The sequence below is a fragment of the Dendrobates tinctorius genome, unplaced genomic scaffold, assembly GCF_039654945.1.
Source record: "Dendrobates tinctorius isolate UK_male_01 unplaced genomic scaffold, ASM3965494v1 ptg000173l, whole genome shotgun sequence".
Lineage (NCBI taxonomy): Eukaryota > Metazoa > Chordata > Amphibia > Anura > Dendrobatidae > Dendrobates > Dendrobates tinctorius.
Genome location: NW_027361840.1, coordinates 6,295,363 through 6,787,121, shown reverse-complemented (window position 1 = coordinate 6,787,121; position 491,759 = coordinate 6,295,363). Strand labels below are relative to the sequence as shown.

General features: G+C 46.9%; 3 protein-coding genes and 1 long non-coding RNA gene across 9 annotated transcripts; 2 read left to right on the top strand and 2 right to left on the bottom strand.

Moving 5' to 3' along the window:
• Positions 1-54,628: 54,628 nt before the first annotated feature.
• TMIE (transmembrane inner ear) lies at positions 54,629-154,312 on the bottom strand. The gene is made up of 4 exons (XM_073551147.1): positions 154,105-154,312; positions 110,263-110,380; positions 99,734-99,883; positions 54,629-55,496 (listed from the first exon to the last, which is right to left on the bottom strand). Exons 1-4 carry the CDS (start codon positions 154,183-154,185, stop codon positions 55,114-55,116), a joined length of 732 nt encoding a protein of 243 aa, XP_073407248.1. The 5' UTR covers positions 154,186-154,312; the 3' UTR covers positions 54,629-55,113.
• LOC141054005 (uncharacterized) lies at positions 106,422-110,186 on the top strand. The gene is made up of 3 exons (XR_012221326.1): positions 106,422-106,454; positions 107,953-108,053; positions 110,085-110,186. It is a non-coding gene; the product is annotated as an uncharacterized lncRNA (long non-coding RNA).
• ALS2CL (ALS2 C-terminal like) lies at positions 138,202-317,289 on the top strand. Of its 6 annotated transcripts, none has more exons than XM_073551141.1 (27): positions 138,203-138,516; positions 209,250-209,398; positions 215,804-215,912; positions 217,003-217,192; positions 218,729-218,794; positions 222,604-222,766; positions 224,713-224,832; positions 256,916-257,035; positions 260,578-260,654; positions 260,794-260,860; positions 261,483-261,679; positions 267,619-267,684; positions 271,857-271,955; positions 273,170-273,331; positions 273,702-273,813; positions 278,357-278,434; positions 278,793-278,923; positions 279,217-279,390; positions 288,017-288,104; positions 293,621-293,778; positions 298,960-299,022; positions 301,430-301,606; positions 304,415-304,457; positions 312,163-312,224; positions 312,675-312,824; positions 315,809-315,905; positions 316,139-317,289. In XM_073551141.1, exons 2-27 carry the CDS (start codon positions 209,300-209,302, stop codon positions 316,184-316,186), a joined length of 2,916 nt encoding a protein of 971 aa, XP_073407242.1. In that variant the 5' UTR covers positions 138,203-138,516; positions 209,250-209,299; the 3' UTR covers positions 316,187-317,289. The 6 variants fall into 6 exon arrangements, with proteins under 6 accessions (XP_073407247.1, XP_073407242.1, XP_073407245.1 ...); XM_073551144.1 differs by lacking the exon at positions 138,203-138,516 and adding an exon at positions 169,427-169,549; XM_073551142.1 differs by lacking the exon at positions 138,203-138,516 and adding an exon at positions 173,529-173,663.
• A 17,300-nt stretch (positions 317,290-334,589) lies between these two features.
• LOC141054001 (uncharacterized) lies at positions 334,590-490,285 on the bottom strand. Its single transcript, XM_073551140.1, has 5 exons — positions 490,177-490,285; positions 450,888-453,188; positions 389,932-390,528; positions 336,076-337,155; positions 334,590-335,568 (listed from the first exon to the last, which is right to left on the bottom strand). Exons 1-5 carry the CDS (start codon positions 490,283-490,285, stop codon positions 334,754-334,756), a joined length of 4,902 nt encoding a protein of 1,633 aa, XP_073407241.1. The 3' UTR covers positions 334,590-334,753.
• Between the last annotated feature and the right edge of the window lie 1,474 nt (positions 490,286-491,759).

Sequence of the window (491,759 nt, the reverse complement as noted above, 5' to 3'; positions counted from 1 at the left end):
GCACCAGTGTGTCATGTATATGGCGGTATGCCTGTAACAGTCTGATAAGCCTCTACCCTTGTCCTTTATGGCAATTTTCCCCTATCTTGTCATTTTCACCACATTCCGCCATGTAAATCTCTAACAATCGGTGGCCATAGATATGCACTTCTTGTTTCTGTCATCCAATTTGCCTGCTAATAGTTTCCTTCTGGTGGTCAGCTGAGCGTCATTCTACTGGTGTCACTTCTGGTACAGGCGGATAGAGATGCAGAACTGAAGCAGAACTTCAGAAAACATTTGCCAGCAGCTTCCTTATATTCAGCTGGTATGGCGCGCGATATAGCGTGTGATATGGTGTGTGATATGGCGTGTGAGGTGGTGTGTGATATGGCGTGTGAGGTGGTGTGTGATATGGCGTGTGAGGTGGTGTGTGATATGGCGTGTGATATGGTGTGTGATATGGCGTGTGAGGTGGTGTGTGATATGGCGTGTGATATGGTGTGCTACATGGCGTGAGTTATAGCGTGTGATGGGTGTAGAATCATAGAATGGTAGAGTTGGAAGGGATCTCTAGGGTCCTTGTGTCCAACCCCTGCTCAAAGCAGGATTCACTAAATTATCCCAGTACTCTGCATTTCTCCCTGTTAAAAACCATTCTGTTAGTTGCTGCCCACTTCTCCAGTTTATTTATATCTTTTGGAATCCTCTCTCTCTCTTCTCTAGTATTAGCTATCCCTCCTAGCTTTGTGTCATCAGCAAATTTAATCAGTTTACCCTCAATTCCTTCATCTAAATCATTGATAAAGATGTTGAACAATACAGGGCCCAGGACAGAGCCCTGTGGTACCCCACTTGAGACATTCTTCCAACTGGATGTGCAGCCATTTACGACCACTCTTTGGGTCCGATCACTAAGCCAGTTATGAATCCACCTAACAGTTGTCTTGTCCATTCCATACTTAGTCATTTTTTCAATAAGGATTGTATGAGAGACTTTGTCAAATGCTTTGCTGAAGTCAAGATATACTATATCTACAGCATTTCCCTGATCCACCCAGTCAGTGATTCCGTCATAGAAGGAAATTAAGTTAGTCTGACATGACTTATTAGTTACAAACCCATGCTGACTCTGGTTAATCACTTCATTCTTATCCAGGTACTGACATACATGTTGTTTAATAATTTGTTCAAAGATCTTTCCTGGTATAGAAGTCAGACTCACCGGCCTATAGTTGCCTGGGTCCACCTTCTTCCCCTTTTTGAAGATAGGAACAACATTTGCTCTTCTCCAGTCTTCTGGCACTTCTCCTGTTCTCCAATAATTTTCAAAGATTATGGAGAGGGGTTCAAAAATTTCTTCTGCTATCTCCTTCAGTACTCTGGGGTGTAATTCATCTGGACCTGGAGACTTGAATTCATTTAGGTTAGTTAATTGCTTCCTCTACACCATATTGGGTGTGATATGGCATGTGCTATGGCGTGTGATATGCATTAAAACAACTGTAACTTTTTAAACATATGTTGTAGAGTGGCAAGCAGACACATAAGGTGGGTATGGGGGGAGGATATGGGGGGAGGCTATGGTGGGCATGGATCTGTACGATCGGATGAATGGACGATTGCCTTTCTGACAGTTGTCAGGTTGTATGAGTGGTGTCATCTTTGGCCTCTAACAGAGATCTAGTCCTTACCATAAATGTCACCTACATGTCAGAATGTGACAATAATCACGGCATAAAAGTGAATTAAAAAGCAAAATAAACAATAGATAAGATATTAACCCTTTAAAGAAAGACAAGGCCTGATGTCTGGCTATTTTTTTCCCGTTTTCAGCAGCCATAATGTAATTCTTTGTCGCTCCTTTCCTCTCCCTGGCGGTGTGAGGCTTTTCTACATGGAGGATAGTTTGTATGCTTTTGTTGCACTGTTTTTCAGGAGATATAAATTACCATGTAACTTACACAATTTAGTTTTTGTGACGTAGATCTTTTCTTTTCCTTGTTTAGTTTTTTTTGCTGCTTTATTTTTTATGTTTTTTATGTTTCACAAGAATGAAGCAGCAGCATGGATTGTGTAGGTTATTACAAGTGTGAGAACACCTAACATGTCTGATTTTATGGTTTGCTTTATGTATGGAACAAAAGGTATTTTACATGGTAAAAATAATCTGATTTTTTTCCATGGTTTGGGATTTATATATTTTTACATGTAGATGATTCATATATAATTTTCTTTCTTTATTGCTAATTTTTTCCTTGTAAGCGAGAGCTTCATAGGGTCCCCAGTTACAGGGGACGGCGCTCCCTGCGCTGCTTGTCGTCACTGGCAGAGCGTTCTTGTGCTGCCGCTCCGCTATGTTGCAGAGACCTGATGATCGTGTGATCGGTGATCGCCGGGTCCTACATAAGCAGTCACAGTGAGCATGCTCCTGTTCACACATTGCGCTTAGTGACTGCTCGCTATGCAGCCAGCAATAGACAGAAGTTGTGATGAAGGCCGATGTCTTCTCCCGGAGTCTCCTGAGTCGTTATCACATTACTGGAGGTTTTTGGACCTGATCATCGTTTTACGTCTTCCCTGAGGCAGAGATATTATTGATTGACTCCAGCATCCAGTGTAATTTTTTTTTCTGTAGTTTTGGCTCCTCGCGCTCTTCCCGCCACTTTCTGGATGTTCACGTCGCGCTGCGGGATCTGCAGGATTAATGATATTCCTGATTATTTTTCTTTTCTTCACCTCTTGGGGTAGAAATAAACTCGGTGCCGTTCTTGGAGTGTAATGAAAGCTCGCCCTGTTCCTTTCCAAACATCTGTGGTTATGAGGCGTTTTAGGTTTACAACCTGGAGGGAGATTCTGCTAATTGGATTTTAGCCCCGGTGTCGGTTTCAGCATCGGGTGCCGCGCGTTGTCCTCTATCTGTGATCATGTGGATCCATCATTTGTGCTGTGAGCGCCCCGGGGTCAGGACACAAATTACCGTAACAGATGAGTAGAAGTGAATGGAAACCTCTGTACTAAGAGCTGAGACAAGGAGGAAGGGAAAAGATGAGTCAATCAAGTTACCAATTATCCGGTAGACAAATCCCATAGTGAACGAGCGACAACGCCAAGGCACCGAGCGGCTCACCATCAATATTCACCTGCTGCTCCCTACTAATGTATCGTGCTTTATTTGTGGTCATTTACCACCAATAAAATATGAAACCAAGTCTAAAAGCTGTGATAGAGCTACAAATCAAGTGTATTACAAGAGAGAAACTGCAGAAATCTGTGATGTAAGGATAGGAACTGGGAGCTTAGCTTGTAATACCTGGTGTGCCCACATGGTGTGCTGTTCAGAAGTAACATGTCCAGAAACCACCCAGAACACCGATGTGAAAGCTCCACCTAGTGGTAGATTTATGCTCTGCACCTGTATGTCACATCCATTGATGCTGGGATCCAAAGGGTGACGTTTCTCCTTGCGGAGAGCGACATCCAATAACGAGAGAGTTGCGGATTTTCTTCTTCCTGGTGGACAGCCATGGTTATGGACTATGTGCAGGAGACCAGGCACTGATCTAGTGCAGTCAGATAGATGGCAGTCATGGTTGCTGGCACTGAAGACGATGGACGTGTTCTCCGAGGATGGAGACCATCTTTTCTGCTGTAGCTCCATCCCTCTTCCCACTTGACCTCATATGTGTCCTGCGTTACTAAATCCCAGGGTAAAGGACTTTTCAGAACTTCTCACTTTGCACAATTCATTGAAAATCACTTTTAAAAGAATAGAAATTTGCATTTTTCCATCCACAGTAAAACTGAATGGGGGGACATTAAGAATCAGTCAGGACCCACAAAAGGAGCTGAGGAAGGAGAGGAAATCCTGAGGTTGGGATGAGGATCCGGAGCGGCCTTGATGGTAACCACGTGAGGGAACACTCTACTGTACAGACGTCTCTTCTTCTAGTTATTCTTTATTGCTTCCTCACTTTTACATTAAAAATGTCTCAGAACCTAGATATGAAGTGAGTGGCGTAAATCACCCAGCAGCCATGTTCTGGTATTGTAAGTCACATAAAGGTGGGAAGAGATACAATGTGGCCGACAACGGCAAAGTTCCGCAGATTTGGATTTACACTTTAAACCTAAAATGAGGTGCCATCCAGGAGAAGCGCGAGCTCCTGCTCCAGGTGACCGAGACGAGACTTTCATATTTTATTTTTGTGAAGTTGTCCAAAGTCAACCACGACATGAAATGATAACATTCTCCGACTCCGATTACATGGAGGAGTGAGAGCGGCTTGTGCTCCGTACAAATAAAACATCAGATTGGAGGATTTATGGGCCGTCGGTGGCCCCGGGAGGGGGTCGGGGCTGCTTTAATAGAAGATTTAGAATGGGCCAACGCCATTGACTCCTTGGAACCCAAACTAATTCCATTCACAGTTCTGGGTATAAACCACATCCCGGGAAAGGGGGGTCAGGAGAACAGTAAACATGGTTTGATCCAACATGTGGACAAGATGTCATTCTACGATACAGTCAGTGTCCGGCAGAATCCTCACACTAACAGCTGTGTAAATGTGTTCAATTCTGGAACCCCAAGTCTCAAAGCAAAATCTGTCCTTGGCATGGGGGGGATGTTTGGGTCCCTAAGGGCCACAAGTGCAGGTCTGACACCAATGCACCCCTTTTCTTCACGCTGCTTGTAAATTATGTTAAATGCTCCATCCAAAACTTTTCACAATTTGGCTTCTTTCCTGTTTGCTCTCAGGAGCTCACCCTTCTGTGAAAAATCCCCAAAAAATGCACTGGAGAATCAGCCAATGATTGGGGAGGTGTCTGTCAGTGGAGGGAGGGTCAACTGGAGACCAGGGGTTAGCGCCATAGACAATGCACGGTGCAGACAGTATCTATACCCTCTGGCTATATCTAAAGCTGTCACTTACACAGTGGAATTGTTTCATCTCGTCAGTGTCCTCCCCCATCTTGGGGTCCTCCAATAATAGGGGCCCAGGTATAATTGGACAACCCCTGTGCTGTAGTTCCCTCATTGCACCTGATTGCTGGAAATCTGGATATTAACCTCAACCCTCTCGATAGTTTAACCATATTACAATATTCAATAATTTCTACAGTTTGGAAATATTGGAAACACCAGAAAGAGATACATTGGGAACATCAAGAACAAAGGGAGCATCGGGAACATTTGAAACATTGTGACATCGGGAACAACGGGAAGCATCTGGTACATAGGGAACATCGTGTACATCAGGAACAATAGAAAACATCGGGTACATCGGGAACATTGGAAATATTGGAAACACCAGAAAGAGATTCATTGGGAACATCAGGAATAAAGGGCGCATCAAGAACATTGGAAACATTAGGACATTAGGAAATCGGGTACATCAGGAACAATATAAAACATTGGGTACATCAGGAGCATCAGGAACGTCAGGAGCATTGGCAAAATGTAAGATATGAGACATCAGGTAAATCAGGAGACATTAGAAACATCGGAAACATTGGAAAATCAAATACATCAGGAACATCTGAAACATCAGAAAAAAATGGGAATATCAGGAAATCATACATCAGGACATCAACTACATCTAGAATATCATATACATTGGAAATATTGGGAGCATCAGAAACATCAGGACCATGAAAAATATCAGGAACATCAGAAAAAATCAGGAACCTCAGACTCAATGAGAACATTGGGAGCATCAGATACATTGGGAACATCCGGAACATTATATACATTGGGAGCATCAGATACATTGGGAACATCCGGAACATTATATACATTGGGAGCATCAGATACATTGGGAGCATCAGGAACATCATATACATTAACATAGTAACATAGTTTTGAAGGCTGAAGGAAGACCTTATGTCCATCTAGTTCAGCCTATTTTTAGTGCAGCTGTTCTGCATTGTTGATCCTGGGGAAGGCAAAAAACCCACAGAGTAGAAGCCAATTTTCTCCATAGGGAAAAAAATTCCTTCCCCTAAGCTGGGTCAACCATCTACCTATAATATTCTGTGATTCGTAACCTTCTATACTGTTACTCACAAGAAAAGCCTCCATTCCTTTCTTACATTCATTCAGTGAGTTGGCCATCACCACTTCCTCAGGAAGAGAATTCCAGAGCCTCACTGCTCTTACCGTGAAGAACCCTCTTCTATGCTGGTGCAGAAATTGTCTTTCCTCCAAACGAAGAGAATGCCCCCTTGTTCTTGTCACAGTCCTTGGTACAAACAGTTCATTGGAGAGATCTCTGTGTTGCCCTCTGATATACTTGTACATATATATTAAGTCTCCCCTAAGTCTTCTCTTTTCTAGAGTAAATAGACCTAATTTTGATAACCTTTCTGGGTATTGTAGTGAACCAACTCCATTTATCATTTTAGTAGCCCGCCTTTGAACCCTTCCATGTTCAGTAATGTCTTTCTTGAGCACCGGCGTCCAAAATTGCACACAATCCTCCAAGTGTGGTCTGACGAGTGATTTGTACAGAGGGAGAATTATGTTTTCATCTCGTGTCCCCAGACCTCTTCTAATGCATCCCATGACCCTATTTGCTTTGGTGGCAGCTGCCTGACACTGGGCACTCCAATTTAGCTTCTTATTGACTAAGATGCCTAAGTCTTTTTCCATGTCTGATTTCCCCAGCAGTTTCCCATTTAGTAAGTAATTGTAGCATCTGTTTCTCCTTCCCATGTGCAAAACCTTACACTTATCTGTGTTAAACCTCATTTGCCATTTTTCAGCCCAATTCTCCAATTTACTCCAATCTGTCTGTAGTTGCAAACTGTCCTCCTTTGTGTTAACTACCTTACATAGTTTTGCATCATCTGCAAATACTGATATTTTACTGTGTAAGCCATCCACTAGATCATTAATAAATATATTAAATAGTAGGGGGCCCAATACAGACCCCTGTGGTCCCCACTAGTAACCCTGGCCCAATCTGAGGATGCCCCATTAATAACCACTCTTTGTTTTCTATCACTAAGCCAGCTCCCTACCCATCTACACACATTTTCCCCTAGCCCGAGCTTTCTCCTCTTACTTACCAATCTTTTATGTGGGACAGTGTCAAATGCTTCAGAGAAGTCGAGATAAATGACATCCAATGATTCTCCTGGGTCCATTTGAGAGCTTACATCCTCATAGAAGCTGATCAGGTTAGTCTGACAGGAGCGATCCTTCATAAATCCATGTTGATATGGAGTTAAACATTTATTAACATTGAGATATTCCATAATGGTATCCCTTAGAAACCCTTCAAAAATGTTACCCACAACAGATGTTAAGCTTACCGGCCTTTAGTTTCCAGGTTCCCTTTTACACCCCTTTTTGAATATTGGTACCACATTTGCTTGCCGCCAATCAAAAGGAACAGACCCTGTTTCTATAGAGTCTTTAAATATAAGGAATAGAGGCCTGTCTATCACATTACTTAACTCCCTTAATACCCAAGGGTGAATGCCATCAGGGCCTGGTGATTTGTCCATTTTCATCTTACTAAGGCGGTTCTGCACTTCTTCCTGGGTTAGGCAGGTAATACTTAATGGGGAGTTTACATTATCACTCTGCATTTCCCCTGGTGAATCCTTTTCCTGTGTGAACACTGTTGAGAAAAAAGTATTTAAACATTTGCTTTTCCCACATCGCTCTCTATGATTTCACCCTCATTGTTCTTTAAAGGGCCGGCACCATCAATTTTAATCTTTTTACTGTTTATATAATTATAGAATAGTTTGGGGTTTGTTTTACTTTCCTTAGCAATGAGTCTCTCAGTTTCCACTTTTGCTAAATGTTTTTGTTTTTTACACATTTTATTTTTTCCTCTATAACTTTTTAATGCTTCTTCATTGCCTTCTTGTTTTAGCTTCCTAAATGCCTTGTTCTTGTTCTTTGTTGCCCTTTTTACATCCTTATTTAGCCACATTGGTGTTCTCCTGTTCCTAGCCCTTTTATTTCTGTACGGTATGGCTAGCTCGCAGTGGGTGTGGAAAACTGATTTAAATATTTCCCATTTATTTTCTGTGCTCTTATTTTTGAGGACATTGTCCCAATCAATTCGGTGAAGGTCCTCTCTAAGCTGATCAAACTTTGCTTTCCTGAAATTCAGCGTTTTTGTAACCCCCTTCCAGGGCGCCTTACTGAAGGACAAGTGGACTTGTGTTATATTGTGGTCACTGTTCCCTCGGTGCCATCGACTCGGACTTCTGCTATTCTATCTGGCCTGTGGCTTAACATTAAGTCCAGAAGGGCCGTCCCTCTAGTTGGGCCCTGCACAAGTGGTGACAGATAATTATCCTTGGTCACTGACAGACATTGGTTTCCTCTCTGAGATACGCAGGTTTCAGTTTCCCAGTCTATGTCGGGGTAGTTGAAGTCCCCCATAATAATCACCTCATTGGGATTTGCTGCTTTGTCTCTTTGTTTCAATAATACATTCTCAGTGGTTTCTGTTATATTTGGTGGCTTATAACAAAGCCCTATGAGGATTTTATTACTTCTCCCTTCTTGTATCTCCACCCATAGAGACTCCACCTCTTCATTTCCCTCTTGTATATCTTCTTAGTGTGGGCTTTAAAGTGGACTTTATATATAGACAGACTCCACCCCCTTTCCTTTTTTTACGATCCCTCCTAAACAAATCATATCCTTGCACGTTAGCCGCCCAGTCACAGCTGTCATCTAACCATGTCTCAGTTATTCCTACTAGGTCGTATTTTTCCTCAATACCAACTCCAGATCTTCACTCTTATTGGTCAGGCTTCTTGCATTGGTCAGCATGCAGGGAAGAAGTTTTGCTTCCTTTTTCTTAGCTTCCTTCTGAGTACCCTGTCTTGGGTCCTCTTTACCACATCTAGTATCCTTGATTAGTTTGTTATCTGCTGCATGTTCTTGTCGGCTGTTTTTCCTCCCATCCCCTCTTCTTCTAGTGTAAAGCCCTCCTGATGAGTGTGGCAAGTCTTCTGGCGAATGGGTGTTTCCCAGGTTTTGTGAGGTGTATCCCATCTCTTGTGAGAAGTCCATCGTAGAGGTAATTCACGCCATGGTCCAAGAATCCAAATCCTTGCTGCCTGCACCACCGTCGTAGCCAGTTGTTCACCTCTAGTATCCTATTCCATCTTCTGATGCCATGACCATCGACTGGGAGGATTGATGAGAAAACAACCTGTACGTTCCGTTCCTTTATTTTCTTCCCCAGAATTTCAAAGTCTTCGCAGATAGTTGGTAGGTCATTTCTTGCCGTCTCGTTTGTGCCTACATGTATCAGTGGGATAGGGTAGTCGCCCTTGGATTTGAGGATAGTTGGCATCCTGTTGGCCACATCCTTGATTTTTGCTCCTGGGAGGCAGCATACTTCCCGTGAGGTTATGTCCGGCCTGCAGATAGTTGCCTCCGTGCCTCTTAGTAGTGAGTCGCCCACAACTACCACTCTTCTTTTCTTTCCCGACACACTGCTTGTTGCTCATGAGTGTTTTTGAGTGTCATTTGTTTCCGCTTTTGTTGACGGAGTAACTTCTTTTGTTGATAGTGTGTCTTCTCTTTTAGATACGGTCTCATCCTGAGCTGTGCCATTTTCGTTCTCCAGCATGAGGGCTTCATATTGGTTGCTAAGCTGTGTGGGTGGTGATGACCACTTGATCCGTTTGCTTCTTTTCGTCACATGGCTCCACTTTTCAGCCTCTGTATGTGCTCTGAAGCTTTTTTCACTTTCCAAATCCTGAATGGTTGCTTCTGCTTCATCCAAGAAGTCCTCATGTTCTTTAATTACCTTCAATGTTGCTTTTCTTTCTTCCAGTCCCTGCACCTTTTCCACTAAGAGGGCAACAAGTTTGCACTTCTGACAGGTAAATTTGAGTTTTTGGGCCGGAAGAGCCGTAAACATGTAGCATGTGTTCCAGGTGACCATGTGGATTTTCTTCTCTTCCATATTGCTGATGCAGGCTACGACAGGTGGAAACTCGCGCAGTTTTGTGATGTCCTCAAACCGCGAGACCCGGCAAGTCCCAGCGATCAATCAGCTTAAGGCGACGCTTCTCCTCTTCCCAGAATGCACCAGAAATATGCAGATGAGCTTCCTGCTTCTCCAATCCCTGGTTTTGCGATGTCCTCAAACCGCGAGACCCGGCAAGTCCCAGCGATCAATCAGCTTAAGGCGACTCTTCTCTTCCCAGAATGCACCGGAAATATGCAGATGAGCTTCCTGCTTCTCCAATCCCTGGTTTTGCGATGTCCTCAAACCGCGAGACCCGGCAAGTCCCAGCGATCGATCAGTTTAAGGCGACTCTTCTCCTCTTCCCAGAATGCACCAGAAATATGCAGATGAGCTTCCTGCTTCTCCAATCCCTGGTTTTGCGATGTCCTCAAACAGCGAGGCCCGGCAAGTCCCAGCGATCGATCAGCTTAAGGCGACTCTTCTCCTCTTCCCAGAATGCACCGGAAATATGCAGATGAGATTCCTGCTTCTCCAATCCCTGGTTTTGCGATGTCCTCAAACAGCGAGAACCGGCAAGTCCCAGCGATCGATCAGCATAAGGCGACTCTTCTCTTCTTCCCAGAATGCACCGGAAATATGCAGATGAGCTTCCTGCTTCTCCAATCCCTGGTTTTGCGATGTCCTCAAACAGCGAGAACCGGCAAGTCCCAGCGATCGATCAGCATAAGGCGACTCTTCTCTTCTTCCCAGAATGCACTGGAAATATGCAGATGAGCTTCCTGCTTCTCCAATCCCTCTTGGGAGCATCAGACACATCGGGGACATTGGAAGCATTTGAACATCATACACATCGGGACAATCGGGATCATCGCCTCTTTTCTTATCTGTAGAACTATCCTGTAAATTATTTTGGATTTTCTCCCCATTTGGTTTTGGACGTAAACCACTTTAATGAGATTTACAAAGGTTAAAAACAAACAAGAATAGGAAAAGAATTGGAGCAGCAGCTGGAGTGGCCTTTTTGCTTATTTTTTGTATCATTTTGGTTCTTTGGTTCTTCCATTTTCTTCCATTTATATTTCTATAACCACAAGTTCTTACTCTAGAGATTAAACGTTTAGATATTTTTTGCCTAATAAACTTCTATTCTGTTTATTTTTAATTTGATTTTTTTTTAATTTATTTTTACTTTAAAGAACAAGCACATTTATTTATCTTCATTTCTATTTTTAAAATTTTAAAACACAACTTTTTTTTACGTTTTTAACTTCACAAATTAATCTTTATTGGATTGTTTTCATTAAGATACATTTTATATATATATGAAGCGTAGACGGTTCTGGTGAAATCGATTTCCACTTATTTTCGCTGCTCGTAAACGTCTCTGGTGAAGGTGGCGGGCGGTTATTGACTGGCGACGCACGGTAGGTCGGGTCATTACAGGAACATGATGATATGTTCCCGGAGATCAATAGAACAATAAGACGGAGAAATCACCGGAAGCCTCCAATCCTCCGAAGCAATTTCATTCGAGATAATGGGAATTGCTCGCAGCTGTTACATGTTAGCGGTCGCAGGACGTCGTCTGCGTCTTGTCAGGATGGCCATCGTCTCCAGACGTCTTCAGTATCGATGTTGACAAATTCCATCTCGTTAACGTCCGTCTGTCCATGAAATGCTCATTAGGAGACGTCTCGTGGGAAGGAATTGTTATACCGCAGGCTGGATGGATGGAACGAGGAATATTATCATTATTTTATCATTTAAGATCTGTACAGAGCATCCTCCCCTGGGTGGGCACTGATTGCCATAACGCCCCCAATGGGGCACAACATGGACATAACCCAGTAGATCTATAATACAGGCACCACCATCCCACAATCGCACTGCACCACATTGTACGGCTTTCCCTTTTTGCAGACGTCACATTTCAGTACTGCATGGCGGCATTTTTATCTGGGCACCCTTTGGCAGCATTACGTAAGCTCCATGTGACGTTATGTAGGAACAGTATGGGGTTCTTTGGGCTCTGTATGGCGGCATTAGATTGGCATTACACGGTGGCATTCGCCATGCTTGGTACTATTATAAGACACTGTTTATTTGCACTGTCTGGTGGTATTATTTCAGCACTGTTTGATGTGGACACTATATGTCTGTATTAATGATGTACTGTATGGGGGCAATATCTGAATACTGTATGGTAGAGATGAGCAAATCTGACAAATTTAATCTGAAAATTCCACTTACATCAAATTAAATGCCTACACCAATGTGCCCTGATTGGTCGTATGTGGCGCTCCGAGGTCTGCCGACTGCAAAGAAATGAAATAGGCCTGAAAAAGGTAAAAAAAAGAATGAAAAGAAGCACCCCATCCGTCTCGCCCCTCTCCGCTCCCTGCAGCCGCAGCTCCCCGCCGCTCCTCCACCGGCTTCTTACGGCACTGTATGGGGTTGGATCTGTGAATGGGGCTCGGTGCCTCCGCAGACTTCACATCACCTCGTAGATCACCCTCTGATTCAGACGCGGTGCAGGATTTCTCCGTCTACATCCTCTACGGGACCGTCCTTTCCTCCATCACATTTTTATGACGCCGCCTTCAGGGTCATGGACGAACATTTTGGATGAGAACAAAGTACAAACATGTAATGTGAGATTGATTTAGTTTGCGCCTTGGGAACCCGTTGAGCTTTTCAAAGACAGAAAAACTTCACAATCCACAAAAAAAAGAAGCAGCGGAGAATTTCAGGTGTGATACAATGTATCCAGTGTGTGACTGATGGTCCTGAAGAAACGCCGGCGCGCCTCGCCGCCCACACTTCATCTGGTGTAATCACTTTATATTTCTGCAGTTTTTTCAGACTTTTATCCAGAAAGTCGCTGAGATGGAAGAGCGAATCGATGGACATGTCTTCCTGCGAGTCTGGTGAGCCTAGACTGAATGTGGACCGGAGAGTGTCAGCAAGGAGGAACAGGACCATACTAGGATGGGACAAATCTTTTGAAAGTCATAATTATCTGCTTTTCCAAATTCTGAATAGAAAAAAAATGCCTCCAATTTCCTTATAAGTAACACTCTGAGGCCTCCTGAGACTGTACTGAGCCTGTCAACATTTTTTGTGGGTAAACGGATGGTAACCGCTGCAATGCTGTCACACACTGTCTGTACAGTGGGGAAAAAAGTCTTTAGTCGCCGACTCGCCACCAATTGTGCAAGTTCTCCCACTTACAAAGATGAGAGCGGCCTGAAATTGACATCATAGGTCGACCACAACTATGAAAGTCACAATGAGAAAACAAATCCAGAAAATCACCTTGTCTGATCGATTTAGGCTGGTTTCACACGAGCGTTTTTTTGCGCTGTGTGCGCATACATGTGCATGCGCAATGTGCCCCTATGTTTAACATGGGTGCACATTGTCTAGCGTTTGTATGCGTCTTTGTGCGCATGCGTTTTTTTTGCAGTGTGCGCCTATGCGCGCCGGACGCACCCTGTTGCATTTTTTGTGCGCCCAACCTGTGTAAAAAAAAGCCAAATGCGCACAAATGCGCACGGAATGCGCAAAAAAACCCACATTACAGTCTATGGGAATGCTGACGTCAAACTGGTTAAAACGCATGCGCATAAAATAAGCAAACGCATGCAAAACGCTTGATGCATTTTTTGTATGCGTTTGGACTGCGCACGCAGCGCAGCGCAAGAAAACGCTAGTGTAAAAGTAGCCTTATTTAGCAAAGTATGGCGGAATGGGTTACAGTTGATTGTATGAACGGACCAGATTTGCACCATTCTCGCCACATGCATCACTAAGTTTTGGGAGCCACTTACCCTGTTACTAGTTCATCAATTTTATTTCCTCTGGTCACTTTTGCTAGGTACTAACCAGTGCATACTGGGAGCATACACTAGACCAAAGGTTTACTGGAAACTAAGAAACAATACCTGCCATATATAGGGAACACCCCGCAAGACCTGCCGTACACTGGGAACACCCCACAAGACCTGCCGTATATCTGGAACACCCCACAAGACCTGCGGGAACACTTCGCAAGACCCGCCGTATATCGGGAACACCCCACAAGACCTGCCGTATATCGGGAACACCCCACAAGACCTACCGTATATCTGGAACACCCCACAAGACCTGCCGTATATCTGGAACACCCCACAAGACCTGCGGGAACACTTCGCAAGACCCGCCGTATATCGGGAACACCCCACAAGACCCGCCGTATATCGGGAACACCCCACAAGACCTGCCGTATATCGGGAACACCCCACAAGACCTACCGTATATCTGGAACACCCCACAAGACCTGCTGTATACCGGGAACACTTCTCAAGACCCGCCGTATATCGGGAGCACCCCACAAGACCCGCCGTATACCGGGAACACCCCACAAGACCTGCCGTATACAGGGAACACCCCACAAGACCTGCCGTATACCGGGAACACCCCACAAGACCTACCGTATATCTGGAACACCCCACAAGACCTGCTGTATACCGGGAACACTTCTCAAGACCCGCCGTATATCGGGAGCACCCCACAAGACCCGCCGTATATCGGGAGCACCCCACAAGACCTGCCGTATACAGGGAACACCCCACAAGACCTGTCGTATATACTGGGAACACCCCATAAGACCCGCCGTATATACCGGGAACACCCTATAAGACCCGCCGTATATACCGGGAACACCCCACAAGACCCGCCGTATACCGGGAACACCCCACAAGACCCGCCGTATACTGGGAACACCCCACAAGACCTGCCGTATACCAGGAACAGCCCGCAAGAACTGCTTTACACCGGGGAAACCCCACCAAACCTGCTGTATACCTGGAACACCCCACAAGACCTGCCGTTTACCGATGTAACAAGGTGGCACGGGGAATTAGTCGTGGGCGAGTTCACTAAGCAACAGCCAGTGAGCACCCCGGAAACTTGTACAAGAAAAGATAAGTTTTCGCGCCACTGACCGCCATCTTCTGATCAGTGTTCGGCGCCATTTTGGACCGCAACTCAGTCACCAGTCCACAAGTCCCGGGAATCTTTTCCACTATTTCTGTAGCTGCAGAGCTTCTGGATTCAATCCTGCCAACTATGCCAAGTGTAACAAGGTGGCATGGGGTGGTAGGTGTGGGCGAGTTCGCTAAGCAACAGTCACTGAGCACCCTGGCAACTTGTACATGAAAAGATAAATAAAGTCCTGGTACTGCTATACAGTTGGTTATCTCTATCACTCCAACTTCTGGCTTCCCGGTTCCAGGAAACACAGTTCTTTTCCAACAGCTTAACTTTACTAGACAGCAGTGTATTCATCACATAGACAGCACAAGTCAAACATAGAGACATCTTTTTATCTGCATTCTTCACACAGGCAGCACAAGTTAAACACAGAAACATCTTCTCATCTTTCCCTGTCATCCGGACAGACATTATCTTCTGCATCAGCTTCCCTTTTCCAGTAAGCTCAGCTATATCCCTGGACAATTCGTGTCCCACCTGTTTCATTGGACAATACCTGTCCTTCTTCTGGACAATCTTTGTCCCACTTGTTCTCCAGGCCCACCAGCTTTCTGCTGTTTCCCTGGTCCAGCTGCGAGTTATAGGGTAACAGGCTTTCTGACTCAGCTGCCTCCTAATCCCAGCCGCTAGCTTCGGATCCTTCCTTGGAATGGTTCAGTATAAGCTGGTGACCACCTGCACGATTCTCAGCCTGGGGCTCCTTACTAAAACAGCTTTATCCCCACGTACTGTAATACTCTGCTCACACGTCCTGCGTTTGGGAAAGGTGCCCCGGCGTCTGTCTCTAATCAGGAAGTGCCTTTCCTATGCCAACTTGCTCTGTGCTGCTCCGCTGTGTGACTCCTCCCATCTGCTTAACCCCTATGCTGCCTGTATCTAACTAACACTTATCTATCCTATTCTCTATCTCTAATGTGCCCCCTCTATTCTAACCCTGCTAATACTGTAGTCTAACTTCTATCCCTAATCCTAAACATATACACAGTACATAGCAGATACATGACATCACAATACATAAACATTACATTACACATTAATACCAATGAGGTGCCGCAGGTAATCGTGTGAACACTGTCCAGGGGACAGGAGGCATGTGAGGTTCCCCCACCTCCTTACACTGGAAGCACCCCACAAGACCTGCTGTATACCGAGAACACCCCGCAAGACCTGCGGAATATACCGGGAACACCCCACAAGACCTGCCGTATATACCGGGAACACCCCACAAGACCCGCCGTATACAGGGAACACCCCACATGACCTACTGTATACTGGGAACACCCCACAAGACCTGCCGTATACCGGGAACACCCCACAAGACCTACTGTATATTAGGAACACCCCACAAGACCTACTGTATATTGGGAACACCCCACAAGACCTATTGTATACTGGGAACACCCAACAAGACCTGCCGTATACAGGGAACACCCCACAAAACCTGCCGTATACAGGGTACACCCCACACAACCTGTCGTATACGGAACCATCTCACAAGACCTACTGTATACAGGGAACACCCCACAAGACCTGCTGTATACAGGGAACAACCCACAAGACCTGCCGTATACTGGGAGCACCCCACAAGACCAACTGTATACTGGGAACACGCCACATGACCTGCCGTATACAGGGAACACCCCACAAGACCTACTGTATATTGGGAACACCCCACAAGACCTGCCGTATACAGGGAACACCCCACAAGACCTTCTGTATATTGGGAACACCCCACAAGACCTGCCGTATACAGGGAACACCCCACAAGACCTGCTGTATATTGGGAACACCCCACAAGACCTGCCGTATACTGGGAGCACCCCACAAGACCAACTGTATACTGGGAACACGCCACATGACCTGCCGTATACAGGGAACACCCCACAAGACCTACTGTATATTGGGAACACCCCACAAGACCTGCCGTATACAGGGAACACCCCACAAGACCTTCTGTATATTGGGAACACCCCACAAGACCTGCCATATACAGGGAACAACCCACAAGACCTACTGTATACTCGGAACACCCCACAAGACCTGTCATTTACTGGGAACACCCCACAAGACCTACTGTATATTGGGAACACCCCACAAGACCTGCCGTATACAGGGAACACCCCACAAGGCCTGCCGTATACAGGGAACACCCCACAAGACCTGCCGTATACAGGGAACAACCCACAAGACCTACTGTATATTGGGAACACCCCACAAGACCTGCCGTATACAGGGAACACCCCACAAGGCCTGCCGTATACAGGGAACACCCCACAAGACCTGCCGTATACCGGGAACACCCCACAAGACCTGCTGTATACTGGGAACACCCCACAAGACCCGCCGTATACCGGGAACACCCCACAAGACCCGACGTATACAGGGAACACCCCACAAGACCTGCCGTATATACCAGGAGCACCTCACAAGACCCGCCGTATACAGGGAACACCCCACAAGACCTGCCGTATACAGGGAACACCCCACAAGACCTGCCGTATACCGGGAACACCCCACAAGACCCGCCGTATACAGGGAACACCCCACAAGACCTGCCGTATACCGGGAACACCCCACAAGACCCGCCGTATACAGGGAACACCCCACAAAGACCTGCTGTATACCGGGAACACCCCACAAGACCCGCCGAATACTGGGAACATCCCACAAGACCCGCCGTATACCGGGAACACCCCACAAGACCCGCCGTATACAGGGAACACCCCACAAGACCTGCCGTATACCGGGAACATCTCAAAGGACCTGCCATTTTGGGGATAAGCTAGACTTAGTCTAGATATGCCAATTTGGCACTTACCCTAAGTTCCCTTTTACCGTTTTTCCCGCCTGAGCATAACCGTGTATCAGTGTTAATGTCACTGCTTGACAGTGGTATTAATGTTATGGCTGATTGATGTAAGCTCTGAAGAATTAATGAGTCCTATATATATATATATATATTTGGTTGACGCTAGAGCCTCCGTCCGCTCCTCCTGGTATCATCAGAAATGGAGGCTCCAGTAATAGCAGTGTTCTATAGGTGATGTACATGTACGGGGGATAACAACTTCCTTCAACAAACTCTTCGTATTTTACATTTTTCGGCAGCAATGAATGCGGCTCGGCTCAGTGGGTTTTCCACTTGTGATTCATGTTCCATCAATAAAGATGAAACCTGGAGTTGGATGTCTTAAGTGATTACTGCTGAAAGGTCATCGCTGCGTCTATCCTGAGCAGACAGATCCGAGCCGCAGTGTAGACAGGACACACTTATTACAGGTTGACATTTAGGCTTCTCCATGTGAAAATGTAATCATCGTGTCTCAGTATGGAAACGCCGGCCCTCGTCCCCCAAGATTTACTAATGAACACACGGCAATGAACATCGAGAAGGCGATTCATCGCGTTATTCCTCACAGCTAGAGTTGAGCGACTTTTGGTTTTTTAGGGTCGCGTTTCGTTTCGTGAAACCCGACTTTTCCAAAAGTCAGGTCGAGCAAGATCGTCCGATTATAGGGAAAAGTCGGGGTCGTCCCGAAACACGAAACCCAATGTAAGTCAATGGGGAATAAAAGTCGGCAGTGAGAGGACAGGAAACACACCTACAGTGCCCATTTGAATGCCAAAAGCATCAATTCTTCTTACTTAAGCTTGTCAACCTTAATTAACTTCATAATACAAGTTACGCACTGAAAAATGGGGGTTATTTGGCTAAAGTTGTGGGGAGGGAGGGCTGGCTGCAGGTTTTCATGTGCCCTGGGCGAAAGAGCGCCCCTTTAACACATACCACAACTCATCATGCTCCGATACGGCAGAGAAATAGCGGTATAGTACAATGAAAAATACCTCACTTTTTACATCTCATGACGAGGCCCATCTATTTCTCCATACAGAATCATTGGTCCCATATAATGTTTGAAACAGTATATGATGAGCTCCACATAATGCTACAGTATATGTTGGTCCCCATGGATGAAGCTCCACTGTCTTATGGGCCCAAATAATGCTCCAAACATAATGGGCCCCATTTCTAATGCTCTAGTGTATAATGGGCCCTGTAAATGCTGCTCCAGTGTCTGATGTCCACCTTTGGAATGTTCCAGTGTATGGTGGGCCCCATCTATCATTCTCCAGGGTATAGTGCTCCCCAAAAATTGCTGTCCCAACATTGAAAACAATCAAATAAGTCTCCTCGCTAGGGAATCCCTGTACTTGTCTGGACTCCTCGTCGTCCCCATCTTCCATCTCACTGCACAGTATTTCAACTTTGCAAGTGCTGTGATCCTAAGCAAGCAGGGGGGGCCCACTCGTTGGCGACGGCACTGGCACAGGGCCCCTGATAGTACGGTGGTGTGTCTGATGGCGGGTGGGCCGAACCTGCACTTTCATCTGCAGCTTCCTCTTTGTCACCGTGTAAGATGGAACTGTATATGGGAAGGGTAACCTGAGTTTCATCAGGGTCAGATCCAGGTCGTGTAGCGTGCGAGGGGAATGTAGTGGTCTGGGTCAATGTACCAGCAGATTCATCGAGCAGTGGCTGGGCATCAGTGCACTTGTGTTGCCCCCAGGAGTACGGTCGCCACAGTGGCATTACCTTCTTCCTAGGGAGTGTGATGTCATGCTTGGGAGCAACGAAGGATCTCTCTAGCAGGTTAACTGATTGGGCGGTGTTATTCCCACGAGTCATGACCCTCCAAACAGCGTTCATGAAGGCAAAGTGTTTGTTTTACGTGGGCAGTATGATTGCAAAGCTGAACCTTAAAGGAATGTCCAGAAGGGCACCACCAGGAGTGGAGCCTACGGTTAAATTCGACTCCACCTGGGAAACCTTAATCATGCCAGCTACAGAACAGATGCACACATTGCAAGCTTAATTCCGTTAACGAACGAGACTCCGTCATGCCCCGCGGTCCGAGTCCGGCTTACTAGAGGGACACGTGAGGCTCTGGCACATGAGATTGGCCAATAACTGGTGTGTCATGCCCTTACATGTCCGTGGCTGCATGTGCGCTACACTGAAAAGGCCAGCGTTTGTCGCTTACAGGTGCAGATAACCCGCTGAACAACGTTAGTGATGGGGATCACTGATTACAATTATTACCCGCGAACAATGATTTCCCAGTAAGTGCAGGTCAACCGCAGTTCCGGAATTAGGCCTAACCGTCATTCCTGAAAAAATGAAAAACTTACGTGTGCAAACCACAGGTGCTGTAGCTTGCTTAACAGCTCGCCAGCCTTTCTCACTCCCAGTATGGATTACACGTGATTGCACAAAGGTGAGAAAGGGTACCGTATCCCCGGATAACATGTATGGATAGCGTACACATTCAAAATATATGTCTCAGGAGGCAGGCTCTGACGGTGTTAGGCCCAGTATGGATTGCACGTGATTGCACAAAGGTTAGAAAGGGTACCGTTTCCCCGGATAACATGTATGGATAGCGTACACATTCAAAATATATGTCTCAGGAGGCAGGCTCAGACGGTGTCAGGCACAGTATGGATTGCACGTGATTGCACAAAGGTTAGAAAGGGTACCGTATCCCCAGATAACATGTATGGATAGCGTACACATTCAAAATATATGTCTCAGGAGGCAGGCTCAGACGGTGTTAGGCCCAGTATGGATTGCACGTGATTGCACAAAGGTTAGAAAGGGTACCGTATCCCCAGATAACATGTATGGATAGCGTACACATTCAAAATATATGTCTCAGGAGGCAGGCTCAGACGGTGTTAGGCCCAGTATGGATTGCACGTGATTGCACAAAGGTTAGAAAGGGTACCGTTTCCCCGGATAACATGTATGGATAGCGTACACATTCAAAATATATGTCTATACATCAGGAGGCAGGCTCAGACGGTGTTAGGCCCAGTATGGATTGCACGTGATTGCACAAAGGTTAGAAAGGGTACCGTATCCCCGGATAACATGTATGGATAGCGTACACATTCAAAATATATGTCTCAGGAGGCAGGCTCAGACGGTGTTAGGCCCAGTATGGATTGCACGTGATTGCACAAAGGTTAGAAAGGGTACCGTATCCCCAGATAACATGTATGGATAGCGTACACATTCAAAATATATGTCTATACATCAGGAGGCAGGCTCAGACGGTGTCAGGCACAGTATGGATTTGACGGCCCAGATTACACAGCGGAGGAGCAGGGAGAGGTAAAGATTGCAAATGCTGGGGCCCTGACCAAGCAAGGGGGGCCCACTCGTGGGAGTCGGTACTGGCACTGGGCCCCTCATAGTACAGCGGTGTGTCTGACGGCGGGTGTGCACCACCACCGTCAGAGACACTTGATTGCACTATGAGGGACCCTGTGCCAGTGCCCGCGCCCAAGAGTCGGCCTACCCACCTGTCCAGGGCAAGGGCACTCGCACGGTGTCGTGCGCTAGGTGGTGACCCCGGCCATGGGGGGGTAGGCAGCACAGTTAGGGAGTTTTAGAAAGTGGCATATGTTGATGTTGGACATTCAGCTGATGCAAAAGGCGAAATAGGTGAAGTCCCAGGAAGAGGTGGACCAAAGCAAGCCATTTTTCTGTCACCCTATGTGTCATCAGGGGAAGGTGGGACAAAATCCTTGGAAACCCATGCGTGGTTCATTTTAATGAAGGTTAGATCATCCACATTTTAGGTTGACAGACGGGTCCTTTTTTCTGTCAGGATTGATCCAGCTGCACTGAAGACTCTTTCCGATAGCACACTTGCAGCTGGGCAAGCGAGCTCCTGTAAGGCATATTGGGCCAATTCAGGCCAGGTGTCCAGTTTAGCGGCCCAATAGTCAAAGGGGAATGACCTGTGTGGGAGAACATCGATATGGGAGGAAAAGTAGTTTGTAACCATGGTTGACAACTGCTGTCTCCTGTCACTTTCCATCAATGCAGTATTACCAGTTGTGTGAGCGGTATTTGAAAAATCAGTCCACAACATTGTCATGAAACCCCTGTCTCCAACGCCACTTCTGCTGTGTGCACCACGAACACCTCTGCCAAGCTGCCCCCGGCCCGTACAGCTCGTGTGAGAACCATCACCACTGCTGTGTGCTGGGAATGCCTCAAGCAACCGATTTACCAGAGTTGCTTGTTTATTAGCCAATATTAGGTCAAGGTTCTCCTGTGGCATGATGTTTTGTAATTTGCCTTTATAGCGTGGATCCAGGATGCTGGCCAACCAGTAGTCGTCATCGTTCATCATTTTGGCAATGCGGGGGTCCCTTTTTAGGATCTGCAAGGCATAATCTGACATGTGGGCCAATGTTCCCGGTGTCAATGATACACTGCGAGTGCTGGGTGGAGGAGCACTTTCTGGCAAATCCACATCCCTCCAGTCACGCACAAACCCTGTACCAGACCTTGCCACGCCAACATTTTCACTTGCCCCACGAGATGCATCCTCCTCCCCTAAGTAATCATCCCCATCATCATCCTCCTCCTCCTCTTCTTCCTCCACCTCGTCCAGGAGAGGTCCCTGAGCAGACAATGGCTGAATGTCATCAAGGATTCCCTCCTCCTCTTCCTCCTCATCAACATTGGCTGCAGACGCCTGCTCCTTAAGGTGCGTCAAAGTTTGCATGAGCAGACGCATAAGTGGGATGCTCATGCTTAGGATGGCGTCGTCTGCGCTTAGCAGCCGTGTGCATTCCTCAAAACACTGAAGGACTTTACAGAGGTCTTTCAGCTTCGACCACTGCACACCTGTCAACTCCATGTCTGCTCTCAAAGTGCCTGGCTGTGTATCCTCCCACAAATGCATTATGGCCTGCCTCTGCTCGCACAGCCGCTCCACCATGTGCAGGGTGGCATTCCACCTTGTTGCAATGTCGATAATGAGGCGGTGGTTGGGAAGGTGGAGCAATCGCTGCAGCTTCTGCATACGAACGGAGTGTACAGGCGACCGGCGGATGTGCGCGCACAGTCTTCGCACCTTCTGGAGCAGGGCTGTTAACTCCAGATAATTTTTGAGGAAGCACTGCACCACCAGGTTCAAGGTGTGAGCCAAGCAAGGTATGTGGCTGAGTTTTGAAAGGGCTATGGCTGCCACAAAATTACGGCCGTTATCACTAACTACCTTGCCTGCCTCAAGATGTACACTGCCCAGCCATGACTCAGTTTGTCGCTTCAAGTACTCGGCCAGCACCTCGGCGGTGTGTCTGTCGCCCAAACACATCATCTGCAACACAGCCTGCTGACGCTTTCCACTAGCTGCTCGATAGGGGGACACCTCGTGTGCAACAGTGGCAGCTGCAGATGGAGTGCTCGTACGACTGCGCTCTGTGGACGAGCTTTCGCTTCTGGAGGAGGAGGAGGAGGGTCGAACGCCTACAGCCAACTGTTTCCTATACCGTGGGCTAGGCAGCACTGTCCCACCACCGCTGTCCCCTGTGGACCCTGCATCCACCACATTAACCCAGTGCGCAGTGATGGACACGTAACGGCCCTGGCCATGCCGACTGGACCATGCATCAGTTGTGAGGTGCACCTTTCCGCTCACTGACTGCTTGATTGCATGGACAATGCGGTCTTTCACATGATGGTGGAGGGCTGGGATGGCTTTGCGAGAGAAGAAGTGGCGACTGGGTAGGTCATAGCGTGGTACTGCATAGGCCATGAGTTCGCGGAAAGCTGTGCTTTCCACCAACCGAAAGGGCATCATCTCAAACGAGATTAGTTTGGCAATGTGGGCGTTCAAGCCCAGTGTACGCGGATGAGAGACTGAGTACTTTCTTGACCTACTCATAGTGTCTGGGAGGGTGAGCTGGACTTGAGAGCTGCATATGGTGGAAGTAGCGGTGGACAGGGCGGACTGAGAGAGGGTTGATGATGGTGATGGAGTTGGTGTTCTTTCTGATGGCCTAGAATCAGTCTTTCGTTGATATAACAGTGGGATTCCCTGACTGCTGTGGCCTTGCAACGACACCTCAACATTTGCTGCTGTGCTGACCGGTGGGCTTACAGTGGGGGAAACAATGTAGCGTTGCTGACTACCTTCGTTGTGATCAGTTGCACATGTGGCACTTGAGGTTTGGTGTTGTGTCCACGCTTGCAAGTGCATGCTGGTTAAATGTCTAAGCATGCAACTGGTATTCAAATTTTTCAGATTTTTCCCTCGGCTAAAGGTCTTTGCGCACTTCTTACAGATAACCTTGGCCTGATCATGAGGATTTTGTTCAAAAAAGTGCCACACTGCACTCTTCCTACTTTGGCAGACATTTTGCGGCCTAGCACGCTGTGATCTTTTGACCCTCTGGACAAGCTGTCCAGCAACTCTTTTGATGTTTGGAACCTGTCTTTGGAGTGCTCCGGGCCTGCCAGATAACAGCTGTTGCGATGTCGATGTCTGCTGTGGATGCTCCTCATCTGAGCTATTGGAAGCAGCACCCTCTTCCCCCAATGGATGCCAATCTGGGTCAACAACTGGGTCATCCATCACCTCCTCTTCTATGTCATGTGCACCTTCCTCTGTGTCACCGTGTATGGTGGTTTAGTGTGCGGAAAGGGGCACCTGAGTCTCATCAGGGTCAGAATCTGGCTCTGTACACTGCGAGGACAATGTAGTGCTCTGAGTGAATGTACCAGCAGAATCATCCATCAGCGGCTGTGCATCAGTGCACTCCATGTCAGATTCATCTTGGCCTGGGTAATTCACCATTTCACTTGATAATCCAGGCATGGTATGTGAAAACAGCTCCATGGAGTAATCAGTAGTATGGCCTGCGTCATCCTTCAATCTTGGTTGTGGTGAAGGACACAAGGAAAGGTGTGGTTCATGAACATGAGCCTCCAATGACGGCTCAGTGCTTTTACTTTTTACAACTGAAGAAGAGGAGGCGATAGAGCTGGAGGCTGAGTCAGCAATGTAAGACAAAACTTTTTCCTGATGCTCTGGCTTTAAAAGCGGTTTGCCAACTCCTAGAAAACTAAGCGTTCGAGGCCTTATGTAGCCAGACGATGACGCAGGCTCAACACCTCCTGCATTCGGTCCTATTTTGCTCTTGCCACTACCATCATATCCACCACCAACACCATCATTACCAGCTGCCAACCCCCGCCCAATTCCACGGCCTCTTCCACCAGCCTTCCTCATTTTTGGTAGAAATGTAGACAAAATCCAACAAACTATATAGTAATGTAAAACAAGGTACAAGGTGTCTATAGGACAGGGGAGATTTTGAATTTCTGCAGACACTTGTGGACACTGGACACTTTTGGATTGTGTGAGGCCCACTGATATCTGAGCGCTATGTCACAGGCTCGATGGCACAGCTGTGACCAAAGTGACTAGAGGATAAGGGAGATTTTGAATCTCTGCACACACTTTTGGACACTGGACACTTTTGGATTGTGTGAGGCCCAATGAATATCTGAGCGCTATGTGACAGGCTCGATGGCACAGCTGCTGTGACCAAAGTGACTAGAGGATAAGGGAGATTTTGAATCTCTGCACACACTTTTGGACACTGGACACTTTTGGATTGTGTGAGGCCCACTGATATCTGAGCGCTATGTCACAGGCTCGATGGCACAGCTGTGACCAAAGTGACTAGAGGATAAGGGAGATTTTGAATCTCTGCACACACTTTTAGACACTGGACACTTTTGGATTGTGTGAGGCCCAATGAATATCTGAGCGCTATGTGACAGGCTCGATGGCACAGCTGTGACCAAAGTGACTAGAGGATAAGGGAGATTTTGAATCTCTGCACACACTTTTAGACACTGGACACTTTTGGATTGTGTGAGGCCCAATGAATGTCTGAGCGCTATGTGACAGGCTCGATGGCACAGCTGTGACCAAAGTGACTAGAGGATAAGGGAGATTTTGAATCTCTGCACACACTTTTGGACACTGGACACTTTTGGATTGTGTGAGGCCCAATGAATATCTGAGCGCTATGTGCCAGGCTCGATGGCACAGCTGTGACCAAAGTGACTAGAGGATAAGGGAGATTTTGAATCTCTGCACACACTTTTGGACACTGGACACTTTTGGATTGTGTGAGGCCCAATGAATATCTGAGCGCTATGTGACAGGCTCGATGGCACAGCTGTGACCAAAGTGACTAGAGGATAAGGGAGATTTTGAATCTCTGCACACACTTTTAGACACTGGACACTTTTGGATTGTGTGAGGCCCAATGAATATCTGAGCTCTATGTGACAGGCTCGATGGCACAGCTGTGACCAAAGTGACTAGAGGATAAGGGAGATTTTGAATCTCTGCACACACTTTTAGACACTGGACACTTTTGGATTGTGTGAGGCCCAATGAATATCTGAGCGCTATGTGACAGGCTCGATGGCACAGCTGTGACCAAAGTGACTAGAGGATAAGGGAGATTTTGAATCTCTGCACACACTTTTGGACACTGGACACTTTTGGATTGTGTGAGGCCCAATGAATATCTGAGCGCTATGTGACAGGCTCGATGGCACAGCTGTGACCAAAGTGACTAGAGGATAAGGGAGATTTTGAATCTCTGCACACACTTTTGGACACTGGACACTTTTGGATTGTGTGAGGCCCACTGATATCTGAGCGCTATGTGACAGGCTCGATGGCACAGCTGTGACCAAAGTGACTAGAGGATAAGGGAGATTTTGAATCTCTGCACACACTTTTGGACACTGGACACTTTTGGATTGTGTGAGGCCCAATGAATATCTGAGCGCTATGTGACAGGCTCGATGGCACAGCTGTGACAAAAGTGACTAGAGGATAAGGGAGATTGGATTGCTTTTAAAAAAGCAGTTTGCGGAGCAGTGGGTAAACAGCAATGCCAGCCTGTCAGGAAGCCTTAAAAGGCAGCCCAACAACCAACACCACTGATACACCACAATATAGCCTCCCCTTGCACTGCACACACAGTGACTGGTGTGTTGTGCAGGCCAAATTGCTAGCAGCAGAAGCAGTTTTTTTTTCTTCTCAGCAGGACAAAAAAAAAAAATTGGGATTGCTTTTAAAAAAGCAGTTTGCGGAGCAGTGGGTAAACAGCAATGCAGGAATGTCAGGAAGCCTTAGAAGGCAGCCCAACAACCAACACCACTGATACACCACTATATAGCCTCCCCTTGCACTGCACACACAGTGACTGGTGTGTTGTGCAGGCCAAATCGCTAGCAGCAGAAGCAGTTTTTTTGTCTTCTTCCCTGCCTAACGCTCTCCCTACAGAATCAGCAGCATCCTCTCCCTATACTGAGAACGGCAGAAGTAAGATGGCGGTCGGCGTGCACGCCCTTTTATACCCCCTGTGACGCCCACAAAAGCAAGCCAATCACTTGCATGCCCTTCTGAAAGATGGTGGTGAACCCTGCCTATGTCATCACGTTGCCCACAGTGTCCGTGGATCCTGATTGGCTGAAAAAGAGCGCAAAACAAACTTTTGAAACGCGACTTTGGCGCGTAAGTCGCTGACCTTGTGGCCGACCTCATCCTAGGGTCGGGTTTCGTTTCATGAAACCCGACTTTGCCAAAAGTCGGCGACTTTTGAAATTTTTCGACCCGTTTCGCTCAACTCTACTCACAGCTCATATACATCATGTAAGAAACCAAGACAGCCGCTCCGGCCGCACAATGTATACGAGACCTTACACAGACAGGGGAGGACTAGCAAAAAAGGAGCAAAGGAACATGGAAGGGGAAAAGAAAAAAAGAGGGAAGATGAAGTACAAGACTAAAGAAAGGGAAGAGAGAAGAAAGAGAAGGAACAGGAGAAGGGGAGGAGAAAAGTGAAAAAAGTAAAATGAAATATGGGAGGTGCAGATAAAAGGAAATAAAGGAAGAATAAGCAGAAAAATGCAAAGAATATAAAGAGGCAAGGAAAAGAAAGGGTAAAAAACACAGGAGAAGAAAGGGAGGTGGACCAAGAGGAGGACAGTGAGAAGAACATGAAGTAACCAGGCAGAATCTGGAAATCTGAAGAGGATGAAAAATCAGTAAAGAGAACAGAAACTAGTAACAACGAACAATGAGAATGAAAAAAAGAATCAGTGTAAGGAAAAAATCAAAAAGGAGCATAAAAAAGAATAAATAAATACATGAAAAAGAAGAAAGAGCAAGGAAAATAAAGTATGAAAATACAGATGAAGAAAAAGACGTAGAAGACAAAGAAACTGTAGAAGGAAGTGAACGGAAGAGGAGGGGAAAAAAGGAAAAGAAACAGAAGATGAAGGAAAAAGTAATAAGAAAAAATGAAAGATAAAAAGGAAGAAGAGAAGTGATGGAGACAAAAAAAGAGGAATGAGAAGGCGGAAACGGAGAGAAGAAAAATGAAGATTAAAGAGAGAAAGAAAAGATGGAATAAGTACAAGAAGTAAAGCTGGAAAAGGAGAAAAGAGGATTGAAAAGCGGAAGAGGGAGAAGATTTGTTGCTCTAAACAAATCCAGTGTAAAGAAAAGAGAAGAAGAGAAAACATTTATATAGAAGGAATTCAGGAAAATAAACATATGGTGATGGCGAAACAGAATGGACGTCCCCTGGAGGAACGATGCAGGGAAATCCGACACAGGGTGGGCATTTACAACAGAAGGGGGTATTTACAACACATGGGGGCATTTACAACACATGGTGGGTATTTACAACACATGGGGGCATTTACAACACATGGTGGGTATTTACAACACATGGGGGCATTTACCACACAAGGGGGACATTTTTCGACACACGGGGACATTACTAAGCCAATAATTGCGGCTCTGTCACACATGGCGCTAATGTACGATGTGACTATAGGGTGATCATTGACCTCCAGCCACACATTACAGATCAGAGGAGCAGTCGTCTTCATTGCACCAACAAAACCCTGCAATCATAAGAAGATGAAATATAAAGCATGAGAAACTCTGTAGACAATGGCTACAATGGGCTGATGAACGTTATGTCGCATGGGGGCTCTGCTGGCTCCTTTCCCTACCGACCCCTCTGATGCCTCATATTCTGCCGACCTGCGGGTGGCTTCCCGTTTATGCCTCACCATCTTCCGCCTGCTCTGTTGACCTTTATGAAGTCTCACTGTTATCGCAGTCCATTGGCCCTTGGTCACACAGGCGCTGTTTTCATCCTTGATTTCTGCCTGATCTTTGTGCAGCTCTCGCTCTGTATCTGCTTCATGATAATGAGTTCAATAAACTTCATCATATATTTCTACAAACAGAGTTGACAAAAAATGGAGCGCCCGCCAGGGCCGGGGGATACTCGGTACCGGGCTGGTTCTTAAGGGGATGTGTCACGGCAGCAGTGACCCAGTCCGTGGATTTAAGGGTAAATATAGTTTATAAGAGATAGTTTTTGACGCCACCTGTGGTACTTGGCAATATAGGTGTTAGCCGAAGCTGCTTAAAGAGACTGCTGGGGATGATGGGGATGCAGCAGAGTTGATACAGGTCTCCACAGGTAGAGCTAAGTCCCAGGGCAGTTATGATGTTAAAGATAGTGGTGATGGTGGTTGTAGTGCAGAGAGGATGATGCAGTAAATAACTCTGAGAACACAGTGGAGTGCAGTCTCCCACTTTTTACTCATAGTTTGATGTTACAATCCCCAGCTGGGGTGCTGTGTCCTCCGGGTTGGTGGTCCAGCCAGCTCTCAGGTAGTTTGGGGTACACTGGGTCAGAACCCCCTTCAGATGTTCCTTTCCTGGCCGTCTCACTGCGCTGGCTCCCTCCTCTCCTGCGCCTGCCACAAAGTGTCCCAAGCAGCCTCGGATCTTGTCGAGCGACGTGCTCTAGGTCCCCTGGATCCTATACGGCTGCCTTTTCAGCGAATGTGTGCAGATTTGACTGTAGCATGTACAGATACTGCAGCCTCTGGTTAGCTAACTGAGTCCTCATTTTCTCCACTAGACAGGGTCCGGTCCCCTAACTGCGATCTGGTCCCACCACCCGACTGCAGTCGGCGTGGATATGGGCCCCACGGGTTGATTCCTCACTACCCATGCCCCTAGGACCCCTTCTTCCTCTCTTCCACTGAAGCTTATCGTTCTGTTCTTCTGTCCTTCCTTTCTCTCTTTCCGCTGTCTGCTGGTCCAAGGCTGAGCTCCTCACTGCTCAAGTCCCCAGCACCAACTAAACACTTTCCCTCCAACTGTCACTTCCTTCAGCTCCCTCTCCTGCTTTCTACACCCACACCCCCTGCTCAGGAAGGATATAATGGAAACAGAGCGAGTACAAAGGAGGGCAACAAAATTAATAAAGGGGATGGTGGAACTACAATACCCAGAGAGATTAGCAAAATTAGGGTTATTTAGTCTAGAAAAAAGATGACTGGGGAGTGATCTAATAACCATGTATAAGTATATAAGGGGACAATACAAATATCTCTCCGAGGATCTGTTTATACCAAGGAAGGTGACGGTCACAAGGGGGCATTCTCTGCGTCTGGAGGAGAGAAGGTTTCTCCACCAACATAGAAGAGGATTCTTTACTGTTAGGGCAGTGAGAGTCTGGAATTCCCTGCCTGAGGAGGTGGTGATGGTGAACTCAGTCGAAGGGTTCAAGAGAGGCCTGGATGTCTTCCTGAAGCATAACAATATTGTATCTTACAGTTATTGTTAGGTTCTTTAGAAGGACGTAGATCTGGGGATTTATTCTGACAGAATTTTATAGACTGAACTGGATGGACAAATGTCTTTTTTCGGCCTTACTAACTATGTTACTATGTCACTATGACATCATACTGTGTGTGAGGGATCTATGAGGACATCATACTGTGTGTGAGGGACCTATGGGGTCATCACACTGAGTGTGGGGTGTGTGGGGGATCAAAGGGGACATCATACTGTGTGTGGTGGATCTATGGGGTCATCATACTGTGTATGGGGGATGAATGGGGGCATCATATGGTGTGTTGGGGTTCTATAGGGCCATCATAATGCCTGTGGGGATCTATGGGACATCATACTGTGTATGAGAGGTCTATGGGTCCATCACACAGTGTGTAGTGGATCAAAGGGTCCATAATACAGTGTTTGGAGGATCTATGTGGACATCATACTGTGTACAGGGGGATCTATGGGGACATCATACTGTGTGCAGGGGGATCTATGGAGACATCATACTTTGTGTGGTGGATCTATGGGGACATCATACAGTGTGTGGTGGATCTATGGGCACATCATACTTTTTAAGGGGGTCTATGGGGACATCATACAGTGTGTGGAAGATCTATGGGGACTTCATAGTGTTTGGGGAATCTACGGTGCTGTGGTGTGGGGAATTATACTGTGCTGGGAGCACTGTGGGGACATCATATTGTATGTGTGGGGGGGCTGTGGGATGAAGTCATGGGGTGATGTTACACTCCGTGTCTATGCATGTGGCAGAATTTTTGGGAGTATCACGCTCCATAAGGGCCATGATAGAGGGATTGCTGGTGAGAACACTCGGGGATCTTTTGGCAGCATAATCACTGTGTACGTATTGCAATACAAGTCCCTCTCCCTGATTATAATAGTTGGGACTGGGAGACAGGACCTCGCCAGCTTCACAAAATATTTTTTTGGGGAAGAGAGGGGAACTCAGAATGGGGCTGTCCTCACTGCGAGTGCCGCACTAGTCTTCATCGGCCAGCCCTATAGATAATGTATGGAGCGGCTGTCGACCTTGTGCAGTGTGTTCCATTCTACCGGAGATTAAAGTGGGCATTCTGCCCATGGGGGCACTTTCCAGCAATAGGGCGCTCACCCATCTTTAGGTAAATTGCCTCTCCGGCCGAGAGGTGACAATGTATCACTGCACAGCCCTATCAAGTACTGCTCTGAGCTCCTTGTTTCAGTGGAGTAAATCTGAACGGTGTCTCCCTTCTTGGCCGCTCCTAATACTTCTCTATACGTGATGTGCAGTGTTAGACGACCGCCTTCCGCCAACGTTTCTGGGTCGATGGTCATTTTATCGCCTGTTTAGGAGCTGATCTGGCTTTAGGTGATTGATCAGTATTAGACGGTTCTGTGCAGAGACGCGGTCATTGTTCTCGGCAGCGCATACTGATGATTGCACAGGATGATGTGCTGCCGAGTACGATCATTTTTTTTGCTGCAGAAAGGAACATTTCACCCGACAAACATTTCGCTTGTTCGTCTGGGGACCGGCAGCCTGTTTTCTCTGCACAATCCATTCAAGGCCCAGATATTCCTAACAGTCCTATAGATAATGAACAGAGCCGAGTCCGAGCATAGGTACCTCCGTCCACTCAGGACAGGGCTGCCCTATTCTCAGGGTCCAGAGCCCATTTTCTGCATCCCTGATGGACCCAGCAGATACTCCCCAGTGTTTTGCTTTTTTTGAGGGGGTGGGAGGGGTGGAATACCTCTTTCCATACCCAAGACCATCACCACCAGGAATGTTTCCGCCTCTCTAGAAACATTACTAGGGAACACTTTAATACCTGAGAAGTGCAAGAATAAAATCTATTAACCCATAAACCACCTAGACCATAATTGAGAAGGACTTGACTGCCGGCAGCGAGGTGGTCGCCTCATGTCACTGATGGAGCCTCGCTCTCCTCATCCAGGAGTAAAACGGAAGGAAAATAAGAATCCACGGTATGAGTGTAGATGTAATGGACGTGTGCGCCGGGTTCTGCACCGCCGCCTGCCACTTCTCAGGATTGATGAGACTTCTGTGGATTCACATTGTTCTGGAGGCAATATCTAATTATCCTCATGTTCTCGCTGATGCTTCTGGGGGGATCTGCCCTGATCACTTTCATTTTAATTTTCTCATTATCTGCACAAACCTCCGAGCACGAAATAAGTGATTTACCCTCAGGTGATAATAAAGGTGATCAGGCGACTCAAACCATTACTTCACGGAAAGCCAGAAATGCCGGAAACCTCGAGCGTTGGATCCAGCAGACGCAGACTGGAGACACATTGTTTCCTTAGTTCAGAGAATCGGCTCATTCGCCAAATGCATCAACGCCCAATTACCCAGATTACATTTCCATTTTCTCTAATTAAAAACTGAAACCTGAATAATTCATTTAATAATATAATTTCTCGGCTCTATATTTCCCTGGATATGTTATGGGGAACGTCTGGCGATAGTCATGTTTTGATCCATCTTGAAGAATGCACTTACCTAATGGAGTCCGTACTGCCCCCTCCTGCACGGGATACTTTATAGGTGGGGACATCCTCATATGGATCCATATAAAGGGGGACCACATGACACTGGCATTGTCAATGTTCTACCTGTGGGGATAACACGTCACAAACTTATACCCAATTACTATACCTCCCCTCATTTACCAACCCTTAAAATAAAACGGTGACACCAAAATTCTTTGGATAATTATGACCACAGCCGCCTTTATTAAAACAAACATACAATAAAAACATAAAATAATAAATAAGAATAACACGCGGGGAGGGTTCTTGAAGCTCTCAAAATCTGGTGATTACCAAACATAAAAAGTGAACATAAAACATACCATCAATTACTCCGAGCCGTTACCTCACTGGCTCGGGAGCACCATAACCACAAGGGTTCCATTGTCCACTTGAACCTCCTGAGTATCTGACAATCCCTTGCTGTAACTCCCCTCAACATTTCATCAAATCCAGAACCATATTACAGTATATACTTGTGTATAAGCCGACCCGAGTATAAGCCAACCCCCCTAATTTTGCCACAAAAAAACTGGGAAAACTTATTGACTCGCATAAAAGCCTAGGGAGGAAAAGACCGCAGCTACTGGTAAATCTCAAAAATAACAACAGATACCAATAAAAGTAAAATTAATTGATACATCAGTAGGTTAAATGTTTTTGAATATTCATATTGAAGCAGGAGCCCCATATAATGCTCCATACAGTTCATGATGGGCCCCATAAGATGCGCCACACAAAATACACCCCAAATAATGCTGCACAAAGGTTAATAATGGCCCCATAAGATGCTCCATAGAATAATATGCCCCATATGCTGCTCCATAAAGGTCATGGCCCCATAAGATGTTCCATAGATTATGTCCCATATGCTGTCCCATAAGATGCTCCATAGATTATGCCCCCATAAAATGCCCCATAGATTGCGCCCTTATAAGATGCTCCATAGATTATGCCCCATAAGATGCCCAATAGATTATGCACCCATAAAATGCCCCATAGATTATGCACCCATAAAATGCCCCATAGATTATGCCCCCATAAGATGCTCCATAGATTATGCCCCATAAGATGCCCCATAGATTATGCCCACATAAAGTGCCCCATAGATTATTCCCCCATAAAATGCCCCATAGATTATGCCCCCATAAAATGCCCCATAGATTATGCCCCCATAAGATGCTCCATAGATTATGCCCCATAAGATGCTCCATACATTATGCCCCCATAAGATGCCCCATAGATTATGCCCCCATAAAATGCCCCAAAAATTATGCCCCATAAGATGCTCCATAGATTATGCCCCCATAAAATGCTCCATGGATTATGCCCCCATAAGATGCTCCATAGATTATGCTCCATAAGATGCCCCATAGATTATGCCCCCATGAAATGCCCCATAGATTATGCCCCCATAAGATGCTCCATAGATTATACCCCATAAAATGCCCCATAGATTATGCCCCCATAAAATGCCCCATAGATTATGCCCCCATAAAATGCCCCATAGATTATGCCCCCATAAGATGCTCCATAGATTATACCCCATAAGATGCCCCATAGATTATGCCCCCATAAAATGCCTCATAGATTATGCCCCCATAAGATGCTCCATAGATTATGCCCTCATAAAATGCTCCATAGATTATGGCCCATATGCTGCTACAAATAATAAAAAAATGACATACTCACCTCTCCGTCACTGGGGCCCCAGCACCTCAGATATTCACCTATCCCCGGTCCATCGCTGCTCGCCGCTGTCTGCCGCAGGACGTCAGTGACTGTTAAGGCAGCAGAGGGCGCGGTGCGCACTAACCACGTCATCGCGCCCTCTGCTGCCTGAACGTTTGAAAAGAGACAATAGAGGGCACTCCAGAATATACTAAGGGATCTGTGACAACACACAATGGCATAAATAATGAAAAAAGAGAAAGCAGTGTGTATGGTAGTCACGATCACCCATACCAATAAACAATGATAAAATAATTACCAGTATGAGTTTTATTAGAAAAGCACACACTAATTAGTCAGACTAAAAGTAAAAACAATTAAAATAGCCTAAAAGAGGCCCACATGAAACCACAAGAGGTCTATATAAGGACCCACATATTCCCAATTGCACCAAGCTGGCAAACATAAATGACGTGCAAATATATGTATGACAGAACCTGATTTAAATATTCAACATGACAACATGAAAAATATAGAGATATTATCAGCATGGAATAGACAATTTTACCAAATTTCAATATGAACAGATGACATAATCAACCTAGATAACAGATACAATAACCAACACACACTTGTGTATAGCATTGAAATTAGCCACCTAAGAAAATCCTGGGCAAGCTGCACATGTGTGTGAAGGAATGAATTGGTAATTGATATGCTAATCCATGATCCTAAAAATCTTTTAGGCACCAAATTGCCCTACCCAAAACACATGTGCAAAGAATGATTTTTTATATCAAAAGATTTGTTGCTGCATACACAGAAAAATAAATAATAAAGGAAGAAAGAGGGAGAGATAAAACAAACCCCTTGTTAGCACATGATGAAAAAGGCAAAATAAGCCACAGTGATTCTGTCACAGTAAGAGGATGAATACCTCATAATAAAAGCCGATCAGAGATGAAACCTATAGCCAGCATGCTGATGCAATGTGGGAGCTACCCCACGCGTATCGCCACTAGGGAGCGTGGCTTCCTCAGGGAAGAAGTGGCTGAACGTCACTGACAGAGGATGCGGCAGACAGCGGCGAGCAGCGTTGGACCGAGGACAGGTGAATACTGCATATATTTACCCCCTCCTGGCGCGGTCTCTGCAGCCCCCCCTGCTTCTCCCACAGTCTCCCTTCCTTCCTTCAGCGGTCACGTGGTACCGCTCATTAAAGTCATAAATATGTGCATATTCATGAATTTAATGAGTGGTACCACGTGACCGCTGAAGGAAGGAAGGGAGACCGTGGAGAAGCAGGGGGCTGCAGAGACATGCTAGTGGGGGTAAGTATGATCTGACACCGCCGTTCCCCCTCCCTCGCCGACCCCATGGCATATATGACTTGCGTATAAGCCGAGTGGGGGACTTTAAGCCCCAAAAAATGGGCTGAAAATCTCGGTTTCTACACGAGTATATACAGTAATTACAAATTGAGGAGTCCATATCCCAATGGATCCCACAGACCAATTTATAACCAACTTCAAGGACCCCCCAACCGCCACAATGAGGGCCTTTGACCCTTTCAATACCATCATGTAAACCAAGTGCCCAGAAATCAATACCCACCGCATTCAAATAGACCCCATCTGCCAATCAGAAATCATCCTCCCCTTTTAGCAACTCAAAATGCTGAACCGAAACAACCCCGTTCCTACAAACAAAACTAGACACTGCCCTGTTCACCTTTATTCTGGCCCTATTAATTTTCTCCACCGACCTCGCATTCCGCCATCATTTAAGCAGGACTGATCTCTGACTACACCGTGATGATCCCTTAAAACGACATCCAAAGCCTTAGCAAATCGTGCTTTATGTCCGTCACTAACTCCCTAAAAGGCTGAACCCCCAATATGTAAAACCAGAAAATTGGGAGCCCTGCCAACCCAGCACTGTTGTGTACCTCCTGTAACACCCTGTTCCAACCCATCCCCCTAAAACTGAGCCACCTCATAACCGCCGTCCTCCTGGGGAAGCTGAGCTTCCTACCCTCCTTCCTGACGTCAGCTCGCAACACTTCCCAATGGATGTACGAATGGCCCAGAATCCAAATCAACAGCAGGTTGGAACCTGGAACGAAACACAAAGCTTTAAGCACCAATCTACTTAATAAAGTAAAATTTTTCCATAAAATCCTTTAGCCCGGAAATTCTGCACCTAAACCCTACGATCTAATGTAACTGCGATAATTCCTAGAACCCCTCCTCCTGATCCGCTGCACTGCTTCCGCACCAAGCCCACAAGATGAGAGACACCAGAGCCAACAATGCAGATGAGCTGATGGCTGCTATCACAGCAACCTGGGCTTCCATAACCCCTCAGCAGTGCCACAGGCTGATCGCCTCCATGCCACGCCGCATTGATGCAGTAATTGATGCAGAAGGAGCCCGACCAAGTATTGAGTGCATTTACTGATCATACATTTCAGGAGGACAACATTTCATTTTTCAAGCTGGTGTAATAAAGTATTCTAATTTCCTGAGATAATGACTTTTGGGTTTTCATTGGCTGTAAGCCGTAATCATCAACATAACCAGAAATAAACCAGTGGAATAGATCACTCTGTGTGTAATGTCTCTATAGAATAGAGGAGAGTCACTTTTTGTGTTGAAGAACAAATGAATTCACGTTTTGATGATATTCTAATTGTGTGAGATGCACCTGTATATAAGGTACCTTCTCTACCAGTCTCACTGGTGTCTCCCCCTTGGGTATTGCTGCTCCCTGCTTTTGGCTTATTTTTCTTATAACATCTGGAGGCCCCATGTGAGAAGGCATTACAATGCGAGCAGAGATGCTTGAATTACAGCTGGCTCCAAACTTACACTGGCTTTCGTTGAACTGTCAGCATAAGCCCGGCTTTTGCACACCCGATTGACCTGATAATCCCACAGTCCCTCCAGTTACGGACTGACTATTGTATTGGCCGGCGCCCCCAGCCGCCTGTGAAAGAAATGACCGAACCTAGTGGGAGCCATGACACGTAACCAAAGGCCTATGTCCTTTTGATCCCACTGAATTGCAGGCCTAACCGCTTTCCTCTGCCGGAATTACTCATCATAGCAGAGCCACGCTTGTCCCACATGAATCCTATGGGCCTCACCAATGGAGTCCATATAACAAAATAGGGGAGAGCAGTTCTCCGGCGCCTTCTCTCTTAAAACACTTGCCAAAATAGCGAAAGCTTGAATCCAAGGGACAAATGTTTGAGTGATCAGGTGCCACCGGTGCTTCTCCTCATCCTCTTTCTATCACCCTTCTTGCTTTTATCCAGATTAAATTTCCCTAGCGGAAGCAGGGAAAAAATCTCAACATATTCATCCTTCCAGATATTTCCCTTTCTTTTTAAGATGAGCCCCCATTGGACCCTCAAAACAAACATAAACCTCCCCATGTGCCCCATCACCCAAATGAATCCTACACTCCTCTTTTTCCATCTGCACCGATACAGAAAAAGGATCTGAAAATCTACTTGAGACACCTGTGACGCCCTATTCGCCAAACCATACCCACAAAACCACGGACCAACCCACGCTGCTAAATTCCCAGGCGCTGCCCCACCCCCTTCCAAACGGGTGAGCAAATCCCTTACATTTTCCAGGATGTCCCTAACCCCCTCACTAGCCAAATCTGAACACCGACCCCGTGATTTACGCTCTCTAACTCCCACCCAATCTGGGAGATATCAGAATCTGAGGAAACGGACAAGACATGGAGCAATACTCACCGGGCTGCGAGGGAGCTATGACCCCTCCAGCCAGAATGTCATGATTCCAGTGCAGGTTTTTGGTGGCCTTCATTAAGGTCCGATGTCAAGGAATTTGTTTCTGCTTGAGGCATGTGTGCCCGTTCCAAAAGCTCGCATAACCGACCGGCTGGGGAACTCATACCTCTACCGCTTCCTGATAGGCCATGGACTCATCTTTCCATGGATTTAGAAAACCTGTCCACCAGCACCCAGATCACGGTATTGCCCCTGGAAGGTGGAAGACCAGTAATAAAATCCATGGAAAGATGAGTCCATGGCCTATCAGGAACCGGTAGAGGTATGAGTTCCCCAGCCGGTCGGTTATGCGAGCTTTTGGAACGGGCACACATGCCACAAGCAGAAACAAATTCCTTGACATCGGACCTTAATGAAGGCCACCAAAAACCCCTGGTTACTGCCTCTCTAGTGGCCGTGATACCTGGATGAGCACTCAGCCTAGAATCATGAGACTCCTGCAGAAGTCTAGACCGCAATGAATCTGGAACAAACAGTTTATCGCTTGGCCTGGTTGCCGGAGCTAGGGCCTGAGCCCTTAGGATTTCTTGTTCCAACTCAGTTGAGACCCCCGCCACTACCACCCCTGGGGGAAGAATGGAGGACGGTGGCTCAGGGGGAGACAGTGGATCAAAACTTCTGGACAGGGCATCCGCTTTAACATTTTTGGATCCCGGTCGAAAAGTAATTGAGAACTGAAATCGTGAAAAAAAAAGTGATCAACAGGCCTGTCTAGGAGTAAGCCTCTTAGCAGAACCAATTGTTCGCCAAATTGGAAAAATGTTCATTTTTTGTACAGGAGCTGTCTTTTTTGGGGTTGATTGTGTCCTGTGAGGGGTTTCGTATGGATCCTAAGAAGGTGCTGGCGATCGCTAACTGGGTTCAGCCTCGAGATCTCAAGGGGCTCCAGCACTTCTTAGGATTTGCGAACTATTACCGGAGATTCATTAAAGGTTTCTCACAAGTGGTTAAACCACTCACGGATCTTACCCAGAAGGGAGCTGATGTAAAAAATTGGACTGTACTCGCTAAGGAATCCTTCTCAGCTATTAAGAAATGTTTTATGTCTGCCCCGGTGTTGGTGCAAACTGACCCGTCCAAACCATTCATTGTGGAGGTGGATGCTTCTGAAGTGGGGGTGGGGGCGGTGCTGTCCCAGGGTCCGGCCACCCTTACCAATCTCAAACGCTGTGCCTTCTTCTCCAAGAAGTTCTCTTCAGCTGAGAAAAACTATGATGTAGGCAATAGAGAACTTCTTGCGGTCAAGCTGGCATTTGAGGAATGGAGGCACTTTTTGGAAGGGGCGGCTCACCCTATCACGGTTGTCACAGATCACTAAAATTTGGCATACCTTGAATCTGCTAAGAGGCTTACTCCTAGACAGGCCCGTTGGTCACTTTTTTTTCCACGATTTCAGTTCTCAATTACTTTTCGACCGGGATCCAAAAATGTTAAAGCGGATGCCCTGTCCAGAAGTTTTGATCCACTGTCTCCCCCTGAGCCGCCGTCCTCCATTCTTCCCCCAGGGGTGGTAGTGGCAGGGGTCTCAACTGAGTTGGAACAAGAAATCCTAAGGGCTCAGGCCCTAGCTCCGGCAACCAGGCCAAGCAATAAACTGTTTGTTCCAGATTCATTGTGGTCTTGACTTCTGCAGGAGTTTCATGATTCTAGGCTGAGTGCTCATCCAGGTATCACGGCCACTAGAGAGGCAGTAACCATGGGTTTTTGGTGGCCTTCATTAAGGTCCGATGTCAAGGAATTTGTTTCTGCTTGTGGCATGTGTGCCCGTTCCAAAAGCTCGCATAACCGACCGGCTGGGGAACTCATACCTCTACCGGTTCCTGATAGGCCATGGACTCATCTTTCCATGGATTTTATTACCGGTCTTCCACCTTCCAGGGGCAATACCGTGATCTGGGTGGTGGTGGACAGGTTTTCTAAACAGGCCCATTTCATTCCCTTGGCAGCATTACCTTCAGCAGAAACATTGTCAAGGTTGTTTGTGCAGCATGTGGTCCGATTGCATGGGGTACCCCTGAATGTTGTGTCTGACAGAGGTGTGCAGTTTGTGGCCAAATTTTGGAGGGCGTTCTGTATGAAATTGGGCATCTCACTCTCCTTCTCGTCGGCATATCACCCGGAGAGCAATGGTCAGACCGAACGCACCAATCAATCCCTGGAACAAATTCTCAGGTGTCTGACCTCCGCCAGACAGGAGGATTGGTGTGATGCGTCACCGTTGGCTGAATTCGCTTTTAACAACCGGGTGAGTCAGTCCACCAACATGTCCCCATTCCTGATTAACTACGGCTTTAATCCGCATTTTGGGGAGTTTTCTCGGGTGGATTCCGGTTGTCCAGGAGCAGAGGGGTCCGTTCAGCGGTTAAAAAACCTCTGGGCTGAAGTCCGGCGTAATATCTCTCGGGCCCAGGGGAGATACAAATATTTTGCGGACAAAAAGAGAGCCTCGGGAGACATGTTTCAGGTGGGAGAGAAGGTTTGGCTCTCCACGCGTAACATCAACTTAAAGGTACCATCAGTTAAGTTGGGACCAAAGTTCATTGGTCGGTACAAGATTATGGAGATAGTCAACTCTGTGGCATATAGGTTGCGTCTACCCGCCTCCTTAAAAATATCTAATGTGTTCCATAAGTCTCTGTTGAAACCAGCAGGATCTGTCAAAGAGAACTCTGAGACTGTTGTTCCTCCAGTGCTGGTGGAGGGTCAATTGGAGTATGAGGTCGGACATATTGTGGACTCTCGGCGGGTGCGCCGCTCTTTGCAGTACCTGGTCCACTGGAAGGGATATGGACCAGAAGAGCGCTCATGGGTCCCTGCTCGTTCGGTACATGCAGATCGCCTGGTTCAGGCGTTCCATGCCAAGTACCCGGGGAAGCCTGGGGGTCCAGAGGCCCCCTGTTGAGAGGGGGGTACTGTCATGATTCCAGTGCAGGTTTTTGAGCTGCACACCGGGGGTTAATGTCTGGAGCTCTGTGCAGGTTTTGACCTGCACACTTGGGGTTAATGATTGTGACCTCTTTCTGGTTCTGGGAGAGCTTCATAAACCTCTGGGTAGCTTCAATCCCTGCCAGTTATACTTTTGCCTTTGGCCTAGTGTGCTGACCCCCGTGTGCCTGTATATTGCTATAGCTTGTTTATATGGTTCTGACCCGATTCTGTTTCCCATTGTGAGTTTGCCTGTTGATTTTGTACTGCGTTATTATCTGTGTATGACTCATTGCCTGTGACCTGACTACTCTCTGCTCGCCCCTCTTGTACCTTGCAGCTATCTGTGTATGACTCATTGCCTGTGACCTGACTACTCTCTGCTCGCCCCTCTGGTACCTTGCAGCTATCTCTGTGTGTGACTCATTGGCTACGTCCTGACTATTCTCACTGTCTATGCCCCTGGATAACTTTGTCTCGCAGTTACTCTGCTAGGAATTGTCTTGCAGCTCCTAGCTCTGTGGAGTTTAGGCCACGCCTTTAGCAGTCACGTGCTTCAGGTCCTGCGGCTCTGAAGTACACATCTATTCGGTTGCTGCCCGCTCCACAGGTATCTTTGAGCACGCTTTCGCTTTACTCAGGGCTCGCGCACTGGCTCAGTGAGCAAGTTCAGTGCGGTGTCTCTGACACAGAAATCCAAAATCCCGATGTCTGTCCACTGCGCCGATCCATCTCACTGGACCCTGAGGTCCGAAGCCAGGTGACCCCATAGACAGGGGCGTATCCAGGGGGGGGCAACCGGGGCATTTGCCCCGGGCGCAGCCGACAGTGGGCGCCATCGGGCTGCCTGATGCGGCGGTCCAACCAGGAGAGTCCCCATTGGCGGCATTCTACCACCCCCACACTCAGACTCTCCCTTTCTCTGAGCCGGCTGTCAAACTGACAGCTGGCGCAGAGAAAGTGCTGCGCGTCTACACATACACACTGTCTGACAGACTCTGTCTCTGACTCACTTGTTGTGAAGGTGTAAGCACCGCTGCGCCCATGCGCCGCCACTGCCAGCGGCCAGCAGCGTGATCAGGTCACATGATCAAGCTGCGACGTCAAACGCCGGCTCTTCAGAGGTGAGCTGAGGCTGCGTTGCGGTTGGTGCGGTAAGTGCTCCAAACGGGTAATGGAGCTGAAGACACCACCGACGACTGTGCAAGGGAAGATAGGGGGATGGCTGCCTGCAGAGTCCCATGGAATGAATAGGGAGGGAGCAGGGGGAGTAAATTTCCCGGCCACAGTGTGTGAGGAGGACTCGGAGCAAGGCCAGGCCCAGGGTGCAGACATATTAATGTGATTTGGTGGAGAAAGATTGAGGAACATATGGGGGGTGGAGGGGGAAACCTGAGGACATTATGGGGGAAACCTGAGGACATTATGGGGGAAACCTGAGGATATTATGGGGAAACCTGAGGACATTATGGGGGGAAACCTGAGGACATTATGGGGGAAACCTGAGGATATTATGGGGGAACCTGAGGACATTATGGGGGGAAACCTGAGGATATTATGGGGGAACCTGAGGACATTATGGGGGAAACCTGAGGATGTTATGGGGGGGAACCTGAGGACATTATGGGGGGAAACCTGAGGATATTATGGGGGAAACCTGAGGACATTATGGGGGAAACATTAGTACATTATGGGGGAAACCTGAGGACATTATAGGGATAAGTGGGGATAAGGGAACATAATGTGTGTGGGGATTTTGAGTGAGGATGGGGGAACAAAATGTGTGGGGGGATTTGGAATAGGGATATTTAATGTGTGGGAGGATTTGGAGTGGGGATGGGGGATACTTATGTGTGTGGGGAGATTTGAGGACACAAATGAAGAGTGTATGTATGAGGGCATGTATGAGGAAACAGTATGGGGGATGGGTGCAGGCACAGTATGGTGAGTGGGGGATGGGTGCAGACAGTATGGGGAGCCAAATGGGTAAATGTATGTGGACATAGTATGAGTACAGATGGAAAAAATCTATGTGGACACAGTATGGGGAGTGAGAGTGATGGGATGTGTGCAGACACAGTATGGGGAGTCAGGGGTATGTGTGAGCAGAGAGTATAAAGAGTGAGGAGGTAAATATATGAGGAGACAGTATGGTGAACAGGTGGGATGTTAGCGGAGACAGTATGAGGAGGGAAGGGAATAGTGTGAGGAGACAGTATATTGCAGATATTTTTATTTAGGAGCATTATAATGACACTTCTATCTTTAAAGGGATCGTGTGGAGATTTGCTGCAGAAGACAGGAGAAGATGGAAGTCTGCAGAGACGGCTGGTGATGAGAAAACTCATCATGGGCATCTGGACAAGAAGAAAAGAAGGAGAACGACTCCAGAGACAACATCATCTATAAGGTACCTGGATGTAAATATTATTTGTGATACTGACTAATTCTTATATTTTTATTTATGTCAGGAGCATTACAGGGGTTGTCCAGGTTTGTGCTGAGTCTGCAGTCATTCTATGTGACTGCAGACTTCTGAATTCTCACAGTGCTCACTGCACACTGTTAGGATTCTCTCATGCCGGTAATTTACATACATGCGGTCACATGCTGACTAGACGTGTGTGGCCTCACTCAGTGAAAATGAACGGAGCGAGGCCGGGCATGTCTAGTCGTAATGTGGCCAGAAGTATATAAATCACATGCTTGTGCTGACATGACCGTGTACTCTTGCCATCTTGCCACCGGTACGGGAGAATCCCAAGTGTGCAGTGCATTCGTTGTGAGAATTCAGAAGCTGCAATGTCAGGATTCAGCTCTGCAGGTTCCAGTGTCATCACATGGACACTTCACTCATATGCGATTTTCATACTTATGGTCTTGTGACAACGAGCTTCTCTTCCTGCTTCTTTCAGTTTTCCATTGAACATTGAGAGCATTAGGGAGAGCAGCTCGTGGGTACATGGCTAAGTGTGCAAGTCGCATATATACTGGGGGGGGGCGCCGAACCGACTTCTTGCCCCGGGTGCCAGAAAGCCTAGATACACCTCTGCCCATAGATGCAGATACCCTGGGAAGCCGCACCACGCTGGGAAGGGGCGATCCAGTCAGTCATCCAGAACCAGCAAGCTGTGTCGGTGCTGGGGACCCAGCAGCACACAGCCCACTGTCCGATATTCTGTTCAACAGAGGGGGAGTGGCCACCTCAGATAATCCATTAGGGGCAGGTGGTCACCCCACCGGGGAAGAAAAAGAGCCCATAACCCTGCAATCAAGGACACACCGCACGCTGACGAATCCTCCGGTCCCATCCTGTTGTCAGTCAGTGCTGAAGGGGTGGGCCATCCGGCAGGAGCATTGCCACGGCGACCCCCCGTGATGTCACTCATCCCACAAGGCCCAGCACTCGCGGGCCCGACCCCAACACAAGCTGAGACGGAGGACTGCTAACCGCCACTGAACCCCGCCTGGCAGATGGATTTCTCCCAGACCGGGGCCTGCTGACGCACTTCCTGACCAGAGCCCAGCCTGGAGGGCGCTGGGTCCGGCAAGCTGAGTCCGGTGATAGCTGCACCAGAAGCCTCACCCGATGGGGATGCCACTCGCGTGGGGATCCTCCGCCACTGTCCCTGCTTCACCACCAATGATTCTAGCCACTTGCCTCTCAAGCCAGTCAGGAGGCTGAGACAGCGCTGCAGCCCTGAGGCTCTCCAGGACCTGCTCCACAGCCGACATGGTAAGCTGTGGTGGTGGGAGACCAAATTTGACCACTGTGAGCGGGAACTGAGGAGACCCCACCCATAACCTGGCCATATAAATGACCCCAAAAACAGTACCACCCCCACTAACAGATGTCCCTGTAATACCGTGCAGGTGCTGGATATGTCACCACAGAACAGAGACAAACCAAAAGTTAAAGGGTTTATTCACAAGGGTCTAAACCTCCTCACAGGGAGGAAACAGTGGGGGTTAACCTGGCAAGAGAATGATGAAATAACGGTTTATGAAAACTAGGCAAAGTTATCAAACAGTCAAGGAAGATAACGGTAATTAACTGGCATTCGGTAAACTTATCAGTCTGAAGAAATGTGGCTTGAAGGGTCATCTCCAACGTAGGCGCCGACATCAGCGGCACTTGTAGTCTCTGTAAACGCTATAGTCTCTGTTAGATGATGACCGGGATCTCCAGGGTTAAGGTGGAAGGCAGGGGGACACTGGGACAGACTGGGTCTCCCCTGCTCTGAGTCCCTGCTTCCAAACTAACAGTCTCTCCGCCAGAACAATGCTCAGCCTTTTGTTAAGCTTCTCTGCTGAAACGTTACTCAGTCTTTTATCAAGTGTCTCTGCCAGAATCAGGGACTCTGACCTGTTACCGCGGCCACTGTGACTATGCGCGCGGGTCTCCGTCTCTGCACAGTCAGGAGGACATCTTACTCTAATCACTGGGGACTCTGCATTCACGTGCTCACAGACAGCTGTATGTCCCGTCCTCCTGTCTTATCTCTCTGGCCGGGAGTTCTCCTTTCCTGCGTGCAGCCGCGACCTGCTCTGTCCCCTGCACACGCTGCCCTCACTATGGCTTGTATCTCAGCCTCAGTGCTCTGACAGGGACTTCTCTCTCTCTGGGAGTGGGTCGCCCTCCCAGGGCCGTGGGGTACTCGGTGCCGGGCCGGTGTCAGCGGGATGTGTCACAGCAGCGGTGACCCGGTCCGTGGCCCTGGGCGCCCAATTAATTGGGGGAGTTTGAATGGTGGATTATAGTTAATGGAATAGTTTGTGACGCCACCTGTGGTGTTCGGCAAGTGAGATGTTAAGCCGACGCTGCGTGCAGATCCTCTGGGGCTGGTGGTGTGTTGCAGCCAAGATGGTGAAGCTGTAGCCACAGGGCAGTGTAGATGTAGGGGTAGAGGAGAGGCACAAGCAGTGTCGAAGCTGGTACCCAGATGTAGCAGTGCTGGGTGTGTTGACGCAAGAATCAATGGAGGACACCAGTGCTTGTAGTTCCAAAGCTTTACTCACAGTCTGTAGTACACACAGGTGCCTGCCACCGTACTGTGTCCTCCTGGTCGGAGGCTCAATCAACCTCCAGGTCAGATGGAATGCTCCCTTCCAACGCTCCGCCAACATGTACCTTTCTGAACGTCTCCTCTTATAGCGCCTTTAAGTGTGAAGTACTCCGAGTACTGAGTTACACTGGAGTGCCTCCTGACTGATGTTCCCAAGAACTCTACTTGTACGGCAGACAGCTGTAGCCTGCTTCGGGGACTCCTTGCTCCTGAGTCCCGGCTCACAATCCAAGTTGCTGTTGTGCCCCCAAGTCTTAGATGGAAGTAGTGCATTTACAGCCCACTACTCCACCGGTGTCTGCTGCAGAACCATTAGTGTCCTTACAACCTCGGGGACCAGACCCCGGCCTTGCGCTTAGAACTCCTAGGAAGGGTTCTCTTCTAACCCACTTCCTCTGTTCTCTTTTACTCCTTCGTTCCGTACTAGTCTCTCTCTCTTATGGAAGATCAGGTTTCAGTTCAATGTCTTTCTCCTTCTTTCCTTTCCCGTGCCAGCAGACCCAGGTCACTGAGATCTTCTGCAGCACCTCCTTCCTCCATCCCTCTCAGGGATCTTCACTCCTCACTCCCGTAAGGCTGACTGACTGACTGAAATGCTAAACAGTCCGGCTCTTTTATGTATTCTCAACTCCACCCGCCTCCCAGCACGTTTCGTGTTCCAAGCAGGGAGCCACCAAAGGTGCTCTGCTACACTCTATGCAAGAGCCGCAGTGTGGCTCTGCTGAACTACTGTGTTGTGTGGGGTGCGAGTGTTGGAGCATGGTCAGGAGCGACCAACTTACCTGGATGGTGGGGCACCACACCTCAGGAGGAGGTGCAGTACCTCTGTGGCGACTGAGCCTCAGGGGCGCCACAGGAGCGCTGTGCTGCAGCCTGCTTTCCCTCTGGCACGCTACCCTCAGTCCCTGGCGCGCTCTGCTTTCTCTGCACACCTTCCGGTCCACTCCCCCTTACTGTTCCTCTCTGCCTCTTGCAGTGACATGGTCCAGTACATCCAGGCCTTTCGGCTCTTCTTACTCTTCATCCCCTTACACCCCCACCCACTCCAACCCATTGTCATGCTGGCCTCCGCCCACGCCGGGGGGGGTCGCTCTGCTCCGGCCTGTACTTAGCAGCGATTTCTCCCCTGCCTTTAACTGGCGACTTTCCCTTAATGCAGATTTACCTAGTTATACCTGGGTCTGACCTTCAGCAGATTGTTACCGCTTTACATCTTTCAGCCTCTGCCGATAGTTCTATTTTACTGCCTAGTCCATGCTCTGTGATCTGCTCCTGCGGCAAGGACCCACTGTACAAACACTCTCACTCCTCTAATGGGATCGGTCCCATTCCTGCAGTGCATCAGTCATAGCACTAGATCAGAACGTGTACTGTGCAGGGTATCCTGATCCGGCGATGGATGCCGCATCGGTGTTCAAGCTGCACATGGTGTCAGAAACGACCAGATGCAACTAGAAAATGGACACCTGCCTGAATGCGAGAGAAACAAATCTTCTGATCAGAGAGCATTCTGCTCATTCCACCACATGCAGGCAACACCGAATTATACGGATTTGTTCTCCATTTTCTTTAATTAAAAGCTGAAACCCTTATAATCGGTGTAAAAAATTATTTCTCCAACTCATATCAAAGCCAGCAGAAATGAGGCTGAACGTAATGACGGGAACTACAAGCAGGACACTGTAAATGGTGGAGGTCTCGACCACGTACATGTAAATATACAGTGGGGGAAATAAGTATTTGATCCCTTGCTGATTTAGTAAGTTTGCCCACTGACATGAACAGTCTATAATTTTAAGGGTCGGTTAATTTTAACATTGAGAGATAAGAATATCAAAAATAAAATCCAGAAAATCACATTGTATAAATAATAAACATTTATTTGCGTTTTGCAGTGAGAAATAAGTATTTGATCCCTCTGGCAAACAAGACTTAATACTTGGTGGCAAAACCCTTGTTGGCAAGCCCAGCAGTCAGACGTTTCTTGTAGCACAACACTGGGAAAAGTTTGCAAACAAGGGTGATCCTCCACCGGTATGCTGCTCGTTTGTAATAGCATGGCGATAATTTTCCTTTCCCAGAAAGAAATTTTCCTCCACGTGATATTGCAAATAAAGAAGTTTCAGGGCGCTTCCTTCAGCGGATCCTTAACCCAATTTGGAGCAACAAGGTTATAAAGCCAAATAACTGAGTAACTCTGAGGTTAAATCAGATGATATTTTATTGGCTAAGTAAAATGCAAAATTTTACAAAAGACAATAAAAACATTAAAACATTTTTTGTTATAAAAAACACAACGTGTTTCGGCCGTGTAGGCCTTCATCAGGTGTATAAAAAGTGATTTTGTTGTAAGCTATTTATACCCCATTTTCCTTGCTAATGGTTGTGGTTATAATAACTGAGGAACCGATCACTAATTATCCAACTCTTTAGCAAGTACGTATATTGTAACTTCATCCCCAAGAAAAGAATGTTGGTCTGTAGGAGGTTGGTAGGGGATCAAATACTTATTTCTCACTGCAAAATGCAAATGCATTTATATAATTTATACAATGTGATTTTCTGGATTTTATTTTTAATATTCTATCTCTCAATGTTAAAATTAACCGACCCTTAAAATTATAGACTGTTCATGTCTTTGTCAGTGGGCAAACTTACAAAATCAGCAAGGGTCAAATACGAATTTCCTTCCGTTAATGGACATGTGCAGAATTGCATTGTGACTGGTAAAAGTTGCACTGTTGATTTAGAATCACTCAGCTACTATAGGGGTTAAAATGGTTATAGCAGACAGGGAGTGGTTAGCTTAGCCCCAGGGGATACAGGAAAAGTCATTATTGTGTCTGGGAGATCCAAAGGTGTGTTAGAGAGTCTCCTGTCAGGTAGAAATCAGTTAAGCTGTATAGACCAGTTCTTCCAGGGAAGCGATTGCTATAATCGTAGAAGCAGTCAGGACAGCCAAGAGCATCTTTATTACTTCAAGATAGAAGTGAGAGAGCTACAGCACCAGACTCATCCTCCACCTCACTGCATGAGCAAGGTACAGTTCTGCTTAGGTTAAAACACTGCGTGTGAAGAGACTTTCATATATGTTGATGAAGCATTGCATGAAGAGACGAGATTCTGTGTGATGAAAAGAAGCTAGAATAAAACCCCTGTGAGTAACTTCTGCATAAGAACTGTGTCATAGCTGTGTGCCTGTAAACCAGTACCTCTGCTCTACTGGTCGACCTGAGTAAGATTTCCCCAGTATTCCAAAAAGAACTCATGTTTCCTTTGTATCGCCTTCATGTACTGAATAGTGGACATGTAACAGCAAGATAAATTACATACTGTATACATGTGAACAGATGCTGACAGCTGTAACCGCAGTATATACAGGAAGACACTGTGTGCTCTAAATATCTTCAACCCCCTTTGGAAAGTGCCAGGCCAGTGTAAGGAGACCTATAGGCCATGCAATGCTCCACTGGGAATTTAAATATGCAAATAGCCTCTGCAGAAGGAAGGAGACTTGATCTCTTGCACCACCTACTGGCTGTAGCATTCCTAAAAGTCAATATAAACCCTCTGATGCAGGGGTCTCCAACCGCCGGTCCGCGGCCCAGCACCGGGCCGCTGCAGTGCCCTTGCCGGTCCGCGGACACAAGGGGAGCCAGGGGCGGTCAGTGGCGTAGCGGGGGCTGGGGCGGCGCGCAGCAGTTCTTAGACTGCCCTCATGTGTAGCGGCGGCCAGGGAGCGATCCAAGCAGCTCTGCTGCCTCCAAGAGGGAATAGCAGGAGCGGAGCTGCAAGGACCCGTCCAGCTTCCTGCCCGCCGCCCGCGCTTCCTGTCTCTGACTGACACAGAGAGGAGCGCGGCCGCTGCTGTGTCAGAGCGAGGAAGTGCGGGCGGCGGGCAGGTGAGAGGAGAGAGGTGGTGTCTGTGTGTATATATAATGTGTGTGTGTGTGTGTGTGTATGTATGTCTGTGTGTTTGTCTGTGTTTGTGTAGGTGGAGCCTGGCCCTGGAGGAGATGGGGACATGAGGAGAAGACCGTGATGGGGAGAGAAGGCCATGAGGGGGTAATGGGTGAAGGCAATGATGGAGAGACAGCAGTGATGGGGTGAAGGCAATGATGGGGAGAAGGGAGTGATGGGGTGAAGGCAATGATGGGGAGAAGGGAGTGATGGGGTGAAGGCAATGATGGAGAGACAGCAGTGATGGGGTGAAGGCAATGATGGGGAGAAGGGAGTGATGGGGTGAAGGCAATGATGGAGAGACAGCAATGATGGGGTGAAGGCAATGATGGAGAGACAGCAGTGATGGGGTGAAGGCAATGATGGGGAGAAGGGAGTGATGGGGTGAAGGCAATGATGGAGAGACAGCAGTGATGGGGTGAAGGCAATGATGGGGAGAAGGGAGTGATGGGGTGAAGGCAATGATGGAGAGACAGCAGTGATGGGGTGAAGGCAATGATGGGGAGAAGGGAGTGATGGGGTGAAGGCAATGATGGAGAGACAGCAGTGATGGGGTGAAGGCAATGATGGGGAGAAGGGAGTGATGGGGTGAAGGCAATGATGGAGAGACAGCAGTGATGGGGTGAAGGCAATGATGGGGAGACAGCAGTGATGGGGTGAAGGCAATGATGGAGAGACAGCAGTGATGGGGTGAAGGCAATGATGGAGAGAAGGGAGTGATGGGGTGAAGGCAATGATGGAGAGAAGGGAGTGATGGCAATGATGGAGAGACAGCAGTGATGGGGTGAAGGCAATGATGGAGAGACAGCAGTGATGGGGTGAAAGCAATGATGGGGAGAAGGGAGTGATGGGGTGAAGGCAATGATGGAGAGACGGCAGTGATGGGGTGAAGGCAATGATGGGGAGAAGGGAGTGAAGGGGTGAAGGCAGTGATGGAGAGACGGCAGTGATGGGGTGAAGGCAATGATGGAGAGAAGGGAGTGATGGGGTGATGGCAATGATGGAGAGACAGCAGTGATGGGGTGAAGGCAATGATGGAGAGACAGCAGTGATGGGGTGAAGGCAATGATGGAGAGAAGGGAGTGATGGGGTGAAGGCAATGATGGAGAGAAGGGAGTGATGGCAATGATGGAGAGACAGCAGTGATGGGGTGAAGGCAATGATGGAGAGACGGCAGTGATGGGGTGAAGGCAATGATGGGGAGAAGGGAGTGATGGGGTGAAGGCAATGATGGAGAGACGGCAGTGATGGGGTGAAGGCAATGATGGAGAGACAGCAGTGATGGGGTGAAAGCAATGATGGAGAGACAGCAGTGATGGGGTGAAAGCAATGATGGGGAGAAGGGAGTGATGGGGTGAAGGCAATGATGGAGAGACAGCAGTGATGGGGTGAAGGCAATGATGGGGAGAAGGGAGTGAAGGGGTGAAGGCAGTGATGGAGAGACGGCAGTGATGGGGTGAAGGCAATGATGGAGAGACAGCAGTGATGGGGTGAAGGCAATGATGGAGAGACAGCAGTGATGGGGTGAAGGCAATGATGGAGAGACAGCAGTGATGGGGTGAAGCCAATGATGGAGAGACAGCAGTGATGGGGTGAAGGCAATGATGGGGAGAAGGGAGTGATGGGGTGAAGGCAATGATGGAGAGACAGCAGTGATGGGGTGAAGGCAATGATGGGGAGAAGGGAGTGATGGGGTGAAGGCAATGATGGAGAGACAGCAGTGATGGGGTGAAGGCAATGATGGGGAGAAGGGAGTGATGGGGTGAAGGCAATGATGGAGAGACAGCAGTGATGGGGTGAAGGCAATGATGGGGAGACAGCAGTGATGGGGTGAAGGCAATGATGGAGAGACAGCAGTAATGGGGTGAAGGCAATGATGGAGAGAAGGGAGTGATGGGGTGAAGGCAATGATGGAGAGACAGCAGTGATGGGGTGAAGGCAATGATGGGGAGAAGGGAGTGATGGGGTGAAGGCAATGATGGAGAGAAGGGAGTGATGGGGTGATGGCAATGATGGAGAGACAGCAGTGATGGGGTGAAGGCAATGATGGAGAGACAGCAGTGATGGGGTGAAAGCAATGATGGGGAGAAGGGAGTGATGGGGTGAAGGCAATGATGGGGAGAAGGGAGTGATGGGGTGAAGGCAATGATGGAGAGACGGCAGTGATGGGGTGAATGCAATGATGGAGAGACGGCAGTGATGGGGTGAAGGCAATGATGGAGAGACAGCAGTGATGGGGTGAAGGCAATGATGGAGAGACAGCAGTGATGGGGTGAAGGCAATGATGGAGAGACAGCAGTGATGGGGTGAAAGCAATGATGGGGAGAAGGGAGTGATGGGGTGAAGGCAATGATGGGGAGAAGGGAGTGATGGGGTGAAGGCAATGATGGAGAGACGGCAGTGATGGGGTGAAGGCAATGATGGAGAGACGGCAGTGATGGGGTGAAGGCAATGATGGAGAGACGGCAGTGATGGGGTGAAGGCAATGATGGAGAGACAGCAGTGATGGGGTGAAGGCAATGATGAGGAGAAGGGAGTGATGGGGTGAAGGCAGTGATGGAGAGACAGCAGTGATGGGGTGAAGGCAATGATGGGGAGAAGGGAGTGATGGGGTGAAGGCAGTGATGGAGAGACAGCAGTGATGGGGTGAAGGCAATGATAGAGAGACAGCAGTGATGGGGCGAAGGCAATGATTGAGAGACAGCAGTGATGGGGTGAAGGCAATGATGGGGAGAAGGGAGTGATGGGGTGAAGGCAGTGATGGAGAGACAGCAGTGATGGGGTGAAGGCAATGATGGAGAGACAGCAGTGATGGGGCGAAGGCAATGATTGAGAGACAGCAGTGATGGGGTGAAGGCAATGATGGGGAGAAGGGAGTGATGGGGTGAAGGCAATGATGGGGAGAAGGGAGTGATGGGGTGAAGGCAATGATAGAGAGACGGCAGTGATGGGGTGAAGGCAATGATGGAGAGACAGCAGTGATGGGGTGAAGGCAATGATGGGGAGAAGGGAGTGATGGGGTGAAGGCAGTGATGGAGAGACAGCAGTGATGGGGTGAAGGCAATGATGGAGAGACAGCAGTGATGGGGCGAAGGGAATGATGGGGAGAAGGGAGTGATGGGGTGAAGGCAATGATGGGGAGAAGGGAGTGATGGGGTGAAGGAAATGATGGAGAGACAGCAGTGATGGGGTGAAGGCAATGATGGGGAGAAGGGAGTGATGGGGTGAAGGCAATGAAGGGGAGAAGGGAGTGATGGGGTGAAGGCAATGATGGAGAGATGGCAGTGATGGGGTGAAGGCAATGAAGGGGAGAAGGGAGTGATGGGGTGAAGGCAATGATGGAGAGATGGCAGTGATGGGGTGAAGGCAATGAAGGGGAGAAGGGAGTGATGGGGTGAAGGCAATGATGGGGAGAAGGGGGTGATGGAGCACTCATTCAAAACCTATGGTGAGTTGAGTCACATTATAAATGTTATTTAATTATAAGTATGCACTGCTACACTACAACCGTGTCCATAGCCCCGCCCCCTTATGACCAACGCCCCGTCCCTGCCACACCTCCATCCCCGCCCTGCCGGGCCATGGAAGAATGGTCTTGCTTGAAACCGGTCCCTGGTGCAAAAAAGGTTGGGGACCACTGCTCTAATGAACCTTGCCCCATGAAGACAGACGTGAGAGGCCGTTCTAAATTTAATATTGGTGGGTTTGGTGAAAACAAATGCCAGAGTAGGAATAGAACAGTGTGGTACCAGAAAAATAGAAAACTGCAGCCAATGGGCACATGCTGGCGCATCAGAACGCCGGATGGAGCAGCACACTGTCAGTACTTTACAATCCGCAGTATGAAGCAGAACAAAAATATCATCCATCTTGTCCACATACCACCAGCTCCCCCTAGAGGTGGTCACAGGTGGCTAAAGTTTTATTATTAACCAATTCATGAAGAAAAAGCTCATTCTGCTGATAATGAAAAAATTCAGCGCAGAATATCAGACCTAAAATCCGACCAGTGGACCAGAGCTTTACTTAAGAATGGTAAGCTTTGCTATGGGGCCGTAACATGTCCGAATTCTTCACTTAATGGACATTCAGTTCTAATTTCCTTTCTCTAGAACTTTATTTACAATTTCAATAAGAGATTCCCATTTTCTACAATTCTTATTGGATAGAAAACCCACAAAACTTTTCTCCATGACTTATTATTGCACATTTCTGTTTGTTCATCCCGATATACAGGGTGGGCCATTTATACGGATACACCTGGGTGGTCCGACTTCAAAATGGCCGCCATGGTCACCACCCATCTTGAAAAGTTTCCCCCTCCCATATACTAATGTGTCACAAACAGGAAGTTGATATCACCGACCATTCCCATTTAATTTAGGTGTATCCATATAAATGTCCCACCCTGTAGAAAAGGCCTAGACTTCTTCTTGTTGCCTTTTCTACTTTGACATAAAAAAGTTTCACTCTTTTGGCCAAGTAACGTATACATACATATATACATTCATATATAAACAGAGAATATCAATGACTCCAGGTATCTGGTTGGCAGGGTCATCCAGTGTCCATTGTCATAGCCATTATTTTTTTGCCGGAGGTTTCTTAGAGGTTTCTCCTCCTTTGCCACCAGCTTTAGCGTCTCCTCCTCCTTTGCCACCAGCTTTAGCGTCTCCTCCTCCTTTGCCACCAGCTTTAGCGTCTCCTCCTCCTTTGCCACCAGCTTTTGCTCCACCTGCAGGGTCTTTGCCGCCTTTCTTCTCTGCCCCTCCCTTTTCCCCATCCTTTTTCTTTCCGCCATCTTTCTCCTCCTTTCCTTCTCCTTTACTCTTGCCATCTTTTCCATCTTCTTTGCCTTTCTCCCCTTCTTTTTTCTTGCCTCCTTTCATATCCTTTTTGGCATCTTCTGCATCGACTTTTCCTGAAACAGTAGGCACGTCCTTCTTCTTCGGTTCAGTCTTGGGAGCTGTAAAGATAGAAAAAAAGAATGATTTCATACAGGTGGGTAAAATAAAATAAAAAACATCCAAAAAAATACAAACCCACTAAATCTATAAAAACTCAGTGATACATCCATCACTTACCCATTTTTTATCATTATGGGTAAACAATACTCAGCATCTTGGTGAAAAAAGTAATGAAACAAGATGTTCTCCCCTAGCTCAACTGGGCTAATACCCGCCAATACCCGTAAGTAACCGCCAGAAGCCATGAGGGTGGCCCTTGGGTTGGTATGGCACAATTTGGACCCCTACACAATTAGAGCAAATGATGATCTTCCACCTGCTGAAGAACTGACCAGGAATCAGTCACCTCTCGGGATAACAGAGGGAGCATTGGTTCCACAGGCATCAGCCATTACCCTGGCAACTAATGTAACAGTAATCAGCCTAATTAACTGTAAATTGGTGAAAAAAGAGGCACAACACGCAGGACCATTGCCTGAGATGATCCCGCAGGAGTGCCTCAGATAATGTGGGAGAGCTGCCGGCAGGGAATCTCCAACCCAAAGTCAGAATGTCACAATGTTGTGACAGACACATAATGTACATTTGTGTGGACTCATTAAATATTCTATTGTATGGTTTGGAAAATGAAGTGCAAAAAAAAGAATAGTAAAAATAAAATGGTTACAAGTAGAGCAATAACTTCCCTGAGGTGTCAGATAGTACTGCTATACAGTGCCCAGATAGTCCCACCATAGAGTGGCTGAATAAAACCAATATACAGCTCTGGCAAAAATTAAGAGACCGCTGCACAATGTTCAGTTTCTCTGATTGTTCTCTTTATATTTTGGAGTAAAATGTAAATTGCTCTTTTATTCTATAAACTTCTGACAACATGTCTCCGAATTTCCAAGCTAGAAATTTTGTATTTATTTTCAGAAAATGAGAAATGGTCAAAATAACAAAAAAATGCAGACCTCAAATAATGCTAAGAAAACAAGTCCATAATCCTTTAGAAACAACAATACTAATGTTTTACCTCAGGAAGAGTTCAGAAATCAATATTCTGTGGAATCCCCATGATTGTTAACCCCAGCTTTCCCGCGTCTTGGCTGCTTTCCTCCAGTCTCTCACACGGCTTTTGGGTGACCTTATGCCGCTCCTGGGACACACATGTCAGCAGTTCTTCTTTGTCTGATGGCTTGTGACTCTCCATCTTACTCCTGATTACATTCCAGAGGTTTTCAGTGGGGTTCAGGTCTGGAGATTGGGCGGCCATGACAGGGATTTGATGTGGTGGTCCTTCATCCACACATTGACTGACTTAGCTGTGTGGCATGGTGCATTGTCCTCAGAGTTGGGGAACATTGCCTGAGCAGAAGGAATCGGCTGTTTTTCCAGGATAACCTTGTCTGCAGCTTGATTCATACGTCCTTCACAAAGATTAACCTGCCCAATTCCAGCCTTGCTGAAGCATCCCCAGATCATCAGTGATCCTCCACCAAATTTCACAGTGGGTGCAAGACACTGCGGCTTGTACGCCTCTCCAGGTCTCCGTCTAACCATTAGACGACCAGGTGTTGGGCAAAGCTGAAAATTAGACTCATCAGAGAAGATTACCTTACTCCAGTCCTCTGTGGTCCAATCCTTATGGTGTTTGGTAAACTTCAGCCTGGCTCTCCTTTGCTTCTCATTGATGAAAGGCTTTTTTCTAGCTTTACATGACTTGAGCCCTGCCTCTAGAAGCCTGTTACGAACTGTTCTTGCCATGCACTTCACCCCAGCTGCCATTTGCCATTTCTTTTGTAGGTCACTTGATATCATTCTGCGGTTGTTGAGTGACATTCGAATAAGATGACGGTCATCCCGGTCAGTGGAGAGTCGTTTTCGCCCTCTGCCGGTCTATAGCTTTGTTGTCCCCAATGTCTGCTGCTTGACCTTGTTGTAATGGACTGCCGACTTAGAAATTTTAAGGATGAAGGCAAAATGACGTTCGCTGTATCCCTCTGCTAGTAAAACCAGAAATGAGCCCTTCTTTTCCTCACTCAAGACTTTTCACCTCCTTTGGCATGGTTAAAAGTTATTTTTTTCATTCCTATTACTTTTTTACAAAATTCACAAGACGAATGCAAACAATTTGCAATTAAGTCTGCATGAATCACAAAAAAAATGCCCGCATCAAGCACAGAAGGCTGACATGACCATAAGCACAACAGCGTTGGCTTAATTGCAATTTCCTGCAGTTATGACACCACATGGTATAGAGCAGCCAATCATGAGCAATTATCAGAGTCTGTATAAAAGTCCAGGCAGGGAATGCAGCAACCACTATAGGGTGGATTTTATTATAGTTAGGATACCTCAAGTCTCAGGTATGGAAATAGCATGAGTAAACCATAAAACACTTTACAAATATTCCAGAGAGTAATATATTGCAGAACTGCAGCAGTGAAGAAAAAGAGAGTAGTAGTTGGGAATAATAGAGATTCAGCTGATGGAGGGATAGCAGCATTGCCCCACTCCATGTGAGTAATCAGTGATAGTGTGGAGCTGTATCTGTTCTGTTGCCTGTGAATTACAATTCTACATTTTCACTTCTTAATCATAGAATGGTAGAGTTGGAAGGGACCTCCTGGGCCATCTGGTCCAACCCCCTGCGCAAAAGCAGGATTCGCTAAATCATCCCAGACAGATGTCTGTCCAGCCTCTGTTTGAAGACTTCTATTGAAGGAGAACTCACCACTCCTCGTGGCAGCCCGTTCCACTCATTGATCACTCTGTCAAAAAGTTTTTTCTAATATCTAATCTGTGTCTCCTCCCATTCAGTTTCATCCCATTGCTTCTAGTCTTTCCTTGTGCAAATGAGAATAAAGTTGATCCTTCTACAATGTGACAGCCCTTGAGATATTTGTAGACAGCTATTAAGTCTCCTCTGAGTCTTCTCTTCTGCAAACTAAACAATCCCAAATCCTGCAACCTTTCCTCATAAGACAGGGTTTGCAGACCGGTCACCATTCTGGTCGCTCTTTTCTGAGCTTGCTCCAGTTTGTTGATGTCTTTTTTAAAATGTGGCGCCCAAAACTGGACACAATATTCCAGATGAGGTCTGACCAAAGAGGAGTAGAGGGAAATAATGACTTCACGTGATCTAGACTGTATGCTTCTGTTAATACATCCTAGAATTGCATTTGCCTTTTTTGCTGCTGCATCACACTGTTGACTCATATTCAGTCTGTGATTTATTAGTATACCCAAGTCTTTTTCACATGTGCTGTTGCTTAGCCCTATTACTCCCATTCTGTATTTTCTTTTTTCATTTTTATTGCTGCCCACTGCTCCAGTTTATTTATATCTTTTTGAATCCTCTCTCTCTCGTCTCTAGTATTAGCTATCCCTCCTAGCTTTGTGTCCTCAGCAAATTTAATCAGTTTACCCTCAATTCCTTCATCTAAATCGTTGATAAAGATGTTGAACAATACAGGGCCCAGGACAGAGCCCTGTGGTACCCCACTTGAGACATTCTTCCAGAAAGCAGCAGCAAGTCACAGAAAAGTGAAATCAGTGTCAGTCAGAGATGGTGCTTGTCACAAGCAACTGTAATGAGTTTTTGCATTCCTTGTACAATCCTTCTTGTGAAAGTGGGAATCTTAAAATATAAATTATAATTTGCTGAAATCCAGAGATCAAACTGTGCCAGTCAAGCTCAGTGTACGTGTCAATTTTTTTTTCTGCACATCCATTTTACTTGTCAAATTTTACATCCATACAGACTACAGCATTATAGCGCCATGTTGCAGGTGATGGCTCATTGGTCTTGTATCTACCCAGAATTTTTCCCTGCATCATTTTTGGGAAAATGTTGAATTTTGTTGAAAAAAAAAATAGAAAATGAAAAAAAAAAATGTAGATATGAAACTGTGCATGTCTATTTTCACACAACTATTTCACTAGTCGGATCTGACAACTGTTCTCCTCACAATTATACTGCTGCCACACTTTGCATGTTCCCTCTGACAGCGACACCGTCAGTTTCAGTCAGTGTTCTGCACAGAACAGTCTGCTTGATCACAAATAATTAACAAGCTTGATTTTGGACTTTTATTTTATAAAACATGCAAATGTTAGTGTGCTGTGTTATTAAACGAGCTGTTGGTTATTGCAGGTTACCATTTGTTTCTATGGTGAGGTCACCCTGTCTGGGTCTCCATTATTGAGGTTCCAGGGGATTGAATACTGTCCTAGGAGACCTCAGACTGATACATAAGTATTTTCACATTAATCAGAGTACCTGCGATTCACAACAAACTTCAAACGACTCAGTCACCTCTAGAAGCTTGTAAAACACTTAATTCTGCTGAATATCAAGCAGTAAACAAGAACAGGAAATATTAAAAGTAATAATGATGAGCACAATTAAGATCACCACCTTGGTTCAGACTCCACAATAGTAACGGTTTATAACGTGGACCAATGGGAAAAAGAATTGTCCACTCCTGACATAGAGAATAACATCATACAGTGACAGAATAAAACCACCATACTGTACTCAAAGATCACCATACAAGACATATATTTCTTAAATTATACCAATATACAATTACTGAACCAGACCATTATACATAACAGTAAGTGAATATCATGCTAGATAAAATGACCATACGGTACTTCATTACTTAGATAATACAACTATACAGTGACTGAATAAATCCACTGAATATGTATAGTTAATACCACCATACAGTACTCGCTACTTAGATAACACCGCTATTTATTACTTAGATAATACCATTATATTTAGATAAAACTGTTATATATTAGTTATATACTATTATATATTACTTAGATAATAACGTTATATATATTGCTTAGCGTAGACAATACTACTATATATTACTTGGATAATACCGCTATATCTTATCTAGATAATACCTCCATATATTAGTTAGATCATACCACTATATACATATATAGCTTAAATAATACCGCTATATATTACTCGTATAATACCGCCATATAGTTCTTAAATAAGACTGCTATATCATACTTAGATAATATCACTATACATTACTTAAATAATACCGCCATATAGTTCTTAGATAATACCGCTATTACTTAGATAATACTGCCATATAGTTCTTACATAACACCGCTATATTTTACTTAAATACTGCCACATATTACTTAGAAAATACCGCTATATATTACTCAGATAATACTGCCATACAGTTCTTAGATAATACAGCTATTTATAACACCATATAGTTCCTGTCTGTGGGTGCCCGCCAAAAGTGGGGTAAGGCTACTTTCACACTTGCGGGTTTTTGCGCTGCGCACCATGCACAGTGCAAACGCACATAAAAAACGCATCATGTGTGCTTTTTTTGCGCATACGTGCGAATTACCATGCGCACGTATGCACACCCATAGACTATAATGGGTGTTTGGCTATAAAAAAAAACGCATTGCGTGCACATGAATTTTTTGGGGGCAAGTCAGACGCACAAAAAATGCAGCAGGATGCATTTTGTGCTCCTGAGCGCACACTACAAAAAAACGCATGTGTATACAAACGCGTACAAATGCATGTGTATGCGCAGCTATGTAAAAGATAGGGGGAAAAAACACATGCTTTTCTTGCGCTAAAAAACAGCGCAAAAAAACACAAGTGTGAAACCAGCCTAACACTGGTGGGGGTAGTCGGCCCTGGAAGCCCCGAAGTTGCTGCTGCTCTAATGCCAGCGAGTCAGCGGAAGGGTGAGACGCTGTAATATGCACCATCTTGGGTAACTGCTGTGACTGTGGAGGCAAGGGTGGTTGTCGTGGCGAGAAGCTGTTGCGTCGCCACCCCCTGGCTCCCACAAAGGAAATACAAAGTCCCGTCTTTTGCATGTGATAGATATCAAATAGAACACTCACATTAGATTCCAGAATCTCTTCTGCTTCTGTCATCTCGGCTCCAGATTCACAGTGCTCACAGACAACTCCAGACTCCATATCCATACTTAACAGTTCAAGTTTACTTGACAATAGGCACTGATTACAGTTGTAGCACAATTCACACACAAGGGTCTTCCTGGAGTGTTCCCTGTTTTCTCTATCAACTTCCTTCCTGAAAACACGTAGAGATTGTCTGAAGGGACAAAGATCTATCTCGCCGGGCAATCTCTGCCCTGCTGGACAATCCCTGTCCCATCTGACAATCTCTGTCTCTTCCGGCAACATCTGTGCCCTTAGGTCCACCAACTTCCTTCTATTCCCCTTGTCCTGTATCAATAGGATAAGGTAAAAGGCTTGCTCGGCTTTGCCTAGTCCTGGCCGTAGGCTCTGGATCCTCCTTGGAATGATTACCGTTTAAGATGGTGACCCACTTTCATGCTGCTCAGCCTGGGGTCCCTTCTTGCCTCAGCAACTTCACCCCCATGGCTATCTGTCCTCTTTCAGTGCTGCATCTCTACTACTTACCAAACAGAAAGTCCTATCACTAGATCCCATTGCTCTACACTACACCCATCTGTAGCTCATCCCAGTCTGGAAAACCCTTATTCTAACTAAGTCGATGTTGGCACTCTCATTCCCTATCTCTAGTGTGCCCCACTAATCTTTGCCCACTATTGTCCTATGCTACCTCTTATTCTATCCCTAATCCTATGCACAATACATGTCAAGTACATACACATAACAGTAAATGAATACATTAACAGTCATAAACTCTATGCAACCGCATGCATTTAATGTGAATACTGTTCAAAGAGGGGGAGGCATTTGACGGCCTCGGTCACCTCCTTACAATTGTTCTATATGTCACGGTCTGTTGTTGATCCAATAAGTTATTGCCAGTTTTACCCTCACCCTGTGTTGTCTGAGTAGTATTATGCCCACGGGAAGGGAGTGCGGGCGTTTAGCGGGATGAGCCCTGGTCCATGCGGTCTGGTTGTGGAGCTCTAGTCCCCTGCAGCTCCCCCGGATTTGTCAGGCTGAGTAGTATCCCACCACTGCCACCAAGTGTGGAGACATGAGCGTCAATGGGTGCTCTCATCCGCAGGGTGCGGCTGACCGTGCAGGTAAATCATCCACAGGGAATTGTTATTCTACTCCTCTCTGTGAATCCCACACGTGAGCAGCATGTGCAATATACGAGTCGGATGTGGATAACATCTGATGGTGGGACCGTTCTATAAATGATGGGGTTATAATCATGAACAATTATAATCTACACTTCTGCTTCCCTAATCCATTATTAAGATCTCGCCTCTTATAAGAAGCAGAACATCATTGCACGACTCAGAAATAATGCAACACTAATGAAATGGGAGCAGAAACTCGGGGCCAGAAGGAGGGTTCACGGTGATTAGGCTCCGTCATGGAAGAAGATGAGCTCAGCATGTCAATATCCTCTGGACACAAAGCATCGGATCACCGGAGGAAATATGGGAGTTAATCACTCATAACGGCGCTGTCCACACAAAATGACGGATGTCAGATACAATGTGTCTCATCGGTCAATAATCAAATGACCAAAGCCACATATTGTGCTGGTAACAAAGTGTCCATGTGTAAGCACCGGCGTTAGGCAAGCCACGGCTCATGACAGGCCCCGATGGCAACACGCAGTGGAAGGTGAGATTCCATCATAATTCTGTCACCCCACAGCTGGATCAGCATGTCCACAGCAGTAAGAGAGAAATAAGTAGCTACATAGTTCTGCGATACAGTGCCGGCTATATAGAGACATTCAGTATCTTCATTACCAGTTAAAAGTTCTGACACCCCTGATCATCTAAAGGTTTCCTTGTTCTTATCGGAATGTGCACTAAGAGATGTCCAATAAGCGACCCAAGTGACCCAAACCAGAATGTTACATCTTAAATTCCTCCTGGTTGTCCCCTCTTACACTGATGGTGGCTTTACACCCTCTTGGCTTCTCTTAGCAGCTTCATCAGGTCATCGCCTGGAATGGCTCCAATGCACAAGCTGCCTCATCTAGAGCTCATTCATGGAATCACCGGCCGTCAGAAAGTGTATGCGCCGATCAGGTGTGTTTTGGAGGCAGAGTTGATTCCCAGCTCCATACTATGCTGAGACATATTCTACAACTGCCCTTAGCCAGAATAAGTACTAGTAGAGAGCCGTGTGCACTACTAAGGAAGGTGCCATAGTAGGATCCCACACCATGAAGTAATAAAATAAACTAGGCACTCAACTTAAAGATGAATTTTTTTGACTTTTAAAGTAGTCAAGGCAAAATATTTCGGCTGCATTTGGCCTTTATCAATTACAGACTATACAGGAGTGTCAGGGATTCGTGGGAATCCTGTAGATATTTAGTGAGGCAAGTGTCGGTATGGTCAGCCCCACGGACGCTGCGTCTTTCTACAGGCATGTGCCCACATCCAGGTCCCCTGGCTTGTTTACCATTGGGGATTTTCCTCTTTTAACACCCCATACTCTTGTTGACCCATTGGGACCCAAAGCCTCAAGCGCGATGTTCCAGTACCCCTACTGCCAGCATCAGACCCTATATCAACGATGGCCCACCGCCAAGGAAATCATCTTTGCTGAAGACAGGTGCCAGTGTTTAATTTGCCCAACACAAATGTTGATGAACATCTGCAAAGCTTTGAGACCCTGATGATGATGGACCAGGTGCCCAAAGCTGATTGGGCAAAATACCTGTGGATAGGGCGATTGGCCAGGCACAGGATGCTGTCCGGTTGCTTGGGTCTCAGAACAGCCTGGACTATTGAATTATTAGGGACAACCTGTTGGCCCTTTTTAACATCACCCTCAAGAGATATCACACCAAGTTCCGGACTTTGCCAAATTTAACATAGGAGGTCCCCTGGGGACACAGTTAACTTCGACAGCACTGCAACCGTTAGCTCAATGGTCAGGCTGCACACTCTACTGGTGTCCTCCAGGACATGATCATGCTTGAGCAACTAATAGAGAAAATGTTCCCAGAAATACAAGTGGGTAGCCGACCGGAAGCCTTATACTCCAGAGCAGGCAACCCAATTTTCTGTAAACTCGTCAGCCGATCGACCCCCCATGGAGATCCTATGCCCAACAATCCCAGGAGACCCCTCAACCAATGATTCGAGCAGCCACCAGCCATTCCAGCAGGACTATCCTGCTACCCAGCGAAAACCACCCCAGGACAAAGGTTTACAAATAGGACCATGATCTAACCAACTCACAGCGCTGTTATACGTGTGGGCACCTTGGACACATGACCAACATTCACCATCCAACCTGACGGAACTGGAGAGGATCTGCAAGGAAGAATGGCAGAGGATCCCCAAATCCGCGGTGAAAAACTTGTTGCATTATTCCCAAGACGACTCATGGCTGTACTAGCTCAAAAGGTGCTTCTCCTCAATACTGAGCAAAAGGGTCTGAATACTTATTGACCATGTGATACTTCAGTTTTTCATTTTTATTAAATTTGCAAAAATTTACATTTTTGTTTTTTTTCAGTCAAGATGGGGTGCAGAGTGTACATTAATGAGAAAAAAAATGAACTTTTTTGAATTTACGAAATGGCTGCAATGAAACAGAGTAAAAAATGAAGGAGTCTGAATACTTTCCGTACCTACTGTAGATTTGAGACACTTTACAGGAAGACAGCTAAAAGGACCACGGCCCCAGCTGGATGGACACAGACCTGCTCCATTGACAATCACTGAATGCATGGAGACATTTGGAGAAGCCAGGTTGGGAGAATTAGGTCACCAGACCAGGTACCACAATGGACTATCAACTTCCGAATCTGGTTGTTATCTCCTCTCTGTGGGTGCCGACCAAAAGCGAGGAGCCACTAATGGAGGAAGTCGGCCATGGAAGCCCCAAAGTCGCAGCTGCTCTTATTCTGACGAGACAGTGGAAGGGTGAGACTCTGTAATTTGCACCATCTTGTTTATTTACTGGGAAAGTACTATATAGTGTTCTGCCCATGGGAACGGAGAGAGTTCGTTCAGTTCCATGAGCCCTTGGCCATGCGGTCTTTGTAAAGTCAGCCGGGCCAGTCGATGAGAGCACCCACTGACCCTCATATGTCCACACATTGTCAGTGGCACGTCATACATTCTAGAACCCTAAAAAAGCTGATTAATCCGACGTATCCCTCCCTGGGTCACATTACTGTCAAAAACAACAAACAAGATGACTTTCACCATTGAAACTATTTTTAGTTTGACATTTGCTCATTTTTCTTCAAACTAATTAAATAAATCTTGGCGCAAAAGCAAAAATTTCAATGCACATGGGTCAGTGAGACAAAAATTAGAACAAATTCACCAGGACATCAGAGAAAAGGAAAACTACATCCACAATAGAGGCCAAATACATCCCATAAAGGTCCAAAAACATCCAACATAAATACCAAAATACCTCCAAAATAGATAATGATCCTTAAAAATGGTGAAGAAAATACAATGAAAAAGGATCCAGAAAAGATTAAAAAAATCCAAAAATAGATCTCAGAACTCACCCAACAATGCAGAAAGAGGATCTAAAAAGAATCTGCAAATTCCTGACACTAGAGGAAGGGTCAGTCTGTGCTGTAGAGCTGAGGTGTCTTCACTACATGACCCCCACCAGAATCCCCCTCTACGGCAAAAAGGGAGGAAGTCCCAGGAGTCCTAACTGTACTGACAAGAGAAGGAACTAGGATCTCATGAGGTTCCACCAAGCCTTTGCCAAGACTCCTCACTTTTATGGGACCTTTCCTTTAGATTATGCATGAGGACTTACTGATTGCTGGGACCCCTGTAAGGAGGTGAGACAAGACGGAGTCAGCGGTGTCCTTTAAGGCCGGAACTATCGGGGCTGTCACTGTTAGCGGGGGAGACTTCCTCTGAGAGGGAGACACCATCTGGTCAGACAGCAAGGGGCACGGGGTACTTTAGGGGGCCTGAGCGGCGGAACGGGTCAGACTTGGCAGGAAGGCGACAGGAGACGGTTGACTCCCTCTCCACAGCTCAGACTGACGTCTCCTCTGTTCCCAGACCTCCACGTGCTGACTTTGAGAAAACTCTTGACGCTATTGAATTACTGTCTGGATCTGTACCGCTGACTGTCCCTGTTTTACCCAAGATACCGGAACAACAACTTAAGGACTACTCCGAATGACTGCGGATTGTTGTGACTAGTGCACGTGCTTGCGACCTGTGCCCGGCGCCATTTCTGGGACATTCACGCAAAGGACTGTTTCCACATTCCAGCAAACCAAAAGACAAAGAGGACTGAATCCTTCAGCACTGTCGGGTGGCAGTTATTCGTTTGTTCGGAACAGAGCCAGAGACTTTGTGTACCATTTGAGATGCCGCCGGGATATATTCCAGCTTTCCCCGTTAGAGCTTCAACCGATAAGTGTTACATTTATCTTGTATAATCTTTTGCCATTGCCATTACCTCCCTGCGAGGAGTATTACTGTGATTGATTGTTTAGTAAATACTTGTTAACCCTTTCTCTGTCTCCGGTTACTCACTGCATCAAAAGAACTGATTACCCCTCTACACCTCACTGACCCCAGAACGGGGCTCTGAAATTCTTTATGGGACTGTGCGGTTGCTTTGTAATGTGCATTTCAGGGGTCCCGTTCTCAGGGCTGGGGGGGAGTCGCAGCAATCAGCACATGATCGCCTCCTGTGGACCTGATGGGAATGACCTTTTAATGGCTTCTAATAACTAAATAAGCCAAGGTTCATGAGTGTTTAACAAGCAGCCAGGACACCTGGAACTGTGGGTCTCTTCAGATGTGGAAGAAAACTATTAAACTATTGAGAGATTTGGATTGGGGGGGGGGTCATTATGGAATTGTGTGGAAGCTTAAAATACATCTATGGGTTCAGACATTCCTCTGGATGCAGTGGGATCAACCTGTCTGGTGCCAACTCAGTTCTGTCTACCCCAATATTCCTGCCTCAGTCCTAACAGCCCCAATAGTCCCGACTCAGTCCTGACTGCCTCAATAGTCCTGTCCATCCCAATAGTCCTGCCTCAGTCCTGTCTACCCCAATAGTCCTGCCTCAGTCCTGTCTATCCCAACAGTCCTGACTACCTCAATAGATCTGACTTAGGCCTGTCTGTCCCAATAGTCACGATTACCCCAATAGTCCTGCCTCAGTCCTGCCTACTCCAATAGTCCTGCCTCAGTCCTGTCTACCCCAATAGTCCTGCCTCAGTCCTGTCTACCCCAATAGTCCTGCCTCAGTCCTGTCTACCCCAATAGTCCTGCCTCAGTCCTGTCTACCCCAATAGTCCTGCCTCAGTCCTGTCTACCTCAATAGATCTGTCTCAGTCCTGTCTACTCCAATAGTTCTGCGTCAGTCCTGTCTACTCCAGTAGTCCTGACTACCTCAATAGTACTGACTCAGGCCTGTCTGTCCCAATAGTCACGATTACCCCAATATCCCTGTCTACCCCAATAGTTCCAACTACCCCAATATTCCTGCCTCAGTCCTGTCTACCGCAAAAGTCCTGACTTAGTCCTGTCTATCCCAGTAGTACTGACTATTTTTCTTGGAAATCCTTTCCCAAAGTTTCTTAGCCAAGAATTTAGATCAAAGACTATGATCAGTCACTGTGCTACATATGACCAGTAGGACCTAGTACCCCTACAGACGTGGCATGCCCCCTGGGGTACACCTTCTACTACAGAGGGCCTAAATCATCAAAGCTTAGAAACTTCCCAAAACCTTCATTTCTGGTAGTAAATGTCCAGCGTCCAATCATCCGAGTCAGCAGGAAGAAGGCAGAAAGATATGGCCATCACTGCCGCCTCAGAAACATGGTGCTCAAGGACCATTTCGGAGAAATGTGGGGTTTTATTTGTACAGTCCAATAACTGCGGCTCATACCAGGGACAGATGACATTGAGAGAAGGACCAAGTCTAGTAGGAAGGTGATCTGTCGGGCAGGGGTGATGTCTTGAGATGTTCTGTTCCTCCGAGTGAAATCTGTGGACTCTTGTCCCCGGACCCCAATTGAACAATACATCCAAGGATTAATAATCTTTTCCTTACTAATTATTTTGGATTTTTCCTGTATAATTAGCTTTCCGTAACCTTCAGGACTTCCCGTCCATCTCCTGATTAATGCCATTACTCCAGAACTTTCCGCGCTTCCATATTTCCGCGGCCGTGGCTGATTTGTGACTTCGGTCACAATAAATCTCCTATAACACTTGTGACTAAGCGCATTCAAATCCTCTTCCTTTTTTATGGCATAAATAGTCATCATATTTTGCTGCGTTGACTTTGGCCGATGGCGATCGCTTCACTTCTGTCCAATTCTACTATTTATTCCTAAGCTGACGCAGCCAAAAGAAATTAAATAAATGTTAAAAACAGGTTTATTTTTACCCGGAGCTTGTTACAGGGGATACCCGGCGCGGCAGCACACACTCACTATTATCTGACAACAGGAAAAGGTGAAAGATTCTTGGTTTTTCTCCAAAGACTCAATTTTATTATTTCAGAAGGTTCCAGATGGCGACAAAATGTATCGAATATGCGGGAAGTCGCAACATCTAGATACATTGTAACAGCTCAGGCTGGACATGGTTTAGTGCAGGGCACATGACTCCCGCCCTATTTTTGGGGGGTTTTACTAATTCTTTGGATTTTAATGTATTCATTCAATTAGCAAGATGGAAAATGGATAAAAACGAGAATAAGGATCATCTTCTGATAATTACATTGGCCTCTTCCATTAACCTTGGCGCGTTTCCTCCCGTCTACATCGCCTTATTATTCTCCTACCAGACGGGTCACAGTATCAGTGGCCAGAAGCCAGATCAGGACTCACAACGAGAACTATTATATCTATTACTCCCTGTTATCAGCCATGACTGGGGGAGGTGACTGTAGGACAGGTGCCCACAATCAGTCACACCCGGCTGAGAGCAGCACCTGTCTTGTGAGCTCCAGGACTTCAAGGAGGCCTAGAGTCTGCCTCTCTTCTCCCCAGGGAGAGGCAGGCTTCCTGGGAGCCAGGCATGGCTTCCCAGGCTTCTGTTCCCATCTGTGCTGGCAGGGGACAGAGAGCATTAGCAGCAACTGGCCCAGGAGGGAGTGAGGTCAGAACGGGTGAAGACCACACCCAACTACTCCAACCCCGAGATGGCTCATCGTCCGCCCAGAGAGACAGGGGCACCCCAGGCCCCAGGAAGAAAAGCCCAGCAGCATCTTGGGGGGAGATGAGCTCCAGCGAGTCCACGAGTTCCTTCTTTTCCCAAGTGGTCGCTATGTTGCGAGAGTACGAGGACGCTGGCAAAGCACTGACTGGGCTGAAGGAGGAACTGCGGGAGGCCCGGATTCTGAACACCCGTGCTTCCAACAAGGAAAGACCCATGACCTCCCAGAGGTTTAAAGCCCTCAGAGATGAGGTGGTCCGGTTAGTGCTCCTCCCGGAGGGGATTGAGAAAAGCGCAGATCCCTTCCTAGATAGATTTAAGAACCAGCGGCGGTTCTCAGAAATGAAGGGGTTAAATACCTCAGGAGAACTACCAGCCGGCGTCCTAAGCGAGGAGGAGGACAAAGTCGTGGCTGGAGTCCCACGTGCTGGAACAAGCCGGGAGAGAGTCACAGAGCCAACAACAAGGAAGCGGCCTTCCGGCACGGCAGAGGACTCCAACAACCCAGGCTGGAGTGTCCGCAGAGGAAGAGGAGTGTGGTCCCCTAAGGGAGATTCGAGAGCTGGAGTCTCCTGTGGACCTGACTAGGTTTTCCTTTGGGGAGGACGAACCAATGGAGACCAAAAAGAGGAGGAAGAGGAAGGAGACTGCACGGGAGGTGGTGAGTAACAAATATGTACCAATGTCACATGTTACGCCTACCACCTGTGTAAACCCCACCAAAACTAAAGGCACGGGCTCTGCAATGGGCCCGGGGCATGGACAAGGTGGGGAGAGGAGGACGTCCGGCAATGCTGCCGTATGTGCAGGGAACAGTGCAGGGAGAGAGGCTGTGGAGGTACTCACGGCGCCGGACATAGGGGACCCCCATAGCTTCCCTGCCTGCCTTCTGCGGATAAGCCGGTTATCACCGGGGCCAAGGAGGGCGAGAAGGATGTCCATGCCGTTGCAAAAGGGGGACAGTGTGGGCAGAATCTATCCCTGCTCACTGCAGCTGAGCCGGCCGATGCTGGTGCTATGGGGGGCAGGGCTGAGGAGCATGGTGCGGCGAAAGGGGGGCACACTGTTGTGACAGGGGCGCAGTGCGCCTCAACAGAGAAGAGACACGCGGCTGGGACAGAGCCTTGTGCAAAAAATATACAGAAAAAGCAGGGAAAATCATCTGCAAGGAACACTGGGTGCTCTGCTGTGACGGGGGGACAGCATGCCCCAGCACCTAAACGTGACACCAGCACCCCGAAGTCTGTTGCTACAGGGCAAGCAGCTCAGAAACATTATGCCCAGGATAATAAAGTGCCAACTGCTGCAGTAGGGGGGCAGAGCGCTCCAGAGACACAACAGTCACTAATCAAGGGAAAACGGGTGTGGTGCAGCACCCCTCCCCCGGTCTAGCAGGTGTGAGTGCAGAGACTCCAGACATGAGAGGAAAGAATGGATGTGACTGTAGAAGGTACAGAAAACAGTGGAACAAATGGTGGTGAGAATAGTGGTAATGGGGTGATGGGAAGTGGCGATAACGGTAAGGGGAATGAAAGGAGCTGTGCAGAAAATGAGAGTAGTAGTAGAGTGACCAATGCGAGTAGTGGTGGAGTGAATGGCTGGAGTTGTGGTGCGGCAAATGATGGGTCTAGTGGTGGAGTGAATGATGGGATTTGTGATGCAGGAAATTATGGGAGTAGTGGTGGAGTGAATGAGGAGAGCAGCACTGGTGTTGGTGGAGGGGAAGTAAGTAGTGGTCCCACTGCCCTCCCAGCGGTGGTGGGGGCTTCAGCCCCAAGCTATTCAGGAGCTGTCACTGCTGGGAGTAGTAGTGGCCCTGAGGACGGTGACTTGCAGCAGTGCTTCCTGGACGCCCTGAAGAAAGGGGAGACTTCCATCACTGTAGACGGGAGGAAGGTTGAGCTGTCTTTCTGGATAGAGACACGGTCTTTCTGCCTTCCGAGATAGAGGGCCAGAGACTGTTTGGTCTCTGCCGACACCGGGGCAGAGGAGTAACCGTAGGAACGTGGCCCGTCTCCAGTGGGTAAGCAAGGATGCCTGTCCTGATCGGTCAAAGGTTGCTGAGCTCCTGCTGGGGATGGGCTTCGTGGCATATGACATCTTTGCCTTGATCCATCCCTATGGGACCTCCTATTTCGATGTCAGCTTCGTGAGACCGGAGGGCCTTGAGCTTTTTTAGTCTCGCCATGAGCTGGCTCGGGGTCGCCCCAAATGGCAAGGTTTGGTACCAATATCCCGCCAGAACTCAGTCAGGAAGGTGACCATTTTGACCAGTAACGAGTCACTTTCCTGTATGGACATCTCCACCTGGATTGGTCGATATGGCGACATCATCGGCTTTCCTGAGAAGACCCGCGACGACCTTGGCATCTGGTCAGGGGCCTGGACCTTCATGGTGAAATTGAAGGTTTCAGGAAACACTGTTACCCATATATCTTCCTCTACATTTTCTACCAGGGGCAGCCTAAGGTCTGTCACAGGTGCGGTAGCCCCACACACTGTAGTGCTCAGTGTACCAACCAGAAATGCGCACTGTGTGGGGACCTCAGCCATCTCGCTGCTACCTGTGGCAGGATTAGGTGTAACTTGTGTGGTGACCTCGGTCATCCGTTCAGTCGCTGTCCGCGTTCCTTTGCCAATGCGGTCCTGAAAGCGGCGAGTGCAGGACAGGCAAAAGCCGGGACTAATCTTGCCGGTGAAGGGACCAGTAGGGGAGGAGGAGGCAGGGAACCGGTGAGGAGCAAGCTGCCGCCATCCAACATCAGGAGGCAGGAGCAGCGCCATGGGAACAGGGGGCAGGAAGTAATGACCCTAAACCCTGACCCGGGTACTTCACTTGCAGCTGAGGATCCTAAAGACAGCGAATTGAGCGAGGAAGTCAGACTTGAAAGGGAGGAGCAGGCGGGCGCCATGTCTTCCCAGGAACCTTCATCCGGTGACAGTCTGGATGAGGGAGAGGGGGAGCAGTCACAACAAAAAAAGGGTAACAGGAAAACAACCAAGGGTAAGAGTGGGTCCGGGTCTCAAGCCTCCGCCCTAGAGTGTGACCCCTCTGACTCTCTAGCCCTGATCTAGGTGCCATTGGAAGGTCCAGCTACACCCCTTTGGTGGATCTCTCCAACCGGTTCCGTGCCCTCCACGACTCCCCTCCAGGACCCTAACCTAAAGTTGTTTCTCGTATTCCATGTTATGGTTCTGGAATACGAGAAACGCCTTACCGTGGCTTCCAGGTACACATAAACTGGCCTTTTTATGCCCTAAGCTTTCTCAGTTTTTCATACTTCTAATGCAGGAATGCAATTCATTTTTCATATTTGATGTTTACATGCTATGGCGCTACAGTGTGCGTCCTTTTTTGTTTGAATGTGTACGAGTTGGTGACTCTAGGTTAAGCACCTGTTCACACTGTTTATATTTGGATGTGATGGTCAGTTTTTTTAAATTTGTATTCATTAACCTTCTGACTGAGCACTCCACCTCTTAGTCGCAGGTGTTTTTAATCACAGCAGGGCCACCACCCCTCCACAGAGATATAGACTTCAGCCTAAGGAGAGGATTTACATGGGTTCAAGTATAACCACTGAGATGTAGAGCGGACGGCACTGCTTTTACCTTTACATGCACAGGTGGTGTTCGGTCGGCAGTAGATCCATGCAGGACTCCCGGGTGCTTAACCTCGTAGCAATCAATCTTAAGCTCCAAACAGAAGAAAATGGTTGCACTCCACGGGATAAATTATGTTTGTTTTATTGACACAAAGTTACTTGTCAAGTCAGGGTTGCGGTGACCAAAGTGCAGAGTGGCTGACAACGGCCATTTCGCGCTATTGAAGCGCTTCTACGGGTTGTCAGCCACTCTGCACTTTTGTCACCGCAACCCCGACTTGACATTTACATAGGTTCCCTCATTTTTCATATTTCACGTTTGCATGCTATGGCGCTACAGTGCGCTTCTTAATGGGATGAGTGACAGCTTTTTTCAGGACTTCTATAGTGATGACTATCCTTAGGATCGGTCATCTACAGATCGGTGATTGTCCGTCACCCGTCCCCTTTAGTACATTCCTACATCCATGTCGCACGCCCGAGTGCGTCCGTTGCTTCTCAGACCGTACATGGAATCACAGGGTCTCTTTGCTCCATACAGACATCAGTGTCCGAGTCTCCGGCCCGTGAGACGCAGAATGTCTTCATATTCTCAGACTAGGCCATTAAAGTCTATGGGGATCGGTGAGACTTGGGTGAACCTGGGAAGACGCAGACCTTGTACTCCACAGTTTCTGCCTAGTTTGATCCGTTTCAAACGGATCCAAAGATTCTTATCAATGTATTAAAAAAGTCCTGACAAAGCAATTTATATCATCTTCAGTCAAAAAGGTGTGAGAACAAAACTGAAGCAAGTAGGAAAAACTGGGTCAGCTTTTGTACGAACGCAGCCTCACTGATCAACTACGGCTAGAAGTACATAGTGATCAGAGGCAGAACAGCGCCATCCACTGTGAAATGGCCGGTCTTAGTACTGCAGCTTAGAGAACTTTCTCTTCAATAGAAATTTTTAGCTGCAGTACCGAGAACGACCACTACTCAATGTATGGAGCTGAGCTGTTCATGCTCCGTTCACAAGCAGCTGATTGGTGGAGGTGCTGGGCATCAGTCCCCCCCAGATATTAGTGACCAATCACTAGGACAGGTCATCAATATCTACAGGTGCTTCTCACTAAATTAGAATATCATGAAAAATATACTCTGTGAACAGCCGGCTTCTGTAGCAATGACCTTTTGTGGCTTCCCCTCCTTGTGGAGTGTGTCAGTGACTGCCTTCTGGACATGTCAGGTCAGCAGTCTTCCCCATGATTGTGGAGCTACAGAAACAGACTAAGGGACCTTTATAAACTCTTAGGAGCCTTTACAGGGGTTTATTGTTAATTATTCTAATGTACTGAGATAATGACTTTTGGGTTCTCATTGGCTGTAAGCCATCATCATCATCAATATTACCAGAAATAAACCCGTGACATAGATCACTCTGTGTGTAATGACTCTATAGAATAGAGGAGAGTCACTTTTTGTATTGAAGAACTGAAATAAACTCACTTTTTGATGATATTCTCATTTAGTGAGACTAGCGTTGGACTGGAGCACCTCGGGTCCACCAGAGATAATTGGGGCCCACTATGTAGCTACATAGAAATAAATACAAGACCACCAACTGTGCAAAATAACACGCTAATATCACGGCATAAGATAGTACATGTCTTAATGATATAGCAGGGGTTGGCGCCCACATTTTGGTTCAAACTCAATGATAAATGTCACCTGGTGTTTATTAACCACTAGGCCAAGGTGTTATAGCACCAGTGTAGTGGATTTTATGACATCTCACCTATACTGTGAGAAAATCCACGGCAGGAATTGACCAATGAAGAGTTAACATGAACATTGTGTCAATCTATGCTGTGGATATTCACTACCGATTTCATCAAAGAATCAGGTCAGTGGTGCAGGCGCATCATTGTGTAGTAGTAAACGCAGCAATGTCTGCACAATGTCTGTGGATATTTCCGCTGTTACTTTGCTATTTGATTTCTGCAGCAAACACATTATGTGAATGCCCCCTCTTATACTGCTGGGGGTCCTAAATCACTTCTGTATATTGGAGTAATATCGAAAGAGTTTTCCCTCACATCCCCCAAAACACTTTTTAAAGAAATCTCTCTGCCACCTCTAAGACCATAACAATTTACGAAGGGCCTCATTTTGTTAGTACAAGGGAAAGAAAAGTTTTAGGGGTGATACAGGGGGAGAGGGTCTCAGTCAGGGGTGATACAGGGGGAGAGGGTCTCAGTCAGGGGTAATACAGGGGGAGAGGGGCTCAGTCGGGTGATACAGGGAGAGAGGGGCTCAGTCAGGGGTGATACAGGGAGAGAGGGGCTCAGTCAGGGATGATACAGAGAGAGAGGGGCTCAGACAGGGGTGATACAGGGGGAGAGGGGCTCAGACAGGGGTAATACAGGGGGAGAGGGGCTCAGTCGGGTGATACAGGGAGAGAGGGGCTCAGTCAGGGGTGATACAGGGGGAGAGGGGCTCAGTAAAGGGTGATACAGGGGGAGAGGGTCTCAGTCAGGGGTGATACAGGGGGAGAGGGTCTCAGTCAGGGGTGATACTGGGGGAGAGGGTCTCAGTCAGGGGTGATACAGGGGGAGAGGGTATCAGACAGGGGTGATACAAGGGGAGAGGGGCTCAGTAAGGGGTAATACAGGGGGAGAGGGCCTCAGTCGGGTGATACAGGGGGAGAGGGGCTCAGTCAGGGGTGATACAGGGGGAGAGGGGCTCAGTTGGGTGATACAGGGAGAGAGGGGCTCAGTCAGGGGTGATACAGGGGGAGGGTCTCAGTCAGGGGTGATACAGGGGGAGAGGGTCTCAGTCGGGTGATACAGGGGGAGAGGGGCTCAGTCAGGGGTGATGCAGGGAGAGGGGCTCAGTCAGGTGTGATACAGGGGGAGAGGGTCTCAGTCGGGTGTGATACAGGGGGAGAGGGTCTCAGTCGGGAGATACAGGGGGAGAGGGGCTCAGTCAGGGGTGATACAGGGGGAGAGGGGCTCAGTCAGGGGTGATACAGGGGGAGGGGCTCAGTCAGGGGTGATACAGAGGGAGAGGGTCTCAGTCGGGTGTGATACAGGGGGAGAGGGTCTCAGTCAGGGGTGATACAGGGGGAGAGGGGCTCAGTCAGGGGTGATACAGGGGGAGAGGATCTCAGTCGGGTGATACAGGGGGAGAGGGGCTCAGTCGGGTGATACAGGGGGAGAGGGGCTCAGTCAGGGTGATTCCAGGGCAAGGGGGTGCAGTCAGGGGTGATATAGAGGGGTGCAGTCAGGGTTGATATAGAGGGAGGGGTGCAGTCAGTCTGGAGTGAAAGGAGAGATGATGTAATGGGGCTCTCATTCATCTCTAAGTAACTTAGCCCCTCCTCTATCACCCCAGACTAAAGGCCCCCCATTTACACTTACTTTTAGGTTGGCAGGGGGCCTTCCTTCAATCATTGCAGATGTGGCAGGGTGTCCTCGATCTCCCTCTGCCGCTTACACTGTGGGGGAGGGTAAAGCGCGCTATAGATGACAGCAGCTTATTAGCTGAGCTGTGCTGTACGGCCGGGGAGAAGAGGACACAAACAAAGCTAACGCTGCGGCCAATCAGTGTTACCTTTATCAAGAGCTGCTCCAGTCTCTCTGCTTGTTCAACGCAGGGGGGAGCGGTGACATAAAAGTCATCAGGACACAAGAGCGCTCATTACTTACAAATACTGCTCCGCAGTCTGCAGCAGGTGATCGTGTCCGCTGTTATCAGTGACGCCGGCACTGCTCTGAGTAGCTCCGAGCGCCGGAGCCGCGAGTAGTGATGACGTCACACTAGGAGGACGTCCTGCTCGCGGCTCCTCCCACAGTTAGAGAGCAGTGCGGGCGTCACTGATAGCACGGCTGACACGCTCGCCTGCTGCAGACTGCGGCACACTGTCAGTAACACAGCAACCTTGCGTTCTGATGACTTTTTCTGCCACTGCTCCTCCCAGTAATGCCTCTTTCACACTTCCGTTTGTCACCATCAGTCAAAATTTTGCAAAAAAACGGATCCGCCATTTTGCTTGGCGGATCCGTTTTTTTTCCATTGAGTTGCATTAGCGGTGGATCTTGACGGATGGCCATCCGTTGGATCCGTTTTTTTGCGGATCCGCCAAATTTTTGCCGTCCGCTGAGATCCTCAAACGGAGCCTCTAACGTTTTTTTGCCCTGCGGATCTGCATTTCCCCTTTTTAACCCTGAATCTTTTCTGCCTGCTGGAAGAAAATTCTCTCTCTCTTTCCCCCAGGCGCAGTTCCTTTAAATTTTTACCTTCGGCGGATCCGTACAACCGCCGATCCTCTAAGCCCCGTTTCTGTCAGTCCGCTTGCGGATCCGTTTTCCGCTATTTTGGCGGATTGTAACTGACAGAAAAAACTGAAGTGTGAAACAGGCCTAAGACAATGGGAGAGCGGTCGGTATGCACAGTGCTGGTACACGTGACTTATGTTCACTGTGCAGACTGCGGCGAACACTGCCCGCAGCTAAAGTGAAATGAATATTCACCCCTCTCCACGCCCATGGGGGCGAGGGGAGGAGTGAATACTCTTATCTCTTTAGCAGCGTGGACAGGCTTTAGCCCCAGCAGCCGGCTTCTGCTTCCTATCACCCGCTGCTGCTCCGCTGCCACCGGGGGCCCCGTAGCAGCTGAGTGGTGTGCATTTAAGAACTGGGGTTGTACACAAGAGCTGTGCTTCCCTCCTGTAGACTTTACTTCAGGATGATGGCAGTGACCAGAGACGTCAGGAAATGGGAGGACCTGGACCAGATTATGTGCTATGAAGAGAAGTCCAACCTCATGTGACACGGCAATGGCCGCCCATGGTGGAAACCATCTATGGACGTGAGAATAACCAGGAGACAGGAGCCAATATTACACTCAGCATCCACAGACAGACACAAGTCCTATCGCATCCAGCAGGTCAGCGTTGCTGTCCCCATGAAGGAGAAGGCTCATATTTTATCTACAACGTCTCCAGATGAAAGATTCAAGGATAGAAAAACACTGAGAAAGTTCATGAGAGAAGTCTAAGGAGAAGAGAAGAAGTTGTCAGTGATTTCCCTGAAGGATCATCTCATCTTCTTCTTTCACGACAGGCAGGGCCCGGTGGGATCGAGACTGGATCTGGCCAGAAAGAGTCTGAAGCTTTTCAGAAGAACCTGGAGAAAGGAGAAGCCGAGAAGAAGCAGAGACACAACAGTAAGAAAAAGACAGAAATATGGAAACACAGAGACAGGTCTACGGGTCAGCGGATACACAGTCTACGGAGGACAGCAGGTACATGGTCTACCGGGGACAGCAGATACACAATCTACAGGGGCTACAATGGTCATCACATACAGGGTATACGGGCCGACAGATACAGGGTCTATAGGAGTCAGCAGATACACAATCTACAGGGGTCAGCAGATACAGGGTCTATAGGAGTCAGCAGATGCACAATCTACAGGGTTCAGCAGATACAGGGTCTATAGGAGTCAGCAGATGCACAATCTACAGGGGTTGGCAGATACAGAGTCTATGGGAGTTGGCAGATACACAATCTACAGGGGTCAGCAGATAGAGGGTCTAAGGGGTCTTCAGATATAGGGTCTACAGGATAAGCAGATGCAGGGTCTATGGGTGTCAGCAGATACAGGGTTGGTAGATACAGGGTCTACAGGGCTCAGCAGACAGAGGGCATATGGGTTCGTCAGATACACCATGTACAGGATTGGCAGATGCAGGGCCTACGGTTGTTGGCAGTTACACGGTGTACAGGGGTCAGCAGATACGTGACCACCGACAATCTCACAATCCATACTCCAATTTTGTCTATTTGCTGATTGGCTTTTAACCCTCCAGACCAACAACTACACAGACAGGACTCGTTATAAAGAACACTCGGATAAAAAAGGGTGAGGCAAAGCTGCAGTGAAATGAAGGTCCAGTCATTGGGCTTTTGGACACATGAACCTTGTAGTCACACAGGGTGTCTCCTGCTGGAGGCGGTGATCCAAGGTCCTGGGGCTTCTGACGCTTGAGACCACCACAAATCCTTATATAAATTGCACAACACTGGTATTACATGACGTCTATGTAATTAGACTGTATATCGGCTTTATTTGGTCAGAGAATTGGTATTAATTGCCCATGGTTTGTTTTTAGCACAGTGCGGTGGTATTGAGTGAACACAATAGTGGTGTTACCAAAAAAGAAATACGGCACTCACCGATTAAAATCTTCTTTATTCTATTTCTTTAAAACATCGGCATAGGGAGGATGGGAGCAGGAGTGGAGACGATACATCATCTCCACTCCTGCTCCCATCATCTCCACTCCTGCTCCCATCATCTGCACTCCTGCTCCCATCATCTGCACTCCTGCTCCCATCATCTGCACTCCTGCTCCCATCCTCCCTATGCCGATGTTTTAAAGAAATAGCATAAAGAAGATTTTAACCGGTGAGTGCCATCTGTATTTCTTTTTTGGTGAAGTTGTTGTGCCTATTGCTTTGGAGTGGCACCCCGGTCTATGGAGAACTTCTTATACTGCACGCACTTTTAGGCGGCAGTTCACACAGGCATGTGCACAATGAATGCATTTTCTTGCCGCGCGGATTAATTCCTGGTTGGAGACAATAGTGGTGTTATTTCAGCATTTTGGGTTACTAAATAGCAGTATCATTTGAGCACCATATGGCGATTTATTTGACTCTGTAGAGCCACCATAGACACACGTGGTCAAAATTGTTGGTAGCCCTCGTTAAATTACAGAAAAACACTCAAAAGGTGACAAATAACTTGAATCTGACAAAAGTAATAAATAAAAAATCTATTAATTTTTAAAAAAATAAAACTCATGAAATAGGCCTGGACAGAAATGATGGGACCCGTAACTTAATACTTTGTTAAACAACCTTTTGAGGCAATCACTGCAATCAAACGATTCCTGTAACTATCAATGAGACGTCTGCGCCTCTCAACAGGTATTGTGGCCCACTCCTCAAGAGCAAACTACTCCAGGTGCCTCGTGTGTGAAGGTTGCCTTTTCCAGATGACATGTTTCAGCTCATTCCAAAGATGCTCAATAGGATTTAGGTCAGGGCTCATAGAAGGCCACTACAGAACAGTCCAATGTTTTCCTCTTAGCCATTCTTGGGTGTTTTTAGCTGTGTGTTTTGGGTCATTATACTGTTGCAAGACCCATGACCTGTGACTGAGACCAAGCTTTCTGACACTGGGCAGCCAGCACATTCTCTATAGAATCCCTTGATAGTCTTGAGATTTCATTGTACCCTGCACAGATTCTAGATACCCTGTGTCAGATGCAGCAAAGCAGCCCCAGAACATAACAGAGCCTCCTCCATGTTTCACAGTGGGGACAGTGTTCTTTTCTTGATATGCTTCATTTCTCCATCTGTGAATATAGAGCTGATGTGCCTTGCCAAAAAGTTCCATTTTTGTCTCATCTGTCCATAGAACATTCTCCCAGAAGCTTTGTAGCTTGTCATCATGTAGTTTGGCATATTCCAGTCTGGCTTTTTTATGTTTTTTTTCAGCAATGGTGTCCTCCTTGGTCGTCTCCCATGAAGTCCACTTTGGCTCATACAATGACGGATGGTGCGATCTGACATTGATGTTCCTTGAGCTTGAAGTTCACCTTTAATCTGTTTAGAAGTTTTTCTGGGCTCTTTTGTTACCATTCGTATTATCCGTCTCTTTGATTTGTCATCACTTTTCCTCCTGAGGCTACGTCCAGGGAGGTCGGCTACAGTCCCATGGAGCTCACATTTCTGAATAATATGTGCAGCTGTAGTCACAGGAACATCGAGCTACTTGGAGATGGTCTTATAACTTTTACCTTTAACATGTTTGTCTATAATTTTCTCTCTAATCTCCTGAGACAACTCTTTCCTTCGCTTCCTCTGGTCCATGTTGAGTGTGATACACACCGTGTCACCACACAGCACAGTGAGGATCTGTAGCCTCTATACAGGCCACTCACTGACTCCAGGATTGTAGACACCTGTGATGCTAATTAGTGGACAAACCGCGATTTCCCTTTTGTCATATTATTTTCATGGGAACCATCATTTCTGTCCAGGCCTATTTCATGGGGTTTATTTTTTATAAATTCTCTGGAAGCATGGCTGAAAAGCAATATCTGACTTTCATTTGTTCATTTTCATAGATTTTTGATTTATTATTACTTTTGTCAGATTCAAGTTATTTCTGTCACCATTGTGGTTTTCTGTCATTAAACAAGGGGTGCCAACAATTTTGTCCACGTGTGTAAGTGTTCACATGACACTGCCATACTGTGCCCACATAAAGCCACCATACAATGATCACAGGAAGCCACCATATGGGGCTCACATAACACCGCCATAGTGGGGATACAATATTTGATACTCGGCCGATTTTGCAGTTTTCCCTGCTACACAGAATGGAGAGGTCTGTAATTTTTATTGTAGGTACACGTCACCTGTGAGAGACAGAATCTAAAAATAAAATCCAGAAAATCACATTGTAGGATTGTTACATAATTAATTTGCATTTTCTTGCATGAAATAAGTATTTGATCACCGACAACTAGCAAGAAGTCTGTCTCTCACAGACCTGATAGTCTTTCTGTAAGAAGCCTCCTACTCTGTACTCGTTACCTGGATTAATTGCACCTGTTTGACCTTGTTAGCTGTATAAAAGACACCTGTCCACACACTTAATCACATCCCAACCTCTCCACCATGGCCAAGACCAAAGAGCTGTCTAAGGACACCGGGGACAAAATTGTAGATCAGCACAAGGCTGGGATGGGCTACAGGGCAATAGGCAAGAAGCTTGGTGAGAAGGCAACAACTGATGGCACAATTATTAGAGAACGGAAGAAACACAAGGTGACTGTCAGTCTTCCTCACTTTGGGGCTCCATGCAGGATCTCACCTTGTGGGGTAAGGATAATTATGAGAAGGGTCAGGAATCAGCCCAGAACTACACGGGAGGATCTGGTCAATGACCTGAAGAGAGCTGGGACCACAGTGTCAAACATTACCGTTAGTAACACACTACACCATCATGGATTAAAATCCTGCTGGGCAGGCAAGGTCCCCCTGCTCACGCCAGGAGTTATCTGCACCGAAAAATTAAAAGATCGCAAAGACATAGTCAATTGTAAAGCAGATAAGGCGGGGGTAACATTGTTCTAATGACAAGAGACTATTATGAGAATGAATCCCTTAGACAGTCATCAGATATGAATACATATACCCCCTTATGATCCGACCTCCAAGATCAAAATTAAATTGCAATCCCCGCTGAGGAAACAAGTAGATTTGGGTGTTATTTCCCCGAGACAAGCTGAAAAATTATTTCCAGAGTACCCCAATAAGCCGCATTGGTACTTTATGCCAAAAATCCATAAATCTGCCACATCTCCCCCAGGAGTGGGATCTTTGACGGAGCCACTATCTAAGTACATTGACTGGATCTCCTGTGACCCCTCCTAAAAGATGTACCGTCATATTTAAAAGATACGGGAGAATTGAAGGGCAGCGAAGGCTATAGAATGGCAGGATTTCGCTTTGGCTTCAATCGATGTTGAAAGCCTCTGTACGGGAATACCACATGCGATTTGTATTGAAGCGGTTCGCAACATTCTTTCACAAAGTGATAAACGTTCTGATTCCATCAAAGCTGCGATTCTATGAAGTTCATCCTCACCCATAACGCGAAGAGACATGGTATATTCAGTGCACAGGGACAGCCATGCCAGCTGCTCGTGTGCTAGCACATTTGTACCTTGGTGTGTTTGAAGAGATTTTTGTTTTTTTCTCCAAAAAATCCTTTTTTAAAATATGACGTGTATAAGTATTTATATATGTGGATGACAGTTTTGCCGTTTGGTCAGGCTCAACAGAAGACTTTAGTAATTTTGTCATTAATGTTTTTTACATCTGTTTTTGGGGGCCATGAACGCCATTTCTTGGATGTCAGGGTTCACTCTCCTCACAGAACTATATGAAAAACCAACTGCGACAAAGTCTGTTTTGCATTTTGCTAGTGCGCACCCGACACATACAAAAACCGCATTACCATATAGTCAGTTTCTGCATTTGAGGAGGGTCAAAAATCCAAAAATAACCTCTCACAAACAAGACGATGACTGAAAAAGTTGGTTCTTATCCAGAGGTTATCCGCATAAGGCTATGTGCACACGCTGCGGATTCTGCTGCGGTTTTGACCCTGCGGAACTGCAGCAGTTCCACAGACAGTGTACAGTACCATGTAACCCTATCGGTTTTATAAACCACTGTGCTCACACTGCGGTTTGCAGCATGTCAATTGTTTCTGCGGATTCACACCTTTAACATAGTAGAGGTGTGAAACTGCAGGGCAAAACCGCAGGCCAAACCGCAGGTCACTGTTGTGAGTTCATTTTCCCCTTCACCATTGAGGTCTGATGAACTCCCTCTTCTGGTGAAGGAAGGTAGTGAGGCTGATTACCAAGCACCTGAGCAGGATGATGATGACTGGGTGACTGGAATTGCTGACTGGATATAAGGCAGCCGACGCCCTTCTGCCTTGCTGGTGACTTCTCAGAGGGATTCTAGGAGACCAGTCTGATTCCTGCTCCTCAAAAGCTAAGTTTTCTGCTCTGCTTTTAGCATTTGTGTTTTGGTTTTGTTTTGCCTTGTTTTTCTGATTTCTGCCTTTCCCTGCTGGGGTGAGCTGAATTCCTTTTTGCTCTGTCTTCAGAAAATACCTGAGTACTGATATAGTCTTTTTGAAGCCTAGCGTCTTCAGGGCTTTTTTCCCTATCAGTCTGTTGGCTCTTGTTTTGATAGGGTTTTGGCGGATTGCAGACAGCAGCTTTTCTATCCTGTCCTATTTAGTTAGCTTGGGCCCCATCATTTGCTCAGCCTATCTTTCTGTGTGAGTGTTTTTCCATCTTGCTTCACCGTCATTATATGTTGGGGGCTGCCTATTGCTTTGGGGTCTGCTCTGGGGCAGTTTAAATTTCCCTCTCTGTCTTTAGGCTATTTAGTTCTCCGGCTGTGATCGAGGGGTCTAGGGCACCGTAGGAACCCCCCACAGCTACTGCTAGTTGTTGTTGATAGGTTCAGGGGTCTGCAATCCGATAGCTGCCAACTTCTCTGGTTTTCTGGACTTAGCTAGTATTTCTGTTTTTTGCCTCCTACGGTGACTCATTCATAACAGGTCACTTTACCTGCGGTTTTACCTGTGGTTCCGCACGGAAAAACCCTCAGGTGAATCTGCAGCGTGTGCACATAGCCTTAGATTCTTGAAGAAGTTCTGAAAAAGGCTTAAGAATCAAGTCCCAAAGCACTTCGGACCCCTTGCACTAATAACAACTGTGCGAAACCCAAGGGATTCCTCTTTAGTTGTAAATAGGATCCGCTGGACAAAGTGATGACACGTTCCTCTATAATTAGAGACTGGCGTGTCCTAAGTGCAGATAAAGATCTAAGACGGGGTTCAGGAAAAAACGTTAATTACTTATAGGCGGTGTCAAAATTTGAAGGATAATCTGGTCCGTAACTGGTTACAGGTTCCCCAACACAACTGGTTAAAAGATTCCTCTGTAAAGGGAAATCACTGAGGAGGCTCTCGTCACTTCTGTCGTCTTCCCTTGAAAATGAATCCAATCTCCATAGGTGGAATCGCACATTCTGTCAATCAGTTTATTTCTTGGAGCGCTCAGCTTGTGGTGTATACCGCCGTCTTCTGCCCGGGCAAGAGGTTCTATAGAGGAAAAACTATTGCACCCTTTCTGAAAAGTTTAGGAGGAACATTTTAAATCAAGCTCCACAAGGAAAGGATCCGTGCGTCTGACTGAGCATATACGCGATGTGCAGAGGTCAGACCCGAAGGGGCTCGGTCTTGCTGGGTTAGGCCGGGATCACATATGCGAGAAACTCGGACGAGTCTCGCTTCTTAATACCCGGCACTCGTGAGCGGAGCGTGCGGCTCCAGCTATTTCTATGCAGCTGAACGCTCCGAGTGCCGGCGGCAGTGCCGGGTATTAATATGCGAGACTCGTCCGAGTTTCTCGCATGTGTGATCCCGGCCTTAGAAAGGGTGTCTCTACCAGACTAAGGTGGTGATTTAAAAAAGCTACTTTTACGTAGGGAGGCCAGATGGATAATACGCACAAAGTCCATGAGGCTTTAATGATAAATTCAACAAGTCAGTCCTTTTGTAAAAAAAAAAAAAAAAAAAAAAAATAATTTTTTTTGTAAAAAACTTTTTTGATTGTCGGTTTTAAATGTAAAAATACTTGCTTTTAATTGTTGTTACAGAGGTGGTGGAGAAGGCGTTGTCTCTATAATAGGGACCACCTATCCACTTCCTTCCATACCTGAACCCACTGAAGAGTCTGATCGATGCGAAACAGCCGTCGTCCTCCGCTGCACCTGCTCCGCTGCCCCATGTTCTATTGCATTGAATAAAGAAAGGATTGTTTTACTGCATCATGGAGTGTCACTTAGCTTTTCCTCTTTGGTCTGGACTTTGAAAATCAGTGTTGCCCAGCCACAGCCCCGAAACCTGAAAGATCTGGAGACGATCTGTATGGAGGAGGGGGCCAAAATCCCTGTTGCAGTGTGTGCAAACCTGGTCAAGAACTACAGGAAACGTCTGACCTCTGTAACCGCAAACAAAAGGTTTCTGTACCGAATATTAAGTTCTGTTTTTCTATTGTATCAAATACTTATTTCATGTAATAAAATGCAAATTAATTATGTAAAAATCCTACAATGTGATTTTCTGGTTTTTATTTTTAGATTCTCTCTCTCACAGGTGAAGTGTACCTACGATAAAAATTACAGACCTCTCCATTCTGTGTAGGAGGGAAAACGGCAACATCGGCCGAGTATCAAATACTTATTCTCCCCGCCATACAGTGCTCACATAATGCCGCTATACTGTGACGACATACCACCACCATACTGTATGGAGTCTTTATTGAGCAATGCAAGGTGCTATTATTTATTCAATGCATGGTGTTAATACTTACGCACACTAAGATTGTATGATTTGTGGAGGTGTGAAGACGTTACCTGTAAGGTGATTTTGGCGGAATCAGTGACGCCCCCCCATGAATACAAGGGCAAGTATCATAGGACCCCGTGTAACATTGTATCACAGGGCCTCACACACTGTGACTGTCACATCCAGAGACCCCAGATTTCATCCAGCAGGGATTTCTGGGCCCCAGGAAAGGAGGATGGAGGTGCGGGGTACAGAGGATGATGATGAATATTGACATACATGTGAGACTCTCCGGCCGAGAACAGGCTCAGATGTATTCATGTGGAGGAGGATGAAGATGAGCTACGAGAGAAAACAGGAAATATCAATGCAAACACAACACAAGTCGTCCGCCGCCGCTGGGAGACGCCACGGAGGAGAGGGCCACCCGCCCCCGATATGTGTGATCATCACCAGGGACCCTCACAAATGTAACAGGGACAATATGGATACATAGCGAGGTAGATAGTATGGAGGAAAGTTCCACCAGCGATGGGAGAGAAGGGATGAAGGCAAAGAGCCCCGAATGGGGGAATCCTGCCTGGCCCAAATGGCAACAGACTGGATACACAGCAATATCAGAGTCTATACATCACTGTCCGGGCCACCTTACCTGTGGTAGGAAATTATGGTCTTTTTATATTAAAGTCCTCACTTGTTTGTGTATTCACAGCTCCTGGGGGCACTACCCCACAAATTAACCGCTCTTACTATAAAGAATCAGCTCCTGGGAAACTACTCCACAAATTCAAAGCTCTTACAGTAACGAACCAGCTGCTGGGGAACTACTCCACAAATTCAAAGCTCTTACAGTAAAGAACCAGCTGCTGGGGAACTACTCCACAAATTCAAAGCTCTTACAGTAAAGAACCAGCTCCTGGGGAACTACTCCTCAAATTCAAAGCTCTTACAGTAACGAACCAGCTGCTGGGGAACTACTCCACAAATTCAAAGCTCTTACAGTAAAGAATCAGCTCCTGGGGAACTACTCCACAAATTCAAAGCCCATACAGTAAAGAACCAGCTCCTGGTGAACTACTACCAAAATTCACAGCTCTTACAGTAAGAAACCAGCTCCTGGGGAAATACTCCACTAATTCACAGCTCTTACAGTAAAGAGCCAGCTCCGAACAAGCTCCAGGGGAACTACTCCATGGATTTACTGCTCTTACAGTAAAGAAGGAGCTCCTGCAGAAGCTACTTCACATATTCGTAGCTCTTATTGTAAATAACCAGGTCCTGGGGGAGTTTCTTCAATCATTTGTAGCCATTACTGTCAACAAACAGCTCCTAGAGTAGTTACTCCACAGATTCACTGCTCTTACAGTAAAGAATCAGCTCAAGGGGCATGTGCTTTACTGATGCAAAGTCATCATTGCCAAAAATATACTCCTAAACTGACTACTCTTACAAAAAAGAACCAGCTCCTCTGTGGTGACTATCATACAGATTCCCTTTTACAGTAAAGAACCGGCCCCTCTGTGGTGATTATCATACAGATTCCCTTCTACAGTAAAGAACCAGCCCCTCTGTGGTGATTATCGTACAGATTATTCCCTTCTACAGTAAAGAACCGGCCCCTCTGTGATGATTATCATACAGATTCCCTTCTACAGTAAAGAACCAGCCCCTCTGTGGTGATTATCATACAGATTCCCTTCTACAGTAAAGAACCAGCCCCTCTGTGGTGATTATCGTACAGATTATTCCTTTCTACAGTAAAGAACCGGCCCCTCTGTGATGACTATCATACAGATTCCCTTCTACAGATAAGAACCGGACCCTCTGTGGTGATTATCATACAGATTCCCTTCTACAGATAAGAACCGGCCCCTCTGTGGTGACTATTATACAGATTATCCCCTTCTACAGTAAAGAACCGGCCCCTCTGTGGTGATTATCATACAGATTATTCCCTTCTACAGTAAAGAATCGGCCCCTCTGTGATGATTATCATACAGATTATTCCTTTCTACAGTAAAGAACCAGCTCCTCTGTGGTGACTATCATACAGATTATTCCCTTCTACAGTAAAGAACCGGCCCCTCTGTGATGACTATCATACAGATTATTCCTTTCTACAGTAAAGAACCGGCCCCTCTGTGGTGACTACCATACAGATTATTCCCTTCTACAGTAAAGAACCGGCCCCTCTGTGATGACTATCATACAGATTATTGCTTTCTACAGTAAAGAACCGGCCCCTCTGTGGTGATTATCATACAGATTCCCTTCTACAGATAAGAACCGGACCCTCTGTGGTGACTATTATACAGATTCCCTTCTACAGTAAAGAACCGGCCCCTCTGTGGTGATTATCATACAGATTCCCTTCTACAGTAAAGAACCGGCCCCTCTGTGGTGATTATCATACAGATTCCCTTCTACAGTAAAGAACCGGCCCCTCTGTGGTGATTATCATACAGATTCCCTTCTACAGATAAGAACCGGCCCCTCTGTGGTGATTATCATACAGATTCCCTTCTACAGTAAAGAACCGGCCCCTCTGTGGTGATTATCATACAGATTCCCTTCTACAGTAAAGAACCGGCCCCTCTGTGGTGATTATCATACAGATTCCCTTCTACAGATAAGAACCGGCCCCTCTGTGGTGACTATCATACAGATTCCCTTCTACAGTAAAGAACCGGCCTCTCTGTGGTGACTATTATACAGATTCCCTTCTACAGTAAAGAACCGGCCCCTCTGTGGTGACTATCATACAGATTCCCTTCTACAGTAAAGAACCGGCCCCTCTGTGGTGACTATTATACAGATTCCCTTCTACAGATAAGAACCGGCCCCTCTGTGGTGACTATCATACAGATTCCCTTCTACAGTAAAGAACCGGCCCCTCTGTGGTGATTATCATACAGATTCCCTTCTACAGTAAAGAACCGGCCCCTCAGTGGTGACTATTATACAGATTCCCTTCTACAGTAAAGAACCGGCCCCTCTGTGGTGACTATTATACAGATTCCCTTCTACAGTAAAGAACCGGCCCCTCTGTGGTGACTATCATACAGATTCCCTTCTACAGTAAAGAACCGGCCCCTCTGTGGTGATTATCATACAGATTCCCTTCTACAGTAAAGAACCGGCCCCTCTGTGGTGACTATCATACAGATTCCCTTCTACAGTAAAGAACCGGCCCCTCTGTGGTGACTATCATACAGATTCCCTTCTACAGTAAAGAACCGGCCCCTCTGTGGTGACTATCATACAGATTCCCTTCTACAGTAAAGAACCGGCCCCTCTGTGGTGACTATTATACAGATTCCCTTCTACAGTAAAGAACCGGCCCCTCTGTGGTGACTATTATACAGATTCCCTTCTACAGTAAAGAACCGGCCCCTCTGTGGTGATTATCATACAGATTCCCTTCTACAGTAAAGAACCAGCCCCTCTGTGGTGACTATCTTACAGATTCCCTTCTACAGTAAAGAACCGGCCCCTCTGTGGTGATTATCATACAGATTATTCCCTTCTACAGTAAAGAACCGGCCCCTCTGTGGTGACTATCATACAGATTCCCTTCTACAGTAAAGAACCGGCCCCTCTGTGGTGATTATCATACAGATTCCCTTCTACAGTAAAGAACCGGCCCCTCTGTGGTGACTATTATACAGATTCCCTTCTACAGTAAAGAACCGGCCCCTCTGTGGTGATTATCATACAGATTCCCTTCTACAGTAAAGAACCGGCCCCTCTGTGGTGACTATTATACAGATTCCCTTCTACAGTAAAGAACCGGCCCCTCTGTGGTGATTATCATACAGATTCCCTTCTACAGTAAAGAACCAGCCCCTCTGTGGTGACTATCATACAGATTCCCTTCTACAGTAAAGAACCGGCCCCTCTGTGGTGATTATCATACAGATTATTCCCTTCTACAGTAAAGAACCGGCCCCTCTGTGGTGATTATCATACAGATTATTCCCTTCTACAGTAAAGAACCGGCCCCTCTGTGATGACTATCATACAGATTATTCCTTTCTACAGTAAAGAACCGGCCCCTCTGTGGTGACTACCATACAGATTATTCCCTTCTACAGTAAAGAACCGGCCCCTCTGTGATGACTATCATACAGATTATTGCTTTCTACAGTAAAGAACCGGCCCCTCTGTGGTGATTATCATACAGATTCCCTTCTACAGATAAGAACCGGACCCTCTGTGGTGACTATTATACAGATTCCCTTCTACAGTAAAGAACCGGCCCCTCTGTGGTGATTATCATACAGATTCCCTTCTACAGTAAAGAACCGGCCCCTCTGTGGTGATTATCATACAGATTCCCTTCTACAGTAAAGAACCGGCCCCTCTGTGGTGATTATCATACAGATTCCCTTCTACAGATAAGAACCGGCCCCTCTGTGGTGATTATCATACAGATTCCCTTCTACAGTAAAGAACCGGCCCCTCTGTGGTGATTATCATACAGATTCCCTTCTACAGTAAAGAACCGGCCCCTCTGTGGTGATTATCATACAGATTCCCTTCTACAGATAAGAACCGGCCCCTCTGTGGTGACTATCATACAGATTCCCTTCTACAGTAAAGAACCGGCCTCTCTGTGGTGACTATTATACAGATTCCCTTCTACAGTAAAGAACCGGCCCCTCTGTGGTGACTATCATACAGATTCCCTTCTACAGTAAAGAACCGGCCCCTCTGTGGTGACTATTATACAGATTCCCTTCTACAGATAAGAACCGGCCCCTCTGTGGTGACTATCATACAGATTCCCTTCTACAGTAAAGAACCGGCCCCTCTGTGGTGATTATCATACAGATTCCCTTCTACAGTAAAGAACCGGCCCCTCAGTGGTGACTATTATACAGATTCCCTTCTACAGTAAAGAACCGGCCCCTCTGTGGTGACTATTATACAGATTCCCTTCTACAGTAAAGAACCGGCCCCTCTGTGGTGACTATTATACAGATTCCCTTCTACAGTAAAGAACCGGCCCCTCTGTGGTGACTATCATACAGATTCCCTTCTACAGTAAAGAACCGGCCCCTCTGTGGTGACTATCATACAGATTCCCTTCTACAGTAAAGAACCGGCCCCTCTGTGGTGACTATCATACAGATTCCCTTCTACAGTAAAGAACCGGCCCCTCTGTGGTGACTATCATACAGATTCCCTTCTACAGTAAAGAACCGGCCCCTCTGTGGTGACTATTATACAGATTCCCTTCTACAGTAAAGAACCGGCCCCTCTGTGGTGACTATTATACAGATTCCCTTCTACAGTAAAGAACCGGCCCCTCTGTGGTGATTATCATACAGATTCCCTTCTACAGTAAAGAACCAGCCCCTCTGTGGTGACTATCATACAGATTCCCTTCTACAGTAAAGAACCGGCCCCTCTGTGGTGATTATCATACAGATTATTCCCTTCTACAGTAAAGAACCGGCCCCTCTGTGGTGACTATCATACAGATTCCCTTCTACAGTAAAGAACCGGCCCCTCTGTGGTGATTATCATACAGATTCCCTTCTACAGTAAAGAACCGGCCCCTCTGTGGTGACTATTATACAGATTCCCTTCTACAGTAAAGAACCGGCCCCTCTGTGGTGATTATCATACAGATTCCCTTCTACAGTAAAGAACCGGCCCCTCTGTGGTGACTATTATACAGATTCCCTTCTACAGTAAAGAACCGGCCCCTCTGTGGTGACTATCATACAGATTCCCTTCTACAGTAAAGAACCGGCCCCTCTGTGGTGATTATCATACAGATTCCCTTCTACAGTAAAGAACCGGCCCCTCTGTGGTGATTATCATACAGATTCCCTTCTACAGTAAAGAACCGGCCCCTCTGTGGTGACTATCATACAGATTCCCTTCTACAGTAAAGAACCGGCCCCTCTGTGGTGATTATCATACAGATTCCCTTCTACAGTAAAGAACCGGCCCCTCTGTGGTGACTATCATACAGATTCCCTTCTACAGTAAAGAACCGGCCCCTCTGTGGTGACTATTATACAGATTCCCTTCTACAGTAAAGAACCAGACCCTCTGTGGTGATTATCATACAGATTCCCTTCTACAGTAAAGAACCAGCCCCTCTGTGGTGACTATCATACAGATTCCCTTCTACAGTAAAGAACCGGCCCCTCTGTGGTGATTATCATACAGATTATTCCCTTCTACAGTAAAGAACCGGCCCCTCTGTGGTGACTATCATACAGATTCCCTTCTACAGTAAAGAACCGGCCCCTCTGTGGTGATTATCATACAGATTCCCTTCTACAGTAAAGAACCGGCCCCTCTGTGGTGACTATTATACAGATTCCCTTCTACAGTAAAGAACCGGCCCCTCTGTGGTGACTATCATACAGATTCCCTTCTACAGTAAAGAACCGGCCCCTCTGTGGTGACTATTATACAGATTCCCTTCTACAGTAAAGAACCGGCCCCTCTGTGGTGACTATCATACAGATTCCCTTCTACAGTAAAGAACCGGCCCCTCTGTGGTGACTATTATACAGATTCCCTTCTACAGTAAAGAACCGGCCCCTCTGTGGTGACTATTATACAGATTCCCTTCTACAGTAAAGAACCGTCCCCTCTGTGGTGATTATCATACAGATTCCCTTCTACAGTAAAGAACCGGCCCCTCTGTGGTGATTATCATACAGATTCCCTTCTACAGTAAAGAACCGGCCCCTCTGTGGTGATTATCATACAGATTCCCTTCTACAGTAAAGAACCGGCCCCTCTGTGATGACTATCATACAGATTCCCTTCTACAGATAAGAACCGGACCCTCTGTGGTGATTATCATACAGATTCCCTTCTACAGTAAAGAACCGGCCCCTCTGTGGTGACTATCATACAGATTCCCTTCTACAGTAAAGAACCGGCCCCTCTGTGGTGACTATTATACAGATTCCCTTCTACAGTAAAGAACCGGCCCCTCAGTGGTGATTATCATACAGATTCCCTTCTACAGTAAAGAACCGGCCCCTCTGTGGTGACTATTATACAGATTCCCTTCTACAGTAAAGAACCGGCCCCTCTGTGGTGATTATCATACAGATTCCCTTCTACAGTAAAGAACCGGCCCCTCTGTGGTGACTATTATACAGATTCCCTTCTACAGTAAAGAACCGGCCCCTCTGTGGTGACTATTATACAGATTCCCTTCTACAGTAAAGAACCGGCCCCTCTGTGGTGATTATCATACAGATTCCCTTCTACAGTAAAGAACCGGCCCCTCTGTGGTGACTATTATACAGATTCCCTTCTACAGTAAAGAACCGGCCCCTCTGTGGTGACTATTATACAGATTCCCTTCTACAGTAAAGAACCGGCCCCTCTGTGGTGACTATCATACAGATTCCCTTCTACAGTAAAGAACCGGCCCCTCTGTGGTGACTATTATACAGATTCCCTTCTACAGTAAAGTACCGGCCCCTCTGTGGTGACTATCATACAGATTCCCTTCTACAGTAAAGAACCGGCCCCTCTGTGGTGATTATCATACAGATTCCCTTCTACAGTAAAGAACCGGCCCCTCTGTGGTGATTATCATACAGATTCCCTTCTACAGTAAAGAACCGGCCCCTCTGTGGTGACTATCATACAGATTCCCTTCTACAGTAAAGAACCGGCCCCTCTGTGGTGATTATCATACAGATTCCCTTCTACAGTAAAGAACCGGCCCCTCTGTGGTGACTATTATACAGATTCCCTTCTACAGTAAAGAACCGGCCCCTCTGTGGTGATTATCATACAGATTCCCTTCTACAGTAAAGAACCGGCCCCTCTGTGGTGACTATTATACAGATTCCCTTCTACAGTAAAGAACCGGCCCCTCTGTGGTGACTATTATGCAGATTCCCTTCTACAGTAAAGAACCGGCCCCTCTGTGGTGACTATTATACAGATTCCCTTCTATGGTAAAAAACCGGCCCCTCAGTGGTGATTATCATACAGATTCCCTTCTACAGTAAAGAACCGGCCCCTCTGTGGTGATTATCATACAGATTCCCTTCTACAGTAAAGAACCGGCCCCTCTGTGGTGACTATTATACAGATTCCCTTCTATGGTAAAAAACCGGCCCCTCAGTGGTGACTATCATACAGATTCCCTTCTACAGTAAAGAACCGGCCCCTCTGTGGTGACTATTATACAGATTCCCTTCTACAGTAAAGAACCGGCCCCTCTGTGGTGATTATCATACAGATTCCCTTCTACAGTAAAGAACCGGCCCCTCTGTGGTGACTATTATACAGATTCCCTTCTATGGTAAAAAACCGGCCCCTCAGTGGTGACTATCATACAGATTCCCTTCTACAGTAAAGAACCGGCCCCTCTGTGGTGACTATTATACAGATTCCCTTTTACAGTAAAGAATCAGCTCCTCTGGGGCCGAGAACACATATTCCGTGAAGAACCAGCTCCTGTGGTGACTACTAAGCAGAAATTAGCTGCTCTTACAGTAAAGAATCAGCTTATGAGGAGACTACGCCAAAGATTTACAACTAACAGAATAAAGAACAACGTCCATTGGAAACATCCCAGACTCACAGCTCTAACAGTAAAGAATCAGCTTGTGAGCAGACTACTCCACCGATTAATTGCTCTTTAACCAATAGTCAATTCCACAGGCGATTACAGGGCAGACTCACTGCTTGTACAGTAAAGAACCACACCCTGCGTTACAGCGAAGAACCTGCTGCAGATGTGACAACTGCATAGATTGTATAGAAGGAAATGTGGAGAATCGGCGCAGCCGGCGAATGAAGGCAATTCTGATAACGGTAAAAATTCTGCAGTTTTTATTTCTATGCATTTCACAGCACCATGCTTCTTCCTCAGGACAAAAACCATGTGGCCACCGGCTCAGCACTGTGGGAATAACCATGACATTACCGTGTATTTCGGCAATGCACCCCATTACCTGCGCCGAGCAGCCTCCTAAATCAATGGTCCACAATGTGCCAATTCCTGCACTGCTGGGAACCATGACGGATGTGGCCTTCTGGCTTTGTTAAAGGGGTAGTACAGGATTTAAATAACTCAGGCTCTGTCTCCATAACCAGCGCCACCTCTGTCCACAGGTAGTGTCTGGTAATGCAGCCCTACTGAAGTGAATGAGTCAGAGGTGTAATGCCAGGTCCAGCCTGTGGACAGGAGTGGCGCTGATTCTGTAACTCACACTTGTGTCTACAATCATAGAGATCGTCGTGTGATCCAGTGTGTCACTTTGTATGAGATCTGGTCGGATTCTTTCTGCTGCTTCCCATGGGAGGACCCCCATCATCAGTCGTACGTCGCAGCCTCGGATACTCCGCACGTCACCAGTGATCGCCCCGATTCACCATTGTTGTCTCCCCACTTTTCTGGAGTCATTTTCTCCATTTTGGTGCCTTTAGCATTTGTGCTTTATACTCTGTAAATTCTGCGCCACTTTTTAGTCTTTATTTTTTTTTATTTTTTCTCGTCCGGATGTTTGGGACAGATTCCTGAAATGCGACTTACCAAACGCCCCTCCCCCCCAATTCTTGCCCCAGTTCCCTCTACCCCACCAGAATTAAGGTTTCTGGGGGAGCTTCGTGGATTTTTGCAGCTTTTTGAGAATTTATGACTTTTGCTCCTAAACGTTTGCAAAGACTGGTTAAATGCAAAATGTAAGAGCAATATTAGTTTTATTTTGTGTGAGTTCAAGACCGGCCATATTGAATAATCAGTCTCACGAAAGGACAAAAGGACTACAAGACGCAGAAGGAAAGGGCCTTCCATAATGGCAGATGATGAGCCGGCCCCACACTCCTAGGAGCCCTGACGTTCTCTCATGTGGTCACTGTTTCACCTCGCTGCCGGTCCGTTATTCGGTGTCGGCCCGGACTAATGATCCCAAGTCAATAACAATCGATGGCGGACGGATGGGAAATGAAAGACGCCTGTCATTATATCGAACGGCAGAAATCGTATCTACACCTGTGAGCGCCGCTCTCATCTGCAGCCACGGGCCGCGCAGTACCTGGCGGAGCCGCAGAGCGGACAGCGCTGGCCACAATCAATATGGCAGCCGCGCCAGAATGTTGTGCTGCCCGGATAACTAGTCTGAGAATTTCACGGAGTCAGTGAGGAGCCCTGTGATGTACGGCCGGAGCAGGGAGTCCTACGGTTCACATCTGAGATATCTATCATTATATATTACAGGATCGCTGGCGGTCCGACCACTGCAGCCCCCGCAGTCCTGAGAATGGGGCTCCGCCATGCCCCTTCTGGATGCCTGTGTAACATGCGACAAATGCTGCAGAGCAGGGGTTAGCTATAATTAATGGACAGTAGGGATCTCCGCGCAGGGAGACAGCAGGGTAAAGGGTACAAAGCTAAACTGTAACAGTCTCTGGTTAACAGTTCACTTATCATGGCTCCGCAGCCTGTCACTCGCGGACGGTCCCGTGGGTCGCAGGATGCTGTCGGCGGCCGGAGTGGTGTCTGCTGGCGTCCTCGTCCAGCTTCTGGCAGCAGCGGGCGGTCTCCGGTTTTGCCCACTGAGCCCCTAGTCCATATATCTCCACAGGATTCCTCTCGGCGCGTGTCTCTGATCAGCCGCCGTCACCTGAAGGTGACGGCTCTGCCCGATGTGCGCCTCTCTGGATGTCAGAGCTGCGATGCTCCGTCAGTCGCACGCTCCCCTGCGCACCCGCCGGTTTCGGGGAGTCCCTCACTATGCCGCCCTTTCTCTTCACGCCGCGGCATGTCGCTCCCCTCTCAGCGTTTGCGGTCTGCACCTCATCAGCGTTCTGGCGGGAAGGCCGCTTCCGATGCCACGCAACCTACCGCACACTGACTAGCCACACCCCTTTCACCTTGGGTACCGGCTCGCTCCGGCTCCAATCTCGTTCCCCCCAGGAACAGGAGGCTTGGCCCCAGCAGTTCCGGACCCGACGCTTCAGCAGACCGGTCTTCCCTTCCACACATGTGCCTCTCAGCTACAGACGAGATCTGCACGGCGGTATCCACAGCACAAGCTCAAGATCTCCAGATCGGTGGAGGTCACAGTGGTCAGACCCCCAGCAACCATAGCAGTCACCACCGACAAGTGGGTCCTCCGGCCATACAGTCATGTATACGGACCACCACTCCACCACTAGGAGACAGCAAGCACTGTAGGCCCATAGACAGTGGTGCTCTCGAGATCTCAGGATTGGGGGGTCTGAAAACCTCGTGTGAGTAGAGAGGGGGTCGAGGATGCCCACTACTGCTGCATTCATTGCCTATGGGACTGCCCGAGATACCTGACTGCTATGTTCAGCAGTCCCATAGGCGCTGGGGCACATGCCCAAGATCTTATGATCGGAGGAGGTCACCGAGGTCGGAGCCCCAGTGATAGTGAGAATGGCCCCTGTGTGCCCCGTCTGAGCAGCGAGGTGGTGATGTGAGAGGACCACCATTCCAGCACTAGGAGACACCACGCAGCATACTCTGCCATCTTCACCCGTCCGTAGACAACGGTGCACATGTGGAGAATGATTCTTAGACCAGGAGAAGTTCTGCCTGCGGGATGGGGGCAGAGATGGACCCCATGTAGATCAATGGACCCTCTGCCACCATCTGAAACAAGACTGCACAGGTCGCTCAATCCACTTATCTGTTCTAAACAAACGGACGTGTGAACGGAGCCCGACGCCACCTGAATCCCAGAGAAGAACATCCGTGTGTAATAAACACACGGGATACAATGTTTCATGGGTCAGATTGGCTGCACGATACAGCCACGCGAGACGAAACACTGACTCCTCTGTTACTCCTCAGCCGCGGATTACAGAACGGCCGCGTCCAGGTCTCCTCCACGTTCGGCGCAATTTACACTGCAGATTTATAAAAACTGCAACAAATCAATTTCTGGTGCAGAACGAGCAAAGATTTGTTACCGAGTCCCAGGGGTGAGTGGTGGGGGGTCTGCGCTGCGGTCTGGGGGGTTGTGGTTACTATGCGGTCATCTCCAGAAGATGCGCCTTCCGCTGTTTCCGCCACATTCGTAGCAGCGGGTCCGTCACTTCTGCTTTCTATGGAGAGCCGGCATTCATCCCTATACCCGTGTCACGTGCTGTCAGTAGTGGGAGAGCGACTGCTGCGATGCAGCGGAGTACAAAGCCTTCTACGTGGATGATCTGCAGATCAGAAAACTCTACACACCAACCCCATGGACGGGTGTGAAGCCATTTGTGGAAGAAGGCGGCCATGTTGTTCTGGTCCTATTTAATCCCGGTGCGATGTTTGGGGGACACTAATCACCTCAATGAGGATCTACCTTTCTCATAAAAAGAGAGCACACATGATTATAATCACACCGTTCCTGCCTGCACCATGATGGCAGCTGCTACTTCCCATAAATGTACAGTGTGGTGATGGCGCAGGCTCAGGAGCAGAGCCCGCACCATGGACAGCAGGCAGCAGCTGCTGCAGCAAACACAGTCATCTACGCGGTTAGAGGGGTCCCCGCTGCCACTCCTGGGATGCACTTACGGGTGTCCATGACAGCCGGGGTCCAATGAAGTCCCCCAGGTCTGACATCTCTGTATTCTTAGCATTAAACACTACAGCACAGATGTCACGGTCCATTTTTGGAGCCGTGGCAGAATGTGGATTCTTATAGAAACCTTTCCTTTTTCCCCCGGTGGCCGCTGGGGTTTACTACAACTGTAGCTGTTTTTGGTGCTGGTTTTGCCCCCGGTGGCCGCTTGTGTTACTACACGTTTGAATTAACCAACAGGTGATGACTACTCCCCCCTCCTTCCTATAAAAGGTCGTCATGTGCAGTGAATCACTGTTGGTAATATTGTTCATTTGGTATCCAACCGTGGTGAAGACTGGACCTGCCTGGTGGAGAGGGGGTTCAGCTTGTCTGGAGCAGTGGAGTTGCTGCTGGATGCTGATCGGATCCTTACTCTGTGGCTTGGAGCATTTGCAGCAAAGCAAGGCTAAGTTTTGGGTTTTAGTTGCTTTAACCCCGTGGTGTCTGTTTTATTTTCCTTTGTGAGTTATTTGGTGCAGTTCACTTTATTCCCTGTCTCACCTCCTGGGGAAGGGGTTGGTGGTTTAGCTCAGGGCTAAACAGGAGATAGGGACAGGTCGGGGACTTGGGCCTCACTACCTTCAAGTGTACCCCCAAGTTAAGGAGAGTCAGGGCAGCCCCTTAGCCTGAGCGGCAGTTCAGGGGCCCAGGTTCCACGTCTCCTGCTTTGTGACAACAGAAATGGATTTTCCCCTTTTTCTTAAAGGGTTTTTCTAGTTTAAAAGAAAAAAAAAAATTGTAAATCATAAAGTTAGTAAGTCAGCGTGGAGCCGTCGTGTGGAAAAACGGCTCCGAGGACACTGTAGAGAAATGTCCACAGCACTGGTTCCCCACACCTCAGACACCCTTTCCCCTCCTCCACCCCGTTTTTGGCGCCCTGTTTACCTGTGTACATTGCTGGTTATTAATTCTTCATTAGAACCTACCTCCGGGGATTTCCGTCAGCTCATTTAATGGAGGAACAGACTCCAGCTTGTCGGCGTACTCCTTCCCAGCCTGACGCTGCGCATAACGAGCTTCAATCTCTTTCTTGGTCCTGGGAATCCGACACTTGAAGATGCAGCAGAGAGTTATGACTTCACAGGAGAAAAAAAAAAAAAAAAAGAGGGAGAAGAGAGGAAAAGAAGACGAGGGAGAAAAAGAAAAGAGGAAGACGACAAGGGAGAAAAAGAAAAGAGGAAGACGACAAGGGAGAAAAAGAAAAGGAGGAAGAAGACGAGGGAGAAGACGAAGGAGAAGAGAGGAAGAAGACGAAGGAGAAGAGAGGAAGAAGACGAAGGAGAAGAGAGGAAGAAGACGAAGGAGAAGAGAGGAAGAAGACGAAGGAGAAGAGAGGAAGAAGACGAAGGAGAAGAGAGGAAGAAGACGAAGGAGAAAAGAGGAAGAAGACGAAGGAGAAGAGAGGAAGAAGCAGAGGGAGAAAACAGGAAGAAGCAGAGGAAGAAAAAAAAAGAGGAAGACAACGAGGGAGAAAAGAGGAAGAAGCAGAGGGAGAAGAGGAAGAAGCAGAGGGAGAAGAGGATAAAGACGAGGGAGAAAAGAGGATGAAGACGAGGGAGAAAAGAGGAAGAAGACGAGGGAGAAAAGAGGAAGAAGACGAGGGAGAAAAGAGGAAGAAGAGGAGGGAGAAAAGAGGAAGAAGACGAGGGAGAAGAGGATGAAGACGAGGGAGAAAAGAGGATGAAGACGAGGGAGAAAAGAGGATGAAGACGAGGGAGAAAAGAGGATGAAGACGAGGGAGAAAAAAAAAGAGGAAGAAAAAAAAGGAAGAAGATGAAGGAGAAGAGAGGAAAAAGACGAGGGAGAAAAGAGGGTGAAGACGAGGGAGAAAAGAGGGATGAAGATGAGGGAGAAAAAAAGAGGAAGAAAAAAGGAAGAAGACGAAGGAGAAGAGAGGAAAGAGACGAGGGAGAAAAAAGAGGAAGAAGACGAGGGAGAAAAGAGGAAGAAGACGAAGGAGAAGAGGAAGAAGCAGAGGGAAAAAAGAGGAAGAAGAGGAAGAAAAAAGGAAGAAGAGGAAGAAGACGAGGGAGAAAAAAGGAAGAAGAGGAAGAAGGAGGAGAAAAGAAAAAAATGGAAAGAGGAGAACAGAAGAAGAGACAAAAGTGGACAGAGTAGAACAAAGGAAAGAGGAGGAAAGTGGAGAGAAAAGAGAAAAATTGGTGTATGGTTATTGTTACTTTGTGTCCAGCACATTGTTTCCTTTCCATAGACACTTCTAATGCCCAGATCTATATCTGCCCTCCTCACCAGTGGTCTGCAGACTGTAGGACATGTTGGGAGTTGTAGTTTCCCAACAGCTGGGAGTTATAGGCTGCAGATGACTGATATAAATGTGCACCCATTACAAGAATACAAAGCCCATAACCCAGCATGCCCTGACCCGGACTATGTGGTGCAAGGAGGAGTCACCGCTGGCACAGGGCTTAGACTTATATATAACAGGAGAATTGTGATTACAGCTCTGGATGTGACTGGGGTTGAATGTAATTTATCAACAAAATTGTTTTTGCAGCTCTGGATGTAACTGGAGTATAGTTTCGGGTGTGACAGGGTCACTGGCATGGTATATAAAGGGAGATGTGGGCAGCACGGTGGCTCAGTGGATAGCACTGCAGCGCTGGAGTCCTGGGTTTGAATCCCACCAAGGACAACATCTGCAATGAGTTTGTATGTTCTCCCCGTGTTTGTGTGGGTTTCCTCTGGGCACTCCGGTTTCCTCCCACATTCCAGAGACATACTGATAGGGAATTTAGATTGTGAGCCCCATCGGGGACAGTGATGATAATGTGTGCAAACTGTAAAGTGCTGCGAAATATGTTAGCGCTATATAAAAAAGAAAGCTGTGTCACTGCATGTATTTTCCTTCCGCAGCACTGAGGCTGCACTCTGTGGCGGTGGCTCTTATGTTCAATATCCCTAGGAACGCTGAAATAATGAGTTTTATAAATTTCCCGCCATACCTCTGTGGAGTCAGGGAGGTGTTTTCTCCCGCTGACTCAACCGCCTCACAGCCGTCTGTGATGTACAATGTCTGTGAGGTATGGGGTTTTGTCCACAAAATATGATGTTTTCTGTTGTAACTTTCCAGAAAGATCCAGCAGATATGACAATCCAGGCTGCTAGCTCTGCAGCTTCATCCCTCCTCCCTTCACACACACACAGAGCAGTGCCACCCCCCCTCCTCTACAGCCTGTATTCGCACTAGTAATAGGAGACCCCCCTGCTGTTACAACCATTTGTTTCCTTCTCTCCTCTTCAGAGCGGGAAAAACTTCTTTGTTTGAAACGAATAAAACTATGAGAGACTATACCATAAGAACCAAATACCCTAGAGATATGAAAATCACATTTTTGTAATCCGGGCGGTCACAGCGTCGCTGCCGTGGTTCTGGCGAAGCGTAATCCTTTCAGAACCTGAGATATGTGTTCCAGCTAAACGGTGTATCAGAACTACTGCATATTTGGTCTTGAATTATTGTACTCAACAAATCACAACCAATGATGCCCTATATGTGTCTGTGCGGGCTGCCCCCACGGAGTTATGATTAGTATAAGTTTTCTAGTGTAATTCTACATCCAAAAGAGAGAGGTGGGATTAACCCAGCATGCATCTCTCCGTGATGTCACATAGCAAGTCTATAAAGCATTTCCTGGACAAAACCAGAGCAGAACAGCTCAAGTCGTCGTGCTAGAAAGACCCAGATGAGCGGAGAAGTGCAGCTCCGCCTCCACCCACCTTAGCCGCATGGTCTGCCTAAGGAACAATATGGAACTGTGAGTGTACTCTCTTTGTTTTCTCCACTTTTATTTTATACCTGTACTGTACATATTTTATGTCTCAATTTTATAGCAACTTTTATCTGTAATCACTGTCCTCTTTCGGAAAATAAATGAAATAATTATTTAGATCTGTCTCTATGCTCTAAGACTCGAACTAAACGCCTTTGATAGATAATCGCTACTAATTCAAGGGGTTTGCCACGGACCCTCTTAATTTAACACTGTGAATTAAGTAACCGTGACTGGTGGCAGCGCGTTGTGTACGGCTATTGCGGCTTGCTGGCAGTTTAGAAGGGTCTTATATTGCTGAATAAGGGGCTGCAGCCACAGCATTGATAATTCCCTTACTGCAGAAGCCTAATTGCCGGTTCACAACAGGCAGCCCGTCCGGCGACTAATTATCCTAGGTGCAGTTCCCTGACTGACCTGAGGGTAAGGGGGGCGCCGGAGAGCTGCGAGTTACAAAGTGGAACTGAGAAAGTGGGATATACATAAATCCCCGCAGTACTTGGAAGATTGATAGCAGTGGTGGGGCATCCAAATTAAACTCCCCCTGCGGCAAATTGTAGAGCGAGATTAGCTTGCTGGATATTTTTGTCACATGGTGCCAGTGGTGGGATAACTAAGATAAGCCCCACTGCGCCTGTGATAGCCGTGTGCCGGCATTGTGTCTCGTCCCTCCGTCCGCTGATACACCCGTGTCAGTGGTGGGACTGTGACATAGTGGTGACACAGGGTCCGCTGTCCGTCACGTTTTGGTGGCAGCGGGACCCCCGTTAGTCGCCTCCGTAAGTGGACGAACGGCCGTGGGCTGTTCGTCACATACGTCCATCATCCCCCGCTGGCCTCCAGGCGCCGCCTCCTCTGTTTCTCGTGACGTCACTGGCGCCTGCGCTCTGCAATCAGTTCTCGGGCATGTGTCGTGCGCGCTGCCCGGGTACTTAAATCACGTGTTGATGTCATGCTCTCGCGCCTGCGTGGAGCGGAGGCCCCGGATCCCGCAGTGGGTTATGATGTATTCACACCGCGGGGCTGGAATCTGGTGGCTGCGCAGTGAGGATCTCTCTCTGCGCCTGTCCCCATCTCCCTCCATCAGCGACAAAGTGAGCTGAAGCCGAGCTCCCCACACCGAGGAGATCACAGGCAGCACAGGAACGATCAGAAGGGGCCAAGGAAACATGGCTTGTACATGTAGATTACAATGGACCTCCATTAGGGTATTCCGGTGGGGGGGGTGACAGGCTCCCTTTAAAGCTGCAGACATGGGCTGGTTTTAGGTGGACATCTGCAGAGTGGGTGGGAGGAGGTCCGCCATATCTCCACCTGCAGAGCCGCACAGCCGTGTGCTGACAGGACCTGTGTGATGTCATGTGATCAGTCACATGGTCTGGGTGTTTCTGGAAAGCCTCCAGACATGGATCCCGGTGGAGCTGAGGACACATGGTTGTCTGAGCCCACGAATCCCTCAGACAACGGGACTTTGCTTTACGTGATCTCTTTGATTTGCCATTATGACAGATGGCTTATGCTGCTCCACAATAAACCAGCGGGAGATTTACCACGAGAAGCGCTCCTGCGTCTACCCTGGGAAGCAGCCGAGCGAGTCAACCCCTCAGGGTGTAACAGCAGATCTGTGATTTCAGCTCTGGATGTAACTGGAGTATAGTACAGGGTGTAATAGCAGACCTGTGATTTCAGCTCTGGATGTAACTGGAGTATAGTACAGGGTGTAATAGCAGACCTGTGATTTCAGCTCTGGATGTAACTGGAGTATAGTACTGGGTGTAATAGCAGACCTGTGATTTCAGCTCTGGATGTAACTGGAGTATAGTACAGGGTGTAATAGCAGACGTGTGACTACAGCTCTGGATGTAACTGGAGTATAGTACAGGGTGTAATAGCAGACCTGTGATTTCAGCTCTGGATGTAACTGGAGTATAGTACAGGGTGTAATAGCAGACCTGTGATTTCAGCTCTGGATGTAACTGGAGTATAGTACAGGGTGTAATAGCAGACTTGTGATTACAGCTCTGGATGTAACTGGAGTATAGTACAGGATGTAATAGCAGACCTGTGATTTCAGCTCTGGATGTAACTGGAGTATAGTACAGGGTCTAATAGCAGACCTGTGATTGCAGCTCCGGATGTAACTGGAGTATAGGAGACAAAAAAACTGACTGGCACATCCAAACTAATGTGAATAGGTGCACACCGAGAGGAGCCACCCCCATATACAATATACAAAGAATGGTTGCGCTCTATCATGCTAAGGCATGTCAGTGTGGAATATATGTAATTAGAATTGCAATACAGCTTTAGAATTATAGAGAAAATATATGAGACTCTGCCCACCAGCCAACGTCAAGGCGGCCTCAAATCTGATGGGTACCTACACTGTGTGAATACCTCTGTAAGGCTGATGTCTGAATTCCTGGGTGAATGTGGACACCTCTGTCAGCAATGCCTGCATTTATGGGTAAGTAGGGACCTGCTGTAATTAAAATCACCACCTGGTGGAGGGCGGAGGGCTCGGTCAGTAAGCGAACATACAAGAGACAGAAATTGTATATGGGGGTGGCTCCTCTTGGTATGCACCTATTCACATTAGATTGGATGTGCCAGTCAGTTTCTTGTATGTTAGCTTACTGACCGAGCCCTCCGCCCTCCACCAGGTGGTGATTTTAATTACAGCAGATCCCTACTTACCCATAAATGCAGGCATTGCGGACAGAGGTGTCCACATTCACCCAGGAATTCAGACATCAGCCTTACAGAGGTATTCACACAGTGTAGGTACCCATCAGATTTGAGGCCGCCTTGACGTTGGCTGGTGGGCAGAGTCTCATATATTTTCTCTATAATTCTAAAGCTGTATTGCAATTCTAATTACATATATTCCACACTGACATGCCTTAGCATGATAGAGCGCAACCATTCTTTGTATATTGTAACTGGCGTATAGTACAGGGTGTAATAGCAGACCTGTGATTTCAGCTCTGGATGTAACTGGAGTATAGTACAGGGTGTAATAGCAGACCTGTGATTTCAGCTCTGGATGTAACTGGAGTATAGTACAGGGTGTAATAGCAGACTTGTGATTACAGCTCTGGATGTAACTGGAGTATAGTACAGGATGTAATAGCAGACCTGTGATTTCAGCTCTGGATGTAACTGGAGTATAGTACAGGGTCTAATAGCAGACCTGTGATTGCAGCTCCGGATGTAACTGGAGTATAGGAGACAAAAAAACTGACTGGCACATCCAAACTAATGTGAATAGGTGCACACCGAGAGGAGCCACCCCCATATACAATATACAAAGAATGGTTGCGCTCTATCATGCTAAGGCATGTCAGTGTGGAATATATGTAATTAGAATTGCAATACAGCTTTAGAATTATAGAGAAAATATATGAGACTCTGCCCACCAGCCAACGTCAAGGCGGCCTCAAATCTGATGGGTACCTACACTGTGTGAATACCTCTGTAAGGCTGATGTCTGAATTCCTGGGTGAATGTGGACACCTCTGTCAGCAATGCCTGCATTTATGGGTAAGTAGGGACCTGCTGTAATTAAAATCACCACCTGGTGGAGGGCGGAGGGCTCGGTCAGTAAGCGAACATACAAGAGACAGAAATTGTATATGGGGGTGGCTCCTCTTGGTATGCACCTATTCACATTAGATTGGATGTGCCAGTCAGTTTCTTGTATGTTAGCTTACTGACCGAGCCCTCCGCCCTCCACCAGGTGGTGATTTTAATTACAGCAGGTCCCTACTTACCCATAAATGCAGGCATTGCGGACAGAGGTGTCCACATTCACCCAGGAATTCAGACATCAGCCTTACAGAGGTATTCACACAGTGTAGGTACCCATCAGATTTGAGGCCGCCTTGACGTTGGCTGGTGGGCAGAGTCTCATATATTTTCTCTATAATTCTAAAGCTGTATTGCAATTCTAATTACATATATTCCACACTGACATGCCTTAGCATGATAGAGCGCAACCATTCTTTGTATATTGTAACTGGCGTATAGTACAGGGTGTAATAGCAGACCTGTGACTGCAGCTCTGGATGTAACTGGAGTATAGTACTGGGTGTAATAGCAGACTTGTGACTGCAGCTCTGGATGTAACTGGAGTATAGTACAGGGTGTAAGACTTGAGACTGCAGCTCTGGATGCAACTGGAGTATAGTACAGGGTGTAATAGCAGACCTGTGGTTGCAGCTCTGGATGTAACTGGAGTATAGTACAGGGTGTAATAGCAGACTTGTGACTGCAGCTCTGAATGTAACTGGAGTATAGTACAGGGTGTAATAGCAGACTTGTGACTACAGCTCTGGATGTAACTGGAGTATAGTACAGGGTGTAATAGCAGACTTGTGACTGCAGCTCTGGCTGTAACTGGAGTATAGTACAGGGTGTAATAGCAGACTTGTGATTTCAGCTCTGGCTGTAACTGGAGTATGGTACAGGGTGTAATAGCAAACTTGTGACTGCAGCTCTGGATGTAACTGGAGTATGGTACAGGGTGTAATAGCAAACTTGTGACTGTAGCTCTGGATGTAACTGGAGTATGGTACAGGGTGTAATAGACTTGACACTGCAGCTCTGGATGTAACTGGCCTACACTACAGGGTGTAATAGCAGACTTGTGATTGCAGCTCTGGATGTAACTGGAGTATAGTACTGGGTGTAATAGCAGACTTGTGACTGCAGCTCTGGATGTAACTGGAGTATAGTACAGGGTGTAAGACTTGAGACTGCAGCTCTGGCTGTAACTGGAGTATAGTACAGGGTGTAATAGCAAACTTGTGACTGCAGCTCTGGATGTAACTGGAGTATGGTACAGGGTGTAATAGACTTGACACTGCAGCTCTGGATGTAACTGGCCTACACTACAGGGTGTAATAGCAGACTTGTGATTGCAGCTCTGGATGTAACTGGAGTATAGTACATAAATTAAAAACAAAGTCTGGACCCGCCGTCACAGGAGAGAGGTCGGAATAAATGTTGACATGGAATGGATGAGGTCAGTTACAGTATAACACAGCGGGGTCCATGACGGAGAGATCGGTGCAGGCCACGGACTTGTCAGGACTGAGGATACTGGGTGAAGGTGCCGGCTCTGGGGGTCTCTCAGTGCAGGTCACCATTATTTTGAGCCCCCCCCCCCTTCATGATGACTCTCTGGAGTATGGCGACTCTGCAGGGATAACAGGACCCTCGCCCTTCTCAAACTCCTGGATTCTGTGCCTCAGCCCCAATACCTCATGGGGGGGAGGGGAGCATCTTTTATATTTGGACTCCGGTGCACCAACATCCCAGGACCCTGCATTGACAGTCTCCTCCTTTTCTAGGGGCCACTAAAATCCTGGAGTACACTACATTCCACTCCACCAGTTCCAGTAGACCGGGAGCAGAAGTGATACAGATGAATGCACCCTAACAGCGCCTCCAGGTGGTGGATTTTGGAAATTATAATGGGACGCGGGTTCTTTAAGAGTGTCTTACACAGTGCCTATTATTTCTGCACTATACAGTTGTGGCCAAAAGTATTGACACCCCTGCAATTCTGTCAGATAATACTCAGTTTCTTCCTGAAAATTATTGCAAATTACAAATTCTTTGGTATTATTATCTTCATTTAATTTGTCTTAAATGAAAAAACACAAAAAGAATTGTCCTAAAGCCAAATTGGATATAATTCACACCAAGCATAAAGAGGGTGGACAAAAGTATTGGCACTGTTCGAAAAATCATGTGATGCTTCTCTAATTTGTGTAATTAGCAGCACCTGTAACTTACCTGTGGCACCTAACAGGTGTTGGCAATAACTAAATCACACTTGCAGCCAGTTGACATGGATTAAAGTTGACTCCACCTCTGTCCTGTGTCCTTGTGTGTACCACATTGAGCATGGAGAAAAGAAAGAAGACCAAAGAACTGTCTGAGGACTTGAGAAACCAAATTGTGAGGAAGCATGAGCAATCTCAAGGCTACAAGTCCATCTCCAAAGACCTGAGCGTTCCTGTGTCTACCGTGCGCAGTGTCATCAAGAAGTGTAAAGCCCATGGCACTGTGGCTAACCTCCCTAGATGTGGACGGAAAAGAAAAATTGACAAGAGATTTCAACGCAAGATTGTGCGGATGTTGGATAAAGAACCTCGACTAACATCCAAACAAGTTCAAGCTGCCCTGCAGTCCGAGGGTACAACAGTGTCAATCCGTACTATCCGTCGGCGTCTGAATGAAAAGGGACTGTATGGTAAGAGACCCAGGAAGACCCCACTTCTTACCACGAGACATAAAAAAGCCAGGCTGGAGTTTGCCAAAACTTACCTGAAAAAGCCTAAAACATTTTGGAAGAATGTTCTCTGGTCAGATGAGACAAAAGTAGAGCTTTTTGGGCAAAGGCATCAACATAGAGTTTACAGGAGAAAAAAAGAGGCATTCAAAGAAAAAAACACGGTCCCTACAGTCAAACATGGCGGAGGTTCCCTGATGTTTTGGAGTTGCTTTGCTGCCTCTGGCACTGGACTGCTTGACCGTGTGCATGGCATTATGAAGTCTGAAGACTACCAACAAATTTTGCAGCATAATGTAGGGCCCAGTGTGAGAAAGCTGGGTCTCCCTCAGAGGTCATGGGTCTTCCAGCAGGACAATGACCCAAAACACACTTCAAAAAGCACTAGAAAATGGTTTGAGAGAAAGCACTGGAGACTTCTAAGGTGGCCAGCAATGAGTCCAGACCGGAATCCCATAGAACACCTGTGGAGAGATCTAAAAATGGCAGTTTGGAGAAGGCACCCTTCTAATATCAGGGACCTGGAGCAGTTTGCCAAAGAAGAATGGTCTAAAATTCCAGCAGAGCATTGTAAGAAACTCACTGATGGTTACCGGAAGCGGTTGGTCGCAGTTATTTTGGCTAAAGGTTGTGCAACCAAGTATTAGGCTGAGGGTGCCAATACTTTTGTCTGGCCCATTTTTGGAGTTTTGTGTGAAATGATCAATGTTTTGCTTTTTGCTTCATTCTCTTTTGTGTTTTCTCATTTAAGACAAATTAAATGAAGATAATAATACCAAAGAATTTGTGTTTGCAATCATTTTCAGGAAGAAACTGAGTATTATCTGACAGAATGGCAGGGGTGTCAATACTTTTGGCCACAACTGTATGGCAGTATTATATGGCTACTGATTACCAGGTCTATTTGCTCTTTGGTGGGACTCGTGTGTGTGTGTGTGTGTGTGACGCGCCTGTCGTAAGCGGACAGTCAGGATCCATGTAGTGACAATCGCTCCGATTTAGATGTGATCTGACGTCAGTCAAAGGAACAATAAAGAGGAGAGGATTATCGTGAATACAATGTAGCAGAGCCGGCCGTGTGGCTCCTGCTGCTCACCGGCGCCCCCCGCAGGCCACATCCTCTTATGACTCCAGTGTGTTTGATTTCTATGTGACTTTCTCGCCTAAAAATGTTTGTTCCTTCAGGACAGAGATTCCTCTATTGTCCTCTGTGCAGGATCCGAGCTCCGGTGCCCCCTGCACTCCACATGGGGGTCTACTCTACAAAGGGCCGAGGTCATCCCCCCCACAACAAGACCCTCAGAGGCTGCAGGGTAACATGTCAGCAATCACCCGATCAGAGAAGAGAGAGGATGAGACTTACTGACAGCCAAAACGAAGATGGCGAAGACCCCGATGACCTGCCAGAGCCGCAGCCCCCAGAACACCACCGTCTCTGACGTCACCGGGTCCGGCTTCTTCTTAGGAGGGTCTGTGGGTGCCTGAGAAACAGAAAAATACATCATACTACATAGTACTGCATAATACACCTGCAACAGTTATGGGGGCACTGTGGATATCGCTGTTATTATGGGGGCACTGTGGATATCGCTGTTATTATGGGGGCACTGTGGATATCACTGTTATTATGGGGACACTGTGGATATCACTGTTATTATGGGGACACTGTGGATATCACTGTTATTATGGGGGCACTGTGGATATCACTGTTATTATGGGGGCACTGTGGATATCACTGTTATTATGGGGACACTGTGGATATCACTGTTATTATGGGGGCACTGTGGATATCACTGTTATTATGGGGGCACTGTGGATATCGCTGTTATTATGGAGGCACTGTGGATATCACTGTTATTATGGGGGACACTGTGGATATCACTGTTATTATGGGGACACTGTGGATATCGCTGTTATTATGGGGACACTGTGGATATCGCTGTTATTATGGGGACACTGTGGATATCGCTGTTATTATGGGGGCACTGTGGATATCGCTGTTATTATGGGGGCACTGTGGATATCGCTGTTATTATGGGGGCACTGTGGCTGTCGCCTGTCCTCTCTTCCATCACACAGCAGTTATCAGCGACTTTTCTCCTCTGGGGGTGAAGACCCCATTGCGGACACAGATCGCACGGCTTCGCTCCCCGGTGGACGCAGCGTCTCTATTAATCATTATGAATTCTGCAGTATTATTAGGCTGTGTGCACACGCTGCGGATTGGGTGCGGATTCATCCGCACGGATCCTTCTCTTTAGTTTTCCCTCCCAGCAGATCTTCGGTCTCCTCCGGCCTCGTCCTGCAGATGAGATTCTGGAGTCAGTACAATCAGCCGGGATCTAGATCGTTCCCGAGTTATTGATCCCTGTAATGACTCCACAGGACGATCACAATCACAGGTCCCTCTGCTGCCTCCAAGTGGTCATTATGAGAATGGCTGCATGCTACATTATCCGGTTTCTTGCTGCCATCTTGTGGTTGGATGACTTATTACATGTTCATTTTGGAATAAATGAAAAGTATCACAATCCCATTTCCGTGTGTTTCCTGCAGTGGCCTTTACTGAGCTGTTGTCATTTGAAACTATATACAAAAAAAGGTTACAGTCTATCGCGCTAAAGCCTGTCAATGTGAAATACGGCTTTTGAATAATAAAAATTTTTTCTGACACTTAACATATAGAATTTGGCCAAATTCTATATCTGCCCATCAACCATCATCAAGGTGGCCTCAAAAACTGATGGCTCCCTCTGTGTGTGAATAGCTCTCCTAGGCTGATCCCTAAATCCTGGATGAATTTGATTCTAGACTCCCTATACAATGCCAGTGATCTTGGCCATCAGACACATGTGCAGTCGGATGGAAGACGCCGGTATGGGAGAGCGCCTCTCCAGACCACAGAGTGTTATGACATGTTCTGTGCACGATGAGCAGCGCCAGCTGTTGCAACTGCTCTACACCGTGCGCTGGACCCAGGAGACGCTGCCGTCCTCTACATACACGGACTTACAGCCTCTTATGTTAGGACTCAGTCCCGCTGTTACTTGTTGCTTTCCTCTCTTTACAGTGAACTTGGCAGCAGGCGCCAGCTCTCACACCCTGATCCGCATGTATCGGGCGCTGACGGTTTGAGACGGAGATTCAGAAGAAAACGTTGTTGTTTTGCCAATGATTGGCAGGTCTGTACCTGTACACTCGCAGGGAAAGACCGGTCACTCCGGGCGGCGGACGAGGAGAAGCCATCAGGGACATTTCCTTCTGATTAGTGTGCAGTGTCACCAGCGGCTTTTAGAGTATTTTTTGTGAAGTGCTACAGGGCGTCATTCAGACATACAGGAGCGAGATCACAGCCGCGCCGAGACATCGGGAGCACTCAGCAGCCGTCACGTTCCGATAGATCGGGAGCAGGCAGCAGCCGTCACGTTCCGATACATAATAATAATAATAATAAATTTTATTTTTATAGCGCCGACATATTCCGCAGCACTTTACATTTCAGAGGGGATTTGTACAGACAATAGACATTACAGCATAACAATAATCACATACAGTAGATTATAACAAATACCAAGAGGAGTGAGGGCCCTGCTCGCAAGCTTACAGTCTATGAGGAAAGAGGGAGACACGAAAGGTGGGTGGTAACAGTTGCCCTGATTGTATGGACCAGCCATAATGTTAAGTGTGTAACAGTACAGACACAGAGGGCTAATGGATGCATAAAGCATGTGGGAACATGATGCTGGGAACCTGGTTATGGTAGAACTTTTGGCTCTGCCACACAGGGATAGGTTAGGTTAATGTGTTGAGGCGGTAGGCCAGTCTGAATAAATGCGTTTTCAGGACACGCTTAAAATTGTGGGGATTGGGGACTAATCGTATTGACCTGGGAAGTGCATTCCAAAGAATTGGCGCGGCACGTGTAAAGTCTTGGAGACGGGAGTGGGAGGTTCTGACTATTGAGGATGCTAATCTCAGGTCATCAGCAGAACGGAGGGCGCGGGTAGGGTGGTATACTGAAACAAGGGAGGAGATGTAGGGTGGTGCTGAGCCATGGAGGGCTTTGTGAGTGAGGATAATAAGTTTATACTGAATTCTGGAGTGGATGGGTAGCCAGTGTAATGACTGGCACAAGGTAGAGGCATCGGTGTAACGATTGGTGAGGAATATGATCCTGGCTGCAGCATTCAAGACAGATTGGAGGGGGGAGAGTTTGGTAAGAGGGAGACCGATTAGAAGAGAGTTACAATAGTCGAGACGAGAATGAATAAGAGAAACAGTAAGAGTTTTTGCAGAGTCAAAGGTAAGAAAAGGTCGAATTCTAGAAATGTTTTTGAGGTGCAGATGACAAGAGCGAGCCAGTGATCGAATGTGGGGGGCAAAGGAAAGCTCGGAATCAAGTATGACCCCAAGACAGCGGGCCTGTTGCTGGGGAGTAATAGTGGAACCACACACAGAAATGGCAATGTCGGGTATAGGTACATTAGTAGAGGGAGGAAACACCAGGAGTTCAGTCTTTGACAGGTTCAGTTTCAGATATAGTGAGGACATGATACATAGATACATAGATACATGATACATAGGTCGGGAGCAGGCAGCAGCCGTCACGTTCCGATACACAGGTCGGGAGCACTCAGCAGCCGTCACGTTCCGATACACAGGTCGGGAGCACGCAGCAGCCGTCCCGTTCCGATACATAGGTCGGGAGCAGGCAGCAGCCGTCACGTTCCGATACATAGATCGGGAGCAGGCAGCAGCCGTCACGTTCCGATACATAGATCGGGAGCAGGCAGCAGCCGTCACGTTCCGATACATAGATCGGGAGCACGCAGCAGCCGTCACGTTCCGATACATAGATCGGGAGCACGCAGCAGCCGTCACGTTCCGATACATAGATCGGGAGCACGCAGCAGCCGTCACGTTCCGATACATAGATCGGGAGCACGCAGCAGCCGTCACGTTCCGATACATAGGTCGGAAGCACGCAGCAGCCGTCACGTTCCGATACATAGGTCGGGAGCACGCAGCAGCCGTCACGTTCCGATACATAGGTCGGGAGCACGCAGCAGCCGTCACGTTCCGATACATAGATCGGGAGCACGCAGCAGCCGTCACGTTCCGATACATAGATCGGGAGCACGCAGCAGCCGTCACGTTCCCTTTAATGATGGATTTCCTATTCTAGATCTTCAGATTCTCTTACTTTTGTCTCAACTTACAATATTACTTATATTCAGGACCATTATTGTAAGTTGAGGGATCCTGCAGACCAATCTTCTGTTATACATGCAGCTGCAGCTCCTTCCTCTCCCTCTTGCTCCTCCGCACTGTATAACTGTCCAGGATCGCCCTCATCCCGCTGACATGAGCCGCACCCTTTGCTCTCATCAGACCCGGATCCTGAACCTCCAGTGTTCTGATGCCTGTAAACTAAAGAGCGAATGTGAACACTACCAGAAGCTGAATGTAGATTCCTTTGCCGCAGAGACGTGAGCGGGCGCCATCCATAGAGACGCCCTATAATGCTGAGGAGAAGCAGGATCCAGAGCCTGCAGGAACACGGGTACGTGTGAAATAGCGGGAAGACGTGGCAGCTGTGTGGTGTGCCGCTGATAGTGGCATGCCACTGGCTGGGGGCCCCTAGAGGAGGGGGCCTTAGGCGGCTGCCTGGTCTGCCTGCCCCTAAGGCCGGCCCTGAATGTGTGCAAACATCATCATCAACTACAAAAAGCTTCTGACTGCTGGGCTTGCCAACAAGGGTTTTGCCACCAAGTATTAAGTTGTGTTTGCCAGGGGGGGGTCTAATACTTATTTCTCACTGCAAGATGCAAATATATTTATATAATTTATACAATGTGATTTTCTGGATTTTATTTTTAATATTCTCTCTCTTTTCACAGGACGGCGAGTGCTATTCTTCCTCTACACCTGCAGAAGGGGATTTTTTTTAAAAATATATAAGATTTACTGTGTAAACTAGGGGGCAGGTCAGTGACCTATCAGAAGCCATATTGGGGAATACCTAATCAGAGCACCACATGCAGACCCCCACAGGACGCCCCGGAGCACAAGCAGATCATTAACTGAAAATACAGATTACACAACAACCACAAGACGGATTTCATCACTAGGTATCGTTGTGATCAGTATAACGGCGTCGACCTGACACTGCCTGTAGTCACTGAGCACAATCCTGCTGACAGGTTCCATTTAACAGAAGAACTTGCTCCGCCGATCAGAGCGATAATCCAGCCTGGTGAAGGCGAGCACTTCAATAGGAGACGTTCAGTGAACGGGATTCCGGCATACACCGATGTGCATCTCTCTACAGGACCCAGGATCATACTTTGCCTTGACCTTTCATCAGCACCTGAGTTACCCCCACCCCCCAGTGTGGTGACCTCACATGGGCCGGGTTGTGGGATGTCCTCAGCCCTTTAGGATTTTATGAAATTCCCAACATTAGCAATAACTTCACTCCTGGCGACCTCAGAAGTTTCAGGTCGACGCCATTTTTTTCAATGGGAAATTACCCCGAGACCAAACAAGACATGGCTGGCGTCAGCGATCTGGCCACTATTCATTTGGGTCGTATAGGCAGGGGTTATAGTTCTGAAAAAATATACATATTCTTCCCTGATTAGTCCTGAAATTGAAGAAGATGTATGTCCCATCACTATTGGATCTCTACAAACCCCACCTCCTCTAATCAAACCAACACCACTTCATGTCCCATCTCACAAAAGGTCTTAGTTATATGTCCCCACCAGGGAGTTTTAGCTTCAAAAATAATTTTAATTAGTTTGATGATTTCCCAACTTTACCTAATTTCCTCTATGTAGACTGGGCAATTGTAATTCAAGGCAGTTAAATTGCAAGCTCTTGTCCTAACACAAATAAGAGGATGGAGGAGGGTGAGTGCCCCCATCACTAGTCGCTTCAGAAACCTTAAAGGGAATCTGCCGGCACCGCCATCAGGGGCCCCGGGGCGGTCTGGGTCCAAAGGGTGTCGCGGTCCGGTTCGGCGCCTTCCATCTTCTAACGATGACGCCCTATTCTTTGCAGCTGTCCTGCGCAGGCACCTGCGCATGGCAAGACTCTGCTCTGCCCTCAACAGGCAGGCAGGGCCTTCAGCTATGAGCCCGTTATGACATGTAATTGCCTCTCTGCTGTTGTAATTAATAAACTGTGACCGACCTGTTTCACCCCGTCTAGGCCTGTCTGTGTTTTCATTACAGGATTTGGGGGGGGGGGCACAGTTTGAGACACAGGGTCCCCACAGTCTAACTAAACTTAATTGTCTGTTTTACAGGCACTTTCAATGTCGGCAGATGGGGGGCATGTAGTCAGCTCAGGCCTAAGCGCTCACAGGAAGCAAATTACAGATACTGTAGAAAATGACGCAGATCTAAGTTTTCCTGCACCTGTGTCAAAAATTCGATTTTGCGCTCAACACTCACACCCCATACACAGCCCAAAGGGTTTAAGTAGTGGTCATGTGACTCCTATGCGATTTTCATACTTGCTGTCATGTGCCGATGAGCTGCTCTTCATAATTCTCTCAATGTTCAGTAAAATCCTACAGCCGCAGCTTCGAGAAGACAGACGGTCACCGACCATAACTATGAAAATCACATATGAGTGGTCATGTGATGAGCCCTGGACTGGCCAGCAGAGCCAAATTCTGACAGGGAGCAGATTACATGTTAGGATTGGGCATGTTACAGTGTCGAATCTTTCAACTAATGATTTTAACAAACAGCTGTTGTAATTCTAACTTGTCAGAAAGCACAATACTTCATTAACATAGCCATGTATCACGTTATCTGATAATATATGTAATTAGAACCAATAACAGTACCTGGATACACCACCAGAACTATACAGCACCATCAATAACCATCAATACAGCACCAGAACTATACAGCACCATCAATAACCATCAATACAGCACCAGAACTATACAGCACCATCAATAACCATCAATACAGCACCAGAACTATACAGCACCATCAATAACCATCAATACAGCACCAGAACTATACAGCACCATCAAAACAGCACCAGAACTATACAGCAACATCAATAACCATCAATACAACACCAGAACTATACAGCACCATCAATACAGCACCAGAACTATACAGCACCATCAAAACAGCACCAGAACTATACAGCACCATCAATAACCATCAATATAGCACCAGAACTATACAGCACCATCAATAACCATCAATACAGCACCAGAACTATACAGCACCATCAATACAGCACCAGAACTATACAGCACCATCAATAACCATCAATACAGCACCAGAACTATACAGCACCATCAATACAGCACCAGAACTATACAGCAACATCAATAACCATCAATACAGCACCAGAACTATACAGCACCATCAAAACAGCACCAGAACTATACAGCACCATCAATAACCATCAATACAGCACCAGAACTATACAGCATCATCAATAACCATCAATACAGCACCAGAACTATACAGGACCATCAATACAGCACCAGAACTATACAGCAACATCAATAACCATCAATACAGCACCAGAACTATACAGCACCATAAATAACCATCAATACAGCACCAGAACTATACAGCAACATCAATAACCATCAATACAGCACCAAAACTATACAGCAACATCAATAACCATCAATATAGCACCAGAACTATACAGCACCATCAATAACCATCAATACAGCACCAGAACTATACAGCACCATCAATACAGCACCAGAACTATACAGCAACATCAATAACCATCAATACAGCACCAAAACTATACAGCAACATCAATAACCATCAATACAGCACCAGAACTATACAGCACCATCAATAACCATCAATACAGCACCAGAACTATACAGCACCATCAATACAGCACCAGAACTATACAGCAACATCAATAACCATCAATACAGCACCAAAACTATACAGCAACATCAATAACCATCAATACAGCACCAGAACTATACAGCACCATCAATAACCATCAATACAGCACCAAAACTATACAGCAACATCAATAACCATCAATACAGCACCAGAACTATACAGCACCATCAAAACAGCACCAGAACTATACAGCAACATCAATAACCATCAATACAGCACCAAAACTATACAGCACCATCAATAACCATCAATACAGCACCAGAACTATACAGCACCATCAATAACCATCAATACAGCACCAGAACTATACAGCACCATCAATACAGCACCAGAACTATACAGCAACATCAATAACCATCAATACAGCACCAGAACTATACAGCACCATCAAAACAGCACCAGAACTATACAGCAACATCAATAACCATCAATACAGCACCAGAACTATACAGCAACATCAATAACCATCAAAACAGCACCAGAACTATACAGCACCATCAATAACCATTAATACAGCACCAGAACTATACAGCACCATCAATACAGCACCAGAACTATACAGCAACATCAATAACCATCAATACAGCACCAGAACTATACAGCACCATCAATAACCATCAATACAGAACCAGAATTATACAGTAACATCAATAACCATCAATACAGCATTAGAACTATACAGCACCATCAATACAGCACCAGAACTATACAGCAACATCAATAACCATCAAAACAGCACCAGAACTATACAGCACCATCAATAACCATCAATACAGAACCAGAATTATACAGCAACATCAATAACCATCAATACAGCACTAGAACTATACAGCACCATCAATAACCATCAATACAGCACCAGAACTATATAGCACCATCAATACAGCACCAGAACTATACAGCAACATCAATAACCATCAATACAGCACCAGAACTATACAGCACCATCAAAACAGCACCAGAACTATACAGCAACATCAATAACCATCAATACAGCACCAAAACTATACAGCATCATCAATAACCATCAATACAGCACCAGAACTATATAGCACCATCAATACAGCACCAGAACTATACAGCAACATCAATAACCATCAATACAGCACCAGAACTATACAGCAACATCAATAACCATCAATACAGCACGAGAACTATACAGCAACATCAATAACCATCAATACAGCACCAGAACTATACAGCAACATCAATAACCATCAATACAGCACCAGAACTATACAGCACCATCAAAACAGCACCAGAACTATACAGCACCATCAATAACCATCAATACAGCACCAGAATTATACAGCAACATCAATAACCATCAATACAGCACCAGAACTATACAGCACCATCAAAACAGCACCAGAACTATACAGCAACATCAATAACCATCAATACAGCACCAAAACTATACAGCAACATCAATAACCATCAATACAGCACCAGAACTATACAGCAACATCAATAACCATCAATACAGCACCAGAACTATACAGCACCATCAATACAGCACCAGAACTATACAGCAACATCAATAACCATCAATACAGCACCAGAACTATACAGCACCATCAAAACAGCACCAGAACTATACAGCAACATCAATAACCATCAATACAGCACCAGAACTATACAGCACCATCAATAACCATCAATACAGCACCAGAACTATACAGCACCATCAATACAGCACCAGAACTATACAGCAACATCAATAACCATCAAAACAGCACCAGAACTATACAGCACCATCAATAAAGCACCAGAACTATACAGCACCATCAATAACCATCAATACAGCACCAGAACTACACAGCACCATCAATACAGCACCAGAACTATACAGGACCATCAATAACCATCAATACAGCACCAGAACTATACAACACCATCAATAACCATCAATACAGCACCAGTACTATACAGCACCATCAATAACCATCAATACAGCACCAGTACTATACAGCACCAGTACTATACAGCACCATCAATAACCATCAATACAGCACCAGAACTATACAGCACCATCAATAACCATCAATACAACACCAAAACTATACAGCACCATCAATAACCATCAATACAGCACCAGAACTATACAGCACCATCAATAAAGCACCAAAACTATACAGCAACATCAATAACCATCAATACAGCACCAGAACTATACAGCACCATCAAAACAGCACCAGAACTATACGGCAAAATCAATAACCATCAATACAGCACCAGAAATATACAGCACCATCAATAACCATCAATACAGCACCAGAACTATACAGCACCATCAATAACCATCAATACAGCACCAGAACTATACAGCACCATCAAAACAGCACCAGAACTATACGGCAAAATCAATAACCATCAATACAGCACCAGAACTATACAGCACCATCAATAACCATCAATACAGCACCAGAACTATACAGCACCATCAATAACCATCAATACAGCACCAAAACTATACAGCACCATCAATAACCATCAATACAGCACCAGAACTATACAGCACCATCAATAACCATCAATACAGCACCAAAACTATACAGCACCATCAATAACCATCAATACAGCACCAGAACTATACAGCACCATCAATAACCATCAATACAGCACCAGAACTATACAGCACCATCAATAACCATCAATACAGCACCAGAACTATACAGCACCATCAATACAGCACCAGAACTATACAGCACCATCAATAACCATCAATACAGAAATATTACCATAAACATCATCAATCTAGAAATACAGCAGACATCAGAGCTACCATCGTTACATGAACACAGCACCAGGAACACCATCAGTACAAGAGGACATCGACAACTAATTATTGTTTCAGGTCAGTCCCACATACAATTATATTGCATGAACCTACAACTCCCAGTATGTCCTTAACAATGGAAACTATATTGTGGCAGTGTTTGTATCAGTCATCATCAGAGTGCAGCACAAAAAAGAACCACAGTACTGACGCAGGCAGGACCCCAAACACAATTTACATCCAGGTGCCTTATAGTGGACATCTTCTGTGACTGAGTCATTTCATTCTTTTCTTCATCTTGCATAGATGCCATGATGACTTTTCACAGCCACAGCTCATCTCCTCAGACTTCCATCTTCTCCTGTCTTCTGCAGCACATCTCCACTCCACATGCTGCCCGTAAAAACTGCAGTCTCATTATAATGCTTCTGAATATCTGTCCTTACCTGAGCCCCTGAATAAATAATTGCCCCTCACTATTTTCCCTCCCAGGGCAAATTTCCTGCCTGCCCTCCCTTCAGATACAGTGGGTAAGGAAAGTATTCAGACTCCTTTAAATTTTTCAGACAGAGTTCGCACCAGAGTGCAACGGGCAGGATTTGCACAAGCGTGCAGCGGGCAGGTATGTGACCTTACACAACATAGACCGCAAACAGGAAGGTTGCTCAGGCACCTCCCCAATGGGAAGGAAGCAATATTTATATAGTGTTGCACAGCTATTGGCTGGGGAGGAAATAGCAAGTGCACGCGCTGACCCTTTAAGAAGGTGGGAGTGCATGTGCCCTAAGGACATGGCTAGAGGACCGACTGGAAGCATGCAGAACATGGGGAAGGGGAGAACTGACCGCAGCATGGGTGAGTGAACTAATATGCCGGAGACCCTGCCTGGAATGATACAAGTTTTTCACCCCTGGATTTGGGGATCCTCGGCCATTCTTCCTTGCAGATCCTCTCCAGTTCCGTCAGGTTGGATGGTGAACAGCCATTTTCAGGTCTCTCCAGAGATGCTCCATTGGGTTTAGGTCAGGGCTCTGGCTGGGCCAGTCATGAATGGTCACAGAGTTGTTCTGAAGCCACTCCTTTGTTATTTTAGCTGTGTGCTTAGAGTCATTGTCTTGTTGGAAGGTGAACCTTCGGCCAAGTCTGAGGTCCAGAGCACTCTGGAAGAGGTTTTCATCCAGGATATCTCTGTACTTGGCCGCATTCATGTTTCCTTCAATGGCAACCAGCCGTCCTGTCCCTGCAGCTGAAAAACACCCCCATAACATGATGCTGCCACCACCATGTTTCAATGTTGGGATTGTATTGGGCAGATGATGAGCAGTGCCTGGTTTTCTCCACACATACCGCTTAGAATTATCACCAAAAAGTTCTATCTTCGTCTCATCAGACCAGGGAATCTTATTTCTCATAGTCTGGGAGTCCTTCATGTGTTTTTTTTTTTTTTTAAGCAAACTCTATGCAGGCCTTCATATGTCTGGCACTGAGGAGAGGCTTCTGTCGGGCCACTATGCCATAAAGGCCTGACTGGTGGAGGGCTGCAGTGATAGTTGACTTTTAGGAACTTTCTCCCATCTCCCTACTGCATCTGTGAAGCTCAGCCACAGTGATCTTGGGGTTCTTCTTTACCTCTCTCACTAAGGTTCTTCTCCCATGATTGCTCAGTTTGGCTGGATGGCCAGGTCTAGGAAGACTTCTGGTGGTCCCAAACGTCTTCCATGTAAGGATTATGGAGGCCATTGTGCTCTTAGGAACCTTGAGTACTGCAGAAATTCTTGTGTAACCTTGGCCAGATCTGTGCCTTGCCACAATTCTGTCTCTGAGCTCCTTGGCCAGTTCCTTTGACCTCATGATTCTCATTTGGTCTGACATGCACTGTGAGCTCTTATATACACTACCGTTCAAAAGATTAGGGTCACTTAGAAATGTCCTTATTTTTTAAAGAAAAGCAGTTTTTTCCAATGAAGCTAACATTAAATGATTCAGAAATACACTCTATACATTGTTAATGTGGTAAATGAATATTCTAGATGCAAACGTCTGGTTTGTAATGCAATATCTTCATAGGTGTATAGAGGCCCATTTCCAACAACCATCACTCCAGTGTTCTTATGGTACTTTATGTTTGCTAACTGTGTAAGAAGGCTAATGGATGGTTAGAATACCCTTGAAAACCCTTGTGCAAGTTTGTTAGCACAGCTGAAAACAGTTTGGCTGATTAGAGAAGCTATAAGGCTATGTGCACACGCTGCGGTTTTTGCTGCGGTTCCGGCCGCAGCAGAACTGCAGCAGTTCTGCAGACAGTGTACAGTAGCATGTTATCCTATGGGATTTACAATCTGCTGTGCACACGCTGCGGATTTTTAACTGCGGAAAAGCTGCGGTTTTGAATCTGCAGAAAGAAATGACATGTCAATTCTTTTCTGCGGATTCTGCTGCGGTTTACCATCTCCTCCATTGTAGAGATGATAAACCGCAGAAAAAAACCGCAGGCCAATCCGCAGGTCATTTTACCTGCAGTTCTGCAGATAAAAAAAATCTGCAGACCAATCTGCAGCGTGTGCACTGAGCCTTAACCTGACCTTCATTTGAGCTAGTTGAGAATCTGGAGCATTACATTTGTTGGTTCCATTAAACTCTCAAAATGGCCAGAAAAAAAGAACTTTCATGTGAAACTCAGTCTATTCTTGTTCTTAGAAATGAAGGCTATTCCATGCGAGAAATTGCCAAGAAACTGACGATTTCCTACAATGGAGTGTACTACTCCCTTCAGAGGAGAGCACAAACAGGCTCTAACCAGAGTAGAAAGAGTAGTGGGAGTCCCCGCTGCACAACTGAGCAACAAGACAAGAACATTAGAGTCTGTAGTCTGAGAAATTGACGCCTCACAGGTCCTCAACTGGCAGCTTCATTAAATAGTACACGCAAAACGCCAGTGTCAGCGTCTACAGTGAAGAGGCGACTCCAGGATGCTGGCCTTCAGGGCAGAGAGGCAAAGAAAAAGCCACATCTGAGACTGGCTAATAAAAGGAAAAGATTAATATTGGCAAAAGAACACAGACATTGGACAGAGGAAAATTGGAAAAAAGTGTTATGGACAGACGAATCCAAGTCTGAGGTGTTTGGATCACACAGAAGAACATTTGTGAGACATAGAACAACTGAAAAGATGCTGGAAGAGTGCCTGACGCCATCTGTCAAGCATGGTGGAGGTAATGTGATGGTCTGGGGTTGCTTTGGTGGTGGTAAAGTGGGAGATTTGTACAAGGTCAAAGGGATTTTGAATAAGGAAGGCTATCACTCCATTTTGCAGCGCCATGCCATACCCTGTGGACAGCGCATGATTGGAGCCAATTTCATCCTACAACAGGACAATGACCCAAAGCACACCTCCAAATTATGCAAGAACTATTTAGGGAAGAAGCCGGCAGCTGGTATTCTATCTGTAATGGAGTGCCCAGCGCAGTCACCAGATCTCAACCCCATTGAGCTGATGTGGAAGCAGCTTGACCGTATGGTGCGCAAAAAGTGCCCATCAAGCCAAACCGACAAGTGGGAGGGGCTTATGGAAGCATGGGGGGGGAAATGTCTCCAGATTACCTTAGCAAATTAACTGCTAGAATGCCAAAGGTCTGCAATGCTGGAATTGCTGCCAAGGAGCATTCTGTGCCGAAAGCAAAGTCTGAAGGAGAAAATTATTATTTCAGATAAAAATCTTTTTTTCGAACCTTGTCAATGTCTGGATGAGATTTCACATTCATTTGGCAACTCATGTGATTAATAAAAGTATGAGATTTCATGGAAAGCACAAAATTGTCTGGGTGACCCCAAACTTTGGAACGGTAGAGTAGACAGGTGTGCGCCTTTACCAATCAAGTCCTATCAGTGTAATTACACACAGCTGGACTCCAATGAAGGAGTAGAACCATCTCACGGAGGATCACAAGGAAATGGACAGCAGGTGACTTACATACGAGGGTCTGAGCCAAGGGGCTGAATACTTATGGCCATGTGAGATTTCAGTTTTCCTTTCTTAATAAACTTGCAGAAATTTCTGCATTTCTGTTTTTTTTTTTCTGTCAAGATGGGGAGCAGAGTGGACATTAATGAGAAAACAAAATGAACTTTTTTGAATTTACCAAATGGCTGCAATGAAACAAAGAGTGAAAAATGTAGAGGGGTCTGAACACTTTCTGTACCCACTGTACACCATTGATAGACCATAGCTATCGACCGTGTCTGCAGTCTGCGCACTTCTGCATCACAAACTGTACACTATTCAGCGACTGGTGGGGTCTCAATACCTGGAATCCAACAGATCTGCGTGTGATCCAGACAAAAAATACCTGCAGTCCTATGTAACACCACAGATAACACAGTGATATCTCTGAGTACAGATAGTGTAGTAGATGTCACCTTCAGTCCTATGTAACACCACAAATGATGTCGTGATGGGATAATGATCTTAGCTGTAGGTGACAGAACAGTCCCCACAATGCACTTTGCGACTTTTGAAAAAATAAACTGTGCTGTTCCATCTAAGGTTATGATTGTATGCTTATATAGATTGCGTTATGTTACCATTCTTTGTGTTCAGTTTCGCATTTGGTCTGCTGCCACCTGCTGTCCTTTTTCTGTATAGCAGACTGCAGCTAATTAATTCTAGTACATGCCTTCCACTTCCAGGTCAGGGTCACTTCTTCTCTTCCTGCCAGTGGCCATTACTAGTTTCTTTTCCTCCTGGGAGAGACACGCTTACCACGCTGTGGAAGACATCAGTTTTTCAACCACATACAAATCCGTTGCTCACCTTGCTGCATCTTCTGTACCACCTCGGTTGTTACACCTGCATTTCTGGAGAAGTACTGCATTACCAATCATACGCTGTATGTCCAGATTTCCAATAAACAAGTCTGGACTTCACAATATCTGGTGTGTATCATCTCTCCGGACGCATGAACAGCAAAACAGCAACAATGGTCCTGTCTGCTCTGCATCGAGGAAACGGAAGGTAGGAATCTCTCCCAGCCCCACTCAACTACACCTCCATTCGCCTCATGTGGGGACAGAACAGTCAAAATACTGCCTTGAAGCCTGGCAAAAATCACCCTTATATCCTAACCCGCCTGCCGCTCACATACTGCAGCCCTGCTCTGCAGCGTCACCCCAGACCGCATTGTGCATGGAGACTGTCTGTATATTATACAACATTGCTGCAGATTGTCGGACTGCAAAACCCCACAATTCTCTAAAAACACATTGCGAATCTCATCAGGACATCTTAACTAAGCTGCACTGCGATTTCCAGCCCCCAATTCAAAAGTTCAGTTTCTTAAAGAGACAGTGCACCTTAAATCAAAATGGCCGAAAAAGACCCTGCACAGTCTCCCACTGCTGAAACAGAGCAAATACTACCTGATACTGTCCATTATGAAGAGGGGGAAACAAAGCCAGCTTCAGAAACAGACCAAGACTCACGACCAAGATGCTCTGTCAAACCAACCATAAAGGTCGTCGAAAACTATCACAGTACAAAGGAAGAGTTCAATGACAACCTGGACAACCTATGGGAACGAGTCACCTCCCTCATGTCAAGCATCCAACGCCACAAAAATGATGCAGCGAGTCTACAGGACACTATAAAACGGCTAGACACGGACGATACAAGAGACTGTCCGCAAGGTACGCCGCCTTCCTAAGAGACTCTAATATTGATGAAGCCTCATCAGAATTAAGCAAAGTGGATTCCACAGAAAGAGAAAGGGACGCCGCTGTGCAAGACGCCAAAGATAAAGCAGAGCTCCGTATCGCTTATCTGCAAGAAGCTGGATCTCACAGGTCAGGCTCATCCAGACACTCTGCTCGGTCATACAAATCATCCTGCTCAAGAACTTCAGACCTCAGCGACAGAATCCTAGAGGCCCGTTTAAACGCAGAGCGATCCAAACTAAGACGCTCCTACACAGAAAAGAAAATGAAAGCAGAGGCAGAAGCCAAGAAAGCAGAAGCAGAAGCCAAGAAAGCAGAAGCAGAGGCCCAAGCAAAGATCCTTCAAACAGAAGCAGAGGCTCGGGCAAAGATTCTTCAAATAGAAAAGGAGGAAGAAATCGCGCTAGCTGAAGTGAAAATACTTGAGCAAGCATTGAATCAAACCCTCGACCCGATTTGCCTACCACCACTGGAAGAAGAGGACCCAGCTGTCCGTACCAGTGATTACGTGCAGAAACAGATATCTGCAGCACACACCTTCTTCAGCGACGTTCAACCCAACAGTGAGGAAACGTCCAAGTCAGCCCAACTTACGGTGCCAGTTTTACCCACAGCATCTGCAGAGACCCAAGACCAACGCCATAATGTGTCCCCTCAGGAGCAGCAATCATCATAAGACGACCACAAGACGCATTCCAGTCCATCTCCACAGTTCAAGCCGCAATCATCGAAATCTCCAGAGGTTAAACCACAGCTCAACCCTGCAGCAACATCATTCTACCCGGGAACAATTCACCCTTCCACGCCACACAGCTTATACGCCCGAGGGGCAACACAATCTAACACGGTAACAAGGAGTGAAGGATCGGATATGCCCGAGTTAGCCAGGTTTATGGTGAGCAAAAATCTAATCAGCACCAGCCTCTCAAAGTTTGACGACTGTGCAGAGAACTACAGAGCCTGGAAAGCAACCTTCAAGGCCACCATTGCTGACCTCAACCTATCTGCAGAACAGGAGCTCGACCTCATGGTAAAATGGTTGGGTCCTGACTCAACAAACCGTATCAAGAGTCTTCGGACTGTCTATGTGGGGCAAGCTGAAGCAGGTCTCGCTGCTGCCTGGCTGAGACTCGAAAGAACCTATGGCAGCGCTGAAGCCATAGAAAAGTCCCTATTCAAGAGACTGCAGAACGCTCCAAGGATCAACCTTAAGGAAGCCCACAAGCTTCTGGACTTAAGCGATCTGCTTATAGAGCTGCAACTTGCAAAAAGAGACCCTCGTCTGTCTGGATTATGCTACCTGGACACTGCCCATGGGGTGAACCCAATCGTCTCAAAGCTGCCGCATAGTCTGCAAGAGAAGTGGGCAGTGTGCGTTTCCAGGTACAAAAGATCACATGATGTCACCTTTCCTCCGTTCGAAGAGTTCTGCAAGTTTGTCGAGGAACAGGCCCAAGTGAGGAATGACCCTAGCCTAGACTTCCCGTAGTCTAACACTACGGCTCCAGCAACACCGTCATCAAGGTATGAAAGCGTCTCACATAGACGCAAGGACTTGAGAACTAGTGTAAGTGTCAGAAAGACTAACCTGCCACCACCCGCAGTAACTGCCGATAAGCAGTAGACTATTCCATCGAGAGATATGTCTTTCAATCGTGAGTGTCCCATTCACAAAAAAACCGCACTCACTGAATAAATGTAGAGTCTTCAGGTCCAAAACCATGCAGGAGTGCAAGAAAATCCTCAGTGAACTTGGGGTGTGTTTCAAGTGCTGCGCCTCATTAGAACACATGGCCAAGGACTGTAAATCTGCCATTAAGTGTGAAGAGTGTCATAGTGACAAACACCCATCAGCTTTGCATCCAACCTCAGCCACCAGCGATCCAGCAGTCGCAGTTACCTCTAGTCCGGCTACAAGCCATGGCGGGGAGCCACAGAATAATGCCAAGTCTACCACGGCTGTCTCCTGCTCATGCTCAGAGGTCTGTGGGGAGAACCAAAGTGATAAATGCTGTGCCAGGATATGCCTAATCAGAGTTTATCCCGAAGAGCAACCAGAGAAGGCAGTAAAAATGTATGTCATCATTGACGATCAGAGCAATCGATCCCTAGCTGGACCTAAGTTCTTTGAAGCCTTTGGAATCAAGGGACCAGCAGCGATCTGTACTCTGAACACTTGCTCAGGCCGCATAAAGACTAGTGGCAGGAGGGCACAAGGTTTCATTGCTTCTCCTGTCAACGGAGGCGTAGAAATACCCCTAATCGAATGCGATAAAATACCCGACCAAAGGGATGAGATCCCTACCCCAGAAGCTGCGTTCCACCAACCACACCTAAGGCACCTAGTCAGCATTATCCCACCTATGGACACAGATGCTGAAATCCTACTTCTGCTCAGCAGAGACAATTTAAGGATACATAAGGTCCACCAACAGTGTAATGGTCCTGACTACGCCCCCTATGCACAGAGACTCGACTTGGGGTGGGTAATCATAGAAAATGTGTGCTTGGACCGAACAAGAGTTGATTCCTTTAAAGACCTATGCACGCAGAGACGGACGAGCTACTTTCTGCAAACCATGCCCTCATCACTATCAAGTGAAAGAGAAGCCTCCAGATCCGTACAGCTGCCTGATGTCATTCTGTCTCCCTATACAGATGACTTGGGAAGATCGGTGTTTCAGACAACTAAGGATGACAACAAAGTAGCCCCGTCAATGGAAGACAAGGAATTTGTCAGGATAATGGACAATGAGTTCCTTAAGGACGAGACTAATCACTGGGTTTCTCCCCTACCCTTCCGAGCTACCAGGGTAAAACTCACGAACAATCGTGAACAAGCCTTGTACAGATTCAACTCTCTCCAGTGCACACTAAGCAACAAACCGGAGATGAAAGAACACATTATCACCTTTATGAGCAAGATATTCCGGAATAACCATGCGGAGCCAGCGCCTCCCTTAAAGGAAAACGAGGAGTGCTGGTACCTACCCTCATTCAGAGTATATTACCCACGGAAACCTAAGCAAATTAGAGTTGTCTTTGATTGAAATGCCAAACATCAAGGTGTATCTCTCAACGATGTCCTCCTCACGGGTCCTAACCTTACAAACAACCTAGTAGGAGTGTTGATGAGGTTCCGGAAAGAGCCCATCGCCGTCACCGCCGACATTGAACAAATGTTCCACTGTTTCATAGTCAGAGAGGACCACAGGAATTTCCTCAGGTTCCTGTGGTACAAGGACAATGACCCCAGCAAAGATATGGTGGAGTATCGCATGAGGGTGCACGTATTCGGAAACAGCCCTTCCCCCGCAGTGGCAACCTATGGCCTGCGGAGAACCGCTTAAGAAGTAGAGTCAGAATATGGAACAGATGCCAGAGACTTTGTAGAGAAAGACTTCTATATAGAGGATGGACTAAAATCTCTGCCCACAGAAGAAGCGGCGATCGACCTACTGAAGAGGACCCAAGGTATGCTGTACCAAGCTATGCTTAGATTGCACAAAATTGCTTCAAACAGCCTGGCTGTCATGAGAGCCTTTGATTCAAGTGACCACACACCAGGATTCAAGGACATATACCTGGGACCAGACTGTCCGCCTGTGCAGAGTAGCTTGAGGTGGAACCGGTCAGTCGATACCTTCAGTTTCCAAATCAACTGTGCAGACAAACCATTCACTAAACGTGGTGTCCTGTCAGGGGTGAATAGCTTATACGACCCACTGGGGTTCGTAGCACCAATTACCATACAAGGCAAATCCCTTCTGAGACAGCTTTCCGAAACCGTCAAGAACTGGGATGCCCCACTCCCTCCTGATAAGGAACCAAAATGGGAAACCTGGAAGCAGTCTTTGTGTGCCTTGGATGAAATCCATATACCGAGATGCTACGCCAGAACCTCACTCGCTGCTAGCACTAGGACGGAACTCCATGTGTTCTCAGACGCATCCACAGAAGCCATTGCAGCTGTCGCCTACTTGAAGGCGACGGGTCCCGACAATCAAGATCATGTTGGATTCGTCTTCGGCAAGGCCAAGTTGGCTCCCAAGCCTGATCACACTATTCCCAGGCTTGAACTCTGTGCAACCGTGCTTGCAGTAGAACTATCAGACTTTATACAGCACGAGCTGGACACCAACATAGATGATGTGCAATACTACAGTGACAGTACGGTTGTCTTAGGTTACATCTACAACCAAACAAGGTGCTTCTATGTGTACGTCAGTAACAGCATCGAGAGAATAAGAAGGTTTTCCAAGCCTGAACAATGGCACCATCTGAACTTAATCCAGCTGACCATGCCACTAGACCTATATCTATAAGGTCCTTTGCTAACTCTTCTTGGCTTTCAGGTCCTAAGTTTCTGTTGGAACAGAAGGGAAGTGAATGTGTCCAGGAAGTCTTCAGCATCCAGGATCCGGATGGCGATCCAGAGGTCCACTCCGAGGTCAGTGCTCTGGCTACGAACACTAAACCAACCTCCAGCTTCAGTTGCCAGCGCTTCAAACACTTCTCCAATTGGATGAGACTCGTCAGGACTATCACAAGGTTAGTCCACATTGCGAGATCGTATCACAACTCACTTGGAGACAAAGACTGTCACGGCTGGCACGTCTGCCGTAAACCACTCTCTGCTGAGGACATTTCTCACTGTGAGTCCCTTATAATACGTTACGTCCAGCAGAGCGTATTCAGTGCTGAATGGGAATGCCTACACCACAAACAGCAGATCCCTCTGAAAAGCCCCTTTGACCATTTGAATCCAGTAATGGACGGCTTCGGTTTGCTGAGAGTCGGTGGTCATTTAAATCAAGCCAAGATTGCGGCTTCAGAGCAACATCCTTGCATCATTCCCAGTAAACATCATATCACTGATCTACTGATCTGGCACTTTCATGAAAAAAAACGAGCACCAAGCCAGGCAGATTACAGAAGGCAAGTTACGGTCTGCAGGGCTTTGGATCATAGGTATGAAAAGACGTGTAGCAGGATCACTACATCGCTGTGTGCAATGTCGGAAAACCAGAGGAAAACAGGTACATCAACAAATGGCCGACCAGCCCTCTGACAGATTGAGTGCCGAGCCGCCTTTCACCTACGTTGGCCTAGATGTCTTTGGGCCATGGATGGTATCTGCACGCAGAACTCGAGGTGGTCATGTCAACAGCAAACGATGGGCCGTACTATTCACTTGCATGAGTGTCCGTGCCGTCCACATAGAGGTAATAGAATCTATGGACACATCCAGCCTGATCAACGCCCTCCGGCGGTTTCTAGCGATAAGAGGACCGGTGAAACAGTTGAGGTCTGACCGTGGAAGCAACTTCATTGGTGCATGTCGAGAGCTGGATATTGACATCAAGCCAATTCAGGATTAACTGGCAGAAAGACGTTACACCTGGATCTTCAATCCTCCGCATAGTTCTCACATGGGAGGTTCCTGGGAAAGGATAATCGGGATCTCACGCAACATCCTGTATTCTATGTTCATGGATGTAAACTCTTCAAGGCTTACGCATGAGACCTTGGTTACTCTTCTGGCTGAAGTTTCTGCTATAATCAACTCAAGACCACTTATCCCAGTGTCCATGGATCCCGAAAAACCGACCATTCTTACGCCAGCTACTCTTCTCACCCAAAAGATCGGGAACCCGCTAACAGTTAGTGGAGAGTTTACTCACGCAAACACCTACCAGAAACAGTGGAAACGCGTGCAGTACCTCGCTGATTACTTCTGGAACCGGTGGAGAAAGGAATATCTCGTGACTCTCCAAGGAAGAAGAAAATGGCGACAGAATAAACCGAACTTGAAAGAAGGAGATGTGGTACTAATGAAAGAACAACAAGCCCGAAGGATCGACTGGCCTATGGGAATCGTTACAAAGACTTTCCCTAGTCAAGACGGTAGGATCCGGAAGGTGGAGCTGAAGGTCCTTAGGAAAGGCGAGCCCAAGACATATCAGAGGCCAATCCATGAGCTCATATTGATACTACCAATTGACGACATTCCGATAGGATGAACCATGAACAGAACACTGCCCTACTACTTCGTCCATTGGATTACCGTTGGGTCGGAGACAGTTTGGCCTAGTGCGGCTTCTCCAATCCGAAGATGGGTTCTCATTGGATTGTCTCAGGAACTGACTGTCATCTACCTCGTTTTGAAGTTGTCATTATTGCATGCATATTTGTGTTTCCTTTCTAGGTTATTGAACTTTAGTTAAACAAAAAACATTAATATAGTGAAATCCCTTACGGAATTTCAGACGGGGAGTGTGCTGTTCCATCTAAAGTTATGACTAAATGCTTATATAGATTGTGTTATGTTACCATTCTTTGTGTTCAGTTTTGCATTTGGTCTGCTGCCACCTGCTGTCCTTTTTCTGTATAGCAGACTGCAGCTAATTAATTCTAGTTCATGCTTTCCACTTCCAGGTCAGTCAGTCCTTCTCTTCCTGCCGGCGGCCATTACTAGTTTCATTTTCTCCTGGGAGAGACACGCTTACCAGGCTGTGAAAGGCATCAGTTTTTTTACCACATACAAATCCGTTGCTCACCTTGCTGCACCACCTGGGTCATTACCCCTGCATTTCTGGAGAAGTACTGCATTACCAATCATACGCTGTATGTCCAGATTTCCAATAAACAAGTCTGGACTTCACAATATCTGGTGTGTATCATCTCTCCGGACGCATGAACAGCAAAACAGCAACAATGATCCTGTCTGCTCTGCATTGAGGAAACGGAAGGTAGGAATCTCTCCCAGCCCCACTCAACTACACCTCCATTCACCTCACGTGGGGACAGAACACAAACAGGAGTCTGATATGGTCATGTCAGACAATTTTCACATAGACTTACTGTATTAATACTAAAGCAAGATTATTAGTACCAAAACACAACCTGAGACACACCATGACACCAAATACAATGAAAAGGAATAAAGTGCCAACTAAATGCCATAAAATATTTAGTTTATTGAAAAATATTAAAACAATAATCAAAAAAATGAAGGTATGAAATAAAGCAGAGTGCCAAAAAACAGGGGAAACACTATACACAAGTACATGTAAATGGTAATGAGACTCATAACAGCCTGAAAACTCTCCACTGCGCTACATAAGAAGGGTCATCATATGGTCATCAGCCAAATAGTGTTAAACCCCCAGCCCCAACGCGCGTTTCACCCAAGGCTTTGTCAGGGGGCGTGTCTCACTCCCCCCCGCCCTCCTCTCTTTCTCCCCGCTCTTGAATTAAAAACAAGAAAAAAAAGAAGAAAAAAACATCTTGGGGTTAGCACACACACAATTTATGAATCACATGGAACAAACACCATCAGCAAAAGAAAAAAAAAAAAACACAACAACAAAACCCCCCACAAATGATGACTTGACCCCATGGGTGTCAGAACAGACCCGCACCCTGACGAGTCTCGTCGCTCCTACCCCCAACACACGAGAGGCCGAGGAGGCGTCATCTACAGAGGGTGCAAGAACATGAAACTTTCTCCTACTCAGAACGAAACATCCATCTATTCTATTAGGAAAAGACAGAAGCCGCGATAATCCCATAAATGTAGAAATATGAGCGGAATAATCGGATTGTCCTGCCTCCGAGCATCATGGGAAAAGCTTAATGAACGAGACAAGGACGGCAAGGAACGCAAGAATCACAGGGACGGGCAGACATCACCAAACCCAAGGAAATCCATCCCATAATAACAGCAACATCCACAGTGCCCCCATAATAACAGCAACATCCACAGTGCCCCCATAATAACAGCGCTATCCACAGTGTCCCCATAATAACAGCGATATCCACAGTGCCCCCATAATAACAGTGATATCCACAGTGTCCCCATAATAACAGCGATATCCACAGTGCCCCCATAATAACAGAGATATCCACAGTGCCCCCATAATAACAGCGATATCCACAGTGCCCCCATAATAACAGAGATATCCACAGTGCTCCCATAATAACAGTGATATCCACAGTGCCCCCATAATAACAGCGATATCCACAGTGCTCCCATAATAACAGCGATATCCACAGTGCTCCCATAATAACAGAGATATCCACAGTGCCCCCATAATAACAGAGATATCCACAGTGTCCCCATAATAACAGTGATATCCACAGTGCCCCCATAATAACAGCGATATCCACAGTGTCCCCATAATAACAGCGATATCCACAGTGCCCCCATAATAACAGTGATATCCACAGTGCCCCCCATAATAACAGCGACATCCACAGTGCCCCCATAATAACAGCGATATCCACAGTGCCCCCATAATAACAGTGATATCCACAGTGCCCCCATAATAACAGCGATATCCACAGTGTCCCCATAATAACAGCGATATCCACAGTGTCCCCATAATAACAGCAACAGCCACAGTGCTCCCCATAATAACAGTGATATCCACAGTGCCCCCATAATAACAGCGATATCCACAGTGCCCCCATAATAACAGCGATATCCACAGTGTCCCCATAACAGCGACATCCACAGTGCCCCCATAATAACAGTGATATCCACAGTGTCCCCATAATAACAGCGATATCCACAGTGCCCCCATAATAACAGTGATATCCACAGTGCCCCCCATAATAACAGTGATATCCACAGTGCCCCCATAATAACAGCGATATCCACAGTGCCCCCATAACAGCGACATCCACAGTGCCCCCATAATAACAGTGATATCCACAGTGTCCCCATAATAACAGCGATATCCACAGTGCCCCCATAATAACAGTGATATCCACAGTGCCCCCCATAATAACAGTGATATCCACAGTGCCCCCATAATAACAGTGATATCCACAGTGCCCCCATAATAACAGCGATATCCACAGTGCTCCCATAATAACAGCGATATCCACAGTGCCCCCATAATAACAGCGATATCCACAGTGCCCCCATAATAACAGCGATATCCACAGTGTCCCCATAATAACAGCGATATCCACAGTGCCCCCATAATAACAGTGATATCCACAGTGCCCCCATAATACCAGCGACATCCACAGTGCCCCCATAATAACTGCGATCTCCACAGTGTCCCCATAATAACAGCGATATCCACAGTGTCCCCATAATAACAGCGATATCCACAGTGCCCCCATAATAACAGCGATATCCACAGTGCCCCCATAATAACAGCGATATCCACAGTGCCCCCATAATAACAGCGATATCCACAGTGCCCCCATAATAACAGTGATATCCACAGTGTCCCCATAATAACAGTGATATCCACAGTGCCCCTATAATAACAGTGATATCCACAGTGCCCCCATAATAACAGCGATATCCACAGTGCCCCCATAATAACAGCGATATCCACAGTGCTCCCATAATAACAGCGATATCCACAGTGCCCCCATAATAACAGCGATATCCACAGTGCCCCCATAATAACAGTGATATCCACAGTGCTCCATAATAACAGCGATATCCACAGTGCCCCCATAATAACAGTGATATCCACAGTGCCCGTATAATAACAGCGATATCCACAGTGCCCCCATAATAACAGCGATATCCACAGTGCCCCCATAATAACAGCGATATCCACAGTGCCCCCATAATAACAGCGATATCCACAGTGCTCCCATAATAACAGCGATATCCACAGTGTCCCCATAATAACAGCGATATCCACAGTGCCCCCATAATAACAGCGATATCCACAGTGCCCCTATAATAACAGCGATATCCACAGTGTCCCCATAATAACAGCGACATCCACAGTGCCCCCATAATAACAGCGATATCCACAGTGCCCCTATAATAACAGTGATATCCACAGTGTCCCCATAATAACAGCGATATCCACAGTGTCCCCATAATAACAGCGATATCCACAGTGCCCCCATAATAACAGTGATATCCACAGTGCTCCCCATAATAACAGCGATATCCACAGTGCCCCTATAATAACAGTGATATCCACAGTGTCCCCATAATAACAGCGATATCCACAGTGCCCCCATAATAACAGTGATATCCACAGTGTCCCCATAATAACAGTGATATCCACAGTGCCCCCATAATAACAGTGATATCCACAGTGCCCCCATAATAACAGTGATATCCACAGTGCTCCCCATAATAACAGCGATATCCACAGTGCCCCGATAAAAACAGTGATATCCACAGTGTCCCCATAATAACAGCGATATCCACAGTGTCCCCATAATAACAGCGATATCCACAGTGTCCCCATAATAACAGTGATATCCACAGTGCCCCCATAATAACAGCGATATCCAGTGCCCCCATAATAACAGCGATATCCACAGTGCCCCCATAATAACAGCGATATCCACAGTGCCCCCATAATAACAGTGATATCCACAGTGTCCCCATAATAACAGCGATATCCACAGTGCCCCCATAATAACAGTGATATCCACAGTGTCCCCATAATAACAGCGATATCCACAGTGCCCCCATAATAACAGTGATATCCACAGTGCCCCCATAATAACAGCGATATCCACAGTGTCCCCATAATAACAGCGATATCCACAGTGCCCCCATAATAACAGTGATATCCACAGTGTCCCCATAATAACAGCGATATCCACAGTGCCCCCATAATAACAGCGATATCCACAGTGCCCCCATAATAACAGCGATATCCACAGTGTCCCCATAATAACAGCGATATCCACAGTGTCCCCATAATAACAGCGATATCCACAGTGCCCCCATAACAGTGATATCCACAGTGCCCCCATAATAACAGCGATATCCACAGTGTCCCCATAATAACAGCGATATCCACAGTGCCCCCATAATAACAGCGATATCCACAGTGTCCCCATAATAACAGTGATATCCACAGTGCCCCCATAATAACAGCGATATCCACAGTGTCCCCATAATAACAGTGATATCCACAGTGCCCCCATAATAACAGCGATATCCACAGTGCTGTGAGGGAAGAGCTGCTGGTTTGCATCCTGACAGTCTGTGAATCCGGAGCTGTAGTTGTGCATTAACCTATTATTTGGCCACTGCTGAGCAGCACTCACAGCAGAGACAGCGGCAGTGGCCCAGACATACATGAAGGCTCATTGCAAACAAGTCTCGGTTACTAATAGTATTAGTGTGCGCTTGGAACACTCAAAGAAGAGGGAAATCTAAATTGGGTGGTTATAGAAAAAAAAAAAAAGGAGGATAAAATTATAGGGTGCTCAATTCCACCAGGTCCAAAGTTCGTTTGCAGAAAAGCCCGTAATATTGGTAGTATGATTGCCCCCACTGTATTAAATAACCATCTTAATGCACCTACTCCATCTTTTATAGGCAATTTGAAAGGTTTTTTTCCCTGCAAAAAAATGCAGGGCTTGCCAACAAACTATGAGCCCTAAACAACAATGGGCTATGGGGAGCAATAATTCTAATAAATTGGAAATATCAGATTTTATTACTTGTAAAACGGAGAGAGCGTCATATATACCATCAAATGTCCATGCCAGAAGGTAAATGTAGGACGCACCAAAAGATCCCTGCAGATAAGGATTAAGGAACATATAAGAAATATAAAGAAAACATTTCTGGGTCATCCCCTCTCTAAACATTTTTCAGAATGTCATGGAGGCTCTGTGAATAACCTTATCTTCACAGGAATTGAACATGTTAAGCCACAAGTGCGTAAAGGCAGCCATATAAAGCTAATGTCGCGCGCCGAGAGCCGCTGGATATTTGCATTGGACAAACTAATACCGAAGGGGTTAAATAGTGAAATCGAACTTTTTGGCTTCTATTAAGTTAATTGGGTTAAACTTGCCTAAGCGGCGGGACTGCTTAAATAATCCTCCTGTGGTGGGGGGGGGACCATCCCTGAGGAAGAAGACAGTCAGTCTTTGAAACATGTTGGAAAGTCCATTGGTCCCCGCCGCAACCACCAGCAAGTGAAACTGACGTGGTCAGGTGCTGACTCACATCACGAAGGTCCTGTACACCTGGAGCAGCTCACAGACGCCGGGAGCACGAGAGGCCGCTCACGTCTGCTCCACAGCTGGAGGTACACTGACAGGAGGCTGCCACCGGCCGGGGCAGCCCCTGTAACTCGTCTATACCCCAGTGTACAAACACCCCCCCTCCTTTTCCAAGCGCTGGAGCAAAAAGCGCTATTTTAACCTGCACCGCTTACTGGAGTGAGGACTTCGCATCGCATTATCTTTACAGGTACCGCTCTCTGACTCGTGCATTTACTATTGCGGCTACTCTGCACAGCCGTTCACAGGCTGCAATTTGACTTTGACTTTTTTTTTTTTTTAGCTACTATCAGGGAGAATTACCCTGCAGTATATAACCTGCTCAGTGATTTCAGGTCTTTACCCTCACTCATGCCTTTTTAGTTTGTGATTGTTCAGGTTGGAACTAAGATTGCCACCAGCATCTATATATATTCTTTTTCCCTTAAGCACTTCTTCTGAGGTCTTACAATTGACTATTAATAATTGCTATTTTCTCGCTATTATCCAGCTACATAAAGAACACTTATAAGAGGTTTTTGGTTTTTTTTCTATAACCACCCAATTTAGATTTCCCTCTTCTTTGAGTGTTCCAAGCGCACACTAATACTATTAGTTATTTTACCTTATTTCTTTGACACCCTTGTGACAGGTGTCTTAGTGTTTGCTGCTGGAATTACACTCATACACAAGCGCCACTGAATCTCCATTTGTAAGTCTCGGTTACTGATGATCTAGATGGACGGAGTAGTGGATGGTTGGTGGACGGCCACCATGTCCCAATAAGGCTGGAATATTCAAGGAGGTGGTGGAATCATGTTTTGGACTAGAATCATGGGGGGGGGAGAGTGATGGTAGCCCCTTTAGGGTCCCTGAAGGTGTGAAAGTTTTTAGAGTTTCTTCAATTGTGTAAAAAGAAGAACAGCCGTAGCAAAATCAACTCATGCTGCAAAGAAAAACCTCCGCGTCATTGACTGCTATATGTATAAAAAGAGAAACTCATGGCGCGGCCACCACCCACCCCTGACTTCAGACCTAGTGAGAACCTTTATAGCATCCTGAGCAGAAGATCCATGAAGGTGGGGGGCCGATCACATCAGATCAGCAGCTCTGGGGGCGATTCTGACATCCAGCAAAGAAATTCAAGCGAAAGCTCTCGAAAAACTGACAAGATCAAGGGAGGCCGAATTGTGGCGGTGAAATCACAGAAGCTCTGATGTTACATGGACTCGGCCTTAGGAGGTTTCAGATGGAAAAGCTTCTGATGTCAGGAAATGTGGGGTCTTAAAGAGCTTGTCCACTACTTTTTAATTTACGACCTCTCGTTAGGATAGATCATCAATGTCTGATTGGCTGGGGTCCAATACCCAACACCCCCGCCATTCAGCTGTTACTGGTGCCTTCAGGGGCGGCCGCTGGCCAGAAGTACTCACATGTTGTGCTGGCTGTCTTCTGATAGTGGCCACCGCAGCACCACAAATCGGCCTCCTACTGCTTTGAATAACGGTCTGATGTGTAGTACGCTGCGGTGGCCACTATCAGAAGACAGCAAGCACCACATGTGAGTACTTCTGGCCAGCGGCCGCCCCTGAAGACACCAATAACAGGTGATCGGCGGGGTGTCGGGTGTCGGACCCTGGTCGATCAGACATTGATGACCTACACAAAGGATAGGTCATCAATCCAAAAGTAATGGACAACGTCTTTAATGCTGCAGATCCTACAAATGACCGACCTCAGTTCTTTACAACCTAGAGAATGTTTGGACTCTTCTTGGCAGAAGAATTTGCTGCTTTCTGAGGTTTTTTTTTTTTTGTTTTTTTTTTAAGATTTGTAAGAAATCCTTTTTCATTAGATTTGTCCAATAAAATGTGATTTATCCTCTGACGGACAGGTGGTGTGAACCTTCTACGACTCACGGGCATCCAGCAAAATCAGAGGAAAATAACATTTGTGTAATGATTTGGAGCGCGGTGTAAACTGCAGAAAATGGTAATAAAGGAGTCAGATATTACAGAAACGTGACACAAAGTCAGAACCCTCAGCTTCGCCCCAGTCGGGAACCTCTGAGTGACCCCCGTCGGGAACCTCTGAGTGACCCCCGTCGGGAACCTCTGAGTGACCCCCGTCGGGAACCTCTGAGTGACCCCCGTCGGGAACCTCTGAGTGACCCCCGTCGGGAACCTCTGAGTGACCCCCGTCGGGAACCTCTGCTTTGCCCTCGTGGTGACCCTCTGCTTTGCACCCCGTCATGAGTCTCTACTTCACCTCAGTCAGGACCTTTTGCTTTATCCCAGTCAGGACCCTCTGCTTCACCCCGAGTAAGCGACACGATATTGGGGTCACAGCGGTCCCATCCCCCAAATCAGGGAATTATTATTGTGGATAAATCCATTTATATCATATCGGAAAATCAGCAAGAAAAATCCTAATAAAATACACAGTTCCCATGGATCAGGATCATATAAAGGATCGTATAAATGGTGATATAGAGAATAGTATAGAGGGTGATATAGAGGATGGTATAGAGGATGGTATAGAGGGTGATATATAGGCTGGGGTACCTCTTTCAGTACCACCCCGTGTTTTCGGAGGTCCGCTCTGCGTTGGCTGGAGTCTGAATGAATGACGCTGGCTGGAATCCCTGGGTTACATGGGCGCATATAAAAGATCACTGCTTCTCCATGTATTTCCAGTCTGACATCACTTTACTCACAGGACACAGAATATATCACTCAGATACAGAGGGCCGGCCAATAGAAAAGTGGCAGGCCAGACATGCATTACAAAAGCCGCAGGTGGCCGGAGCCTGCCGATGTTTACTGTGGGAATTACAAAGGTGGGGGGAGGGCGGACAAAAGGAGAATATCGTGTCCCCTCTGCCCAGGGGCGCAGCCTGTGGGCTGATGCATTAGGGACATGCCTCTCACATAGAACCTATTATACATACATATAACTGCACAACATATTCTGCGTGCTGAGTGGTTCTGTAACACGGCTCCCCCTTTTCAGCGACGCGATCGGCATACACAGTCTGATCCTCAACAGATCGGTTTGGGGATGACCGAAGTTTATGGGGTTGGTACAAGATCCGTTTGTCGACTTAGTCCATCGGCGTTACCGTTTTGTTTGCCGGGTCTGTGGTGGATGGTGAAGTCCAGAGGTTGTAGGGCTAAACTCCACCGCAGCAATCTGGCGTTGTCTCCGGAGACCCGATTAAGCCAGACTAGGGGATTATGGTCCGTTAGGAGGGAAAACTGTCGTCCATACAAATATGGTTGCAACTTCTTGAGTGCCCATACTACCGCCAGGCACTCCTTCTCGATGGCCGCATAGCTTACTTCACGGGGCAGTAGTTTCCGACTCCGGTAAGCTACCGGGTGTTCTTGGCCATCCGGCCCGACTTGGCTCAGTACTGCCCCCAATCCAAACATAGAAGCGTCTGTGTGAACAAGGAAACGTTTAGTTGGATCGGGTGCGGCCAATACAGGGGTATTGGTGAGGGCGTCCTTTAGTTGGTGGAAGGCTTCCTCACACTCTGAGGTCCAGGTTACCTGGCGGGGTTGGTTCTTACGGGTCAGATCAGTGAGGGGCTTGGCTACGCTGCTGTAATTGGGAACAAATTTCCTGTAATACCCCGCTGTCCCTAGAAACGCCATGACCTGGGTTTTAGTGCGTGGGGTGGGCCATTTGGCTATGGCCTCAATCTTGGCTGGTTCTGGTCGCTGATTCCCACTTCCCACCCAATGCCCTAAATACTGAACCTCTGCTTTGCCCACGTGACACTTGTTTGGGTTCAGGGTGATTCCGGCCTGGTGGATCCTGTCCAATACTGTTTCTAGGTGATTTAGATGCTCTTCCCATGTCGCACTGTAGATGGCGATGTCGTCCAGGTAGGCACAAGCATAGTCCTGGAGACCATCCAGAAGCCGGTCAGCCAGCCTTTGGAAGGTCGCCGGGGCATGCTTCATCCCGAATGGCATAACTCGAAGCTGGAATAAGCCGAACGGGGTGACAAATGCCGACTTGGGAATAGCATCAGGACTAAGGGGAATCTGCCAGTAGCCTTTGCATAGGTCGATGGTCAAATACTTTGCCCCCGCCAGCCGATCTAACAACACATCCACACGTGGCATGGGATATGCATCCGTCACTGTTTTCTCATTGAGCTTACGACAGTCTACACAAAACCGTGTAGTCCCATCCTTCATGGGCACTAACACTACGGGGGATGCCCAGGGACTATCTGACTCTTCAATGACCCCTAAACGCAACATCTCTTGTATCTCTTGTCGCATCCCCTCTCGTACAGACTCAGGGACACGGAAGGGGTTTTGTCGCAGGGGGGTCTGATCCTGGGTCTAAACCTTGTGTTGTGCCAGGCAAGTGTACGCCGGTCTCTCTGAAAACATCCGCAGCCTTAACAACGCCTCCACCTGCTGTCTCTCCCGGGGGCCTAGGTCTTCACCCAAGTGTACCTGGTCCCATGTTTTAGACTGAGTCCTTTCCCCCAAGACATCCGGCAAGGGAAGTCCGGCTAAATCCTCTGCTTCAGGTGCACAGATGGCCACTACCTCTTCAGGGCGCTCCCAGTAGGGCTTCAGCATATTCACGTGGAACATGCGGATAACCCTGGGGGTCGTCACAATCGGCGACATTATAGGTTGTGTCGGCTATTTTCCCCACTACCTGGTAGGGCCCATGCCATGCAGCTTGAAACTTATTCAGCTTAGTGGGCTCTAACACCAGGACATTCTGTCCTATTTCCAAACTGCGCTCTCTGGCCCTCCGATCGTACCATACGCGCTGGCGCCGCTGGGTCGCCTGCATGTTCTCACGTACAGCCTGGGTCAGCTCCTGTAGGTGGTCTCGGAATTAGCACATAGGGTACAATAGGTACCCCTTCTATGAGGCCCTCCGCTTCCCAGTGTTCCAGCACTAAGTCTAGGGGTCCCCTTACCCGTCTCCCGTATACCAGCTCGAACCCCGCGGATTCTTGGGGCACCTCCCGATAGGCAAACAGGAGGTGTGGCAAGAATTTCCCAAGTCCCAATGAGCTGTTTTAATGTCCCGTTAAAGCGTTCACACAACCCATTGGTTTGCGGGTGGTACGGGGCGCTTCTAATGGACTTTACGCCGCACAGCTTCCACAGTTGGTTGGTCACCCCTGCTGTAAACTGGGTACCCTGGTCCGAGATAATCTCCCGGGGAAATCCAACCCGTGAGAAAACCTGGAGCAGGGCGGACTTTTTCCTGGACGGACTGGGTTTGGCTAACGGCCCTATCAGATCGACCGCTACTCGGCTAAATTGTTCCTCCACAACGGGGAGGGGGCGTAATTCGGCCTTGCAACGATCCCCCCTCTTGCCAATGCGCTGACAACTGTCACAGGTCTGGCAGTACTGACGAATATCATAGGTTACTCCCGGCCAAAAGAAATTTTGTGTCAGACGATGCCTGGTGCGACTGACGCCGAAGTGCCCGGCCAAGGGTATATCATGAGAGATTCGCAGTAACTCCTGCCTATACTTCTTGGGAACTACCAGCTGTTGTTTTATAGTGGGGCTCGTCCCTGTGTGGTGCTGCTCTGTGATCCAGTAGAGGAGTCCCTGCTTCCATACAAACTGTTCCCCTTCCAGTACTCCTCTCCCCTCCTGTGCCTTCCCACAATATCCCTCTAATGAAGGATCCTCAAGTAACTCCCTCTTAAATTCATCTGGGGTGGCCCAAGAAATGTGTCTGGCTATGGGAATACGTGCAGGGCTGGGATGTCTTACCTGGGCCTCCTCTGAGTGTGATTCCGCCTCCGCAGCTCGAGCTTGTCTCCGGGTGGTCACAGGATAGGTCTCAGCCAGAAGGGCCACCGAGAATGCAGACAACATGGGCCCCAAGTCATTTCCCAGCAAGACGTCTGCAGGCAAATCCTCCATCAAGCCGACCTCAACAAGGCCATCCCCACTCCCCAGCTCAGGTGAATCCTGGCAGTGGGTAGTCGATGTATAGCTCCCCCTGCTACACGGACTGCCACTGTCAGGTCCATCTTCTCTTGGTCCCGGACGAGATGAGGCTTCACAAGGGTCAAAGTTGCCCCGGAATCTCTTAATCCCTGCATACGTTTCCCATTAACCCACACGACCTGTCGATGCTGTTGTCGATTATCTGCCCGGGCTGCCTGCACGGGGTCTACTTCATGCAGCACTTCCTCCATCTCTTCCACCCCTTGGTTAGTCGTAGCCCCCAATGCTGGGTCAGCTTCACCTTGGTAGCAGTGTACAGCAGCCCGGCTGAAGGTAGCTGTTCCCGCCTTTGGCCACTGGGTATGCTGAGTCCGGTTGGGACATTGTCTTTGCAGGTGGCCCAGCTGACGACAGGTGTGGCATCGCGCCCCAGGGGGACTGTGGTAGGCCGGGTTTCTAGCTGGTCCCCCTACAATCTTCGGTGATTTGTGGCCCTCCAGGTCCATGGGCGGGCCCCTAGTGGCCACCTTTGATCCGGACAACTGTGGCCTCCTGGCATCATGATGTTCATCGGCCAGACGAGCGGCTTCCTCAAGAGTCGTCGGCCGCCTGTCCCGAAGCCATTCCTGTGTCTCGGGGTTTAGTCCATTAAAGAATCGTTCTAACAGGAAGAGCTGGAGGACGTCCTCCTTAGTGGTTGCTTGGCTCCCTTGTACCCACTGTAGCAGTGACCGCCGTAATTTACAGGCCCATTCAGCGTGGGTATCGGTTACGCGTTTTGTAAGTCCGCGGAACTTTTGGCGGTATGCCTCTGGTGTCAGCGCATACCGGGCCAAGATCACTTCTTTGATCCGCTTATAGTCCATACAGTCCTCATCAGGTACCGTGCGATAGGCGTCCGCTGCCCAGCCTGTCAGCTTGCTGGCCAGAATCTGAACCCGTTCCTCCGGCTTCACTTGATGAAGGGCAGACTGCCGCTCAAAGTCCTGCAGAAAGCCATCAATGTCTTCCTCTGCCTCCCCCAACTGTCGGAAGGCATTGTACTGGATCTTTTTGTGGCTTACTGGTGAAGGTACCTGGTCGAAGGCCAGAGCTCCCCCTGCTCGCTGGCTCTCCTCTCTCCGCTCTGCCATCTCCATCTTGGCCAGCTGCACTTTTGTCCGCTCTGCCATCTCCATCTTGGCTAGCTCTATCCTGGTCCGCTCGGCCATCTTTTCCTTCAGATCAGTACGCACATCAGCCATCACCTCTCGTATGATCTCTACTGTAGGGTTTAGGTCATAGAACGCCAGTCTGTTCTTTACCTCCCTCTGGAATTCGGTCTCCTCCACATTCACATTGGGGGGGCGCTGCACTGTCGTGTTCCATGATGGCTGCTATCAAATCCGCTTTTGTTTTGTTGCTGGCGATCAACCCTCGGGCTTCCACCAGATCTTTTAATGTAGTCCTCTATAACTTCTGGTAGCTATTTTCCATTCATTCCTTTCCTCCTGTAGAAGGGGTATCAAATCCCGCTGTCTGCCACCAGTGTGACGAGGTCTACCCAGGCTGGGGTACCTCTTTTAGTACCACCCCGTGTTTTCGGAGGTCCGCTCTGCTTTGGCTGGAGTCTGAATGAATGACGCTGGCTGGAATTCCTTGGTTACATGGGCGCATATAAAAGATCACTGCTTCTCCATGTATTTCCAGTCTGACAACACTTTACTCACAGGGCACAGAATATATCACACAGATACAGAGGGCCGGCCAATAGAAAAGCGGCAGGCCAGACATACATTACAAAAGCCGCAGGTGGCCGGAGCCTGCCGATGTTTACTGTTGGAATTACAAAGGTGGGGGGAGGGCGGACAAAAGGAGAATATAGTGTCCCCGCATCTCACATGGAACCTATTATACATACATATAACTGCACAACATATTCTGGGTGCTGAGTGGTTTTGTAACACGTAACAGATGGTATAGAGGATGATATAGAGGGTGTACCCCACCTGTAGCACACACACAGAGGAGGTTATGACAAACTTAGGAAGATGACCGTCCATTCAGGTACAAGGCCAGCTGACCAAAGGGTCACTATCTGGCTTCTCTGAACATCTCCATGGAGCAGGGCGACCAGGGGGGTCTCATTCCTGGCTTTCACAAACATATCCATGGTTCAGCGATGGTCAATGGAGCAGATCTGTATTATTCCAGCTGGGGCCAACGCCCCCTAAGCTGGCATCTTATAGAATGATAAATTTACGTCCCTCGTGATGGAGCCATGGTGTCTTGGCTGCTGTCCTGTAGAGTGTCTCTAGTTCTTTGGATCTCTAGATGTCTTGAGGTATCGCTGTCTGATGTTACAAAGGCATATAACCTCTTTTTATAGTTAATACCTGTCCTTCGCCAGCATTCACAGGTAAAGAGGAAGAATAGTGAGGAGACTAATTCGCATTGTTTGATTACGTAATCTATTTGCATGGTTTTTCTTCCTGTTTTGAAATCAACAAACTAGCTGGCCTGGACAATGTGTAATCAGCATATCAGCAAACAGCGTTGTTCAATGACCCTGCATGGAAGAAGAGTCAATATTTCCGACTCTTGTGCAACTGAAGAAAAAACACATACATTCAAAAGTCAACTTATAGATAAGTCTATTCCTCCTGGCTTGCTGAAAAAAGACATCTGGCTAGTTAAGATAAAATGCTGCATCGAGAGAGAGGGAGAGGGAGAGAGAGAGAGAGAGGGGGAGAGAGAGAGAGAGAGAGGGAGAGAGAGACAGCACTGCCAGCAGGGGGCTCTGGAAGATGAGGTGCATTTCCTGCTGCACTGCAACAAATACTCAGCAGTGAGGGACTCCCACTTCCAGAAACTTACCACCCATACCCCAGACTTCCCATCCATGGACGAGGAGAGGAAACTCTGCATCCTACTGGGGGAAGGAGAATCAATGGTGGAGGTCACCGCCCAATATGTCACCACATGTCATAAGATGAGAGGAACTAAAGACCTCCAAATGGACAATGACTCCCCAAATTTTGCCCCCAACACCCCATCCCCAATCCACTCCCCTGCCACACTTCTTTTCTTGCTTTGGCAACACTAACTGTATTTTGGTCCTGCCAATAAAGCGAGAGCGAGAGAGAGAGAGAAAAACAAGAGATGTCAAACTCAAATACACAAGGAGCCAAAATTAAAAACTTGGACAAGGTGGAGGGCCAAAGCTTAATATTTATAAAAAAAAAAAGTCTACAACTTTTTTGTTATCGTAAAACATAATGATGAAACGTTTCATGTGGAAACATACTTAGAGCTCTTGTCCCATGAACAATATATTATGTCATGTGAGAGCAGTAATTAGCATATGTCCTAATATAAATATGTAATAATAAAAGGAAAAAAAACTTGAATTATTACGTAATACAGATAATAAAGTATGAGATCAACAAAAGTGCCCCTCAATCACAGTATGATACCCCACAGTACCCTCCACACGCACGGTATGATGACCCTACTGTACCCCCACAGCAAAGTATGGTGATCTCAACACAGAATGATTGGTCCCACATAGTCCTCCATACAGAATAATGGGCCCCACATGGAACAATGGACCCCACATAGTCCACCATACTGTATAATGGGCTCCACATAGTCCTCAACATGGAATTATGGGCCCCCCATAGTCCAACATACCATATAATGGGTCACATATAGTCGTCCATACAAAATAATAGGCCTTATGTAGTCCTCCATACAGTATAATGGCTCCATATAGTCCTCCATACAGTAATGGGACCCACATCGTCCATCATACAGTATAATGGGCCCCACATAGTCCACCACATGGAATAATGGGCACCACATACACCAACATACCATATAATGGTTCCATATAGTCCATCATACAGTATAATGGGCCCCACATAGTCCTCCATACATTATAATGGGCCCCACAAAGTCCACCATACAGTATAATGGGCCCCACAAAGTCCACCATACAGTATAATGGGCATCACACTGTCTAACATACAGTGTAATGGCCTCACATGGTCTTACATACAGTACAATAGCCACATATAGTCCTCCATACAGTGTAATGGCCCTGAGGTCGCAGGCCAAATATATTTACTTCAACGGCCAGATTGGCCCGTGGGCCAGAGTTTAGCATGTGTGCTATGGAGGATCGTATAGAGAATACTACGGAGGGTGATATAGAGGATTACATATTATGCTTTGCTTATATAGCGCCATTAATTCCACAGTGCTGTGCAGACATCACCATCTCTGTTCCCATCGGGGCTCACAATCTAAATTCTTTATCAGTCTTTGGAGTGTTTGAGGAAAACAGAAAACCTGCAGGAAACTCACAAAACACAGGGAAGAAGATACAAACTACACAAAGTTGTTCTCCTTGACTAGATTTGAATCCAGGACCCAAGAGCTGTAAAATTGCATCACTAAGGCTGGATTCAGACTAGCGTTTTTGTGCGCAGCGCAGGGCCGCCACTAAGGCTGGATTCGGACTAGCGCATTTTACATGCAGCGCACGGCGCCGCTAAGCCCCGCCCCCTGCACGCCCCGTCCGGTCATTTCCTCCTATCGCACACGGCTACATGCAATCTGCGCACCCTATCTTTAGCACAGGGTGCGCAGACCATGCACTGGCCGTGCGCTAGTAGGATTTTTGTGTGCGCTGCGCACTTTTGAAGGTGCGCCGGATGCACCATGTTGCATTCTGGTGCGCTCGGCGCACCTTCAAAAGTGCGCAGCGCACACAAAAATCCTACTAGTGCACGGCCAGTGCATGGTCTGCGCACCGTGTTAAAGATAGGGTGCGCAGATCGCATGCAGCCGTGTGCGATAGGAGGAAATGACCGGACGGGGCGGGGCTTAGTGGCGCCACGCACTGCCTGTAAAATGCGCTAGTCTGAAACCAGCCTTAGCCCCGCCCCCGGCCACACCCCCTCCTGTCAGTTCCTCCTCTGATCGCATGAGGCTGCATGCGATCAGCGTATCCTATATTTAGCGATGGATACGCTGATCGTGTGCTGATCGTGCACTGGTCTGATTTTGCTGGCGCTGCGCCCTTTTGGCGCTGCGCTCAGAGCACAAAAATGCGCAGCGCCAGCAAAATCAGACCAGCGCACGATCAGCGTATCCAACGCTAAATATAGGATACGCTGATCGCATGCAGCCTCATGCGATCAGAGGAGGAACTGACCGGAGGGGGCGCGGCCAGGGGGCAGGGCTTAGCAGCGGCCCTGCGCTGCGCCCAAGAACGCTAGTCTGAAAGTAGCCTAAAGCGCTGAGCCACCTGTGAGACAGTGACAGCATTGTTGTAAATGGCCAGTATGTTTCGCAGCGGAGGAGGTCCTCTGTGCCGTAAGCCTGTGTTGATGCTCTGGGATCTGTAGTTCCACAAGCCTTGTTTTTGTTTATACAAGGGGGCTTACAGGGTTAGTCGGAGAGCTGGGCGGGACTGGCTGACCACACACACCTCCCATCTATGGTGGTGGTTACAGCTACATAATGTGATCATGGTTTGGGTCACATGATCTAGGTTGTAAGGTCCTGCATGAGATCAGGCCTCTGTGTTGGAAGGTCCTATGGGTGGGCAGACTTCCTGAAGAGCACAAGGGACCGTTCCTGTCAGACTAATCTGATAAGCTTTTATGAAGAGGTAAGTTCCGGACTGGACCAAGGGAATGCAGTGGACGTCGTGTACATGGACTTTTCAAAAGCTTTTGATACGGTGCCACACAAAAGGTTGATACATAAAATGAGAACAATGGGGATAGGGGAAAATATGTGTAGGTGGGTTAAGAGCTGGCTCAGGGATAGGAAACAAAGGGTGGTTATTAATGGAGCACACTCGGACTGGGTCACGGTTAGCAGTGGGGTACCACAGGGGTCAGTTTTGGGCCCGCTTCTTTTTAACATATTTATTAATGACCTTGTAGGGGGCATAGAGAGTAGAATTTCAATATTTGCAGATGACACTAAACTCTGCAGGGTAATCAATACAGAGGAGGACAATTTTATATTACAGGAGGATTTATGTAAACTAGAAGCTTGGGCTGATAAATGGCAAATGAGCTTTAATGGGGATAAATGTAAGGTCATGCACTTGGGTAGAACGAACAAGATGTATAATTATGTGCTTAATTGTAAAACACTGGGCAAAACAGTCACTGAAAAAGACCTGGGTGTATGGGTGAACGACAAACTCACATTTAGCGGCCAGAGTCAGGCAGCTGCTGCAAAGGCAAATAAAATAATGGGATGCATTAAAAGAGGCATAGATGCTCATGAGGAGAACATAATGTTACCTCTATATAAGTCACTAGTGCGACCACACTTAGAATACTGTGTACAGTTCTGGTCTCCGGTGTATAAGAAAGACATAGCTGAACTGGAGCGGGTGCAGAGAAGAGCGACCAAGGTTATTAGGGAACTGGGGGGTCTGCAATACCAAGACAGGTTATTACACTTGGGGTTATTTAGTTTGGAGAATCGAAGGCTTAGGGGTGATCTTATTACAATGTATAAATATATGTGCGGACAATACAAAGGCCTCTCTAATGATCTTTTTACTCTTAGACCTGTGACGGGGACAAGGGGGCATCCTCTACGTCTGGAGGAAAGAAGGTTTAAGCATACTCACAGACTCGGATTCTTTACTGTAAGAGCAGTGAGACTATGGAACTCTCTGCCATGTGATGTTGTAATGAGTGATTCACTACTAAAATTTAAGAATGGTCTGGATGCCTTTCCTGAAAAGTATAATATTACAGGGTATATACACTAGTCTCCTTAATATTGCGTTGATCCAGGGAGCTAGTCTGATTGCCGTATGTGGAGTCGGGAAGGAATTTTTTTCCCCAATGTGAAGCTTACTGTTGCCACATGGGGTTTTTTTGCCTTCCTCTGGATCAACATGTTAGGGCAAGTTAGGATAGGATATGAGGTGAACTAGATGGACTTAAAGTCTCCCTTCAACCTTAATAACTATGTTACTATGTTACATGGTGCGGCCGTGTACCTCGAAGGTCTCTGTGTTGGAGGGTCTTGTGAGTGGACCGGACTCCTGAATAGCACATGGAGAGACCGTGGACCAGGATGGTCGCTGTGTTGGAAGGTCCCACGAGGGGACTGGATTCCTGAAGAGCACAGGGCGAGACCATGTGTGTGCAGAGTCTGTGACGGCACTACATTGGGGAAGTCACCGACCTTCCGAGGATATGGAACTGTCGGGAGTGCCCTGGTCGCAAGGATGGTGATCCCAGTAAGGCAGCTTCCCTGGGAGAGAGGACTGACAAGGAGTCAGCGGGTGAAGCAGGAGCTCCTGTAAGGTAACTCCAGAAAGGGGGTTATAGTAAGGGCAGACAAGTATCTGCCATTGCAACAGGCTGTTGGTGCTTGTTATATCCCATGGTATTAATGAACTGTTCGGCATGCGGTCGCCCACGGTAACTGGACAATGTGAAGTCTACCGTATTTAGGGACCGTGATTCAAAGCCATATACTATGAAGTGCTATGGACTATGTGAGGTCTGTGCCTACAGAGCTTTATGAGTTGTATAATAAACCGCATAGACTGGAAATATATTCCCGTGTGCCTTAAATCCCGCAGCCGAGTGAGTGTCCCCCAATGCATTCAGTAAGTGCTGCCTTACACACCGTGCAGCGCTAACCACTGAGCCGCCGTGCAGCGCTAACCGCTCAGCCGCCGTGCAGCGCTAACCGCTCAGCCGCCGTACAGCGCTAACCGCTCAGCCACCGTACAGCGCTAACCGCTCAGCCGCCGTACAGCGCTAACCGCTCAGCCGCCGTACAGCGCTAACCGCTCAGCCGCCGTACAGCGCTAACCGCTCAGCCACCGTACAGCGCTAACCACTCAGCCACCGTACAGCGCTAACCACTCAGCCACCGTACAGCGCTAACCACTCAGCCACCGTACAGCGCTAACCGCTCAGCCACCGTGCTGCCTACATATAGAGGATGATACAGTGGGTGATATTGAATATCCAGCATTTTGTGCTATAAAGACGAGATAATAAAGATAAACACCCGGAGATTACAGAGAGCGGCGACCAGGGAGAAATGCAGTAATGAGACCCGGGTAACATACGGTGGGGGGGGGGATACACACACAGGGGGACACATATAGGGGATACACACACAGGGGGACACATATAGGGGATACACACACACAGGGGGACACATATAGGGGATACACACACACAGGGGGACACATATAGGGGATACACACACAGGGGGGACACATATAGGGGATACACATACAGGGGGGACACACATAGGGGGGACGCATATAGGGGACACACACACAGGGGGGACGCATATAGGGGACACACACACAGGGGGGACGCATATAGGGGACACACACACAGGGGGACGCATATAGGGGACACACACAGGGGGACGCATATAGGGGGACACACACAGGGGGACGCATATAGGGGGACACACACAGGGGGACGCATATAGGGGATACACACAGGGGGGACGCATATAGGGGACACACACAGGGGGGACGCATATAGGGGACACACACAGGGGGGACGCATATAGGGAATGCACGCAGGGGGACACATATAGGGGATACACACACAGGGGGATGCACGCAGGGGGACGCATATAGGAGATACACACAGGGGGACGCATATAGGAGATACACACAGGGGGACGCATATAGGGGATACACACAGGGGGACGCATATAGGGGATACACACGGGGACGCATATAGGGGATACACACAGGGGGGACGCATATAGGGGATACACACACAGGGGGGACGCATATAGGGGATACACACACAGGGGGACGCATATAGGGGATGCACGCAGGGGGACACATATAGGGGATACACACACAGGGGGATGCATATAGGGGATGCACGCAGGGGGACACATATAGGGGATACACACACAGGGGGACGCATATAGGGGATGCACGCAGGGGGACGCATATAGGGGATGCACACACAGGGGGACGCATATAGGGGATGCACACACAGGGGGACACATATAGGGGACACACACAGGGGGACGCATATAGGGGACACACACAGGGGGACGCATATAGGGGACACACACAGGGAGACACACAGGGGGACGCATATAGGGGATACACACACAGGGGGACACATATAGGGGATACACACACAGGGGGACACATATAGGGCATACACACTTGGGGACACATATAGGGGATACACACTGGGGGACACATATAGGGGATACACACTGGGGGACACATATAGGGGATACACACTGGGGGACACATATAGGGGATACACACTGGGGGACACATATAGGGGATACACACTGGGGGACACATATAGGGGATACACACTGGGGGACACATATAGGGGATACACACAGGGGGACACATATAGGGGATACACACAGGGGGACACATATAGGGGATACACACTGGGGGACACATATAGGGGATACACACAGGGGGACACATATAGGGGATACACACTGGGGGACACATATAGGGGATACACACTGGGGGACACATATAGGGGATACACACTGGGGGACACATATAGGGGATACACACACAGGGGGACACATATAGGGGATACACACAGGGGGACACATATAGGGGATGCACGCAGGGGGACACATATAGGGGATACACACTGGGGGACACATATAGGGGATACACACTGGGGGACACATATAGGGGATACACACTGGGGGACACATATAGGGGATACACTGGACCCCTCCTCACTGTTCTCTTCTCTGACAGAAAGTTTCTTAGATGCCCGCAGTAAGCTTGTGTGACTCCCGTGGACACGATGGCGGCGCTCTGCGGCTGCTCTCACCTCCACCATCTGACCCTGGCTGCACCTGACGGACAGGAGGAGCAGGACATGGGGCAGCAGCAGCTCCGGGCTCCGCGCCATCTTCCGTCCTCAGCTCAGCCCCTCGCTGGACGCGGCCGCCGGTGATGGAGGCTCAGACTGACTGCAGCCTCCGTTCTCCTCCCGATCACTAATTAATGAGCCCGGTGTCATTTACACTGGGAGGGGGAGGGAGAATGGCGGAGCAGATGACTGACAGCAGCCGGGGCGGAGAGAGGAGAGAGCAGCAAGAAAGGACACTGACCACAATGTATCACCACTCCCATCATCCCTGACCCCGGAGCTGACCATCCACCTACCACAATGTATCACCACTCCCATCATCCCTGACCCCGGAGCTGACCATCCACCTACCACAATGTATCACTACTCCCATCATCCCTGACCCCGGAGCTGACCATCCACCTACCACAATGTATCACCACTCCCATCATCCCTGACCCCGGAGCTGACCATCCACCTACCACAATGTATCACCACTCCCATCATCCCTGACCCCGGAGCTGACCATCCATCTACCACAATGTATCACCACTCCCATCATCCCTGACCCCGGAGCTGACCATCCACCTACCACAATGTATCACCACTCCCATCATCCCTGACCCCGGAGCTGACCATCCACCTACCACAATGTATCACCACTCCCATCATCCCTGACCCCGGAGCTGACCATCCATCTACCACAATGTATCACTACTCCCATCATCCCTGACCCCGGAGCTGACCATCCATCTACCACAATGTATCACCACTCCCATCATCCCTGACCCCGGAGCTGACCATCCACCTACCACAATGTATCACCACTCCCATCATCCCTGACCCCGGAGCTGACCATCCATCTACCACAATGTATCACCGCTCCCATCATCCCTGACCCCGGAGCTGACCATCCATCTACCACAATGTATCACCGCTCCCATCATCCCTGACCCCGGAGCTGACCATCCATCTACCACAATGTATCACCGCTCCCATCATCCCTGACCCCGGAGCCGACCATCCACCTACCACAATGTATCACTACTCCCATCATCCCTGACCCCGGAGCTGACCATCCATCTACCACAATGTATCACCGCTCCCATCATCCCTGACCCCGGAGCCGACCATCCACCTACCACAATGTATCACTACTCCCATCATCCCTGACCCCGGAGCTGACCATCCATCTACCACAATGTATCACCGCTCCCATCATCCCTGACCCCGGAGCCGACCATCCATCTACCACAATGTATCACTACTCCCATCATCCCTGACCCCGGAGCTGACCATCCATCTACCACAATGTATCACCGCTCCCATCATCCCTGACCCCGGAGCTGACCATCCATCTACCACAATGTATCACCGCTCCCATCATCCCTGACCCCGGAGCTGACCATCCATCTACCACAATGTATCACTCCTCCCATCATCCCTGACCCCGGAGCCGACCATCCACCTACCACAATGTATCACTACTCCCATCATCCCTGACCCCGGAGCTGACCATCCATCTACCACAATGTATCACCACTCCCATCATCCCTGACCCCGGAGCTGACCATCCATCTACCACAATGTATCACCACTCCCATCATCCCTGACCCCGGAGCTGTCCATCCATCTACCACAATGTATCACCACTCCCATCATCCCTGACCCCGGAGCTGACCATCCATCTACCACAATGTATCACCACTCCCATCATCCCTGACCCCGGAGCTGACCATCCACCTACCACAATGTATCACCACTCCCATCATCCCTGACCCCGGAGCTGACCATCCATCTACCACAATGTATCACTACTCCCATCATCCCTGACCACGGAGCTGACCATCCATCTACCACAATGTATCACCACTCCCATCATCCCTGACCCCGGAGCTGTCCATCCATCTACCACAATGTATCACCACTCCCATCATCCCTGACCCCGGAGCTGACCATCCATCTACCACAATGTATCACTACTCCCATCATCCCTGACCCCGGAGCCGACCATCCACCTACCACAATGTATCACTACTCCCATCATCCCTGACCCCGGAGCCGACCATCCATCTACCACAATGTATCACCACTCCCATCATCCCTGACCCCGGAGCTGACCATCCATCTACCACAATGTATCACCACTCCCATCATCCCTGACCCCGGAGCTGACCATCCATCTACCACAATGTATCACCGCTCCCATCATCCCTGACCCCGGAGCTGACCATCCATCTACCACAATGTATCACCGCTCCCATCATCCCTGACCCCGGAGCTGACCATCCATCTACCACAATGTATCACTACTCCCATCATCCCTGACCCCGGAGCCGACCATCCACCTACCACAATGTATCACTACTCCCATCATCCCTGACCCCGGAGCCGACCATCCATCTACCACAATGTATCACCACTCCCATCATCCCTGACCCCGGAGCTGTCCATCCATCTACCACAATGTATCACCACTCCCATCATCCCTGACCCCGGAGCTGTCCATCCATCTACCACAATGTATCACCACTCCCATCATCCCTGACCCCGGAGCTGACCATCCATCTACCACAATGTATCACCACTCCCATCATCCCTGACCCCGGAGCTGACCATCCATCTACCACAATGTATCACCACTCCCATCATCCCTGACCCCGGAGCTGACCATCCACCTACCACAATGTATCACCACTCCCATCATCCCTGACCCCGGAGCTGACCATCCATCTACCACAATGTATCACTACTCCCATCATCCCTGACCACGGAGCTGACCATCCATCTACCACAATGTATCACCACTCCCATCATCCCTGACCCCGGAGCTGTCCATCCATCTACCACAATGTATCACCACTCCCATCATCCCTGACCCCGGAGCTGTCCATCCATCTACCACAATGTATCACCGCTCCCATCATCCCTGACCCCGGAGCTGACCATCCATCTACCACAATGTATCACCACTCCCATCATCCCTGACCCCGGAGCTGACCATCCATCTACCACAATGTATCACTACTCACATCATCCCTGACCCCGGAGCTGACCATCCATCTACCACAATGTATCACCACTCCCATCATCCCTGACCCCGGAGCTGACCATCCATCTACCACAATGTATCACTACTCCCATCATCCCTGACCCCGGAGCTGACCATCCATCTACCACAATGTATCACTACTCCCATCATCCCTGACCCCGGAGCTGTCCATCCATCTACCACAATGTATCACCACTCCCATCATCCCTGACCCCGGAGCTGACCATCCATCTACCACAATGTATCACCACTCCCATCATCCCTGACCCCGGAGCTGACCATCCATCTACCACAATGTATCACTACTCCCATCATCCCTGACCCCGGAGCTGTCCATCCATCTACCACAATGTATCACCACTCCCATCATCCCTGACCCCGGAGCTGACCATCCATCTACCACAATGTATCACTACTCCCATCATCCCTGACCCCGGAGCTGACCATCCATCTACCACAATGTATCACTACCCCCATCATCCCTGACCCCGGAGCCGACCATCCATCTACCACAATGTATCACTACTCCCATCATCCCTGACCCCGGAGCTGAACATCCATCTACCACAATGTATCACCACTCCCATCATCCCTGACCCCGGAGCCGACCATCCATCTACCACAATGTATCACTACTCATATCATCCCTGACCCCGGAGCTGACCATCCATGTACAACAATGTATCACTACTCCCATCATCCCTGACCCCGGAGCTGACCATCCATCTACCACAATGTATCACCGCTCCCATCATCCCTGACCCCGGAGCTGACCATCCATCTACCACAATGTATCACTGCTCCCATCATCCCTGACCCCGGTGCTGACCATCCACCTACCACAATGTATCAACGCTCCCATCATCCCGGAGCCGACCATCCATCTACCACAATGTATCACCACTCCCATCATCCCTGACCCCGGTGCTGACCATCCACCTACCACAATGTATCACCGCTCCCATCATCCCTGACCCCGGAGCCGACCATCCACCTACCACAATGTATCACCGCTCCCATCATCCCTGACCCCGGAGCTGACCATCCATGTACAACAATGTATCACTACTCCCATCATCCCTGACCCCGGAGCTGACCATCCATCTACCACAATGTATCACCGCTCCCATCATCCCTGACCCCGGAGCTGACCATCCATCTACCACAATGTATCACCACTCCCATCATCCCTGACCCCGGAGCTGACAATCCATCTACCACAATGTATCACCACTCCCATCATCCCTGACCCCGGAGCTGACAATCCATCTACCACAATGTATCACCACTCCCATCATCCCTGACCCCGGAGCTGACCATCCATCTACCACAATGTATCACCACTCCCATCATCCCTGACCCCGGAGCTGACAATCCATCTACCACAATGTATCACCACTCCCATCATCCCTGACCCCGGAGCTGACAATCCATCTACCACAATGTATCACCACTCCCATCATCCCTGACCCCGGAGCTGGCCATCCATCTACCACAATGTATCACCACTCCAATCATCCCTGACCCCGGAGCTGACCATCCATCTACCACAATGTATCACCACTCCCATCATCCCTTACCCCGGAGCTGACAATCCATCTACCACAATGTATCACCACTCCCATCATCCCTGACCCCGGAGCTGACCATCCATCTACCACAATGTATCACCACTCCCATCATCCCTGACCCCGGAGCTGACAATCCATCTACCACAATGTATCACCACTCCCATCATCCCTGACCCCGGAGCTGACCATCCATCTACCACAATGTATCACCACTCCCATCATCCCTGACCCCGGAGCCGACCATCCATCTACCACAATGTATCACTACTCCCATCATCCCTGACCCCGGAGCTGACCATCCATCTACCACAATGTATCACCACTCCCATCATCCCTGACCCCGGAGCCGACCATCCATCTACCACAATGTATCACTACTCCCATCATCCCTGACCCCGGAGCTGACCATCCATGTACAACAATGTATCACTACTCCCATCATCCCTGACCCCGGAGCTGACCATCCATGTACAATAATGTATCACTACTCCCATCATCCCTGACCCCGGAGCTGACCATCCATCTACCACAATGTATCACTACTCACATCATCCCTGACCCCGGAGCTGACCATCCATCTACCACAATGTATCACAATGTAACCAGAGTGCCTCCTGGTTTACTAAGCTTGACCTCAGGGGGGCGAATAATCTTATTCGCATCAAGCACGGGGATGAATGGAAGACGGCGTTTAAAACTCCGGAGGGACATTTTGAGTACCTGGTGATGCCTTTTGGGCTCACTAATGCCCCTTCTGTCTTCCAGTCCTTTATGAATGATATTTTCCGTGACTTTGTAGATAAGTTTTTGATCATCTATCTGGATGATATTTTGATCTTTTCTAGTGATTGGGATTCTCATGTGGAACATGTCCGGACTGTGTTCCGGATTTTGAGGGAGAATTCCCTGTTTGTTAAGGGATCGAAATGCCTCTTTGGTGTACAGAGGATTTCATTTTTGGGATTTAACTTATCTCCATCGACTATTGAAATGGACCCGGCCAAGGTACAGGCCATTTATGATTGGGTTCAGCCCACTTCTTTGAAGGCCCTCCAGAAGTTTTTGGGTTTTGCTAATTTCTATCGTAAATTTATAGCTAATTTTTCTGGTATTGTCAAACCACAGACTGATCTGAACAAGAAGGGCGCTGATGTGCTGAATTGGTCTCCTGAGGCTGTCTCAGCATTTCAGGAGCTTAAGCGGAGATTTACTTCAGCTCCGGTTTTACGGCAACCTGATGCCTCACTTCCATTTCAGGTGGGGGTAGATGCCTCTGAGATTGGTGCAGGAGCTGTTTTGTCCCAATAAGACCCTGTGACTTCTAAGATGAATCCCTGTGCCTTCTTTTCTCGAAAGTTCTCCCCATCTGAACGCAACTATGATGTGGGGAATCGGGAATTGTTGGCCATGAAGTGGGCATTTGAGGAGTGGAGACATTGGTTGGAGAGAGCTAGACATCAAGTTGTGGTCCTCACCGATCACAAGAATTTGATTTATCTGGAGTCGGCCAAATGCTTGAATCCTTGACAGGCTAGATGGGCCTTGTTTTTCAAGTGTTTTAATTTTGTGGTCTCTTTTCTTCCGGGCACTAAGAATGTTAAGGCAGACACCCTTTCTAGGAGTTTCTTTGCCGATTCTCTTAGTGTGACCGAGCCTACTACCATCATAGGTGAGGGGGTAGTTCTTTCTTCCATTTCGCCCGATTTGAGACGCGCCCTAGCGGAATTTCAGGAGGATAAACCTGAGCATTGCCCTATGGGAAAATTGTATGTTCCTGACCAGTGGAGAAAGAGAGTGATGTCTGAAATTCATTGCTCCGCATTGGCTGGTCATCCAGGTATTTTTGGTACCAGAGATTTGGTGAGTCGGCCCTTTTGGTGGCCTGCCTTATCTCGTGACGTCAAGAAATTTGTACAGTCCTGTGGGACTTGCTCTCGGTCTAAACCCTGTTCTCGTTCTAGTGGGTTGCTGATGCCCTTGCCGGTGCCCAAGAGGCCATGGACCCATATCTCAATGGATTTTATTTCTGATCTTCCTGTCTCTCAGAGAATGACTGTCATCTGGGTGATTTGTGATAGATTTTCGAAGATGGTCCATCTTGTACCACTCCCAAAGTTGCCATCTTCCGCTGAGTTGGTGCCCTTGTTTCTACAACAGGTGGTTCGGTTACACAGGATTCCTGAGAACATTGTGTCCGACAGAGGAGTCCAGTTTGTTTCCAGATTCTGGAAAGCCTTTTGTTCCAATCTGGGAATTCAGTTATCCTTCTCCTCCACGTTTCATCCCCAGACCAATGGACAGACTGAGAGAACAAACCAGACCTTGGAGTCTTATTTGAGATGTTTTATATCTGCTGATCAGGATGACTGGGTTTCATTTTTGCCCTTGGCCGAATTCACACTGAACAATAGAGCTAGTTCTGCCACTTTGATGTCACCCTTTTTCTGTAATTTTGGGTTTCATCCTCGATTCTCTTCAGGGCAAGTGGAATCTTCGTCCTGCCCAGGTGTGGACACTGTGGTTAAGAGAATGCAGCAGATATGGGACCAAGTGGTGGATAAGTTGTCACTCTCTCAGGAAAAGGCCCAGCGATTTTCCAACCGGCATAGGACCATTGGTCCCCGGTTTAAAGTGGGTGATATGGTTTGGTTGTCGTCTAAGAATATTCCTATGAAGGTTGCATCTCCTAAATTTAAGCCAAGATTTATTAGTCCTTATAAGATTTTGGAAATTCTTAATCCTGTTTCGTTTCGATTGGCTCTTCCAGTTACGTTCAAGATCCATAACGTATTTCACAAATCTCTGTTGAAGAGATTTGTTGAGCCAGTGGTTCCTATGGCAGCACCTCCTGACCCTGTGATGGTTGAAGGCAATGTGGAATGAGGTAGAGAAAATATTGGATTCTCGTTTGGTTAGACGGAGACTCCAGTATTTGGTCAACTGTAAGGGTTATGGTCAGGAGGATAATTCTTGGGTCTCTGCCTCCGATATTCATGCTAATAGATTTGTTCGTGCTTTTCACCGGGCCCATCCTGATCGGCCTGGTGGCATGGATGAGGGTTCGGTGACCCCTCCTCAAGGGGGGTGTACTGTTGTGAGTTCATTCTCTGGTTCACCAGTTGTGAGTTCTCCTTCCAGACTCCCTCAGGTGGTAACAGGAGGTAGTGAGGCTGATTTGATCGGTGGAGATCTGCCACCTGAGAATGAGGATGACGATTGGATCTCAGGAGTCTCAGATTGGATTTAAGACAGCTGACGTCCTATTCAGTTGCTGGTGATTCCTTCTGGCTTGTCAGCTCTTGGTTTTCAGCTCTGTTCCAGTCAGCTAAAGCTAAGTTTTTCTGCTAATGTTCACACTTGATTTTGTTGGTCTATTCAGTTTTTAGTGGGGTCAGCCAGCCCCGGCTGGGGCTGTGCTGAATTTCCACTCTTATTTATCTGTATTTGCCAATTTGCTTTTTGTCCCTTATTAGATTGGCCTCTTTTTGCTCTGTCTCAAAATATTTCAGAGTGATGATATAGTGGGAGAAGTCTAGTGACTTCAGGGTTAATTTTGTTATCAGAAGTGTTGGACATTATTTTGTAGGTGTCATGATCTGAAGTGATCTGACAGTTTTAAAAGCACTGTGTGAACTTTTTTTTCCTTTTGGCAAGTTGCCAAGGTGACTTGACTGTCCCCGGTGGTGGTTAGTGGTATCGCACCTTAGGTTTCAGTTTAATGGGCACGTAATTAGGAATCAGATGTGGGGCTCTATAAAGGAGTCTCAGGGTGTGCAATCACTGCTGGTGATACTGATTCATTTATTCTGAGTTTGTGAGAGCCTGGTGGAAGGAGGGAGCTGAGGAGGAGTCCTGCGCAGCTTAGCCAGGGGGGACGTGTGTCAGCTATGGTGTCTGGACGAAGGGCTGGCATGGCGTGGTGGGGTCGCAGTGATGGTGTCAGCGGGAAGTGTCTGCATGGACTGGTGGAGTGGCTACTATGGAGAGTGGCACTCACCATGTGGTACTTGGCTGCTGAGCTGGACTCAAGCATGCTTGACTTCGTGGCAGAAGCTGAACTCATCCTTGGGACTCTGTTACTAAGCAGCAGCAACTGGTGGTGGACTCTGCTCCTAGGCAGCACTATGGTGCAGGATCCTGTTATGGTGATGGATCCGGGTGGAGGAGAAGACGCACGCAGGTGGAGGGCTCTGTTGCAGGAGCATAAGCACAGAGCATAAAGCTAAGTGGTGTCCCCCTGTATTGTCTCTTTCCCTCATGTGTGTTATTAGTGCAGTGGTGGGATTAGTTTCTGCACCGACCTATTCCCTAGTGAGGGTTTAGGGTCAGGGCGAGCTAGGGCGTTGAGGTACGCGTGCGGCGCCCGGTGCGGAACCGGCATAGGGAACGTTAGGAGTGCAGGGACACTGGCTCAGGGGAGCTCAGGAGGTCTCCAATTCCCTTTTCCCTATCGCAGGGCCCACCACTGTTAATGTTTCCCAGGTCCCCCTTATTATTTAAATTCGCCGTACTGGAGGCTGGGTTTCCAGAATGTTTATTAACGTGTAATACCTAAATTCGCCAGGTGGAGGCGGTGTATCCATCTGCACGTTTTATTATTTAAATTCGCCCCACTGGAGGCGGTGTATCCAGGGTCACATGTGTTATGGGTTCGCCTTGCGGTAACACCTGCGCCCAGACACACAGTGACCATGACAGTAGGGTTTTGGGCAGATTGCAGATTTTGTAGGGTTTTTGGCAGGTTCCTCTCCTTTCTAGTTAGTCTGAGTTAGTCTGGGCCCCATCGTTTGCTCAGCCTATTCTCCTACCTGTGTTTGTGTTTTCATCTTGTTTCACCGTCAATACATGTGTGGGGGCTGTCTATTCCTTTGGGGTCTGCTCTGGGGCAGTTAGTTTTCCCTTTTCTTGCTTTAGGCTTATTTAGTCCTCCGGCCGTGATGAGGCATATAGGTTCATCGTAGGCACGCTCCACGGCTGCTGCTAGTTGTGTAGTAGGATCAGGGATCTGCAATCTGCATAGTTACCAACCTCTCTGGTTTTTCTGGGCTTAGCATGTTTAGGTTTTTTCCTCCTCGGTGACCCATTCATAACATATCCCACATCATCCCGTCAGCCATAGCCACCGGACTACTACCCCTAATATCCCACATCATCCCGTCAGCCAGAGCTACCGGACTACTACCCCTAATATCCCACATCATCCCGTCAGCCAGAGCCACCGGACTACTACCCCTAATATCCCACATCATCCCGTCAGCCAGAGCTACCGGACTACTACCCCTAATATCCCACATCATCCCGTCAGCCAGAGCTACCGGACTACTACCCCTAATATTCCACATCATCCCGTCAGCCAGAGCCACCGGACTACTACCCCTAATATCCCACATCATCCCATCAGTCAGAGCCACCGGACTACTACCCCTAATATCCCACATCATCCCATCAGCCAGAGCCACCGGACTACTACCCCTAATATCCCACATCATCCCGTCAGCCAGAGCTACCGGACTACTACCCCTAATATCCCACATCATCCCGTCAGCCAGAGCCACCGGACTACTACCCCTAATATCCCACATCATCCCGTCAGCCAGAGCTACCGGACTACTACCCCTAATATCCCACATCATCCCGTCAGCCAGAGCCACCGGACTACTACCCCTAATATCCCACATCATCCCATCAGCCAGAGCCACCGGACTACTACCCCTAATATCCCACATCATCCCGTCAGCCAGAGCTACCGGACTACTACCACTAATATCCCACATCCCGTCAGCCAGAGCTACCGGACTACTACCCCTAATATCCCACATCATCCCGTCAGCCAGAGCCACCGGACTACTACCCCTAATATCCCACATCATCCCATCAGCCAGAGCCACCAGACTACTACCCCTAATATCCCACATCATCCCGTCAGCCAGAGCCACCGGACTACTACCCCTAATATCCCACATCATCCCATCAGCCAGAGCCACCGGACTACTACCCCTAATATCCCACATCATCCCGTCAGCCAGAGCTACCGGACTACTACCACTAATATCCCACATCCCGTCAGCCAGAGCTACCGGACTACTACCACTAATATCCCACATCCCGTCAGCCAGAGCTACCGGACTACTACCCCTAATATCCCACATCATCCCGTCAGCCAGAGCTACCGGACTACTACCCCTAATATCCCACATCATCCCGTCAGTCAGAGCCACCGGACTACTACCACTAATATCCCACATCATCCCATCAGCCAGAGCCACCGGACTACTACCACTAATATCCCACATCATCCCATCAGCCAGAGCCACCGGACTACTACCCCTAATATCCCACATCATCCCATCAGCCAGAGCCACCGGACTACTACCCCTAATATCCCACATCATCCCGTCAGCCAGAGCCACCGGACTACTACCCCTAATATCCCACATCATCCCGTCAGCCTGGGGTCAGAATCAGAGCGCTGAGTGGATTTGCTGTGACTTCAATACCAATGATCCCTTTAAGAGGGAAGATGTGCCTCTGGGATGGAGGATGTGTGATGGGGATATGGGCAGGGGGGGGGGATTAATTTCTGTCATGTGTTCTCTGCTCCTCTCAGGGGTTAAGGAAAGAGAGCACACATGGGGTGATAAAAGTGATATTTTGGGTGACAATACACAGTTAGTGCACTCAACTTTACAGGTTGTGAACAGTCACAGCCCTTTGCAGAATGCAAAAGAAACCAGTGGTAATTCTTTGGCCCTGAGGAAGTGGCAGATCTGCCATGAAAGGTGTCGGCACAATAAAGCTTTCAAGAATGTTTCTGTCCTTGCGTGGTCAGCGCGGATACATTGAAAAACCCGGTCTTTTTCTTCCTCCTTTGTGACCTTTCTGGGGGGGGCAGACAATGGCTGGGAGCTTATGTTCCCGGGGATGCTAGATTTCTCCCACCATGTCAGTGTCTGTGGAGGTGTTGTGGAGTGGGAAAACTGTTCCTCGTAGTAACCAATCACAGCTCAGCTTCTTTTAAACAGCGCTGGTGAAATGAAAGATACTTACTGATTGGTTGGAGACACACACACATTCAATTTTATAGATATAGATGATCTAAGAGGGATCTCACCAGCCCCCATAATTGGCACCTCCGTTAGTGAAGCATAGAGTGCACGCCAATATCTAAATGTCATGATATACGGGTGTCTGTGTGTGGCTGTACGTGTCCTGAATATCAGCAGATCTCAGGGAACGGTCACAGATATTGGGAGAGCGTCTTTCTGCATGACTAATCCTTCCATTACTCGTCCGTATCTCCCAGATACAGATTAGTAATTATGTTAATTCCTTGTATCGTCGTTAATTGGCCTCGTCCAGATCATCGCCATCATCCACATGAAAGCGTCTCCTTCGCCCTCCAGTAAATGAGTTTTCACTGAAGCCTCAAATATCAACTCTGACGACGTCCTCTCCAATTACTGATCTAATCTGGACGTACGAGTGATGGCGGAAATGTTCAGGAACGGTGAGAACGGCGGAGAGTTCCCAAGTGAATTACTAAAGACAGAACGAGGAGCAAACAATGGAGCTCGCGTCTAATGCCAAGCACGGCACGAGGTCACCGTCCTCCGGTGTTCTGCTGCTTTCCTGTTAGCTCTCCGGATGATGGCTGGACCGCGGCGGCTGCATTACCGCAGTGCATTGTGGGAGGTGGACCCTGCAGGCTATGTGCACACGTCCGAAATTCCTGCGGAAATTTCCGTGGCAATTCCACAACTCCCTGCCGCAGGAAATACGCAAGAAATCCACATGTGTGATTCCCACGTGTTTCCCGCAAAAAAAATAGCGTTTTCCAAGTGATCTGGAGCATCGCTTGGAGAATTGATTGACAGGTTGGTCACACGCGTCGTACATAGTGTTTGACGAGTGTGACCAACTTTTTACAACTGAGGCGGCCTGTGCGGCATCAATAGTAAAAAGATCTAATGTTAAAAATAATTAAAAAAATAAAAAATCGTGTTATTCTCACCTTCTGACATCCCGCGCAGCGTTCCTGATCCTCGCGATGCTCCCGACAACTCCTGTTCCCAGCATCTCGCGAGACCGCTACGTCATCAAAGGTCATTGTCGCAAGGCATCGCTGGGAACAGGAGTCGTCGGGAGCATCGATGAGGCCTGGGGACGCTGCGGGGGACGTCGGAAGGTGAGAATATATATATATATATTTTTATTTTAATTCTTTTTTAACATTGATATGGTGCCCAGAGCCCGGAGGAGAATCTCCTCTGCTCCGGACCCTGGGTACCATCTGCACATTTTCCGCTTACTTTGTGCATGGAGGGCACAGCCACATGCGGAAATTAAGCGTATCAATGCATATGTGTGCGGAATCCCCGCAATTCCGCACAAAGAATGAGCATGCTGCGTATTTTTCTGCGATGCGATTCCGCTGCGGAAAAATATGCAGCATTAGCACAGCATGTGCGGAATGCCATGGAATTCAATAGGTTGCTTATTTTATGTATTTTTGCAGCGTTTTCACGGCGAAAAAGCACAAAATCCGCGGGAATTCCGTACGTGTGCACACAGCCATACACTGTGTCTTTAGTGCTCCAGCTCAGAACAGACTGTGATCAAGCAGGGCTTGCCATGTCCTTTCTAATATGTCACAACTTACATTGTATATCATTCATTTTTTACACTTTTTTTTCTACAATTTAGAACATGTGGTTTGTGTAATATCGCTTTCTACCACAAGGAAGCGCAACATGAATATGTAACACAGGTGTCTGGCTGCAATGACCTGAGATCAGTCAGTGACTGATGTAATGCTATTTAGTGTTAGTAATTATGCAAATCAACTGTAGAAAGAATAACAATAAGTTTAGAAGAACCTAGAAAGTCTTTCGCTATTTAACCCCTTAGTGACCCGGCCAATTTTTACAATTCTCACCACTGTCCCTTTATGAGGTTATCGCTCTGGAGCTTCATCGGATCCCGCTGGTCCTGAGATTTTTTTTCCCTTAGTATTGTATTTCATGTCAGTGGTAAAGTTTCTTTGCTATGACTTATTTTATTATTTTTCCCGAAGGGGGTGATAAGGGGGGTTTGATTTACTATTTTTTTTTTTGGTCACTGTGATAGGTTTCTCTCAGTGATCAAGATGAACCAATAGAAAAAGTCTCCTATTGTTGCCGGGTTCCGGCAGATCTCGGTGAGCGCACAGCGCATGTGCCCACCATTTTCTTCCAGGAACAAGAAGTGGGGACGCGGGGATGGTGGAGGTACCGGGGGGCTCGGGGGACCCATTTCTCTCTCCTCTGGTATGCTAGATCATATCAGAAGAGAGAGAAATTAATGGGAAATTGGACTTTTGTTTATTTTTTTTTTTGCGATCACTGTTATTCGGTGAAAAGTTGTGATCGCAAGATTGGGGAGGGTAAAAAAGCGACCCAAATCATGTTCTCTAGGGTCTCAGCTACCCCCAGGAGCCCAGACCGCGGAGATTTTCCAACGCTGGGGGGCGCTATACCCATATTTCTCAGCGCCGTTAAAAAGGCATATATCGGCGGTCATTAAGGGTTAAAGTTAATGTCCTTCTCACAAAGGTGGTGTGGTCAGTCATGGGAGTCACCATGTGAGTTCTCACTAGAAACTGTAGCCCTAGGGGGCTCACCGTGGTATACCACTAGGCTGCAGTCATTGGCCGGGGCCGCCGCCTCCGCTCCAGGAGGAATGTGAGCGGTGCACCCTGCGAGACACCACAACTTCCTTGTTTATGGTCTTAGATAATAAATCCAGGACATGGGCTACATGTGTCACATTCCTTGGGTCACTCACTCATGACCAATAGACAACGCCAGAAGCGTCTTACCTGGGCCAAGGAGAAGAAGAACCGGACTGTTGTCAGTGGTCCCTGAGTCTGGAGGAAGAGTGGAGAGGCCACAATCCAAGCTGCTGGAGGTCTGGTGTGAAGTCTCCACCATCAGTGATGGTTTGAGGAGCCATGTCATCTGCTGGTGTAGGTCCACTGTGTTTTATCAAGACCAACGTCAGCGCAGCCGTCTACCAGGACATGTTAGAGCTCTTCATGCTTCCCTCTGCTGACAAGCTTTATGGAGATGGAAATGTCATTCTCCAGCAGGACTTGGCCCCTGTCCACACGGCCAAAAGTACCGACACCTGGTGTACACACAACAGTATCACTGGGATTGAATGGCAGCAAACTCGCCTGACCTTAACCCCATAGAGAATCTATGGAGTATTGTCAAGAGGAAGATGAGAGACACCAGACCCAACAATGCAGACGTGCTGAAGGCTGCTATCAAAGCAACCTGGGCTTCCATAACCCCTCAGCAGTGCCACAGGCTGATCGCCTCCATGCCACGCCGCATTGATGCAGTAATTGATGCAGAAGGATCCCGACCAAGTATTGAGGGCATTTACTGAACATATATTTCAGTAGGGCAACATTTCAGATTTTACAATCATTTTTCAAGCTGGTGTCAGGGCCGCAGCTATAATGAGGCAAGTTGAGCCAGGTGCTGAAGCAGCAGGCAGTAGGGGGCGGCATTATGCGCTCCTCTACCTGCAGCACCTACAATTTATCCTCTGCACGCTGGTGCTGCGGTCATGCAAGAGGCTGTAATTGATGAGATCACAGGAGGGAAGGAGTCAGGGCCCCCGATCATGTGACCCCTGACTACTCCCCTCCTATGACCTCATCACAGGTCCCGTGCGCATCAGCCCTTGTTTTATGCAGGACTCTGCTGTCTGTGCTGGCTGTCATCGTCCTGGATGAGGGAAGTTTATTTGTGAGGTCAGGGTGGTTTACAGGGTGTATGTAGCAGAGCCGCGAGTGTGTGAGATGTACGGAGCAGAGATGTGTACGCAGTGGAGCTGTGTGTGTACACGGCGTGGAGCCGTCTGTGTGTGTGTACAAGGTGTATGGAGCGGAGCCGCGAGTGTGTGAGGTGTACGGAGCGGAGCCGTGTGTGTAAGAGGTGTACGGAGAGGAGCCGCGTGTGTGGGAGGTGCACGGAGCAGAGCCGCGAGTGTGTGGGGTGTGCGGAGCTGTGTGTGTGTGCGAGGTGTAAGGAGCAGAGCCGTGTGTATGTACGGAGCGGAGCAGAGTGTGTGCGAGGTGTACGGAGTGGAGCCGCATGTGTACGAGGTGTACGGCGCAGAGTCGCGTGTGCCTATTATTCTGTATGAAGTAATATATGGGGCCTATTATTCTGTATGAAGTAATATATGGTGCCTATTATTCTGTATGAAGTAATATATGGTGCCTATTATTCTGTATGAAGTAATATATGGGGGCCATTATGCTGTATGAAGTAATATATGGGGGCCATTATGCTGTATGAAGTAATATATGGGGGCCATTATGCTGTATGAAGTAATATATGGGGCCTATTATTCTGTATGAAGTAATATATGGGGCCTATTATTCTGTATGAAGTAATATATGGGGCCTATTATTCTGTATGAAGTAATATATGGGGCCCATTATTCTGTATGAAGTAATATATGGTGCCTATTATTCTGTATGAAGTAATATATGGGGCCCATTATACTGTATGAAGTAATATATTGGGCCCATTATACTGTACAAGATGGTGGCCCGATTCTAATGCATCGGGTATTCTAGAATATATATGCAGTTTATTTTTGACGATTTAATAATAATGCAATAATGCACCCCCCAATCCTGATATGTATGGTTCTCTCACCCCCAATCTTGATATGCATGCTACCCCTCAAATCCCTATCCTGGTATGCATGGTCCCCTCACCACCCTATCCTTGTATGCATGGTCCCCTCACCCCCCTTTCTTGGTATGCATGGTCCTCTCACACCCCAATCCTGGTATGTATGCTCACCGTCACCCCCCTTTCCTGGTATGTATGGTCCCCTCACCCCCCAATCCTGGTATGCATGGTCCCCTCACCCCCCTTTCCTGATATGCATGGTCCCCTCACCCCCCAATCCTGTTATGCATAATCCTCTTACCCTCCTTTTGGGGTATGCATGGTCCCCTCACCCCCCAATCCTGGTATGCATAGTCCTCTTACCCTCCTTTTGGGGTATGCATGGTCCATTCACCCCCAAGTCCTGGCATGCATGGTCCTTTCACCCCCCCAATCCTGGTATGCATGGTCCCCTCACCCCCCTATCCTGGTATGCATGGTATCCTCACCCCCCTTTCCTGGTATGCATAGTCCCCTCACCCCCTATCCTGGTATGCATGGTCCCCTCACCCCCCTTTCCTGGTATACATGGTCCCCTCACCCCCCTTTCCTGGTATGCATGGTCCCCTCACCCCCCTTTCCTGATATGCATGGTCCCCTCACCCCCCAATCCTGGAATGCATGGTCCTCTTACCCCCCTTTGGGGTATGCATGGTCCCTCACCCACCAGTCCTGGTATGCATGGTCCCCTCACCCCCAATCCTGGTATGCATGGTCCCCTCACCCCCCTTTCCTGGTATGCATGGTCCCCTCACCCCCCTTTCTTGGTATGCATGGTCCCCTCACCCCCCTTTCTTGGTATGCATGGTCCCCTCAACCCCCAATCCTGGTATGCATGGTCCCCTCACCCCCCAATCCTGGTATGCATGGTCCCCTCACCCCCCAATCCTGGTATGCATGGTCCCCTCACCCCCTTATCCTGGTATGCATGGTCCCCTCACCCCCCTTTCCTGGTATGCATGGTCCCCTCAACCCCCTTTCCTGGTATGCATGGTCCCCTCACCCCCCTTTCCTGGTATGCATGGTCCCCTCACCCCCCTTTCCGTGTAGCCGCGACCAATCACTGCTGCGGCCCTGTACAAAAATAATATTAAAAAATAAAAAAAGTTATTCTCACCTTCCGACGGCCTCCTGTCTTCTTTCCACGCGCCCGGCCTCGCGTTCCCAGGAATGCTTTGTGGCTTAGACTGCTGATGACGTCCGTCTTCTTTCTCGCTCTCGCGAGAGTGACATCATCAGCGGTCTAAGCCGCAAAGCATTCCTGGGAACGCAAGGCCGGGCGCGTGGAAAGAAGACAGGAGGCCGTCGGAAGGTGAGAATAACTTTTTTAATTTTAATTCTCTTTTTTACAGATTAAGGGCTGCGCCTGCTGCTGATTGGTTGCGGCCTGGCGGGGGCCTGGCGGCCGCGACCAATCTGTGGCCCGCGATTTCGGTTACAGACAGACACGATAAGGCGTTTATATATATATATAGATGAAGTAATATATGGGGCCCATTATACTGTACGAAGTAATATATGGGGCCCATTATGCTGTATGGAGCATTATATGGGGCCCATTATACTGTATGAAGTAATATATTGGGCCCATTATACTGTATGAAGTAATATATTGGGCCCATTATGCTGTATGGAGCATTATATGGGGCCCATTATACGGTACAAAGTAATATATGGGGCCCATTATACTGTATGGAGCATTATATGGGGCCCATAATACTGTATGAAGTAATATATTGGGCCCATTATACTGTATGAAGTAATATATGGGGCCCATTATACTGTATGGAGCATTATATGGGGCCCATTATACTGTATGAAGTAATATATTGGGCCCATTATGCTGTATGGAGCATTATATGGGGCCCATTATACTGTACAAAGTAATATATGGGGCCCATTATACTGTATGGAGCATTATATGGGGCCCATGATACTGTATGAAGTAATATATGGGGCCCATTATGCTGTATGGAGCATTATATGGGGACCATTATTCTGTATGAAGTAATATATTCGGCCCATTATACTGTACAAAGTAATATATGGGGCCCATTATGCTGTATGGAGCATTATATGGGGCCCATTATGGAGCATTATGAGGGGATAGGGGATGACTTTCTGTTTGTTGTGGATCAGACCGCTGGGACCCCCATGATCCTGGGAAACGTAGCTTTGAAGAGCACCATGTAAATGGAGCTGTGGTCAGTCATACGCACTGTGGTGCCATTCACATGTGGCTCTTCAAATAATTCCTTAAAGAGAGTGATGAGGGGACGACAAAGTATAGCAAAAAGTCACTGATCGGGGTGCAGTGTTATAGATTGTGGGCTGGTGGGGTTTGTGTGGCAGGGCTGCGTTTTTGTCCCAGTCCGGCCCTGTGGGAGGCCTATCATTGCCATTAATGACCCCTGTTCTGGATACCCCTGTGTTGTTCTTGTATGTGCGTGTGATGGCGCTGACATCCTTGTGTTTGGACACCTCAGTGTTACAGGATAGGTATGAGAATGTACCTTGTGTGCGGGGGGGGGGCGTCATTTTGCTGTTCGCCTCAGGCAGCAGAGAGGCTTGGTTCACCCTGTCTGGAGTTATAAAGTATTCTAATGTACTGAGATAATGACTTTTGGGTTCTCATTGGCTGTAAGTCATAATCATCAACATTACCAGAAATAAACCCGTGAGATCACTCTGTGTGTAATGTCTCTGTAGTGGCGAGTCACTTCTCGCTGATCGTGTAATGTTGTGAGACGCTCCTGTGTGTGTTTTGTGCTGTGACGCGGGGCTGTGCTGGGTGACTGTGGCAGCCGGTGTGGCCAGTGGTGAATATTGGGGTTTGTGATTTGGAGTTTCTGAATCCGATGAGTTTTCGGTTTTGGCGGGCGCGGTGCCGTGTTTATATGCGTCTGTCCGGGACTCCCGCAGGTCTCAGTCATTAGAGGCCACGACTGATCCTAACCGCTCAGGATGATGGGGGTGACACTGACAGCTTTCATTATAAACGTCTTAGTGACAGGCTGCCAAGTCACCTGGCCCCCGCCTGGCCGGCTGCCGCTCCGGGAGGAATGTGAGCGGTGCACCCTGGGAGACACCACAACTTCCTTGTTTATGGTCTGAGATAATAAATTGTTTCAACTTGAAGCATTTAAGTAAAAGTCCTGCAGAACACCTGATGAAGCAAAGGTGAGTCCTGTGTGTACAGTACTGTATATAGGGTCCTGTGTGTACAGTACTGTATATAGGGTCCTGTGTGTACAGTACTGTATATAGGGTCCTGTGTGTACAGTACTGTATATAGGGTCCTGTGTGTACAGTACTGTATATAGGGTCCTGTGTGTACAGTACTGTATATAGGGGTCCTGTGAGTACAGTACTGTATATAGGGTCCTGTGTGTACAGTACTGTATATAGGGGTCCTGTGTGTACAGTACTGTATATAGGGTCCTGTGTGTACAGTACTGTATATAGGGTCCTGTGTGTACAGTACTGTATATAGGGTCCTGTGTGTACAGTACTGTATATAGGGGTCCTGTGGGTACAGCACTGTATATAGGGGTCCTGTGGGTACAGTACTGTATATAGGGGTCCTGTGGGTACAGTATTGTATATAGGGGCCCTGTGTGTACAGTACTGTATATAGGGGCCCTGTGTGTACAGCACTGTATATAGGGGTCCTGTGGGTGCAGCACTGTATATAGGGGTCATGTGGGTATAGCACTGTATATAGGGGTCCTGTGTGTACAGTACTGTATATAGGAGACCTGTGGGTACAGCACTGTATATAGGGGTCCTGTGGGTACAGCACTGTATATAGGGGTCCTGTGGGTACAGTACTGTATATAGGGGTCCTGTGGGTACAGTACTGTATATAGGGGTTCTGTGAGTACAGTACTGTATATAGGGGTCCTGTGGGTACAGTACTGTATATAGGGTCCTGTGTGTACAGTACTGTATATAGGGTCCTGTGGGTACAGCACTGTATATAGGGGTCCTGTGGGTACAGTACTGTATATAGGGGTCCTGTGGGTACAGTACTGTATATAGGGGCCCTGTGTGTACAGCACTGTATATAGGGGTCCTGTGGGTGCAGCACTGTATATAGGGGTCATGTGGGTATAGCACTGTATATAGGGGTCCTGTGTGTACAGTACTGTATATAGGAGACCTGTGGGTACAGCACTGTATATAGGGGTCCTGTGGGTACAGCACTGTATATAGGGGTCCTGTGGGTACAGTACTGTATATAGGGGTCCTGTGAGTACAGTACTGTATATAGGGGTTCTGTGAGTACAGTACTGTATATAGGGGTCCTGTGTGTACAGTACTGTATATAGGGGTCCTGTGTACAGTACAGTTTATAGGAGTCCTGTGTGTACAGTACTGCATATAGGGATCCTGTGTATATTACTCTATATAGGGGTCCTGTGTACAGTACTGTATATAGAGGTCCTGTGTACAGTACAGTTTATAGGGGTCCTGTGTGTACAGTACTGTATATAGGGGTCCTGTGTACAGTACCGTTTATAGGGGTCCTGTGTACAGTACCGTTTATAGGGGTCCTGTGTGTACAGTACTGTATATAGGGGTCCTGTGTACAGTACAGTTTATAGGAGTCCTGTGTGTACAGTACTGTATATAAGAGTCCTGTGTGTACAGTACTGCATATAGGGGTCCTGTGTATATTACTCTATATAGGGGTCCTGTGTACAGTACTGTATATAGGGGTCCTGTGTACAGTACAGTTTATAGGGGTCCTGTGTACAGTACTGTATATAGAGTATTTATGGGTTCTCTGCATACAGCACATAGAGTATATATTGTCCTGTGTATACGGTATAATATGTTAGTCCTGTGAATATAGTATAAGTGAGTCCTGTGTATACAGCACAGTACCCAGTATATATGAGTCCACTGTACTGTATATAGAGTATATAGGTCCTGTCTCCACAGAACAGTATACTGTGTATATGAATCGGATTATTCTTCAGTCCCACCACACTTGACTTGAGGGTGTTAGTAGTTAAGGATTAAGAATATCACTATATGAGATATCTGCCCATAACAGGGCAATCCAGTGCAGCGCGGCTTTACTTCACTATTTCAGTCATTTATTGATAGATCACATTTACATATTTAGCTATTTTATTTACTTTTCTGCATTTTTGTTATTTCCTTATTTTTAATGTGTAAAGTTGGTTGTATCCTGCAGCTGCACTGGGTGCGGACGTCTTGTAGATCCGCGCAGGCTTCCGCGAGGTTTAGGGAACGCTGTGCGGAATCTGTAAGGAGTCAGTGACCTACAAGGGGCAATACTGATACCAGTCCTAAAGGGAACCTGCGGGGGACATACAGAAGAGCATGATATCCAGGGGCGGACATTCTGGTACGGAGTACAGAACACATCCTATGGAGGGGCAGAGAGGTTATCAATCATTAGATCCATATGACCGGGGAATGAGACATTGAGGGCTGTGGCTTCATTTACTGCTCTACAGGATAGGCAGTCACCCCCAGATTATGGGCAATATATAGGGGCAAGAAGCCCATTGGGGGTATATATACTAGGCTGGGTATACACAGTTCCCCAAACACAGAGCAGAGCTATAAATGCCATCCGGAGCAAAGACTTCACAGCCTGACAGCACTTAGGCCACAGGGATGGTTGTGACTTTGTTGCTGCAGTTTTGTTACCTTGTTGCCCTTCATCTCTGTGATGCTGATAATGTAGAGAATCTGACTGTACAAACAGGAGGAATTTTTACTCCTCTAAAGGGTCATTTTTATTAAGTTTTTATGCAGATATGACAGAAATAACATGAGTTTATAGCAGACATCAGAATAACACTGATTACACAAGTAAGAAAAGTGTCATACTGGAAGGAGCCTCCTCATGGCTGGGAAGTTCTGTGGACACTTGGACAGCGGCCAAAAGGATTGTTGCTCTATGATCCTTCAAGGACGCCCTGTTACTACAATGATGGATATATGGACATTTCCCATCATTACAGGTCACATTGAGCCTCAGATTAGTAACAAAGATGCGTCTGTGATCAATGGAGTCTGCTGAGCAAGTGCAGCGACCGACACTGACGATAATGTCACTGAACTCATAGCAGAAAAACTGGAAATGAAAATGCAAATAGCTGAGAATATAGAAAATCAGGAAAACACCCCACCAGGAAAAGACTGGGAACAGAAAGCTGTCCAAATGACATAACCATCCAGAGCAACCTACATGAATCCCAACCCTAAGGGGTCACACTGTACCCCGACATCAAAATCAGATGGGTGTAATCATAAATGTGTCATTATCAATGAAAATATATAAATGATTATTATCCTGCACACTGCCACCAATGTACAAGAATATAACTACTATAATACTGCCCCTATGTACAAGAATATAACTACTATAATACTGCCCCTATGTACAAGAATATAACTACTATAATACTACCCCTATATACAAGAATATAACTACTATAATACTGCTCCTATGTACAAGAATATAACTACTATAATACTGCTCCCTATGTACAAGAATATAACTACTATAATACTGCCCCTATGTACAAGAATATAACTACTATAATACTGTCCCTATGTACAAGAATATAACTACTATAATACTGCTCCCTATGTACAAGAATATAACTACTATAATACTGCTCCTATGTACAAGAATATAACTACTATAATACTGTCCCTATGTACAAGAATGTAACTACTATAATACTGTCCCTATATACAAGAATATAACTACTATAATACTGCTCCTATGTACAAGAATATAACTACTATAATACTGCTCCTATATACAAGAATATAACTACTATAATACTGCCCCTATGTACAAGAATATAACTACTATAATACTGCTCCCTATGTGCAAGAATATAACTACTATAATACTGCCCCTATGTGCAAGAATATAACTACTATAATACTGCCCCTATGTACAAGAATATAACTACTATAATACTGCTCCTATGTACAAGAATATAACTACTATAATACTGCTCCTATGTACAAGAATATAACTACTATAATACTGTCCCTATGTACAAGAATGTAACTACTATAATACTGTCCCTATATACAAGAATATAACTACTATAATACTGCTCCTATGTACAAGAATATAACTACTATAATACTGCTCCTATATACAAGAATATAACTACTATAATACTGCCCCTATGTACAAGAATATAACTACTATAATACTGCCCCTATATACAAGAATATAACTACTATAATACTGCCCCTATGTACAAGAATATAACTACTATAATACTGCTCCCTATGTACAAGAATATAACTACTATAATACTGCCCCTATATACAAGAATATAACTACTATAATACTGCTCCCTATGTACAAGAATATAACTACTATAATACTGCTCCCTATGTACAAGAATATAACTACTATAATACTGCCCCTATGTACAAGAATATAACTACTATAATACTGCCCCTATATACAAGAATATAACTACTATAATACTGCCCCTATGTACAAGAATATAACTACTATAATACTGCCCCTATGTACAAGAATATAACTACTATAATACTGCCCCTATGTACAAGAATATAACTACTATAATACTGCTCCTATATACAAGAATATAACTACTATAATACTGCCCCTATGTACAAGAATATAACTACTATAATACTGCCCCTATATACAAGAATATAACTACTATAATACTGCCCCTATGTACAAGAATATAACTACTATAATACTGCCCCTATGTACAAGAATATAACTACTATAATACTGCCCCTATATACAAGAATATAACTACTATAATACTGCCCCTATGTACAAGAATATAACTACTATAATACTGCCCCCTGTGTACAAGAATACAACTACTATAATACTGCCTCCTAGCTGTGAGGTTGTGTGTTTGTAGCTCTCCTGATGTCTGGAGCAAGCCCAGGGGGAGGCCACCCTGGGCATGGAAACTCCCCAAGCAAGGCCCAGGCTTCCAGGCCTACACTGGGAAGTAACGCCCAAGCTGTTTCTAATGAGGATGCAAATCCCAAAGTTGTTTCTGAGGGAAAGAAAGCTCAGAATGGAAGTAACAGCAGCAACAAGAAAGATGAAGCTGTGAAAATGAGTAAAATAACGGAACAAGGAAAAGCCATGGCTGTGGGTAAGAAAGTTCCAGTTAAGCAGTCGGCCAGCCAAGGCAAGCAGAGTGAAGGACAACTAGGAGAAATCCAAAAGAAATCTACTGGTGAGAAGCTGAATGGAGGAAAGCAGCCTGCAGCTCAGGAGCTGCCATCACCGAACTCAGGTGTGCAGCTGACTCCCAGCAGACAGAGGAGAACCTCACTGGAGAGACAGACGCTCCAGGAGAACCTGCAGCAGAAGCATGTGGTGGCCAGCATGGCGAGCTCTGGGTGTACAACGTCGCAGTCAGGTGGCAGCAGTAAAAGTGCTGTGGAGCCTGGAGCCACGAAACCAGCGGTGGTGAAAGTTAAGGAGACGTCTGGTTTCAAGCATCCAGGGACATTGCTGAAAGCAGGATCCCAGGAGGAGATGCCATGTGCACCTGAGCTTCAGGTCGCAGAGCAGATCCCAGGACTGGTCAAGAGGATCGGTGAGTTACAGCAGCACAAAGACTTGCTGCAGAATGAAATAGACATGGACTATAAGATAAAGGCTGCTAATCCTGGGTATCACGCTGTAACGGGGTCTTCCAAGCTGGGGTACCTCTTTCAGTACCACCCCGTGTTTTCGGAGGTCCGCTCTGCGTTGGCTGGAGTCTGAATGAATGACGCTGGCTGGAATTCCTTGGTTACATGGGCGCATATAAAAGATCACTGCTTCTCCATGTATTTCCAGTCTGACAACACTTTACTCACAGGACACAGAATATATCACACAGATACAGAGGGCAGACCAATAGACAAGCGTCAGTCCAGACATACATTACAAAAGCCGCAGGTGGCCGGAGCCTGCCGATGTTTACTGTGGAAATGACAAAGGTGGGGGGAGGGCGGACACTGCTGATACATTAGGGACATGCATCTCACATAGAACCTATTATACATACATATAACTGCACAACATATTCTGGGTGCTGAGTGGTTCTGTAACACATGCCTTTTATGACCAGACTCTGAACTCAGACTGTGTCCTAGAGAAGTTGGAGCCCCTGGCGGAGACTTATAGGAACCAGGAACTGTTTATGTCACACAAGCAGGACTCTGCAGGTTCCAGGTCAGACATTGTCCCAGGTGGACCCCAGAAGCCGAGGCGGCCAGTGCTGCAGCCTGCAAGTTTTTGCTTCCAAAAGGGTCAAATACTGCAGCCGCAGCAGCCTGCGGCAGACCCCAAGCTGCAGCATGTTGTGTAGATTCCAGCAGAGGTACCACAAGTCTCAGGATGCCCAGCACAGCAGCCTGCAGCAGATCCCAAGCAGCAGCATGGACTGCACTTTCCAGCAGAGGGACTACAAGTCTCAGAATGCCAAGCACAACAGTTGGGCAGTGGACATGTGACAGTAGACACTGATGGTGGCCAGCAGGGCTCTGATGCTGGGGATAACCACGCTGCGTCTGAGGGGTCGGGGGCTTGGGGGAGCACAGTATCTTTGGTGGACGCTGCACAGTCTGATAATGACATTGATGTTGATGATAACAATGTGCATGATAATGTCTGTGATAATGACCGTAAATGTCATCTTCTGGAATGAGTCTGTTCCCCCCGCAGGACATTGTGGTGTGGCTCCGGAGGCATTGTGACCTGGTCTCTGACCTCACCAAAAGCAGAGACAGTGATGGGATCTGGACGGGAGGGTGGCGGGTTTTGGTGAAACTGCGCCAATGCAATAACATCACTGCCCACTTACCCAACTCCTTCTTTATTGGGAGGGAGAGGGGTGTGTGTTTCTATCCTGGGCAGCCTCGTAAGTGCTTTAAATGTGGCAAGGCAGGTCACCTGGCAAGTACCTGTACTGTGGTGAAGTGCAGCCTGTGTGGGGAGGTCGGCCATCTAGCTGCAGACTGCCAGAACATCAGGTGCAACCTCTGTGGGAAGATCGGTCACCCTCACAGGGACTGTCCAGACGCCTGGCACAATATCTGTAAGGACTTTCCTGACGAGGACTTGGTGGCAGGGGCAGAGATTCTGGAGGAGGCAGCTTTACTGTCAGGGGAAATACTGACCAGACCAGAGGTCCACCAGGGGTCTACTCAGCTAACACCAGAGCAGCAGGGTTCAGAGAGAGAACAGGGGAGTATGGAGGTTGTACCTCAGGGGCAGCGGTCACAGGAAGGCATTACTTCAGTGCTACCATCTGGGTCTGAAGAGTATAGCAATAATCAGAAAAGGAAGAAAAAGGACAAGGCCTCCCGTAAACCTGAGGAGTATGACACTGGCCAAGGAGCCGGGAAGAAATTCCAGAGTTCTGCAGGTGTAATGGTCGTATCTAACAGGTTTGATGTTCTGTCTGAGTCTGACAGCGATTTTGAAGAAAAAAAATTTGAAAAATCTGCACAGCAATCCGCAACGTGTGCACATACCCTTCTAATCCAGGCGTCTTCTTGCTTACCGGGGGGGTGGTGGCTGCAGTGAAGTGGGGTCCCAGGGTCGCTGCTGGAGGAGGCAGGAGTGAGGCGATGCTGCAGGCCACAGGATGGGATAAGGGGCTTACCGATGTGCAGTGCGCTTCTGCGGGTGTGTCCGGTGGTGCTGATGGGGTCTTCGGCGCTGCAGGGGGCTCTGCCGACATTTTGTGAAAGGCCAGAGCCCCCCCACAGTTCTGTGGTTTCCTGTGCGGTGGACTCAGGAAAAATGGCCGCTGGGGGTGGCGCATGCACAGTTGGAGACCTCGGCAGATGAGGTTTCAGCGCTGACCACCCTCTGACACAGACTGCAGGGGGAGCCCAGAATCAGGAACTTCTCTTTGGCATGAAGCATCTAATTAACTTAAAAATTCAACCACAGATTAAAAAAAGAAACACAAAACGGATTTCTCCATCCCAGGTATCATTTTATTCATTGTAACAGCGCCAACCTGACAATGCCTGGTTCGCTTTAAACTTATTTATACAGCTACAACTAATGCCACTCTAAGGCCGGTTTCACATTCGCGCTTTTGAGCGCAGCGACGGCCTGCGCACGGCCGCCCTCTAAGCCCCGCCCCCTGCCCCGCCTCCACCAGTATCTCCGCCTCCGGGCGCATGACGTTGCATGCGTCATGCGTCCCCTATCTTCATCACAGAGGGCGCAGGCCATGCGCCGTCTGCGCACAGTCTGCGTTTGGTGGCGCATGCGTCCTTTTGACGGTGCGCCGAGCACAACCAAAATGCAACAGGTTGCGTTTGGCGCTGCTCGGCGCACCGTCAAAAGGACGCATGCGCCGCCAAACACAGACTGTGCACAGATGGCGCACGGCCTGCGCCCTCTGTGATGAAGATAGGGGACGCATGACGCATGCAACGTCATGCGCCCGGAGGCGGAGATACTGGTGGAGGCGGGGCAGGGGGCGGGGCTTAGCGGCGGCCGTGTGCAGGCCGTCGCTGCGCTCAAAAGCGTGAATGTGAAACCGGCCTCAATTAGTCCTTCTTTCCAATTTTTAACTAAATGGTATTACACTCTGAAATGCTCTGTGCTGCATGGACAATGCGTCTCCACCGTGCACAGATGGGAGGGAACCTGGAGATGATATACAGGTATATACTATATACAGGGGGATGACACACGGGTACAGTACATTGCATTACTGATCCTGAGTTACATCCTGTATTATACTCCAGAGCTGCACTCACTATTCTGCTGGTGCAGTCACTGTGTACATACATTACATTACTGATCCTGAGTTACATCCTGTATTGTACCCCAGAACTGCACTCACTATTCTGCTGGTGCAGTCACTGTGTACATAAATTACATTACTGATCCTGAGTTACATCCTGTATTATACCCCAGAGCTGCACTCACTATTCTGCTGGTGCAGTCACTGTGTACATACATTACATTACTGATCCTGAGTTACATCCTGTATTATACCCCAGAGCTGCACTCACTATTCTGCTGGTGCAGTCACTGTGTACATACATTACATTACTGATCCTGAGTTACATCCTGTATTATACCCCAGAGCTGCACTCACTATTCTGCTGGTGCAGTCACTGTGTACATACATTACATTACTGATCCGGAGTTACATCCTGTATTATACTCCAGAGCTGCACTCACTATTCTGCTGGTGCAGTCACTGTGTACATACGTTACTGATCCTGAGTTACATCCTGTATTATACCCCAGAGCTGCACTCACTATTCTGCTGGTGCAGTCACTGTGTACATACATTGCTGATCCTGAGTTACATCCTGTATTATACCCCAGAGCTGCACTCACTATTCTGCTGGTGCAGTCACTGTGTACATACATTGCTGATCCTGAGTTACATCCTCTATTATACTCCAGAGCTGCACTCAGTCTTTTTGAGCTTCCTTCTGTGTGGTGTCTGGACATTATCAGCGGATACTTTCTTTCACACTGTCACAGATTTTGCAATGCAGCGTCCGGCCCCTGGAAACCATTTCACCATCCCAGTGACCGTCAGTTGTTGTCACAATCGCTTCCTTTTTCCCAGTTTATGAAGACAAAAATTCTCTTGTAAATTCTTCTAAGAAACGCAGAATTCTGAAGTCATCAGTAAATGTCACCCGGCTCTTCAGGACATCGTCACCGGGGAAAAGGGTAAATTCATAAATATTCTTCTAATGACACAGGTGTAGAGAAAATATTCTCTGCAATCATCGCAGGTGACTTTGTCCTTTTCGGAATCCTCTTTTTGTCCTGATGTCAGGAATGTCTATAGTGTTTCTGTAGCACGTAGAGTTTCCATGGAGCAGCATCATTATTATAAGGTCTAGGAAATATACTGGTGACATTAAGGCTGAGTTCACACGTGGCTTTTTTTGCGTTTCCGCAGCGGTTTTAACCGCGCGATTTTGCCGCGAAAACGCAAAACATAAGCATCCCATGCATTCCTATGGGATTCCGCAATGCTGTGCTAATACTGCGGTTTTTACCGCGGCGGAATCTCTTTGCGGTAAAAACCGCAGCATGCTCATTAATTTTGCTGAACCGCGGCGATCCCGCACCCATAGGAATGCATTGTTCTGCTTACTTTCCACATGCGGCTGTGCACACCATGCGAAAAGTAAGCAGAACAATTGCGGATGGTACCCACGGTCCGGAGGAGAGGAGACTGTCCTCCGGGCTTTGGGTACCATATCCCTGTAAAAAATAGAATTTAAAATAAAAAATATTGTTATTCTCACCTTCCGACGTCCCGTGCAGCCTTCCCGCCTCTGTCCACGCTCCCAGTCCCAGTAAGCCTTTGCGAGCGATGACGTCCGTTCTCGCAGGATCGCAAAGTCTCGCGGTCATTCGCGCGACGTCATCGCGAATGACCGCGAGACGTCGCAATCCCGCGAGAACGGACATCATTGCGGTAATTGTCGCAAATGATTACTGGGACCGGGAGCGTGGAGAGAGGCGGGAAGGCTGCACGGGACGTCGGAAGATGAGAATAACAATATTTTTTATTTTATTATTATTTTTCATATCCTATCTTTTACTATTGATGCCGAATAGGCAGCCTCAATAGTAAAAAGTTGGTCACACTCGTCAAACACTATGTTTGACGCGTGTGACCAACCTGTCAATCAGTTCTCCAAGCGATGCTCCAGATCACTTGGAAAACACTAGCAATTCTGCAATCTAATTACGCTTGCAAAATGCTAGTTTTTCCTCGGGAAAATCGCGGGAATTTAAAATGCGATTTTCCCACGGTATGGAATTCCGGAATTCTCGCGGTAATTTCCGCGAGAGTTCCGCTACGTGTGAACCCTGCCTAAGAAAACCATAATCTACATATCAGAAATATATGCTTCACCTTAGAAAAGAGTTTTTATTGAACCAAAGTAATTTCACATGCAAAATAGAAACCAAAATATGAGCAGAAATGAAAAGTGCTTGACATTAGACTGTCGTTGATAAGATTTTTCAGGGTTGTCCCTGTATAACATCCAACAGTAATCCGCCATCATTGAGTGATTCCAAAAACCCTACTAGCGGTGTTCCATTACTTTAATGTCCTGGTGACACCGCTCGCCTTGTTCATCGCTTACATCCCCAAGATTGTGAGGGAAGAAATGTAAGTGTGAATGCAGAAAGTGCATGTTCAGAGACCAGCGACATCCGGGACACGGGGATGCATGGATCAGTTCCTCAACACCGTAATCCTATTCTGGAGATGTTTTTTTCCTAAGAAGTTTCACAGATCCACTTGGAGCTTTTCCAAGATCTCAATCCCTTATCATTTCGAGTTCCTTCAAACACATCATCTCTCAGAATTTCTCTGATCTGAGGACCAACAAATCCCCCTTCCTTCAGTTTCGCTGGTGAAATGCTGGAGGGTTTCGGTGAAGTGTACTGGATCCCTTGTGAATTCATCTTTGCCACGGCTTTCACAAAGTTTTTAACCAATCCCAACTTCATATGCAGTGGGGGCAAGAAAGATTTTTGTTGGAGCAACTAAAGGATTGTGCTGAACATTGTCCCTACCTGGAGCACAGATGTTTCTCTGTCCCCAGTCACAATGAACACAACGCTCGACTGTATTTCTTCTGTCTCATAAACACAAGCAGCAATAATATTTAGTGAAACCTCCTTGCATTCCCATTAGCAGACCAATCACTTACAAATCTCCACAGATATTCCATTGATGATGCTTATATTGTGTATAGCATCCAAAGCCACTGACAGATTTTCAGAACTTTCCTCTAGATGACATGAGGGAGCAGTAGGGATTGATGGTTTCATGTTTCCGTTGTGAAGCAGCACTGCTTTCAAACTTCTCTGGGATGAGTCAATAAACAATCGCCAATCTGCAACAAAACACTCTTGATTCAGTTCTTCACATTGTTACAGGACACCATTGGTCCATGAACTGTGAAAAATTGTGTTATACTGTCCCTTCTGATTTGGTAATAACACACTTTGACAACATCATGAAGATTCTTCTGTTTCAACCAAGATGTAAGAAGTTCAGCTTTATCTTTTGACAATGAAAGGTCTCGGATAAGTAAAGGGTTCCGGCTGCTTGGCTGCTCCATCAGGTACACACTCATCTTGACTTGAGGTCTCCATGTCTTCTCCAGTAGCTCCAGCTCCATAGTCTTCATATTCTACTTCATTTTCATCCAATCGAGACAACGGTGGAGCAGGAACTGGCAAGGTGCCATCATGAGCAACTGGCCTAATCACAGATTCAAGCTCAGGGTGTTTAATCTTATGTTTGTTCTTTGTAGAAAAGCCCTTGAGGTTGACAAAACAAAAGTAGCAGTCATCACTATGATTTTTGGGTTCTCTCCAAATCATGGGAACAGCAAATAGCACAGCCACTGTCCTCATATTCAGCCAGTCACAAAGACCATTTCATTGGTTGTTAACAAAAGTTCATCTCAATATTTTGTTATATATCCTTTGCTGGCAATGACAGAGGTGAAACGCTTTCTGTAAGTCTTCACAAGGTTGGCACACACTGTTGGTTGTATGTTGGCCCATTCCTCCATGCAGATCTCCTCTAGAGCAGTGATGTTTTGGGCCTGTCGCTGGGCAACATGGAATTTCAAATCCCTCAAAAGGTTTTCTATGGGGTTGAGATCTGGAGACTGGCTAGGGCACTCCAGGACCTTCATATGCTTCTTACAAAGCCACTCCTTAGTTGCCCTGGCGGTGTGCTTGGGATCATTATCATGCTGAAAGACCCATCCACGCTTCATCTTCAATGCCCTTGCTGATGGAAGGAGGTTTGCACTCAACATCTCACGATACATGGCCCCATTCATTCTTTCATGTATACGGATCAGTCGTCCTGGTCTCTTTGCAGAGAAACAGCCCCAAAGCATGATCTTGCCACCCCTATGCTTCACAGTAGGTATGATATTTTTTGGAAGAAACTCAGCATTCTGTCTCCTCCAAACACAATGAGCTTTGTTTTGACCAAGTAGTTCTACTTTGGTTTCATGAGCTGATATGACATTCTCCCAATACTCTTCTGGATACTCCTCAGAAAAAATACTTTTTTTCCCCACTCTATGTAGATATCTCCCCAGAGATGACAGAGGCAGCTTGAATTTAGAGCTGATGTTACTGGAGGTAATCTGGTAGATGACTATACACAGGTAAACGGCTTAGCCTGTTCCTTACAGATGGACATTTGCAGACAGGCAGTTTCTCAGTGTGATATTGGCTGCTCCCAGGTTCTCTCTCAGTGGAGACCCTCACTCAGTGACACCTCAGTGGCGGAGCTGTTTTCTTCCCTCTGAGGCGACTTGCCCTCCCAGAAATGCAGTTTAAATCCTCTCACAATGGCGGCTGTCCGCTGCTTTCCCTTCTGTCTCCCTGTGGCCGGGCTCAGATCCCTGTAGAGGCCGGTCTCCTGTCAGTCTCACATGCCAGTCCTTGCGGCCATCACCATCCTTTTCTAACTGACTCAAATGTTACCGCCTCGTAACAGTTAGCTCCTCCCCATAACATGTGACTTTCCCAGAAGCCGTCATTGGTTTCCTGCACTGTCAGTACTCCTTCCCATAACACTCACTGAAACCTTTACTGATGTCATCCCTGCAGGAAAATTCACAATTAAGACAAGCAAAGAAATGGGAATAACATAGGAAAACCACAGACACTGAAAATGCAGAAATAACGTAATAACAACAATACTTCTGAGCAGATTTATAGAATCAGCGCATCACACTCCAGAAAACGGACATTTTACCTTTGCTGATGACAATTTTTTTGTGCTGACCAGTGTAGTTATTTATATACAGCTGGTATAACCTGGGCATCTCCTGTAAATAATGACATATGTACAGCCGGTATAACCTGGGTATCTCCTGTGTATATATACAGCCGGTATAACCTGGGCATCTCCTGTAAATAATGACATATGTACAGCCGGTATAACCTGGGTATCTCCTGTGTATATATACAGCCGGTATAACCTGGGCATCTCCTGTATATAATTATATATATACAGCCGGTATAACCTGGGCAGCTCCTGTATATAATTATATATGTACAGCCGGTATAACCTGGGCATCTCCTGTAAATAATGACATATGTACAGCCGGTATAACCTGGGTATCTCCTGTGTATATATACAGCCGGTATAACCTGGGCATCTCCTGTATATAATTATATATGTACAGCCGGTATAACCTGGGCATCTCCTGTATATAATTATATATGTACAGCCGGTATAACCTGGGCATCTCCTGTATATAATTATATATGTACAGCCGGTATAACCTGGGCATCTCCTGTAAATAATGACATATGTACAGCCGGTGTAACCCGGGCATCTCCTGTGTATAATTAGATATGTACAGCTGGTATAACCTGGGCATCTCCTGTATATAATTATATATGCACAGCTGGTATAACCTGGGCATCTCCTGTGTATAATTATATATGTACAGCTGGTATAACCTGGGCATCTCCTGTATATAATTATATATGTACAGCTGGTATAACCTGGGCATCTCCTGTGTATAATTATATATGTACAGCCGGTATAACCTGGGCATCTCCTGTATATAATTATATATGTACAGCTGGTATAACCTGGGCATCTCCTGTATATAATTATATATGTACAGCCGGTATAACCTGGGCATCTACTGTAAATAATGACATATGTACAGCCGGTGTAACCCGGGCATCTCATGTGTATAATTAGATATGTACAGCTGGTATAACCTGGGCATCTCCTGTATATAATTATATATGTACAGCTGGTATAACCTGGGCATCTCCTGTATATAATTATATATGTACAGCTGGTATAACCTGGGCATCTCCTGTGTATAATTATATATGTACAGTCGGTATAACCTGGGCATCTCCTGTGTATAATTATATATGTACAGCCGGTATAACCTGGAGATCTCCTGTATATAACCTGGGCATCTCCTGTGTATAATTATATATGTACAGCTTGTATTATGATATTCTGTAAATTGTAAAAATATTTTCAAAATATTTCCTTATTAATTTGGGAATTTTGGAAGACTGGTGTCCTGGAGGAAAAACATTTGAAATGAATCGTGGCCTTCCTTATACCCCTGAACATTGGAAGACTCATTATATCATCTCTGTATACAGAGAGCTCCCCCTAGTGGTGGCTGCAGACAGGATATTATGTATCTCTGTATACAGGGAGCTCCTCCTAGTGATGGCTGCAGACAGGATCTTATCATGCATCTCTGTATACAGGAAGCTCCCCCTAGTGGTAACTGCAGACAGGATCTTATCCTGTATCTCTGTATACAGGGAGCTCCCCCTAGTGGTGGCTGCAGACAGGATCTTATCATGTATCTCTGTATACAGGGAGCTCCCCCTAGTGGTGGCTGCAGACAGGATCTTATCATGTATCTCTGAATACAGGGAGCTCCCCCTAGTGGTGGCTGCAGACAGGATCTTATCATGTATCTCAGTATACAGCGAGCTCCCCCTAGTGGTGACTGCAGACAGGATCTTATCATGTATCTCTGTATGCAGGGAGCTCCCCTAGTGGTGGCTGCAGACAGAATCTTATCATGTAGTTCTGTATATAGGGAGCTCCCCCTAGTGGTGACTGCAGACAGGATCTTATCATATATCTCTGTAAACAGCGAGCTCCCCCTAGTGGTGGCTGCAGACAGGATCTTATCATGTATCTCTGTATACAGGGAGCTCCCCCTAGTGGTGGCTGCAGACAGGATCTTATCATGTGTCTCTGTATAGAGGGAGCTCCCCCTAGTGGTGGCTGCAGACAGGATCTTATCATGTATCTCGGTATGCAGGGAGCTCCCCCTAGTGGTGGTTGCAGACAGAATCTTATAATGTAGCTCTGTATATAGTGAGCTCCCCCTAGTGGCGACTGAAGACAGGATCTTATCATGTATCTCTGTATACAGGGAGCTCCCCCTAGTGGTGACTGCAGACAGGATCTTATCTTGTATCTCTGTATACAGGGAGGTCCCCCTAGTGGTGGCTGCAGGCATGATCTTATCATGCATCTCTGTATACAGTGAGCTCCCCCTAGTGGTGGCTGCAGACAGGATCTTATCATGTATCTCTGTATACAGAGAGCTCCCCCTAATGGTGGCTGCAGACAGGATCTTATCATGTATCTCTGTATACAGAGAGCTCCCTCTAGTGGTGGCTGCAGACAGGATCTTATCATGTATCTCTGTATACAGGGAGCTCCCCCTAGTGGTGGCTGCAGGCATGATCTTATCATGTATCTCTGTATACAGAGATCTCCCCCTAGTGGTGGCTGCAGACAGGCTCTTATCATGTATCTCTGTATACAGGCGCTCCCCCTAGTGGTGACTGCAGACAGAATCTGAGGCATCTATCTGTGTATAAAATCTTACTAGTGATTACTTAATGATTTAACTAAGTTTCCCAGATATTACTCAGCCCAAATTACTTGAGCTAAAAACAATTCTAACCGGGAGCTTTCCTTTCAAGTTTAATCTTTTCTTTGAAACATCGTGGTGTATTTAGTTTTCCTCGCAGGTCAATAAATGATTCATATCACAGAGACATACATTTGCAGTTGCAGGAAGTGGCCTGATGCCCCCAGGATCTGTTCTTGGTCTGGCTGAATGTCATTTTGTAGACTCGGAATGATCAATGTTTGCTCTGGGGGTCTCTGTCACTTCTTGCATATACTCCATTGTAATGAAAGGCTGGCCCAGGTATTGGGGATCTCTCCTTTGGATAGATGGTAAATATAATGTGGGGATCTGACACCCGGGATCACCTGTGATGGGCCGTCATTTACTCCAAGGCCTGAGTCACATTAGCTCAGGGCATCGGATGTGATATGTTAATGACAGTCTCTCCGGCTCTGCTGCGAGCGTGAGGCGAGAATCAGAGCACAGGTGCAGAGAAGACAGAGAAACTAATATCTCCGTGTCCTCCATTACTGGCGTCCGTGGGAATCGCACTGCACTCGGGTGACATCTGAGTGCAGTGTGATATTTCACACGCACCCATAGACCAATATGGGTGCCTGAGATCCGATTCTCGGATGCAATCGCCCAATGCTGCAATTGTTTTCGCCGATTCGGTATGAGAACATAATCGCACTTGTGAGCTGCCCCATAGGTTAACATTGGTCCTAGTGCAATCCAATTTTTTATTGATTTGCACTCGTCCAAATTCATCGCGAGAGTGAGCGAGCCCTAAGGGTTAATCCCCGTCCCTACAGTTTATTCTGCGTGTTGGGTGTTATTGTTTGGTAATCAATGTGCAGATGATGATTTCGGGGCGAGTTTATAATGGGTCAGGAGGACACAGGGGCTTTGTCTGGGACAGGCGTCCTTTGTGTCTCCGCCGCGTTTTGAGCCTCAGGGAATCTAATTTTGGGCGAGTTATGAGCGCTCGCTGCTATTTGTGTGAGCGGCTCAATATAGTCCTGGGGGAAGGGAGGAGCTGTGAGTATACAGCAACCGGTGCAGCCGCATATCTCGCGCCATTCCTTTATATAGTGACGCTTTTACCAAAAGTTTTGTCCTACAGTATCTCCAAGGATTTCTCAAGTCACAAAATAGAAGTAAAGAATAAGTGAGACAAATAGATCTGTAGGAGACACTGGCACCTCTAGGTCTGCAGTAGATATACACTCACTGGCCACTTTATTAGGTACACCATGCTAGTAAGGGGTTGGACCCCCTTTTGCCTTCAGAACTGCCTCAATTCTTCGTGGCAGAGATTCAACAAGGTGCTGGAAGCATTCCTCAGAGATTTTGGACCATATTGACATGATGGCATCACACAGTTGGCGCAGATTTGTCGGCTGCACATCCCTGATGCGAATCTCCCGTTCCACCACATCCCAAAGATGCTCTATTGGATTGAGATCTGGTGACTGAGGAGGCCATTTGAGTACAGTAAACTCATTGTCATGTTCAAGAAACCAATCTGAGATGATTCGAGCTTTATGACATGGCGCATTATCCTGCTGAAAGTAGCCATCAGATGTTGGGTACATTGTGGTCATAAAGGGATGGACATGGTCAGCAACAATACTCAGGTAGGCTGTGGCGTTGCAACGATGCTCAATTGGTACCAAGGGGCCCAAAGAGTGCCAAGAAAAAATTCCCCACACCATGACACCACCACCACCAGCCTGAACCGTTGATACAAGGCAGGATGGATCCATGCTTTCATGTTGTTTACGCCAAATTCTGACCCTACCATCCGAATGTCGCAGCAGAAATCGAGACTCATCAGACCAGGCAACGTTTTTCCAATCTTCTACTGTCCAATTTCGATGAGCTTGTGCAAATTGTAGCCTCAGTTTCCTGTTCTTAGCTGAGAGGAGTGGTACCCAGTGTGGTCTTCTGCTGCTGTAGCCCATCTGCCTCAAAGTTCGACGCACTGTGCGTTCAGAGATGCTCTTCTGCCTACCTTGGTTGTAACGGGTGACAATTTGAGTCACTGTTGCCTTTCTATCAGCTCGAACCAGTCTGCCCATTCTCCTCTGACCTCTGGCATCAACAAGGCATTTCCGGCCACAGAACTGCCGCCCCCTGGATTTTTTTTCTTTTTCGGACCATTCTCTGTAAACCCTAGAGATGGTTGTGCGTGAAAATCCCAGTAGATCAGCAGTTTCTGAAATACTCAGACCAGCCCTTCTGGCACCAACAATCATGCCACGTTCAAAGGCACTCAAATCACCTTTCTTCCCCATACTGATGCTCGGTTTGAACTGCAGGAGATTGTCTTGACCATGTCTACATGCCTAAATGCACTGAGTTGCCGCCATGTGATTGGCTGATTAGAAATTAAGTCTTAACACACAGTTGGACAGGTGTACCTAATAAAGTGGCCAGTGAGTGTATATATATATATAGCTTTCTGGATTGTGAATGGAATTCTACAGCCGCAGTGAAAGGAGCACAGGCGGCTGCTGCGGGTAGAATATGGGATGTCGCCCCCTTCTGTATAACAGTAAATAGTGTTTATTACACACTGACTTGAATCTTCTGGGGCCCCATACAGCATCCGCAGAAGGGCCCCTCACCACAGCAGGTGACTGATAATGCTGCTCTCTGCACCCCTAGAATAGTCCGGCGATCACTATAGTGTTATGATGAAGGAGTTAGACCTCTTTCACACATCCGGCGTTGCAAATCCGGTATGGTGTGGTGAAAAGAAGGAGAGCCGGATGCGGCTAACGCAGGGATCGGAAAGGTATGCGGCGCAACTTACGGCGCCGGATGCTGTAAAGAAGGCGCCGGTGAGGAGGGGGGGAGAGAGCGCTCCAGGCATGCGCACACGGTCAAATGGTGCATGCGGCAGCCGGATCAGGTGTAAGCGTGATCCGGCGGCCGGAATGTGCCATAGAGTAACATTGTCCCGCAGAGCCGGGAGGGCCGCATCCGGCCATGTCCGGCTTTTTGCGCCGGACAAAAAAACGCTGCAGCATGCGTCCTGTCCGGCCGCCAGACGTGAGAATTCTGCCGGATCCGGTAAAAACCGGAACAAACGGAAGCACATGCGGCGCAATCCGGCGCATGTGCTTCTCAATGACAAAAAATGCATCCGGCGTTAAACAAAAAAAGGATCCGTTTTTTTACACACATGCCGGATTGTGCCTGACGGCACAAACCGGATGTGTGAAAGTAGCCTTATATATCGGCCCCCTCAGAAAAGTTAGTTTAGGGGATAACTTGTTAATCTATAGGGGTCCGACTGTAGGAACCATCAGCGAGACAGAGAAAGGGGCCAAGAGAACAGCTGTGCGGACCCTGACACCAGTGCATTGCAGGGGACGGCTCCTCTGCTCCATTCATTGTCTATGGGACTACTGGAGAAAGACGAATACATCGCAGAGACAGTGGTCGGCCCCCACAATCAGCACGTTCTCCCATATCTTGTGGCCCTGGGACTGAAGAGCCACAAAGCATTGAGTATTCTGTGCATTGATGGAAGGGTAGGGAATGTGGGCATCTCTGGGGTCTTCCTCCACAAGATGTGGGCAGGTGAAGAAGCAAGGTGTCTCCACTCACAGACTGTGGTTGGGGGGCCGGTAGCGGTGATGATTATGGGGGGTCATACTATTTGGCATGCGCCTGCCCCTGTAATTGTAGGAATGGCTGACTGCTGTCTCTGGAGTTCACTCTGATCCTAAACACCAGAAGGGAGAGATGAGACAAGAACAGAATTCACACTGGCCATGGACGGCGGAAAGCCTCTGGCACACACAGGGTAAATGTCTGCCTGCTGGGTGTCAGTCTGGGAGGAGGGAGTGACGTGGGGTGTGCTGGGTGGGTGCAGCAGGGTGAATGCTTTCCCCATGTGTCACCGGCAGGAGCAGAGGACGGTTGGGACGGTGAGGAGGGGGGGGGGAGGAGGGGGGAGGAGGGGGGAGGACGGTTAGGACGGTGAGGAGGGGGGAGGACGGTTAGGACGGTGAGGAGGGGGGAGGACGGTTAGGATGGTGAGGAGGGGGGAGGACGGTTACATTCTGCTACATTGTATCAATATTTGCAGAACGGCGGAGTAAACAGAGCGGGGGGGGGCACTACTAGGGGGGCACTGGGGGGGCAGCGTCCAGCTGTAGTTTATCCCCCCCCCCCCCCCCGAGCCACAGTGCCCCCAACAGGCCAAGCAGACTACAACCCCCAACATTATGCTGCCTAATGATAAGCTCCTCCCCCACAGGGAACTTGGCTCCTCCTCCCTGACACTTGAGGGTCTGGGGATCAATTCCTGCAGTTCTAAACTAGAGAGCAAAGTAGTATGGCTGCGAGTTATACAGGCCCCTGCTCTCTGTTATCAGCCATTGCTGGGGGGGGAATATAATGTGTTACTCCCTTGTTTTGCCGAGCGCTCCTGTGTTCTCTATGAGAAAGCTGCTGATTAACGGTGTGTGCACACGTTGCGGATTTCGCTGTGAATCTGCAGTGGATTTGGTCCTGCGGATCCGCAGCAGTTTTCCATGCGGTGCACAGTACCATGTAGACCTATGGAAACCAAATCCGCCGTGCACATGCTGCGGAAAATTCCACACAGATTTGCTGCGGTTTATTTGTCAATTGTGTTTGCGGATCCGCAGCTGCGGTTTCCATTCTGGGACATACAAAATATCAGCACATGAGACAAAGTTTTGAACGAATCCGCATAGCCAACACGCACTTGAATCTGCATCAAAGATTCCACAGGAAAATAGCCTGCGATTTCCCTGTGGTTTCTGCCAAGAGATGCGGATTCTCTGCAGAAGAATCCGCAGGCTAATCCGCAACGTGTGCACACACCCTAGCGAGTCGGCCGGCGTCTTGGGACTGGTTGTCCAGAATTGGCCGTACTTGAGCGACATCTCTCCCGGGTCCTGACATCAGTCGGCCGTCGCCCCCATATACATTAGACCATCGCTGTCGGCGGATTCGCGCCACATGAGTCTGATTTGTATGGCGGGTGTAACTGACCTAACGTTCTTCTATAGGACTCGTCTCTTCATGTCTGCGGATCGCCCATAAAGCATCGGATTCATAGAGATACGTTGCCGTCATTAGCTGCTTAGCCGTGTATATTGTATTCACTGCTGATGGATAATAATGAAACCCTACAGATGAAAAATCAGCCTTTTATTCTGGATGAAAGACAGTTTTGTGTGACTGGAGTGTGAGATCTCTGTGCTGTCGCTCCCATACTGTGGAGGTCTGGGATGTTATAGGGTGCCATTGCCAGCACTTCTTTTGTTCATGTAGGATGTCCAGTTATCACTTGGAACTACAAGTCTCAGCATGCTTTTCAGTCCCCAGTACCAGATCTCAGCCCACAGGCAGATCAGTGGTTCATGTTTGGCCCTTTGGCCGCGTCTCGCCTGTAGCGCAGGGTCACTTCCCCGTCCTGTGTGGAGTGACAGGTGCATGTTCTGGAAGTCTCATCTGACAACTGCTGCTGCCACAAAACGAGATCTGAGAGGCTGTGGTCAGGATGCTAGGAATGGCAATCACGCTGCGTGCATCTGACTCTGGACCCGTCTGCTGTGTGCCCCCCGAGCGTGACAAGCTGGGGTCTCTGCCCCCCGTGATGGCTGAGGATGGTCCACTGGCTGACCCCACAGTCCGCACACGGCTGGCAGCATAGCCACTGTAGACATGATTGGTTTGTGCAGCCCTGAAATAATTGCTATCAATCAGTCAATGCTCATAAGAGATAAAGAGAGATGGATAAATATTTAAGATTGTTTGCATTTATATCATCGGAGTCGAGGGTGACACAATGCCTCACTCCATCAATGCCAAATTTCCTTTCCCCTCTAGTTGTTTAGTGATCGACATGCTGCAAAACTCAGCAGCTTGGACCTTGTAGGGGTTTCCGCCCATCAGCTGTTTGATGGGTCGCAGCACTGTTTGATGGGTCGCAGCGCTGTAGATGGTTCACAATTACCTGCAACTATTTCTTGTGAAATTATCTCTACACTATAGCGCCACCTAGTGTAGCTAGCCCCCTGTGAGCCAATGTGCTGTGACCTGTGAGCTGTGCAGCATGCCCAGGGATATTATCAGCCAGGTCACATACTCATCAGTAGACATCTGTACCTGGGGACTTGCCACTTAGCTGGTCTCCTTAAAATGAATCTGTCAGTAGGATAATCCCTTCTGAGCCGTCTGTGGGAACAACGGACATGAGAAGCTGAATAAAATGATACCTTGATCTCTATATTCCAATATCTTATTCCAGAGAAATCTAAATTTTACTTAATAGGTAAATGTGTTCCAAAGATCTATGGGTGGGGCATAGATCTCCCTGAAAATCCGCCTCCAAACCTTGTTGTAAATGACAGGGGTCGTTACCAGGAAGAGACATGTAATGACTGACATTCCGCTCTTCTGATCTACATGTCTCACACTGGTAGCGTCCCCTGTCATTTACAATAATCTCTGGATGCGGAGTCTCGGGGAGATCTGTGTCCGGCCCATAGATCTTAACTGCTCATTTACATATAAGAAAAATGTGGATTTTTCTGGAATAAGTTATTAGAATGCAGATATCAAGGTGTCATGTTATTAAGGTTCCCATGACCTGTGGCTCATGTAGACGGCTCAGGAAGGTTCATCCTACTGACAGATTCCCTTTAAGGAGATGTATTCTCATCTATTCAGACACATTCTGCTCTGCGAGTTCCCCCGGAGCCATGTGTCTGCAGAGAGGAGCCTGACGGGGTCTCTGTGCTTAACTCATATCAAAAGGGAGAAGTGAAAGGCGAAAATCTGAGATGAAGCCACAAAGATAAAGCTCAATCACAGGAATACAGACAAATAGGAGAAAAAAAAATGAAAAACAAGTGTAAACAATAACAACAAATTAGTAGACGCCTCTTGTTGTGATCAGATGTACAAGAGTCACAACAGTCAGTGACGCGAGGCAGAACAGCAGGGAGCCACGGACCCAACTCGTGTTTCTCTTGGAAAGCTTCATCTGGTGGTCACTATTCCAAGCCAAGCTGCCTGCTTCATTATAGGGTTGGAGTGTAGACTCAATCAGGTATACAAAAGTATCCAGCATATGCCTGCTCATAAACGGCCCCTCGAAGGCAGAAAATATAACCAAGTCACAAATGTAAAAAATGCATCAAACTTCATTAATGAGCAAAGTCCCCTGTGACATCTAATGCCCAATGCATGAAATATACCACAGATCTACTCACTAAGCTTAGAATAGACACAAACATGAGGAAGCAGTAAAGCCCGTCATCGGGGTCCACTCTCTGACGGTCCGTTTTTGCTCTTACTTATGGTTTTGCTCCTGCAAGTCTGAGTTATAGCTTGTTTCATCTGGATCCAGTCCTCACTATTGTGGGTTCTTCATGCAGTTTGTTAATTCTTCATTTGTAGGTCTCTATAGTATAGACTCCAAAACAGATACTAATATAGGTAACACAATAGATACATAGATGCTAGTATTGTCAGCAGTACACATATCAGTACAGTCGGCAGGTTACTGATATCCGTACAGTCGGCAGTATAGATAACTGTACAATCGGCAGTATAAATACCAGTACAGTCAGCAGTACAGATACCAGTATAGATAATAGTAATGTCAGCAGTATAGATACCAGTACAGTCAGCAGTACAGATACCAGTATAGATAATAGTAATGTCAGCAGTATAGATACCAGTACAGCCAGCAGTATAGACAGAAATACATCCTTATAGATACCAGTATAGATAACAGTAAAATCAGCAGTATAGATACCAGTACAGTCGGCAGTATAGATACCAGTACAGTCAGCAGTATAGACAGAAATACACCCTTATAGATACCAGTATAGATAACAGTAAAGTCAGTATAGATACCAGTACAGTCAGCAGTACAGATACCAGTATAGATAATAGTAATGTCAGCAGTATAGATACCAGTACAGTCAGCGGTACAGATACCAGTATAGATAATAGTAATGTCAGCAGTATAGATACCAGTACAGTCAGCAGTATAGACAGAAAAACACCCTTATAGATACCAGTATAGATAACAGTAAAATCAGCAGTATAGATACCAGTACAGTCGGCAGTATAGATACCAGTACAGTCAGCAGTATAGACAGAAATACACCCTTATAGATACCAGTATAGATAACAGTAAAGTCAGTATAGATACCAGTACAGTTGGCAGTATAGATACCTGTACAGTCAGCAGTACAGATACCAGTACAATCGGCAGTATAGACAGAAATACACTCTTATAGATACCAGTATAGATAACAGTAAACTCAGCAGTATAGATACCAGTACAGTCGGCAGTATAGATACCAGTACAGTCAGCAGTATAGACAGAAATACACCCTTATAGATACCAGTATAGATAACAGTAAAGTCATCAGTATAGATAACTGTACAATCGGCAGTATAAATACCAGTACAGTCAGCAGTACAGATACCAGTATAGATAACAGTACAGTTGGCAGTATAGATATCAGTACAGTCAGCAGTATAGACAGAAATACACCCTTATAGATACCAGTATAGATAACAGTAAAGTCATCAGTATAGATAACTGTACAATCGGCAGTATAAATACCAGTACAGTCAGCAGTACAGATACCAGTATAGATAACAGTACAGTTGGCAGTATAGATATCAGTACAGTCAGCAGTATAGACAGAAATACACCCTTATAGATACCAGTATAGATAACAGTACAGTCGTCAGTATAGATACCAGTACAGTCGACAGTATAGACAGAAATACACCCTTATAGATACCAGTATAGATAACAGTACAGTCAGCAGTACAGATACCAGTATAGATAATAGTAAAGTCAACAGTATAGATACCAGTACAGTCAGCAGTATAGACAGAAATACACCCTTATAGATACCAGTATAGATAACAGTACAGTCAGCAGTACAGATACCAGTATAGATAATAGTAAAGTCAGCAGTATAGATACCAGTACAGTCAGCAGTATAGACAGAAATACACCCTTATAGATACCAGTATAGATAACAGTAAAGTCATCAGTATAGATAACTGTACAATCGGCAGTATAAATACCAGTACAGTCAGCAGTACAGATACCAGTATAGATAACAGTACAGTTGGCAGTATAGATATCAGTACAGTCAGCAGTATAGACAGAAATACACCCTTATAGATACCAGTATAGATAACAGTACAGTCGTCAGTATAGATACCAGTACAGTCGACAGTATAGACAGAAATACACCCTTATAGATACCAGTATAGATAACAGTACAGTCAGCAGTACAGATACCAGTATAGATAATAGTAAAGTCAACAGTATAGATACCAGTACAGTCAGCAGTATAGACAGAAATACACCCTTATAGATACCAGTATAGATAACAGTACAGTCAGCAGTACAGATACCAGTATAGATAATAGTAAAGTCAGCAGTATAGATACCAGTACAGTCAGCAGTATAGACAGAAATACACCCTTATAGATACCAGTATAGATAACAGTACAGTCGTCAGTATAGATACCAGTACAGTCAGCAGTATAGACAGAAATACACCCTTATAGATACCAGTATAGATAACAGTACAGTCAGCAGTACAGATACCAGTATAGATAATAGTAAAGTCAGCAGTATAGATACCAGTACAGTCAGCAGTATAGACAGAAATACACCCTTATAGATACCAGTATAGATAACAGTACAGTCAGCAGTACAGATACCAGTATAGATAATAGTAAAGTCAGCAGTATAGATACCAGTACAGTCAGCAGTATAGACAGAAATACACCCTTATAGATACCAGTATAGATAACAGTAAAGTCATCAGTATAGATAACTGTACAATCGGCAGTATAAATACCAGTACAGTCAGCAGTACAGATACCAGTATAGATAACAGTACAGTTGGCAGTATAGATATCAGTACAGTCAGCAGTATAGACAGAAATACACCCTTATAGATACCAGTATAGATAACAGTACAGTCGTCAGTATAGATACCAGTACAGTCGACAGTATAGACAGAAATACACCCTTATAGATACCAGTAAAGATAACAGTACAGTCAGCAGTACAGATACCAGTATAGATAATAGTAAAGTCAACAGTATAGATACCAGTACAGTCAGCAGTATAGACAGAAATACACCCTTATAGATACCAGTATAGATAACAGTACAGTCAGCAGTACAGATACCAGTATAGATAATAGTAAAGTCAGCAGTATAGATACCAGTACAGTCAGCAGTATAGACAGAAATACACCCTTATAGATACCAGTATAGATAACAGTAAAGTCAGTATAGATATACTGGTGTACAGTCGGCAGTATAGATACCAGTACAGTCAGCAGTATAGACAGAAATACACCCTTATAGATACCAGTATAGATAACAGTAAAGTCAGTATAGATACCAGTACAGTTGGCAGTATAGATACCTGTACAGTCAGCAGTACAGATACCAGTACAATCGGCAGTATAGACAGAAATACACCCTTATAGATACCAGTATAGATAACAGTAAACTCAGCAGTATAGATACCAGTACAGTCGGCAGTATAGATACCAGTAGAGTCAGCAGTATAGACAGAAATACACCCTTATAGATACCAGTATAGATAACAGTAAAGTCATCAGTATAGATAACTGTACAATCGGCAGTATAAATACCAGTACAGTCAGCAGTACAGATACCAGTATAGATAACAGTACAGTTGGCAGTATAGATATCAGTACAGTCGGCAGTATAGACAGAAATACACCCTTATAGATACCAGTATAGATAACAGTAAAGTCAGCAATATAGATACCCGTACAGTCGGCAGTATAGATACCAGTACAGTTGGCAGTATAGATACCAGTACAGTCAGCAGTATAGACAGAAATACACCCTTATAGATACCAGTATAGGTAACAGTACAGTCAGCAGTACAGATACCAGTATAGATAATAGTAAAGTCAGCAGTATAGATACCAGTACAGTCAGCAGTATAGGCAGAAATACACCCTTATAGATACCAGTATAGATAACAGTAAAGTCGTCAGTATAGATAACTACAATCGGCAGTATAAATACCAGTACAGTCAGCAGTACAGATACCAGTATAGATAACAGTACAGTCAGCAGTATAGACAGAAATACACCCTTATAGATACCAGTATAGATAACAGTACAGTCAGCAGTACAGATACCAGTATAGATAACAGTAATGTCAGCAGTATAGATACCAGTACAGTCAGCAGTATAGACAGAAATACACCCTTATAGATACCAGTATAGATAACAGTACAGTCAGCAGTACAGATACCAGTATAGATAATAGTAAAGTCAGCAGTATAGATACCAGTACAGTCAGCAGTATAGACAGAAATACACCCTTATAGATACCAGTATAGATAACAGTAAAGTCGTCAGTATAGATAACTACAATCGGCAGTATAAATACCAGTACAGTCAGCAGTACAGATACCAGTATAGATAATAGTAAAGTCAGCAGTATAGATACCAGTACAGTCAGCAGTATAGACAGAAATACACCCTTATAGATACCAGTATAGATACCAGTACAGTCGTCAGTATAGATACCAGTACAGTCGGCAGTATAGATACCAGTACAGTCAGCAGTACAGATACCAGTATAGATAATAGTAAAGTCAGCAGTGTAGATACCAGTACAGTCGGGTCCCCTGAGGAAGGAGCTGCCCTGCTCCGAAACGCGCGTCGGGGTTAGCCTGCGTGTCTGTCTCCCATCCATTCAGGTAACGCTGTTATACTTTATACATGACACTACTTTGGTTCTCTATTCATTTATCTGCAGTGGGTCAGGTCGGTCCATATGGATGTTTATGCACACTGGTGCTGTATATATGCTTTATTGCCTCTAGGTGACTGACAGACCAACTGTAGTGATTGTGTGATTTTTATGTGATTATTGTTACCATATGCTATTGGCCGTTATTTGATGGCCATATGACTAATGTTAACTGCTTTTTGAAGAACCAATTATCTTATGGCTATTTTTGATTCTTTGAAATATGATTCCTGTATGGTGTAGACAACATGCATGGCTTTTTTCGCCATTTTTATGCCTTTTGACCCCCCTTTACATGTGAACCTGTGTTCATTTTATGATGTATACCAATAAAATATTATTATCTTTTAGGGTTTTTTTGGCTGTTGGTCATTCATTTTTTGTTGTAACTGTACAATCGGCAGTATAAATACCAGTACAGTCAGCAGTACAGATACCAGTATAGATAACAGTAAAGTCAGCAGTATAGATACCAGTACAGTCGGCAGTATAGACAGAAATACACCCTTATAGATACCAGTATAGATAACAGTACAGTCGGCAGTATAGATATCAGTACAGTCGGCAGTACAGATACCAGTACAGTCGGCAGTATAGACAGAAATACACCCTTATAGATACCAGTATAGACCCCATATATAGACCACATATAGATACCAGTGTATACAGCAGTAGGGATGAGCGGATTATCTCTTATAGGACTTTCTATAGGTACAGTAAGTTACTTAAACTGTATGTGGACCGGTTGGTTATTACATTCTTGTGACCCTCCTACCCCTTCTCCTTCCCTCTCTAGTTTTCGGCATCACATGTCATGGTTGAGTTTGGCGCTGGTTCCCGGAGAGGGTGCGGAGATAATTAAATTCCAGGTCTCAGACATGATCATGCAGATCAGCACCTGTGGGTGCGGTGATGGGACTGATGCCAGCCGTATGGTTCATAGCTAAATGTAAATGTTTATCATAAATTATGTGGATAAGATACAGGGTCACATTATACCTGAGCCATATTATGTTATAAGGGCTCATATTGTGGTCGGGTTATATAGCACCATGGTCACAATACACCAGCTTTATACAGGGGCTTCTCACAAAATGAGAATATCATCAAAAAGTTAATTTATTTCCGTTCTTCAATAGGAACAGTGACTCTCCTCTATTCTATAGAGTCATTACACACAGAGTGATCTATTCCACGGGTTTATTTCTGGTAATGTTGATGATTATGGCTTACAGCCAATGAGAACCCAAAATTTCACAGTAATTTCATGTTCTATTTGGGTCACATTGTGGTGGAGTTATGTTGCACCAGGGTCACATCATAGCAAGGTTAAAATAAACCAGGGTGATATTTACAGCAGGGTCATATCATAACTAAATTCACTGTAGTTTTTAATAGAACAGTCCAATCATGCCAAAAGTTGTTTCAAACCAGGGGTGTACATAGAAATCATGGGGCCCCTTTGCAGAACTTTTATTAGCCTCTCACCCCCGCTACAAAATAAAAAATCAGCGAGGTCACAGAGAAGCATATCTCACCACTTGGCAGCCTTTACAAAGTAATGTTTCTACTACTGAACCCAAGATTCCCCTTTCATTGACCCCATAAAGTATGATGTCAACTAAACTGGCACCACAGTGTGATGCCGCCACAGTGATTACCTCCACACACACAGGAGGATGACCCTACTGTACCCCCTCTTAACACGCCCAGCAAAGTATAATGACCCCCAAGTGTGACCCCCACACAGCTCTTTATACAGTATAATGGCTCCAACACAACCCTCTACACTGTATGGTGGACCTCACATAGCCCTGCAAATTGGATACTGCCCCCCATAGCCCTCGACACAGTGTAATGGCCGCACATAGTGATAAGATTAAGTTAGTTACTCGTTTCATACTGGTAATGCCCCCTTGTTTTTATAACACTCTCTGGAGGAAGAGTCTCTTGAAGATCTATGCCACGCCCCTAGTCTTGAACGGCTAATTTACATATAATAAAAACTTGTATTTCTCTGGGATAAGACATTGGATCACAGATATCAAGTTATCATGAATTCAGCTTCCTATGACCTACACGCCTATATAGACGTCTCAGGAGGGTCGATCCTACTGACAGATTCCCTTTAAGGACTCCCTAAAAAAATATAACCTATATTAAAAATTGGTGAAAAAAAAGACAGAACATCAAGAAATAGTGTAAACAGCAGTCGCATCGAATGTTGTCGATTATAACCAAAATATAGATACCAGAGGAGAAAGCTATAAACCGACCATAAATAATGTGAACACTGAGGCAGCAGCGTCAGGTCCGGTCCGGTAACCCGCCTGTACATTGATGCTGACACTGTTTGCCATGGTTTGTTTTTCTTGATTCAATGTCTATTGGGGATCACAGATAGAACTGCTGCACTTCATGTAGCTAAATCCCCAGAATGACCTACTATTAGAGATGGGCGAACCCGAAGTTCTGGATCCGTACCGAACATCGACTGTCCGGACACAGACTTCTCCATCAAGTCCTTGCTACTGTTCGGGTTCCGCATCCCGAACATTGGGTGTTTCCATTGGTGTGGTGGCTCTGATCGGTGGAAATATTATTACCACCAGTGAGAGCGCTGCGGTGAGCCGGTCATAGAGGAATTGACTGATATGAGTACTACTCCCATCAGCCTTTACCGGCTGTCACTGATCACAGCGAGAGCAGGCGCCGCTGATGGGAGTATTCATCAGCTGACACTTGCTCTAAAAATTAATAAACCAGCATAAGGTCTCTTCTATTTTTGATAACCAACATAGCAAAACTTACAGCTGCAGGCTGCAACCCTCAGCTGTCAGCTTTATCAAGGCTGGTTATAAAGAATAGAGGGGTCCCCATGCCATTTTTTTCACATTATTGTAAATAAATAATTAAAAAAACAAACATTTTTTTTTTTGCAACCAGCCAAGCTAAAGCAGACAGCTGTGGGCTGGTATTCTCAGGACGTTAAGGGGCCTCAGATATTGCCCCCCCCCCCCCCAGCCTAAAAATAGCAGCCTTCAGCCATCCCAGAGAAGGTGCATCTATTAGATGGCCAATTCTGGCTAAGAGAGGCCACTTCTCCCTGAAAATCGAGGTGACGTTCCGGCCAGAGGGATGGGAGTCTGTTATTGGGAGACTCTTCTCTTGGGAGAGGGCTACGATTGACCGCATCCCAGTGCACTTTTTTTCAGGTATAGCGCACAGTTCTTGGGCTCTTGAAAAAAAATATGTACATAGGGAATGCAGAATAAGTGTTGGTCTGAAAAGCAGACTTATGTAAGAAATGCAACAATTAATTCTCAGGAATGAATGTACAGTGCGTCTCCTGAAGACCTGCCGGGTCAGAGACAGCGGCCCAGGTGTCTCTTTATTAGAGAGATCACATTGATTGTTTTATTCTTATTAGTGTCACTACTGGTGTTATAGCAGGGTGATGTTATAAAAAGTGTCATATTATAGACTAGTGATATTATAGTGACCTTATTATAACCGTGTGTTAATCTGGTGGATCATCATCTCAGTATAATAAATGGTGATAGGAAAAAATCCCATGGTCCTTCCGCTGAGGCCACGCCCCCTCCTGGCAGTGATACATTGTATCTGTGTCAATATTTACTGTATCATTTACAACAAACACTTCTTGTGTAAAGATGAGATTAATCTTCTGTAATCCCCTGGATTGTGGATCACTCCACTACCTGGAGACTCCGCTCTCCCATCTCCTTCCCAATGTGTAAAGTATGTGACCCCTTCCCTCCTGAATAGTCACTTCACTGTCTACTAATTCTGTGGGTTTAATAGAAATCCTGTAAATGTGGAAACAGAGCGGCGGCTGCCAGTTTCCCATGGTCACAATTGTTGCTGAGATTTGCGCCTGTGGTTTATTTTGGGGTCTATGGAAATGAGACAACCAATCGGTATTGGCTGATTAAATTGGCATCTAAGGCTGCTGTCTCCCCCATGCTATATAGTGCTGCACTGCTCTATCAGCTGCAGCCTGAAATCGTTAGGAATCAATCTCATGTATCATCACGTCTTCAGGCTACTTTCTTGATCCCCATGCTTTACACTGCAGCATCCTTCCATTGGGACAATGCCAGGATCAGTGACTTTAGGTTGGTTAGGTGCATCGCTCCTGCTGCTTCTCAGTTGCAGACTGCTATTTCCTAATGACCCCATGCTTTACACTGCAGCTCATCCCCTGCAGTTTGGCTGCATGTAGCCTGCAGGGAGACACCAGGATCCCTCTGAATTTGATTACAGGCTTTCAGTTCATCCAATAAAAGGAGGAGCTGTCTCTGAAATGATGAGTGATCGGAGTCTTAATGGGGAAGTGGAGTAAAGTGGAAGGAAATATCAGAGAGCAACAATCCACTACGTCATCTCCACGGTTATAACCACCAACACAACACTGCTACATCATAGACATAATAATACACAGGGAAAGCTGGGTCCTGTACTGCTGCCATTCCAGCATCCACTGAGGTGGTCACCCAGCTTTCCTAGGGTCTCGAACGGTAACTCTGCCACATATGGGGCTAGGACGACTGTATGAGTGGCCAAATATTCCCACATGTGCCACTCAGGACTCCAGGAAAGCTGGGCACCACTGGCATGGGGGTATCAGGATTACATGAGGTCGCGGATGGTATCAATGCATTTTTACACAGAGTAACATTATACACAGGCTCGGGTACACTCGCGATCAGTTATGTTCTCGGTTACATGCTCGGGTACACTCTCGATCAGTTATGTGCTCGGTTACATGCTCGGATACACTCTCAATCAGTTATGTGCTCAGTTACAGGCTCGGGTACACTGTCGATCAGTTATGTGCTCAGTTACAGGCTCGGGTACACTCTCGATCAGTTATGTGCTCGGTTACATGCTCGGGTAGACTGTCGATCAGTTATGTGCTCGGTTACATGCTCGGGTACACTCTCCATCAGTTATGTGCCCAGTCACATGCTCGGGTACACTCTCGATCAGTTATGTGCTCGGTTACAGGCTCGGGTACACTCTCGATCAGTTATGTGCTCAGTTACATGCTCGGATACACTCTCAATCAGTTATGTGCTCGGTTACATGCTTGGGTACACTCTCCATCAGTTACAGTATGTGCTCTGTTACATGCTTGGGTACACTCTCGGTCAGTTATGTGATCGGTTACATGCTTGGGTACACTCTTGATCAGTTATGTGCTCGGTTACATGCTCGGATACACTCTCAATCAGTTATGTGCTCGGTTACATGCTCGGGTACACTCTCAATCAGTTATGTGCTCGGTTACATGCTCGGGTACACTCTCGGTCAGTTATGTGCTCGGTTACATGCTTGGGTACACTCTCGATCAGTTATGTGCTCGGTTGCATGCTCTGGTACACTCTCAATCAGTTATGTGCTCGGTTACATGCTCGGGTACACTCTCAATCAGTTATGTGCTCAGTTACATGCTCGGATACACTCTCAATCAGTTATGTGCTCAGTTACAGGCTCGGGTACACTGTCGATCAGTTATGTGCTCAGTTACAGGCTCAGGTACACTCTCGGTCAGTTATGTGATCGGTTACATGCTTGGGTACACTCTCCATCAGTTACAGTATGTGCTCTGTTACATGCTTGGGTACACTCTCGGTCAGTTATGTGATCGGTTACATGCTTGGGTACACTCTTGATCAGTTATGTGCTCGGTTACATGCTTGGGTACACTCTCCATCAGTTATGTGCTCTGTTACATGCTTGGGTACACTCTCGGTCAGTTATGTGCTCGGTTACATGCTTGGGTACACTCTCCATCAGTTATGTGCTCGGTTACATGCTTGGGTACACTCTCGATCAGTTATGTGCTCGGTTACATGCTCTGGTACACTCTCGGTCAGTTATGTGCTCGGTTACATGCTTGGGTACACTCTCGATCAGTTATGTGCTCGGTTACATGCTTGGGTACACTCTCGATCAGTTATGTGCTCAGTTACATGCTCGGGTACACTCTCGGTCAGTTATGTGCTCGGGTACACTCTTGGTCAGTTATGTGCTCAGTTACATGCTCGGGTACACTGTTGATCAGTTATGTGCTCGGTTACATGCTTGGGTACACTCTCGATCAGTTATGTGCTCGGTTACATGCTCGGGTACAGTCTCGGTCAGTTATATGGTCGGTTACAGGCTCGGGTACACTCTCGATCAGTTGTGTGCTCGGTTACAGGCTTGGGTACACTCTCCATCAGTTATGTGCTCGGGTACACTCCATCAGGTATGTGCTCGGTTATATGCTTGGGTACACTCTCCATCAGTTATGTGCTTGGTTACAGGCTCGGGTACACTCTCGATAAGTTATGTGCTCGGTTACTGGCTCGGGTACACTCTCGATCACTTATGTGCTCGTTACAGGCTCGGGTACACTCTCGATCAGTTATGTGCTTGGTTTCATGCTCGGGTACACGCTCCATTAGTTATGTGCTCGGTTACATGCTCGGGTACACTCTCCATCAGATATGTGCTCGGTTACATGCTCGGGTACACTCTCCATCAGATATGTGCTCAGTTACATGCTCGGGTGCACTCTTCATCAGATATGTGCTCAATTACATGCTCGGGTGCACTCTTCATCAGATATGTGCTCAGTTACATGCTCGGGTACACTCTCCATCAGATATGTGCTCAGTTACATGCTCGGGTACACTCTCAATCAGTTATGTGCTCGGTTACATGCTCGGGTACACTCTCGGTCAGTTATGTGCTCGGTTACATGCTCGGGTACACTCTCCATCAGATATGTGCTCGGTTACAGGCTCAGGTACACTCTGGGTCAGTTATGTGCTCGGTTACAGTCTTGGGTACACTCTCCATCAGTTACGGTATGTGCTCGGGTACACTCTCCATCAGATATGTGCTCAGTTACATGTTTGGGTACACTCTCCATCAGATATGTGCTCGGTTACAGGCTCAGGTACACTCTCGGTCAGTTATGTGCTCGGTTACATGCTCGGGTACACTCTCCATCAGATATGTGCTCGGTTACAGGCTCAGGTACACTCTGGGTCAGTTATGTGCTCGGTTACAGTCTTGGGTACACTCTCCATCAGTTACGGTATGTGCTCGGGTACACTCTCCATCAGATATGTGCTCAGTTACATGTTTGGGTACACTCTCCATCAGTTATTTGCTCGGTTACAGGCTCAGGTACACTCTCGGTCAGTTATGTGCTCGGTTACATGCTCGGGTACACTCTCGGTCAGTTATGTACTCGGTTACATGCTCGGGTACACTCTCCATCAGATATGTGCTCGGTGGATTCTTTTCTCGGGATTGTTCTTATTTTGTGGCTGCAGGTTACAGCTTATTTCCGAGGCCGCGGCTCCTGATCTCGTGTCTCTTCTTCGTTTCCCCTGTAGGTTGATGGATTTCTGACCCATGCTGATTCCACCATCACAAGCCACCAGCCATGTCCCAGCCCAACAGGACCTCACTACCGAGGCGGCTGGCCCGCCGTGACCCGAGTGGTAAGGACGTCAAGGGGCCGATGGATGAATCCGCCATTAAGGTAATCGCAGATCACAGGAAGGTGTCCAGGACGGAGGGAGCAGGACCTCCTCTAGGACACAGACACCAGAGATCGGGGCTCAATTCATGGCGACAGCTCCGCTCCACTTCACAACTCAATATGTACAGGGGATTTTATCTCTAGTCACATCCAGAGCTGCATTCACAAACGTGATATCACATGATTTATCCGCAAGAACAGGAAGCAAAAGTGACGGCAGCTCCGAGTGTTCCATTATAATTAACCGGCAGAGGAGGAAGAAGCCGTGCACGGTCGTAGGAAGCGAATGGTGGCAGGGGTTTATTCCAAATATTGGAAGGTGCCAACACATTTTGTTCTGTCCCATTTGGGGGTTTTATGTGAAATTATATCTAATTTGCCTTTTTCTCTGTTTTTTTGTGTTGTTCCAATACACAAAGGAAAAAACCCTGTGTATAACAAAACCTGGGGACTTGTAATAATGTTCTGGGAGAAATACACTGCTCCAAAAGAGAAAGGGAACACTTAACCAACAGAATCTAACTCCAAGTAAATCAGACTTCTGTGAAATCACACTGTCCACTTAGGAAGCCACACTGATTGACAATCAATTTCAGCTGCGGTTGTGCAAATGGAATAGACAACAGACGGAAATTATTGGTAATTATCAAGACACCCTCAATAAAGGAGTGGTGCTGCAGGTGGGGACCACAGACCACATTTCAGGACCAATGCTTTCTGGCTGATGTTTTGGTCACTTTTGAATGTTGGTTGTGCTTTCACACTCGTGGTAGCATGAGACGGACTCTACAACACACACAAGTGGCTCAGGTAGTGCAGCTCATCCAGGATGGCACATCAATGCGAGCTGTGGCAAGAAGGTTTGTTGTGTCTGTCAGCGTAGTGTTCAGAGGCTGGAGGTGCAACCAGGAGACAGGCCAGTATACCAGGAGACATGGAGAGGGCCGTAGGAGGGCAACAACCCAGCAGCAGGACCGCTACCTCCGCCCAACTCCGCCGTACTCACAGCCCAACACCGTGGAGGACGTTTGGCATTTGCCACAGAACACCAGGATTGGCAAATTCGCCACATGTGGAGCGCCCCACAGGGTCTTAGGTTACTCGGTACCATGCCGGTCAGGCTTTTAGAAGGGGATGTCACGGTGGCAGTGACCCGATCCGTGGCTCTGGGCGTCCAGTAATTAAATAGAGGAAAGTTGTGTAATGTTTAATTGTGACGCCACCCGTGGTGTTCGGCGATGAGTGGCCGACGCTGCGGTTTTGGTCCTCTGGGGCTGATGGTGGCGCAACAAAGATGGTTCAGCTCCCCACGGGTAGAGCGGGGGCCCCAGGGCAAATATATTTGATTAATTGTTCAGATGGCAGTGAACGTTGGGGTGCAGAGAATAAGTGAAGGACACTGAGAGGTGCAGTTTTCTTTACCTTTTACTTGCAAGTGGTTGCAATTCAGGGTACCACATACAGGTGATGGATTGAGTCCAGCTCGCCTGGACGCATTCAGGGGAACCACCCTGCCAGGTGGGGTTTGGGACCTTCATTCTGCGCTTTGTTTTCAGGTCCCTGCTGCTTGTAACTAAGCTGCACCCTCTCCTGCGTGATGGTTTCTAACCTGTATGGCTGACAGCGTGAGCCTATATCACGGGTACTGTCTTGTTCACTGTCAGCCCCGGGCTCTTGATCTGCTGCCGTGCCTTCAGGTGTTCAGTGTCGCCAAGGAACATGCAGTCCCCTGTACTCCGGATTAGTCTGTCAAGGCAGACCGCTCCTGCCCAGCCAAGGACTCTGGCGTCCTTTTTTTATATCAGCGCTTCACTCTGGGGTCTCATATATGCAATTTTAGTTCCCCCAGAGTCTCTTGTCTCCGCTCCTGTCCTCTTGTCATCAGCTCAAGCTGCTCCTGTTTCCATGACAACTCCCTTGTTTACTCTCGCAGCTGACTACTGACTCACTAACCCCATCTGCTGGCCAGAATTTATTAGGACGCTCCCCTTTCTGACCTGCAGCAGGAATTGTCATGTAATCTGTGTTACCTGGCATGGGGGCCCCCTCCTGCCTACAGGCATGACTTCACCCCTTAGAGGGAGGCAATTTCACTGTGACAACCAGACTCTGGGGTGTCACACATGTGACAGACGTGACATTCTGGAGACACCGTGGAGAGCGATCTGCTGCCTGCAACATCCTTCAGTATGACCGGTTTGGCAGTGGCTCAGTAATGGTGTGGGGTGATATTTCTTTGGAGGGCCGCACAGCCGTCCATGTGCTCGCCAGAGGTATCCTGACTGCCATTAGGTACCGAGATGAGATCCTCAGACCCCTTGTGAGACCATATGCTGGTGAGGTTGTCTCTGGGTTCCTCCTAATGCAGGACAATGCCAGACCTCATGTGGCTGGAGTGTGTCAGCAGTTCCTGCAAGATGGAGGCATTGAAGCTATGGACTGGCCCACCCGTTCCCCAGACTTGAATCCGATTGAGCACATCTGGGACATCGTGTCTCGCTCCATCCACCAACATCACGTTGCACCACAGACTGTCCAGAAGTTGGCGGATGCTTTTGTCCAGGTCTGGGAGGAGATTCCTCAGGAGACCATTCGCCGCCTCATCATGAGCATGCCCAGGCATTGTAGGGAGGTCATACAGGCACGTGGAGGCCACGCACACTACTGAGCATCTTTTCCTTGTCTTGAGGCATTTCCACTGAAGTTGGATCAGCCTGTAAAGTCGACTTTAAAGCCCACACTAAGAGAAGATATACAAGAGGGTAATGAAGAGGTGGAGTCTCTATGGGTGGAGATACAAGGAGGGAAAAGTAATAAAATCCTCATAGGGCTTTGTTATAAGCCACCAAATATAACAGAAACCACTGAGAATGTATTATTGAAACAAAGAGACAAAGCAGCAAATCCCAATGTGGTGATTATTATGGGGGACTTCAACTACCCTGACATAGACCGGGAACCTGAAACCTGCGCATCTCAGAAAGGAAACCAATGTCTGTCAGTGACCAAGGATAATTATCTGTCACCACTTGTGCAGGGCCCAACTAGAGGGACGGCCCTTCTGGACTTAATGTTAAGCCACAGGCCAGATAGAATAACAGAAGTCCGAGTCGATGGCACCGAGGGAACAGTGACCACAATATAACACAATGCCACTTGTCTTCAGTAAGGTGCCCTGGAAGGGGGTTACAAAAACGCTGAATTTCAGGAAAGCAAAGTGTGATCAGCTTAGAGAGGACCTTCACCGAATTGATTGGGACAATGTCCTCAAAAATAGGAGCACAGAAAATAAATGGGAAATTTTTAAATCAATTTTCCACACCCACTGCGAGCTAGCCATACCGTACAGAAATAAAAGGGCTAGGAACAGGAGAACACCAATGTGGCTAAATAAGGATGTAAAAAGGGCAACAAAGAACAAGAACAAGGCATTTAGGAAGCTAAAACAAGAAGGCAATGAAGAAGCATTAAAAAGTTATAGAGAAAAAAATAAAATGTGTAAAAATCAAATACATTTAGCAAAAGTGGAAACTGAGAGACTCATTGCTAAGGAAAGTAAAACAAACCCCAAACTATTCTTTAATTATATAAACAGTAAAATGATTGAAATTAATGGTGTCGACTCTTCAAAGAACAATGAGGGTGAAATCATAGAGAGCGATGTGGGAAAAGCAAATGTTTTAAATACTTTCTTCTCAACAGTGTTCACACAGGAAAAGGATTTGCCAGGGGAAATGCAGAGTGATAATGTAATCTCCTCATTAAGTATTACCTGCCTAACCCAGGAAGAAGTGCAGAACCGCCTTAGTAAGATGAAAATGGACAAATCACCAGGCCCTGATGGCATTCACCCTCGGGTATTAAGGGAGTTAAGTAATGTGATAGACAGGCCTCTATTCCTTATATTTAAAGACTCTATAGAAACAGGGTCTGTTCCTTTTGATTGGCGGCAAGCAAATGTGGTACCAATATTCAAAAAGGGGTGTAAAAGGGAACCTGGAAACGATAGGCCGGTAAGCTTAACATCTGTTGTGGGTAACATTTTTGAAGGGTTTCTAAGGGATACCATTATGTAATATCTCAATGTTAATAAATGTTTAACTCCATATCAACATGGATTTATGAAGGATCGCTCCTGTCAGACTAACCTGATCAGCTTCTATGAGGATGTGAGCTCTCAAATGGACCCAGGAGAATCATTGGATGTCATTTATCTCGACTTCTCTGAAGCATTTGACTCTGTCCCACATAAAAGATTGGTAAGTAAGATGAGAAAGCTTGGGCTAGGGGAAAATGTGTGTAGATGGGTAGGTAGCTGGCTTAGTGATAGAAAACAAAGAGTGGTTATTAATGGGGCATCCTCAGATTGGGCCAGGGTTACTAGTGGGGACCACAGGGGTCTGTATTGGGCCCCCTACTATTTAATATATTTATTAGTGATCTAGTGGATGGCTTACACAGTAAAATATCAGTATTTGCAGATGATACAAAACTATGTAAGGTAGTTACCACAAAGGAGGACAGTTTGCAACTACAGACAGATTGGAGTAAATTGGAGAATTGGGCTGAAAAATGGCAAATGAGGTTTAACACAGATAAGTGTAAGGTTATGCACATGGGAAGGAGAAACAGATGCTACAATTACTTACTAAATGGGAAACTGCTGGGGAAATCGGACATGGAGAAAGACTTAGGCCTCTTAGTCAATAAGAAGCTAAATTGGAGAGCCCAGTGTCAGGCAGCTGCCACCAGAGCAAATAGGGTCATGGGATGCATTAGAAGAGGTCTGGGGACACGAGATGAAAACATAATTCTCCCTCTGTACAAATCACTCGTCAGACCACACTTGGAGGATTGTGTGCAATTTTGGACGCCGGTGCTCAAGAAAGACATTACTGAACTTGAATGTGTTCAAAGGCGGGCTACTAAAATGATAAATGGAGTTGGTTCACTACAATACCCAGAAAGGTTATCAAAATTAGGTCTATTTACTCTAGAAAAGAGAAGACTTAGGGGAGACTTAATATATATGCACAAGTATATCAGAGGGCAACACAGAGATCTCTCCAATGAACTGTTTGTACCAATGACTGTGACAAGAACAAGGGGGCATTCTCTTCGTTTGGAGGAAAGACAATTTCTGCACCAGCATAGAAGAGGGTTCTTCACGGTAAGAGCAGTGAGGCTCTGGAATTCTCTTCCTGAGGAAGTGGTGATGGCCAACTCACTGAATGAATGTAAGAAAGGAATGGAGGCTTTTCTTGTAACAGTATAGAAGGTTACGAATAACAGAATATTATAGGTAGATGGTTGACCCAGCTTAGGGGAAGGAACTTTTTTCCCTATGGAGAAAATTGGCTTCTACTCTGTGGGTTTTTTGCCTTCCCCAGGATCAACAATGCAGAACAGCTGCACTAAAAATAGGCTGAACTAGATGGACATAAGGTCTTCCTTCAGCCTTCAAAACTATGTTACTATGTTACTGTGTAATTTCATTTTCCACTTTGATGTTGAGTATCATCCCAAATCCAGACCTCCATGTGGGATATTAATTTTGATTTACATTTATAATTTTTATGTTTTCTTGTTTTCAACACATGCCACTATATAATGAATAAAGATTTGCCGCTGCGATATTTCATTCAGTGATATCTACAATGTGGTATCTTAGTGTTCCCTTTATTTTTTTGAGAAGTGTACTTCATTTTTTGGAACAATTTCAGGGGGCCAACACGTTCACTCATGACTGTATATACTGTATATAGATATACACAGCTCTGGCAAAAATTAAGAGACCACCACATCCAATCCCTGTCATGGCCGCCCAATCTCCAGCCCTGAACCCCACTGAAAACCTCTGGAATGTAATCAGGAGGAAGATGGAGAGTCACAAGCCATCAGAAGAACTGCTGACGTGTGTACCAGGAGCGGCATAAGGTCACCCAAAATCAGAGTGAGAGACTGGAGGAAAGCAGCCAAGACGCGGGAAAGCTGGGGTTAACAATCATGGGGATCCTACAGAATATTGATCTCTGAACTCTTCCTGAGGTAAAACATTAGCATTGTTGTTTCTACACAAACAAGAACTTGTTTTCTTTGCAGTATCTGAGGTCTGGAGCGCTGGGGTTTTGTTCTTTTGACCATTTCTCATTTTCTGAAAATAAATACAACATTTCTTGCCTGGAGATTCGGAGACTTGTTGTCAGAAGTTTATAGAATAAAAGAGAAATTCACATTTTACTCAAAAATATAAAGAGAAAAATCAGAGAAACTGAACACTGTGCCGCGGTCTCTTCATTTTTGCCGGAGCTGTGTAATCATCGCTGTGTAATATTCCAAGCTGCTCTCGCTCCGGACGTTGTATCAGCGCAGGATTTGTGGTGTTTCTGCTTCCCCCACGCACAGACGCTGATCCTCACCGAGGCCGAGACGCTCCTGACATCAGAGGCCGACTTCTTGTCATCGCTGTCACAGATCAGCGCCATCGTCCTGAGCCGATTATTACAGATGACCGGTGAGTGACGGCCCGCCTGGACATTGTGTGAGGGTTGTCTGATATAATGATGAGACCACACCCCTTATACTCCAGCCCCGCCCCCGGTGATGACATCACTGATATAATGATGAGACCACACCCCTTATACTCCAGCCCCACCCCTGGTGATGATATCGCTGATATAATGATGAGACCACACCCCTTATACTCCAGCCCCACCCCTGGTGATGACATCACTGATATAATGAGACCACACCCCTTATACTCCAGCCCCGCCCCCGGTGATGACATCACTGATATAATGATGAGACCACACCCCTTATACTCCAGCCCCGCCCCCGGTGATGACATCACTGATATAATGATGAGACCACACCCCTTATACTCCAGCCCCGCCCCCGGTGATGACATCACTGATATAATGATGAGACCACACCCCTTATACTCCAGCCCCACCCCTGGTGATGACATCACTGATATAATGATGAGACCACACCCCTTATACTCCAGCCCCGCCCCCGGTGATGACATTGCTGATATAATGATGAGACCACACCCCTTATACTCCAGCCCCGCCCCCGGTGATGACATCACTGATATAATGATGAGACCACACCCCTTATACTCCAGCCCCACCCCTGGTGATGATATCGCTGATATAATGGTGAGACCACACCCCTTATACTCCAGCCCCGCCCCCGGTGATGACATCACTGATATAATGATGAGACCACACCCCTTATACTCCAGCCCCGCCCCCGGTGATGACATCACTGATATAATGATGAGACCACACCCCTTATACTCCAGCCCCACCCCTGGTGATGATTTCGCTGATATAATGATGAGACCACACCCCTTATACTCCAGCCCCACCCCCGGTGATGACATCACTGATATAATGATGAGACCACACCCCTTATACTCCAGCCCCGCCCCCGGTGATGACATCACTGATATAATGATGAGACCACACCCCTTATACTCCAGCCCCGCCCCCGGTGATGACATCACTGATATAATGATGAGACCACACCCCTTATACTCCAGCTCCGCCCCCGGTGATGACATCACTGATGCACTGTCACTATTCTGTCATGTTTTCCAGATGTTCCGGATATTTTAGGAAACGATTATCTGCAGCTGCTGCGGCGGCTCAGTGATAATTTCCACGCTGTCTGGGATGTGACCGCACGATGTTCCCAAACACTAAAAGAAGCTTCCGGACATCAAACTGTGGATATCCAGGACCTGTACCTGCTGAGCGAGGAGAGCGCGATCCTACAGAGCTACACTCAGTGAGTACCGAGACTCTGAGCACCGAGCTACCATCTATCTCACAGGGAAACCTGCCACATACTCACAAGTCATAGGATTAGATACACGGCTCAGCAGTCAGTATCACACAGGATAGGATTAGATACACAGCTCTGCAGTCAGTATCACACAGCAGAGGATTAGATACACGGCTCAGCAGACAGTATCACACAGGAGAGGATTAGATACACGGCTCAGCAGTCAGTATCACACAGGAGAGGATTAGATACACAGCTCAGCAGTCAGTATCACACAGGAGAGGATTAGATACACGGCTCAGCAGTCAGTATCACACAGGAGAGGATTAGATACACAGCTCTGCAGTCAGTATCACACAGCAGAGGATTAGATACACGGCTCAGCAGTGAGTATCACAGAGGAGAGGATTAGATACACGGCTCAGCAGACAGTATCACACAGGAGAGGATTAGATACACGGCTCAGCAGTCAGTATCACACAGGAGAGGATTAGATACACAGCTCAGCAGTCAGTATCACACAGGAGAGGATTAGATACACGGCTCAGCAGTCAGTATCACACAGGATAGGATTAGATACACAGCTCTGCAGTCAGTATCACACAGCAGAGGATTAGATACACGGCTCAGCAGTGAGTATCACACAGGAGAGGATTAGATACACGGCTCAGCAGACAGTATCACACAGGAGAGGATTAGATACACGGCTCAGCAGCCAGTATCACACAGGAGAGGATTAGATACACAGCTCAGCAGTCAGTATCACACAGGAGAGGATTAGATACACAGCTCAGCAGTCAGTATTACACAGGAAAGGATTAGATACACGGCTCAGCAGTCAGTATCACACAGGATAGGATTAGATACACAGCTCAGCAGACAGTATCACACAGGATAGGATTAGATACACGGCTCAGCAGTCAGTATCACACAGGAGAGGATTAGATACACAGCTCAGCAGTCAGTATTACACAGGAAAGGATTAGATACACGGCTCAGCAGTCAGTATCACACAATATAGGATTAGATACACGGCTCAGCAGTCAGTATCACACAGGAAAGGATTAGATACAGTGTCTGGATTCGCTCTTTCGCCCTCCTCCCTATATATAGCGCTGCTGACTCGGGCGCTCGCTGCAGATGGCTCGGCCATGACAGCGCGGGATCACATGATGACTGTCATCAGCTGCTGAATCCGGAGACCGCAGGTCATTCTGGGCAGAATACCATCATGAGTGAATAGTCCTTATACATAGGATAAAGTGACATGTTTGTATTATCTAACACCGTTGAGGGTTTGTTACAATGTCTATAGGTCTAGATCATCCTCTGGGAATATCCTGGACTCTAGACTGATACATTGTAACAAACCATCAGCAGTGCGATTTGTGCAGGCAGAGGTTCTGACAATGGTGCGGAATGGAATCGCTCTATAGAAGGATGCAGGGACCTCCAGTCTCGTCACCACCGCACCACAGAGTATTTCAGGCGGACAGGATTTCCAGCCCGCGGGTATAACCTCCTCTTTCTTTCCTGCAGATACGTTGCTGCTTTTACAGATTTTCTGGTGATGAAAGGATTTGAAAAATCGGCCAAACAAGCGAGGTAAGAAAAGGGTCAGAGACAGAGGACGCCCGCTGCTCAAAATGAAAGAATTTCCCAGTAAATATGGACCATGAGCCTGGGAACGATGGGGAACGATCTCTGCTGCTCCTCAGTGCCCATCGGCCTCTCGGCGGCTGCTCTCAGTGGTGTTCTTCTTGGGATGTCAGGTTATGTGACGTCTTGCAGGTCTGCAGTTGTGCCATACTCCTCCCATGTTTGGATGATGGATTGATCAGCGCTCCGGGAGATGTTCAGGGCTTGAGCTGTTTTTTATAACCTAACCCAGGTTTACTCGTCCTCAATGGGAGCTGGGCAGAGTGACGATGATGGAGCCTGGGTGCGCAGGTGGCATCCGGCACCCATTCTCTGCCCGATCTCCGCACCGTTCCCACACAGGACGTTTCCCACTTCTTTCTCTCTGGTTTTCCATGTAGGACTGGTGGAAGAGCTGCAAGGCTGCAGCCCCCTATGTAAAGCTGCGAGGCTGCGGCCCCCTATGTAAAGCTGCGAGGCTGCGGCCCCCTATGTAAAGCTGCGAGGCTGCGGCCCCCTATGTAAAGCTGCGGCCCCCTATGTAAAGCTGCGAGGCTGCGGCCCCCTATGTAAAGCTGCGAGGCTGCGGCCCCCTATGTAAAGCTGCGAGGCTGCGGCCCCCTATGTAAAGCTGTGAGGCTGCGGCCCCCTATGTAAAGCTGCGAGGCTGCGGCCCCCTATGTAAAGCTGCGAGGCTGCGGCCCCCTATGTAAAGCTGCGAGGCTGCGGCCCCCTATGTAAAGCAGCGAGGCTGCGGCCCCCTATGTAAAGCTGCGAGGCTGCGGTCCCCTATGTAAAGCTGCGAGGCTGCGGTCCCCTATGTAAAGCTGCGAGGCTGCGGCCCCCTATGTAAAGCTGCGAGGCTGCGGCCCCCTATGTAAAGCTGCGAGGCTGCGGCCCCCTATGTAAAGCTGCGAGGCTGCGGCCCCCTATGTAAAGCTGCGAGGCTGCGGCCCCCTATGTAAAGCTGCGAGGCTGCGGCCCCCTATGTAAAGCTGCGAGGCTGCGGCCCCCTATGTAAAGCTGCGAGGCTGCGGCCCCCTATGTAAAGATGCGAGGCTGCGGTCCCCTATGTAAAGCTGCGAGGCTGCGGCCCCCTATTTAAAGCTGCGAGGCTGCGGCCCCCTATGTAAAGCTGCGAGGCTGTGGCCCCCTATGTAAAGCTGCGAGTCTGCGGCCCCCTATGTAAAGATGCGAGGCTGCGGCCCCCTATGTAAAGATGCGAGGCTGCGGCCCCCTATGTAAAGCTGCGAGGCTGCGGCCCCCTATGTAAAGCTGCGAGGCTGCGGATCCCTATGTAAAGCTGCGAGGCTGCGGCCCCCTATGTAAAGCTGCGAGGCTGCGGCCCACTATGTAAAGCTGCGGCCCCCTATGTAAAGCTGCGGCCCCCTATATAAAGCTGGGTGGCTGCGGCCCCCTATGTAAAGTTGGGTGGCTGCGGCCCCCTATGTAAAGCTGGGTGGCTGCGGCCCCCTGTGTAAAGCTGCGAGGCTGAGGCCCCCTATGTAAAGCTGCGAGGCTGCGGCCCCCTATGTAAAGCTGCGAGGCTGCGGCCCCCTATGTAAAGCTGCGAGGCTGCGGCCCCCTATGTAAAGCTGCGAGGCTGCGGCCCCCTATGTAAAGCTGTGAGGCTGCGGCCCCCTATGTAAAGCTGCGAGGCTGCGGCCCCCTATGTAAAGCTTCGAGGCTGCGGCCCCCTATGTAAAGCTGCGAGGCTGCGGCCCCCTATGTAAAGCTGCGAGGCTGCGGCCCACTATGTAAAGCTGCGGCCCCCTATGTAAAGCTGCGGCCCCCTATATAAAGCTGGGTGGCTGCGGCCCCCTATGTAAAGTTGGGTGGCTGCGGCCCCCTATGTAAAGCTGGGTGGCTGCGGCCCCCTGTGTAAAGCTGCGGCCCCCTATATAAAGCTGGGTGGCTGCGGCCCCCTATGTAAAGTTGGGTGGCTGCGGCCCCCTATGTAAAGCTGGGTGGCTGCGGCCCCCTGTGTAAAGCTGCGAGGCTGCGGCCCCCTATGTAAAGCTGCGAGGCTGCGGCCCCCTATGTAAAGCTGCGAGGCTGCGGCCCCCTATGTAAAGCTGCGAGGCTGCGGCCCCCTATGTAAAGCTGCGAGGCTGCGGCCCCCTATGTAAAGCTGCGAGGCTGCGGCCCCCTATGTAAAGCTGCGAGGCTGCGGCCCCCTATGTAAAGCTGCGAGGCTGCGGCCCCCTATGTAAAGCAGCGAGGCTGCGGCCCCCTATGTAAAGCTGCGAGGCTGCGGCCCCCTATGTAAACCTGCGAGGCTGCGGCCCCCTATGTAAAGCTGCGAGGCTGCGGCCCCCTATGTAAAGCTGCGAGGCTGCGGCCCCCTATGTAAAGCTGCGAGGCTGCGGCCCCCTATGTAAAGCTGCGAGGCTGCGGCCCCCTATGTAAAGCTGCGAGGCTGCGGTCCCCTATGTAAAGCTGCGAGGCTGCGGCCCCCTATGTAAATCTGCGAGGCTGCGGCCCCCTATGTAAATCTGCGAGGCTGCGACCCCCTATGTAAAGCTGCGAGGCTGCGGCCCCCTATGTAAAGCTGCGAGGCTGCGGCCCCCTATGTAAAGCTGCAAGGCTGCGGCCCCCTATGTAAAGCTGCGAGGCTGCGGCCCCCTATGTAAAGCTGCGAGGCTGCAGCCCCCTATGTAAAGCTGCGAGGCTGCGGTCCCCTATGTAAAGCTGCGAGGCTGCGGCCCCCTGTGTAAATCTGCGAGGCTGCGGCCCCCTGTGTAAAGCTGCGAGGCTGCGGCCCCCTATGTAAAGCTGCGAGGCTGCGGCCCCCTATGTAAAGCTGGGAGGCTGCGGCCCCCTATGTAAAGCTGCGAGGCTGCGGCCCCCTATGTAAAGCTGCGAGGCTGCGGCCCCCTATGTAAAGCTGCGAGGCTGCGGCCCCCTATGTAAAGCTGCGAGGCTGCGGTCCCCTATGTAAAGCTGCGAGGCTGCGGCCCCCTATTTAAAGCTGCGAGGCTGCGGCCCCCTATGTAAAGCTGCGAAGCTGTGGCCCCCTATGTAAAGCTGCGAGGCTGCGGCCCCCTATGTAAAGATGCGAGGCTGCGGCCCCCTATGTAAAGCTGCGAGGCTGCGGCCCCCTATGTAAAGCTGCGAGGCTGCGGCCCCCTATGTAAAGCTGCGAGGCTGCGGACCCCTATGTAAAGCTGCGAGGCTGCGGCCCCCTATGTAAAGCTGCGAGGCTGCGGCCCACTATGTAAAGCTGCGGCCCCCTATATAAAGCTGGGTGGCTGCGGCCCCCTATGTAAAGCTGGGTGGCTGCGGCCCCCTATGTAAAGCTGGGTGGCTGCGGCCCCCTATGTAAAGCTGGGTGGCTGCGGCCCCCTGTGTAAAGCTGCGAGGCTGCGGCCCCCTGTGTAAAGCTGCGAGGCTGCGGCCCCCTATGCAAAGCTGCGAGGCTGCGGCCCCCTATGTAAAGCTGCGAGGCTGCGGCCCCCTATGTAAAGCTGCGAGGCTGCGGCCCCCTATGTAAAGCTGCGAGGCTGCGGCCCCCTATGTAAAGCTGCGAGGCTGCGGCCCACTATGTAAAGCTGCGAGGCTGCGGCCCCCTATGTAAAGCTGCGAGGCTGCGGCCCCCTATGTAAAGCTGCGAGGCTGCGGCCCCCTATGTAAAGCTGCGAGGCTGCGGCCCCCTATGTAAAGCTGCGAGGCTGCGGCCCCCTATGTAAAGCTGCGGCCCCCTATGTAAAGCTGCAGTTTCCTGGTGACCCCGTTTTTCACAATGTGACATAATAGAACTTTTCTGTTTCCTGCAGCAGCTACTGGAAGGGGAATAAGAAGCTCCTCCTGCAGCTGATCGGGGAGCAGTCGGAGACCCCCGTCCACCTGATGCTGCAGAGGGTCTGCATCCAGCCATTCACAAATCACCTGCAGCAATACTCACTACTGCTGTCCCGGCTAAACGGAGCATTCTTAAAGGTACAGCACCTTATGTAGCTGAGTTACATCAAATCCTCTCTTCCAATCACATCCAGAGCTGCTAAATCCTCAACTCCATTCACATCCAGAGCTGCCAAATCCTCTACTCTAATCACGTCCAGAGCTGCTAAATCCTCAACTCCATTCACATCCAGAGCTGCCAAATCCTTTACTCCAATCACGTCCAGAGCTGCTAAATCCTCAACTCCATTCACATCCAGAGCTGCCAAATCCTCTACTCCAATCACGTCCAGAGCTGCTAAATCCTCAACTCCATTCACATCCAGAGCTGCCAAATCCTCTACTCCAGTCACATCCAGAGCTGCCAAATCCTCTCTTCCAATCATATCCAGAGCTGCCACATCATCTACTCCAATCACATCCAGAGATGCTAACTCCTCTACTCCAATCACATCCAGAGCTGCCACATCCTCTACTCCAATCACATCCCGAGCTGCCACATCCTCTACTCCAATCACATCCCGAGCTGCCACATCCTCTACTCCAATCACATTCAGAGCTGCCAAATCCTTTACTCCAATCACATCCAGAGCTGCTAACTCCTCTACTCCAATCACATCCAGAGCTGCTAAATCCCCTACTCCAATCACATCCAGAGCTGCATTCACTAGGTATCAAATATGCTGTTAGCTCTCAGGCTGCTGGATGTCACGTCTTCCCCTCACAGATATGCTGTAACTCTGATATTGTATCTTATACTCTTGTCACACCCAAAGCTGCAATCACAACTTTGTTAATGCCGTGTTAGTGCTGAGCTACCAAGTTCCAGAATCTGCCTGAGCTACAGAATCCCTTGTACTCTAGTCACTCCCAAACCTTACTGCCTGTCTCACATCCGCCTTCTGCGCCTGCAGAATGTAGGATTGTGTTTGCAGCTCTGGATGTCACCAGAGGGCATGTAAGGCCTCTTTCACACTTCAGTTTTTTGTATCAGTTATAATCCGCCAAATGTTCTCAACTGATGTGAACGGATGGCACAGGATCCGTTTTCAGACGGATCCTGAAAATGAAGAAATTTAAAGGGAGGGAGAGGGAGAGGGAGAGGGAGAGGGAGAGGGAGAGGGAGAGGGAGAGGGAGAATTTTTTTTTGTCCGGCACCCAGAAAGAAATTCGGGTTAAATCAGTGTTTGCAGGATCCGCCAGAGAAAAAAACGTTACAAGCTCCGTTTTGAAATTTTTGAGGATGGTGACGGACAGCAACTTTTGGCGGATCCTCACAAAAAACGGATGCAACGGACGGCAATCCGTCACAATCCGCCATTAATGCAAGTCAATGGGGAAAAAAAAAGGATCCTCAAAAAAAAATTGAAGATCCGTTTTTTTTTCAAAACCTGGCGGATTGTGACTGATTGTAAAAAACGGAAGTGTGAAAGAGGCCTAAGATAATGCAGACACAATAACGGGCAGTGGGGCGCTTGTAGTCTGATCATCAACAGGAAATCAGCAGAGTTATGAATGCTGCTCTGGGTGTGAGTGTAGAAGTCACCAGAGAGACTGAGCCGGAAGGGAGCAACAGAGCTGGGATTCCTGCAGCCTGACACATCACTGGAAATGCCTTGTGCCTGCAGCTCTGGATGTGAGTAGAGTATAAGGCAGTTTGCCGGTCATGATCCTTTCTGTGGTTTCCCTCTGCAGTTTATATCAGTGCTGGGGAACGATCCTTTATCAGGCAAGAAATAAAAAAAGGGAAGCGAGAAAGCGGCAGAGAGCGGCCCCGCGCGGATGATGGCAGGGAGTGAGGACTAGAATGCTGATATAAGGTCACAGCCCGCACCCGGTCAGTCCCAAATCCTGAAACACAGAACCAGAGACCCATCAGTAGCAGGAAATGCGGGGGGAGGACAGCTCCCCCTGCAGGCCATTCCTAGTGCAGCATGTCACATCACCGTACACCGGCCTCTTATCATCTGGTTTCTCTCGTACAGAAGAAGACTCTCGTAGACTCCATCGCTGCATTTGGGAGATTACAGACATTTATCAGACAAGCGCTGGACGAAACCTCACAGACAAAAGTGTTATGGAGCTCTGTGTCCAGCAAACTGGTGGTAGGTGGCAGAGCGCCAACGTGTAAACTGTATGTGTGTACTGTGTGTGGTATGTGTGTATAGTGTGTATAATCTGTATGTGTGTATAGTGTGTGCGGTATGTGTGTATACTGTGTGTGGTATGTGTGTATAGTGTGTGCGATATGTGTGTATAGTGTGTACTGTGTGTATAATCCGTATGTGTCTATAGTGTGTGCGGTATGTGTGTATAGTGTGTGCGGTATGTGTGTACTGTGTGTATAATCTGTATGTGTGTACTGTGTGTGCGGTATGTGTGTACTGTGTGTATAATCTATATGTGTGTACTGTGTGTGCGGTATGTGTGTACTGTGTGTATAATCTGTATGTGTGTATAGTGTGTGTGGTATGTGTGTACTGTGTGTGCGGTATGTGTGTACTGTGTGTATAATCTGTATGTGTGTATAGTGTGTGTGGTATGTGTGTACTGTGTGTGTACTGTGTGTATAATCTGTATGTGTGTATAGTGTGTGCGGTATGTGTGTATACTGTGTGTGGTATGTGTGTATAGTGTGTGCGATATGTGTGTATAGTGTGTACTGTGTGTATAATCTGTATGTGTCTATAGTGTGTGCGGTATGTGTGTATAGTGTGTGCGGTATGTGTGTACTGTGTGTATAATCTGTATGTGTGTACTGTGAGTGCGGTATGTGTGTACTGTGTGTATAATCTATATGTGTGTACTGTGTGTGCGGTATGTGTGTACTGTGTGTATAATCTGTATGTGTGTATAGTGTGTGTGGTATGTGTGTACTGTGTGTGCGGTATGTGTGTACTGTGTGTATAATCTGTATGTGTGTATAGTGTGTGTGGTATGTGTGTACTGTGTGTGCGGTATGTGTGTACTGTGTGTATAATCTATATGTGTGTACTGTGTGTGCGGTATGTGTGTACTGTGTGTATAATCTGTATGTGTGTATAGTGTGTGTGGTATGTGTGTACTGTGTGTGCGGTATGTGTGTACTGTGTGTATAATCTGTATGTGTGTATAGTGTGTGTGGTATGTGTGTACTGTGTGTGCGGTATGTGTGTACTGTGTGTATAATCTATATGTGTGTACTGTGTGTGCGGTATGTGTGTACTGTGTGTATAATCTGTATGTGTGTACTGTGTGTGCGGTATGTGTGTACTGTGTGTATAATCTGTATGTGTATAGTGTGTGTGGTATGTGTGTACTGTGTGTGCGGTATGTGTGTACTGTGTGTATAATCTGTATGTGTGTATAGTGTGTGTGGTATGTGTGTACTGTGTGTGCGGTATGTGTGTACTGTGTGTGCGGTATGTGTGTACTGTGTGTATAAGCGGTATGTGTGTATAGTGTGTGCGGTATGTGTGTACTGTGTGTATAATCTGTATGTGTGTATAGTGTGTGCGGTATGTGTGTACTGTGTGTACTGTGTGTGCGGTATGTGTGTACTGTGTGTATAATCTGTATGTGTGTATAGTGTGTGCGGTATGTGTGTATAGTGTGTGCGGTATGTGTGTACTGTGTGTATAATCTGTATGTGTGTATAGTGTGTGCGGTATGTGTGTACGGTATGTGTGTACTGTGTGTATAATCTGTATGTGTGTATAGTGTATGTGGTATGTGTGTACTGTGTGTGCGGTATGTGTGTACTGTGTGTATAATCTGTATGTGTGTATAGTGTGTGCGGTATGTGTGTATAGTGTGTGCGGTATGTGTGTATAGTGTGTGTGGTATGTGTGTACTGTGTGTGCGGTATGTGTGTACTGTGTGTGCGGTATGTGTGTACTGTGTGTATAATCTGTATGTGTGTATAGTGTGTGCGGTATGTGTGTACTGTGTGTATAATCTGTATGTGTGTATAGTGTGTGCGGTATGTGTGTATAGTGTGTGCGGTATGTGTGTACTGTGTGTATAATCTGTATGTGTGTATAGTGTGTGCGGTATGTGTGTATAGTGTGTGCGGTATGTGTGTACAGTGTGTGCGGTGTGTACTGTGTGTATAATCTGTATGTGTGTATAGTGTGTGCGGTATGTGTGTATAGTGTGTGCGGTATGTGTGTACTGTGTGTATAATCTGTATGTGTGTATAGTGTGTGCGGTATGTGTGTATAGTGTGTGCGGTATGTGTGTACTGTGTGTGCGGTGTGTACTGTGTGTATAATCTGTATGTGTGTACAGTGTGTGCGGTATGTGTGTACTGTGTGTGCGGTATGTGTGTACTGTGTGTATAATCTGTATGTGTGTATAGTGTGTGCGGTATGTGTGTACTGTGTGTATAATCTGTATGTGTGTATAGTGTGTGCGGTATGTGTGTACTGTGTGTGCGGTATGTGTGTACTGTGTGTGCGGTATGTGTGTATAATCTGTATGTGTGTACTGTGTGTGCAGTATGTGTGTATAGTGTGTGTATAATCTGTATGTGTGTATAGTGTGTGCAGTATGTGTGTATAGTGTGTGTATAATCTGTATGTGTGTATAGTGTGTGCGGTATGTGTGTACTGTGTGTATAATCTGTATGTGTGCATAGTGTGTGCGGTATGTGTGTATAGTGTGTATAATCTGTATGTGTGTATAGTGTGTGCAGTATGTGTGTACTGTGTGTATAATCTGTATGTGTGCATAGTGTGTGCGGTATGTGTGTATAATCTGTATGTGTGCATAGTGTGTGCAGTATGTGTGTGTATATAATCTGTATGTGTGTATAGTGTGTGCGGTATGTGTGTAGTGTGTGCGGTGTGTGTACTGTGTGTGCGCTATGTGTGTATAGTGTGTGCGGTATGTGTGTATTGTGTGTGTGGTATGTGTGTACTGTGTGTGGTATGTGTGTATAGTGTGTGTGGTATGTGTGTACTGTGTGTGCGGTATGTGTGTACTGTGTGTATAATCTATATGTGTGTATAGTGTGTGCGGTATGTGTGTATAATCTGTATGTGTGTATAGTGTGTGCGGTATGTGTGTACTGTGTGTATAATCTATATGTGTGTATAGTGTGTGCGGTATGTGTGTACTGTGTGTATAATCTGTATGTGTGTATAGTGTGTGCGGTATGTGTGTATAATCTGTGTGTATAGTGTGTGCGGTATGTGTGTACTGTGTGTATAATCTATATGTGTGTATAGTGTGTGTGGTATGTGTGTACTGTGTGTGCGGTATGTGTGTACTGTGTGTATAATCTGTATGTGTGTATAGTGTGTGTGGTATGTGTGTACTGTGTGTGCGGTATGTGTGTACTGTGTGTGCGGTATGTGTGTACTGTGTGTATAATCTGTATGTGTGTATAGTGTGTGTGGTATGTGTGTACTGTGTGTGCGGTATGTGTGTACTGTGTGTGCGGTATGTGTGTACTGTGTGTATAATCTGTGTGTATAGTGTGTGCGGTATGTGTGTATAGTGTGTGCGGTATGTGTGTACTGTGTGTATAATCTGTATGTGTGTATAGTGTGTGCGGTATGTGTGTACGGTATGTGTGTACTGTGTGTATAATCTGTATGTGTGTATAGTGTATGTGGTATGTGTGTACTGTGTGTGCGGTATGTGTGTACTGTGTGTATAATCTGTATGTGTGTATAGTGTGTGCGGTATGTGTGTATAGTGTGTGCGGTATGTGTGTATAGTGTGTGCGGTATGTGTGTATAGTGTGTGTGGTATGTGTGTACTGTGTGTGCGGTATGTGTGTACTGTGTGTGCGGTATGTGTGTACTGTGTGTATAATCTGTATGTGTGTATAGTGTGTGCGGTATGTGTGTATAGTGTGTGCGGTATGTGTGTACTGTGTGTATAATCTGTATGTGTGTATAGTGTGTGCGGTATGTGTGTATAGTGTGTGCGGTATGTGTGTACAGTGTGTGCGGTATGTGTGTACTGTGTGTGCGGTGTGTACTGTGTGTATAATCTGTATGTGTGTACAGTGTGTGCGGTATGTGTGTACTGTGTGTGCGGTATGTGTGTACTGTGTGTATAATCTGTATGTGTGTATAGTGTGTGCGGTATGTGTGTACTGTGTGTATAATCTGTATGTGTGTATAGTGTGTGCGGTATGTGTGTACTGTGTGTATAATCTGTATGTGTGTATAGTGTGTGCGGTATGTGTGTACTGTGTGTGCGGTATGTGTGTACTGTGTGTGCGGTATGTGTGTATAGTGTGTATAATCTGTATGTGTGTACTGTGTGTGCAGTATGTGTGTATAGTGTGTGTATAATCTGTATGTGTGTATAGTGTGTGCAGTATGTGTGTATAGTGTGTGTATAATCTGTATGTGTGTATAGTGTGTGCGGTATGTGTGTACTGTGTGTATAATCTGTATGTGTGCATAGTGTGTGCGGTATGTGTGTATAGTGTGTATAATCTGTATGTGTGTATAGTGTGTGCAGTATGTGTGTACTGTGTGTATAATCTGTATGTGTGCATAGTGTGTGCGGTATGTGTGTATAATCTGTATGTGTGCATAGTGTGTGCAGTATGTGTGTATATAATCTGTATGTGTGTATAGTGTGTGCGGTATGTGTGTATAGTGTGTGCGGTATGTGTGTACTGTGTGTGCGCTATGTGTGTATAGTGTGTGCGGTATGTGTGTATTGTGTGTGTGGTATGTGTGTACTGTGTGTGGTATGTGTGTATAGTGTGTGTGGTATGTGTGTACTGTGTGTGCGGTATGTGTGTATAATCTATATGTGTGTATAGTGTGTGCGGTATGTGTGTATAATCTATATGTGTGTATAGTGTGTGCGGTATGTGTGTACTGTGTGTATAATCTATATGTGTGTATAGTGTGTGCGGTATGTGTGTACTGTGTGTATAATCTGTATGTGTGTATAGTGTGTGCGGTATGTGTGTATAATCTGTATGTGTGTATAGTGTGTGCGGTATGTGTGTACTGTGTGTATAATCTGTATGTGTGTATAGTGTGTGCGGTATGTGTGTACTGTGTGTATAATCTGTATGTGTGTATAGTGTGTGCGGTATGTGTGTACTGTGTGTATAATCTATATGTGTGTAGTGTGCGGTATGTGTGTATAATCTGTATGTGTGTATAGTGTGTGCGGTATGTGTGTACTGTGTGTGCGGTATGTGTGTACTGTGTGTATAATCTGTATGTGTGTATAGTGTGTGCGGTATGTGTGTACTGTGTGTATAATCTGTATGTGTGTATAGTGTGTGCGGTATGTGTGTACTGTGTGTGCGGTATGTGTGTACTGTGTGTATAATCTGTATGTGTGTATAGTGTGTGCGGTATGTGTGTACTGTGTGTGCGGTATGTGTGTGCGGTATGTGTGTATAGTGTGTGTATAATCTGTATGTGTGTATAGTGTGTGCAGTATGTGTGTATAGTGTGTGTATAATCTGTATGTGTGTATAGTGTGTGCGGTATGTGTGTACTGTGTGTATAATCTGTATGTGTGCATAGTGTGTGCGGTATGTGTGTATAGTGTGTATAATCTGTATGTGTGTATAGTGTGTGCGGTATGTGTGTACTGTGTGTATAATCTGTATGTGTGCATAGTGTGTGCGGTATGTGTGTATAGTGTGTATAATCTGTATGTGTGCATAGTGTGTGCGGTATGTGTGTATATTGTGTGCGGTATGTGTGTACTGTGTGTGCGCTATGTGTGTATAGTGTGTGCGGTATGTGTGTATTGTGTGTGTGGTATGTGTGTACTGTGTGTGGTATGTGTGTATAGTGTGTGTGGTATGTGTGTACTGTGTGTGCGGTATGTGTGTACTATGTGTATAATCTATATGTGTGTATAGTGTGTGCGGTATGTGTGTATAATCTGTATGTGTGTATAGTGTGTGCGGTATGTGTGTACTGTGTGTGTGCGGTATGTGTGTATAATCTGTATGTGTGTATAGTGTGTGCGGTATGTGTGTACTGTGTGTATAATCTGTATGTGTATAGTGTGTGCGGTATGTGTGTACTGTGTGTATAATCTGTATGTGTGTATAGTGTGTGCGGTATGTGTGTACTGTGTGTATAATCTATATGTGTGTATAGTGTGTGCGGTATGTGTGTACTGTGTGTATAATCTATATGTGTGTATAGTGTGCGCGGTATGTGTGTACTGTGTGTATAATCTGTATGTGTGTATAGACTGCAGAGACCTGTGTGCCATAAGCAGTGCCATCCCGCCTCCCACCAATCCCGTAATAACAAAACACCGACAAGCATGGATGGGTTGAACAGGTCGGTCACAGTTTATTAATAAGCAGAGTGAGGCAAGTACAATTCGCAACAGACTCACAGCTGTAGGCCCGCGACCGCTGGGCACGTCGGCTGATGAGAGGTTACGAACCTTGCCCCCCTCTACACTACCGCCACGGAGGATCATGTGTATGACCTACACAGGACTCCGACCCCCACACAACATCATTAAGGCCTGTTCAACCCCGTCCTGCAAGATTAATAAGAACATATCTAGCCCGATATCTGTTAGATGAACGCCGTCCGGTCTCAGGAGGGGTGAGATGTTTTCTTCCAGATTGTGGTGGTGAACCACGATGCCGAAGTTCTCTTTGACAAACTTTGCCATTTTCGAGTTTATCCTTCTCCTTGACTTGTCAATGGCTTTAGGGTCTTTAGCTCCGTGCCAGACTGTTCGTGATATTATATCAGACCACACCACCACCATATCTGGTATAAGACAAACAGCCCTCTTTATGTCGGTTTTCATTGTCGTGAAGAGCTCCGCTCCTGTTGTCTTGCACAAATCATTACCACCAGCATGTAACACCAATATCAGCGGCCCTTTAGCCGATTTAGAAATTTTAACCAACTCCGGGAAAATCTGCTCCCACTGGAGCCCTCGGATGCCTCTCCAGTTGACCTCTAGTTGTGGGAAGTAAAAATTCTTTCCACCGGGGCGTATCTCAGCTCTTTTGCACGCCCAATAAATAAAAGAATGTCCCAAAACCCAAACAGCGGGCTTATAATCTCCTGTAAGAAACAAGATGTGTTATAGCAGGTCTGGTCTTATGTATCTCGCAAAGCATGCGGATTTCCAACGACCCAATCTCTGTACTTCAGCTACACCGGCCCTAGCTGCTTCAGTGGCCGCTCCGATTCTAAAAGAATGCGTTCCGTTATCTTTGGAGTCTACACCGACAGCTTGTAGACATTTTTTAAAAATTGTGTGAAATTGATCTTTAGTAAGTGGGGACCAGTCGGTGTGTGAGAGGAAAAAACGACTTTCGTGTCTTATAACCGCGTAGTGTCTGACTATTTTAACAGGGCATATGGGGCCTTCTAGAGCCTTGACCAGGACCCACGACCCTCTACCGGTGGGATCGCATTTGGATTTCCGCACTCTAATGCGCAGAGCGTCGCTGCATATTACAAGATCCTCATTAATTAACCCGCCTATTAGTGCTGTTTTAGAATGCGGCACCAGTTCACTAATGCTCAGCGCCCCGAAGAATGCGATTGCAAACGCTGTAGATATTAGGGCAGATTCGTATTGAGACTTGCACACCGTTTCAGATTTTGTTATAATATCGTGCAACAGCCTTAAAGAAATGGGGCGACGACATTCCTGACTGGGTTGGAGCCTTCTCCAGCCTTTAACGGCTTGCTTTATAAAAAAATATTTAGTTACGTCGGCCCATCCCATTAGCTGAAAGAAAAAGGCTACTCCCGTTAAATTACGCTGCGCTAATGTACCCGACGCACCTCTACTCTTGAGCAGATTCAGGAGTTCTACCACCACGTCGCATCTCGTCCGAACACACGTATCAACTGGCCTCCCTTTTACTAGCGAGCACCACTCTTCCCATGCCTTACCATAGACCTGCCAGGTAGCCGGTGTCACTGAGGCTCGAATCAAGGGCATCAGTGATTGGCCACTGTGTCCCAGAGAGAGGGAGGACACAGTAGGCCCGTTGGTTCTGCGCTGGGAAGAAAGACTTTGAAGGCCTGCCAATCGGAAGACAACAGAGAGTTAACCATTTTATCATCCACAGTAGACGTCACTCTGGCTCGGCACCAGATGTTGTGTCTAAGGCATAATAGTGCAAGGTGGCGCAACAGCGCAAGAATCGGTGGTGATGAGGAAGACATACTGTTCAAGCATTTGGCGGTTCCCGGATTTTTGATTAGAAATCTGAGATTTACATTTTTTAGTTTATCACCCCATAGTTCGACTGATGTAACTATAGCAAACATCTCCCACAAGACAGGGTTGCAGCCCCAGTTGGCAGAGGTCCATATGTCCGGCCATCTGCTTTTGCACCATTGGTTGCGGTAGATTGCAACAAAACCATTTGTGAGATCTGCGCCCACCAGTAGACCTAGGGCGCTGTTTAGCGTTTCCTGAGACATGACACATGTATGTCCATTGTAGTTTTCCAAGAATGCATTCCACACGGACAAATCCGCTCTCATTGAGCGATTAATTCTGATTCTGTGGCCCGGCTGGGCGATGCCCTTTGTAGCTAATGATAACCTGCGTGAGAAAGCCCTGCCAACCGGCATTACCCGGCAAGCAAAGTTGAGTAGACCTAGTAAGGACTGCATCTGCTGGAGGGTGACTTTCTTTACAACGAGGAAACTTTTAACCATTTGGAGTGTTTTTTCGATTTTTATCCGCCGGTAAACGCAAAATCATTTCGTTTGTGTCTATTTCAATACCAAGGAAAGGGAGAACATTACACGGACCGAGCGTTTTCTCCGGCGATAGTGGGACACCGAAAAGCCTAGAAATAAATTTTAACTTTTGAAGAAGAACAGAGTTTAGATTCCTTGGGACCCACAAACAAAAAATCATCGAGGTAGTGGATTGTGGAATTGCTGCCTGTTTCGTGACGTATTGCCCAGTCTAAGAAGGTGCTGAAAAGTTCGAAATAGTGACAGGAAATGGAGCAGCCCATGGGCAGGCATATGTCAAAATAAAAAAGCTGGTTCACCTTACAACCCAACAAATGAAAGCATTCGGGGTGCACGGGTAATAGACGGAAAGCTGATTCTATATCGGTCTTTGCCAACAGGGCACCGGGCCCCGCTGCTCGCACAAGCTCAATTGCTCTGTCGAACGACGCGTAAGTTACCGACGAGTCTTCGGGGGGAATTGCGTCGTTGACCGAATCGCCTTTTGGGTAAGATAGATGGTGAATTAGCCGATATTTACCAGGTTCTTTTTTGGGCACAATACCTAAGGGCGAAATCCTGAAATTTTTAAATGGTAATGATTGAAATGGGCCCGCCATCCTGCCGAGTTCGACCTCTTTTATGATTTTTTGCTGTAAGACCTCCGGGAACTCCCGAGCTGATTTTAGATTCTTAGCTGATGTTGGTGCTTGGTTAAATTTAAAGGGGATGAAAAAACCGTACCTAAAACCGTCAGATAATTGCTGAGCAGCTTCTTTATTGGGGTAAAGGCTTAGCCAAGGGCCCATGGCGGCTACGCTCACCGGGGTTTTGCCTCGTAGAGTTTGCGTTTGTGAAGCGTGTACACCTTGATGCAGGGTGTCCGCCACCGCAGGTTGCGCAATGATGTCTATATCTGCATGCCGCCTGCAAGCGACAGTTTCCTTCATTGTATAACAAGCAGGCCCCAGGTCTCCGTACGACCACTGAGTTCTGGCCTGCGGCTGCTGACAAACTAGTGGCCGATGATGAAAAGGGAGGGTGTTTTTGTGTAAGCATTAATCGTAGCCATACATATGTGGCTTTTACTCCCCATCCTAGATCAGGTTGCAGGGCCAGCCGCCTGCGGAACTCCTCGTCATAGCACCTCCAAGCAACACCGCCATGAGACTTATAGGAGTTATATATCAAATCCTGGTATATAAATAACTCAGAGCAACGTTCTGGGTGTTTTTGACCCATAATACATCCTAGGACTGCGAAGGCCTGCAGCCAGTTGTTCATGGTATGCGCTATTTTACCTCTATTTCTATCGTATGACCATTCGCCAGTCCTCCTTTCCTTATCTACTGACTGCTGGTCTGCTGATAACAGAGACCATATGTCTACATAATCATTATTCCAAATTTTTTCTTTTGTATCTTGGTCTATGTGTGTACCTAGTGGACTAATTCCACAGAAAAAAGCATCTTTGTGTAAACTAGCTAATTGAGGTATATTCCTAGTAACGGTTTGACCACCCGGCTGGTGTAAGTGGTCAACTAACGCCCTGATGGCAGATACCAGGCTGTTTTCCACAGCGTCATGTGTATTATTAGATGTGTTGATTACGCCAAACTCACCACTGTTCCTCGCTGATCGAGAGTCTCCAGGAGATGGAGGTACCCCGACTCCGGCGGTGGCGATGTCCTGCTCATGACTGGTGACCTTTGACGACTCTGCGCTCCCAAGACCCGTTGAATGTTGCGGGACTTCCATCTCAGAAACGGAACCTGAAATGGGTTGATGTCATAGTTCTTCCCGGTTTGTGGACAATGGTGGAGCATGTGGCAGCCGATGACTGCTGTCTGCCCGTGGTGGATGATGGTGGAGCATGTGGCAGCCGATGACTGCTGTCTGCCCGTGGTGGATATGATGGTGGAGCATGTGGCAGCCGATGACTGCTGTCTGCCCGTGGTGGATATGATGGTGGAGCATGTGGCAGCCGATGACTGCTGTCTGCCCGTGGTGGATATGATGGTGGAGCATGTGGCAGCCGATGACTGCTGTCTGCCCGTGGTGGATATGATGGTGGAGCATGTGGCAGCCGATGACTGCTGTCTGCCCGTGGTGGATATGATGGTGGAGCATGTGGCAGCCGATGACTGCTGTCTGCCCGTGGTGGATATGATGGTGGAGCATGTGGCAGCCGATGACTGCTGTCTGCCCGTGGTGGATATGATGGTGGAGCATGTGGCAGCCGATGACTGCTGTCTGCCCGTGGTGGATATGATGGTGGAGCATGTGGCAGCCGATGACTGCTGTCTGCCCGTGGTGGATATGATGGTGGAGCATGTGGCAGCCGATGACTGCTGTCTGCCCGCGGTGGATCTGATGGCTGAGCGTGTCCCCGGACCAGTGGAGCTAAGCGGAACTCCTGCTTCTGTGAAAGAAGTGGGTCGATGTGATGGTTCTCAGCTTGTGGACAATGATGGAGCACGTGGCAGCCGATGGCTGGCGTGTGCCCGAGGCGGATATGTTGCCGATGATAGCGGCGCTCCGGCTCCAACGATGATCTGGCTGGAGGCCTCAAGTGGTGTTGAGGTGACCCTCCGGCTGGAAGTCTGGGATGGAGATCTCGTGTGCTGTCTTCTGGATGCCCAAGAACGCCTGCTGTGATCTTCGGATGCATCGGACCGTCCCGATGTAGAGGGTGAGCGCCATCTTGAGGAGCGTGACCTGTGGACTGCACCTTTGCCTGTAAAGGGAACAACGACAGACAAAGGGACAGCAAGAATGGCTGTAGGAATACCCTGAGGAGGGGGTTAAAGATCAGCGGCGTATGGAACTACGACCGCCAATTATATGTTGGCTTGGCGTATGTTTTGTTTTTTTGTTTTTTTTTTGCATCTACAAATCACCCTTTACAGCTTCCCCACCTGCAGGAACTGCTGCTCCTCCTGTTTCTGCTAGCACTGTGTCATTCTATAGTTTCACACCTCCCCCAGGAATGTGTGTGTAATCCCCCATCCCCCGCATACAGCCTGGTGTAATGGGGATCATGAAACCATGGTTGGCAATCTCTTTGTACCTTTAAACTATATACTAGCGTAAAAGTAATATCGTCTCCACAGAAATGGCGCTATATTATAGTATATACATAACTGTGCCCCATACGCTATACTGAGTTATCAAACATCAGCAATGCATTATGTAACATATCTGCAGGTCTGCCACACATATTTTACAAAAGTCTATGAATGTCTATTATATATACTGGCCGTGTCCCACAATTGGCCATGAATGATCCAGAAATATCTACATAATGGAATTTCAATATATCAGCCATGAATGCTACAGCAATATGTATATACCACTGTGTATTATACATAGTGTCTATAATATATGATAATAACATACCAAGATAGTAATAGATAGTAATATTGATATACACATATATATATAAACCCAGACCACTATATATGATAGTGAAAATACAAAATGTATATCTGCCCAGTAATATTTGTGATACATCTGCTATATATTACACAGCAGTGTCAGCCATAATAATCCAATATTTTATCTATGTTGTATAGGGGAAGTTATGTAAATATGTATCTATACAAGCGCCATGCACTGTAATGTGATATTTATATATACCCCTGAACTAAATTGCAGTATATACATATATGCCATGCATTATATTGAAGGATCACATACATTCACCATGCGCTACATTGCAATACAAATCTATAACTGCTATGCACTCTAATGCAGTATCTATAAATGACATGTGTGTGTGTATATATATATACATACACATATATATATACACACACACACTCTATCACCTACAGCCATGCCACAGGATGCCATGTGGGGGATAGAAATCCCTAAGGAGAAAGATCTCCCAGGACATAATGACAATATATATATATACACACACCATACATACACACATATACACACATACATATATACACACCATATACATACACACAGACTCAGACGCTGCACAGTGCATGGTAATCAGGGCTGGTAAATGAGCCTGTGACCTGATAGCAGGAATGTTATACTCCCTGAAGCAGCAGCCATATTTCCTGTTGTCTTCCTTTGTTCCTATATGTAGGATGATGAGGGGAGTCTGTAGATTTCTGTAATCTCTCTTTTCACTTGCATCTTCAGGAGGTGAGTTATCTTGCTTGCTGTCTGGAGTCCTGGGCAAAAGCTTCTAGGTATCAGCCGGGGAGGAAAGAGAGAGACCCCCACCCAGCATCTGAATTTAACCCCTGGGGGTATGGCCGGACGCCCCTTCCATTCACTTTCCATTGGTCCGTGAGGCGTCCTAATCACCTGGGGAGGGGGATTAGTGTGAGAGGAGGAGGCACTGCACAGAGTTTACTTATCATCAAATCCATTGGGGCTCTACAGTCAGAGGCACCATCCTTATTCAGTACAGTGCCTGCCAGTGTGTGCGGTATGTGTGTACTGTGTGTATAATCTGTATGTGTGTATAGTGTGTGCGGTATGTGTGTACTGTGTGTATAATCTGTATGTGTGTATAGTGTGTGCGGTATGTGTGTACTGTGTGTATAATCTATATGTGTGTATAGTGTGTGTGGTATGTGTGTACTGTGTGTATAATCTGTATGTGTGTATAGTGTGTGCGGTATGTGTGTACTGTGTGTATAATCTATATGTGTGTATAGTGTGTGGTATGTGTGTACTGTGTGTATAATCTGTATGTGTGTATAGTGTGTGCGGTATGTGTGTATAGTGTGCGCGGTATGTGTGTACTGTGTGTATAATCTGTATGTGTGTATACTGTGTGCGGTATGTGTGTATTGTGTGTGCGGTATGTGTGTACTGTGTGTATAATCTATATGTGTGTATAGTGTGTGCGATATGTGTGTATAGTGTGTGCGGTATGTGTGTATAGTGTGTATAATCTATATGTGTGTATAGTGTGTGCGGTATGTGTGTATAGTGTGTGCGGTATGTGTGTATAGTGTGTATAATCTATATGTGTGTATAGTGTGTGCGGTATGTGTGTATAGTGTGTGCGGTATGTGTGTATAGTGTGTATAATCTGTATGTGTGTATAGTGTGTGCGGTATGTGTGTACTGTGTGTATAATCTGTATGTGTGTATAGTGTGTGCGGTATGTGTGTACTGTGTGTATAATCTGTATGTGTGTATAGTGTGTGCGGTATGTGTGTACTGTGTGTATAATCTGTATGTGTGTATAGTGTGTGCGGTATGTGTGTATAGTGTGTGCGGTATGTGTGTACTGTGTGTATAATCTGTATGTGTGTATAGTGTGTGCGGTATGTGTGTACTGTGTGTATAATCTGTATGTGTGTATACTGTGTGCGGTATGTGTGTATTGTGTGTGCGGTATGTGTGTACTGTGTGTATAATCTGTATGTGTGTATACTGTGTGCGGTATGTGTGTATTGTGTGTGCGGTATGTGTGTACTGTGTGTATAATCTATATGTGTGTATAGTGTGTGCGGTATGTGTGTACTGTGTGTATAATCTGTATGTGTGTATACTGTGTGCGGTATGTGTGTATAGTGTGTGCGGTATGTGTGTACTGTGTGTATAATCTATATGTGTGTATAGTGTGTGCGGTATGTGTGTACTGTGTGTATAATCTGTATGTGTGTATAGTGTGTGCGGTATGTGTGTACTGTGTGTATAATCTGTATGTGTGTATACTGTGTGCGGTATGTGTGTACTGTGTGTATAATCTATATGTGTGTATAGTGTGTGCGGTATGTGTGTACTGTGTGTATAATCTGTATGTGTGTATAGTGTGTGCGGTATGTGTGTACTGTGTGTATAATCTGTATGTGTGTATAGTGTGTGCGGTATGTGTGTACTGTGTGTATAATCTATATGTGTGTATAGTGTGTGTGGTATGTGTGTACTGTGTGTATAATCTGTATGTGTGTATAGTGTGTGCGGTATGTGTGTACTGTGTGTATAATCTATATGTGTGTATAGTGTGTGGTATGTGTGTACTGTGTGTATAATCTGTATGTGTGTATAGTGTGTGCGGTATGTGTGTATAGTGTGCGCGGTATGTGTGTACTGTGTGTATAATCTGTATGTGTGTATACTGTGTGCGGTATGTGTGTATTGTGTGTGCGGTATGTGTGTACTGTGTGTATAATCTATATGTGTGTATAGTGTGTGCGATATGTGTGTATAGTGTGTGCGGTATGTGTGTATAGTGTGTATAATCTATATGTGTGTATAGTGTGTGCGGTATGTGTGTACTGTGTGTATAATCTGTATGTGTGTATAGTGTGTGCGGTATGTGTGTACTGTGTGTATAATCTGTATGTGTGTATAGTGTGTGCGGTATGTGTGTACTGTGTGTATAATCTATATGTGTGTATAGTGTGTGCGGTATGTGTGTACTGTGTGTATAATCTGTATGTGTGTATAGTGTGTGCGGTATGTGTGTACTGTGTGTATAATCTGTATGTGTGTATAGTGTGTGCGGTATGTGTGTACTGTGTGTATAATCTATATGTGTGTATAGTGTGTGTGGTATGTGTGTACTGTGTGTATAATCTGTATGTGTGTATAGTGTGTGCGGTATGTGTGTACTGTGTGTATAATCTATATGTGTGTATAGTGTGTGGTATGTGTGTACTGTGTGTATAATCTGTATGTGTGTATAGTGTGTGCGGTATGTGTGTATAGTGTGCGCGGTATGTGTGTACTGTGTGTATAATCTGTATGTGTGTATACTGTGTGCGGTATGTGTGTATTGTGTGTGCGGTATGTGTGTACTGTGTGTATAATCTATATGTGTGTATAGTGTGTGCGATATGTGTGTATAGTGTGTGCGGTATGTGTGTATAGTGTGTATAATCTATATGTGTGTATAGTGTGTGCGGTATGTGTGTATAGTGTGTGCGGTATGTGTGTATAGTGTGTATAATCTATATGTGTGTATAGTGTGTGGTATGTGTGTACTGTGTGTATAATCTGTATGTGTGTATAGTGTGTGCGGTATGTGTGTATAGTGTGCGCGGTATGTGTGTACTGTGTGTATAATCTGTATGTGTGTATACTGTGTGCGGTATGTGTGTATTGTGTGTGCGGTATGTGTGTACTGTGTGTATAATCTATATGTGTGTATAGTGTGTGCGATATGTGTGTATAGTGTGTGCGGTATGTGTGTATAGTGTGTATAATCTATATGTGTGTATAGTGTGTGCGGTATGTGTGTATAGTGTGTGCGGTATGTGTGTATAGTGTGTATAATCTATATGTGTGTATAGTGTGTGCGGTATGTGTGTATAGTGTGTGCGGTATGTGTGTATAGTGTGTATAATCTGTATGTGTGTATAGTGTCTGCGATATGTGTGTATAGTGTGTGCGGTATGTGTGTACTGTGTGTATAATCTGTATGTGTGTATAGTGTGTGCGGTATGTGTGTACTGTGTGTATAATCTGTATGTGTGTATAGTGTGTGCGGTATGTGTGTACTGTGTGTATAATCTGTATGTGTGTATAGTGTGTGCGGTATGTGTGTATAGTGTGTGCGGTATGTGTGTACTGTGTGTATAATCTGTATGTGTGTATAGTGTGTGCGGTATGTGTGTACTGTGTGTATAATCTGTATGTGTGTATACTGTGTGCGGTATGTGTGTATTGTGTGTGCGGTATGTGTGTACTGTGTGTATAATCTGTATGTGTGTATACTGTGTGCGGTATGTGTGTACTGTGTGTATAATCTATATGTGTGTATAGTGTGTGCGGTATGTGTGTACTGTGTGTATAATCTGTATGTGTGTATACTGTGTGCGGTATGTGTGTATAGTGTGTGCGGTATGTGTGTACTGTGTGTATAATCTATATGTGTGTATAGTGTGTGCGGTATGTGTGTACTGTGTGTATAATCTGTATGTGTGTATAGTGTGTGCGGTATGTGTGTACTGTGTGTATAATCTGTATGTGTGTATAGTGTGTGCGGTATGTGTGTACTGTGTGTATAATCTATATGTGTGTATAGTGTGTGGTATGTGTGTACTGTGTGTATAATCTGTATGTGTGTATAGTGTGTGCGGTATGTGTGTATAGTGTGCGCGGTATGTGTGTACTGTGTGTATAATCTGTATGTGTGTATACTGTGTGCGGTATGTGTGTATTGTGTGTGCGGTATGTGTGTACTGTGTGTATAATCTATATGTGTGTATAGTGTGTGCGATATGTGTGTATAGTGTGTGCGGTATGTGTGTATAGTGTGTATAATCTGTATGTGTGTATAGTGTCTGCGGTATGTGTGTATAGTGTGTGCGGTATGTGTGTATAGTGTGTATAATCTATATGTGTGTATAGTGTGTGCGATATGTGTGTATAGTGTGTGCGGTATGTGTGTATAGTGTGTATAATCTGTATGTGTGTATAGTGTCTGCGATATGTGTGTATAGTGTGTGCGGTATGTGTGTATAGTGTGTATAATCTATATGTGTGTATAGTGTGTGCGGTATGTGTGTATAGTGTGTGCGGTATGTGTGTATAGTGTGTATAATCTATATGTGTGTATAGTGTGTGCGGTATGTGTGTATAGTGTGTGCGGTATGTGTGTATAGTGTGTATAATCTGTATGTGTGTATAGTGTCTGCGATATGTGTGTATAGTGTGTGCGGTATGTGTGTACTGTGTGTATAATCTGTATGTGTGTATAGTGTGTGCGGTATGTGTGTACTGTGTGTATAATCTGTATGTGTGTATAGTGTGTACTGTGTGTATAATCTGTATGTGTGTATAGTGTGTGCGGTATGTGTGTATAGTGTGTGCGGTATGTGTGTACTGTGTGTATAATCTGTATGTGTGTATAGTGTGTGCGGTATGTGTGTACTGTGTGTATAATCTGTATGTGTGTATACTGTGTGCGGTATGTGTGTATTGTGTGTGCGGTATGTGTGTACTGTGTGTATAATCTGTATGTGTGTATACTGTGTGCGGTATGTGTGTATTGTGTGTGCGGTATGTGTGTACTGTGTGTATAATCTATATGTGTGTATAGTGTGTGCGGTATGTGTGTACTGTGTGTATAATCTGTATGTGTGTATACTGTGTGCGGTATGTGTGTATAGTGTGTGCGGTATGTGTGTATAGTGTGTACTGTGTGTATAATCTGTATATGTGTATAGTGTGTGCGGTATGTGTGTATAGTGTGTGCGGTATGTGTGTACTGTGTGTATAATCTGTATGTGTGTATAGTGTGTGCGGTATGTGTGTACTGTGTGTATAATCTGTATGTGTGTATAGTGTGTGCGGTATGTGTGTATAGTGTGTGCGGTATGTGTGTACTGTGTGTATAATCTGTATGTGTGTATAGTGTGTGCGGTATGTGTGTACTGTGTGTATAATCTGTATGTGTGTATACTGTGTGCGGTATGTGTGTATTGTGTGTGCGGTATGTGTGTACTGTGTGTATAATCTATATGTGTGTATAGTGTGTGCGGTATGTGTGTACTGTGGGTATAATCTATATGTGTGTATAGTGTGTGCGGTATGTGTGTATAATCTGTATGTGTGTATAGTGTGTGCGGTATGTGTGTACTGTGTGTGCGGTATGTGTGTACTGTGTGTATAATCTATATGTGTGTATAGTGTGTGCGGTATGTGTGTACTGTGTGTATAATCTATATGTGTGTATAGTGTGTGGTATGTGTGTACTGTGTGTATAATCTGTATGTGTGTATAGTGTGTGTGGTATGTGTGTACTGTGTGTATAATCTGTATGTGTGTATAGTGTGTGCGGTATGTGTGTACTGTGTGTATAATCTATATGTGTGTATAGTGTGTGGTATGTGTGTACTGTGTGTATAATCTATATGTGTGTATAGTGTGTGTGGTATGTGTGTACTGTGTGTATAATCTATATGTGTGTATAGTGTGTGGTATGTGTGTACTGTGTGTATAATCTATATGTGTGTATAGTGTGTGTGGTATGTGTGTACTGTGTGTATAATCTATATGTGTGTATAGTGTGTGGTATGTGTGTACTGTGTGTATAATCTATATGTGTGTATAGTGTGTGCGGTATGTGTGTACTGTGTGTATAATCTGTATGTGTGTATACTGTGTGCGGTATGTGTGTATTGTGTGTGCGGTATGTGTGTACTGTGTGTATAATCTATATGTGTGTATAGTGTGTGCGGTATGTGTGTACTGTGGGTATAATCTATATGTGTGTATAGTGTGTGCGGTATGTGTGTATAATCTGTATGTGTGTATAGTGTGTGCGGTATGTGTGTACTGTGTGTGCGGTATGTGTGTACTGTGTGTATAATCTATATGTGTGTATAGTGTGTGCGGTATGTGTGTACTGTGTGTATAATCTATATGTGTGTATAGTGTGTGGTATGTGTGTACTGTGTGTATAATCTGTATGTGTGTATAGTGTGTGTGGTATGTGTGTACTGTGTGTATAATCTGTATGTGTGTATAGTGTGTGCGGTATGTGTGTACTGTGTGTATAATCTATATGTGTGTATAGTGTGTGGTATGTGTGTACTGTGTGTATAATCTATATGTGTGTATAGTGTGTGTGGTATGTGTGTACTGTGTGTATAATCTATATGTGTGTATAGTGTGTGGTATGTGTGTACTGTGTGTATAATCTATATGTGTGTATAGTGTGTGCGGTATGTGTGTACTGTGTGTATAATCTATATGTGTGTATAGTGTGTGGTATGTGTGTACTGTGTGTATAATCTATATGTGTGTATAGTGTGTGTGGTATGTGTGTACTGTGTGTATAATCTGTATGTGTGTATAGTGTGTGCGGTATGTGTGTACTGTGTGTATAATCTGTATGTGTGTATAGTGTGTGTGGTATGTGTGTACTGTGTGTATAATCTATATGTGTGTATAGTGTGTGTGGTATGTGTGTACTGTGTGTATAATCTGTATGTGTGTATAGTGTGTGCGGTATTTGTGTATAGTGTGCGCGGTATGTGTGTACTGTGTGTATAATCTGTATGTGTGTATACTGTGTGCGGTATGTGTGTATTGTGTGTGCGGTATGTGTGTATAGTGTGTGCGGTATGTGTGTATAGTGTGTATAATCTATATGTGTGTATAGTGTGTGCGATATGTGTGTATAGTGTGTGCGGTATGTGTGTATAGTGTGTACTGTGTGTATAATCTGTATGTGTGTATAGTGTCTGCGATATGTGTGTATAGTGTGTGCGGTATGTGTGTATAGTGTGTACTGTGTGTATAATCTGTATGTGTGTATAGTGTGTGCGGTATGTGTGTATAGTGTGTGCGGTATGTGTGTACTGTGTGTATAATCTGTATGTGTGTATGGTATGTGTGTACTGTGTGTATAATCTGTATGTGTGTATAGTGTGTACTGTGTGTATAATCTGTATGTGTGTATAGTGTGTGCGGTATGTGTGTATAGTGTGTGCGGTATGTGTGTACTGTGTGTATAATCTGTATGTGTGTATAGTGTGTGCGGTATGTGTGTACTGTGTGTATAATCTGTATGTGTGTATAGTGTGTGTGGTATGTGTGTATAGTGTGTGTACTGTGTGTATAATCTGTATGTGTATATAGTGTGTGCGGTATGTGTGTATAGTGTGTGTGGTATGTGTGTACTGTGTGTGCGGTATGTGTGTACTGTGTGTATAATCTGTATATGTGTATAGTGTGTGCGGTATGTGTGTACTGTGTGTATAATCTGTATGTGTGTATAGTGTGTGCGGTATGTGTGTACTGTGTGTATAATCTGTATGTGTGTATAGTGTGTGCGGTATGTGTGTATAGTGTGTGCGGTATGTGTGTATAGTGTGTATAATCTATATGTGTGTATAGTGTTTGCGATGTGTGTATAGTGTGTACTGTGTGTATAATCTGTATGTGTGTATAGTGTCTGCGATATGTGTGTATAGTGTGTGCGGTATGTGTGTACTGTGTGTATAATCTGTATGTGTGTATAGTGTGTGCGGTATGTGTGTACTGTGTGTATAATCTGTATGTGTGTATAGTGTGTGTGGTATGTGTGTATAGTGTGTGTGGTATGTGTGTACTGTGTGTATAATCTGTATGTGTATATAGTGTGTGCGGTATGTGTGTATAGTGTGTGTGGTATGTGTGTACTGTGTGTGCGGTATGTGTGTACTGTGTGTATAATCTGTATATGTGTATAGTGTGTGCGGTATGTGTGTACTGTGTGTATAATCTGTATGTGTGTATAGTGTGTGCGGTATGTGTGTACTGTGTGTATAATCTGTATGTGTGTATAGTGTGTGCGGTATGTGTGTATAGTGTGTGCGGTATGTGTGTACTGTGTGTATAATCTGTATGTGTGTATAGTGTGTGCGGTATGTGTGTACTGTGTGTATAATCTGTATGTGTGTACTGTGTGTGCGGTATGTATGTACTGTGTGTATAATCTATGTGTGTGTATAGTGTGTGCGGTATGTGTGTACTGTGTGTGCGGTATGTATGTACTGTGTGTATAATCTATATGTGTGTATAGTGTTTGCAATGTGTGTATAGTGTGTACTGTGTGTATAATCTGTATGTGTGTATAGTGTCTGCGATATGTGTGTATAGTGTGTACTGTGTGTATAATCTGTATGTGTGTATAGTGTGTGCGGTATGTGTGTATAGTGTGTGCGGTATGTGTGTACTGTGTGTATAATCTATATGTGTGTATAGTGTGTGCGGTATGTGTGTACTGTGTGTATAATCTGTATGTGTGTATAGTGTGTGCGGTATGTGTGTACTGTGTGTGCGGTATGTATGTACTGTGTGTATAATCTATGTGTGTGTATAGTGTGTGCGGTATGTGTGTACTGTGTGTATAATCTGTATGTGTGTATAGTGTGTGCGGTATGTGTGTACTGTGTGTGCGGTATGTATGTACTGTGTGTATAATCTATATGTGTGTATAGTGTGTGCGGTATGTGTGTACTGTGTGTATAATCTGTATGTGTGTATAGTGTGTGCGGTATGTGTGTGTACTGTGTGTATAATCTGTATGTGTGTACTGTGTGTATAATCTGTATGTGTGTGTACTGTGTGTATAATCTGTATGTGTGTATACTGTGTGCGGTATGTGTGTACTGTGTGTACAATCTGTATGTGTGTATAGTGTGTGCGGTATGTGTGTACTGTGTGTATAATCTGTATGTGTGTATAGTGTGTGCGGTATGTGTGTATTGTGTGTGCGGTATGTGTGTACTGTGTATAATCTGTATGTGTGTATACTGTGTGCGGTATGTGTGTATTGTGTGTGCGGTATGTGTGTACTGTGTGTATAATCTGTATGTGTGTATAGTGTGCGCGGTATGTGTGTATAATCTATATGTGTGTATAGTGTGTGCGGTATGTGTGTACTGTGTGTGCGGTATGTATGTACTGTGTGTATAATCTATATGTGTGTATAGTGTGTGCGGTATGTGTGTATAGTGTGTGCGGTATGTGTGTATAATCTATATGTGTGTATAGTGTCTGCGGTATGTGTGTATAGTATGTGCGGTATGTATGTACTGTGTGTATAATCTATATGTGTGTATAGTGTGTGCGGTATGTGTGTATAATCTGTATGTGTGTATAGTGTGTGCGGTATGTGTGTATAGTGTGTGCGGTATGTGTGTATAGTGTGCGCGGTATGTGTGTATAATCTATATGTGTGTATAGTGTCTGCGGTATGTGTGTATAGTATGTGCGGTATGTATGTACTGTGTGTATAATCTATATGTGTGTATAGTGTGTGCGGTATGTGTGTATTGTGTGTGCGGTATGTGTGTATAGTGTGTGCGGTATGTGTGTATAATCTATATGTGTGTATAGTGTCTGCGGTATGTGTGTATAGTATGTGCGGTATGTATGTACTGTGTGTATAATCTATATGTGTGTATAGTGTGTGCGGTATGTGTGTACTGTGTGTATAATCTATATGTGTGTATAGTGTGTGTGGTATGTATGTACTGTGTGTATAATCTATATGTGTGTATAGTGTGTGCGGTATGTGTGTACTCTGTGTTTATAATCTGTATGTGTGTATAGTGTGTGCGGTATGTGTGTACTGTGTGTATAATCTGTATGTGTGTATAGTGTGTGCGGTATGTGTGTACTGTGTGTATAATCTGTATGTGTGTATAGTGTGTGCGGTATGTGTGTATAGTGTGTGCGGTATGTGTGTATAGTGTGTGCGGTATGTGTGTACTGTGTGTATAATCTGTATGTGTGTATAGTGTGTGCGGTATGTGTGTATAGTGTGTGCGGTATGTGTGTATAATCTATATGTGTGTATAGTGTGTGCGGTATGTGTGTACTGTGTGTATAATCTGTATGTGTGTATAGTGTGTGCGGTATGTGTGTATAATCTGTATGTGTGTATAGTGTGTGCGGTATGTGTGTATAGTGTGTGCGGTATGTGTGTATAGTGTGTGCGGTATGTGTGTACTGTGTGTATAATCTGTATGTGTGTATAGTGTGTGCGGTATGTGTGTATAATCTGTATGTGTGTATAGTGTGTGCGGTATGTGTGTATAGTGTGTGCGGTATGTGTGTATAGTGTGCGCGGTATGTGTGTATAGTGTGTGCGGTATGTGTGTACTGTGTGTATAATCTATATGTGTGTATAGTGTGTGCGGTATGTGTGTATAATCTGTATGTGTGTATAGTGTGTGCGGTATGTGTGTATAGTGTTTGCGGTATGTGTGTATAGTGTGTGCGGTATGTGTGTATAGTGTGCGCGGTATGTGTGTATAGTGTGTGCGGTATGTGTGTACTGTGTGTATAATCTGTATGTGTGTATAGTATGTGCGGTATGTATGTACTGTATGTATAATCTGTATGTGTGTATAGTGTGTGCGGTATGTGTGTACAGTGTGTATAATCTGTATGTGTGTATAGTGTGTGCGGTATGTGTGTACTGTGTGTATAATCTGTATGTGTGTATAGTATGTGCGGTATGTATGTACTGTATGTATAATCTGTATGTGTGTATAGTGTGTGCGGTATGTGTGTACAGTGTGTATAATCTGTATGTGTGTATAGTGTGTGCGGTATGTGTGTACAGTGTGTATAATCTGTATGTGTGTATAGTATGTGCGGTATGTATGTACTGTGTGTATAATCTATATGTGTGTATAGTGTGTGTGGTATGTGTGTACTGTGTGTATAATCTGTATGTGTGTATAGTGTGTGCGGTATGTGTGTATAGTGTGTGCGGTATGTGTGTACTGTGTGTATAATCTGTATGTGTGTATAGTGTGTGCGGTATGTGTGTATAGAGTGTGCGGTATGTGTGTATAGTGTGTGCGGTATGTGTGTATAGTGTGTGCGGTATGTGTGTACTGTGTGTATAATCTATATGTGTGTATAGTGTGTGCGGTATGTGTGTACTGTGTGTATAATCTGTATGTGTATATAGTGTGTGCGGTATGTGTGTATAGTGTGTGCGGTATGTGTGTACTGTGTGTATAATCTGTATGTGTGTATAGAGTGCGCGGTATGTGTGTACTGTGTGTATAATCTATATGTGTGTATAGTGTGTGCGGTATGTGTGTACTGTGTGTATAATCTGTATGTGTGTATAGTGTGTGCGGTATGTGTGTACTGTGTGTATAATCTGTATGTGTGTATAGTGTGTACGGTATGTGTGTATAGTGTGTGCGGTATGTGTGTACTGTGTGTATAATCTGTATGTGTGTATAGTGTGTGCGGTATGTGTGTACTGTGTGTATAATCTATATGTGTGTATAGTGTGTGCGGTATGTGTGTATAGTGTGTGCGGTATGTGTGTATAGTGTGTGTGGTATGTGTGTACTGTGTGTATAATCTGTATGTGTGTATAGTGTGTGCGGTATGTGTGTATAGTGTGTGTGGTATGTGTGTACTGTGTGTATAATCTGTATGTGTGTATAGTGTGTGTGGTATGTGTGTATAGTGTGTGCGGTATGTGTACTGTGTGTATAATCTGTATGTGTGTATAGTGTGCGCGGTATGTCTGTACTGTGTGTATAATCTATATGTGTGTCTAGTGTGTGCGGTATGTGTGTACTGTGTGTATAATTTGTATGTGTGTATAGTGTGTGTGGTATGTGTGTATAGTGTGTGCGGTATGTGTGTACTGTGTGTTTAATCTATATGTGTGTGTATAGTGTGTGCGGTATGTGTGTATAGTGTGTGCGGTATGTGTGTATAGTGTGTGCGGTATGTGTGTACTGTGTGTATAATCTGTATGTGTGTATAGTGTGCGCGGTATGTGTGTATAGTGTGTGCGGTATGTGTGTATAGTGTGTGCGGTATGTGTGTACTGTGTGTGTGTGGTATGTGTGTACTGTGTGTATAATCTATATGTGTGTATAGTGTGTGCGGTATGTGTGTACTGTGTGTGTGGTATGTGTGTACTGTGTGTATAATCTGTATGTGTGTATAGTGTGTGCGGTATGTGTGTACTGTGTGTGTGGTATGTGTGTACTGTGTGTGCGGTATGTGTGTACTGTGTGTGCGGTATGTGTGTACTGTGTGTATAATCTGTATGTCTGTATAGTGTGTGCGGTATGTGTGTACTGTGTGTGCGGTATGGGTGTACTGTGTGTATAATCTGTATGTGTGTATAGTGTGTGCGGTATGTGTGTACTGTGTGTATAATCTGTATGTGTGTATAGTGTGTGCGGTATGTGTGTACTGTGTGTATAATCTGTATGTGTGTATAGTGTGTGCGGTATGTGTGTACTGTGTGTATAATCTGTATGTGTGTATAGTGTGTGCGGTATGTGTGTACTGTGTGTATAATCTGTATGTGTGTATAGTGTGTGCGGTATGTGTGTACTGTGTGTATAATCTGTATGTGTGTATAGTGTGTGCGGTATGTGTGTACTGTGTGTATAATCTGTATGTGTGTATAGTGTGTACGGTATGTGTGTATAGTGTGTGCGGTATGTGTGTACTGTGTGTATAATCTGTATGTGTGTATAGTGTGTGCGGTATGTGTGTACTGTGTGTATAATCTATATGTGTGTATAGTGTGTGCGGTATGTGTGTATAGTGTGTGCGGTATGTGTGTATAGTGTGTGTGGTATGTGTGTACTGTGTGTATAATCTGTATGTGTGTATAGTGTGTGCGGTATGTGTGTATAGTGTGTGTGGTATGTGTGTACTGTGTGTATAATCTGTATGTGTGTATAGTGTGTGTGGTATGTGTGTATAGTGTGTGCGGTATGTGTACTGTGTGTATAATCTGTATGTGTGTATAGTGTGCGCGGTATGTCTGTACTGTGTGTATAATCTATATGTGTGTCTAGTGTGTGCGGTATGTGTGTACTGTGTGTATAATTTGTATGTGTGTATAGTGTGTGTGGTATGTGTGTATAGTGTGTGCGGTATGTGTGTACTGTGTGTTTAATCTATATGTGTGTGTATAGTGTGTGCGGTATGTGTGTATAGTGTGTGCGGTATGTGTGTATAGTGTGTGCGGTATGTGTGTACTGTGTGTATAATCTGTATGTGTGTATAGTGTGCGCGGTATGTGTGTATAGTGTGTGCGGTATGTGTGTATAGTGTGTGCGGTATGTGTGTACTGTGTGTGTGTGGTATGTGTGTACTGTGTGTATAATCTATATGTGTGTATAGTGTGTGCGGTATGTGTGTACTGTGTGTGTGGTATGTGTGTACTGTGTGTATAATCTGTATGTGTGTATAGTGTGTGCGGTATGTGTGTACTGTGTGTGTGGTATGTGTGTACTGTGTGTGCGGTATGTGTGTACTGTGTGTGCGGTATGTGTGTACTGTGTGTATAATCTGTATGTCTGTATAGTGTGTGCGGTATGTGTGTACTGTGTGTGCGGTATGGGTGTACTGTGTGTATAATCTGTATGTGTGTATAGTGTGTGCGGTATGTGTGTACTGTGTGTATAATCTGTATGTGTGTATAGTGTGTGCGGTATGTGTGTACTGTGTGTATAATCTGTATGTGTGTATAGTGTGTGCGGTATGTGTGTACTGTGTGTATAATCTGTATGTGTGTATAGTGTGTGCGGTATGTGTGTACTGTGTGTATAATCTGTATGTGTGTATAGTGTGTGCGGTATGTGTGTACTGTGTGTATAATCTGTATGTGTGTATAGTGTGTGCGGTATGTGTGTACTGTGTGTATAATCTGTATGTGTGTATAGTGTGCGCGGTATGTGTGTACTGTGTGTATAATCTGTATGTGTGTATAGTGTGCGCGGTATGTGTGTACTGTGTGTATAATCTGTATGTGTGTATAGTGTGTGCGGTATGTGTGTACTGTGTGTATAATCTGTATGTGTGTATAGTGTGTGCGGTATGTGTGTACTGTGTGTATAATCTGTATGTGTGTATAGTGTGCGCGGTATGTGTGTATAGTGTGTGCGGTATGGGTGTACTGTGTGTATAATCTATATGTGTGTATAGTGTGTGCGGTATGTGTGTATAGTGTGTGCGGTATGTGTGTACTGTGTGTATAATCTGTATGTGTGTATAGTGTGTGCGGTATGTGTGTATAGTGTGTACGGTATGTGTGTACTGTGTGTATAATCTATATGTGTGTATAGTGTGTACGGTATGTGTGTACTGTGTGTGCGGTATGGGTGTACTGTGTGTAAAAGCTGTATGTGTGTATAGTGTGTGCGGTATGTGTGTACTGTGTGTATAATCTGTATGTGTGTATAGTGTGTACGGTATGTGTGTACTGTGTGTGCGGTATGGGTGTACTGTGTGTATAGTCTATATGTGTGTATAGTGTGTGCGGTATGTGTGTACTGTGTGTATAATCTGTATGTGTGTATAGTGTGTGCGGGGTATGTGTGTACTGTGTATGATCTGTGTACTGTGTATACGGTGTGTATGATGTGTACGGTATGTGTGTACAGGGTGTATGATATGTGTACTGTGTTTACGGTGTGTATGATGTGTACGGTATGTGTACAGGGTGTATGATGTGTGCTGGGTGTATATGTGTACTGTATATACGGTGTGTACGGTATGTGTGTACAGGGTGTATGATATGTGTACTGTGTATACGGTGTGTATGATGTGTACGGTATGTGTGTACAGGGTGTATGATATGTGTACTGTGTTTACGGTGTGTATGATGTGTACGGTATGTGTACAGGGTGTATGATATGTGTACTGTGTTTACGGTGTGTATGATGTGTACGGTATGTGTGTACAGGGTGTATGATGTGTGCTGGGTGTATATGTGTACTGTATATACGGTGTGTATGATGTGTACGGTATGTGTACAGGGTGTATGATGTGTGCTGGGTGTATATGTGTACTGTATATACAGTGTGTATGATGTGTACGGTATGTGTGTACAGGGTGTATGATGTGTATGATATGTGTACCATGCATGCGGTGTGTGTGTACTGTGTGTATTCTATCGTGCTAAAGCATGTCAATGTGAAATATTTGAAATATGAATAGCAATACAGCTTCTGAATCTTAGGAAAAAATGAGACGCTTTGCACATACTTTGGCCAATTCATGCACGCCCATCAGCTAACGTTGGCTGCTAACTGGGCTAAGAAGGAAAGGGTTTGTAGTGGTTCCGATCCTTCTAGAGTTCCTCTGGTGGGTGTACTTTATAGCTGATCTCGCCCACAGTTTTCACCACTCTATAGGGTTCCTGCCATTAGGTAAGGAACCTGTCCTTCACTGTGGACACTAACACAAGTACCCGATCCACAGGCGTAAATTGTCTCTCTCAAGCCGACCGATTATACCCCCTGTAATTCCCTCTGGAGCCTTGGGCAGGTTCACCTTTACCTGACCCGGTCCCTGTGACACAACAGATCCGAAAACGATTCTTGGCTCCCGGCCCCTGGGGACGCCTATGTACATTTCCCAGAGTACTCTCTGATCTGGGCAGCCCCGTAGTTGTCCTTGGACCCCTCCAGATCAGGGACATTGGCTTCAGCGGGGGCTTCGGCTTCCTCATCCTCCTTTCTAGCCAATACAGTGAAAGGAATGTCACCGTTTACATCGTGACCTTGTTACCATAGTGACTCCTGGCGATATACTGGACTTCCGGGTGCCACATGCTTAGCCCACAAGTCCCAAAACAACGGAAAATCCGGTAACAATAGCATCAACGAGTCCTCGTCCATTCCCAGTTGGTGGGACACGGAACCACAGTCTGCATGTCCATCTGAACCATGGGAGAGTTCTTGGCATCTCCATGCATCTCACCCTTTCCCCACCCCCTTCCTAGGGAGTAGAACATGTGGAAGTGTGGCCCTTACCAGGATTACCAAACGCGCTGAGTCCAGGAGTCCGGTCACTTGGACCCGCTCACAGTCACCTGGCATTCCTGAGGCCCAGCACTGCAGGCAGGGTAGCACCAGAGGTCACCCGTGGAGGCAGGGTAGCACCAGAGGTCACCCGTGGAGGCAGGGTAGCACCAGAGGTCACCCGTGGAGGCAGGGTAGCACCAGAGGTCACCCGTGGAGGCAGGGTAGCACCAAAGGTCACCCGTGGAGTCAGGGTAGCACCAAAGGTCACCCGTGGAGTCAGGGTAGCACCAGAGGTCACCTGTGGAGTCAGGGTAGCACCAGAGGTCACCCGTGGAGGCATGGTAGCACCAGAGGTCACCCGTTGTGCTCGGATTGCCACGTTATCTCTCAAACGTGCAATAATATTGGCCTTCAGCTTGTCATACACCTTGGCAGCCTGCAGATCAAGGTTGTTGTAGGCTTTCTGCGGTTCCCCCATAACATATGGAGCTAGGACCTCTGTCCAATGCTGCGGTGGCAGTTTCGTGCTCTATCACCCTCTCAAATACACTCAGGAAAACATTAAAGTCGTCCTCCACAGTCATCTACTGTAAGGCCTCCCGCACCGTTCGCCTGACGCGGATACCCTCACTGAGGCTGGTGCTGGTGATTTCTCCCTGGCCCGGACAGTTTCTGCCAGTAGAGTCATCTGCTGCTGATGCACCTGGACTAACTGCTGACCAAGCAGCTCCCTGCTTTCACACTGTGATTGCAACGCTGCAGCTGCCTTTACCCCGGACATTCAGTCTTTAAACTGTAATCGCCTGAGTTCTCTGGGACTTCACACCCGCATTACAACCACCAATTGTAGGGACTTACTCTCTCTGGTAGGCTTTAGGCCTTAGGTAGCATTCACACAGGCAATGCAGTTTTGGTCCAAACATGTGCAGTTTTTATTGATTTCCATAGGTTGCACAGCACCAAAGCAACTCAGAAACATTAATCCCGACCTTGTCCAGACACTAACTAAACAGAATAGACCCCGGATACAAATACACGGCTGAGCTAGCACCGGACTGGAGATACATACAGCTATTGTCTATAGCAACCAGTGATACTTGTGGTTCGGTGCACACGGCTGGTGCAGACTCTTCTCAAAGAGGGATCCTGGCCTGTCTCTCTCTTTAGCTCCAAGACACATCCAGTCTGGTCAGCTTCCTTAAGTTGACTGACTAAGGAGAACAGCTAGCCTGGTTATATGCAGAGCCAGCCAGGTGCAAGTACTCAGAGCCTGTAGAGCTAGGATCTAAAACTAGCTTACCTGGCTGTGCTGCACTGTATATGGTGTGCGTACTATCTGCATACGGTGTGTGCGTACTGTCTGCATACGGTGTGTGCGTACTGTCTGCATACGGTGTGTGCGTACTGTCTGCATACGGTGTGTGCGTACTGTCTGCATACGGTGTGTGCGTACTGTCTGCATACGGTGTGTGCGTACTGTCTGCATACGGTGTGTGCGTACTGTCTGCATACGGTGTGTGCGTACTGTCTGCATACGGTGTGTGCGTACTGTCTGCATACGGTGTGTGCGTACTGTCTGCATACGGTGTGTGCGTACTACCTGCATACGGTGTGTGCGTACTGTCTGCATACGGTGTGTGCGTACTGTCTGCATACGGTGTGTGCGTACTGTCTGCATACGGTGTGTGCGTACTGTCTGCATACGGTGTGTGCGTACTGTCTGCATACGGTGTGTGCGTACTACCTGCATACGGTGTGTGCGTACTGTCTGCATACGGTGTGTGCGTACTGTCTGCATACGGTGTGTGCGTACTATCTGCATACGGTGTGTGTGTACTGTCTGCATACGGTGTGTGCGTACTGTCTGCATACGGTGTGTGCGTACTGTCTGCATACGGTGTGTGTGTACTGTCTGCATACGGTGTGTGTGTACTGTCTGCATACGGTGTGTGCGTACTGTCTGCATACGGTGTGTGCGTACTGTCTGCATACGGTGTGTGCGTACTGTCTGCATACGGTGTGTGCGTACTATCTGCATACGGTGTGTGCGTACTGTCTGCATACGGTGTGTGCGTACTATCTGCATACGGTGTGTGTGTACTGTCTGCATACGGTGTGTGCGTACTGTCTGCATACGGTGTGTGCGTACTGTCTGCATACGGTGTGTGTGTACTGTCTGCATACGGTGTGTGCGTACTATCTGCATACGGTGTGTGCGTACTGTCTGCATACGGTGTGTGCGTACTGTCTGCATACGGTGTGTGCGTACTATCTGCATACGGTGTGTGTGTACTGTCTGCATACGGTGTGTGCGTACTATCTGCATACGGTGTGTGTGTACTGTCTGCATACGGTGTGTGCGTACTGTCTGCATACGGTGTGTGCGTACTGTCTGCATACGGTGTGTGCGTACTATCTGCATACGGTGTGTGTGTACTGTCTGCATACGGTGTGTGCGTACTGTCTGCATACGGTGTGTGTGTACTGTCTGCATACGGTGTGTGCGTACTGTCTGCATACGGTGTGTGTGTACTGTCTGCATACGGTGTGTGCGTACTATCTGCATACGGTGTGTGTGTACTGTCTGCATACGGTGTGTGCGTACTGTCTGCATACGGTGTGTGCGTACTGTCTGCATACGGTGTGTGCGTACTGTCTGCATACGGTGTGTGCGTACTATCTGCATACGGTGTGTGTGTACTGTCTGCATACGGTGTGTGCGTACTGTCTGCATACGGTGTGTGCGTACTGTCTGCATACGGTGTGTGCGTACTGTCTGCATACGGTGTGTGCGTACTATCTGCATACGGTGTGTGTGTACTGTCTGCATACGGTGTGTGTGTACTGTCTGCATACGGTGTGTGCGTACTGTCTGCATACGGTGTGTGCGTACTGTCTGCATACGGTGTGTGCGTACTGTCTGCATACGGTGTGTGCGTACTATCTGCATACGGTGTGTGTGTACTGTCTGCATACGGTGTGTGTGTACTGTCTGCATACGGTGTGTGCGTACTATCTGCATACGGTGTGTGTGTACTGTCTGCATACGGTGTGTGCGTACTGTCTGCATACGGTGTGTGCGTACTGTCTGCATACGGTGTGTGCGTACTATCTGCATACGGTGTGTGCGTACTGTCTGCATACGGTGTGTGCGTACTGTCTGCATACGGTGTGTGTGTGCAGTCTCTATGAGTGATATTACAATAATATTAGTGTTCTGTGTAATAGATGAGATGTGATAATTGTCGCTGACCATCTACTCCCCTTGTGTCGCCCGGCAGGTCGCTCTCTGTACTCCTGATCGCCGGCTGCAAGAAGACAGTAAGCAGATTCCGGTGACTGCGACGCCCGGCAGATACGACCGAGTCCTGCTCTTCAATGATCTGCTGGTTTTCCTGCAGGTGAGCACATTCACTGACGAGGAAAAGGGTAACAGTGATCTGACCTTCTGCTTTTCAGGCTCCAGATCTCATCATCCACCACTGCTAAATGTGAGACTGTCATCATTTTATAGACAGTCATCTTGGCTCTCATACATAAATATGACTTGCGGCTATTTAGCATATGATCAGTTCTGCAGATTCTCGTCATGTCGCTGCACTGTTACTGTTTTGCTCCTAAAAATCTAAATTTACATTTTTTTTATTTTGTTAGTATTTTGTCACATTTCACTTTCAACACTACCTGAAAAATACTTTGGGGTTTCTGTCGATCAGATTCACGTCTCCACCGACATCGGATCCCAGGTCTCCTCTCCACGCTCCTCATGTTGGTGCACTCTGGTCGCCTCACTTGGGTCTGTATACAGCGGTTTCTCCTCCTCTACCCCACAAGTGTTGGATTGGGTTGGGGTCTGGGGAATGAGGACAATCCAGCCCCTCTACTTCATTGTCATTGACCCACTTCTTCCCCAGTTTTGACGTAGGCTTCAGGTCATTGTCCTGCTGGAACACCGTGTTGTCCTTTTCGTACTCGTAGTAATCGCTTGTGTGAAGGAGCTCGTCTTGTACGATTACTCACATATAGCTCAGCACTGAGACCACCATCGATCCTGATGAAGTATCCAACGCCTTTGGCTGTGACACAACCCCATATCATCAGGCTTCCTCCACCGAACTTGACAGTTCCTTCAATCTCTTGATTCCTTATCCCCTTGTTCCCATTCCAGACTTGTGTAGTGTCCATCGCACGGACGTCTGTGATCTCACCATTATGAGGCAGACGAGCCTCCTCCACTGCTCTTTCTGTCATGCCAGAACGGAGAGACCTTGTGATGAGCTGACTTGACTCCGATATTTTACCTGGACGTCCACCTCTTGGCTTCCCACCATGTGTAAGCCGTGGACCGGGGTGGGCTCTCCAGGATACAGCGAAGCCGCGTACAAGGAAACTAGTAGACACTAAACTTTGTCCACCAACCAACATAATGAGACTGGTTAATTCACACACCGCCGGTCAGAGCTGACCGGGAGCACTGCGCTGCGTCACTCGGGAGGCTCAGGAATGGTAACTACATCACCATAATTTACCTGATTGTGCACCCGCCAGGTGCGGCTACCGAGCATTCACCTGGAAAACTGGAACAATCAAATGAACGCCGGGATGGCCGACGGGGGATGCCGCACAGCACTTTACAATATTAACAAAACAACTCGAGGCCCCCGAGGTAGAACCCAGTTATGGAATTATACAAAGTCGTGTTCACATTAAGGATCATGTGAGTGCAGTGGGCCGCTCCTCAGATCACCCCTGTAACAGTGTCGGCTCTGTCGTTCAGCAGGCCGAGTGTGATGGGCACTGAGGCCTTCACATGTGTCTGTCTGAGTGTGGCACCAAACTAACTGTGTGCGGTCACACTCCCACCGTAATCTCCGTGGTGGCCTGAGCTCAGGTCTTACCGACCTGTGTCTGGTCTGTGTGCGTGCACGCTCCCTACAGGACTGGAGTCAGCACCTCAGGATAAAAATCCCGCACAAAGCGCTTCTAGCCAGAGTCATCAAGCATCTGCAGGGGAAACGGTGGCCTCCTGTGGCCAGTGGTTAGTACTGCAGGCAACAATATTGTCAATTGTACATTACTGATAAAGTGGAACAGCAGCAGCTAAATACATGCAAACAGTTAATGGTAGGTGTCAGTCAGCGGCATGCAAACAGTTAATGGTAGGTGACGGTCAGCGTCATGCAAACGGTTAATGGTAGGTGTCGGTCTGCAGCATGCAAATGGTTAATGGTAGGTGACTGTCAGCATCATGCAAACGGTTAATGGTTGGGGACGGTCAGCATCATGCAAACAGTTAATGGTAGGTGACGGTCAGCGGCATGCAAACAGTTAATGGTAGGTGACGGTCAGCGGAATGCAAACGGTTAATGGTAGGTGTAGGTCTGCAGCATACAAACGGTTAATGGTAGGTGTCAGTCAGCATCATGCAAACGGTTAATGGTTGGTGACGGTCAGCAGCATGCAAATGGTTAATGGTAGGTGGCCATCAGCATCATGCAAAAGGTTAATGGTAGGTGACGTCAGCGGCATGCAAACGGTTAATGGTAGGTGTCGGTCTGCAGCATGCAAATGGTTAATGGTAGGTGACTGTCAGCATCATGCAAACGGTTAATGGTTGGTGATGGTCAGCGTCATGCAAATGGTTAATGGTAGGTGTCTGTGTGTCATGCAAATGGTTAATGGTAGGTGACGGTCAGCGTCATGCAAACAGTTACTGGTAGGTGAAGGTCAGTGGCATGTAAATAGATAATGGTAGGTGACGGTCAGTGGAATATTCTCCGGCACCTCACAGATGGCCGGACAACATTTCATATTCTTCATACTGTCATGGCGCTCACATGAAGCCATTTGGTAATTTTCTTGGCCCATAGCCGGCTATCGATGAGCTGGATGACGCGGATTCTCTTTTCTTGGGAAATCTTCATGGCGGCTCCTCGGTTTGATCCAGTGACCTCTCACTTGGGAATCCACCTGATAACACACTGAGATGTTGGGGAAGGTGAGGACGGGTTGTGATTTGTAGTTTGCAGGAAGAAAAAGATTATTCCACCAAGAGGAGCAAAACAGAAACAATGCAGCGACCTGACGAGAATCAGCAGAACTGATCCTATGCTGAATAGTGACATTTATGTCTGAGATAATCAGGAGGACTGTCTATAAGATGATGGCGGCCTCATGCTCAGCAGTGGATGTGAGATCTGGAATCAGACGGTCAGAACACTGTTACCCTTCTGCTCGTCGCGGTATATTCTAATGTTTAGCAGCTGTTGTCACCTTGGATCCTGCAGCCGGTGACTGCGGATAGTATCAGTGCCGCATCCAGTCCTGATAAATAATGACGCCATATCTAACAGCGGAGATGAAAAGTGCGGCGGGAGTCCCATCACTGTGTGCACAGTACAGGAGCCGGTGTCAGGTGATCACTCACCATAAATGTGTCCTTTATTACCCGGTGTAACCGCCGCCGTTCTCCTGAATCCTGCGCCGCGCTTCTTTTCTTCCTGCTCCTCTCCGTTCCTGAGATATGGCCTCTTCCTCCCTGTATATAAATCTGGTGTTCTCATCCAAATGGGTGTGAACCACAAGAACACGCCCACAAATGAGTGAGGGCCACGCCCACTTGGCTATTAACACCAGATTTATATACAGGGAAGAGGATGCCATATCTCAGGAACGGAGAGGAGCAGGAAAAAAAGAAGCACAGCGCCGGATTCAGGAGAACGGCAGCGATTACAGCGGGTATGAAGATGGCCCATTTATGGGAGGTGACGGGTTCTGGTAATCCATTGAATCTGCTGTAAATAAGGCTGTCAGGTGGCACTGCCCTATAAAAGCAAGGCGCCACCTACAGGCTGCACCAGGAATAGAACAGCAGGAAATCAGGCGCAAATCACAGGACTGCCGACGCTGAGGATTCTGGTGAAACTTGCTCTTGTCTTTCCAGGGGAGCGAGCCTCACATCTGTGACCTGCAGACCGTCTGGGTGGACACCACAGTGAAGCAGAAATCTGATCTCAACAGGTAACGATCCTTAAAGGGACAGTACAGCTGTAGAAGGCTCCTCCCACAACCTACTGCTCGCCGTTATCAGCCATTTCAGGGTCAGCGTGTGTCTGCAGTGTCACGGTGTGGCGGGACTGACGCTTGCTCTCTGTTACAGCCACGTCGTGCGCATTGTGACCCCAGAAGAGGAGGTTTTCCTTTCGACGAGGGAGCAGTCGCATCAGGTGACGCAGCGCATCGTGGAAACCTCCGCCCTTCCTCATCGGCCGCCGGTGGGGGGATCTCTGCTTCCAGCGCAACAATGTCTCCTGTCTGCTGGAATGTTACATTGTATCCAGTGCTAAACACCCGGACTCCAGACTGATACACTGTGACAAACCATCAGCGCAGGGAGACGATTGTGCCGTGAAATTGGAGTTGTCTTCTAATCTAATCCTATTTGTTACCAGTGGGAGCCGTCATCATAAGCCAGTCCTGCTCACTTCTGAGGTTTGTCGCTGTGTGTCAGTGGAGGTGGCCGCTATTAATCGGCGGTCAGCGGAGGAGAGCAGGGAGAGGGCTGCTTTCCATTCACTGACCGCAATCTCAGGAGCTGCCATCTCTAGCGGATGTTAGAGCCCTGTTCTCACTGGATGCTGCAGCTTTCTTTCCTGTGCTGTGGATGGAGCCTTTTCCTTTTAAAGGGGTTTTAAAGGCCAAGATCTTGTATCTAGTGGGGGTCCCATTGACTGGACCCACAGCGGATGGGAAGGTGTCCCCGGTCCTACTAGGTGCAGCCCCTTTAAGAGTGAGCTCATCATTACCACCCAGTCCCCTAACTGCTCCATCTGCCGCTCCGGCTCCTAGGTGCTGTGGTCCTGGAAGGTGAACCAGCTGATCCGGCAGAGTCTGGAGGGGGCACGAGATTTCCCTCTATGGGGGAGAACAGGAGAATCCAGCGACCCCCCAACGTCACGGCTGTGTAAATACACGTACAGGAGCGAGGGCCGATACAAGAACGCCACGTACGAAGGAGACATGTCCTGGGGGAAACCTCATGGCAAGTAAGTGACCGAAACGGGAGAGAGCAGAGCCCCCCGAAATCACAGAACATATGGGCTGACAACTAACACGGCCGCCAGTGCTGCTTCTGACGGGGTTGTCACCCAGATCTCCGACTCATAGTAACATAGTAAGGCTGAAAAAAGCCCTGTGTCCATCCAGTTCAGCCTACATTCCATCAGAATAAATCCCCAGATCTCCGTCCTTCTAAAGAACCTAATCACTGTCAGATACAATATTGTTCCGCTCCAGGAAGACATCCAGGCCTCTCTTGAACCCCTCGACTGAGTTCACCACCATCACCACCTCCTCAGGCAGGGTATTCCAGATTCTCACTGCCCTAACAGTAAAGAATCCTCTTCTATATTGGTGGAGAAACCTTCTCTCCTCCAGACGAAGAGAATGCCCCCTTGTGACCGTCACCTTCCTTGCTATAAACAGATCCTCGGAGAGATATTTGTATTGTCCCCTTATATACTTATACATGGTTATTAGATCGCCCCTCAGTCGTCTTTTTTCTAGCCTAAATAATCCTAATTTTGGTAATCTCTCTGGGTATTGTAGTTCCCTCATCCCCTTTATTAATTTTGTTGCCCTCCTTTGTACCTGCACTAGTTCCATTATATCCTTCCTGAGCACCGGTGCCCAAAACTGTATCTAGTACTCCATGTGCGGTCTAACCAGGGATTTGTACAGAGGCAGTATAATGCTCTCATCATGTGTATCCAGACCTCTTTTAATGCACCCCATGATCCTGTTTGCCTTGGCAGCCGCTGTCTGGCACTGGCTGCTCCAGGTAAGTTTATCATTAACTAGGATCCCCAAGTCCTTCTCCGTGTCAGATTTAATCAGTGGTTTCCCATTCAGTGTGTAATGGTGATATTGATTCCTTCTTCCCATGTGTATAACCTTACATTTATCATTGTTATATCTCATCTGCCACCATTCGGCCCAAGTTCCCAACTTATCCAGATCCATCTGTGTTATGAATGAGTCACCGTAGGAGGCAAAAACAGAAATACTAGCTAAGTCCAGAAAACCAGAGAAGTTGGCCGCTATCGGATTGCAGACCCCTGAACCTATCAACAACAACTAGCAGTAGCCGTGGGGGGTTCCTATGGTGCCCTAGACCCCTCGATCACAGCCGGAGAACTAAATAGCCTAAAGACAGAAAGGGAAATCTAAATTGCCCCAGAGCAGACCCCAAAGCAATAGGCAGCCCCCAACATATAATGATGGTGAAGCAAGATGAAAAAACACTCACACAGATAGAAAGATAGGCTGAGCAAATGATGGGGCCCAAGCTAACTAAATAGGACAGGATAGAAAAGCTGCTGTCTGCAATCCGCCAAAACCCTATCAAAACATGTAAAAAACAAGGCCCACCTAGCCTGTCTAGGGTTCAAGCGATTGGCCGACTCCAGGTAAATCAAATTCTTGTGGTCAGTGAGGACCACGACTTGATGTTTAGCTCCCTCCAACCAATGTCTCCACTCCTCAAATGCCCATTTCATGGCTAACAGTTCCCGATTCCCCACATCATAGTTACGTTCAGATGGAGAGAACTTTCGGGAAAAGAAAGCACAGGGATTCATTTTAGATGTTACAGGATCCTTTTGGGACAAAACGGCTCCTGCACCAATCTCAGAAGCGTCCACCTCTACCTGGAACGGGAGTGAGACATCAGGTTGCCGCAAAACCGGGGCAGAAGTGAATCTTCGCTTCAGCTCCTGAAAGGAAGAAACAGCCTCCGGAGACCAATTCAACACATCAGCACCCTTCTTAGTCAGATCAGTCAATGGCTTTATCTCCATTGAGAGAAAAAAAAAATTCCCCCTACGGCCTCAGAGATATAGAGGAAAAAATATACACACTTTTTTTTTTTTCAATTCTTTCCTGCTATTGAGTACCCTAGGATCTGCGGTATGGCTGGTGATTTGGGGAATCGGGAACTGTTAGCCATGAAATGGGCATTTGAGGAGTGGAGACATTGGTTGGAGGGAGCTAAACATCAAGTCGTGGTCCTCACTGACCACAAGAATTTGATTTACCTGGAGTCGGCCAAACGCTTGAACCCTAGACAGGCTAGGTGGGCCTTGTTTTTAACATGTTTTGATAGGGTTTTGGCGTATTGCAGGCAGCAGCTTTTCTATCCTGTCCTATTTAGTTAGCTTGGGCCCCATCATTTGCTCAGCCTATCTTTCTATCTGTGTGAGTGTTTTTCATCTTGCTTCACTGTCATTATATGTTGGGGGCTGCCTATTGCTTTGGGGTCTGCTCTGGGGCAGTTTAGATTTCCCTTTCTGTCTTTAGGCTATTTAGTTCTCCGGCTGTGATCGAGGGGTCTAGGGCACCGTAGGAACACCCCACGGCTACTGCTAGTTGTTGTTGATAGGTTCAGCGGTCTGCAATCCGATAGCTATCAACAACAACTAGCAGTAGCCGTGGGGGGTTCCTACGTTGCCCTAGACCCTTCGATCACAGGCGGAGAACTAAATAGCCTAAAGACAGAAAGGGAAATCTAAACTTCCCCAGAGCAGACCCCAAAGCAATAGGCAGCCCCCAACATATAATGACGGTGAAGCAAGATGAAAAAACACTCACACAGATAGAAAGATAGGCTGAGCAAATGATGGGGCCCAAGCTAACTTAATAGGACAGGATAGGAAAGCTGTTGTCTGCAATCCGCCAAAACCCTATCAAAACATGTAAAAAACTAGGTCCACCTAGCCTGTCTAGGGTTCAAGCGTTTGGCCGACTCCAGGTAAATCAAATTCTTGTGGTCAGTGAGGACCACGACTTGATGTTTAGCTCCCTCCAACCAATGTCTCCACTCCTCAAATGCCCATTTCATGGCTAACAGTTTCCGATTCCCCAATTAGTCAGGAACATCATGTGTCTGTGGTGAGTTGGGGTTGTCAGTGTGCCCTTAGTGAGGCTCCGGTTTTTTCCACCTCTCCTCAGTCGCATGATGTTCCTGATTAATTGGGGAATCGGGAACTGTTAGCCATGAAATGGGCATTTGAGGAGTGGGGACATTGGTTGGAGGGAGCTAAACATCAAGTCGTGGTCCTCACTGACCACAAGAATTTGATTTACCTGGAGTCGGCCAAACGCTTGAACCCTAGACAGGCTAGGTGGGCCTTGTTTTTTACATGTTTTGATAGAGTTTTGGCGGATTGCAGACAGCAGCTTTTCTATCCTGTCCTATTTAGTTAGCTTGGGCCCCATCATTTGCTCAGCCTAGACTTTCTATCTGTGTGAGTGTTTTTTCATCTTGCTTCGCCGTTATTATATGATGGGGGCTGCCTATTACTTTGGGGTCTGCTCTGGGGCAGTTTAGATTTCCCTTTCTGTCTTTAGGCTATTTAGTTCTCCGGCTGTGATCGAGGGGTCTAGGGCACCGTAGGAACCCCCCACGGCTACTGCTAGTTGTTGATGGGTTAAGGGGTCTGCAATCCGATAGCTGCCAACTTCTCTGGTTTTCTGGACTTAGCTAGTATTTCTGTTTTTGCCTCCTACGGTGACTCATTCATAACAGAATGATATTTTGGTCTTCTCCAAGGATTGGGATTCTCATGTGGAACATGTTCGGACGGAATCAGACTGGTCTCCTAGAATCCCTCTGAGAAATCACCAGCAAGGCAGAAGGGCGTCGGCTGCCTTATATCCAGTCAGCAATTCCAGTCACCCAGTCATCATCATCCTGCTCAGGTGCTTGGTAATCAGCCTCACTACCTTCCTTCACCAGAAGAGGGAGTTCATCAGACCTCAATGGTGAAGGGGAAAATGAACTCACAACACATCTGTAGCAGAATACTATGTTCTCTTGTATTGACTGCTTTACATCATTTTGTATCATCTGCAAATATCGATATTTTACTGTGCAAACCTTCTACCAGATCGTTAATAAATATGTTGAGGAGAAGAGGCCCCAACACCGACCCCTGCGGTCCCCACTGGTCACAGCGACCCAGTTAGAGAATATACTATTTATAACCCCCCTCTGCTTTCTATCACTCAGCCAGTTACTTACCCATTTACACACATTTTCCCCCAGACCTGGCATTCTCATTCTGTGTACCAACCTCTTGTGTGGCACGGTATCAAACGCTTTGGAAAAATCAAGATCTACCACGTCCTATGACTCACCCTGGTCCAGTTTATAGCGTACCTCTCCATAAAAGCTGATTAGATTGGTGTGACAGGAGCGATTCCTCATAAACCCATGCTGATAGGGCGTTACACAGTTATTCTCAGTGAGATCATCCAGAATAACATCCCTCAGAAGCCCTTCACATATTCTACCAGCAATAGAGGTTAGACTTACTGGCCTATAATTTCCAGGTCACTTTTAGAGCCTTTTTGAATATTGGTACCACATTTGCTATGCGCCAGTCCTGTGGAACAGACCCGTCGCTACAGAGTCTCTAAATATAAGAAATAATGGCTTGTCTGTTACATTACTTAGTTCTCTTAGTGCTCGTGGGTGTATGCCATCCGGACCCGGAGATTTATCTATTGTACTCTTATGTAGCGGGTTTCGCCCCTCTTCTTGGGTTAGATTGGTGACCCTTAAAATCGGGTATTCTTTGTCTCTCGGCATTTCATTTTCCACCGTGAATACCGTGGAGAAGAAGGTGGGTAATATATTCGCTTTTTCCTCGTCATCTACAACCATTCTTTCCTCACAATTTTTTATGGGGCCTACACTGTCACTCATGATTCTTTTACTATAGATATAGGAGAAGAACAGCTTGGGATTAGTGTTACTCTCCTTTGTGCTTCTCTGTTTCCTTTTTGGCAGCTATAATTAGCTTTTTAGATAAAGTATTTTTCTCCCTATAGTTATTAGATCTTCAGCGGGGCCGTCCTGCTTTAGAAGTGTAAATGCTTTCTTGTTACTGGTAATCGCCCCTCTTCTGTGTTTAGCCACATTGGGTTTTTCCTATTTCTCGTCCTTTTATTCCCACAAGGTATAAACCGCTTACAGCGCCTATTTAGGATGTTCTTACACATTTCCCATTTATTATCTGTATTCTTATTTCTGAGAACATTGTCCCAGTCACACAGATTCAGGGCATCTCTAAGCTGGTCAGACTTTGCCTTCCTAAAGTTCAGTGTTTTTGTGACTCCCTGACAAGTCCCCCTAGCGAAACACAAGCGACACTGTACAATATTGTGGTCGCTATTTCCTAGATGCCGACCACCTGCAGATCTGTTATTCTGTCAGGTCTATTAGATAGTATTAGGTGTAAAGTGCTGCTCCTCCGGTTGGATTCTGCACCAATAGTGAGAGATAATTCTTCTTGGTTATTAGCAGAAACCTGTCGCCTTTATAGGTTTCGCAGGTCTCTGATTCCCAGTTAATATCCGGGTTGTTAAAGTCCCCCATAACAAGGACCTCATTATGGGTTGCAGCTTCATCTATCTGCCCTAGTAGTAGACTCTCCATGATTCCTGTTATATTTGGGGGGGTGTAACAGACCCCAGAGAATTTTGTTACTATTTTTCCCTCCATGTATTTCGACCCATATGGACTCGACATCCTCATTCCCTTCGCTAATATCCTCCCTTACAGTGGACTTTAGACAAGACTTTACATAAAGACAAACCCCTCCTTCTCCTCTCCGATTTTTATGATCCTTTCTAAACAGACTGTACCCCTGTAAGTTATCTGCCCGGTCATAGCTTCCATCTCACCATGTCTCTGTTATTCCCACTATGTCATAGTCACCTGTAGATGTTTCTGCTTCTAGTTCTTCCATCTTGTTTGTTGGACTCCAGCATCACAATGATCACTGTATAAAGAGGGAGATCTGCTGACATCCCAGGGGAAACAGTAATGCCGGCCACAAGGGTTGTCACTGTATTCCTAAATGTCACAGACAAATTTATTATGGAATTTCTGACATAAAATGTTCTCCCTTCTCCCACACAGGGGAACGATAAAATGGTCTGATGGACGCAACCACGTAGGAGATTTCAACTTCGGACAAGAAGATGGGTGAGAAACAAAATCCAAGACATCCACAGTGCCCCCCATAATAACAGCAACATCCACAGTGCCCCCCATAATAACAGCAGCATCCACAGTGCCCCCCATAATAACAGCGATATCCACAGTGCCCCCCATAATAACAGCAGCATCCACAGTGCCCCCCATAATAACAGCGATATCCACAGTGCTCCCATAATAACAGCAGCATCCACAGTGCCCCCCATAACAGTGATATCCACAGTGTCCCCATAATAACAGTGATATCCACAGTGCCCCCCATAATAACAGCGACATCCACAGTGCCCCCATAATAACAGTGATATCCACAGTGTCCCCATAATAACAGCGACATCCACAGTGCCCCCCATAATAACAGCGACATCCACAGTGCCCCCATAATAACAGCGACATCCACAGTGCCCCCATAATAACAGCGATATCCACAGTGTCCCCATAATAACAGTGATATCCACAGTGTCCCCATAATAACAGCGACATCCACAGTGCCCCCCATAATAACAGCGACATCCACAGTGCCCCCATAATAACAGCGACATCCACAGTGCCCCCATAATAACAGCGACATCCACAGTGCCCCCATAGTAAGATATTAAGGAGTTGCTCACTTATAGCCACTATAAAAGCACTTTGAGCTCCTCTCCCCAATAGAGGGAGCCATAGCTTGCCCTATGCCCCGCGATACTTCTGAAGGTGAACATGCCGGCGTCGCCACCCTTGCTTTATCTCCTGAATCAGCCCTCCTTCTGTTCCCTTCCCCCCACCCAGGGAAGAGGGGCGCTACTGTGCACCGCAGTACACCAAACCGACAAACAAGGCTACACAAACAAAGGCGACTGAAAAAAACAGGCATAGAAATATACACTCACCTATAACAGAGGAATGCACCGGGTAGTGGAGGACGGAGAAAAACCAAAGTAGAGGTGGGAAGGAAATTACCACACTTACAAACCATGCAACAGTCACAGATAACTCCTCCAAACACCTTCTCATATTAAAGGGAATCTGTCACCCCTTTTTTCGAATTTGAGCTGCCGGCACCACCATCAGGAGCTTATCTACAGCATTCTCTAATGCTGTAGATAAGCCAATGATGTAACCTGAAAGATAAGAAAAAAGATTTATATTATACTCATCCAGGGGCGGTCCCGGGTCCAGTTAGGGTTCGGAGGGAGTTGTGGTCTTGTCCGGCGCCTAGCATCTTGCAGCGATGACGTCCTCTTCATTTCTGCCCGTCACGGCTCCGGTGCAGGCGCACTGCTCTGCCCTGTTGAGGACTGAGCAGAATACTGCAGTGCGCAGGCGCCGGTCTCTGACGTCAACAGGGCAGAGCAGTGCGCCTGCGCAGGAGCCACGACAGCAAGAAAAGAAGAGGACGGCATCATATGAAGATGGGAAGCATCAGACCGGACGGCGACACACATTGGACCGGACCGAATGCCGGGGTGAGTATAATCTAACTCTTTTTTTCTTATCTTTCCGGTTACATCGGGGACTTATCTACAGCATTACAGAATGCATTACAGAATCCTGTAGATAAGCCCCTGATGGCGGTGCCGGCAGCTCATATTCGAAAAAAGGGTGACAGTTTTCCTTTAACTCCTCTCCTCCTAAGCCATGCAGCATAACCTAACTCTGACAATGTTGTCAGTCAGGACCCAGATTATATAGGGGATGGGAGTGGCTAACTGAGCTCAGCTAAGAGCTCAGACTCCCAAAATTTCCAACATGACCGATTAACCCCTGTTCTGCCAAAAAAAATTAACACCATTTAAAAAGAAGGTGAAGTGCTTCTTTTCAGTGCAGGAGTAGGAGCATTCAGATGCTGCGGTCTTCTGGCTCCTCTCTGTTGTAAGAATCCCGTGACATCCTCACTCACTATCTGTATTCTGTGCAGTATGTCTCTATGACTGCACTCTGAGCTCCTCTCTCCTTTCTCTTCTCCTATCCACTTTCACATCAGTATTCTATGCACTATGTCTCTATGACTGTTCTCTGAGCTCCTCTCTCCTTTCTCTTCACATCATAGAATGGTAGAGTTGGAAGGGACCTCCTGGGCCATCTGGTCCAACCCCCTGCTCAAAGCAGAATTCACTAAATCATCCCAGACAGATGTCTGTCCAGTGTCTGTGTGAAGACTTCTATTGAAGGAGAACTCACCACCTCTCATGGCAGCCTGTTCCACTCATTGATCACCCTAACTGTGAAATACCTCTCCTCACTCACTATCTATATTCTGTGCACTATGTCTCTATGACTGCGCTCTGGGCTCCTCTCTCCTTGTTCTTCTCCTCTCATCTCGCGCTCTCTGTATTTGTGCTCTGAACTCCTCTTTCCTATTCTCATTCCTGCTTAGGCTTTTATAGTGGTGTGGGGAAATGGACCGGCCGCGGGTACCTGCATGCCGGGTCTGGAACTTGAGAGGCTGCATCTCCTGTTCCCGCGGAGAAGCCTGAGTGGGACGGACCTTCCCCTGCTGTCGGGAGGGAGCAGGGGAGAGACGGGGCTTTCTGGAGTAACGGTGGGGTGGGGAGACGCGGAAAAACGCACGCAGGAGAGGGGAAGGCAAGTAAGAGGGAGCACGCGAAAGAGAAAGGTCCAACGCCAACAGAGAACAGCGCGCAGGAGAGTGGTGAGGAGTGTGCACGGTTTCCCCCTCCCTGACCAGAGCGTACTGGGGCAGTGACCAGCAATGCTGCACTCGAGGAGAGAGACAGAGACAGTGACCGCTGTGCAGAGAGTGCAGAGCCGTGTGAAGCCGAGCCAGAGAGTGCGGAGCCATGCAGAGCCGTGCACACGGACCAGCGCCCGCCGTCACTCACCGCTATCAGTGGAGACCAGAGGAGCGGGACGTACAGTGTGTGTCCAGTGACTGCCAGAGAACCGGGTGCTCTGCCCTACGTGACCGAGAGAACCGCACACGAGCTGCACAAGAGAGACCGTATACCAGACGGACACTTGCGCCCTGACTGGGTCAGTAGATAGTTGCCCTGACATTTTTGACCGTACGTTACTAGTGAAAATAGTTGAGAAGCCACGTTGGGCCCCAACAGGACTGTGGCCTGTGCCTGTCATTAGCCACGTTAATATATGGACAAGGGGCAGTGGGAGGTGTCGGAGACCGACCACTGTCACCAGAAGACGGACCAATGTCTACAGCGACCTCCAAGAGGAGGCGCAGCGCCCGACGTTGTTGGTGCTATTGAGTATGCGGCAGAAGCTGCAGAGCCAGGACTTCCTAATATACATCTTAGGGTGGTTTCACATTAGCGCTTTTTAAGCGCACGCACGGCCGGGGGTAGCTCCGCCCCCCGAGCCGGCTCTCTGCCCGGCGTGCCCGCCCCTTGCTTGAAGCGCCGCCTCCTAGCGCACAGCGGCGCCTGCGATCGGCGCACCCTATCTTTAGCATAGGGTGCGCAGATCGTGCGCAGGCCGTGCACTAGTTGCGCTTTGACCTGCGCTGCGCACTTTTGACGGTGCGCGCCAAAATCCGAAAAGTTTGATTTTGGCGCGCACGGCACACCGTCAAAAGTGCGCAGCGCAGGTCAAAGCGCAACTAGCGCACGGCCTGCGCACGATCTGCGCACCCTATGCTAAAGATAGGGTGCGCCGATCGCAGGCGCCGCTGTGCGCTAGGAGGCGGCGCTACAATCAAGGGGCGGGCACGCCGGGCAGAGAGTCGGCTCGGGGGCGGAGCTACCCCCGGCCGTGCGTGCGCTTAAAAAGCGCTAATGTGAAACCAGCCTTACACAAATTGTCGTATATTTGTACCGTTATTATTGTACTGTGCCTTTAATACCGTTTAACTCTTTGAGCTCCCGGCGTGGAGTAATCGCCCCTGTAAATAAACCTGTTAACCCCAGCGCTGCCTGCGTCCCATCACTGCATCCCACCTTCCTGCTTGATCTCCTACACTGGTTAGAAGTCAGCTACTTCTTACTGTCTTACCTGTTAGCGGCCATGGATTGTGATTGATCCAAACTGAATTGAGAATTATTTCGATCTGCAAAGATGATGAATTTAAAAAAAATTGTCCATATATAATTTGCCAAAGCTTTGCATTCCCCCAATGACCTGGAGGCTTCTGACATTCTTGCCTTTTTGAGGTTCATTACATATTGTAAACTCCGGGTGACACAGATCTTCCAATTGACTCGCAGGTTCGGAATATGTCTGATCCCGGACACCACCCGCGACCGATACGACTGTTATAAATGTCACTGGAGGAATGGCGCCATGTACGGATATGGAATCTGTGAGTAAGTAAAACCTGAATGTGGAGGGGAACCAAATGGAAAATGGTGATGAGCCCAGGTGGAGGATGATGATAGGGCACCAGGTGGAGGATGATGATGGGGCACCAGGTGGAGGATGATGATAGGGCACCAGGTGGAGGAGGATGATGATGGGGCACCAGGTGGAGGATGATGATAGGGCACCAGGTGGAGGATGATAATAGGGCACCAGGTGGAGGATGATGATGGGGAACCAGGTGTAGGATGATGAATGATGGGGCACCAGGTGGAGGATGATGATTGGGCACCAGGTGGAGGATGATGATAGGGCACCAGGTGGAGGATGATGAATGATGGGGCACCAGGTGGAGGATGATGATAGGGCACCAGGTGGAGGATGATGATAGGGCACCAGGTGGAGGATGATGATGGGGCACCAGGTGGAGGATGATGATGGGGCACCAGGTGGAGGAGGATGATGGGGCACCAGGTGGAGGATGATGATAGGGCACCAGGTGGAGGATGATGATGGGGCACCAGGTGGAGGATGATGATAGGGCACCAGGTGGAGGATGATGAATGATGGGGCACCAGGTGGAGGATGATGATAGGGCACCAGGTGGAGGATGATGATGGGGCACCAGGTGGAGGATGATGATGGGGCACCAGGTGGAGGATCATGATGGGACCCCAGGTGGAGGATGATGATGGGGCCCCAGGTGGAGGATCATGATGGGACCCCAGGTGGAGGATGATGATGGGGCACCAGGTGGAGGATGATGATGGAGCCCCAAGTGGAGGATGATGATGGGGCACCAGGTGGAGGATGATGATGGGGCCCCAGGTGAAGGATGATGATGGGGCCCCAGGTGGAGGGTGATGATGGGGCCCATGTGGAGGCTGATGATGGGGCCTCAGGTGGAGGCTGATGATGGGGCCTCAGGTGGAGGCTGATGATGGGGCACCAGGTAGAGGATGATGATGGGGTCCCAGGTGGAGGATGATGATGGGGGCCCCAGGTGGGGAAGGGTGGTTGGGCCCCAATGGTGAATGGTGATGTCAGTGAATGGAATCTTTCTTCTGTACGTCCAGAGCTTCAGTTTGATCAGATGCTTCTCACAGCTGAGGGTGTGTTATTGGTCAGTATCAGGCTCCTGAAGTGGAATCTGCCCAGGGGCCCCCTGTGCATGGAGGCTGTGCGTACTCCGTGTATCACACGCCTCATCTGTATTTTCCAGGTACGCAGATGAGTCCGTGTATAAAGGTTATTTTAAGGACAACGCGCGTCACGGATTTGGCGTCTTGGAGAATCGGACGTCCGCCACAACCTCCTGGATATACACTGGAAGCTGGGAGAAGGACAAGAGGTCGGGATACGGAGTCTGGGAGACTTTAGACAAGTGAGTGACAACCTGGGCAGGAGGCACAATATGTCAATCAGTACGGTGAAATGTTTTCATCCTGCTCCTCCTGCTTCACCAAGAAGGCTGAGAGGGAGAGAAGTGGAGGAGAGCGATCGCTGTGCCATATAGAGCTTGTAGCCACTGCACCAGCACAGCGAGGATAACAATGTATTGCTGTAATCCAAAGGAAAGCGATTACTGCACCACCGTGGTATAAGACAACGGCACAGAGGCTTGTGTGGAAATGTTTTATTTTTTTTATCCTAGAATTCGAGAGCGATTATAAAACTGAACAGAATAATGACTGCAGCTCTGGAGGTGACTGGAGCACACACAGCAAAATAACATGACTGTTCTGTTTCCACAGCAGTGAGAGATACATCGGGATGTGGCAGGAGAACCAGAGACACGGCCTCGGAATCGTCCTCCTAAACACAGGCGCCTATTATCAAGGGGTCTTCATCAATAATAAACTGGTGGTACGTACCCTAATGTGACCAAACCGACCCACGACATTGGATCCCAGCCCTGCAACTTCTGTATACAGGGAGCTCCCCCTAGTGGTGACTACAGACAGGATCTTATCATGTATCTCTGTATACAGGGAGCTCCCCCTAGTGGTGACTACAGACAGGATCTTATCATGTATCTCTGTATACAGGGAGCTCCCCCTAATGATGGCTGCAGACAGGATCTTATCATGTATCTCTGTATACAGGGAGCTCCCCGTAGTGGTGGCTGCAGACTGGATCTTATCATGTATCTCTGTGTACAGGGAGCTCCCCCTAGTGGTGGCTGCAGACAGGATCTTATCATGTATCTCTCTATACAGGGAGCTCCCCCTAGTGGTGACTGCAAACAGGATCTTATCATGTATCTCTGTATACAGGGAGCTCCCCGTAGTGGTGGCTGCAGACTGGATCTTATCATGTATCTCTGTGTACAGGGAGCTCCCCCTAGTGGTGGCTGCAGACAGGATCTTATCATGTATCTCTCTATACAGGGAGCTCCCCCTAGTGGTGACTGCAAACAGGATCTTATCATGTATCTGTATACAGGGAGCTCCCCGTAGTGGTGACTGCAGACAGGATCTTATAATGTATCACTGTATACAGGGAGCTCCCCCTAGTGGAGGCTGCAGACAGGATCTTATCATGTATCTCTGTATACAGGGAGCTCCCCCTAGTGGTGGCTGCAGACAGGATCTTATCATGTATCTCTGTATACAGGGAGCTCCCCCTAGTGGTGACTGCAGACAGGATCTTATAATGTATCTCTGTATACAGGGAGCTCCACCTAGTGGTGGATGCAGACAGGATCTTATCATGTATCTCTGTATACAGGGCGCTCCCCCTAGTGGTGGCTGCAGACAGGATCTTATCATGTATCTCTGTATACAGGGAGCTCCCCCTAGTGGTGGCTGTAGACAGAATCTTATCATGTATCTCTGTATACAGGGAGCTCCCCCTAGTGGTGGCTGCAGACAGGATCTTATCATGTATCCCTGTATACAGGGAGCTCCCCCTAGTGGTGACTGCAAACAGGATCTTATCATGTATCTCTGTATACAGGGAGCTCCCCCTAGTGGTGTCTGCAGACACGATCTTATCATGTATCTCTGTACACAGGGAGCTCCACCTAGTGGTGACTGCAGACAGGATCTTATCATGTATCTCTGTATACAGGGAGCTCCCCCTAGTGGTGGCTGCAGACAGGATCTTATCATGTATCTCTGTATACAGGGAGCTCCCCCTAGTGGTGGCTGCAAACAGGATCTTATCATATATCTCGGTATGCAGGGAGCTCTCCCCCTAGTGGTGACTGCAAACAGGATCTTATCATGTATCTCTGTATACAGGGAGCTCCCCCCCAGTGGTGTCTGCAAACAGGATCTTACCATGTATCTCTGTATACAGGGAGCTCCCCCTAGTGGTGGCTGCAGACAGGATCTTACCGTGACAGGGAGCTCCCCCTAATGGTGACTGCAGACAGGATCTTATCATGTATCTCTGTATACAGGGAGCTCCCCCCTAGTGGTGACTGCAGACAGGATCTTATTATGTATCTCTTTATACAGGGAGCTCCCCCTAGTGGTGTCTGCATACAGGATCTTATCATGTATCTCTGTATACAGGGAGCTCCCCCTAGTGTTGGCTGCAGACAGGATCTTATCATGTATCTCTGTATACAGGTAGCTCCCCCTAGTGGTGGCTGCAGACAGGATCTTATCATGTATCTCTGTATACAGGGAGCTCCCCCTAGTGGTGGCTGCAGACATGATTTATCATGTATCTCTGTATACAGGGAGCTCCCCCTAGTGGTGACTGCAGACAGGATCTTATCATGTATCTCTGTATACAGGAAGCTCCCCCTAGTGGTGGCTGCAGACAGGATCTTATCATGTATCTCTGTATACAGGGAGCTCCCCCTAGTGGGGCTGCAGACAGGATCTTATCATGTATCTCTGTATACAGGGAGCTCCCCCTAGTGGTGACTACAGACAGGGTCTTATCATGTATCTCTGTATACAGGGAGCTCCCCCTAGTGGTGACTGCAGAAAGGCTCTTATCATGTATCTCTGTACACAGGGAGCACCCCCTAGTGGTGGCTGTAGACAGAATCTTATCATGTATCTCTGTATACAGGGAGCTCCCCCTAGTGGTGGCTGCAGACAGGATCTTATCATGTATCCCTGTATACAGGGAGCTCCCCCTAGTGGTGACTGCAAACAGGATCTTATCATGTATCTCTGTATACATGGAGCTCCCCCCCAGTGGTGTCTGCAAACAGGATCTTACCATGTATCTCTGTATACAGGGAGCTCCCCCTAGTGGTGGCTGCAGACAGGATCTTACCGTGACAGGGAGCTCCCCCTAATGGTGACTGCAGACAGGATCTTATCATGTATCTCTGTATACAGGGAGCTCCCGCCTAGTGGTGACTGCAGACAGGATCTTATTATGTATCTCTTTATACAGGGAGCTCCCCCTAGTGGTGTCTGCAGACAGGATCTTATCATGTATCTCTGTATACAGGGAGCTCCCCCTAGTGTTGGCTGCAGACAGGATCTTATCATGTATCTCTGTATACAGGGAGCTCCCCCTAGTGGTGGCTGCAGACAGGATCTTATCATGTATCTCTGTATACAGGGAGCTCCCCCTAGTGGTGGCTGCAGACATGATTTATCATGTATCTCTGTATACAGGGAGCTCCCCCTAGTGGTGACTACAGACAGGATCTTATCATGTATCTCTGTATACAGGAAGCTCCCCCTAGTGGTGACTGCAGACAGGATCTTATCATGTATCTCTATATGCAGGGAGCTCCCCCTAGTGGTGACTGCAGACAGGGTCTTATCATGTATCTCTGTATGCAGGGAGCTCTCCCTAGTGGTGACTGCAGACAGGATCTTATCATGTATCTCTGTATACAGGGAGCTCCCCCTAGTGGTGACTTCAGAAAGGCTCTTATCATGTATCTCTGTATACAGGGAGCTCCGCCTAGTGGTGACTGCAGACAGAATCTTATCATGTATCTCTGTATACAGGGAGCTCCCCCTAGTGTTGGCTGCAGACAGGATCTTATCATGTATCTCTGTATACAGGGAGCTCCCCCTAGTGGTGACTGCAAACAGGATCTTATCATGTATCTCTGTATACAGGGAGCCCCCCCTAGTGGTGACTGCAGACAGGATCTTATAATGTATCTCTGTATACAGGGAGCTCCCCCTAGTGGTGAATGCAGAAAGGCTCTTATCATGTATCTCTGTATACAGGGAGCTCCGCCTAGTGGTGACTGCAGACAGAATCTTATCATGTATCTCTGTATACAGGGAGCTCCCCTAGTGTTGGCTGCAGACAGGATCTTATCATGTATCTCTGTTTACAGGGAGCTCCCCCTAGTGGTGGCTGCAGACAGGATCTTATCATGTATCTCTGTATACAGGGAGCTCCCCCTAGTGGTGGCTGCAGACAGGATCTTATCATGTATCTCTGTATACAGGGAGCTCCCCCTAGTGGTGGCTGCAGACAGGATCTTATCATGTATCTCTGTTTACAGGGAGCTCCCCCTAGTGGTGGCTGCAGACAGGATCTTATCATGTATCTCTGTATACAGGGAGCTCCCCCTAGTGGTGGCTGCAGACAGGATCTTATCATGTATCCCTGTATACAGGGAGCTCCCCCTAGTGCTGACTGCAAACAGGATCTTATCATGTATCTCTGTATACAGGGAACTCCCCCTAGTGGTGGCTGCAGACAGGATCTTATCATGTATCTCTGTATACAGGGAGCTCCCCCCAGTGGTGTCTGCAGACACGATCTTATCATGTATCTCTGTATACAGGGAGCTCCCCCTAGTGGTGACTGCAGACAGGATCTTATCATGTATCTCTGTATACAGGGAGCTCCCCCTAGTGGTGGCTGCAGACAGGATCTTATCATGTATCTCTGTATACAGGGAGCTCCCCCTAGTGGTGGCTGCAAACGGGATCTTATCATATATCTCGGTATACAGGGAGCTCCCCCTAGTGGTGACTGCAGACCGGATCTTATCATGTATCTCTGTATACAGGGAGCTCCCCCCAGTGGTGTCTGCAAACAGGATCTTACCATGTATCTCTGTATACAGGGAGCTCCCCCTAGTGGTGGCTGCAGACAGAATCTTACCGTGACAGGTAGCTCCCCCTAATAGTGACTGCAGACAGGATTTTATCATGTATCTCTGTATACAGGGAGCTCCCCCCTAGTGGTGACTGCAGACAGGATCTCATCATGTATCTCTGTATACAGGGATCTCCCCCTAGTGGTGTCTGCAGACAGGATCTTATCATGTATCTCTGTATACAGGGAGCTCCCCCTAGTGATGGCTGCAGACAGGATCTTATCATGTATCTCTGTATACAGGGAGCTCCCCCTAGTGGTGGCTGCAGTCAGGATATTATCATGTTTCTCTGTATACAGGGAGCTCCCCCTAGTGGGGGCTGCACATAGGATCTTATTATGGATACTATGATTTTTCTAGGGTCCTGGTGTTCTGATTACGGAGGATAATAACATATATGAAGGAGAATTCACTGAGGATTGTTTCCTATCTGGAAAGGTTTGTATGACACACGTATATTTTTTCTTCTTACGCCGTACCTTGTCCCTTGCAGTTTGGGGTTCAGTTCATTTTTTATCATTTTTTATTTATAGTTTTTTTCCCCTTAAAGTAAAATAATAAAATAAAGAAATAGGTTTTATAATAGAAACTTGGATCCTACACAATAGCTGCCACCCGTGTCCTCTTTCAGTGGTTGTTGGTATCCATCTGTCTTTGTGCCTTGGCTTTCTGCTCCTGAAGCAGGGAGCTCAGGATGAATACATCCAGTGTGGAGGATTGTGTGCTTTGTGGTTTGTCCGCTCCTCGGCTCCTAGTACTATCTTAATACAATAAATTATATCTGGTTGATTTATAGGGAAAACTCACTTTCGCCAATGGATTCACCTTGGTGGGATCATTCAATAAAACGCCGCACAGCGGCCTGCAGACACAGGGGGTCCTCACCACGGCCAGTGGTTTCCAGGACGAGGTCCTGAAGAATAAGTTGTGAGTAATAATCAATGGAGAAATCGATGTCAGGTGAAGGAAAATGAAATCTTTGGATATAAAGTGAGACGTGAAATTCAGAATGTATTACACATGAGAGCAATGAAATGGCGCCATCTAGTGGTCAAACCAACACACAAAGATCAGGATATTTCCCATAGATATCATTGACACAGCGCCATCTAGTGTTCGGCTTTGAGAATACACATACAGTATAAACTCCTGGTTTTTCCAGTTTCCTTTGCTCAGCCATCACTCGCCGATAATTACTGCACTTGTTTCTCACCTCGCAGTCAGTTTGGCGCCGGGTCGTTCCCGGTGGAGGAGCGCTGGCAGGGTATATTCGAGCAATTCCAGAAATTCCTTGAATCTGGATGCAAAAGAGAAAGTGAGGAATCGTTCCTGGGTTTTCATGTCAAGTCCAGCAAGAAACTGCAGAAGTCGCAGGAGTATCTGCACTGTCCGAGGTGAGCGGGGCGCTGAGATAAGGGCAATGACATGTCTGCATGCAGTGGGGTAGGAGGAGGTACAAATACTTCTGCAACGGCCCCCAATAATGGGGAAATCTCATAGGAGAGGCCGCAACTTAGGATGGAAGGAAACCGGCGACCGACTGTAAAGTCAGCGCAACACGGTATCACCGCAGCACAGAGGATGTCAGGAGGCCATCAGTAGGGGTCTTGTAGATGGTATCACCGCAGCACAGAGGATGTCAGGGGCCATCAGTAGGGGTCTTGTAGGCGGTGTCACAGAAGCACAGAGGATGTCAGGGGCCATCAGTAGGGGTCTTTTAGACGGTATCACCGCAGCACAGAGGATGTCAGGAGGTCATCAGTAGGGTCTTGTAGGCGGTGTCACAGCAGCACAGAGGATGTCAGAGGCCATCAGTAGGGGTCTTGTAGGCGGTGTCACAGCAGCACAGAGGATGTCAGGGGCCATCAGTAGGGGTCTTGTAGACGGTATCACCGCAGCACAGAGGATGTCAGGGGCCATCAGTAGGGGTCTTGTAGGCGGTGTCACAGAAGCACAGAGGATGTCAGGAGGCCATCAGTAGGGGTCTTGTAGGCGGTGTCACAGCAGCACAGAGGAAGTCAGGAGGTCATCAGTAGGGGTCTTGTAGACGGTGTCACAGCAGCACAGAGGATGTCAGGGGCCATCAGTAGGGGTCTTGTAGGCGGTGTCACAGCAGCACAGAGGATGTCAGGGGCCATCAGTATGGGTCTTGTAGACGGTGTCACAGCAGCACAGAGGATGTCAGGGGCCATCAGTAGGGGTCTTGTAGGCGGTGTCACAGCAGTACAGAAGATGTCAGGGGCCATCAGTAGGGGTCTTGTAGGCGGTCACAGCAGCACAGAGGATGTCAGGGGCCATCAGTAGGGGTCTTGTAGGCGATGTCACAGCAGCACAGAGGATGTCAGGGGCCATCAGTAGGGGTCTTGTAGGCGATGTCACAGCAGTACAGAAGATGTCAGGGGCCATCAGTAGGGGTCTTGTAGGCGGTGTCACAGCAGCACAGAGGATGTCAGGGGCCATCAGTAGGGGTCTTGTAGGCGGTGTCACAGCAGTACAGAAGATGTCAGGGGCCATCAGTAGGGGTCTTGTAGACGGTGTCACAGCAGCACAGAGGATGTCAGGGGCCATCAGTAGGGGTCTTGTAGGTGGTGTCACAGCAGCACAGAGGATGTCAGGGGCCATCAGTATGGGTCTTGTAGACGGTGTCACAGCAGCACAGAGGATGTCTGGGGCCATCAGTAGCGGTCTTGTAGGCGGTGTCACAGCAGCACAGAGGATGTCAGGAGCCATCAGTAGGGGTCTTGTAGACGGTGTCACAGCAGTACAGAGGATGTCAGGGGCCATCAGTAGGGGTCTTGTAGACGGTGTCACAGCAGTACAGAGGATGTCAGGAGCCATCAGTAGGGGTCTTGTAGACGGTGTCACAGCAGTACAGAAGATGTCAGGGGCCATCAGTAGGGGTCTTGTAGACGGTGTCACAGCAGTACAGAGGATGTCAGGGGCCATCAGTAGGGGTCTTGTAGACGGTGTCACAGCAGCACAGAGGATGTCAGGGGCCATCAGTAGGGGTCTTGTAGGCGGTGTCACAGCAGCACAGAGGATGTCAGGGGCCATCAGTAGGGGTCTTGTAGGCGGTGTCACAGCAGTACAGAAGATGTCAGGGGCCATCAGTAGGGGTCTTGTAGACGGTGTCACAGCAGCACAGAGGATGTCAGGAGGCCATCAGTAGGGGTCTTGTAGGCGGTGTCACAGCAGCACAGAGGATGTCAGAGGCCATCAGTAGGGGTCTTGTAGGCGGTGTCACAGTAGCACAGAGGATGTCAGGAGCCATCAGTAGGGGTCTTATAGACGGTGTCACAGCAGCACAGAGGATGTCAGAGGCCATCAGTAGGGGTCTTGTAGGCGGTGTCACAGCAGCACAGAGGATGTGAGAGGCCATCAGTAGGGGTCTTGTAGGCGGTGTCACAGCAGTACAGAAGATGTCAGGGGCCATCAGTAGGGGTCTTGTAGACGATGTCACAGCAGCACAGAGGATGTCAGGAGGCCGTCAGTATGGGTCTTGTAGACGGTGTCACAGCAGCACAGAGGATGTCAGAGGCCATCAGTAGGGGTCTTGTAGGCGATATCACAGCAGTACAGAAGATGTCAGGGGCCATCAGTAGGGGTCTTGTAGGCGGTGTCACAGCAGCACAGAGAATGTCAGGGGCCATCAGTATGGGTCTTGTAGACGGTGTCACAGCAGCACAGAGGATGTCTGGGGCCATCAGTAGCGGTCTTGTAGGCGGTGTCACAGCAGCACAGAGGATGTCAGGGGCCATCAGTATGGGTCTTGTAGGCGGTGTCACAGCAGCACAGAGGATGTCAGGGGCCGTCAGTAGGGGTCTTGTAGACGGTGTCACAGCAGTACAGAGGATGTCAGGAGCCATCAGTAGGGCTCTTGTAGACGGTGTCACAGCAGTACAGAAGATGTCAGGGGCCATCAGTAGGGGTCTTGTAGGCGGTGTCACAGCAGTACAGAAGATGTCAGGGGCCATCAGTAGGGGTCTTGTAGGCGGTGTCACAGCAGCACAGAGGATGTCAGAGGCCATCAGTAGGGGTCTTGTAGACGGTGTCACAGCAGTACAGAAGATGTCAGGGGCCATCAGTAGGGGTCTTGTAGGCGGTGTCACAGCAGTACAGAAGATGTCAGGGGCCATCAGTAGGGGTCTTGTAGGCGGTGTCACAGCAGCACAGAGGATGTCAGAGGCCATCAGTAGGGGTCTTGTAGGCGGTGTCACAGCAGTACAGAAGATGTCAGGGGCCATCAGTAGGGGTCTTGTAGACGATGTCACAGCAGCACAGAGGATGTCAGGAGGCCGTCAGTATGGGTCTTGTAGACGGTGTCACAGCAGCACAGAGGATGTCAGGGGCCATCAGTAGGGGTCTTGTAGGCGGTGTCACAGCAGCACAGAGGATGTCAGGGGCCATCAGTAGGGGTCTTGTAGACGGTGTCACAGCAGCACAGAGGATGTCAGGGGCCATCAGTAGGGGTCTTGTAGGCGGTGTCACAGCAGCACAGAGGATGTCAGGGGCCATCAGTATGGGTCTTGTAGGCGGTGTCACAGCAGCACAGAGGATGTCACGGGCCATCAGTAAGGGTCCTGTAGACGGTGTCACAGCAGCAAAGAGGATGTCAGGGGCCATCAGTAGGGGTCTTGTAGACGGTGTCACAGCAGCACAGAAGATGTCAGGGGCCATCAGTAGGGGTCTTGTAGACGGTGTCACAGCAGCACAGAGGATGTCAGGAGGCCATCAGTAGGGGTCTTGTAGGCGGTATCACAGCAGCACAGAGGATGTCAGGGGCCGTCAGTAGGGGTCTTGTAGACGATGTTACAGCAGCACAGAAGATGTCAGGGGCCATCAGTAGGGGTCTTGTAGGCGGTGTCACAGCAGCACAGAGGATGTCAGGGGCCGTCAGTAGGGGTCTTGTAGACGATGTTACAGCAGCACAGAAGATGTCAGGGGCCATCAGTAGGGGTCTTGTAGGCGGTGTCACAGCAGGACAGAGGATGTCAGGGGCCATCAGTAGGGGTCTTGTAGGCGGTGTCACAGCAGCACAGAGGATGTCAGGGGCCATCAGTAAGGGTCTTGTAGACGATGTCACAGAAGCACAGAGGATGTCAGGGGCCATCAGTAGGGGTCTTGTAGGCGGTGTCACAGCAGCACAGAGGATGTCAGAGGCCATCAGTAGGGGTCTTGTAGACGGTGTCACAGCAGCACAGAGGATGTCAAGGGCCATCAGTAGGGGTCTTGTAGGCGGTGTCACAGCAGCACAGAGGATGTCAGGGGCCATCAGTAGGGGTCTTGTAGGCAGTGTCACAGCAGCACAGTGGATCTCAGGAGGCCATCAGTAGGGGTCTTGTAGACGGTATCACCGCAGCACAGAGGATGTCAGGGGCCATCAGTAGGGGTCTTGTAGACGGTATCACCGCAGCACAGAGGATGTCAGAGGCCATCAGTAGGGGTCTTGTAGGCAGTATCACAGCAGCACAGAGGATGTCAGGAGGACATCGGTAGGGGTCTTGTAGACGGTGTCACAGCAGCACAGAGGATGTCAGGGGCCATCAGTAGGGATCTTGTAGGCAGTGTCACAGCAGCACAGAGGATGTCAGGGGCCATCAGTAGGGGTCTTGTAGACGGTATCACCGCAGCACAGAGGATGTCAGGGGCCATCAGTAGGGGTCTTGTAGACGGTATCACCGCAGCACAGAGGATGTCAGAGGCCATCAGTAGGGGTCTTGTAGGCGGTATCACAGCAGCACAGAGGATGTCAGGAGGACATCAGTAGGGGTCTTGTAGACGGTGTCACAGCAGCACAGAGGATGTCAGGGGCCATCAGTAGGGGTCTTGTAGGCGGTGTCACAGCAGCACAGAGGATGTCAGGGGCCATCAGTAGGGGTCTTGTAGACGGTATCACCGCAGCACATAGGATGTCAGGGGCCATCAGTAGGGGTCTTGTAGACGGTGTCACAGCAGCACAGAGTGTGTCAGGGGCCATCAGTAGGGATCTTGTAGGCGGTGTCACAGCAGCACAGAGGATGTCAGGGGCCATCAGTAGGGATCTTGTAGGCGGTGTCACAGCAGCACAGAGGATGGCAGGAGGCCATCAGTAGGGGTCTTGTAGACGATGTCACAGCAGCACAGAGGATGTCAGGGGCCATCAGTAGGGGTCTTGTAGACGATGTCACAGCAGCACAGAAGATGTCAGGGGCCATAAGTAGGGGTCTTGTAGGCGGTGTCACAGCAGAACAGAGGATGTCAGGAGGCCGTCAGTAGGGGTCTTGTAGGCGGTGTCACAGCAGTACAGAGGATGTCAGTGGCCTTCAGTAGGGGTCTTGTAGACGGTGTCACAACAGCACAGAAGATGTCAGGAGGCCATCAGTAGGGGTCTTGTAGGCGGTGTCACAGCAGCACAGAGGATGTCAGGAGGCCATCAGTAGGGGTCTTGTAGGCGGTGTCACAGCAGCACAGAAGATGTCAGGGGCCATCAGTAGGGGTCTTGTAGACGATGTTACAGCAGCACAGAAGATATCAGGGGCCAACAGTAGGGGTCTTGTAGGCGGTGTTACAGCAGCACAGAGGATGTCAGGGGCCATCAGTAGGGGTCTTGTAGACGATGTCAAAGCAGCACAGAGGATGTCAGGGGCCATCACTAGGGGTGTTGTAGGCGATGTTACAGCAGCACAGAAGGTGTCAGGGGCCATCAGTAGGGGTCTTGTAGACGATGTCACAGCAGTACAGAGGATGTCAGAGGCCATCAGTAGGGGTCTTGTAGGCGGTGTCACAGCAGCACAGAGGATGTCAGGAGGCCATCAGTTGGGGTCTTGTAGGCGGTGTCACAGCAGCACAGAGGATGTCAGGGGCCATCAGTAGGGGTCTTGTAGACGATGTTACAGCAGCACAGAAGATGTCAGGGGCCTTCAATAGGGGTCTTGTAGACGATGTTACAGCAGCACAGAAGATGTCAGGGGCCATCAGTTGGGGTCTTGTAGGCGGTGTCACAGCAGCACAGAGGATGTCAGGGGCCATCAGTAGGGGTCTTGTAGGCGGTGTCACAGCAGCACAGAGGATGTCAGGGGCCATCAGTAGGGGTCTTGTAGACGTTGTCACAGCAGCACAGAGGATGTCAGGGGCCATCAGTAGGGGTCTTGTAGGCAGTGTCACAGCAGCACAGAAGATGTCAGGGGCCATCAGTAGGGGTCTTGTAGACGATGTTACAGCAGCACAGAAGATGTCAGGGGCCATCAGTAGGGTTCTTGTAGGCGATGGTACAGCAGCACAGAAGATGTCAGGGGCCATCAGTAGGGGTCTTGTAGGTGGTGTCACAGCAGCACAGAGGATGTCAGGAGGCCATCAGTAGGGGTCTTGTAGGCGGTGTCACAGCAGAACAGAGGATGTCAGGAAGCCATCAGTAGGGGTCTTGTAGGCGGTGTCACAGCAGCACAGAGGATGTCAGGAGGCCATCAGTAGGGGTCTTGTAGACGATGTCACAGCAGCACAGAGGATGTCAGGAGGCCATCAGAAGGGGTCTTGTAGACGATGTCACAGCAGCACAGAGGATGTCAGAGGCCATCAGTAGGGGTCTTGTAGGCGGTGTCACAGCAGCACAGAGGATGTCAGGAGGTCATCAGTAGGGGTCTTGTAGACGGTGTCACAGCAGTACAGAGGATGTCAGGGGCCATCAGTAGGGGTCTTTTAGGCGGTGTCACAGCAGAACAGAGGATGTCAGGAGGCCATCAGTAGGGGTCTTGTAGACGGTGTCACAGCAGTACAGAAGATGTCAGAGGCCATCAGTAGGGGTCTTGTAGGCGGTGTCACAGCAGCACAGAGGATGTCAGGAGGCCATCAGTAGGGGTCTTGTAGACGGTGTCACAGCAGTACAGAAGATGTCAGAGGCCATCAGTAGGGGTCTTGTAGACGATGTCACAGCAGCACAGAGGATGTCAGGGGCCATCAGTAGGGGTCTTGTAGACGGTGCCACAGCAGTACAGAAGATGTCAGAGGCCATCAGTAGGGGTCTTGTAGACGGTGTCACAGCAGCACAGAGGATGTCAGGAGGCCATCAGTAGGGGTCTTGTAGACGGTGTCACAGCAGCACAGAGGATGTCAGAGGCCATCAGTAGGGGTCTTGTAGGCGGTGTCACAGCAGCACAGAGGATGTCAGGAGGTCATCAGTAGGGGTCTTGTAGACGATGTCACAGCAGCACAGAGGATGTCAGGAGGCCATCAGTAGGGGTCTTGTAGACGGTGTCACAGCAGTACAGAGGATGTCAGGGGCCATCAGTAGGGGTCTTGTAGGCGGTGTCACAGCAGTACAGAGGATGTCAGGGGCCATCAGTAGGGGTCTTGTAGACGGTGTCACAGCAGCACAGAGGATGTCAGGGGCCATCAGTAGGGGTCCTGTAGGCGGTGTCACAGCAGCACAGAGGATGTCAGGAGGTCATCCGTATGGGTCTTGTAGACGGTGTCACAGCAGCACAGAGGATGTCAGAGGCCATCAGTAGGGGTCTTGTAGGCGGTGTCACGGCAGCACAGAGGATGTCAGGAGGTCATCAGTAGGGTCTTGTAGACGGTGTCACAGCAGTACAGAGGATGTCAGGGGCCATCAGTAGGGGTCTTGTAGGCGGTGTCACAGCAGTAGAGAGGATGTCAGGGGCCATCAGTAGGGGTCTTGTAGATGGTGTCACAGCAGCACAGATGATGTCAGAGGCCATCAGTAGGGGTCTTGTAGGCGGTGTCAAAGCAGCACAGAGGATGTCAGAGGCCATCAGTAGGGGTCTTGTAGACGGAGTAACAGCAGCACAGAGGATGTCAGGGGCCATCAGTAGGGGTCTTGTAGACGATGTCACAGGAGCACAGAGGATGTCAGAGGCCATCAGTAGGGGTCTTGTAGGCGGTGTCACAGCAGCACAGAAAATGTCAGGGGCCATCAGTAGGGATCTTGTAGGCGTTGAGACAGCAGTACAGAGGATGTCAGGAGGCCATCAGTAGGGGTCTTGTAGGCGGTGAGACAGCAGTACAGAAGATGTCAGGGGCCATCAGTAGGGGTCTTGTAGGCGGTGTCACAGCAGCACAGAAGATGTCAGGGGCCATCAGTAGGGGTCTTGTAGGCGGTGTCACAGCAGCACAGAAGATGTCAGGGGCCATCAGTAGGGGTCTTGTAGGCGGTGTCACAGCAGCATAGAGGATGTCAGGGGCCATCAGTAGGGATCTTGTAGACGGTGTCCCAGCAGTACAGAGGATGTCAGGAGGTCATCAGTAGGGGTCTTGTAGACGGTGTCACAGCAGTACAGAGGATGTCAGGGGCCATCAGTAGGGGTCTTGTAGGCGGTGTCACAGCAGCACAGAGGATGTCAGGGGCCATCAGTAGGGGTCTTGTAGGCGGTGTCACAGCAGCACAGAGGATGTCAGGGGCCATCAGTAGGGGTCTTGTAGGTGGTGAGACAGCAGTACAGAGGATGTCAGGGGCCATCAGTAGGGATCTTGTAGACGGTGTCACAGCAGCACAGAGGATGTCAGGGGCCATCAGTAGGGGTCTTGTAGACGGTGTCACAGCAGTACAGAGGATGTCAGGGGCCATCAGTAGGGATCTTGTAGACGGTGTCACAGCAGTGCAGAGGATGTCAGGGGCCATCAGTAGGGATCTTGTAGACGGTGTCACAGCAGTGCAGAGGATGTCAGGGGCCATCAGTAGGGGTCTTGTAGGCGGTGTCACAGCAGCACAGAGGATGTCAGGGGCCATCAGTAGGGGTCTTGTAGACGGTGTCACAGCAGTACAGAGGATGTCAGGGGCCATCAGTAGGGGTCTTGTAGGCAGTGTCACAGCAGCACAGAGGATGTCAGGGGCCATCAGTAGGGGTCTTGTAGGCGGTGTCACAGCAGCACAGAGGATGTCAGGGGCCATCAGTAGGGGTCTTGTAGACGGTGTCACAGCAGTACAGAGGATGTCAGGGGCCATCAGTAGGGGTCTTGTAGGCGGTGTCACAGCAGCGAGTGTTTCTGTCCTAATATCCAGAACCTAATGATTGTGTCTTTTCTCAGGGACAACGAGAAGGACTTGGGTCAGATTGAAGATGTTCTGCAGGAGCTGAGTCTGGAAGCTGAATCTCTACAGAAATATCTGGAGAAGGTAAAACACCGCCATGTGTTTAGGACATCATTGTGGAAGGGACCGTACACCCAGAAGTTTGACCTGGAAATAATGGTGTTGGTAATGTGCGCTGTAACCAATGTGACCCCATCAGCCCCAAGTTATCACATGGCGGCCTCAGAATTGTTAATTAGTGTGATTCCAATGAATGTGGGTGGAGCTAATGTCAGTGTAGGTGTGGTTTCCTGAACAGTGGGTGTGGCTCTTATGAAAGCTGACGTGGTTTTATGGCAACACAAAACCCATTCAAACAATTAAAACGCAGCACAGTCATTGGCAGAATTGGCCGTGATATTTATTTAGGGTTAAATAAATTAATCCATAAAATCTTTAAATAAATTAAGTCATAAAAATTCACCAGTGCTCCAACCTAATAACCAATCCACCCCATATCCTGGGCGATTTTCCGAAAGGCCAAGACTCAAAGAGTCCTGCCCCCCCCCCCCAAAGACGCCGCCATTTCTCCACTTAGACTGTAAGTCTAAGTGAAATCTATCAAGGCCCATATGTGATAAATGTATAAGATCACTCCTGTATAAATCAGGTAGAATACCTTCTAACTCTTCATGACGAAAGGGAAAACCGACCAAAAGTGGCAAAAATTTATTCCTACTCCTATTAACCCTTTTGTGAATTAAAAAAAAAAAAAAAAAAAAATATTACATCTCAACCAAATTAATCTGGGAATAATCTCTGAAGATACAGAAATAAAAGTCTTTCTGCCTAGGATTGTTGACTCTCTTCTGAGCCCAGTGAATAAACGAATGACCAATAATCCATATTATGTACGGAGCTGAAATCAAATAGACAATTAATATTCATATAGATCACGTCTGACATACAGACGAAACCTCCCGACTCCCACCTTCCTAATTGCGTAATGTCAGCCCTAGCTGCCTCGGTGGCTGCGCCATTTTTTAAGGACACAATTGAACTGAAAAATAGTAGCAGGTGAGCGATCTTTAGGAATGAACAATGGGCCTGCCACATTAGGTCTCATAATAAGCCATTTTTTAATGTTATCAAATCACTGGGTCAGGTAGAGATTCAAGCTCCAATCTATGACCCCTACCCAGTTGGTCAGTTTTAGAACGTCTTATGAATAAGAAAAGAGCGGATTCCTGCAAAGAGATATCTGAAATCATTAACCCAGAAGGATCCGAATTCTTAGCTGACACTAGTTCTCCTATACGAAGGGCCCCAAAAAATGCAATGGAAAATGCAGAGGAAAACAAGGGGGACGCGTCCAGATTTAAACAGATTTTACTTTAAAGATACGAAAAGATCCTTCGGAAGGGAAAGCGATCTAGTACGTCTAGAATCAGGTTTACTCTTGTCTCTCCTAAAACCTTTCAAAAATTGTTTTATAGGAAAGAGCCCTGTCAAAGGGGGTTTGCTGAATAACTTCAAAAAAGGACGACTCCCCAGCAAAGTATTTCGTTATCGCCGAATAAGAAAAGTCCCTTATTAACTAGATGCTCTGCAAACTTCACACCACAAATTGGACTACAAACTTTACAATCAAAATTGTACAGGTTACAAAAAGTAGACCGATAATGCCATGCAGCCGAATAATCGGCCCATGTTCTTTGTGATAAGGAATGTTCAATAAAATGAGGTATTAATTCGAAAGTACGTCCCAAATCGAGGGAGGGCGGGGCGGGGCGGTGCGTCCATGTCCGCATCGGGAACCTGTTGGCGCAAAAATTGACCACTGACAAAATCAAAGGGAATTAGAAATCAAGGCCTTGTCGGGCGTCCCTAAATCTGCCTTAATCCAAATGTTGAATTTCAAACAGACTAATACCAGCTGTCTCAAAATCTTAGCAGCCCGAGCGTTTTATTAATAGAGAAAATGACGCCTTTATCAGATGAAAGGATAATTATTCTGGAATTCATCACTAGGGAAAATAAATAAATGCCCCCAAAAATAGAGAAAAGTTCCCGAACCGTTGGGTACTTGGTTACATTGTTTAATACCCAGCTTACAGGCCAGCTTTGAACAGTCCAATGAGAAGAAACCAAAATCCCACAACCGTAAGAAATGTTGAGAGAAACGGTGACGCGAGAAGAATCGGCAGACACAAACTGAGATTGCCGATACGATCTGCCGTTAAATTCAGAGATGACAGAAAGCCGGATGTTGGCATCTTCTCTCACATCTGAGCAGATTCTAATATGACAGGCAGGAGACGACAGGCCTATGGTTGCGTCATAAAGACGCCTGGAAAAAGCCCGGCCCGTGGGCGTAATACGCAAAGCAAAGTTCAACAAACCTAATAAGGACTGCAGCTCTTTAAGAGTCATTTTCTTTTTTGGATCTGACATTCTGTAGTCTTAAATTTTTTTCCTCCGGTAGCTTACTCTCCATTTTCTCAGAATCTAAAGTAATGCCTAAAAATTCCATTGAACTTTAAGGTTGGACTGATTTTTTCATGTGCGATAGGAACACCGAAATTTTGGTATAATAGGATAAATTTATTCGAGCAAATGGGGAATGCAGGAGGGAAAACAAAGAGAAAATCATCTAGATAGTGTAAAATGCCAGCAACCCGACAGTCCGATTCTAATACCCAATGTTAAAAGGCAGAAAAACTCTGGAAATAAAAACAGGATAAGGAAAACCCCCAAAAAATATTCACCCTCAAAATAAAACCCCAGGGAGTTGAAACCATCAGGGTGAACGGGGAGAAGTCTAAATGCAGATTTGAGGTCTGATTTGGCGCCATCAAAGCATTAACACCGAATATTTTAAGTAAATCAATTGCTGTGTCAAAAGATGAATAACTCACAGAGCGTAAGGACTTGTCCACCTCGTCATTTAAAGAAAGACCTTTTGGATAGGGCAAATGGTGAATTAAGCGAAAGGAACCAACCTCTTTTTTAGGTTCGATACCTAACGGTGAAATCTGAAAATTAGAAAAAGGAGGAGAGTTGAAAGGGCCTGCTACTCTGCCCAAACTAACTTCAGTAAATATTTTTTCCCTCGCAATTTTCACTTGAGAATGTAACGAGGAAAGATTTTTTACCAATAAACAACCCGACCTTTTGAATGAGGGAATGTAAAAGCCAAAAGAGAAATCATTAAATAAGTAATAATTTACTGATCTCCTGATTTGGGTAATTGTTTAACCAAGTTACCATTCTTTTCAGCTTCACTGGAGTCTGAGCTTTTAAAATTAAAATCTCTGGAAGCTTATGGTTGAGTGGCCTGATTTTTAAACATTTAGACATGGGGTGAGAGTTCCCACAGAAGGAACACTCTCGAAACACTGAAAAAAAGCAAAACAGAACCCTTTTTTTAATAACGGAGGATGAAGTCTGCTTGTTTAAATGCTGATGTTGAGAGAGCATAAGGTTTATCCAGAGGCCAACGTCCTTGACACTCCATTTGACCTCTAGATGCACCGCTAATTTCTGACTAAAGGCTTCATCGTAGCTAAGCCAAGCGAATCCACCGAAATTCCTATAGGCTTCCAAGATGATATCCACATGATGAAATAATTTGCTACAGAGTTCAGGATATTTTTCGCCTAGATCAGCTGTATAAATTGAAAAAGCTTGAATCCAATTGTTAAACGATTTTACAGAGGTACGCTTAGGATCTTCAAAATCCGACTTATCTATTTCAATTCTAGCCAACTGTTCTCTGCGCGGAAGCAAGGAGAATAAGTCTACTTAGGCTAGTTTCACACTAGCGTTTTTGAGCGCAGCGACGGCCTGCGCACGGCCGCCGCTAAGCCCCGCCCCCTGCCGCGCCTCCGCCGGTAGCTCCGCCTACCGGCGCATGACGCTGCATGCGCCCTGTGTCCCCTATCTTTATCACTGGGGACGCAGGCCAAGCGCAGTATGCGTTTGGCGGCACATGCGTCCTTTTGACGGTGCGCCGACCTGCGCCAAACGCAACCTGCTGCAGTTTAGTTGCGCCGGCGCACCGTCAAAAAGGCGCATACGCCGCCAAACGCATACTGCGCACGGCCTGCGCCCCCAGTGATAAAGATAGGGGACGCAGGACGCATGCAGCGTCTTGCGCCGGTAGGCAGAGCTACCGGCGGAGGCGCGGCAGGGGCGGGGCTTAGCGGCGGCCGTGCGCAGGCCGTCGCTGCGCTCAAAAACGCTAGTGTGAAACTAGCCTCATTGGTTTTCCCAAATAAGTTCCTTTGTAGCAGAGTTAAAATGAAAACCCAATGGCGATAGCTCGCAAGTAAGAGTTTCCTTAATGAGTTTTGAGGGGTTAAACTACCAACTGCAGATAACTGGCTATTAGCATGAGAAAAATCTGCACCATGAGAAGAAGCCATAAGGGCTTCACCCAAGGCTTCTGCTACAACATTCTTAATAATGGCTTTAAAGTTATCATGAGGGACAGGCGGGGGTACATTAAAGGTCTCACCCCTCCTGGAGCAGCTCACATCCTGGTCTTGACTCGAAGGACAGCTGGCACCGGAGCCTTGGGGGGAAGGTTAGAGCGGCTGTGGTTCCACAGGGGGTGGTCCATCTTTCACTTCACTGCCCCAGGCTGCTTGCGCTTGTGCAGCTGATGAAAGGTGCTGGGTGACGGGATCCTCAAGAAAGGCCATCGTCGCGGCACAGAAGGGAGGAACTGCCGCGGCGCTTTTACAGCCGCAGTGGTCGCCTGCACCGCCGGTGGCCTCTGATGACGTTGACGGCGCTTCTCTGTGACCGCGATGGAAGTCTTGCGCCGGGCTGCGAGACTTCCTGGATGGAGGGCGACTCGTCTTCTTGCGCACATCCTGTGCACGGTTATTTGATCTCGCTGGCAACACCAGAGGAAAGAGACCTTCGGGGCTTCCTGCTTCTGGCAACGGTGCTTGACCTCGGCGGCAGGGAGGAAACTTGAAGCGGAGGGACGGCGTCGGAAGCTGCTAAGGAAGGTTTTATACCTAAGCAGCTCTTCAGCCAGTCCACTGCGTCCTCTTCACCGGCTCTGGAAAGAAGCTGCGGAAGTAAAGTCTCCATTCTTCAAAGGTATCTGTAAAGCAGGGCTTGTTATACCATAAAAACAGCCCCCAAATTACAAACCGGCCAATAGGATGCCAGAAAAATGGATAAAACCAGTCACAGCTAGACTCCGATAACCAAAACACAGCAGGGTGACCTTCATGTGACCTCGCGCTGACAGAATCATGAGGACTAGACTTAACATATATCCTATTCAGGGCCTGTGTTGCCATGAGTCCCACCTTTAATTTTTATTATGGGGGGGGCTAACATGAACAGTGGGTGTGGCTCATAAATGTGGGAGTGGTTTCATGGATGTGGGTGCAGTTTTCGTAACAGTGAGCGTGTCTCTCATGAATGTGGTTTCCTCAATACTGAATAGTGGGCATGTCTCTAATAAATTTGGGTGTGGCTCATGTGAATATGGGTGTGGTTTCCTGACCAGTGGGTGTGGCTTATTTTGCTCCCATTTCTTAGTTTCGGGGGATAGTACGTCTATTTCTATGTGCCTATTGTATGCTGTTCTGTTTCAGGCCTTTAACACTTCCCATCATCCCCTGAAGAAGGTGATGAAGCTGCTCCTGCTGGTCTTCCAGGCCACATATTCTGGGCTAGGAGCCAACCTCCATCTTCTGAGCATGGCGCAGGAGGAGATCAAGTACTATGCAAAGAAGCTCTGGGAGTTGTTCAGGTGTCTCCTCTCTATTCTCTTAACATTGGCTGATGTCATATGGAGGCGCTGTAGGGTATCCAGTGTGTGCATATAATAATAATATCCAAAGCTGATAAGAAAAGAAATACACCGCGCTATACTGGGAACTAAAAATAATATAACTGAGTACTTACTTGCTGGTGTGTGAAAAAATCACGTGGTGGTGGATGTATAGCAGTGTTCTGAGACTATTCACCTTGTCATAGATGTATATTGCCTTGCATTTGGATGCCAAAACTGCTGAGTAGATAATATAGAGTTAAATGGGGGTGAGCCCGTTAGTGTGTTACAGAGGGAAAAAAATAAAAAATAAATAAAAAATAAAATAAAATATGAACTAATCTTGATTTACTCACTTAAGGAAATCAGAACCATATAAAATACATGCTGTAAATGTAGCCATTGCCAAGTATTAAGATTGGAATGTTGCAGCCTGTTTCTGATGTAAAAAAATATAATAGTTGAAAAATAAAATGAAACACAAAAGAGGGGGATAAATAGATGTTTGAGATGATAACTGAATGCTGACCTTACTGAATGCCAATTTCAACAGGCGAGGTCAGAATGATTAATCCTGTGCAAAACAAATGATGGCACAGTTCCTGCAAAGTGAATGAGCGTTAGTGACAGCTTGTGCCCACTAGTGGAACGAGGTGCTTAATTCTGGTGCACTTACTTGCAGGGCCAGTGCTCAGTGAGGCAGGCTTGGGTGTTCAGCGTGGGGGGCTGGGGCTGGGGCTGCTGCTGCTGCTAATCCGTATGGACGTGGAGACCGCCGCTGCCTCGCGTGCTCCGGCCGAGAGCAACGCTGAGGGACTCGGCGTGTGATGGGGCAGGGCTAGCGTGACATCACACTGGGTCAGGGTCAACCCTGATGAAGAGAGTAGCTATCTCTCGAAACATGTCGGTATTGTGCTGCCTTTGAGCCACCGGCTTACCCCCAGTGTGATGTCACGCTAGCCCTGCCCCATCACACGCCGAGTCCCTCAGCGTTGCTCTCGGCCGGAGCACGCGAGGCAGCGGCGGTCTCCACGTCCATACGGATTAGCAGCAGCAGCAGCCCCAGCCCCCCACGCTGAGCACCCAAGCCTGCCTCACTGAGCACTGGCCCTGCAAGTAAGTGCACAGAATTAAGCACCTCGTTCCACTAGTGGGCACAAGCTGTCACTAACGCTCATTCACTTTGCAGGAACTGTGCTATCATTTGTTTTGCACAGGATTAATCATTCTGACCTCGCCTGTTGAAATTGGCATGCAGTAAGGTCAGCATTCAGTTATCATCTCAAACATCTATTTACAGTCATATGTAAAAGTTTGGGCACCCCTATTAATGTTAACCTTTTTTCTTTATAACAATTTTGGTTTTTGCAACAGCTATTTCAGTTTCATATATCTAATAACTGATGGACTCAGCTATATTTCTGGATTCAAATGAGGTTTATTGTACTAACAGAAAATGTGCAATCTGCATTTAAACAAAATTTGACCGGTGCAAAAGTATGGGCACCCTTATCATTTTCTTGATTTGAACACTCCTAACTACTTTTTACTGACTTCCTGAAGCACTAAATTGGTTTTGTAACCTCATTGAGCTTTGAACTTCATAGCCAGGTGTATCAAATCATGAGAAAAGGTATTTAAAGTGGCCACTTGCAAGTAGTTCTCCTATTTGATTCTCCTATAAAGAGGGGCATCATGGGCTCCTCAAATCAACTCTCAAATGATCTGAAAACAAAGATTATTCAACATAGCCTTTCAGGGGAAGGATACAAAAAGTTGTCTCAGAGATTTAACCTGTCAGTTTCCACTGTGAGGAACATAGTTAGGAAATGGAAGAACACAGGTACAGTTCTTGTTAAGCCCAGAAGTGGCAGGCCAAGAAAAATATAAGAAAGGCAGAGAAGAAGAATGGTGAGAACAGTCAAGGACAATCCACAGACCACCTCCAAAGACCTGCAGCATCATCTTGCTGCAGATGGTGTCACTGTGCAGCGGTCAACAATACAGCGCATGAATAACGCCTTTTTGTATGACCAAACAACTCAATCTTTGTTTCATCAGTCCACAGGACCTTCTTCCAAAATGTAACTGGCTTGTCCAAATGTGCTTTTGCATACCTCAGGCGACTCTGTTTGTGGCGTGCTTGCAGAAACGGCTTCTTTCGCATCACTCTCCCATACAGCTTCTCCTTGTGCAAAGTGCGCTGTATTGTTGACCGCTGCACAGTGACACCATCTGCAGCAAGATGATGCTGCAGGTCTTTGGAGGTGGTCTGTGGATTGTCCTTGACTGTTCTCACCATTCTTCTTCTCTGCCTTTCTGATATTTTTCTTGGCCTGCCACTTCTGGGCTTAACAAGAACTGTACCTGTGTTCTTCCATTTCCTTATTATGTTCCTCACAGTGGAAACTGACAGGTTAAATCTCTGAGACAACTTTTTGTATCCTTCCCCTGAAAAGCTATGTTGAATAATCTTTGTTTTCAGATCATTTGAGAGTGTTTTGAGGAGCCCATGATGCCACTCTTCATAGGAGAATCTAATAGGAGAACTACTTGCAAGTGGCCACTTTAAATACCTTTTCTCATGATTTGATACACCTGGCTATGAAGTTCAAAGCTTAATGAGGATACAAAACCAATTTAGTGCTTCAGGAAGTCAGTAAAAAGTAGTTAGGAGTGTTCAAATCAAGAAAATGATAAGGGTGCCCATACTTTTGCACCGGTCAAATTTTGTTAAAATGCAGATTGCACATTTTCTGTTAGTACAATAAACCTCATTTGAATCCAGAAATATAACTGAGTCCATCAGTTATTAGATATATGAAACTGAAATAGCTGTTGCAAAAACCAAAATTGTTATAAAGAAAAAAGGTTAGCATTAATAGGGGTTCCCAAACTTTTACATATGACTGTATCCCCCTCTTTTGTGTTTCATTTTATTTTTCAACTATTATATTTTTTGACATCAGAAACAGACTGCAACATTCCAATCTTAATACTTGGAAATGGCTACATTTACAGCGTGTATTTTATATGGTTCTGATTTCCTTAAGTGAGTAAATCAAGATTAGTTCATATTTTATTTTATTTATTTTATTTTATTTTTTTTCCCCTCTGTAACACACTAACGGGCTCACCCCCATTTAACCCTATATTATCTACTCAGCAGTTTTGGCATCCAAATGCAAGGCAATATACATCTATGACAACGTGAATAGTCTCAGAACACTGCTATACATCCACCACCACGTGATTTTTTCACACACCAGCAAGTAAGTACTCAGTTATATTATTTTTAGTTCCCAGTATAGCGCGGTGTATTTCTTTTCTTATCAGCTTTAGCTCTTTTAAACAGGCACCAGCACAGAGCCTGTTATTCACCAGCTGCATCTGGGAATAGTGGACCTTCCTTCTCTGTCCAAGTGGACTGGCGCCAGTGTGTTAATCTTAAACTAATAATAATATCCCTGGTGTCCGGGGTCAGAACAACAATAATATTATCCCTGGTATCCGGGGCAATTTAATGATGTTATCCCTGGTATCCGGGGTAATTTAATGATGTTATCCCTGGTGTCAGGGGCAATAATAATGATATTATCCCTGGTGTCTGGGGTAATAATAATAATATTATCCCTGGTGTCCGGGGTAGTAATAATAATATTATCTCTGGTGTCCGGGGTAATAATAATGATAATATCCCTGGTGTCAGGGGTAATAATAATGATATTATCCCTGGTATCCGGGGTAATTTAATGATGTTATCCCTGGTAATCGGGGTAATTTAATGATGTTATCCCTGGTGTCAGGGGCAATAATAATGATATTATCCCTGGTGTCTGGGGTAATAATAATAATATTATCCCTAGTGTCCGGGGTAATAATAATAATATTATCCCTGGTGTCCGGGGTAGTAATAATGATATTACCCCTGACACCAGGGATATTAATAATAATATTATCCCTGGTGTCCGGGGTAATAATAATAATATTATCTCTGGTGTCCGGAGTAATAATAATGATAATATCCCTGGTGTCAGGGGTAATAATAATAATATTATCCCTGGTGTCCGGGGTAATAATAATGATATTATCCCTGGTGTCCGGGGTAATAATAATGATATTATTCCTGGTGTCTGGGGTAATAATAATGATATTATCCCTGGCGGCACGGTGGCTCAGTGGTCCTGAGTTCGAATCCCTCCAAGGACAACATCTGCAAGGAGTTTGTATGTTCTCCCCGTGTTTGCGTGGGTTTCCTCCGGGTACTCCAGATTCCTCCCACATTCTAAAGACATACTAATAGGGAATTTAGATTGTGAGCCCCATCGGGGACAGTGATGATAATGTGTGCAAACTGTAAAGCGCTGTGGAATATGTTAGCGCTATATAAAAATAAAGATTATTATTAATATTATCCCTGGTGTCTGGGGTAATAATAATGATATTATCCCTGGTGTCTGGTGTAGTAATAATAATATTATCCCTGTTGTCCAGGGAAATAATAATGATATTATCCCTGGTGTCCGGGGTAATAATAATGATATTATCCCTGGTGTCTGGCATAATAATAATTATATTATCCCTGGTGTCCGGGGTAATAATAATGATATTATCCCTGGTGTCTGGGGTAATAATAATGATATTATCCCTGGTGTCCGGGGTAATAATAATGATATTATCCCTGGTGTCCGGGGTAATAATAATGATATCCCTGGTGTCTGGGGTAATAATAATGATATTATCCCAGGTGTCTGGCATAATAATGATATTATCCCTGGTGTCCGGGGTAATAGTAATGATATTATCCCTGGTGTCCTGGGGTAATAATAATGATATTATCCCTGGTGTCTGGGGTAATAATAATGATATTATCCCTGGTGTCCTGGGGTAATAATAATGATATTATCCCTGGTGTCCGGGGTAATAGTAATGATATTATCCCTGGTGTCCGGTGTAATAATAATGATATTATCCCTGGTGTCCGGTGTAATAATAATGATATTATCCCTGGTGTCCTGGGGTAATAATAATGATATTATCCCTGGTGTCCGGTGTAATAATAATGATATTATCCCTGGTGTCCGGTGTAATAATAATGATCCCTGGTGTCCGGTGGGTTAGTGTTTTTATTCCTAATTATCCTCTCTTATCTATTTTTAGAGTTTTACTTGCCATGAAAGCAGATAAAAGTGGCCGTTCGCTGACGGACGACGATGAAATGAGGTGAAGATTTCTCTTTTCTTTTTTTTGTGGCTTTTATGATGGAGACATTAGGAAACATTAATAATCATCGGATTCTCCGGACACTTTCCATCATGTTGTAATCCGGCGTCAGAATCATCAACTGGGATAATCCACAGCGACATCGGAGATCACCACTAGAGATGAGCGATCGCCAAATATAAATACGGCACGAATATGGCGCATTCGGAATCGTGATCGGAAACACGAGCAAAATTTTATAAAATCCGTAAAAATTTGAAACATTTGGTAAAAGTGCGGGAAAATATCTACGTTGCCACTAAAGTATTTCCCACACTTTGGCTGTGATATTGGTGGTGTGTGATGAGCGTTTGGCACATGTGTGATGAGGGGGGTTGCAGAGCTCAGAGGCGCGGCGTTCTTGTAAACAGTCATTTTTTTTTTCCTAACTTTCTGTGTACACATTGCGGCTAGCCAATCAGGGCGCAGGAAACACCCACAATGTGCTGACACTACGGCTTGTGTCATTGGCTGCTGAAATCACATGTCCCCCTCCTTATAAATAGCGGACATCTTGTTTTAGCGCCATTTGTACACTGATACAGCGCAGAGAGGCTGCTCCTGACGATGGCACCGATAGCCGCAAGAGTTTAGCTAGTTAGTTAGGCGGCTGTATATCAGTCAGATAGTGTAGAGAGCTACTGTCCAGTGTGGCTGTAACATTTACCTTCCAGCACTTTTTTGCCATTACTGAGGTCCACAGGCCAACCCGGCAGGGCACCTGTCCTCCAAGTGTGTTGTGCTCTGCTTCTATTGTGCTTTTTCTGTGACTATCACGATGCAGCACGCCATATTGCAACTTTGAATTTACTGTAGCTAAAATTCAGCTGTTTGCAGAGGTGGTGCAGAGTTTAAAATCTGATTTTTGGTTGCAAATGCTGAGCTCCTACCTCACTATCTGAGCAGCATGACTGAGAAAAAGCAAAGCCGTGGTGGAAGGGGAATCGGGCTTGGTGTTCAAGGTGTACGTGGGGTAGGTGGTAATGTTTTGCACACAGCGGTACGCCTTGTCGATGATGCCCAGAAAGAGCATGTATTTGAGTGGATGGCAAGCGCAGCTTCAAGTGTCCTCTCCTCCTCTTACTCCACCTCAACATCACACCCAGTACAGTCCACAGAGGTGGCACCCAAACTCCCCTTCCTTTCCCCCCCCCGCGTCCCATCTATCCAACCATTCAGCTGACTGGGGAACCACAGGAGGGTGCGTCTGAAGAGCTGCTGACACATTCTATGCCATGTTCATCAGACGTGTACTCAGAAGCTTCACAATCAAGGTGAGGAAATCTGCACCGATGGCCAAAATTTTTTAAGCTTGGATCTGGGGCAGGACGAAGTAGGGTCTGAACGGCATCCTGACCCTCGTCATCCCTCCTTCGGGCTGTAGCAGCTTACACGCGGTAGGGGTTCAGTTACCTTCAGTCAGTCCTGGAGTAGCACCTGGTGCCACCTCCTTGTCCCTGCTTGGGTCGCGGTGTCGTCTGCTGCTGCTTATCTAAATTCGCCTTTGGTAGGCCACCTAGTTACGCCCCTCCAGGCTTTCCGAGGTCTGTGGCACAGTGGTTTCACCACCTTGGCCGTTCCTGTCTCCATCTGCTGGGTTGGCTGTAGTGGAAGAGGTGTCGGTCCCCATTATACTAGTTTTACACTATTGCAATTGATGCCGCTATGGTGGGGTCTGCCAATAATTTTTGGAAATATGAACACTCCTGGTTGGGTCTCCTTCATGCGTGTTGCCTTTAGCAGTAGGCCTCCGAGACCGTCAGGCCTCCACTTCTTTGGACTCAACTACCCGTGTTATTATCCTTAAATTTTTCTGACAATGGTCGTCTACAAAACTGATATCTGTGTCACCTGAGTGTGGCTCAGCATGAAAGCAGGTAGAGGTGTTGCATGTGGTATCAGGACTCCCAGCACAGGAGGCCTACACCGATCCCTCACCCACCTCGTCTTACTGTGACGTTGATTGGAAAGCTGTAAATGCCGTCCCAGACCCCGATGATACCTCATGCCTGGCTGATGGCTGCAGTTCCATGCTAAAATCTGTACTGTGGGTGAATTGAGGCCACTTTCCTGGAGTCTGCCGCTCGTTTGATGTGTTTTGGCAGCATTTGGGGCCGTTATAAGGTGTTGTGCATGCGTTTGTTTTTGCCTCCCATTGAGGAGATTGGCGTTTCGTTATGTTCGGCGAATATTGCTAATTCGGTGATCGTAATCCGAACCGAACATTGAAATATTCGCTCATCTCTAATCGCCACAACTGGAGGCCGTATCAACCATCTGATAATCTGGAATCACTCACACTCACGCTGGATTGCTGGAATTGCACCACGGGGTGTGGGCTGATTGTGATATTTGTTATTATTTTCAGCGAGGACCTGAGCCCCTCCACACTCATCCTCCCGGCCATCCTGCCGCGCTTCCACGCCGACCTCTTCATGCTGTACATGCTGTACCGGCAGCAGGAGGACGCCCTCTACTGGCAGGGCATCGTGCGCCTGGGTCACCTGACTGACACCAAACTGCTGGAGTTTCTGGATGTACAGAAGTGAGTCCACGGGAGAAGAGGGGCCCCGAAGCGGGAGGTCAGAGGGTCCCTGAAGTGGGAGGTCAGAGGGGCCCCAAAACTGGTGATCAGAGAGGCCCCAAAACTGGTGATCAGAGGGGCCTCAAAGTGGTAGGTCAGTGGGACCCCAAAGCGGGAGGTCAGAGGGGCACAAAAACTGAAGATCTCACCGAACCCGAAACGGGAGGTCAGAAAGGTTCGATTATATATCTGGCCCCAAATACTTAACTTCCTTCACCGAAGAGATCTGAGGTGTCTGTACCCCCTCTACACCGATTATCATCTCTGATCAATATATCAGTACTGTAGCGTTATAAGAGGGGCTGATATCAGTCACATACAGGGGCATAATGATGTCAGTATCAGAGGTTGGAACCGCAGCCAGTCCCATGCAGGAGGAGGACGCCCGCCAACATCTGAGGACGCTCATTCAGTTGAAATGTGTTGTAGAGACCCGTCGGGTCCGTGCACTGCAATATACGCTGCTGGTCAATCAGAATCCGACAGCTGACGTCAGCGTGCAGCTCACTGGTGGAGCATGGCAGTGACATCATGGCTGCCAATCACTTGCACACTGAAGTCAGTTGCCGACTTCTGCACTGGCTATGGAAGAGGACGCCGCATGTCGGGGAGTAGGGGAAGGTGAGAAAAAGATACACAGCTCTGGCAAAAATTAAGAGACCACCACACCAAATCCCTGTCATGGCCGCCCAATCTCCAGACCTGAACCCCACTGAAAACCTCTGGACTGTAATCAGGAGGAAGATGGAGAGTCACAAGCCATCAGACAAAGAAGAACTGCTGACATATGTGTCCCAGGAGCGGCATAAGGTCACCCAAAAGCAGCGTGAGAGACTGGAGGAAAGCAGCCAAGACGCAGGAAAGCTGGGGTTAACAATCATGGGGATCCCACAGAATATTGATTTCTGAACTCTTCCTGAGGTAAAACATTAGTATTGTTGTTTCTAAATGATTATGAACTTGTTTTCTTTGCATTGTTTGAGGTCTGAAAGCACTGGTGTTTTTTTTTAATTTTAACCATTTTTCTTTGTCAGAAAAAAAATACAAAACTTATTGCTTGGAAATTCGGAGACTTGTTGTCAGAAGTTTATAGACTAAAAGAGCAATTTACATTTTACTCAAAAATATAAAGCGGAAAATCAGAGAAACTGAACATTGGAAAGTGGTCTCTTAATTTTAGCCAGAGCTGTATATTTTTTTCTTACATTTGTTTGGAGCCGCAAAGCAAAGACATTATTACTGAAAGAAGGCCGACATGGGGGACATTATACCAGGATGGGGCCCAGGATAGAGGACATTATACCAGGATGGGGCCCAGGATAGAGGACATTATACCAGGATGGGACCAGGATAGAGGACATTATACTAGGATGGGGCGCAGGATATAGGACATTCTACCAGGATGGGGGGGGCAGGATAGATAGTACATTGTACCAGGATGGGGCCCAGGATAGAGGACATTATACTAGGATGGGGCCCAGGATAGAGGACTTTATACTAGGATGGGGCCCAGGATAGAGGACATTATACCAGGATGGGGCCCAGGATAGAGGACATTATACTAGGATGGGGCCCATGATAGAGGACATTATACCAGGATGGGGCCCAGGATAGAGGACATTATACCAGGATGGAGGACCTTACATATGAGGATAAGGGACATTAAACGAGGCAGGGTCCCAGGATGAGGGACATTATACCAGGATTGGGGACATTATGCGAGGCAGCGGCCAGGATAGAGGACATTATACCAAGATGGAGGACATTATATGATGCAGGGACCCAGGATAGAGGACATTATTCCATTATTGAGGACCATTATATGAGGCAGAGGCCCAGGATGGAGGACATTATATCAGGATGGGGGACATTATACCAGGTAGGGGCCCAATATGGAGGACATTATACCAGGATGGGGGACATTATATGAGGCGGGGGCCAAGGATGAGGGGACATTATACCAGGATGGAGGACATTATACGAGGTAGGGGCCCAGGATGGACGACATTATACCAGGATGGAGGACATTATATCAAACGGGTTCAGGATAGAAGATATTATTCCATTATTGGGGACCATTATATAAGTCAGGGGCCAAGGATAGAGGACATTATAACATGATGGGGGGCATTATACGAGGCAAAGGCCCAGGATGGAGGACATTATACCGATTGGTGACGTTATACGAGGCAAGGTCCCAGCATATAGGACATTATACCAGGATGGGGGGCATTATACGAGGCAAAGGCCCAGGATGGAGGACATTATACCAATTGGTGACATTATACAAGGCAAGGTCCCAGCATAGAGGACATTATACCACGATGGGGGACATTATATGAGGCTGTGGCCCAGGATAGAAGACATTACATCAGGATGAGGGACATTATACCACATAGGGGCCCAATATGGAGGACATTATACCAAGATGGGGGACATTTTATGAGGCAGCAGGGGCCAGGATAGAGGATATTATACCAGGAGGGGGGACATTATACCACATAGGGGTTCAGTATGGAGGACATTATACCAAGATGGGGGACATTATTACAAGAAAGGTCCAGGGTGGGGGACATTGCTACATGATCAAGGTCGAACACGTATGTCTTCACAGCTTTTGGAACACCACAAGGGCCCATACATCTGATAAACATGTGCTTTGGGGTCCCAGTTCCCACCGGTCTCCTACAATGTAATGTACCCTCACACATGATTGTGGTCACTCATCATGACAATAGTTATGACTTCTGTTATTTTTTTCTCCATTAGGCAGTTGTGGCCCCTGAAGGACGTGAAGCTGACGGCCAATCAGGTAAGAGATGACAGTGGCCCTTCATACGTCTTCTTGCATGGTATTTGGAGTCTGATGGTGATTTTTTGGGGTTCAGGGGATTGTAGAGCATGTGATTGGTCTAGAGACAAAAGAGGTTGAGGTGTTATTTGTGATGGTGTGAATTCTGCCCTCCTTTGTGCATCTGCAGCTTCTTGTCTAGGGTTATACCACCATAGAGAGGAGACTTGTGTGCCATTACCCACTGTAGGGGCCCCATGACCCACTGTGGGGACTCCATGACCCACTGTGGGGACTCCATGACCCACTGTAGGGGCTTATATAGTCATCCCTCCTGAGAATCAGAGCATATGGTGGAGCAGCGGTGTACTCCTCGGTACCCTCCATGCCCATATACAGAGAGGTCCAGAAATATTTGGACACCGACCTAAATTTTGGCATTTTAGTCCTTTACTAAAACTGCAGATATGGGCTAATCCGCAGGTTAATATCGTTACTGCCGGCGCCTGCACGCACCTAAATGCTGCAGTGGGAAAATTAACTTTTATTCTTTCCCGCAGCGTTCGGGTTTCCGACATGAGAGTGGCGCCAGCACTGGCCCAGGCATCTGTTGCTGCGCCCTGACACCAACTGACAGCTGGCCGCAATGTAGAACGAGTGTCAGTCAGCGCCAGTGGCGGTTACAGCGGACACTCTACATACTGAGAGCAATGACTGGACCAGTGCCCCCCTATGACTGGAACCGAATGCGGCCGGGAGGTGGGGGGGGTGGTGTGTGTTAAAGTTCATGTTCTCCCCACAGTGCTTGGCTACGTGCAGGCGTCGGGCAGGTTAATAACACTATTAACCTGCAGAATAACCCCATATGTGCAGGTTAATAGTGTTTTGGCTTGTGACAGGTTCCCTATAAAGTGACAGATCTCTGCTTTAATTTGAGGACATTCACATCCTAATTGGAGGAGGGATTTAGGAATTTCAGCTCTCTATTATGGCAGTGCCTCTTTTTAAATGGACCAAAGGTATTGGACAGTTAATTTAAAAGCTCTTTAATGGGCGGCATGAGCTTTTCCCTCATTAATCCATCATCAATTAAGGATGTGAAAGGTCTAGAGCTGATTCCAGGTGTGGCATTTGCATTTGGAGGCTGTTACTGTTAACCCACAACATGCGATGAAAGAAGCTCGCAATAGAAGAGAAACAGACCATCAATAGGCTGAAAAAGAAGAAATTCATCAGACTGATGGCAGAAATGTTAGGAGTGGCCAAATCAACAGTTAAGTACATTCTGCCAAAAAAAGAGCACCCTGGTGAGCTGGGAACTGAAAAAGGCCTAGACGTCCACTGAAGACAACAGTGATGAATGATCGCAGAATACTTTCCTTGGGGAAGAAAAAAACCCTCCAACTCATCCCCCGAATGAAGACCGCTGTCCAGGAAGTCAAGGTCTCAGTACCTAAGTCCACCATAAAGAGAAGACGACATGAGAGCAAATACAAAGGGGTCACCCAGCTGGAAAAGAGAAAGGCCAGAATAGATTTTGCCAAAAAACATCTAAAGAAGTCGCCCAGTTCTGGAAAAGCGAAACTGAGATCAACCTGTACCAGAATGATGGAAGAAGAAAGTCTGGAGAAGGCTTGGAGCGGCTCCTGATCCTCGGCACATCCTGTGTAACACATGGTGGAGGCGGTGTGATGGCGCCGTCATGAATGGGTCCCAATGGCACCACGTCACTAGTGATTATTAATGATGTGACTGAAGACAGAAGCAGCCGGATGAATCCTGTGTGTACAGGGCGAGACTTTCTGCTCAGATTCACCCAAATGCAGCAAGGATGATGGACGACGCTTCACAGGACAGATGGACAATGACCCAAAACATTCTGCAAAAGAAAGAAGTGAAATATTCTGCAATGGCCGAGTCCTCACCAGATCTCATCCCATCGAGCTGCATTTCACCGGATGAAGACAAAACTGAAGGCAGAACGAGCCAGAAACATGCGAGAACTGAAGTCACTGCAGTAAAGGCATCAAAGCCTCACACTGGAGGAGACCAGTGATGGTGACAGCCATGGACTTCAGACCGTTATTGCTGCAAGGCCTCACACTGGAGACCAGCAATGGGGAAGGCCATAGCCTCCAGACCTCAGGCTTCACACCGGAGGAATCCAGCGATGGTGACGGCCATGGCCTCCAGACTTCAGGCTGGCATTGCTGCAAAGCCTCACACCAAAGCAAACCAATGATGGTGACATCCATGGCCCCCAGACTTCAGACTGTCATTGCTGCAAGGCCTCACACCAGAGGAGACCAGCGATGGTGATGACCATGGCCTCCAGACTTCAGGCTGTCATTGCTGCAAAAGGTTCTCTACAAAGGGTTAAACATGAACATTCTATTTATGGAAAAGTGAATTTGTGCAATTACTTCTGAGTCCTGAAATGAGGAGGATTTATAGAATAATGGCTGCAATTCCTGAACAGGACACTTTTGTTCAACCCCTTTAATTAAACCTGAATGTCTCCAGTTCAGTCTCATCTCAGTTGTGTTATTTCACATCCAAAATAGCAAAATAGCAGCCTGCAGAGCTGAAACCACAAGGATTCGTCTCAGGCCGAAGATTTCTGGACCTGGCTGTATAGGCTCATACTCATCTGAATTTAAAACGGACTAGTACAATCCAATAAAAGATCAGATCTCTGATTAATGTTAGTTAATGATTCTGTGTTCATCTGCGATTTGTTTCTCCGCTCGGATCGGATTTAGAAAAAAAAAAAGCATGGCATGCTCCGACTGGCCTCATATATTGGACGAGACTCACCAATGCAAGTCAAAGGGTGCGAGAAAAAAAAATCTAACAGCACACGGACCATGGTGTGCCATCTGATTTTAATGCACTTCTCATAGAAAACCGACATTTCATCAGCCGAGTACAGTAAAATCACAGCGTCAGAAGAGAAGAGATGTATACATAAAATAGAAAGATGTCAGTCACATATAAAATCAGTGCAGTGCGTCCAGCTTAATGTACATGGGGGACTGATGTTTCTAGTCTGGGAAGGGGGTAATACACATGGTTAAGAAAAATGAGGGGGACCCCCACGCCATATTTTTATTTCATTTATGAGATAAATGCATGTACAATAAACTATTCCTCACACTCCTGCCCCTTATCCTCCACACTCCTGCCCCTTATTCTCCACACTCCTGCCCCTTATTCTCCACACTCCTGCCCCTTATTCTCCACACTCCTGCCCCTTATTCTCCACACTCCTGCCCCTTATTCTCCACACTCCTGCCCCTTATTCTCCACACTCCTGCCCCTTATTCTCCACACTCCTGCCCCTTATTATTCCACACTCCTGCCCCTTATTCTCCACACTCCTGCCCCTTATTCTCCACACTCCTGCCCCTTATTCTCCACACTCCTGCCCCTTATTCTCCACACTCCTGCCCCTTATTATTCCACACTCCTGCCCCTTATTATTCCACACTCCTGCCCCTTATTCTCCACACTCCTGCCCCTTATTCTCCACACTCCTGCCTCTTATTCCCCACTCTCCCTGCCCCTTATTCCCCACGCTCCCTGCCCCTTATTCCCCACACTTCTGCCCCTTGTTCTCCAGACTCCTGCCCCTTATTCCCCACACTCCTGCCCCTTATTCCCCACACTCCTGCCCCTTATTCCCCACACTCCTGCCCCTTTACCTCCACACTCCTGCCCCTTTACCTCCACACTCCTGCCCCTTATTCCCCACACTCCTGCCCCTTACTCCCCACACTCCTGTCCCTTATTCCCCACACTCCTGCCCCTTATTCCCCACACTCTTGCCCCTTATCCTCCAGACACCTGCCCCTTATTATTCCACACTCCTGCCCCTTATTCCCCACACTCCTGCCCCTTATTCCCCACACTCCTGCCCCTTATTCCCCACACTCCTGCCCCTTATTCCCCACACTCCTGCCCCTTATTCCCCACACTCCTGCCCCTTATTCCCCACACTCCCGCCCCTTATTCCCCACACTCCCGCCCCTTATTCCCCACACTCCTGCCCCTTATTATTCCACACTCCTGCCCCTTATTATTCCACACTCCTGTCCCTTATTCCCCACACTCCTGCCCTTTATTCCCCAGACTCCTGCCCCTTATTCCCCACACTCCTGCCCCTTATTCTCCACACTCCTGCCCCTTATTCCCCACGCTCCCTGCCCCTTATTTCCCACACTCCTGCCCCTTATTCTCCACACTCCTGCCCCTTATTCCCCACACTCCTGCCCCTTATCCTCCAGACTCCTGCCCCTTATTATTCCACACTCCTGTCCCTTATTCCCCACACTCCTGCCCTTTATTCCCCAGACTCCTGCCCCTTATCCTCCACATCCTGCCCCTTATTCCCCACACTCCTGCCCCTTATTCTCCACACTCCTGCCCCTTATTCTCCACACTCCTGCCCCTTATTCTCCACACTCCTGCCCCTTATTCCCCACGCTCCCTGCCCCTTATTCCCCACACTCCTGCCCCTTATTCTCCACACTCCTGCCCCTTATTCCCCACGCTCCCTGCCCCTTATTCCCCACACTCCTGCCCCTTGTTCTCCAGACTCCTTCCCCTTATTCTCCAAAATCCTGCCCCTCATTCTCCAAAATCCTGCCCCTCATTCTCCAGACTACTGTCCCTTATTCCCCACACTCCTGCCCCTTATTCCCCACACTCCTGCCCCTTATTCCCCACACTCCTGCCCCTTATTCCCCACACTCCTGCCCCTTATTCCCCACACTCCTGCCCCTTATTCCCCACACTCCTGCCCCTTATTCCCCACACTCCTGCCCCTTATTCCCCACACTCCTGCCCCTTATTCTCCTCACTCCTGCCCCTTATCCTCAAGACTTCGGCCCTTCCATTGGATATCGGCTCCTGGACAGATCCTGACTGATGGCTGCCCATTCTTGTCTCATCAAACGTAGAGTTATCAGAGGGGCTTCATCAGATAAAATAACTTTACCCCATTAACTCACAATGTGCGGGGGCTTCTCATCCATGGAGAGGTCACTCACAATGTATGGGGGCCTCTCTTCCATGGAGAGGGTCACTCACAATGTGTGGGGGCTTCTCATCCATGGAGGGGGTCACTCACAATGTGTGGGGGCTTCTCATCCATGGAGTGGGTCACTCACAATGTGTGGAGGCTTCTCATCCATGGAGGGGTCACTCACAATGTGTGGGGGCTTCTCATCCATGGAGGGGGTCACTCACAATGTGTGGATGCTTCTCATCCATGGAGTGGTCACTCACAATGTGTGGGGGCTTCTCATCCATGAAGGGGGTCACTCACAATGTGTGGGGGCTTCTCATCCATGGAGGGGGTCACTCACAATGTGTGGGGGCTTCTCATCCATGGAGTGGGTCACTCACAATGTGTGGAGGCTTCTCATCCATGGAGGGGTCACTCACAATGTGTGGGGGCTTCTCATCCATGGAGGGGGTCACTCACAATGTGTGGATGCTTCTCATCCATGGAGTGGTCACTCACAATGTGTGGGGGCTTCTCATCCATGAAGGGGGTCACTCACAATGTGTGGAGGCTTCTCATCCATGGAGGGGGTCACTCACAATGTGCAGGGGCTTCTCATCCATGGAGGGGATCATTCACAATGTGTGGAGGCTTCTCATCCATGAAGGGGGTCACTCACAATGTGTGGAGGCTTCTCATCCATGGAGTGATCACTCACAATGTGTGGGGGCTTCTCATCCATGGAGTGGGTCACTCACAATGTGTGGAGGCTTCTCATCCATGGAGGGGTCACTCACAATGTGTGGGGGCTTCTCATCCATGAAGGGGGTCACTCACAATGTGTGGAGGCTTCTCATCCATGGAGTGATCACTCACAATGTGCAGGGGCTTCTCATCCATGGAGGGGATCATTCACAATGTGTGGAGGCTTCTCATCCATGGAGGGGGTCACTCACAATGTGTGGGGGCTTCTCATCCATGAAGGGGGTCACTCACAATGTGTGGGGGCTTCTCATCCATGGAGGGGGTCACTCACAATGTGTGGGGGCTTCTAATCCATGGAGGGGGTCACTCACAATGTGTGGGGGCTACTCATCCATGGAGAGGTCACTCACAATGTATGGGGGCCTCTCTTCCATGGAGGGGGTCACTCACAATGTGCGGGGGCTTTTCATCCATGGAGGGGGTCACTCACAATGTCCGGGGGCTTCTCGTCCATGGAGGGGTCACTCACAATGTCCGGGGGCTTCTCGTTCATGGAGGGGTCACTCACAATGTATTGAGGCCACAGAAAGTTCATGGACTTGTCAATTAAAATGTAACAATTGGTGGAATGTTTATAATTGTCCTCAGTAACCATAGAAACATCTGAATGAAAGAGGGAAAACACTTAAGAGGGAAAATGTGAAACTGTCTCAGAAGTTTTGACTGTAATTTATTCACACTGAACTGAAAATTCACCAAGAGCAGAAGACAATGACACCAGAGCCATAGGTTGCCAATAAGGTGCCAAATAATACGCTTTGTACCTATGTAGCCATACAGCCCCCAATAGTGCCATGCTGCCCACACAATCATGCCCATCACAGGGCTCCACTCATCTCTTCCAGGGTGGGCTTGGGTCCTGTGCGTCCACACTCATGGCCTTGAGCCCCTCTCTCACCCTCCTTCATGCTCTGTGCTCTCCACTCTTTGGAGGTTCTCATCCCCCAGCTGCATGTGCCGCCTCCTTGGTACTAACCCCCTTGTGTATGACGCTGTCCCCCAACCTCACGGCATGTCCACCCTGCACGTTACCACAACAATTCAGTAAAAACACAATTGCCCCTGGTTCTCCCCCAGACCCGGACTCTGCCGCTGTCCAGGAACCCAGCGCAGCCCACACCCTATCCCAGGACAAAGGTGAGATATAGGGTCACATGTAGCATCAAGTGACAAAAGTCAGAATATGTTAAAGGCAAAAGGGGTTATACAAATGGGAAGTCAAAAGGCAAATCCAAGGTCTAGCAACCAAAGATAACAATATCAAAATACAGGGCACAGAGTAAGCAAACCACTGAGCTGTCACAGCGCTGACTGCCTGACATGCCCCATGTATGCATAGGGCAGCTGAGATGTCACTCACAGCATCCCTAGGACCCAGCGAGTGGTAGAATCTTGACAGTAGATATATAGACCCCTGTATACAGCTCCCGGAGATCTGCTCTCTTTTTTACTCCAATGCTGTCCCAAGCCAGTCACAATCTGATTGTTTCTTGTTAATTATTTTCGTTTGCTGTGCTTTTCTGAAAAGCTCCATTACTTTCCCCTAACTGTTTAAAACCCGCAGCAATTAGGACAGTAACTGCAGCTCTGGTGGGGCCTGGAGAATATAGCATGATGCAACAGCAAAATAGTCACCACAGCTCTGGTGGTGACTGGAGAATATAACAAGATGTAACAGCAGAATAATGACTGCAGCTCTGGAGGTGATTAGAGGATATAACATAATGTAACTACAGAATAGTGACTGCAGCTCTCCAGGTGAAGAGGATAATACACAATGTAACAGAATAGCGACCGCAGCCTTTGGAGGTGACTGGAGAATAAGACACGATGTAACAGCAGAATAGTGACTGCAGCTCTGGGAGTGACTGATGTCTCATGATGTGAAGGTTTGCAGTGAGTCTTTGTTGTTGGCAAAGAAGATTTAGTGATTTATTCCATTTCTATTTTCAGAGATATTCCATCGTGAGACACAAGTGTTTCCAGTCTGCGACCGAGTGTCTGCAGAAGATCATGTAAGTCCTACAGCAAACTCAGGGTTAATATGAGCTGATCATCTCCCCAGGGGCAGAATTCTGGGTGTTACATTGTGACCTCATGTATCTGCTGCATTCTAAAACTCTGCTACATTGTTCGTGATGCAGAGAACCAGAGCATGTTTGCGGGCGCTCGGCTGTATTTCTCAGTGACTTGCATGTAATGACAGAATGGAAAATTAAAGGGGAGCTCCTCCTTTGGCAAAAATCTGATTATTATGCCCATAATTTATACAGAGCCACAATGCATGTCCTCAGCTGCTTCAGTGACTGCTCTGCCATCAAGTACTAAAGACCTGAAGGGTCTGACTATCTGTTTACACTGGCCACTTTGCCTGACAACCCGGTGTACCCCCAAATAAGCACAGTCAGTTTCTGAGATCTCTAGATAAAACTTTTATATATTTTTTTGTTAAATTTGTTTCTCAGCTCAACGGTCGACCCGAAGGAGAAGCTGGAAATCATCCTGAAGACGTATCTGGAGATCGAGAAGACAGTATCTCGGGTGGTCAGTAAAGACTACAAGCTCCCCATGGACGATCTGCTGCCCCTGCTCATATATGTGGTGTCTCGAGCAGGGTGAGAAGTGTAGAAGTGATACGTTGTGATTAGAGATGGGCGAACCCAAACAGTAAAGTTCGGGGTCCGTACTGAACACCTATTAATCAGGTACAGACCCCGAACACGGACTTCTCCTGGAAGTCTATGTTATTGTTCAAGTTTGGCACCCCGAGCATCTGTTGTTTCCCACGCTGTCATCTGCATTACAACGTGAGAAACACCAGCTAATAATCTTACCGCCGGTCAGAGAGCTGTGGTTCCCACTCTGTCAGATGACAGTGTGAGCCAGCAGCTGTGACCGGCGGTAAAAAGTTTACCTCCGGTCACAGGCATCGACTGATGGGAGAGTACTACTCCCATCAGCCTATGTCTGCTGTCGCTGATAACAGCGAGAGCAAGCATCGACTGATGAGGGTATTCATCAGCTGGCGCCTGTGCTATAGTTAAATCTTTAATAATAATCTTTATTTCTATATAGCGCTAAGATATTCCGCAGCGCTTTACAGTTTTGCACACATTATCATCGCTGTCCCCGATGGGGCTCACAATCTAAATTCCCTATCAGTATGTCTTTTGAATGTGGGAGGAAACCGGAGTACCCGGACGAAACCCACGCAAACACAGGGAGAACATACAACTCCTTGCAGATGTTGTCCTTGGTGGGATTTGAACCCAGGACCCCAGCACTGCAAGGCTGCACTGCTACCCACTGAGCCACAATTCTGCCCATCTAATACATGAGCCTTTTCTGGGGCGGCTGCAGGCGTCTATTTTTAGGCTGGGAGGGCCAATATCCATGGCCCCTTACCAGCCTGAGAATACGAGCGCCCAGCTGTCTGCTTTAAAAAAGTTGCGGGGTCCCCCCTTCATTTATGACAATCAGCCTTGCTAAAGCAGACAGCTTGGCGCTCGTATTCTCAGGCTGTTAAGGGGCCATGGATATTGGCCCTCCCAGCCTAAAAATAGAAGCCCGCAGCTGCCCCAGAAAAGGCTCATGTATTAGATGCGCCAATTCTGGCACTTTGCCCGGCACTTCCCACCTGCCCTGGTGTGTTGGTAAGTTGGGTAATATTTGTGAGGTTGATGTCAGTTATTTTATGGTCCTTGACATAGAGCCCACGAGTTAGTAATGGAGAGGCGTTTTGAAGACATCTATCCATTACTAACCCCATAGTCAGATTCTAAATGAAGACACAGCCAGAATAAAGTCCTTTATTTGAAATAAAAATACACACTGTTTTACTTTTTTTGTTGAAAAATAAAAAACAAAATTATGCTCACCTTACACCCATTCCAGAGAAGCCATTGTCCACTGTAAAAAAAAGCTGAAAATAATAAACATTAATAATACTCACCTAACGCCCATTCAATTGAAACCATGGTCTTCTGTAAAAAAAAACCAAAACACTACCATATCCCTCACCTGTCCGATGTTCTGTCGTACGCCGTGACAATCTAATAGATGCGCCTTTTCTGGGACGGCTGTGGGCTTCTATTTTTAAGCTGGGGGGACCAGCTTCCATGGCCCCTTACTAGCCTGGGAATACCAGCCCCCAGTTGTCTTCTTTAGCTTGGCGGGTTGTAAAAAGTGGAGGGGAACCTAAGCCATTTTTTTAAAATTATTTATTTAAATAATTTAAAAAAACAACATGGGGACCCCTCTATTCTTGATAACCAGCCATAATACAGCTGGCAGCTGAGGGGTGCAGCCTGCAGCAGTCAGTTTTGCCTGGCTGGTTATCCCTCACTAGAGGGAGCTCCCTGTATACAGAGATGCATGATAAGATCCTGTCTGCAGCCACCACTAGGGGGAGCTCCCTGTATACTTAGATACATGATAAGATTCTGTCTGCAGTCACCACTAGGGGGAGCTCCCTGTACCCAGAGATACATGATAAGATTCGGTCTGCAGTCACCACTAGGGGGAGCTCCCTGTATATAGAGATACATGATAAGATCCTGTCTGCAGCCACACCTAGGGGGAGCTCCCTGTATACAGAGATACATGATAAGATCCTGTCTGCAGCCACCACTAGGGGGAGCTCCCTGTATACAGAGATACATGATAAGATCCTGTCTGCAGCTACCACTAGGGGGAGCTCCCTGTATACAGAGATACATGATAAGATCCTGTCTGTAGCCACCACTAGGGGGAGCTCCCTGAAAACATAGATACATGATAAGATCCTGTCTACAGTCAGCACTAGGGGGAGCTCCGTGTATACAGAGATACATGATAAGATCCTGTCTGCAGTCACCACTAGGGGGAGCTCCCTGTATACAGAGATACATGATAAGATCCTGTCTGCAGCCACCACTAGAGGGAGCTCCCTGTATACAAAGATACATGATAAGATCCTGTCTGCAGCCACCACTAGGGGGAGCTAGCTGTATACAGAGATACATGATCAGATCCTGTCTGCAGTTACCACTAGGAGGAGCTCCCTGTATACAGAGATACATGATAAGATCCTGTCTGCAGCCACCACTAGGGGGAGCTCCCTGTATACAAAGATACATGATAAGATCCTGTCTGCAGCCACCACTAGGGGGAGCTCCCTTTATACAGAGATACATGATAAGATTCTGTCTACAGCCACCGCTATGGGGAGCTCCCTGTATACAGAGATACATAAGATCCTGTCTGCAGCCTCCACTAGGGGGAGCTCCCTGTATACAGAGATACATGATAAGATCCTGTCTGCAATCACCACTAGGGGGAGCTCCCTGTATACAGAGATACATGATGAGATCCTGTCTGCAGTCACCACTAGGGGGAGCTCCCTGTATACAGAGATACATGATAAGATCCTGTTTGCAGCCACCACTAGGGGGAGCTCCCTGTATACAGAGATACATGATAAGATCCTGTTTGCAGCCACCACTAGGGGGAGCTCCCTGTATAAGATGAGATCCTGAGATTTTGATTAGCTGGGAATGATCACATGACATTTATAGTAGTATAGAACAGCTTATAATGTTTGGACTTTTTTCTTCTCCAGGATACAGCACTTAGGAGCAGAAATCCACTTCATTCAAGACCTGATGGATCCCAGTAACCGAGGAGGAATTAATGACTTTCTGCTGACAGCTCTGGAGGTTTGTAACGATTCAGGAGATATATGAAGTGTTTTGTTCTGGGTTATAGAATGAAAAGGAAAATCACCTTCAGCAAATTGTACACAAGAATAATATATTACAAAAAGAGTTATTGCAATATCATTATATTATATCAGTGATGTCATCATCGGGGGCGGAGCTATGGCACCTCAGGGGCGGGGCTATGGCACCTCAGGGGCACTGACATAATTGCACTTTGTTTCCCTCCGCAGTCTTGTTATGAGCACATTCAGAGAGACGAGGTTCGACTTTTCAAATGAAGATAGATTTGCGCTTCTTACGTCATAAAATCCTGAAATTTATGAAAAAGAACCACGGAGCAGAAGCTGAAGAGGCCCGCCCTTCCTCCGCCCACATGATATGTGAGCTCCGCCCTCGTGTGGTAGATCACTCTGGATCTGTCATTTCTTATATATTTCATAGATAAAATTGTGCAGAAAAAAAACTATAGAAAATGCAGAGAATAAATCAGTCACCCCCCTAGAATAGTCTGAGGCCTGAAGGGATCTCCAGCACCACCTGCTGGTCAGAAGGAGAACTAGCTACAAATCCAATAACTCAGGAAAAATACATTAAGTAGAATGAGAAATATTCAGGTTAAAAATGGAAATAGAATCAAAACCAGAGATCTGTTCATCAAAGGCCGGCCAGAAGAGGAAATAGAGCAAACTAGAAGTAGAATTGGAGGAGAATCAGATCTGTAAAAGCTGCCTGTGGCCAAGAAAAGTAGTGCAAAGTCTTCAGCACTTCTGCTGAGAATGGAGCAAAATCTCATGTTTCCAGCGCCACCTGCTCGCTAATAGTAGAATAACATAGTTCTGCAGCGCCACCTGCTGGCTCAAAATAAAATAACAGTTCTGCAGCACCACCTGCTGGCCTGGAGAAGAGCTGCAAGTTTAAGCAATTAATAGAGAAAATGCCAAAATGCCTGAGCGGACATTCAGCCAAACCGGGCGCAGGTTAGAAACACGGGAATGTATGGTATTGCCAGAGATGCCACTACAACTACTGGATTATTGTGTTTTTCTGTTGGTTGAGATTATTATAAATTTTCTATTATTACAAAAGAAGCCGAGAATCATATGTTACCGCAAACGCCGTTATTTAGCGAGACAGCGCTTCCCTGCCGCCGCTTCTTGGTGTTCTGCTGTATTCAGGTAGCAGTCGTGGCTGTGGAGGGTCTAGAGAATATTTATTACAGGGATATATTTATATAGTGTTAGGGGTCTATATGTAAATAGGTCACGTCTCACACTACACCGAGCGTCGGCTGCACACCTGGAAAAGGACTTTAATAATAGAAGGTGGACTGTAAAGGGTTAAGTTGTAAAAATGTCATTTTATAATTAAAGCTGTAATTGGTTCCCTGTGTTGGTTCCCTGTGAGTATGCAGCGTCGCCGTCGCTGTGTCCTGCGCAAAATCGAAACATTGTAACGACTGACACAGCTCCGAACAGTCACATTGACACATTGATAGCAGGACACCTACAACCAATGGTGACAACACACGATGGGCTTAGGCTGGTTTCACACTTGCGTTTTTTTTGTGCTGCGTTTTTGTTTTTTTCCTATACTTAACATTGGTGCGCATAGTCAAACGTTTGTATGCGTTTGTACGCGGTTGTATGCGCATGCGTTTTTTTGTAGTGTGCGCCCGGGCGCACAAAATGCATCCTGTTGCATTTTTTGTGCGTCCGACCTGTCTCAATAAAACGCATGCAATGAGCACAAAATTCACCCAAAACACATTATAGTCTATGGGAGCGCTGACGTGCGCATAGTCATGCGCACGTCAGCGCAAAAAAAGCATGCTTTTTTTTTTAAAAGCCATGCACAAAAAAACAAGAAAACGCATAAAAAGACATGATGCGTTTTTTATGCGCGTTTGCGGTGCGCATGCAGCGCAGCGCAAAAAAACGCAAGTGTGAAAGTAGCCTTACACTGTAAAGACTCCATCTGTCCTGAAGAGACGCATGTAACGCCCTGAGGTCTCCTAGGACCGCATCCAGACCCTCTCACGCTTTTTAATGCACGCACAGCCCGGTAACGTCACCGTGACCTCAGACATAAATGGGTGTTAACAACAGGCGCACAATGTCTTAATTGTAGTGAAAACTAAAGCTGATGGTAATCACAAACGAGTCTGAGTTTATGTTCCAGAACGATGCTCACCCCCTTGTGGCCACCATTGTGCAAGGTCCTACAGGAGGATTCAGCCCAGACCACACTCATAAATGACTGATCTTTACCAAAATGTTGGTAGATTTTTCAGGTAATGGTGGCTCTCCTGGTACCACGGGCTCCAGCGCTGCGTGATATCCGTCACCGCCTTACACTGCTCGTACAGACGCTGCAACATGAGCACCACCAGCGGTGTTGGAGTCAGGCGGGATAAGCTGTAGTGCTGTCACTGGAGGCTTGTCTTGGCCACGTAAGAATGGATGACGCCCGCGCTCTCCTGGCAATGACACCACTTTATTAAAGTGGATATATCTGTGTAAAAAATTAGGCTGTGCGGCATCTGGGAGCATGTGCCCGAATGAAGGGCTGCCATGACGTTTGTGGCGTTGGTAAATGCGGAGTTGCGCGGTTTTGGTAAGTCGTTCAGCACTGCTGCTGGTGGGGGCGGGGTGAGGTCCATCGAGGAGGATTTGGAGGAAGTCTATGAGTGTCGCCTGTTGTGTAGTGACTGCCTGGCCCGATAAGCAGCGCTGCGTCGCATGTTGTGGTGTGAGGTAGGGCCTTGGTCGCAGTCGTGGCTAAGATTAATGTTTCAGGTGAACCCTGGCCTCCCATCACATGCAAACAATGTCCATTACTTCTCATACCTGTGGTTTCACTTTCTGCTCCGTCAGGGTCCCCTCTGCACTGCTGAAGGCTCCATATAGACGGTTCCGCACAAATCAAGACACAGTCCATTTCATCTTTCAAATGAACAACTTTACTGGTTCGTTTACGCAGCACATTCATATTCTTTACAGCATCAACAAGTTCCACATTGCACGTTTCTTCCACTTTCCCTGTATTTCTATCACACGGCACGTACCCAGGTCGGACCATATCATACGGTACCTCAGCATCCTCCCCGTCCAGATCTGCTACGGTTAGGCATTCCCCAGTCTGTTTTGCCCTAGACATAAGAGCATCAGCCCCCGAAGTCAACTGCCACATGGTGAGCGACCTGCCTTTCTGTACTGTCGTGACTTCTCCTGCAGTTCTTCCTATGGCCTACAGTACATTACGGGGTCATACCGCCATTGGTGGTAACACAGCGTCCTCCCTGTTCAAACTCACTGCGCTTGGGGGTTCCCTCAGCCGTTTTGCCCTGGATCTGAGGGCATCAGCCCATGCAATAAATTGCCACATAAGTGGACAGATTAGACCAAGATAGAGGTTTTTAGTAAAGCACATCATTCTACTATTTACTGAAAACAAAATGAGGGCAACAAAGAAAAGAACACAGTACCTACAGTCAGATATGGTGGAGGATCAAAGATATTTGGGGTTGTTTTGCTGCCTCTGGCACTGGGTGCATTGACTATGTGCAAGGAACCAAGAAATCTGAAGATCACCAAAGATTTTGGATTGTAATGTAGAGCCCAGTGTCAGAAAGCTGGGCTTGTATCATTGGTTGATGGGACAAAGAAACTTTATGCAACAGTCATAATATGTTGACTATGAAAACTATCATCAGAGTATTTGTTCTCAGAGCATTCCGTGAAGTGTACTGTCAGTGTACTCCTGGCCTTCAGTAGTAAACTTTATCTTCTTCAAGATTTTATCTCTTGAGTCCTATTCTACAACAGTAAGAATATCCCATAATATATAAGGCATACATTATTTAACAATGGCAAAACATGTATTGTACACCTGACAGGAGGAATAACACTGTACTGTACACCAGACAACAGGAGTAATACTCTGTACTAGAGTTGAGCGACTTTTGGTTTTTTAGGGTCGAGTTTCGTTTCGTGAAACCCGACTTTTCCAAAAGTCGGGTCGAGCAAGATCGGCCGACTATAGGGAAAAGTCGGGGTCGTCCCGAAACACGAAACCCAATGTAAGTCAATGGGGAATAAAAGTCGGCAGTGAGAGGAGGACAGGAAACACACCTACAGTGCCCATTTGAATGCCAAAAGCATCAATTCTTCTTACTTAAGCTTGTCAACCTTAATTAACTTCATAATACAAGTTACGCACTGAAAAATGGGGGTTATTTGGCTAAAGTTGTGGGAGGGTAGGGCTGGCTCCAGGTTTTCATGTGCCCTGGGCCAAAGAGCGCCCCTTTAACACATACCACAACTCATCATGCTCCGATACGGCAGAGAAATAGCGGTATAGTACAATGAAAAATACTTCACTTTTTACATCTCATGACGAGGCCTATCTATTTCTCCATGCAGAATCATTGGTCCCATATAATGTTTGAAACTGTATATGATGAGCTCCACATAATGTTACAGTATATGTTGGTCCCCATGGATGAAGCTCCACTGTCTTATGGGCCCAAATAATGCTCCAAACATAATGGGCCCCATTTCTAATGCTCTAGTGTATAATGGGCCCTGTAAATGCTGCTCCAGTGTCTGATGTCCACCTTTGGAATGTTCCAGTGTATGGTGGGCCCCATCTATCATTCTCCAGAGTATAGTGCTCCCCAAAAATTGCTGTCCCAACATTGAAAACAATCAAATATGTCTCCTCGCTAGGGAATCCCTGTACTAGTCTGGACTCCTCGTCGTCCCCATCTTACATCTCACTGCACAGTATTTCAACCTTGCAAGTGCTGTGATCCTGAGCAAGCAGGGGGGGCCCATTCGTTGGCGACGGCACTGGCACAGGGCCCCTGATAGCACGGTGGTGTGTCTGACGGCGGGTGTGCACCACCACCGTCAGAGACACTTGATTGCACTATGAGGGACCCTGTGCCAGTGCCCGCGCCCAAGAGTCGGCCTACCCACCTGTCCAGGGCAACGCACTCGCACGGTGTCGTGCGCTAGGTGGTGACCCCGGCCATGGGGGGGGAGGCAGCACAGTTAGGGAGTTTTAGAAAGTGGCATATGTTGATGTTGGACATTCAGCTGATGCAAAAGGCGAAATAGGTCATGTCCCAGGAAGAAGTGGACAAAAGCAAGCCATTTTTCTGTCACCCTATGTGTCATCAGGGGAAGGTGGGACAAAATCCTTGGAAACCCATGCGTGGTTCATTTTAATGAACGTTAGATCATCCACATTTTGGGTTGACAGACGGGTCCTTTTTTCTGTCAAGATTGATCCAGCTGCACTGAAGACTCTTTCCGATAGCACACTTGCAGCTGGGCAAGCGAGCTCCTGTAAGGCATATTGTGCCAATTCAGGCCAGGTGTCCAGTTTAGCGGCCCAATAGTCAAAGGGGAATGACCTGTGTGGGAGAACATCGATATGGGAGGAAAAGTAGTTTGTAACCATAGTTGACAACTGCTGTCTCCTGTCACTTTCCATCGATGCAGTATTACCAGTTGTGTGAGCGGTACTTGAAAAATCAGTCCACAACATTGTCATGAAACCCCTGTCTCCAACGCCACTTCTGCTGTGTGCACCACGAACACCTCTGCCAAGCTGTCCCCGGCCCGTACGGCTCGTGTGAGAACCATCACCGCTGCTGTGTGCTGGGAATGCCTCAAGCAACCGATTTACCAGAGTTGCTTGTTTATTAGCCAATATTAGGTCAAGGTTCTCCTGTGGCATGATGTTTTGTAATTTGCCTTTATAGCATGGATCCAGGATGCTGGCCAACCAGTAGTCGTCATCGTTCATCATTTTGGCAATGCGGGGGTCCCTTTTTAGGATCTGCAAGGCATAATCTGACATGTGGGCCAATGTTCCCGGTGTCAATGATGCACTGCGAGTGCTGGGTGGAGGAGCACTTTCTGGCAAATCCACATCCCTCCAGTCACGCACAAACCCTGTACCAGACCTTGCCACACCAACATTTTCACTTGCCCCACGAGATGCATCCTCTTTCCCTAAGTAATCATCCCCATCATCATCCTCCTCCTCCTCTTCTTCCTCCACCTTGTCCAGGAGAGGTCCCTGAGCAAACAATGGCTGAATGTCATCAAGGATTCCCTCCTCGTCAACATTGGCTGCAGACGCCTGCTCCTTAAGGTGCGTCAAAGTTTGCATGAGCAGACGCATAAGTGGGATGCTCATGCTTAGGATGGCGTCGTCTGCGCTTACCAGCCGTGTGCATTCCTCAAAACACTGAAGGACTTTACAGAGGTCTTTCAGCTTCGACCACTGCACACCTGTCAACTCCATGTCTGCTCTCAAAGTGCCTGGCCGTGTATCCTCCCACAAATGCATTATGGCCTTCCTCTGCTCGCACAGCCGCTCCACCATGTGCAGGGTGGAGTTCCACCTTGTTGCAATGTCGATAATGAGGCGGTGGTTGGGAAGGTGGAGTAATCGCTGCAGCTTCTGCATACGAGTGGAGTGTACAGGCGACCGGCGGATGTGCGCGCACAGTCTTCGCACCTTCTGGAGCAGGGCTGTTAACTCCGGATAATTTTTGAGGAAGCACTGCACCACCAGGTTCAAGGTGTGAGCCAAGCAAGGTATGTGGCTGAGTTTTGAAAGGGCTATGGCTGCCACAAAATTACGGCCGTTATCACTAACTACCTTGCCTGCCTCAAGATGTACACTGCCCAGCCATGACTCAGTTTGTCGCTTCAAGTACTCGGCCAGCACCTCGGCGATGTGTCTGTCGCCCAAACACATCATCTGCAACACAGCCTGCTGACGCTTTCCACTAGCTGCTCGATAGGGGGACACCTCGTGTGCAACAGTGGCAGCTGCAGATGGAGTGCTCGTACGACTGCGCTCTGTGGACGAGCTTTCGCTTCTGGAGGAGGGTCGAACGCCTACAGCCAACTGTTTCCTATACCGTGGGCTAGGCAGCACTGTCCCACCACCGCTGTCCCCTGTGGACCCTGCATCCACCACATTAACCCAGTGCGCAGTGATGGACACGTAACGGCCCTGGCCATGCCGACTGGACCATGCATCAGTTGTGAGGTGCACCTTTCCACTCACTGACTGCTTGAGTGCATGGACAATGCGGTGTTTCACATGATGGTGGAGGGCTGGGATGGCTTTGCTAGAGAAGAAGTGGCAACTGGGTAGGTCATAGTGTGGTACTGCAGAGGCCATGAGTTCGCGGAAAGTGGCGCTTTCCACCAACCGATAGGGCATCATCTCAAGCGAGATTAGTTTGGCAATGTGGGCGTTCAAACCCAGTGTACGCGGATGAGAGACTGAGTACTTTCTTGACCTACTTATAGTGTCTGGGAGGGTGAGCTGGACTTGAGAGCTGCATATGGTGGAAGTAGCGGTGGACAGGGCGGACTGAGAGAGGGTTGATGATGGTGATGGAGTTGTTGTTCTTTCTGATGGCCTAGATTCAGTATTTCGTTGATATAACAGTGGGATTCCCTGACTGCTGTGGCCTTGCAACGACACCTCAACATTTGCTGCTGTGCTAACCGGTGGGCTTACAGTGGGGGAAACAATGTAGCATTGCTGACTACCTTCTTTGTGATCAGTTGCACATGTGGTACTTGAGGTTTGGTGTTGTGTTCACGCTTGCAAGTGCATGCTGGTTAAATGTCTAAGCATGCAACTGGTATTCAAATTTTTCAGATTTTTCCCTCGGCTAAAGGTCTTTGCGCACTTCTTACAGATAACCTTGGCCTGATCATGAGGATTTTGTTCAAAAAAGTGCCACACTGCACTCTTCCTACTTTGGCAGACATTTTGCGGCCTAGCACGCTGTGATATTTTGACCCTCTGGACAAGCTGTCCAGCAACTATTTTGATTTTTGGAACCTGTCTTTGTAGTGCTCCGTGCCTGCCAGATAACAGCTGTTGCGATGTCAATGTCTGCCGTGGATGCTCCTCTTCTGAGCTATTGGAAGCAGCACCCTCTTCCCCCAATGGATGCCAATCTGGGTCAACAACTGGGTCATCCATCTCCTCCTCTTCAATGTCATGTGCACCTTCCTCTGTGTCACCGTGTATTGTGGTATAGTGTGCGGGAAGGGGCACCTGAGTCTCATCAGGGTCAGAATCTGGCTCTTTACACTGCGAGGACAATGTAGTGCTCTGAGTGAATGTACCAGCAGAATCATCCATCAGCGGCTGTGCATCAGTGCACTCCATGTCAGATTCATCTTGGCCTGGGTAATTCACCACTTCACTTGATAATCCAGGCATGGTATGTGAAAACAGCTCCATGGAGTAATCAGTAGTATGAGCTGCGTCATCCTTCAATCTTGGTTGGGGTGAAGGACAAAAGGAAAGGTGTGGTTCATGAACATGAGCCTCCAATGACGACTCAGTGCTTTTACTTTTTACAACTTCAGAAGAGGAGGCGATAGAGCTGGAGGCTGAGTCAGCAATGTAAGCCAAAACTTTTTCCTGCAGCTCTGGCTTTAAAAGCGGTTTGCCAACTCCTAGAAAAGTAAGCCTTCGAGGCCTTGTGGAGGCAGACGATGACGCAGGCTCAACACCTCCTGCATTCGGTCCTATTTTGCTTTTGCCACTACCATCATATCCACCACCAACACCATCATTACCAGCTGCCAACCCCCGCCCAATTCCACGGTCTCTTCCACAAGCCTTCCTCATTTTTGGTAGAAATGTAGACAAAATCCAACAAACTATATAGTAATGTAAAACAAGGTACAAGGTGTCTATAGGGCAGGGGAGATTTTGAATTTCTGCACACACTTGTGGACACTTATGGATTGTGTGAGGCCCACTGAATATCACAGCGCTATGTCACAGGCTCGATGGCACAGGTGTGAAAAAAGTCACTACATGATAAGGGAGATTTTGAATTTCTGCACACACTTGTGGACACTGGACACTTATGGATTGTGTGAGGCCCACTGAATATCACAGCGCTATGTCACAGACAGAAATTGGCTAGTGTATCACAAACTACAAGGTGTATATAGAATTGGGCAGAATAGGAATCTCCCTAGAGTGTAGGTCTGTAAGAACGGAACAAGTCCTCCACTTATCCTTCCAGAGTGACACACAGATAGCTTCACTGTGGCCGTGATAACAGCCGTTACACGGTACTGAGAGGAGCGTGCACGTACACGGCTGTCCGGTGTACGTAAAATTGTCAAGCTCCGTGTTTTTTAAGTAAACGGACTGACACACGCTGTCTCTCTATAGTTTTGAATGTGATCAAGCAGCAAATATATTTAACTGTTTGAAAGCTAGACAAAACTAGAAGGTGCAGGTCTGTAAGAACGGAACATGTCCTCGACTTATTCTCACAGAGTGACACACAGATAGCTTCACTGTGGCTGTGATAACAGCCGTTACACGGTACTGAGAGGAGCGTGCACGTACACGGCTGTCCGGTGTACGTAAAATTGTCAAGCTCCGTGTTTTTTAAGTATACGGACTGACACACGCTGTCTCTCTATAGTTTTGAATGTGATCAAACAGCAAATATATTTAACTGTTTGAAAGCTAGACAAAACTAGAAAGTGCAGGTCTGTAAGAACGGAACATGTCCTCGACTTATTCTCACAGAGTGACACACAGATAGCTTCACTGTGGCCGTGATAACAGCCGTTACACGGTACTGTGTGAGGAGTGTGCACCGCTGTATGGTGTGAAAAATGCACGCTCAGTACCTCAGCAGGACAAAACAACAAAATCTGGATTGCTTTGCAAAAAGCAGTTTGCTCAGCAGTGTGCACACAGCAATGCAGCTACCAGGTAGCCTTAAAAGGCAGTCTAATAACCAACAGAGCTGATGCACCAAGATATAGCCTCCCCTTGCACTGCACAGTGACTGGTGTGTTGTACAGGCAAAATCGCTAGCAGCAGAATCAGTTTTTGGTATCTTCTTCCCTGCCTAACGCTCTCCCTACAGAATCTTCCTCAGCAGCAGCTCTCCCTATTCTGAGATCAGCATGAGTAACATGGCGGTCGGCGTCCCCGCCCTTTTATACCCCCTGTGACGCCCCACAAAGCAAACCAATCACTTGCATGCCCTTCTCCAAGATGGTGGTGACCCCTGCCTATGTCATCACGTTGCCCACAGTGTCCGTGGATCCTGATTGGCTGAAAAAGAGCGCAAAACAAGCTTTTGAAACGCGACTTTGGCGCGTAAGTCGCCGACCTCGTGGCCGACCTCTTCCTAGGGTCGGGTTTCGTTTCATGAAACCCGACTTTGCCAAAAGTCGGCGACACCTGACAGGAGGAAAAATCTACTGTACTGTGCACCTCACAGGAGGAGTAACATACTGTACACCTGACAGGAGGAATTGTGGCACCCCAGGAGTCTGGTTGCCACAGTAGCATTGCCTCCCTCACAGGGGGTGATGTCATGCCTGGAAGCAAAGAGGGTTCCCTTTACAGGTAACAGCATCATCCAACACTTTTCCTGACTTCAGACCAGAAGAAGGGGGAGCTCAAACCTGGTTTCAGGGAAGCTTCCCTATAAGTTCTGGCTTGGAGGAGGGGCTAGTCAGTCAGTAGCAGGGAGACTGCAAGAGACAGTCTGAGGGAGACAGAGAGGAGAGAGGAAGTCAAGGAAGAACTTGAGGAGTGAAGCTGTAGATAAGCTCACTCCAGGGCCAAGTGCTGGAGACTGGACGCCGGAGTCCGTGGTTGTGCGGGTACTGAAGTCCCAGCAGCTAAATCCCAGGGGCACCTTTCTTCATTCTTATTGCATGTGATTGTTGTGACAAACAGTACGCCGCTGTTCGCCACTACGTGACGAACGGGGGTCTCGCTGACACCGAAACGCGACAGACAGCGGACCCTGTGTCACCACTATGTCACAATCTCACCACTGACATGGGTGTATCAGCGGACGGAGGGACGCGACACACTGCCGGCACACGGCTATCACAGGCACAGTGGGGGCTTATCTTAGTTATCCCACCACTGGCACCATGTGACAAAAATATCCAGCAAGCTAATCTCGCTCTAACAATTTGCCGCAGGGGGGTATTTTGGGTGCCCCACCACTGCTACCAATCTTCTACGAACTGCGGGGATTTATGTATATCCCACTTTCTCAGTTCCATTTTGGAACTCGCAGCTCTCCGGCGCCCCCCTTACCCTCAGGTCAGTCAGGGAACTGCACCTAGGATAATTAGTCACCGGACGGGCTGCTTATTGTGAACCGGCGGTTAGGCTACTGCAGTGAGGGAATTATCAATGCTGTGGCCGCAGCCCCTCATTCAGCAATATAAGACCCTTCTGGACTGCCAACTAGCCACAACAACCGTACACAACACACTGCCACCAGTCACGGTTTATTTAATTCACAGAGTTAATTAAGAGGGTCTGTGGCAAACCCCTTGACCTAGTAGCGATTATCTAAAAGAGATGCTTAGTTCGCTTCTTAGAGCATGGAGACAGACTAAATATTAAATCATTTATTCCCCGAAAAAGTAGGGCAGTGGTTATACAGATAAAAGGTGCTATAAAATTGAGACATTACATATGTACAGTTACAAATATGAAACAAAAGAATGGATGAAAACAGAAGTACACTCACGGTTGTTCATGACTCTTTAGGCAAAACCATGTGGCTGAGTGGGGGATGGGCGGTTAACAAAACGTCGACGCTCACCTGCACGTCTCTTTGGCACCAGGATTTGAGCTGCTCTGCCTTCCCTGTATGGGAGGGGTACCTTATAGCCCCGGGTGTGTGACATCACCGAAAGGGGCAGTCTGGAGAAGTCCCACCTCTCCCTCTTCAAGTTATGATCTGGCTACAAACTTTAGAATAGCCATAACTTTACGGGAGAAGCTAGTATGAACTCACCAGTGGTATCATGTTTCCCAGGGTAATGAACCCAACATGAAAACATCAAGAATGCCCTAGATATGACAGTCCATTTGGGAGCAAATCATATCTCATGTTCTGGTGATCCGAGGACTACGCAAAAGGCACTGTAGCGAAGCTGGGACCGCTCAGATCACAAAAATATGATTGTTCTGTCTCTGCTTTGTATGGTTTTTGCAATGTGGTCTCTTAAAGCTTTACTCATTCACATGTCGGGCGGCACGGTGGCTCAGTGGTTAGCGCTGCAGCCTTGCAGCGCTGGGGTCCTGGGTTCGAATCCCACCAAGGACAACATCTGCAAGGAGTTTGTATGTTCTCCCCGTGTTTGCGTGGGTTTCCTCTGGGTACTCCAGTTTCCTCCCACATTCTAAAGACATACTAATAGGGAATTTAGATTGTGAGCCCCATCTGGGACAGTGATGATAATGTGTGCAAACTGTAAAGCACTGCGGAATATGTTAGCGCTATATAAAAATAAAGATTATTATTATGTCTTAAACAAAGGATTTCCTATAGCTGTGCAGGGGGGGCAGGAGAAGAATTCTACACTGTGGCTTCAGGTTTCAAGTTTCACAGTTCTATGCACATAAAGACACTGGTGCATAGAACCACCACTTTTTGACGGTCGAATTACCCCCAGCCTTAACATCTCACCGATCTCTTGGCGCATGACCTGTTGCACCGCCTCAGAGATCCGATAAGGTGTTCGCCGAAGTGGGGTGTGACTCCCGGTGTCCACCTCATGAACCGCTAACTCCGTCCTCCCAGGTCGGTTGGTGAACACGGCCCGGAAGGGTTCCAGGGATTCCACCAACTGCGACCCCTGGGATACGGTTAGCAAACCACTTATCTCCATGTCCTCAATGGACCCATTGGCCTTGGCTTGGGCCAGCATGTCCAGGAGGGGATCTTCCTCCCCATCCTCGGGCATGTTGCAGACCGGTAGGACGCAAGCTTCACGTTCGTAGTGCGCCTTCAGCATATTGACGTGAAAGGCCTTGCACCTACCCCGAGCATGGTCAAGCGTGACCATGTAGGTGACCGGGTTGAGCTGTTGGTGGATGACGTATGGCCCTTCCCAGGCTGCCTGAAGCTTATCCGTTGGTACGGGGACCAGCACCCACACCTTTTGACCCACCTGGTAGGTCCGCTCCCGGGCGTTCTGGTCGTACCAGTGCTTCTGGTCAGCCTGAGCCTGCGTCATGTTGTCATGCACCAACTGCGTCAAGGTCTGCATCTTGTCACGGAAGCGCATGACATAATCCACGATGGACACTTCTGTGGGGTTTGTCTCATCTTCCCAGGATTCTCTTATCAACCCATGGGGTCCCCGGACTCGCCTGCCATACAGGAGCTCGAAGGGGGAGAACCCGGTCGAGGCCTGCGGAATTTCTCTGTAAGCGAACAGCAGGTGTGGGAGGTACCGCTCCCAGTCACGCCCTTGGGTCACAACCAGCATGCTGAGCATCTGTTTGACGGTACCATTGAAGCGTTCACACAAACCATTAGTCTGTGGGTGATACGCACTCGATACCAGGTGCTTCACCTGCATTTTCTCACAGAGAGCCTCCATTAGGCGAGACATGAATTGGGTCCCTTGATCGGTAAGCATCTCCCTGGGAAATCCTACCCTTGAAAAGATGGTCACCAGTGCGTCAGCCACCTTATCTGCCCTGGTTGAAGGCAGAGCTACTGCCTCTGGGTACCGGGTAGCGTAGTCTACCACGGTGAGAATGTATTGCTTTCCAGAGCTGCTGGGGACGGCCAGCAGGCCTACAATGTTAATGCGATCTTCTGGAAAGGCTCCTCTATCACCGGCAAAGGAATAAGGAGAGCTTTAAGAGCAGGCCCCGCCTTACCCACTTTTTGACAGGTGTTACAGGAGCGGCAGTATAGTGTCACATCTGTCCCCACCTTGGGCCAATAGAAGTGTTGAGACAGCCGTGCCTTTGTTTTGCTGATACCCAAGTGTCCAGCGAGTGGAATCTCATGGGCAATCCGCAACAACTCAGTTCTGAACAGTAGGGGAACGACTAGCTGTCTTTCCCTCAACCACTCCTTTTGGGAATCTCTGGGTACTGTCTCCCGGTACAACCTTCCTCGTTCCCAGAACACCCTCTCCTTATCAGACTCGGAGGTGGGCATCTTGGCGAGACCTCTCAATTTCTCCAGACTCGCATCTGAGTGCAGAGCAGCCTGGAACTCCTTGCTGGAGGCTGCCAGAAGTGACGTCAGGGTACCTTCCTTACTAGGACCCTCTGGAACCGGCTCTGGGTTCACCTCTGGTTCAGTCTCTCCTGTAGCAGAAGAGGGTCCAGAAGGCAGTGCGCTACCAGCGATCTGGGCACTCTGACTGCGTGTGACAGCTGCTATGTATGCTGCCTCCCTGGGGATTTCTACAGACCCACCAATCGGCGCTGCCATGGGCCCTACCTCCCCATCCACCCCCAACACTTCAGGAGCAGTGCTACTTATGGGCCAGTTACCTTCTTCGGTGGCACTGGTCAGCTGCATGGCATTACCTTCCTCATGGTCCCCATGCACTACCCCATTTCCTTGAGCACCGTTGCTTGCTCCTGCCAGGGGTTCCTCAGCCGTCTCACTCCGCAGAGTGATGGGCTGAGCACTTCGGTAACTGTGGACACATCTACTGTTTCAAAGAAAGGGTTAACAGGTTCAGTCGGCACAGATACATCATCATCATTATCATTCCTAGGAAAAGAATGGTTATCAGATTTCTTTGGTACATTTACATCACCATCAGCATCATTCCTAGGGAATGAATGGTTGTTAGTTGCATCCTTACGCATCAAGGCATTAGCAGGTAACACATTCAGTTTCCCATCATCATCATTATCATCACCAACATCAGGGTTAATGTTACCCTTATTATCAGATTGGGGAAGGGTGTCAGGGACATAGTATGCAACCATCCGCCCCAAGTCAGTCCCCAATAAAACATCAGTGGGCAAGTTTTCAGACACTCCCACCTCCCTCAACCCGCCCCCAGCACCCCAATCAAGAAAAACCCGGGCCACTGGCAAGGGACAACGGGTGCCCCCAATCCTAGTGACAGTCAGGGTTTTCCCCTCAACAAACTCTTCAGGGGCCGCCAGTCCAGGACGGATGAGGGTTCGTTCAGCCCCGGTGTCCTTGAGGCCTGTAGCAAGAGGGGCCCCCACCTGAACAGGTTGAACGTTGTCGTCAGCCCTCCCAACCACACCTCCCACCAAAAGAACAGAGGCGTTAGGCCCAGAGGCCTTGGCTGGGGGGTTCTTCGGCCTATCCGGACAGCTGTAGAAGAGGTGACCAGGCCGCTGGCAGTGGTGACACAGGCGACGGTCAGTAGTGGGCCTGGTGTTGGCAACAAGGACAGTGCCTCTGGAGAGATGGCTAGCTGGGGCACTGGGGTTGGTTACAGGCTTACCCCCTCTCCAGCTGGTGGTGACTGGCCTCCGCGTCTCTGGCTTCCGGTTGGCCTCGTAGTTGTCGGCGATCTGTGCCGCTTTGTCCGCGTTTGTTGGTTCGCCGTCCAGGATGAACTGTCGGACCTCAGCTAGGCAGAGATGCAGGAACTGGTCTTTGATCATCAGGTCGTGTAGCTGCTCAAAGGATTCAATGGACAGTCCATGGATCCACTGGTCAAAGTGGGTCCTGAGTCCTTGCACCACATCGCTATAGCTATCGTGTGGGCCACGTTGGAGGTGCCAGAACTTCTTTCGGTATGCCTCAGGTGTCAGCCGATATTTGGCAATCAGAGCCTGCTTTATGGCATCATAGTCATCATCGGTATCTGGCGGAAGAGAAGCAAACGCCTGCAGGGCTTTGCCTTTTAGCCTTGGGGTCAAGTACCTGGCTCATTGGTATCTAGGCAGCTGGTACTGTCTGCAGACTTTCTCAAAGGCTCACAGGAACGTGTCCAAGTCCCCGTCCTTATCCGTCACGGGAAAATGCTCTAGCCGGGGTTTTGGAGTCTGGATGCTGCTGGGCTCACCGCTTCGGGCTGTGGGGGCATGCCCCCTTGTCGGAGCATCTCCAGCTCATGGGCTCTTTGAGCTTCTGCTTGGCGCTCACGTTCGGCTCTCTCAGCCTCTCTTTCGGCTCTCTGGGCCTCCCGCTCGGCTTGGGCCTCCTGCCGATATTGCTGGATCAGCCTCCCCCGTCCCTCACGGTCTTCATCGGGGAGGGCGTCCAAGGCCATTTGCAGATAGCGGTCCACCCCGCTCTGGTTGAACGTGGGGCCAGCACTCACGAGTGGAGCCTCTGCTGCAGCCCCATTGTCACTTGGGCCAACTTCTGCGTCCGCTGGACCCTGGGTGTTGTCCAGCTGCACCAGAGCCGCGATCATTTGATCTCTGGTTCTGCTTGCGGCGTCAATGTCTCGGTAAGTGCATACTGCAGCAAGGGCTTCCTTCTTCTGCTGCTTATACCACTCCACTCTCATCGCCACCATGGTTGCCAAATCAAAGATAGGAAAGAAAAATGAAGAAACGGGAGGGGATACTTGCACGTACACAAAAATGTCTCAGGACTAATAACCACTGAGTCTGTTCTCCAAAACCTATGATGCAGGATTCTCGCAGGAACCGTGCAGGTCTTTAGTGAGAGGAATGATTGCTCAAACCAAATCACTAATGCTCTAGGATTATCCCACCGCTCTGCCACCAATATGTGACGAACAGCCCGCTCTCTGTTCCCCAATACGTGACGAACGGGGGTCTCGCTGCCACCAAAATGCGACAGACAGCGGACCCTGTGTCACCACTATGTCACAATCCCACCACTGACATGGGTGTATCAGCGGACGGTGGGACGCGACACACTGCCGGCACACGGCTATCACAGGCACAGTGGGGGCTTATCTTAGTTATCCCACCACTGGTACCATGTGACAAAAATATCCAGCAAGCTAATCTCGCTCTAACAATTTGCCGCAGGGGGGTATTTTGGGTGCCCCACCACTGCTACCAATCTTCTATGAACTGCGGGGATTTATGTATATCCCACTTTCTCAGTTCCACTTTGGAACTCGCAGCTCTCCGGCACCCCCCTTACCCTCAGGTCAGTCAGGGAACTGCACCTAGGATAATTAGTCGGCGGACGGGCTGCTTGTTGTGAACCGGCGGTTAGGCTACTGCAGTGAGGGAATTATCAATGCTGTGGCCGCAGCCCCTCATTCAGCAATATAAGACCCTTCTGGACTGCCAACTAGCCACAACAACTGTACACAACGCACTGCCACCAGTCTCGGTTTACTTAATTCACAGAGTTAATTAAGAGGGTCCGTGGCAAACCCCTTGAATTAGTAGCGATTATCTAAAAGAGGCGCTTAGTTCGTTTCTTAGAGTATGGAGACAGACTAAATATTAAATCATTTATTCCCCGAAAAAGTAGGGCAGTGGTTATACAGATAAAAGATGTTATAAAATTGAGACATTACATATGTACAGTTACAAATATGAAACAAAAGAATGGATGAAAACAGAAGTACACTCACGGTTGTTCATGACTCTTTAGGCAAAACCATGTGGCTGAGTGGGGGATGGGCGGTTAACCAAACGTCGCCGCTCATCTGCACGTCTCTTTGGCACCAGGATTTGAGCTGCTCTGCCCTCCCTGTACGGGAGGGGTACCTTATAGCCCCAGGTGTGTGACATCACCGAAAGGGGCAGTCTGGGGAAGTCCCACCTCTCCCTCTTCAAGATATGATCTGGCTACAATCTTTAGAATAACCATAACTTTATGGGGGAAGCTAGTATGAACTCACCAGTGGTATCATGTTTCCCAGGGTAACGAACCCAACACGAAAACATCAAGAATGCCCTAGATATGACAGTCCATTTGGGAGCAAATCATATCTCAGGTTCTGGTGATCCAAGGACTACGCAAAAGGCACTGTAGTGAAGCAGGGACCGCTCAGATCACAAAAATATGATTTTTCTGTCTCTGCTTTGTATGGTTTTTGCAATGCGGTCTCTTAAAGTTGTAGTCATTCACATGTCTTAAACAAAGGATTTCCTGTAGCTGTGCAGGGGAGGAGGAGAAGAATTCTACACTGTGGCTTCAGGTTTCAAGTTTCACAGTTCTCTGCACATAAAGACACTGGTGTGTGTGAAGAGAAGGGAAGGGGGGGTTTGCGGTTGGTGCTGCACAGCTGGCAGCCTACATTGTCATAGAATGGAGGATTCTAGAAACATCTTTTACAGACAAAAACTCATACTTCCTAGACATTGTATCTCACAATTGTCTGTATATTCATACTTTCTACATAAACTATATATAAAACAAGGGTATGAAAGGAAATAACCGAGGTCTCATGCTGTCAACCACTCACAGTTCTAAGGGGCAGGAGGGAGCGAATGACCATCTTCTCACTACTCCTGCATGGAGAGGTTGACCCTAGGACAGACCCTACTGTAACCCTTTAAACCGCGTGAGTTAAGGGCAGCCTCTTTATGCTCAAGCACAAATTGTGCAAATAAAATTGGCCCATGTCTGAGAAATATATGATTTTTGGGGGGATGGTTTTAGTCTACCCAAGCATCAGGAGAGCACATGATAAGATTCGATAAAATATAGTCGTATATTAAATATTCATGAAGGATTTATTGTAGGAAAATACAGAATATGACATGTTTTATTGTTTTCTTTATTGTATCCTTGTTACCATTTGGTCATTACATATAATCTTTGTACTAACCAGTAATGTTTTTTGTTTCATAGCCAGGCATTAAATTGTAGCTAAATATTTATATTTCCTTGGCATGTTTTTAAAGCATTGTTGTTCATAGGTGATCCAGACCCTGAGATCTTCACCGATTGGTCAGACAACGATGCAGGAGCGCTCCTGCACAGTGGTGTAGAGACCTGTAGTCTGTCTATTGAGTTTGTACACCGCTGTACATGCACTCGTGAATTAGCTCAGCAGTTCTCAAAATAGAGCATCACATTTACAATCATACTATGAAAAAGGCTTCTCTCCTGTGTGAAATATCTCGTGATAATTAAGCTGTGATTTATGTGCAAAACATTTCCCACATTCTGAACATGAATATGGCTTCTCTCCTGTGTGAATTTTCTCGTGACTACTAAGATGTGATTTATGTGCAAAACATTTCCCACATTCTGAACATGAATATGGCTTCTCCCCTGTGTGAAATTTCTTGTGATAATTAAGCTGTGATTTATGTGCAAAACATTTCCCACATTCTGAACATGAATATGGCTTCTCTCCTGTATGAATTTTCTCGTGACTACTAAGATGTGATTTATGTGCAAAACATTTCCCACATTCTGAACATGAATATGGCTTCTCCCCTGTGTGAAATTTCTCGTGATAATTAAGATGTGATTTATGTGCAAAACATTTCCCACATTCTGGACATGAATATGGCTTCTCTCCTGTATGAATTTTCTCGTGACTATTAAGAAGTGATTTATGTGCAAAACATTTCCCACATTCTGAACATGAATATGGCTTCTCCCCTGTGTGAAATTTCTCGTGATAATTAAGATGTGATTTATGTGCAAAACATTTCCCACATTCTGGACATGAATATGGCTTCTCTCCTGTATGAATTTTCTCGTGACTATTAAGAAGTGATTTATGTGCAAAACATTTCCCACATTCTGAACATGAATATGGCTTCTCTCCTGTGTGAAATTTCTCGTGATAATTAAGATGTGATTTATGTGCAAAACATTTCCCACATTCTGAACATGAATATGGTTTCTCTCCTGTATGAATTTTTTCATGACAATGAAGGTTTGATTTCTGTGCAAAACATTTCCCACATTCTGAACATGAGTATGGCTTCTCTCCTGTATGAATTCTCTTGTGACTACTAAGTTGTGATATCTGTGCAAAAGATTTCTCACATTCTGAACATGAATATGGCTTCTCTCCTATATGAATTTTCTCATGACAATTAAGGTGTGATCTATATGCAAAACATTTACCACATTCTGAACATGATTATGGTTTCTCTCCTGTATGAAATCTCTTGTTGTGACTACTAAGTTGTGATTTATGTGCAAAGCATTTCCCACATTCTGAGCAGGAATATGGCTTCTCTCCTGTATGAATTCTCTTGTGACTAGTAAGCTGTGATGTCTGTGCAAAACATTTCTCACATTCTGAACATGAATATGGCTTCTCTCCTGTGTGAAATTTCTCGTGATAATTAAGATATGATTTATGTGCAAAACATTTCCCACATTCTGAACATGAATATGGCTTCTCCCCTGTGTGAAATTTCTCGTGATAATTAAGATGTGATTTATGTGCAAAACATTTCCCACATTCTGAACATGAATATGGCTTCTCTCCTGTGTGAAATTTCTCGTGACTATTAAGATATGATTTATGTGCAAAACATTTCCCACATTCTGGACATGAATATGGCTTCTCCCCTGTATGAATTTTCTCGTGATAATTAAGATCTGATTTATGTGCAAAACATTTCCCACATTCTGAACATGAATATGGCTTCTCTCCTGTATGAATTTTCTCGTGACTATTAAGATGTGATTTCTGTGCAAAACATTTCCCACATTCTGGACATGAATATGGCTTCTCTCCTGTATGAATTTTCTCGTGATAATTAAGATCTGATTTATGTGCAAAACATTTCCCACATTCTGAACATGAATATGGCTTCTCTCCTGTATGAATTTTCTCGTGACTAAGATGTGATTTATGTGCAAAACATTTTCCACATTCTGTACATGAATATGGCTTCTCTCCTGTGTGAAATTTTTCGTGATAATTAAGATCTGATTTATGTGGAAAACATTTCCCACATTCTGGACATGAATATGGCTTCTCTCCTGTATGAATTTTCTCATGACTATTAAGAAGCGATTTATATGCAAAACATTTCCCACATTCTGAACATGAAAATGGCTTCTCTCCTGTGTGAATTCTCTCATGTGTAACGAGATGACATTTATGTGTAAAACATTTCCCACACTCCGAACATGAAAATGGCTTCTCTCCTGTGTGAATTCTCTCATGTGTAACGAGATGTGATTCATGTGTAAAACATTTCCCACACTCCGAACATGAGTATGGCTTCTCTCCTGTGTGAATTTTCTCGTGACGAATAAGATGTGATTTATGTGGAAAACATTTCCCACATTCCGAACATGAATATGGCTTCTCTCCTGTGTGAATTCTCTCATGTGTAACGAGACGTGATTTATGTGTAAAACATTTCCCACACTCCGAACATGAAAATGGCTTCTCTCCTGTGTGAATCCTCTCATGTGTAACGAGATATGATTTCTGTGCAAAACATTTCCCACACTCCGAACATGAATATGGCTTCTCTCCTGTGTGAATTTTCTCGTGACGAGTAAGATGTGATTTATGTGGAAAACATTTCCCACATTCCGAACATGAATATGGCTTCTGAATTGTAAGAGCTCTCTGATCTTCCACATTTCTTCTGTGACTTTTATTTTGCTTTATAGTCTGTGATGAATTTGGTGATAACATTTCTTTACAGAGACCAGAAATCAGATCTTTGCTGTGAGGTGCTGAGGGTATATCGGAGGCGCCAGCATGGTCTTCATATGTATCTCGTGTAATACTGCAATCATCTGCTTTACAATACGACAAAATCAGATGTTCTTCAAAGTTCCTGGTGCACTCATCTGCCAAGAATTAAATTGATGTTAGTTTTTGAGAATAATGTAACCTCAAAAATTATATTTATATATATATAAATAGTACACAATTAATTTAAGAAATTCTGTGTAAATTGCAAGATAGGTAGCAAATTGTTAATAAAGGGAACCTACCATCAGATTGATACCTGTCGATACATGTCGAACTATGGGCTGCATTGATCAGACACTGGCTGCACAATGCTCACATGTCACAAGCGGAAGGGCAAGGGCAGCGCACTCCGCAACACAGTAGAGTGTGACGGGGAATGTAGATGTAGACCTTGATTCTTTACAAGGTAGAAATATGTTTGTAAGGCCGGGGTCACACTTGCCGTATGGAAAATCGGTCCGAGTCTCCCTGCTGAGGGTCGCAGGAGTGTTCTCCGTATGGTGATCCATGTGTAATGCGTTTCCAAAGCGATGATGCGATTTTCTTGCACCTATGTATCCGTATGGCTTTACATTTCTCACTGCTTTTCCCCATTTAGTTTAATGGCTCAATGGGTTGAAATGAGAAAAATGTGCGCGTATTTGTTGCAAGATACACAGATGGTCGGTGTGGTGTCCGAGTTTTTCTCGCACCCATAGACTTACATTGGAGAGTCACGGACGATATACGCGTAAAATCGCAGCACGCACGTCGAATACGCCCGAGAAAATAAACGGTGATGGGAGCTGCCCCATAGATTAACACTGGTCCGAGTGCTGTGATCTTTTCTCGCATAGCACTTGTCCGTATTCTACGCTAGTGTGACCCCGGCCTAAGGCACATTATACCTCCGTTCTTGAGAAGATAATTGTGCTGTCATTTCGCAGGACCCTGGTCCAGACGCCGCATCTGTAGTCTGTGGACACCAGGCAGGAACTCTGCCAATCACGTAATACCGGCTGAAACCCTAGATCCTCTTTTGATTTGAAGTGCTTGGATGACGTTATCACTGCGGTGTGAAGAATACATGATTGCATGCCAGGGCAACAAATCAAATGAGGAATCACAACTGCCGGCAGGTAAATGGTGATTTGAATGGTTCCCATCCAGCAGCCACAAACGTCTGACATTGCTGAAGGTCCCGGGTTTTGCAAATTAATTTGCTCATTTCAATCATGCAACCAATACTCCAGAAAGAGGTGAACACCAGGAGTAAGGCCTCATGCTCACTTGCGATGAAATTGGACAAATTCAATCGAATAAAAAATGGAATTGAATTCGGACCAATGTCAATCTATGATGGTGTCGTCATCTGCGTTTTGTTTTCCAGATCGGATCAAGATCGGGCTGGAAAAAAATTACAGCATGCTGCGATTGTCAGCAAAAATCGAGTCGCATCTCGCAATAGAAGTCAATGGATGCAATAAAAAAAATCACACAGCACTCGCGCTATGTATCGTAAAAAATTTTTATCGCACCCATTGACTTCTATTGCGGGATGCGATCCGATTTGCTGATTTGCCGATTTGCGAGTACAATTGCAGAATGCTGCAATTTTTTTTTCCAATTCGATCTTGATCCGATCCGAGCCAGAAAAAAAAAAAGCAGATGAAGGCACCATCATAGATTAACATTGGTATGAATTCAATCCGATTTTTTTTATCCTATTGAATTCGTCCGATTTCATCGCAAGTGAGCATGAGGCCTTAAAGGAATTTAACAGATCAGATAAAAAAGCTGAATTTCCCACGCAGCAATGGCATAAAGTGAGACTAGGGACTTTTTTTTTTTTAAGTGGCGGAGGAATACAGTGCGGAAGGATACCTACCTACCGTCATTGGATTCCTGCAGCCCGTAGAGAACGGCAGCATCATCTGATGCTGCAGTTCTCTACCCAAGATCGTCGTGGGACACACTCGTGGACTGCTTCGGATCGTGGGTGAGTATTTTTGTGGTTTGTTATGTTAATATTTATTCCGGAAAAGACAATGGCTTCGGGGAACAATGTGACAAGTATTGGTAAGTATGTTACTCTATGTTATATGTACTGTATGTCTATGTATGTATTGTATGAATGTATTGTATGTATGTAGTATATATGTGGTATGTATGTAGCATGTAGTATGTATGTAGTATGTATGTAGCATGCATGTAGCATGCAGTATGTATGTAGCATGCATGTAGTATATATGTAGTATGTATGTAGCATGCATGTAGTATATATGTAGTATGTATGTAGCATGTATGTAGTATGTATGTGGTATGTATGTAGCATGTAGCATGCATGTAGTATATATGTAGTATGTATGTAGCATGTAGTATGTATGTAGTATGTATGTGGTATGTATGTAGCATGTAGTATGTATGTAGCATGCATGTAGTATGTATGTAGCATGCATGTAGTATGTATGTGGTATGTATGTAGCATGTAGTATGTATGTAGCATGCATGTAGTATATATGTAGTATGTATGTAGCATGTAGTATGTATGTAGTATGTATGTAGTATGTATGTGGTATGTATGTAGCATGTAGTATGTATGTAGCATGCATGTAGTATGTATGTAGCATGCATGTAGTATGTATGTAGTATGTATGTAGCATGCATGTAGTATGTATGTAGTATGTATGTAGTATGTATGTAGTATGTAGCATGTATGTAGTATGTATGTGGTATGTATGTAGCATGTAGTATGTATGTAGCATGCATGTAGTATGTATGTAGCATGCATGTAGTATGTATGTAGCATGCAGTATGTATGTAGCATGTATGTAGTATGTATGTAGTATATATGTAGTATGTATGTAGCATGTAGTATGTATGTAGCATGCATGTAGTATGTATGCAGTATTTTTTTTTTTTTTTTTTTTTTTAACATTTAACACATTAGCCGGATGATGGGACTACTACTGTCCCATCATTGGCTAATGTGTCAATCACTGTCATGGTAGCAGGCATCGCCAGATGGGACTTGTAGTCCCATCGGACGATGCTTGCACAGACCCCCGGACATCAGCACAGCCCCCCGGCAGGCCGGCACAGCCCCCCGGCAGGCCGGTACAGACCCCCACAGGGTGCACAGACCACCGGCAGGCCGGCACAGCCCCCCGGCAGGCCGGTACAGACCCCCACAGGGTGCACAGACCACCAGCAGGCCGGCACAGCCCCCCGGCAGGCCGGTACAGACCCCCACAGGGTGCACAGACCACCGGCAGGCCGGCACAGCCCCCCGGCAGGCCGGTACAGACCCCCACAGGGTGCACAGACCACCGGCAGGCCGGCACAGCCCCCCGGCAGGCCGGTACAGACCCCGGGCAGTCCACACAGCCCCCCGACAGGCCGGCACAGCCCCCCGGCAGGCCGGCAGAGACCCCCGGAAGGCCCGAAATGACGGCGCATCATGATGCGCACACACCGCGCATCATGATGACGTCAGTCTGTCAATCAACTTTGAACTTCCGATTCCGATGCCGAATTCCGATATTGAAAAAATATCGGAAGTCGGTATCGGAATTCCGATACAGCAAGTATCGGCCGATACCCGATACTTGCGGTATCGGAATGCTAAACACTACTCGGTATATGTCCCCCATCCTGGTACATGTTCCTTATCTTGGTACATGTTCCCCATCCCGGTATATGTTCCTTATCTTGGTACATGTTCCCCATCCCGGTATATGTTCCTTATCTTGGTACATGTTCCCCATCCCGGTATATGTTCCTTATCTTGGTACATGTTCCCCATCCCGGTATATGTTCCTTATCTTGGTACATGTTCCCCATCCCGGTATATGTTCCTTATCTTGGTACATGTTCCCCATCCCGGTATATGTTCCTTATCTTGGTACATGTTCCCCCTCCCGGTATATGTTCCTTATCTTGGTATATGTTCCCCCTCCCGGTATATGTTCCTTATCTTGGTACATGTTCCCCATCCCGGTATATGTTCCTTATCTTGGTATATGTCCCCCATCCCGGTACATGTTCCTTATCTTGGTACATGTTCCCCATCCCGGTATATGTTCCTTATCTTGGTACATGTTCCCCATCCCGGTATATGTTCCTTATCTTGGTACATGTTCCCCATCCCGGTATATGTTCCTTATCTTGGTATATGTTCCCCCTCCCGGTATATGTTCCTTATCTTGGTACATGTTCCCCCTCCCGGTATATGTTCCTTATCTTGGTACATGTTCCCCATCCCGGTACATGTTCCTGATGCTGGTATATATCCTCCAAACCTGATATATGCCCCCATCCTGGTGTAGAGTGGTATGAAAAAATGTTTGTCCCCTTCCTGATTTCCTATTCTTTTGCATGTTTCTCACACTTTTTAGATCGAACAAATATAAATATTAGCCAAAAATAAGACAAATAATCACAGAATGCAGTTTTTAAATGAAGGGCTTTATTATTAAATATTAACATTTGCTCGGTGATCTGAAGCATTTAAGTGTCACAAACTTGCAAAAGAATCGGAAATCAGGAAGGGGGTGAACACTTTTTCACACAACTGTATAAACCACATGAGACACAGAGCGGGCTCTTCTCTTCATTCATTACAGGGTCTACATGCCACAGCTGACATGTGCTTCTAAAGGCTTGACACCTGCTATTCCTGCAACATCTGGAGCCATGATATAGACATGGACAGACAAAAATATCCATTCAGAATCCAGGAAAAGATGGGTGAATTTCAACTAATCTAATGAGCTAATTATCGACAAATGAACAATTTCTTTCTATTTCACGTATTTTCTATTTGACTGCAATGATGCTTTTTGGTGGACAATCCAATAAAGCACTACATTTTTTCTAAGAATTATCGTGACATTTTCTTTGGAGAATTTCATCTTGTAAGAAGTCGCAAATCAATTAATAAACAAAATATATATATCTAGCAGTCACATCTCGGCGTGCCACATGAAAGCGTGGATCCCGGCGGGGTGTCAGTGTGGGGAGGTTGAGCTGGGTACGGTTCTGTCTGTAATAGGAGACAGAGTGATTGACAGCAGGTGTCATGTGGCAGTCCGCCATCAGAGGTCACTGGAGAGCACCGACGGCAATGGTTATGTAACTGTCATATGAGGGTTACATAACTGCCAGAGGTCAAGGTGACTCTGATTGGGCGAAGGTGACTGTCAGGTGACAGAGGGCGGGGCTACCTGGACTGACTGGATAAATACTGAGGTGAGCTTCTAGAAGCTTCAGTCAGCCAGGGGAGCTCACAAAGAAGCAGGGTCTGTCACACAGAGGAGACCCCTCAGAGACTTTCTGACGGTAGAAAACGGTCACGGGGGGTGACCCTACAGCACATTGGTCACAGGCAGAGACGGCCTGTGAGGGTCTGGTGTACGGTGGACTTTGTAGGGTGAAACGCCGTGGTGGATTGGCCTAGGGCAGCCACGGTGGATAGAGCCACGAAGTACGCCTGATGGAGAAAGTGAACAAGTGAAGATGCCCGGGCCTGTCTGCAGTGGTAAAACAGTGTAAACCATGTGTCATAAATGGTGCTGGTCGTCGTAAGGGCGGCCAATAAAAGCAAACCCTGTTGAATACATTTCCTGCCTCTGTCTCTTGCCTGTGGATGTCAAGAAGCGGGTCACCCCCCATTCCTGTGAGTACAGCACACCTCCGCCGCCTACCAGCCACATCTCCTAAATACCCACAGCACGCTATCCTCCGCCCCAGCCTGCCACCAGTCTCTGCATTTGCGCTGCTGTTGTGTGGGCCTTGCGCCCATGTAGGTCGCCTTTAGCACATGGTGTTGGCTGGCCAGGACCACAAGTTCCACAGATTACCATAATACAGGAGACATCTGTTCAAACATGGGGAATTTACTGAACTTGATATGTACAAGGGATAGCGGGTGCACAGCCTTAAGCAGGGTTCTTTCACACTGTATCCTTCCTCTGTTGGCTACTTCAGGGCTCTGCAGCTTATCGTTTCGCCTGTATGTCACCATAACCCAGCTTCTAGGCCGCAGTCCTGATGAGCGAGTTTCTTGCTACTCACCCATCTGTTCTACGTCCTACCACTATAGACGTTCTGGATCTACCACTCGGAACCCCCGCTGGTCCCACGCTCTCAGTCCTCCTTAGGTCCATCACATTTGGCACTAGCAAGCTCTCAGGTTTCTAGTAACTCGGCGTCTCATCTGATATCGCCTTCAGGAAGGTCTCTCAGTAGCTCTCTTTACGATCTCACTATTCCTCACTCCAGTCTCTTCTCTTCCAGCTGTGGATCACTCCTTGGCAGCAATGCACACTTCTAACAATCCCAAATCTATCTAACTCTATTCAAGAAGCACAGTCCTGGTGTAAGGAGATGGCAGACACGCTCCCCTGCCTTCCCTCTCTCCTTCCCTGTATGTGGTCATTTATGCGTGTTGTACTGTAATGTTTGCTATGTATATTAATGCATGTGCTGTGTTTGCCATGTTTTAATGTGTTACCAGTGTACCATGTAATATATAGATGTGTTTGGAGTAGGGAAAGATAGGGTTAATTTAGGGGACTGAGCCAGCAGCCTCCAAGCTGACAGGAAGTCCCTGTCTCCAGAGCAGAGGCAGGGCAGGCGTGCCTGTGGCAGGATATGCTCTCCTGCTGGGAGCTTGCCTTACCCCTGAAGTGGACAGAGCAGCCAGGAGACCATTGGGCAGCATTCACAAGGACTGTATACGTGTCCTCTGAGAGACTTTCAGCTTCTGGGATCTCCCTGGGAGTTATGGACTTTGCTGCTGCAGCCGTTGCTGTGAATTGGAACAAATCAGAAACCATTATCGTTTTCTTTACTACACCTTTATTAAAACCAAGTTGCCACTGTTGGGCCCTAAAGAGTGTGATGTGTGGTGCATCCATTTTGGCATGGAGTGGAGCCATCCATCTGAGGTAACCCACTGTGACCTGGGTGTGGGACTAGGACTGCCTTTTCATGTGCAAGGGGCCTGAGAGTGGACTGACTATGCCTTAGTGGACTCGCCCGCGACTACCACCATGTACCACCATTTTACATTTGGCGTAGTCGGCAGGATCGATTCAGCAGCCCTGAAACCCCAAGACTGACAAACAGAGAAGGATACGGGTCTGTGACCAGGGTGGGAGTAGCTGAGATGGCGTTCCCTGCAACTTTCCCAATTGGAACCAGACGAGAAGCTGAAAGTGATTTTGAGATGCTGATGGAGAAGACTCTCGAGCTTTGTGAATTGTTGTCCATCGTGAAAGAGTTGACAATGATTTTGAAATGTTGACCGCCGTGAGAGAGTCAAAGATGGCGGCTGACACTGACTGTAAAATGGCGCCAAACACTGGCAAGATGACAGAGGTCAGTGGCGTGGAAATGACAGAGGGTGCCGCCTTTCGTTGGCGTCATGCCAGAGATTTGGCGCCAGGAGAGAGAAGGCGGCACCCCATTGTGATGGATGCCCACCCAAAATGGGTGTGGGTGAAGAGAGAGTTCCCTTCCTCGCAGCAGAGTCTGGAAAAATGGGTGGAGCAGCAGGAAGTGACTCCACCCACGAACGGGAGTAGTCTGGCAAAGAGAGACTACCTGTTAATGGACGAAATGCCATTGCTGGACGTGATGGAGAGGCGCAGCACATCTTTCCATGGTGGCATTGGCCATCAGGACTGGACACGATCTGTGGCCTGGGCAGAGATGGGCCTGAGCTTTGAAGCCTGGTGGAGGAGTTTGAGGAATGGCATCCTTTCCGGCAGTCAGACAAGCGGCCAGTGGAGAATGAGGAACCCGCGGAACTGGAGAAGCGGAAGGAGCCCGGAGGACATTAGAAGCTGCAGGGTATTTGCTGCGGTCACCATCCCTGTATTCCATGGCCACGCAGGAGGACTGTCACCATGTAAGGGGGTGAACAGGAATAGTGCCAGCAGACAGAAATACGCTCTGGAGCCGGAACGATCAGGGCTGTCACCACTGTTGCAGGGGGGTGACTTGCCTGACGTGCCTGACTTGCCTGGGCGGGAAGAGCGCGAGCACCTGACTGAAGGGGGCGTGGGGGACTTAAAAGGAGAGGAGCGCGGGAAGGGGAGAGACTTGGCGGGAAGGCGACTGCAGAGCAGGACGAAGGTTGACTCCCTCTCCTCATCTACTGCCACTGAAGCCAATCCTTTTCAGACTGTTCCCTACTTGAGTACTGTATCCAGTTCCTCCCCACGTACGAGACCCTTAACGGGTAGTGCAGCAGATTTAACGACCTTTCCTAAAGGCTGTGACTCTGTACGAGGCCTTGTCATACCTGCAGCCTGTACGACATCATGCTCCCGGCGTGTCGCGTCACGCTTCAATGACCCACAGCAGGAACTTTATCCGAAGTTTAATGGACCCAAGTTAAACGGACCCAAGACCAACACAGCGGGATACTTTGGCACGGTCAGGAGACAGTGCATCTCGTTTTTACGCCACAAAGGCAAAGACTTTGTTCATGGACTACAACGCCGTTGGGAACTGTACCAACCGTTCTCCAATAAGATCTAATCGATAAGTCCTTATCTTCACTTTTACTTTTATTGTGTTTTATTTTATATTTCACTGCCTGTCTCAACACCTCCCTGCGCGGAAGATTTCCTTGAACTCATATTCAATAATTGCCTTAGTAAACCTTGTTAACCCCTTCTCTGCCTCCTGCTGTTCACTGCATCCGACGAACCTCTTACAAACAGATGCAGTGGCAGTGAGTAGGAAGTTTCTGTCCGAACGACCTACCGGCCTGACCACTGTTTCTTCACCCTCTGTGGCTCTGTCATCCTCTCTGGTCGCGCCCCGTCTCCACCGTCATCCCCGTTGTTGGTGGCACCTGTTTCCTCCCGGCCTGCACTTGTTCTGGCCGGTGCCAGTGCTGCGTATGTGGAGGAGCCCCGGAGGTCCGTTGCAGAAGAGGTTCAATGGATCCAGAGTGTGATCCGGGAAAAGAAGCGACAGGAATGCTGCATTGTCAGAGACTTGAAGCGCCCCGGCGAGGGAGTTGTACCTGGCTAAATGACCAGCGGAGTGGTCTGGCACCTCGACTTGGCCAAAGGATATGGATTCATTCAGGAGGCCCAGACTGGAGAAAGGGTCTATGTGAATAGGCCTATGTCTAGGTAATATGATGACGATTATGATAATCCTAAAAATTGAATAGGATTATCATTATTATCATCATATTACCTGTTTATGGACTTTTGTATTTTGGTGCTTTCATGTCCGGGGAGCTGACCACATTATGGGGTATGTATCACATGATCTGTTTTTAAATGTTTTTAATCTTTGGGTGTTGCGTTGACTCTAATAAACTTTGCACTTTTGAATATTTAATTGGTGGTCCCAGATATTTAGCATGTTTCTTGGCTCTTCTTTTCACCCCCTGCTACATTGTTACACTGTCTCTCTCACTAAGTCCTCCCCTTGCGGGCAAATCCCAACACTTATAGTGGGGAAAAAAGTATTTAGTCGCCACCAATTGTGCAAGTTCTCCCACTTATAAAGATGAGAGCGGCCTGTAATTGACCTCATAGGTCGACCACAACTGTGAGAGTCACAATGAGGAAACAAATCCAGAAAATCACCTTGTCTGATTTGGGAAAATTTATTTTGCAAATTATGGTGGAAAATAAGTATTTGGTCATTAACAAAAGTTCATCTCTGTATTTTGTTATATATCCTTTGTTGGCAATGACAGAGGTCAGACGTTTTCTGTAAGTCTTCACACGGTTGGCGCACACTGTTGATGGTATGTTGGCCCATTCCTTCATGTAGACCTCCTCTAGAGCAGCGATGTTTTAGGCCTGTCGCTGGACAGCACGGACTTTCAAATCCCTCCAAAGGTTTTCTGTGAGGTTCAGATCTGGAGACTGGCTAGACCACTCCAGGAGCTTTGTTGCCCTGGCGGTGTGTATATACAGTATATACACACACATAAATGCATGACATTATTCACATGATGTGCTTTGTGCCTCCAGGGAACTGGATCCTTCACCCGGAGTTGGGTACAGAGGATCTAGACTTCGGGCCCCACCTACTGGAAAGACACTAGAATGGGGTATCCTGTAGCAAATATAACATTTATTGAAGGACAGGAATCTACAGTACAAGTAAATTTCTGTAGATTATTGAATGGTTATTGCAAAAATCAAAATCAAGCATCCAGACTCACACAGTCAGATAAATATATTTGCTTTATACCCACAAACACACCAGATAATACCTGTACAGAGGCAGATAATTGTAATGATTTGTGAATTACTTTAAAGAAACCCCAGATTACAGACCAAAGATTACATGACATTGAAGGCGATGTATTAGGTACAGACCCTATGGCTATGTTCACATGTTGCGTCGTTTTTGCAGCATTTTTTTTCTGCACGCAAAACCTGCTCTCTTGGCATTAAAGAAGCAACTACAAAATAACAGATTTTGCTTCGTTTTTTTGACGCGTTTTTGCTGCGTTTGTCTACTGCGGTTTTGTCAGTGTTCATTTGTCTCTTGTGAATGCTGATAAAGTTTAGGGCAGAAAAAAATAACCTAATTCAACTTCAGCAGGCTTTGGCAGCAAAAACGCAGCAAAACCAGACACCTGCGTCATTTTTTTTAGGCGTTTTTGCAGCATTTTTGCACTACCCATTGCTTTCGAAGGGTGAAAACCGCTCCAAAAAAGCTGAAAGAATTGACATGCTGTATTTTGCAAAAATGCAGCTCTTTGACAAAATTCAGATTAAAAAAAAATAAGGTGCTTGCATGAGATTTCTGAAATCTCATAGACTTTGCTGGTACTGTAAACGCAGCTGAAAATTTGCCTTAAAAAAAGCTGAAAAAATGCAACGTGTGAACATAGCCTATCGGTCACTTCTCCATAAAAGTACAAAAGCCCCAAGCCAATAAGATAAATAAGAAGCGAAAAATGGAAATCCCTGGTGGAGCAACTTTAGGATCCTTATGACCCACAGTTAGGTACACCTGATGTATGAAGACGAACTGGCCCTAGAAATTGGGTACGATGAAAAGAATTGGTGCTTAGATCAGATAAGATACACAGCTAAGAGCCTAAATAAAAACAGCTCTTACCGACCTACTGAGGGTAAAGGCAAAACCCCTGCTCTTTCCACCCATGAATAAACCAGACGTCCCACTCCAGGTGATCGCTTAGGCCTCTTTCACACATCAGTTTTTCGCCGTCAGGCGCGATCCGGCTATTTTTACGAAAACCGGATCGCGCCGGATGGTCATGCGTTTCGTCCGGTTTTGGCCGGATCCGGCAATGTGTCGCAATCCAGCGTCTGGAAAAAACGGCAACTGTAACGTTTTTTGTCTACGGCGAAAAAGCTGTACACGCTGGATCCGGCGCTTCCGGCTTTTTCACACAATGAAAGTCTATGAGCGCCGCAATGTGCCGGATCCGGTTTTTTGGTCTGCGCATGCTCAGTAGCCCTGCCCACAGCAAACATATATAAAACCATGACTGTGGGACCCTCAGCCACAGCCAACATGCCACCCAAGAGAGGAGCCAGCCGCAGGAGATGGCAGGAGATAACTGCACCACCAGCACCACCACCCCAAATGGAGCGAAGGGACCATGGTGACCATGCGGAGGGGAGTCCACCAGCAGATGACAGACGGTAATTATCAAATCTCCCATTCCTCAAAACTAGGGCCATGGAATATCAATATATTCAGTGGCCCTTTGTTTCTCTTTATTCACCAGCAGAAGACGCCCTATTGATGCAGCAGCACCGGCAGCACCAGCAGCAACAGCAGCAGCAGCAGCAACAGCAGCAGCAGGAGTGGAGACTGGCCAGCAGGAGGACACCACATCTTCTTCTGGGAGCCCTCCCTCACATCGTCAGCGTTTGACGGTAAGTTTGTATTTCCAAAATCCATCATCTCTGTAATATATGTCTATTCATTGGCTTTTATTTCAAAACAGGAATCACAAGCTGAAGAGGAACTCCCAGATGAAGAAGGAAGGGGTGGACAGACACCTGGAGTGGGCTCACAATTGGTAAGTTTCCTGCATCAAATACAGAAACACAGCATCACACTACACACAACACATTGAAAACAATGTAGCGCAGATATCACACAGCAAACACATAAGCCTACATCCAAACATAATTTTTTTGCTTTTCTTTTCTAGTCTTCCCAATCTGGTGCTCGGCCAAGAGGTCCTCGCAGTGCCTCCAAGGGTCGTCGGCGACAGCGACGCGGCGGTCACCAGCGTGTAAGTATAATATTTTTGCTTTGTTTTTTTTTGCACTTTTTATTTCATTTCTTTAAGTCTGGAGGCTAATTATGCTATTTTTCTTTTTTTCTTTAACAGCCTTCACAGCGTGCTCCCTACTCTGACGGTGAGGATGGAGGGATTGATGTGGACCACCTCATCGATCTTGTTAGAGAAAGAACCGCTTTGGAATATGGCTGACCGCCGGCATGCTGATCTAATTGTGACCCGACGGCTCTGGGAGGAAATCTGTTCGCTCCTTGTGGACCGCTGGGAGGACCTTGATGCTCGGGCCCAGATTCAAGAGCGTAAGTATATACAGTTTCAGCTGCTTGATGTCAAGCAGTGTTTCCCGAACTCCAGTCCTCGTGGTACCCACGGGTCATGTTTTCAGGCTTTCCTTTTGAGCAACACTATGGAAATCCTGAAAACATGACCCCTGGGGACCACGAGGACTGGAGTTTGGGAAACACTGATGTTGTATACTAACCACTTTGTGCTTTCTTGTTTCAGGGGAGAGAATTGTGAAGCGGTGGCGGTCTGTGAGGGATCGTTTCAAGAAGGAGTTCAATAAAGAGATGCGGGCCCCGAGTGGATCTGGTGGACGCAGGAGCAAGTACAGGTACGCCCGAGCCCTGTCGTTCCTCCGGGAGACAATGGTCACCAGAAGGTAAATATTACACACCCCATGTCAAAAAATAATTTTTACATGTCTAATTTTTTTCAGCCAGCGCCATGCCATGTCACTATATTAATTAAATTTTTTTCTCTTTATTCCACAGCACGGTGACCAGCACTCGGGAGCCTGCACGGTTGGACCCTTCTGCAGCGATCCCTGAGGAGACCGGCACAGAGGGACACTTCAAGCACCCCGGCACATCTGCACCTTCCCAACCTTCCCTCACATTCGATCCATCTCTCCCATCCACCAGCGCAGGAGCATCATGGCCACCTACATTACATGAAGCTGCTGGTGAGGAGAACGCTTTCCCTTTACCCCACCCTTCTGCCCCTGCCACCTCTAGTACACCTGCGGGTACTGGGCGGCAGCGGCAGAGGGGTCAGGAAAAGAGCTATGCCCCAGAGTTCTTGCATCTGAATGCATCTTTCCAGAACTGTCTCAAAGTCTTGTCAGAGCAAATCTCCGTAGGCTTTCAACAGCTCAACTCCGGCATTCTGGAGTTGAAGACACTTCCGCAAACAATGCATTCAGAAGCAAGATCTTCTCCAAACCACACCTTTTTCAGGTCTGTTGTGGAGCGCATGACAATGCTATCTCCTACCCAGCAGATGCATGTAATGCATTCGTGCCACGGTGCTCTACAGCAGGTTACCTCCCAACCTCCACCTCCCACCACAGTAGTTCCTCGACCTGCACCCCCTCCAGCCACTGTCCCTCTTCCCCCTCCTATTCCTTACCAGCCACCTCCTCAGTACCAGACACCTACCCAGTACCAGCAACCTCCCCAGTACCAGCAACCTCCCCACTTCCAGCAACCTGCCCCTTACCAAGCTCCTTCCCCGTACCAAACTCCGTCCCCCTACCACTTCCCAACCACATCATCTGCTACTCCAGTCCCTGCCCAACCCATCACTCCACCACCCACCACCTGTTCTGCTACCCACATGTCCACCCATTCTCTTGCTTTTTCCACCCCTTCACCTCTAACTGTTCCTTCCCCACCACGATCCCAGTCCTCTCTACACACTCCCAGTGTCGAAGTGTCCCGCAGCCCCTCCAGCAGTATTTCCACCCCACACTACACTAACTTATAAATGTGTGTCTTCAAATAAAAATGAAAATTTTTTTGGGACATTTACAGTTTAATAAAAAACAAAAGTTTTCAATAAAAGTTAAATTATTGGTTTACACTGGTTGTCTGTGTTTTATTTCTGCGGCAAAATATGGTTTAAAAAAAGGTTAAGTACAGGGTAGACAAACTGTCAAAAGGTATACAAAACAAGGTACATAACAGTGGGTAAAAGGTCATTAAATTTTACCTTTTGCCCACAGTTGTGTTCCTGGTTGTGCTTTACACAAAGTATTTCACCTTTTACCAAAAGTTGGGTATCTTGTTGGCGATTTCCTAACAATGTACACAACTTTGGTTAAAAGGTGAAAGACTTTGCCTAACACACAACTGTGGGCAAAAGGTAAAAATAGTTAAACCACGACAAGATAGACAACAAGATAGCCAACTTTGTTTGGAAAAGGTATATACTGTTGGTACAGAAGGTACACAACTTTGGTTAAGGGCAGAAATTTATTAAACTCTATCATCCTGCCAGTCTATTCTGCCTTGGGGTGACAAAGTATTGTGCAAAATTGTCCCTCATTCGTGACACCGTCACAAAACTTCGATTGGTAATGTTGTGGTAATCTTGCAAGGTGCTTTCTTCCGAGTCCTCAATGGAAATGGGTTCCTTGCACATAACAAAATGTAGTACCACGCAAGCTTTGATCTCCTCGTCCACAGTTTCTGTCTTGAGGTTGATCGCAGTCAATAGGACCCGCCATTTGGCTGTCAGAATACCAAAGGAGCATTCCACCATTCTTCTTGCTCTTGTTAGGCGGTAATTAAAAATGCGTTTTGTTCTTGTCAATCCTCTGCTACAGTAGTGTTTCAAAAGGTGTTCTGACAGCTGGAAGGCTTCATCCCCTACACAGACAAATGGCATAGGGGGACCAGATGTTTGCGGCAGCGGTCTAGGTGGTGGGAACTGGAAGGTGTTTCCATATAGTTTACGCCCCATGGCAGACAGTTTGAAAACTTGAGAGTCATTGGAGCGGCCATAGGCCCCAATATCAACAGCAATAAATTTGTATTCGGCGTCAGCGATGGCCATGAGGACAATGGAAAAATATTTCTTGTAATTGAAATATTCCGATCCCGATCCGGCTGGCTTTACAATGCGGATATGTTTTCCGTCCACAGCGCCCAAGCAGTTCGGAAACTGACATATCTGTTGAAACTTTTCTGAAATTTCAATCCACCTCTCTGTTGTGGGCTCTGGTAAAAACTCTTCAGCTAAGGAGTCCCACAGTGCACGGCATGTGTACTTCACTATTCCAGATATGGTGGAAATCCCGAGTCTGTACTGGAAATGCAGTGACGAAAGGGATTCTCCAGTTGCAAGAAATCTGTGGGGAATTAAAAAACAATAAATTAGTTAAAAATCACAGCATTGCATACCAAAACTCAGCTCTAACACTTGGAGATACAAACTACCACCAACAAGATTGCAGTGAAAGTGTGCTCTGATGCGAGCATATCCAATAAATGTGTCTTACCTTAGAGTCACCATCAGATGCTCTGCGGGTGAAACGGAGAAGCGGCAATAGGTGTCCGATTTTCTTATGAGGTGTGCAATGCGCTCCACCAAGTAATCAAAATTCTCCATTTTCATCCGAACATATCCCAAAAATTTCTCCGGGTTTCGTCTAAGGTCCATGCAGAGTGTAGAATAGACCCCACGCGTCATTCTCTTGGCTGTGATGGGGTGGATCCGCAAACGGCGTCGCTGATGCCTGATGCGCTGCTGTCTCGCTCTCTCCTTCTCCAGAACAATCACCCTCAAACGGTTCGCCTCCGCTGTAAAATCCAACAAATTCTTCAAAATATTTGCAATCACAACATCCATCTTCGCCAGTCACTTGCTCTTCTCTCCAGCCTGCAGTTTCTCCTCTACAACCTGTCAAAGATGGGCTGTAGGAACACGGTATATATAGATTTCAGCAGCCAATCCCGTTTCAAAACCCCCAAGGGGTGTTTTTAAAAAACGGATCCGGCGTAATCCGGTGGAAAACGGATGGAAAAACGGATGAAACGGATGAGACGGATCCGGTTTTTTGTCTGATGACCAAGACGGATCCGGCAGAAAACCGGATCCGTCACATCCGGTTTTACATAACATTTGCCAGATCCGGCGCACCGGCGCGATGCCGGATTGCGCCTGACGGCGAAAAACTGATGTGTGAAAGTAGCCTAATCTGGGCAGCTAGACTTGTTTGTGCTCCCAGCTACTGGACTTGACTATGACAAACTTCAAGGGGACTCATGAGCAGAAAGGATCGACATCTCCGTACATGAGAACCACACCAACATCTGGACAAACCAGACTACCGTGAGAGAAGACATATGGAGGTTATGTGGTCATGGTAAGATAAGGGCCCTGTGGGCGTGGCTGTGGAGTCAGTAAGCCAAACCTGTGACTCTGACTCCAACTCCGACTCCACGACTCCGACTCCCACATATATTGCTTATATTTAAGTGAAAAATTTATTGTAGTACAATGTGAACATCAGACATTAAATCATTTTTATGATACAATAATCAAGATATTTAGATAGAACATAATATTTTTTGGAATACAACTTTAGAACACAAAAAACTGTAATAAATTGTAAATATGTAATACACTATTTAATATCGATTACATATATATATACAGTATATATATAACACTATGTAATAAACTATAAGTGGCAAAAAGCAGTTTTCAACAAAAACATACTAAATAGCATTTGTGCAGTCTATGAATTTGTTCTAAGAAATAGAATTGCCTCCATCAGATCCTCCTTCATAGATGACCTCACATCTGACCTAATAATTTTAAGGCTAGAGAACAACCTCTCTACACTAACTTGGGTTGGAGGCAAAGACGTAACCACATGGGCAACATCTCTAATAATTTCCGGGTATAAAGGAATTGCCTCATGCACAGTCAGTTTTGATGAATGGTTGAATTTTTCTATTTCTTTGCGAGCAAGTGAAACATTTTGCTGAAATATGGTCAATCTGCTTGCTATAGGAGACGGAGTGAAATCTTTTTCCTTGCGGCAATGCTTTGCCTGCTCCATGTCATCCAAATACTTGTCAAAGTCAAATCTGATGAGGCTGAAGATATGGCAGCAGTAGCACTGTCAGGACCCGAGTCCTCTTGCGCCTGGCAGTCCTCCTGTAGGCCACTCTTCCTAACTGTTACCTCAGGCAGAGCTTCTTTTCCTTTAGTAAGCTGTTGATTATTAAGCAGTATACGATGACTTGGGTCCACATAAACAGCTGCCAGAAAATTTTTATTTTCCAATAGCTGTGTCTCTCTCCGTTTCATTGAAGCAGAAATGCCGTCTGCGATTAAACAGCAAAATAGCAAGTTCTTCCACTCCCTCATGAAAATGCCAAGAGTTAAATCCTCAGCTTGTAATTTTTTAGTCACGGTAAATGGGTAATTAAGCAATTCCTTCAATTCAGCCACCTGTGTCCATTGACCTTCATTTAGGGTTACCTGAGGGTTCGCCATATCTATAAGAAACGGTTTTAGTTCAAGCAATCGCTCAATCATTAAATAAGTTCTGCCCCACCGAGTGGCTTGATCAACAATTGCCCTTTTCCAGAACGTCTCTTCAAGATGGAATCAATTTTAGGGGTTCTGGCGGCAATAACCAATTTCCTCACTTTTCCAATCAGATTTCCAGCATGTCCCTCTTGCAGACTCTCTCTTATTGCCAGCTGCAGCGTGTGCACAGCACAGCGCATGTGATGAATAGGAAAGTGTTTTGAAGCAGCTTCAACAAGATCATCAATTTCTACAGCATAATTTTGCTGTTCTTCTGTTGTAATATCTGTTTGTTCCTCAGTTACATGAACAGCACTGTGGCCTTCCATCTCAAACATACTGAATCCTAAATGTTCCTCTAGCTGTTGTTCATTATTCTCATTCATCAGTGTAATTGTACTTATGTTTGAAGCATTGTCCGTTACAATAGCAAGAACCTGTTCTTTTTTGAGTTTGTAATCTTGCAGAACTTTTTCCACTAAGGCCTGGAGAAACTGGCTGCTGTGATGAGCTTTAGTATCTGTTACTGCCAGCGTGTTGGTAACAATTTTTGTTGTCACAAACATATCGAACATTGTTGGCAAAATAGTTCACTCTGTGACGTGTGCAGGCGTCCATTGTAAGAAACATGAAGCGTCTTTTGAGAGTCTTTTTAAGATCTTCCTTTTGTTTAAGGGCTTCTTCAATCACTAATTTTCTAATACTTTCTCTTTCCAGAGAAACACCAAGTTTGCGGCCATTTCTCCATTAAGAGCTATAAAAGCTGGTCGTGCAAATAATGATAATCGTACACCGTCCTTCACAACAAGCTGGAGGAGCTGTCTGTTAGACATATCTGCTGTCATTGTTACAGTAACTTTGTCACTTACAAAATATCTTGTTAATGATGTTTTAGACGCTCTTTCCTCATCCTTTGCCTGGCAGGAAGTGTTAGTCTGTGTGCTACCCGGCTTTCATTCTTTTTGGTACAGATAAGATATGGATAGACAGATATGGATATATAGATAGAGCAGATTTCTAATCTGCTTTTGATATTGAAAATATTATCTATGAGCTCAAAAACCTTTCAGGTGATCGGGTGTTTTAAAATCTGATCTGCTTTTGCAGCTGAAAAATGTATCCACAAAAAACGCAGCAAAAATGCTGTGTGTGAATCTAGCCTTAGATCAGGAATAGAACAGCCATTTATAGGACATTTCATAACTTTCCCAAATTCCTATGAAAAAATATTCAGCACATCCTGCATTGAACTACTGTACCCAATTTATTATATATTTTAGGAGTCGGAGTCTGTACATTTTATACTGAGTCCAACTCCGACTCCGACTCCACCAAAATGAGCACCGACTCCGACTCCGACTCCACGACTCCGACTCCACAGCCCTGCGTAACACTGAAGGGGAGTGTGCCTTAATCCAACTAATAAAGCCCTGACACCTGCCGTCTACATGGAAAAGGTTGGAGAAAGCCCGAATACATGCCAGCGCAAGAAGGGAGTCTCCGAAACGATCCTTTGACTCTAGCATCTATGTGTATGAGACTGGAGTCCCCCGAGGAGTTCCCAATGAATTTCAATCCAGTAATCAAATAACAACTGGGTGGGAGTCTACAATTCAGTGGGTGACCATAAATGAGAATGCTGATTGGATAAACTACAGGGTGGGTCATTTATATGGATACACCTAAATAAAATGGTAATGGTTGGTGATATCAACTTTCTGTTTGTGGCACATTAGTATATGGGAGGGGGAAAACTTTTCAAGATGGGTGGTGACCATGGTGGCCATTTTGAAGTCGGCCATTTTGGATACAACTTTATAAATGGCCCACCCAGGTCTATCCATAAAAATGGCCCACCCAGTACACCTACTATGAGCAGCAGAGATCTGTTCATTACAGCCGAGATGCTATTAAAGAGAAAGCTGAACAACTGGAGCCCACCAGTCTGATGGCATGGCAGAATAGGATGGCTCTATATATGTCGCTAGTAGACATGGAAGGTGTCTGTTACATGGTTGTTTTATTTTGGCATTTTTATTCCCAATAATACAGCGCCAAATGGAAGTATAACCAAGGCCTTGGAGGCATAGACAGCACTTTCTGAAGAATTGGCTGACAATTCTGGCTGTAATGGGTGGCATGACACTGATTAAGGAATGTGCCTCTGACTGTAGCGCCCCGCTATCTCATACTCTGGGTTAAGAGTTAAGTGATGTCTGACCCTCTTATCAAACTGCTGCGTGCCAGTGTGGCACAGGAAGGTGCTCTTAGTTCAGGGCTTAGTACTCACCTTCCATCCCCTGCCGAAGCAATACCAGGCCGGTGGTCTACAAGGCGTTCTCATCCTCTTGTTCGTCTCAGCCCCTTCCCCTCTGCTTCTCTTACACGAATGCAGTGCAGACAATGGGGCTCTGCCCCCCAATCCTCTGTCCATCATTCCTCCACCCATACCTCTTACTCCTCTGGGTGTCGGGTGCTTACACGCACGCTGTGAAGATGAGGTAGCTCCGACAACTTCCTCTACACCCACACTCTCTGCTCCTCTGTCTGCTGGGCGACTACATGCGTGCCAAACAGGCAGTGTTGCTCCGCCCCCTTTCCTGTTATGATTGAGTCACCGAGGAGCAAAAAACAAAACACAAGCTCAGCCCAGAAAATCAGAGAGGTTGGAAGCTAGCGGATTGCAGACCCCTAATCCTATAACACAACTAGCAGTAGCCATGGAGTGTTCCTACGGTGATCCTAGACACCTCGTCACAGCCGGAGATCTAAATAAGCCTAAAGAGAGAAAAGGGAAAAACTGACTGCCCCAGAGCAGACCCCAAAGCAATAGGCAGCCCCCAACATATAATGATGGTGAAACGAGATGAAAACACTAACACAGATAGAAAGATAGGTTGAGCAAACGATGGGGCCCAAGCTAACTAAAAAGGACAGGACAGAAAAGCTGCTGTCTGCAATCCGAGAAAACCCTGCTAAAATATTACCAACACAACTGATAAGCAAAAAGGACCCTGAAGTCACTAGACTTCAAACCCTATGTCAGCACTCAGAATATTCTGAAAGCAGAGCAAAAGAGAACACTAATCAAGGAATAAGAATCCAGCACACCTCCGGCCGGTGATGGCTGAACTCAAAAAACAAGGTAAACAAAACCAAAACTAATAAGTTCAATAGCAGAGCAAAAACTTATCTTTGGGAAGCAGGAATCAGACTGGACTCCAAGAATCCAGCAGAGAAATCACCAGCCACTCAGAAGGGCGTCGGCTGCCTTATATCCAGTCTGATATTCCTGTTACCCAGTCACAATCAACCTGATCAGGTGTTTGTTTTCTTTCATCCAAATCAGCCTCACTACCTTCCTTCACCAGAAGAGGGAGATCCTCGGACACAAAAGGTGAATGAACAGATGAGCTCACACCACTTTCCCCCATCCAGTCCCCACATGTTGGCATCCACTGTCCTCAGTGTGTGCGGCACCATTAAAGAGACGCCATCAATAACCCTACAGCAGACATTATATATTACTCCTCAACCCCCATATGGTGAGCAGATGGTTTCCAGAGGCAATACTTCTACCTCTGCAAAGGAGCCTCCTGAACCACTGCAAATAAATCCCCAGTTACCAACAAGTGGTGTAATTCCTCCTGCTGGTGTTGTACCCAGCACTGCTGAATTTAATAAAGAGGATACTGAGGTCCCTGTAGCTCCTACTTTGCCCCATGTGGCCTCTGCTGTTTTGGCCACAGCCATGTCACATGGAGCTGAATCAAATAGGGGTTGAAGGCGTGTATCCAGCTCATTCTCGTCTGGGTCCTCATACCGACGCAGCAAGCGTTCCAAGCATGTGCGTCAGATGTCCAGATCTCACAGGAGGGGCTCCTGGTCTTGGTCCTCAAGATGGTGCTCTCCCTTATCATCGGAATCTTCGAGGACATCTGCAAGTCCCGGTCCCCGGTCTTGTTCTCGTAGGGAGAGACATGAGCCGAGGGCTACATCCAGGGCTTCCTGCCTGGCCGATCTGGGAGCATCATCTAGTGATCATCCATTAGCAGGAGGCTGCATTCCCAGATGGGACCCTGAACTAAGGTGACCTCACCACTAGCACCGTGAGAAAAAGTCTCACTGTGCAGCAATGAGCTCAGTGAGTTCATCGCAGTTCACAGTGAGAAATTTCAGTGAGGTCACTGCATATCAGCCCGGCTGGGATCGCAGCCTCAGTGAACTACGGTAACCTCCATGACATCACCACTAGTCACTGGTAATGTGCTCGCAACAGCTCATTCCTCAGTGGTTTTATGCTTGGGCAGCCGCATCTTGGCATTGTCCAGGTAGAAAACTATTTATCGCACACATGGATTACAGCATGGGACAGAACGTTGGACTGGTGTAGGATATGGTTGTTTTTTACTTTTGTTTTTTTTACAGGAAACCATGGCTTCAATGAAATGGGTGTTAGGTGAGTATTTTTGTTGTTTATTATTTTCTGTTCTTTTACAGGAGGTGATGATTTCAATGGAATGGGCGTTAGGCGAGTATAACTGTGTTTGATATTTTTAATTAAAAAAGTAAAAAAGTGTGCTCTTTTCAAATAGAGGACATTATTCTTTCTGTGTGTTCATTTACAATATCACTATAGGATTAGTAATGGATAGGTGTCTTATAGACACCTCTCAATTACTAACCCGTCGGATTGATGTCACCTGAGAATATAAAGATGACATCAACCCCACAATTATGAACCCCACTTGCCACCGCTACAGGGCAAGTGGGAAAAGCTGAGCAAAGCCCCAGAATTGGTGCATCAAATAGATTAGCCTTTTCTGGTGCGGCTGCAGGTTGCTATTTTTATGCTAAGGGGGGGCAATATTCATGGCACCTTACCAGCCTGAGAATACCAGCCCCCAGCTATCTTCTTAAACTTGGATAAATTTATAAAGATAAATTTTAAATTATTTATTTAAATAATAATTTTAAAAAAATGGAGTGAGACCCCTCTATTCTTGATAACCAACCTTGATAAAGCTGACAGCTGAGGGTATCAGCCCACAGCTGTCAGTATTGCCTGTCTGGTTATCAAAAATACAGCGGAACCCATGCCATTATTTAATTTGTTTTATTCATAGCGGAGGCACCAGCTGATGAACTCTCCAATCAGCTGCGCCTACTCACTGTTATCAGCAACTGCAGATGTAGACTGATGGGAGTACTAGTCCCATCAGCCGACGTCTGTGACAGGAGGTAAAATGTTTACCTCTGGTCGCAGCTGCGGTCTCACACTGTCATATGACAGTGTGGGAACCGCAGCTCTCTGACTGGTGGTATTAATCTTACCTCTGATCAGAGGCAGTGTTTGCCGCGCAGTCATGCTCATGACATTGTGGCAAACATATGGTGTTTGGGCCCGTCATTCACGTGAATGGGGTCCGGGTACTGTTCTGGTACCTGAACAAAACTTTTTTAACTGTTTGGCCAATCTTGTCGGACCCAAAAAACAGGGGTTCACCCATCACTGCTTGTGTTGTCTCCTTGCTAGCAAGCCAACAAACAACCTTGCGCTTAAATCAGTTGATGATTTGGGTCCTGACTTGGTTGAACAAGTCTCACGATTCGACTGGCGACTGACCTGGGACCAGGGGCACCTTTCCTGGCCCTAACACTAAGGGGCATCCTAGCTCGCCCTATTGCCCAGGATACTTCAGATGGCAAAGATGCCGGGGCCTCCTCCCTTGCTTTATCTCCTAGATCAGCCCTTAGTCTGTCCATTTCCCCCGCACAGGAAGAAGGGCGCTACTGTTCACCGCAGTACACCAACCCGACAGACAGGGTAACAAGACAAGGGTAAACTGAAAACTCCACACACACAAAATATACACTCACATATAACAGAGGTATTCACCAGGGTGTGTAGGGAGGGGGAAGAGAGCAAAACAGGGAAGGATAAGGAATTACCAAGTGTACAAACAAGACAACAGTCGCTTATAAACTCGTCCAGCACTACTTCTCAAAACTAACTTCTCCCAATCCAATGTCATGCAGTAATTGCTAACTCTGATGAGGATTTGGTAATCGAGCCCAGATTTTATAGGGAGAAGGAGTGGCTAACCGAGCACAGCTGAATGCCGGAGTTTCCAACATGGCTGATTAACCCATGTTCTGCTGGAAGAAATAAACATGTTTAATACACTGGAGAAGTGCTCCTTCTCAGCTTAGTAGGAGCCACCAGACGTCTTCTGGCTCTGCTCTGTTGTGGTAAGCCCTTGACAACAAGTTTCCGTAACACTCAGCACAAGAATATTTTTATATATTCTGTTCTTGGGAAAACCCCTTTAACCGTGAGGTTAAAGATATCAGAATCTTCTAACCATCTAGTGTGTACGAGGGGCGATCCAAAAGTAATGAAATCGGTTATTTCTATTGCACACAGAAATTAAAATAAAATGTTTTCTTCTCTCTTGGGTACCCACTAGTCCAGGAAAAAAAAAATCACTTAAATAGGCCACGATTCCCGGGAGCTACATTCATTTGAATATGAACTGCCAAGGAGTGAACATCAAAATGGAAAAAAATGAGCTCAGAGCTGTCATCAAATACCTCTGCTTGAAAAAAATGTCTACCAAAGACCTACACAGCGACTTGGTGGAAACATTGGGGGACTCTTCTCCATATTCCACAGTTACACGCTGGGCCAAGGAATTTAAGCTGGGAAGAACATCGACGGAAGATGAACATCGCGAAGGACGCCCATCCACGTCCCTCAATGAAGAAAACGTGAAAAAAGTTGAAGAAGTTGTGTTGGCAGATCGAAGAGTGACTATCAGGCATGGAGCTGAGGTCACAGGGATCTCATATGGCAGTATTCAAAGAATCCTTGAAAAAGAATTGCATATGAGAAAGGTCTCCGCGCATTGGGTGCCATAAATGTTAACCGACGAGCAAAAGAAGAAACGAGTTGACATTTCAATAGCAAATCTCGAAAAGTTCCAAGCAGACAAGGAGAATTTTTTGTCACGTTTTTTGACCATGGATGAGACCTGGATCCACCACTTTGATCCCGAAACTAAACAACAATCGATGACATGGAAACGAGCCGACAAAACGACGCCGAAGAAATTCAAAGTGTCAAGCTCAGCAGGGAAGGTTATGGCGTCCGTTTTTTTGGATACTGAAGGAATAATTAAGGTGGACTATTTGGAGAAGGGAGCCACTATTATGGGCTCCTACTACGCAGAACAAATAAGAAGATTGCGGGAGGCTATCAAGGAGAAAAGGCGCAGCAAACTGCGGGCTGGAGTGCTGTTTCACCAAGATAACGCACCGGCTCACAAAGCTGCAGTTGCCATGGCTACCATTCAAGAAGCGGGCTTTGAACTGGTGGAACACCCCCCCTATTCACCAGATCTAGCCCCCAGTGACTTCTTTCTCTTTCCTCGGCTCAAGGAACACCTCCGGAGCAAGAAATTTGCCGACAATAGCGACGTGATAACCGCTGTTGGGGAGTTTTGAGGGTCAAGATCAAGAATTTTTTTCGAAGGGAATTCTAAGTTTAGAAAAGAGATGGACTAAATGTATAGACTTGTTAGGAGACTATGAAAAACAAAAACAAAACACAAAACAAATATCCTGGAATAAAAAAAGTAAAAAAATATATTGCAAAAATTGCATGAAGGTAGTAATAATAGTAATAATAAGGGTATTTAGTTAACATAATTTTGATCAAAATAATGTAGAAGCCATCCCGCCACGTCACGGCAACCCTTGTGGGACAGTCCTAACTCTTGTATTTAAAACCGTTAGGAGACTATGTAGAAAAATAAAACATTTTTTTGACTATATTCATTGTGTTTGTTATTGATTATCATTACTTTTGGATCGCCCCTCGTATGTGGTAATCTTCAATCTCTCCCTAAAGTCTGGATTCAAACGTCTGATGCTTTTGTTTTCTTGGATATTAAATCACTGGCAGAGAAGTCTCAGAGCAGATTTCTTCTCTCCCCATATAAAGAAGAGATAAACCTATGGCCGAATGTTAACTTCTATGAAGTAATCGGAAGAGACAGCTGTGAGCAGACTCCGGTATAGCTGTGTCTACACGAACATCACTACATACAGTATGTGTCTAATAACAGCTAATGGCTCCATAGTCCCAAAATTGGACACATCCTCATCGTCATCAGTAGTGACAGTAGATGATAGAGATATCGGCTCCGGTCACGCTCCTCACCACCATGTTCTCGCTGTATCTTACACCCATATTATAGCTGCACTGCGGTGTTATCATAGAGCACTATCACATTATCACCAGATATCACCTGTATTTATCTGAATGGGGAAATCTACGGCTGAAGAAATGGAGAAAACACAAAACATAAAACCTCCAGCTCAGAACTGTCCGGTTTGGAGATTGAGGAGAACGTGACTCTTCTCTGCTTTATTTAGTGATGGCTCCTCACCGGGGTGGTTACCTGTGGGACCGTCCTCTGTGCACCGCTCATCACCCCGCACATCACACTCTTCTTTCTCCATTACGGCTGCAGAACTAAGATTCATCAGATCTTCACCAGATTTCATAACTGTGAAAGAAATAATAGAAAAGTTATAGATGGAAAGAAAAGTCAACATAACTGGAGAAAAAAGACAATGGACCGCACATCTAAAACTAATACAGGTGCTTCTCATAAAACTAGAATATCATCAATATGTTAATTTATTTCATTTCTTCAATACAAAAAGTGACTCTCCTATATTCTATAGAGTCATTACACACAGAGTGATCTATCTCACGGGTTTATTTCTGGTAATGTTGATGATTATGGCTTACAGCCAATGAGAACCCAAAAGTCATTATCTCAGGAAATATTGTGGTATTTCCTGAAGAAGGAGTCATATGGACTCCGAAACGCGTTGAATAAACCACTATTTTCTTCTTCACTACGTCTGGTTTTGAATTTGCTGGCAGTGCGGATTACAATCCACAAATCTTCCTATATAACAATTCTGTTATGGTCGTAGGCCGACCCCTGGAACTGCAGCAGCCGGCATTATACGCTTGTGAATACACTGACATCAGGTGAGCAGCTCTTTGTAGGTATGTTTTTCTTTTAAATTGTGAGATAAGACACTATCTGCGCTTTTTTCCTATAAGTTTTATTACTAAAAATGTGGTGGAGTGGACCGCTGCTGGAGTCATTGCTTCAAGAGCCGCCACACACAGACGTGTCCAGGACATGGGCTACAAGTGTCACATTCCTTGTGTCAGCCACTCATGACCAATAGGCAACACCAGAAGCGTCTTACTTGGGCCAAGGAGAAGAACTGGACTGTTGTCAGTGGTAACGGAGTCTGGAGGAAGAGTGGAGAGGCCACAATCCAAGCTGCTGGAGGTCTAGTGTGAAGTGTCCACCATCAGTGAGGGTTTGGGGGCCATGTCATCTGCTGGTGTAGGTCCACTGTGTTTTATCAAGACCAAAGTCAGTGCAGCCGTCTACCAGGACATTTTAGAGCACTTCATGCTTCCCTCTGCCGACAAGCTTTATGGAGATAGAAATGCCATTCTCCAGCAGGACTTGGCACCTGTCCACACTGCCAAAAGTACCAATATCTGGTGTACATGTGGCGCCCCTGAGGCTCAGTCACCACAGAGGTACTGCACCTCCTCCTGAGGTGCGGTGCCCCACCATCCAGGTAAGGTGGAGACTCCCAACCACGCTCCAACACCTGCACCCCACAACACAAAGTAGTGTAGCAAAGCACCTTCAGCGGCTCCCTGCTCGGAGTATAGCAAAGCACCCATTGGTGGCTCCCTGCTTGGAACATGAAACGTGCTTGGAGGTGGGTGGAGTTAGTTTATATTACAAAGAGCGGGAAGAGTTTAGGAATCAGTCAGTCATTCAGTCAGCCATGCAGTCGGTCATGGAGTGATTCAGTGATTGGGATGCAGAAGGACAGAGAGTGAGACAGAGAAGATCCCCGGGAGAGGGATGGATGAAGGAAGTGCTGCAGCAGGCCACAGTGACCTGGGTCTGCTGGCACAAGAAAGAGACATAGAAAGGAAATCTGATTTTTCCATAGAAAGAAAGGATTAGTACGGAATGTGAGGAGTAAAAGAGAACAGAGGACGTGGGTTAGAGGAGAACCCTTCCTAGAAGTTCTAAGCGCAAGGCCGGGGCCCGGTCCCCGAGGTTGTGTGGATACTAATGATCCTGCAGCAGACACCGGAGGAGTAGAAGTTAACAATACTTTATTCCCACATCAGACTTGGGGGCATAACAGCATCAGAGAAGTGAGCCGGGGCTAGGAAGCAAGGAGTCCCCGAAGCAGGCTACAGCTGTCTGCCGTACAAGGAAAGTTCATAATAACATTGAACACTAGGAACTCCAGTGTAACTCAGTACTAGGAGTACTTCATTTATAGGCGCTATAAGAGAAGACGTTCAGAAAGGCACATGTTGGTGGAGTGTTGGAAGGGAGCATTCCATCCGGCCTGGAGGTTGACTGAGTCCCTGACCCGGAGGATACAGCACGGAGGCAGGCACCTGTTTGCACAACAGACTGTGAGTAAAGCTTTGGAACTACATGCTCTGGTGTCCTCCACTTATTCCTGCACCAACACACCCGGCACTGCTACATCTTGGTGCCCGACATTGCCTCACCTACGCCTTCCCTTTGTCTCTACATCTACACTGCCCTGGGACTACAGCTTCACCTGTGGGGAGCTATAACATCTTTGCTGCACCACACCATCAGTCCCAGAGGATCTGCATGCAGCGTCGGCTTAACATCTCCCTTGCCGAACACCACAGGTGGCGTCACGAACTATTTATTTAATCAACTACATTCCCCCATTCAATCTCCCTTTTACTTGGGCGCTCAGGGCCACGGACCAGGTCACCGCTGCTGTGACATTCCCATCTGAGAGACCGGCCTGGTACCGAGTACTCCACAGCCCTGGGAGGGCGACCCAAACTTGGCGTCACGAACAGGATGACTAGACCCGATGCCATCGGGTTCTGTGTGCCTAAGACTCAAAGTTTTTGAAAATGTGCAGAAGACCCAATTTAATAGACTGTAGAATGAACGCTAAAAATGGCCGCTAGTGGGGTAAAGAAGGGCGTGACAACATGGGTGGTCCTAAGAAAAGACCGCGAACTGTCCTGGGCCTCCCCTGTCTGAACTTCTATGCGACAGCAACATGGCCCACCCCCCGAGGGGTTCGTATACTGGCCTGGTATGGAGGAGTTGGAAGAAGACGCCACCCCCAGAAGGAGGAGCGGAGGCCAGTGGCGGGAAAAGAGCTTAGGCAGGAAGAAGAACGCCAGAACGCCATCTTGGAAGGAGAAGGGAGGAGGCCTGCGGAGCGCGCAGAGGTTGAGTTGAACCTCCCCGGCGCCATGGCTGAAGGCTCCAACCCCGTCTCTGGGATGAACCGCCAACAGCTGGAGGACGAGATAGCACAGCTGACGTGCTGCCTGCGACTGAGGCAGGAAGCGTTATGGACATTGAACCTGCAGCGTGCCCAGAAGGGTCCTACACCTGCGGTACCAGCAACACCGTTACCTGTCACCGCTGCATCGGATCTCCCCAGGAAGACCCTGTAGCACCTGAGATGGCTGCAATGACCCCGGCAGGGTCTGTGGGCATCTCCCCGCCGCTCCATGCTGCCAAGGGAGCCGAAGCAGAGGAAGAGGAGCTCCTGCCTGGACCTGACGCGGCTGCGCAGGTCCCACCGGAGACCCCCGCAGACCGGGAGCCGCCAGTTCCACCGCCATCTCCGGTATCTACCCGGGCAGCCATTACCATCGCCGCTGCCACCGGGAACCACACCGTGCCTGTACCAGACCCGAGACAACACCACCGGGAGGTGCCAGGTATAGATCCGGGCCCTCCTAACGGGCTACCCCCTGAATTTACATTGTCAGAGGCTGGCCTGCGGGAGCTTGAAATGGGGATGTTGGACGAGCCGTCTGGGGGCACTAGACTGTCGGAAATGGGGAGGTGGAAGAGGTCCTTGCTGAGAAGGGTCCGGCTGGACCAGGCGTGCACGATTCGACACCTTCAGGGCTTGGAAGAGTCTAGGCCGCTTGGGGATATCGAAATCCCTTGGCCACAAAGCCCCTGTGTAGCTGCCTACCAACGCCAACAGGCCGCGGTGTCCCTAGATGTCAGGCCATGCACCAGAGCAGCAGTACCACCTGCAAATGAGGAACAGTATCCATTAGTACCAGCTGCTACTCCTACTGAACTCCTGGTAGCAGAGACGCCACCAGCAACCGTTGATATCACCACTCCTGCTGTACCTCAGGCAGCAGCCATGCCATATGAGAATCAGCACATCCTCAACCCATCTGGACACCCAGAGCATCTCCCCTGGAAGCAGCCCAAGCAATCAGCTTCCAGAACCCAAGGAGGGGATCACCACTAGTAATTTACAGTAAACTAACTTTGTTGCCCAGGAGGGTATTTGCACCATTGTGCCTGTTTTTTCAGTTTTCTAATATTTTTTCTATTTTTGATTATGGTATCTGTTGATCCAGTTGTTGCCTAGTTCCATTGGCAGCCTTTACACTTGAACTGTGGAGATCATGGACCCTGAGTGATCCAGAACTGTAAATGTAAATAGTTTGCACCTCTTTAGGTGCTCTCTCTTGGTTTTACATAGGAACCTTCCCTTGAACAAGGATTACCTCATAATAAGGACATTTCAAGACATGATGGCCGGACCAGTGTCTACTCTTTGCCCTTATTAATAATGCTTAATATTTTTGAATAAGAACTAGACAGTGATAGTGTGTAGTGAAAGTATTAATGACAGATTTTATAAGGTCTAATTGAGAAAGAAAAATAGTGAATGTGTTACAGAGTTTGAATAAAGATGTGAGCGTTAAATAAAAATGTGAAAGATAAACAGAAAAGAAATGTGTTGCTAGCAAATGTATTGCTCAAGTTGATAGTGAATCTGTTGCTATAGCACTTTGAACTAGGTAGCATAACTTTAAATATAGATAGGCAGTTAACTTGTTTGTAACATTCAAGAAACAGTGCCTCCCACATTGGGAAGTTTAGTATAAGGAATGTTCATTATGTAATATAAAAATTTTGTATGTTCCTATATTGCCAACTTTGTTTAACTTGCAGCCCACGGACGTGCTGTGTTTAATGGGGGGGTATGTGGCGCCCCTGAGGCTCAGTCACCACAGAGGTACTGCACCTCCTCCTGAGGTGTGGTGCCCCACCATCCAGGTAAGGTGGAGACTCCCAACCACACTCCAACACCTGCACCCCACACCACAAAGTAGTGTAGCAAAGCACCTTCGGCGGCTCCCTGCTTGGAGTATAGCAAAGCACCCATTGGTGGCTCCCTGCTTGGAACACGAAACATGCTGGGAGGTGGGTGGAGTTAGTTTATATTACAAAGAGCGGGAAGAGTTTAGGATTCAGTCAGTCATGCAGTCAGTCAGGCAGTCAGTCATTCAGTCAGTCATGCAGTCGGTCATGGAGTAATTCAGTGATTGGGATGCAGAAGGACAGAGAGTGAGACAGAGAAGATCCCCGGGAGAGGGATGGATGAAGGAAGTGCTGCAGCAGGCCACAGTGACCTGGGTCTGCTGGCACAAGAAAGAGACATAGAAAGGAAACCTGATTTTTCCATAGAAAGAAAGGATTATTATGGAACGTGAGGAGTAAAAGAGAACAGAGGATGTGGGTTAGAGGAGAACCCTTCCTAGAAGTTCTAAGCGCAAGGCCCGGGCCCGGTCCCCGAGGTTGTGTGGATACTAATGATCCTGCAACAGACACCGGAGGAGTAGACGTTAACAATACTTTAGTCCCACATCAGACTTGGGGACATAACAGCATCAGAGAAGTGAGCCGGGGCTAGGAAGCAAGGAGTCCCCGAAGCAGGCTACAGCTGTCTGCCGTACAAGGAAAGTTCATAAGAACAGGAGGAACTCCAGTGTAACTCAGTACTAGGAGTACTTCATTTATAGGCACTATAAGAGGAGACGTTCAGAAAGGCATATGTTGGCGGAGTGTTGGAAAGGAGTTTTTCATCTGGCCTTTAGGTTGACTGAGTCCCTGACCTGTAGGACACGGCACGGAGGCAGGCACCTGTTTGCACAACAGACTGTGAGTAAAGCTTTGGAATTACATGCTCTGGTGTCCTCCACTTATTCCTGCGCCAACACACCCGGCACTGCTACATCTTGGTGCCCGACATTGCCTCACCTACGCCTTCCCTTTGCCTCTACATCTACACTGCCCTGGGACTACAGCTCCACTTGTGGGGAGCTATAACATATTTGCTGCACCATACCACCAGTCCCAGAGGATCTGCATGCAGCGTCGGCTTAACATCTCCCTTGCTGAACACCACAGGTGGCGTCACAAACTATTCATTTAATCAACTACATTCCACCATTCAATCTCCCTTTTACTTGGGCACCCAGGGCCATGGACCAGGTCACCGCTGCTGTGACATTCCCATCTGAGAGACCGGCCCGGTACCGAGTACCCCACAGCCCTGGGAGGGCGACCCAAACTCACAACAGTATCACTGGGCTTGATTGGCAGCAAACTCTCCTGATCTTATCCCCATAGAGAATCTATAGAGTATTGTCAAGAGGAAGATGAGAAACACCAGACCCAACAATGCAGACGAGCTGAAGGCTGCTATCAAAGTAACCTCGGCTTCCATAACCCCTCAGCAGTGCCACAGGCTGATCGCCGCCATGCCACGCCGCATTGATGCAGGAATTGATGCAGAAGGAGCCCGACCAAGTATTGAGTGCATTTACTGAACAGACATTTCAGATTTTACAATCATTTTTCAGGCTGGTGTTATAAAGTGTTCTAATGTACTGAGATAATGACTTTTGCGTTCCCATTGGCTGTAAGCCATAATCATCAACATTACCAGAAATAAACACGTGACATAGATCACTCTGTGTGCAATGACGCTATACTTTAGAATAGAGGAGAGTCACTTTTTGTATTGATGAACTGAAATAAATTCACTTTTTGATGATATTCTAATTTTGTTGAAAGCACCTGTAGTTCTTTTGAAGCTATGAAAAAATATATTAAACTGAACATGTGGTTCTTAGTTAAAGGGATTGTTCTCTTTAAGGAAATATTGGTCACCGGCTCCAAGTTATTGTAAATAAACAATCTGAACTCATCTTCCCGGAGTGTTTCCTCTGCTCCCGGTGTCTGGGATTGGCTGCAGTGTTGAGGTCAAATCAACAGCACAGCTGTCAATCAGTGAGCTCAGGAGGTCGGAGCGTTGGGTCCCCATGTAGATGTAATACCCCACTCAGTTCACTGATTGGCTGCCGCACTGTTGATATGACATCAGCACCGCAGCCAGTCCCAGACACCGGGAGCAGGGTCGGCGTTAGGGGCAGGCAGACCAGGCAGCTGCCTAGGGCCCCTGCTCCTCCAGGGGCCCCCAGCCAGCGGCACATCACACAGCCGCTATGGGGCCCCTGTGAGGCAGGGGGGCCTGCCTGCCCCCAGCGCCAACTCCCGCCGCCGCCGCATTGAAGGAGGCAGTGATGGAGGAGAGAGCGTCAGCTGAGGCTCCCTCTCCCATCATTCCCCGCTCTGCCTCTGACACAGCGGGGGCGCGATGACGTCATTGCGCTCTCACTGTGTGCCAGACAGAGCAGGAAGAGACAGGAGCAGCCAGCAGCGCGGGCACGAGGAGAAGGTGAGGAGTGTTTTTTTTTTTTTTTTTAAATTAGTATGAGTATTGGACTGTGCGGCCACTCTGGGGGGGCTATATACCATGCTCAGCTGTATCATACCATGCTGGGGGGGCCATATACCATGCTGGGCTGTATCATACCATGCTGGGAGGGCTATATACCATGCTGGGCCGTATTATACCAAGCTGGGATGTATTACACCATTCTGGGGGGGCTATATACCATGCTGGGCCATATTATACCAAGCTGGGATGTATTACACCATTCTGGGGCGCTGTATACCATGCTGGGCTGTATTATATCATGCTGCGCTGTATTACACCATTCTGGGGGGGGCTATAAACCATGCTGGGCTGTATTATACCAGGCTGGGCTGTATCATACCATGCTGGGGGGGCTATATACCATGCTGGGCGGTATTATACCATGCTGGGCTGTATTACACCATTCTGGGGGGGCTATATACCATGCTGGGCTGTATTATACCGTGCTGGGCTGTATTATACCATTCTGGGGGGCTATATACCATGCTGGGCTGTATTATACCTTGCTGGGCTGTATTATACCATTCTAGGGGGGCTATATACTATGCTGGGCTGTATTATACTGTACTGGGCTGTATTATACCATTCTGGGGGGGGGCTATATACCATGCTGTGCTGTATTATACCATGCTGGGGTGTATTATACCATTCTGGGGGGCTATATACCATGCTGGGCTGTATTATACCGTGCTGGGCTGTATTATACAATTCTGGGGGGCTATATACCATGCTGAGCTGTATTATACCTTGCTGGGCTGTATTATACCATTCTAGGGGGGCTATATACCATGCTGGGCTGTATTATACCGTGCTGGGCTGTATTATACAATTCTGGGGGGCTATATACCATGCTGAGCTGTATTATACCTTGCTGGGCTGTATTATACCATTCTAGGGGGGCTATATACCATGCTGGGCTGTATTATACCGTGCTGGGCTGTATTATACAATTCTGGGGGGCTATATACCATGCTGAGCTGTATTATACCTTGCTGGGCTGTATTATACCATTCTAGGGGGGCTATATACCATGCTGGGCTGTATTATACCGTGCTGGGCTGTATTATACAATTCTGGGGGGCTATATACCATGCTGAGCTGTATTATACCTTGCTGGGCTGTATTATACCATTCTGGGGGGCTATATACCATGCTGGGCTGTATTATACCGTGCTGGGCTGTATTATACAATTCTGGGGGGCTATATACCATGCTGAGCTGTATTATACCTTGCTGGGCTGTATTATACCATTCTAGGGGGGCTATATACCATGCTGGGCTGTATTATACTGTACTGGGCTGTATTATACCATTCTGGGGGGGCTATATACCATGCTGTGCTGTATTATACCATGCTGGGCTGTATTATACCATTCTGGGGGGCTATATACCATGCTGGGCTGTATTATACCGTGCTGGGCTGTATTATACCATTCTGGGGGGCTATATACCATGCTTGGCTGTATTCTACCATGTTGGGCTGTATTATACTATTCTGGGGGACTATATACCATACTGGGCTGTATTATACCATTCTGAGGAGGCTATATACCATGCTGGGCTATATTATACCATGCTGGACTGTATTATACCATGCTGGGGGGCTATACACCATGCTGGGCTGTATTATACTACTGGGCTGTATTATTCCATTCTGGGGGGCTATATACCATGCTGGGCTGTATTATACCATGGTGGGCTGTATACCATGGTGGGCTGTGCTGTATACCATGGTGGGCTGGGCTGTATAGCATGTGGTGCTGGGCTATATACTATGTGGCTGTGTTATATACCATGGGGTACATTTTACATTATATTCTATAGGGGGAGGCTGTGTTATATAATATGGGGGGGCTACATTATATTCTATGGGGAGGTGGGCTGTATTATATTCTATTTGGGGCTACATTATATTCTATGGGGGGGCTGTATTATATTATATTCGATGGAGGCTGCATTATGCTATATGAGGAGGGCTACATTGTATTCTATGGAGGGGCTACATTATACTATATAAGGGGCTGCATTATATCCTATGAGGGGGTTGCCATATATTCTGTGGAGGGGCTGCATTATACTATATGGGGGTGGGGCTGCATTATTTCTATGGGGGTTACATTATATTCTGTGGAGTGGCTGCATTATACTCTGGGGTAGCTGCATTATTCTCTAAGGGGTGGCTGCATTATACTATAAGAGGTGGGCTGCATTATATTCTATGGGGGTTACATTATATTTTATGGCGGGGCTGCATTATACTCTGTGGGGTGGCTGCATTATGCTCTATGGGGTGGCTGCATTATACTATATGTGGGCTGCGTTATACTGTATTGAGGACTATGGGGAATACATTATATGAAGAACTATGGGTGACTATGGTGGTGCATTATACTATATGGAGAACTATGACGAGTGTATTATACTATATGGAGGACTGAGCAGTGTATTTTAATATATGGAGGGCTATGAGAAGTTTATTATACTATATAGAGGACTGAGGAGTGTATTATACTATATGGAGGACTATGGGGCAGATTATATTATATGGAGGACTATGGGGTGTAAACTGTAGATGTGCTGCTGATAACATGATACTGTATGGTGATCTGTTAGGGTGTGTGCACACGTTGCGGATTAGTCTGTGACTTTTTCTGCAGAGAATCCATATATCTTGGCCGAAACCGCAGGGTAAAACACATGCATTTTTCCTGCGGATTCCTAGCATGTGTACAGTGGATTTGATGCAGGTTCTAGTGCGGTTTGGCAGTGCGGATGAGAGAGAGAGATTGATTTGTATGTCCCGGAACGTACACTGCAGCTGCGGTTCCGCAAAAAAGAAGTAACATGCTGTGGAAAATAAACCGCAGCAAATCTGTGTGGAATTTTCCGCAGCATGTGCATGGCGAATTTGGTTTTCCATAGGTTTACATGGTACTGTAAACCGCATGGAAACTGCTGCGGATCCGCAGGACCAAATCCGCTGCGGATCCGCAGCAAAAACCGCAACGTGTGCACACACCCTTAGTGATCCATTAGTGATCGTTCTGTTCCCATCATTCTTTCTCAGACGGTGGAAAGAGGCCGGGAAACAAGTGTTGAACAACTTCTTCAGTATTGTCGATCACACTCATTTAGCGGACTGAACTCAGCGCATGTAAATACAATCGAAATGCTTCTGTGATGTGCTATATGTTATCATTTGGGGCCCCAATTTAAACTTTGCCTAGGGCCCCACTTTGCCTAAAACCGGCCCTGACCGGGAGCAGCTGCATTATGATCGGAGTCCGTGAAGCCCACCGCTATGTGTTCTGGAATGATTCGAGCAGTCCGGCTAATTCACATTATGCCACGCACATCACAATCCCTAGATTAGGAGCAGTGTGACATTCTCTCATGAAAGCTTCTTTGTGGTGTTGCCTACGTGGTCTCTAGACCAAAGTCTGGTTATCATTGTGTCTAAAACGAAAGCTGGCCTCATCTCTAATGAGGATAGACCTCCATTCCAGCCTCCGGCCCCTATCTTATTACTGCGTATACATATATATCCATCAGGAATCGGTTCTGCTGGCTCCAGCGCAGTCTGACTTGCTGTAAAGTGACAACTGGTGTCAGCGACGTCAGTGAACAGAACACTGCAGACGTGGCGGACACTAGAGTCAGCACATGACAAGTGTGCAAAGCGCTCCTCGTGGTTACATGATAATTGCTGGAACCAGCAGAGCCCGGCCAAGTATATATTATATTATGTTATGTGTCTGGTGTCTGTACCACCTGGTATCTACTTTATTCACTGTGTATGGAGCCGATGGAAATAGCCAAGGGCAGCGCTCAGCAGCTCTATAGATAATGGAGAGAGCAGAGGCCGAGCATGCACAACTCTGCTCCATCTAGGAGCAGACTGCAGAGCCTTGTTCTCAGAATCTCTGGGGGGCCCAGTGGTCGAATCCCCAGTGATTAGCAAGTTATCCCCGATCCATTATCGGTGAATAACCCTTTAAAGCGATAGATTGATTTTCCTATTCTTTACAATAACAGTATGTGGTGCTAATAAAAATATGGATATCTTATAGCCTACATATTGTAATATATTGATTAGTCCATATTGAAGTTAGCCTGTAATGTCAGCATTTGAAGGCCCCATATCCAGTTCTTGGAAACCAGGGTTCATAAGGTCAGACCCACAATGGATATTGAGATGCAGCCTTAGTATTGAGTATACTAAAATACAATGATTGTTGAAACAGTATGTTTAATCTGGATTACTGGAAAGGATTAACCTTTGTGTACGCTGTTGACTTACTTGAATTTTAAGAGCAGTGAATGGTGTGAGTATATTGACAAGGCATCATCTGATATTTGTGCCATATGGGGGTTAAAAGTGGACCAGGCATATAGACAATTGCACATTATTGTACATAAGGCCATAGAAATATGGCTGGGGAAGCCTAATGTAGAACCAGGAATATAGTTGGCGATCTGAAACCATTATAGTGTATTCAATCTTAAAGATCTCTTTAACTGTAGTCTGAAATATATATATATTTTGTGCTAGGGTTCTGATCATAGCATGTTGTTGGAAACTTTGTTCTGTGTATGATTTACTCTTATCATATGTAAATATTAGGACAGGAGTAAAATAGTCCGAAGAGGCAAGTTTTGTTTGATGTTATTTATTCATGATAGCTGGCCTCTGTCATGTGATTGGAACATCAGACAACTAACTTGTGTATTTTCATGTTTACACAATATTATATTGTGTAAACCTTTGTTTAAAGCATATAAAAGCCGGGGAGGCAGTCAGAAGAGGCAGGAGCTTTGTTGACCTGTGTGAGAGGACGCTCTTCACAGTGTAGGTCTAGGAAGCATTCTGTCTTCGCTGACCGCTTCTCCAGCTGAAGTATTTCCGGACAGACGTAAATGCCCCTAGTGAAGATTATTTTCTCTTCTTCTTTCTGATGTGAGTATATGTACCAAACCCTTTGTAGTTTGAATATATAAGTATACGCAATATCATACTATTTTCTATGTCTATATCATTGTCATATATTCCATTAATTTGGTGTTTTATCATTTGAAGTTGGTCATTGCATAATAAAATTGTGTCATATCCAAGTGGTGCCTTCTTTAAAGCCGTATCCAAACCTTATTGCTAAACAGTTGGCAATACACAGTATCATACATGCACCGAAAACAAATATCTTCACACATACATACACATATATCTTACGTACAAATATCCACACAAAAACACATACACACATACAGTATCAGGGGTGGGATTCAAATTTTTAACAACAGGTTCTGTGTTTGTGTGTAGGAAAACCACACCCATTTTAAGCCACACCCATTTTAAACCACACCGGTTATTAAGCTACACCAATTTACACGCACCTTTTCCTCAAACATATACAAGTAGGGGTGCAGTCAAACAGTTGAAAAAAAATAAATTGGAATGAGATCAGAACAGGTCCCCAATAGGCAGGCATAGGTCCCCAATAGGCAGCATTGGTCCCCAATAGGCAGCACAGGTCCCCAATAGGCAGCACAGGTCCCCAATAGGCAGCACAGGTCCCCAATAGGCAGCATTGGTCCCCAATAGGCAGCACAGGTCCCCAATAGGCAGCACAGGTCCCCAATAGGCAGCACAGGTCTCCAATAGGCAGCATTGTTCCCTATAGGCAGTACAGATCCCCAATAGGCAGTACAGGTCCCCAATAGGCAGCTCAGGCCCCCAATAGGCAGCACAGGTCCCTATTAGGCAGCATTGGTCCCCAATAGGCAGCACAGGTCCCCAATAGACAGCACGGGTCCACAATAGGCAGCATTGTTCCCTATAGACAGCACAGGTCCCCAATATGCAGGCACAGGTCCCCAATAGGCATCACAGGTCCCCAATAGGCAGCACAGACATACTGACGGGGCAATGGAGTACAGTACACAGTGACAGGCTGCGACGTGTCTGCAGTAAGTGAGTCCCGTGATTGACCAGGCCTCCTAGATGGCCCCCAGGCCCCGCACCACCCATCCTGCTCCACCGTGCTGCTGCACACACACTGGCAGCACACCACCACTGCACCGGTGACCGGGGTGATGAGGATGATGGTGACACGCAGGCCGCACAGCACAGCTCACACTGGGTAGGTAGCAGCGCACGGTGACTCCCCCAGATACCCAATAGCGGCAAAGCTCTGCCGCAGGTATCAGTGCACGGGGGCTGCTGGGGTCCGGCAGGGTGTGTGCTCAGTCAGAGTGCACGGACGTATCAGTGCGCCGCACGCGGTGTCCGGCGGGCGGGGCTAACATCTAGGAAGTCGAAGCAGAGAGTCCTCCTCTTACTCCTCTCCCCTTGCGCGTCGGCGCCGCTGCAAAGTACCAGATCGCGGCTCTGGATCTCCCTGGTTCGGGGAACTGGCTGCTTTTTTAACAACCGGTTCCACCGAACCGGGGAGAACCGGCCAAATCCCACCCCGGTACAGTATACACATATACATATAAACATACTATACACACACATACACCGTACATTTACACACATATCATACATACATATAGACATACACATATACTGTACATACACACACATATATACCATACATATATACACACACATACATGCACATAGATATAGTAACATAGTTAGCAAGGCCGAAAAAGACATGTGTCCTTCCAGTTCAGCATATATTCCATCATAAAAAATCCCCAGATCTATGTCCTTCTAAAGAACCTAATTACTAGAGTGGAGCGACTTTTGGTTTTTTAAGGTCGAGTTTCGTTTCGTGAAACCCGACTTTTCCAAAAGTCGGGTCCAGCAAGATCGGCCGATTATAGGGAAAAGTCGGGGTCGTCCCGAAACACGAAACCCAATGTAAGTCAATGGGGAATAAAAGTCGGCAGTGAGAGGAGGACAGGAAACACACCTACAGTGCCCATTTGAATGCCAAAAGCATCAATTCTTCTTACTTAAGCTTGTCAACCTTAATTAACTTCATAATACAAGTTACGCACTGAAAAATGGGGGTTATTTGGCTAAAGTTGTGGGGGGGTAGGGCTGGCTCCAGGTTTTCATGTGCCCTGGGCGAAAGAGCGCCCCTTTAACACATACCACAACTCATCATGCTCCGATACGGCAGAGAAATAGCGGTATAGTACAATGAAAAATACTTCACTTTTTACATCTCATGATGAGGCCCATCTATTTCTCCATACAGAATCATTGGTCCCATATAATGTTTGAAACAGTATATGATGAGCTCCACATAATGCTACAGTATATGTTGGTCCCCATGGATGAAGCTCCACTGTCTTATGGGCCCAAATAATGCTCCAAACATAATGGGCCCCATTTCTAATGCTCTAGTGTATAATGGGCCCTGTAAATGCTGCTCCAGTGTCTGATGTCCACTTTTGGAATGTTCCAGTGTATGGTGGGCCCCATCTATCATTCTCCAGAGTATAGTGCTCCCCAAAAATTGCTGTCCCAACATTGAAAACAATCAAATAAGTCTCCTCGCTAGGGAATCCCTGTACTAGTCTGGACTCCTCGTCGTCCTCATCTTCCATCTCACTGCACAGTATTTCAACCTTGCAAGTGCTGTGATCCTGAGCAAGCAGGGGGGGCCCACTCGTTGGCGACGGCACTGGCACAGGGCCCCTGATAGTACGGTGGTGTGTCTGATGGCGGGTGGGCCGAACCTGCACTTTCATCTGCAGCTTCCTCTTTGTCACCGTGTAAGATGGAACTGTATATGGGAAGGGTAACCTGAGTTTCATCAGGGTCAGATTCAGGCCGTGTAGCGTGCGAGGGGAATGTAGTGGTCTGGGTCAATGTACCAGCAGATTCATCGAGCAGTGGCTGGGCATCAGTGCACTTGTGTCGCCCCCAGGAGTACGGTCGCCACAGTGGCATTACCTTCCTCCTAGGGAGTGTGATGTCATGCTTGGGAGCAACGAAGGATCTCTCTAGCAGGTTAACTAATTGGGCGGCGTTATTCCCACGAGTCATGACCCTCCAAACAGCATTCATGAAGGCAAAGTGTTTGTTTTACGTGGGCAGTATGGTTGCAAAGCTGAACCTTAAAGGAATGTCCAGAAGGGCACCACCAGGAGTGGAGCCTACGGTTAAATTCGACTCCACCTGGGAAACCTCAACCATGCCAGCTACAGAAAAGATGCACACATTGCAAGCTTAATTCCGTTAACGAACGAGACTCCGTCATGCCCCGCGGTCTGAGTCCGGCTTACTAGAGGGACACGTGAGGCTCTGGCACATGAGATTGGCCAATAACTGGTGTGTCATGCCCTTACATGTCTGTGGCTGCATGTGCGCTACACTGAAAAGGCCAGCGTTTGTCGCTTACAGGTGCAGATAACCCGCTGAACAACGTTAGTGATGGGGATCACTGATTACAATTATTACCCGCGAACGATGATTTCCCAGTAAGTGCAGGTCAACCGCAGTTCCGGAATTAGGCCTAACCGTCATTCCTGAAAAAATGAAAAACTTATGCGTGCAAACCACAGGTGCTGTAGCTTGCTTAACAGCTCGCCAGCCGTTCTCACGCCCAGTATGGATTACACGTGATTGCACAAAGGTGAGAAAGGGTACCGTATCCCCGAATAACATGTATGGATAGCGTACACATTCAAAATATATGTCTATACATCAGGAGGCAGGCTCAGACGGTGATAGGCCCAGTATGGCTTGCATGTGATTGCACAAAGGTGAGAAAGGGTACCGTATCCCCGGATAACATGTATGGATAGCGTACACATTCAAAATATATGTCTATACATCAGGAGGCAGGCTCAGACGGTGTTAGGCCCAGTATGGATTGCACGTGATTGCACAAAGGTGAGAAAGGGTACCGTATCCCCGGATAACATGTATGGATAGCGTACACATTCAAAATATATGTCTATACATCAGGAGGCAGGCTCAGACGGTGTCAGGCACAGTATGGCTTGCACGTGATTGCACAAAGGTGAGAAAGGGTACCGTATCCCCGGATAACATGTATGGGTAGCGTACACATTCAAAATATATGTCTATACATCAGGAGGCAGGCTCAGACGGTGTCAGGCACAGTATGGATTTGACGGCCCAGACTACACAGCGGAGGAGCAGGGAGAGGTAAAGATTGCAAATGCTGGGGCCCTGCCCAAGCAAGGGTGGCCCACTCGTGGGCGTCGGTACTGGCACTGGGCCCCTCATAGTACGGCGGTGTGTCTGACGGCGGGTGTGCACCACCACCGTCAGAGACACTTGATTGCACTATGAGGGTCCCTGTGCCAGTGCCCGCGCCCAAGAGTCGGCCTACCCACCTGTCCAGGGCAACGGCACTCGCACGGTGTCTTGCGCTAGGTGGTGACCACGGCCATGGGGGGGAGGCAGCACAGTTAAGGAGTTTTTGAAAGTGGCATATGTTGATGTTGGACATTCAGCTGATGCAAAAGGCGAAATAGGTCAAGTCCCAGGAAGAGGTGGACCAAAGCAAGCCATTTTTCTGTCACCCTATGTGTCATCAGGGGAAGGTGGGACAAAATCCTTGGAAACCCATGCATGGTTCATTTTAATGAAGGTTAGATCATCCACATTTTGGGTTGACAGACGGGTCCTTTTTTCTGTCAGGATTGATCCAGCTGCACTGAAGACTCTTTCCGATAGCACACTTGCAGCTGGGCAAGCGAGCTCCTGTAAGGCATATTGTGCCAATTCAGGCCAGGTGTCCAGTTTAGCGGCCCAATAGTCAAAGGGGAATGACCTGTGTGGGAGAACATCGATATGGGAGGAAAAGTAGTTTGTAACCATAGTTGACAACTGCTGTCTCCTGTCACTTTCCATCGATGCAGTATTACCAGTTGTGTGAGCGGTACTTGAAAAATCAGTCCACAACATTGTCATGAAACCCCTGTCTCCAACGCCACTTCTGCTGTGTGCACCAGGAACACCTCTGCCAAGCTGCCCCCGGCCCGTACGGCTCGTGTGAGAACCATCACCGCTGCTGTGTGCTGGGAATGCCTCAAGCAACCGATTTACCAGAGTTGCTTGTTTATTAGCCAATATTAGGTCAAGGTTCTCCTGTGGCATGATGTTTTGTAATTTGCCTTTATAGCGTGGATCCAGGAAGCTGGCCAACCAGTAGTCATCATCGTTCATCATTTTGGCAATGCGGCGGTCCCTTTTTAGGATCAGCAAGGCATAATCTGACATGTGGGCCAATGTTCCCGGTGTCAATGATGCACTGCGAGTGCTGGTTGGAGGAGCACTTTCTGGAAAATCCACATCCCTCCAGTCACGCACAAACCCTGTACCAGACCTTGCCACGCCAACATTTTCACTTGCCCCACGAGATGCATCCTCCTCCCCTAAGTAATCATCCCCATCATCCTCCTCCTCCTCTTCTTCCTCCACCTCATCCAGGAGAGGTCCCTGAGCAGACAATGGCTGAATGTCATCAAGGATTCCCTCCTCCTCATCAACATTGGCTGCAGAAGCCTGCTCCTTAAGGTGCGTCAAAGTTTGCATGAGCAGACGCATAAGTGGGATGCTCATGCTTAGGATGGCGTCGTCTGCGCTTACCAGCCGTGTGCATTCCTTAAAACACTGAAGGACTTTACAGAGGTCTTTCAGCTTCGACCACTGCACACCTGTCAACTCCATGTCTGCTCTCAAAGTGCCTGGCCGTGTATCCTCCCACAAATGCATTATGGCCTGCCTCTGCTCGCACAGCCGCTCCACCATGTGCAGGGTGGAGTTCCACCTTGTTGCAATGTCGATAATGAGGCGGTGGTTGGGAAGGTGGAGCAATCGCTGCAGCTTCTGCATACGAACGGAGTGTACAGGCGACCGGCGGATGTGCGCGCACAGTCTTCGCACCTGCTGGAGCAGGGCTGTTAACTCCGGATAATTTTTGAGGAAGCACTGCACCACCAGGTTCAAGGTGTGAGCCAAGCAAGGTATGTGGCTGAGTTTTGAAAGTGCTGTGGCTGCCACAAAATTACGGCCGTTATCACTAACTACCTTGCCTGCCTCAAGATGTACACTGCCCAGCCATGACTCAGTTTGTCGCTTCAAGTACTCGGCCAGCACCTCGGCGGTGTGTCTGTCGCCCAAACACATCATCTGCAACACAGCCTGCTGACGCTTTCCACTAGCTGCTCGATAGGGGGACACCTCGTGTGCAACAGTGGCAGCTGCAGATGGAGTGCTCGTACGACTGCGCTCTGTGGATGAGCTTTCGCTTCTGGAGGAGGAGGAGGAGGAGGGTCGAAGGCCTACAGCCAACTGTTTCCTATACCGTGGGCTAGGCAGCACTGTCCCACCACCGCTGTCCCCTGTGGACCCTGCATCCACCACATTAACCCAGTGCGCAGTGATGGACACGTAACGGCCCTGGCCATGCCGACTGGACCATGCATCAGTTGTGAGGTGCACCTTTCCGCTCACTGACTGCTTGAGTGCATGGACAATGCGGTCTTTCACATGATGGTGGAGGGCTGGGATGGCTTTGCGAGAGAAGAAGTGGCGACTGGGTAGGTCATAGCGTGGTACTGCATAGGCCATGAGTTCGCGGAAAGCTGCGCTTTCCACCAACCGAAAGGGCATCATCTCAAACGAGATTAGTTTGGCAATGTGGGCGTTCAAACCCAGTGTACGCGGATGAGAGACTGAGTACTTTCTTGACCTACTCATAGTGTCTGGGAGGGTGAGCTGGACTTGAGAGCTGCATATGGTGGAAGTAGCGGTGGACAGGGCGGACTGAGAGAGGGTTGATGATGGTGATGGAGTTGTTGTTCTTTCTGATGGCCTAGAATCAGTCTTTCGTTGATATAACAGTGGGATTCCCTGACTGCTGTGGCCTTGCAACGACACCTCAACATTTGCTGCTGTGCTAACCGGTAGGCTTACAGTGGGGGAAACAATGTAGCGCTGCTGACTACCTTCGTTGTGATCAGTTGCACATGTGGCACTTGATGTTTGGTGTTGTGTCCACGCTTGCAAGTGCATGGTGGTTAAATGTCTAAGCATGCAACTGGTATTCAAATTTTTCAGATTTTTCCCTCGGCTAAAGGTCTTTGCGCACTTCTTACAGATAACCTTGGCCTGATCATGAGGATTTTGTTCAAAAAAGTGCCACACTGCACTCTTCCTACTTTGGCAGACATTTTGCGGCCTAGCACGCTGTGATCTTTTGACCCTCTGGACAAGCTGTCCAGCAACTCTTTTGATTTTTGGAACCTGTCTTTGGAGTGCTCCGGGCCTGCTAGATAACAGCTGTTGCGATGTCGATGTCTGCTGTGGATGCTCCTCATCTGAGCTATTGGAAGCAGCACCCTCTTCCCCCAATTGATGCCAATCTGGGTCAACAACTGGGTCATCCATCACCTCCTCTTCAATGTCATGTGCACCTTCCTCTGTGTCACCGTGTATGGTGGTATAGTGTGCGGGATGGGGCACCTGAGTCTCATCAGGGTCAGAATCTGGCTCTGTACACTGCGAGGACAATGTAGTGCTCTGAGTGAATGTACCAGCAGAATCATCTATCAGCGGCTGTGCATCAGTGCACTCCATGTCAGATTCATCTTGGCCTGGGTAATTCACCATTTCACTTGATAATCCAGGCATGGTATGTGAAAACAGCTCCATGGAGTAATCAGTAGTATGGCTTGCGTCATCCTTCAATCTTGGTCGGGGTGAAGGACACAAGGAAAGGTGTGGTTCATGAACATGAGCCTCCAATGACGACTCAGTGCTTTTACTTTTTACAACTTCAGAAGAGGAGGCGATAGAGCTGGAGGCTGAGTCAGCAATGTAAGACAAAACTTTTTCCTGATGCTCTGGCTTTAAAAGCGGTTTGCCAACTCCTAGAAAACTAAGCCTTCGAAGCCTTATGGAGCCAGACGATGACGCAGGCTCAACACCTCCTGCATTCGGTCCTATTTTGCTCTTGCCACTACCATCAGATCCACCACCAACACCATCATTACCAGCTGCCAACCCCCGCCCAATTCCAAGGCCTCTTCCACCAGCCTTCCTCATTTTTTGTAGAAATGTAGACAAAATCCAACAAACTATATAGTAATGTAAAACAAGGTACAAGGTGTCTATAGGACAGGGGAGATTTTGAATTTCTGCACACACTGGTGGACACTGGACACTTTTGGATTGTGTGAGGCCCACTGAATATTAGAGCGCTATGTCACAGGCTCGATGGCACAGGTGTGAAAAAAGTGACTAGAGGATAAGGGAGATTTTGAATTTCTGCACACACTTGTGGACACTGGACACTTTTGGATTGTGTGAGGCCCACTGAATATTAGAGCGCTATGTCACAGGCTCGATGGCACAGGTGTGAAAAAAGTGACTAGAGGATAAGGGAGATTTTGAATTTCTGCACACACTTGTGGACACTGGACACTTTTGGATTGTGTGAGGCCCACTGAATATTAGAGCGCTATGTCACAGGCTCGATGGCACAGGTGTGAAAAAAGTGACTAGAGGATAAGGGAGATTTTGAATTTCTGCACACACTTGTGGACACTGGACACTTTTGGATTGTGTGAGGCCCACTGAATATTAGAGCGCTATGTCACAGGCTTGATGGCACAGGTGTGAAAAAAGTGACTACAGGATAAGGGAGATTTTGAATTTCTGCGCACACTTGTGGACACTGGACACTTTTGGATTGTGTGAGGCCCACTGAATATTAGAGCGCTATGTCAGAGGCTCGATGGCACAGGTGTGAAAAAAGTGACTAGAGGATAAGGGAGATTTTGAATTTCTGCACACACTTGTGGACACTGGACACTTTTGGATTGTGTGAGGCCCACTGAATATTAGAGCGCTATGTCACTGGCTCGATGGCACAGGTGTGAAAAAAGTGACTAGAGGATAAGGGAGATTTTGAATTTCTGCACACACTTGTGGACACTGGACACTTTTGGATTGTGTGAGGCCCACTGAATATTAGAGCGCTATGTCACAGGCTCGATGGCACAGGTGTGAAAAAAGTGACTAGAGGATAAGGGAGATTTTGAATTTCTGCACACACTTGTGGACACTGGACACTTTTGGATTGTGTGAGGCCCACTGAATATTAGAGCGCTATGTCACAGGCTCGATGGCACAGGTGTGAAAAAAGTGACTAGAGGATAAGGGAGATTTTGAATTTCTGCACACACTTGTGGACACTGGACACTTTTGGATTGTGTGAGGCCCACTGAATATTAGAGCGCTATGTCACAGGCTTGATGGCACAGGTGTGAAAAAAGTGACTACAGGATAAGGGAGATTTTGAATTTCTGCACACACTTATGGACACTGGACACTTTTGGATTGTGTGAGGCCCACTGAATATTAGAGCGCTATGTCAGAGGCTCGATGGCACAGGTGTGAAAAAAGTGACTAGAGGATAAGGGAGATTTTGAATTTCTGCACACACTTGTGGACACTGGACACTTTTGGATTGTGTGAGGCCCACTGAATATTAGAGCGCTATGTCACTGGCTCGATGGCACAGGTGTGAAAAAAGTGACTAGAGGATAAGGGAGATTTTGAATTTCTGCACACACTTGTGGACACTGGACACTTTTGGATTGTGTGAGGCCCACTTAATATCTGAGCGCTATGTCACAGGCTCGATGGCACAGGTGTGAAAAAAGTGACTAGAGGATAAGGGAGATTTTGAGTTTCTGCACACACTAGTGGACAATGGACACTTTCGGATTGTGTGAGGCCCACTGAATATCACAGCGCTATGTCACAGGCAGAAATTGGCTAGTGTATCACAAACTACAAGGTGTATGTAGAATTGGGCAGAATAGGAATCTCCTTAGAGTGTAGGTCTGTAAGAACGGAACAAGTCCTCCACTTATCCTTCCACAGTGACACACAGATAGCTTCACTGTGGCCGTGATAACAGCCGTTACACGGTACTGAGAGGAGCGTGCACGTACACGGCTGTCCGGTGTACGTTAAATTGTCAAGCTCCGTGTTTTTTAAGTATACGGACTGACACATGCTGTCTCTCTATAGTTTTGAATGCGATCAAACAGCAAATATATTTAACTGTTTGAAAGCTAGACAAAACTAGTAGGTGCAGGTCTGTAAGAACGGAACATGTCCTCGACTTATTCTCACAGAGTGACACACAGATAGCTTCACTGTGGCTGTGATAACAGCCGTTACATGGTACTGTGTAAGGAGCGTACACCGCAGTATGGTGTGAAAAAATGCACGCTCAGTACCTCAGCAGGACAAAAAAAAAAATTGGGATTGCTTTTAAAAAAGCAGTTTGCAGAGCAGTGGGTAAACAGCAATGCAGCTGTCAGGAAGCCTTAGAAGGCAGCCTAACAACCAACACCACTGATACACCACAATATAGCCTCCCCTTGCACTGCACACAGTGACTGGTGTGTTGTACAGGCACAATCGCTAGCAGCAGAAGCAGTTTTTTTTTCTTCTTCCCTGCCTAACGCTCTCCCTACAGAATCAGCAGCAACCTCTCCCTATGCTAAGATCGGCAGAAGTAAGATGGCGGTCGGTGTGCACGCCCTTTTATACCAAAGCAAGCCAATCACTTGCATGCCCTTCTGAAAGATGGTGGTGACCCGTGCCTATGTCATCACGTTGCCCACAGTGTCCGTGGATCCTGATTGGCTGAAAAAGAGCGCAAAACAAACTTTTGAAACGCGACTTTGGCGCGTAAGTCGCCGACCTCGTGGCCGACCTCATCCTAGGGTCGGGTTCCGTTTCATGAAACCCGACTTTGCCAAAAGTCGGCGACTTTTGAAATTTTTCGACCCGTTTCGCTCAACTCTAGTGGCTAAGATTAATGTTTCAGGTGCACCCTGGCCTCCCATCACGTGCAAACAATGTCCATTACTTCTCATACCTGTGGTTTCACTTTCTGCTCCGTCAGGGTCCCCTCTGCGCTGCTAAAGGCTCCCTATAGACGGTTCCGCACAAATCGAGACAGTCCATTTCAACTTTCAAATGAACAACTTTACCGGTTCGTTTACGCAGCACATTCATATTCTTCACAGCATCAACAAGTTCCACATTGCACGTTTCTTCCACTTTCCCTGTATTTCTCTCTATCACACGGCACGTACCCAGGTCGGACCATATCATGCGGTACCTCAGCGTCCTCCCCGTCCAGATCTGCTACAGTTAGGCGTTCCCCAGTCTGATTTGCCCTAGACATAAGAGCATCAGCCCCCGAAGTCAGCTGCCACATGGTGTGCGACCTGCCTTTCTGTACTGTTTTGACTTCTCCTGCAGTTCTTCTTACGGCCTACAGTACATTGCGGGGTCATACCGCCATTGGTGGTAACGCAGCGTCCTCCCTGTTCAAACTCACTGCGCTTGGGGGTTCCCTCAGCCATTTTGCCCCAGATCTGAGGGCATCAGCCCATGCGATAAGTTGCCACATAAGTGGACAGATTAGACCAAGATAGAGGTTTTTAGTAAAGCACATCATTTGACTATTTACTGAAAACAAAATGAGGGCAACAAAGAAAAGAACACAGTACCTACAGTCAGATATGGTGGAGGATCAAAGATATTTGTGGTTGTTTTGCTGCCTCTGGCACTGGGTGCATTGACTAGGTGCAAGGAATCAAGAAATCTGAAGATCACCAAAGATTTTTGGTTGTAATGTAGTGCCCAGTGTCAGAAAGCTGGGCTTGTATCATTGGTTGATGGGACTAAGAAACTTTATGCAACAGTCATAATATGTTGACTATGAAAAGTATCATCAGAGTGTTTGTTCTCAGAGCATTCCGTGAAGTGTACTGTCAGTGTACTCCTGGCCTTCAGTAATAAACATTATCTTCTTTAAGATTTTATCTCTTGAGTCCTATTCCACAACAGTAAGAATATCCCATAATATATAAGGCATACATTATTTAACAATGGCCAAACATGTATTGTACACCTGACAGGAGGAATAACACTGTACTGTACACCTGACAACAGGAGTAATACTCTGTACTGTGCACCTGACAGGAGTAAAACACTATACACCTGACAGGAGGAAAAATCTACTGTACTGTGCACCTCACAGGAGGAGTAACATACTGTACACCTGACAGGAGGAATTGTGGCACCCCAGGAGTCTGGTTGCCACAGTGGCATTGCCTCCCTCACAGGGGGTAATGTCATGCCTGGAAGCAAAGAGGGTTCCCTTTACAGGTAACAGCAGCATCCAACACTTTTCCTGACTTCAGACCAGAAGAAGGGGGAGCTCAAAACCTGGTTTCAGGGAAGCTTCCCTATACGTTCTGGCCTGGAGGCGGGGCTAGTCAGTCAGTAGCAGAGAGACTGCAAGAGACAGTCTGAGGGAGACAGAGAGGAGAGAGGAAGTAAGGAAGAACTTGAGGAGTGAAGCTGTAGATAAGCTCACTCCAGGGCCAAGTGCTGGAGACTGGACGCCGGAGTCCGTGGTTGTGCGGGTACTGAAGTCCCAGCAGCTAAATCCCGAGGGCACCTTTCTTCATTCTTATTGCATGTGATTGTCTGTATATTCATACTTTCTACATAAACTATATATAAAACAAGGGTATGAAAGGAAATAACCGAGGTCTCATGCTGTCATCCACTCACAGTTCTAAGGGGCAGGAGGGAGCGAGTGACCATCTTCTCACTACTCCTGCATGGAGAGGTTGACCCTAGGACAGACCCTACTGTAACCCTTTAAACCGCCTGAGTTCAGGGCAGCCTCTTTATGCTCAAGCACAAATTGTGCAAATAATATTGGCCCATGTCTGAGAAATATATGATTTTTGGGGGGATGGTTTTAGTCTACCCAAGCATCAGGAGAGCACATGATAAGATTCAATAAAATATAGTCGTATATTGAATATTCATGAAGGATTTATAGTAGGAAAATACAGAATACGACATGTTTTATTGTTTTCTTTATTGTATCCTTGAGACTATTTGGTCATTACATATAATCTTTGTACTAACCAGTAATGTTTTTTGTTTCATAGCCAAGCATTAAATTGTAGCTAAATATTTATATTTCCTTGGCATGTTTTTAAAGCATTGTTGTTCATAGGTGATCCAGACCCTGAGATCTTCACCGATTGGTCAGACAACGATGCAGGAAGCGCTCATGCACAGTGGTGTAGAGACCTGTAGTCTGTCTATTGAGTTTGTACACCGCTGTACATGCACTCGTGAATTAGCTCAGCAGTTCTCAAAATAGAGCATCACATTTACAATCATACTATGAATATGGCTTCTCTCCTGTGTGAATTTTCTCGTGATAATTAAGCTGTGATTTATTTGCAAAACATTTCCCACATTCTGAACATGAATATGGCTTCTCTCCTGTGTGAAATTTCTCGTGATAATTAAGCTGTGATTTATGTGCAAAACATTTCCCACATTCTGAACATGAATATGGCTTCTCTCCTGTGTGAAATTTCTCGTGATAATTAAGCTGTGATTTATGTGCAAAACATTTCCCACATTCTGAACATGAATATGGCTTCTCTCCTGTATGAATTTTCTCGTGACTATTAAGATGTGGTTTATCTGCAAAACATTTCCCACATTCTGAACATGAATATGGCTTCTCTCCTGTATGAATTCTCTCATGTGCAACAAGATTTGATTTAATTGAAAAACATTTCCCACATTCTGAACATGAATATGGCTTCTCTCCTGTGTGAAATTTCTCGTGATAATTAAGCTGTGATTTATGTGCAAAACATTTCCCACATTCTGAACATGAATATGGCTTCTCTCCTGTGTGAAATCTCTCATGATAATTAAGGCCTCTTTCACACTTCAGTTTTTTGTATCAGTTATAATCCGCCAAATGTTCTCAACTGATGTGAATGGATGGCACAGGATCCGTTTTCAGACGGATCCTGAAAATGAAGAAATTTAAAGGGAGGGAGAGGGAGAGGGAGAGGGAGAGGGAGAGGGAGAATTTTTTTTTGTCCGGCACCCAGAAAGAAATTCGGGTTAAATCAGTGTTTGCAGGATCCGCCAGAGAAAAAAACGTTACAAGCTCCGTTTTGAAATTTTTGAGGATGGTGACGGACAGCAACTTTTGGCGGATCCTCACAAAAAACGGATGCAACGGACGGCAATCCGTCACAATCCGCCATTAATGCAAGTCAATGGGGAAAAAACGGATCCTCAAAAAAAAATTGAAGATCCGTTTTTTTTTCAAAACCTGGCGGATTGTGACTGATTGTAAAAAACGGAAGTGTGAAAGAGGCCTAAGATGTGATTTCTGTGCAAAACATTTCCCACATTCTGAACATGAATATGGCTTCTCTCCTGTATGAATTCTCTCATGTGCAACAAGATTTGATTTAATTGAAAAACATTTCCCACATTCTGAACATGAATATGGCTTCTCTCCTGTGTGAATTTTCTCATGATAATTAAGCTCTGATTTATGTGCAAAACATTTCCCACATTCTGAACATGAATATGGCTTCTCTCCTGTGTGACTTTTCTCGTGACTATTAAGAGTTGATTTATGTGCAAAACATTTCCCACATTCTGAACATGAATATGGCTTCTCTCCTGTATGAATTTTCTCATGACGATTAAGAAGTGATTTATGTGCAAAACATTTCCCACATTCTGAACATGAATATGGCTTCTCTCCTGTGTGAAATTTCTCGTGATAATTAAGATGTGATTTATGTGCAAAACATTTCCCACATTCTGAACATGAATATGGCTTCTCTCCTGTGTGAAATTTCTCGTGACTATTAAGATGTGATTTTTGTGCAAAACATTTCCCACATTCTGAACATGAATATGGCTTCTCTCCTGTATGAATTTTCTCATGACGATTAAGAAGTGATTTATGTGCAAAACATTTCCCACATTCTGAACATGAATATGGCTTCTCTCCTGTGTGAAATTTCTCGTGATAATTAAGATGTGATTTATGTGCAAAACATTTCCCACATTCTGAACATGAATATGGCTTCTCTCCTGTATGAATTTTCTCGTGACTATTAAGATGTGATTTTTGTGCAAAACATTTCCCACATTCTGAACATGAATATGACTTCTGTCCTGTGTGAAATTTCTCGTGATAATTAAGCTGTGATTTATGTGCAAAACATTTCCCACATTCTGAACATGAATATGGCTTCTCTCCTGTGTGAAATTTCTCGTGATAATTAAGCTGTGATTTATGTGCAAAACATTTCCCACATTCTGAACATGAATATGGCTTCTCTCCTGTGTGAAATTTCTCGTGATAATTAAGCTGTGATTTATGTGCAAAACATTTCCCACATTCTGAACATGAATATGGCTTCTCTCCTGTGTGAATTTTCTCGTGACTATTAAGATGTGATTTTTGTGCAAAACATTTCCCACATTCTGAACATGAATATGGCTTCTGTCCTGTGTGAAATCTCTCATGATAATTAAGCTGTGATTTCTGTGCAAAACATTTCCCACATTCTGAACATGAAAATGGCTTCTGAATTGTAAGAGCTCTCTGATCTTCCACATTTCTTCTGTGACTTTTATTTTGCTTTATAATCTGTGATGAATTTGGTGATAACATTTCTTTACAGAGACCAGAAATCAGATCTTTGCTGTGAGGTGCTGAGGGTATATCGGAGGCGCCAGCATGGTCTTCATATGTATCTCGTGTAATACTGCAATCATCTGCTTTACAATACGACAAAATCAGATGTCCTTCAAAGTTCCTGGTGCACTCATCTGCCAAGAATTAAATTGATGTTAGTTTTTGAGAATAATGTAACCTCAAAAATTATATTTATATATATATAAATAGTACACAATTAATTTAAGAAATTCTGTGTAAATTGCAAGATAGGTAGCAAATTGTTAATAAAGGGAACCTACCATCAGATTGATACCTGTCGATACATGTCGAACTATGGGCTGCATTGATCAGACACTGGCTGCACAATGCTCACATGTCACAAGCGGAAGGGCAAGGGCAGCGCACTCCGCAACACAGTAGAGTGTGACGGGGAATGTAGATGTAGACCTTGATTCTTTACAAGGTAGAAATATGTTTGTAAGGCCGGGGTCACACTTGCCGTATGGAAAATCGGTCCAAGTCTCCCTGCCGAGGGTCGCAGGAGTGTTCTCCGTATGGTGATCCATGTGTAATGCGTTTCCAAAGCGATGATGCGATTTTCTTGCACCTATGTATCCGTATGGCTTTACATTTCTCACTGCTTTTCCCCATTTAATTTAATGGCTCAATGGGTTGAAATGAGAAAAATGTGCGCGTATTCGTTACAAGATACACAGATGGTCGGTGTGGTGTCCGAGTTTTTCTCGCACCCATAGACTTACATTGGAGAGTCACGGACGATATACGCGTAAAATCGCAGCACGCACGTCGAATACGCCCGAGAAAATAAACGGTGATGGGAGCTGCCCCATAGATTAACACTGGTCCGAGTGCTGTGATCTTTTCTCGCATAGCACTTGTCCGTATTGTACGCTAGTGTGACCCCGGCCTAAGGCACATTATACCTCCGTTCTTGAGAAGATAATTGTGCTGTCATTTCGCAGGACCCTGGTCCAGACGCCACATCTGTAGTCTGTGGACACCAGGCAGGAACTCTGCCAATCACGTAATACCGGCTGAAACCCTAGATCCTCTTTTGATTTGTAGTCCTTGGATGACGTTATCACTGCGGTGTGAAGAATACATGATTGCATGCCAGGGCAACAAATCAAATGAGGAATCACAACTGCCAGCAGGTAAATGGTGATTTGAATGGTTCCCATCCAGCAGCCACAAACGTCTGACATTGCTGAAGGTCCCGGGTTTTGCAAATTAATTTGCTCATTTCAATCATGCAACCAATACTCCAGAAAGAGGTGAACACCAGGAGTAAGGCCTCATGCTCACTTGCGATGAAATTGGACAAATTCAATCGAATAAAAAATGGAATTGAATTCGGGCCAATGTTAATCTATGATGGTGTCTTTATCTGCGTTTTGTTTTCCAGATCGGATCAAGATCGGGCTGGAAAAAAATTACAGCATGCTTTGATTGTCAGCAAAAATCGAATCACATCTCGCAATAGAAGTCAATGGGTGTGATAAAAAAATCACACAGCACTCGCGCCATGTATCGTAAAAAATTTTTATCGCACCCATTGACTTCTATTGCGGGATGCGATCCGATTTGCGAGTACAATTGCAGAATGCTGCAATTTTTTTTTCCAATCCGATCTTGATCCGAACCGAGCTGGAAAAAAAAAGCAGATGAAGGCACCATCATAGATTAACATTGGTATGAATTAAATCCGATTTTTTTTTTATCCTATTGAATTCGTCCGATTTCATCGCAAGTGAGCATGAGGCCTTAAAGGAATTTAACAGATCAGATAAAAAAGCTGATTTTACTTAAGCTAATTACATAGTGAAAATGCTAAATATGAAAGAAGTTTCTGTTCCAAATATTCCAGGAGAACAACTCACCGAACGCACCACAGTGAAGCCAGGAGATTGGGTGCTGATAAAAGTTATAAAAGGAAAGCACTAGTATCAACTCCGATGGGAAGGTCCATGCCAAGTCCCAGTAACCTCTCCCACTACAGCAAAAACAACTGAACGGACCTCTTGGATCCACATGTCCCATTGCAAGCTGGTAAAAGTAGAATAGGGAGGGACACAATAGAATCCAAAGCTAAATGCATTAAAGTCCAGTTACAAAGGGGAACGTGCCACAAGCAAAGGCTGGTCTCAGACCTGGTGAAGACTCCCTATCCCCAATTCTGGGCAAAAGATTCAGATTTAGGATGAAGCTGGTAGGTGTAATGGGGCCTGGGGCGGCAGCTGCGGGTGAAACACTTGTTTTCTCTTTTCACCGTTAAATATTCATTACGTTATTCATTTTCTACTAGCTCAGCACTGCGTATATTTGCTGACATGACATTTAGGTTATTCTTGTACACTAACATGGACAGATAGTAGCACCATATATAGAAACAGGTGCTATGTGAGACATATATACGGTGGTGTGCAGTGGCGTAACTACAAAGTAATGGGCCCCGATGCAAACTTTCAAATGGGCCCCCCCATGCCAAAATACACGCACATCTCCGCTCCGTCCCCCTCTTACACACGCGGCTCCTCTCCATACACCTCATACACACACGGCTCCTCTCCGTACACCTCGTACACACGCGGCTCCTCTCCGTACACCTCGTACACACGCGGCTCCTCTCCGTACACCTCGTACACACGCGGCTCCTCTCCGTACACCTCGTACACACGCGGCTCCTCTCCGTACACCTCGTACACACGCGGCTCCTCTCCGTACACCTCGTACACACACGGCTCCTCTCCGTACACCTCGTACACACGCGGCTCCTCTCCGTACACCTCGTACACACGCGGCTCCTCTCCGTACACCTCGTACACACGCGGCTCCTCTCCGTACACCTCGTACACACGCGGCTCCTCTCCGTACACCTCGTACACACGCGGCTCCTCTCCGTACACCTCGTACACACACGGCTCCTCTCCGTACACCTCGTACACACGCGGCTCCTCTCCGTACACCTCGTACACACGCGGCTCCTCTCCGTACACCTCGTACACACGCGGCTCCTCTCCGTACACCTCGTACACACGCGGCTCCTCTCCGTACACCTCGTACACACGCGGCTCCTCTCCGTACACCTCGTACACACGCGGCTCCTCTCCGTACACCTCGTACACACGCGGCTCCTCTCCGTACACCTCGTACACACGCGGCTCCTCTCCGTACACCTCGTACACACGCGGCTCCTCTCCGTACACCTCGTACACACGCGGCTCCTCTCCGTACACCTCGTACACACGCGGCTCCTCTCCGTACACCTCGTACACACGCGGCTCCTCTCCGTACACCTCGTACACACGCGGCTCCTCTCCGTACACCTCGTACACACGCGGCTCCTCTCCGTACACCTCTTACACACGCGGCTCCTCTCCGTACACCTCGTACACACGCGGCTCCTCTCCGTACACCTCGTACACACGCGGCTCCTCTCCGTACACCTCGTACACACACGGCTCCTCTCCGTACACCTCGTACACACGCGGCTCCTCTCCGTACACCTCGTACACACGCGGCTCCTCTCCGTACACCTCGTACACACGCGGCTCCTCTCCGTACACCTCGTACACACTCGGCTCCTCTCCGTACACCTCGTACACACGCGGCTCCTCTCCTAACACCTCATACACACACGGCTCCGCTCCGTGCACTTTGTACACATACGGCTCCTCTCCCTACACCTTGTGCACACACACTCCACTCCGCACACCTCGTACACAGGCGGCTCCGCTTCGTACACACGCGGCTCCTCTCCATACACCTCATACACACACGGCTCCGCTCCGCACCTCGTACACACGTGGCTCCTCTCCGTACACCTCGTACACACGCGGCTCCTCTCCGTACACCTCGTACACACTCGGCTCCTCTCCGTACACCTCGTACACACGCGGCTCCTCTCCTAACACCTCATACACACACGGCTCCGCTCCGTGCACTTTGTACACATACGGCTCCTCTCCCTACACCTTGTGCACACACACTCCACTCCGCACACCTCGTACACACGCGGCTCCGCTTCGTACACACGCGGCTCCTCTCCATACACCTCATACACACACGGCTCCGCTCCGCACCTCGTACACACGCGGCTCCTCTCCGTACACCTCGTACACACACGGCTCCTCTCCGTACACCTCGTACACACGCGGCTCCTCTCCGTACACCTCGTACACACGCGGCTCCTCTCCGTACACCTCGTACACACGCGGCTCCTCTCCGTACACCTCGTACACACTCGGCTCCTCTCCGTACACCTCGTACACACGCGGCTCCTCTCCTAACACCTCATACACACACGGCTCCGCTCCGTGCACTTTGTACACATACGGCTCCTCTCTCTACACCTTGTGCACACACACTCCACTCCGCACACCTCGTACACACGCGGCTCCGCTTCGTACACACGCAGCTCCTCTCCATACACCTCATACACACACGGCTCCGCTCCGCACCTCGTACACACGTGGCTCCTCTCCCTACACCTTGTGCACATACGCTCCACTCCGCACACCTTGTACACAGGCGGCTCCGCTCCGTACACCTCGTACACACGCGGCTCCGCTCCGTACACCTCGTACACACGCGGCTCCGCTCCGTACACCTTGTACACACGCGGCTCCGCTCCATACACCTCATACACACACCGCTCTGCTCCATACACCTCGTACACACATGGCTCCGCTCCGTACACCTTGTACACACACATCTCTGCTACATCCACCCTGCAAACCCCTCTTGACCCCACACAGAAACTTCCCCTCATCCATGACAACCAGCACAGCAGAGTCCTGCATACACAGAGGCTCCTGATTATGTGACCCCTGACTCCTCCCCTCCTGTGACCTCATCACAGGTCCTGTGCGCATAGCCACAGAACAGCCTACGACATCATTGCAGGCTGTGGGGGGCTGCGGTGGGTCTATCTGGGAGGGCGAGGATGGGGTGCATGTGGGGGGAGCCTGGCGGGGCAGTGCAGGAAGAATAGAGTCCCGGGCGGAATGCGGGGGGTTAAAAAATGGGACTGTCCGGCAAGAATCGGGACGGTTGGGAGATATGGTCTGACCTGCCGTGCCCCTGACTCTCCCCGGGCCTGGTCGCAGTGGCGACTGCTGCAACCGTGGTAGTTACGCCCCTGAAAATTGTTTGCCCCTTCCTTATTTCCTGTTGTTTTGCCAAGATTTTCATACTTAAATGTTTCAGATCACAAAATAAATTTAAATATTATACTGGTATATTTCCCCCATCCTGGTATATGTTCCTCATCCTGGTATGTGACCCCCATCCTGAAATGTTTCCCATACTGGTATATGGCCCCCATCCTGGTATATGGCCCTCATCCTGGTATATGTCCCCCATCCTGATATATGTTCCTCATCCTGGTATGTGACCCCCATCCTGGCATATGGCCCCCATCCTGAAATGTTTCCCATCCTTGTATATGGCCCCTCTCCTGGTATATGTTCCTCATCCTGGTATGTGACCCCCATCCTGGAATATGTTTCCCATCCTGGTATATGTTCCTTATACTGGTATATGCTTCCCATCCTGGTATATGTCCCTCATCCTGGTATATGTTCCTCATCCTGGTATGTGACCCCCATCCTGGTGTCTGGCCCCCATCCTGGAATGTTTCCCATCCTGGTATATGTCCACCATCCTGGTATATATCCCCCATCCTGGAATATGTTCCCCATCCTGGTATTTGTTTCTCATCCTGGCATATGTTCCTTATCCTGGTATGTGACCCCCATTCTGGTATGTTACCCACATCCTGGTATATGGCCCCCATCCTAGTATATATCCCCCATTCTAGTATATGTTTCCCATCTTGGTATATGTCCCCCATTCTGATATATGTGCTTCATCCTGGTATGTGACCCCCATCCTGGAATATTTTCCTTATCCTGGTATATGTGACCCCCATTCTGGTATATATGCATCATCCTGGTATGTGACCCCCATCCTAACATATGGCCCTCATCCTGGTATATGTTCCCCATCCTGGTATATGTTTCCCATCCTGATATATGTCCCCCATCCTGGTATATGTTTCCCATCTTGGTATACACTACCATTCAAAAGTTTAGGGTCACTTAGAAATGTCCTTATTTTTGAAAGAAAAGCACAGTTTTTTCCAATGTAGCTAACATTAAATGATCCAGAAATACACTCTATACATTGTTAATGTGGTAAATGAATATTCTAGATGCAAACGTCTGGTTTGTAATGCAATATCTTCATAGGTGTATAGAGGCCCATTTCCAACAACCATCACTCCATTGTTCTTATGGTACTTTGTGTTTGCTAACTGTGTAAGAAGGCTAATGGATGGTTAGAATACCCTTGAAAACCCTCGTACAAGTATGTTAGCACAGCTGTAAACAGTTTGGCTGATTAGAGAAGCTATAAACCTGAACTTCCTTTGAGCTATTTGAGAATCTGGAGCATTACATTTGTTGGTTCCATTAAAGTCTCCAAATGGCCAGAAAAAAAGAACTTTCATGTGAAACTCGACAGTCTATTCTTGTTCTGAGAAATAAAGGCTATTCCATGTGAGAAATTGCCAAGAAACTGAAGATTTCCTACAACGGTGTGTACTACTCCCTTCAGAGGAGAGCACAAACAGGCTCTAACCAGAGTAGAAAGAGAAGCTTCATTAAATAGTACAAGCAAAACGCCAGTGTCAATGTCTACAGTGAAGAGGCGACTCTAGGATGCTGGCCTTCAGGGCAGAGTGGCAAAGAAAAAGCCATATCTGAGACTGGCTAATTAAAGGAAAAGATTAATATGGGCAAAAGAACACAGGCATTGGACAGAGGAAGATTGGAAAAAAGTGTTATGGACAGACGAATCCAAGTTTGAAGTGTTTGGATCACACAGAAGAACATTTGTGAGATGCAGAACAACTGAAAAGATGCTGGAAGAGTGCCTGACGCCATCTGTCAAGCATGGTGGAGGTAATGTGATGGTCTGGGGTTGCTTTGGTGCTGGTGAAGTGGGAGATTTGTTCAAGGTAAAAGGGATTTTGAATAAGGAAGGCTATCACTCCATTTTGCAGCGCCATGCCATACCCTGTGGACAGCGCCTGATTGGAGCCAATTTCATCCTACAACACGACAATGACCCAAAGCACACCTCCAAATTATGCAAGAACTATGTAGGGAAGAAGCGGCAGCTGGTATTCTGTCTGTAATGGAGCGGCCAGCGCAGTCACCAGATCTCATCCCCATTGAGCTGCTGTGGGAGCAGCTTGACCGTATGGTACGCAAAAAGTGCCCATCAAACCAAACCGACAAGTGGGAGGGGCTTCTGGAAGCATGGGGGGAAATGTCTCCAGATTACCTCAGCAAATTAACTGCTAGAATGCCAAAGGTCTGCAATGCTGGAATTGCTGCCAAGGAGCATTCTGTGCCGAGAGCAAAGTGTGAAGGAGAAAATTATTATTTCAGATAAAAATCTTTTTTTCGAACCTTGTCAATGTCTGGACGAGATTTCACATTCATTTGGCAACTCATGAGATTAATAAAAGTATGAGATTTCATGGAAAGCACAAAATTGTCTGGGTGACCCCAAACTTTTGAACGGTAGTGTATGTCCTCCATCCCGGTATATGTGCCTCATCCTGATATGTAACCCTCATCCTGATATATGTCCCCCATCCCGGTATATGTTCCTTATCTTGGTACATGTTCCCCATCCCGGTATATGTTCCTTATCTTGGTACATGTTCCCCATCATGGTATATGTTCCTTATCTTGGTACATGTTCCCCATCCCGGTATATGTTCCTTATCTTGGTACATGTTCCCCATCCCGGTATATGTTCCTTATCTTGGTACATGTCCCCATCCCGGTATATGTTCCTTATCTTGGTACATGTTCCCCATCCCAGTATATGTTCCTTATCTTGGTACATGTTCCCCATCCCGGTATATGTTCCTTATCTTGGTACATGTTCCCCATCCCGGTATATGTTCCTTATCTTGGTACATGTTCCCCATCCCGGTATATGTTCCTTATCTTGGTACATGTCCCCCATCCCGGTATATGTTCCTTATCTTGGTATATGTTCCCCATCCCGGTATATGTTCCTTATCTTGGTACTTGTTCCCCATCCCGGTATATGTTCCTTATCTTGGTACATGTCCCCCATCCCGGTATATGTTCCTTATCTTGGTACATGTTCCCCATCCCGGTATATGTTCCTTATCTTGGTACATGTTCCCCATCCCGGTATATGTTCCTTATCTTGGTACATGTTCCCCATCCCGGTATATGTTCCTTATCTTGGTACATGTTCCCCATCCCGGTATATGTTCCTTATCTTGGTATATGTTCCCCATCCCGGTACATGTTCCTTATCTTGGTACATGTTCCCCATCCCGGTATATGTACCTTATCTTGGTATATGTTCCCCCTCCCGGTATATGTTCCTTATCTTGGTACATGTTCCCCATCCCGGTATATGTTCCTTATCTTGGTACATGTTCCCCATCCCGGTATATGTTCCTTATCTTGGTATATGTCCCCCATCCCGGTACATGTTCCTTATCTTGGTACATGTTCCCCATCCCGGTATATGTACCTTATCTTGGTATATGTTCCCCCTCCCGGTATATGTTCCTTATCTTGGTACATGTTCCCCATCCCGGTACATGTTCCTTATCTTGGTACATGTTCCCCAATCCGGTATATGTTCCCCATCCCGGTACATGTTCCCCATCCCGGTATATGTTCCTTATCTTGGTACATGTTCCCCATCCCGGTATATGTTCCTTATCTTGGTACATGTTCCCCATCCCGGTATATGTTCCTTATCTTGGTATATGTTCCCCCTCCCGGTATATGTTCCTTATCTTGGTACATGTTCCCCATCCCGGTACATGTTCCTTATCTTGGTACATGTTCCCCAACCCGGTATATGTTCCCCATCCCGGTACATGTTCCCCATCCCGGTATATGTTCCTTATCTTGGTACATGTTCCCCATCCCGGTATATGTTCCTTATCTTGGTACATGTTCCCCATCCCGGTATATGTTGCTTATCTTGGTATATGTTCCCCATCCCGGTATATGTTCCTTATCTTGGTACATATTCCCCATCCCGGTATATGTTCCTTATCTTGGTATATGTCCCCCATCCCGGTATATGTTCCTTATCTTGGTATATGTTCCCCCTCCCGGTATATGTTCCTTATCTTGGTACATGTTCCCCATCCCGGTATATGTTCCTTATCTTGGTATATGTCCCCCATCCCGGTATATGTTCCTTATCTTGGTATATGTCCCCCATCCCGGTATATGTTCCTTATCTTGGTATATGTCCCCCATCCCGGTATATGTTCCTTATCTTGGTACATGTTCCCCATCCCGGTATATGTTCCTTATCTTGGTACATGTTCCCCATCCCGGTATATGTTCCTTATCTTGGTATATGTCCCCCATCCCGGTATATGTTCCTTATCTTGGTATATGTTCCCCATCCCGGTATATGTTCCTTATCTTGGTACATGTTCCCCATCCCGGTATATGTTCCTTATCTTGGTATATGTTCCCCCTCCCGGTATATGTTCCTTATCTTGGTACATGTTCCCCATCCCGGTATATGTTCCTTATCTTGGTACATGTTCCCCATCCCGGTATATGTTCCTTATCTTGGTACATGTTCCCCATCCCGGTATATGTTCCTTATCTTGGTATATGTCCCCCATCCCGGTATATGTTCCTTATCTTGGTATATGTTCCCCATCCCGGTATATGTTCCTTATCTTGGTACATGTTCCCCATCCCGGTATATGTTCCTTATCTTGGTATATGTTCCCCCTCCCGGTATATGTTCCTTATCTTGGTACATGTTCCCCATCCCGGTATATGTTCCTTATCTTGGTACATGTTCCCCATCCCGGTACATGTTCCTGATGCTGGTATATATCCTCCAAACCTGATATATGCCCCCATCCTGGTGTAGAGTGGTATGAAAAAATGTTTGTCCCCTTCCTGATTTCCTATTCTTTTGCATGTTTCTCACACTTTTTAGATCGAACAAATATAAATATTAGCCAAAAATAAGACAAATAATCACAGAATGCAGTTTTTAAATGAAGGGCTTTATTATTAAATATTAACATTTGCTCGGTGATCTGAAGCATTTAAGTGTCACAAACTTGCAAAAGAATCGGAAATCAGGAATAATAATAATAATAATAATAATAATAATAAATTTTATTTTTATAGCGCCGACATATTCCGCAGCACTTTACATTTCAGAGGGGATTTGTACAGACAATAGACATTACAGCATAACAATAATCACATGCAGTAGATTATAACAAATACCAAGAGGAGTGAGGGCCCTGCTCGCAAGCTTACAGTCTATGAGGAAAGAGGGAGACACGAAAGGTGGGTGGTAACAGTTGCCCTGATTGTATGGACCAGCCATAATGTTAAGTAACAGTACAGACACAGAGGGCTAATGGAGGCATAAAGCATGTGGGAACATGATGCTGGGAACCTGGTTATGGTAAAACTTTTGGCTGTGCCACACAGGGATAGGTTAGGTTAATGTGTTGAGGCGATAGGCCAGTCTGAATAAATGCGTTTTCAGGACACGCTTAAAATTGTGGGGATTGGGGACTAATCGTATTGACCTGGGAAGTGCATTCCAAAGAATTGGCGCGGCACGTGTAAAGTCTTGGAGACGGGAGTGGGAGGTTCTGACTATTGAGGATGCTAACCTCAGGTCATCAGCAGAACGGAGGGCGCGGGTAGGGTGGTATACTGAAACAAGGGAGGAGATGTAGGGTGGTGCTGAGCCATGGAGGGCTTTGTGGGTGAGGGTAATAAGTTTATACTGAATTCTGGAGTGGATGGGTAGCCAGTGTAATGACTGGCACAAGGTAGAGGCATCGGTGTAACGATTGGTGAGGAATATGATCCTGGCTGCAGCATTCAAGACAGATTGGAGAGGGGAGAGTTTGGTAAGAGGGAGACCGATTAGAAGAGAGTTACAATAGTCGAGACGAGAATGAATAAGAGAAACAGTAAGAGTTTTTGCAGAGTCAAAAGTAAGAAAAGGTCGAATTCTAGAAATGTTTTTGAGGTGCAGATGACAAGAGCGAGCCAGTGATCGAATGTGGGGGGAAAAGGAAAGCTCGGAATCAAGTATGACCCCAAGACAGGAAGGGGGTGAACACTTTTTCACACAACTGCATAAACCACATGAGACACAGAGCGGGCTCTTCTCTTCATTCATTACAGGGTCTACATGCCACAGCTGACATGTGCTTCTAAAGGCTTGACACCTGCTATTCCTGCAACATCTGGAGCCATGATATAGACATGGACAGACAAAAATATCCATTCAGAATCCAGGAAAAGATGGGTGAATTTCAACTAATCTAATGAGCTAATTATCGACAAATGAACAATTTCTTTCTATTTCACGTATTTTCTATTTGACTGCAATGATGCTTTTTGGTGGACAATCCAATAAAGCACTACATTTTTTCTAAGAATTATCGTGACATTTTCTTTGGAGAATTTCATCTTGTAAGAAGTCGCAAATCAATTAATAAACAAAATATATATATCTAGCAGTCACATCTCGGCGTGCCACATGAAAGCGTGGATCCCGGCGGGGTGTCAGTGTGGGGAGGTTGAGCTGGGTACGGTTCTGTCTGTAATAGGAGACAGAGTGATTGACAGCAGGTGTCATGTGGCAGTCCGCCATCAGAGGTCACTGGAGAGCACCGACGGCAATGGTTATGTAACTGTCATATGAGGGTTACATAACTGCCAGAGGTCAAGGTGACTCTGATTGGGCGAAGGTGACTGTCAGGTGACAGAGGGCGGGGCTACCTGGACTGACTGGATAAATACTGAGGTGAGCTTCTAGAAGCTTCAGTCAGCCAGGGGAGCTCACAAAGAAGCAGGGTCTGTCACACAGAGGAGACCCCTCAGAGACTTTCTGACGGCAGAAAACGGTAACGGGGGGTGACCCTACAGCACATTGGTCACAGGCAGAGACGGCCTGTGAGGGTCTGGTGTACGGTGGACTTTGTAGGGTGAAACGCCGTGGTGGATTGGCCTAGGGCAGCCACGGTGGATAGAGCCACAAAGTACGCCTGATGGAGAAAGTGAACAAGTGAAGGTGCCCGGGCCTGTCTGCAGTGGTAAAACAGTGTAAACCATCTGTCATATATGGTGCTGGTCGTCGTAAGGGCGGCCAATAAAAGCAAACCCTGTTGAATACATTTCCTGCCTCTGTCTCTTGCCTGTGGATGTCAAGAAGCGGGTCACCCCCATTCCTGTGAGTACAGCACACCTCCGCCGCCTACCAGCCACATCTCCTAAATACCCACAGCACGCTATCCTCCGCCCCAGCCTGCCACCAGTCTCTGCATTTGCGCTGCTGTTGTGTGGGCCTTGCGCCCATGTAGGTCGCCTTTAGCACATGGTGTTGGCTGGCCAGGACCACAAGTTCCACAGATTACCATAATACAGGAGACATCTGTTCAAACATGGGGAATTTACTGAACTTGATATGTACAAGGGATAGCGGGTGCACAGCCTTAAGCAGGGTTCTTTCACACTGTATCCTTCCTCTGTTGGCTACTTCAGGGCTCTGCAGCTTATCGTTTCGCCTGTATGTCACCATAACCCAGCTTCTAGGCCGCAGTCCTGATGAGCGAGTTTCTTGCTACTCACCCATCTGTTCTACGTCCTACCACTATAGACGTTCTGGATCTACCACTCGGAACCCCCACTGGTCCCACGCTCTCAGTCCTCCTTAGGTCCATCACATTTGGCACTAGCAAGCTCTCAGGTTTCTAGTAACTCGGCGTCTCATCTGATATCGCCTTCAGGAAGGTCTCTCAGTAGCTCTCTTTACGATCTCACTATTCCTCACTCCAGTCTCTTCTCTTCCAGCTGTGGATCACTCCTTGGCAGCAATGCACACTTCTAACAACCCCAAATCTATCTAACTCTATTCAAGAAGCACAGTCCTGGTGTAAGGAGGTGGCAGACACGCTCCCCTGCCTTCCCTCTCTCCTTCCCTGTATGTGGTCATTTATGCGTGTTGTACTGTAATGTTTGCTATGTATATTAATGCATGTGCTGTGTTTGCCATGTTTTAATGTGTTACCAGTGTACCATGTAATATATAGATGTGTTTGGAGTAGGGAAAGATAGGGTTAATTTAGGGGACTGAGCCAGCAGCCTCCAAGCTGACAGGAAGTCCCTGTCTCCAGAGCAGAGGCAGGGCAGGCGTGCCTGTGGCAGGATATGCTCTCCTGCTGGGAGCTTGCCTTACCCCTGAAGTGGACAGAGCAGCCAGGGGACCATTGGGCAGCATTCACAAGGACTGTATACGTGTCCTCTGAGAGACTTTCAGCTTCTGGGATCTCCCTGGGAGTTATGGACTTTGCTGCTGCAGCCATTGCTGTGAATTGGAACAAATCAGAAACCATTATCGTTTTCTTTACTACACCTTCATTAAAACCAAGTTGCCACTGTTGGGCCCTAAAGAGTGTGATGTGTGGTGCATCCATTTTGGCATGGAGTGGAGCCATCCATCTGAGGTAACCCACTGTGACCTGGGTGTGGGACTAGGACTGCCTTTTCATGTGCAAGGGGCCTGAGAGTGGACTGACTATGCCTTAGTGGACTCGCCCGCGACTACCACCATGTACCACCATTTTACATTTGGCGTAGTCGGCAGGATCGATTCAGCAGCCCTGAAACCCCAAGACTGACAAACAGAGAAGGATACGGGTCTGTGACCAGGGTGGGAGTAGCTGAGATGGCGTTCCCTGCAACTTTCCCAATTGGAACCAGACGAGAAGCTGAAAGTGATTTTGAGATGCTGATGGAGAAGACTCTCGAGCTTTGTGAATTGTTGTCCATCGTGAAAGAGTTGACAATGATTTTGAAATGTTGACCGCCGTGAGAGAGTCAAAGATGGCGGCTGACACTGACTGTAAAATGGCGCCAAACACTGGCAAGATGACAGAGGTCAGTGGCGTGGAAATGACAGAGGGTGCCGCCTTTCGTTGGCGTCATGCCAGAGATTTGGCGCCAGGAGAGAGAAGGCGGTCACCATCCCTGTATTCCATGGCCACGCAGGAGGACTGTCACCATGTAAGGGGGTGAACAGGAATAGTGCCAGCAGACAGAAATACGCTCTGGAGCCGGAACGATCAGGGTTGTCACCACTGTTGCAGGGGGGTGACTTGCCTGACGTGCCTGACTTGCCTGGGCGGGAAGAGCGCGAGCACCTGACCGAAGGGGGCATGGGGGACTTAAAAGGAGAGGAGCGCGGGAAGGGGAGAGACTTGGCGGGAAGGCGACTGCAGAGCAGGACGAAGGTTGACTCCCTCTCCTCATCTACTGCCACTGAAGCCAATCCTTTTCAGACTGTTCCCTACTTGAGTACTGTATCCAGTTCCTCCCCACGTACGAGACCCTTAACGGGTAGTGCAGCAGATTTAACGACCTTTCCTAAAGGCTGTGACTCTGTACGAGGCCTTGTCATACCTGCAGCCTGTACGACATTATGCTCCCGGCGTGTCGCGTCACGCTTCAATGACCCACAGCAGGAACTTTATCCGAAGTTTAATGGACCCAAGTTAAACGGACCCAAGACCAACGCAGCGGGATACTTTGGCACGGTCAGGAGACAGTGCATCTCGTTTTTACACCACAAAGGCAAAGACTTTGTTCATGGACTACAACGCTGTTGGGAACTGTACCAACCGTTCTCCAATAAGATCTTCAATCGATAAGTCCTTATCTTCACTTTTACTTTTATTGTGTTTATTTTATATTTCACTGCCTGTCTCAACACCTCCCTGCGCGGAAGATTTCCTTGAACTCATATTCAATAATTGCCTTAGTAAACCTTGTTAACCCCTTCTCTGCCTCCTGCTGTTCACTGCATCCGACGAACCTCTTACAAACAGATGCAGTGGCAGTGAGTAGGAAGTTTCTGTCCGAACGACCTACCGGCCTGACCACTGTTTCTTCACCCTCTGTGGCTCTGTCATCCTCTCTGGTCGCGCCCCGTCTCCACCGTCATCCCCGTTGTTGGTGGCACCTGTTTCCTCCCGGCCTGCACTTGTTCTGGCCGGTGCCAGTGCTGCGTATGTGGAGGAGCCCCGGAGGTCCGTTGCAGAAGAGGTTCAATGGATCCAGAGTGTGATCCGGGAAAAGAAGCGACAGGAATGCTGCATTGTCAGAGACTTGAAGCGCCCCGGCGGGGGAGTTGTAGCTGGCTAAATGACCAGCGGAGTGGTCTGGCACCTCGACTTGGCCAAAGGATATGGATTCATTCAGGAGGCCCAGACTGGAGAAAGGGTCTATGTGAATAGGCCTATGTCTAGGTAATATGATGACGATTATGATAATCCTAAAAATTGAATAGGATTATCATTATCATCATATTACCTGTTTATGGACTTTTGTATTTTGGTGCTTTCATGTCCGGGGAGCTGACCACATTATGGGGTATGTATCACATGATCTGTTTTTAAATGTTTTTAATCTTTGGGTGTTGCGTTGACTCTAATAAACTTTGCACTTTTGAATATTTAATTGGTGGTCCCAGATATGTAGCATGTTTCTTGGCTCTTCTTTTCACCCCCTGCTACATTGTTACACTGTCTCTCTCACTAAGTCCTCCCCTTGCGGGCAAATCCCAACACTTATAGTGGGGAAAAAAGTATTTAGTCGCCACCAATTGTGCAAGTTCTCCCACTTATAAAGATGAGAGCGGCCTGTAATTGACCTCATAGGTCGACCACAACTGTGAGAGTCACAATGAGGAAACAAATCCAGAAAATCACCTTGTCTGATTTGGGAAAATTTATTTTGCAAATTATGGTGGAAAATAAGTATTTGGTCATTAATAGAGTTGAGCGATACCGTCCGATACTTCAAAGTATCGTATCGGATGGTATCGGCCGATCTTTAAAAAAAGTATCGGTATCGCCGATTCCGATACCGGAAGTCCCATTCAAGTCTATGGGACTTCCGGTATCGGAATAAGAAAAACCCTTTCCTGCCCTTGTACAGCCTCTCTGGGGTCTGTACGGGCCTTTCGGGGGGCTGTGCCGGCCTGCCAGGGGGTCTGTGCAGGCTCCGGTGGTCTGTGCCGGCCTGCCGGTGGTCTGTGCAGGCTCCGGGGGGCTGTGCCGGCCTGCCGGGGGGCATAAAGTGAGACTAGGGACTTTTTTTTTTTAAGTGGCGGAGGAATACAGTGCGGAAGGATACCTACCTTCCGTCATTGGATTCCTGCAGCCCGTAGAGAACGGCAGCATCATCTGATGCTGCAGTTCTCTACCCAAGATCGTCGTGGGACACACTCGTGGACTGCTTCGGATCGTGGGTGAGTATTTTTGTGGTTTGTTATGTTAATATTTATTCCGGAAAAGACAATGGCTTCGGGGAACAATGTGACAAGTATTGGTAAGTATGTTACTCTATGTTATATGTACTGTATATCTATGTATGTATTGTATGAATGTATTGTATGTATGTAGTATATATGTGGTATGTATGTAGCATGTAGTATGTATGTAGTATGTATGTAGCATGCATGTAGCATGTAGTATGTATGTAGCATGCATGTAGTATATATGTAGTATGTATGTAGCATGCATGTAGTATATATGTAGCATGTATGTAGTATGTATGTGGTATGTATGTAGCATGTAGTATGTATGTAGCATGCATGTAGTATATATGTAGTATGTATGTAGCATGTAGTATGTATGTAGTATGTATGTAGTATGTATGTGGTATGTATGTAGCATGTAGTATGTATGTAGCATGCATGTAGTATATATGTAGTATGTATGTAGCATGTAGTATGTATGTAGTATGTATGTAGTATGTATGTGGTATGTATGTAGCATGTAATATGTATGTAGCATGCATGTAGTATATATGTAGTATGTAGTATGTATGTAGTATGTATGTGGTATGTATGTAGCATGTAGTATGTATGTAGCATGCATGTAGCATGCATGTAGTATGTATGTAGCATGCATGTAGTATGTATGTAGCATGCATGTAGTATGTATGTAGTATGTATGTAGCATGCAGTATGTATGTAGTATGTATGTAGTATGTATGTAGTATATATGTAGTATGTATGTAGCATGTAGTATGTATGTAGCATGCATGTAGTATGTATGTAGTATGTATGTAGTATGTATGTAGCATGCAGTATGTATGTAGCATGTATGTAGTATGTATGTAGTATATATGTAGTATGTATGTAGCATGCATGTAGTATGTATGTAGCATGTAGTATGTATGTAGCATGCATGTAGTATATATGTAGTATGTATGTAGCATGTAGTATGTATGTAGCATGCATGTAGTATGTATGTAGTATTTTTTTTTTTTTTAACATTTAACACATTAGCCGGATGATGGGACTACTACTGTCCCATCATTGGCTAATGTGTCAATCACTGTCATGGTAGCAGGCATCGTCCGATGGGACTTGTAGTCCCATCGGACGATGCTTGCACAGACCCCCGGACATCAGCACAGCCCCCCGGCAGGCCGGCACAGCCCCCCGGCAGGCCGGTACAGACCCCCACAGGGTGCACAGACCACCGGCAGGCCGGCACAGCCCCCCGGCAGGCCGGTACAGACCCCGGGCAGTCCACACAGCCCCCCGGCAGGCCGGCACAGCCCCCCGGCAGGCCGGCAGAGACCCCCGGAAGGCCCGAAATGACGGCGCATCATGATGCGCACACACCGCACATCATGATGACGTCAGGCCGTCAATCAACTGAACTTCCGATTCCGATGCCGAATTCCGATATTGAAAAAATATCGGAAGTCGGTATCGGAATTCCGATACAGCAAGTATCGGCCGATACCCGATACTTGCGGTATCGGAATGCTCAACACTAGTCATTAACAAAAGTTCATCTCTGTATTTTGTTATATATCCTTTGTTGGCAATGACAGAGGTCAGACGTTTTCTGTAAGTCTTCACACGGTTGGCGCACACTGTTGGTGGTATGTTGGCCCATTCCTTCATGTAGATCTCCTCTAGAGCAGTGATGTTTTGGGCCTGTCGCTGGACAGCACGGACTTTCAAATCCCTCCAAAGGTTTTCTATGGGGTTGAGATCTGGAGACTGGCTAGGCCACTCCAGGAGCTTTGTTGCCCTGGCGGTGTGTATATACAGTATATACACACACATAAATGCATGACATTATTCACATGATGTGCTTTCTGCCTCCAGGGAACTGGATCCTTCACCCAGAGTTGGGTACAGAGGATCTAGACTTCGGGCCCCACCTACTGGAAAGACACTAGAATGGGGTATCCCGTAGCAAATATAACATTTATTGAAGGACAGGAATCTACAGTACAAGTAAATTTCTGTAGATTATTGAATGGTTATTGCAAAAATCAAAATCAAGCATCCAGACTCACACAGTCAGATAAATATATTTGCTTTATACCCACAAACACACCAGATAATACCTGTACAGAGGCAGATAATTGTAATGATTTGTGAATTACTTTAAAGAAACCCCAGATTACAGACCAAAGATTACATGACATTGAAGGCGATGTATTAGGTACAGACCCTATGGCTATGTTCACATGTTGTGTCGTTTTTGCAGCATTTTTTTTCTGCACGCAAAACCTGCTCTCTTGGCATTAAAGAAGCAACTACAAAATAACAGATTTTGCTTCGTTTTTTTGACGCGTTTTTGCTGCGTTTGTCTACTGCGGTTTTGTCAGTGTTCATTTGTCTCTTGTGAATGCTGATAAAGTTTAGGGCAGAAAAAAATAACCTAATTCAACTTCAGCAGGCTTTGGCAGCAAAAACGCAGCAAAACCAGACACCTGCGTCATTTTTTTTGCAGCATTTTTGCACTACCCATTGCTTTCGAAGGGTGAAAACCGCTCCAAAAAAGCTGAAAGAATTGACATGCTGTATTTTGCAAAAATGCAGCTCTTTGACAAAATTCAGATTAAAAAAAAATAAGATGCTTGCATGAGATTTCTGAAATCTCATAGACTTTGCTGGTACTGTAAACGCGGCTGAAAATTTGCCTAAAAAAAAAGCTGAAAAAATGCAGCATGTGAACATAGCCTATCGGTCACTTCTCCATAAAAGTACAACAGCCCCAAGCCAATAAGATAAATAAGAAGCGAAAAATGGAAATCCCTGGTGGAGCAACTTTAGGATCCTTATGACCCACAGTTAGGTACACCTGATGTATGAAGACGAACTGGCCCTAGAAATTGGGTACGATGAAAAGAATTGGTGCTTAGATCAGATAAGATACACAGCTAAGAGCCTAAATAAAAACAGCTCTTACCGACCTACTGAGGGTAAAGGCAAAATCCCTGCTCTTTCCACCCATGAATAAACCAGACGTCCCACTCCAGGTGATCGCTTAGGCCTCTTTCACACATCAGTTTTTCGGATGGTCATGCATTTCGTCCGGTTTTGGCCGGATCCGGCAATGTGTCGCAATCCAGCGTCTGGAAAAAACGGCAACTGTAACGTTTTTTGTCTCCGGCGAAAAAGCTGTACACGCTGGATCCGGCGCTTCCGGCTTTTTCACGCAATGAAAGTCTATGAGCGCCGCAATGTGCCGGATCCGGTTTTTTGGTCTGAGCATGCTCAGTAGCCCTGCCCACAGCAAACATATATAAAACCATGACTGTGGGACCCTCAGCCACAGCCAACATGCCACCCAAGAGAGGAGCCAGCCGCAGGAGATGGCAGGAGATAACTGCACCACCAGCACCACCACCCCAAATGGAGCGAAGGGACCATGGTGACCATGCGGAGGGGAGTCCACCAGCAGATGACAGACGGTAATTATCAAATCTCCCATTCCTCAAAACTAGGGCCATGGAATATCAATATATTCAGTGGCCCTTTGTTTCTCTTTATTCACCAGCAGAAGACGCCCTATTGATGCAGCAGCACCGGCAGCACCAGCAGCAACAGCAGCAGCAGCAGCAACAGCAGCAGCAGGAGTGGAGACTGGCCAGCAGGAGGACACCACATCTTCTTCTGGGAGCCCTCCCTCACATCGTCAGCGTTTGACGGTAAGTTTGTATTTCCAAAATCCATCATCTCTGTAATATATGTCTATTCATTGGCTTTTATTTCAAAACAGGAATCACATGCTGAAGAGGAACTCCCAGATGAAGAAGGAAGGGGTGGACAGACACCTGGAGTGGGCTCACAATTGGTAAGTTTCCTGCATCAAATACAGAAACACAGCATCACACTACACACAACACATTGAAAACAATGTAGCGCAGATATCACACAGCAAACACATAAGCCTACATCCAAACATAATTTTTTTGCTTTTCTTTTCTAGTCTTCCCAATCTGGTGCTCGGCCAAGAGGTCCTCGCAGTGCCTCCAAGGGTCGTCGGCGACAGCGACGCGGCGGTCACCAGCGTGTAAGTATAATATTTTTGCTTTGTTTTTTTTGCACTTTTTATTTCAATTCTTTAAGTCTGGAGGCTAATTATGCTATTTTTCTTTTTTTCTTTAACAGCCTTCACAGCGTGCTCCCTACTCTGACGGTGAGGATGGAGGGATTGATGTGGACCACCTCATCGATCTTGTTAGAGAAAGAGCTGCTTTGGAATATGGCTGACCGCCGGCATGCTGATCTAATTGTGACCCGACGGCTCTGGGAGGAAATCTGTTCGCTCCTTGTGGACCGCTGGGAGGACCTTGATGCTCGGGCCCAGATTCAAGAGCGTAAGTATATACAGTTTCAGCTGCTTGATGTCAAGCAGTGTTTCCCGAACTCCAGTCCTCGTGGTACCCACGGGTCATGTTTTCAGGCTTTCCTTTTGAGCAACACTATGGAAATCCTGAAAACATGACCCCTGGGGACCACGAGGACTGGAGTTTGGGAAACACTGATGTTGTATACTAACCACTTTGTGCTTTCTTGTTTCAGGGGAGAGAATTGTGAAGCGGTGGCGGTCTGTGAGGGATCGTTTCAAGAAGGAGTTCAATAAAGAGATGCGGGCCCCGAGTGGATCTGGTGGACGCAGGAGCAAGTACAGGTACGCCCGAGCCCTGTCGTTCCTCCAATGGTCACCAGAAGGTAAATATTACACACCCCATGTCAAAAAATAATTTTTACATGTCTAATTTTTTTCAGCCAGCGCCATGCCATGTCACTATATTAATTAAATTTTTTTCTCTTTATTCCACAGCACGGTGACCAGCACTCGGGAGCCTGCACGGTTGGACCCTTCTGCAGCGATCCCTGAGGAGACCGGCACAGAGGGACACTTCAAGCACCCCGGCACATCTGCACCTTCCCAACCTTCCCTCACATTCGATCCATCTCTCCCATCCACCAGCGCAGGAGCATCATGGCCACCTACATTACATGAAGCTGCTGGTGAGGAGAACGCTTTCCCTTTACCCCACCCTTCTGCCCCTGCCACCTCTAGTACACCTGCGGGTACTGGGCGGCAGCGGCAGAGGGGTCAGGAAAAGAGCTATGCCCCAGAGTTCTTGCATCTGAATGCATCTTTCCAGAACTGTCTCAAAGTCTTGTCAGAGCAAATCTCCGTAGACTTTCAACAGCTCAACTCCGGCATTCTGGAGTTGAAGACACTTCCGCAAACAATGCATTCAGAAGCAAGATCTTCTCCAAACCACACCTTTTTCAGGTCTGTTGTGGAGCGCATGACAATGCTATCTCCTACCCAGCAGATGCATGTAATGCATTCGTGCCACGGTGCTCTACAGCAGGTTACCTCCCAACCTCCACCTCCCACCACAGTAGTTCCTCGACCTGCACCCCCTCCAGCCACTGTCCCTCTTCCCCCTCCTATTCCTTACCAGCCACCTCCTCAGTACCAGACACCTACCCAGTACCAGCAACCTCCCCAGTACCAGCAACCTCCCCACTTCCAGCAACCTGCCCCTTACCAAGCTCCTTCCCCGTACCAAACTCCGTCCCCCTACCACTTCCCAACCACATCATCTGCTACTCCAGTCCCTGCCCAACCCATCACTCCACCACCCACCACCTGTTCTGCTACCCACATGTCCACCCATTCTCTTGCTTTTTCCACCCCTTCACCTCTAACTGTTCCTTCCCCACCACGATCCCAGTCCTTTCTACACACTCCCAGTGTCGAAGTGTCCCGCAGCCCCTCCAGCAGTATTTCCACCCCACACTACACTAACTTATAAATGTGTGTCTTCAAATAAAAATGAAAATTTTTTTGGGACATTTACAGTTTAATAAAAAACAAAAGTTTTCAATAAAAGTTAAATTATTGGTTTACACTGGTTGTCTGTGTTTTATTTCTGCGGCAAAATATGGTTTAAAAAAAGGTTAAGTACAGGGTAGACAAACTGTCAAAAGGTATACAAAACAAGGTACATAACAGTGGGTAAAAGGTAATTAAATTTTACCTTTTGCCCACAGTTGTGTTCCTGGTTGTGCTTTACACAAAGTATTTCACCTTTTACCAAAAGTTGGGTATCTTGTTGGCGATTTCCTAACAATGTACACAACTTTGGTTAAAAGGTGAAAGACTTTGCCTAACACACAACTGTGGGCAAAAGGTAAAAATAGTTAAACCACGACAAGATAGACAACAAGATAGCCAACTTTGTTTGGAAAAGGTATATACTGTTGGTACAGAAGGTACACAACTTTGGTTAAGGGCAGAAATTTATTAAACTCTATCATCCTGCCAGTCTATTCTGCCTTGAGGTGACAAAGTATTGTGCAAAATTGTCCCTCATTCGTGACACCGTCACAAAACTTCGATTGGTAATGTTGTGGTAATCTTGCAAGGTGCTTTCTTCCGAGTCCTCAATGGAAATGGGTTCCTTGCACATAACAAAATGTAGTACCACGCAAGCTTTGATCTCCTCGTCCACAGTTTCTGTCTTGAGGTTGATCGCAGTCAATAGGACCCGCCATTTGGCTGTCAGAATACCAAAGGAGCATTCCACCATTCTTCTTGCTCTTGTTAGGCGGTAATTAAAAATGCGTTTTGTTCTTGTCAATCCTCTGCTACAGTAGTGTTTCAAAAGGTGTTCTGACAGCTGGAAGGCTTCATCCCCTACACAGACAAATGGCATAGGGGGACCAGATGTTTGCGGCAGCGGTCTAGGTGGTGGGAACTGGAAGGTGTTTCCATATAGTTTACGCCCCATGGCAGACAGTTTGAAAACTTGAGAGTCATTGGAGCAGCCATAGGCCCCAATATCAACAGCAATAAATTTGTATTCGGCGTCAGCGATGGCCATGAGGACAATGGAAAAATATTTCTTGTAATTGAAATATTCCGATCCCGATCCGGCTGGCTTTACAATGCGGATATGTTTCCCGTCCACAGCGCCCAAGCAGTTCGGAAACTGACATATCTGTTGAAACTTTTCTGAAATTTCAATCCACCTCTCTGTTGTGGGCTCTGGTAAAAACTCTTCAGCTAAGGAGTCCCACAGTGCACGGCATGTGTGCTTCACTATTCCAGATATGGTGGAAATCCCGAGTCTGTACTGGAAATGCAGTGACGAAAGGGATTCTCCAGTTGCAAGAAATCTGTGGGGAATTAAAAAACAATAAATTAGTTAAAAATCACAGCATTGCATACCAAAACTCAGCTCTAACACTTGGAGATACAAACTACCACCAACAAGATTGCAGTGAAAGTGTGCTCTGATGCGAGCATATCCAATAAATGTGTCTTACCTTAGAGTCACCATCAGATGCTCTGCGGGTGAAACGGAGAAGCGGCAATAGGTGTCCGATTTTCTTATGAGGTGTGCAATGCGCTCCACCAAGTAATCAAAATTCTCCATTTTCATCCGAACATATCCCAAAAATTTCTCCGGGTTTCGTCTAAGGTCCATGCAGAGTGTAGAATAGACCCCACGCGTCATTCTCTTGGCTGTGATGGGGTGGATCCGCAAACGGCGTCGCTGATGCCTGATGCGCTGCTGTCTCGCTCTCTCCTTCTCCAGAACAATCACCCTCAAACGGTTCGCCTCCGCTGTAAAATCCAACAAATTCTTCAAAATATTTGCAATCACAACATCCATCTTCGCCAGTCACTTGCTCTTCTCTCCAGCCTGCAGTTTCTCCTCTACAACCTGTCAAAGATGGGCTGTAGGAACACGGTATATATAGATTTCAGCAGCCAATCCCGTTTCAAAACCCCCAAGGGGTGTTTTTAAAAAACGGATCCGGCGTAATCCGGTGGAAAACGGATGGAAAAACGGATGAAACGGATGAGACGGATCCGGTTTTTTGTCTGATGACCAAGACGGATCCGGCACATCCGGTTTTACATAACATTTGCCAGATCCGACGCACCGGCGCGATGCCGGATTGCGCCTGACGGCGAAAAACTGATGTGTGAAAGTAGCCTAATCTGGGCAGCTAGACTTGTTTGTGCTCCCAGCTACTGGACTTGACTATGACAAACTTCAAGGGGACTCATGAGCAGAAAGGATCGACATCTCCGTACATGAGAACCACACCAACATCTGGACAAACCAGACTACCGTGAGAGAAGACATATGGAGGTTATGTGGTCATGGTAAGATAAGGGCCCTGTGGGCGTGGCTGTGGAGTCAGTAAGCCAAACCTGTGACTCTGACTCCAACTCCGACTCCACGACTCCGACTCCCACATATATTGCTTATATTTAAGTGAAAAATTTATTGTAGTACAATGTGAACATCAGACATTAAATCATTTTTATGATACAATAATCAAGATATTTAGATAGAACATAATATTTTTTGGAATACAACTTTAGAACACAAAAAACTGTAATAAATTGTAAATATGTAATACACTATTTAATATCGATTACATATATATATACAGTATATATATAACACTATGTAATAAACTATAAGTGGCAAAAAGCAGTTTTCAACAAAAACATACTAAATAGCATTTGTGCAGTCTATGAATTTGTTCTAAGAAATAGAATTGCCTCCATCAGATCCTCCTTCATAGATGACCTCACATCTGACCTAATAATTTTAAGGCTAGAGAACAACCTCTCTACACTAACTTGGGTTGGAGGCAAAGACGTAACCACATGGGCAACATCTCTAACAATTTCCGGGTATAAAGGAATTGCCTCATGCACAGTCAGTTTTGATGAATGGTTGAATTTTTCTATTTCTTTGCGAGCAAGTGAAACATTTTGCTCAAATATGGTCAATCTGCTTGCTATAGGAGACGGAGTGAAATCTTTTTCCTTGCGGCAATGCTTTGCCTGCTCCATGTCGTCCAAATACTTGTCAAAGTCAAATCTGATGAGGCTGAAGATATGGCAGCAGTAGCACTGTCAGGACCCGAGTCCTCTTGCGCCTGGCAGTCCTCCTGTAGGCCACTCTTCCTAACTGTTACCTCAGGCAGAGCTTCTTTTCCTTTAGTAAGCTGTTGATTATTAAGCAGTATACGATGACTTGGGTCCACATAAACAGCTGCCAGAAAATTTTTATTTTCCAATAGCTGTGTCTCTCTCCGTTTCATTGAAGCAGAAATGCCGTCTGCGATTAAACAGCAAAATAGCAAGTTCTTCCACTCCCTCATGAAAATGCCAAGAGTTAAATCCTCAGCTTGTAATTTTTTAGTCACGGTAAATGGGTAATTAAGCAATTCCTTCAATTCAGCCACCTGTGTCCATTGACCTTCATTTAGGGTTACCTGAGGGTTCGCCATATCTATAAGAAACGGTTTTAGTTCAAGCAATCGCTCAATCATTAAATAAGTGCTGCCCCACCGAGTGGCTTGATCAACAATTGCCCTTTTCCAGAACGTCTCTTCAAGATGGAATCAATTTTAGGGGTTCTGGCGGCAATAACCAATTTCCTCACTTTTCCAATCAGATTTCCAGCATGTCCCTCTTGCAGACTCTCTCTTATTGCCAGCTGCAGCATGTGCACAGCACAGTGCATGTGATGAATAGGAAAGTGTTTTGAAGCAGCTTCAACAAGATCATCAATTTCTACAGCATAATTTTGCTGTTCTTCTGTTGTAATATCTGTTTGTTCCTCAGTTACATGAACAGCACTGTGGCCTTCCATCTCAAACATACTGAATCCTAAATGTTCCTCTAGCTGTTGTTCATTACTCTCATCAGTGTAATTGTACTTATGTTTGAAGCATTGTCCGTTACAATAGCAAGAACCTGTTCTTTTTTGAGTTTGTAATCTTGCAGAACTTTTTCCACTAAGGCCTGGAGAAACTGGCTGCTGTGATGAGCTTTAGTATCTGTTACTGCCAGCGTGTTGGTAACAATTTTTGTTGTCACAAACATATCGAATATTGATGGCAAAATAGTTCACTCTGTGACGTGTGCAGGCGTCCATTGTAAGAAACATGAAGCGTCTTTTGAGAGTCTTTTAAGATCTTCCTTTTGTTTAAGGGCTTCTTCAATCACTAATTTTCTAATACTTTCTTTTTCCAGAGAAACACCAAGTTTGCGGCCATTTCTCCATTAAGAGCTATAAAAGCTGGTCGTGCAAATAATGATAATGGTACACCGTCCTTCACAACAAGCTGGAGGAGCTGTCTGTTAGACACATCTGCTGTCATTGTTACAGTAACTTTGTCACTTACAAAATATCTTGTTAATGATGTTTTAGACGCTCTTTCCTCATCCTTTGCCTGGCAGGAAGTGTTAGTCTGTGTGCTACCCGGCTTTCATTCTTTTTGGTACAGATAAGATATGGATAGACAGATATGGACATATAGATAGAGCAGATTTCTAATCTGCTTTTGATATTGAAAATATTATCTATGAGCTCAAAAACCTTTCAGGTGATCGGGTGTTTTAAAATCTGATCTGCTTTTGCAGCTGAAAAATGTATCCACAAAAAACGCAGCAAAAATGCTGTGTGTGAATCTAGCCTTAGATCAGGAATAGAACAGCCATTTATAGGACATTTCATAACTTTCCCAAATTCCTATGAAAAAATATTCAGCACATCCTGCATTGAACTACTGTACCCAATTTATTATATATTTTAGGAGTCGGAGTCTGTACATTTTATACTGAGTCCAACTCCGACTCCTACTCCACCAAAATGAGCACCGACTCCGACTCCGACTCCACGACTCCGACTCCACAGCCCTGCGTAACACTGAAGGGGAGTGTGCCTTAATCCAACTAATAAAGCCCTGACACCTGCCGTCTACATGGAAAAGGTTGGAGAAAGCCCGAATACATGCCAGCGCAAGAAGGGAGTCTCCGAAACGATCCTTTGACTCTAGCATCTATGTGTATGAGACTGGAGTCCCCCGAGGAGTTCCCAATGAATTTCAATCCAGTAATCAAATAACAACTGGGTGGGAGTCTACAATTCAGTGGGTGACCATAAATGAGAATGCTGATTGGATAAACTACAGGGTGGGTCATTTATATGGATACACCTAAATAAAATGGTAATGGTTGGTGATATCAACTTTCTGTTTGTGGCACATTAGTATATGGGAGGGGGAAAACTTTTCAAGATGGGTGGTGACCATGGTGGCCATTTTGAAGTCGGCCATTTTGGATACAACTTTATAAATGGCCCACCCAGGTCTATCCATAAAAATGGCCCACCCAGTACACCTACTATGAGCAGCAGAGATCTGTTCATTACAGCCGAGATGCTATTAAAGAGAAAGCTGAACAACTGGAGCCCACCAGTCTGATGGCATGGCAGAATAGGATGGCTCTATATATGTCGCTAGTAGACATGGAAGGTGTCTGTTACATGGTTGTTTTATTTTGGCATTTTTATTCCCAATAATACAGCGCCAAATGGAAGTATAACCAAGGCCTTGGAGGCATAGACAGCACTTTCTGAAGAATTGGCTGACAATTCTGGCTGTAATGGGTGGCATGACACTGATTAAGGAATGTGCCACTGACTGTAGCGCCCCGCTATCTCATACTCTGGGTTAAGAGTTAAGTGATGTCTGACCCTCTTATCAAACTGCTGCGTGCCAGTGTGGCACAGGAAGGTGCTCTTAGTTCAGGGCTTAGTACTCACCTTCCATCCCCTGCCGAAGCAATACCAGGCCGGTGGTCTACAAGGCGTTCTCGTCCTCTTGTTCGTCTCAGCCCCTTCCCCTCTGCTTCTCTTACACGAATGCAGTGCAGACAATGGGGCTCTGCCCCCCAATCCTCTGTCCATCATTCCTCCACCCATACCTCTTACTCCTCTGGGTGTCGGGTGCTTACACGCACGCTGTGAAGATGAGGTAGCTCCGACAACTTCCTCCACACCCACACTCTCTGCTCCTCTGTCTGCTGGGCGACTACATGCGTGCCAAACAGGCAGTGTTGCTCCGCCCCCTTTCCTGTTATGATTGAGTCACCGAGGAGCAAAAAACAAAACACAAGCTCAGCCCAGAAAATCAGAGAGGTTGGAAGCTAGCGGATTGCAGACCCCTAATCCTATAACACAACTAGCAGTAGCCATGGAGTGTTCCTACGGTGATCCTAGACACCTCGTCACAGCCGGAGATCTAAATAAGCCTAAAGAGAGAAAAGGGAAAAACTGACTGCCCCAGAGCAGACCCCAAAGCAATAGGCAGCCCCCAACATATAATGACGGTGAAACGAGATGAAAACACTAACACAGATAGAAAGATAGGTTGAGCAAATGATGGGGCCCAAGCTAACTAAAAAGGACAGGACAGAAAAGCTGCTGTCTGCAATCCGAGAAAACCCTGCTAAAAATATTACCAACACAACTGATAAGCAAAAAGGACCCTGAAGTCACTAGACTTCAAACCCTATGTCAGCACTCAGAATATTCTGAAAGCAGAGCAAAAGAGAACACTGATCAAGGAATAAGAATCCAGCACACCTCCGGCCGGTGATGGCTGAACTCAAAAAACAAGGTAAACAAAACCAAAACTAATAAGTTCAATAGCAGAGCAAAAACTTATCTTTGGGAAGCAGGAATCAGACTGGACTCCAAGAATCCAGCAGAGAAATCACCAGCCACTCAGAAGGGCGTCGGCTGCCTTATATCCAGTCTGATATTCCTGTTACCCAGTCACAATCAACCTGATCAGGTGTTTGTTTTCTTTCATCCAAATCAGCCTCACTACCTTCCTTCACCAGAAGAGGGAGATCCTCGGACACAAAAGGTGAATGAACAGATGAGCTCACACCACTTTCCCCCATCCAGTCCCCACATGTTGGCATCCACTGTCCTCAGTGTGTGCGGCACCATTAAAGAGACGCCATCAATAACCCTACAGCAGACATTATATATTACTCCTCAACCCCCATATGGTGAGCAGATGGTTTCCAGAGGCAATACTTCTACCTCTGCAAAGGAGCCTCCTGAACCACTGCAAATAAATCCCCAGTTACCAACAAGTGGTGTAATTCCTCCTGCTGGTGTTGTACCCAGCACTGCTGAATTTAATAAAGAGGATACTGAGGTCCCTGTAGCTCCTACTTTGCCCCATGTGGCCTCTGCTGTTTTGGCCACAGCCATGTCACATGGAGCTGAATCAAATAGGGGTTGAAGGCGTGTATCCAGCTCATTCTCATCTGGGTCCTCATACCAACGCAGCAAGCGTTCCAAGCATGTGCGTCAGATGTCCAGATCTCACAGGAGGGGCTCCTGGTCTTGGTCCTCAAGATGGTGCTCTCCCTTATCATCGGAATCTTCGAGGACATCTGCAAGTCCCGCTCCCCGGTCTTGTTCTCGTAGGGAGAGACATGAGCCGAGGGCTACATCCAGGGCTTCCTGCCTGGCCGATCTGGGAGCATCATCTAGTGATCATCCATTAGCAGGAGGCTGCATTCCCAGATGGGACCCTGAACTAAGGTGACCTCACCGCTAGCACCGTGAGAAAAAGTCTCACTGTGCAGCAATGAGCTCAGTGAGTTCATCGCAGTTCACAGTGAGAAATTTCAGTGAGGTCACTGCATATCAGCCCGGCTGGGATCGCAGCCTCAGTGAACTACGGTAACCTCCATGACATCACCACTAGTCACTGGTAATGTGCTCGCAACAGCTCATTCCTCAGTGGTTTTATGCTTGGGCAGCCGCATCTTGGCATTGTCCAGGTAGAAAACTATTTATCGCACACATGGATTACAGCATGGGACAGAACGTTGGACTGGTGTAGGATATGGTTGTTTTTTACTTTTGTTTTTTTTACAGGAAACCATGGCTTCAATGAAATGGGTGTTAGGTGAGTATTTTTGTTGTTTATTATTTTCTGTTCTTTTACAGGAGGTGATGATTTCAATGGAATGGGCGTTAGGCGAGTATAACTGTGTTTGATATTTTTAATTAAAAAAGTAAAAAAGTGTGCTCTTTTCAAATAGAGGACATTATTCTTTCTGTGTGTTCATTTACAATATCACTATAGGATTAGTAATGGATAGGTGTCTTATAGACACCTCTCAATTACTAACCCGTCGGATTGATGTCACCTGAGAATATAAAGATGACATCAACCCCACAATTATGAACCCCACTTGCCACCGCTACAGGGCAAGTGGGAAAAGCTGAGCAAAGCCCCAGAATTGGTGCATCAAATAGATTAGCCTTTTCTGGTGCGGCTGCAGGTTGCTATTTTTATGCTAAGGGGGGCAATATTCATGGCACCTTACCAGCCTGAGAATACCAGCCCCCAGCTATCTTCTTAAACTTGGCTGGTTTTCAAAGATAAATTTTAAATTATTTATTTAAATAATAATTTTAAAAAAATGGCGTGAGACCCCTCTATTCTTGATAACCAACCTTGATAAAGCTGACAGCTGAGGGTATCAGCCCACAGCTGTCAGTATTGCCTGTCTGGTTATCAAAAATACAGCGGAACCCATGCCATTATTTAATTTGTTTTATTCATAGCGGAGGCACCAGCTGATGAACTCTCCAATCAGCTGCGCCTACTCACTGTTATCAGCAACTGCAGATGTAGACTGATGGGAGTACTAGTCCCATCAGCCGACGTCTGTGACAGGAGGTAAAATGTTTACCTCTGGTCGCAGCTGCGGTCTCACACTGTCATATGACAGTGTGGGAACCGCAGCTCTCTGACTGGTGGTATTAATCTTACCTCTGATCAGAGGCAGTGTTTGCCGCGCAGTCATGCTCATGACATTGTGGCAAACATATGGTGTTTGGGCCCGTCATTCACGTGAATGGGGTCCGGGTACTGTTCTGGTACCTGAACAAAACTTTTTTAACTGTTTGGCCAATCTTGTCGGACCCAAAAAACAGGGGTTCACCCATCACTGCTTGTGTTGTCTCCTTGCTAGCAAGCCAACAAACAACCTTGCGCTTAAATCAGTTGATGATTTGGGTCCTGACTTGATTGAACAAGTCTCACGATTCGACTGGCGACTGACCTGGGACCAGGGGCACCTTTCCTGGCCCTAACACTAAGGGGCATCCTAGCTCGCCCTATTGCCCAGGATACTTCAGATGGCAAAGATGCCGGGGCCTCCTCCCTTGCCTTATCTCCTAGATCAGCCCTTAGTCTGTCCATTTCCCCCGCACAGGAAGAAGGGCGCTACTGTTCACCGCAGTACACCAACCCGACAGACAGGGTAACAAGACAAGGGTAAACTGAAAACTCCACACACACAAAATATACACTCACATATAACAGAGGTATTCACCAGGGTGTGTAGGGAGGGGGAAGAAAGCAAAACAGGGAAGGATAAGGAATTACCAAGTGTACAAACAAGACAACAGTCGCTTATAAACTCGTCCAGCACTACTTCTCAAAACTAACTTCTCCCAATCCAATGTCATGCAGTAATTGCTAACTCTGATGAGGATTTGGTAATCGAGCCCAGATTTTATAGGGAGAAGGAGTGGCTAACCGAGCACAGCTGAATGCCGGAGTTTCCAACATGGCTGATTAACCCATGTTCTGCTGGAAGAAATAAACATGTTTAATACACTGGAGAAGTGCTCCTTCTCAGCTTAGTAGGAGCCACCAGACGTCTTCTGGCTCTGCTCCGTTGTGGTAAGCCCTTGACAACAAGTTTCCGTAACACTCAGCACAAGAATATTTTTATATATTCTGTTCTTGGGAAAACCCCTTTAACCGTGAGGTTAAAGATATCAGAATCTTCTAACCATCTAGTGTGTACGAGGGGCGATCCAAAAGTAATGAAATCGGTTATTTCTATTGCACACAGAAATTAAAATAAAATGTTTTCTTCTCTCTTGGGTACCCACTAGTCCAGGAAAAAAAAAATCACTTAAATAGGCCACGATTCCCGGGAGCTACATTCATTTGAATATGAACTGCCAAGGAGTGAACATCAAAATGGAAAAAAATGAGCTCAGAGCTGTCATCAAATACCTCTGCTTGAAAAAAATGTCTACCAAAGACCTACACAGCGACTTGGTGGAAACATTGGGGGACTCTTCTCCATATTCCACAGTTACACGCTGGGCCAAGGAATTTAAGCTGGGAAGAACATCGACGGAAGATGAACATCGCGAAGGACGCCCATCCACGTCCCTCAATGAAGAAAACGTGAAAAAAGTTGAAGAAGTTGTGTTGGCAGATCGAAGAGTGACTATCAGGCATGTAGCTGAGGTCACAGGGATCTCATATGGCAGTATTCAAAGAATCCTTGAAAAAGAATTGCATATGAGAAAGGTCTCCGCGCATTGGGTGCCATAAATGTTAACCGACGAGCAAAAGAAGAAACGAGTTGACATTTCAATAGCAAATCTCGAAAAGTTCCAAGCAGACAAGGAGAATTTTTTGTCACGTTTTTTGACCATGGATGAGACCTGGATCCACCACTTTGATCCCGAAACTAAACAACAATCGATGACATGGAAACGAGCCGACAAAACGACGCCGAAGAAATTCAAAGTGTCAAGCTCAGCAGGGAAGGTTATGGCGTCCGTTTTTTTGGATACTGAAGGAATAATTAAGGTGGACTATTTGGAGAAGGGAGCCACTATTATGGGCTCCTACTACGCAGAACAAATAAGAAGACTGCGGGAGGCTATCAAGGAGAAAAGGCGCAGCAAACTGCGGGCTGGAGTGCTGTTTCACCAAGATAACGCACCGGCTCACAAAGCTGCAGTTGCCATGGCTACCATTCAAGAAGCGGGCTTTGAACTGGTGGAACACCCCCCTTATTCATCAGATCTAGCCCCCAGTGACTTCTTTCTCTTTCCTCGGCTCAAGGAACACCTCCGGAGCAAGAAATTTGCCGACAATAGCGACGTGATAACCGCTGTTGGGGAGTTTTTTGAGGGTCAAGATCAAGAATTTTTTTCAAAGGGAATTCTAAGTTTAGAAAAGAGATGGACTAAATGTATAGACTTGTTAGGAGACTATGAAAAACAAAAACAAAACACAAAACAAATATCCTGGAATAAAAAAAGTAAAAAAATATATTGCAAAAATTGCATGAAGGTAGTAATAATAGTAATAATAAGGGTATTTAGTTAACATAATTTTGATCAAAATAATGTAGAAGCCATCCCGCCACGTCACGGCAACCCTTGTGGGACAGTCCTAACTCTTGTATTTAAAACCTTTCCACTTGTCAAGTGACGTAAATGTGAACAAGGACAGAGGGACTGAGCCACCAGTAATAGTATAGGCCAGACAGGATGGATTTTCCAACTCAGAAACAGGGCGGTCACACCCTTATATGCACAGAATGCACAATGAAACAATTGAGAAACTGGGTCTGAGCAGAAAAAGTAAATTAATGTGCATGCAAAATGTAATTGCATATGAACACATGACCTTTACACAGAGAAAAACAAAAACAAAACACAAAACAAATATCCTGGAATAAAAAAAGTAAAAAAATATATTGCAAAAATTGCATGAAGGTAGTAATAATAGTAATAATAAGGGTATTTAGTTAACATAATTTTGATCAAAATAATGTAGAAGCCATCCCGCCACGTCACGGCAACCCTTGTGGGACAGTCCTAACTCTTGTATTTAAAACCATTAGGAGACTATGTAGAAAAATAAAACATTTTTTTGACTATATTCATTGTGTTTGTTATTGATTATCATTACTTTTGGATCGCCCCTCGTATGTGGTAATCTTCAATCTCTCCCTAAAGTCTGGATTCAAACGTCTGATGCTTTTGTTTTCTTGGATATTAAATCACTGGCAGAGAAGTCTCAGAGCAGATTTCTTCTCTCCCCATATAAAGAAGAGATAAACCTATGGCCGAATGTTAACTTCTATGAAGTAATCGGAAGAGACAGCTGTGAGCAGACTCCGGTATAGCTGTGTCTACACGAACATCACTACATACAGTATGTGTCTAATAACAGCTAATGGCTCCATAGTCCCAAAATTGGACACATCCTCATCGTCATCAGTAGTGACAGTAGATGATAGAGATATCGGCTCCGGTCACGCTCCTCACCACCATGTTCTCGCTGTATCTTACACCCATATTATAGCTGCACTGCGGTGTTATCATAGAGCACTATCACATTATCACCAGATATCACCTGTATTTATCTGAATGGGGTAATCTACGGCTGAAGAAACGGAGAAAACACAAAACATAAAACCTCCAGCTCAGAACTGTCCGGTTTGGAGATTGAGGAGAACGTGACTCTTCTCTGCTTTATTTAGTGATGGCTCCTCACCGGGGTGGTTACCTGTGGGACCGTCCTCTGTGCACCGCTCATCACCCCACACATCACACTCTTCTTTCTCCATTACGGCTGCAGAACTAAGATTCATCAGATCTTCACCAGATTTCATAACTGTGAAAGAAATAATAGAAAAGTTATAGATGGAAAGAAAAGTCAACATAACTGGAGAAAAAAGACAATGGACCGCACATCTAAAACTAATACAGGTGCTTCTCATAAAACTAGAATATCATCAATATGTTAATTTATTTCATTTCTTCAATACAAAAAGTGACTCTCCTATATTCTATAGAGTCATTACACACAGTGTGATCTATCTCACGGGTTTATTTCTGGTAATGTTGATGATTATGGCTTACAGCCAATGAGAACCCAAAAGTCATTATCTCAGGAAATATTGTGGTATTTCCTGAAGAAGAAGTCATATGGACTCCGAAACGCGTTGAATAAACCACTATTTTCTTCTTCACTACGTCTGGTTTTGAATTTGCTGGCAGTGCGGATTACAATCCACAAATCTTCCTATATAACAATTCTGTTATGGTCATAGGCCGACCCGTGGAACTGCAGCAGCCGGCATTATACGCTTGTGAATACACTGACATCAGGTGAGCAGCTCTTTGTAGGTATGTTTTTCTTTTAAATTGTGAGATAAGACACTATCTGCGCTTTTTTCCTATAAGTTTTATTACTAAAAATGTGGTGGAGTGGACCGCTGCTGGAGTCATTGCTTCAAGAGCCGCCACACACAGACGTGTCCAGGACATGGGCTACAAGTGTCACATTCCTTGTGTCAGCCACTCATGACCAATAGGCAACGCCAGAAGCGTCTTACTTGGGCCAAGGAGAAGAACTGGACTGTTGTCAGTGGTAACGGAGTCTGGAGGAAGAGTGGAGAGGCCACAATCCAAGCTGCTGGAGGTCTAGTGTGAAGTGTCCACCATCAGTGAGGGTTTGGGGGCCATGTCATCTGCTGGTGTAGGTCCACTGTGTTTTATCAAGACCAAAGTCAGTGCAGCCGTCTACCAGGACATTTTAGAGCACTTCATGCTTCCCTCTGCCGACAAGCTTTATGGAGATAGAAATGCCATTCTCCAGCAGGACTTGGCACCTGTCCACACTGCCAAAAGTACCAATATCTGGTGTACATGTGGCGCCCCTGAGGCTCAGTCACCACAGAGGTACTGCACCTCCTCCTGAGGTGCGGTGCCCCACCATCCAGGTAAGGTGGAGACTCCCAACCACGCTCCAACACCTGCACCCCACAACACAAAGTAGTGTAGCAAAGCACCTTCAGCGGCTCCCTGCTTGGAGTATAGCAAAGCACCCATTGGTGGCTCCCTGCTTGGAACATGAAACGTGCTTGGAGGTGGGTGGAGTTAGTTTATATTACAAAGAGCGGGAAGAGTTTAGGAATCAGTCAGTCATTCAGTCAGCCATGCAGTCGGTCATGGAGTGATTCAGTGATTGGGATGCAGAAGGACAGAGAGTGAGACAGAGAAGATCCCCGGGAGAGGGATGGATGAAGGAAGTGCTGCAGCAGGCCACAGTGACCTGGGTCTGCTGGCACAAGAAAGAGACATAGAAAGGAAACCTGATTTTTCCATAGAAAGAAAGGATTAGTACGGAATGTGAGGAGTAAAAGAGAACAGAGGACGTGGGTTAGAGGAGAACCCTTCCTAGAAGTTCTAAGCGCAAGGCCCGGGCCCGGTCCCCGAGGTTGTGTGGATACTAATGATCCTGCAGCAGACACCGGAGGAGTAGAAGTTAACAATACTTTATTCCCACATCAGACTTGGGGGCATAACAGCATCAGAGAAGTGAGCCGGGGCTAGGAAGCAAGGAGTCCCCGAAGCAGGCTACAGCTGTCTGCCGTACAAGGAAAGTTCATAATAACATTGAACACTAGGAACTCCAGTGTAACTCAGTGCTAGGAGTACTTCATTTATAGGCGCTATAAGAGAAGACGTTCAGAAAGGCACATGTTGGTGGAGTGTTGGAAGGGAGCATTCCATCCGGCCTGGAGGTTGACTGAGTCCCTGACCCGGAGGATACAGCACGGAGGCAGGCACCTGTTTGCACAACAGACTGTGAGTAAAGCTTTGGAACTACATGCTCTGGTGTCCTCCACTTATTCCTGCACCAACACACCCGGCACTGTTACATCTTGGTGCCCGACATTGCCTCACCTACGCCTTCCCTTTGTCTCTACATCTACACTGCCCTGGGACTACAGCTTCACCTGTGGGGAGCTATAACATCTTTGCTGCGCCACACCATCAGTCCCAGAGGATCTGCATGCAGCGTCGGCTTAACATCTCCCTTGCCGAACACCACAGGTGGCGTCACAAACTATTTATTTAATCAACTACATTCCCCCATTCAATCTCCCTTTTACTTGGGCGCTCAGGGCCACGGACCAGGTCACCGCTGCTGTGACATTCCCATCTGAGAGACCGGCCCGGTACCGAGTACTCCACAGCCCTGGGAGGGCGACCCAAACTTGGCGTCACGAACAGGATGACTAGACCCGATGCCATCGGGTTCTGTGTGCCTAAGACTCAAAGTTTTTGAAAATGTGCAGAAGACCCAATTTAATAGACTGTAGAATGAACGCTAAAAATGGCCGCTAGTGGGGTAAAGAAGGGCGTGACAACATGGGTGGTCCTAAGAAAAGACCGCGAACTGTCCTGGGCCTCCCCTGTCTGAACTTCTATGCGACAGCAACATGGCCCACCCCCCGAGGGGTTCGTATACTGGCCTGGTATGGAGGAGTTGGAAGAAGACGCCACCCCCAGAAGGAGGAGCGGAGGCCAGTGGCGGGAAAAGAGCTTAGGCAGGAAGAAGAACGCCAGAACGCCATCTTGGAAGGAGAAGGGAGGAGGCCTGCGGAGCGCGCAGAGGTTGAGTTGAACCTCCCCGGCGCCATGGCTGAAGGCTCCAACCCCGTCTCTGGGATGAACCGCCAACAGCTGGAGGACGAGATAGCACAGCTGACGTGCTGCCTGCGACTGAGGCAGGAAGCGTTATGGACATTGAACCTGCAGCGTGCCCAGAAGGGGCCTACACCTGCGGTACCCGCAACACCGTTACCTGTCACCCCTGCATCGGATCTCCCCAGGAAGACCCTGTAGCACCTGAGATGGCTGCAATGACCCCGGCAGGGTCTGTGGGCATCTCCCCGCCGCTCCATGCTGCCAAGGGAGCCGAAGCAGAGGAAGAGGAGCTCCTGCCTGGACCTGACGCGGCTGCGCAGGTCCCACCGGAGACCCCTGCAGACCGGGAGCCGCCAGTTCCACCGCCGTCTCCGGTATCTACCCGGGCAGCCATTACCATCGCCGCTGCCACCGGGAACCACACCGTTCCTGTACCGGACCCGAGACAACACCACCGGGAGGTGCCAGGTATAGATCCGGGCCCTCCTAACGGGCTACCCCCTGAATTTACATTGTCAGAGGCTGGCCTGCGGGAGCTTGAAATGGGGATGTTGGACGAGCTGTCCGGGGGCACTAGACTGTCGGAAATGGGGAGGTGGAAGAGGTCCTTGCTGAGAAGGGTCCGGCTGGACCAGGCGTGCACGATTCGACACTTTCAGGGATTGGAAGAGTCTAGGCCGCTTGGGGATATCGAAATCCCTTGGCCACAAAGCCCCTGTGTAGCTGCCTACCAACGCCAACAGGCCGCGGTGTCCCTAGATGTCAGGCCACGCACCAGAGCAGCAGTACCACCTGCAAATGAGGAACAGTATCCATTAGTACCAGCTGCTACTCCTACTGAACTCCTGGTAGCAGAGACGCCACCAGCAACCGTTGATATCACCACCCCTGCTGTACCTCAGGCAGCAGCCATGCCATATGAGAATCAGCACATCCTCAACCCATCTGGACACCCAGAGCATCTCCCCTGGAAGCAGCCCAAGCAATCAGCTTCCAGAACCCAAGGAGGGGATCACCACTAGTAATTTACAGTTAACTAACTTTGTTGCCCAGGAGGGTATTTGCACCATTGTGCCTGTTTTTTCAGTTTTCTAATATTTTTTCTATTTTTGATTATGGTATCTGTTGATCCAGTTGTTGCCTAGTTCCATTGGCAGCCTTTACACTTGAACTGTGGAGATCATGGACCCTGAGTGATCCAGAACTGTAAATGTAAATAGTTTGCACCTCTTTAGGTGCTCTCTCTTGGTTTTACATAGGAACCTTCCCTTGAACAAGGATTACCTCATAATAAGGACATTTCAAGACATGATGGCCGGACCAGTGTCTACTCTTTGCCCTTATTAATAATGCTTAATATTTTTGAATAAGAACTAGACAGTGATAGTGTGTAGTGAAAGTATTAATGACAGATTTTATAAGGTCTATTTGAGAAAGAAAAATAGTGAATGTGTTACAGAGTTTGAATAAAGATGTGAGCGTTAAATAAAAATGTGAAAGATAAACAGAAAAGAAATGTGTTGCTAGCAAATGTATTGCTCAAGTTGATAGTGAATCTGTTGCTATAGCACTTTGAACTAGGTAGCATAACTTTAAATATAGATAGGCAGTTAACTTGTTTGTAACGTTCAAGAAACAGTGCCTCCCACATTGGGAAGTTTAGTATAAGGAATGTTCGTTATGTAATATAAAAATTTTGTATGTTCCTATATTGCCAACTTTGTTTAACTTGCAGCCCATGGACGTGCTGTGTTTAATGGGGGGGTATGTGGCGCCCCTGAGGCTCAGTCACCACAGAGGTACTGCACCTCCTCCTGAGGTGTGGTGCCCCACCATCCAGGTAAGGTGGAGACTCCCAACCACACTCCAACACCTGCACCCCACACCACAAAGTAGTGTAGCAAAGCACCTTCGGCGGCTCCCTGCTTGGAGTATAGCAAAGCACCCATTGGTGGCTCCCTGCTTGGAACACGAAACATGCTGGGAGGTGGGTGGAGTTAGTTTATATTACAAAGAGCGGGAAGAGTTTAGGATTCAGTCAGTCATGCAGTCAGTCAGGCAGTCAGTCATTCAGTCAGTCATGCAGTCGGTCATGGAGTAATTCAGTGATTGGGATGCAGAAGGACAGAGAGTGAGACAGAGAAGATCCCCGGGAGAGGGATGGATGAAGGAAGTGCTGCAGCAGGCCACAGTGACCTGGGTCTGCTGGCACAAGAAAGAGACATAGAAAGGAAACCTGATTTTTCCATAGAAAGAAAGGATTATTATGGAACGTGAGGAGTAAAAGAGAACAGAGGATGTGGGTTAGAGGAGAACCCTTCCTAGAAGTTCTAAGCGCAAGGCCCGGGCCCGGTCCCCGAGGTTGTGTGGATACTAATGATCCTGCAGCAGACACCGGAGGAGTAGAAGTTAACAATACTTTATTCCCACATCAGACTTGGGGGCATAACAGCATCAGAGAAGTGAGCCGGGGCTAGGAAGCAAGGAGTCCCCGAAGCAGGCTACAGCTGTCTGCCATACAAGGAAAGTTCATAAGAACATTGAACAGGAGGAACTCCAGTGTAACTCAGTACTAGGAGTACTTCATTTATAGGCACTATAAGAGGAGACGTTCAGAAAGGCATATGTTGGCGGAGTGTTGGAAAGGAGTTTTTCATCTGGCCTTTAGGTTGACTGAGTCCCTGACCTGTAGGACACGGCACGGAGGCAGACACCTGTTTGCACAACAGACTGTGAGTAAAGCTTTGGAATTACATGCTCTGGTGTCCTCCACTTATTCCTGCGCCAACACACCCGGCACTGCTACATCTTGGTGCCCGACATTGCCTCACCTACGCCTTCCCTTTGCCTCTACATCTACACTGCCCAGGGACTACAGCTCCACTTGTGGGGAGCTATAACATCTTTGCTGCACCATACCACCAGTCCCAGAGGATCTGCATGCAGCGTCGGCTTAACATCTCCCTTGCTGAACACCACAGGTGGCGTCACAAACTATTCATTTAATCAACTACATTCCACCATTCAATCTCCCTTTTACTTGGGCACCCAGGGCCACGGACCAGGTCACCGCTGCTGTGACATTCCCATCTGAGAGACCGGCCCGGTACCGAGTACCCCACAGCCCTGGGAGGGCGACCCAAACTCACAACAGTATCACTGGGCTTGATTGGCAGCAAACTCTCCTGATCTTATCCCCATAGAGAATCTATAGAGTATTGTCAAGAGGAAGATGAGAAACACCAGACCCAACAATGCAGACGAGCTGAAGGCTGCTATCAAAGTAACCTCGGCTTCCATAACCCCTCAGCAGTGCCACAGGCTGATCGCTGCCATGCCACGCCGCATTGATGCAGGAATTGATGCAGAAGGAGCCCGACCAAGTATTGAGTGCATTTACTGAACAGACATTTCAGATTTTACAATCATTTTTCAGGCTGGTGTTATAAAGTGTTCTAATGTACTGAGATAATGACTTTTGCGTTCCCATTGGCTGTAAGCCATAATCATCAACATTACCAGAAATAAACACGTGACATAGATCACTCTGTGTGCAATGACGCTATACTTTAGAATAGAGGAGAGTCACTTTTTGTATTGATGAACTGAAATAAATTCACTTTTTGGTGATATTCTAATTTTGTTGAAAGCACCTGTAGTTCTTTTGAAGCTATGAAAAAATATATTAAACTGAACATGTGGTTCTTAGTTAAAGGGATTGTTCTCTTTAAGGAAATATTGGTCACCGGCTCCAAGTTATTGTAAATAAACAATCTGAACTCATCTTCCCGGAGTGTTTCCTCTGCTCCCGGTGTCTGGGATTGGCTGCAGTGTTGAGGTCAAATCAACAGCACAGCAGTCAATCAGTGAGCTCAGGAGGTCGGAGCGTTGGGTCCCCATGTAGATGTAATACCCCACTCAGTTCACTGATTGGCTGCCGCACTGTTGATATGACATCAGCACCGCAGCCAGTCCCAGACACCGGGAGCAGGGTCGGCGTTAGGGGCAGGCAGACCAGGCAGCTGCCTAGGGCCCCTGCTCCTCCAGGGGCCCCCAGCCAGCGGCACATCACACAGCCGCTATGGGGCCCCTGTGAGGCAGGGGGGCCTGCCTGCCCCCAGCGCCGACTCCCGCCGCCACCGCATTGAAGGAGGCAGTGATGGAGGAGAGAGCGTCAGCTGAGGCTCCCTCTCCCATCATTCCCCGCTCTGCCTCTGACACAGCGGGGGCGCGATGACGTCATTGCGCTCTCACTGTGTGCCAGACAGAGCAGTAAGAGACAGGAGCAGCCAGCAGCGCGGGCACGAGGAGAAGGTGAGGAGTGTTTTTTTTTTTTTAAATCAGTATGAGTGTTGGACTGTGCGGCCACTCTGGGGGGGCTATATACCATGCTCAGCTGTATCATACCATGCTGGGGGGGCCATATACCATGCTGGGCTGTATCATACCATGCTGGGAGGGCTATATTCCATGCTGGGCTGTATTACACCATTCTGTATCATATCATGCTGGGGGGGCTATATACCATGCTGGGCCGTATTATACCAAGCTGGGATGTATTACACCATTCTGGGGGGGCTATATACCATGCTGGGCCGTATTATACCAAGCTGGGATGTATTACACCATTCTGGGGGGGCTATATACCATGCTGGGCCGTATTATACCAAGCTGGGATGTATTACACCATTCTGGGGCGCTGTATACCATGCTGGGCTGTATTATATCATGCTGGGCTGTATTACACCATTCTGGGGGGGCTATAAACCATGCTGGGCTGTATTATATCAGGCTGGGCTGTATCATACCATGCTGGGGGGGCTATATACCATGCTGGGCTGTATTACACCATTCTGGGGGGGCTATATACCATGCTGGGCTGTATTATACCATGCTGGGCTGTATTATACCATTCTGGGGGGCTATATACCATGCTGGGCTGTATTATACCGTGCTGGGCTGTATTATACAATTCTGGGGGGCTATATACCATGCTGAGCTGTATTATACCTTGCTGGGCTGTATTATACCATTCTAGGGGGGCTATATACCATGCTGGGCTGTATTATACTGTACTGGGCTGTATTATACCATTCTGGGGGGGCTATATACCATGCTGTGCTGTATTATACCATGCTGGGCTGTATTATACCATTCTGGGGGGCTATATACCATGCTGGGCTGTATTATACCGTGCTGGGCTGTATTATACCATTCTGGGGGGCTATATACCATGCTTGGCTGTATTCTACCATGTTGGGCTGTATTATACTATTCTGGGGGACTATATACCATACTGGGCTGTATTATACCATTCTGAGGGGGCTATATACCATGCTGGGCTATATTATACCATGCTGGACTGTATTATACCATGCTGGGGGGCTATACACCATGCTGGGCTGTATTATACTACTGGGCTGTATTATTCCATTCTGGGGGGCTATATACCATGCTGGGCTGTATTATACCATGGTGGGCTGTATACCATGGTGGGCTGTGCTGTATACCATGGTGGGCTGGGCTGTATAGCATGTGGTGCTGGGCTATATACTATGTGGCTGTGTTATATACCATGGGGTACATTTTACATTATATTCTATAGGGGGAGGCTGTGTTATATAATATGGGGGGGCTACATTATATTCTATGGGGAGGTGGGCTGTATTATATTCTATTTGGGGCTACATTATATTCTATGGGGGGCTGTATTATATTATATTCGATGGAGGATGCATTATACTATATGAGGAGGGCTACATTGTATTCTATGGAGGGGCTACATTATACTATATAAGGGGCTGCATTATATCCTATGAGGGGGTTGCCATATATTCTGTGGAGGGGCTGCATTATACTATATGGGGGTGGGGCTGCATTATTTTCTATGGGGGTTACATTATATTCTGTGGAGTGGCTGCATTATACTCTGGGGTAGCTGCATTATTCTCTAAGGGGTGGCTGCATTATACTATAAGAGGTGGGCTGCATTATATTCTATGGGGGTTACATTATATTTTATGGCGGGGCTGCATTATACTCTGTGGGGTGGCTGCATTATGCTCTATGGGGTGGCTGCATTATACTATATGTGGGCTGCGTTATACTGTATTGAGGACTATGGGGAATACATTATATGAAGAACTATGGGTGACTATGGCGGTGCATTATACTATATGGAGAACTATGACGAGTGTATTATACTATATGGAGGACTGAGCAGTGTATTTTAATATATGGAGGGCTATGAGAAGTTTATTATACTATATAGAGGACTGAGGAGTGTATTATACTATATGGAGGACTATGGGGCAGATTATATTATATGGAGGACTATGGGGTGTAAACTGTAGATGTGCTGCTGATAACATGATACTGTATGGTGATCTGTTAGGGTGTGTGCACACGTTGCGGATTAGTCTGTGACTTTTTCTGCAGAGAATCCATATATCTTGGCCGAAACCGCAGGGTAAAACACATGCATTTTTCCTGCGGATTCCTAGCATGTGTACAGTGGATTTGATGCAGGTTCTAGTGCGGTTTGGCAGTGCGGATGAGAGAGAGAGATTGATTTGTATGTCCCGGAACGTACACTACAGCTGCGGTTCCGCAAAAAAGAAGTAACATGCTGTGGAAAATAAACCGCAGCAAATCTGTGTGGAATTTTCCGCAGCATGTGCATGGCGAATTTGGTTTTCCATAGGTTTACATGGTACTGTAAACCGCATGGAAACTGCTGCGGATCCGCAGGACCAAATCCGCTGCGGATCCGCAGCAAAAACCGCAACGTGTGCACACACCCTTAGTGATCCATTAGTGATCGTTCTGTTCCCATCATTCTTTCTCAGACGGTGGAAAGAGGCCGGGAAACAAGTGATGAACAACTTCTTCAGTATTGTCGATCACACTCATTTAGCGGACTGAACTCAGCGCATGTAAATACAATCGAAATGCTTCTGTGATGTGCTATATGTTATCATTTGGGGCCCCAATTTAAACTTTGCCTAGGGCCCCACTTTGCCTAAAACCGGCCCTGACCGGGAGCAGCTGCATTATGATCGGAGTCCGTGAAGCCCACCGCTATGTGTTCTGGAATGATTCGAGCAGTCCGGCTAATTCACATTATGCCACGCACATCACAATCCCTAGATTAGGAGCAGTGTGACATTCTCTCATGAAAGCTTCTTTGTGGTGTTGCCTACGTGGTCTCTAGACCAAAGTCTGGTTATCATTGTGTCTAAAACGAAAGCTGGCCTCATCTCTAATGAGGATAGACCTCCATTCCAGCCTCCGGCCCCTATCTTATTACTGCGTATACATATATATCCATCAGGAATCGGTTCTGCTGGCTCCAGCGCAGTCTGACTTGCTGTAAAGTGATAACTGGTGTCAGCGACGTCAGTGAACAGAACACTGCAGACGTGGCGGACACTAGAGTCAGCACATGACAAGTGTGCAAAGCCCTCCTCGTGGTTACATGATAATTGCTGGAACCAGCAGAGCCCGGCCAAGTATATATTATATTATGTTATGTGTCTGGTGTCTGTACCACCTGGTATCTACTTTATTCACTGTGTATGGAGCCGATGGAAATAGCCAAGGGCAGCGCTCAGCAGCTCTATAGATAATGGAGAGAGCAGAGGCCGAGCATGCACAACTCTGCTCCATCTAGGAGCAGACTGCAGAGCCTTGTTCTCAGAATCTCTGGGGGGCCCAGTGGTCGAATCCCCAGTGATTAGCAAGTTATCCCCGATCCATTATCGGTGAATAACCCTTTAAAGCGATAGATTGATTTTCCTATTCTTTACAATAACAGTATGTGGTGCTAATAAAAATATGGATATCTTATAGCCTACATATTGTAATATATTGATTAGTCCATATTGAAGTTAGCCTGTAATGTCAGCATTTGAAGGCCCCATATCCAGTTCTTGGAAACCAGGGTTCATAAGGTCAGACCCACAATGGATATTGAGATGCAGCCTTAGTATTGAGTATACTAAAATACAATGATTGTTGAAACAGTATGTTTAATCTGGATTACTGGAAAGGATTAACCTTTGTGTACGCTGTTGACTTACTTGAATTTTAAGAGCAGTGAATGGTGTGAGTATATTGACAAGGCATCATCTGATATTTGTGTCATATGGGGGTTAAAAGTGGACCAGGCATATAGACAATTGCACATTATTGTACATAAGGCCATAGAAATATGGCTGGGGAAGCCTAATGTAGAACCAGGAATATAGTTGGCGATCTGAAACCATTATAGTGTATTCAATCTTAAAGATCTCTTTAACTGTAGTCTGAAATATATATATATTTTGTGCTAGGGTTCTGATCATAGCATGTTGTTGGAAACTTTGTTCTGTGTATGATTTACTCTTATCATATGTAAATATTAGGACAGGAGTAAAATAGTCCGAAGAGGCAAGTTTTGTTTGATGTTATTTATTCATGATAGCTGGCCTCTGTCATGTGATTGGAACATCAGACAACTAACTTGTGTATTTTCATGTTTACACAATATTATATTGTGTAAACCTTTGTTTAAAGCATATAAAAGCCGGGGAGGCAGTCAGAAGAGGCAGGAGCTTTGTTGACCTGTGTGAGAGGACGCTCTTCACAGTGTAGGTCTAGGAAGCATTCTGTCTTCGCTGACCGCTTCTCCAGCTGAAGTATTTCCGGACAGACGTAAATGCCCCTAGTGAAGATTATTTTCTCTTCTTCTTTCTGATGTGAGTATATGTACCAAACCCTTTGTAGTTTGAATATATAAGTATACGCAATATCATACTATTTTCTATGTCTATATCATTGTCATATATTCCATTAATTTGGTGTTTTATCATTTGAAGTTGGTCATTGCATAATAAAATTGTGTCATATCCAAGTGGTGCCTTCTTTAAAGCCGTATCCAAACCTTATTGCTAAACAGTTGGCAATACACAGTATCATACATGCACCGAAAACAAATATCTTCACACATACATACACATATATCTTACGTACAAATATCCACACAAAAACACATACACACATACAGTATCAGGGGTGGGATTCAAATTTTTAACAACAGGTTCTGTGTTTGTGTGTAGGAAAACCACACCCATTTTAAGCCACACCCATTTTAAACCACACCGGTTATTAAGCTACACCAATTTACACGCACCTTTTCCTCAAACATATACAAGTAGGGGTGCAGTCAAACAGTTGAAAAAAAATAAATTGGAATGAGATCAGAACAGGTCCCCAATAGGCAGGCATAGGTCCCAAATAGGCAGCACAGGTCCCCAATAGGCAGCATTGGTCCCCAATAGGCAGCACAGGTCCCCAATAGGCAGCACAGGTCCCCAATAGGCAGCACAGGTCTCCAATAGGCAGCATTGTTCCCTATAGGCAGTACAGATCCCCAATAGGCAGTACAGGTCCCCAATAGGCAGCTCAGGCCCCCAATAGGCAGCACAGGTCCCTATTAGGCAGCATTGGTCCCCAATAGGCAGCACAGGTCCCCAATAGACAGCACGGGTCCACAATAGGCAGCATTGTTCCCTATAGACAGCACAGGTCCCCAATATGCAGGCACAGGTCCCCAATAGGCATCACAGGTCCCCAATAGGCAGCACAGACATACTGACGGGGCAATGGAGTACAGTACACAGTGACAGGCTGCGACGTGTCTGCAGTAAGTGAGTCCCGTGATTGACCAGGCCTCCTAGATGGCCCCCAGGCCCCGCACCACCCATCCTGCTCCACCGTGCTGCTGCACACACACTGGCAGCACACCACCACTGCACCGGTGACCGGGGTGATGAGGATGATGGTGACACGCAGGCCGCACAGCACAGCTCACACTGGGTAGGTAGCAGCGCACGGTGACTCCCCCAGATACCCAATAGCGGCAAAGCTCTGCCGCAGGTATCAGTGCACGGGGTCTGCTGGGGTCCGGCAGGGTGTGTGCTCAGTCAGAGTGCACGGACGTATCAGTGCGCCGCACGCGGTGTCCGGCGGGCGGGGCTAACATCTAGGAAGTCGAAGCAGAGAGTCCTCCTCTTACTCCTCTCCCCTTGCGCGTCGGCGCCGCTGCAAAGTACCAGATCGCGGCTCTGGATCTCCCTGGTTCGGGGAACTGGCTGCTTTTTTAACAACCGGTTCCACCGAACCGGGGAGAACCGGCCAAATCCCACCCCGGTACAGTATACACATATACATATAAACATACTATACACACACATACACCGTACATTTACACACATATCATACATACATATAGACATACACATATACTGTACATACACACACATATATACCATACATATATACACACACATACATGCACATAGATATAGTAACATAATTAGCAAGGCCGAAAAAGACATGTGTCCTTCCAGTTCAGCATATATTCCATCATAAAAAATCCCCAGATCTATGTCCTTCTAAAGAACCTAATCACTAGAGTGGAGCGACTTTTGGTTTTTTAAGGTCGAGTTTCGTTTCGTGAAACCCGACTTTTCCAAAAGTCGGGTCCAGCAAGATCGGCCGATTATAGGGAAAAGTCGGGGTCGTCCCGAAACACGAAACCCAATGTAAGTCAATGGGGAATAAAAGTCGGCAGTGAGAGGAGGACAGGAAACACACCTACAGTGCCCATTTGAATGCCAAAAGCATCAATTCTTCTTACTTAAGCTTGTCAACCTTAATTAACTTCATAATACAAGTTACGCACTGAAAAATGGGGGTTATTTGGCTAAAGTTGTGGGGGGGTAGGGCTGGCTCCAGGTTTTCATGTGCCCTGGGCGAAAGAGCGCCCCTTTAACACATACCACAACTCATCATGCTCCGATACGGCAGAGAAATAGCGGTATAGTACAATGAAAAATACTTCACTTTTTACATCTCATGATGAGGCCCATCTATTTCTCCATACAGAATCATTGGTCCCATATAATGTTTGAAACAGTATATGATGAGCTCCACATAATGCTACAGTATATGTTGGTCCCCATGGATGAAGCTCCACTGTCTTATGGGCCCAAATAATGCTCCAAACATAATGGGCCCCATTTCTAATGCTCTAGTGTATAATGGGCCCTGTAAATGCTGCTCCAGTGTCTGATGTCCACTTTTGGAATGTTCCAGTGTATGGTGGGCCCCATCTATCATTCTCCAGAGTATAGTGCTCCCCAAAAATTGCTGTCCCAACATTGAAAACAATCAAATAAGTCTCCTCGCTAGGGAATCCCTGTACTAGTCTGGACTCCTCGTCGTCCCCATCTTCCATCTCACTGCACAGTATTTCAACCTTGCAAGTGCTGTGATCCTGAGCAAGCAGGGGGGGCCCACTCGTTGGCGACGGCACTGGCACAGGGCCCCTGATAGTACGGTGGTGTGTCTGATGGTGGGTGGGCCGAACCTGCACTTTCATCTGCAGCTTCCTCTTTGTCACCGTGTAAGATGGAACTGTATATGGGAAGGGTAACCTGAGTTTCATCAGGGTCAGATTCAGGCCGTGTAGCGTGCGAGGGGAATGTAGTGGTCTGGGTCAATGTACCAGCAGATTCATCGAGCAGTGGCTGGGCATCAGTGCACTTGTGTCGCCCCCAGGAGTACGGTCGCCACAGTGGCATTACCTTCCTCCTAGGGAGTGTGATGTCATGCTTGGGAGCAACGAAGGATCTCTCTAGCAGGTTAACTAATTGGGCGGCGTTATTCCCACGAGTCATGACCCTCCAAACAGCATTCATGAAGGCAAAGTGTTTGTTTTACGTGGGCAGTATGGTTGCAAAGCTGAACCTTAAAGGAATGTCCAGAAGGGCACCACCAGGAGTGGAGCCTACGGTTAAATTCGACTCCACCTGGGAAACCTCAACCATGCCAGCTACAGAAAAGATGCACACATTGCAAGCTTAATTCCGTTAACGAACGAGACTCCGTCATGCCCCGCGGTCCGAGTCCGGCTTACTAGAGGGACACGTGAGGCTCTGGCACATGAGATTGGCCAATAACTGGTGTGTCATGCCCTTACATGTCTGTGGCTGCATGTGCGCTACACTGAAAAGGCCAGCGTTTGTCGCTTACAGGTGCAGATAACCCGCTGAACAACGTTAGTGATGGGGATCACTGATTACAATTATTACCCGCGAACGATGATTTCCCAGTAAGTGCAGGTCAACCGCAGTTCCGGAATTAGGCCTAACCGTCATTCCTGAAAAAATGAAAAACTTACGTGTGCAAACCACAGGTGCTGTAGCTTGCTTAACAGCTCGCCAGCCGTTCTCACGCCCAGTATGGATTACACGTGATTGCACAAAGGTGAGAAAGGGTACCGTATCCCCGAATAACATGTATGGATAGCGTACACATTCAAAATATATGTCTATACATCAGGAGGCAGGCTCAGACGGTGATAGGCCCAGTATGGCTTGCATGTGATTGCACAAAGGTGAGAAAGGGTACCGTATCCCCGGATAACTTGTATGGATAGCGTACACATTCAAAATATATGTCTATACATCAGGAGGCAGGCTCAGACGGTGTTAGGCCCAGTATGGATTGCACGTGATTGCACAAAGGTGAGAAAGGGTACCGTATCCCCGGATAACATGTATGGATAGCGTACACATTCAAAATATATGTCTATACATCAGGAGGCAGGCTCAGACGGTGTCAGGCACAGTATGGCTTGCACGTGATTGCACAAAGGTGAGAAAGGGTACCGTATCCCCGGATAACATGTATGGGTAGCGTACACATTCAAAATATATGTCTATACATCAGGAGGCAGGCTCAGACGGTGTCAGGCACAGTATGGATTTGACGGCCCAGACTACACAGCGGAGGAGCAGGGAGAGGTAAAGATTGCAAATGCTGGGGCCCTGCCCAAGCAAGGGGGGCCCACTCGTGGGCGTCGGTACTGGCACTGGGCCCCTCATAGTACGGCGGTGTGTCTGACGGCGGGTGTGCACCACCACCGTCAGAGACACTTGATTGCACTATGAGGGTCCCTGTGCCAGTGCCCGCGCCCAAGAGTCGGCCTACCCACCTGTCCAGGGCAACGGCACTCGCACGGTGTCTTGCTCTAGGTGGTGACCATGGCCATGGGGGGGGAGGCAGCACAGTTAAGGAGTTTTTGAAAGTGGCATATGTTGATGTTGGACATTCAGCTGATGCAAAAGGCGAAATAGGTCAAGTCCCAGGAAGAGGTGGACCAAAGCAAGCCATTTTTCTGTCACCCTATGTGTCATCAGGGGAAGGTGGGACAAAATCCTTGGAAACCCATGCATGGTTCATTTTAATGAAGGTTAGATCATCCACATTTTGGGTTGACAGACGGGTCCTTTTTTCTGTCAGGATTGATCCAGCTGCACTGAAGACTCTTTCCGATAGCACACTTGCAGCTGGGCAAGCGAGCTCCTGTAAGGCATATTGTGCCAATTCAGGCCAGGTGTCCAGTTTAGCGGCCCAATAGTCAAAGGGGAATGACCTGTGTGGGAGAACATCGATATGGGAGGAAAAGTAGTTTGTAACCATAGTTGACAACTGCTGTCTCCTGTCACTTTCCATCGATGCAGTATTACCAGTTGTGTGAGCGGTACTTGAAAAATCAGTCCACAACATTGTCATGAAACCCCTGTCTCCAACGCCACTTCTGCTGTGTGCACCAGGAACACCTCTGCCAAGCTGCCCCCGGCCCGTACGGCTCGTGTGAGAACCATCACCGCTGCTGTGTGCTGGGAATGCCTCAAGCAACCGATTTACCAGAGTTGCTTGTTTATTAGCCAATATTAGGTCAAGGTTCTCCTGTGGCATGATGTTTTGTAATTTGCCTTTATAGCGTGGATCCAGGAAGCTGGCCAACCAGTAGTCATCATCGTTCATCATTTTGGCAATGCGGGGGTCCCTTTTTAGGATCAGCAAGGCATAATCTGACATGTGGGCCAATGTTCCCGGTGTCAATGATGCACTGCGAGTGCTGGTTGGAGGAGCACTTTCTGGAAAATCCACATTCCTCCAGTCACGCACAAACCCTGTACCAGACCTTGCCACGCCAACATTTTCACTTGCCCCACGAGATGCATCCTCCTCCCCTAAGTAATCATCCCCATCATCCTCCTCCTCTTCTTCCTCCACCTCATCCAGGAGAGGTCCCTGAGCAGACAATGGCTGAATGTCATCAAGGATTCCCTCCTCCTCATCAACATTGGCTGCAGAAGCCTGCTCCTTAAGGTGCGTCAAAGTTTGCATGAGCAGACGCATAAGTGGGATGCTCATGCTTAGGATGGCGTCGTCTGCGCTTACCAGCCGTGTGCATTCCTTAAAACACTGAAGGACTTTACAGAGGTCTTTCAGCTTCGACCACTGCACACCTGTCAACTCCATGTCTGCTCTCAAAGTGCCTGGCCGTGTATCCTCCCACAAATGCATTATGGCCTGCCTCTGCTCGCACAGCCGCTCCACCATGTGCAGGGTGGAGTTCCACCTTGTTGCAATGTCGATAATGAGGCGGTGGTTGGGAAGGTGGAGCAATCGCTGCAGCTTCTGCATACGAACGGAGTGTACAGGCGACCGGCGGATGTGCGCGCACAGTCTTCGCACCTGCTGGAGCAGGGCTGTTAACTCCGGATAATTTTTGAGGAAGCACTGCACCACCAGGTTCAAGGTGTGAGCCAAGCAAGGTATGTGGCTGAGTTTTGAAAGTGCTGTGGCTGCCACAAAATTACGGCCGTTATCACTAACTACCTTGCCTGCCTCAAGATGTACACTGCCCAGCCATGACTCAGTTTGTCGCTTCAAGTACTCGGCCAGCACCTCGGCGGTGTGTCTGTCGCCCAAACACATCATCTGCAACACAGCCTGCTGACGCTTTCCACTAGCTGCTCGATAGGGGGACACCTCGTGTGCAACAGTGGCAGCTGCAGATGGAGTGCTCGTACGACTGCGCTCTGTGGATGAGCTTTCGCTTCTGGAGGAGGAGGAGGAGGAGGGTCGAAGGCCTACAGCCAACTGTTTCCTATACCGTGGGCTAGGCAGCACTGTCCCACCACCGCTGTCCCCTGTGGACCCTGCATCCACCACATTAACCCAGTGCGCAGTGATGGACACGTAACGGCCCTGGCCATGCCGACTGGACCATGCATCAGTTGTGAGGTGCACCTTTCCGCTCACTGACTGCTTGAGTGCATGGACAATGCGGTCTTTCACATGATGGTGGAGGGCTGGGATGGCTTTGCGAGAGAAGAAGTGGCGACTGGGTAGGTCATAGCGTGGTACTGCATAGGCCATGAGTTCGCGGAAAGCTGCGCTTTCCACCAACCGAAAGGGCATCATCTCAAACGAGATTAGTTTGGCAATGTGGGCGTTCAAACCCAGTGTACGCGGATGAGAGACTGAGTACTTTCTTGACCTACTCATAGTGTCTGGGAGGGTGAGCTGGACTTGAGAGCTGCATATGGTGGAAGTAGCGGTGGACAGGGCGGACTGAGAGAGGGTTGATGATGGTGATGGAGTTGTTGTTCTTTCTGATGGCCTAGAATCAGTCTTTCGTTGATATAACAGTGGGATTCCCTGACTGCTGTGGCCTTGCAACGACACCTCAACATTTGCTGCTGTGCTAACCGGTAGGCTTACAGTGGGGGAAACAATGTAGCGCTGCTGACTACCTTCGTTGTGATCAGTTGCACATGTGGCACTTGAGGTTTGGTGTTGTGTCCATGCTTGCAAGTGCATGGTGGTTAAATGTCTAAGCATGCAACTGGTATTCAAATTTTTCAGATTTTTCCCTCGGCTAAAGGTCTTTGCACACTTCTTACAGATAACCTTGGCCTGATCATGAGGATTTTGTTCAAAAAAGTGCCACACTGCACTCTTCCTACCTTGGCAGACATTTTGCGGCCTAGCACGCTGTGATCTTTTGACCCTCTGGACAAGCTGTCCAGCAACTCTTTTGATTTTTGGAACCTGTCTTTGGAGTGCTCCGGGCCTGCTAGATAACAGCTGTTGCGATGTCGATGTCTGCTGTGGATGCTCCTCATCTGAGCTATTGGAAGCAGCACCCTCTTCCCCCAATTGATGCCAATCTGGGTCAACAACTGGGTCATCCATCACCTCCTCTTCAATGTCATGTGCACCTTCCTCTGTGTCACCGTGTATGGTGGTATAGTGTGCGGGATGGGGCACCTGAGTCTCATCAGGGTCAGAATCTGGCTCTGTACACTGCGAGGACAATGTAGTGCTCTGAGTGAATGTACCAGCAGAATCATCTATCAGCGGCTGTGCATCAGTGCACTCCATGTCAGATTCATCTTGGCCTGGGTAATTCACCATTTCACTTGATAATCCAGGCATGGTATGTGAAAACAGCTCCATGGAGTAATCAGTAGTATGGCTTGCGTCATCCTTCAATCTTGGTCGGGGTGAAGGACACAAGGAAAGGTGTGGTTCATGAACATGAGCCTCCAATGACGACTCAGTGCTTTTACTTTTTACAACTTCAGAAGAGGAGGCGATAGAGCTGGAGGCTGAGTCAGCAATGTAAGACAAAACTTTTTCCTGATGCTCTGGCTTTAAAAGCGGTTTGCCAACTCCTAGAAAACTAAGCCTTCGAAGCCTTATGGAGCCAGACGATGACGCAGGCTCAACACCTCCTGCATTCGGTCCTATTTTGCTCTTGCCACTACCATCAGATCCACCACCAACACCATCATTACCAGCTGCCAACCCCCGCCCAATTCCAAGGCCTCTTCCACCAGCCTTCCTCATTTTTTGTAGAAATGTAGACAAAATCCAACAAACTATATAGTAATGTAAAACAAGGTACAAGGTGTCTATAGGACAGGGGAGATTTTGAATTTCTGCACACACTGGTGGACACTGGACACTTTTGGATTGTGTGAGGCCCACTGAATATTAAAGCGCTATGTCACAGGCTCGATGGCACACGTGTGAAAAAAGTGACTAGAGGATAAGGGAGATTTTGAATTTCTGCACACACTTGTGGACACTGGACACTTTTGGATTGTGTGAGGCCCACTGAATATTAGAGCGCTATGTCACAGGCTCGATGGCACAGGTGTGAAAAAAGTGACTAGAAGATAAGGGAGATTTTGAATTTCTGCACACACTTGTGGACACTGGACACTTTTGGATTGTGTGAGGCCCACTGAATATTAGAGCGCTATGTCACAGGCTCGATGGCACAGGTGTGAAAAAAGTGACTAGAGGATAAGGGAGATTTTGAATTTCTGCACACACTTGTGGACACTGGACACTTTTGGATTGTGTGAGGCCCACTGAATATTAGAGCGCTATGTCACAGGCTTGATGGCACAGGTGTGAAAAAAGTGACTACAGGATAAGGGAGATTTTGAATTTCTGCACACACTTGTGGACACTGGACACTTTTGGATTGTGTGAGGCCCACTGAATATTAGAGCGCTATGTCAGAGGCTCGATGGCACAGGTGTGAAAAAAGTGACTAGAGGATAAGGGAGATTTTGAATTTCTGCACACACTTGTGGACACTGGACACTTTTGGATTGTGTGAGGCCCACTGAATATTAGAGCGCTATGTCACTGGCTCGATGGCACAGGTGTGAAAAAAGTGACTAGAGGATAAGGGAGATTTTGAATTTCTGCACACACTTGTGGACACTGGACACTTTTGGATTGTGTGAGGCCCACTGAATATTAGAGCGCTATGTCACAGGCTCGATGGCACAGGTGTGAAAAAAGTGACTAGAGGATAAGGGAGATTTTGAATTTCTGCACACACTTGTGGACACTGGACACTTTTGGATTGTGTGAGGCCCACTGAATATTAGAGCGCTATGTCACAGGCTCGATGGCACAGGTGTGAAAAAAGTGACTAGAGGATAAGGGAGATTTTGAATTTCTGCACACACTTGTGGACACTGGACACTTTTGGATTGTGTGAGGCCCACTGAATATTAGAGCGCTATGTCACAGGCTTGATGGCACAGGTGTGAAAAAAGTGACTACAGGATAAGGGAGATTTTGAATTTCTGCACACACTTATGGACACTGGACACTTTTGGATTGTGTGAGGCCCACTGAATATTAGAGCGCTATGTCAGAGGCTCGATGGCACAGGTGTGAAAAAAGTGACTAGAGGATAAGGGAGATTTTGAATTTCTGCACACACTTGTGGACACTGGACACTTTTGGATTGTGTGAGGCCCACTGAATATTAGAGCGCTATGTCACTGGCTCGATGGCACAGGTGTGAAAAAAGTGACTAGAGGATAAGGGAGATTTTGAATTTCTGCACACACTTGTGGACACTGGACACTTTTGGATTGTGTGAGGCCCACTTAATATCTGAGCGCTATGTCACAGGCTCGATGGCACAGGTGTGAAAAAAGTGACTAGAGGATAAGGGAGATTTTGAATTTCTGCACACACTAGTGGACAATGGACACTTTCGGATTGTGTGAGGCCCACTGAATATCACAGCGCTATGTCACAGGCAGAAATTGGCTAGTGTATCACAAACTACAAGGTGTATGTAGAATTGGGCAGAATAGGAATCTCCTTAGAGTGTAGGTCTGTAAGAACGGAACAAGTCCTCCACTTATCCTTCCACAGTGACACACAGATAGCTTCACTGTGGCCGTGATAACAGCCGTTACACGGTACTGAGAGGAGCGTGCACGTACACGGCTGTCCGGTGTACGTTAAATTGTCAAGCTCCGTGTTTTTTAAGTATACGGACTGACACATGCTGTCTCTCTATAGTTTTGAATGCGATCAAACAGCAAATATATTTAACTGTTTGAAAGCTAGACAAAACTAGTAGGTGCAGGTCTGTAAGAACGGAACATGTCCTCGACTTATTCTCACAGAGTGACACACAGATAGCTTCACTGTGGCTGTGATAACAGCCGTTACATGGTACTGTGTAAGGAGCGTACACCGCAGTATGGTGTGAAAAAATGCACGCTCAGTACCTCAGCAGGACAAAAAAAAAAATTGGGATTGCTTTTAAAAAAGCAGTTTTCAGAGCAGTGGGTAAACAGCAATGCAGCTGTCAGGAAGCCTTAGAAGGCAGCCTAACAACCAACACCACTGATACACCACAATATAGCCTCCCCTTGCACTGCACACAGTGACTGGTGTGTTGTACAGGCACAATCGCTAGCAGCAGAAGCAGTTTTTTTTTCTTCTTCCCTGCCTAACGCTCTCCCTACAGAATCAGCAGCAACCTCTCCCTATGCTAAGATCGGCAGAAGTAAGATGGCGGTCGGCGTGCACGCCCTTTTATACCAAAGCAAGCCAATCACTTGCATGCCCTTCTGAAAGATGGTGGTGACCCGTGCCTATGTCATCACGTTGCCCACAGTGTCCGTGGATCCTGATTGGCTGAAAAAGAGCGCAAAACAAACTTTTGAAACGCGACTTTGGCGCGTAAGTCGCCGACCTCGTGGCCGACCTCATCCTAGGGTCGGGTTCCGTTTCATGAAACCCGACTTTGCCAAAAGTCGGCGACTTTTGAAATTTTTCGACCCGTTTCGCTCAACTCTAGTGGCTAAGATTAATGTTTCAGGTGCACCCTGGCCTCCCATCACGTGCAAACAATGTCCATTACTTCTCATACCTGTGGTTTCACTTTCTGCTCCGTCAGGGTCCCCTCTGTGCTGCTAAAGGCTCCCTATAGACGGTTCCGCACAAATCGAGACAGTCCATTTCAACTTTCAAATGAACAACTTTACCGGTTCGTTTACGCAGCACATTCATATTCTTCACAGCATCAACAAGTTCCACATTGCACGTTTCTTCCACTTTCCCTGTATTTCTCTCTATCACACGGCACGTACCCAGGTCGGACCATATCATGCGGTACCTCAGCGTCCTCCCCGTCCAGATCTGCTACAGTTAGGCGTTCCCCAGTCTGATTTGCCCTAGACATAAGAGCATCAGCCCCCGAAGTCAGCTGCCACATGGTGTGCGACCTGCCTTTCTGTACTGTTTTGACTTCTCCTGCAGTTCTTCTTACGGCCTACAGTACATTGCGGGGTCATACCGCCATTGGTGGTAACGCAGCGTCCTCCCTGTTCAAACTCACTGCGCTTGGGGGTTCCCTCAGCCATTTTGCCCCAGATCTGAGGGCATCAGCCCATGCGATAAGTTGCCACATAAGTGGACAGATTAGACCAAGATAGAGGTTTTTAGTAAAGCACATCATTTGACTATTTACTGAAAACAAAATGAGGGCAACAAAGAAAAGAACACAGTACCTACAGTCAGATATGGTGGAGGATCAAAGATATTTGTGGTTGTTTTGCTGCCTCTGGCACTGGGTGCATTGACTAGGTGCAAGGAATCAAGAAATCTGAAGATCACCAAAGATTTTTGGTTGTAATGTAGTGCCCAGTGTCAGAAAGCTGGGCTTGTATCATTGGTTGATGGGACTAAGAAACTTTATGCAACAGTCATAATATGTTGACTATGAAAAGTATCATCAGAGTGTTTGTTCTCAGAGCATTCCGTGAAGTGTACTGTCAGTGTACTCCTGGCCTTCAGTAATAAACATTATCTTCTTTAAGATTTTATCTCTTGAGTCCTATTCCACAACAGTAAGAATATCCCATAATATATAAGGCATACATTATTTAACAATGGCCAAACATGTATTGTACACCTGACAGGAGGAATAACACTGTACTGTACACCTGACAACAGGAGTAATACTCTGTACTGTGCACCTGACAAGAGTAAAACACTATACACCTGACAGGAGGAAAAATCTACTGTACTGTGCACCTCACAGGAGGAGTAACATACTGTACACCTGACAGGAGGAATTGTGGCACCCCAGGAGTCTGGTTGCCACAGTGGCATTGCCTCCCTCACAGGGGGTAATGTCATGCCTGGAAGCAAAGAGGGTTCCCTTTACAGGTAACAGCAGCATCCAACACTTTTCCTGACTTCAGACCAGAAGAAGGGGGAGCTCAAAACCTGGTTTCAGGGAAGCTTCCCTATACGTTCTGGCCTGGAGGCGGGGCTAGTCAGTCAGTAGCAGAGAGACTGCAAGAGACAGTCTGAGGGAGACAGAGAGGAGAGAGGAAGTAAGGAAGAACTTGAGGAGTGAAGCTGTAGATAAGCTCACTCCAGGGCCAAGTGCTGGAGACTGGACGCCGGAGTCCGTGGTTGTGCGGGTACTGAAGTCCCAGCAGCTAAATCCCGAGGGCACCTTTCTTCATTCTTATTGCATGTGATTGTCTGTATATTCATACTTTCTACATAAACTATATATAAAACAAGGGTATGAAAGGAAATAACCGAGGTCTCATGCTGTCATCCACTCACAGTTCTAAGGGGCAGGAGGGAGCGAGTGACCATCTTCTCACTACTCCTGCATGGAGAGGTTGACCCTAGGACAGACCCTACTGTAACCCTTTAAACCACCTGAGTTCAGGGCAGCCTCTTTATGCTCAAGCACAAATTGTGCCAATAATATTGGCCCATGTCTGAGAAATATATGATTTTTGGGGGGATGGTTTTAGTCTACCCAAGCATCAGGAGAGCACATGATAAGATTCAATAAAATATAGTCGTATATTGAATATTCATGAAGGATTTATAGTAGGAAAATACAGAATACGACATGTTTTATTGTTTTCTTTATTGTATCCTTGAGACTATTTGGTCATTACATATAATCTTTGTACTAACCAGTAATGTTTTTTGTTTCATAGCCAAGCATTAAATTGTAGCTAAATATTTATATTTCCTTGGCATGTTTTTAAAGCATTGTTGTTCATAGGTGATCCAGACCCTGAGATCTTCACCGATTGGTCAGACAACGATGCAGGAGCGCTCATGCACAGTGGTGTAGAGACCTGTAGTCTGTCTATTGAGTTTGTACACCGCTGTACATGCACTCGTGAATTAGCTCAGCAGTTCTCAAAATAGAGCATCACATTTACAATCATACTATGAATATGGCTTCTCTCCTGTGTGAAATATCTCGTGATAATTAAGCTGTGATTTATGTGCAAAACATTTCCCACATTCTGAACATGAATATGGCTTCTCTCCTGTGTGAATTTTCTCGTGATAATTAAGCTGTGATTTTTGTGCAAAACATTTCCCACATTCTGAACATGAATATGGCTTCTCTCCTGTGTGAATTTTCTCGTGATAATTAAGCTGTGATTTATGTGCAAAACATTTCCCACATTCTGAACATGAATATGGCTTCTCTCCTGTGTGAAATTTCTCGTGATAATTAAGCTGTGATTTATGTGCAAAACATTTCCCACATTCTGAACATGAATATGGCTTCTCTCCTGTATGAATTCTCTCATGACGATTAAGAAGTGATTTACGTGCAAAACATTTCCCACATTCTGAACATGAATATGGCTTCTCTCCTGTATGAATTTTCTCATGACGATTAAGAAGTGATTTATGTGCAAAACATTTCCCACATTCTGAACATGAATATGGCTTCTCTCCTGTATGAATTTTCTCATGACGATTAAGAAGTGATTTATGTGCAAAACATTTCCCACATTCTGAACATGAATATGGCTTCTCTCCTGTGTGAATTTTCTCATGACGATTAAGAAGTGATTTATGTGCAAAACATTTCCCACATTCTGAACATGAATATGGCTTCTCTCCTGTGTGAATTTTCTCGTGATAATTAAGCTGTGATTTATGTGCAAAACATTTCCCACATTCTGAACATGAATATGGCTTCTCTCCTGTATGAAATTTCTCGTGATAATTAAGCTGTGATTTATGTGCAAAACATTTCCCACATTCTGAACATGAATATGGCTTCTCTCCTGTATGAATTCTCTCATGACGATTAAGAAGTAATTTACGTGCAAAACATTTCCCACATTCTGAACATGAATATGGCTTCTCTCCTGTATGAATTTTCTCATGACGATTAAGAAGTGATTTATGTGCAAAACATTTCCCACATTCTGAACATGAATATGGCTTCTCTCCTGTATGAATTTTCTCATGACGATTAAGAAGTGATTTATGTGCAAAACATTTCCCACATTCTGAACATGAATATGGCTTCTCTCCTGTATGAATTTTCTCATGACGATTAAGAAGTGATTTATGTGCAAAACATTTCCCACATTCTGAACATGAATATGGCTTCTCTCCTGTGTGAAATTTCTCGTGACTATTAAGCTGTGATTTTTGTGCAAAACATTTCCCACATTCTGAACATGAATATGGCTTCTCTCCTGTATGAATTTTCTCGTGACTATTAAGATGTGATTTATGTGCAAAACATTTCCCACATTCTGAACATGAATATGGCTTCTCTCCTGTATGAATTTTCTCATGACGATTAAGAAGTGATTTATGTGCAAAACATTTCCCACATTCTGAACATGAATATGGCTTCTCTCCTGTATGAATTTTCTCGTGACTATTAAGCTGTGATTTATGTGCAAAACATTTCCCACATTCTGAACATGAATATGGCTTCTCTCCTGTGTGAAATTTCTCATGATAATTAAGCTGTGATTTATGTGCAAAACATTTCCCACATTCTGAACATGAATATGGCTTCTCTCCTGTATGAATTTTCTCGTGACTATTAAGATGTGATTTTTGTGCAAAACATTTCCCACATTCTGAACATGAATATGGCTTCTCTCCTGTGTGAAATTTCTCGTGATAATTAAGATGTGGTTTATCTGCAAAACATTTCCCACATTCTGAACATGAATATGGCTTCTGTCCTGTGTGAAATCTCTCATGATAATTAAGCTGTGATTTCTGTGCAAAACATTTCCCACATTCTGAACATGAATATGGCTTCTCTCCTGTATGAATTCTCTCATGTGCAACAAGATTTGATTTAATTGAAAAACATTTCCCACATTCTGAACATGAATATGGCTTCTCTCCTGTGTGAATTTTCTCATGATAATTAAGCTCTGATTTATGTGTAAAACATTTCCCACATTCTGAACATGAATATGGCTTCTCTCCTGTGTGACTTTTCTCGTGACGATTAAGATTTGATTTATGTGCAAAACATTTCCCACATTCCGAACATGAATATGGCTTCTGAATTGTAAGACCTCTCTGATCTTCCACATTTCTTCTGTGACTTTTATTTTGCTTTATAATCTGTGATGAATTTGGTGATAACATTTCTTTACAGAGACCAGAAATCAGATCTTTGCTGTGAGGTGCTGAGGGTATATCGGAGGCGCCAGCATGGTCTTCATATGTATCTCGTGTAATACTGCAATCATCTGCTTTACAATACGACAAAATCAGATGTCCTTCAAAGTTCCTGGTGCACTCATCTGCCAAGAATTAAATTGATGTTAGTTTTTGAGAATAATGTAACCTCAAAAATTATATTTATATATATATACATATTACACAATTAATTTAAGAAATTCTGTGTAAATTGCAAGATAGGTAGCAAATTGTTAATAAAGGGAACCTACCATCAGATTGATACCTGTCGATACATGTCGAACTATGGGCTGCATTGATCAGACACTGGCTGCACAATGCTCACATGTCACAAGCGGAAGGGCAAGGGCAGCGCACTCCGCAACACAGTAGAGTGTGACGGGGAATGTAGATGTAGACCTTGATTCTTTACAAGGTAGAAATATGTTTGTAAGGCCGGGGTCACACTTGCCGTATGGAAAATCGGTCCAAGTCTCCCTGCCGAGGGTCGCAGGAGTGTTCTCCGTATGGTGATCCATGTGTAATGCGTTTGCAAAGCGATGATGCGATTTTCTTGCACCTATGTATCCGTATGGCTTTACATTTCTCACTGCTTTTCCCCATTTAATTTAATGGCTCAATGGGTTGAAATGAGAAAAATGTGCGCGTATTCGTTACAAGATACACAGATGGTCGGTGTGGTGTCCGAGTTTTTCTCGCACCCATAGACTTACATTGGAGAGTCACGGACGATATACGCATAAAATCGCAGCACGCACGTCGAATACGCCCGAGAAAATAAACGATGATGGGAGCTGCCCCATAGATTAACACTGGTCCGAGTGCTGTGATCTTTTCTCGCATAGCACTTGTCCGTATTGTACGCTAGTGTGACCCCGGCCTAAGGCGCATTATACCTCCGTTCTTGAGAAGATAATTGTGCTGTCATTTCGCAGGACCCTGGTCCAGACGCCACATCTGTAGTCTGTGGACACCAGGCAGGAACTCTGCCAATCACGTAATACCGGCTGAAACCCTAGATCCTCTTTTGATTTGTAGTCCTTGGATGACGTTATCACTGCGGTGTGAAGAATACATGATTGCATGCCAGGGCAACAAATCAAATGAGGAATCACAACTGCCAGCAGGTAAATGGTGATTTGAATGGTTCCCATCCAGCAGCCACAAACGTCTGACATTGCTGAAGGTCCCGGGTTTTGCAAATTAATTTGCTCATTTCAATCATGCAACCAATACTCCAGAAAGAGGTGAACACCAGGAGTAAGGCCTCATGCTCACTTGCGATGAAATTGGACAAATTCAATCGAATAAAAAATGGAATTGAATTCGGGCCAATGTTAATCTATGATGGTGTCTTTATCTGCGTTTTGTTTTCCAGATCGGATCAAGATCGGGCTGGAAAAAAATTACAGCATGCTTTGATTGTCAGCAAAAATCGAATCACATCTCGCAATAGAAGTCAATGGGTGTGATAAAAAAATCACACAGCACTCGCGCCATGTATCGTAAAAAAATTTTATCGCACCCATTGACTTCTATTGCGGGATGCGATCCGATTTGCGAGTACAATTGCAGAATGCTGCAATTTTTTTTTCCAATCCGATCTTGATCCGAACCGAGCTGGAAAAAAAAAGCAGATGAAGGCACCATCATAGATTAACATTGGTATGAATTAAATCCGATTTTTTTTTTATCCTATTGAATTCGTCCGATTTCATCGCAAGTGAGCATGAGGCCTTAAAGGAATTTAACAGATCAGATAAAAAAGCTGATTTTACTTAAGCTAATTACATAGTGAAAATGCTAAATATGAAAGAAGTTTCTGTTCCAAATATTCCAGGAGAACAACTCACCGAACGCACCACAGTGAAGCCAGGAGATTGGGTGCTGATAAAAGTTATAAAAGGAAAGCACTAGTATCAACTCCGATGGGAAGGTCCATGCCAAGTCCCAGTAACCTCTCCCACTACAGCAAAAACAACTGAAAGGACCTCTTGGATCCACATGTCCCATTGCAAGCTGGTAAAAGTAGAATAGGGAGGGACACAATAGAATCCAAAGCTAAATGCATTAAAGTCCAGTTACAAAGGGGAACGTGCCACAAGCAAAGGCTGGTCTCAGACCTGGTGAAGACTCCCTATCCCCAATTCTGGGCAAAAGATTTAGATTTAGGATGAAGCTGGTAGGTGTAATGGGGCGGCAGCTGCGGGTGAAACACTTGTTTTCTCTTTTCACCGTTAAATATTCATTACGTTATTCATTTTCTACTAGCTCAGCACTGCGTATATTTGCTGACATGACATTTAGGTTATTCTTGTACACTAACATGGACAGATAGTAGCACCATATATAGAAACAGGTGCTATGTGAGACATATATACGGTGGTGTGCAGTGGCGTAACTACAAAGTAATGGGCCCCGATGCAAACTTTCAAATGGGCCCCCCCATGCCAAAATACACGCACATCTCCGCTCCGTCCCCCTCTTACACACGCGGCTCCTCTCCATATACCTCATACACACACGGCTCCTCTCCGTACACCTCGTACACACGCGGCTCCTCTCCGTACACCTCATACACACACGGCTCCTCTCCGTACACCTCGTACACACACGGCTCCTCTCCGTACACCTCGTACACACGCGGCTCCTCTCCGTACACCTCGTACACACGCGGCTCCTCTCCTAACACCTCATACACACACGGCTCCTCTCCGTACACCTCGTACACACACGGCTCCTCTCCGTACACCTCGTACACACGCGGCTCCTCTCCGTACACCTCGTACACACGCGGCTCCTCTCCGTACACCTCGTACACACACGGCTCCTCTCCGTACACCTCGTACACACGCGGCTCCTCTCCGTACACCTCGTACACACGCGGCTCCTCTCCGTACACCTCGTACACACACGGCTCCTCTCCGTACACCTCGTACACACACGGCTCCTCTCCTAACACCTCATACACACACGGCTCCTCTCCGTACACCTCGTACACACGCGGCTCCTCTCCGTACACCTCGTACACACGCGGCTCCTCTCCGTACACCTCGTACACACACGGCTCCTCTCCGTACACCTCGTACACACGCGGCTCCTCTCCGTACACCTCGTACACACGCGGCTCCTCTCCGTACACCTCGTACACACACGGCTCCTCTCCGTACACCTCGTACACACGCGGCTCCTCTCCGTACACCTCGTACACACGCGGCTCCTCTCCGTACACCTCGTACACACGCGGCTCCTCTCCGTACACCTCGTACACACTCGGCTCCTCTCCGTACACCTCGTACACACGCGGCTCCTCTCCTGACACCTCATACACACACGGCTCCGCTCCGTGCACTTTGTACACATATGGCTCCTCTCCCTACACCTTGTGCACACACACTCCACTCCGCACACCTCGTACACACGCGGCTCCGCTTCGTACACACGCGGCTCCTCTCCATACACCTCATACACACACGGCTCCGCTCCGCACCTCATACACACGTGGCTCCTCTCCCTACACCTTGTGCACATACGCTCCACTCCGCACACCTCGTACACAGGCGGCTCCGCTCCGTACACCTCGTACACACGCGGCTCCGCTCCGTACACCTCGTACACACGCGGCTCCGCTCCGTACACCTTGTACACACGCGGCTCCGCTCCATACACCTCATACACACACCGCTCTGCTCCATACACCTCGTACACACATGGCTCCGCTCCGTACACCTTGTACACACACATCTCTGCTACATCCACCCTGCAAACCCCTCTTGACCCCACACAGAAACTTCCCCTCATCCATGACAACCAGCACAGCAGAGTCCTGCATACACAGAGGCTCCTGATTATGTGACCCCTGACTCCTCCCCTCCTGTGACCTCATCACAGGTCCTGTGCGCATAGCCACAGAACAGCCTACGACATCATTGCAGGCTGTGGGGGGCTGCGGTGGGTCTATCTGGGAGGGCGAGGATGGGGTGCATGTGGGGGGAGCCTGGCGGGGCAGTGCAGGAAGAATAGAGTCCCGGGCGGAATGCGGGGGGTTAAAAAATGGGACTGTCCGGCAAGAATCGGGACGGTTGGGAGATATGGTCTGACCTGCCGTGCCCCTGACTCTCCCCGGGCCTGGTCGCAGTGGCGACTGCTGCAACCGTGGTAGTTACGCCCCTGAAAAATTGTTTGCCCCTTCCTTATTTCCTGTTGTTTTGCCAAGATTTTCATACTTAAATGTTTCAGATCACAAAATAAATTTAAATATTATACTGGTATATTTCCCCCATCCTGGTATATGTTCCTCATCCTGGTATGTGACCCCCATCCTGAAATGTTTCCCATACTGGTATATGGCCCCCATCCTGGTATATGGCCCTCATCCTGGTATGTGAATCCCATCCTGATATATGTCCCCCATCCTGGTATATGTCCCCCATCCTGATATATGTTCCTCATCCTGGTATGTGACCCCCATCCTGGCATATGGCCCCCATCCTGAAATGTTTCCCATCCTTGTATATGGCCCCTCTCCTGGTATATGTTCCTCATCCTGGTATGTGACCCCCATCCTGGAATATGTTTCCCATCCTGGTATATGTTCCTTATACTGGTATATGCTTCCCATCCTGGTATATGTCCCTCATCCTGGTATATGTTCCTCATCCTGGTATGTGACCCCCATCCTGGTGTCTGGCCCCCATCCTGGAATGTTTCCCATCCTGGTATATGTCCACCATCCTGGTATATATCCCCCATCCTGGAATATGTTCCCCATCCTGGTATTTGTTTCTCATCCTGGCATATGTTCCTTATCCTGGTATGTGACCCCCATTCTGGTATGTTACCCACATCCTGGTATATGGCCCCCATCCTAGTATATATCCCCCATTCTAGTATATGTTTCCCATCTTGGTATATGTCCCCCATTCTGATATATGTGCTTCATCCTGGTATGTGACCCCCATCCTGGAATATTTTCCTTATCCTGGTATATGTGACCCCCATTCTGGTATATATGCATCATCCTGGTATGTGACCCCCATCCTAACATATGGCCCTCATCCTGGTATATGTTCCCCATCCTGGTATATGTTTCCCATCCTGATATATGTCCCCCATCCTGGTATATGTTTCCCATCTTGGTATACACTACCATTCAAAAGTTTAGGGTCACTTAGAAATGTCCTTATTTTTGAAAGAAAAGCACAGTTTTTTCCAATGAAGCTAACATTAAATGATCCAGAAATACACTCTATACATTGTTAATGTGGTAAATGAATATTCTAGATGCAAACGTCTGGTTTGTAATGCAATATCTTCATAGGTGTATAGAGGCCCATTTCCAACAACCATCACTCCATTGTTCTTATGGTACTTTGTGTTTGCTAACTGTGTAAGAAGGCTAATGGATGGTTAGAATACCCTTGAAAACCCTCGTACAAGTATGTTAGCACAGCTGTAAACAGTTTGGCTGATTAGAGAAGCTATAAACCTGAACTTCCTTTGAGCTATTTGAGAATCTGGAGCATTACATTTGTTGGTTCCATTAAAGTCTCCAAATGGCCAGAAAAAAAGAACTTTCATGTGAAACTCGACAGTCTATTCTTGTTCTGAGAAATAAAGGCTATTCCATGTGAGAAATTGCCAAGAAACTGAAGATTTCCTACAACGGTGTGTACTACTCCCTTCAGAGGAGAGCACAAACAGGCTCTAACCAGAGTAGAAAGAGAAGCTTCATTAAATAGTACAAGCAAAACGCCAGTGTCAATGTCTACAGTGAAGAGGCGACTCTAGGATGCTGGCCTTCAGGGCAGAGTGGCAAAGAAAAAGCCATATCTGAGACTGGCTAATTAAAGGAAAAGATTAATATGGGCAAAAGAACACAGGCATTGGACAGAGGAAGATTGGAAAAAAGTGTTATGGACAGACGAATCCAAGTTTGAAGTGTTTGGATCACACAGAAGAACATTTGTGAGATGCAGAACAACTGAAAAGATGCTGGAAGAGTGCCTGACGCCATCTGTCAAGCATGGTGGAGGTAATGTGATGGTCTGGGGTTGCTTTGGTGCTGGTGAAGTGGGAGATTTGTTCAAGGTAAAAGGGATTTTGAATAAGGAAGGCTATCACTCCATTTTGCAGCGCCATGCCATACCCTGTGGACAGCGCCTGATTGGAGCCAATTTCATCCTACAACACGACAATGACCCAAAGCACACCTCCATATTATGCAAGAACTATGTAGGGAAGAAGCGGCAGCTGGTATTCTGTCTGTAATGGAGCGGCCAGCGCAGTCACCAGATCTCATCCCCATTGAGATGCTGTGGGAGCAGCTTGACCGTATGGTACGCAAAAAGTGCCCATCAAACCAAACCGACAAGTGGGAGGGGCTTCTGGAAGCATGGGGGGAAATGTCTCCAGATTACCTCAGCAAATTAACTGCTAGAATGCCAAAGGTCTGCAATGCTGGAATTGCTGCCAAGGAGCATTCTGTGCCGAGAGCAAAGTGTGAAGGAGAAAATTATTATTTCAGATAAAAATCTTTTTTTCGAACCTTGTCAATGTCTGGACGAGATTTCACATTCATTTGGCAACTCATGTGATTAATAAAAGTATGAGATTTCATGGAAAGCACAAAATTGTCTGGGTGACCCCAAACTTTTGAACGGTAGTGTATGTCCTCCATCCCGGTATATGTGCCTCATCCTGATATGTAACCCTCATCCTGATATATGTCCCCCATCCCGGTATATGTTCCTTATCTTGGTACATGTTCCCCATCCCGGTATATGTTCCTTATCTTGGTACATGTTCCCCATCATGGTATATGTTCCTTATCTTGGTACATGTTCCCCATCCCGGTATATGTTCCTTATCTTGGTACATGTTCCCCATCCCGGTATATGTTCCTTATCTTGGTACATGTCCCCATCCCGGTATATGTTCCTTATCTTGGTACATGTTCCCCATCCCGGTATATGTTCCTTATCTTGGTACATGTTCCCCATCCCGGTATATGTTCCTTATCTTGGTACATGTTCCCCATCCCGGTATATGTTCCTTATCTTGGTACATGTTCCCCATCCCGGTATATGTTCCTTATCTTGGTACATGTCCCCCATCCCGGTATATGTTCCTTATCTTGGTATATGTTCCCCATCCCGGTATATGTTCCTTATCTTGGTACTTGTTCCCCATCCCGGTATATGTTCCTTATCTTGGTACATGTCCCCCATCCCGGTATATGTTCCTTATCTTGGTACATGTTCCCCATCCCGGTATATGTTCCTTATCTTGGTACATGTTCCCCATCCCGGTATATGTTCCTTATCTTGGTACATGTTCCCCATCCCGGTATATGTTCCTTATCTTGGTACATGTTCCCCATCCCGGTATATGTTCCTTATCTTGGTATATGTTCCCCATCCCGGTACATGTTCCTTATCTTGGTACATGTTCCCCATCCCGGTATATGTACCTTATCTTGGTATATGTTCCCCCTCCCGGTATATGTTCCTTATCTTTGTACATGTTCCCCATCCCGGTATATGTTCCTTATCTTGGTACATGTTCCCCATCCCGGTATATGTTCCTTATCTTGGTATATGTCCCCCATCCCGGTACATGTTCCTTATCTTGGTACATGTTCCCCATCCCGGTATATGTACCTTATCTTGGTATATGTTCCCCCTCCCGGTATATGTTCCTTATCTTGGTACATGTTCCCCATCCCGGTACATGTTCCTTATCTTGGTACATGTTCCCCAATCCGGTATATGTTCCCCATCCCGGTACATGTTCCCCATCCCGGTATATGTTCCTTATCTTGGTACATGTTCCCCATCCCGGTATATGTTCCTTATCTTGGTACATGTTCCCCATCCCGGTATATGTTCCTTATCTTGGTATATGTTCCCCCTCCCGGTATATGTTCCTTATCTTGGTACATGTTCCCCATCCCGGTACATGTTCCTTATCTTGGTACATGTTCCCCAACCCGGTATATGTTCCCCATCCCGGTACATGTTCCCCATCCCGGTATATGTTCCTTATCTTGGTACATGTTCCCCATCCCGGTATATGTTCCTTATCTTGGTACATGTTCCCCATCCCGGTATATGTTGCTTATCTTGGTATATGTTCCCCATCCCGGTATATGTTCCTTATCTTGGTACATATTCCCCATCCCGGTATATGTTCCTTATCTTGGAATATGTCCCCCATCCCGGTATATGTTCCTTACCTTGGTATATGTTCCCCCTCCCGGTATATGTTCCTTATCTTGGTACATGTTCCCCATCCCGGTATATGTTCCTTATCTTGGTATATGTCCCCCATCCCGGTATATGTTCCTTATCTTGGTATATGTCCCCCATCCCGGTATATGTTCCTTATCTTGGTATATGTCCCCCATCCCGGTATATGTTCCTTATCTTGGTACATGTTCCCCATCCCGGTATATGTTCCTTATCTTGGTACATGTTCCCCATCCCGGTATATGTTCCTTATCTTGGTATATGTCCCCCATCCCGGTATATGTTCCTTATCTTGGTATATGTTCCCCATCCCGGTATATGTTCCTTATCTTGGTACATGTTCCCCATCCCGGTATATGTTCCTTATCTTGGTATATGTCCCCCATCCCGGTATATGTTCCTTATCTTGGTACATGTTCCCCATCCCGGTATATGTTCCTTATCTTGGTACATGTTCCCCATCCCGGTATATGTTCCTTATCTTGGTACATGTTCCCCATCCCGGTATATATTCCTTATCTTGGTACATGTTCCCCATCCCGGTATATGTTCCTTATCTTGGTACATGTTCCCCATCCCGGTATATGTTCCTTATCTTGGTACATGTTCCCCATCCCGGTATATGTTCCTTATCTTGGTACATGTTCCCCATCCCGGTATATGTTCCTTATCTTGGTACATGTTCCCCATCCCGGTATATGTTCCTTATCTTGGTACATGTTCCCCATCCCGGTATATGTTCCTTATCTTGGTACATGTTCCCCATCCCGGTATATGTTCCTTATCTTGGTACATGTTCCCCATCCCGGTATATGTTCCTTATCTTGGTACATGTTCCCCATCCCGGTATATGTTCCTTATCTTGGTACATGTTCCCCATCCCGGTATATGTTCCTTATCTTGGTACATGTTCCCCATCCCGGTATATGTTCCTTATCTTGGTACATGTTCCCCATCCCGGTATATGTTCCTTATCTTGGTACATGTTCCCCATCCCGGTATATGTTCCTTATCTTGGTACATGTTCCCCATCCCGGTATATGTTCCTTATCTTGGTACATGTTCCCCATCCCGGTATATGTTCCTTATCTTGGTACATGTTCCCCATCCCGGTATATGTTCCTTATCTTGGTACATGTTCCCCATCCCGGTACATGTTCCTTATCTTGGTACATGTTCCCCATCCCGGTATATGTACCTTATCTTGGTATATGTTCCCCCTCCCGGTATATGTTCCTTATCTTGGTACATGTTCCCCATCCCGGTATATGTTCCTTATCTTGGTACATGTTCCCCATCCCGGTATATGTTCCTTATCTTGGTACATGTTCCCCATCCCGGTATATGTTCCTTATCTTGGTACATGTTCCCCATCCCGGTATATGTTCCTTATCTTGGTACATGTTCCCCATCCCGGTATATGTTCCTTATCTTGGTACATGTTCCCCATCCCGGTATATGTTCCTTATCTTGGTACATGTTCCCCATCCCGGTATATGTTCCTTATCTTGGTACATGTTCCCCATCCCGGTATATGTTCCTTATCTTGGTACATGTTCCCCATCCCGGTATATGTTCCTTATCTTGGTACATGTTCCCCATCCCGGTATATGTTCCTTATCTTGGTACATGTTCCCCATCCCGGTATATGTTCCTTATCTTGGTACATGTTCCCCATCCCGGTATATGTTCCTTATCTTGGTACATGTTCCCCATCCCGGTATATGTTCCTTATCTTGGTACATGTTCCCCATCCCGGTATATGTTCCTTATCTTGGTACATGTTCCCCATCCCGGTATATGTTCCTTATCTTGGTACATGTTCCCCATCCCGGTATATGTTCCTTATCTTGGTACATGTTCCCCATCCCGGTATATGTTCCTTATCTTGGTACATGTTCCCCATCCCGGTATATGTTCCTTATCTTGGTACATGTTCCCCATCCCGGTATATGTTCCTTATCTTGGTACATGTTCCCCATCCCGGTATATGTTCCTTATCTTGGTACATGTTCCCCATCCCGGTATATGTTCCTTATCTTGGTACATGTTCCCCATCCCGGTATATGTTCCTTATCTTGGTACATGTTCCCCATCCCGGTACATGTTCCTTATCTTGGTACATGTTCCCCATCCCGGTATATGTACCTTATCTTGGTATATGTTCCCCCTCCCGGTATATGTTCCTTATCTTGGTACATGTTCCCCATCCCGGTATATGTTCCTTATCTTGGTACATGTTCCCCATCCCGGTATATGTTCCTTATCTTGGTACATGTTCCCCATCCCGGTATATGTTCCTTATCTTGGTACATGTTCCCCATCCCGGTATATGTTCCTTATCTTGGTACATGTTCCCCATCCCGGTATATGTTCCTTATCTTGGTACATGTTCCCCATCCCGGTATATGTTCCTTATCTTGGTACATGTTCCCCATCCCGGTATATGTTCCTTATCTTGGTACATGTTCCCCATCCCGGTATATGTTCCTTATCTTGGTACATGTTCCCCATCCCGGTATATGTTCCTTATCTTGGTATATGTTCCCCATCCCGGTACATGTTCCTTATCTTGGTACATGTTCCCCATCCCGGTATATGTACCTTATCTTGGTATATGTTCCCCCTCCCGGTATATGTTCCTTATCTTGGTACATGTTCCCCATCCCGGTATATGTTCCTTATCTTGGTACATGTTCCCCATCCCGGTATATGTTCCTTATCTTGGTATATGTCCCCCATGCCGGTACATGTTCCTTATCTTGGTACATGTTCCCCATCCCGGTATATGTACCTTATCTTGGTATATGTTCCCCCTCCCGGTATATGTTCCTTATCTTGGTACATGTTCCCCATCCCGGTACATGTTCCTTATCTTGGTACATGTTCCCCAATCCGGTATATGTTCCCCATCCCGGTACATGTTCCCCATCCCGGTATATGTTCCTTATCTTGGTACATGTTTCCCATCCCGGTATATGTTCCTTATCTTGGTACATGTTCCCCATCCCGGTATATGTTCCTTATCTTGGTATATGTTCCCCCTCCCGGTATATGTTCCTTATCTTGGTACATGTTCCCCATCCCGGTACATGTTCCTTATCTTGGTACATGTTCCCCAACCCGGTATATGTTCCCCATCCCGGTACATGTTCCCCATCCCGGTATATGTTCCTTATCTTGGTACATGTTCCCCATCCCGGTATATGTTCCTTATCTTGGTACATGTTCCCCATCCCGGTATATGTTGCTTATCTTGGTATATGTTCCCCATCCCGGTATATGTTCCTTATCTTGGTACATATTCCCCATCCCGGTATATGTTCCTTATCTTGGAATATGTCCCCCATCCCGGTATATGTTCCTTATCTTGGTATATGTTCCCCCTCCCGGTATATGTTCCTTATCTTGGTACATGTTCCCCATCCCGGTATATGTTCCTTATCTTGGTATATGTCCCCCATCCCGGTATATGTTCCTTATCTTGGTATATGTCCCCCATCCCGGTATATGTTCCTTATCTTGGTATATGTCCCCCATCCCGGTATATGTTCCTTATCTTGGTACATGTTCCCCATCCCGGTATATGTTCCTTATCTTGGTACATGTTCCCCATCCCGGTATATGTTCCTTATCTTGGTATATGTCCCCCATCCCGGTATATGTTCCTTATCTTGGTATATGTTCCCCATCCCGGTATATGTTCCTTATCTTGGTACATGTTCCCCATCCCGGTAAATGTTCCTTATCTTGGTACATGTTCCCCATCCCGGTATATGTTCCTTATCTTGGTACATGTTCCCCATCCCGGTATATGTTCCTTATCTTGGTACATGTTCCCCATCCCAGTATATGTTCCTTATCTTGGTACATGTTCCCCATCCCGGTATATGTTCCTTATCTTGGTACATGTTCCCCGTCCCGGTATATGTTCCTTATCTTGGTACATGTTCCCCATCCCGGTATATGTTCCTTATCTTGGTACATGTTCCCCATCCTGGTACATGTTCCTGATGCTGGTATATATCCTCCAAACCTGATATATGCCCCCATCCTGGTGTAGAGTGGTATGAAAAAATGTTTGTCCCCTTCCTGATTTCCTATTCTTTTGCATGTTTCTCACACTTTTTAGATCGAACAAATATAAATATTAGCCAAAAATAAGACAAATAATCACAGAATGCAGTTTTTAAATGAAGGGCTTTATTATTAAATATTAACATTTGCTCGGTGATCTGAAGCATTTAAGTGTCACAAACTTGCAAAAGAATCGGAAATCAGGAAGGGGGTGAACACTTTTTCACACAACTGTATAAACCACATGAGACACAGAGCGGGCTCTTCTCTTCATTCATTACAGGGTCTACATGCCACAGCTGACATGTGCTTCTAAAGGCTTGACACCTGCTATTCCTGCAACATCTGGAGCCATGATATAGACATGGACAGACAAAAATATCCATTCAGAATCCAGGAAAAGATGGGTGAATTTCAACTAATCTAATGAGCTAATTATCGACAAATGAACAATTTCTTTCTATTTCACGTATTTTCTATTTGACTGCAATGATGCTTTTTGGTGGACAATCCAATAAAGCACTACATTTTTTCTAAGAATTATCGTGACATTTTCTTTGGAGAATTTCATCTTGTAAGAAGTCGCAAATCAATTAATAAACAAAATATATATATCTAGCAGTCACATCTCGGCGTGCCACATGAAAGCGTGGATCCCGGCGGGGTGTCAGTGTGGGGAGGTTGAGCTGGGTACGGTTCTGTCTGTAATAGGAGACAGAGTGATTGACAGCAGGTGTCATGTGGCAGTCCGCCATCAGAGGTCACTGGAGAGCACCGACGGCAATGGTTATGTAACTGTCATATGAGGGTTACATAACTGCCAGAGGTCAAGGTGACTCTGATTGGGCGAAGGTGACTGTCAGGTGACAGAGGGCGGGGCTACCTGGACTGACTGGATAAATACTGAGGTGAGCTTCTAGAAGCTTCAGTCAGCCAGGGGAGCTCACAAAGAAGCAGGGTCTGTCACACAGAGGAGACCCCTCAGAGACTTTCTGACGGTAGAAAACGGTCACGGGGGGTGACCCTACAGCACATTGGTCACAGGCAGAGACGGCCTGTGAGGGTCTGGTGTACGGTGGACTTTGTAGGGTGAAACGCCGTGGTGGATTGGCCTAGGGCAGCCACGGTGGATAGAGCCACGAAGTACGCCTGATGGAGAAAGTGAACAAGTGAAGGTGCCCGGGCCTGTCTGCAGTGGTAAAACAGTGTAAACCATGTGTCATAAATGGTGCTGGTCGTCGTAAGGGCGGCCAATAAAAGCAAACCCTGTTGAATACATTTCCTGCCTCTGTCTCTTGCCTGTGGATGTCAAGAAGCGGGTCACCCCCCATTCCTGTGAGTACAGCACACCTCCGCCGCCTACCAGCCACATCTCCTAAATACCCACAGCACGCTATCCTCCGCCCCAGCCTGCCACCAGTCTCTGCATTTGCGCTGCTGTTGTGTGGGCCTTGCTCCCATGTAGGTCGCCTTTAGCACATGGTGTTGGCTGGCCAGGACCACAAGTTCCACAGATTACCATAATACAGGAGACATCTGTTCAAACATGGGGAATTTACTGAACTTGATATGTACAAGGGATAGCGGGTGCACAGCCTTAAGCAGGGTTCTTTCACACTGTATCCTTCCTCTGTTGGCTACTTCAGGGCTCTGCATCTTATCGTTTCGCCTGTATGTCACCATAACCCAGCTTCTAGGCCGCAGTCCTGATGAGCGAGTTTCTTGCTACTCACCCATCTGTTCTACGTCCTACCACTATAGACGTTCTGGATCTACCACTCGGAACCCCCGCTGGTCCCACGCTCTCAGTCCTCCTTAGGTCCATCACATTTGGCACTAGCAAGCTCTCAGGTTTCTAGTAACTCGGCGTCTCATCTGATATCGCCTTCAGGAAGGTCTCTCAGTAGCTCTCTTTACGATCTCACTATTCCTCACTCCAGTCTCTTCTCTTCCAGCTGTGGATCACTCCTTGGCAGCAATGCACACTTCTAACAACCCCAAATCTATCTAACTCTATTCAAGAAGCACAGTCCTGGTGTAAGGAGGTGGCAGACACGCTCCCCTGCCTTCCCTCTCTCCTTCCCTGTATGTGGTCATTTATGCGTGTTGTACTGTAATGTTTGCTATGTATATTAATGCATGTGCTGTGTTTGCCATGTTTTAATGTGTTACCAGTGTACCATGTAATATATAGATGTGTTTGGAGTAGGGAAAGATAGGGTTAATTTAGGGGACTGAGCCAGCAGCCTCCAAGCTGACAGGAAGTCCCTGTCTCCAGAGCAGAGGCAGGGCAGGCGTGCCTGTGGCAGGATATGCTCTACTGCTGGGAGCTTGCCTTACCCCTGAAGTGGACAGAGCAGCCAGGGGACCATTGGGCAGCATTCACAAGGACTGTATACGTGTCCTCTGAGAGACTTTCAGCTTCTGGGATCTCCCTGGGAGTTATGGACTTTGCTGCTGCAGCCATTGCTGTGAATTGGAACAAATCAGAAACCATTATCGTTTTCTTTACTACACCTTCATTAAAACCAAGTTGCCACTGTTGGGCCCTAAAGAGTGTGATGTGTGGTGCATCCATTTTGGCATGGAGTGGAGCCATCCATCTGAGGTAACCCACTGTGACCTGGGTGTGGGACTAGGACTGCCTTTTCATGTGCAAGGGGCCGGAGAGTGGACTGACTATGCCTTAGTGGACTCGCCCGCGACTACCACCATGTACCACCATTTTACATTTGGCGTAGTCGGCAGGATCGATTCAGCAGCCCTGAAACCCCAAGACTGACAAACAGAGAAGGATACGGGTCTGTGACCAGGGTGGGAGTAGCTGAGATGGCGTTCCCTGCAACTTTCCCAATTGGAACCAGACGAGAAGCTGAAAGTGATTTTGAGATGCTGATGGAGAAGACTCTCGAGCTTTGTGAATTGTTGTCCATCGTGAAAGAGTTGACAATGATTTTGAAATGTTGACCGCCGTGAGAGAGTCAAAGATGGCAGCTGACACTGACTGTAAAATGGTGCCGAACACTGGCAAGATGACAGAGGTCAGTGGCGTGGAAATGACGGAGGGTGCCGCCTTTCGTTGGCGTCATGCCAGAGATTTGGCGCCAGGAGAGAGAAGGCGGCACCCCATTGTGATGGATGCCCACCCAAAATGGGTGTGGGTGAAGAGAGAGTTCCCTTCCTCGCAGCAGAGTCTGGAAAAATGGGTGGAGCAGCAGGAAGTGACTCCACCCACGAACGGGAATAGTCTGGCAAAGAGAGACTACCTGTTAATGGAAGAAATGCCATTGCTGGACGTGATGGAGAGGCGCAGCACATCTTTCCATGGTGGCATTGGCCATCAGGACTGGAGGCGATCCGTGGCCTGGGCAGAGATCGGCCTGAGCTTTGAAGCCTGGTGGAGGAGTTTGAGGAATGGCATCCTTTCCGGCAGTCAGACAAGCGGCCAGTAGAGAATGAGGAACCCGCGGAACTGGAGAAGCGGAAGGAGCCCGGAGGACATTAGAAGCTGCAGGGTATTTGCTGCGGTCACCATCCCTGTATTCCATGGCCACGCAGGAGGACTGTCACCATGTAAGGGGGTGAACAGGAATAGTGCCAGCAGACAGAAATACGCTCTGGAGCCGGAACGATCAGGGCTGTCACCACTGTTGCAGGGGGGTGACTTGCCTGACGTGCCTGACTTGCCTGGGCGGGAAGAGCGCGAGCACCTGACCGAAGGGGGCATGGGGGACTTAAAAGGAGAGGAGCGCGGGAAGGGGAGAGACTTGGCGGGAAGGCGACTGCAGAGCAGGACGAAGGTTGACTCCCTCTCCTCATCTACTGCCACTGAAGCCAATCCTTTTCAGACTGTTCCCTACTTGAGTACTGTATCCAGTTCCTCCCCACGTACGAGACCCTTAACGGGTAGTGCAGCAGATTTAACGACCTTTCCTAAAGGCTGTGACTCTGTACGAGGCCTTGTCATACCTGCAGCCTGTACGACATCATGCTCCCGGCGTGTCGCGTCACGCTTCAATGACCCACAGCAGGAACTTTATCCGAAGTTTAATGGACCCAAGTTAAACGGACCCAAGACCAACGCAGCGGGATACTTTGGCACGGTCAGGAGACAGTGCATCTCGTTTTTACACCACAAAGGCAAAGACTTTGTTCATGGACTACAACGCTGTTGGGAACTGTACCAACCGTTCTCCAATAAGATCTTCAATCGATAAGTCCTTATCTTCACTTTTACTTTTATTGTGTTTATTTTATATTTCACTGCCTGTCTCAACACCTCCCTGCGCGGAAGATTTCCTTGAACTCATATTCAATAATTGCCTTAGTAAACCTTGTTAACCCCTTCTCTGCCTCCTGCTGTTCACTGTATCCGACGAACCTCTTACAAACAGATGCAGTGGCAGTGAGTAGGAAGTTTCTGTCCGAACGACCTACCGGCCTGACCACTGTTTCTTCACCCTCTGTGGCTCTGTCATCCTCTCTGGTCGCGCCCCGTCTCCACCGTTATCCCCGTTGTTGGTGGCACCTGTTTCCTCCCGGCCTGCACTTGTTCTGGCCGGTGCCAGTGCTGCGTATGTGGAGGAGCCCCGGAGGTCTGTTGCAGAAGAGGTTCAATGGATCCAGAGTGTGATCCGGGAAAAGAAGCGACAGGAATGCTGCATTGTCAGAGACTTGAAGCGCCCCGGCGGGGGAGTTGTAGCTGGCTAAATGACCAGCGGAGTGGTCTGGCACCTCGACTTGGCCAAAGGATATGGATTCATTCAGGAGGCCCAGACTGGAGAAAGGGTCTATGTGAATAGGCCTATGTCTAGGTAATATGATGACGATTATGATAATCCTAAAAATTGAATAGGATTATCATTATCATCATATTACCTGTTTATGGACTTTTGTATTTTGGTGCTTTCATGTCCGGGGAGCTGACCACATTATGGGGTATGTATCACATGATCTGTTTTTAAATGTTTTTAATCTTTGGGTGTTGCGTTGACTCTAATAAACTTTGCACTTTTGAATATTTAATTGGTGGTCCCAGATATGTAGCATGTTTCTTGGCTCTTCTTTTCACCCCCTGCTACATTGTTACACTGTCTCTCTCACTAAGTCCTCCCCTTGCGGGCAAATCCCAACACTTATAGTGGGGAAAAAAGTATTTAGTCGCCACCAATTGTGCAAGTTCTCCCACTTATAAAGATGAGAGCGGCCTGTAATTGACCTCATAGGTCGACCACAACTGTGAGAGTCACAATGAGGAAACAAATCCAGAAAATCACCTTGTCTGATTTGGGAAAATTTATTTTGCAAATTATGGTGGAAAATAAGTATTTGGTCATTAACAAAAGTTCATCTCTGTATTTTGTTATATATCCTTTGTTGGCAATGACAGAGGTCAGACGTTTTCTGTAAGTCTTCACACGGTTGGTGCACACTGTTGGTGGTATGTTGGCCCATTCCTTCATGTAGATCTCCTCTAGAGCAGTGATGTTTTGGGCCTGTCGCTGGACAGCACGGACTTTCAAATCCCTCCAAAGGTTTTCTGTGAGGTTCAGATCTGGAGACTGGCTAGGCCACTCCAGGAGCTTTGTTGCCCTGGCGGTGTGTATATACAGTATATACACACACATAAATGCATGACATTATTCACATGATGTGCTTTGTGCCTCCAGGGAACTGGATCCTTCACCCAGAGTTGGGTACAGAGGATCTAGACTTCGGGCCCCACCTACTGGAAAGACACTAGAATGGGGTATCCTGTAGCAAATATAACATTTATTGAAGGACAGGAATCTACAGTACAAGTAAATTTCTGTAGATTATTGAATGGTTATTGCAAAAATCAAAATCAAGCATCCAGACTCACACAGTCAGATAAATGTATTTGCTTTATACCCACAAACACACCAGATAATACCTGTACAGAGGCAGATAATTGTAATGATTTGTGAATTACTTTAAAGAAACCCCAGATTACAGACCAAAGATTACATGACATTGAAGGCGATGTATTAGGTACAGACCCTATGGCTATGTTCACATGTTGCGTCGTTTTTGCAGCATTTTTTTTCTGCACGCAAAACCTGCTCTCTTGGCATTAAAGAAGCAACTACAAAATAACAGATTTTGCTTCGTTTTTTTGACGCGTTTTTGCTGCGTTTGTCTACTGCGGTTTTGTCAGTGTTCATTTGTCTCTTGTGAATGCTGATAAAGTTTAGGGCAGAAAAAAATAACCTAATTCAACTTCAGCAGGCTTTGGCAGCAAAAACGCAGCAAAACCAGACACCTGCGTCATTTTTTTTAGGCGTTTTTGCAGCATTTTTGCACTACCCATTGCTTTCGAAGGGTGAAAACCGCTCCAAAAAAGCTGAAAGAAGTGACATGCTGTATTTTGCAAAAATGCAGCTCTTTGACAAAATTCAGATTAAAAAAAAATAAGGTGCTTGCATGAGATTTCTGAAATCTCATAGACTTTGCTGGTACTGTAAACGCAGCTGAAAATTTGCCTTAAAAAAAAGCTGAAAAAATGCAGCATGTGAACATAGCCTATCGGTCACTTCTCCATAAAAGTACAACAGCCCCAAGCCAATAAGATAAATAAGAAGCGAAAAATGGAAATCCCTGGTGGAGCAACTTTAGGATCCTTATGACCCACAGTTAGGTACACCTGATGTATGAAGACGAACTGGCCCTAGAAATTGGGTATGATGAAAAGAATTGGTGCTTAGATCAGATAAGATACACAGCTAAGAGCCTAAATAAAAACAGCTCTTACCGACCTACTGAGGGTAAAGGCAAAATCCCTGCTCTTTCCACCCATGAATAAACCAGACGTCCCACTCCAGGTGATCGCTTAGGCCTCTTTCACACATCAGTTTTTCGCCGTCAGGCGCGATCCGGCTATTTTTACGAAAACCGGATCCGACGAAATGCAATGTTGGATCTGGTTTTTCCCCATTGACTTGCATTAGCGCCGGATCGCGCCGGATGGTCATGCGTTTCGTCCGGTTTTGGCCGGATCCGGCAATGTGTCGCAATCCAGCGTCTGGAAAAAACGGCAACTGTAACGTTTTTTGTCTCCGGCGAAAAAGCCGTACACGCTGGATCCGGCGCTTCCGGCTTTTTCACACAATGAAAGTCTATGAGCGCCGCAATGTGCCGGATCCGGTTTTTTGGTCTGAGCATGCTCAGTAGCCCTGCCCACAGCAAACATATATAAAACCATGACTGTGGGACCCTCAGCCACAGCCAACATGCCACCCAAGAGAGGAGCCAGCCGCAGGAGATGGCAGGAGATAACTGCACCACCAGCACCACCACCCCAAATGGAGCGAAGGGACCATGGTGACCATGCGGAGGGGAGTCCACCAGCAGATGACAGACGGTAATTATCAAATCTCCCATTCCTCAAAACTAGGGCCATGGAATATCAATATATTCAGTGGCCCTTTGTTTCTCTTTATTCACCAGCAGAAGACGCCCTATTGATGCAGCAGCACCGGCAGCACCAGCAGCAACAGCAGCAGCAGCAGCAGCAACAGCAGCAGCAGCAGGAGTGGAGACTGGCCAGCAGGAGGACACCACATCTTCTTCTGGGAGCCCTCCCTCACATCGTCAGCGTTTGACGGTAAGTTTGTATTTCCAAAATCCATCATCTCTGTAATATATGTCTATTCATTGGCTTTTATTTCAAAACAGGAATCACAAGCTGAAGAGGAGCTCCCAGAAGAAGAAGGAAGGGGTGGACAGACACCTGGAGTGGGCTCACAAATGGTAAGTTTCCTGCATCAAATACAGAAACACAGCATCACACTACACACAACACATTGAAAACAATGTAGCGCAGATATCACACAGCAAACACATAAGCCTACATACAAACATAATTTTTTTGCTTTTCTTTTCTAGTCTTCCCAATCTGGTGCTCGGCCAAGAGGTCCTCGCAGTGCCTCTAAGGGTCGTCGGCGACAGCGACGCGGCAGTCACCAGCGTGTAAGTATAATATTTTTGCTTTGTTTTTTTTGCACTTTTTATTTCATTTCTTTAAGTCTGGAGGCTAATTATGCTATTTTTCTTTTTTTCTTTAACAGCCGTCACAGCGTGCTCCCTACTCTGACGGTGAGGATGGAGGGATTGATGTGGACCACCTCATCGATCTTATTAGAGAAAGAGCCGCTTTGGAATATGGCTGACCGCCGGCATGCTGATCTAATTGTGACCCGACGGCTCTGGGAGGAAATCTGTTCGCTCCTTGTGGACCGCTGGGAGGACCTTGATGCTCGGGCCCAGATTCAAGAGCGTAAGTATATACAGTTTCAGCTGCTTGATGTCAAGCAGTGTTTCCCGAACTCCAGTCCTCGTGGTACCCACGGGTCATGTTTTCAGGCTTTCCTTTTGAGCAACACTATGGAAATCCTTAAAACATGACCCCTGGGGACCACGAGGACTGGAGTTTGGGAAACACTGATGTTGTATACTAACCACTTTGTGCTTTCTTGTTTCAGGGGAGAGAATTGTGAAGCGGTGGCGGTCTGTGAGGGATCGTTTCAAGAAGGAGTTCAATAAAGAGATGCGGGCCCCGAGTGGATCTGGTGGACGCAGGAGCAAGTACAGGTACGCCCGAGCCCTGTTGTTCCTCCGGGAGACAATGGTCACCAGAAGGTAAATATTACACACCCCATGTCAAAAAATAATTTTTACATGTCTAATTTTTTTCAGCCAGCGCCATGTCACTATATTAATTAAATTTTTTTCTCTTTATTCCACAGCACGGTGACCAGCACTCGGGAGCCTGCACGGTTGGACCCTTCTGCAGCAATCCCTGAGGAGACCGGCACAGAGGGACACTTCAAGCACCCCGGCACATCTGCACCTTCCCAACCTTCCCTCACATTCGATCCATCTCTCCCATCCACCAGCGCAGGAGCATCATGGCCACCTACATTACATGAAGCTGCTGGTGAGGAGAACGCTTTCCCTTTACCTCACCCTTCTGCCCCTGCCACCTCTAGTACACCTGCGGGTACTGGGCGGCAGCGGCAGAGGGGTCAGGAAAAGAGCTATGCCCCAGAGTTCTTGCATCTGAATGCATCTTTCCAGAACTGTCTCAAAGTCTTGTCAGAGCAAATCTCCGTAGGCTTTCAACAGCTCAACTCCGGCATTCTGGAGTTGAAGACACTTCTGCAAACAATGCATTCAGAAGCAAGATCTTCTCCAAACCACACCTTTTTCAGGTCTGTTGTGGAGCGCATGACAATGCTATCTCCTACCCAGCAGATGCATGTAATGCATTCGTGCCACGGTGCTCTACAGCAGGTTACCTCCCAACCTCCACCTCCCACCACAGTAGTTCCTCGACCTGCACCCCCTCCAGCCACTGTCCCTCTTCCCCCTCCTATTCCTTACCAGCCACCTCCTCAGTACCAGACACCTACCCAGTACCAGCAACCTCCCCAGTACCAGCAACCTCCCCACTTCCAGCAACCTGCCCCTTACCAAGCTCCTTCCCCGTACCAAACTCCGTCCCCCTACCACTTCCCAACCACATCATCTGCTACTCCAGTCCCTGCCCAACCCATCACTCCACCACCCACCACCTGTTCTGCTACCCACATGTCCACCCATTCTCTTGCTTTTTCCACCCCTTCACCTCTAACTGTTCCTTCCCCACCACGATCCCAGTCCTCTCTACACACTCCCAGTGTCGAAGTGTCCCGCAGCCCCTCCAGCAGTATTTCCACCCCACACTACACTAACTTATAAATGTGTGTCTTCAAATAAAAATGAAAATTTTTTTGGGACATTTACAGTTTAATAAAAAACAAAAGTTTTCAATAAAAGTTAAATTATTGGTTTACACTGGTTGTCTGTGTTTTATTTCTGCGGCAAAGTATGGTTTAAAAAAAGGTTAAGTACAGGGTAGACAAAAGGTCAAAAGGTATACAAAACAAGGTACATAACAGTGGGTAAAAGGTAATTAAATTTTACCTTTTGCCCACAGTTGTGTTCCTGGTTGTGCTTTACACAAAGTATTTCACCTTTTACCAAAAGTTGGGTATCTTGTTGGCGATTTCCTAACAATGTACACAACTTTGGTTAAAAGGTGAAAGACTTTGCCTAACACACAACTGTGGGCAAAAGGTAAAAATAGTTAAACCACGACAAGATAGACAACAAGATAGCCAACTTTGTTTGGAAAAGGTATATACTGTTGGTACAGAAGGTACACAACTTTGGTTAAGGGCAGAAAATTATTAAACTCTATCATCCTGCCAGTCTATTCTGCCTTGGGGTGACAAAGTATTGTGCAAAATTGTCCCTCATTTGTGACACCGTCACAAAACTTCGATTGGTAATGTTGTGGTAATCTTGCAAGGTGCTTTCTTCCGAGTCCTCAATGGAAATGGGTTCCTTGCACATAACAAAATGTAGTACCACGCAAGCTTTGATCACCTCGTCCACAGTTTCTGTCTTGAGGTTGATCGCAGTCAATAGGACCCGCCATTTGGCTGTCAGAATACCAAAGGTACATTCCACCATTCTTCTTGCTCTTGTTAGGCGGTAATTAAAAATGCGTTTTGTTCTTGTCAATCCTCTGCTACAGTAGGGTTTCAAAAGGTGTTCTGACAGCTGGAAGGCTTCATCCCCTACACAGACAAATGGCATAGGTGGACCAGATGTTTGCGGCAGCGGTCTAGGTGGTGGGAACTGGAAGGTGTTTCCATATAGTTTACGCCCCATGGCAGACAGTTTGAAAACTTGAGAGTCATTGGAGCAGCCATAGGCCCCAATATCAACAGCAATAAATTTGTATTCGGCATCAGCGATGGCCATGAGGACAATGGAAAAATATTTCTTGTAATTGAAATATTCCGATCCCGATCCGGCTGGCTTTACAATGCGGATATGTTTCCCGTCCACAGCGCCCAAGCAGTTCGGAAACTGACATATCTGTTGAAACTTTTCTGAAATTTCAATCCACCTCTCTGTTGTGGGCTCTGGTAAAAACTCTTCAGCTAAGGAGTCCCACAGTGCACGGCATGTGTGCTTCACTATTCCAGATATGGTGGAAATCCCGAGTCTGTACTGGAAATGCAGTGACGAAAGGGATTCTCCAGTTGCAAGAAATCTGTGGGGAATTAAAAAACAATAAATTAGTTAAAAATCACAGCATTGCATACCAAAACTCAGCTCTAACACTTGGAGATACAGACTACCACCAACAAGATTGCAGTGAAAGTGTGCTCTGATGCGAGCATATCCAATAAATGTGTCTTACCTTAGAGTCACCATCAGATGCTCTGCGGGTGAAACGGAGAAGCGGCAATAGGTGTCCGATTTTCTTATGAGGTGTGCAATGCGCTCCACCAAGTAATCAAAATTCTCCATTTTCATCCGAACATATCCCAAAAATTTCTCCGGGTTTCGTCTAAGGTCCATGCAGAGTGTAGAATAGACCCCACGCGTCATTCTCTTGGCTGTGATGGGGTGGATCCGCAAACGGCGTCGCTGATGCCTGATGCGCTGCTGTCTCGCTCTCTCCTTCTCCAGAACAATCACCCTCAAACGATTCGCCTCCGCTGTAAAATCCAACAAATTCTTCAAAATATTTGCAATCACAACATCCATCTTCGCCAGTCACTTGCTCTTCTCTCCAGCCTGCAGTTTCTCCTCTACAACCTGTCAAAGATGGGCTGTAGGAACACGGTATATATAGATTTCAGCAGCCAATCCCGTTTCAAAACCCCCAAGGGGTGTTTTTAAAAAACGGATCCGGCGTAATCCGGTGGAAAACGGATGGAAAAACGGATGAGACGGATCCGGTTTTTTGTCTGATGACCAAGACGGATCCGGCAGAAAACCGGATCCGTCACATCCGGTTTTACATAACATTTGCCAGATCCGGCGCACCGGCGCGATGCCGGATTGCGCATGACGGCGAAAAACTGATGTGTGAAAGTAGCCTAATCTGGGCAGCTAGACTTGTTTTGTGCTCCCAGCTACTGGACTTGACTATGACAAACTTCAAGGGGACTCATGAGCAGAAAGGATCGACATCTCCGTACATGAGAACCACACCAACATCTGGACAAACCAGACTACCGTGAGAGAAGACATATGGAGGTTATGTGGTCATGGTAAGATAAGGGCCCTGTGGGCGTGGCTGTGGAGTCAGTAAGCCAAACCTGTGACTCTGACTCCAACTCCGACTCCACGACTCCGACTCCCACATATATTGCTTATATTTAAGTGAAAAATTTATTGTAGTACAATGTGAACATCAGACATTAAATCATTTTTATGATACAATAATCAAGATATTTAGATAGAACATAATATTTTTTGGAATACAACTTTAGAACACAAAAAACTGTAATAAATTGTAAATATGTAATACACTATTTAATATCGATTACATATATATATACAGTATATATATAACACTATGTAATAAACTATAAGTGGCAAAAAGCAGTTTTCAACAAAAACATATTAAATAGCATTTGTGCAGTCTATGAATTTGTTCTAAGAAATAGAATTGCCTCCATCAGATCCTCCTTCATAGATGACCTCACATCTGACCTAATAATTTTAAGGCTAGAGAACAACCTCTCTACACTAACTTGGGTTGGAGGCAAAGACGTAACCGCATGGGCAACATCTATAACAATTTCCGGGTATAAAGGAATTGCCTCATGCACAGTCAGTTTTGATGAATGGTTGAATTTTTCTATTTCTTTGCGAGCAAGTGAAACATTTTGCTGAAATATGGTCAATCTGCTTGCTATAGGAGATGGAGTGAAATCTTTTTCCTTGCGGCAATGCTTTGCCTGCTCCATGTCATCCAAATACTTGTCAAAGTCAAATCTGATGAGGCTGAAGATATGGCAGCAGTAGCACTGTCAGGACCCGAGTCCTCTTGCGCCTGGCAGTCCTCCTGTAGGCCACTCTTCCTAACTGTTACCTCAGGCAGAGCTTCTTTTCCTTTAGTAAGCTGTTGATTATTAAGCAGTATACGATGACTTGGGTCCACATAAACAGCTGCCAGAAAAATTTTATTTTCCAATAGCTGTGTCTCTCTCCGTTTCATTGAAGCAGAAATGCCGTCTGCGATTAAACAGCAAAATAGCAAGTTCTTCCACTCCCTCATGAAAATGCCAGGAGTTAAATCCTCAGCTTGTAATTTTTTAGTCACGGTAAATGGGTAATTAAGCAATTCCTTCAATTCAGCCACCTGTGTCCATTGACCTTCATTTAGGGTTACCTGAGGGTTCGCCATATCTATAAGAAACGGTTTTAGTTCAAGCAATCGCTCAATCATTAAATAAGTGCTGCCCCACCGAGTGGCTTGATCAACAATTGCCCTTTTCCAGAACGTCTCTTCAAGATGGAATCAATTTTAGGGGTTCTGGCGGCAATAACCAATTTCCTCACTTTTCCAATCAGATTTCCAGCATGTCCCTCTTGCAGACTCTCTCTTATTGCCAGCTGCAGCGTGTGCACAGCACAGCGCATGTGATGAATAGGAAAGTGTTTTGAAGCAGCTTCAACAAGATCATCAATTTCAACAACATAATTTTGCTGTTCTTCTGTTGTAATATCTGTTTGTTCCTCAGTTACATGAACAGCACTGTGGCCTTCCATCTCAAACATACTGAATCCTAAATGTTCCTCTAGCTGTTGTTCATTATTCTCATTCATCAGTGTAATTGTACTTATGTTTGAAGCATTGTCCGTTACAATAGCAAGAACCTGTTCTTTTTTGAGTTTGTAATCTTGCAGAACTTTTTCCACTAAGGTCTGGAGAAACTGGCTGCTGTGATGAGCTTTAGTATCTGTTACTGCCAGCGTGTTGGTAACAATTTTTGTTGTCACAAACATATCGAATATTGATGGCAAAATAGTTCACTCTGTGACGTGTGCAGGCGTCCAATGTAAGAAACATGAAGCGTCTTGAGAGTCTTTTTAAGATCTTCCTTTTGTTTAAGGGCTTCTTCAATCACTAATTTTCTAATACTTTCTCTTTCCAGAGAAACACCAAGTTTGCGGCCATGTCTCCATTAAGAGCTGTAAAAGCTGGTCGTGCAAATAATGATAATCGTACACCGTCCTTCACAACAAGCTGGAGGAGCCGTCTGTTAGACACATCTGCTGTCATTATTACAGTAACTTTGTCACTTACAAAATATCTTGTTAATGATGTTTTAGACGCTCTTTCCTCATCCTTTGCCTGGCAGGAAGTGTTAGTCTGTGTGCTACCCGGCTTTCATTCTTTTTGGTACAGATAAGATATGGATAGACAGATATGGATATATAGATAGAGCAGATTTCTAATCTGCTTTTGATATTGAAAACATTATCTATGAGCTCAAAAACCTTTCAGGTGATAGGGTGTTTTAAAATCTGATCTGCTTTTGCAGCTGAAAAATGTATCCACAAAAAATGCAGCAAAAATGCTGTGTGTGAATCTAGCCTTAGATCAGGAATAGAACAGCCATTTATAGGACATTTCATAACTTTCCCAAATTCCTATGAAAAAATATTCAGCACATCCTGCATTGAACTACTGTACCCAATTTATTATATATTTTAGGAGTCGGAGTCTGTACATTTTATACTGACTCCAACTCCGACTCCGACTCCACCAAAATGAGCACCGACTCCGACTCCACGACTCCGACTCCACAGCCCTGCGTAACACTGAAGGGGAGTGTGCCTTAATCCAACTAATAAAGCCCTGACACCTGCCGTCTACATGGAAAAGGTTGGAGAAAGCCCGAATACATGCCAGCGCAAGAAGGGAGTCTCCGAAACGATCCTTTGACTCTAGCATCTATGTGTATGAGACTGGAGTCCCCCGAGGAGTTCCCAATGAATTTCAATCCAGTAATCAAATAACAACTGGGTGGGAGTCTACAATTCAGTGGGTGACCATAAATGAGAATGCTGATTGGATAAACTACAGGGTGGGTCATTTATATGGATACACCTAAATAAAATGGTAATGGTTGGTGATATCAACTTTCTGTTTGTGGCACATTACTATATGGGAGGGGGAAAACTTTTCAAGATGGGTGGTGACCATGGTGGCCATTTTGAAGTCGGCCATTTTGGATACAACTTTATAAATGGCCCACCCAGGTCTATCCATACAAATGGCCCACCCAGTACACCTACTATGAGCAGCAGAGATCTGTTCATTACAGCCGAGATGCTATTAAAGGGAAAGCTGAACAACTGGAGCCCACCAGTCTGATGGCATGGTAGAATAGGATGGCTCTATATATGTCGCTAGTAGACATGGAAGGTGTCTGTTACATGGTTGTTTTATTTTGGTATTTTTATTCCCAATAATACAGCGCCAAATGGAAGTATAACCAAGGCCTTGGAGGCATAGACAGCACTTTCTGAAGAATTGGCTGACAATTCTGGCTGTAATGGGTGGCATGACACTGATTAAGGAATGTGCCACTGACTGTAGCGCCCCGCAATCTCATACTCTGGGTTAAGAGTTAAGTGATGTCTAACCCTCTTATCAAACTGCTGCGTGCCAGTGTGGCACAGGAAGGTGCTCTTAGTTATAATAATAATCTTTATTTTTATATAGCGCTAACATATTCCGCAGCGCTTTACATTTTGCACACATTATCATCACTGTCCCTGATGAGGCTCACAATCTAAATTCCCTATCAGTATGTCTTTGGAGTGTGGGAGGAAACCGGAGTACCCGGAGGAAACCCACGCAAACACGGGGAGAACATACAAACTCCTTGCAGATGTTGTCCTTGGTGGGATTCGATCCCAGGACTCCAGCGCTGCAAGGCTGCAGTGCTAACCACTGAGCCACCGTGCCGCCCAACTTCCTCCACACCCACACTCTCTGCTCCTCTGTCTGCTGGGCGACTACATGCGTGCCAAACAGGCAGTGTTGCTCCGCCCCCTTTCCTGTTATGATTGAGTCACCGAGGAGGAAAAAACAAAACACAAGCTCAGCCCAGAAAATCAGAGAGGTTGGAAGCTAGCGGATTGCAGACCCTTAATCCTATAACACAACTAGCAGTAGCCGTGGAGTGTTCCTACGGTGATCCTAGACACCTCGTCACAGCCAGAGATCTAAATAAGCCTAAAGAGAGAAAAGGGAAAAACTGACTGCCCCAGAGCAGACCCCAAAGCAATAGGCAGCCCCCAACATATAATGACGGTGAAACAAGATGAAAACACTAACACAGATAGAAAGATAGGTTGAGCAAACGATGGGGCCCAAGCTAACTAAAAAGGACAGGACAGAAAAGCTGCTGTCTGGAATCCGAGAAAACCCTGCTAAAAATATTACCAACACAACTGATAAGCAAAAAAGACCCTGAAGTCACTAGACTTCAAACCCTATGTCAGCACTCAGAATATTCTGAAAGCAGAGCAAAAGAGAACACTGATCAAGGAATAAGAATCCAGCACACCTCCGGCCGGTGATGGCTGAACTCAAAAAACAAGGTAAACAAAACCAAAACTAATAAGTTCAATAGCAGAGCAAAAACTTATCTTTGGGAAGCAGGAATCAGACTGGACTCCAAGAATCCAGCAGAGAAATCACCAGCCACTCAGAAGGGCGTCGGCTGCCTTATATCCAGTCTGAAATTCCTGTTACCCAGTCACAATCAACCTGATCAGGTGTTTGTTTTCTTTCATCCAAATCAGCCTCACTACCTTCCTTCACCAGAAGAGGGAGATCCTCGGACACAAAAGGTGAATGAACAGATGAGCTCACACCACTTTCCCCCATCCAGTCCCCACATGTTGGCATCCACTGTCCTCAGTGTGTGCGGCACCATTAAAAAGACGCCATCAATAACCCTACAGCAGACATTATATATTACTCCTCAACCCCCATATGGTGAGCAGATGGTTTCCAGAGGCAATACTTCTACCTCTGCAAAGGAGCCTCCTGAACCACTGCAAATAAATCCCCAGTTACCAACAAGTGGTGTAATTCCTCCTGCTGGTGTTGTACCCAGCACTGCTGAATTTAATAAAGAGGATACTGAGGTCCCTGTAGCTCCTACTTTGCCCCATGTGGCCTCTGCTGTTTTGGCCACAGCCATGTCACATGGAGCTGAATCAAATAGTGGTTGAAGGCGTGTATCCAGCTCATTCTCGTCTGGGTCCTCACACCGACGCAGCAAGCGTTCCAAGCATGTGCGTCAGATGTCCAGATCTCACAGGAGGGGCTCCTGGTCTTGGTCCTCAAGATGGTGCTCTCCCTTATCATCGGAATCTTCGAGGACATCTGCAAGTCCCGCTCCCCGGTCTTGTTCTCGTAGGGAGAGACATGAGCCAAGGGCTACATCCAGGGCTTCCTGCCTGGCCGAGCTGGGAGCATCATCTAGTGATCATCCATTAGCAGGAGGCTGCATTCCCAGATGGGACTCTGAACTAAGGTGACCTCACCACTGGCACCGTGAGAAAAAGTCTCACTGTGCAGCAATGAGCTCAGTGAGTTCATCGCAGTTCACAGTGAGAAATTTCAGTGAGGTCACTGCATATCAGCCCGGCTGGGATCGCAGCCTCAGTGAACTACGGTAACCTCGCAACAGCTCATTCCTCAGTGGTTTTATGCTTGTGCAGCCGCATCTTGGCATTGTCCAGGTAGAAAACTATTTATCACCCACATGGATTACAGCATGGGACAGAACGTTGGACTGGTGTAGGATATGGTTGTTTTTTACTTTTGTTTTTTTTACAGGAAACCATGGCTTCAATGAAATGGGTGTTAGGTGAGTATTTTTGTTGTTTATTATTTTCTGTTCTTTTACAGGAGGTGATGATTTCAATGGAATGGGCGTTAGGCGAGTATAACTGTGTTTGATATTTTTAATTAAAAAAGTAAAAAAGTGTGCTCTTTTCAAATAGAGGACATTATTCTTTCTGTGTGTTCATTTACAATATCACTATAGGATTAGTAATGGATAGGTGTCTTATAGACACCTCTCAATTACTAACCCGTCGGATTGATGTCACCTGAGAATATAAAGATGACATCAACCCCACAATTATGAACCCCACTTGCCACCGCTACAGGGCAAGTGGGAAAAGCTGAGCAAAGCCCCAGAGTTGGTGCATCAAATAGATTAGCCTTTTCTGGGGCGGCTGCAGGTTGCTATTTTTATGCTAAGGGGGGGCAATATTCACGGCACCTTACCAGCCTGAGAATACCAGCCCCCAGCTATCTTCTTAAACTTGGCTGGTTTTCAAAGATAAATTTTAAATTATTTATTTAAATAATAATTTTTAAAAAATGGCGTGAGACCCCTCTATTCTTGATAACCAACCTTGATAAAGCTGACAGCTGAGGGTATCAGCCCACAGCTGTCAGTTTTGCCTGTCTGGTTATCAAAAATACAGCGGAACCCATGCCATTATTTAATTTGTTTTATTCATAGCGGAGGCACCAGCTGATGAACTCTCCAATCAGCTGCGCCTACTCACTGTTATCAGCAACTGCAGATGTAGACTGATGGGAGTACTAGTCCCATCAGCCGACGTCTGTGACAGGAGGTAAAATGTTTACCTCTGGTCGCAGCTGCGGTCTCACACTGTCATATGACAGTGTGGGAACCGCAGCTCTCTGACTGGTGGTATTAATCTTACCTCTGATCAGAGGCAGTGTTTGCCGCGCAGTCATGCTCATGACATTGTGGCAAACATATGGTGTTTGGGCCCGTCATTCACGTAAATGGGGTCCGGGTACTGTTCTGGTACCTGAACAAAACTTTTTTTTAACTGTTTGGCCAATCTTGTCGGACCCAAAAAACAGGGGTTCACCCATCACTGCTTGTGTTGTCTCCTTGCTAGCAAGCCAACAAACAACCTTGCGCTTAAATCAGTTGATGATTTGGGTCCTGACTTGGTTGAACAAGTCTCACGATTCGACTGGCGACTGACCTGGGACCAGGGGCACCTTTCCTGGCCCTAACACTAAGTGGCATCCTAGCTCGCCCTATTGCCCAGGATACTTCAGATGGCAAAGATGCCGGGGCCTCCTCCCTTGCCTTATCTCCTAGATCAGCCCTTAGTCTGTCCATTTCCCCCGCACAGGAAGAAGGGCGCTACTGTTCACCGCAGTACACCAACCCGACAGACAGGGTAACAAGACAAGGGTAAACTGAAAACTCCACACACACAAAATATACACTCACATATAACAGAGGTATTCACCAGGGTGTGTAGGGAGGGGGAAGAAAGCAAAACAGGGAAGGATAAGGAATTACCAAGTGTACAAACAAGACAACAGTCGCTTATAAACTCGTCCAGCACTACTTCTCAAAACTAACTTCTCCCAATCCAATGTCATGCAGTAATTGCTAACTCTGATGAGGACTTGGTAATCGAGCCCAGATTTTATAGGGAGAAGGAGTGGCTAACCGAGCACAGCTGAATGCCGGAGTTTCCAACATGGCTGATTAACCCATGTTCTGCTGGAAGAAATAAACATGTTTAATACACTGGAGAAGTGCTCCTTCTCAGCTTAGTAGGAGCCACCAGACGTCTTCTGGCTCTGCTCCGTTGTGGTAAGCCCTTGACAACAAGTTTCCGTAACACTCAGCACAAGAATATTTTTATATATTCTGTTCTTGGGAAAACCCCTTTAACCGTGAGGTTAAAGATATCAGAATCTTCTAACCATCTAGTGTGTACGAGGGGCGATCCAAAAGTAATGAAATCGGTTATTTCTATTGCACACAGAAATTAAAATAAAATGTTTTCTTCTCTCTTAGGTACCCACTAGTCCAGGAAAAAAAAAATCACTTAAATAGGCCACGATTCCCAGGAGCTACATTCATTTGAATATGAACTGCCAAGGAGTGAACATCAAAATGGAAAAAAACGAGCTCAGAGCTGTCATCAAATACCTCTGCTTGAAAAAAATGTCTACCAAAGACCTACACAGCGACTTGGTGGAAACATTGGGGGACTCTTCTCCATATTCCACAGTTGCACGCTGGGCCAAGGAATTTAAGCTGGGAAGAACATCGACGGAAGATGAACATCGCGAAGGACGCCCATCCACGTCCCTCAATGAAGAAAACGTGAAAAAAGTTGAAGAAGTTGTGTTGGCAGATCGAAGAATGATTATCAGGCATGTAGCTGAGGTCACAGGGATCTCATATGGCAGTATTCAAAGAATCCTTGAAAAAGAATTGCATATGAGAAAGGTCTCCGCTAGTGTTGAGCATTCCGATACCGCAAGTATCGGGTATCGGCCGATACTTGCTGTATCGGAATTCCGATACCGACTTCCGATATTTTTTCAATATCGGAATTCGGCATCGGAATCGGAAGTTCAGTTGATTGACGGCCTGACGTCATCATGATGCGCGGTGTGTGCGCATCATGATGCGCCGTCATTTCGGGCCTTCCGGGGGTCTCTGCCGGCCTGCCGGGGGGCTGTGCCGGCCTGCCGGGGGGCTGTGTGGACTGCCCGGGGTCTGTACCGGCCTGCCGGGGGGCTGTGCCGGCCTGCCGGTGGTCTGTGCACCCTGTGGGGGTCTGTACCGGCCTGCCGGGGGGCTGTGCCGGCCTGCCGGGGGGCTGTGCTGATGTCCGGGGGTCTGTGCAAGCATCGTCCGATGGGACTACAAGTCCCATCGGGCGATGCCTGCTACCATGACAGTGATTGACACATTAGCCAATGATGGGACAGTAGTAGTCCCATCATCCGGCTAATGTGTTAAATGTTAAAAAAAAAAAAAAAAAAAAATACTACATGCATGCTACATACATACTACATGCATGCTACATATATACTACATACATACTACATACATGCTACATACATACTGCATGCTACATACATACTACATACATACTACATACATACTACATATATACTACATACATACTACATTCATGCTACATACATACTGCATGCTACATACATACTACATACATACATACTACATACATACTACATACATGCTACATACTGCATGCTACATACATACTACATACATACTACATGCATGCTACATACATACTACATATATACTACATACATACTACATACATGCTACATACATACTGCATGCTACATACATACTACATACATACTACATGCATACTACATATATACTACATACATACTACATACATGCTGCATGCTACATATATACTACATGCTACATACATACTACATACATACTACATATATACTACATGCATGCTACATACATACTACATACTACATATATACTACATACATACTACATATATACTACATACATACTGCATGCTACATACATGCTACATACATACTACATACATACTACATGCATGCTACATGCATGCTACATGCATGCTACATGCATGCTACATACATACCACATACATACTACATGCTACATACATACCACATATATACTACATACATACAATACATTCATACAATACATACATAGACATACAGTACATATAACATAGAGTAACATACTTACCAATACTTGTCACATTGTTCCCCGAAGCCATTGTCTATTCCGGGATAAATATTAACATAACAAACCACAAAAATACTCACCCACGATCCGAAGCAGTCCACGAGTGTGTCCCACGACGATCTTGGGTAGAGAACTGCAGCATCAGATGATGCTGCCGTTCTCTACGGGCTGTAGGAATCCAATGACGGAAGGTAGGTATCCTTCCGCACTGTATTCCTCCGCCACTTAAAAAAAAAAAGTCCCTAGTCTCACTTTATGCCATTGCTGTGTGGGAATTTCCCACACAGCAATGGCATAAAGTGAGACTAGGGACTTTTTTTTTTTTAAGTGGCGGAGGAATACAGTGCGGAAGGATACCTACCTTCCGTCATTGGATTCCTGCAGCCCGTAGAGAACGGCAGCATCATCTGATGCTGCAGTTCTCTACCCAAGATCGTCGTGGGACACACTCGTGGACTGCTTCGGATCGTGGGTGAGTATTTTTGTGGTTTGTTATGTTAATATTTATCCCGGAATAGACAATGGCTTCGGGGAACAATGTGACAAGTATTGGTAAGTATGTTACTCTATGTTATATGTACTGTATGTCTATGTATGTATTGTATGAATGTATTGTATGTATGTAGTATATATGTGGTATGTATGTAGCATGTAGTATGTATGTGGTATGTATGTAGCATGCATGTAGTATGTATGTAGCATGCATGTAGTATGTATGTAGTATGTATGTAGTATGTATGTAGTATATATGTAGTATGTAGTATGAATGTAGTATATATGTAGTATGTATGTAGCATGTAGTATGTAGCATGCATGTAGTATATATGTAGTATGTATGTAGCATGCATGTAGTATATATGTAGTATGTAGTATGTATGTAGCATGCATGTAGTATGTAGCATGTAGTATGTATGTAGCATGCATGTAGTATATATGTAGTATGTATGTAGCATGCATGTAGTATATATGTAGTATGTATGTAGTATGTATGTAGCATGCATGTAGTATGTATGTAGCATGTAGTATGTAGCATGCATGTAGTATATATGTAGTATGTAGCATGTAGTATGTATGTAGCATGCATGTAGTATATATGTGTTATGTATGTAGCATGTAGCATGCATGTAGTATGTATGTAGTATATATGTGGTATGTATGTAGCATGCAGTATGTATGTAGCATGCATGTAGTATATATGTAGTATGTATGTTGCATGTAGTATTTATGTAGTATGAATGTAGCATGTATGTAGTATGTAGTATGAATGTAGCATGTATGTAGTATGCATGTTGTATGTATGTAGCATGTAATTTTTTTTTTTTTTTTTTTTTTTTACATTTAACACATTAGCCGGATGATGGGACTACTACTGTCCCATCATTGGCTAATGTGTCAATCACTGTCATGGTAGCAGGCATCGCCCGATGGGACTTGTAGTCCCATCGGACGATGCCTGCACAGACCCCCGGAGCCTGCACAGCCCCCCGGCAGGCCGGCACAGCCCCCCGGCAGGCCGGCACAGCCCCCCGGAGCCTGCACAGCCCCCCGGCAGGCCGGCACAGCCCCCCGGAGCCTGCACAGCCCCCCGGCAGGCCGGCACAGCCCCCCGGCAGGCCGGCACAGCCCCCCGGCAGGCCGGCACAGCCCCCCGGAGCCTGCACAGACCACCGGCAGGCCGGCACAGACCACCGGAGCCTGCACAGACCCCCTGGCAGGCCGGCACAGCCCCCCGAAAGGCCCGTACAGACCCCAGAGAGGCTGTACAAGGGCAGGAAAGGGTTTTTCTTATTCCGATACCGGAAGTCCCATAGACTTGAATGGGACTTCCGGTATCGGAATCGGCGATACCGATACTTTTTTTAAAGATCGGCCGATACCATCCGATACGATACTTTGAAGTATCGGACGGTATCGCTCAACTCTAGTCTCCGCGCATTGGGTGCCATAAATGTTAACCGACGAGCAAAAGAAGAAACGAGTTGACATTTCAATAGCAAATCTCGAAAAGTTCCAAGCAGACAAGGAGAATTTTTTGTCACGTTTTTTGACCATGGATGAGACCTGGATCCACCACTTTGATCCCGAAACTAAACAACAATCGATGACATGGAAACGAGCCGACAAAACGACGCCGAAGAAATTCAAAGTGTCAAGCTCAGCAGGGAAGGTTATGGCGTCCGTTTTTTTGGATACTGAAGGAATAATTAAGGTGGACTATTTGGAGAAGGGAGCCACTATTATTATGGGCTCCTACTACGCAGAACAAATAAGAAGATTGCGGGAGGCTATCAAGGAGAAAAGGCGCAGCAAACTGCGGGCTGGAGTGCTGTTTCACCAAGATAACGCACCGGCTCACAAAGCTGCAGTTGCCATGGCTACCATTCAAGAAGCGGGCTTTGAACTGGTGGAACACCCCCCCTATTCACCAGATCTAGCCCCCAGTGACTTCTTTCTCTTTCCTCGGCTCAAGGAACACCTCCGGAGCAAGAAATTTGACGACAATAGCGACGTGATAACCGCTGTTGGGGAGATTTGAGGGTCAAGATCAAGAATTTTTTTCGAAGGGAATTCTAAGTTTAGAAAAGAGATGGACTAAATGTATAGACTTGTTAGGAGACTATGTAGAAAAATAAAACATTTTTTTGACTATATTCATTGTGTTTATTATTGATTATCATTACTTTTGGATCGCCCCTCATATGTGATAATCTTCAATCTCTCCCTAAAGTCTGGATTCAAACGTCTGATGCTTTTGTTTTCTTGGATATTAAATCACTGGCAGAGAAGTCTCAGAGCAGATTTCTTCTCTCCCCATATAAAGAAGAGATAAACCTATGGCCGAATGTTAACTTCTATGAAGTAATCGGAAGAGACAGCTGTGAGCAGACTCCGGTATAGCTGTGTCTACACGAACATCACTACATACAGTATGTGTCTAATAACAGCTAATGGCTCCATAGTCCCAAAATTGGACACATCCTCATCGTCATCAGTAGTGACAGTAGATGATAGAGATATCGGCTCCGGTCACGCTCCTCACCACCATGTTCTCGCTGTATCTTACAACCATATTATAGCTGCACTGCGGTGTTATCATAGAGCACTATCACATTATCACCAGATATCACCTGTATTTATCTGAATGGGGAAATCTACGGCTGAAGAAACGGAGAAAACACAAAACATAAAACCTCCAGCTCAGAACTGTCCGGTTTGGAGATTGAGGAGAACGTGACTCTTCTCTGCTTTATTTAGTGATGGCTCCTCACCAGGGTGGTTACCTGTGGGACCGTCCTCTGTGCACCGCTCATCACCCCGCACATCATCACACTCTTCTTTCTCCATTACGGCTGCAGAACTAAGATTCATCAGATCTTCACCAGATTTCATAACTGTGAAAGAAATAATAGAAAAGTTATAGATGGAAAGAAAAGTCAACATAACTGGAGAAAAAAGACAATGGACCGCACATCTAAAACTAATACAGGTGCTTCTCATAAAACTAGAATATCATCAATATGTTAATTTATTTAATCTCTTCAATACAAAAAGTGACTCTCCTATATTCTATAGAGTCATTACACACAGAGTGATCTATCTCACGGGTTTATTTCTGGTAATGTTGATGATTATGGCTTACAGCCAATGAGAACCCAAAAGTCATTATCTCAGGAAATATTGTGGTATTTCCTGAAGAAGGAGTCATATGGACTCCGAAACGCGTTGAATAAACCACTATTTTCTTCTTCACTACGTCTGGTTTTGAATTTGCTGGCAGTGCGGATTACAATCCACAAATCTTCCTATATAACAATTCTGTTATGGTCGTAGGCCGACCCGTGGAACTGCAGCAGCCGGCATTATACGCTTGTGAATACACTGACATCAGGTGAGCAGCTCTTTGTAGGTATGTTTTTCTTTTAAATTGTGAGATAAGACACAATCTGCGCTTTTTTCCTATAAGTTTTATTACTAAAAATGTGGTGGAGATTCACAAGGAGTGGACCGCTGCTGGAGTCATTGCTTCAAGAGCAGCCACACACAGACGTGTCCAGGACATGGGCTACAAGTGTCACATTCCTTGTGTCAGCCACTCATGACCAATAGGCAACGCCAGAAGCGTCTTACTTGGGCCAAGGAGAAGAACTGGACTGTTGTCAGTGGTAATGGAGTCTGGAGGAAGAGTGGAGAGGCCACAATCCAAGCTGCTGGAGGTCTAGTGTGAAGTGTCCACCATCAGTGAGGGTTTGGGGGCCATGTCATCTGCTGGTGTAGGTCCACTGTGTTTTATCAAGACCAAAGTCAGTGCAGCCGTCTACCAGGACATTTTAGAGCACTTCATGCTTCCCTCTGCCGACAAGCTTTATGGAGATAGAAATGCCATTCTCCAGCAGGACTTGGCACCTGTCCACACTGCCAAAAGTACCAATATCTGGTGTACATGTGGCGCCCCTGAGGCTCAGTCACCACAGAGGTACTGCACCTCCTCCTGAGGTGCGGTGCCCCACCATCCAGGTAAGGTGGAGACTCCCAACCACGCTCCAACACCTGCACCCCACAACACAAAGTAGTGTAGCAAAGCACCTTCAGCGGCTCCCTGCTTGGAGTATAGCAAAGCACCCATAGGTGGCTCCCTGCTTGGAACATGAAACGTGCTTGGAGGTGGGTGGAGTTAGTTTATATTACAAAGAGCGGGAAGAGTTTAGGAATCAGTCAGTCATTCAGTCAGCCATGCAGTCGGTCATGGAGTGATTCAGTGATTGGGATGCAGAAGGACAGAGAGTGAGACAGAGAAGATCCCCGGGAGAGGGATGGATGAAGGAAGTGCTGCAGCAGGCCACAGTGACCTGGGTCTGCTGGCACA

What these genes read in the sequence shown, in the direction of transcription:
- TMIE (XM_073551147.1), bottom strand. Translation starts at nt 154,185, where the DNA reads ATGGCGCGGAGCCCGGAGCTGCTGCTGCCCCATGTCCTGCTCCTCCTG. An exon ending in CATCTTCGTTTTGGCTGTCA is followed by an intron (nt 99,884 to 110,262) that starts GTAAGTCTCATC and finishes TCTCCTGTGAAG; the next exon opens with TCATAACTCTCTGCTGCATC. An exon ending in GCTGACGGAAATCCCCGGAG is followed by an intron (nt 55,497 to 99,733) that starts GTAGGTTCTAAT and finishes CTATCTTTACAG; the next exon opens with CTCCCAAGACTGAACCGAAG.
- ALS2CL (XM_073551141.1), top strand. Translation starts at nt 209,300, where the DNA reads ATGTCCCAGCCCAACAGGACCTCACTACCGAGGCGGCTGGCCCGCCGT. An exon ending in CAGAAATCTGATCTCAACAG is followed by an intron (nt 260,655 to 260,793) that starts GTAACGATCCTT and finishes TCTCTGTTACAG; the next exon opens with CCACGTCGTGCGCATTGTGA. An exon ending in GAGTTTCTGGATGTACAGAA is followed by an intron (nt 301,607 to 304,414) that starts GTGAGTCCACGG and finishes TTTCTCCATTAG; the next exon opens with GCAGTTGTGGCCCCTGAAGG.
- LOC141054001 (XM_073551140.1), bottom strand. Translation starts at nt 490,285, where the DNA reads ATGAAATCTGGTGAAGATCTGATGAATCTTAGTTCTGCAGCCGTAATG. An exon ending in CACAGAGGACGGTCCCACAG is followed by an intron (nt 453,189 to 490,176) that starts GTAACCACCCTG and finishes AATTCTTGGCAG; the next exon opens with ATGAGTGCACCAGGAACTTT. An exon ending in ATGTGGGAAATGTTTTGCAC is followed by an intron (nt 335,569 to 336,075) that starts ATAAATCACATC and finishes AATGTTTTGCAC; the next exon opens with AGAAATCAAACCTTCATTGT.